This window comes from Xyrauchen texanus, chromosome 35, assembly GCF_025860055.1.
Source record: "Xyrauchen texanus isolate HMW12.3.18 chromosome 35, RBS_HiC_50CHRs, whole genome shotgun sequence".
NCBI classification, from domain to species: Eukaryota; Metazoa; Chordata; class Actinopteri; order Cypriniformes; family Catostomidae; genus Xyrauchen; species Xyrauchen texanus.
In genome coordinates this window covers 30,266,719-30,843,434 of record NC_068310.1, presented here as the reverse complement: position 1 = coordinate 30,843,434, position 576,716 = coordinate 30,266,719, and the positions used below count along the sequence as shown (strand labels likewise).

Here is a 576,716-nt window from a genome sequence, read left to right as displayed (position 1 = left end):
TGCCTAATTCCTGATCATCCAACCAACCCAAATCCAGCATGAAACAGCATGAAAATGTATTCTGGTTGAAGTTAAGTCACTCTTTTCTGCAGAGAAGGTATATCCCAGCTTCTGTATGTGGTTGTTTTTAAGCCTTTTGTGGAAAATTAAATAGAATGATGTTCTCTGGATCCATCCCATTGCCCACCAACACAGGAAACAACAAATACAGCTGCACACGCAGCCTGCCAAATAGCCCCGCACACAACTACACACTCATAGGCTACATGCTTGAACACAACCACCTACCATCCCACACACACACACACTTTGTACGGCTCCCACACAAACAGACATCAATAAATAATTACACCGACAATTAGATGGGGAGCACTCCAAGCCTGACCTGTTAAGAGATTTGCAACCTACACAAACAGTCACCATCTGAAAGGCTGGGAAGAGGGGAGGGGGTCGTTTTTCTTACCAACCAGTTAACTGGCTGACTTATTGATTTAAAATAACCATCACAGTGAGCTCATACTGTTGTCTACACTTTGTTTGGCCTCTCTCAAGGCCAAATTTGATCTGAATAACTTATGCTAAGGGTACAATGGTTCAGAACATGTAGTTTTGCATAATAACGGCAAGTACATTCCATGAATACAGGGCAATACAGCTATTAAAATTATACTTGATATGTTTCAGCCTTTGGACGATATTCGATCTGTGTCTCGATATTTAGATATTTGCTCTGAAAAACTACTCTAATGTAGACTGCTCTTTAACATAATGGTCAAATAAGAAGCAAATAATATTGTCGCAAATATAGCATTAACATTTGATTGTCCAGCCCTATTTAGTAATCCACACCTTATGAATGAATATTTACTGTCCAATTTCTTCCTTTATGTTTATATCTCTGGATACAAACTTGTATTCCAAAGCACTTTTTTTCCTGTCTGTTAAGAGCTCCCATGGACTTGTTCTATCATTAACAAGAGCAGCTCCTCGGGGAGTCTGAAGAACTAAACTGAATACTAACAGCAAGCAAATGATATTCAATGTCATGGTTTAATCACAAAGTCTTTCATTAGGGAAGTTTTCAATAAGAACTGAGATTAAAAGACAAGACAGAAAATCTTCCAGCCATCAATCTGTGGAAAAAAGTGGAACTCGACACTAGAAGGAAAACTGCTGGCAATCAAAATCACCAGCCAAGTGATCTATGGAGATAAGCGATAAATGCAATTATGCAAAAGAGCCACGGGTGAGAAGTTGGTCCTGGTGTATTTCCGTTCATTAGTTAAACAATGATTTGTCTCAGTGGCATTCACAAAATAAGCTAAAATCAGAATATGGAGAAAACATTCGCTCAACAGTGATGCATTGTGTGATGTTTACCTGAGAGAAAAATGTGCACGTCGTGATTTTACAAACATGAAATGAATGAGGGTTGGGAGGGTTGGGAGGGTTACTTTTGAAATGTATTCCACTACAGATGCTGTAAAATGTAATTTGTAACGTATTCCGTTAGATTACTCAAGGTCAGTAACGTATTCTAATACTTTGGATTACGTCTTCAGCACTGGTTGATTTTTTTCACTTGTTTTGACTATTAAAACTCTGCCAGCACAGTAAGACAAAATACACATGTTAAAAATACATTCTCTGAAAAACCTAAATATCTTATGCAGTGTTGTTTCTAAAACAGATGAATCTAACTGAGCATGTTTTAAGGATTTTTAGAGATTTTTACAGGAAAACAATAAAAACATTTGACCAAGAATACAATTTTCACCCTAATATAAAAGGTCTTACTACAAAAAAAGATGCAACGTGAATTTTCTTAATAAAAAAATATGAGCGTTTCACTTTGGATCGCATCATTTATATGCATAAATGTTTTCCATCTGAAATAACTAAATATTAAATGAAATAAATGACAATGACACGTAAAGTAATCTCTTCAGTAATCAAAATACTTTTTGAATGTAACTGTATTCTAATTACCAATGATTTAAACTGTAACTGTAGTGGAATACAGTTACTTATATTTTGTATTTTAAATACGTAATCCCATTACATGTATTCCGTTACTCCCCAACCCTGGGTGTATTGTTGTTATTATGTTGCTGTGTTGTTGTTGTGCTCCTTAATATCACCGGAGAACAATGAAAAGCTCATTAGCAATGCTTATTTGTTTGTTTAGTTTTTTTTCCATTTTGTTTTTTTATGGGCACAATTCAGATCATTGAAACCCAGCTTGCATCTGGCACAGAAGGTGACCTGTAACTTTTAAAAGTTCCTCTGTTGCTATGGTAGTCATAAATTGTGAATAGTTGGAGGAGAGTCTGGTGTACGCATTGCACATGGAAATAGACCTAGAGACACCATTTAGTAGAATTAGCTCTACATCCTGCAGATCATTAAGGTTTGAATGTATCCAAAAGACTCATGTCAACATCAATATAGGCTATTTGGCAGCAAAGTGCAATTTCTGTCAGGTATTAAAATTTAAAGATGCCTCAAAATCTCAAATGCATTGTGCATCAATATGCTGCTACAACATATTGCTGTATTAAATGAGTTAAATAAATAGTTTACCCAGAAATAAAAAGTCTGTTATCATTTGCCCATAATCATTTTTTGGGTTGGATCTTTTAAAGGAATCGGTTGATCTGAATAAACCAAATCGGATCTTGATGATTCACTAATGAACCAGACAGATCCAATTCTCAAGATCAACACACAAAAAGTATTGTATGGCTTAACAGAAAATTTGGAATGCAGAATAGTATGGACCATTTTTATGATCGTTTTATGGCACATATACATCCTTTTTGAAGCATTAACACTCCAGTCCCCATTTACTGTGATAGCATGGAAAAAGCAACCAGTGCATTCTTCAAAATATCTCCTTTTGTGCCCCAAGGAAGGAACAAACTGGGTCATATTTGGAATTGGAACTATATAAGGGTCGGCAAATGACTATCGAAATTTAATTTTTTTGGGTGAACTATTCATTTTAGCTGCCATTGCAAACATTTTTGAGAAGTGTCTAATATAAACATCTTATTTTTAAGAAAGAGGCAAGTGAAATGGATTACAATGTAAAAGAGAGCACTAAGCACAACTGACATCCATTGCATAAGATGGGCCATAGAGAGGCCTGTATGTAATTATTGTTTGGCTCTGCTGGCATGTCCTTAATGGACTGCAACACACCATCACAGATGGTAATCAAGTACCATCATGTACAGTGTCTCATTTACATATATGCATAGCTTTACCATGAGCAATGAGACAGGTGGGCAAGAAGAAAGACGTCAAAACAGTTATACTGTCTGTCTGTAAGAGACAAAGCCTGTCTGTCCGACTACACGCATCTCTACTCGTATTTCCTACTCCTGTTGACTTTCCATCTGTCTCGGCGTACCTCTCCCCCAAAGCATTCTGAATTATGAAAGTGTGCTTCGTGATTGGAAAATGACAACATTAATTGCTTGTAAGCAGAGCGCGGAGGCAGAGGGATTTTTGATCATGCACTGATTGTGATTGGGTATCAATGAATAACACAAGGTGAGTGAGGGTGAATTATTCATAAGCTGGAAGCTCCTTGCCAGTGGAGGACCCTCAGAGCGTTATCTTTTCATCCAATTCAGTCAGCCGTGCCGTCATCATTACCAAGGCAGATTGCTCCAGGCCTATTTTAATGGCAGCAGTTATTATCGTTAATGCCAATGTCAGTTATTTGTCGACAGATTCTACCACTGTGGTCACTTCTGCTATCAGGTTCTGTGTGAGGACATGAGCATAAGGTTGACACTACCCACAATGCACTTTAAGGGCAATTGTTTTGATTAAATTATGCTGAAGACTACTGAAGTCCGAGTAAGGCCTGAAACATATTCTATGCAAAGTATGTAAACAAAAGCACTTCTAGCTAGCTACGCAAGCTTGCATTTACACATTGTTGCATTCCGAAGCGTGTAAAAGACAATTCAAAACTCAATGCTAGTATGTAAGCCTGATTTTTTGTGTCCTGATAGTTTGCTTTTAGAAATCTGTGCACATTACATTGTTAGCATTGCCACAAAGTGCTCTATTGCATTGTAGAGCTGAGGAGGGCGGGGCCGGGCCGGGCTGGAACGACGCACTCCCGGTCCTCAATCAGCCTGATGGAGGGATAAAGGCGGTTCGAAAGAGAGAGAGAATTACAGGCAGCTGCCCTGTGTGTGGTTATGATCGTGTGCTTTTGGTTAAGTTGATCATTAAAATATTATTTACATTGTTAAGCTGGTTCTCGCCTCCTCCTTTCCATTTAACCCCCTTTCAGTTTATTAATGGTTAAATTACAAGACTTTAATTTCTTCCTGATTACAACTAATGTAAAATAAAATAAGTCTTCATCTCATGAGTGTGTACATTCATTTAAACAAATCTGTAAAAAAATATTAATTACTTTGTTGTAAAAATGCTTAGTGCACATTTAAGATTACTTACAAATAAAAAAAAGTAAAAGGAGAATCAAAAAGGGATTCATAAAACTCTTATGAGAGCTGGATATAAGCAGGTCTCTCCTACTGTGATATGTATTCTGATGGTGATTACAGTTCAGCATATGATGAATGGAAAAATGAGCCTTACTGCCTGGTATGAATTTTAGAGTCTTGATGTATTTGCCACAGAATGTCTGATAGGATCAAATATTGCTGTTATAAACTGAAATGAATATAACATTTTCTCGTTTGGGCCATTTAATAAAGGTTGGCGGTGAAATGTAATAATTCATAATTCACCAGTGTTATGACAAAATACTTCAAAATGAGATGTCACAGCACTGGTATTGTGAGACGATAACTGCATCACTAATACTCTATCATAATATATCATAATACAACACGAGAAGGAAAGATTGTTATCTGCCACCATCCTTTCATCTTCCATTCTCCCTAAATTACAAGTTCCATCCTTCTGTTCTTTTATTACTCTTCCAATTCTCCATCTCTTACTCGCTCCATCAGCCAAAATGCATTTTCTCTTGTACGTTGGAGTACAGTCAAATCACCCAGGAACATGCTGAACATACAATAGGAGGAGGATTTTGGCTGTTCTCTGGGAATAATCCCCTCATTCTGTGCAAGAGTGTTGTGTTCTGTAAAACTGCCGGCTTGGCTATTTCCTATGAGGGCCTGCGTGGAGACTACAGCTGAGAGTGCTGTCGATTAGCAATAAGCTATGCGTCTGCACACAAGGCATGTGAAGGTATTCGGTTATATGGTATATCACGGTAAATAACATGAACAATATTGTTATCATGGGCACTTCAAATTATCTTCGATAATCCAGAATATAATTTTGGTCGATTTTGTATTCTGATTGCACAGTAGGTTTTTTTTCCATCAACCAATCAAGATTCACAACACTGTGTGTACGCACCACAAATGACACATGCACACTCTGATGTAAACAAACCAGAGTGGAAGTGCATCGTGGCTAAAGGAGGAATGCTGCCGACCCTTTATCCGCATTCTATAAGTCAATAGAGAGTAAGTATTTTGTGTTCCATAAAAAAGCGGGATGGATTGTTGGTTGGAGATAGTTTCCATTTGTGTAAAACATGTGGGAGAAAAGTAGCAGCGAAACTGGCAATGTGGCACAATGATGATTTAAAAATGTATTTCAAGTTGGAATACCACGCAATCGTATGTTGCCATACAGTGAGAGTAAACTTGTAGTTATTAAAGTTGTAGATGGCGCCTAGCTTTATATTAGCAACTGGCTTGCTATCCGGAAAAACTAAACAAAAAAACATGCTGTTGTAGTCTAGTAGCTGGCTTAAAATTAAATAAATATATAAAATTAGTCTAGCCTTACTTTAACAACAGTCTCAACAAGACAAGGTCTGTCCTGATCTGTTATGATCTGTGGCTCAGTGGTTGAGGCTCAGGGTTACTGATCAGAAGGTCAGGGGTTCAAGCACCAGCACCACCCTTGAGCAAGGCCCTTAACCCTATCTGCTTAGCTGGGATATGTGAAAACTAATACATTTCTCTGTATATATGCACAACAGTGAAAAGAAGGAGTAAATTATATATTTGGCTATGTATCAATGGTGTTGAAGGTAGTTTTTTAAATGTTCAGGGTTCTTTGTTATCTGTTAATTTAAAGGCCATTTTGGTATAAAAAGGTAAGCTTTTTATTAATAAAGTTTTTTTATCGTTGTAATTCAGTATACCGTGATAATGATAGCATTTATTGTGACCTGAAAATTTGATACCATCACATGCCTACTGCACACTAGCTTCTCTGTGGCAGCCCACATTGTACTGACATAAGGCCAAAGGTCCCACGAGAACTTTGGTGACAACGAGACGACAAATTTGAGAGTTCAAATCAATTATAATATAAGAAAAGAAACACATGAAGCAATAGAATGGCATGATACTAATCCCATGGACTGGGCTAATGATGTGGCCAGTTAATGTGACTGGGGAATGGAGGTTTCCCTTTTTAACAGTTGCTAGCTTCTGAGGGCCTGCGTCTAAGCACGTAAACATGACATTCCCACCTGTTTTCGCACCAATGATCTAGAAATAACATGCATTCTAGTTGTTACTTGATTGATTGCTTCTACATACTGTACATCCACAACAAGGCTGTGTTTGGTGCTGTGAGGTACTTGAAGAATTATTCATTTGCATATCATGGCTAGAATTATCAACACACTTTGCATTTAAATTTTTAACAATTAAAAAAGGATAAAACATAAGGTTAAACTTACTGAATTGATACAGTTCAATTCCTTGTTTAGGAGCCAGGGCAGGGACAGTTTGCCCTCACCACGGTAGCAGGATTGGATCCTTTCCTTAATCTTTTCCTTGATTTTACGCAGTGTGAACAAGCAAAGGGCTGATTCTTTCGGTGGCTTGGCCCGGTTCTTTTGGCCTTGAGCAAAAATAGTAAACAGCACCTCCTCTTGTTCAGAGATACCCAACGATCGTGCTAGCTTGGCACCGGGTTGACTGAGATAGGCGTCTTGAACCAGCCGGTATTCCACCCCATCCTTGGTACAGCCAATGGGAAACTCCACATAGGAGTAGAACTTGGGGTCATCCACACAAAGACGGACAATCTTGGAGGTGAAGAACTGTTCACCACTGGCATCCGGTGAGGTGAGTTGGGTGTCCAGTTGGAGGGTTAGATAATAGATGAACTGTTCGCTGCTGAAGCCATAGACGTAGTAGATGTCAAAAGTAGGGAACTTTGATAGAGTGTCCGATGGAATCTTGAGCTGCGAAGAGACAAACTCATCCTGGTAGACAAAGCTGAACATATCAGCATTCTCCTCATTGGCCATCAGCTTACGACTGGAGAGAGTTGGGAAGTACTCTGATTTGCCCTCAATGGGTGTACCTACAAATAATTTACCACTATCTTCACCTTGTGTTCCGCTAATAACCACGCCTGACATAGTGCCTGCCTCAGACACACTTGAAAGGTAGTGCTCTTTGCGGTGATGTGGCTCACCCAATTTAAAGAGGTCATCCAGTCTAAGGAACTGGCATATACCCTGCGAGGTGCTTCCGCATGCAATGAGCCTGTTCTGGCCTGAATCCAGCAGCAACAACTTGTTAACGTTGCTAGTCTGTGACAGCTCGTGAGGACAGGACTGTACACCAGGTGGTGGGTAACATTTTTCATTATCCACCACAGGACCTGTAACATGGCTTCGAAGCTTGGTCAGGTTGCTGGAAAGTTTGTAGATCCAATTGACAGCACCGACATAGACTTCACCCATTTTGTTATGGACGACCAGGTGCGTAAGCCCTCCCTCTGGTGGGGTGAAGGTTCGGAAGGAAGAGAGGTCAACCTCAAGCCCCCCATGATGAGGAATGAGAGAGAGGAAGAAGAGGAGGAGGAAGGCCTCGCAAAGAGAGGCGGGAAGGGGCCTCCTGCCATAAGGCAGCATTTTTTTGTATCTTTTGAAAAGGAAGTGATAGGCCAGGTGATCTTCACCTTTCTGATTCGAGGCCCGGAAACAACCTGGACAGTGTCAGTTAGGCTGTGATGAGGAGAGGGCTTAATGACCCAATGTCCTCTTGGCAGCTTTCTCTCTTGGCACAGAGTTGTCGTTTACACCATCATCTGAATCTCCATGGCCGTTCTCCCTGCAATGGTAAGAAAAAAACCATCATGAGTGTTGATGAAAAACAGAATAGAACATTGTGTATCGATTCGACTGGGTTTTAAGCATACTGGCTGCCAAAGAGAAAAAGAACTCATAATACATAAACATAAATATCTTATAGTGGAGCCTTGGGTGGAATCCTATACAACATTTAATGAGTGTGTTAAGCTAGCAGACAGCAGTGCACTCTGCAAACTCTACTCTGATAGACCTGCTGTGCCCTTAAATATTTCACACAGTCTGTGCCAACTCAGCTGGCACAAAAATGAAAGAGTAAGAGTGAGACTGAAGTAGTAGAGGAAGTGAGGAATAAGGGAGAGATGCAATAACAGTGTAGACTAGTTTACCAATTCACCTTGAGGAATGCCATAAGCTGGAAAGTGTCAGCAATAAACTTCTAATTTCCTCACGCTTGCTCAGCGAAGCCATTCAAGCTGACCCTGAATCAAACAAGAGCACTTTCCTTGAACCGCGGGAAAGCGATCGGGTTTTAAAATACCACAGTACCGATAACATGCCCTCTTGACTCTACCGCAGGGCTGCGGAAGAGGAGACTATCTATCAAATCCTTTCTAATTGAAAGTCTAATGAGATTCATGTGATCATGGACGATGTAGAGGAGCCTTGGGTGTCCAGTGATACCCTCAGAGTGCAAAGCCACTTAAACAAGGGCAATCTCAGGCAGCTCATTGAGCCAGCAGCAGAGACTGTCTGCTGCTCTGACCTTCTCTAGTGTTTAAAACAGAAGCATCATTGTATCTCAGATGACATTTATCTCACTTCACAAGACTATTGAGCGAGGAGGCTGCCTCTGGGTTTCATTCACCGCTCAATGCTGTGAGCCACACTGTGGGCTGACTGTCATGCGTAAGACTACGAAACTACTGCATAAGAGAGCATATACGCATACCTTCTGGGAAAAATACACAAGCTGCATGCAAACAAACATATACATATACCCCATTCCAGGTGTTTCCGCCAAAAAAGGCAGTTCTGGGACTGAGAAATCAAGTAACCCTGGGAATTAAACCCACAATCTCACCGTTGCTAGCGAAATTCTCTACCAGTATTTAAATAAGTTCTGACTGGCACATCAAAGGAAGCTTCTGATGGCATAAAGACAAACAATGCCATGATGTGGCATGCTTGTATGCATGCAGATGGAAAAAGGGTAACAGAAAACAAGTTTTTAAGAATTAAGTAAAATTGATTTTGAGCTATTTTGAGTTTCTATAGTATCTATCCAAATTTCTCTCATCCTTAATATTGATCATCAAAGCTGAGCTCTTCTCAGCTAATCTGACTCACAGTAAGCACTCCAAGATGCTGAGAGCAGGACATTGTCAAAGCAATTCCTGCTGTAAAGAAACGTACAAAAATTGCCTATAAATAATCAAGCAACAAACTAAAGAACTCCACAACAAACTTCAAATTACACTTTCAACAGTGCTGCACCTGATCCATAACAGGACTATACAATCTGTCAGAGTTTTGACTTATCTGGGCCAAAGATATGCTAATGAGAAAGCAGAAGTTGTTTCAAATGCACATTAAATGGACCACTTACGCTTTGTAAAAAATAAATAAATAAATAAATAAATAAAGGAATTTAAAGAAATTGAAACTACAGCATAATACGTGAGATGTGATTTCTAATACTGCATAGAGGTCTGCAACCCGACCCGAGTCTGACCTGTCGGACTTCAGGCCGGGTTCAGGTAAGTTTTTCAAGTATGACCTCGGGTTGGTTTTGGGTTTGTAACTGAGGAAAAAAATTATTGGCTAACCTTGTTTCACATACACACTTTTACAACACGCTGTTCACAACCAATGTGTTTTTGCACTGTTTTGCACTGCACAGTTGTTCAATTGTTTTCTTTTGTGAGCATGTGCTGGATGGACGTCTTTGCCGGTTGCACAGCGTCTCGTGCATGTGTCACAAAAATTGGACATTCTGAAAAGTTCAGGCTGCAGAGAGATCTTCATGTGATTGTTACACACAATTCCAGATTGTTCTGGTGCAGGCAACATTTCTGTGCTTGATAAACGGTAAGCCAATGTTTTTTCCCCTCTGCTCTGGTGTGCTGAGAGGCCATCGTGCTGTGTTATGTTTACTGCCTGTGTATGTTTGCTCTTCCTATACTGTTACGAATGTTGTCTACAATGCTCACTTACCTCCTATTATTTTGAGAAAAATTATAAAGAGAGGATTGGGTTACGCGGTCTCTGGTACGGGTCAAGTTCGGGCCTCATTTTAAGGGCCATGCAGGCTTCTAATACTGCACATTAATACTATTATCATGGGAAAGGGCAATTAGGAGGTCCCACCCACTTGCTCCAAATATCCTTATGCGTAGGCCCACACCAAGGAGAAAGGTGATATTGACCGAATCAATTAGAGCATTGCACCTTCAGTACAGCAAAACCTGCCTGGCTTAGAAAATGGCTGGCGGGACCGAGGCGTCCACAGTGATTTATTGCTTGTGGCACATAAATTACAGCGCAGCCCATGAAAACGGCACCTCATACTTAAGCAAATTTATACACAGCGCCTCTTTAACATGGAGGTCACATTGTGGCGTAGGAGGAAGGCAGGCCTCAGTGATGGCCACAACTAAACCACCCAGCGAGCCTCTGCAGGATCTACTTTTTATTACAGGCACGCAGATCAGACACACACATTAATACATGGGGGCCTTATTCCACAAACAAACACACACACACACACACAGACCCACACATATAAAAGAATTGAAGAGCTCTTTCACTTTACTTCTCTTTCTTTATTGCTTGCTTGCTTTCTTTCTCTTACTATCTCTCTTTCTTTTTCTTTACCTTTTTTTCCTTTTTCTTTCTGCTTATTTCTTTCTGGGTTTTTTTTTTTCTCTTTTCCTTTCTTTCATTCTTTTCTCTTTCTTTCTATCCTTATTTTTTCTTTCATTGTTTCATTGTTTCTCTCCTTGTTTCTACCTTTTTCTCTCTTTCCTTCCTTTTTCTCTTCATTCTTCAATATTTTCTTCCTTCTTTCATCCTTTTTCATCTATCCCTTCTTCCTTCTCTCCTTCATTATGTTCTTTTTTATTTCCTTTCTTTCTTTCCTTCACTATTTCCAATCTCTCCTTCTTTCTTTCATTATTTCCTTATTTTTATTCCCTGGTTTCCATCTTCCTTCTTTTTACAAAAACGCCTGCCAAAATTACTACAAAGCATTCAAACATGAAAACAGATTTTGGATATTATAACAATTGTGAATAGTAAATCAAATTTATGAGATCAAATGAAGATCTTAAATTAAGGTTATAAAATCCATGGAAAAAATGGTGCACAGGACAAATATTTGAGAATTACTACTGTTATGCTAGGAAAGGGCATAAGACATCCTATTTCATTCCGCTGAAATGATGACATAACAGTGCAATTTTGTATTTCAAAATAAATTGTAATTCTATTTTTTTGTTTGTTTTGTTTTTGTGTAAAATTACTGTTTCATCCAGCTTTCAAAACACTTGAGTAGTACATTTCTTCAGGTTTATGCATCAAACATTACTATAATATTGGATAGAAAAAAGAACTCAAAACAAATGTAACTTTTTTCCAGATAATATTGTAATACATTCTTTTGGCTTCAGCCTATTAATATAATTTTGCAAACAACAAAATAATTGTAAATAACAATAATAATAGTCTTGACAATATCATGCTTACTATTTTTCTCAAACTGTATAAATTGGTCTTTACACATGAAAATACTGTATATTGATGCCTTTATATTTTAGGAAGGTGTTTATTATATTTGGGGGTCCATGGCATACATTGTTTTTGGAAAACCCATGGTTTAAAGGACTGTGGTTTCTGCAATGCCTTAGCTTAGTCCAAGTACACATTTTTAACCTAAATCACATTTGCACCATATTCAATAAGTAAAACAGAATCACCAGAGTAAAATAATGGCGGGTAGGTCCTGATTTTATCCAGTGGGATTTCATTGGATGTTAGCCGAGGTGCACCTGTTTATTTTGGGCTATTGTTGAGCATTGTTGGACGTTTAGGGGGCGATAATGGGGAGGGGGGCTGTCGTGATGTCAGTGGGTCACACACTAAGGAGTGACGCTATAAATGGAGGACAGTGTTCTCTGATTTTGGCACATACACAGTGCAACAGGCTTTCTGCACAATCACCTCCTCAGTGTGCTGTACTCCTGCAGACACTGGGCCCTCCCCACTGCACAGCCATTAGTCAAACCTAAACAATACCCACCCTCAGCACGAGAGGACATGCTGTAGAGTTTAAAGCCCTGAATGGAGATGGAGTGCCGGTTTCTATGGTCATTTAAACAGGGCAGGACTGGTCTGGCTGTGTTAGATTAACAATTAAGTTGCTTTCTATCCTTTTTGTTTGTTTGTAGTTATATTTGCTTTGCCGAAGTCATCACTATTTTGGAGATTTAACTTTAAAGATATTATGAGATAAAAATTGATGCTTTTTAGTTTCTTAATAGGCCCTAAATGTTCCCAGTCTTATTGTGCAAGATTCGGGTTGGGTTACAGTATAATAGTGAACAAGTATTAATAGTAATAGTGAACAACACTAATTATAAAAACACAATGCACAGTGCAAGTGACGATGGTGGTCTTTCATACTGCAAGATCTGTTCCAGAAATGTCTGTTTTCTTGTATGTTTTACAGCTTGAGTAGGAACTACTGCAGTGTAGGCTAATCTTATATTAGAGTAGAAGGAATCTGTGCTCATAAAGTCACAATGGGCATAAATTGTGAGCTACTGGGGAAGACAAGACACTCCAAGGGAAAAACCATCAAGCCTAATCACTGGCACTTTTCGCATGGCTGAAAATGTAGCTGCCGCAGCACTTTGGGTGGATGCAGTCACGTTAACCCCACCTCTGACGATACCACTGTGACCAGTCGTATGCAAACGCACAGGACACTAAAAGGCAGTTAGTCTTGGCAATTAACACATACCTCAGTGATGTTATATGGTACATATGGTCAGTAAGTATAACTGTAGTGAAGTCATCCAAATTAAACCATATACACAAATACATGCATGCTCTCAAACAATCACATACGCAACTACTGCACTGTATATATACTTGCACATAGTTGTAACAAGGGCTTGGCAATACATCAAATAATATATTTAATACAAAATGAACCAACATCAGGTGTATCACGACGATTTCAATGTACTTTTTAATTACTCTTGAAAGACCAGTAGGCCAGTTTTGCATTTGCTCTTTGTGTCACAGCCCTTGTATGACCCCTATATATATATATATATATATATATATATATATATATATATATATATATATTGGCTGGAATGCTTGGGTTGACACTGTTGAATGCACAAGTAGTTCGGTTCAGTTTTAATGCGCTGTTTGTAACCCTAGCAACATAACATTATAGAGCAAGCAGAGTGAGCTATAGCAATTGAAAACATTTCCTAACCATTTTCATCAGCATAGCTAATATAATGGAATTCAGCTTGTTTTGCACAGAGGGTGAGAGAAGGAAATCAGGAGCTATTAAATGCGTCTTTCGCTGTCCCGCAAGACTATGAAATAGAATTTAAACTGTAATGTGTTGTGTATGTTATGTGCTGAACTAGGGATGCACTGATACCACTTTTTCTCTTCTGTTCCGATTTCGATATCAGAAATCTCAGTATCGGCCGATCCTGATCCCGATCCGATATCAGTGTTGTTTTTTTGCATAATCGGTTTAGAATATCTTTACATCATTTTGTGGAACTAACTGGGTGTTCTCTTTAATATGTAAAGAAACTAGTATACTAGTATACCGGATAATGTAGCAGCAAAATTAACATTAATTCCAGTATAAGTTCATTTCAGTAGAAATATTTTGCAATTTCTTTTCAACTTGTATCTGGACTTTAAGATCTGGATTCAGATTTGTCTTTTCTTATCGATAGTATCTCTGAGAATACCTTTCTACTACGGTAAACATACCTGTCTTCATTATTGCCTGCAAGTATCATAAGACTGTTGTGAGTTATCTGTTCATCATGTCTATGCCCTGTCTGGATATTACTCACCTGCTGTTTGCCACTCTGCTCAACTGGATTTACTCACAATGTTTACATCACTGTTTCAATCATCTGTTCAATAAACCCTGCTACTGAGTTCATATCTCTGCCTCCGTGAGTCTCTCCGTGACACTTAAAAACCCTCTCACATTTATTTTGACATTCTGAACTCTCCAGGAAGTCCTGTTTGTAGGAAAGTTCACAGTATTATTATTCAGATTCTGGTTTTGCACCTCCAGTGCCATTCTAAATGCATTTAAGTGAACCGAACTATTGAGCATCTACATCTGAGAGGTTTTTTGTTAGTATCATACGGTAAGTGCTACTTATACTGTCATGTCGGTTTTTCCACATTTATGTGAAAATGACAATGAAGGCAAGGCAAGGCAAGTTTATTTATATAGCACATTTCATACACAATGGTAATTCAAAGTGCTTTACATAGAAGAGATTAAAATAAGAATAAAAAAATAAGAATAATTGAAACAGTTTAGAATAAAATAAAATAAAATACAGTACAAACAGTCGGACACACAGTGGCACAGTGCTCATTCAGTAAATGCACAGCTAAACAGATGTGTTTTGAGTCTCAAAGTGTTTTGAATGAATAAAAATGAAATAATGTATTTTCTCTGGAGTGCCAACCCCTCTACTGTGGGTATTATTTCTGGATTGTGCATTTAAATTCACAGTTTTGATTAAGTGTGTGGTTGCACTACTTTTTCTATGTGTCTCAATAGGCAGAGCTGTAGATCTAAAGACACTTTGATAAAATTAACCATTATTTTTATTTTTTTCAGTCAAAATTTGCACTGCAAAAAATATATGACAGCTGTCATTATCAATTCTGGCAAGTGACCATGATATAAGCAGCATAATCCACAGCTAGGTGCGCGTTAAACTATTTTAAATGCACTTAAATGGGTGGTTCTTCACCTCCACATCGTGCATTTAAAATAATTTAATGCACACCTTGACGTGGATTATCCCATATATATATATTCACCTTGAGAAATATTTTTGAAAAAATGTTTTTGTTGTTGTAATAATTAAGTGCACTCTCATGTATTCAAGGTGCAAAGAAAGTATTTTTATGAGTATTACACCACTTTACATTTTTAATGTCATTATTTAAATTTATTGTTGAAAATGTGAAATCAACATGGACTGGAAGACTGCATTTCTACGAACTTGACACGATTTCTCATTTATCATCAACTCTGACCACTTTAGTTGTCAAATGAATGACCCACATATATATTACCAAGCCCTAGTTGTACCACATACACACAAACACACACATTCAAAATCATGTACAGTACAATGACTGATGCAAATGTAAGTAAATGGAATGTGTACATCACAAAGTTTCCAGCTACACCCATAAACAACACACACAGACAAATCTCGTCCCATCTCTGGTTGTGTTAATAGATCCAAGTCCATTACCACACCTTAGTATCTGGGCTACAGCTCCCACAGAGCCAATAAAAGCATGCAAACACTGCTGACTCCAAGTTCAGTCATCAATAAAAAACCTTTATCCCTCTTGGGAAGCATTTCCGTTATTTCCTTATGCACCTCGCAGACATTCATCCATCGCTTTTTGTCCTCTTTCACTGGTTAGCTCTCATCTGTTGTGTAATAGACTTGATTATGATTAATTTGCATATGCATGCAGATCAAAGTGTTTTTTGTAAATTTCACAATTACAATTTATGATGTAATTTCTAAGCCAGCAACAATTATCCGTGGCAATGCCAAGCTAATACTCAGGCATGCCAGGATCAGACTGTAAAATGCTCTGCTCATCGAGGCAATGTGCTTTAAACTACAGGAAAAATGGGCATAAAGAATTAAAATCCCATAAGAGAAGCTCCTGAGCTTATGGCGTTTCATGTTCTGCAGGCCTCACTAGCGCACATTCCATTAGGATCGCATCATTGGGCAACGGCCATTCTCTGGCCTTTTTCCCCTCACAAAGTGTGTGTGTAATAGGGATGGGCAACAACTGACTAGTTGATTTGTGAGGATGAGTATTTTATCTAGATTTTGAACTTTTCAGAGAAGGTTTTAGCATTTAGCATAGTGGCTGTGCTTTAAACATAAAACTTGCCAACAGTCTACCGGTACTTTAACCCATTGCCAACTGACTAGTCGATTAGTGAGGTTGACTATCTGAATTTAACACAGGGAATGAAGAGATGCAAATTCTCACAGCACTGTAGCATGCTGACTGCATACTGTGCTATTAAAATGCTAACAGTCAACCAATACTGTGAGCCACTTCCATGGTCAACTAGTTTTCCAACAACTGACTAGATGAATAGTGAGGTTGACTAGATTATCTAGATTTTTTTTTTTATGTATGTTCTATGAGTTTTAGCATGCTGCAGCATGCTGTGCTTTTAACCTGCTAGCAGTGTAACAGAACTGTTAGCATGGTAAAATCCTCTCTAAAATCGGCTGCTTTAAAGCACCAGCACTACAGCCAGACAAAGCATCTGTAACCACCTTAAATATAAATTTCTAGACAATCACTGTCAACTCAAAACCCATAAAAATACAAATAAAAACACAGTTTTGCTCATCCTTAGAGTGCATGTTTGGGTACATGGATTTGTGTGCTGAGCTATGGTAAGTTTTGCTAAGTTCAATTATTACACTGAACCCACACAGACTCACAAACAAACATCATTCAAGCACTTTCATTTTAAAAGACTTATCATGTGATGAAGTCATGAAGTCAACCACGAGAAGAAACCAAGTGTGATTTGTGTGTATGCATGTGATTGCGCTTCCACCGTGTCATCTGTGTGACCTTTCTAGTCAGATACGTGTTCCTGATGAATGCTTTTGTGCTAACACAATTACACTCAGCTAATGAACAGAACAGTGAGATAAAGCCGTCTGAATGCTAGCTTCGGCCCAGCATCTCAATCTCCTTTAAAGGCTACATTTGCATCTTTAATAGAAATTAAATTCCTCATTACGCATGCAAGCTGCTGATGAAATATGCTCATGTTGGAAGAAAGAGATAGAGAGGAAAGAACACATTTAAATCAGCATTATTTACTCTTTCCCCTTAAAGCTAATAGCGGTGGTCTCATGTTAAGCTATAGGAATGAGAATCGTAAGGAAATAATTTCAATGTTAAATTCCTATATTCCATTTAAGCCTAACATACATAGTCAACTTTAAGTAAGCGATTCATAGGTTAATTCCCCAGAAAAGTGTAAACATTGTGCCGCTATCAAAACATCGCTCTATTTATTTGAGAATCCTGACTAGCCTGACATATACACATACACTCAACCAATGGTGTGAGTTTGGGGTGGGGCTACCTCTTTTTCCAACGAATTGCAGAGGAGGATTTGTTTGAGAAACCTGTTTGAAAACAATCACATTTACATTTATGCATTAGGCAGACACTTTTATACAAAGGGACTTACAGTGCACTTATTACAGGGACAATCCCCCGGAGCATCCTGGAGTTAAGTGCCTTGCTCAAGGACACAATGGTGGTGGCTGTGGGGATCGAACCAGCGACCTTCTGATTAACAGTTATGTGCTTTAGCCCACTCCACTCACAACATGTTCGAAAACATACGGAACCCCTTAGAAGACAGGGAGGCAATACATTTTCTGAAATACTTTTGTGTTTCCTCGCAAAAGTTTTACGTTCCCTCACAATACGTTTTGGGTTTCCTCACACTAAGTTTAGCAAAAAAATTTAAACTAAACCATGGTAATACAAATCATAATCATTACGCCAAAGAAATAAATTAAACTGAAGTAACCATTTTTATGACTTTTATTACCATACTTTTGGCTTTCCTGTATTATTACAGTGGCTTTACTATGAATATCACGGTTAAAATATGGTTAATGTAGTAAAACCATGGTCAATTTTGTGGTTATTATGGTTTTACTAACACAACCATAGTTCAACTATGGTTACTGTAGTAAAAACATGGTTAAAGGAATATTTTGGGTTCAATGCAAGTTCTGCACAATTGACAGCATTTGTGGCATAATGGTGATTACTGTAAAAACAAAAAAGAAGGTTACAGAGAGGTACTTACAATGTAAGTGGGGGACAATTTTTAGGGGGTTTAAAAGCAGAAATGTTGAGCTTAACTTGTGTTGAACCCAGAATATTCCTTTAATTTTCATAAGGGATGGATAAAGCAATTGTGAGGGAACACAAAATAATTGTAAGGGAATGCAAAACTATTTCAGAATATAAAGCTCCCCCTAAGGGGCTCTGTAAAGACAAGTTTGGCTAGAGACAGAAATTACACACTTCACATTTAATTGTCCCTTTAATGTTTTTTTTCTTGCTTAATTGGTCCTAACTAAATTCTGAACAAATATACTAATACTAAACAATGAAAAAACACTACTTTTTGATGACATATTTCAATATTTTTTCAAGTATTATTTATTGGGACTAAACAATGTTTTGCTTGTGTATCTTTAACAATACATTGGCATATGTCAGTCCTGTCAACCTGTCAGTAATTATCAACCAACCAGATATTAGAAACACCTACAAGTGGTTTATAGTGGTCTATGTATATTAAGCAATGATTGGAGAAAGTATTTTAACATAAAAAAATGACACTTAAATTTTAACTGAATAGAATATCTTTCAATCATTTCAAATCATTAAATTTCAGTATTATTTAAACAATAATTAATACTTTTCCAGTTCCCTGCCTTCTTACCAAACTAGCATTATAGAAGAGCACCGCAAGATTTAAGCAAGGTGAAAGGATTCCCAAAGAGCTTATTATGGATCTTCCACATGAGAGAATGTCTGTGGTTTATAATGCTTATAAATTAGGCCCAGGGAGCGAGAAACCTGATCCTAAAGTCAGCAATTAGGGCACCTTGTCCCGAGAGTGTCTGAGCCCGACAAAGGAGTTGATCAGTCAGAGTGTGACAATTATGATGAATAGCCTCAGTAAGCCAGCTGTCTGACTGCTCCTTTGGCCATTAATATTGCTCGCTGCTCTACTGCAGCAAAAAGCCGCAGAAGCCTTCGCTCACCCCTTTCAATTGAGGAATGTGTTGCCATGACAGTGACCGATTGGCTTGGCGGCAGACGGGTAGCCCGCTGATCCCAGCCAAGGGTTGAGGTTGGTGTGAGAACGTGTCAGAGCCCTGCGGGCGGAGGATCAGAGTCGGATCCACTGGAAAACTGCAAGCGCGTGTAGATGTGGTACTGATTAGCGGCGGGTGAGGGGGAGAGTTGCAGGTATTTCAGCTATGCTCCACATTTACCTCACGGGAATCCAGCTAGCATGACCTACGAGCAGATTTGAGCTATATAAGAGCCACGAAAAGCCGAGATGTCAAGTGCGTGGTTTTGAAGGTCCTCTACTTACAAGACCTTTGCTTTTAGTTTAGCATGATGCGCCATAATAGCAAACACGATTAAGGAAATGTTACACTAAAAAATTAAAATTATGTCATTATTTACTCATGTCCTCATGTTGTTCCAAACCCGTAATACATGCTTTCTTCAATGGAGATCAAAGGGAGATGTTTAGCAGAATGACTGAATGACTGCCTAACTGAATCGCAAGTGTTACATCTATTTGTGTAATTTCCAAAAATCTATGGACAGACTTCATTATGAATAATTAAATGTTTTTAATACATCTGTGGTTACTTTTGGTTGATTTCAGTTCAGTAATTTTAATATACATCTCATTTGTTGGCATTAAACTTTATTGTGTATATACTGGCTATCTGCCACCACAAAAAATCCTTTTGGGTCGACCACTAGCCAAAAACCTAACCCTAACTTAATCCTTTTCTGAGTCTGTAGTCTGATCAGCCTATGAGGCACAAAGCAGCGCACCTTGCATACACTATATCGCAGATTTGATCAGGAAGTCAGATGGAAAGAGATCAATCATTGAAGTTTCTTGCTGTTGCCATCCAAGACGGAGACTTAAACAGCTTTGACATAGCAGATTGTGGACAAACAAATACATCTCAGTTCTGGCATCACTTTTGGCATCACTTCCATCTGAGCAATTTTGTGGATATACGGGCAGATTGATCTCACAGTGAAATTGGAAACAGTAGGTTGACTTTACTTTAGCTAAAATCGGTCTGTCCTTCACAAAATGTGAAACACTGCACCCAGTGGCCAAAGCGGTAAGTGCTGTTGGGAGTATGGGCACATGTAAACTCCATTTTCCAGGTGTAATGTCAAAAGTGAGTAGTGAAGTGAGTTGTTTTCAGCTGTACAGGCCGTAATACAGTGAAGAGTAATGCACATTTTATATACTGTACCACACAACCCAAACACGAGACCTAAACCTAACCATCATCAGTGTAGTAAAAATGTAATGTTAGAGGGAAAAATGCAACCTTTGATTCGCGTTCGACACAGATTATGCAAACGCGATTACTTCCTGATTCAAACGCAAGATCTGAATGCGGTCTCCTGCTGATCCAACACCCTTTCAGTCATGCAACAGTTGGCATAATGTGTCCGATCATAGGATCCCACAACTCTCAGAAACAACATGCCTTCCTGCGTAATCATGTTGTATACAGGTTAAGGATCTCACGAGAAAAAGTAGTTCCAGTCTAGACATACAGCTCTATGTCACGTTTCCACCACTGACGCAGCAGCCATCATTTCAAGCATTTAGGATGAACCTATTCTGTTTGTAGCATTTTAAAGTTGCTTAAATGCAAAGGATAGCGCAGGATAAAAGCATCTGAAAAGCATAAAGCAAATTATAAAAACGTCACTATACATTGCACTCATAAACAACCATGGACAAACAAATGATCAGCTCCAGCTCATTCCTTTACTACAGCTAATATTGACATTCATAATGTGTGAGACAGGGCTCTTGATCAGTAAAATACTCTCAGTAATGAGATATAATGAGATGTGCAACTAGCATCACCATTTAATGAGTATAAAATGCTAATTGTTTTCAAAGAGATCTAGAACAGTCCCTCCATCTGCCATTGGTCAAGATATTGACAGTTCAACCCCCAAACTCACACCATTGGCTGCACCAATTTTGCTATGTTGGGCTGGATGGAATGTTTTGATAGCATCATAGAGCCACAGTGTTAACACTTTTCGATGAAATCAACCTAAAATAGCTTACAAATAGGGCTGCACAATTAATCGAAATTAAATCGAAACCACGATATGACCTTGTGCGATTATTAAATTGCAAAGGGCTGCGATTTTATTAAATAAATAGTCTGCTCCCTTCAATGTTTATTTGCGCTGCTCTGTCCAGTCTATATTAAGTCAGAGCAGTGTTTTCAGAGTTGTTCTGTGCTCCACAACTTCCTCTCAGAGGCGTCGAGAGCGTCAAATTGACCGGAAGTCATTCATTTTGTATGACAGCCAGCGTCTCTCGGTGGCGAGAAGCAGCGCGGCGAGTCTTGGGCGGTGTGGGCGTCAGAGGAAAGTTCAAGTGCAGCCAACATTATGGTAATGAGCTTTGACGTGGATCAGCGGCAACCTATTGGAGTATAGAAGTGCTCCGCTCTAGCGAAGTCTAGAGAACACAACCGTGTAAACTTTGGTTCCCACCAAACATTAGTTCCGAAGACAAAATTGAGGAGAAACTGATTATTGCCGTGGCGGGTTTTCCCGTAATATTTGATCTGTCCCCGTTTGCTTACAGGTATATATAAAAATTAAAAAAACGATGAGTGGACAAAGGTGTCTGAAATTGTTAGTGTGCCAGGTGAGTTGATGAAGTGGATATTATGGTTTATATAATAATATATTAAAATATTTCATGAGGATATACGCTACTTGTGATATGTCATCAAAAAGATACCGGTTGACATGTTTGGATGTTTTGCGGCCCCTTTAAATATAGTTCACAAAACCAAGCATTCTCAACGATTGTTGCCACCTATTTCAAATATGTCAGAGCGTCCACGAATTTTTGATAGGTTACTCTAACCGTGCATTCAGACTAGAGGCGGTGAGAGCGTCAAAATTCGCTCCGGCTGCCCTGCCAACAACGCTATCGAAAATTCGTGGACGATATGCAATATTCGCAATATAACTTTTTGTCCAAATCGTGCAGCCCTACTTACAAATAGTTGTTTCTCCATATTAAGATGGAGCAGTAAATATATTTTAACATCAAAGTAATTGCACACCTCTTCAATGCATCCTCTCCCCTATTCTTGAAAGCCCACATGGCTCTAACTCCTTCAGTTAGCTTACAAGTGTTTATTGGAGAGGGCTAGCATTTTTTCCAATGCAAACAGTTTTGGATATGACTCCCGTCTGCTGGCCTATATAGTAGCACTAAGATCTGGCCATTGTTCCATCCCTGTTTGCACTTCCTCCACTGCCAGTGCAGCTGGCTCATCTGGACAGGATTGGGAACTCAACAGGAAAAGGGGAAAGAATGGCACTGGAGTCTATACATTTTAAGAACTGGTTAAGTATGGACAGTAGGCAAACAGAGATTCCAAACACACGTGCACAAACACAGACTGACACATGCACACGTGAACTCAGGAAACAAACCTGTAGTCAACTAAATGAGTAAACACTGGTGCACTATCTTTAATCTCACACACAGCTATAAGTGGCAGTTAACCGCTGACCGGTCCTTATGTTAAAAAAGGATTGTTCACCTAAAAATGGAAGTTCTGTCATCATTTACCCTCCCTCATGCATTTTCACACCCACATGACTTTCTTTCCCTTGTAGAATACAAAAGTTGGGTATATGAAGAATATCATGGGCGCTCTTTTGTATATAATGAAAGTGAATGAGGACTCTGGGGACAAAATTAAAAACGATAAAGTACCAAAAAATCATTAAAATGGTCTGTACAACCTCCAGAAATTCTCATACGATAGCTTTATGTTTACTGATCATATTTCAATTCTCGAAAACTGCATCAGTCTGATTCGTAAACTAATCATTCAAACTTGGTTTTGAGACCCGAATCATAACTTATCTCATGAATGTGCCAAGGAAATCTTAGGCGGAAATCAAGATCATCAGTGAACAACGACTTAAATTTCTGTCTTTCACAAAAAGCTACTTTATGGCTTCAGAAAACCTTAAATATAATGGACAAGCACTTTTAAGATACTTTTTTTATGTAGTGATTCACAGAAGTATCGGCCAATCCCAATGAATTACCAGAAGTAATTTATCTGTGTTATCAGATATCGGCCGATAGTTTAAAAACAGCTGATGATCAGGGCCAATTATTTCCTGTTAATCAAAACGGGGTGGAACAATGCGTCAGGAGTTTATTCAAAATTCAGTTAATGTGAGATAAGAATGTGGTTTTGCTACAGTGTTTTCTTTATAACTGAGTATAACAGTTGCTCTGAAACCTGGAAAACATGTAGAGACAAAGAGAATAAGTTTTTCGTTTTTTAAATAATGGGAATCAGCACTCAGTGCATTGCTACTTTTATTGTGCTTTTTGTGTCAGTTTGAAGGTTGACAACACTGCCTCCCTTTAATTATATTGAAAAGAGTCGCCTGGATAGTCATACAAATTTCCCCTATGGGTTTGGAATGATATGAGGGTGAGTAAATAATGGCAGAATTTTAAACTTTGTGTGTTATATTCCTTTAAAACCTTTGCACACAAAAACACTTCTGTTTTAATGCCAGTGGCATATCTGTGGGTTGCCCAGCTAGGCTAAGTCTAGTCTTATGTGAGCCGAGAGTTTGTATGTGTGTGTGTGTGTGTGTGTGTGTGTGTGTGTGTGTGTGTGTGTGTGTGTGTGTGTGTGTGTGTGTGAGCGTGTATTTATCACTTTGTGGGGACCAAATGTCCCCATAAGGATAGTAAAACCGAAATGTTTGACCTTGTGGGGACATTTTGTCGGTCCCCATGAGGAAAAACAGCTTATAAATCATACTAAATGATGTTTTTTGAAAATGTAAAAATGCAGAAAGTTTTCTGTGAGGGTTAGGTTTAGGGGTAGGGTTAGGTTTAGGGGATAGAATATAAAGTTTGTACAGTATAAAAAACATTATGTCTATGGAAAGTCCCCATAAAACATGGAAACACAACATGTGTGTGTGTGTGTGTGTGTGTGTGCATGTGAGAGAGAGAGAGAGAGAGAGAGAGAGAGAGAGAGAGAGAGAGAGAGAGGGAAAGTATCATCAGCCGCTGTAAATACCAAACTCAAGAGGCTCACTCTCATAATTATACAGTGACCCAGTCAAAGACACACAATTTGCGCCATCACAAAAAAAAAAAATAAATCTGCCAAGGACAAAGAATAAAGCTAGCCATTAACCTCCTCTCCCTTACTCTTGCCCTTCAATAAACAGCACTGCATACACCCTTACAGTTATAAAACATTCACTCACACATACACATTATAAACGTGCTCTCTTTTAAGCAGAAGCAGTCATGGCAGCACATTTATAAAGAGAATAAGAAGAAATGTCTATATTGCATTGGGCAGCTCTCCAGCTCTTAACACAACTCATTCTTCTCACATTCATCTGGAGCATACTTCCAAGCCTTTATACCAAACAGCATCTGCCGAATCTCACAAAAGCCCTCATCCACTGAGAGATTTCCAGGCCTGACAGCTACGGATGCTTGGAGAGATGTGCTTATGTCTCTGTCCTTGTGAATATTACAAGTTGAGTGGCTTCACTTTAGGCCTATAGGATGGGTCATGGTAATTAAGATTCCACCTACTTTTAGTGTCAGTGACAAAATTAAACTTTTAAAATAATTAGTAGTATTAGTGGTAGCTTAGGCAAACATTACTATTAGTAGCTTGATCTCATGAAATTTGCATGACTGTGGCAACTTTTTTGTTTAATAAAATTATACATTCAATGTGTGGCGCCAATAGAGAGTTAAACTCAAGTCAAGTCAAGTCAAGTCAAGTGGTCTCCCAAACAGATGAGGTTTTTAAAGTTAAAAGCTCTGACAAGCAACAAATACTACCTCCCTACCCTAAACCCTATCATCAACCTATCCGAAAGTGTCATAAACGCAAATATGAGATGAAACATGCAATTTCTGCCACATAATTTTGAGGTGCTTGTATGACATTTTTTGGCATGGACTTGCATGCTTTTCAGGACTCCATACTATTGTCTAGCGCACAACTTAATCACACTTGATTAAGCTTGTAAATGCAGTTGGTTACGTAATGCAAACATATAAATGTATATAGTCTTACAAGTCACACACTATGGTAAAAGTGTGTAGCATTGTGTGCTATGAACAGGACGAAAAGTGTTTATGAACTGATAATCTGACATTTTACACTTGATTTGAGGGAATCAGAATAAAATTAATTGTTGTTGTAGCGTCTCAAGTGTTTATATCACCAGGAAAGTGCCACGATACTTACAAAGAACCACATAGAAATCAAGTTGCAGAAATGTGGGTATAGTCCCATGATCCTATGAGACCAGGTTGACTATTAATGACAAAATGTGTCTCAGAATAAAACCAAGGCGCAAAATTCCTTGATCTTGTGTGCTAGCAGCTAAGCCTTACCTTCAACAAGCAATATTGTGGTATACAGTATTTGACTTTAGATATAGAAATGTTAATTACATATAGTACAGGAGAACGTAATCCTACTGTGCACCATATTTAACATTCACCACACATTCGTATTTTGAATTACAATAGTCTCACTGAATATACCCTTGAGTGCTTTAAGGTGCCTAATCAGACTATTGACTAGTATTTTTTATAAGAATCTACCTAGAAAATATTTTCTCCTTTGAGAGGTCACAAGTGCCAACAAAGAAAATACCTCAAAAACAGTGAAGCGCACACAACTCTAGTCTACACACACAGAAAACACACGTTAAATGCAGGCTGTCAGGAGAGGTGTGAAGGCACACACCCCAGCACCACTGTGACTGAACACCTACTACTCATTCCATCACAATGACACTTTCAAACACATACTCAAAAAACTGCCTCTTTTGCTCTCTGACACATTCAAACACTCTTCCATAGGCACCGTAAAACATTATCGCTCCCAACAGAATCTCAAAGAAGAAGATTTACTGTGCCATTCAGCACACAAACGCATACACACACAAAATCACTCACACAATAGCCCACTAAGGCGCGAGGACACGCGTACAGTCCATCCCCACGACACCTCCTGGCTCTGCAGTCAAGCATGTCAAGCGCATACCATCTGGGAAGAGGAATTTCACCTCTGACCTCTGTCTATGACCCATCAAAGGGAAGCCTGCTCATTGGTCTGGCAGAGTAATCATTTCCAGAATGGGCCACTCGAAGACAGTGTGTGTGAGATGGAGAAAGAACGAAAGGGAGAGACATAGAGATTTTCCAGTGAGATGGAAAGCCAAAGGAATCAGATATCAGACTGCTGATGTCCAAAAAGCTGTACAGAGTCTCCCATGTTCAATATATGCCTTAAACAACCACTGAGAGAAAGAGAGAGAGAGAGAGAGAGAGAGAGAGAGAGAGAGAGAGAGAGAGAGAGACAAAAGAGGAATGGTAGAAAATTCCAGGCATTATAACCTCCTCATGATGGAGATAGTCCATGCTTGTACATTATTTCTTTGTTGTGCAGGGTTTTTCAAGCGCAGGATAGCGGCCACAGTCAAATCACGTCATTCACCAGACCACGTCGATGCTCATTTTGCTCATCAAAAAATCTATGCTTTTGAGTAAGTAGCCTAAAAAATGACTGTTTAAGTTCAACAAGGTGCCGACGGTAAAACGGGTTAAAAAAAATATAATTATTCTGTGTGCACATCATAGAATACATTTGGTTTATTTTAGGCTACATCACAGGCCTATTTTTTCTATCCTCTGGCTACTTTTTTTTTTTTTTTTTACATCGTAACTGTTATTAGTTAACGTTCTTTACCGAACAGCTGTCAAGTTAGATCAATGGCTAATGCACGTCTGCACATCGTGAAATACGTTTCAGCGCATTTTTTTCTCTCTCATAGATTTGGCTTAGTCTACCTATTAATTATTTTCAACAATGTCCTGACTGTTTTAATATGTTAAGTAACTTTTCCTGAATTCCATTTAGAACAGGCTATTAGGATTGGTCTATTGGTCCTGCACTATATATTCAATTGTTTTCAATAAAAATGCCTGTTAAATATTCACTAACGTTGATTCAGTGAATGCGTGTCATGCTCTATGTTTAATGTACAATGATGATAATGCAAGGCGAGCACGTCGCAGATAAATGCCCCATTTCAGTGGAATTTAGCTTCGGATTTTGAATAAATTAAGTATTTTAAATGAGTCACATAAACACATTGTTTTTACTGTTTTCTGAAAGTTGGTTTTAGACAAGTCGACTTCAAAATTTCTGTTTAAACGTCAGTGAAATTAGTCGTTCAGCACATCACTTTGGGCAATCTACAGTAACTTAATTGCTTTCAATTGGAACGCAACTTGAGCGGGTAGCTGAAATTACTATGCATACTTTTATTGTTTATTATGATCTTACTCACCTGCATATGGGAAAACTTTCTATTTATTTCACATTCAACCAAAGTTGAACGGTTATGGTAAAAACCATAATTGTTGATTGTTTGTCTTGATATTGAAATTGCGATTAATTTTGATTAAATCAATTTACTTTACATTAAAATAGTTATTTTGGGTGAATGGAATTCAAGCAAAACTTTTAATGTAGGCTACAATTCCAAAACAAGAACTGCTTCTGAATTACTTTGTATCTGTTTTATCAGTACATAAAGATTTAAATGGTCAACTTTACAATGACCATCTTAGAAGCGTGAAAAAAGTTAATATTTACAGTAAATTTTAAATACATTTTATAAGCAAGCAATGGACTTTTTTGTGAGTGGTCAATTGCTGCAAAGACCCACGTTGAATAGAAAATTTTATTGAAAATGTTGACAACATAAACACACCTAGGATACATATAATGCTATAATAGACACTTTTCACGAAAATTGAAATCTTGATTATTTATTTGGATAATTGTGCATTTTAACCTCAGTCCAATTTATTCTTAAATCCTTGCTGCGTTTCTAAAGTTTATTTAGGCTTTCTGTTTGTTCTGTGTTGTAGGTACCACTGCCTTCTGAAAAGGTGCAGTCCATTCTCTCATTTACTCACTCTCAGAATTCTTGAAAAGCATGTTTAGGTGCTAGAAACATGATTAATGATCCTTGTACTTTCAGGAAGCATCATTACTGAATGAAAAATTTGCTCAAGTCACTAAGAAGCCTGGCATGCGCACCAAAGCACTGTGGTGTCTAAGACCCCCAGCTAAGTTAGAGGTCAATGGGCACCCCCAGATTAGGGGACATTTCACCTCGCTTTGGGATTTCAATTTACCCTTTCACAGTCCTCCGTTTCTAGGGGTAACAGATAGGCCTAAGCCTACACCAGTGAATCCAATGCACTGGCTTCTCTCACTTGGATTAGATTAGACCTAATACTGAATTGACGACAACTCACAATGTGATTCCAAATCAAACCCAAATCAGCCAAGCAAAGATATGATCCAGCGCACCAGCAGTCAAATTTGCAAGCCAAAGGTCCCGATCTATAACACAAAAATGAACCACTAGAGGCAATTGATGAGATTATGAGGTCAGCTATGAGCAATCTAAACCCATTCTGGTTGCATTAAAGGCTGAACATTACCTAGAGAGATCAATACACTTGGTCTTTTAATGACGTATTAATTAAAAGGGTATTGAACACCAGTAACTTCACATAACAGACTTACCACTCTTTAAAAATCTTTATCTCTATATCTAGAAATTAATATTACGTTGATCAATCTATCAAGAACTATCTTTATCTGTTTATTGATTTGCTGAAACAACTTCACAGGACACTGTATCATAAACCATACTGTATCTTCAGATTGTTAATAAAACACCCAGTCATTTTCCTTTTTTTACTTGTTGAAAAATGCACCACATATTTTGCTACCGCTGACCTCTTGAAAGCCTTTTGGAGCTTCTGTAATGCCTGTGGTCCTCGGAAAAGGACTTCCCCTTGGGCCCCATCACTTTTAGTCTTACTTACATGGCCAGTCTAGAGATCCTGCATTATTTAACTGGCTTTCAGTACACAAACCACAAAGGCCTGAGGAAGTGCTTCAACTGCAGTATCCAAAGAGAGACGTCGGCCAAAAGAAATGAACCAGACAGTAAATAGTCTACTATTGAGTTCATATAGCTTATACCATAAAGAGGAATAGTGTGACAGTGGCCACAAAGCCTTACATAGCTTTTTGTAACCAGAAAAGACCATGAAGTGTGGTGGGTGGGAAAAATGTCACTATTTTGCTAGAGACAGATCAGGCTTATTGACTAGTCCATTAGTGATTAGTGAGGTTGAGTTTTAGTGGCGGTGCTTCAAGAGACGAAACTTCTCGGCAAATGTTTTTAGTGCGTTCACACTGTGCTGTACATTAGTTAAACTTTTGAAAATCTGTCTCAAGACCCCTTCTATTTTATTATACTGTGCACAGTGCAACTGTATTTGAACATGTCATGTGTGAACACCCCTCAAGAAAAGCCTATTATTTGATAGTTTCACAAAAACTAAATATTGTTTTATTTGAGAGTGAATATCAACTTAAATTGTGCTCTATTCATTACACAAAGTTATTGTAAGGCTTCAGAAGACTTGGAAAACAGTGCATGAGTTGTAATGATTACTTTTACTGTGGATTTATGGTGAGTTATTTTGTCGTTTTTCGAGCTTGACAGACCGAAGTCACAATTTTCTTGCATAATATGGTGAGCAAACCCTATAAAGACTTTTGTCTTCCACGAAAGAAAGTCATACAGATTTGCAGTGATATTGCAGGTTTGGAGTGACAATAGGGTGAGTAAAAAATTACAGAATTTTCCTTTTTGCGTGAACTAGTCCTTGAAGACCCATTAGTAAACTAGTCTTTCAAACAACCCTCCTACTAGCTGATTTTGAAAATATGTTATTAATCAAATATTTTTACACATAACTACTTCATACATGCATGACCTCATTGTCACATACAGGCACATACAGTCTAAAATGGACATATTTTTAAATGCACATCTTCAAATAAACATTCACTTCCTTAATTATATGCACATGAAAACCCACATAAACACACAAGTATATTCCCATTAAAAAATGTACGTTGCCTATAGCAAAGATTTTTAGCAGAATATGGTAAATAAACATTCGATTCAAACCAGACCTGATGCAAAGTATTTTAAAGGACGCCTTACAATGCAGCACAAAATATTTGGCTCCTAGATTCTGCTAGTCTGTGACATCCATTACAAGAGCCCCAAACATTCTATACAACAACACAAGCGAGTGAAAAGTAAAATAAACACTAAGGCACCAGTTAATAATACCCTTAACAGCTGGTTTGGCATCAGTGAAACCTACCCTATGCTTAACATAATACATTGTGAGTGGTTTGACAATGCTATCCAAGATCAGTTGTAGAAACCATAGAAAACTCGACAGAGGGTGGTGGTAAAGCTGTAGCCTGCAAGCAGATGGCAGATAGCATTGATCGGATCCAAGATCTGATAAGGCTGAGAGGGATAGATGTGCTGTTCTGGAAACAGAAATCCACACTACTGACAGCCATTGACATACGGTCCCAGATGATGTAATTTAATTCTAATAACGTGTATTACTAACTGATGTAATGCTCAATATGCACATGGTTCAATACATGGGTCTTTGGGGTTAGGGGGTCATAAAAAAAGCTCATAGTCACAGATGGTGTAATTTAATTATTTTAATGTGCATTGATAATTTTACTATGTTGTGATGATCTTAATGCAAAAAGATTCACTATGTGGGTCTTTGGTGTCTGGGGCTGATCTAAGGACCGAGTAGGCTGCAAAAGCTCATTTGAGGGCCCTTAACAATTTCATTCACATTGGTATGTGACATGACAATGAGGTCAAAGTTCGCTGCTGGTATTTTGTGTGCTGGTCAAGTAGTAGGAGAAAACTGGGAACTGGGTCAAGACACAGTAGGTTAATTCTTTACAGAGAGTGGAAACGTGTAAGTTAACAACCCCCATTTACACTCTTAAAAAAAAAATGGGTATGCGCTCTCACTATCTCTCTCTCTCTCTCACACACACACACACACACACACACACATACACACACACACACACAAATATATAAAATGTTCTTATCTATTCCTAGAATAAGGCACAAAGTAATGCCAGTCAGTGGGTGAATTATATAGTGCTGATGCGTGTTTTCTGGAATGGTCAAGCTTCAATACCCACCACAAGAAAGCTCCTAATCTCACAACTAGCCAAATATTTCGACTGTAAACCAGAAGTATATTTTTACACTATCCATGTAGGAGTTATGTGCCAACGTTTTATACTTATACTTAGAAGAGTTTCTTCAGATGTAAATGATGACAGAATTTTCATTTTTGGCTGAACTATCTCTGTAGGTATAGTAACAATAATGGTTATGCTTGTCGTACATTGTAAACACTAATGTGGCCATTACAGGAAAAATCAAGTTGTGTCACGAACCCCACTCCTCTGCCCCATCCCCGCTTCATCGCACACACACTCACTCCCTCGACCTCACTCCCTTGCTCCGCCCCCTCGAGCTTTTCACGCTCTTTTTGCTCGCTCGAGCCCTCACGTCCACTTTGCTGCTCCTCGCTCACATGCTCGTAGGTTATCTCCCTTCCTCGAGTTTCTCACGCGCTTCCAATCCTCCTGCACATTAGTTTCACCTGCACTCGTCTCATCACCTTTCATTGTTTACACCTGCACCTTCCCCTATAAATACCACAGCACATCCGTTTCACGGGTGTTGGTTATTGTATTTAGTTTCCCGTGTCTTTGCCCCCCGCTAGTCTCGTCTAGTTTTGAACTCCTCTTGTCTTCCTCTTAGCTTGCCAGCTCCCCTTGTTCCCCTGTCTTTTGCTCCCACTAGTCTCGTCATTCTTATATCATTTTTCCCCGGCTCTCGACCCTACGCTTACCTTGACCATTCTCCCTCTGGATTTTCCCCACTGTACCTTCGTCTGCTCTTTAAAAATAAAAGCAGTTTTGATTTACATTGTGACTGTCTCATCTTGTGTGTGTGTGTGTGAGCGGGTTACAAGTTGTCTTAATTGAATATTACTTTAAATGTCAAGTTTTGGACTCGTAACTCAAGTATCAATTTTCCTTGAGCTTATTTTCCTTAAAAATGCATAGACTTAAAATGTTAAGTGTTAACTTTAATGATTAAGTACAAAATTGAGGCTATGAGGAATACCTAAATGAATTATTTAGTTATGTTTCCTTGGTCAAAGACCCTTTTGGTCAAGATGGACCCCGTAAACACTATTTCAGTTCTCCTTGTTCTTGTGCAACTGAAAAATGTGTATATGCATTTTTATGGAGAATTAACTTAATTTAATGATAGACATAGAATCAGTTATAATCTTCTTTATTTAAACTGTGTTTTTGCATGACCTTATTTGAAGTCAAACAACTACATTATAGCAAATAGCAAATCTGAATTAAGTCTACTTGCATCTAGTTACCTTAAATTAAATAGTTATGTTCATTTGATATGATCACCAAGTGAAGTGAACTTAATTACACAAGCTTTGGGGACACCATTACTCAGTTCAATTGAGGGAACTAGTTTACTCAATCAATTTAGTCAGCTTATTTGGGTTTTAAGTGTAGCAAAGACCACTAATAAATACTGTAACTCCTTCTGGAGCAGTCCAGGTCCTGCATGTGTAGGACAAACTAGAAAAAAAAGAAATACAAATGTGTAATTTATTTCCTTAAAGCACCACGTGGTCTATTCTTATGATGGGGGATGGAACAGAAAGAGTCCTGGAAAAACAGGAGGTAAGAAAGCTGATCAGCAGCAATGGTCTTGCAGTCATCACCATCTGAGTAGCACTGATCCTACATTGAGGCTCCCAGATGAGACCACCAGTCTGGCAATGGAGAGACAATAGCTGCATCTCCTCTGGATGAGGGCCATAACAAACAAAACACGGCCTGACCCTTCAATCTCCAAATCCAGCTCAAGCCAAAGCACTATTTATACACACGCAATAACTCAGCAGAAGGAAATGGCAATTAATTAGTTGCAACACCAGACTTTGCACAAAGTACAAGGCACTAGAATATACATCATCAGCATATTAATAAGACAGACTACATTTGAAAACTTTCTGAAGAAAATGTGAGTGCTGTTTGTCTGTGCAAATCTCATCGCCACAATGTTAGGGTGATTTGGTTGGCTGCAAGGGCATTGTTATGTGGTTGCTAAGGTAATCTGAGAGGTTTTCAGCACATTTCTTTGTGGTTGCTGGGGTGTTTTGGATGGTAGTTTACTATCCTGATTCAAACGAGCCAACCTCCAGGTCCCTATAATATTTTGGTTCCTATATACGACACAGGTTCCTCCTTTAATGTAAATCTAATGTTTGGCTGTTTCATTGTACATTACACAGTGAAAAATTCAAAAGTTTAATTGAATAGATAAGTAATAGCACTCCTCATTAAGACATGTGACTTGAGGAATCATTCATGTCTGTGACAAACTGTGCAAAGCAACAAAATTGTTCCAATCCAACTTTAACCCTAAGTAGTGGTTGACCGATATGTTTTTTTTTTTAATGGCCGATGCTGATATCCAGAGAACAGGGCGATACAATGTTGATATATAACACAATTTCATATAGTAAATAACATGAACATAAATTGCTAAAAAAAAAATTATAAACTCTTAATTAGCACTATATTTACTCAATTTCACACACTTTGTAAAAAAAATCTTAAAATTTTTTTTTTATTATTTTAAATAGCAGTAGATAGCAGTTTCTTCTGATTTCTGTACAGTCATCAAATTTGAGTAATTTATTTGCACATGATGAAATTGTTAATATATTAGGAAGAACTAATAACAGTACACAAAGTAGTCTAGCAACCATGGATGGCAAGTCCACGTTAGCAATCGCATTTTCTCAAAAAATACAGAATCAAACCAATTGTACATAGAGTGCATAGTGAATAAGACATTTACTCATAGTGCACATGAAGCACTTTTACCTTAAATTTGCATCAGAGGCTGTTTAGCAGAGATGGACCACTTATATTAAAATGAATGGGAAAAATTAGAAGTCCCACTTTACAGGTAAAAGAGCCAATCACCTGTTGTAAACAGACATCGCTTGTCAATCAACTCAAGAATGCGCATGCGCATTAAATATAAAAGGTGGGAAAATTGCGTTTTTATATGTAATCTGAGGTAAAGAAGCACAATTTATGATACCAGAGAGCATTCCAAACATGTCCGACAGTGGACTAACTTGCTAGAAAGACATTGGCAATGACTGTTTAAACGGACTGGATTGCCTGCTTGTATTGTTACAGACTGACCGTTATGATTTGTGATTCAGAGGAACTTTTGATCCTGAAGTATTTGATTCTGGCTGATGGAATACGTGCTTCAGAGGAAGATATTAGAGGACGGTCATCGGGAAGAAAACGCAGACTTTTCGTGATCTGTTTAAACAAGATATCTGCATATTTGCAAACGGTATGTAATAGAAATTGTATTGATTTTTGCCTTTTATCATTACAAAAGTTACAGGGAACTGCTGAGGAGAGACTGTTAAAATACGTGCTTCAGAGAAAGAATTATAAGCATTCCACAGGATGCTGGATCTGCTGAAGTTGTGTGAGGTTGGTTTAGTATAAGGGTGTACAGATCGATCGGCCACCAATCGTGCCTAGAATCTTTTTTGCAGCACGCATGGAATAGGGCTGAAATGATTAGTCAACCATTTTAGTTGTCGAATAGTCATTTTATCTAATTTAACATAACATGAAATCACATTAAACTCTAATGATGAAACACGAGAACAACACTACAGTTCATGCCTGACTGAGGAGAAGAAGAATTACATCCCTTAAGCGTGCACACTTAATGCAGCTAGATTATAACGTGATGTCTCACGACTTATTGAATCATAATATATGTCACTATACATTTCTTATCGTGACGAAAATTGGCAATAGGCAGCTTTATTAAGAGAGAGTTTGTTTTTTTATGAGTTAAAGATGGATTGAAGTGAACAGAAAAGTGAGATAGGTAGTCTTCGCCCCATTATACACTGCAACAAAAAACGTTTTTGATTTATTTTTGTTTTGGCTTGTTTTCTAATATAAATATCTAAAACTCCTTCAAAAAAGTACATTTACTTTAGCAGCTATACTGCAGAATTTCTTTTTTTTTTATCTGAGAATGTAGAATATATTATTAAAAATACAAATATTTATAGAAATAATAATCCTTTAAAAAAGATGCATTCTCCTGAGAAGCAGCATATAATATATTAAGACTTGCTTTTAGAGAATAGATCTTGAATAGAAGTAAATTTGGTCTTTAATGCATTCACAGAAGTATAACTAAGTGAAAAAATACACTTATATACAAAACACTTACGGTACTGTATATTTAAGATACATTCTCTTAAAGCAAGTCTAAATATCTTATATTTTGCTTCTCAAGTAAATGTATCTTGTTTTAAGGATTTTTAAACAATTTTAAATGGATAACAAGACAAAAACACTTGATAACAATAGTATTTTTTGCAGTGAGTTTCAATGACCTTTGATTTTGACAACAGAACTATTATAACTGTTTTCAATACAAATAAATGTTAGCAATTTACCATGTAATTTTGATAATACTTTTTTAAAAGGTTTAATTTCTTTACAGAATTTATTAATCATAATGTTACATAAATGTTAAAATACAATTGTTCATTGTTAGTTCATGTTAGTTCATAGTGCATAAATGTTAACTATTACAACTTTTTATTTTAAAAATGTATTAGTATATGTTGTAACTAACATTAAATTAACATTAGTTCATGTTAAATACAGTAACGTTTTTAAATAACGTTAACAAATAGAACCTTTTTGTAAAGTGTTTCCATAATTTTACTGTGTGGGGTATAAACATATAACTGCAGCATATAACTGGCAAAAGTGTGGCAAAGGGCACTTTTAGAAAAAAACAGTATCGGTATCGGCCGATCTTAGTGTTCCAAAATTGGAGATCGGTATTGACCTCAGATTTCCTGATCAGTGCACCACTAGATTATTACGTCTGTTTAAATGAGATATGTGCATATTTGCAGATGGTATATGATATTAGTTTTATTGATATTTGCCTTTTTATCATTAGACATGACAGTTAAAAGGAGAGGGGGTAAAATCATTCTGTGGCAGCTCAACCTGCCACCGGCAACAGCAGCCCTCACTCGACTATCACTCGTCCGGCCACTGCTGCAGACAGCTCTCACTGGCTCTGTTACTGTTTTAAACATCTTCCTCGTGATCCATCACCGTTCAAGAGGTCATCGCTGCAGACTGTAGCACGATGAAGTAGTGAATTTCATCTACAGACATCCATTGCGTAGTGGATTAAATTAATCTTTTAATGGATTTTAAATGTTTGGAGCCGTTATATACTGGATTTTTTTAATGCAAACATCTGATTCAGTATGTACAGTATGTGGCGTTATGTGTAAATAAAAAGTGAGAGTGTTATAATGAGTGTATTTCCTTAAACGTTTTATTAGTAAAGTATTATTTTAGTAGTATAGTATACTAATAACTTGAGCATCAAGGATTTTAGTATTCTAATGAATATGAGTGGTGCTGAGTATTTGGAATTAATTTGTTTGGAATGGATGATGACCATTATACGTATTTTATAATTGCATTTCATAGATGTGTATAATCAGTCATCGGCGTGTAATAATCATTACTGTATGAATCAAATGAAGGCTATATTTTTCACAGTTTCTCTGTGATATACATGACAGAGTACAAGACATATTATACTAAAATATGTGAATTATGGACAATGTATAACTTGGGCCAACAAGAATATTAATAAAACCTTTAGCCAATCTTTATGTGTCCTGCAATCGTCGATTAGATGTAGAGAAAATGTATATACTGACATATCACAGGCAGCTCTCACACTCGATCCGTAAATGCCACAGGTATCTCTCATACTCAATAAGTAAACGCCACAGGCAGCTCTCACACTCGATCCGTAAACGCCACAGGTAACTCTCACACTCAATCTGTAATCGCCACAGGTAACTCTCACACTCGTTCTGTAAACACCACAGGCAGCTCTCACACTCGATCTGTAAACACCACAGGGAGCTCTCACACTCGATCCGTAAACGCCACAGGGAGCTCTCACACTCGATCCGTAAACACCACAGGCAGCTCTCACACTCGATCTGTAAACACCACAGGCAGCTCTCTCACTCGATCCGTAAACACCACTGGCAGCTCTCACACTCGATCCGTAAACACCACAGGCAGCTCTCACACTCGATCTGTAAACACCACAGGCAGCTCTCACACTCGATCCGTAAACACCACAGGCAGCTCTCACACTCGATCTGTAAACACCACAGGCAGCTCTCACACTCGATCCGTAAACACCACAGGCAGCTCTCACACTCGATCTGTAAACACCACAGGCAGCTCTCACACTCGATCTGTAAACACCACAGGCAGCTCTCACACTCGATCTGTAAACGCCACAGGGAGCTCTCACACTCGATCCGTAAACGCCACAGGGAGCTCTCACACTCGATCCGTAAACGCCACAGGCAGCTCTAACACTCGATCTGTAAATGCCACAGGCAGCTCTCACACTCGATCTGTAAACACCACAGCCAGCTCTCACACTCGATCTGTAAACACCACAGCCAGCTCTCACACTCGATCTGTAAAGGCCACAGGCTGCTCGCACACTCGATCCATAAACGCCACAGGTAACACTCACACTTGATCCGTAAACGCCACAGGCAGCTCTCACACTCGATCTGTAAAATGCCACAGGTAACACTTACACTCGATCCGTAAAATACCACAGGCAGCTCTCACACTCGATCTGTAAAATGCCACAGGTAACACTTACACTCGATCTGTAAAATGCCACAGACAGCTCTCACACTCGATTTGAAAATGCCACATTCAGCTCGCCCCCTCGATCCGTAAACCCCACAGGCAGCTCTCACACTCGATCCTTAAAGGCCACAGGCAGCTCGCACACTTGATCCGTAAACGCCACAGGCTGCTCTCACACTCGATCCGTAAAACGCCACAAGCAGCTCTCACACTCAATCCGTAAACGCCACAGGTAACTCTCACACTCAATCCATAAAATGTCACAGGCAGCTCTCACACTAGATCGGTAAATGCCACAGGCAGCTCTCACACTCTATCTGTAAACACCAAAGGCAGCACTCACACTCGATCCGTAAAACGCCACAGGCAGCTCTCACACTCGATCCATAAACGCCACAGGCAGCTCTCACACTTGATCCGTAAATGCCAAAGGCAGCTCTCACACTTGATCCGTAAACACCACAGGCAGCACTCACACTCGATCTGTAAAGGCCACAGGCAGCTATCACACTCAATCCATAAACACCACAGGCAGCTCTCACAGTCGATCTGTAAACACCACAGGCAGCTCTCACACTCGATCTGTAAACACCACAGGCAGCTCTCACACTCGATCTGTAAACACCACAGGCAGCTCTCTCACTCGATCTGTAAACACCACAGGCAGCACTCACACTCGATCCGTAAACGCCACAGGCAGCTCTTACACTCGATCTGTAAACACCATAGGCAGCTCTCACACTCGATCTGTAAACACCACAGGCAGCACTCACACTCGATCCGTAAACACCACAGGCAGCACTCACACTCGATCCGTAAACGCCACAGGCAGCTCTCACACTCGATCCGTAAATACGACAAGCAGCTCTCACACTCGATCCGTAAACACCACAGGCAGCTCTCACAATCGATCCGTAAACACCTCATGCAGCTCTCACACTCGATCTGTAAACACCACAGGCAGCTCTCACACTCGATCCGTAAACACCACAGGCAGCTCTCACACTCGATCTGTAAACACCACAGGCAACTCTCTCACTCGATCCGTAAACACCACAGGCAGCTTTCACACTCGATCTGTAAACACCACAGGCAGCTCTCTCACTCGATCCGTAAACACCACAGGCAGCACTCACACTCGATCTGTAAACACCACAGGGAGCTCTCACACTCGATCTGTAAACACCACAGGCAGCTTTCACACTCGATCTGTAAACACCACAGGCAGCTCTCTCACTCGATTTGTAAACACCACAGGCAGCACTCACACTCGATCCGTAAACACCACAGGGAGCTCTCTCACTCGATCCGTAAACACCACAGGCAGCTCTCACACTCGATCCGTAAACACCACAGGCAGCTCTCCCACTCGAGCCGTAAACACCACAGGCAGCTCCCACACTCGATCTGTAAACGCCACAGGCAGCTCTCACACTCGATCTGTAAACACCACAGGCAGCACTCACACTCGATCCGTAAAAGCCACAGGCAGCTCCCACACTCGATTCGTAAACGCCACAGGCAGCTCTCACACTCAATCCGTAAACACCACAGGCAGCTCTCACTCTCGATCTGTAAACACCACATGCAGCTCCAGTCCTCCAGATTTTAATTGACGCAAAACCTGTAGAATAGTGTAAACTTTCTGTGTTTATAACAAAATAAATAGTAATGAATATAATGTACCAATAAATCACGCACTGGAGCATTTTAAAATGAATTTTGATTGCTCTTGCAACTTATTTTTTCATTTATTTTGTCACATTCAAAAACATTTTGGATTGATATAACTAGGCTTAAAGAGGTGCAAATAACAGACAGAGCTGCCTGTGATGGTGAAAGGTTAAGTAACCGAATTCAGAATTGTGCAATGATGGCAGGTCTTGTGAGAGCCGTGCCAGGTCAGGTGAGAGCTGTTTGGCAGTGGCAGGTCAAGTGAGAGCTGAGTGAGAGTTGCCTGCGGCGGTGACAGGAGTGCTGCCATGGAAAGATTTTACCCCTGCTGGTTAAAAGTTACAAGTCCAACTGTTGAGGAGATAGAGGCAGAATGAAACAGCTGAGCACTTTAACATTATTAGCTCAAACGCATCTACCGTGACTCTGTTATGTGGACTGTTTAATAGACACTGTGTTGCACACCGGTCTATTATTGTAGTCACACGATGGCACATAACAACAAAACCACCTGTGACTGGTCGTTTATGTGTCTCACGTGCATGCAGGCGATTCTCAGGGCCCTCAAGAAAAAAATCAGCCAAGCAGAAAAATGTACCTGTCGATAATTAAAAAAGTCAGAATAATGGCCTATTTATTTGCCTTGGCTATATATTGGTCGACCACTAACCTTAAGTATGAGCAATAGATTAATAGTGAGGCTCGCAATGATACTTGCCTAAGCAAGCTCCAATAATAAAGTCAAAAAGGAAGTCTCATCTTCATTCCTATCACATTCTTTTAACAAAGAATCTAAATATACATTTCTTGAGACCATCTCAAGATAAAATACTATAAAAGCATACCCTTTCTCAGAGGAATAACCATCTGTCAGTCTGCAACACACAATTCTAACATAAACGCAAGAAGAAAAGTGATGGGAGAAACAATTTCATTATCTCTTCCTCTGATCTGATACAGACAGCTTCAAAACACTTCAGGCCTGGCTGCCTTTATTGTGTTAGCTTGCTGTCTCCACAGACTTGAAGTAAAGAAAGAGCTGATAATGAATTGGAAGAGGAAATTAAATAACTTGTGTTTTATGATAAACTCAATCAAAAAGCTATCATTGTCTCTCCTAGAACTGATAGTGAAGGAAACTAAAAAAAGACAAGAAATGAGAAACTGCACAGGCCCTCTGTTCCTCAGGCGCATGGAAAGTTTGCTGAGCTGGAAAATAAAGTATGAAGATAAATATGAAGGAGAAATGCTTGCGAGAAAGATGATCACCTGACAATATAAAGGAATTATATATAAAAATAATAATAAAAAATTATAATTTACTCACCCTCATGCCATGCTAGATGTGTACAAATGTATTTCTTCTGGATAAAACAAATTAAGATTTTAGAAGAATATTTCAGCTCTGTACATCCGTAAAATACAAGTGAATGGTGGCTATAAGCACCAAAATCACACGAAGGCAGCACAAAATAATACATACAACTCCTGTGGTTGAATCCACTTCTTCAGAAGTATTTTGATAGGTGTGGGTGAGAAACAGATCAACAATTAAGTCCTTTTATACTATAATACTCCACCTTTGGCCAGCCCCGACCAGTCGGTGGCAATATGCACAAAGAATGTGGATTGCCAAAAACAAAAGAAGAATGTGAAATTGGATATGTATAGTAAAAAATAATTTAAGCATTGATTTTTTTTTCTCACCCACATCTGAAGACATGGATTTGACCACTGGGGTCGTATGGATTATTTTTATGCTGCTTTTATGTGCGTTTTGGAGCTCCAAATTTCTGACCCCCATTCACTCAAATTGTATGGACCTACTGAGATATTCTTCAAAAAAAACTAATTTACGTTCTTCAGAAAAAAGGTAATCATGCACATCTGGGATGGCCTGATGGTGAGTAAATTATGAGAGAATTTACATTTTTTGGCGAACTATTCCTTTAATCAGTATACTGCCTATGTCAATCATGCTTTATTCGTGACGCGCTGTAACAGATATTTGGCGCCTAAAGTGTCACTCAGCGGCTGATGATGTTAAGGCACTGAGTGGGTACTGGAGCTTTAAAACAGCTAACTGCCCACTCCACACCGGGAGAGAGACTCAAGAGGACGTTGGCAATTGACAAGCTCGAAGGTGAGGATGTCAGGGATATTTAAAACATCTGTCAATCACGGCACAGGCCGGAGTGAGACGAATATAACGGCTCAAAATGAGATGAATTCTAACACGGCGCACTTTGTTTCCAATTCCAACACAGAGGCGAACCACTTGAGGTAGGTGGATGTTGAAAACCGACTGACTCTCGGACGTTACACGCAAAGTTATAAAGCGGGATTACAGTCAAAACGAACTGTACCTCAAATATTTAGAAACAATAATTAATTTGTATTTCGTTTTTTACCTTTATCTCAAATGTAACTGTATTAAAGTAAAACAATTACATTGAAAATGGGGTGTTTAGTCAAGTTAAATCGGTTTTTATTGTCGTTTCAACCATATACAGTTAGTACAGTACACAGCGAAACGAGACAACGTTCCTCCAGGACCATGGTGCTACATAAAAACAACATAGGACAAACACAGGATCACATGAGACTACACAACTATATAAAATACCTTATATACTACCTATATAAAGTGCACGTGCAAACATGTGAAAAAAGTACGGGACAGTACAAGAAAGCCTATACTTTAGTATTTTATTATGATATATCCATTTAAAATGTACTGAAGAATCTAGTTTGGGTCTATATATCAGATATTAAAGAAAGACTTTGACCCTGTGGAGAAAGGCGGAGCGGGAGTCTCGTGCTGATGGGGAGACAGGACGAGAGCGCGGGAAATCCATTCTAGAACTCTCTCAGAATCAAAAACAGCACACTTGTAACAAAGCAAGTCATTATAACTGAATCTATAACTTTAAGAATTTACCAGAAATGGAATGGCACCGCTGACGCATGCAATTTGTCCAAAATCTACGCGTGTTATACTAGCCAAACAATCCTTATGGAACATGAGGGGATTTTCTTTTAATATCACCTACACTTCAGACAAATTACATGCTCCTGAAGTAGTCAGCTCTTTTTACCCATAGGAAAATCTTTCAGTCTAGTTACGAGAGGCTGAAACGATTGAAGCAAGTTAAAACGACCACATTTCGTTGTCGGGTTAAATTAGATTATTAGCGAAGTTTTCTAAACAACAACACAATTCCTTTCGAAATAACGTTTTCTTGGCGAAATGATGCTCCTCGTGTCAGTCATAACCTACTATACGAAAAACCACGCCAGTGGCTAACCCTCTACCTATGGAGAGATGCCAAAGCAGCTCAAATCATTGATAAATCATTGTAGATTATCTTCCAGTGCATGTCTCTCAAACACATCCGGTATTGTTAGGAACAAAACACATTACGTCAAAATGTTTAACTACACAAAACAGACTTAATTGAAACCAGACGATCTAGTTAATGAACACGAACATGCACTTACACACAACATAAACATGCAAACACAAGACACATTATCGTGTCTCACCAATAAATATGTTAAAGCTGTGCTATGTCTACAGGACACACATTTTCTATCTATCTATATATAATTTGAAAGCATGGCTACAATTTGAGATTAAATGAATCCATCTGTTACATCCTTATACAATATGTAAATGCTATGCATACAATACGCGCGCTAAATTGCAAATGTCTGTTTATTAGATTATGACACTAGTGCCTCTATTAAGATATTTGTCTAATGTCAGATTTCGCAAGCTGCCTATCTCATGTATCCCAACAGATCTAACCTACATCCAATTTTCCTGAATTCCCAACTGAACCAATCTTGGCGAGGTTTTGCAGACAGCCAACCCACACAATGTTTCAATATGAGACTGGGGGAAAAATCCAATAGATAAATAAACTAAACCATTTAGAGGTGTCGGACAGACCCTGTTTAACGTGTTTAAAACCACCCAACACTATCTGCAGGAGTGCCCGTTTTCCCTAAAAGTGCGATGTTGTTCGTCCAAGAAATGCATCGTTTACATTCTGCTCGCCTTAATACAGAAGTCTTACATTTACCTACACCCCGCTATCCAAATAACCTATTTGTTACTTGTTTCAGTAAAGCAATTCAACCATAGGGAATCTAACCAAGTTAGTCTAACAGCCTCCTTCACTATTGCTGCATAATGCAGATATCAGATTGTGTTTAATGCGTCAGTTAATAGACAGCGAAGTGTCAAAACCGCATATAAAAAATGCCTATAACGCTCTCCTTGGCTGTTAAAACCGCAATGAAGTATTTAACGAATGTAGAGGACAAGAGCGCGCTAAAACGATGCGTCGACAGAAAAGAATTGTAATTGTTGCAGACATCGCGATCTGAGATAAATAGCTTTTTTCCCCATAACAAAACTGCATACAAAAGTCACGTCTGTGCGTAAAGATCCGAGGTTTCTTACTTGTGCTTTTGATGCCTTGGATTATTATCCTTGCCATGCGTAAAATCTCAAACTTGCGTGCATTTTCTCGGCAGCAGTGTGTAAAGCTCCGCTCGCACTTTCCTAGTGTGAAGTCTCAGCACGGCATGAATGAGGAGGAATGCGGTCCGTGGTCGGCGCTCTCGACGCAGCCTCGTTTTGAGAATCGTGGATGCATATATCACGCGCCTCGACTAGGCGGCGACGTTGAGCGCGCTTAATCCTGGAGGGCTATGTGAAATTTACAGTGAGTCTGTAGTCTTCTTGAATACCGGTGCACCACCTGTCGTTGTGTCTGAGCACATTTATTACAGTTACGGAGACGTCTTTTTGTCTCTTTGCCGATGGTGGACAAGCAATAAACAGATGAGAGATATAAAATATCATATACAATTATTGTTTTTATTTTGGGGGATTCTTATACATTTTCAGAGACAAATCAGAGCTGTGCATGAAATAGAGATGCCTGCTTTATAAGGTTGATCTTTTACTGTGGAGATGGAGATTTATGCTGTGAATGCACAATGTAGGAGTATATAGAGAATCTGTATCCAAACTGATAATTGACAGTTATACATATGAATCGGAACTTATCAAGCCACAAAAAAATTGTTTGATTCTTTAATGTAAGTTGATAGATAAACCACCTTTATTGTTTTTATTTTTGGAGATTGTAATATAATTTCTGAGAAAAATCAGAACTGTGCATGAACTATAATGCTTTAGTAAAGTAGAACTTTTACCAATGTAATGGTGCTTTATGCACAGAATGCAAAATATAGGAGAATAAATATAAATAATATACTATTTATTGTACAGTCAAACAGAAAACTGACCATGTTATTGTCTAAATGTAATAATTAATCAAGCCAAAACAGTATTTTATTTCTTTAATGTTTTATCAGTAGTAGAAAATTGAGAAAACAACACCCATACAAGACCTTCATATGAAAAGATCATTAAAAAAATACAATGCCTTTTAAATAACAACAAAATGGCATCAATAACGCATTGGTGTAATGTGCTGTAATACAGGACATCATTAGCTCACAATGAGGTCATGTGCTTGTTTGACCTGTCTTAGACCTTTACAAAGATTACAGACATATTCTCATGTCACAGTGTGTTTGGCCACCCCCTGAGCTTTGCAGTCCCAATAACCTACCGCAAAATGAAAACGGAGCTTATCTGATTCAGGATTCAGGATCAAACTTGCACACTTACTGGCAAATCCAGTGCTAGACTGAAGACGGAGCCTGAATGCACAAACAAGGCTGTCAGGATGGTCAAAACATAGAGAGAAATAAACTCAGGTGGAATTTTATTCTAACCTCTGTAACATTGCATTGCTTACCTGTTGTTTTGTGAGTCTGACCTTGTCCTTCAGTGTAGTGAAGGCTTTCTGGCACAAGTAACATCTTGACTGGACTTCAGCTTGAAGCTGTTTAGAGCAAATTAGAGTGTCTGCCCTTTTATGTCATTGGAAGATGCTGACTCACCAAAGAAATTAAAATAATAATTGACAAGAATTTACAATAAAATAGTAGTACACATATTGTGTTGGTGGTGACAATAAATGTGAATATTTTATATGGCAAACATATTGTTCTGAATATGATGGAGGAAGAAAAATTACAGCGTCCATGAGCATCACATTGAGGTGCTTTAGGCATCACTCATCTATTGATCTGTTAGGTGAAATAATTTTTAGGAATAAATGTGAACACCAAGTTTGTTGCTGTTGTCTGGTGGAAAGCTTATTGATCTATGGTCTGTCTGCAAGAAAGGATTTGCCTCGACAACTTTAAGAGATTTCTGTTGGACTGGAAATGTATTTTGAATGTTTGTGCTTTAGAAGTTTGATCATGTGATCATCACAGTTTTTTTTATTTTGAATGATTTTATGACTTCAATTTTTGATTAAAAAGCCAATATCCTTGGATATTACAAAATCAATGTTTTTGATGCCATCACAATGTATCAGCTTCAGAGTATAGCTGATAAAACCTAAGATGGTACAAGCATGCGAAGTCCAATAGTTACTATCTTATTGATTGCACTTACAAGAACAGCAGTTCGCTGATAACAATTAAAAAGAAAACGCTTATTAAAAAAAATGTCAATGAAAGAAACCGTCTACTTTTGATGCCAACACTTGCGCAGTAATTAAGCTGGTAAGTAAAGGTGTTTACATGCAATGCGAAATGCTGGTAATGGGCAAAAAAAGGTGCAGTATGTAAGATTCAGAAACTTTTGCTATTAATGATATCTGTGTAGAGGTCGACCGATTAATCGGCCGATTTTTTGCATTTTTTTAACATAATCGGCATCGGCCAATATCCAAGTATATCAAGCCGAATATTAGGCAGGCGCATCTGTGGGCAGCCTAGTGTTGTTGTGGAACACGTGTTCGACGCACGCTGCCCCTAGAGTCATTTTCCAGCAGAGTGAGCAGACCTCATCAAGTTCCTTGGAGAAAACGGTATGGATTATATTTGTATAACTCCTTTATATTTTACAGATAATAAGAGAAATAAGTAATAAATAGATACCAAGGCACTATAGGCTAGTGAAGGACTGGCTTTGGTAAGCTCGGACGTTACCGGTTCTGCTGTCGGTACTGGAGAAATTAAGAAAATACATTTATTATTGCTATAAAGAGAAAGTTATTTTGTCTCACCAGCCATTTCTATGTATAATAATTCTATGAAACCATTTGTCTGTGATGCAATAGCTATTCGCAGTCAGAGAGAGAGAGAGAGATCTCGCGCACTGCGAGCACAACATGAGCCCTGCTTAATGAGTGACAGAACGAAACATTCAAACGTAGCCTGGTTTAGATCTGTGATTATTAGTCTGATTTTATTTTAGATTTCGCCTTCCAAAGATTATAAAAAGAATATTTATACATAAGCCGCATTCTGTCTAGCACAACTTCCTTCCCTTCACAGCGGTGCACTGACATTTCTCCCTAAAACTCAAACTTAACGTCAGAATCAGCACGATCAGTGATTGTTGTAAAAATGCAGTCTAGCTACTGTTGCTAAATTGCGGGACGCGTTTAATAATAAAAAGAGCGCAAGAGATACCGTTCCCAAGGCGGCGGGCTCCGAAACAGACAGCAACGAGACAAGCAAAGTATAGGCTACTTGGTTTCATGTGCGCGTCTAAACGATCAACTATACACAAAAACATGTCAAAACGACCGGCTTGGAGATTCACGTAACAAAAAGAACCGTTAAGAATACCGTTAAAGGACCGGATAGTGAGTAGTAATACCATTAAAACCTTAACGATACCCATCCCTAGTTATGCCTGTGCTTCTCTTGGATGCTCTGAATATTGGATTACGTGTCTGGATTGCCCCTTAATTAAAGCTGCATCTGGATCTCTACCTTCGTATCGGAGCAGTTCGTAACACCTGCTTTGTTTATTTAATATATTTGTTATACATATTTATACAATACGTTTTTACATTATACATTTTTTATTTAAGTGTACAAGTGCAGATTGGTCAAGTGTTCAATAAATGTATTTGTTGAGAAATTTTGTCTATCTTAAGTAATTATTTGTGTTACATTTTATCTTTCAAATAAAAGGTTCAAACAAGAGGTTAAAAACAAGCACATATCGGCCAAAATAAATCGGCAGCATTAATCGGCCATCGGCCGACCTGGATTTCAAAAGATCGGCATCAGCCTGAAAAAACCAATATCAGTCGACCTCTATACCTGTGGCCTTTAAGTGAACTGCAGCCAGTAACCTGTTGCTCGTGCACACACTCCATAGGGACGCGGGCGAGTGAGCATCCAAAACAATGATGTAACGTACAAAGAGACTGAACGTGATCCACCGGCATCATGCTGACAGTTGAGGTAACAAGTTATGATTGTTTTACTACAAATTTTGAGACCGTATATTATATTTGACTATCCAGTGCTGAAACAGGGCTAAAACAAAGTGTGGATATAGGTCTGACTATGCAAGACTGTTGTTTGAAGTAATAACTTTTCTTTGCATGATACATTGACTGCATTTATACGATAGCCTATGTCGGTGTTAGCTAGCTAGCCAGCTTTATCAATAGCTGTTAGCTAAATTTGGTGGATGATGACAGTAGCTGTTTATAAAATAGACAGTGCATTATAAATATGTTGACACAATTCAGTATTGATGTGATTCCATCACAACTGTCATTTTTATATATCGATGCACTATTGTTTAATAATAGTAGAATGTATATATTTTCTGTATAACCAAGTTACGTTACACTAATGAATGGGTCTTTTTGCATTATCTTGATCATTGTCTAGCATTCATTTAATGTGTTATTGTAGTTAAGCTAAAATTACACAGATCAATCCTTATGGCACTATATTTCACATGCTTTGCAGTTATGTAAGCTTACCTGTCCAATAAGAACAATGACAATTCAGGGTCGGTTTTGATCGGCAAAACCGAACAAAGGTCCCCCCAGGAATCAAATGCCTTGCCAGTGTTCACTCTAGTTTTCGCTCAACCACAATTATGCTCCCACTTAGCCAGATGGGATTCAATAGATACATTTGTTTTATTTATCTTTTTTGGCTTACTCATAGTTTGAGTAGGAGTCAGTGTTGTGCTGGAAGCCAGACGTTTGCTGGATTCCATCTCTAAGATAACGTTACCTAGTGTTGCAGTTTGCTGTCGCTGTTGAATAGCGGAAGGGATGCACTGAGGCACGGCATTTGGGAGCGTGCATCTTTTGGATTTTTTGGCAAAAGCGACCCGCTCCCTTTGCACGTCTACAGGCTTTAATAGACAACCTAGGAAGTCCGGCAAGGGCTAATTTTTTAAGTTGCGTTACAAGCCGTTCACACATTGGCAAAAAAAAAAAAAAAAAGGCTATATCAAAATATATTACATGAAAATTGTTACATATTGCACCTTTAAACCATTTATGAACTTTCTCAATAAAGGAAAGCTGTTAAGGTTAATGACCTGACATATTGTCGGGTCATAGATTATCATAAGTTTAAACATAATCGGTTTGAGAACACGCTCTAAGCAACTGGCCACTAAGCAACTTTTAAAAGTTTCTAAAAAGCTAATTGAGGGATTTACCAACATTTGTGAGGTTATTGGCATGACACCTTCATAAAATTGTTTTGCAAGATCCTGCAAAACAATCCTGCTGCAGAATTATTTAAATGAGCTACTACTACCTTGCTGCAGTTCTGGGGTGAAATGTCCACTGTGTGGCGCTAAAAGCAAGTAACATTTTCTCCCAAACGGATGAGATTTTTAAAGTTAATGGTGTATTGCGTTTTAAATCAACAAAACCTATATTCTTACACTAAACCTAATTGAAAGCAAAAATTTTATGAAAAATAGAGGTTGACCGATTAATCGGCCGATTTTTAGCATTTTTTAACATAATCGGCATCGGCCAATATCCAAGTATATCAAGCCGATTATTAGGCAGGCGCATCTGTGGGCAGCCTAGTGTTGTTGTGGAACACGTGTTCGACGCACACTGCCCCTAGAGTCATTTTCCAGCAGAGTGAGCAGACCTCAAGGAAGGAGCTAAGTTCCTTGGAGAAAACGGTAAGGATTAAATTTGTGTAACTTCTTTATATTTAATTAAAAACCTTTGATATGTTACTGCCAACTTCGAGAAAAAAACGCGACATGACGTTCGGCTACTTTGGATATTGATAGCGTAGTTGAAGTTGCATTATCACAGCAGAAGGGTTGCTATCATGTCACAATAAGTAAGCAAGAAATTTGCAATTACAGACAGTGAATCTGAGACTTTTATTTGTTCTGTTTCTGTGTCTTATATTTGAGAGGGTTGTCACTCAATGCAGAGAAATAAGTAATAAAAAAGATACCAACGCGCTATAGGCTATTGAAGGACTGGCTTTGGTAAGCTCGGACGTTACCGGTTCTGCTGTCGGTACTGGAGAAAATACATTTATTATTGCTATAAAGAGAAAGTTATTTTATCTCGCCAGCCATTTCTATGTATAATAATATGAAACCATTTGTCTGTGATGCAATTTAGCTATTCGCAGTCAGAGAGAGAGAGAGAGAGAGAGATCTCGCGCACAGCGAGCACAACACGAGCCCTGCTTAATGAGTGACAGAACTAAACATTCAAACATAGCCTGGTTTAGATCTGTGATATTAGTCTGATTTTATTTTAGATTTCGCCTTCCAAAGAATATAAAAATAATATTTATACATAAGCCGCATTCTGTCTAGCTTAACTTCCTTCCCTTCACAGCGGTGCACTGACATTTCTCCCTAAAACTCAAACTTAACGTCAGAAACAGCACAATCGGTGAGTGTTGTAAAATGCAGTCTAGCTACTGTTGCTAAATTGCGGGATGCGTTTAATAATAAAAAGAGCACAAGAGATACCGTTCCCAAGGCGGCGCGCGCTCCGATACTGACCACAACGAGACAAACAATGTATAGGCAGGCTACTTTGGGTTTCATGTGCGCGTCTAAACCATCAACTATACACAAAAATATGTCAAAACGACCGGCTTGGAGATTCACTTAAACACAGTTTATGTCTTAAATGGACGTAGTTATGGAAATTGTTGGGAGAAAATATGGCGCATCAGGAGCCTATTAGACTCGGTCTTAAAAGGGAAGCGGTCTAATGAACATGCTGATGATTGAGCATTACTGCGAATCAAACAACAAAAGGCAAAGAGAAAATCACTTACCGCTCTTGAATGAATAACTTCTGCATTAATAAGCATTAATCTATCTATGATAAACTATGCAGTGTTATTTTACAATTGATTACTTTATTAGATTTCTTTTTAGACCACACCTGAACAGTAATGTTAGTAGACCTTACTGAAATGAAATCACTGTGCCTATATAACGTTTATCTTTGTGTATTTGTTTATATATATATATATATTAAACAAAAGATAGATATAGATATAGATATATAACAAAAAGAACCGTTAAGAATACCGTTAAAGTACTGGATCGATAAGCAGTATTGGTAAGAGTAGTAATACCATTAAAACCTTAACAATACACATCCCTAGTTATGCCTGTGCTTCTCTTGGATGCTCTGAATATTGGATTACGTGTCTGGATTGCCCCTTAATTAAAGCTGCATTTGGTTCTCAACCTTCGTGTCTCGGAGCAGTTCGTAACACCTGCTTCGTTTATTTAATATATTTGTTATACATTATTTATACAATCCGTTTTTTTATTTAAGTGTACAAGTGCAGATTGGTCAAGTGTTCAATAAATGTATTTGTTGAGAAATTTTGTCTATCTTAAGTAATTATTTGTGTTACATTTTATCTTTCAAATAAAAGGTTCAAATAAGAGGTTAAAAACAAGCACATATCGTCCAAAATAAATCGGCAGCATTAATCGGCCATCGGCCAACCCGGATTTCAAAAGATCGGCATCGGCCTGAAAAAACCAATATCGGTCAACCTCTAATGAAAAACAATTGCTGAAGCAACCACATTGACTGTGAGTGAGTGCCCTGTGTGATTTGTTCCTCAGTCTTTTACATCGAAAGTGCAACGCAATCAGTTGAATCGCACTCAAAGAGGCTTGTAAATGTAGTTATGTAATGCGATCACAATTAATCTTTTCAATTAATCAGGTTGAAAAAGAATTGTTAATTATACATTAGTGAATCAGACTGAATTTGAACTACTTTTAAAGAATCCTTATGCAGTTGTAACAAACAACTGGAAAGTTTATAGAAATTCACTGGTCAAAAAGTTTAGGAGCCCTGTTCCCTTTTCTCAGCATATAATCATACACAGATCCATACATATCCAGTATGTGGTCTGTAACAGAGCCTCCCCAGTCACCTATTCAAAACCTTTTAGAAACACATAAATTCAAATGCCTGCTGTGATGACTGTTGCTTTTGCAAACACACACTGTAAGTTGCTCCCTGCCTCCAGTTTCACATCCTGTGGTTCGTGACTGCATATTTCCTTGCAGAACATTGTTCTACCAAGAAGCAAAGACTTCCACACAATGCAAGACTGCTTGTGGGGCTTCATGGCGTATCTCTACTGGCCAGCATCGCCTTGATGCCAGCCATGCATCTCTTTCACATCCACCACGACACCCAATCATAATTAAAATCTTGTGTGGAAGCGGGAGCAAGGAAAGCTAATTAGGGACAAACACTTTCTTTTTCTCTGGTGCAAATCAAAAGGAAAAGAGAGCACTGGCTGCTTCTGCACCCCTGTGATGTCTAGCTGGGTTATGGGGGGCAAGAAGGAAAAAAAGGGTAGAAGCCAAAGCATTTTTTTCCCTCTCTATTCTTTTAACACTTTTTCATTTGATCATGTGAAGGATCACAGCCACGCATATTTGCTCACACTGCTGTTCTGTGCGAATTAGGTCTGTCTAACATGCTAAATGATCGAAGTGTGGACAGTAAGGAGTAGAGAGCAAAGGACCGTGAGTGTGGGGACACAGTCTGGCATCTGCATCCAGCAATAAGCTTCATTTTGTTTCTCCCTGGCTGTGTAATTAGGCGTTAGAGTAAACTAAGTGTATGAGTATGTTGGTTTGTATTGTCTACTAGATGTAGGTTACCTTATGTCACGTATAAATCTTTGATTAAAGTCATTATGCAAGAAAGCTCAGATGTTATATATAAATGTCTTTTTATACATATCTGAAGCTATTTTTTCTACATTTCCTGTTATTCACATAAATGTCAATAATATTGATACCAACGCTAGGAATAAGTCATGCTTTGCAATTAAGACATGCTGATGATGTTACAATAATACTTTGATATAAAGGCTCAAATTTAGATGGTCAGCAATTACAACAAATTAACTTGATTTATAATATGATAATGCAGAGATCGTATATTCAGTACTGCAGCTGCATTTTTAACCTCTCACTGTAAAAAAAAACACAACAACAACAAAAACAGTTGCGGTTGCCTGAAATTCACAGTAACAAATACAGTGACCATTTAACAGGCTTTATGGGATTTCAATTTGGTGCCTGTACATTTTACAGTTCACCACTGTATATATCATTCAATGATAAAATTCCAATATTCCAACCAACTGGGACTACAGAAATTTGCTTTGCACTTTTAAATGCACAGGTAAACACCATAGTAACAGCTGGTAGAGCAAAAGGCCACATGATGATTTAAACACATCATTGATTTACATTTGAAGAAAAAGAAAGAAAGAAATATTAGGTAAATATCTTAGCACAATAAGCGAGAAGCTCAAAAAAGAACAGACAATTTGGTTTATATCTGTATTTTTTATCTGTTTCTTTACTGATAATGGGGTGTTTGTGTGCTAATCCTGGATGTCTCAAGAAGAACATGAGAAGTTTCATCTATAACATGGCAATGCGAATACTTCACACGAGAGACCATGAACTCCACCCTCTCGTGAAGCTTACAGGAAGCGATAGGTTATAGTTAAAAGTCCTTAAATATTGATTGTTTCCACATCAAAAGGAATTGAATGCTTTAGAAAACAATAATTTAACCACTGGAGTCGTATCGATGACATTTATGCTGACTGTCTGTGATTTTTGGAGCTTCAAATGTCGAATTACCATTCACTTGCATTTTAAGGACCTACTGAATCCTTACACACCTGTGAAAGTTAGTCATACACTCCTGTGATATCACAAGGTTGAGGAAATGATGAGATCATTTTTATTTTTGGGTGACTAGGCTATCCCTTTAACTAAACATAACATGTATCCTAAAACACAAAACTGTACATAACTGAGATAAAAAAAAAAAAGAAGAAATATACATTTCTAATTAAAAATATAATCAACTGCGTGAATGCACGATTATTGTTTTCCACTATAATTTTAACAATAGTTTAGGCTACCGTAAAAGTGCATGTATTGTCTTGTAAAACATAATATAAAGTTTCACCGTTACCTATTGGTAAATCATACTTTTTCCATCTAAATTCTTCTTTTTTTTTTACAATATTTTACCATAAAATTACATAGCTTGTCTACAAAAATTACATGTTGTTGTCTTGTTAAAAATATAAGTTCCCTTTACAAAAAGCTTCACTACGATGTTGCGCTGCTAAGCGCTACGGGGAACAGCTTTAGCTGTGAGCCGAGCTGAATAATGTGTGGAACACGTCAATGAACATTGACCGGAATTTATAGCCTCGGCTGATGTAATCATTAGATGCACCTGAGGCCAGGCTATAAATGGATACATCACCAGGTGTCGTCAGAAACTCTTTTTTCAGAGCGATTCTGTTTCTGTGTGTTTCACACACCCTGTCAAAACTTTCTTTCCTCTGTTAGGAGATAGAATCAGTTAGGCAGTGTGCAGTGAACGTTGTTCTATTTTTCTCTTCTGTTTAGAAAATATTATATATATATATTTCTAAAAAAAAAAAAAAAGAGAGAATGACTGAAAGCCATAAGCGGTGCGTGTTCCCTCTTCTCGCTCTATAGCTGAAGACGGCACACATCAGTTTTTGCTGTTTGTTTGGGGGTAAGAGCACGCTGCTCTGCGTTGCAGCAGGGCGGGTGCGAGCACTGCGATTTGCTTTAACAGGCAGAGTGCGTCGTGCTCGCCTCGCTTGCTTCCGGAGTCAGCACTCATGAAAAGATCGTTCGTGGGGCTCGTGCATGGATTTGGTTGAGGAGCAAGAGGCGGGTTGACCCCTTTCTCTCACTCTCTCCCCAAACACAGCTGGTCCTTCACATGATCTCGGCGCGTTCGACGCTTCTTCGGATCATGAGATGGATCGCGACTCTCTTCCGCCTCCGAGCTTTCCGTCCGCGATAAAAAATCTACGGAGGAATTGCTCGATGTTGTTACTCGTGCGGTTGCCAGATTGGACTGGCCACGCGAAAAAGAGACCCCAAACGCTCCAAATTAGGGGATAGATTTTATCTTCCAGTCTAAGAAAGGGAATGCCTCATGGGTCCCTTCCCTTTCTTTGATAACCTCCATGAAGAGCTTTTTCGGCTCATGGAGAACCCCTAAAAAAAAAATATATATATATATATATATATATATATATATATATATATATTTTCTTCCCGTGTTCACATACCCTCGACGCCATTATATTCGACTATCGTAGGTGCTGAGGCACGGGGTATTCAGTGATGCCGCCCGGTCGAAGAGACGCTGCGGGCTATCTCTCGCCGGGCTCGGCATCATCACTTAAAGCCCTCTCTCCCTCAAAGCCTTGTAGGACAACCTCCACTTTAGTGGGAAGGGCTTATCAAGCAGCAGGTCAGGCTGGTGCTGCGCTGCACACTATGCTGTTTTTCAGGCGTACCAGGCTGACCTCCTGGATGACCTGAGTGTGGGTTCTGCGCTTGACGAGCAAGCCTCAGACCCACCTCGGTCCTGACTGAAGGGAGGCTCAAAAGCAAAGCGTGGGGAGTCGTGCTCCTCCTCCCAGGGATTGGGGACAGTCTCGCCGCCCTCGCCAGCCCCCGAAGCAAGACCTCAGGACTATAAATTCTAGTAAGAGAAAACCCTGACGGTCTTGCGCCTAGTTTGGGGGGTAGCTCCCCTCGGGACGGGCCGCGTGCTTCACTTCACCCCTCCCGGTACCCCCTCGAAGCCCCTCCATTCCCGCCACCTCTTGGTGTTTCGGGTTGCAGAGGCTTCCGTCAAAATTTTCCGTCAGTTTTCGCTGTTCCTGCATTTTATTCAGGACACGAAACACCCGACAACCCCTCAACAGGAAGTGTTAAAATATAATACCCATCTCAGAGATCCCGGCAGCGTGGAAACTTCTGCCAGATATATTCTTTTCTGTGGGTCTTATAAGGGCGTCAGGATTTAATTCTCTCGCCGCTTTTCCGTGTTTCAACGGCGTGTTCTCACTACCGTAAACCGGATTTCTTTTTTTTTAAAAAAAAAAAAAAATCAATCTCCTGGTTAAAGGGGCCATGGTATGTGTTCCCCTTCCAGAGAGAGTTAGGTTATTACACTAAATACTTCCCGTTTCCCATGGAGGGTGAGGGGTGGCGTCTGGCTTAGATCTTAAAGCTTGAACTACCCGTGGGTGTTCAAGTCCAAGATGATGCCTGTCAAGACGGTCGTGTCTCAAGCCCTACAACTCGTTTGGCTGGTCACCATCGATCTTATGACGCACTTCTATACTTAATTTAGAAGTTCTGCCACAACATGGAAAGTTCCTGAGGTTCACTTCCGGGGGCGAAGTCTTCCAGGGTCAGGTTCTTTCACTCAGGCTAGCCCTTTTTACCCGCACATTCACAATGCATGATGTAGCGCTGGCTCCTTGTGACTCCGGGGCATCTGCATTCTGAATTACATAGACGACTGGCTGATCCTAGCGCAGTTCCAGGAACTGGCAGTTCAGCACAGGGACATCGTCTTAGCTCATCTGTTTCTCTGGGGTTGAGGCTCAACGCCAAGAAAAGCGTCCTCTCTCCCACTCAGAACACTGTCTATCGGGGCATCGTATGGAGTTCAATCACAATGCGGGCACAACTGTCTCCCGCTAGGATTGAGTCCATTCAGATCACCCTGAGCAAAGTCAGGCTAGGTCAAGGTTGCACTGTTATCAGTATCAATGATTTCCAGGTCTCAGGGCGAACGCGTCCACGGTGATCCCTCTGGACCTTCTGCTCATGAGACCGTTTTTGTTGTGGCCAAAAGCCAGGGGATTTCTTCCAAGGGCCAAAACCCCTGGGCTAAATAGGGTTACGCGCCTCAGGCTTCGTTCCCTTTCTATGTGGTTCAGACCCCGGTTTTCTGCCTTGGGTCTCACTCTAGGTGCGTCTTGTTGTTGCAGACTGCTAACGACAGATGCCTCCCTGATGGGCGGGGTAGCGGCCTTAAGTGGTCGATCCAGCTTAAAGGGATAGGAGGGTCGCCAGCTCGGTTGTCAGTCACTGTCTCGGGTTGATGGCTGTATTTCTGGCCCTGAAATACCTCCTCCTGAGGCTGCCATGTCTTGGTGTGGGTGGACAATACAGCGGTAGCCTCTTACATAAATCTTCAAGGAGACCCACGTTCTTGTCAGCTGTATTTCTGACACGTCGGATTCTCCTTAGGGCCCAGGGTAAGCTCCTGTCACTCAGGTCAGTTATATCCCTGGATGCCCGTGATACTGGGAGCAGATTTACGGTCCAGACAGGAAATACCAACGGGGAGTTAAGAACTCCACCCTAAGGTAGTAGTTGCCCAGAGTTAGCCAGCAAGGGTTTTGCCTCTTACTGATAGCACCAGCTGGCCGAACAGGGCTTGGTTCTCGGAGCTAATGTCTTCCCTCGACGACTCGCCTTGGGCGATTCCGAACAGGAAGGATCTTCTATCTCAGGCACAGGGCAATATTTCATCCCTGCCCCGAATTGTGGAATCTTTCATGTTTGGCCCCTAAGGGTACCAACTGAGGGACACAGGGCTTTCTCCGGAGGTTATCGAGACCTTTTTAAATGCCAGGCTTTTTTCACTTGGAACAAGTTTGGGTGAGATCTTAGGGCAGAAGAGGACCTCTTCACCTCTATGGATAGCGCAATGTCTCCTCTACTTCTCCCTGAAATCACCCAGCCCCCTTGGGTCTGGACGTTAAGACACATACATGACCCAGAATGCGTCTGTATGTATTTCTTTCCCCGGTTTATCTGCTCCGGGAGTCTTGGCAATGTTCACCAGCAAGGGTCTTGCCTCCTATTAATGGCGCCACGCTGGCCGAACAGGATATGTTTCTCGGAACTAATTCCTCTCCTCGACGGCTCGCCTTGGGCGATTCCGAACAGGGAGGACCTTCTCATCCTTGGCCCGAATTGTGAAACCTTTCATGTCTGGCCCCTAAGGGTACCAAATGAGGTTCACAGGGTTTTCTCTTGAGATTATCGAGACCATTTCAAGTGCTAGGGCTCCCTCCACTTGGAACTGATCTGGGTAGATTTTACAGGGCAGAAGAGGACCTCTTCGCCTCTGTTGATAGCGCAATGTCTCCTCTACTTCTCCCCGAGTCGCCCAGTCCCCCCCTCCCCCTTGGGAGGGGCTGAACGTAATAACGCAAATGCGCCTGCATACGTTTCCTTCTACTAAAGTTCTTATTACAGAACCAGCTAACTGCCAGTTTGTTTCAGTTCTGGATTTTCTGTAGAAAGAACTGTCAGCGGGCACTTGCCTCGCCACTACCAGGTTGTGTGGCCACTGCGGTTTGCCACGGCTTGGTGGGCGGGGTGCCCTCAAAGAGGCATCCTCATTATTGCCCGGGCCTACGAGGCAAGCGGTCAAGCTTCGCCAGTAGGTTTCAGGGCGCACTCTACCAGAGGGCTCTCCTCCTCTAAAACCTTGGATAGAGGTCTCCCTCTGCAGCAAGTTTGTGATGCGGCAGGTTGTCCTCTCCGCACACATTCATTAGATTTTTATAGTTTGGATGTTCTGCACTCCAGGCTCTTATGCCCTTGAGTCGACATCTCAACTCATACCTGAACAAGTTTGTGATGCGCAGGCTGGTCCTCTCCGCTCACATTCATCAGTTTTTATGACAAGTTTGTGGTGCGATAGGGTTCTCTTCGCACACATTCATTGAACTTTATGGGCTAGATGCTTTGCTACTCCGGACTCTTATGTCCTTGAGTCGACATCTCAGCCCATGCCTAAACAAGTTTGTGATGCGGCAGCTTGTCCTCTCCGCACACATTCATTGGACTTTTTTAGTTTGGATGTTCTGCACTCCGGGCTCTTATGCCCTTGAGTCGACATCTCGGCTCATACCTGAACAAGTTTGTGATGCGGCAGGCTGGTCCTCTCCGCTCACATTCATCAGTTTTTATGACAAGTTTGTGGTGCGATAGGGTTCTCTTCGCACACATTCATCGAACTTTATGGGTTTGATGCTTTGCTACTCCGGGCTCTTATGTCCTTGAGTCGACATCTCAGCCCATCCCTAAACAAGTTTGTGATGCGGCAGGTTGTCCTCTCCGCACACATTCATTGGACTTTTTTAGTTTGGATGTTCTGCACTCCGGGCTCTTATGCCCTTGTGTCGACATCTCAGCTCATACCTGAACAAGTTTGTGATGCGGCAGGCTGGTCCTCTCCGCACACATTCATCAAAATTGAATGGTTTAGATGTTTATGCTACTCCGGACTCTTATGCCCTTGAGTCGACATCTCAGCCCATCCCTAAACAAGTTTGTGATGCGGCAGGTTGTCCTCTCCGCACACATTCATTGGACTTTTTTAGTTTGGATGTTCTGCACTCCGGGCTCTTATGCCCTTGAGTCGACATCTCGGCTCATACCTGAACAAGTTTGTGATGCGGCAGGCTGGTCCTCTCTGCTCACATTCATCAGTTTTTTTGACAAGTTTGTGTGGCGATAGGGTTCTCTTCGCACACATTCATCGAACTTTATGGGTTAGATGCTTTGCTACTCCGGGCTCTTATGCCCTTGAGTCGACATCTCAGCTCATGCCTGAACAAGTTTGTGATGCGGCAGGCTGGTCCTCTCCGCACACATTCATCAAAATTGAATGGTTTAGATGTTTATGCTACTCCGGACTCTTATGCCCTTGAGTCGACATCTGAAGCTCATGTCTGAGACCTCTCGCGTTTTTGTGAGTACACTGCACAACCGTAGGAGTCCGGACAGCCCCAAGTGCGGCGGCGTGGGTATTGCGTTCCCCGTAGCGTTTAGCAGCGCAACATCGTAGTGAAGCTTTTTGTAAAGGGAACGTCTCGGGTTACATGTGTAACCCTTGTTCCCTGAAAAAAGCGGAACGAGATGTTGCGCTGCTTTGCCGCACTGGGACGTCCCAGGACTGCTCTTCAAAAAGAAGTATCTGATGACACCTGGTGACGTATCCATTTATAGCCTGGCCTCAGGTGCATCTAATGATTACATCAGCCGAGGCTATAAATTCCGGTCAATGTTCATTGACGTGTTCCACACATTATTCAGCTCGGCTCACAGCTAAAGCTGTTCCCTGTAGCGCTTAGCAGTGCAACGTCACGTTCCGCTTTTTTCAGGGAACAAGGGTTACACATGTAACCCGAGACGTTTTCACAGTATATGGCAAAGTAACAAACATTTAACCAAGCATTTTTACATAAGTTTTCCTCTGACATTACAAACATTCTAAACATACAGTAACAGGGGTTCAAAGGGAGTCAAAAATCTCAGATTAGGCCAAATCCAGACTAATCTGTTAATATAATCAGTTTGAAATCTCAATTTTCAGTTTCTTAACATCATAGTTTTGCAAAGAATGTTTTATGGAGAGAGGTTTTTCATGTTCTACTGTGGATAATGTACCAAAATCAACACTTTTTGAAAATGAAAATGTATTCATGTGGAAGTGGCCTAATTAATGGCTTTTCATATTGGTACAAAAAACACAAGCAATTCATATTCTGCCCTCGTAATTGGGCAGTGCATCACGCAAATGTCACTTCCTTAGTTTTAATTGCCTTTCAAGGTATGCGTTACTTGCATCGTCTTCCAAACAAAATATTGCACCCTATACTTTACCATTCTGGCTGCCTATTATGTTATGTATAAGACATTGTTGTCTAACATCCCTAGATTCCAATTACTTTCCAATATCAGACCGATCATTAGTCCCAAACGAAGTCAAAGACTGAGGCCTGAAACAGTGAGTATAAAAAGTCTCCCTCTCTTTGTTTCTCTTTCCTCCTCCCGATCTCTTTCATCTGGTAGCCCTTGATCCTCTATTTGCGATTCATCACTGAGCTGGAGCATTCCTGGTGTCTGCAGGAGCCAGCGAGCAGGGATGGCCATTGCTTTCTCCCTCTACCAGCCATCTATTGCAGAAATGCATTGCTTCTTACTGTCACCACGGCAGCTCTTACCAACACCCGTCCCCTCGGCAACAGCCTTGTACTGGTTTCTGACGAACGGAAAATAATTATTGAGTTGCGACAGAGACATTGTTATGCTATTAATATGGAGAGAAAGGGGGAATGGATGCATGAAGAATAATAACAGTTTAAGATGCACAAATACTCACTAACACATCATCGATCAAATTCGTCATGCCATCGGCTGTCAAACATTCAGAAAGAACATTTTAAAAGTGAATTTTGCAATATTAAATCACAAAATGTGACATTAGATCAAAGTTATTGATTGACTAGGGGGGAGAAACAGACTGATATGTTTCATATTTTAGGTTAGATAGTATTACATGATACTGTATATTGTACTGAATCTTTTTCTTGCAAGCTGCAGGGACTTTCAACATCCTGGAAGTGCATACAGACCATTGACACACCTTTGCTCCTCGCCAGCTTGGTAACAAAGGACTCCTACTCAAAAGACTACTGTAAGATGAGATGAAATGAGAGAAGGTGCCCATGTTATTAATTCAGTTTAATTTGAATATTGTGGAGACTTTTTGTTGGGCTCTTGTGACTTGGGCCAATGTACAACCACTTAGCAACCACCCAGAAGCAACACACTACAAACCATTCAGACCACAACTGCACGTTACTGTTCCACGGTAGTAAATTATGAAAAAAATTAACATTTTGGGGTGAACTATTCCTTTAAAGGCTACCATACAACAGTTTTGGAGAAGCAACTTTTAAACTGTAGCTTCCTAAGCTACAAGCAACTCATAACTTAAAGTACTAAATACATTGAAGCAATGTAGAGAAGAAAATCAGTTTAAATATATAATCAGATAATATTATTGAATTCTGCTTTTAGAAGTTCTAGAGGCCTATATTTTACTTGGGAAGCTAATCAATTATAGTGACATTACATTTATACAGAATATAAACTAATATGTATTTTTAAATCAAGTCAAAATATAGAGATAATCAGCAAAGGCTCAAGTGAATAATTGAATTACTAACTAGTTCCCTATCTGTCACTCACTCAACGTTGTGTCGATGAAGTGACACTAGGGGTCACTCTTGGGAGCCCGAGACACCTCTGATCTTTGATAAAATTCCAATGGGCATTGGCGAGTGGTATTTGCATGCCACTCCCCCGAACATACGGGTATAAAGAAGCTGGTGTGCGAACCGCTCATTCAGATTTTATCTTCGGAGCCAAGCGGTTGCTATTCATTGAACAGAATTCCCACGGCTTCCCATTCACCTCTGCTTGATTCTGACGGTGCATTACAGCAGCTTCTCCCCCCTCTGCACTGGTGCACTGCAGAGATCGTCCCTGGCACTTCGGCAGAACAAACTAAAAGAGCATATTCTAAAAGAATATAAATCCTAAAAGAGTATATTCTAAAAGAGTGGCACACACGGAAATGTCTTTTTAAAAACACATCTTTTTAAAGATGCCTTTCCGTCTGTGTGCTATTCCTGGTTGTGGTCGTTATCTCTCGCCTTCTAACGGCCACAATCACTGTCTTTCGTGCCTGGGCGCTGCCCATGCGGAGACATCGTCCATGGATGCGTCATGTTCTCACTGCAAGAACATGACCATGGCAATGTTGCGGTCGTGGCTTGCCTTCGTAAGAAAGAAAAATAGGCTCACTGGGGATAACTTATAATTGCATAGTGCAGGGGGCCAGCTGTGTGCCAGCATGTCTGTACCAAGGGGCGCCTCGGTCAGGGCATACCAAAGTGGGCAGTGGTAGGATTCTCTGGTTATGCGAACAGGTCTACCTGTGCCTGCAAATCAGCTGGACCACCAGAGGGTGGAGTCTCCACTCTCCCCTGTGGGTAACCTATCGTGGCAGTTTGTCCGCTGCAGTGTTAAGGTCGCCCGGGATGTGAGTGGCTCACAGCAACTTGAGGTACTGCTGACTCCAGCGGAAGACCGCAGGCAAGTTGTGACATACAACGCCATTTTAGACATGTAAGCCATCTTGACGGTACCGTGTTGCCATACCATTGCGTACAGTGCCCCAGCCCGTTTTGGAGGAGTCCGTTGTAGCTTTTTTCTGTCTAAACGCCTTCAAAATGGGTCAGCACGTTTGTGAGGCGTCGTCATCGAGACTGAGTCCATCTCCAAGCCAGGAAAAGAGACCTAAGTGGCCTACCACCAGCCGTGGTAGACACAATCATATGGAGCTAAAAGAGTCTCAATAAAGATAAATGCACACACTACATTCACATATGCACACACATGATTCATACATGCACACACAGGATTCATACAATACAATCACTCAGGCTAGGGCTCCCTCTACGAGGCGCCTGTATGCCTTGAAGTGGCATCTGTTCGCTAACTGGCATTCTCAGCCATTTGTCCTCACTGGAGTTTAGAAAGTTCACATCAGCCAGATTTGATGTCACTCTTCTAATGAATTTTCCTCTCGCTCTGCCCCAACCCCCCATCCTGTGCACGTGCAAGAACCACCCCTGTTGCTGATTGGCTGGAGTAGTGTTGTGTGGATCAGTCCGAGCCACTTTGTTTTTGTCCCATTTACAGAGCCAGGGCTGTGTACAAATACTAGACTTTTTTCAGCCAACCCACAGAATGGACAGCTAGCAGACCATGAGGAGATATTTGCAGAATTTCACAAAAAGGATTGGATTAGAATTACTGAATGGACCTTTAAATTATTTGGACTTCCCAGCGCTACTTATGAGAGAAAGACTTTTTAGGCACATTGAATAACTCTCTCGGCTCCATTGCTGCTTTTGCCAAAAATGTAACAAATTTTGTGACGCTACAGTGCTACTTGTTTGAAAACGTAGTTACTGGAAAAGCTACATTATTAGCTGAGCTACTGTCATCCATCTTCAACCGCTTATCCGAAGTCGGGTTGCGGGGGCAGCTGCTCCAGCAGGGGGCCCCAAACTTCCCTATCCCGAGCCACATTAACCATCTCTTACTGAGATGTAATCTCTCCACCTAGTCCTGGGTCTTCCCCGAGGCCTCCTCCCAGCTGGACGTGCCTGAAACACCTCCCTAGGGAGGTGGCCAGGGGGCATCCTTACCAGATGCCCAAACCACCTCAACTGACTCCTTTCAACGCAAAGGAGCAGCGGCTCTACTCCGAGCTCCTCACGGATGACTGAGCTCCTCACCCTATCTCTAAGGGAGAAGCCCGCCACCCTTCTGAGGAAGCCCATTTCGGCCGCTTGTACTCGCGACCTAGTTCTTTCGGTCATGACCCAACCTTCATGACCATAGGTGAGGGTAGGAACAAAAATTGACCGGTATATCGAGAGCTTTGCCTTTCGGCTCAGCTCTCTTTTCGTGACAACGGTGCGATAGAGCGAGTGCAATACCGCCCCCGCTGCCCCGATTCTCCAGCCAACCTCCCGCTCCATTGTCCCCTCACTCGTGAACAAGACCCCGAGGTACTTGAACTCCTTCACTTGGGGCAAAACCTCATTCCCTGTCATATTACTGTCATATTACATACTGTCATATTACTGAAAAATAGGTTAATAGCATTGCTACTTTAAGTTAGTTGCTCCCCAACACTGCTGCGCAAATACACTCAAAATGCATAATAACTGTTTTCAAGATGTTGTGAATATTTCCATGTTTGCATGCGCAGGATTGCCATCTCTGCCTGAATTTATGACCTTTTTCCAAATCTGAAATTTCTATGCATGTGCATCTAAGCGAGAAACTGAAGAGCGAATCGAGATGCTGAATTGATTTAGAGCTTCAGTCAGGTGGAGACAGCTCCTCCCTCTCCTCAGCCCCCTACAGCTGGCAAGAGTGACGTGGATGTTCACGGCCATCTGATTTACAAGTACGCTGGCAGTTATCTAAATGCAAAGTGATGGAGTAATGGCAACCGTAGCTCTATGTTAATGGCCGGAGAGGGCCCTTTTCCTCTCTCAGCCCTCACAGGAGACCCTGCAGCAGGGCATTAGCCCAGCCAATGTAACAGAAGTGATATGCTCAGACAAAATATGGGGATTATAGGCTGTCAAGGTTGAGAGAGAGAGAGAGAGAGAGAATGGAGGAAATGGATGGGGAAGAGAAGGTGATGTGACAGACAGAGTGGGATGATGAGGGAGAAAAATAGACAGCTCATCATATATCTGTTGATAAGAGCAAGACAGGAGGGAAAGATACAATGGAGGTCATAGTCATCACCCTAGATGAATTTGTGGAGATTAAGTGGTCGAAACTGAACTTTGATTATGATTAGAAATCAAGGTTCCATTTAAAATTAAAAATACTGGAACAGAATTATGTTCATGACTTTCAGTTACGTAAACGTTTCTTAAACGAACATTCTCCAACCTGCGGCCGAATCACAGCAGTGCTGATGTAGGGCCATATCATACTCTTGCTCATTTGATATTGCTTAAATATTATATGTAGGACCTATAATATAGATATATAATAAGGATTGATTTTAAGTGGAATATATCAATGCACTGCTGGACATGTCAGCTTTACAAAACTATTTAATGCAAGTGTTATATTGCTTATATACAACAGTTCAATGAACTGTAGAAGGAGCGACACGGGGGGCGAATGGAGTGGCGTTCCTTTGTAGGAAGGAAAGCCGTGATCGCAGTGTTGCCATGGTTAAGTTCTCGCAGTGATAACAAGAACCATCCAAAAACGCCGCATCTGTGTGATCGCGGCCCAAACACACGAGGCAGCGTCTATGACCGTCAGGAGCGGAGAGATATCGACCGCATCCAGGAACTACACAGAGGCGGAAGGCCATCTTTAAAAAGACGCATCTTGAAAAGGACGTTCAACGCCTGCTGTGTATGCTCCTTTAGAGAAATTATTATCTTTTTGTGAGGAAAATAACTCTTTCAGAAGCGCTGTCGAAGCGCCCAGGGGCAAAGGCTGCACTAGTGTGCAGAGAAGGAGTTAGCCGCTGATATTGCTGTAGATCCAACAGCAAATGCTCTGCAGAGGTGAGTGGAACAGAAGTGATCTCAGCTCGCTGATCGCACAACCACTCGGCTCCGAAGAAAAAATCTGAATGGATAGACAAATCACTCTTTTTATTCCTGTATGTCCGGGGGAGGGACATGCAAATTCTTTCTGCTAATTTCTCATTGGCCTTTTCTCAAGTTCAGAGATAACCGAGGCCTCCAAGAAAGACCCCATGTGTCGCTTTATTCAACACAACGTCGAGTGAGCGACAGACGGGGAACTGCCGTTGCTGGTTTCAAACCAAATGATGCATCCAAGCATTTGTTAGTAATTAAAAAATGTCACTTCAGAAATAGTCTTATGGCTTGTGCTGTTTCTAACAAGTTATTGGATAAACAAGGATGGATGAATGTGTGTGTGTGTGTGTGTGTGTGTGTGTGTGTGTGTGTGTGTGTGTGTGTGTGTGTGTGTGTGTGTGTGTGAGCGTGTATTTATCACTTTGTGGTGACCAAATGTCCTCATAAGGATAGTAAAACCCGACATTTTTGACCTTGTGGGGACATTTTGTCGGTCCCCAAGAGGAAAACAGCTTATAAATCATACTAAATTATGTTTTTTGAAAACATAAAAATGCAGAAAGTTTTCTGTGAGGGTTAGGATTAGGGGTAGGGTTAGGTTTAGGGGTTAGAATATAAAGTTTGTACAGTATAAAAACCATTATGTCTATGGAAAGTCCCCATAAAACATGGAAACACAACGTGTGTGTGTGTGTGTGTGTGTGTGTGTGTGTGTGTGTGTGTGTGTGTGTGTGTGTGTGTGTGTGTGTGTGTGTGTGTGTGTGAGAGAAAGAGAAAGAGATGGAGTGTGTGCGATCACCTGTTGCCACACACAAGCAGGGCTTTTTGAAGATCAGCTTTCTCAGTGGAAAAGTAGCCCATCCAAGCGGGGGTATTTCTCCCTATTTCACAGTTGCCGGTGCGCAAGTCTTTCACCTAAACCGCAATGTCCTCCGCCATTTTAAACAGTGTGCCCACTCCAATGTGGAAAGGCAGCACCTTCAGTTTGTGTAAATAATCAGTCTGTTGTGCCTCTGAGCTGTGATGAGCCGTAATGCTGAAGTTGTTAGTTTAAAACCGTTTAAAGCTATTTCCTAGCTTTAGTAGTAATACAAGCAATCACAGAGTGCTGTATGTAAACACTGGCTGACACAGAATTAACTTCACCTCAACTGGCTCAGAAATTATTTTTTTTTTGCCACCAACTGCTGGCTAACATATATAATGCAAAAAAAAAATACATGTAAAAAAAGACAAATAGTATCTCTTAACACATCTGCACTGTGTTTACACTTTCGTTTAGAATGGCACAAACACAAGCCGAGTGATACACAGTGAAGTGTTGGAGTGCTGATGGTGTCAGACCATCAGTGCTCATGGAATGTCTCATCCAATCAGATTCAAGGACCAGAACTAACTGTTGTATATTTATAAATATTTGAATTATGTATTATTTATATGAATTTTCTTTATTTGGGGGCCTTTCTCAGCAAATAATGATGTATGCGTTTAACTGCAATTAATTCGATTAATTAATAGGCATGTCATGTTATTAATTTGATTAAAATCTTTAATAGATTTACCAGACAGACAGACAGACTGAGATAGATAGATAGATAGATAGACAGACAGACAGACAGACAGACAGACAGACAGACAGATAGATAGATAGATAGATAGATAGATAGAGCTATTCTGAGATGAGGGTTGGTGCTGTTTTGGTGGCACGAGGTGGACCTATACAATATTATTCAGGTGGTTTTAATGTTGTGACTGATCAGTGTATATACTGTGTGTGTGTGTGTGTATGTGTGAGCGTGTATTTATCACTTTATGGGGACCAAATGTCCCCATAAGGATAGTAAAACCTGAAATTTTTGACCTTGTGTGGACATTTTGTCGGTCCCCATGAGGAAAACAGCTTATAAATCATACTAAATTATGTTTTTTGAAAATGTAAAAATGCAGAAAGTTTTCTGTGAGGGTTAGGTTTAGGGGATAGAATATAAAGTTTGTACAGTATAAAAACCATTGTGTCTGTGGAAAGTCCCCATAAAACATGGAAACACAACATGTGTGTGTGTGTGTGTGTGTGTGTGTGTGTGTACAATGTCACCAAGCACACTGGGACACAGTTTGTGTAATGTTCCTCCTGCTGTCACCATTTACAGAACATGTGCTACTGAAGTGGAATGTGATTCCCGGGTAGTCAACACAGAACCAACGTGTAAATAAGTGGCAGAACTAATCAACTAAAAACTTTGCAACACTTGAGTTCAACATTTCTTTTGGATTTCTCTCTCTCTCTTTGTCCTTGTCACTTGTTTTTGCTAGTCATTAACTACTTCCTCTCATCTTTTATTTTATAGGGACATACTGCACACTCTTCACACCCACTTTCATTTTACTCTCTCTCTCTGACTTCCTCCCACTCAACACCTTCCATTTTCTTCTTTTTTCTTGTTGTTTTATGAGGACAGATCAGGCCAAGGTTACAGCGACAAAGGCTGTAAAGGTTTGTGCACTGTGTTCACAATGACAAAAACACAAACAGACACCCACAGAGAATCAGTAGAGATGAGAGCGGAGCTACACTCTAGCAGCATGTCATGCATTGGTAGAGGTTTGCTTGTAATGGGGGATGCATTAGGGTGAACCAGTAGTGTCTTTGTAGAGTTGGGGAGAGTTGTCCTGCCAGAGGGGAAGAGCAGTGGCCTGTGTCTGTGTCGCTTCACTTCTCTCTGCGTTAGCCTCACTCGACCCATTCAAGCTGCCTACTCCTCTCAAACCAATTACAGCTAAGAATAAAGATAGTGAAAAAAAGACTCTTCTAATATAAATGTCAATTAACTTTATATTATGTTAAAACAGAGTTTCTCAAATTGGAATTTTCAAACACCTGGGGGTCCATGATGAAACTGCAGGGAAGTTTGTAGGTACACTTATTCTAAAATAGTAAATGTATAGTAACATGAACTAACAATGAACAAACCAAGATTACAATGCGCTGTACAATTTTTGATTATTAGCCAGGTTTCCATCCAAGTTGCAAATTAAATTTAGTGCGCAAAATCATCCAATGTGTTTAAGAGTGCGCATACAATGTGTTTACAGGGAACAAAATCGTCACTTTTGTAGTAATTGCCGCTAAAAAGAAACTAATATAGAAGTTGAAGCCACTGTGGCTCTTTTTTTAAATGTGGTAGATTACTCACGGTTTAGAGGGCAGTCAAAATTCTCTGACAAACTTTATGTTATGTCTGGGAGCGAAGCGTGTCAGGCAGTTCTGGGAGGTAAGAGTACATAATCATTTTGATGACAGACTTTGGCTCTGGCTTTTCAGAATAACCAGAGCAACATTTGTAATGCCGTGCGATGACATTAAGCTAATTCAAGTATTCACATGGCTTGTTGAGGCAAATTCACATGAATACATTTTTTATGCCCATCAACACACCTATAAAAACTTTAAAGGAATGTATTCGGTAAATATGTTCCCATCATAGTTAATTGGTTCTTACCAATAAAATGTTTTATTCTTTTTTCATGTAATTCAGCTTTTAATGTTCACTGAGTACTGTATATTTACATGGACATTTATAATCAAACTAACGCAGGTTTTTGCCTTGTCGAGCTACAGTATTTATCTCTCTTTCCAAGTATACAGGACACCAAGCGCAATCAAATTGGTGAAGAAAGGATGGCAGCCGAGATAGCGATGTAGATGTTTTCCAGTTGACCTTTTGCGTCATAGTAGCGCGTCAAATAAGTCAGCTAAAGCGAGAACCACACCACAGTCACAACAACATGGAAAATTTCACAGCCACCTGATTTTCTTACATTCTTTACGTGTTGATTTTGATGCAGCTCAGATGTACGTTTTCCGTTGTGTATATGGTGATGTCCTAAGACAGAAGATGATGCAATTTGAAATTGTTTTAACCCTGAAATTCTTCTAACTATACGAGCTATGCTTTGCTTCAATTTCATCCTTATAATCTCTGTGTAAAGAGTAATAATTACATTTAGCCTGAAGAGAGATGTTGTGAATAAAGAAGCGATTAAAAAAAAATGGTTTGTCTATGTTTTCCTTGCGATCACTGGTATGTCTTGTCTGAATACTTAATTTCAATGGTTTACAGACTGCTGATCTGAAATGAAAATTTCTAGCGTTCGCTTAGCAAGATAAATCAGCCTCCAAAGGACACTTCTAAGGAAGAACAATCAGAGTGGCCATGCTATATGATCGCTTCAAACTGAATTTCAGATAAAAATGTATTAAATGTGATTTCCGAATAAATGTTGTGTTTGAGCCCCACACCTTTCAGCCCTCCAAAGCTCTCAGAGTGGATAGTAAAGTCTTCAAAATGAATAGGGCACTGGGATGATCACTTCTAAATTAAATACTACCACTGCATTGTTATTGTTGTTGCTGTAATTTATATTTGAATAATTTAATGAATGGATGAATGACATGTGGCACAGATTTGAAGATCTCAAGAGCAAATAGTCGAGTTCGGTTGAGACAAGAACATTAACACACGTAGGAGGCTTCCCGGATAGTGACTGTAGGGCAATCATATTCAATTCACATCCACAAGCGATGCCTTGCTGGGTGTTATTAATTGAGTCACAATTGCCAGAGAGAAAATGAGTCGGAAAGAGAGAACTGCTCCTATCAAATCCACATCATAGCAATTAAACCAAATCCTAACACGGTCTGCCCAAGGCTGATATGAACAGCGGTTCGACCAGGACAGCAAGACTTCAGACACCAAGCATGAATTTGAATGAATACGAGAAGAGGAGCAATTCATTTGAGCTTTGAGAAGAAGAGATTCCACTTCTGCACTTGGAAACAAGCTGTGCAATCATGAACAGTGATTTCACAATTGTGGGCTCTTGCCGCGGCATAGGTTTATGTACTAGCAGAGCTCCCAGAGAGAGAAGGAGAGGATGAGACGGAGAGAAAAGCAGAAACAATCCAGCTTAGAGCTTAGGGTTGGGAATCGTGAACTGATTCTTATTCAGAGTTCTATTTAAAAAACAATACTTGCAACAACTGATTTTCTTGATGATTTTCTGTTAATAGTTCCTGAACATCTGCATTCTTCCTTCCAGCAATAAATGTAATAAATTGGTCAAAACTGGCATGAGGGATTGAATCAGGTTTTAATCAGTCTGACAAGTCATTCACTCACTTCATCATTGAGAGCAGTTTTTCACGGAACAGTATAGGCTCTGATACACTAATGGCAAAGTTCTTCATTCTTTGCTCAGAGCTAGAAAGAAGGTCGAAACAGCAAAGCAATGGTATGCAACAGATATTTGGCACAGACAAATGGAGGAGCATTTAAATTTGAGACACAAGCTTCCCTGTCAACAGACTACATGTAAAATATTTACCAAAATGACATCAATTTGGCTCCTAAATGCCTCATTCAATGAATATAGAATAAATATAAGTCAAGTAATTTTTATGTGTATAGCGCTTTTCACAACACACATCTTTTCAAAGCAGCTTTACAGAAAATCATGCATTAACAGAAAATGAAACTGTAATATCTATAAAGTCTTTAACTATTAAGTGCAGAGGTCCAGTGTTTAAAAATTTTATTTTTTTTATTAACTTTAAGATTAATGACTAATGTCTTTTAAGTCAGTCCTGGATTAAATGTAGAAGTTTACATATATGCATTGTCCTTTGTTAGTTGGCTGATGAAGGCTTTTTTTGGCAATTAAATGACAGTCTATGTATTCCATTTTAAGAGTGCATTCCATCAATAGACAAAGGTGATGCAGTCAGAGATCAATGATGTGCATCCTAAGTCCAAGGTTCAGGCAGTGGCATATGAAGTATCAGATGACTTACAGTTGGAGTTTGCATCAGTTCATCCTCTGAAATTATAAAATGCCTGTAGGTTGACAACGTCTCTGGCGACCAAGACCTACAACACCGCTGGACAGGCCGCCTCCGCCCTGCATCCCATGGCCCTCCTGCAAGTCCACCAGGCCAAGGCATCAAAATATCTGCACCTGGGTAGTCCTGATCCTGATGTGCTGCAGGAACTGCACTCGGTGACCGACCTCGCCCTCCGGGCCACGAAGGTCACAGCACGTGCACTCGGATAGGTGATAGCCACCCTTGTGGTCCAGGAACTGAATTTGGTTGAGATGTGGGACTTTGTTTTCACTTTCTCAACGCCTCCATCTCCCAGATCGGCCTATTCGGCGACACCCTTGAGGACTTTGCCCAGCAGTTCTCGGCAGTGAAGAAACAGACGGAAGCCATTAAACACATCTTGCCCAGCCACGGCTCAAGGTCCCGTGTTCCATCTGCTCGCCGAGGGCTTACCCCGTGGCAATGAAACAAAAGGCTCCCAAGCGCTCCAGAGATGGGCAACCCAGGGAGAGAGACGTCTGCCATGGAGCTGGTATCCAGACCACTCCATCATAGGAAATTTGATTTTCAAAGGACAGTTTGGTATAAAATAGAACACTTAAGTTCTTCGCTGTAGAAGACAACATATAAAAAGGGTATAAAATGACTCCAGCCAGGTCTCCTAAGCAACCAAATTGGCCCGGTTGCTAGGGAGGGTAGAGTCACATGGGGTAACCTCCAACAAAGCTGAAGATTTTTGTAGCGTATTATAAACATTTCTATTAGGGATGCACCGAAATTTCGGCCGGCGAAAATTTTCGGCCGAAAATGGCACTTTCGGTTTTCGGCCGAAAGAGAAAAAAGGCCGAAAATATATACCTCCTCGCCCCGCCCCTCAGTGCTCTGATTTCAATCTGGATCGATCTAGCCCTTATCACAGCGCTACCAAACAAAGGCCGATCATGTCAGCGGCGTGGAAATTCTTCAAAGTTTCTGATAAGGACATCAAATTTGCGATCTGCAGTGTTTGTTCAGCAGAACTTTCAAGATATATATACACAGAGTACAGCAAGAGATTCTACAGGAAAGCGCCCAATCCACAGCAGTGCCGCACCTAGCGCTGCTACAACACAACTTGAGGCGTATCTAGCTGAACTACGCCAGAAGCGACAATCCCCTTGACTACTGGCGCATAAACAAAGACCGCTTTCCTTTGCTTGCGCGGATTGCGCACAGGTATATTTATCTGCCCAAGCACCAGCACAGAGAGTGAGAGACTGTTCAGTGCAGCATCTCATGTTCTTGATGAGCTTTCTGACAGGAGAAACTGTCAGAAAATTTAGCAACTTTTGTTCTTGAAGAGAAACCTGTCACTTTTACTTAAATAGAAAGCGGTCCAATACAATGTGTATAGCAATTATATTACACTTGTTCTTCACTTGAGGATATATCTGTCGTTTACAGTTGCCTTTGGATTTAGTTCAATTACTGCTGTTTTGCACTGTTGTTTTGCACAATCATTTTCACTTAAAGTGTACATATGTTTACATAAACAGAATAGAGCACTGATCTATATATATAATTATATATTATAGTTATATATAGATCAGTGGAATAGAGGCCCTCTGCCATTCTGTGTTCTGCCTGTTGTTTTAATTAAAATTACTGTTGCATATTAAACTTTTTGAAAGATGCTAGCTAAGTTCATTTCTTGACTCTTGTTTTGCATATAATAGTTTTCTAAAACTTTATTTGGATAATTGTTAATAAAATCTGTAAAATTAGATTTTTACAGAACTGAAAGAAGAATAATATTTAATATAGTTTTAATATATTTTTTGTCCAATTTTGGTGTTACTTTCAATAAAAGTGTGATTTATTTTATTGGTTTGTATTTTTTCAATTCAGATTCATTAAATTCATGAAATTAATGAAAAAGTATAAAATTAATACAATTATACACAACATTTTTTTTTTTTTAAATAGGTAAAAATTTTGGTTTCGGTTTTCGGCCAAGTGCATCCTGGATTTTCGGTTTCGGCCCAGAATTTTCATTTCAGTGCATCCCTAATTTCTATTTTAAACTCCTAATTTTTAGTTTTGAATTTTGTTGAGGTGGAATTAGCTGCAATTCAGATTATAGAATTACAGTTTCAGAATTCCAAATTCGTATCTCGCAATTAGATCTCAGAAATTCAGATCATAAACAGGCCAAAGGTCATGCAAAGATTGGTTGTTTACTTGCAAATCCAAGAACACTTTCAGAAAACAAACATCTTAGCAAAACAGAAACTTCAATGCGTTTCGGTATAATTTTTTGCTGAACCAAAAAAAGGCTGTTCGCCCAGTAATTATGAACTAGCTTTAATGGAATCAGTAAGGAACCAGATTTGTTAAATACCATTCTCATCCATATACAAGAGTCCATTAGAGCAGCCAAAATGTTGGCCACCATAGGTTTGGGAAAAATTTGCTGTCCACTTCCCATGTCAAGGTGCTCTCCTGCTGAGCACAGTTCATCTGAGACCAGAAAATGTCCCAACAATCCACACATGCATAATGCATCGTGACTGCACCACAATCTCACAACACCTCAAAGAAGCCTTTCTGCCATTCATGCAGGGGGACAGGTAATTCAAGTCTGCTGCGTCTATGGTAATATATTGCTGTTGATGTGGCTGTGTGTTTGTGAGACTCTGGAGATGACAAATTCCTTGAATCAATGTTAGTGTAACTAGCATCGGCTCTGATTGCCTCATCTCAGACCTTTTCACTCAAGTCTACACAAGAGTATGTTTGTGCTGGATAAACTACAATGATTTGAGATTTCTCAAGGGCTGTACGATTTCACAGATAAGCCTATTTACAAACGTACTTATGATGCAAATGCACAAGATTATTTCACTCAGTTGCCATAGTTTGTTCTGAAGGTTATAGCTCGAGCTCTTTTCATTCATTCCTTATTAAACATCTTTATTTACCAACATATTGAGCCACTGTGAAGTTTTCATTTGCTCTGTCTTTTTATTTGTCCATTCAAATACTGTTACGCCTTGTTATGCTTGAAGGGCTTGATTCCATTACAGATAGCATTTTTCAACTAAACAGTTCTAAAAAGGTTCTTCCTGGCCTTTTTTTTTTATTCATTGGAGCTTGGCAGGTTTGAGACTGGTTATGTCCTGAATCCATTTCCTTTCTTTCTCCCTCTACTTTCCTGTTATTTTGTACTATCCTGAGTAATATAGGCAAACACTTAATGTGCGTAATGTTTGTGATGTTAAAAAATCTTCAGGATGGTCAAAAAATGGCTGGATAGGACTATCTGTTTGGTTGCCAGTGGAAGATGGTGAGTGCTCAGGAAACTTGTTATTCTACAGACCTGGTTAAGAGTTTTCCAAAATCCCTAAACAGAGACCAAAATTATCAGTTGTAACTCCTCCTGGAGCTATCAAGCTACAGTTACCAAACTCTGCACAGACCTTCAGACTGCTAGTTAGTGTACTATATCTTTTAATAATTAAAAAAATAATCTTAAGACACTTTTCCAACATCAGGCCGAGTGTTTCTGAGCACAGTTGCCATTCATAATGGTTGCAGTAGCATTTCTACATGAGCATGGTTCGGCAGAGCATGATTATAAACCGTTTTTGGCCCAGAATTCTCGGTACGGATCGCTAACCATACTCAACCATTTTCTATTTGGCCAAGTATGCTAATATTTGGGGAAAGTTAATAAAAATGGTGTATGTTTACTGTAGTATATTTTCATTATTTTTATAGATTACTTGTTCATTAAAACAAAATATATCAATATATTGTCATATATTATTATCGTATAATAATTAAGTAATAATTTGTCAATAAATATCCTTTTTAACTAGTCTGGGAACTTACCTTTCTATGCGTTCGTGCCTGGTGGCATGGGCCACCGTAACTATAGGCCTACACAAGCCCTCAACAAATGATGGCAAATCACTAGCGTTTTTCTCTTTGCTTTTGCGACATGGGCGTGTCTTACCAGTGTATTAGCAGAGTAAAAACCAGGGAAAACGTTGTCCTTAAAACTGGATATGTGATCATTCTCCATAGCGCACTTGCTCCAATGTTTCATGCCATCACCAACACATAGATCTGTTACATGCATTCTCCTGATTTCTCCGCACAACAGTGGCACAGAATGGCACGGTTTTGCGACAAGAACAGTTCAGCCCGATGCAGGAAAAGTGGCTTTAGTTTTCCCATAACAGATAATGGAATGTTCAAACAAAGACTTTCTAGCAAGTAAGTCCACTGTCGGACATTTTTGGAATGCTCTTGGGAGGCTATTACCAGTCATGACAGTGCAGATGCTATCTACTTGAATGGGGGAACACCGAATTCTCAAAAAATGGTTGGTCAAGATTATGATGAAACAACATATTTAAAATCAGCAATAAAATTTGATAATATCGGAATCATAAATTGTGCTTCTTTACCCCATATAACACTAAAACACACAATTTTCCTATCTTGTATAGCTAATATGCATGCACGTTGGCAAGTTGATTGACAGGCAATGTCTGTATCTAAAAGTTAATTGTCTCTTTTACCTGTAAGGCAGGACCTCCTTTTCTACATCCACTGACCGTTGGGCACTAGAGCTTCTTGGTTGGGTGTTCCAATTTCTCCCAATCTGTTAAATAGATGTGGCACATCTCTGCTAAATAGTCTCTGGTTCAAACAAGGCTATTCAAATTTTAATATAAAAAACACACACAAGGACTTTAATCTGCTTGCTCTCTCTCGTTCTGACTGTAGTGCCTCAAATGTTTAAACTATTTCAAGCTATATGACAAAGCTTTGTCAAACTAACATCAAAGTTAGTCTTGATAAACTTTACCTATCTATTTTTGCAGCCTTATTTGGTGACACTAGTGGTAAAGAAATTACTCACTTTACCTTTAAACAGGCTCTCTTATGTAATCAGGCTGTAAGCCTTTTTTGGCTCTAATTGGAATATTTAATAATGTACTGTATTTAAGCAAAAGAATCATCAATACAGAACCACAATACATTGCCAACCTATTGTTTCAAAAGTGTGTCATAGTAATGTTAGCTGCATCTATATGAGATCTATGGAGATCTCCACATGCAGGAGCTCCTGCATATTGTGCATTAAAACAGAAAGGATAAAACTGAAGGAGGCAGAACACACCAGAGCCAATCTTAAGCTGCAGAAGCTGGATTCTTCAGAACGAGTGGTTGTTCTTTATTAAGAAGAAACATGTAGTGTTTGGGCACCCAAGTGTGAAATTCAATTCTTATCCTGAAATGGTATTTTTATTAGAGCAGCACTATCACACAGGAATCAGCTCAGCTTCGTTCTGCAGAGAAGTCACAGAGTGGTCGCAGAGCCATTGGACTGTTCCTGCCGGTACTTTAAACCCCTCTGAGTCAAATCATACTAATAAGTATGCACTTCTAATCGAAATGTTTGACTTGAGATTTACAAAGTCACCTGTGTAGGCTGACTGGACCAGGTGTAAATGTATCTCTGTGAATTCTGGTACAGCAGGATTAATGCTGTACATCATTTTTTTCCTATATATAAATATATGAAAATATAAATGCAAGTTGCTCTTCTATATATATATATATATAGAAGAGCAACTTGCAAATTCTTCAATTAATAAATAATAATAAGAAGAAAAAAAAGTATTAAGAGAAAGTCATGAGAGTGAATAAATGATAACAGAATTTTAATTTATATGCATTATACAGAATATGTATTTTACACATTCATTCAGTACGATTCATTATTTAAAAAAAGCAATTCAACCTTCAAGTACCACCTTCAGGTCCCAGTCAGCTGGGGGCAGTAAGCCCAACTCCAGCTGTACAAGCAACACACTGCTGGAGCTTACAGGAAACATTCACTTTACTGACAGCAGACAGCACAAAATGGAAGAAGCACAACTCCTAATGCAGGGATCTCGAGAGATTCTTTCTAAGTTTCAAAGTATATGAGGCAACGCAATCAAAGTGAGATGGTCCGAAAGTGTCTGACGCATGTGTACATAAATGCATCATTAGAAAAGCCATAAAAAGTCTACCTCAGACAGATTGACAAATTAATTTGCAAAAAGGAATGCTGTGGACAGTAGAGCAACTATAGGCTTTGATATGATATTCGAAATAAACAAAATTATTAAGTTCTAAAGCCACTAAATGTTGTCTGCCACAATCATTTAAAGTATTTAATTATATGACTTATTAACTATAATATATTTATAATCATTTAATTATAACTATATAATCCTAATATACTGAATTATTTTAATTTGGGGGGCCTTTCTCAGCAGATATTGATATATGGGTCAATGACGTATAAGGATTTTCAACAGGCCAATTTTAAAATACAAAAAATAAGGATATCTATTGCAATTGTTCAAACATTAAGAATGTTGTGTACAGATAAATGCATATAAAAAATTTTAATTAAGTGATTTTAGTGTTTTTTCATCTAGATGAATTGGCCGTGGCCTAGAAAAATGTCATGTGGTGCGACCGTGATTTATCTTAAAATTCATTAATTTACCTTAACATGCTTAACATTTTTAACAAGTTCTCAGTAATATAAAGTGTTTAGAAATAAATTATTTGCATTTGCTGTGAGTTTTTATAAATAATTATCTCTTATTTTTGTTCTACAATGTCACAGTCACCTTCTTAAATGTAAATAAAGCCTTATTTTTCCTGTAACTCACATAAAACTGATAAAAATGTTTAAAAAAATACAATTCCCTTAAGCATACTGTATCAGTGATTAATATTTCAGTCACATAAATTAAATATTTTATTTTGAATTTAATACAGTAATTGCTAGGTTTGGTCACACCACATGATGACTGGTCGCTCCAAATGACACAAAGACCTCATATAGTTACAAATATATTTAAAGAGATCAATAAATGATAAATTCCATACAAAAAATAGATTTAAACCAGATTTTATTACAATTTCACTGAATTTTCATGAACACAAACATTTCATAAACATTTTTTTCTTCTAAAACTCTCATCACAAACATTTATAAGCGCAGCACACATTCATTGCATTGTTTTGAACAAACATTTCATTTAACTTGACAATCATCATGTTGCTGATGGGTATTTGGAATGTCCACGTGAAAGTGAGGTACATGGTGTAAACTGCAAGCATTTATTAACGCCAGTTATTTCTGAACTTTACCCAATCTTGGCTGCTTAACTTAGAGTAGCGTGAGGTTGCTGGCTCAGGTTCTGAGATGACAGCATGAACATCTTTCTTACAGTAGAAAATGACATCTGGAGTTTGTGGCCACATGAATAAGTTCTTTTCACCCACCTGCCGCATGGAGCTAACCTGGACTTCCTCTCGGACAACCTCAAGGACCTGGCCTACATATGGAAGCTCATCATAGGTTACGATCACAAACTTGCCACTCAAGTCTTGAAGACTAGCTTGTTCCCTTGGAGGCTCAGGTGCGCTTGAGGGATCCTCAGTGTGGCACATGGTGTCCCTCAGGTCTACTTTCACTGGCTGGTAACATAGGCATGTCTTCATTTCTGCATGCTTGCAGAAGCATGACACCTCCCTATGACTAATTTGTGCAGCTTGTGAAGACAAACCCTGGTGTATCTTTAAGGTGCCCCTCACAGTCGTCAATTTGCCTGGAATCAGCTCATACTTTTGAATGCTCTCTTCGCTTATCCAATGGTGAGTAATAGTTGACCCTGATTTTTTGGCCAGCATCTCATACAAGTCCAGTGGAGTCTGCAGCTCGCCTCCTCGTTGAACGTAGAGATCTGCATCCCTCTTTACGGCACCGCCAATGCCATCCGGGGCACCCTTTCCATGGGACGTTTCTGAATAATTCCATGTAACATGCTTGTAGAGGTTTGAAATATTGAGAAGTGCAATGGCTTACACTAATAACTATCTAACATTATTCCAAGCAATTAGTTCCATTTGCAGTGTCCATTGTAAGCTCAGCTACACAGTTCAATAAATCCACTTCAGAAACGTTGTTGTAATAAAAGCTGAAAATCTCCGGTTTTTATTCCTTGGTTTCCGATTTACAAAAGAAAATGTGAGCTGAATAATACAATTACTTTGATTGCTAATAAAATAAAAGAGTCTTAATAGAAATAGCTATAAGTTAACAGTTAGCAGTTAGCAGGTAAGAAAACCGTTCGCTTCCACAGCTCTCAATATCTGAGTCACATAATAATAAACAAGGTAATGTAGTCGAATTGGCCTGTCCTTAAAGAGGCAGTACACTGTTTTTACCAAATCTACAAGCACATGAATTATAGTATGCTTTTAACCTTTTAAGTATTATTTAACATTTTTAACCATTACATGAACTTCTAAATGAAATTATTTACCTGTTTAACATTAATTCTTATTCACATTACTATGAATTATACTTTGACCTCTACATACCCGGCCCCTAATTGCTGGCTATCTTAGAAGCATTTACAACTTTAAATGTCTTTATTTTGAGTAAAACTCAATAACAGTCCTTCTCATACTGCTTCCTGAAGTAAGCAGAGTTTAGTTATTGGCCTCTCAAGTTCATTCGTCTTTGTCTTGACTCGAACCTTACGGACCACTCCATGCTCGTCCTCCATAGCGTTAACGATTCTTCCCATTAGCCATGATCCCCTGGGGGCTGATTCGTCAACAACCAAGACTACATCTCCCGGGATGAAGTTCCGTGATGGATGGTTCCATTTCTGCCTCTTCTGGAGTTGAGGCAGATACTCCTTGGTCCAACGTTTCCAGAATAGATCGCTCATATACTGGACTTGCCTCCATCTTTTACGTGCATAAGTATCATCTTTATGGAAGAGTCCTGGTGGTAAGTTGGGGTTAGTCTTGAGCAGGAGTAAGTGCTGTGGGGTAAGAGCTTCCAAGTCATTAATATCATTGGAAGGCATGGTAATAGGCCTACTGTTCAGAATGGCTTCACATTCACAGAAGAACGTCTGAAGACCTTCCTCATCCAAGCTTTGTTCTCTCAGCGTAGCACCCATGATTTCCTGATGGAGCTGAATAATTCTCTCCCACACCCCTCCATGATGGGATCCGGATGGTGGATTGAATAACCATCTAATATCATGTTGGAGCAAGCTGTTCTCGATTTGTGAAGTATTCCACTCCTTTATTGCCTTTTTGAGCTCATGATCAGCTCCAACAAAGTTGGTCCCATTATCAGATCTCATCTCCTTCACCTGACCTCTTCTTGCAATGAAGCGACGCAGAGCTTGAATAAAGGAGTCTGTTTCCAATGATGTTGCCATTTCTATGTGGACCACACGACATGCAAGGCAGGTAAATATAACCCCGTATCTTTTTACAGATGATCTTCCACGTTTAATGTGGAATGGTCCAAATAGATCCACTCCAGTTCTGGTGAAGGGTGGTTCATCTGGTATAACTCTGTTTCTTGGTAAGTTCGCCATCATTTGTGTGCCTGATGTCCCATGTAGCCTTCGACAGATAGTACACCGTGACAGCATTCTTCTGATTGACGAGGAAGAATCAATAATCCGGTACCTTTGACGTACATGAGACAAGATATGATTACGTCCACTGTGTCCCAGTCGCTCATGTGAATCCTGGAGAATCAGATCAGCTACACGATGGTTCTTAGGCAGGATAATCGGGTGCTTGGCTTCAGCTGGCATGGATGCTCGACTGAGCCTCCCTCCAACACGAAGGATTCCTTCTTCAAGTTGTGGATTCAGTCTGAAGATTCGACTACTCTTCTTGATGGAGTCCTTTCTCTGAAGAGCAGTTATCTCTTCATGGAACATTCTTTGCTGACAATGGCTGATGATGTCCGTCTCAGCTTGTCGCAGATTGTCTATGGTCAGGTAAGTCTGTTTGAGATTCTTTTTGTAGCTCAACATCTCCCTGTTCACACGTTGTTGATCACTGTACAATCCATTCATTTCCTTTCTCTTCCTTGACAGATTTACCAGGGTTCCCTTGAGTCGTGTGAGCCATGCCACAGCCTTCTTGAGGTGTATCCATGAAGAATAGTATTGAATTAGTTGTTGCATTGAATCAGTGCTTTCTTCTGCTGTTATAGCATTGACGAGTATGCCTTTCTTAACCTCAGGATCTTCAGCCGTAAGCTCTTCTAGGTGATCGTGCTTGTCTGGCCATTCCTTTTCAGGTTTACTGAGGAAGACAGGCCCTGCAATCCAAACTTCGTTCTTCATGAAGACACTCACCTTTTGTCCCCTAGAGGCATAATCAGCAGGATTCAACTGAGTGTTGACGTAGCTCCATTGCTGCACTTTTGATGCTTGCAGGATTATGGCAATCTTGTTCGCCACAAATGTCTTAAATCTGATGTGCTCATTTGCTAAGTACTTAAGTACGGCAGTACTGTCCGTCCAAAACCTGGAATCTGACAGTGGCAACTGCAGTTCTTTCTTCAGCATGACATCCACTTTCACAGCTAAGGCAGCCGCCGTCAGCTCCATCCGTGGGATAGTTGGTGGTTTGAGGGGGGCAACCCTTGCCTTTCCCAAAACAAATGAGCAGAGTATTTGATTGCTACTGTTCTTCTGGACTAAGTAAGTAACAGTACCGTAGCCTGTTTCGCACGCGTCACAAAAGTGATGCAGCTGAGCTTGCACTGTTTTCCCGAACTCAGGTGACTTAAAGCACCGATCCACTCCAAAGTCAGTGAGCTGTTGAAGTTCTTCAGTCCACACTGTGCGAAGTGTTCTGGCACAGTGTCATCCCAGCCTGATCTTAGTCTACACAGTTCTTGCAAGATGTTTCTAGCAGGCAGTATAACTGGTGACAACATTCCCAGTGGGTCGTAAACTGAACTCATCGTAGACAGGATACCTCTCCTGGTGAGAGGCTTCTGCTCTATGTGCACATGGAACTTGAACTGATCTGACCGGATACACCACTGTACTCCTAAAGGTCTCTTGATGGCGAGTGAATCCTGGTCAAGATCGAAATCTTTGACTTCTGTTGCCCGGTCCTCAAGTGGAATGCTTAACAACACATTTCGATTGTTCGTCGTCCATTTTGTCAATCTAAAACCTCCTGTTTGACAGATGGCCTTCAAGTCTTGAAATAGTCTGACTGCTTCTTGTTCAGTAGCAACTGATCTCAAACAATCGTCTATGTAGAAGTTATTTAAGACTGTATCCACTACTACTGCATCAAACATGTTTTTGTTGTCCTCAGCACACCTTCTCAACGCATAACTCGCGCAACTTGGTGAGGAGGTGGCTCCAAACAAGTGTACCTCCATTCTGTACTCTTGCAACTCTTTTGAGGTGTCGCCGTCCGGCCACCACAAAAACCTGAGGAGATCAGCATCTTCTGGTGGGACTTTGACCTGGTGGAACATCGATTCCACATCCGCCATGACTGCGATTCGCTCTTGACGGAATCTAGTCAAGACACCAACCAAACTGCTTGTCATGTCAGGCCCTTGCAGTAATTGTTCATTGAGTGTGGTTCCTTGATATGAAGCGCCACAGTCGAATACCACTCGCATTTTATGCTTCTTAGGGTGGTAGACACCGTGATGCGGAATAAACCACACCTTTCCATCACTCCTTTTTAGTTCTTCATCTGGGACCTTTACAGCGTAGCCCTTCTTTATCACCTCATTCATGAAGCTGACATAGTCCTCTTTGAACGTCTGATTTCTCTGAAGCTTCTTTTTCATGTTGAGCGCTCGTTGCTCTGTCATTGCCCTGTTATTGGGCATTTTCACATCTTTGTTCTTCAACGGCAGACCAACTGAGTAGTGGCCGTTGACCAGCTTTGCCGATTTAGAGACTCTGTCCATAAACAGTTGGTCTTCTTTAGACATTTCTAACTGCTCTCCTTGAGCATTCTCAGGAAAATCATACTTGAATTGCTGAGTCCATAAGTCTTCGAGTCGAGCCACTGAGATCCGATTCATCTGGATTTGCGGGTATCCATTCTTTGTCCAGCTTCTGATGTTCTCACGCAGCGGTCCGTTTACTGTCCATCCCAAAGCTGTGCGTAATGCATACGGTCCATCCTTGACGCTGCGGATTACCTCTTCTGGCTCCAAAGCCTTTGCCACATCAGTCCCAATCAGAAGACCGATGTCCGCGTTGATCGATGGAATTCGTACACCTTGTAGATGTGGCCACCTATCCACATCTTCTTGGGTTGGAATGTTCTCTTTACTTGCGGGGATAACCTTTTGTGCGAAAACACCTGTAAGCTCGATAAAGTCGTCACCTTCTAGGCTACTCACTTCTAGGTCTGATACGGCTTTGCATGAGACTGTTTTTTGATCTCCCATAGTAGTGAGTAGGATGTTAACATTTTTTCCTTGCAGATGAAGGTCGTTCGCCAGCTTGTTAGTGCAGAAGGAAGCGTTACTCCCTGGATCCATGAATGCATAACAAGTCAGTACCTTATTGCCTTTCTTTGCCTTTACTTTCACAGGAACAATGGCGAGAACACTACCTGTACCCCCGACCCCTGTCTGAGAGCATGCTTCGTCTGCATCCACAAATCCACTGACAACGATTTGCTCTTCCTTTGGACACTCCTCTTTTTGCTCCTCTTTTGAAGCCTCTTCCTTTGATAAATCTTTACATTTCTGCTTTATGTGTAAGAGCGTAGGGTGTGTAGCTGAACATATCTGACAGCTCTTCTTTTCTTCACAGGCATTACTCATGTGACCTCCCATAAAACAACGAAACAAAGTCCTTTGCTCTTAAGAAATTCAAGCTTTTCTTTGTGCAACTTTCTTTGGAGTTTCTTGCACTGTTCCATGGTATGATCTCCCTGACAGAAGATACAAGGTTTCTTGAAGGCTTTGTCCATACTTGTTCCCTTCTCATGAGCTTTCTTGTTTCCAGCACCAGCAGCATCTTTCTCAAGTTTCTGTTCTTTTACTTCAGTTGCTAACGTTGTGATGTTTTTCTTTCCACTTGACCTTTCAGTCTGGCTTTGTTTGTCCTGAGATTTCCCCAAACACAGGGTGTGTTGCCATTTCAGCCTGAGTGGTGACAAATGACACTACATCTTTGAACTTTATTCACCGATATTGTTTCTTCTGAATGTCTATGGCTGACACTCCTGAATTTCTCTCTCAGCCTGTATGGGAGCTTTGAGATAATCGTATGCATATTAGCTGCATTTTCCATCTCTTCTAAGTACTCCAGATCCGACATTGCATTATTGCAGTTTGTCATAAAGAGAGCGTATGCTTCAAGTGCCTTGTTGTCATCTGATTTAATGGCAGGCCAGTGTAAAGCTTTATCAAGGTATGCCATAGATATCTTATATTTATCACCAAAGCATTCCTTTAGCAGTTTCTTGGCTTCAGGGTAACCCTGATCTGGATCCATATGAAAACAGCTACGCACTAAGTCATTAGGCTGCCCATTTGTGTGCTGCTCTAGATAGTAAAGCCGATCTTTGCTATTTTCAGTCTTGCTTTCTATGCGGTGCTCAAAAGCTCTCATGAAGAGATGATATTCTAATGGGTCTCCCTTGAAAACTGGAATGTTCGGTGATGGCAATGTAGATAGCCTTTGCTGCTTTATTAAGCTTTCAGTGATATCGTTTTGCCGTTGCATGACGGTAACCAAATTATCTGAAGTGACAGGAGCTCGCATCGCATCTGCGCCTCCTTCACTAGTGTGGTTATGCAAAGTTCCACAGCTAGATACGCTTCTCTTACTGTGGCCGACATCACATTTCCTTGACGCAGATGACAATATTTCCACCTTACTGCTTTTGGTTCTACTTGACACATCTGAACTTTCATATTTTCTTAACACGGCTAATCGTGCATCGGTTGCAGCGAGCCCTGCTTGCAGGTCCAACTCTTCTTTTTCAACCTTGAGCTGTAGTTCTTGCTCCTCTAAAGTCTGTCTTTTTCTCAATGTAGCTGACTTGGCTAACAGAGCAGCTCTCTCCAATTCAACCTTTAAGCGCTCAGCACGAGCAGACGATGTTACAGAAGTAACAGAAACAGACTTAGATTTTCTAGACTTACTGGATGTGACTGACACACTATCTTCAGGATGTATCTGATCACTAACCTTGTTAGCCTCTTCTCTGCGTAGTATTGCATTCTGTATCCATGCATTCACTTCTTGCACATATTCTCTGTGCTCATTATTTCTTGGCTCAAACCAATCCGTTTGATCTGTGTTCAAATTCTCTACGCATTCAAGCTGGCAGAATATGTCCTTGACGTCAGCATTTATTTTACTGAATTCCTTTATCAGTGTTTCATACTTGACCAACAATTCCTTTGCTATAATTTCCACATTTGCATCATCGTCCATTAAAGCATACAGTTCATTCTTTTTCACAGTAAGTTGTCCTAGTATAGCTCTTCTGGAACTTATATAATCAGTCCGTTTTTTACAGATTTCACTTGCAACAGTCACGCAACAACAACGACGAACTCATTGAGGCCGTTAGTGATCCATTTAGCACCCACCAGCCTGGAGCACAGCGCGTGATCAGTCTAGTTGAGAACGTCAGTCCCTCGTTGAACTTTCATTCATTTTCCACTTTTTACAAACCTCTCCAAAGGCTAGTAGTCCACTGTCAAGCGGGTTTTCTTACTAATGTAGAGGTTTGAAATATTGAGAAGTGCAATGGCTTACACTAATAACTATCTAACATTATTCCAAGCAATTAGTTCCAGTTGCAGTGTCCATTGTAAGCTCAGCTACACAGTTCAATAAATCCACTTCAGAAACGTTGTTGTAATAAAAGCTGAAAATCTCCGGTTTTTATTCCTTGGTTTCCGATTTACAAAAGAAAATGTGAGCTGAATAATACAATTACTTTGATTGCTAATAAAATAAAAGAGTCTTAATAGAAATAGCTATAAGTTAACAGTTAGCAGTTAGCAGGTAAGAAAACCGTTCGCTTCCACAGCTCTCAATATCTGAGTCACATAATAATAAACAAGGTAATGTAGTCGGAATTGGCCTGTCCTTAAAGAGGCAGTACACTGTTTTTACCAAATCTACAAGCACATGAATTATAGAATTATAGTATGCTTTTAACCTTTTAAGTATTATTTAACATTTTTAACCATTACATGAACTTCTAAATGAAATTATTTACCTGTTTAACATTAATTGTTATTCACATTACTATGAATTATACTTTGACCTCTACAATGCTTGAACCCAGAAAGGAAAGGCACAGTACTAAGGAGGTAAAAGTTTGCTTTGTTCCTGTACTGTGTAACGGGTCCATCGCTGATTATATGTAGAACTGTAATCTGTGGGCAGGTTTCCCGAAGCTCTTTCAGTATGGGCTCCAGGTGTGCCCACACTGCCCGCTCATCATGGCGGAGGCTGTCTGACAGTGTTGCATACGATTTGGTGCCATGGACTGTGTAGAGGACAGAAGTGTGTATTGTGACCTGCTTTCGGCTGCCTCCAAAATGATAAGCTTGTATTTCTGTACTCACCTTGCAGGCATAGTTTTCCGAAAAATCAATGTGAAGAACAGCTTCAGATTCAGTTAGATTTTGTTTTAGGTCGCAAAACTGTTCTGTTTGGTGGATCCAGTTGAATTGATGTATGGCTAAAGCTTCTAACTTTTTGTTGAACAGCTCTTTTAAGTCTTGGATTGTCCCTGTGTATGTTTGTTTTAAAACATTTGCAAAGGTTTTCTCTCCATTGGTTGAAGTTACCCGCTCCCATTGTTCCCAAGACACCTCAGTACGGTCTGTCTCAGGAAATTCAACTTCGTCAAAGCAGCATTTCGGACATGCACGATCCATGCATGCTTTGTTTTTAGGGTCACACACAATCATACTCACTAACTCTGAGATGCTGGATGTTTTCAATATACCTCTCTTGGCGAGTTTGTTTACCAGTACCCGGACATTCTCATGTACCACACATGCACATGTATCTCTATCCCTGGTCTTCGGCCCTGTGATATAAAAAGGCCATGGCCATCTTCTGGCAAATTGTCTGTAAGACATGGAGAGATGCTGTTCCACCTCTGTTTGATACTGTTCATGGAGCTCAGTGAGTGGCTTTGTTAGAACTCTTCTTTGCATTTTTTGTTTATTTTTGGTGATGGTGTCTTTTTTCCCAGCTAAAAGACGACTGTTTTCATCTCTTGACAGAAAATCAATAACGGCTTGCTTTCTCTTTGCTGACAGTTTCTTGTGACCCCTTTGCTTGAATTTTTCACTTAGACCTACTCTTTGTCTTGCCATTATCCTTTTCTCACTCTTTCTGGATTTATCATTTTGTTTTCTCATCTCTGCTAGCTGTTTCCTCAGATGTAAGACATGCTTATTCAGTTTACACTTCTCTTTCTGCAGTCTTTTGATACGTTTCTCTGCTGAAGATGTATTCCTTCTCTGATCTCTCTCTGGTGTGGAGGACACAGGTGGATTAAAATCCTCATTCAGAGGTATGGGTTCTACCACAGCTTGACCTGTATTTTCTGGCTGCTCTTGTGCTACATCTACATCAACTAGAACTATCTCCATAGATGGCGGTGTAAGGTCTAACACAGCATTTGCCATCTTGTTTCTTTCCCTGTAAGCACTGGATGCAGCCCTCCATTTCTCTCTCTGTGGCAGCTCACTTGACTTCACATATGGAATCTTTCCCTGACATTTTCTTCTCTGGTAGCTGAAACAGTCATTTAATATAGCATCATGCCATTAATCTACAGTGTATAGTCTATTTTATTTTGGACTAATAATAGATGACAGGAGATGATCATGTTAACAAAAAAATGTATTTCCTCCAGGTAATGAAAAACACATAAGAGCAATATGTACTTCATGTTGCTTTATTTATAGTTTTAATTTTTAGAATTTTTTAACATACCTTTCTCTTCTCCTAGCAAGGTACTCTGCTCTTGCTGCAGGGTCAGAATTAACACGCTGCCTATGGCGAGCGCTTTTTACTTTGCTTGGCAGTGGCATCTGTTAAAATAGATTAAAACAGTTATAAACATATAAATACATAAATAAAATAATGAATGCATAATAATTGCATAATTACCAAAGTGAAATGACATTCTCTAAATTATATTTTTGTATTTTTCTCATGATATTGTACAAAGATAAAACATAAACCATTGTGTCTTAAATATTAGAAAAAATTACTCAAATGACTGCATAAATATCTATTCCAATTAATACTAAAATAAAGTACTTTACGTATATAAATCATCAATTGAATATAAAAGCAATAAAACTGCCAATCTAGGACATATATCTATCATGGAAAACACTCTGAAATGGTCGCACCACATGATATTTGGTCGCACCACATGATATTTTCAAGTTCAGTTCAATTTTACAGGCACAGAATTAGCCACCTAAATGAAATAAGCTAGCTTACCACAAAAAGTCACTATGAAATTTATAATAAAAATATTTATTTGTAGAAAAAAATTTATATTCAATGTTTTTTTGAGGTCATACCACATGATATCCAAATGTGGCAACTACATACCAGCCGTTAAAAATGAACTTTTTTTTTCAAATTTGAGAGAGAGTTACAAACCTGCTTGCTGCTTCCATGGGTCCTTGACAAACTGGTACATCATGCAACTTCAGCATAAAAGTCCCAAAATAGTCGTTTCTTGATGGTCGCGCCACATGATATTTCATAAAACAGACATCATCGGACAAAGTTTGTTTGTATATTATGATGAAAATATAAATACAAATGCTTTGCAATTTTGTACAGGACTACAAAACACTTTGAAAAATATGCCAAATAGGGCATAAAATAAATTTGAATCAATTTAAAGTAATTTGAAAGATGTTTTCAAAACCGCAGTCATGGCCGGACGGTCGCACCACATGATATTTTGACACTTTAAATAACAGAAAAATTACAAATAAATAAAGGTTTTTGAAAAGTTAAAGTGAGTACATATAATAGAGAGGTATCTTTTTATGCATTTAAAACTTTTTTAACTGAAAAAAATGCAGTTGGTCAGAAAATGTAGGCGTCACGTCATTGACCCAAATGCGATTGTGGCGGCAGGGCGTGCTCGAGCGTTCATCCGGAGAAAGAGAAAGCGGTAAGGGTGGACAAATCTGAGGGCTTTAATGTCTAACAACTGTTTCTGATTGCAGTAAGCACTGGTGAGAGTGATAAAAAAGGGATCATGGCAGAGATGAGGGAGCGAGAACTAACTGTCAGAAAGAGACTGTGTTGAGTTTGATCTAAAGAGTGTTATGCTGAAAAGCTATATTTAGATTGTTTATTTATTATTAAAAATACTTTTGAGTTGAAGTCCCAAGTTTCCTGTGTCCTCCTTTCCCTTCCATCATTGAAACGTTGCTGCGATTAATTGGATTAATTGCATTGCATGTAATTAATTCGATTAAAAATTGTAATCGATTGACAGCCCTAATATACTGTATGGTGACAAAAGTTTTGTTTTGGGGAAAACTCTATCTTTGTATTCTTTTCAAATTTTTATTTTATAGCTTTAGTCACCATTCACTTTCGCTGAATGGAAAAGAGCAACTTGCAACTTGAATAATTATGAAAAATAGATTTTACATTCAACAGAAGAAAGAAAGCCATTGGAGTTTCGAAAGACATGAGGGTGAATAAATGATAACAGAATTTAAATTTTTAGTTAGATGGCTAACTAGTAGGAAAATATGTTTGGAAAGTAAAATTGATGGAAACTTTATTTGTCAGCTCAATATCCAATAAAACATATGCTTTTATAATTTCACTATACCGCAGACTGACAATTTCATATGATTCATGGAAGCTCGGTCTGTTTCTGCTTGTTAGAAAAAAAAAGAAAATGTTCTAGACTCCTCAGACAACTCTGCCCTTTTTCCACAGGAGGAAGAAGTGGAGTAGGAACACAACAAACAGGAGATGACAGGAATCTGAAAAGCCTGTATTTATTATTTATTCTCTGTATCTACTGATGTGGGTCAAGGCCAGCCAGGGAGAAATAGAGGAAAAATGCACAGAAAAAGCTTCATAGCCCAGATGATTAGATGATCAAGTGGTCGTTATTGTTCAACAGTTTGCCCTATATAAGCAGGTGAACCAAATGTAGCTTTATCTAGTTCCCCCTGAAATAAGGGGAACAGTAAGGTGACCTAGTCTTTAAGGACACCATCTGTGTGGAGCAAGTCTGTCTTAAATACACTGAAAGTGCTGATGGCGCAGTGTGAGACGCAGAGAGACACTGATCAATAGGACAGATAGAGCCCGGACAGCTAATAAACAGTGAAGCCCAGGAGAACGATGGCATGGAGAAAAGATCATTTGATTTGGCTTTAGGAAATGTTTATTTAAATGAGAGCGAACTGTGACCAGCTATGCAAGGGGTAAGATAAGCTGAAAGGTGAAAGACAGTGTTGGGATAATTGGAGAGTGTTGGACAGTAATACGTGTTTTGTAATCAGATTACTCTTTGAAAGACACTTGTTGGCATGTGGTAATGTGCTTCTTTTTGAATGTACACCATAATAAAGTGAGCTACTTCAAAGAAGTAAAACATTGTTACTTTTCTTTTTAATTTATATTTATTTAGCACTAAATGCAATTAAAAACCTCTCCTTTCCCTTATAATGACATTAAACTTGACCTACATTGCAAGCGCTAACACTATCAATGATGAGCGTGATTCGGAACTCAACTGATTGTTAGGGTTGGGGTTTGAGGTATATGGGTAATTTAAAATCCATTTCTCATTACTGTATTACATCATTTACAACTGAAAACAACTTGATTTACAACTTGCTTTTGGCATCATTCTATGGACATTTCCCCCGGAAACTGAAGCTCACAAGTGCGTTCAAAAACCCTTCCAGATTCAACCACTGGGAGCAGTGGTTTAAATTTCGTTATGCACAGACCAATTCCTGCTAAAGAAATTTCGACCTAATGTTGCTGAACAGGTGAGATCCGGCTGCACTGGATGTCTGCATTGGATTCATGCTTTAAGACAAAAGTCAAAGACAAACAAAGGGGCACAACTAAAGTCATAAGTAGACTTTGCTATTGATGTGAATGCTAAGCTTCTGCATACAGTTGAACACTCACCTTTCAAAGTATACTTTATATATTTCACTGTCCGTGCATACATAGGTGGTTGGTGCATGCACGCTATGAGATACTGGACTATGCGTCTTCAGGAGTTTAGACCAATAAAGATATTTTTACATATCTTCAGACTCCTGTTAAACAAATGCAGGTATCTCTTGACATCCTTACACACATGTTCTTGAAGTGCACATCCACTGTTATTGTTTCCACCTTCATCTCCTGATGTTTGGTGGTGATTGCATCTTTTTGTATCGCTTCTTCATGTAAGCAAGGCTTAATTATTTATATTGCCATCTTGTGGATCTACTAATTAGTGCAAATAATTACTGCCGCATGCACATTCTGCAAGTTCATGGTTAGAAAATCGGGCCGCATCGTTTAGTACTAAAGCACTCTGCTGATGACGAAAGGTTTTTCATGCATTTTGTACCCAGATGCCTAGCGTTTGTGTCTGACCGAATTGTAATTTGGGTTTAAGGAGGACATGATCATTTCTTAATTTGTCTGCCAAAATATCCCAAAACTTGAGAGATGTGTCCAGAAGAGTATCACTAAAAGCTCTTGCTTTTGAGAGCTTGTCAAACCTTTTCAGAATGGCAAAGATGGAAAATTCCTGATGGAGAACCACCGCCACAGATCAGACAGCTCTGCTGTGCAGCATTCCTTCAACAACCTGCAATGAACTCATTTCAGATGAGGTGCAGGATTAAAAGCTGGTGATTTCCCTGCTGGAAGATTGAGAATGCCGCAACTTCGGCCTGCCTGATTATGCGACTGGATGAGCTGAGGGTTAATCTTAGCTGATTGGCTAAAGCCAGGAATTGGTGTCACAATGGGGGGATGAATATGAGCCTGGGCATAGATAGAGTCTCAATGTGTCACCAGAATATGTCAGAGTGACATGAGACCAATAATGTTGGATAAAAGGGTATGACCAATGTTATATTGAACAAGAGAAAATGGATTTCTTAATATGAGCCAGACTGTAGTGACAGGGCTTCACGCATTTACACCACTATCAAATCTTAAGTAGTGGCACTTGCTAAGGCAAGAATTACTATTACTCTTGCTCACCCCGTCACTATTAGTGCTATTGCAAATTTTTTGAAACCCCTGACCTTAAGTATTGAACTTCAAATCAAGTCATTTTTATTTGTATAGCTCTTTTCACAACACGTCATTGCAAAGCAGCTTTACAGAAAATCATGCATTAACAGAAAATGAAACTGTAATATCTAAAAAGTCTTGAGTCTTCATTGTGAAGTTTGATTAAATATGATTGTAAATTTTGTACCAAAATAAATAATTCAATAATAATTGTATTTAGAACCCCAGTGAGCAAGCTGAAGGTGACTGTGGCAAGGAACATAAAACTTCATAAGATGTTGGTTAATAGAGAAAATAAACTTGGAAGACTCACCAGACCAGACTCACTGTGGGGGGCAGTTCATCTCTGGCTAACAGCATGAATATAATGCCAATATTAGTTATTTTTATGCAGTTATGGTCATGGTTTAAAATTAGTAAACTAAGTAAGTGTTAATGGTCAGTGTTTAAACAAAGATTTTGTATGAACTGTAAGATTAATGACTAATGTCTTTGAAGTCCATACTGGATTAACTGCAGAAATTTACATTGATGCATTGTCCTTTGTTAGTGGGCTGATGAACACATTTGTTGGCAATTAATTGATAGTCTATGTATTCCATCATTACACCAAGGTGATGCAGGCAGAGAAGAGTGAGGTGCATCGCAGTTCAACCGGCTGGCGAGGTCTATCCTAAATCCAAGGTTCAGGCAGTGCCAAATGAAGTGTCCGATGTCTTACAGTAGGAGCTGGCATCAGTTCATCCTCTGAAGTCCATTGTAAAAACCTGAAGTGATTACTGGCAAGCACCAGCTGCATTTAGTCATCATCACTCAGAGACACATAGCAGTGGAGTCCGACACCAAGCAGGAATGGAGCTGGATCTGGCCGGTTCCAGCAGACCTAACTAAAGCAGCCTATTTGTGAGTTGTTGGATAAATTAGGTGTATGCCTGGAGAAATATGCCTCATATTTATTCTAGACTTAAACTGAGTGAGTGTGTCTGCATCCCGAACAGCGTTAGGGAGAATATTCCATAGTTTAGGATCCAAAAAGGAAAAGGATCTACCTTGGTGGATTCTGACATTCTAAGAACTATTAACAGGCCAGATTTTTGCGATCGTAATTAATGTAAAGGAATATAGCGTGTCAGAAGGTCACTTAAGTACTGTGGAGCTAGACCATTAAAAGCTTTGTACGTAGTAAACGAAATTATAAAAATAAAACTAAATTTAACAGGTAGCCAATGTAACGACTGTACTCTGGGGCTAATATGATCATATTTCTTGGTTATAGTCAGCACTCTGGCTGCTGCATTTTGAACCTAATGAAGTTTATTTATTGAACTTGCTGGATATATCCCCCACCACAAGTCTTGAGGTCATGAATGCATTAAATAGTTTTTCGGCATCAGCAACAGAGAACATGTGTTTTGGTGGAAGAATGCTGTTCTACAAACATTGTAAATGTTATTTTCAAAGGACAGATTGGTATTGAATAAAACACCTTAGTTCTTAGCTGTAGAAGATGATGTAACATTACACCCATCAAGAGTCAATTTATATTTTAGTGGCTTATTTTTTAGAGATTTTTCGTCCAATAACTTCAGACTCTTCCCTCGCCATTTGTGCAATGAACATGAATGATACCTAATTTTTGAAATGATCAGACCTAGGCCAGAAATCTACTTTTCCTAAATACATGTACCCAGATGAGAGCGCTTAGTCAACGCATTGCCAATGCATGGTCCGGTTGAACATGCTGTAACCCGCGCAAGAAGAGACAGTCACAATGTCGAATACAAAACAGCTTTATTAAATAACAAAGCGTGCAAAGTACAAAAAAGGGCAAATTCAGTGAAGAGGCGTCAAAGGGGAGCGTGATGTCGGAGCCGGGGAATCAGAATAGAAGGAAGGGGCAAATCCGGGAGAGAGTGGTCAACGAGAGCGGGAGGTCGAAGCCGGGAAAACAGTTAACAACTATGGCATAGAACAAGACGGGACTAGCGGGATCAACGACAGGGGAACAAGGGGAGCTGGCAAGCTAAGGGGTAAACAAGAGGAGTACAAAACTAGGCGAGACTAGAGGGGGGGCAAGGACACGGGAAACTAAATACAATAACCAACAAGCGGGAGACGAATGTGCTGTGATATTTATAGAGACGAGTGCAGGTGTAAACAATGACAGGTGATAGGGACGAGTGCAGGTGTATACAATGAACAGGAGTGCAGATGACGCGAGTTCAGGTGTACATAATGTTCTGGTGATAGAAGTGGGCATGTGAGCCCGAGGGGAGATAGTGTACGAGCATGTGAGCTCGTAGGAGTAAAACGAGCGTGCAAGCTCGAGCGAGCAAAACGAGCGTAGAAGCTCGAGGGGGTGGAACGAGGGAGCGGGAAGCGAGCGAGTACGCTCGCGGAGTGCGTGTGTGTGCTCGGTGAAGCCGAGCGTGCGCGTGAGCTGGACGAAGGGGAGCGCGTGTGCGTGCTCGAGGAAGCGGGGATGGGGCAGAGGAGCGGGGCTCGTGACACATGCTTACAGGGCATTCTTGATTTACTGTGGTTGTAACAAACCTCTGTACTCAAAGGGGTGATAAAGTTACCTTCCAAAGTCTGTGCCATTATACTGGATATGTTATTATTCATGCAAGTTGTTATAAATATATTGAATTTACCTTACATGCTCTGTAATATTGTCTTCAAACAGTTGCTCCGCCATGACAGTAGTCATGTGTAGAGAAAACTCTACACAGTTTAAACTAATGCCAGCTATAAACGCTTACTTGCGTTGTGTTATCAATTGCAGTCTGGCACATTTTAGAATGCAACAACACACGTAATCGACCTTGCATAGCCAGAAACATCTGCATTTACATTCTTGTGTAAACTATGTTTTAGCCTTAACAATGTCACCTGGCAGACCATACATTTACATAAAATTCTATAGACTTCCATTAAATTGAAGGAGGGACCTGAGTCACATCTGAGTGGGTTCTTTTCATTTGGGCCAGTAAACACCAAGCAACCACCCAGAACACCCTAGCAACCGTATAGCAACAGGCCATCAACCACTCAGAACGCACAACTGCATAGCAATACCTTGATTACCACTAACAACACTTTGGCATTGTGGCAGTGACATTTGCAAGGGCATTTTCTTCATAAAATGTAAAAGTCTAGTCTGTTTAACAGCACTTATACAAGTAATTATGTACCTAAGCTATGAACGTGCTGCTTAATAAAAAATGAAACGAACAGGTTTTGTTAGCAGCTTGACAACAGTTTGTGCTGGAAAAAATACCAGACCGCACAAATGATTCGAGGAACTCAGACTGTGGAAAAGAATGATTCCAACAAAGAGCCAGACACACTAGGCCAATGAAATCATTGCTTTCTGCTGTTATGTCCTGGCTGTCATGTCAACCTGTCATACTGATGATTTAACTCATCCACTTCCTGTGCATGTGTGTGAGTGTCTATGTGTGTGTATGCACACAACATCTCCGCAATTCCCCACAGTGGTGCCTGAAGACTTGCTGCCTGCCTGTCAAACCAAATCCAATCTCCTCATTCCAGAACGGTAGAGTTGGGGTAGAAAAAAAGCACTTAATCCATTTACTGCAGTATAACAGCATCTCATCCATCAGCTCCTATATGCCAATGGGAAGACTGCACCAATCCTAAACCAGATTGAGGGAAAAAGAGAGAGAGAAAGGGTGAGAGAGATCCATCTTGAGGAGTGTGAGAACAGCCTGTTGTTCTCAGGACACACTTGTACACACGCTTGTATGTCGATGTGATCGATGGCTGCTGTGGTCCCAGCAAATGTTATCGTTCATCATACACTAGGGACACGTTAGCACTCAGGCATTTACGTAAAGTCTCCTTCAAACAAAAATGGACATGCTTAATTACCTCAAAGAGCCAAATCAGAGAGTCGGCATATGTTCTAATTTATGTCCCGGTCCAAGTTGGTTGACATCTGCAATTTATTAAGGGTCCTTAAGTCATCATAAAATATAAACTGAGTTGGACTGGTGAGTTGTGCACATGCTTTCAAACATCATGCAGTAAGCGACACAAGTCTGACTAATGTAATTTCCCTACTCCTTTTCCCCCTTTTCTACCAATTGTTTTAGGTCTCCTCTCCCACTGTTTTACACTCCTTTCATTAAACATATAGTTTGCTCACTAATAAAAACTCTTTTATTATTTACTCACCCCTGAATAATAAACCTGTGTGATTTTCTTACTTTCATTGAATTAGAAGTCTGCTACCCGAGCCCGACGGGACCTGACAAACTGTTGGGTTTCCGGGCGGTTCGTGTCAGTTTTCCAAGCATAACTTCAGATTGGATTCAGGTTTTTAATTAATTCAAAATGTTATGCTCAAACACAGGAATTTGGGGCTGTTCACACCGAACATGCTTTTACGTGCATATGCACTGTTTTTCTATGTAAACAGGAGATGGATGGATGACTTTGACCATTGCGTGTGTTTCACTGTTTTTTTTTTTAAAAAGAGAGAGGAGAAATACGCAGAGGAACGACGCAGAGGCATATGAAGAGGAAGTCATGTTATTAAATCAATCAGGTCAGAGTAAACTGGTCAACGAAAACTTCATTTGATTGGTTACTAGAAGCAGGTAGACCTGCCTTCCCCCTCACACTTGCGAATCTCATTTCAGTGAGATATTTGTGCCAAAATTGTGAGCGCAACAAAGGGAAGACGGAACAGTGTATATCGGATTATTTCTGGTAATTATTTTATGCCACAAAAACAAGTTATTTACACGTTTGCACTAGTTCATTTTAAAAATAGTGCCAAAAGTTTAAGAGCGAAAAAAAGGAAGTCAGAAGAATACACACAAATGTACTTTGTGTTAATACGAAATTACAGATTCACAACACTCGAATTACACTTATGCAAATATGAAATATTGCTAATATTTTTTGTCTTACTTGTGCAACTTGATTTACACCTTTACAAAATGTTCTGTGTGCATGCAATTTATTTTTACGCTTGCAATTTGATTTATGCTTTCACAAATATTACTCTGTGCATGCAAATTTTTCTACCACCCCTGTAACTTCTTTTACGCTTTTAAAAATCTTACTCTGCGCATGCAAATGTTTCTATCAAGCTTGTAACTTCATTTACGCTTTTACAAATCTTACTATGTGCATGCAAATAATTTAGGCACAATTTCACCTTCATATAATTGCATTCATTATTTTAAATCGCAAACCCAAATATATATGTATTTACAGTACAGTACTGTTATGCACTATATACAGTATATATACTGAATATGTACTGCATTGCACAAAATTAACTACACTGGAAAACCAAACTCCACCTGTGATAATTCAGCTAGTAAGATGCAGCCATGCTTCTCTGCCAGAGGGGAATGCTAAAAATTAGCCCCAGAGCTTGGCATGGACATCTTGGGAGAGAGCCAGCAATTAGACCCACGGAGAGGCATCCCAGCCAGGGGAGAGATCCAGAGATGAGGCTTGGAGTTTGGCAAGTGGAAAAGTGCAACATTACTGCATTATGTCACACGGTGGCTCTAGCCAGAGGGGTGGATACTGGCACGAACTTGAACGTGCTCTCACACACATACACACCCAAACAACACAAATTCCAAACAGAAAACTGATTCCCCGGTCAGAGCAGGACGTGTGTTAGAGAGAGAAGAGGGAGGTTAAAAGAGAGGATATGAATGTGGATTTCAGGCATGAGCACCTCGGAGCTCTCCTGCCCCAAGAAAATGGTATGACAGACCTTTCAGCATGATTAAACACGATGCCATCAGTGTCAATGTACTTGGCCAAGTCTCTTCCTCCCTACTCCACCTCTCTCTCTGTCTCTCTCTCTCTCTCTCTGTCCTGCCGGCCTCTCTGAAAACATAAAAAATGAAACGACGATTTACTAAAAGTGACGTGTCTGTCATTAATGTAAATTTCCCTCATCGTTGACCGTAACTAACAAAGACCATTGCACAAGGTCAGATTAAAAAAACAGCCCTCCCAATTGGTTAAAATATTACAACAACAACAACGAAAGAGACTCAACATTCATTTTGAACCATTTTCATATTTTAGTTGATTGTTATTGTGTGACATTTGACACCACAATTGTAAACACTAGAATTTGAGACAGTTGGAAGACCCGCCAATTGGTTAAACCACTGAGCTGAGTGCTGCATATTCTCAAAGGGATAGTTCACTCTTTTTACTAAAAGATTGCTAAGACAAACATTTATTTTTATGTGCACCATGATGCACAAAGACAAAGAGCAAAATTGTGTATTAAAAAAGTAAATAGTCTATTTTTATTTCATTTTGACAATGTATTTAAAAATCATTGGGTACATGGCGGTGTCTATTTTGCCAGTTGACTATGACTCATCTGTCTCCGTCAATATAACAGCAGAGGAAACTATGCAAAACACCCCAAACATGTTGTTGAAACCAAGCAGACAGCCATCACATTAAATTTTCCTTCACCCAGCGAGTTATTCCAAGCTTTCATTTGGAAGTTGATGCATGGGTCTACTCTACAATTGACTTAGTGGATGGAGAGTTCTGTTGGTTAATAAGCTTACAAGCTGAGCTTGTCTCAGCCTGACCAGCTCATGTGCGGAAGAGTGTGAGAGCACAAGCTACTTTATAACTGTAAGCCTTTTAATGCCACTTCACCACAATGGTTCCTTTAGTGCCCAGCATAAAAGCCAGCACGCTGTGTGAATGAGTAAACAGTGGAATATATCAAGATATGGACAGCCCCTCTGTGGCATGTGTCTTTGTGCTGTTAGCAGCAGGGGGACAGCGGGATAGATCTTTGGCTTACATGAGCAGAGACAACTGCATAACAAATGGGTGATGGGATGAGAGAGAGAGAAAGAAAAGTGTGCAATGAAACTGTGTTCTTTGTTTTCTTTACAGTGCCAATGGACTTTAAGAGAGCCTAAGGGGCTGTTCAGACCAAGCATGTCGTTATGTTAAAAAAGCTAGATGCAGCGCAACAAATAGGACAGAATGTGTCTCAAATGTGTGTGTTTTTTTAGCTGGACTAAAACGTTTTTCGATTTTAAAGGAATAGTTCCCCCAAAAATAATGATCCTCTCATTTACTCACCCTCATGACATCTCAGATATTTATGAATTTATGACTTAATGATTATGCCAAAAGACTGCAATGGTAAGATGTCCAGTGAAAAGGGAGTAACATTTCGGTCTGTTCTCACCCAAAACCGATTGGATTGCTTCAGAAGACATGAATTACACCACTGGACTTTATGCCATTTTTGGAGCTTGAAAATATGGTCACCATCCACTTGCAATGTATGGACAAACATACATCATATCTCCGTTAAAATATCTTCATTTCTGTTCTGCAGAAAGAAATAAAGTACAAGTCTGAGATGATGTAAAGGTGAGTAAATGATGAGAGAATTATCATTTTTGGGTGAACTATTCCTTTAAGATACTTTCTTCTATCCCAGCTTAATATGCAGAGAGAACTATGAGTAGGCAAGTCATTCCTGTAGGTCGATTTCCTTGAGTGTAAACACTTTGAACTTTGCGCTACAACGTACACATAATGCGGCACCAGGGGCAAAACTGTTGCTTGATGCTCCATTCCATACAGTACAATGTATTGGGGAAGGTTGACGCAAGTCATGTGAAATGGTCTTAATTGTACATTAGGGAATACTAGATCTTAAGAATGTAAGACTTGGGTAAGAGACTGTAACACCAATCAGTATGAGAGGGAATAACTCACAGATGCTAGACTCCAAGTGTAGATCTGCCCTTCTGGTAACCACATAGTTCTGCCAATAGCAGCTAGACCAGTGTGTTCCAGGCAGAGACCTGGACTTGGGGGGTCACTGTAGAGACGCTGAAGTCAGCCATCCGGTCCCCTGGTCACCTGTTTAACCACCTGCCAACTCCAATACAGCTGCTGCATGACCAAACAAGAACTCGCATTATTAGCCACTTCAAAGAATGCATCACCAGGGCCTAAAGGCAATAACAACGTATGTATCACCTTTTGGTTTTAATAAACTTTTCTCCCTACTGTTCCCCTCTGTGCAGTGCCTCTGAGGAGCAATCTCAATGATGTGTGACCAGAGATGCTGTGAGACAAAATGTTTCTACAGTGAGACAGTTTTGTCTGTGATACCTCGAGATGCCAACACATTCTCATGATGAAAATGTCAAGATTCGTATGACTTCTAAATTTGGCAAATTAATTTTTTAGCATAAGGCTTCCCTCAACGGGTTTGGTAAGGGCATAAAATTAATAAGTATGTCCTTGACGCCTCGCACACAGAAATCGCACTTCCACATTACACATCCGGGCATTTGCACATTATCTAATTGTACAAATTCACGTTAACAAAATTGTACGGCATCATACGAAATAGCCAACTCATAAAATATGTATGACTTTTCATGAGATTGGGTTGGATTTGTGTTATTTTTCCAGAGGAAAGTCAAAGGATGCTCTTTCTTGCCTACCTGGTCTCATAGAATCACATTGGTGTACCTACATTTTGCTGTTGACGAACATATCATGGCCATTTCCTCTGTGAAATAAACTACAGGTGCTTCAACAATGACTTGTATTAATTTTCACACAATTCACAAGTAAAATGGTAGATTATCAGCTCACTGAACATGTACGTTTCGCCCTGTTCCTTATACGATGCTCTATTTATGACATCAAAAAACTTTTACTATAGTGCACGACCAGGGTTGGGAGGGTCACTTTTAAAATGTAATCCCTTACAAATACTAATTAATTAGTTAAAATCTTATCCGTAACTTAATCTAAATAACACAAAAAGAAAGCAATATAATCAAATTATTTTTAGTTACTTTTGGATTACCTCTAGGTCACATATGGGAAACAATTCAAGAGAAAAGCAATATGATCTCAAAGACTTTTAACTATGCCTTCTAGATGCAAACAAAACATGTTTCAATAATGTTATGAGTGATGTAGCTATTTTTAATTTATCAGTATTTTTAAACAAATCAAGTGAGTCCTTTATCTGCTAGAGAAAATATAGAAAAAAGAAAAGAGCTTATTTTCTCATCAAACAAATACAATTAGAACAGACGCAAAATCTGACAGGATATACCACATATATACCTACAAAACGTTGCAAAGTTTAATTATACAATTTATTGTAGATAGCGTGTAAACTAACTGACACTATTCACTAACTTCCAACTGGTAGATCAGAGGCTATCTTCATCATCATCATCATCATCATAATTAATGCAATGCTTCCAGTGTCTTTCCTCTACTTGCTCATGATCCACAGTCCAACCTCACCAGCTAACATTTCTGGGTGCTTCTATGTTTATGTTTAACGAGGATTTTAATGAAAAACAAACAATAAAAAAATATTTTATTCCAAAAAGAAAAAAATTATGTTTTAAAGAATAGATCAAAATAAATGTAAACCTTTTTAGTGTCTTTAATTACTTATTCCTAATTATTAAGAGTTTTGAAATGTTACAATTCCAACCAGAATTTCTCCCTCACCAAGACTTTTGGACTATTATCGACAATACATTTATTTTTATGATTAACATTTTTTATTGACTCATCTTTTAAACAAAGAAAAGCAAAACATATACAAACAGAATCAATACTTAATCCCCACTATTACACCCCTGCCCCCACCCACTAACCCCACCCAGACCCTCAACAACATCCCAGTGGTCACATGATTATAGAAACACAAACAAACAAAAAAACTAAACAAAAAAAAAAAAATAAATATATATATATATATATATATATATACAGTGAGGAAAATAAGTATTTGAACACCCTGCTATTTTGCAAGTTCTCCCACTTAGAAATCATGGAGGGGTCTGAAATTGTCATCGTAGGTGCATGTCCACTGTGAGAGACATAATCTAAAAAAAAAATCCAGAAATCACAATGTATGATTTTTTAACTATTTATTTGTATGATACAGCTGCAAATAAGTATTTGAACACCTGAGAAAAGCAATGTTAATATTTGGTACAGTAGCCTTTGTTTGCAATTACAGAGGTCAAACGTTTCCTGTAGTTTTTCACCAGGTTTGCACACACTGCAGGAGGGATTTTGGCCCACTCCTCCACACAGATCTTCTTTAGATCAGTCAGGTTTCTGGGCTGTCGCTGAGAAACACGGAGTTTGAGCTCCCTCCAAAGATTCTCTATTGGGTTTAGGTCTGGAGACTGGCTAGGCCACGCCAGAACCTTGATATGCTTCTTACAGAGCCACTCCTTGGTTATCCTGGCTGTGTGCTTCGGGTCATTGTCATGTTGGAAGACCCAGCCTCGACCCATCTTCAATGCTCTAACTGAGGGAAGGAGGTTGTTCCCCAAAATCTCGCAATACATGGCCCCGGTCATCCTCTCCTTAATACAGTGCAGTCAGCCCTGTCCCATGTGCAGAAAAACACCCCCAAAGCATGATGCTACCACCCCCATGCTTCACAGTAGGGATGGTGTTCTTGGGATGGTACTCATCATTCTTCTTCCTCCAAACACGGTTAGTGGAATTATGACCAAAAAGTTCTATTTTGGTCTCATCTGACCACATGACTTTCTCCCATGACTCCCCTGGATCATCCAAATGGTCATTGGCAAACTTAAGATGGGCCTTGACATGTGCTGGTTTAAGCAGGGGAACCTTCCATGCCATGCATGATTTCAAACCATGACGTCTTAGTGTATTACCAACAGTAACCTTGGAAACGGTGGTCCCAGCTCTTTTCAGGTCATTGACCAGCTCCTCCCGTGTAGTTCTGGGCTGATTTCTCACCTTTCTTAGGATCATTGAGACCTCACGAGGTGAGATCTTGCATGGAGCCCCAGTCCGAGGGAGATTGACAGTCATGTTTAGCTTCTTCCATTTTCTAATGATTGCTCCAACAGTGGACCTTTTTACACCAAGCTGCTTGGCAATTTCCCTGTAGCCCTTTCCAGCCTTGTGGAGGTGTACAATTTTGTCTCTAGTGTCTTTGGACAGCTCTTTGGTCTTGGCCATGTCAGTAGTTGGATTCTTACTGATTGTATGGGGTGGACAGGTGTCTTTATGCAGCTAACGACCTCAAACAGGTGCATCTAATTTAGGATAATAAATGGAGTGGAGGTGGACATTTTAAAGGCAGACTAACAGGTCTTTGAGGGTCAGAATTCTAGCTGATAGACAGGTGTTCAAATACTTATTTGCAGCTGTATCATACAAATAAATAGTTAAAAAATCATACATTGTGATTTCTGGATTTGTTTTTTAGATTATGTCTCTCACAGTGGACATGCACCTACGATGACAATTTCAGACCCCTCCATGATTTCTAAGTGGGAGAACTTGCAAAATAGCAGGGTGTTCAAATACTTATTTTCCTCACTGTATATATATATATATATATATATATATATATATATATATATATATATATATATATATATAATTTAATTTTAGCCACCCTGCCCATCTCTGAGCACCACTCCTGAAAAGGGCACTTCATCTGACTTCCATCCCCTTAAAACTGTCTGTCTGCCAATCATAATGCTGGTCAGAGTGGATCGTGAGGGGGGTTACTACACTCGGTGACCTATATGAGACTGGAGTGGAGAATGGATACTTTTGTCCATACCGAGAGCAAATGTGAGATAACGGGGTGTAATTTAACTTCTCCGGTTAGTTTGATAGAAAGGCTTTGCAATGGTGAAATAGCGGCAAGTACATCCTCTTCAATATAAAACCAGGGAAGGGTTCTCTCAGGTGGAATTGACCAATGAGACAAATGTCTGAGACCGAATGCATAATAATAAAACAAAATCTTGGGTAGGCCTAGCCCATCATTGTCAATCAGCCTTTGTAACTTATTGAAATGTTCTCTGGGTTGCTTACCATTCCAAATGAAAGACTTCACTATGCTATCAAATTGCTTGAAATAAGAGAGGGGGAAATCTACAGGGAGAGACTGTAGCAGGTGGTTAAATTTTGGAATACAATTAATTTTAATAACAGTAACCTTCCCAATCATAGATAAATGTAACAAAGCCCACCTGCCCACATCGCATGAAAACCTTTTTATTAAGGGGTCAAAATTAACTATTTGCTGGGAATAGAATGCCCAAATACTTAATGCCCTGTTTGGGCCACTGGAAGGCACCCGACTGAAAAGCCATTACTGGGCAGTATGCTGTCAGAGCCAAAGCTTTGGATTTAGACCAATTGACTCCGTATCCTGAGAACTTAGAAAATAAATTAATAATTCTGTGGATGCAAGGCAAATATCTAGTGGGGTAGGAGACAAATAATATAATATAATATAATCTGTGTAAAGCAAAAGCTTATGCGCCACACCTCCTGCCACCACCCCTGGAAAATCATCTTCCTTTCCTATTCTTATTCCAGGGCAACACAGACAAATAATGGGGAAAGAGGGCAACCTTGCTGGGTGCCCCTATCAAGAGTAAAATAATCTGAAATTAATCCATTTGTTTGTACCTGTAACGAACTGGCCATGGAGACGGTGTTAGAATCCATGTGCAGGAAGTTTATTAAAAGAGACACAAGCAAACAATCCAAAACAGCAGGCAGAGAGACGTAGTCTTAAAGCAGGCAGATAAATACAATAAACCAAATAGACAGTCCAACCAGGCAAACAAAACAAATGGATATCTAAAAAGCAGTAAATCCAGAAAAGCAGGCAATGGTCATAACATGAATCAATAAACAATGGCAAACCCCGACAAAAAAAAAAAAAACTTCCCCCAGAACCAAACAAACAAAAAACATGAGTACCTGCAACAACTTTGCCGTCAGATTGCTCAAGTCCAGTACTTCTATACAATTTTGTGAGACAGAATTACACAACAGAAAATAATCTATAAAACAAACTTCAGCCAATAGCAGAATAAGAACAAAGAACGTGTAGATTCATCCACATAACTGTCCCGAAGGTGTGCTCCTCCACAAAACAAACTCCAGCCGCTAGGTGAAACCAACACAAAAACAAACAAAATAGGTGATCAGTTTCCTCGGACAGTCAAGAGAATGTTCAGTGAGTCAGGCCCACTTGGCTGTTTCACGAGTGCAACAAATGCCCTAATCACACCAATGTTTTTAAGAAATATTCCACAAAACAAACTCCATCCAATAGGCAGAATAAGCACAAAGAACATGCAGCTTCATCCACAAACTGTCCCAAATGAGTGTTATTCCACAAAACAAACTCCAGCCGCTAAGTGGAACCAACACAGAGAGAAACAAAATAGGTGCTCAGTTTCCTCGGACAGTCAAGAGAATGTTCATTGAGTCAGGCTTACTTGGATGCATCAAGAGCGTCACACAATGACAATGACTCACTCCATTGACATTATAAAGAACATCACTTGCTGTGGGCATGTAAATATTTTGCGGCCATCCTTAGTATCTATTCTCAATTTGGCCAGGAACATCAGTGCAAAAGAGACCTTCCGTTGATATAAGCGTTTCTTGCATTCCTTAAATTTATCACGTTTCCCTCTTGTCGAATTTGCAATATCTGGGAAAAAGAAAATGCTGTGGTTCTTCTAAGAAACCCTTCCTTTAATCCTTGCCTCGCGTAACACAATATCTTTATCGGAGGATTTTAGAAATTTGGCCAGAACTGATCGGGGCCTCTCTCCCTCAGCATATCTCCGAGCTGGAACTCTGTGAGCTCGCTCGATTTCCTGTTATGTCGAGCAGACTCGGAAAGAGCTCGTCTAGGAATTTCTCCATATCTCGGCTTTCTTCGTTCTCAGGAATTCCAACAACCTCAACCTTCGTCTGCATTGCCAGCATGTTCAAAAGTTGACGCTGAATATCTTCCACCGCACCGGCCAAATTGAGTCCCGGGCTTTCGGCCTGTTGTTCAGGGGCTTCAGCTTGAGCATGTAAGTATCTTTTAATGTCTCCAGAGCCATCCAGATTTTGAATTCTTTGACATATTGTTTACATTTTTTATTTACATTTATGCATTTGGCAGACGCTTTTATCCAAAGCAACTTACAGTGCACTTATTACAGGGACAATCCCCCAGAACAACCTGGAGTTAAGTGCCTTGTTCAAGGGCACAATGGTGGTGACTGTGGGTTTAGAACCTGTGATCTTCTGATTAACAGCCCTGTGCTTTAGCCACTACACACCACCATTGTCTTCATAGAACTGTTATGAAATGTATAATAAGTATACAAATTTATTTATTTGTGAGTACAATTTGGATTTTTTTATAATAGTGAAAAACTAAAAACTGTCCCTATTGCTGTTGTCCTTACATCATGAAAGCATTTCCGAGAACAATTTTAGAGTATCAACTGAAGTTTTGATGGAAACGAGAAGTGACAGTGAAGTTTCGAAATGCTTTTTTTTTTTTTTTTAAGAAAAAGTGGGATGAGTCAAATGAATTTTTGCGGTGTCAATTGAGCTTAATTTGTATTAAACTTGAAATATACCTTTAAAGAAAGTAAATTTGTGATTTTCTCTCCTATGGGTTGATTTGTCAAGGAATGCCTAGTTTTAAACACATACATTCAGAATGTGCTTGCATAACACTGCATCTGTTGAAACCAATCTAGCTTTATCTAGCACTTAATTTAATCTCTTGCATTACCAGTAAAATGAGTGTGATGCCAATTTCTTCTTTCAGACACGCATGGCTCTCAACATTTAACACACAAATGACTGACTCAGCGCAAAAATTGTGGGGCCATTGTTCTTGAACAACAGAGCCAACCTGTCCACCAGCGACAATGTATAATGAGGCGAAACCTGAATCATGTGATCGCCCCCTCATGTTCAGTATCCCCAGAGCCTTTGATTATAGTGCACAGAGAGACAGACAGGACTAATTGCTGCATTTCCAGCCCCTTGTGCTCACAACATGCTGAGCTGTTCAATGCTACCCTGCAGTAGTGCATTTTGGGATATCATTTGGTCTTACTCTGGCCCCTCCCTAATCCCATGGCAGGAGGGTGATTTTAATAATACAACACAGCCTGGTCAAAGAGATCAAGAATCTCAGTGAAGGACCGGACAGATGCCATATCACACGTCCTGCTACAGTATATCTCAGAGATCGTCCATGGTGCCCCACCAATTTCAGCCCCACCTTGATTGTCATGGAAATGATCCAGATGCGACCCACACACTCTTGGTCATGGCCATTAGTTAGACGGGGCCCTCGGAGAAGGACCCCTGGTAATTTGAGAGCCATTAAACTTGAACCACAGCCATTGAACTTTGCTCATCCATCGTCCTGCATGGTCTCATTACAAGTCATTTGTATGTAATTAGCAGCCAAGTTTTTTGCTTTTCCAGGCTGGTTTACACTACTAACTGTTGGGTTCATGTTTGAAGTCTTGGGACAGTTTTTGTTATAGCAAAAGCTTTACAATAAAGGCTTTAACTGGGGCTCAGAATTGTCATTTGAGTGAATTGTAAGGATAATGTCACTAAAGTATTTTTTTTTTTTTTAACTTAAGGGGTTTGTTTCAACTGGGGATTCAGAGAACAGAACTTTTGGTTTAGATCATTTAGCTCTCTTTTTTTTGTTGTTGCTTGTTGGCCAGTGATGATGCTCCTGATTAGCTGAATGTGATCCTGGTGGCCTTTGCAAAACCAAGGCACTTTGCAGTGTTTATCTGGGTGTAATGTTCTTCTTTTCACTTCAGATGATTAGCCTGGCCACAGTCTCATGCTAAAAGAAACATCAATAAACATGTCCAGTGATCGACTGGTAGTATTTTCATGCATATTACACAGTCAAATGGTAATCCATGTGTGTTGTGAATGATTGATCTCCAACAGAGGCATGATACATCCACACTTGCCCAAGTGAGGCACTCAGCATGAATTTCCATGCTGGTCAAGAATGGTCTGTACTGGTTTAATGCTGGTCTAGCTGGTGGGCCAGCATAGCTAATAAAGGAATAGTTCACCTGAAAATTGTAATTCTGTTGTTTTAAACCCATATGACTTTCTTTCTTAAGCCAGGGTCTCGCTACACTTGACGCGCCATTCAGTTCCATTAAAACACATCCAAATGCGGGAGACTAGAAAGGCAAGATCGTGTGAACGAATTTTGAATTCTGCTGCAGACAAAAGTTCAAGACTGGTAAACTCTGACCTGCGAATTCGGATGATGAGAAATGTGCGACCGATAGAAGATCAAAACCTTACACACTGACCTCTTGGCTCAATTACAAAAAAAAATGATATATCAAAATGCTGATCTGGTTAGCTAGCATGGTCTGGGTACACTGGTTGAAATAGGAACAGAAATCCTGTTCTTTAAGCTAGTTAAGAAGCCTTATGTGGACAACAGCACACCAGGATCCCATGCTGGGGACAGCAATATGAGCATTAACCAGATCTCAATACCTGTCTTTCTCTCTTTCTTTTGCACTCCCCTCCCCTCCTACTATTCTCCTGTTGAGAGAGGTACTGTGCAGCAGTTGTGCTCGGTCACAGGCGAGTGGCTACATTGTCTCTGCCTCCATTACCATTCATCTCACTGCAATCCTCTCCACTCTGTCCAAAACACAGCTTAGTGCTGTCCCCTACGCCATGGTGGGGGGCACGCAAAGTGAGTCTCAGCCTCTTGAGCCTCGCCAAGCTTGCATGGATAAGTCAGAGAGGCAGATCGTGGGCCACCTGGAGCAGAGAACTACCCATACATTCAGTGATGGAGAATGGCTGGATGAGGTGGATATGGCGTGTGGGTTACATGACAGCATCACACTGTCTGTAGATGCTCCTCAGAGGACAACAGGCCTGTCAGATTGGCCATATGGGCACTTCCATCAGTTAGGCCTAGTTTTTTTGTTTTTTGGGGGAATTAAATGGTATATATATTCTGTCATGCATCTTGCACTGTGCCGAAACAATATAGCTGTAGCTCCCAAAAAATTTATAGTTCACCCATAAATGAGCATGGAACACAAAATGAGAAGCAATATGTCAGGAGATATGTTAAATGTTGGTCTCAGTCAACATTCACATTCATTGCATCCATAAAATTAATGTCAATGGTGACTATATTTCGCATCCACGGAAGAAAGAAAATTCTCCTTGTCATGTCATATAAAAACATTATATGACATGACATGAGTAAAAGATGACAGATGATTGTTTTTGGGGGGTATAAACATTGCATTTTGAAAGTCACACCTTGCTAAAATCACACAAAATTTACACCAAACAAAACTGGGGGGGTTATGGAAACCATTCCAATCCCTAAATCCTCTTCTACTGACCTCTGCTCATCTCCTGTTACCCCAAACTACTTAAACCTTCATTTGAGTTTAAACATCATGAAATGGGTTAGCACAATGCACGCCAAGTCAGCATGAAAATAGATAAACATTGTATTCAGATCAGCGGCCTGTAGCATTGGTATCCCATAAATCCAGAGCATGTTGTGCTGGGCAAACGCATAGGGAGTGATGAGCAGGATGATTTAGTACCGCCCGCTCTGCTCATTCTGTCTGTCTATGCGGCGCACACAGACGCAGAGCTCTTTTCATAAGCCTGGCCAGATGACATGATTCATGGCTCTGGTCCCAGCTGTTCCAGGAGCAGCAAAGGCCGGCCACTGCTGGGTTTGCTAGGTTATTCATGCTGTCTGACACATTAATGACAGTATGCCACTGCAGAATAAGATACTTATTGGCTGAATGTTTATTTTAAAGAAATAATTCAGCCAAAAATGAAAATTCTGTCATCTGAAAAACAGACCGAAATTGAAGTCGTCATTCACTTAAAACCCTGACATTTGCCCTAGCTCTCCTTGGCACGTTCATGAGAGAAGCAATTTCCGAATTGTCAACAAATCATTCTTTTGTGTCTGATATTTCCTGTGAATTGGTTGTTATAGTTCACAAATCTGACTGGTCCGGTTCTCTATTTCAACTCTCCGACTGACTCAATGATCCGGTTGAAATTATTTCAGTAATAGTTCACCCTAAAATGAAAATTCCCTTATCATTTACTCACCCTAATGCCATCCCAAATGTGTAGGACTTTCTTTCTTCTGCAGAACACAAAGATTTTTAGAAGAATATCTCAGCTCTGTAGGTCCATACAATGCAAGTGAATGGTGACCAAAACTTTGACGCTCCAAAAATATTAATGACATTTGCATTATTCATTTAGCAGACGCTTTAATCCAAAGCGACTTACAAATTAGGAGAACAATAGAAGCGATTCATCCTAAGGGAGACAATAGGTAGCAATGTACTGTAATACAGTAATATTACTTTTAGGTGAACTACTCCTTTAAAAGTTTACTACCTGATTGGGTAACAAAAGGAATTTGGATTTATCTTCTCAGAAAGCCCTGCATTACTAATTGCAGCTTGCATGTCGTGTGTCCAGGTTTTAAATGGCATGCACAGCTGTGGCATACATGTATTGGAACACTCTGTCATGCTGATATATTATGTCATAACACTGCACTGTACATAACCCCTGTACAGTATGTTTTCAACTACATTTTTACATTTTCTGAAGGAAAATTTAATGGTGCTTTCCCATGAAAAACTCACTGCCATGATGCTAGAATGTTCTTGGCTGTTGCCATGGTGTTGCTATGCAGTTGCTAAGGTGTTTGGGGTGGTTTCTAGGATGTTTTCAGTTGTTGCTAAGAGGCTTCTTAATTTTAATTTAATTTAATTTTAATTGATCAATTGTCACACATTATACATACATTTCTGCATATACATGGTGAAATTATTTATTTTTCACATATCCCAACTAAGCTGGGGTCAGAGCGCAGGGTCAGCCATGGTACGGCGCCCCTGGAGCAGATAGGTTCAAGGGCCTTGCTCAAGGGCCCAACAGTGGTGTCTTGGTGGTGTTGGGGCTTGAACCCCTGACCTTCTGGTCAGTAACCCAGTAACCCGCTGAGCCACCACTGCCCTATATTTCGCATATCCCAACTAAGCTGGGGTCAGAGCGCAGGGTCAGCCATGGTACGGCGCCCCTGGAGCAGGTGGGGTAAAGGGCCTTGCTCAAGGGCGCAACAGTGGCATCTTGGCAGTGTTGGCGCTTGAATCCCTGACCTTCGGATCAGAAACGCACAGCCTTGACCACCAAGCTACCACTGCCCCTTAATGGCCAAGAGTTAAGAGAGCCCATACTTCCGGAGAAGTTCCTTTTCGTTCTTCGTAATACGTTCTAAACAGTCAAGCAACGGTATCCATCTTATTCCTTAGGGTCTTACTGGGGAAACGGGTATGTTCTGTTGCATTCAATAATGTAGGCAGCGGCCATTTAGACCCCATTTTCAGCTGGTATAAGGATGTGATTCAGATGATCCAGTGACAAGTGGTCTGCACTATATACAGGTGTAAATGGGGTGCAAACCTTTTGTGATCGAATCACAAAAAAAACATACAGAGGTAGTCAAAAACACATTTGAAACACTGAAAACACTGTTTGGGATGCAGCGAAGAGCCACTCCTTATCTGTCCATCAACCGCTGCTCTGAATCAAGTGTTTAAACTGTTCATGACTCTGGTGACACATGGCATTAAAAGGAAATAACTGTCCGATCTGAACATTTTTAAAAGAGCTTACATATATACATGTACGAGATCTTTACGGACCTTATTCAGTGTGCCTTCATGTGCATTTACAGTTGATGAAATTTGAGCTGTACATCGTGCACCATTTTTCCATGCTTCTTTTTGTCGTTTGTGACATTTTTCTGGTTTATTAATTTATGATGTAGTGATGATATATGCCATCTTGAAACATTCCCCCCAAAAAACTATCATAAGTGCTCACAGGAGATGCATTTGTACAACCTACAGCGATGTGTCTCGCCTGACCACATGTGATCAGATCACCCGAGATACATCTTAATACTGTGATGATGTGCATTAATTACAATACCTGTTGTTCTTCAAGAACCCTGTAAATGGCACTGTGTTCCTGCAAATATTCCAAATGATTTGATAAACAGACATACAAGACCAACATGTAATGTGCAATCAGTCAAAAAAACAGACATGTTGAGATGTGAGTAAAAAGTGAGTCATTATATTTTGATTAATTGAACAAAACAAATACCAGCTATAAACAAGGTCTTAGTGAGTATTGTATTATGTTTTGCTCAAGTCGTTTCAGCTAGAACGAATTACGATGTCCTTACAGATCCAGAGGTGGGTAGTAACATGCTACATTTACTCCATTACATTTACTTGAGTAACTTTTTTTGGGAAAGATTACTTTTAGAGTAGGTTTAAAAGTGGGTACTTTTTACTCTCACTCAAGTAAATTTCTAAAGAAAAAAATGTACTTTTACTTTAACTAATCATTAAATTACTGAGTATAATTTTAGTTAATGTGTAATTTATTGAGAGATTATTGAATGGCACTTCTACGACAGCACACAGCTGCCTGCGCTGTCACAGACTGTCACTCAAGCTGAATCCATCACTGCTGCAGTATCAAGCTCATCAAAATGAAAAACTTTCTTCGCTCCGCACAGTTTCTCTATGCAATGTCTTCATTGAACACCAACATATTTCAAGATTAAAATCTCAGCTTCATCATAAGGCAGCACATTGTGGTAAGTTGTGGCTGTAATGCTAACACAGGCTTTTCTGTGTAATGTGATGGTCATTTTCAGGGTGATTCTGTAACTGAGATCTTATGATATCAGTTTTTAGTGTACATTTTTAAATCAGTGCAATAATATATCAGTGTGCTATGTCCCGTGTGTCATGAGCAGTATTAACGCATTTACTGGAAACTATTGCAGCAACTTTGGGCTGCTTCTTTTAACTTACTCTTACTCAAGTAATTATTTATGTTAGTACTTTTACTTCTACTTGAGTAATTTTTTTTTTAAGTAATTGTACTTTTACTAATTGCTACTCTACCCACCTCTGTACAGATCTCAGGGATAATGTGCATGTGGCAGCGGGGGCGTGGTCAAGTGTCCGCCTGGAGAGAGAAAGAGCGGTAAGGGTGCTTACACGTGAGCTAAATTATGCCTAACACCTGTTTCTGATTACAGTGAACATGGGGAGAGCGGCATAAAAGAGCGACATAGCCAGCAGATCGAGAGAGTCTGGATCAGAGAGAGTTCTGTGAAACACAAGAGATTGTTTTGTAAAGCTGAAACCGTATGTGTTAAACTGAAGCTGTCATCTAGTGTGAAAGCGCAAATAAAAGACCACTCACTTGAGTTAAAGCAACCTGTTGTCTGCTGTCATTCGTAGAGTCCTCACAGTGCAGTTCATAGCTCTACATACATCCTGAGGCCCCTTCTTTAAAGCTTCCTCCCAAACCTCTATTAAAGATGGAACAGCTATCCGTATATTGTCCTTATTAAGCTGCATCAGGTTGTTCTCACACATCTAGAAGTATGAATGTATGATCAATACCGCAATGAAAAGATTAATGAATGTACGATGCAACTACAACTGTGTTTTAGAAGTGCAGTTAAATACAGTTCTTCAAAAAATATTTTCCCCCATCCTGATTTATTTTGTTTTTGTGTATCTCATACTAAATTGTTTAAAAAATGCAAACAAACTCTAACATAAAACAAAGGCAATCTGAGTAAATACAAAATACAGTTTTTAAATGATAATGTTGTTTATTGAAGCAAAAATGTTAATCAATACCAACTGCGTCTGTGTGAAAAAGTATTTGCCCCCTTAGTTACTAAATCCCCAAATCTATGAAACTGCATTCATAATGGGGTTTAGCTGGACTAGACACACCCAGGCCTGATTACTGCCAGCCCTGTTCAATCAAATCAACACCTCAATAGAAATTTTCAACAGCATGAATTTGGCTAAAAGGTTTCACCCAGTAGAACACTATGCCAAGGTTGAAATAAATTCCAGAAATGATGAGGAAAAAGGTGATTGAAATACATCAGTCTGGGAAGGGTTAGAAAGCGATTTCAAAGGCTCTTGGACTCCAAAGAACTACAGGGAGAGTCATTATCTCCAAATGGAGAAAACTTGGCACAGTGGTGAACCTTCCCAGAAGTGTCAGACCTTCCAAAATTCCTCCAAGAGCACAGCGACTCATCCATGAAACCACAAAAAAGCCACAGACAGCATCCAAGGAACTGTTGGCCTCTCTCACATCAATAAAGGTCACTGTTTATGACCCCACTATCAGAAAGACACTTGGCAAAAATGCCATCCATGGAAGAGTGGCGAGACGAAAACCACGGCTAACCCAGAAGAACATTACGGTTCATCTTATATTTGAAGTTAGTCCACCTCTGAATGGCTAAAAAGAAGCTAAATTAAAGTTTGGGTGTGGCATAGTCAAAGTTGTGGCGATATGGAAAAAATCCATACCGTCTCTTTCACTTTTCCAAATGGACGGAAACCAATGAGGAAGTAAGAAGGAAATTAAATAAAAGAGAGAGAGAAACGGAAGCGGGGGAGCAAAGAAAATTAAAACGTGCAGGTTATCGCGGGACACACGCTACCTGAAGGCTGGGCGCTGCCATTTGTTCCTGGATTCTCTGTGTGCGCTGACCAGGTGCGATCGCAAAGTGACAGAGAAATTGAGCTCTGCACAGTTCACCTGCCTGGTGCAACAGAACTCCAGCCTGTCTCACCTGCCACAGGTATTAGCATTGTTGTCCATCATCATTTAACCCCCACACAAAGACTCTGAATGTTCAGTGGTGGGGCCGCTACATAGCCTGCTTCATGCAGTCAACACACACACACACACACACACACACACATACACACTCACTACACACGCACGCACAAACATATTGTGAATTAGGGACTCTTTCAATGAAATAAAATGAAAGTCTACTAAATTTAAGCCACAATCTCCTTGGTACTGTTTGTGTTTTCATTCGTTTTTTTGTTTTTTTTTTGTCATTTTGAGAAAAGCTGTTTGAAAAGTGAACCTGAAAACCTTCAATTTGTGAGTGTGACATTTAAGTCCATATTCTATGTGCTATTGTGGGTATTTGACACCATTAATTTTGTGTATTGGTGGTTTATGAGCTATTTACCAGAAAACTGAAAGTTTATTTTTTTATTTTTTACTTGTCTGGCACCCGAACAATTTGATTCAATTTACCTGTTACTAATTCTTCGAATTTAGTTGGGACAGCCACCGTTACAAAGTCCTGACTGGAACCCAATTGAGATGCTGTGGCAGGACCTTATATGGGGACTTCATGCTCAAACCCTCCAATGTGGCTGAACTAAAGAAGTTCTGTAGGACAAGTGGGCCAAAATACCACCACAGCATTGTGAAAGACTGACCTCCAGTTATCACAAATGTTTGGTTGTAGTAGTTGCTGATAAAAGTGGTACAACCAGCTATTATATTTAAGGGGGGCAGTTAGTTTTTCAAATGGGTGATATAGGTATTGGATAACTTTTTTGCTTAAAAAAAAATATATATATATATATATATATATATATATATATATATATATATATATATATATATATATATATATATATATATATATACATATATATGTATATGTGTGAAAACTGTATCTTGGGTTTACTCAGGTTGCCTTTGTTCAATGTTATATCTCGTCTGAAGGTCTAAAACAATTTAGTATGAAAAATACACAAAAACAGAAGAAATCAGGAAGGGGGCAAATATTTTTTCACAGCACTGTATGAGGACGCTACATGTAAAACCATAACCAATGTGTTAAACTAAAATGTGTTATCAGTGACGATGCCTCATTCTATGATTATACTTCACATGAGGTCAGTAAAAGAAGCATTTTTAATCACTTGATGATGATTTAAAGTAATATATATGCATAAGAAAATGTTTAATTTGTCTTGTTTATATTCTGAATTCATGACGCTAATGTGATAACATGCTATACACGGGCGGCATTTATATGCACTGGTTATACAGTTATTGTGATTTATAATGACACTAATACTATTGCAAAGATAAGTGTACGGTATAAAAGTGATAATGTTCAGAATAAAGACAAAAGAATATTCATGGGCATTTCTTACTTTAGATAGATGTGTTAATGGATTTCACTGCAAATGGCACATGAGTGTATTTGAGAAGTTCTAATTCCTTAAGTAGACCAATTAAACAAAACAAGACATGGTCTTGGTAAATGTCTCTAGGCATGTTCATGTTGACAGATTTTGACTCGCTAAACATCATAAACAGCTCACAATTTAGCTCACAAATTCAGCATTTGAGACAGATTATACCAACCTTGTCGAAAACACCAGTACTGCTGGTAAGACTTCCTTGGTTAACCAACCTTACCAAAAAGTGCTCCTTTTTTCAGGTAATTAGCATGGCTACTTCCAGGAAAGTTTGCCTGTAGAATAAACTTTTATCTTTATATTAAAAAAAACATTGTTCTATTTTTGGTCTAAATTAATGCAATTCCTGAGATTGCCATAACTTTAGCAGCCAAAAATATTAAAGAGACAGACAGCACAGTCTGTTACCTATAGCTGAGTCACAGTCAGACACTGTCGCCAGAAAGCTTCAAAGACACTCCGTTTGCATCATAAGAGATAAGCATTGATTGGCTGCTTGACTTCTGTTGTGCTGGAGTTTAATAAAAGCATAAAATCGGATCTGTTCCTAAGAGGTTAAAGAACACAGAGGTCATAATCAGGGTGAGTGGTCCACATTGATACTATATTAATATTCACAGCTTTATGGTACTCCTGCCAGCAGTCAAGTGTAGCCAATCATCGCTATATAAAAAAACAGCCTCCACTCTTGGCATGCCTACAACAAGCAAACAACGGAAAAAAGTGACTTCATCTCATATATTAAAACAGCAATAATGCTAAATACCTACTGGGGAATGATTGGCACCCACTCTGGCAATGTTTCATTAAAGATGTCCATTAATATAGCACAAAGTAGTGCATATAGTAATGTTAACTATTTACAAAGCTGTCATTTTTCCCATGGAACAAAATTAATGGACCACCCTTAATAACCAGCAAAATATCTCAGAATTCACAGTAAAAAAAATGGTACAGAAGGCCTCAAATATAGAAGTTGATGAATAGAAGAATACTTAATATATTTGGATAACTTGATTTGGCTTTCAGTTGCCAGCAAGATTTACCATTTTTAGATCCAGTCTGCAGAATTTTACAGATTTTCCTCCCAAATCAGTGAAAAAATGTGAAAAAGAAAAAGCAGCCTACTCTTGGAATCTGTGCACACAGAATTCCGTAAAGTTCCACTGATTTCAGCAGAATTTGAATGTCTATAATTTACAAAATTTGACATGTCCCCACCTTTGAGAATTTGTTTACTTGTTTTATCCTTATTTTAATTGCATTTTGAAAGAGTTTTTAATAAATGTCTTCCATCTACAAATAACATCCTCTATAATACCCTTCCAAAGCCAAACCGCAGTAAATACATTACACATTTTGTCAAAACTGAGTTAGGTCCAAAATCGGGTCTCTAAGGGTGTTTTCACACTAGCACTTTTGATTCCCATCCAGGTTCGTTTGATGTAAAATTCGGTTTGTTTGCTTGGTGTGAACGCTGTTTTTCCAAGCTCTGGTGTGCACCTGCGAAATACACCCAACTCTGCTTATATGACTACATACATGTCGTCCTACAAAGGGGAAGATAACCACTATTGATTACATCGTTTAAAGCCAAGGCCAACAGTATTGGCAGTGGCATACATTTTTTGTGTTTTGCAAAGTTTGCTGCATCAGTATTTGTAGATTATTTTTTCACATGTTTCTATGGTATACTGGAAAACAATTTTCTCATAGATTGTTTGGAGAAGTTGCTCTTGCAGAACGTTTTGATACCATTCTTTATTCACGGCAGTGTTTTTGGGCAGAATTGTGAGAGAGCCCACTCCCTTGGATGAAAAGCAACCCCACACATGGATGGTCTCAGGATGCTTCACTGTTGGAACGACACATGACTCATGGTAGCGTTCACCTTTTCTTCACTGGACTATACATTTTCCAGATGTCCCAAACAGTCGGAAGGGGGGGTTCATCAGAGAAAATAAATTTGCACCAGTATTCTGCTGTCCAATCATTGTACTCCATGCAGAATTTCAGTCAGTCCTTGATGTTTTTCTTGGAGAGAAGTGGCTTCTTTTTCCCTTCTTGACACCAGGCCATTGTCCAAAAGTCTTCGCCTCACTGTGCGTGCAGATGCACTCACACCAACCTGCTGCCAATATTGAGCAAGCTCTGCAGTGGTGGTGACACAATTCCGTAGCTGACTCCTCAGGAGGAGATGGTCCTGGCGCTTGCTGGACAATCTGGGATGTCCTGAAGCCTTCTTCACTGCAGTTGAACCTCTCTCCTTGAAGTTCTTGATGATCCGGTAAATGGTTCTTTCAGGTGCAATATTCTTTGCAGCAATTTCCTTGCAATTGAGGCCATTTTGATGCAAAGCGAAGATGGCTGCACGTCTTTCTTTAGAGGTAACCATTGCTAACAAGAACACAATGAGTGGAAGCACTTCTTCCCTCATTTTATAGCAGTCAGTCTGCTCTTATAATACAATCAGAATGATAGTGATTTCACCTGACTAGTACTCGTTCACACTTTCGCAGGTGCTGCAGATATGATTAGTGAAATTATGTTAGCTGGTCATTTTGTGCCAGGGCAAAAAAACAGTGCAATTTGGGTTTTTGTGATAAAGTTCATTTTTTTTGGCCAATGAAGCTTTTTGCAATTATTTAAAATGCATCTGATCACTCTGCACAATAATCTATAAACAAAGTGAATCATCACCACAACAACTGAAGCAGAAAACTTAAAATTTGTATGTCACTGCCAGTACTTTTGGCCACGGCTGTACATTTTTGCATGCTCCCGGTTGCAGTTATTGTGGTACATTGCATTTCTTAAACTTGCTTGTCTCCAAATAAATCGCCTTCAGAGAACAGCTTGCATTCTTCACATCTCTTGCGATGCATCTGAATCGAACTCTGGTTTGTAAAGTAAACCAAGTGAGAAATCTTATACCCTTAGACTAAATGTCCTGTGATGGAAGTATTTGGCAAAATTATGCTCAGATGCAGAGAAAAAAAGAGTGAGACTTTTATAATCCGCATTTGGCTTGACACTCAAAAACAGTGGAGACATTTTTACAGTTTCAATGCTGGCGAATTTACTGTGTTTTGGCTTTGTAGGGCAGAACAGAATGGTACTCAGTATATGTAATGTACTGCTTGATTTGAAACATTTTACCATGTTTAAATCTATTTCAAACAAATTCCACATTTTCCCTAGCAAACAGCACAGAAATTGTGATTTTTTTTTTTTTTGCAATTTCCATCTGGCGCTATTGATGAACATCAACATAGAAGTCACTGTGCCCTATGCACTTATGGTGACGTGTTAGCTGGACTCCTTCCATTCAACATACACCAAAAGGAAGTACCAACTAACAGAATAAAAGAATACTAAAAAAAATAGGTACGGTGTCTTTTATGCCTGAAAAGAATCATGTGGAAAAAACCCTACAGGGGCTGCCTTTACACAACCCGTTCTTTCCAATACCGTGACCTCTCTCACTATTGTCTGCGAGAACAAACAAAAGGCTTGAAGTCCCCAGCACACAATACCCATAAATCATGGAGAGAAACACTGAACTCAGAGTAGGCTGAGACCTATTCAGAGCCAAAAAAAACTATGGATACAAGACTGCCATCTATTGTTAGAGAGGAGAACCTTGGCTGAAACAAGGGATTACGTTTCAAATGCTATGATCCAATATGTGCATGAGTTGGCACTTCTAAATTTGGCCTCAATTATTTAGCGCTACTAAATCCAAATACATTTCATAGATACAAAGCAAATCACTGCCAAGGATCACGGCACACTGGTTACTTCAATATAATGAACGTAAAGGACTGTGCACACATCAAAGACTTGTATTTAACACCAGTCACTCTTAAATACAGACTTGCACATTCTAGAGTGATTAGTATCCAAAGCTTAATAAGAAGGTGTAGAGAGAACACGAATAGATGGGGAGAGAAAAATAGGGAACAGTATTGGGAAATTAGAGATTCAAACTCGCATAATCTCTCATAAGCATCACAGGGCAATATATCTGAATACATGTATGAAACTCTAGACCAAGATCCTATTTCACTTCAAAATTAATATACAATTATATTTTTCAGAAAAAAAATGGAAGCCTATTTTTGAGATCATGAGGAATATTTGCAATGACACTTTTTCATGACACTTAAAGGGATTGTTCACCCAAATTTAAATTCTCCCATCATTTTCTCACCCACCCTCATGCCATCCCAGATGTGAATGACTTTCTTTTTTCTGAGAGATTTTTAGAAGATCTCTATAATTCAATATCTGTAGGTCTATACAATGCAAGTGAATGGTGGCCAAAACTTTGAGGTTCCAAAATGGATATAAAGGTAGCATAAATGTAATCCATAAGACTCCAGCTCTTAAAACAAAATATGAAGAACGTGAAAGTGCAAGTTGAGATTTATAGTAAAAAGGTCTTATATATTGATCTGATCTCACCCATACCTCTCATATCACTTCTGAAGATATAGATTTAAACACTGGACTCCTATGGATTACTTTTATACTGCCTTTCTGTGCTTATTGGAGCTACAGAGTTCTGGATCACCTGCATCGTATGGCCCTACAGAGCTATTTTGTGGTCTTGTTTGTTGTCTGCACAAGCAAGAAAGTCATTCACATCTGGAATGGCATGAGGGTGAATAAATGATGAGACTTTTAATTTTTGGGTGAACTATCCCTTTAAGTAAATATTCCCTCAAAATTCTCATTACCGTTACAAGTGTATTGATTTTACTTTTGAGTTTTTTTTATTCCAGTTATTCCAATTGTGATTGTTATTCTCAATGATGATTCTCATTAGGTTCTCATTACTGTAATACAATAATTATGTTTTAGATATTTTTTATTAAATAAGCATTAATTAAAGGCAGTATAACAACCATGATGTGTAAATTCTTCACAATGTATTTAAGATATATTTCAGGATACTTCGCTTTATAGTAGTAAGAATTTTGTGGAAATATGTGCATATTTTTCTTTTCATTTTGGGTTGATATGTGGACTGGGCATGGTTTTGATAGGTTTGTTCACATCACAAATACAATGTTCTTTATGATGCATCAGTTTCTCATGAAATAGAGAAGGATAGCTAGAGTGAGAAAGAAAAATGGAAAATAGAGTAAGATACATGGTTGCTCATCTGTTACAAATTCCTTCAAAGATTAGACGACTCTGGCAAGTTGAACAAAGATTATCGTTTTTATGTAAATATTTACCATTTGTAAGAGAGCTCTAATTCAAGTTGTTTGGAGCATAAAACAAAACAAACCATGAATTATTTGTGACTGCATGCCTGTATGGGCAAAAAGAAGAAATGATGTAACAAACAATGCCGCTTTTTTATTTGATAGGGATGAATCCCTGTCAGCTGTGACAGTATGGAGGAATGAATCTGTCATTCACCTCAATGACAGCGTTCCCCAGACGGTGACTTTCATCCATGACGGCATCAGAGTTCGAGCTTCCTTCAGCTCAGTTGCAAACAAGTAAACATAGCGACACAAAAAAGTGTGTATACGTATATAAGGGCCATTAGGAAGGATCTGGAAAGCTAAATTAGATATAATAGGGAGAGTTCATACAAAAATTAACATTCTTTCATCGCTTATTTTCTCTCGTTGTTCCAAACCTGAATTAATTTCTTTCATCTTTGGAACACAAAGGGAGAAATGTTGATCAATGTATAACAAGTTAAGTATTTTAGAAACCAATTACTGTTATTGCATGTTATTGAATCAAATACTTTGAATATAGTGCATGAACACGGCCAATATGTTCTTCAATATTTCTCCTTTTGCGTTCCACAGATGAAAGAAAACCACACATGTTTGGAGCGACATGAAGGGTGAATAAATGATGACAGAATTTACATTTTATGGTGAATTATCCTTTTAAGAAAATTAATGTGGAATAATGGCAAGGAGTAGCAACAGAATGAAGAGAGGGAAGCAAGCAGTGTGTTGTGTGTGCGGAACAGATCCAAGATGGATCCCCTCCCACTGGTCCTACAGGAAGTAGTGTGTTAAAAATAATGAGTCTGGAAGCTGCTAGCAGGGATAATTACACAGCAAAAAGGGAGATGACAATGCAGCAAAAAGGGAGATGACAATGCAGCTCGCCGTATTAAAGCCGCGATAAGAGGACGGTCTAATCCAGAGGACTATGGAGGGATTAAGGTTGTGAGCTCCTCGTCTGGTCTCAAGATGAGAAGGTTAACCGGCCTGTCCTTTCCACAGTTTTCTCTCTTCTCTTCTTAATGCTCTCCAGCTCTGTAATTCCATTAGAGGGAGGGCAATCTCTTTATCCAGAGAGCAATGGAGAAGGGGAATGCTGTTTGGTTACTGAAGAGCCTCGGCGAGGTATACACGGACATCGGTTTCGCTGAGTAATCGGATAAAGGTGGCGATAAAAGACATTTGAATGGTTGATTGATTTTCCCCAGACCACTGAGGCATGTCAACAGTGGCTGTCCATGTGAACATTTGTATTAGATATTCAAGAAGACAAACATAGATGTCAAAGAGAAAGATGCTATTAAATATTTGCCTTTCAAATATAGTAGCCCCAAAATGTATTTGGACACTTAAGCCACACTTAAAAATGCATGAATTTAAATGCATTAGATAGCAAAATATAAAAACCAGCTGCCATTTTCACAATAATTATACTAGAAAAAAAAAAAAAAAAAAAAACTTTGACAACCAGAATGACTTAATGACTTAGTTTTGAACAATATACAGTAGGCTATGTGTTTTATTGTTTAAAACCTAAAAGTTTTCTTCTTCTTTTTTAGTTTTGCTATGTGCTTTTGCTATATTTATTTAAAATAAACTTATGTTTTGATATCTAATAATTTAATTCAATGGCATTCATACATTTTTGGGGCCACTTTATCACAGTTCTGAAGGGGCCAGCATGGGAACTTGTAAAGTTTAAGGCCAAATATGATATAATGTTTATGTTATCTAAGATCTTTCTTTTTCAGACCACCTCTGAAATCTGAGACATTTTTGAGCACATCTTGTTTCAATGATTGGAACTTGAAATACAGTACATTAGGCACTGAAATCTAGCACACATGGACGCAATCCCTTGTCCTCCCCACGGCGGAAATAACCCTTTATATGAAATCCTCAATGCAATATTATCCATTAGCTAATTTAATAAAGTCTCTTTAGAGTGCAAAGTACCCTCAATACCCTCAACAGATCACTGCATGGCCTGGCTGGTGCTGCTACAGTGACATTTTTTTATTTTAGAAAATCAAAAGCATTCATTAATCACTTTCGACCCTGTTAGTGTTTCAGTTTCAGTTTAAAAAACATGGATTTCTGAAAATAAATTAAACTTGAGTTAGTTCAGATCTGTATGATTTTCTTTCTTCTATGCAGACATTGTCTAATATGCTATTTTCCAATATAGTGGATGGTAATTTGTACTGCTAAGTTCCAAAAAAGAAAAAAGCACTTTAAAAGTGCCAACATAGTGTGATGAACTGACCATAATATAAGACATAAATCACTGAAAATCTTCTATTGCAGTAGATGCCAAGTCTCATTCATACTTCCGCATCTTTAATCTTGGGACTCCACGAATGGTCATGTGATTTACAAGAACCAATGCAATGTGAAATCACTTATGCCAAACCTAGCGCAATGGGTTTGTTTTTCTAAATAGTTCGTTAATTTCCTGTCTATTACTCACAGTTTGGTTAAGTTACTCAAATAAGTCATTAATTCATTACAAATGACTAATTATTACACTAATATTTCAATCAGATTACTGATTTTACGAATTACTTTATCAGAAATGTAATCGCATTACTAATTCGTTTAAGTTACTTTCTAAAACATTCCGGCACACACCCTTCAGCTGTCATAAAACACAATTACAATTACATATTTACATAATTCATGTTTAAATATATTCTACATACAGTATATAATATTGTTTTAATAATATGTGCAATCCAAGTAAAGTAAAACTGTAATCTGACTACAAGTAGGGCAATGTAATGTACTCACAACTAAAGATTCATTAGATTACAGTATAATTTATTACTTTCTAATTAAATTACACACAACACTGCTAACACATAGCAATCACATGGCTTCAGGACACTTGGAAAATAGAGCACAAGTCACATGGACTGCATTAATGGCACTTTTATTGAAGTTTTTTGTTCTTTTGTGAGCAGATATTCTGCTGAACTTCAATTTTTGTGTTCCACGCTGGAAAGTCATAAGGGTTTGAAACTATATGAAGGTGAGTAATTAATGACATAATTTTGATTTTAGGGTGAACTATCCCTTTAAGGGCTCTGCGTGAGATTGAGGTGCTTTATCATGGGGCGACTTCATGGTTTGGATGACAGGCTTTTAATTTGCACTGCCTGTAATCATAACTGGCTTGAGTTTATCGTAAAGTAATGACCTACACGATGGCCTTGATAGATAATGTGATTCATTCACTCTCCGCTGCTTTCCTTTACTACTGCTTAACAGTGAATACAGGAGGAGATTCAAAAGGGAGAAAGGAGAAGAGAGCATCATGAATAGATGAGAAAGACAGAATTTGATGGGGTTTTCTGTCCACTGAGAGTAGGTGTGACTGGGCATACAGTATGTGTAGCCAGAATTCAGGGAGTGGGCTTAACACACACACACACACACACACACAAACGGAAAAGGCACTTCACAGGAGAGCCTTCTGCTGTTGAAGTAACAGGTGAAGAGTGTGTAACTGAGCTGTATGGTGGCCCAAAAATACAGACAGAAAAACAAAACGAGAAAAAGAAGAGAGGATATAAAAATTACGGAATAAACACGTTTCAACTGATAAGAACCTGCTTAATCCACCATGGCAAAACATTTAAGTTTTCAAAGAAGGCTTTGTTTTTTTTGCACATCCAGGACAAATCGGTTTAGTTGTTTGTAGTTTAAACAGCAAAAAAACATGAAATAGGAAAATAGGTTGGTCTGTAGTATTTTTTTCCCCTCGTGTGCAGTGCACTGCTTGAAGTGGGCGGGTACTCACCGGTACGCTGTACCTGTACCTCTCTAATTTAGTCTACAGAGTACCGACAGTTTTTCCCAGTACGATGTAATGTCTTTATTTAATGTAAGTCAGTAATTCGAAGAGGCCGGCACAATCACTTTTATCTGACCATCCAAATTATTTTGATAAAATCGTGGTAAACATCCGAGCATTCTCTGTCGAAAACTCAGAGGTGAGTTTAACAACACTCGACACATGCAGCAGCATCAGTGGTCGTCAAGCGATTCGGGGTTAATATTAATAAAAAAGATAAAACAGACATACTGCTCTTTTTTCAGTTTTACATTTATTTATTAAAAATACAGTTCTACATTGTTCTCTTATGTGGGTTGAGCAAATCTTTAGCAAATCTAAATCTTCTTTCTCAGTTTTCATAAGCAATAAATGGTCTGCACTTATATAGCGCCTTTTTAACCTTAACGGTATTCAAAGCGCTTTACACTGTGACACATTCACCCATTCATACACACATTTGTAGATTATGTTGATGACGTACAAGATGACGTAGGAGGTCTAGTAAAAAAGCGGAAACGCGGAAATAAGGCAGATGTGAATAATATTAATAAAAGAGCAGACCTGAGTTCTACACGAGGTGTCAGTAAGTTTGTACACACATCTACAACATTAACACACCAATGGCGGCAGAGCTGCCATGCAAGGTGCTAGCCTGCCATTGGGAGCAACTTGGGGTTCAGTGTCTTGCCCAAGGAGTGGGCCAGGATTCGAACCACCAATCCTGTGATTGAGCCACAGCCGCCCCAATAACCCTACACTGTATTTTTTTTTTTTACATTCAAAGTAAGTTTGTTAGTTGAGGGGGTGAGGTCATATTTTGTTCTTCAGCCAGTTGTTTAGAAGGAATTTACAGCCAAAAATGTTAATTAAATACCTCTTTTAATGTAATTAAATAAAAATTTTATGTAAATAAATGCATATTATTAACAGTTTTGTTTTCCATGTTAAGTTGTTAGTTTAAAAAAAAGTGTTAGGTAAGATAAATATGGGGGAGTTTGGCCTCAGTTCAGTTTTCATCTGAACAATTGAAGAGCGTGCCTTAAGTATAAAACCCCAAATTTATTTATTTATTTTTAAACAAACATATGTTGCGAACAAAAACAGTCTCGGAGTATATTTTATTTCCCCCAAAAATCAAGTCTAATACCAACGAGGAGAGTACCTGCACTATTTTTGCTCATGTGGGATGCAATGTGCAGTAGTGTCTAGCCATTTATGACATATTTCATATAAGTCCTATATAGTGAACTGTTGCATCAAGGCCTTTTTAAACCAAAACAAAACTTTTTGTTGCGATGGGTATTTTTTAATAGAAACAATGACTTTCACATCGTAAGTGAGCATTTGTATGCCTACAAAGTGAGGATTTTCTTTTTATGCTAATGACAAGTATTTATCGAGCATTTTCGTCGCTTCTAGTGTGAAGGGGCTATTTTTGGCAATTTGTCTCCGTTTTTCACGCCACGTTCAGCATGAAGGGGCCTTTAGACACAGCATATGCATGATATATGTAAAATACATTATTTCAGAAATAATTCACAGTGACTACTTCTACTAAAGTCTCTTGGCATCCTACCAACACTTAAGTCATTAATATAGCAACTGATGTAGATACCCTGGATATTGACAGCAATGAACAAACAGATCTGACTTCATCACTTGCAACAGTGCAGACAGTCAGTCCTAAAGATCAGGTCTGAAAAATGAATTGGATTTGTGTGCAGCATGAACAAGCAAAAGGGTCCTATTTTCAAAAAATTTGACCGCTTGTATAAATGTGCACAGAGCAGCATGTTAGGTCACTCTTTAGGTCTAAATACAGTCCTGAGGCAGTTTTTCTTCAGTATTGTGTCTGCTGAAGTCTGGGGAATGTCAGGGATGATGGGGAACGTAGCTGAGCAAGATGTTATTGAGTGTGCACTTAGTTCCAGCACATAATATGTTTGTGGGTGTGTTTCTTTAAATGTCACAGTATGTTGTACGCATCTAATCTGTACAGTGTCATTACATGCTGCGTGTGCATATGTGCAAAGCACACAAGATTAAAGTCAACATGAAATGGCATTCGCAATCCATTTAACTTATGTAATGTGGCATACTGTATATGGGAGTGAAACGGAATATTCAATGAGAAAAATATGTAGGCCTACATATGTGTGTCCAGAAATGACTTTCGTGATTTATAAGATGTGGTTAACCCTAACACATTTCCTAACAGCAGTTGAGCATTGCTAATCATTCTGCTCCATTTAACCAGAATATTCTGCCCTCAACTAACAGTCCACAGTCCTCTGATTGTGGACATGATGTCATTAAGGAATGTGAGGGAAATGGAATCACTGAGCTGTACATGGGCCAATAGGTCTCATTTTGCAATAAGAAAAGGGTTTCAGTCTCGGATGGAATAGCAGCATTTAGTCTAATGCAAATGCAAAACATAAGTCAATGAGGCTGGAGCTGTGACCTAGTGGCTAGTTGCTCATGTGGGTGTTGTGTATTTGAATCTGGCTTGCATATCTAGAAACTGTTCCCTCTCATGAAAACACAATTGCTGAAGCTACCATGTCATTTTGGTGTTTCTATGACTCTTTCTCCTTACATGTCGACTCACGTGCTCTACAGGATTTTGTAAGGTATGGCGGAGGATCAGTGGCCTTAACAGATTCACGAACAAACAAGAACTTACTGTTAAAAACCCCCCTAATTACTGAAATAGCGCCAACCAGCCTCCACAAGCACAATAAATGTATTGACAAAGAGACAACGAACTATTGACAGAGAACCGCATGTGACATCCGCATGCTCACCACGTGCTTATCGTGTGGACAGGAAGGGGGAAACTTTGAACGTAAAAATGTGTGTGTGTGTGTGTTTTTCAGTTAAACACAGAACTGCATATTGCTAATGAAATACGTGTAATCCCTGTATGTTGTGTATTTCTGAGGTATATCAAACTCGTTAGAACTGTTTCGTTGTGTGTTTTAAACTCTGAGGCCTCATATTTAATAGCCTCAGTGTATATTCCCTTATTAAGTGTACTAAATATACCTTTCTTGGTATCAAATTAAACCTTACGATTTGTCCGAGCTGAATTCGAATATAAGATCTCTGTAGAATGATATTACGCGATGTTTTACTATCTTTTGAGTCATTCAGCCCAAAATCTCTTACTGTCATAAACATGCAAATGAGCTTTGACAAAGGAACTCTCTCATGCCCAGAGTAATGGAGGCCTTTACGACCTCCAAAAGAATGTTCAGAGAAGTGCTGACCCTCCCTTCATTCTCTTACTGAGAAAGAGAAATGAACCCTGTTAATTCCATATACATATATATATAATCCATGTGATAAATATTGACATGTATCTAATGTGCCATCTCACATTTTCCCTTAAATGTGCTTGATCTATGTTTTCTTGCAAACTAATGGGTTAATGTTTCAGACTTTGCATACTATGGTTAACCAAAATTATATGTGTGGCATATTTGGTCTCTATAACTTGGTATTTTGAAGATTGAAATGACTGTGTACATGATATGTCGATAACAACAACATATTAGTATTACAAGTAGATTTCCTATTTTCTTTCTTGCACATGCAATGGGCAATTTTACAACAAAGAGCAATAAACCAAATTCCCGCCTAGAACTCAAACCCTTCTTATTGGTCGAGCCAATGAGAGGTGGGACCTGTTCCCTGAGGGTATAAAATTGCTCCCTTCTCTTTTTAGCTCTCTCTTCTCTTCTCTCTCTTGTCGCTTATCTCTTGCTTTCTGGTTCTCTGAGCCTTGTGCTCTCTCACTCTCTCGCTGAATGATGCCAAACTAGCAGGCCCCAAGGACTCCCAAGCGTGTGCCAGGCTACGGCCTCGACTGCCCATTCACCAAGATCCTCTGACTCTCACTGGTTCTCTCTCTCATCAAGACAACATCATCAAAGATCAACTGGAGCCTCAACAAATTGCATCAGGACAGTTTAATTCAAATGGGACATGCAAGTATCAAACTTAGTCTCATTATTTGATACATTAAGTATCCTTAACCCCTTTCTAAAAAGGGCGGTCAGAACTAATATGATGGTTTGCTCAGGCTGTTGATCTGCTGAACTTCAAACAATGCTATAAATTCTTGCCTTCCTGTATTCTGCTTCAGCCCTCTTTCCCTTGGTAAACTGTATGAATGTATGTATATGTATGTTAGAGTAGTTTAAATGTTTAGTCTAGTTAATAAAGTCTTGTTCATGTCACATGTAAAGTTGTCTGTGTCTCAAGCTCATATCTAAAGTCACTAATCATAGATTTTGACTACTTGCTCTTAATACTTAGTAAGAAAGACATTTCCTTGCCCCGAAATGTACATTTCTATTAATTAATTAATTAATAACCAAAATTGAGTGTTCACTGGATGAACCGAGTATTTGGTTGTAATGTTAATGTAGCTACATCAAGTTAACCCGATTAACTGATCCAAATATTCATAATCGATATTGGTAACAAGTTATGATTGATTATTAATATTTCATAGATCTGATTCGCTTCCTAATGGTGGAAGAATATAGAGCTGATTCGCTACAATTTGTACCCTAGTACTTTGCATTGCAAGTGCAAAGTTGAGCTACTGCGCAATTTGATCACATTTGAACAAGCTTGTAAATTTGGTTAGTTAAGTAACGCAAACGATAAAAAATTGTAATGCGCTACAGTAAGTCATAAGATAGTGATGTCATAAGATAGCATTGTGTGAGAAGCAGTGCAAAATGAAAGTGTTTTTGAAAGAATAACCTGCCCTTTTAGTCCTGATTTGCATGGTAATAAAGGTTATTTTTGTTGTAGTGAATCTAGTGTTCGAAAAAATCACTTTGCAAAAATGTAGGTTAAGTTAGGTGTTTCCATGCGGCCAGGTAAGTGCAATAAAAGTGGACAATAAAAGACATTAGATCTGTTCCAAATCGTAGTGGGCTGCCAAATTGTAAAATAGTTAATCAGATACAACTATGTTAATCGATATGTTTCAGTAGTTATTACATTAGTTTCAGTAAATATAATTATGGTCGACATTTCCTACGATTCCATCTGCCATCGAGGATGATTTTTTTACTGAGCTCGTCCAAAATGCATTCTTGGATTGTCTTCTCTGTTAAGGACACATAAAATGGTGCCTTAGCCTTTTGCCAAAACAAAGTCTCTAATGAAAAATAAATTAGCTGCCTAAACCTTTTGGAATGGCCTTCGTGTCAGGTGTGCTCCAATGTTGCCTTAAAATGCTATCTGCAGTATGTAGGTAGCTCACAAGTTTTTGAAACAGAGCTAATGAGTATCTTCCAAAAGCTCTAAGTGTAAAGTGTACCTAAGAAAAGATTATTAGTGAAATAAGTCTTCAAAGATATCAAACGAGGGCTGCCTGAGGTTCAACATTTATGTGCATTCATTACTTAAGCAATCTTTTAAAGGCCTTCAGAGTGGGCTGTATCTGTGGAATAGCACATTGATGCTGGTTGTCTGGATATCTAGCCTCAAGGCTTGGAGAGAAACCCTTCGGGCAATTTTCTGTCTCTGCACAGCAAGAAGGCTCTGACAGATGTTTTCGATCATGTGGAAAGTTGCTGGGTCATTTTCCAGCCAAAGCTGCCCCTCTGAGTGTTTGAAATGAGCTTTACCAGTGCATGGATACACAGCCTTAAGCTGTTATAATGCCAGTGTAAGGGACCACTGGATTTCTAGTTTCTCTGCTCTTAGGTCAAAGCAAACATCCTCACACCTAAGGGGACGTCCACACAGGATCTGCTCTTGCATTAAAAAAAGCTAAAAGGAGTGTATCGGAAATAAACTCACTGCAAAAGAATCAGTTACTTAATCAGTATTTTTTGTCTTGTTTTCCATTAAAAATATCTGAACATCCTTGAAACAAAATATATTTATTTGAGAAGCACAATGATTAAAACTAGTTTTCAGAGAAACCTAACAAAATTTTGTGAGGTTTATGATTAAAAAATTGCAAAGTGGGTAAGAAATATAAACTTGCAGTAACAATTTAGTCAGTGACAAAAACAAAACACCTAAAAGCAATGTTCCTACATTTCTAATTGATTACTGAAGCATAGTTTCCTCTGTGTTCTGACAGTTTTATTAACTTACTGTCTGTTTTAACCTTTCAATAGTCTTTCCATCTACACAGAGAGTACAGTATCCATCAGAGATGGTAAACAATTCAAGTAACCTCTAACCATATTACTGTACTTAATTATTTTATTAGAACACAAAACTTGTAAACTTTTTTTCTTTAACTTTTATTTGCACTAAGTGTATCTTCTTTGCACTACATGCAAAGAGTGTTAGATGCAATAAGCACACCAGTGGAAATAGTGGCAGACACTATTTGCACGCCTAATTAAAAATGTTAATATACGGTATAGGGGCTTCACTGAAGAAAGTTTATTGTCAATTATTATCGTAATCATATCACGGCAGACTTTGGAGTATTGGCAAACATCGGATCACTGGCTAAGAGAACTGATACAAGATCATATCGTGATGAAACTGGCTATTTACACCCCTAGAAGTGAAATCATAGTAACCACAAACAGTGGTTCCAGTCAGGCTTCTTAAGCAACCAATTGGCCCGGTTGCTAGAGGGTGGGTAGAGTCAAGTTGGGTTAACCTCCTCCTGGTCACTATAATGTGTGGCTCTCGCTCTCGGTTGGGTACGTGGTGAGTTGTGCGTGGATGCCACAGAGAATAGCGTGAAGCCTCCAAATGGGGTACATCTCCGTGGTAATGCGCTCAACAAGCCCCATGATAAGATGCGCGGATTGATGGTCTCAGACGCGGAGGCAACTGAGATTCATCCTCCGTCACCTGGATTGAGGCGAGCCATTACGCCACCACGAGGACTTAGAGCGCATTGGGAATTGGGCATTCCAAATTGAGGAGAAAAGGGGAGAAAAAATTAAAAATAAAACTAATGTCCATGCTGCTCTTGTCAATACAACAAAAAACATAGTTACCAGTGGAAGTCAAAAGAAAATGATGAGTGGTTATATGCAGAAAATCGTGCCCTCGGTGTGAACAGTGTGAGCTGTTAATGAGAATGCACCTAATAGGAATAAATCACCGAAAAACAAAATTACGGTAGGTTTTGGTGAGAAAACAAATTGCATAATTGCATGAAAGAATGTTGTTGTTGTTGTTTGGGGGGTTGCCTTAAAAAACTTGTAATGTGATGCACAAATTAAAACAAAATTTAAAAAAAACTTGTGACACTTTTTTATGCTTTAAGTTGTTTTTACCTGCTATGTTGAAGATGGATTACAGGCCTTGAGGAGGGGAACAATGATTCTAAAATGTAAGAAATAAATATCTAGACTTGACTCTGTGTGATATTTTATCTATTTGCCCAGTTGTTCAGGATAACTTTGCAGCACTTGACTTTCCACACAAACACAAAAAGATAACAGAGGTATGGTGGCACATGGACTGCAAATCACAAAACTGGTTTGAAAATTTTAAGTAAAATAGATAGGAGCCAACACAGCACACAAAACTGTAATGCTGTTACACTGTGCAAGAAAGCACAAAAGAAACTATCAGAGATGCCCAGCAGGTCGCGTTTACTTACTGTCATCCAAGGTCTTCCATTAAGTCTTGCCCGTTCCACTCGAAATTAGCCAAGATGAGGTGGGTGTGGACTGCACAGGATGGGAGGCCCATTTTTAAACGGGACACAGTGGAGAAGAATGAGCTCTGTCAGCCCTCAGCATGCTTTAATTAAGGCCTATTGTCGACCATGTTCCCCCTGGTGAGGAGACTTGAGAACGAAACAAGCAGAAAATGGGTTCAGGCAGTTGAAGTAAGAGGAGCTGACTGTGTGTTGCTCAAACGGATCTTGACTATGTGTATGGGGTAAGTACACTTTCAGGCAAAATCAGACACCTACCTGAGATTTCATGGGTTGTTTCCGTCAGGTAGAAATATCTGTGGCATATAAAGGTTTGTCATGCGCCCTGAGTAAAAGGTGAGCACATCAAAGATGTTGAGTGTGGAGCACTTTAATGTTGGCTGCTCCTAAAAGCAAGTGCATACAATGGGAAAAGACAGTCAACATAAGAATGAGAGATAGTGCTAAATCCTCAGGGGAAGTCCTGATGTATATTGTGTCTTTTTTCTCTCAGAAGAAAATATTGATTTGTCTCAGACAAATGATTATAAATCTACCGAATCAGACATGCAACATGAAAAATAACCCACAAAGTTTTGAACTGGGATTAAGGATAAGATCTGAGGAAGTATTGATTATTTTCATGTCACAATGAAAGACAAATATGATGTTGGGGAGAACGGGGTTAGACGTCACACAAGAGTAATATCTCAGTAATTCTTTAAATGTTGTAATATGATTGAGTTTGTAAATTACAATATCTGTTGGCCAAAATAATGGTTTGATATTTTTGTGTTACCTAATACAATACTGCTGTCCCATTAATTGTTTTGTGCTTCTTAATAGTTGTGACATGTTGTCACAAAAAGGAATATTTCACACAAAAATGGTAATTCTCTCAACATTTACTCACTTTTTACTCATTTACTGTTTGTTCAAGCAATGCAAATGAATGGTGACCAAATTTTCAAGCTCCAAAAAGCATATAAAGGATGCATAAAAGTAATCCATATGACACCAGTGGTTTAATTCTTCTGAAGCAATCTAATTGTTATTGGGTGAGACCAAAATATAACTGCTTTTTCACTGTACATTTTGCAATTACCCTGGGCATGATCATGATTTCAAGCTCGATTACACTTCTGAGTATAACGGGAGCCAGATGGTACATGATAGCTGTGCTGTATGTGCAAACCTCACTCACTGTAGGTCATTAGCGCACCTGCCTCCATGCTGACGAACAGTGGTTCGAATCCTGCTCGGAGCAGGTCGAGCAGGGCTTGATGCATCCACAGAGCGCTAAATGGTGCTAGGAAGTGTAATCAAGCTTGAAATCATGATTGCTAAGGACACTGCAGATGTCAAGATTTATAGTGGAAAAAGGAGTTATATCTTGGTCTGTTCTCACCCAAAACCAATTGGATCGCTTCAGAAGAAAACCACTGGAGTTTGAAAATTTGGTAACATTCACTTACATTCTTTGGACCAACAGATATCATATCTTCATTGAATTGCCTTTGTGTTCCGCGAAAGAAAATAGTCATATGAGTTTGAGACGGCAGGGTGAATAAATTATGAGTAATAATTTTTGGGTCTACTATTCTTTAACTTGTATTTAGTCATAATTCTTTTGTACTGGGCAATGGAAACAATGGAAATGTGCGATAGATTTATAGATGTAAAGGCTGGAGTAAAACGTGTGACAACAACTAGCCCGGGTCTCCACTAGTCAAGTTGTATTTGTATAGCCCTTTTAACAACACACCTCGTTTCAAAGCAGCTTTACAGGAAATCCTGCATTAACAAAAAACATTTTTTTTTTTAAATTCATAAGATGTTGGTTAATGGAGAAAAATAGCCTTGGAAGAAACCAGGCTCACTGTGGGAGCCAGTTCCCCTCTGGCTAACCAGCATGAATATAATGCCAATATTAGTTATTTGAGTGCAGTGCAAGTCATGGTTTAAAAATTTTAAATTATGTAAGTGTTAAGGACCAGTGTTTAAAAAAAAAAGATTTTGTATGAACTGTAAGATTACATGGCTAATGTCTCTGAAGTCCATCCTGGATTAACTGCAGGAGTTTACATTGATGCATTGTCATTTGTTAGTGGGCTGATAAAGGCTTTTGTGGCAATTGAATTATAGTCTATTTATTCCATTATAAGAGTGTATTCCATCAATAGACAAAGGTGATGCAGGCAGAGATAAATGATGAGGTGCATCTCAGTTCAATCTGCAGGTCTTTTCGTTGAGGTTCGGTGGGGTTCATCCTAAATCCAAGATTCAGGCAGTGGCATATGAAGTATCTGATGTCTTACAGTTGGAGTTGGCATCATTTCATCCTCTGAAGTCAAAAGACTGGAGTAATGTCTGGCTAGCACCAGCTGTAGTTTGTCATCATCTCTCAGCGACATGTAGCAGTGGAGTCCAACACCAAGCAGGAATGGAGCTGGATCTGTCCAGCTCTGGTAACCTCGGGATTTGAGACATGGAAACAAATAGAATAATATTATCGTAGATGCCATTACATTTATTGAAGAGTTATAGATCATGATAAATGTTTCTGGTTCCGGCAGACCTAACTAAAGTAGCCTAATTGTGAGTTGAAGGATTAGGTGCATGCTTAGCTAAATTGATGAGTCAACGAGTGAGTGTGTCTGCATCCCGAATAGTGTTAGGGAGACGGTTCCATAGTTTAGAAGCCAAGTATGAAAAGGATCTACCTCCTTTTGTGGTTTTTGATATTCTAGGAACTATTAACAGGCCAGAATTTTGCGATCGTAATTAATGTGATAGAATATAGCGAGTCAGAAGGTCACTTGTACTAGAAAGTACTGTGGAGCTAGACCATTCAAAGCTTTGTACGTAGTTAACAGAATTGAAAAAGTTATACGAAATTTAACAGGTAGCCAATGTAACGATCAGAAAATATGATCATATTTCTTGGTTCTAGTCAGCAGCTGCATTTTGAACCAAATGAAGTTTATTTATTGAACTTGCTGGACATCCTCCCAGTAATGCATTACAATAATCTAGTCTTGAGGTCATGAACCAATTAATTAGATTTTCGGCATCAGCAACAGAGAGCATGTGTCCTAACTTGCATGTCCTAACTAAGAATGCTGCTCTACAAACACTAGAAATTTGATTTTCAAAGGAAAGATTGGTATCAAATATAACACCCAAGTTCTTCGCTGTAGAAGACGACATAACAGTACATGCACCGAGAGTCAAATTATATTTTAGCGGCTTATTTTTTAGGGGTTTTTGGTCCAATAATTAGTACCTCTGTTTTGTTGAAATTGAGTAGAAGGAAATTTCTGTTCACCAGTACTGAAATATTCTGTAGTGTTACACACTGTCAATCAAAGTATCACAAAGCAACGATTCTGAATTCAAGTCCTAAGTGCAGTGACTAGTGATTTTGTCGCTGAGGTAAACAGGAACAGTATATGGAAAGGCGGGAAACGCGCGGGTTATTCATTAACGCCTCTTCACACCTCATACACGCGGTTGTTTGAGAGGCACTCTCGCGCTGAATAGCACGCGCCTGTATGACAGCACGCACTCTAATTGGGTATGACACGGGATCAATGCGGACACGTCAGGATGCAAAGATGTCATTTTCTAACGTGAAGCCTTCTAGCTCGTCTCCGCGGTTACTCTGTTGCTGTGGAAACCTGTATTCCTGGCATATATAAACATATTTATTAAGATGCAGCAGAGACCACTGGAGCTATTCTCCACACAGCAGCCTCAGATTTCCTATTACAAGATACAAGACGTGCAGTCACGCTAATTGAAACCTGACTGTCAAACATCCTATTACATTTTGTGCCATAGGACATAAATGCGGGGCTGAATTTATTGCTTTTATAAAGTTCAGACTTAAGGTTGCATAGTTTACTTCTTTACAGGAAAAGTACTGTATGTAAAGGTAACAGCAATAATAGCAAAAAAATATGCATAAGAAAATGAATCCTTACCATTGGGGTTCGTCAAGATGTTCTCTTGGTTGAACTTAACCTTTTACAGTGTCGTCCATTACAGCTTCTATATTGGTCAAAAAGCCTCCTTAATAGTGGGTGCCAGTGGTGTTCCTGGACCAAGAGGAGAGTTGTCTTCCGCAATCGACTGCAAACTCACATTCTGGTCTGGGTCCATTCTGTGATGGAGCAACCACTATCCAATGAATTATCGATTGATAAAATCAAGTCCCACCCTAAATGTTTTTTTCTCATTGAATATTCCATTTCTCTTGGAAATATGTCACAATAACAGAAATAAAAATGTGCTACTAATGTTCTTATGTTGACTAAATGTGTTGATCATGGACACAATGGTGATAGTTCATGTGTTGCCTCTTCCAGGATTTGAACCTGCAACCTTTCAGTTTCCAGTACAGATATTTAACCACTAGACTATTAAAACTCATTATAAGTTATTACAGTGTATGCACACTGACACTTTGGCTCTTACCACGTGCCCAAGAATCTACAGTAAAGTTCGGAAAAGCCTCCATACCTGAGCTCTGGTGTGCCTTGAATAGTCACAGCAGTTAATAATCAATTCTGCTGCCATTAAAAGAACATGAGGAAGTTTAGCAGAGCAAATAAAGGCACTGTAGCATGGTGATGAAGGCAATAAGAGGGGCATTAGAAGCAATGCCCATTTAACAGGCCCATCTTTGGACTGCTCTGATATCATTGGAACAGGCAGGCATTTAAACTACCAACCTGTGACTTATTGGGTTGAGAACTAAAATGAGGCGCTTACAGATATCTAAAATGCTGAGTTAATTTGGAAAGAGTGCTGCAGTTGTCTGTAATTCTTTTCTGCTACTATGTACTGACAACAGCTTATGCCTTTATTGGGAAATAACAGCAACAGGTCTTGATAGATAACCACAAACCATATGTAAACAACTGCTGCTAAATGCGCTAAATGCTAAAAATGCATACAGAGACACCAGTGTTCTGTTTTTTTTTTTGCACTGCGATAAGAGCATAGGAATGCTTTCAGTCTAAACGGCCCCTCAAATCTTTACAGAAAATTTGTAGACAGTACAGGGCCACCATTGGAAAAGTTGGATTGAATGCAAGTTTTTGCCCATTATGACGTGGCATAAGCTTACATGGCTGTGTTTGAATGGTTTTCTAATGTATTTGCCAGTAAATACACAGACTACAAAGAAAAGTAACTTATTTACTTATTTGAAAAGTAATTATGGTGCAAATTCAAAAAGTAATGCAATAACTGGTTACTTTTAAAATGTAATCTGATTCCGTAACAAGCATTAGTTGTTACTTGTTATCTCCAATACTCATACAGCACATCAGTGGTTGATTAATATACTGTGTTTTTTTTAATGGTCGTTGCCAATATCAATGAGATCAGGGTGGCTGATGGCCGATATATAAAATTGTGATGTATAAAATGAAATGTTAAATTGTGAAATCACATTGGTTCTCATTGTGTCGCTTGACCAAATGTCATGTTAGAAAAACCAATGAGGGTTGATAAAATCGACAAAGCCACCATATATTTGATTTCAGCTCTTTATTATTTATTTGATTTGAGAATTAATAATGCCTTAAATTTTGCTCAGTTCATTCCAAATGGTTTTAGAGCTGGAATATTGTGCCCGAGTCGTATCGTTTGCTTTTACTGTCCTTTATCAAGCTTGACAGACTGGAGTCACTATTTACCTATTTACTATTTACCTTACACTATTAAGGTTTTTAAGTAAACCTTGTGAAGAAGAAAAACATTAAAATATCCCTACAGAAGAAAAAGTCATACTGGGTTTGGAGTGGCAGTATTTTCTTTCTTTCTTTCTTTTTTTTTTTTTTTTTTATGAACTATACCTTTAGTTGCCAATTGGGCACAATATTTCCCAAACAGAGCAAACAGGTAACATGAGGTAATCCAACATCAACTCTCCAAAAATCTACTTTTGATTAGGAGTTGAGGCTGAAGTTGCCATTCATATCACAATTGGATTGAAGAAACCAGAAACCTGGCAATTGTAATCCTCAACAGTGCCAACCTTACACCATTCAGTGTGAGATGCATCCCCCCCTTCTAAAACCACACAGTCTCAGCTGCTCTCCTGTGGGGGCATATTATGGCATCATATGCCACTAGTTCTCTCACTTTCACAGAAAGCAATAAAAAAAGGGACGGAAGTGAGCGGGGCTGTTCCTCTCTAATTACTCTCATCTTTGCACAGTGAAGGGATCTAATAAAAGTGGAAGAGTGTCATGGTATTTGAAAATAAATGTCAGCTGCGAAAGTGTGTATGAGAGTGTGAGAGACAGGCTGCATGTCCATGGTAATGTAATGTCAGGTAGGTGTGTTTATATATTTCTCTAAATCATTGTGCTGCTGCTCCAGTGCAGGGAACCCATGTGCGCCCATGCAGGTCGGGCCCTGGAGGAGGGAGAGCAGCATGGGGATGGCGCACACATGATGATAATAACAATGCTCTCAACAAACTCAGCCAGACTGTGTTTGCCCAAAGAGGCTGGCCGTTAGCACAATCCAAATGTCAGGGGCACATGGTTGAGAAGGATGGAGATTGAGCCGGCAGGAAGTGAGGAGAGGGAGAGAGAGTGGATTAACAGAGACTGTGAGGTGGCCACAGTTGATCAGTAGATAGAAATACTATAATTTAATTTCTTATAACTGAAGCCTGCAAACTTAAGGGAAGTACCATGTTTTGCCATACTCTCAAGGGATCAGCCCAAAATGACAATTATGTCAACATCTACTCACCCACAAAACCTAGGAAAGCAAGATTTTGCGAACAATGACAAAAATGAATATTCTGTCGCGGCATCTGGCGTCATTAGCTGGGTCCATATATTGTTATGTGAAATGTGGCTTCTTCAGAGGCTTCTACATCCATTTCCATTTCTGTGTTATGCCGATTATCCAACCTGGTCTCCAAACAAGTCATAATAAAAGTATGAAATGGCAAAATCGTAATAAATCATATGACTTGGCTCGTACAAAAATGTCTAGCCCCTTACCCAAACCCTAAAGGCTCGATCACATTTACTACCTTTGCACGGCGAAATTCCACCGATGAAGAAGGCATGTGCTGATGTTGAGCATGCGTGAAACCAGCAAAAAATAAATACAAAATAGTTTAATGCTGCAATTTTATATTCAGTGTAGCTGTTTACGAATCACTGCCCACACAGAGGTAACAGCTAAAATAAGCAACTTCATATTGGTGGACACAGCGTCAAAGTTCACCTAATTAAACTCCACATGAACTTCATAAGGAAAATTTCTCACCACCGAATGCCATCGCATGGAATACACAATAGCCTGGATTCTCATTAGGATGACTGTATTTTGCTCTTGAAATTTCACTGTGCAAATGTAAATGTGACCTTTAAACCTAAACCACGATTTTAATAGGAAAATCACGGTTGCACACCATGAAAGAAAAGAAAAAGGAAGCGTATTACAGGTAATCGACATACAGTACATCATAAATAAATGTGGAACGAGTAAATACATTTGTTCACAGACATTTTCCTTGATCTTTTGACATGTAAGAGAATATTGTACTATAAAAACATACTGTTAGGCTTAGAACTCAAACCTTCTTCCACACTGCAAAAAAAGAGCATTTATTGAAACCAAGCTGCCAAAATGACTCATTGTCTATTTCTTCCTCATTGTGATGTCACACTACTTTTAACCCTTTTAAATTATGGTAAGTTCCTCATACAAAGCAATCACGTGCCTTCAGAATGCTTAGTAAGGGATCATGTACATTTCAGCCAGTTGTTATCGCAAAATAAACCAAAGCAGAGGGGACTTGTATCACCCTGAAGGGGTTTATTTAGCAGTTAACAACCGGCTGACTGTACGTTATCCTGCTTATTACATGGCTAATAACCAAATAGATATACAAGGACATAAAATATTGATTTGTATTGAAAGTATGGAATTGTGTGAGAAGAAATCTGGAAAGCCACCTCGGATTTGCATCGGAGTTCTGTTGGTGTTTATTTTATGGTAAAATGGTAATTAATGGTATTCAGTGTAATTATTAAATAAATAAATGCACATGAAACATGCACGAGTTGAAATTATTTTATTAGCTTACTTGTAGAGACTGCGCAGTGATCTGAAAATTAGTAAAGATGGCCCAGATACCTGGATGAGCTGATCAGACAGCTAGATGGCGCCACTGACTAAACAGAATCAGGTTTTCTAGAGAGCCGTGTAATAAAAAATATTTAAAAAGCTATATGTACTACAGTTATTTTAATTTCATAGCCATTTATTTATTTATTGTCTTTTTTGGAGCTTGACACCCACAATCATACTTCTATTGTTTAGAAAAGAGCAGCTTCTGGACATCTTGCTAAATTAACATCCATACTTTAATTGACATAAGGGGGAATAGATAAAGACACAATTTTCATTTGTGGGTGAACTATCCCTTTTATTTGCACCTTGTATTGCCGATGTTCAGTGCATATCTAGTGTACAGAGGGAAGCCCAGCTGTGCTCTCTCTCTCTCTCTCTCTCTCTCTAATGTTAACCGTGTATGGCTGATCTGGCAGACCTCATCGGTGTATGATGGAGCACTTACTGTATTAACCTTTGCCCTCATTCCTCGCTCCTGTTATCGCCTACCATCTTGTCCTCACCACAACACATACGGCACTTCTGCTGACTGTGTGTTCGCTGTCTGAAGAGCCTGTACTAAAGGTGTGCCATGGGATCACACAAACTCAACTCACACACTTGTCTTATTACCTACTGATTATATCATACTTAAAGAATACTTAAAAAAATTGTAAATTCTGTCAACATGTGTGATGTTCTTTCTTCCATAGAACTCAAAAGGAGAGGTTAAGCTGAATGACCGTTTTTACAATCCAATAATTTTCCAAAAATGTATCGCAATGAATATTAGGTTTCACTCAGAAATGCAACAAATTGCAAAAGCAAAATGGGTTGTGAATGTCTCAGATTCAGAATCAGTTGCCCCACAACAACAAATCACTACTTGCCCTCCACACTGTATGATGACAGACCACCCACACGTACACAAATTCAGCAAAGGCAACCTGCCTCGACTCTTGCTGTATCCTTAACAAGGTAATTCCCTAGTCAATCCTGCTAGAATGGATTGAGAACCTTATTAGGCCTGACAGAAGGGTGTGTGTATGCTGACATGAAGCATGTGTGCGCATCTGAACTGAGTGTAGAGATGCAGTGTGTGTCAGGTTGATAATTGAAGGTTGTGTGTGTGTGATGCCATCTCACCACAATTGCCTGAGCTCACATGGGAGACACAACCACGTCAAAAGCAACAAATTGAGGTAGTGTGTACATGTATGACACCGAAACGGTGTCACTACTCGCAGATCAATCATGTCTTCGTCTGTCTTCTCGCTACAAGAATAGGTTGCACTCAATCAGACACAACATTTGTACTCTTTAAATGTTCAGACATGTCAAATTAATTTGATTAAAGGCATACAATCCAAAAATGAAAATTCTGTCATTATTTACTCATCCTAATTTCATTCAAAGCTCATTAGCAGTTATTTTCCTGATATAGGAGAATTTCTAAAGAATCTTTACATGGCTCTATTCCATAATGTACAACGATAATTCACAGTGGCCACATCTGTCAAACTTCAAAAACAAATCACAAGATGCATGAAAACCAATGACGTTTGATGATAACACCGACTTCTAAGCTGACATGAGTAACCTGATGATGTCATTGACTTGTAGGCTGACAAAATGTGGCATATTTGATCGAAAGCTATACAACAGAGGGCAAGATTTACAGTGAATATCTCAAATTTAGGGCGATTCCTCATATAAAGCTATCCTATAGCTTCAGAAGACTTGGAATATAGCACCCAAGTCATATGAACTGCTTTTATAGTTCTTTTATATGTTTTACGTTTTTTTTTTCTTTTCTTTTTCATGCTTTTAAGAGCTTGACCGACATGGTCATTATGAACTTTTATTGTATGGAAAAGAGTTGTGTGAATATTCTTCATAATTTCTCAATTTATGTTATAACAGATATATGTTATAACAGATAAAAGCAACATTGACAGGATGTACCATTATGGGTAATCTATTCCTTTATCCATTGATATTAGGAGTTTTTTTAATGTGTAAAAATGCTGAAATGAAAAGACTAACCGATTCAGTTTCAGACATTCTTATGGGTTCTTGGTTAAACAAAGCTAGATACAGTGCAACAAATCAAACAAAATGTAGGAGTCTCTCAAGATTTTTTAAAAGTTATTTTAACTTGACACTTGATCTTAAAATGTGGTGCTCCAGCACGAGACGCAAAAAGAATAAAAGATAAGCGGTGCAACGGTCAAAGATGTCTGTCTAGTGCATGTTTACATAGATAAACCATTAAAAAACTGTGCAGACAGAAGCAAAAATGCATTCATGAATGTCTGATATTGAGTTCAATATTAGTCATATATAAAAAGGAATAAAAATACAGAAGCATGACCAACTTTGTCCAGTTATCCGTTTATGAAGATATGGTTTTGATGAAATACAATTCATAAATAAAACCCTGACAATTAAAAGCATCAGGACTTCCCGAGTGTAATATAAAAATCAAGCCTTGCATTTCTGCGATCCCATTGTCAGTGCTATTACAGATAATGGAAAAAAGTAATAGCGGCCTGTACAATATAGCTTGTTCACTATAATGTAGTGCGACTCAGAGCCCAGGGATCAGATGGTAATTGGATGGAAAGGCTGAAGATGCAGCGGCCCGTAAAACCCACCACACAGATGAACCAGAGTGACAGGTAAGATGGCAGCCCTGCTGAAGAGCAGTACAGATCTTTATCCGTGATTCACCAACAGATTCTGTGAGGAAAGAGAGAGAGAGAGAGAGACAGTGAAAACCAAGAAACTGAAATAAGCAATGCATTAATTACTGTTGTTATTGTGCATACTGTGTGTAGAATATAAAGTTTTGGTGATATACTGTATAGGCCCCCAGGACTTTTAAGATGGGACACATTTCGAAAACAAAAGTGTGCATAATTTATGTGGAATTAGTGATATGATAGAAGCAACTTAACTGGTAAAATTCATTGGTAAACAGTACATAAACAAACATCAAGTGTACAGTGCATGTAGACTAGACACTCCCAGGACTGTACTATTCCCCAAACTAATGCAGAAGCCAAATACAGATAAGAGAAAGGATTTTTAGCGCAGGTAGAAGACAGAACTGCACAGAAGAATGTTAAGATTTGTCATATTCATAATTGAAAAAATAAAATAAAAAAATACATTTAATAACATTTTTAAATAAATGGCAACAGAAGAATGATAACTGGAGTCTATGGGAGTGCAAAGCAACATAGTAAACCAGTCCTTCACACAATCTTTACAATCCACATGCCTGTTAGACCCTTTGAATCACTCGGTTCTTCACACATGATAGCAAAACATTACCATATTTTTTGAACATGGACCATTACCTGGAAGCATCATGTAAATACAATTATATTTGAATTTGGTATTTATATTAATGTCAAAAATACCAGTACTCCAGCATTATGAATGTTTTATGTCAATAGCAGAGAGAGAGAGAGAGAGAGAGAGAGAGAGAGAGAGAGACTACCGTTTATGTAGGCTACTTTATGGTTTGCAGCATACGTTCGGCTTCAGCTAGCAATGTCACAAATCCCTACTTGTCTTTATAGCTAACCTACTGCTATGCAATACATAATACTGGGGCATACGAAACGAGAGCACAACAGGGTTTACTAATTTTACAGGAGGCTTTTAGATGACATAGTTTCCGAAATTTGTCAGTTGGGATTTGGGAAGTATATTTACGTTTAACAGCGTTTGTAAAGTAGCACGACCAAACCTTTAAAAACCCCATGGAGCATTTTCACTCTTTCTACTTCTTGCAAATGATGTTCAAGATTTTTCTTTTTGAGCTCTACAAATGATCTCCAAGTCATCTGCTGAGTTTGCTTAATGTCTACAACACTCAGTCCACACACATACACACAGCATTGCCTTTACATGCATTGTAATTGTATTGTCATGTTCTGTTGTTATCATAATTGACTATGTATAGTATTATGATAATGATAATTTGGTATTATACTCTATGGCATTTTCTCTTAAATACAGAACTTTTGTAATTAAACATTACATTTATTTCTCTCTAAAATCTCTTATCTTTTTACAAAATCAGTCTGAGGGAGAGCATGTTGAGCATGAATGTCTCCAGGAAGCATATACACAGCCAACAGTTGCTGAAGCTTTTCATCGGTAAGTCAAATAAGACAAAAATTCAGCCGAAGCAAGTTATAGTTCCTGTCTATACAGCTGAAAAAAGTGGATTCCAGCAAATGCTTAAACAGTTAACCCCAAGTATCAGCTGCCAAGTAGAAATGATTTCATGTACACCGAGATACCTCACATCTATACTGAAACCAAAGACCTCATAAATTATCATCTCAGACACAAACCATTCTACAGTTGTACAACTGATCTGTGGACAAGTAGAGCTGTAGACACTTTCATGTCTGTAACTCAAGTACATAACTGAATCTTGGGAGTTGCAGTCCTGGTGTCTAGGCTGTTGTGGACTAAATACAGATCACACAGCTGAGAGTTTGATGGAGGCCTTTGAGGAAAAAATTGAAGAATGGAAGTTGGACATTGCAAGGATAGCAGGCATCACAACAGATAATGCCTCAAACAACAAGAAAGCCTTTCAGGAGTACACGTGGATTCCTTGTTTTGGGCACAATCTCCACCTTGCTGTAAACAAAGCAATTGAAAAAAACAGGGTGTCCGCAGCACTGTCAAGGCTTCGAAAAACAATATCTTCCTTCACCAGATCACCAAAACTTTCACGCCAGCTGGCTAAAAAGCAGGAAGAGCTGTCCTTCCCAGGACATAAATTGATACATGACGAACCCAATCGTTGGAATTCGTCTTTTGACATGGAGGAATGTTTTTTTGGAGCAGCAGCAGGGTGTGTGTGCTGTGCTTGCTAAAGACCGGAAGAAATGGCATCTGATGTTAAAAGACTCTGATATCACCATTTTCAGTTAGTTTTTTGCTAGAAATTCTTCTCCCTGTCCAGTAGGGGGCGATATTCATGAAGAATGTGAATCACCAAAAACAAAAAGAAGATTGACACAAAAAAGCGAAGATTGACTGGGCAGGGAGGATAATTTATAGTAAAAAAAGACATGTATTATTCTGTTTCTCCCCCTCACCTATCATATCACTTCTGAAGACATTGATTTAACCACTGGAGTCTTATGGATTACTTTTATTCTGATTTCTGTGATTTTTGGAGCATCAACATTTTGGCACCCATTTGTATGGAACAAAAGTGCTGAAATATTATTCTAAAAATCTTAATTTGAGTTTAGCAGATGAAAGAAAGTCATACACATCTGGGATGGCATGAGGGTGAGTAAATGATGAGAGAATTAAAATTTTTGGTGAACTATTCCTTTAATATCAAAATACCATGGTAATATCATATTACCAAAGGTTAGTATTTGGTAGGTAGCCTAAATATAATTAGCTTTATTGCACTATACTAAAGTATACTGTACTGTGGCTTTGATAAGAAATCCAGAGATCAAAAACAATATTTTAGAGGGTTACAGTACACATGGTTCATCACTGCCTTGTGGGATTTCTGCCCATACATGCAAGGGGGTAATCATCACCCACTAAAGGTCAGGGCCCTTAATTCCAGTCATTCTGAGGTTCTCTATCCATTACAGTGGGTGTGTGCCAGAGAGGAGGGCAGGAGGAGATGGAGGGAGGACAGAGAAAGAGGAAGGGAGGGAGATGGATAGAGAAACAAAGAAAATCAAGCAAATGGGAGGACATTACGATGACATCTAATTCAAAGCAACTCACGTAACCATTATTTCAGAAAGCAGGCCTTGACCTCAGCATTGATATACAGGCAAAACGAAGACTGATGACGCAAGTTAATTAACTGTAAGCTGTTAGTAACACCAAGAGCCAGTTTAAAGTTGCACTACATAACTTTGAACTCTCTAGCGACATCTGTGGTTGAAATGTAAAACTGCAAGCAATTTGCGGAAGAATACATTACGTCAGTCGTGTTTAGATACAACTGATCGGACGGATGAATCTCATGATTTGACATTGCCTGTGTGTGATCATGACTGGAAGTTATACAGATCCTGAGTCATAACGTGCTATTTTCATGTTGATAAAATTATGTTATACAATTAAACATTTAAAAATGAAACATTACTTGCTTTGAAGAAGACAAACAACACTCTTATTGACATATTTTGAATGAATGAATGAATGAATGAATTGTACACTTTTCTGACACTACACTAAAGTGCTTTTACATAGAGAACAGGAGACTCTCCCGAATCACCACCAGTTACAAGTATATTTTAATAATTATTCAAGTGTTTGCATTGTATTATCAATTTAAGAGGTGAATCTCGTTATACAGCTGATTCGAGTTCAGTGTAAGACTTCATTATTTATACATTATCAATCTTGTCAACAAAATCAATGATGAAAATGTTAACTGACGAAAGGTTTTTTTGATTTAGACAATGGTAATGAAGACGAGACGAAAAAGGCGCATCAAGAAGATTATTAAATCATTTTATTAAAGAATACCGTTGATGAACATATGTTGATAAAAATTATACTTCAAGATATAAACAGAAGAAGAAACATCTTGAGAATCTGCAAATAGAAGAAGATATTAGATATGGATTCTTCTAATCCATTAATCCAATATATTGGGGATCTTTCTTGAGCGGTGTTGAACGTGCTAACATGGGCAAAATGAACTGCTTTAAAACAGGGTAAATACCTCATTCAAACACATCCAATTTATACGTGAGATTCATCAATATCCATAACATTTATGGAACAACTTACATCTGCACAACTAAACAAATGAACATGTGGACTTTAATGAAATGATATGCTAGTCAGAATATGCGTAATTTGCTTTGTGTAACATGCATTGTGAATACACCGTTTCCATAAGAAACACGCTACACGCAATGTAATATCCTTTCACGGAAATGAATAAGTCTCTAAAGCATAAAGAATTCAGAGTACAGCAGGCAAACTTCTAAAAAGTAGCTAATACTTCAGTCTATTCATTATTATCTCAGGACCTCAAGTTTTTCACAACAAGGACATTAGGCATATGTACATTTTTACTGTATGTTTGGTAAACGTTTACATTAGAAAATGTTTATAATTATTTTTATAAATATTTGAATATTTGGTTAATGTTTGGTCCGTTACAGTTTGACACTGTTTTGTCCATTTTGCACGTCATCATCAAGACTAAAATGTTATGTCATTTTTATAAAATGGACTAAAATTTATGAAAATAACATTACAAAATAATGACTATTTTTAAAGGGCATTTTCATCAAAAGACTAAAACTGTGACTAAAACAAAAAACTCAAAAATGAACAGGACAGTTGATAAAGCAGGTGAAACTGTAGGCCTAATAACACTGTAAACTAAAAACATAAAAGAGCAATAATGGGAATAAAATATACTTGATTAAACATGAAAATAATATGTACAAGAAGTACATTTCAGAACTCATACGTATTAGTATACATGCACAGTAACTTCCCCATTGCGATCGGTAAACACACGGGTAATGTTCGATTCATAAAAACATGATCCTATCAGACAAAATACTCCAAGCATTATAGCAGGTAAACAACATCGCCAAATGGATAACAGATAAACATCCATTCAGACTGCATCAATGCCATCCTGAACTGTGTGATTGACTGAACTGAACAACATCCTCAGCCGAAACATGTAACAGCCGGTACTTCTTTCCTGTGTTTACGGACATGACGTCATGACGCAAAGTGGAATGACATAAACCAGTGTTTTCGCACCAAATCCAACTCGACAGCTCAAAATACTAATTGTTTTTAAAGGCTTACCGAAATGAATTGGGGTAAGGTAAGGACATTGTTTTGAACACTGATTGTTTATGTACTTATTAATCAATAATGGCAATTTGTTCATTTTTAACCAAAAAATCTTACATAGTGCAGCTTTAACCTCAGTGGATTTACATCCATCATCCCAGAGGTACAAATCACCCTGGGTCATGAAATCTCAGCATTGATCCCAATTACTGTGCATGGGCTCAGAAGTTGTCTCAAAAAAAATATATAAAATTGGTTTTCTATGTAGGTTAAGGGGTTATTCCTTCTTTAAAGAGTAAAGTAGAAAATCTGTACAACGTTGCTTATGAATACTTTAAATTCAGTTAAGTACACTCTGGATTTTTATATACAGTAGTTTTGAAATTTATAATAAAATTTTAATTTCTATTAAATTGTATTATCCATTAAATTTGCCATCATTTTCAGTTGTTTTGGGGTGTTTTTTACGAAACCGGTCAAGTAAATGTTCTGAAACGTATTTATTCTTAAATAAAAATTTAAAAATAAATAAATCTAAAGCCTATTTTAGGGCCATTAAAATGTGTTAATTGTGCCATTATTTTCACATAAAATAGACAAAGTGGCCGCACTATGCATATATAGTTTATTTTGCAAATCAAACTATATCTGCAAAATGAACTATATATGCATAGTGCGGCCACTTTGTCTATTTTATATGTTATCTTTTAGGCCAGCACTCTTAAAATTCATTATATACACTGAGTGAAGCCTGCTCTCAACCTTACTTACTTGCCATTATTTTCATGACATTTCTGCACATTTACCCCCCAATTCTAATTACTGAAACATGAAAAAAAAAAAAAAAAGATGTGTTGTAGTAATGAGAATTGGGGGTTAAATGAACTTAATTGTCACAAAAATAAAGACAAAATGCAAAAAAAAAAAAAAAAACTATGGTCCTAAATGTAGGCTTTATTTTCTGTATGCTAAATATATATATATATTTATTTATTTATTTATTCTTTTTTTTTTTTTTTTTTTGATTTGGGGTCAAATATGATCAGGACAATTCCTTGACAGGTTTAGTGAGAATCATGTGTTCACTGTTTTGATTTTAATATTTTTAATTTTTATTTACTGTTGGAGCTATGAAAATTAATTTTTGTTTAATTTCAGTTTGTCCAATTATGTTTTTATTTTTAATTGCATTTAGTTTTCTTTAGTGCATTTACTTTGTGTTCACTTTAGTTTTCGTTTACCATAATATCACTGAGTACACTGAATCATACAACTAACCAAACATTGGCTATCAAAAGAGCCATAAAGAAGCCTCCTACAGCTTCTGCACAGGGTCACTGTCAGCTCAGCAGGCTTGAATATGTTTCAGTCCCTTATTGATTGGAATGCCGTTCCCCATGGTGAAAGCAGCCTAAGCCAGTGTTTGAGCAGAGAATCAAATTTTGATAACCCTCCTGAGGACCTTCAGGATCAAAACATGGAGCTAACTGGTGGTTGAACTAAGAGGATGGGATATAGAGATAATTACAATGGGCCAAACACTGAGACTTGAGGTACGCCGACTGCACCGACAGTGCCCGTGTGGTGAATTGACTTGTGGTCGATGGCAGTAGGGTGAGGTGTGGGTGTTATAAGAATGTTCAGAGCTGAGACACATATAACAAATAAGAAAGCTGAGAGATCAATATCACAGCCGTGAGGGATTCCTCACAATGCAGACTGCATGAAGGACAAATACTGTCCAGAATAAATGGCTCAGGTGGTAGAGCGGGTTGTCCACTAATCGCAGGGTTGATGGTTCGATTCCCAGCCCACTACGACTCCACGAAGTGTCCTTGGGCAAGACACTGAACCCCAAGTTGCTCCCAATGGTAGGCTAGCACCTTGCATGGTAGCTCTGCCGTCATTGGTGTGTGAATGTGTGTGTGAATTTGTGAATGAGAGCAGTGTAAAGCGCTTTGAATACCACTAAGGTTAAAAAGGTGCTATACAAGTGTGGACCATTTACCATTTACATAGTGTCTCTAAAGAAGTGAATGAGACATTTGATGCCACATTAGAAGTGTGATGTATAGTGGCATCAAAGGGACACAAAATTAGAAAAGTCTAAAATATAAAAAATAAAAAGCTACTAAATGGGTAGTTGGCTCATAATGTCAATGTGCCATTTTTTGTAAATTCAAAATTCATTTGAATTATTAACTGTTCAGCAATTCTTGCTGATTTTATCTACTCAAGGTACTGTACAGTTTAGTCTCGCTTTCCAACCACACAATACCACACATTTTTGTCCTTTTTCTTAACTTGAGAGAGGCTGACATTATTAAGTAACAGCAAAGAGTGAACATTAACCTGCGAAGCACGCACATTTTAGAATGTCAATAGTACTAGTAGTACTGGATTGTACTGGACGGCACACATCTAAACACAACTGAACAAACCAGACTGTCAAACATTCTGTTGCTGTGGGGCCGTTCAGTTTGAAAGCATACTTGAACTAAATAAAAGCTAGATGCAGCACAATGAATACAACAAAACGCAGGTGTCGAGACACACTTTTAAAAGTTGATGTTCTTTGTAACCTGACACGGCATCTAAAAACCACTGCGATCCAGCACAAGATGCTGAAAAACATTGAGATGCGGCTCAGCGGTCAAAGATGTCTATCTAGTGCTTGTATACAAAGAAAAACTATTTACAAATGCAAACAGAGGGAGAAACGCATTTTGTGTGAATGGCCCCTTAAAGACCTAGATAAACAACAACAGTCTGGATGTCCATCAAATGAGGTGATGAAACCTGCAAAAACAGTTGGGCTGGTGTTAGTGTCTCGTTTTGCTCTCTGCGGGCTTGTCGACACTCCCCTCACTGTTAAGGGCAGGAAGAGACAGCTGCTGTCGCGAACATAGCAAACAAGAGAGAAGCAGATGAAGAAGAATAATCAACCAAGACAAACAAACAAGGTCAAGAGGGAGCTCTTGTCTGAACTCTGCATCAAGCAGAGCACATGAAAAATAGCCAGCAGCGACAGGGAGTAAGTTCAAATCTAAGAGCAAGTTCTGCTGATTTTCCTTCGCCAACTCCTGATTTGCTGTCTGATCTGTCTGCTCCTTTCATTTTCGAGTCAAATAAATCACATAGACACGGCCCATCAAATATGGAAGAGGAAGTACTCAACAACACATCTGGCATGAAGTATGCCCTGAATAAGGTATTTAATGAGCCTGATAAGAGTTGATTATGTGTTTGATCTTGTAGATTGGGTTGTACCCCAATTCTGAAAAAATTGGGACAGTATGAAAAATGCTAATAAAAACAAATATGAGTGATTTGTAAATTATATTCACCCTTTGCTATATTGCAAGCACTACAACTAAACATTATATAATGTTTTTCCTTGTGAATTTCATTTATTTTTTTTTTTTTTTAATTTAATATATAGTCATTTCAAATCAGATGATTACAACACACTCCAAAAAAGTTGGGACAGTCGAGCGGACGTCCCTGGAAAAGACAGTGCTGGATGGCAGTATATGTTGCCTCAAAATTTGTACATATCTGTTGGCGTTCATGTTGTTCTCACAGATGTGCGAGTTACCCATACTATGGGCACTGACACACCCCTGGCCCATACAGACACTGTAGTTTTAAGCTTCTGTCAACAAATTGACAAGTCTTGGACGATCCTTGCTCTTGAAGGACTAGGCTGTTTTTGGAGGCTCCTTATACAGTATACAGTATTATGACAATTGCCTCACCTGTTTAACTTCTGTTTTACATCACCTTGTTATTTCAACTACTCAAATTGTTATTAATCTTAAATTGCCCCCGTCTCAACTTTTTAGGAGCGTGTTGCAATCATCTGATTTGAAATTACAGTACATTTAAGAAAAAATTAATAAATTCACAAGGTTAAGCATCATATAATGTGTAGTTTTTTTTGCTTTCAATATAGTAAATGGTGAATATAATTTACAAATCAGTCCTTTTTGTTTTAATAGCATTTTCCATACTGTCCCAACTTTTTCGGAACTGGGGTTGTACAACTTTTTTGACTTCACCTTACATTTAGCAGAAAGTTTCTTTGAGGTATGCAAATTTCTTTCTCAAAAGAAAGCCAACCTGGCCAACATACCATAACGGTTGCACATACAACCAAAGATGATGCTAAAAACGAATTGCTCTCTTGAGAGCTTCAGACCATGTGGAAGTGGGAAACACACACACACACAGATACTTTTAGATCGTTCAAACCCAAGTGTAACGTCACTTACTTTCTTTCCCAAAGGTCAGACGGGTTTCGCGACCCCAAGTGCCCTGGCCACTACATCATGTCCATTGTGACAGGACATTGCGAGGAGAGATGAATATATGCATGACTTCTGCCCTCTTTATCTTTGGACATAAAGCTAAAAATGCCCTTTGCTCTAATGACATCATCATCACCATCATTCAAAACAGTCCCATTTGAATATTGTACACTACCTAGTGAGAACAGAGAATCATATTTTTAGCCTACAGCACTTCAATAAACAAGCTTTATGGCAGAATAGCACAAGTATATAAAAATGTAGAGCTTTTACATATTTCAGATCTGTCGTTATTGAATAATAAAGATCTATATTTGGGTGAATTTCACAGAACCTGTTAAGAACATGCCTGGTTGATATTTTACCCCAAAATCAAAAAGACTGGCCCACTAAGATCATATATAAATCTCTCAAATTCCATATATTATCACAAGATATTGCATTAGATCTTTTTAACAACTTCTTTTTAGTGATTATTTTTGAAAATATTCTTGAAAAAATATATTTTTATTGATAGGATTACTTGAACTGAACTTATACCAAGCCAGTGGAGGGCACTCCCTGTGAAACAAAAATGACAATAAATTAATAAACTCTTGCTTGATCTGAACAATTAAAATTAATGCTTTTTAATGCTGTTTCGTTCTCACCATTTGTACATTTGCTTTCACAACAATTATATTCAAAGTTGGTAAAACCATAAAAAAGATGAGCCATGTGTTATATATCTTTAGAAAGGTCCCAATTAGTAGAATGCAATGAGGGAATTAGTTTCACTCAGAGGCCAAACTGCAGTGAGTATTAGTGTTTGAAATTCACACTGACACACATAAATAGAATAAACAGGATGGGCTTTTTGTCATGTTTTTCCTTATTACTTTCTGAAACATACATTTAACATAGACAATGACATAATGTAACTTACAGCAGACTATCCAGATTCAAACAATCCAAACATCATAATATAATGAGTACATCTTAAAGAGTGTACGTGGAAAGACGATGCACAAAAGGCACTCAACAGTGTGTGTGTGTGTGTGTGTGCAAACACATCCACATATGTGCTCATCTAAAAGGACTGGGACGTTCCTGAACAATTAATATTTCTGTATTTTTTTGTCTAATTAATTTATGAATTTCCAATGGCTGGACATTATTGATTGGGAACACAAGTGTAACAAAGATAAATAAAAAAAATTATCGGTAACACTTTGCAATCGTGCCATTATTAGTGACATTAGTTAACATGAAATAACAATAAACATCACTTTTACAGTATATATTCATGTTTGTTAATGTTATTTATGACATGTAAATGTAAATGTCATAGAAAAAAATTTATCTAAATTTGTATTTGTTAACATTAGTTAATGCAATATGAACTAACAATAACTAACAATGAACAATTGTAATTTTATTAGCTAACAATAAAAAAGCTTAATAAATGCTGTAATAAATAGGGCTGCCCCCTAATAGTCGACCAAATGTTAATCGATGAGAAGAGTCTTGGTCGACCAAAAAAAAAAAAAACTCCACAGGAAACCGACAAATGGCGGGATTACTGCTGGTTGGACACTAGGTGGTACAATGGGGTAATTTACAGTGACAACTAGTCGACTAATGACTTATACGAACGACTACTAATGACAAGGAATATCTTTGGTCGGGGGCAGCCCTAGTAATAAATATATTGTTAATTAATAAGTTAATGATACCTAAAGCATTAACTAATGGAGGAGTGTCCACTACAGTGGTGGGCGAAGAGAAAAGAAACACATGCCAGGCTGGCACCCATTGCACGCAAGTATCTGTCAACCCCTGCAACCACAGTGCCTTGTGAGAGGTTGTTCTTGCTCTCAGGTCACATCATTCAAAAGAAGAGAGCTTCATTGTCCCCTGATAATGTATACAGACTGGTCTGTCTCAGTAACTGGCTGAATGTAAAGAAGGTCTAAGCCGAATTGTTTCTAGTTAATATTCTGAACTCTCAGCAATATTATTATATATTGAGTACAATTGTTTGTGTTCTTTCCCTGTTATTGTTTTCATATTTGCAAGTCCTATTGTGGATCTTTTTGCAATTCACTGGAATAATGAAAACATTTTAGTTTTTTTATTGGCCTTGATAGTTTTGAAATTCAAATGGCACTTTAACATAAAGGCCTGTGTTTTGTTATTTCTGTAAGAAATATGCCTTTCAAGCCAACAGTCAATTTTGAGGGCTTGATGGTTTATTGGAAATATGTTGTTCTCAGGAGAGAATCTGTGTTCCAATTAATAATAAAAAAGAAAATAAACAATAGTGTTTGAATGTAAATATAGTTTCTTTGTGTTGATTTTTACATTAATTACCATTTAACGTTTTTGAAATATCCATTATTACATGCTTCAGTCTTAAGAAAAAAAAAATTAATTGCGATTAATTGCAAAAAAAAAGTGTGACTAATTAGTAAAAAAAATGTAATCGATTGACAGCCCTAATATTAATATATACTATTCTATATAGTAATTTTCCACCTGCAGGTTTAGATGGACATTTACCGTCAGGCAAGCATCCATCTAAACATGCAGGCAGAAAATTACTTGCACAAATGAAGACAATTATAAATGTAAAATTATAATGATGATAAAAATCACTGAAATATAAATTATGGTTCGAGGTGAACGTGTTTTTGTATTATTTTATGTTTTAATCACAGATGTATAGGCTCCAGAGTTGTGGTCACAACGAACTACTCTGTGGAAATAAAGTGAACTGAACTCAAAGCAGCTCCTGAGCTGAGATGTCTGAGGTTATTTGCAGCATTCATAGACGATACAGTTCTTGCAAAAACCAAAAAATATATAAAATTTCAGAGGACGGAAACAAAAAGAGTAAGACCCTTTTACATGCGTGTGTTCCCTGAAACTGCACGCCCCTGAACAAACAGAGTGTCACACATGCACATAGACAGCTTTTCTGTCATTTGTCTTAATATAATAAAGTGTGTTTACACACACACACCTTATGTTTTTTTTATTATGAAATTAACAATAAACTTAAAAATGCAAGCAGGCCAAATTCCTCAAAACATGTGAATATACACAAAAAGGAATGACGACATTTAATAAGTTGTCATGGCAACAGTAATTAAGATATCAAGAATCCCTTCAGAATTTTAAATCTGCAAAGTCTTGACATTATTAAAAAAAATTTAATCAATTCAGGTAAAAATAAGATGGATATTTCAAAGTCTGTTAAAAGTGACACACTTCCGTCTGCCAGTTGGTGGTGCTATGACCGTGACCCACAATAGCCACATCAATGTGATCAGCCTGCAAGGACAAACATTTGGCTCAACTTTGATGTAAATCACACCATGCACGTAGAAGATACGAGACATTTCCTTATTCCAATTTCTTTACGTTATTTCAGCACGTCGCCATGGCAACACCATTTGATATATCAAAAATCCTTTCGCAATTTAGCATCGCCAATGTCTTGGCATGATGTCACCCACATTGGTACCTGTAACATGAAATCCCTGGGAGGAGTATTTTAAATTCCAGAGCATGCATTTTTCAAACAATCCAAAATGGCCAACTTCCTGTTGGGCAGAGCTTATGACTGTCAGTGTGAAAGTTGTCCAGCTTGATGAGATCTATATGTGTACAAAGATCATTGACTGTAGCTCAAAAGGGATGTGCTACAGAGCCCTCCGAACATGCCCATCTTCTAGGTGGTGCTAGAGAGCAGTAAATTGGTATTAAGAACCGTGAAATTACACTGGTATCGGTACTGACTACTGAAATGTTGGTATCGTAACAACACAACATAGATCTATATTAACATTTTGAGCACAGCTTGAAAAGTAAAAGAAAACTGTAATGTAATGTCTTTGAGGCACCAAACCTATATTGGTGGTTATATAAAAAACTTCTGACGAACAGAAAATATTTTGTAATTTTACATAAAAGTGAAGACTGTCAACAAGTGAAATTACATTGTAGTAACAGCAGTTGAAAAAAAATCTCCCCCATCTGCATTTAGTCTGGGCTGAATAGGAGATCAATCTTTTCAGATGCTTGACAGGCAATCTGGTACTTACAAAAACAAGTCCTCACCAACCAGCTTCAATGAGAAGCAATTTCTGTTTCCGTACCAATAGCCTGGAACATGATAAGCTTATTCTGAAAACATAAAACAAACAAAAAAAAACATTTGTTGTAGGTAAAGGAACCCACAATTTGGTCGTTCGACTTATGATGCCTGATGATAACCATGAAAAAAATGTGCATCTTTGAAGCTAGTCCATGGAGGTACTTCAAACCTGCTTTTGTGGATGGCATGATGGGCAGCAGAAACGGTATTTGCCGCTCTTCCTAACAGCTTCAATAGAATAAAACGGAGGAAATAGCTTTTGGAGACGAAACAGACAAAGTGAACCACCTTGTTCTGGTGCCAAATGGCAAACTGCACATGGATGCTTTCAAGGTAACAAAGTAAGAATGCCATTTCTACTGGACTTTTATCACATCTGTAGGGCAGGGTGTTGCAAAAAGGGGTCGAATCTATCCTGGTTAGTCAATGAAATCCACAATGGTGGAAAAAAGTCTTTAGAATAAGCCTTGAAGCTGATTTTTAACAGAACAATGTCTGTCTGGGTGGACTCCATGGTTATCAGGGTTATCAGAAGGAAGGCACAGTGGAGCAACTGCGGCGCCGCTATGGAAAGGTCATGTCAACCATTGTGTTTCAGGCTCTGGGCCTTGGGTTCCCTGCTGACTTCTGCTTCAAGGGCTTTGTAAAGATGTTCGTAGGCCATGTGGCACGTCTCAGCCAAAATGAAGCCTTCAGAATGGGTTTGATATGCTGTTAGCGCAAAGTGTGCACAAAAGTGATGGAATGATTGAAACGCAAGGAGAAGTACAGATTGAAAGATTATTGGAAAATTACGGCTACAAAGGGCAGTGAGCCAAGCATGTAGTAGTTTTGTGTTACATGCATTGTGTATTGGTCACATTTGGTTCCAATATCCTTCTAATGCAATGGCAGCAATTTACGCAAACAAAGCTCTAAAAACACTTGGATAAAATTCAAGTGAAGGGTTCAATTGAAAGTCAACAAGAAATACCATTCGCAACCAGTAATGTCTATAATGTGACAAAAATTTGGAATGAAACAGGATATTCAACAGTAAAACAAATTAGGGCCGGACTTTCTTATTTTATCTATCATGAATTGATTGGAAAGTGGAAAATAAGTGAGTAAATAACAATAGAAATTCTTATTTTTGGGTGAACTATACCTTCAAAGAAAGTTAAAATGGTTCATTATGATTTTACGTTGACTTGAAACCACTATCTCTAAAAGGGTGAGTCACAGCAAACTTCCAAGACTCAGATTACATGAGGAAGAATTGGGAAAACAGACAGGAAAACAAACCTTTATGCTTTCGTACATGCTTTATCATCAGGGGTAAGAAAACAAAATGTTTTAGTAATCCCTTTAGCCAAAGGACAAGCAGCCAGATAAGCACAACGGCATTAGCGTTTCTTCAGACTGGCCTCACATGTTCAGCTAATCAACAACACAGCCACTTAAGGATATCTTGGTAAGTTTCCCATGAGACGAAAGATTACAGTGAATTTTAAATGTACTCTTTCCAACAGCTTTGATAAAGGTGTAGTGAACAAGCTCTGTAAACCTCATGTATATATGGCACGTCTCCCGGGCTGAATATATTAACACATGTAACTGTGCCCATACAGAACTGTACCCTTTTGATATAAGGTTTCAGAGATGGAATGCATTCAGAAACGGCAAGAAGATCTTTTTGACAAATATTTCAATACAGTGTAAATCACAGTATTCTAGTTCAACCCACCACTACCCATTTCAAGGATGTGAAATAAAAATGTAATAAAGAAAATGCCTCTCCATCCATTTCTGTCAAGGTCTTTGTCTGCAAAAATGTGAGACCGTGTGAAGCTTTTTGAACCATTACTGCAAACAAGATAATCCTCACCATCTATTATATTGTGTTATAAATGTGCTGATGAAACAATACGTTCTTTCTGAACTCAAAGCACTTTAGCACGGCACTTTCAAAAAACTTTTCAAATCTGTGCTGGCAACAAACTAGCCATTTTACTTGATGTTGTTCGCAGATGCAAGCGCTATTATTTCAGGACACAAAAGAAAGAAAGAGAGGGAGGAGTGCGGTCTCCAAAAAAGAAAGATAATGGCGGTGGCTTTGATTGTTTTTTTCTAACACAGGCGGACTGAGGATCAATTCACTTTTTGAAAAGAGGGGAGAGGTTGTTTACAACGGAGGGACCTTCAGCAATATGAAAATGAAATCAATAATCTCACTGTGTGGAATGCATGAATGCAGGCAAGAGCTGTTTGGTCTGACAACAGAAAGAACGAGAGAGGGGCGATAAGGCAGAGATTGGGAAACATTTGTAGGTAGAAGCGTGATATGATGGCATATGATGAGCCGTGGGCTGGGTATTCAAGGAAAGGAGGCTGTTTTGAGCACTTATTGGGAGACTTTAATATTCTTTAAAGGGAATATCAAAGGTTCTTGTAGTTCATTTAGAAATTTAGTAAAGCCCTAAAAAATTTTATTGGTGTTTTGAGGCTACACTGAAAAAAGAAACGCATTTTTTATTTGAATCTTAAAGCTGAGGTATGTCCATTTTTCTGTGTTAAAATACTTTCCCCTATCCCAGCTTAATATGCAGAGACAACTCTAAGTAAGCCATTCATAGGTTAATTTTCTCAAAAATTGTAAGCACTGTGTCTCTATAGTGCTATGAAAATCCTCTGTTTGTTTTGAGCAGCCTGTCTATATAAACACATTTACATTGACACGAACAATGGCATGAGTTGGGGGCAGAACTATCTCTTTCTCTGACCAACGGCAGATGGGGCGCATTCATAAAGCAGTTTTGAAAGCAAAGTTTATTTTTGGTGCTGCAGAAATTAAATACTTCAGCTTTATATCCTTAAAGCATGATGCATTCTTTGAGAAGCAAGACATTAAAACTTGTTTTCAGAGTATATTTCTTGAATTAAGTTTGTCTTAATTTTATCTTACCCCATTGAAAGAGTAGTTCTATCTTCAAGAAAATGGACTCGTCTTGCATAAGACAGATTTTACTCCAATCAAATGCTCTCTAGAACGAGAATATCCTTCCCCCAAAATAAACTTTATCCAACTAGCAAGTAGACTACTAACTATTTAAAAAAAAGGTACAAGCCTATACATTTTTCCCACCCAAATCTGTTGTTTAAATTGAAAATGCAACAAAATACAGGTAAGGTAAATGCACTCGTATTTAAGTCCTTTCCAAAAGCACATCCAAAGGAATAAGGATAACCAAAAAAAAATAAAAAATCAACATGGCACATGGTTGTTCCATAATGTGCACAAAAGGAAGCCAAAACTCCCAGTCATAGCTTGAGAGGGTCACATCCGAGTTAATAGGCCTTTGGCTTGAGGGATTTGTACAAGGCTGAGAGGAGTTCTTCACACCAACGGTCGTGCTTCAATAAGCCGCAATAGTGCTGTGGCTGGTGATTAAAAGGTTCCTTTGCATGGATTCTCACGTTCTGTAACAAGGGTTTTGGAGGAAGATGGCCCAAAGGGACACTGCTTCAGTGTGGACTTGATAACACTGTCACAGTGCACCTCTTTGAATAGACCTTGAATTCAACATGAGATCAAAATTGTGCATATTTGTTTTCTTAATAAAATCTCCCTCTTATTGTGCACGATTCTTCAGTGCATGTTATTCAAAAGAAATACAAAAATATTTGTTGGACCTGGGTAGCTCAGTAGTGAAGACACTGGATACCACCCCTGGAGTTCACTTGTTCGAATCCCAGGACGTTCTGAGTGACTCCAGCCAGGTCTCCTAAGCAACCAAATTGGCCCAGTTTCTGGGGAGGGTAGAGTCACATGGGGTAACCTCCTTGTGGTCGCTATAATGTGGTTCGTTCTTGGTGGGGTGCGTGGTGAGTTGTGTGGGGATGCTGCGGAGAATAGCGTGAAGCCTCCACACACGCTATGTCTCCGTGGCAACGCGCTCAACAAGCCATGTGATAAGATGCGCGGGTTGATGGTCTCAGACGGGGAGGCAGCTGGGATTCATCCTCCGCCACCCGGATTGATGCGAATCACTACGCGACCATGAGGACTTAAAAAGCGCATTGGGGATTGGGCATTCCAAATTGGGAGAAAAAGTAAAAAAAAGGTATTAATGGAAAGGAGGCGGCGAGATCCGGCTTGACAATATAAATTATATTTAATTAAGAACCAAAAGACACAAATACAAACACATATGATGGACAGCTACCCGTAAATGCTCTCGCTCTCTGTCGCACCACCGTCTGAAGTCGGCCTTTATCCCTCTCGGAGGCTTAATTAGCCTGATAAGGGACCGGGTGTGTAGAATCACGACCCGGCCCCACCCTCTGCCCTGTTACGGTCTTCTTCAGCTTTCTTTTCTGCTGATGCAACCAAGGACATGCGAGTGGGAACGATATAACATCAACAAATAACATCATGATAGGGCAGAAATATTTTGGACCAAAATATTGTTATTGAGAATTTTATGTTTTAAATGGAGCATTCCACGGCATACCGGCGACTATACATTATCACTAGATAAACTGTAGATGCACATCTCATCCAGTTATTAAATAATTGCTGCGATAATTCACTTAATCTGATTGCTTCTCTCGCCATGTTTGCCAGCAGCAGAAAATGTGCTAATTGTAAAGTTTGATAAAGATAGCAACAGTAATAAAGGGTAGGGCTTAGCAGTGGGTAACAACACATGAAAATGCATATAAAATTATTTAGGGGGGAAAAAAAATTACATGCATTTTCACGGTCTCCGACATTCGCATATGACTGTCGTCAGGCATATGCACACATAGACAACAAAGGAGGTTTGAGCACCTGCTGTTTTTCTTCCTCGAGAGAAAGTGCCCTTTTTTCCAGGGTGTTTTTTATATATATATATATATATATATATATATATATATAAAAAATTATGCCCTCCCTCCCTCCCCATCTGTCGTTTGTCGGATGCAGTGAAAAGGCGGCTTTAGAGTCCAAACAGTATACACTATAGTACTTCATAAGGCACAATCAAAATACGAGTCAGGCTTTTCATGCGTTTAGCCATGTTTAAATCAATCAACAAAACAAATGTGTACTAATTAGTATTTTATCAGTGACAACATTCAGAATGTAAATTACAATCTGCAATTATAAGATTAGGCCTGTACATTATATCAGCGAAGCTTCACACTGAATTACTCTGTGTAGTTATAACTAGGACGAAGCTTCTCGCCTACATCTGTGGTGTTTATCAGAATTTATCTGAGGTCAGTGACACTGGACAGTTCAATGACACTCTACAGACAGTGATGCACCTCCACTGTTCTGACAAAACATTATTCTCATCTAAGGAGATGTTGTTTAGACTGGCTTCCCTGAATTTGGCCTAATCTCTCTCCCTCGCTTCATTAGATCTCAACTTTTCATTTATTTCATTCTAGTTTTGGCTTCACCTCATCAGAAGAACTAAAGCAATGTCTTAACCAGGTGGACAGGATGCATAATTTTCCAGATATGACAAGTAATTTGTCTGTGCAAAATGAAAGCGAAAATACCACGTGCAATCAGAATATTATGCTTAAAGAAATAGTTCTGTAACCGTTTACTCACCCTCATGTTGTGACAACGTCGTATGACTTTTTTAGCTTTAGAATTGGAATATAATGAACAAGTAACTTGAACCATTTTTTGTGACCGTTTCAAAGTGCCTTTAATATATTTTAGAGCTCAACAGCCCATGGAAAAGAAAAGAGTGGACCATGATATTCTTTGTCTTTTGTGTCCATACGAGAAAAAAAGTATTACGTGTTTGGGACAACAAAAGGGTGAGTAAATAATGACTACATTTTCATTTTTGGATGAACTATACCTTTAACAAACACTTACATGGTGCAGATCTTGGACCAAATGAGATTTCACTGAGTGGTGCTAGCCAGACTGTAAACACATAAAGTGTTTGTGCAGTTTAAGCGATCCCACACAAAGAAACATCTCATTTAATTTTAATGTCTAATGCAGGCTAATTTATTCCAGCATGACCCATTTATTTCAATGGCCTGTCAAAGCCCTCTTAGGTGGCGCAGTATTGATGATTTGTTTGGGGGCCCTGGAGTCAATGCCACTCATTGCATTTGTGTCTTGCTCTACATCCAAATAAATAACAAGCTGTCATGCAATATTCCAGCAGCACTTGATCTGAAAACTAAAACTAATATACACAGAGTTCAGAGTCAGCACAGTGGGGGTCGTGGGAAGGATTTAGAGCACCTGGCAGACTGTTCCTTTGAGCCGATCTAATAAAAAGAGCTTCCAACTCGATTCACTGGAGAAATTCAGCCCTGGACAGAAACACACTCTGATCTGACGGAAATGTGCTGTGATGGACAGTCCAGACAGGATGGGATTGACGTCTAGGTGTGTGTGTGTGTGGGTTTCTGGCCTAGCTTTGCCTTTGGGGACAAATGTGCTTAAAAATGTTCTATGAAATTCTATACATTTGACAGTCTGCTTTTGAGGATATTTTCAAAGAGAAAAGAGATTCATAAATAAAATACATTAAAGTAAAAGCTACAAAAGGCATTGATTTTACCACAGTTAAGGGGTGTTGTTAGGCACAGCTCAAAGCAGTATTGAGTACCTTATTGCTTTTATAAAATGGCATCAGCAGCAATATAAAAGCAAATAAGCTGTCAATATCTTTTTACATTTTCTGAAGAAAACGAGTAGTAATTGTCAACGAAAATCTCACTGGCCTCATGCTAGGGTGTTATAGGTGGTTTCCAGGGTGTTGCTATGCCGTTACCAAAGGAGTTGTTATGTAGTAGTGGTAGATAAGTGGCCGAAGTCAAAAGAGCCCACCCCAATATCGCTGATATTCTGGGATAAATTACATGGCAAATTTAATAATTTGGGTTAGTGGTGTGTTTAAATCCTTGACTCTAAGTATAAGCAATAGTAAAAGTGATGGTTGCCTAATGCAGAGTTTACTATACACGATTTTAAGCCCGATTTTCGTTCGCTGACAGTTTAGTGGAGATCGCTGTCAAAAGCCTAAAATCGTAGGCAAAACGGAGCTCGCATCTGTGAGCGACGATCACAATGTATAAACTATCAAAGACACGATTTGAGAGAAGCGCCGATGCATCACCAATGTCAGCGAATTAAATATCTGGACCTGTCTGCGATTCCAAATCGTGCAATGTGAAATGTGTTTTGACTTAATACAACTGCAGCGTTGACCTACAGCCAATGAGAGAGCAAGAAATGGGGCACGGGAAGTTTATGTGGGAGGAGTCCTGATGTACCTGCAACAGAACATCAACTAGCATGGCTGCGGTATCGAGAAAGTCTCATTGGACCGAAGAAATGGAGAAAATTGGCAGGAGCACCAGTGCTTATTTGATATTTCATCTGAACTGTAGCACAACCGGGTGGAGAACGAGAAGAGTTGGGAGAGAAATTGTCAATTCTCTTGGACAGTCAGGTGAGCAAATAGGTAAATTTTTCAGCAGGATGTACATTTTTTTATATTGTAACCAAATTAAATATATGATTAAAAACATACATCATATTCTGAAATGTATAACATATGATCATGCATTTGTTTTCATATCTCGTATCACTTCTTGCGTGTACTCTGTCGTGAAACATAATTTGGAGTCCAGACAGAGTTGTGAGGGATTCGTCAATAGTGAAATGTTTTGTAACGTGTTCGCCCCTGTCGCCGATTCGCCGTGTAATTTGAAAATGCTACGACTTCCATGACAAGACAGACAGTTGTGTAATATGAACTGTACCACGATCCGACGTCTTTGAAAGTCATGTAGTGTGTAGGAGGCATTAGCAAGCACCACTAATAATGACATTAAACTTTTTTATTTTTTTAAAGTAACAGTTCATTAGTAGTCTATCAATAGGCCGTTAATAGTTGGCACATTATTATAGAATTTAACTGATGTGTGTTCATAGGTGTACGTATTAAATGTGACATCAAATCAGATTTACATAAAACAGTTAGGTTAGGTTGGCAAATGATAATTAGCTGTATTTTAAAACAACAGAGGTGCTTTTATAAAGTTTCCACCCTGCAGAAATCCAATTTGTATGTTTTTTGTCTATATATTTTGTCTAAATATCTAAAAAGCCTTAAAACAAAAAAAAAGTTACTTTGTTCTTTAAGAAGTACATTTGTCTAAGATGTCTTTCAGAGAAATCATCTTGAAAACAAGTGTATTTTTTTCTCTTCTTTATCCTTTAAAAGGTATAGTTGACCCAAAAATGAAAATTCTCTCATCATTTACTCACATTTATGCCATCCCAGATGTGCATGACTTTCTTTCTTCTGCTGAACACAAACAAAGCTGAACTCATCACATTGCTTCTGAAGACATTGATTTAACCACTGGAGTCATATGGATTACTTGTATAGCTGACGTTATTTATGAACCTTCAAAGTTCTGGCAACCATTCACTTGCATATTATGCAATAGATAATAATAGATATTACTCTAAAACTCTTCTATGGCATGAGGGTGAGTAAATGATGAGAGAATTTTCATTTTTGGGTGACCCATCCATTTAACAAGTTTGAAACTAACTTTTAGCACTATTTACTAGAACTGTGCACCTTACACTCACACTGCCCAGTAATATGCATCTTCACTGCCTTCTCCTACATGTGTTCTTATTACATTATTTACCGAAATGTAGTGTTCACTGGAAATGTCCACACTTCTTTGTGTGGACATTCGCTCTGAAAGCTCTGTTACAAGATCATGCACTGGCCTGAACTGTCACATACACATCAACACACAAGCACGGGGCATTAGCCCTTAAGCCTGCTGTGATGCTGATCTCAGGGCTGGGGCATTGGGGCCAGATTTAGTGCTGGGAGAACAAGGCATTAAAAGTTTTGGACAGCCCCTCAAAAAGTTCAGCCTTGACACAACAGCCCCTGCCGTCTCACAACATCAGTTCAGAACCAGACACAGAGTGCTAACTAGCCTACTCCCTTCTCTCGTTCTCGCTTCTTTTTCCCACCCTCTTTGTGTCTCTTTATGTCCTCTACATCTCTTCACCCCCCCAAAATAGCCCATAAACACTCACTAAACAGTTATGTCACGTTTGCATGTGGTATTTCAGCATAAAATCGTTATGATGCAAATAATGGTTAAAGTAAGGCACTTAGAGTGGAAATGAACGGGGTCTGTCCATAAACACACACAGATTTTAATCAAACTAAAATCATGCTAACACTTATTGTTTACTTCTTGTGGCTATACTTTGAAACAGTTTGTATTTTAATGTTTACAGGTTCTATTGACTTCCATCGTAATTGCCTTACTTTTACCGTGATTTTTACTTCTTTTGTTTTTTAAATAAATGAGTGACAGGTCGAAATATATTTGGTAATAAACATTACACCCCAAATGCCGTCAATTGGGCTTTACCTGTATGAAACCCTTTCCTCTGAGAATGCATGGCACAGCACTATACCATATCCAAGAGAAAAATTGCGCAAAATTGGCGCAACTGTTTAGTAAATTCGCCCCTCTCTAACTTCTCTTTCTTTTTCTATTTTTCCTCTTCTCTCTCTCAATGTCCTCTGTGCAAAATGCAAGGAAGCTCAAGACATCAATCACCATCAGAGTCGGAGCATCTGGCCCTGGCCGTAAATGAGTGAAAAATCCCGTTGCAGGGTGGAGGAATCAGCCAATCTCAAGAGTCATTATTCCAGACAATGCCCAGAGAAGCGTGGGCGCCCCCTTAGACAGCAAGCGCAGGGTTTGCTCTTGGCACAAATGGATTGCCCCGCACTCTCTCTCTCTCTCTCTCTTCTTCTGTCTTCCTTCATTCCAAGACATGCAGTCTTCCCAAAGAGAATTGTGTCAAGCACAAGAAAGAGTTTCTCTAATAAGGGCTTCTATAGCCTCTCAATGCTGTCGGGGAACTGCTATGATGGGAAGACCTTCTGTTTGATCTGTGTTTACAACAAACAGGCACCTCAAGCACATGCCCTTGATTTTGGTCAATCTGCAGATGCTACAAATCCCCATCTCAGTTCATTTAGCTGAAATGTAAATAAATGTGCTTCCTTAAGAAAACATAAGTAGTTAATCCATCGTCTTAAACGTATGTTTAACGGGTGCTTAATGATTCTAGCAGCTCAATTATAACAAGGTTGGCTGTGTTATATTTCACACTCGCAGCAAGAAAGGCCTGTTTTACTGTACTGAAAGGAAGCACAGGTGTTTTGTGAAGAAATCAACATTTAAAAGTGAATCACCTTAGCAAGCATTGCTCTTTTTAAGAAGTTACTCATCTACAAAGGTATAGTTCACTCAAAGAATAAACTTCTCTCATCATTTACTCATGTCGTTCCAGATCCATTTTGTATTCTTTCTCGTGTGAAACTCAAAAGGAGATGTTTTGCAGAATGTCCATGTTGGTCTTTTCCATGCAACAAAAGTGGATGGTGATTTACACTCTCAAGCTCCCAAAAAGACAAAAAGCAACATAAAAGTACCATTAAAATAGTCCATGCTACTCATGCACCATATTCCACATCTTCCGAAGTCATACGATAGCTTTGTGTGAGGAACAGACCGAAACATACTCTGTTGTTCTTCTCTGAAAATCTTCCCCTCCGCCAGAGCTCGAACATCTAATTTGCACTCATGTGAATTCAAACATGCGCCTAAAGATGCATTGCACTAAGTTTGTCCATCAACTGTGTCAAACATAATTGGTTCTTGTGCCCGAACAAAATACAATGCGAATGTTTTAAACTGAACACAAACACAAATTGCATTTCCGAGTGCTGGTGGAGGGGAAATAACATATTCAAATCAGCAATTATCTTAAATTTCTGTGTGTTCCTAACATAAAGATACAGTGTGGTTTCAAAAGAGTTTGACTTTGAAATGAATGCATGAAATTCTGAACTTATTTGTGGTATGTTGATGATGCTATTTGCCTTTTTTGAGCTTGACAGTGTAAATCACCATTCCCTTTCACTGTATGGTAAAGAGCAGGTTGGACAAACTGTAAAATATCCCCTTTTGTGTTTACCAGCTCCTGCTTTTATGGCAACAGACATTTCTGCTTATGGGAAAAGATGAGATGGACAAAGACGCAGCATGCATATGTGTGTACACACACATAAACACACAAAACTGCTTGATCAAACTGCATTTAGAACCCCTTTTATGAACATACTCGAGGCAAAATGGCAAAAAAGTCAAAATAAGGCTCAAGGCAAAGAAATAAACTCTTAAAGGTATATTTCAACCAAAAATGTCAATTCTGCGATCATTCACTTACCCTCATGTTGTTCCAAACCTGCTTGAGTTGCTTTATTTCCGTGGAACACAAAAGGAGTTAATTATAGTGGAATGTCCAAGCTGCTCTTTTCCATACAATGAAAGTGAATGGTGACCTCAGCTGTCTAGCAAGATATTCAGTGAATAATGACTTCTTTTCACTCTGTTCCTCACAAATCTATCATATGGCTACAGAGGACTTTAAATATACAGTATAGTTATATTGAGTCTTACGAGCAATTTATATGATGCTTCAAAGTTTTTTCCATTAAGGAGCTTGATGGTCCCTGTCCCCATCCACTTTAACTGTATGCAACAGACTAGCGTGAACGTTCTTTAAAAATTATTTCGTGTTCCACTGAAGAAAGTCGTACATGTTTGGAACAACGCGAAGGTGAGTAAATTATGGCAGAATTAAAATTTTGGGGTGAATTATTCCTTTACAGTAAGTAAGCAAAACAACAAAAACATTTCAAACTCACATTGAGAGTTTGTTCTAAGTAATAGCTATTAAACTCAACTGAGTTCAAATCAACTGCTGACAGTAGATTTCAACTGTTATACAGAAGTATGAAAAGAAGAGAGCCGATGCAGAGAGAGCGACAACCAAGATGAAAAGAAAACTATGGTGGGGGAGGATGCAAGAGCCCACTGGCAGCCACATGACATGGCAGGTCCACATCCTGGGACTGAGAGCCGTTGCCATAGCAGTAATCACACACTCCCTGAGTGCAGTGTGAGCTATAGAGCCAGCATCCCTCCACACGCATGCACACACATACTCCCTGTGACTGGGGGTGTGATGGAGTGGAGCCATTATTCTACAGATGCTTGGCTACAACTGAACATTAAAAGTAAACACTAAGAGAATTAATACCTTGAAAAGGACACCTTTACTGACAGAATGCTGCAGAGATGGTATGGGAAAAACAAATGAAACACTTCAGTGATCGTACTGTCTGTGGAAAGAATGAAACATTCTCACCTAGCCACTGGATTGTATGATCAGTTCAAGTTTATTTAAAGGAGCTGTTTTTGCAGCATTTTATTTTTCCCTGAATTCCACTTAAAATGTTAGTCAAGGTTTCTTGCATCTGAAACAGTTGTAATTTACATTTAAATGGCAATTAGGCTGGCTTACAGTCATGTCTAGCTGGCACAGATCAGATGTGTTTCTTAAAGGAGTAGTTTACCCAAAAACATATAATCTCCTTTATGTTGTTTCAAACCTATATGACATGGAAAACAAAAGGAGATGTTAGGCAGCATGTTAGTCTCAGTCACCATTCACTTTCATTGCATTTCATTTTCCAATAATGATCATGTTGCCCAACAGTGCCTTTTGCGTCATCCCGGTTTAGAACAACATGAGGATGAGTAGATGATGGCATATTTTTCATTTTGCTGGAACTTATTTCACCAAGTGAAATAACTATTTTGACCCATATGGAAAAAAACAGGTGTGACCTTTCACCTTCTGACTTTTTGGATGTTATGCAGCTTTAAATAGTATTTTTGAACATGTATGAATAACATTTTACATACAAATATTTCAAATTGTCTCAAATTTAGCCCCTATAGCCCAATACTGTTCTCTAGCTTCCCAACCTGTTTCACAGGGTACTGCATCTTTCCCACAATTTGCATTTTTTATCTAAAACAGAGTTTGTGCAAATGTTCACAAACACACACACACAGAGTTTTTTTTTTTTTTACACTCTTTTTCTCCCAATCTGGAATGCCCTATTCCCAATGTGCTTTTTAAGTCCTCGTGGTCGCATAGTGATTCACCTCAATCAGTGTGGCAGAGGACGAATCCCAGCTGCCTCCGCGTCTGAGACCGCCAACCCGCGCATCTTATCAAGTGGCTTGTTGAGCGCGTTGCCACGGAGACATAGCGCGTGTGGAGGCTTCACGCCATCCACCGCGGCATCCACACTCAACTCACCACGCACCCCACTGAAAACGAACCACATTATAGTGATCAAGAGGAGGTTACCCCATGTGTCTCTACCCTCCCTAGCATCTGGGCCAATTTGTTTGCTTAGGAGACCTGGCTTGAGTCACTCAGCACGCCCTGGGATTCGAGCTAGTGAACTCCAGGGGTGGTAGACAGCGTCTTTACCACTGAGCTACCCAGGCTCAAAGAGAGAGTATTTTTAACAGTTTTCAACAGGTAATATGTAGTAAATATATTTATATACTTTTTTATGAAAGGGTAAAATGGGGCTAAAGGCCCCCCCAATGTGAAAAGACCATTGGATGTTTTCTCTGAAAACATTAGATGGCAGAAATAACGGTTAAAGCACCTTCACAAACCCCTGTAACACTGCAATAAATTATTTGAAATTAGAGGGAAGGAACGGATTTGTTGCAACGGATGTGCAAATTTTGACTGCTAGAAAAGGAACTAGAGATTCATTTGTGAAACAGACATGTACTAAAAATGTTAATCTATAATATATACTGTTGATTTGCTCAGAAATTTTGTAATATAGTTGAGATCATATCAAATGTCCAAAGTTATTGAAATAAACATAAATTGAGACATTATTGCCAAAGTTTGCAAAGTTTTTTTAATTCGACCACAACAAAACAGAATTTTGTTAAGGGGGTCTTTAGTGGCATGTACAGTAATGAAGAATTTAAGCATTTTGAATGGTTTTCAAAATGGGTCAAAAATGACCCACAAGACAATAGGTTAATGGTTTTTCACACATGATGCGTTCTTGTGTTCAAAAACAGCTGGATAAAGCAACTAAATCGAACACGACACAGGATCTCAAGATGCGTTTTTTTAAAAGTTACATTTTTATCAAGTTCACACAGCATCTTAAAAATGCAATGCTCGTGGGGCAAAATGCTGAAAAGCAGCGAGATGCAACAAGAATTCAAATTTTTTTAAATACACTCACTGGTCGACCTAACTAACCAACTAGTTTGTTGTTCCATCTAGACTCATTCCTAATGCAAGGCAAACACACACATTAGCAAGAGTGCTGTTATTTTAAATACTTTATTTTTCCTTACCTTCTTGGCTGCATTGATGCACTGCATGTACTCTTTGGCCAGATCTGAGCACTGAAGCGTCTGTTCGCGGTTCTGTCTGTAGCAGTTCAGGATCTGAGCTTGCAGGTTCATACACACCGGTTCCATGTTGCGCAACCTGTAGAGGTTATAAAAGGTATGAGCTCATTAAGAATGAAGAAAAATGTATTTATCTAACTTGTATAAAAGCACAGGGCCATTCGTAAAGGCCTAACAAGAATCTGTATACATTGACAGTGAATATTTTTTATGAAGTGCAACTAAAAACCAGACTCGGCGGTCGCATGACTCACTCATTTCCTTTATCCCCCTCCCCTCCTCTTTCATCGCTCCCTCAATTTCGATCTTCCTGCGGATGCTTTAGTGGAATGAATGAATGTGGGGAGACAGGTTAAACTGAATTACCGTCAGAGTGGATATTCATTAATAACACCAGTGTCAAGAGTGGCAGTGACTAGAACAACTATGATAAATAACCCAGCGAGCAGGATGGGAGTGGGTGGGGTGGGGGGAACAGACCTGGCAAACCCTGCAGTACATCTGTACAGTAGATCCTGAAGGCAAAAAGAGTACGGCAAATAACCTGCCATTCATCCCCACTTCAGATAAATGCCTTGACTCAAGCTAATGACGCGCATCCAAACGGCCATTGTTGAAAAGACTGTTAAAATGACGGTTATTGACTCTGAGGAAGGACCTTTGTTAAAAAGCATAATCTAAATAAAAAGAAACTGGATCTAAAATAACTAGGGTGTTATATGGGTATTTATCCAATCAAGCTAACCACATCAAGATGACAAAAGATTAGCTAGCTAAGGGATTTGCGCAAGTATCTTTGCTAGGAAGTGAACTGAGAAAATGCAAAACTGTTCGGAAGGCAATACTAGCCTAAAGCTTAGGCCATGTCCACACAGTAATGTCCACACTAATACATTTTCACTTGAAAACGCTTTGATTGTGCTACATTTACACCTCTTACACACATTTTTCCTCCACCAAAAACATTTAGAAAATGTTCTCCATAAATGTTCTCCTATAAGGTTTTCAAATGAAAATGGGTGTGTGGATGTGGCTTTACCACGGTCTGAAATTAAGGGGGTCTCTATGCAAAAATGGCACCAAAAATAACAAACATACACCCCTGAAATTTCAAATGTGGGGGCAAACAATGCCTATAAAAGAATTCTTCTATTTTCTATTTTTAACACCTGATATAGTTCATTAATATTTATATCAGTAATATTTATTCACTAGTTATTTCACATTATGGCATAAATAAGAGTTAATGTTGATTTAAATCTTCAGGTGAGAGGAAACAAATTATTAATTAACTGATTAAATGAATATTTTTGACATAAACCAATGAGACGGTATATGTTTTAAATGTTTAAAAATATATAGCATCAAAATGCCAATGAAAATAAAATCATGGAGCAAATATTGGCCCTTAATGCAAAACTTAATTTCTGACAATGGGTCTTTTTGAATACTGTGCAGGTTATTTTTTTTAAAAATAGTACATGAAACCTTACAAAACCTTGGCATTTATTCTATGCTAAATGTTTCAAACAGTATAATGTTGCAATGCTGTCACATGACCTCATCTCATTGCATGTTTAATTCAGCAAGTAGCATCCAGTTATTATCTTGGCAATAATAACAGCTATTTTGCATTTCAAGCCAAATTTGTGTTCGCAGCTGTACTTCTGGTTTATCCATTATGCATTGTGATATACAGTCATCTATGCAATACAGTATTCCTGCAGCAATTACAGGTCAACCTATAGTGGATTTTGTCAATACTGAAAACTAAGGTGGTGGGAAAGGCAGATAACGGATTAATCAGCCGATAGTTTTTAACATTGATTTACAGAATTTTTTAAAAATGTTTTGTTCTTTCCTTACTATGATGGCACAGACAAAGTATCCTAAATTAATCAAATCTCAGAAACAGTTTATTGTTCAACCAAAATCCCCAAAATAACCAGAAACCAGGACTCTTATTTTGAAATGACGAACTGATGGAAAAATCGCGAACTATCGATGGTTCCAAAAAGCACCAATCAGCACAGATTAATCAGTAAAACCGATAGCAGCAATAACAAGAGTAATGGTTCTATGCTATTGCAAACATGGCCTGAAGCTAATTAAATGAAACAAAACAAAAAAACATTTTGTTTATGCCGTGATTTATTCAATCAAGCTAATCACTCTGGCCATCAAGATGATGAAGCTTGGCTAGCTAGGTGCTATATCACTGGACTGATCAAGCAAAGCGTATCTGTACAACCCCATTCTCCTCCAGTGGTACCGCAGTGCAATGGCTCCTTTCAATTAAACGGCATGTCAGCTGAGCTTCTCAAAGGCAATTTAAAGGCTCGGTCTGGCTTAGGTTTCATTTGCAAGTAGTGATGGCTGATTCAATTAAAACCCATCAATGATTGCCATCATACTGACGCAGGGTAGAGATACGGCATCCGTCGATGCCCTTTCAAAAGGGGTTGTAAGTCTTATCGTTGTTTGGAGAAAGCAGACGTGGCCGAAAGGCGAGGGGTAAAGGAACTACACTTAAATCAATGGCACATCTATGCATGTTAGAAGGGTGCCATGTATCAGATCCTGTATTTTTTTTTTATCAGCAGCCGAAACCGTTTTTTGCTTTAATTACCCTCTGAAGGCAAGAATGACAACAGTAGTCACATTCTTTGCTACAGCAGATAAGAAACTCTCCTTTAATTTAAAATAAACTGCCTTCATCAGGAATGAGAGAGGCTTCTGATAGAGAAGAGTGTTTATTTAAGCAGTCTGAAGCAGAAAATTGGCTTGATCAAACCCGAGCTGAACTGAATTGAACCAAATTGAAGGTGAGGTCTTTAATAAAAATATTAGCTGAGCTGCTTACAGCCGCTTTGAAGAGCAAAAGCCATGCCTGTTTAAGGGACGCTCATTTGCTCATTTCACATCTGTAAATAAATAACACAGCGTTTAAAGATTAAATGTTAATTAGCAGAAATTCTTCTATTATTTGTAATCTCCTTAAAGGAAGCAGAGTGCTACAGAACAAAACGCAACTTCAGAAACCTTTCCGAGGCGGAAAAATATGGAAATGAAAAAGTAACTACAAAAGATTAAATTAGCTTAAAACACACTCAGTGTGTAGGAGCATGTGCTCGTAACTTCGAAAGACAAGCTCGTTATTCTGATGCTAAGGAGCCGTACACTGGCTGTAAATTGGTAGATACCAAAGACCGCACTGAGGTTTAGCTTTTGCTTGCTTGTTAATTATTTCCAATCAGCTCTTGTTGATAAGAGAAAAACAAGACTTTGGAATTACCACGCAATGAAAATCTCTCCGAGCTGCGACTCTAACTCGGATTACCGTCTGAAACACTTGAGAAAGGAAGATAAACAAATAGCAGCAAGAGGGGAAACACAAAAACACAAAATCAAACTTGATATAAACCGTAAGCCACAAGGCTTTATCAGCTGAGTTCTGCTCGACATGTTTTTAGAATCAAGGGTCTAAAATTAACTAGATTAGAGGCGCCGTTGCCTTGACCTCGCTCAAGCTCAGCTGGCAGATGAGAAACCTGTCTTATCTCGTAGACTCGCCTTCCAGGGGCTCACCGCCACTCTGACAGCTTTTCAATTGACTGAGCACAGGCTTCCTCCCCTCTCCACCTCTACAGCTCCCCTTGCTCCCTCCCTACATCTTCCTATCCAATCTCACCTATAGGGGCCGATGTTTTCACAGAGATGGGCCCCACTTAAACCTGACAGGGAGAGAGGAGGATAGGAGGAAGAAAAAGAGAAAGAGGAGAAGAGAGAAGTGCTCAGAGGGATCTGACAAAGCTGATAATTACACCCGAAGACTGTGTCTGGGCTTGGTAGATCAGCAGGTCAGAGTTCCAAGCCTGTCTCGAGGGTAACTGTGTCTGAAGTGCTGAAGAGATACTTCTCTCCCCCCAAGTCAATCACTACGGAGGGCGCAATACTCATGTACGCTTCTGTAACCTTCGGCCCGCTGCACACGGACAGGTGTAGAGAGGAGATGTTACTCTGGTGTGACAAGGTGAGGGGTTGTTGGGTACAGGGGCTGTCGAACATGTCCACAAGACATTAGGTCACACGGTAGCACTGTAACAAACTAGAGACCTCATATTATACTTTCGTACAATAATCCAACTTTTAGTAACTTTTTAATCCCTTCCATTCCTTTGGGGATGAATCTCATGAAACCTGTCAAGAACATGTCCAGGTCATATTTCACCCCAAAAGAAATGAAAGGTAATATAAATTATTTAGGTAAAAGAAAGACTATTTTACGATCATTACTAAGTTTTTGCATGGGGGGGGCTTTATTGTCATGAAAACATGACATGTTCTGAGAATGTTTTTCTTAGGCAATATATACTGTAGTATAATTTAGTTTGGAGTGAAATGTGACTGGACCTGTAAGGTAAATTCTTAACCGAGGTTTTATCGATCAAGGGCACAACTAGGACAGTGTATAGATGATTCCTTGTGGGAATCGAACCAGAAACCCTTCGGTTACAAGCTCAGATCTTTAAACACTAGACAACACCACCCTGTCCCTACCACTATATATACATATATAAAAGTTAAGAAAATTTTAACAAGTTCATTGCAAATGTCCAAGTGTAAAATGATCAATGAACTAGCTAAAAATAACTGTGATGGTGATGAGTCACAATGGTCAATTGAAGTTCTTCAGTCTTCTGAATAAATGAAGCAAAGAGAGCAATGCTATAAGAGAAAGCCACAAGATATTTGTCAAAATTCCAAACCAGAAAAATCTTGGATCTGTGAAAAATGAATCATAGAAAAAACTTTATTTCTCATGAAAAACACACAGTTTGTTATTTTATTTGGGTTGCCCAAGACTTATGAACATGTGCTGTGCTGTGGCTGTGCTAAAGCAAAGACTCGTGACTCACAGTCTAGTCTGCCAAGTCTTCTACCCATTCTGCCAGCAAACAGCTCCCTTAATGAGGGTCTTTCCTCTGAGAGGCCACAAACCAAAAAACAACAAATGTCTGGCTAAGGCAATATAATTGGCAGCCATAGAGGGGAAAAGTTTGCTGGAAAAGGAGAACTACCATGCTGCTGACCAGTTACATTTCTTCCTCTTCTTGTTTGCTTATTTTTCTCTGTTTCTCTCACTTCAGATGCTTTCAAAGAATGATTTTGCATTGCCACAAGTAGCAAAATCCAGACAAATCTAATTTTTATTTGCAATTTTGAAATCTAGACAGGCCCCATTTCAAGCAGCCATCATTCCAACACCTTATCCTTGAGTAATCATGCTAAATTGCTAATTTGGAACTAGAAAATCACTTGCCATTATATCAAATACAGTTGAAAGCTATTTGGTTCATTAAATGAAGCTTAACATTGTATTTGTTTTTGTGTTGTTACAGTATTTAATAGACTGGCATGTCTCAAGGTCAATATTAGGTCAAAAATGGCAAAAAAGAAACAGCTTTCTCTAGACACTCGTCAGTCAATCATTGTTTTGAGGAATGAAGTTTATTCAATGCTTGAAATTGCCAAAAAAAACGGAAGATTTTATACAAAGGTGTTCACTACAGCCTTCAAAGACAAAGGACAACTGGTTCTAACACGGACAAAAAGAGATGTGGAAGGCCAGATGTACAACTAAACAAGAGGATAAGTACATCAGAGACTCTAGTTTGAGAAATAGATGCCTCACATGTCCTCAGCTGACAGCTTCATTGAATTCTACCCGCTCAACCCCAGTTTCAAGTACAACAGTAAAGAGAAGACTCAGGGGTGCAGACCTTATGGGAAGAATTGCAAAGAAAAAGCCACTTTCAAAACAGAAAAACAAAAAGAAAAAGGTTAGAGTGGGCAAAGAAAAACAGACATTGGACAACAGATAATTGGAAAAGAGTGTTATGGATCTTAAGCCCGTTGAGCATTTGTGGGACTTTTGTAGAATGTAAGGTGCATGAGAAGTGTCCGACAAGACAGCCACATCTATGGCAAGTGCTACAGGAAGTGTGGGGTGAAATGTCACCTAATTTTCATTGCGTGGTAAGTCACATCATGAATATCTGGACAAACTGACAGCTAGAATGCCAAGGATCTGCAAAGCTGTCATTGCTGCATGTGTAAGATTTTTTGATGAGAACACTTTTAAGAAGTTTAATTAAAAATTCAAATTGTAATAGTAATTTTTCACATTATTAATATATGTTGTGATCAGTTAAATGCCATGTATATGTATATATACATACACACAGACACAGTTAGTTCATGTCCTCGAAACTGATTGGACAAGAGATGTTCCATGAGCACTGATGGTCTCACACCATCAGCACTCCGACGCTTCACTGTGCGTATCACACCGCTTGTGTTCGTGCCATTCTAAACTAAAGTGTAAGAGCAGTGCATATGTGTTTTTTTTAGTTTTTATTTTACATTACATATGTTAGCCAGCAGGTGGTTGCAAAAGATCATTTTTGTGTGTAATATGAGCCAGTTAGGTGACGTGAAATGAATCCGCTTCAGCCAGTGTCTCATAAAACAGCTCTTCGTGATCGTTTGTATAACTACTAAAGCTAGGAAATAGCTTTAAACAAACAACTTAAGCATTACGGCTCATCACAGCTGAGAGACATGACATACTGATTAATTACACAATGGTGCTGTTTAAAATGGCAGAGAATATTGCGGTTTCTATAGTGATCGACTCTTGTGCACAGACTACCGCGAAATAGAGGAATACCCCCACTTGGATTATTATTTTCAGAAAGCTTACAGCATCTCTGCTTGGGAGTGGCAACAGGTGATCAAACATGCTCAGTCTCTCTCTCACACTCACACACTCACACACACACACACACACACACACACACTCTTGTTTATCCAATAACTTGTTCGAAACAGCACAAGCAGTGATACTATTTCTGAAGTGACATGTTTGAGTAACTAACAGAGGCTTCATTTGATTTGAAACAGCAACGGCAGATTCTGATCCATCTCATAAGTAAGTATTTCCATGCACAAATGCGTTTTTCATGACCGTACTTTTCCTAATTTTTTACAAATTTACTTTATATAAGCAATATCACACTCACAATCGTGCTATATGACCCTAAATCAGCCCTGCTGTGATTACCTATGGCACTCGTGCCTGCGGCCGAATCACAGCACTGCTGATGTAGGGCCATATCGCACTCTTGCTCGTATTATATTGCTTAAATATATATACACTACCGGTGAAAAGTTTAGAATAATAGTAAAGTCATCAAAACTATGGAATAACAAACGGAACTATGGGAATTATGTTGTGACTAAACAAAATCCAAAACAACTCAAAATTGTGTTATATTTTAGCACAGGTGTCGGGAACCTTTTTTCACTAAGGAGCCAATTTTTAAATTTTTGGTTGATGCATTTTTTTAAAAGAGCCATACAAACTAATAATTTACTATTTTACTACGTTTTTCAATAAAATACAATGTTTATATTGCCCATAGACTACTCAAAAACAAACAAATATGCAAATATTAATAGGTAACTTGTTGAAATATGGAATTGAGTACACGTGTTTGTGCGGGTCTCCATAAAATTACTTCATTTTACTTCATGAAAAATTGTACTTCCCTTTTGGGCTGGGCGATATGTAAAAAACATTTGAATGATAATCACATTTAAAATATCAATACCCGATAATATGGTCAATCCCCAAGGTCAGTGAATATTTTTGCTTTATTGATTTTGCTTTAAAAATTTAATTAATTATTGAAACACAAAAACTTGAACAAAAAGACATTTCTAAATTCAAATTGCACTTTGAATGAAACGAAAAAGCAATACAAATACGAAGTGATAAAAAATCTTGTATATAACCACCTCCCCAAATCCAAACTTTTACCATCTCCAAAGGCTCCATTTGCCATCATGCATTAGTATGCAGCAACAGGTAAAAATGACTAGCATACAACTTAAGAACTAAAGACAATTATAAATGTAAAGATAATTATATTTATCATCATAATAAAGCAACATTTTAGTCTTGTATTACCTTGTGATTTAATCACTTTCGTCTTTGTTTATTTAATACAAAGATACCTGTATGAACCTGCAGAGTTGCGTTCACAATGTGTAAGTGCGAACTAAACTCACAGTGCCTCACGAGATGATTGGAGATCATTTGCAGCATTCTCATAGACTGCATTATTCTTGCTAACAGTTTTCATTTGAATGAAACAGAAAAAGGAGTGATAACACTTTACATGCGATTGTTTCACGAAACAGGGTCCCGTTGCATGCCTCTGTGTGAACAGTGAATCAGACATGAACATTGACGGCTTTTATTTTGTCTGTTCTGGAAAATATAAAAAAGTGTGTTTCTTCAAACACGTCAGCATTTCTTGTAATGTGTCACTCCGAGACACCTTTTGTAGGTAGATGAGCAAAATTACTTGTGCATGAAATGCATTTGGAGAGGAGCTCGCGAACTGGATTGAGTTGCATTTTGTGGGTGCTATATAACACCCTGGTTGCACATAAAAAATAACGAACGTTCATAAAATCGCTCTTAGAAAATGCTCTAAACAGATAAGATCAATAGTTATTGGGAAACGAGTCCCAGAACTCTATGAAGAGAGTATGAAACTCTTTCATTGCACTCAGAGCTCACTGCGCGCTCACATCAAATCAGACGCGCATCGGTGGCTTTTCTTTCGTCTGGTCTTCAAAATATAATCACGTTTCATGTCTAATTTCTTGTAATATATCTCTCCGACAAGTATTTCAGTCGCCTTCCACAGTGGCTGGTACATCAGCAAAATACTCGGCATGAAAAATCTGCATTTGGCGAGTGTTAATTTCAAACCTTGTTCAACAAGTAGGCTGTAAAATTTGGGAGAAAGGAAACCAAAACTGTGTCATTGACTTCAAGACTTGCAATCGCACCCACACTTTCTGTTGGAAAAGTATCTCTAGAAAGTTTTAAAGGATCATGTGTTGGTGAATGGTGAGAGACCCGGCGAGCCACTTGATTATAACAAAGAGCCACTTGTGGCTCGCGAGCCATAGGTTCCCGACCCCTGTTTTAGCATCCTCAAAGTAGTCACCCTTTGCCTAGATTTTGCAGACATTTACTCAACCAACTTCTTGAGGTATCACACTGGGATGCTTTTTAAACAGTATTGAAGTATTTCCCATCTCTGTTGGGCACTTATTTGTTCCTTTTCTTAACTATTCGGTCCAAGTCATCAATTTAAAAAAAATATATATTACATTTTAGTTTTTAAATTTTTTACATTTTAGTGACTGACAGGTCCAGCAGAGTTTCTTAACAGCCTTCTTAAAGATCACAGTTTCTAAGCAGGCTTTTTGTTTGTTTGGTTTTTTTTATCAGATGCACTGCAGTTCTCGCCTGGAGAGGAAGTAGGATGGCTGTGGGGCCGTGGCAGTCTCAAAGCGCCACGTGTTGTAGAGGCGGGCGACAGAGGGACCCTAAGCCGTTTGTGGACTGTGGTGCAGGAGAAGATTAAATATGCTCCAGGAGTGGGGGCCTGGATGCTGCCGTACCCACAGAGATTAAAACCAGGATTAAAACATCAGCTCTATGGAGGTAAAAGTGCAAAACTGCTTACTAAAGCTCCCTGATGCTGTGCAACGGAAATACCATTGCCAACAAGTGGATTGGATAAATAGAACTAACTACCAAAGCCAGTGAAGAAACTACAAAAATAATGTCTTCCAACAGGTTTCCAGAACACTTCCCCATCTACCATAGTCAAGCTTACGGATATCTTCCAGCTCCTTTTGTCCATACAATAAAAGTGAATGGTGACTGAGGCTGTTATTCAGCCTAACATCTCCTTTCGTGTATAACAGAAGAGAAAACGTCATATGGGTTTGGAACAATATGAGGGCGAGGAAATGCTGACAGAATTTTCATTTTTAGGTTAACTATCCTTTTAAAGAGATTGCTCTATTTCTGGAGCAGGTTGTTTTATGAAAGAACAAGGTCATACACAAACAACAAAGACTCACAAAACTAAAACTATGAAACAGGCTACAGATGTTCTTTTGTCCTCTGATTGGCAGATGAACCATCCCCAGGGAGAGTTCATTACCCAGGTGTCAACATCATTTGTATAACCTCAAAAAATCTCCTCACTGGCATCTAAATGATCCTGCACCTATGACTGGCACTCACCAACAGCTGGTACAAAAACTGCAAGACTCAAGAGAGACGACAAGCAAATGCTAACACTTACACGTAAACATGCACACTCGATCTGATGATCTGTTGTCTCGCTACACAATACCTCACACACTGGGCTGGCTTTGTGAGATTTGTGTTTAAAATCCCTCTTCAAATCTAGCACAAAGCATGCAGGGATAGAATTAGTCACAAGCCATCTGCAGGTTTTATGGTCAAAAGTGTTATTTTTGTATTATCGACATAAAGGCAACATCAAAGTGTTGTCTAATGAATTTGGGATTTTAAACATGTTTTCAATGATTGCTATTTTTCTTCATAGATGCACACAAAGCGCAGAGTGAACATCATGAAATCAACATTTACCATTTACTTTTTTAATACCCATTCCTGGTTGTTACCCATTATTATATTATATGTATGTATATTTTGTGTGTGTGTGTATATATATATATATATATATATATATTAGAATGTACAGGTACTACAGTTAAGTCCTTAAGCCATTTTGCCAAAACTTTGGAGGTATGCTTGGGGTCATTGTCCATTTGGAAGACCCATTTGAGACACAAGCTTTAACTTCCTGGCTGATGTCTTGAGATGTTGCTTCAATATATCCACATCATTTTCCTTCCTCATGATGCCATTTATTTGTGAATGGCATCAGTCCTTCCTGCAGCAAAGCACCCCCACAACATGATGCTGCCACCCCCATGCTTCATGGTTGGGATGTTGTTCTTCGGCTTGCAAGACTCTTTTTCCTCCAAACATAACGATGGTCATTATGGCCAAACAGTTCAATTGTTTTTCATCAGGCCAGAGGACATTTCTCCAAAAAGTAAAATATTTGTCCCCATGTGCACTTGCAAATACTTTTTATGGCGGTTTTGGAGCTGTGCCGTCTTTTCTGAGCAGCCTTTCAGATTATGTCGATATAAGACTTGTTTTACTGTGGCTATACTATAGGTTTCCTCCAGCATCTTCACAAGGTCCTTTGCTGTTGTTCTGTGATTGATTTGCACTTTTCGCTCCAAACTCCAGGTCAGATTAGTATCAAAGCTGGTTTGATTGGTTCAAGGCTATTTATTGAAAAAGCTTGTGAAATGCCTAAGGAGAAAGTTAATGGCAAAATATGCTTCTAGAACCCAGGCCACTACAAAAGTGGTCTGTAATTGTTGTCTCTACAGAGATAGAGACAGTGCCAAGTAATACATAGAGACGGAGTGCTGAAGTGGAAAAAGGAAGAAAATGGAAGGAAGGAGAGAGGCACTGTAGAAAAAAAAAATAGAAAGATCCTCAGTGTCAAAGAATGGGGAGCAGCTCAGGTCTGCAGAAAGGTTGTGGCAAGCTATAAACAATCTGCATTAATTACAGGAGCCGGAGATTTCATTCTAACCCAGAGAGAATGTGCCTGTGTCTCCTGCATAGGAGAAAAGGAATTAGCTTTAACTGCAATTCAATATCGGCAATTCCACAACTGGCTTTAAGAGAGGCAGGTGAAAGGGAGATAGCGACCACCCGGCTGAACTGCAGAGACATGGTGTTTCATAGAAAAACAGGTCAAGAAGTTGATAAAGAAAAATAATCGATGCAGGGCGGTTGCTCTGCTGTTGTATTTAAGTTAATGAGAATCTGGGTGTCCTTTCTGGCATGCTCTGCTTCTCCTAGCTGCACTTGCTTTCATTTTACTGTTTGCCGAGTAGGGACAGCGACAACCTATCTCCATAGAAACCAGGCTGTGTTTCTTTGAAAGCAAAAGAGCAAGGCAACTGCAGAGCCACACATTTGACCTTATCGTCAATTATAGACTATTTCAGGGAGTAAACTAGAGGAGCAGGGAAGGCTTACCTTGACACTAACTATGATCATTAATTTGATGAAACATCTACTAGGCACTAAAAACGAAGAAAGGAGAGATTATTATGAGGTCGTTATTAGCCAAAACAAAAATAACCGCTTTTATTTTCAGGCTTGTTTGATTTGTATTGTCGGCATCAGCTTTTTAAAACTGGCACCTCAACCTTTGAGGTCTTGCCATCAAATTGCACAAACACATTTTTACGCCTGCTCGACTAAAAGTATTCTCTTTCAAGTCATCGTGTTTGGATCACCAACATTTTCTTGCTAGGCAATTAAAAACATTCTATATTTTAGGGAAACATTTCATTGTTCTTTAAGGTTAAAGGGGTCATAACTTGATCGTTTTACATAAAAGCAGTCATTGTACTATAAAAACACTAAGTTTCTGAACTCAAAACTTCCTCCTCACTGCAAAAAGTGCATTTGTTAAAACCAGGCTTCCGAAGCGACTCGTCTTCTACTTTGTGATGTCACACTGTGGTAGATATTTCCATCTGACCGCCTCCACAACGACACGTCAACGCCTATTTTACCTTAGTACTTCCTTAGTCCCGCCTAGTAGTGATGAGCAGTGAGATGGCAAGGGGAGAACAGGACAGTCAGGAGCAGAGAGCCAATCAAAACAGTGTGTGTTTACTGTCAAGTCTTAAAGGAGAAGCAGCACCAAAACAGACCTTTTCTGACAGAAGGTTATAAAGAGGGTGGAAAATTATGTTTTACAAATATATTATGTTATATATTATATTATATATTAATATGTTTTTTGTGCACATTTAAAAAAATAATATTATAAATGAACCTCAAGGAACATATTGAAATATTAAAAAAGGCGTGTCATAACCCCTTTCAATTCTGCGCTGAACACAAAGGATGTTTTTAGCAACCACTTTAATCCTTATAAATGTTTGTTTTAATCTTGAACATTTCTCACTTCTTTTCAATATGAAGGAAATATTAATTTTGAATGTCAGTGATTTAGTTTTTTTTGTATAATTTGTACTTGCTAAAGGCTATGCAGAGTATCACACAATTGTGGGCGAAATAATGCTTGAGAAATGAATAGGGTTTGCCAACCATTTCTGGTTGTACAGTGACCTCTTCTTACTTTATGCTGGCTTCACTCCTGGCTGCAGCAGTGTGGAATTGTTCAGCAGACAACTTGAAGCGCTCTTCATTCTGAAACAAACAATAAAACAATTAATAACTTCTGGTTATCAACGAAGTTTCTCTTATCCCAAAATCTACTGTTTACCAATGACCTTTGACCTCCTTGATCATAAATTACATGCAGTGAACAAAAAGATATCAGTTAAGAAAGGAGATTGAAGCTTTGTAATTCCACTCTCTCATGGAAGATGAATATGATTAAGTGTGGTTTTTGAAGTCCATAAAGACAACTACTCTTAAAATATTAATGGTTTTAATGAGGTGTGAAGAACATAACACAGGGGAAATGTTGGGATGGCTGATTCAAAAATGTGATGCAATCAACCAAGAGGATACAAAGACATTTAATGTGGAGTTAGAACAATGACTAAATATTTAAAATTCCATAATCTGAATTGTATAGCTATTTATTAAAAATAAAAATTAAATTGCGATTTAAAAAATATTTACATAAAAAAAAATACACCAGAAAAATCTTCAGTTTTGTTGAATGTCACATGCCTAGAATTCAAATTAACACATTTTAGATACAAATAATTTGGTCACTGTTGTAGCTCCATAATTTACCATAATTTAAAGGAAACATAAAAACAAATTTGACTCAGTTTACTGTCTTGATACAGTTTCCTGGTTATATGATTTATTAGATCACATATTTCAAAAGAAATAAAAAAATTTCTTTTATATGTGATAACTTGAAGGTTTAACAGTTTCACCAGCTGTGTTTCAGGAAGGTAGTAGTCGTCTTTCTACAGTGCAACAGTCTGGTTCAAGAAGTAAAGTAAGGGTTATTGTTTTTCCATAGGAGAACTGATTAATAGTGATAAATTATAAGCCTTTAAACACAGACCAACCGTGAGCTCTGAGGTTGTTAATCGATGGTATATGCTTTGTTGAAGCCATCCATCCATCCATAATACTTAAAAATATTTAAAATATTTAAGTATTTAAAAGCAGAATTAATGGCGAAGAGCATTTCCCATGATCCAGCAGAAAAAGATCCACCAATCAGAAAATTGCAAACGCACCAAACAAGCCGCCCACTTCAACGATGTACTGCGAATGACACAACCGAGCGGTCTACCTTAAACTCTCAAGCTACTTATATATTTTGGTCTATTTAAAAAAAAAAAAATGTACAACCCACATTAAGTTCAGTTCAGTTTTAGCCCATAAAAGCTAAGGGTAAAAAGTTTTTAACATCTTGACTTTATTTTAATCATAAAAGACAACTTATTCATCTTTTTTATTTAATTTTGTTTCACAAATAAAACAAGTTTTGTAATGCCATCAAAAATTCTATAAAAGATAAATTTTCTATGGTCATGTCAAAATATTTCATCATTGCAGGCAATATTATCAAAGCATTGGATCTCCTACTGGGGACATTTTAAAGCTATAGAAGCCAAGTGTTAAATAGCATGTGGGCGGTACCTACTGTATAACATATGTAAAATCCAGAGAAAAAAACCCTGTTCAGAGGGTGATGCAGCCTGTCAGGATTACCGACACACTGACCTGAATATATTTCCAGAATCTCTTTATCCTTTCAGTAAGCAATCCTGACAGATCTTCAATTCAGGGTCATTTTCATGCCAGTGGGAAACATTTAATGCTGTAAAACAAAACTAATCCTCAATAACAAGAGATCTCCAAGAGTTTAGGACCCTGACTTGGAGACTGAAAAGCAGAAATGTACAGATTTCATGCAATAGTTGGGATTTACACTGAGCCTTTGGACACTCTCAAAGCCTGTATGTAATTTTTACAACATAATGATATCTGACCAGCTGCTATTCAGCAGTGGACACTGGAATGATGGATTTTTACTTGAAATGAACAAGTGACTCTAAATGAAAACATAGAAAAAAGATAAGGGGTTACCGAACCGAAAACCCCCTCTTGCCTCCTTGAATGCATTAGTGCTGAGCTGCCCTTCCTGTAGGAAGGGATTTGTTAGTTATAATCAAGCAGCTGGCACCTGGTTTGCTATTCTCCTCTTTGCCTGGCACTGTCCGTCAGTGACACCCTCGCCTTTTCAGTCACAGCTTCTGTGTTTCTAATCCAATCTGCGTTTTAATCTGTATCGGGCAGTTATGCTTCGCGGCAGGGAGCATTTGCTGCAAGGCTTCCTCTCAAGGATGAGCACTTCCTGTGACTGACAGGAATCAGCACTACAGGATCAATGCAGGCTGTGCCAGGCAAAAACCTAAGAGTTTTAGGGGTAGTTCCCCCAAAAAATGTAAATCCTGGCATCATTTAGTCACCCACAAACCCTGCAAAAATGATGTCAGGAAGAATAAAAACCTCAGTTACCATTCACTTAACTTGTATGGGGGAAAATATGATGCATTGAAAGTTAATGATGACTGAAGCGAACATTCTGCTAGTATTCGGTTTGGACAACATGAGGACGAATAAATTATCTGAACTTTCCCTTTAAGCATCCGATGTCTGTTTTGACTGCAACCCCATTAGAGTATTATAACGAAAGTATGAACTACTCTTTGCTGTAAGACTATAACAACCGCCTCATGTTGTGGAGACCCTTTAGACCCGGGATGCGTCTCGGGTAATCCGATCACATGTGGTCAGTAGAGACACATAGTTGTTTACAACTGGTAGTTTAAATATGTCTCCTGTGACCACTCAGATTTGGAGGGAAGGGTCTCTGTTACATGACGATATACATCAATCAATATGTCAGTGTGTTACTGCATGATATTTTAGCACAACAAAAGTCAGAAAAGACAAAGAGAGCATGAAAAAATGGTGCGCCATTTCTCCCAGATGCAGCTGAAATTTAATCTTAGCACAAAAGCAACATTTCTAGCAGAATTGTTAATTATTTTAGTGGATTACCTGTATTAACCTGAGCTGCAGTTGTTTGTGCTTCTCATGAGTGTCCCTGCATATTGATATCAGATACACTGAAGAAGATCTGTGAAGTTCTCATGCTTGTGTATATATCCGCTTTTTTAATTTTATGATCGGATGGTTATTTCCCTTTAAAGCCGCTAGTAGCCGGCAAAATGTAAACTCTTGTTTCAGCGCAGCAGTCGATTGACAGGTGAGGAGTTGCGCTTCACTGCAGTCCAGGACATATTCAGGATGGATTAGCGTTAACACCTCAAATGAGATGTGGTCATATATGTTTTTGACCACATTCGTATGTGGTTTTAGTGATTCGATCACAAAACATTTTAGACCCTATTTAGACCTGTATTTAGCACTGACCACATATTATTGGATTACCCAAAATGCTTACTAGCAGGTGTAAAAAGGGTCTTAGTTTTAAAAGCAGTGCGGCACAATTACTGTGTCATCGTGCCATTTTCCAAGCTTAATAAACATTAAATGGCTAAATAACCCAATCATTAGTATACAAAGTTCTTCTGAGGGTTCCACTGCTTTATATTACTGTTTTTACTACCTTAGATGGCTAATAGCATACTTGCCAAAAGGTCTGTTTTACTCTCACTGTTGGAGACCAATTCTGAAATAACTTTTTGGTTGACTTGGTAAATGTTTCGGTCAAGGTTTTGTATAAAAGTCGCAAGGTTGCTCATGACAAATTAAAATGTAAAGCTATAAACACTGATGATGATATAGTTAACACATATTATTCTGTACTGAATAACTGTGAAGCCGATTTTCAGACTTACTGTAGGTGATGAAATAACAGAGTCAAGCAAGAAACAAATATGAATATTTGATAAGGCTGAATAAACAGACACAACATGATCAAGCATGTGCTCTTCAACACATCAGCGTTTACTTTCTGCAACACAGCAAAAAAGCCTAAAACTAAAATCCTCTTCTCCGGCATTTTGATTGTAATGTCACTCCACCTCCCTGCCATTACAAAGCCAATGAGCTATTACACCCCTGGGGCCCCTGACAAGCACGTACATCCAACACGCTGGATGGGAAAAAGTTTTAATTCTGCTTAAGAAAAAAAATCACTGAACTTTTAAATGCGATACATTTTTGCCCTGAAGCTTGAAAGCAAATTCATTTTAGATTTGCCAATGTTGGCATAGGCACACCAAGGCCAGAGAGAGTAGCAGAGATTTGCCTCTCCAAAGATTCCAGGTGAAGTCTGCACAGCTGGTTAGGGAATGTTTTTCAGAGTGAGAGCCCCCGTCGACAGCATGTCAGTATGTCTGGCAGGATTTTGGGAGGATTATTATCTCGTACCCACGCTCAAGTGCTTCAAAGTGCTTTGCAACTGGTGACAAGGGAGAATGTGAGGCGGGAGGGATAAAACGGCGGGGCAATAAAAAAATATTGTCTAGAGAGTGCGAGGCAGCTAAGAAAGGGACGTAGACATGAGTGGAGAAGCTTTAGCGTGATTAGCGAGTGCTAGTGCAAAACGGTGGCAGAATGCTGCTGTTTACTGAATTTGCTTTCACTGGCGCTAACTCACCATCTTCAGGAGAATTCATGTATGTCAAGCGATTATGCGTACCACCTTCAAAATGAGGGGGAAAAAAATGCCACATTTGCTTTGATAACTTGCTGCATGGAGAACATTCTTGCAGTAGTGCGCCTGAGATCCAGAGAGCTCCACACCTACCATTGATGGGAACTGGGAGAAGCGAGACCTAGATGTTGCATCTCTCGTAGGTCTGTCATGTATATAACCCCCCACCTCAACAACCCAACCCAACCCCCTGTTGGCGTAACAGTAGTCTGAGCAGACATGCCAACTGCCCGTATTATCCCTCTCCCTTGGTCTGACTCAGTCACACGGCAACCAAAGCCTGACTGTAAACACTCTTTGCGCCTTTTATTGCCAGCTTCTGATCCCTTTGGCAAACGGCGCTTTCTTGTAATGAGGTAAATATAAATACCGAGGCATCTGACACACTGGGTTGATCCCATTTGCTATTAGACAGAAGTGAGCTCGTCTGTAACAGTGTGTGTGAGATATCAAGAGTGCAAGCGCTTGTATGGGTAAGGGGTTCCCAATGTAGAATGTTTATTTATGATGATAGCACAGTAATTAGTACTGGGTCACCATTAATCCTCACAGCCTGTGCCCGACTTGAGCCAAACGACAGAGATTGACACAATGCAGACCACCCCCTTGCGCCCTGACAAATACTTGTGGCATAAATTTAGTTAACCATTTCCATTCCATCTGTCAGGATGGAAACAGAGGAACCCATGAAAATGCTGTGTTGAAATACTTCCTTTTGAAATGGTTTGGCCAATAGCCTTTTACGCATATCATGGCTATGACTTGAGCTAATCACATCATGGAAGTAAAATGGGTTGCGAATCCCGTTTTATGATTACTTGAAGCCAACTGTTTGGGGGGGGGGTTGCTGGGGAAGGCTGCAAGCCAGATTTGAACTTATATCACCCGAATCAACACCACAGCTCAATAGTTGGTGCAATGTCACATCATGTGCACCAACTGCTCCATATTCATTGAAATATATATGGACATCCTCTAAGTTAACGTGCAGTTAACAGGCGGACAGGAACTGCATTATAAACCTGTCTGAAATACAGCGGAGTGTACATCTGCTGCATGCGAACAACGTTAACTGTACACCGTGGAACAAATCCCCTCTTTTGAGAGACTCAAGCATTAAATTATCAGCTCGGCAACGCCACCATGGATGCCATCCCACAGTGTTAATATTTCCCTTTGCGATCCTTTGTTTTCCCATCACAATGAAGCATCTACCCAAAACATTCATCTCCATCTCCTTCCTCTGAATCACTGGGCCTGAAGTGAATAAACAAAGAGGCAATTCTTCAAGCCAGTGAGTGAGCAACCCTCTTAGTACAGCTTAAATGAACAAAGATAGAGGAGCTGAACAAAGTGAGGGAATCAAATAAAGAGGAATTATCTCTCTAAAGCTGTCAAGGTGGTTGGGTTATTCTCTTCTTCCGAATAAGACGTTTGATAGCGAGAATAAGAATATTGCATCTAATGAGAGTAGTCTGTAGTCGCTAGAGATAAAAGCGACACCATACATTTAAAAAAAAAAAAAAAAAAAAAAGAGGAGGAATTCAACGTAAATACGCAGCTAGTTTCAAATATCTATACTAATACGTTTTCATCTGAAAACGTGTTCCTTAAATTACTAATGTTTTCCAAAGTATGCGGTATTAGAGAGAAAGAATGAATGGCGAAATTCTGAGAAAGAACGCAGAAAATGCCGTTTCAGTGTGAATTTTCATTGGCATTTTCAAGCAAAAATGTATTAGTGTGGATGTGGACTTTTGTTAGAGGTTCTTCAGATTGCTTTGCATTGTGACAACTAAAGTAACAACTATTATATCCAATGGTAATTAGTTGGATGTTAATACACAACTAGGTTACAATGGCTCTTTGTCATTGGTTCTTAAAATATTGCTATGCATTACGACTGCAACTAACCAAAAAAAAAATTATAATCAATTAATCTGCCAATTAATTCTTCAATTAAATAAAAAAATCTAAACATGTTATTCTACTACTTCCACAGCACCCAGAGCGAACTAAACAATATTGACATTTGTCGTCAACTATCATTATACATTTTTATCGATTAGTTGTTGTGAACCTACTTTTAATTCTAGTAAATAAGGTAATCCAATCACTGTATTCAAACACATTTATTTAGCATTTCTACACAACTACGTAATAATGTTTCTTTGTATTCTGGGAAGGTTGCTCAACCACTATATTCAATGGAAAATCGTTAGATGTTACTACACAACTAGGTTGTGATGTTACTTTGTCCATTGTCCTTCAAATATTGGTTTCCTCTTCAGCAACAAATAACTAACATTTTGATTATCAATTAAGCTTCTGATTATTTAAACTAGGTTGCAATGTTTTTTTGTCAGTGGTATTTCAAATATTGCTTTGCATTTCTGGAAAAAAGGTAGCTCAACCACTTTATATTAGTTGGATGATTCCAACTAATATAGGTTAAATGTTTCTTTGTCAGTGGTTCTCCAAATACTGGTTTGCATTACAGCTGTAACATAGAACTATTTAAATAATCGATTTATCTGTAGATTATTTCTTTGAATAATCGAGAGACAAAAAATCCAACATTTTGAAGAAAAATCTAATGCCACAAAAACTACATGTTCCACAGTGCCCAGAGCCATCTAAACGATAATGACATTTGGTCATTTCAGTGTTTTTTTTAAATAGCGTAACCTAGTTGCAAAGTAACGTTGAATTCCTTAATCACCGTAAATTCATTTAACATTCCGACAACTAGATTGTAATGTTTCTTTCCCATTGGTTCTTCATTTATTGCTCTGCATTCTGAGTAATAAGGTTACTCAACCACGCAAAAAAAGCCTTTTTTATGGACGCCCACTTTCATACAGCACGACCACTGTTATTCACTGGACCGCTTTCCTGCGGCGTGTTGTTGGAGAGGGTGAAGAAACAAATCTCACTTTTTGCCTGCTGCATGCAGTTGATAAGACCTCAGAGAGAAAGCATAGGGGGAAAAAATGGGAGAGGGAGGGCAAAAGAGAGAAACCGAACTAGAGAGAGGGAGTAAGGGAAATCACAAATCTTGGAGAGCGACTCTGACTTTATTTGCCAATAGCTGAATGGTTTTGAGGCTTTGGCTAAAGCCCTTTCTGCACCATTGCCCCTCACCATGCAGAGCAAGCCCTTTCCATTTAATGTGACTTTATTCAGATTTTTTTCACCAATGGGGTCAATCAAGGTGGGAACTCAGCAGATAAATGCAGTTGTGGTGTCGCTGCCCATCCAATGGAGCCAAAGCAGTTCAGAATCCCACTTCGGTGGAGTAAAGACCATTGTGATCTTTGTCCTGTCATTTATAGATGATAGATGGATGAAGGTAAGGCTGTGGAAAATGTCCCTGCTTAGACATTATCTCACACTGAAAGAGACTGAATGCAAAGACGTGGTACAAGACAATAGCCTGAGCTTTCATCCTTAAATTTTACTCCGTAGCAAGTGTTGTACAAACAGATGCATCTCTTCATCAACAACTAAAGCTCTGCATTAAGCAGAAAAAGAACAACTGCATGAAATGAGTTCTTAGCCACCCAATGATCTTTAGTCTTATGTCTGCTTGCGCATGCATTTCCTTAAGGCTTCACGTCATAAGTTTTATTTCTCGGAAATGTCAGGCCCGGCTGTGAAACTAATACGAGATGAGAGAACTTAAAAGCCAGAGATTTCAAAGCTGATTCAAAATTGAAGAGAAGTAAAGGTAAGAAAAAAGTCACAATACCATGGTATTGGAGAATCTATGCACTAAAATCACGAACTTTGACATCTGTGTTGCTATTCAACCAGTTAACAGTCAAAACTTTAAGACACTTTAAGACAAAAAACACTTGTAAAAGTGGTTAGAACCACCAGGATAAACTGATAACCTTCCTGTTTGACAGAAAGACACCAACCTTCTTTTCTAGCTGTGTGATCTGCTCCCTATAGAAGGCATCCAGCGCCTTTAGTTCAGCCTCCTCCTTCTCCAGCTGTTTCCCCTGTTCAGAAATGTAAAACAGTTTGTCATTTAAATGAACTTTTAATGTTTATCTTGCCCCATTTGTTAAAGAATTTCTTCATACAGATCAACAATAAGGATGGCCCAATGGTCCAGAGCCAGTGTGACAGGGTTTAGGGCCAGTTAAAGGAAATGTAACTTGCTCAGACCAGTGCTGTAGTCACTACATCTTACTTTCGTTGATCATATACATGTATACATGTGTTTTCGTGACTTACAAACCTAAATATTTGAGTTTTTCTTAGCGTTGCTGTTGCAAATTCAGGAGATTTATATATAGTTAGTTTACATTTAAAAAGGTTTTACGGGAATGATTTTTGATAGTCTTGGAAGCATCAATTAATATGGGTCAAAAATTATAAAGTAATCACTGTATGTAACCAGCAAAAGTGTGTTTAAGTATTTATGATTGTCTCACATTTACTGTATATGCATTATACTGTACATTATAGCTGTATAGTTTTCAATTGAAAAACCTAATACAGTTTTTATTTATTTCAAGAAAATGTAACAAACTATAAAAAACATATTTCTTTTGGACACAAAATTATAGTGCTGAACATAAACAATGTCATTTTTTGAAGTGGGGCCAGTGAAAATATTTACAGGGCAAGTAAATATCTGAACTACTGGTCCGTCAGGACCAGCATAAAGACAAATTAATATTGTTGAGACCTGCTTCTACATAAGCAATAAATGTGTGGCAAACAGAAACCACCACACTACCCAGACACAAGCCCCATTGCACTGCTTAATGATTTTAATAAAAAAAAAAACATAAGGCTTATAAGCTTAGGACATTTCAAAGTCCAACTGTTGTCTTTGGAATTTCGGTATCTTTTGGCATTTCTGGGGGATTTGTCAAGGTTTTCAAGCTTTTTCGGCTGTGTAATAACAAATTATTTCAACAGCATATGTCCTGATTGGTCCAAAACTGATGACCGTACTCAAGAGTAGAAGGACGGAGGATGCTGGGCTAGCAATTAGCATCGCAGTTTCACTCAGACAGCATGGCCCAAAGCTCTTAAAACCATTCTGACAACCCTGCCAGAAATTTTAGGAATGGACAGCTGGTGAAAGATTTTCAGGCCTTGAAATAAAGCACTGAAGAGGATTTAAAAGATGGATGGATTCCAAAAATAAACTGAGAAGTTGAGAAAGATGCAAGTCTTGAGATGAGGACAAACACAAGTTTGAAGGTGATCTCGTTCATTCTTATGACACTCAAATAGGTACCATTACCTCACGATTAAATTCAAATTCAGTGAGCCATGATCCGATTCCAAAATGATTCACAATGCATCTCAATTCTTCAGCAATGGCATAAGGATTCATATCTTTTGTGAGTTTTTCCATGATTAAAGTATCTACATAAAAGGCATACTAAAATATTTGCTATGATTGATCAATAGAAATAGAAAATAACCAAGTATAATAATAGAAAGCTAGAATATAATATTGGTTGGTTGTTTTCTTCAAGATGTTTAAAATAAAGCTTATGCAGCCTATTTGTCCTTGACTGTTAAAGGCATAGGAATAAAATGATGCATAATTTCCTCATCCTCACGTTGTTCCAAACCTGCAAGACTTTTATTTATTCTGTGGAACACAAAAACATTTTGACAGAATGTTCAGGCTCACTTACCATTTAATTTCATTTTATGTGAAAAAAACAAACAAACAAACAAAAAGGCAACAAATGGTAAATGGTGAGACTAACATTACCTTATACAATGATGACTCTTAAGACTTTATAGATATTATAGTTTCATTTTCTGTTAATGCATGATTTTCTGTAAGCTGCTTTGAAAAGATGTGTGTTGTGAAAAGCGCTATACAAATAAAAATGACTTTGCTTGACATTTTTTGTCTAACAGAATTAATAAAAGTCATGCAGGTTTAGAACAACATGAGGATGAGTAAAACATGACAGAATTTTCATTTTTGGGTGAAATATCCCTGTAAGTATTTTAATGTCTATTTAGACTGTCTAGAAAATACACTGTCTATATCACATCTGTAAAGTTTGTCCTATGCTGTGTGTATGCTTTTCGCTAACCAGCGAATAGTTTATAGTTTATTTTATAATCCAGATAATGAATTTTTGTGCATTGATCCAGAATTGGATGCAGTAGCAAAGTCGATTTTACCCCTCCAGATGCCACCGATTCTGCATGCAAGGGGTTTTAACTGTCAAAATGTATAGAAATGCAATATTTGTGAACAGGCACAAATCTCACTCTGCATGCAACATTGAGAAACGTACATGCATTCAAATATGCAAACTACTAAAGGGATAGATAATCCAAAAATTATTGTTGTTCCAAACAAATATGACTTTCTTCTCCGGAGCATGTTAATCTGGGTCACCATTCACTTTTATTACATCTTGTTTCCATACAATGAAAGTCAATGGTGACTGAGGCTGTCATTTTGTGCCCTGTGTTCCATGGAAGAAATTAAGTAATATTGGTTTGGAAATACAGTATATAAGGGGGAGAGAAAATAAACAGAATTGTTTTATTTATTTATTTATTTTAGGGGGAACTATCCCTTTAAAACTCATTCAATCAAAACTGCAGAGATAACAAGTATTTTCGGAACAATAATCAACAGGCAGGCGTAACGCTCACACGCACGCACACACATGCATGCACTCTCCCTGTAATTAGCTTCCCTCATTCGACAACTGTAGGAGACACGGATACATCAAACCCAGCGGGATACGGCATTCATACAATCACACCCACACACACACACCTGCACCGCATACTCACTGTGTGGAGGCGCCCTGTGGTGCTGACCAGGAGAGGGGCGCATGTACTGTTAGATCCAGACAACAGTACACAACAAAGCACATCCCTAAATTATGGGTGTACATAATCACCCCCTTCCCTCTGCCTCCTGTCTAGAGCACGCAGCAAATCACCTCCATCAGCACGTGCATCATATGCAATTTTCTAGCTGGGTAGCTCCGAAACCACCACGACGGCGGACACGGTTAGAATGCTCACAATAAGGGCTCAATGCATGAAAACCAAAACACCATGTTGTAATAAAGAGGGAATGAGATGCACAGAGAGATACAAAGAATAAGTGAACAAGATAATGTATAACAATGACTGTGGAAATATGCTGTGCTTACCCAGGCATCCAGTTCAGAGGCAGGCTTAAGAAATAGACAGACAATGAAAGAGAACAGGTAAACAATCACTTGACTTTTAGCTACTGAACAAAAAAATTGAGACTGAGATAATGTGTAGCAGTGTGGGGCCAGAAATGGTTGTCACTGCAAAAAAATCCTATAAGTGAATGCATCTTAAATATACAGTGTAAAGCGATTAAAGGAAAGGAGGAGGCGAGAACCAGCTTGACAATATAAATAATAGTTTAGTGAAGAAATAAAAACACTCATAGGACGGACAGCTGCCCGTTAACGTTCTCTCTCTGTCACACCACTGTCCGCAGTCGGCCTTTATCCCCATAGGATGGACAGCTGCCCGTAAACATTCTGTCACACCACTGTCCGCAGTCGGCCTTTATCCCCATAGGACGGACAGCTGCCCATAAACGTTCTATCTCTGTCACACCACTGTCCGCAGTCGGCCTTTATCCCTCTCGGAGGCTTGATTAGCCTGATAAGGGACCGGGTGTGTAAAATCACGACCCGGTCCCGCCCTCCGCCTTGACACATACAGTAAGTGTATTTTGTATACAAGTGTATTTTTACAATTATGTAGTGCAGTAAAGTGCCACAGAATGTGACAAAGACAAAATATACGCATATTCCAGATCAATTCTCTAAAAGCAAGTCTAAATATCATATATGCATCTTTTTTTTAATATAATAAATAATATATTCAACATTCTCAGATAACAATTTTTTCTTCTGCAGTACAGTTGCTAAAGAAAATGCAAGTTATTAAAAGATTGGAAAATAAGCCAAAACAATAATAAATCAAAAACATATTTTGTTGCAGTGTATAATGGGGTGAAGACTTCCTCTCTCACCTTTCTGTTCACTTCAATCCATCATTAACTCACAAAAAAGCCTCTCTCTTATTAATAAAGCTGTGTATTGCTAATTTTCTTCACGATGAGAAATGCACAGTGACATATATTATGATTCAATAAGTCACGAGCCATCACGTTACAATCTAGCTGCATTAAGCGTGTACTTGATTTTAAACACATTAAATATAACTGCATTTAAGATGTACTGTTGGGGTGTTTCCTTTAAAGGCGCTCGTTTCGCTTCAGCTGCAGCTCCACAATGAGAGTGCTTCTGTATTTACTTACTTGGTATTTTTGCATTATAATTCCCTCATACTTTGCGATCTACATCACCTGAAGCCGTTTGGAAAGTTTAGAGTGCATCTGGATTGTGAGCCGTGTAATTCTTCCTCTCCTCAGTAAGGTGCAAACTGCAGTGCTGCTTTCACACGTCATCATTAGAGTTTAATGTGATCTCATGTTACGTTAAATGAGATCAAACGAATATTCGACATGCACATGCAGTGGACCCATACAGAATTGACCTCATGTTATCCCGATTTACATTCATTTAAATTAATATGTTTAAAGCTGAGGTATGTCATTTCTCCGCCACCAGCAGAACTCCTCCTGTCCAGAAAACACTGTCTACATTTGGTCTTACAAGCTGATTGTCCCATCCCAAAGTCAATTGGTTGAGCCAATGTTGCAATGTGGGGTTTGACAGGACGCTAATGTTTTGATTAAAGTGTAATCAACCTTGAATGGCTTCCTTAAAATTGACTTTGCTAATTGAGCTGGGATGCTTGATAGACTTTTAACATCCCAAAAAAATTACATAAACTGCATCGGATTTTTAGGGAACATGAAATGGCATACATGATGCATGTATCATTCTTAATAGACCATTTCAAGGACTTTGTCTATTTAAGGGTGTGACATATTTATCTCTTGAACATTTCCTGCTAGTTGTCAAACTCAATCGAAACAACAGTGGGAGCTGCTTCATTCATAGTGACTTTAACACAATTGCCATTACTAACTTTAACACGATTGTTATAAAATGTAATTATTAAAATGTGGACCATGTTGTTTATATAAAGCGTTTAGATTGCTGAATGAGCAACCACAAATGGATGTTTGAACCGAGACGTCTGGATATGTGCAGCACTAACAACTGTAGCACACATCTTATTTCTGGTAGGTAAACAACATTTATGCCAACTAATTGCAAGCTTTAGAGGTACAGCTCTAAAATTGACTAGATCGCTCCCATTATATTGAATGAAGCTGCACAAGTCATTTACTATTACATTTAGTAATTTAGCAGATGCTTTTGTCCAAAATGACTAAAGAAATTAGGAAAATAAAAAGCTATTTGTCACACAATGTCAACAATATCTACAGTATCGAACTGCTTAGTTCTCAAAGTAGATCTCGAAGTAGCTGGAGTACCAGAAAGAGACAAGAAAAGTATTAAAAAAGAAACCCTTCCCTTGTCTGCAGGTCACACAGACAGGTTTATTGAACAGCTTAATTGATAATAGTATGAGTGATCCAATGTTCCTGATCTTTCGCTGAGGAAATAATTGTAAATATCTAAACTATGATACAATTTCATCGCCTCTCTCACGTAGACATGCTCAGTTTGAACAACACGTCTGGATAAGTCACTTCAGGTAAATGTTTGATGTTCTTTGAGAAAATATGCTAACTCATAGAGCCATATTTAAAGGATCCGTAATGATACCGGAAATGCTTCAAGGTCAGTGGTGTTCCAATTCCTTTAATATTCTTTACATCCTTGAAATGGTCTATAGGTCAGCAACATTAATCGTATTTTAACCGCAATCACGGTTTCTGTCTCTCACAGAATTAATTAAGCCTAACCGCCTATGATATTAGTAAGCTAGTATGCAGCAATTATCAGCCATGTAAAGTTGCAACTTGCATTTTTACTATAGGCTATGTCTACTGATGACAGACCAAATCACAAGCTCTTTCAAAGTCCATTTTTACCTCAACTGACCTATCACGGCTCTCTTCAGAAGTTTGCTACATTCACACCACAGCCCAACTGTAGCACATTTCAGGAACTGGTCTGAACAACCAACGCTCCTAAATTGACCCGCACACGTATAACCTTGAGCATGCGTCTAGCAAACTCTGGCATGTTTATCATTTTAATATGAATAGTGAATTTAATTGCCTTTAAAATTGTAATTAGCTGTTTTTTTAAGTGGATAGGACACTTAATGCCTATATATCTAATAATATGTCAGCAAGTGATGGAGAAAGACCATCTTAATGTATGCATCATGTATTTTTAAATAAAGTAATTAATGTTGGAATTTAATTATCATCAAAGCTCAAGCGCATAACAGCATGTTAAATGGTGATATACAGTATATTATTTCTATAATTTACTATAGATATTTCAAATTTCCATCTACTTGCTTGCATTCGTGTTTTGATACAGTTTGAGAATTATAGAAACTATTTTACACGTGAGCAGAGCATTTACAAAACATAAATCTCACTCTTTATCATTTCATGCGCATAAATGTTGCCCAAATGAAACTGTTGAGCCTATAATTCAATTTTTTGGCTTTAAAAAAATTAAATAACTAAACACAAACTAGTAGAACATATGTCTTGTTATTAAGAGTTTTAAATCATTACTACATCTATATATGCCGTAAATCAAGTGCGCAAAAATGTTGAGTTTGATTGATGTAAAAATCACATTAAATCCAACCTGGTTGTTCGCATGAAAGCACGTTGGAAAAAATCTGATACAAATCCGATTTATTTCCACATATGAAAGTGGCCCAGATCGGATTTTGGAAAATCTCTGATTCGTGTCACATGTGAGCAAAAATAAATAAATAGCCACAGAGAAGTTCTGTGCTCGATTCACATGAAATTCATTCTATCTTGTGCTATGATTGTGTGTTATATAGGTCTGTGCTCTTAGTTCGTTTCATGCACGTGCGCAGTCGTCTGCATTATACAAGCACTCCAGATTTACTTTTGTTGCACCTTTGCCTAATTACAAAAGCGTTTGGCCTTTACAAGTGTCTAAACAAATCAGAAGTAACCCCATGGCACCAGGGTTTTGTGTTCCAAGGAGGAGATGACAACACACTGCGTTGTTTGTAGTTGTTTAATGTGAGAGTTGCTGTTTAATGTAATTTTATGTTGTTGTTGCTGTTGTTTTTCTTTTAGAATTCATAAGCGGGGGTCTAAACTGCGCAGCCCTGTAATATGAAGAAAAAAAATATTCTCAAATTATAGAATAATGGTGATTAATAATCGTGATTAAAAGTTTGAGCAAAGTAATTGTGATTATCACTTTCACAATTATCATGCAACTCTATTTTGTAGTTTTGGACATTTTGGACCCCATTGACTTGCATTGGATGGACAAAAACATATAATATATATCCAGCAAAAAAAAAAAAAAACAACTTTGCTTGTGTTCCACATAAGAAAGTAATTCAAGTCTGAGTTTTCTTTAATTTTCTTCACGATGAGAAATGCACAGTGACATATATTATGATTCAATAAGTCACGAGCCATCACGTTACAATCTAGCTGCATTAAGCGTGTACTTGATTTTAAACACATTAAATATAACTGCATTTAAGATGTACTGTTGGGGTGTTTCCTTTAAAGGCGCTCGTTTCGCTTCAGCGGAGGGGCAGCTGCAGCTCCACAATGAGAGTGCTTCTGTATTTACTTACTTGGTATTTTTGCATTATAATTCCCTCATACTTTGCGATCTACATCACCTGAAGCCGTTTGGAAAGTTTAGAGTGCATCTGGATTGTGAGCCGTGTAATTCTTCCTCTCCTCAGTAAGGTGCAAACTGCAGTGCTGCTTTCACACGTCATCATTAGAGTTTAATGTGATCTCATGTTACGTTAAATGAGATCAAACGAATATTCGACATGCACATGCAGTGGACCCATACAGAATTGACCTCATGTTATCCCGATTTACATTCATTTAAATTAATATGTTTAAAGCTGAGGTATGTCATTTCTCCGCCACCAGCAGAACTCCTCCTGTCCAGAAAACACTGTCTACATTTGGTCTTACAAGCTGATTGTCCCATCCCAAAGTCAATTGGTTGAGCCAATGTTGCAATGTGGGGTTTGACAGGACGCAATGTTTTGATTAAAGTGTAATCAACCTTGAATGGCTTCCTTAAAATTGACTTTGCTAATTGAGCTGGGATGCTTGATAGACTTTTAACATCCCAAAAAAATTACATAAACTGCATCAGATTTTTAGGGAACATGAAATGGCATACATGATGCATGTATCATTCTTAATAGACCATTTCAAGGACTTTGTCTATTTAAGGGTGTGACATATTTATCTCTTGAACATTTCCTGCTAGTTGTCAAACTCAATCGAAACAACAGTGGGAGCTGCTTCATTCATAGTGACTTTAACACAATTGCCATTACTAACTTTAACACGATTGTTATAAAATGTAATTATTAAAATGTGGACCATGTTGTTTATATAAAGCGTTTAGATTGCTGAATGAGCAACCACAAATGGATGTTTGAACTGAGACGTCTGGATATGTGCAGCACTAACAACTGTAGCACACATCTTATTTCTGGTAGGTAAACAACATTTATGCCAACTAATTGCAAGCTTTAGAGGTACAGCTCTAAAATTGACTAGATCAGCTCCCATTATATTGAATGAAGCTGCACAAGTCATTTACTATTACATTTAGTAATTTAGCAGATGCTTTTGTCCAAAATGACTAAAAAAATTAGGAAAATAAAAAGCTATTTGTCACACAATGTCAACAATATCTACAGTATCGAACTGCTTAGTTCTCAAAGTAGATCTCAAGTAGCTGGAGTACCAGAAAGAGACAAGAAAAGTATTAAAAAAGAAACCCTTCCCTTGTCTGCAGGTCACACAGACAGGTTTATTGAACAGCTTAATTGATAATAGTATGAGTAATCCAATGTTCCTGATCTTTCGCTGAGGAAATAATTGTAAATATCTAAACTATGATACAATTTCATCGCCTCTCTCACGTAGACATGCTCAGTTTGAACAACACGTCTGGATAAGTCACTTCAGGTAAATGTTTGATGTTCTTTGAGAAAATATGCTAACTCATAGAGCCATATTTAAAGGATCCGGTAATGATACCGGAAATGCTTCAAGGTCAGTGGTGTTCCAATTCCTTTAATATTCTTTACATCCTTGAAATGGTCTATAGGTCAGCAACATTAATCGTATTTTAACCGCAATCACGGTTTCTGTCTCTCACAGAATTAATTAAGCCTAACCGTCTATGATATTAGTAAGCTAGTATGCAGCAATTATCAGCCATGTAAAGTTGCAACTTGCATTTTTACTATAGGCTATGTCTACTGATGACAGACCAAATCACAAGCTCTTTCAAAGTCCATTTTTACCTCAACTGACCTATCACGGCTCTCTTCAGAAGTTTGCTACATTCACACCACAGCCCAACTGTAGCACATTTCAGGAACTGGTCTAAACAACCAACGCTCCTAAATTGACCCGCACACGTATAACCCTGAGCATGCGTCTAGCAAACTCTGGCATGTTTATCATTTTAATATGAATAGTGAATTTAATTGCCTTTAAAATTGTAATTAGCTGTTTTTTTAAGTGGATAGGACACTTAATGCCTATACAGGTCCTTCTCAAAAAATTAGCATATTGTGATAAAGGTCATTATTTTCCATAATGTAATGATAAAAATTAAACTTTCATATCTTTTAGATTCATTGCACACCAACTGAAATATTTCAGGTCTTTTATTGTTTTAATACTGATGATTTTGGCATACAGCTCATGAAAACCCAAAATTCCTATCTCAAAAAATTAGCATATTTCAGTTGGTGTGCAATGAATCTAAAATATATGAAAGTTTAATTTTTATCATTACATTATGGAAAATAATGACCTTTATCACAATATGCTAATTTTTTGAGAAGGACCTGTATATCTAATAATATGTCAGCAAGTGATGGAGAAAGACCATCTTAATGTATGCATCATGTATTTTTAAATAAAGTAATTAATGTTGGAATTTAATTATCATCAAAGCTCAAGCGCATAACAGCATGTTAAATGGTGATATACAGTATATTATTTCTATAATTTACTATAGATATTTCAAATTTCCATCTACTTGCTTGCATTCGTGTTTTGATACAGTTTGAGAATTATAGAAACTATTTTACACGTGAGCAGAGCATTTACAAAACATAAATCTCTCTCTTTATCTTTTCATGCGCATAAATGTTGCCCAAATGAAACTGTTGAGCCTATAATTCAATTTTTTGGCTTTAAAAAAATTAAACAACTAAACACAAACTAGTAGAACACATGTCTTGTTATTAAGAGTTTTAAATCATTACTACATCTATATATGCCGTAAATCAAGTGCGCAAAAATGTTGAGTTTGATTGATGTAAAAATCACATTAAATCCAACCTGGTTGTTCGCATGAAAGCACGTTGGAAAAAATCTGTTACAAATCCGATTTATTTCCACATATGAAAGTGGCCCAGATCGGATTTTGGAAAATCTCTGATTCGTGTCACATGTGAGCAAAAATAAATAAATAGCCACAGAGAAGTTCTGTGCTCGATTCACATGAAATTCATTCTATCTTGTGCTATGATTGTGTGTTATATAGGTCTGTGCTCTTAGTTCGTTTCATGCACGTGCGCTGTCGTCTGCATTATACAAGCACTCCAGATTTACTTTTGTTGCACCTTTGCCTAATTACAAAAGCGTTTGGCCTTTACAAGTGTCTAAACAATTTAGAAGTAAACCCATGGCACCAGGGTTTTGTGTTCCAAGGAGTAGATGACAACACACTGCGTTGTTTGTAGTTGTTTAATGTGAGAGTTGCTGTTTAATGTAATTTTATGTTGTTGTTGCTGTTGTTTTTCTTTTAGAATCCATAAGCGGGGGTCTAAACTGTGCAGCCCTGTAATATGAAGAAAAAAAATATTCTCAAATTATAGAATAATGGTGATTAATAATCGTGATTAAAAGTTTGAGCAAAGTAATTGTGATTATCACTTTCACAATTATCATGCAACTCTATTTTGTAGTTTTGGACATTTTGGACCCCATTGACTTGCATTGGATGGACAAAAACATATAATATATCCAGCAAAAAAACAAAAAAACTTTGCTTGTGTTCCACATAAGAAAGTAATTCAAGTCTGAGATGGCATAATGGTGAGTAAATGGAGTGGTGGTGGTGTAGTGGGCAAAAGCACATAACTGTTAATCAGAAGGTCGCTGGTTCGATCCCCACGGCCACCACCATTGTGTCCTTGAGCAAGGCAATTAACTCCATGTTGCTCCGGGGGAATTGTCCCTGTAATAAGTGCACTGTAAGTCGCTTTGGATAAAAGCGTCTGCCAAATGCAGAAATGGAAATGGAAATGATGAACATTTTTGGGTTAACTATTCCTTTAAACAATATATTTTATAGAAATGTAAAAACTACTTTGTGAAAATGAGGACAGATACTAACAGCACAAAGCACACACCATATAGTCTACATTTTATGTCCACATTCTGCGCTTGACCAGTTAAATATCAAATGAGAAACAGAAACTGAAAAAGAAGAAGATTAAATCTGCAGGGGCTCTTAAAATTCTGCTGTAAATTGGGTGCTAATGAATGTACTATGTAGTAAGGAATCGCTCCTCATTATGGGACCCGCAGCGGGGCGTTTCACATGTATTTAATGAAGAGAAAGGAGAGGGTAATCTGCTCTGCTTGCTGAAGCCAAGAAGACATTCCATTGCCAACCAATGGAAGACAAGGAAAATGTTCGGGAAAACCTGTTTGGATAAACGGTCATTATTTTTCCAGTTCCGTTCAATGACGCTAGTGCCACAGACATTACACACTTCCCCTTTAAAGCACTGTTTTATAAGCATGTATAAAGGACAACCTTTTAGTCCTTTAGAGGTGCTTTTTATAAAATGACATTGACAAAACTAAAAAGGATTGTTACCATGATACCAGCAGAACTGCAAACAACCTAAAATAGCTTCTCGAGGAACTTAAACCGTCTCGTTGACAACTCTTCGTTGAAGAACCAAGAGTCTGTTCCCTGTTGGTCTGATGACGGTACTCATCGCAAACTCTCAGATCTTTTTGATTGCCGCACACATGCTCGCGTCTGCTCAATCGTGTCTCCTAACTACACACAGCCTTGTCATTTCTTTATTTATCCTCTTTAAATTCTCGATGGTGACAAAGCCAATCTGATGGGCGTGCTGCACTTGTGTAATGCTCTGTTTGGGATCTGGAGCAAACTGATAATACTCAGGCAAGCATGAATTACACTGATAAGTCTAGAAACGAGCCCTGCTCCGAGTTGGGTTTGCCAAAAACAATAGTGTATGTGTGTGCTTGGTTATCTGTGACAGGTCATTCACATGCAAAGAAATAAAAAGACTGGAAGAATGAAGAACTGAAGATGACTAAAAACACAAATAGGGCAAATATAGGGCTTCTCATCGTGGAGTTCTTGATTACACCTAAAGTTTCAGCATATGGTTTGTTCGTTGTTGGGCTGAAACAAGAGCCATGTACCTGTTAAAAGTAAAATCGGATTTAGATGTTAAAATCTTTCACTCACAAATCATATTAGAACCCATAACTAAAACTGCTCATTTCAACTCATTACAACCGCTGGTAATGATAATCCACAATTAAATGCTCTTCCCATGTGAAAAGTGCAGATAACAGTACCACCAGACGGCTATTGATTAACCTGTGTCACACGGAAAATTGATTCAAGTTCATTGCGGATGTAACCCGATCCTCCCGATGGGTGAACATCCGTAAAGCCACCGGTCCAGATGGCATTCCGGGCCGCGTCATCAGAGCGTGCGCGAACCAACTGGCTGTTGTTTTCACAGACATTTTCAACCTGTCCCTCTCCCTGTCTGTAGTCTCCACATGCTTCAAAACGTCCACCATTGTGCCTGTACAAAAGCAATCAAAAATCACTTGTTTAAATGACTGGTGTCCTGTTGCTCTGACCCCCATCATCAGCAAATGCTTTGAGAGGCTAATCAGAGATCACATTTGCCCTGTGCTGCCCACCTCTCTGGACCCATTGCAGTTTGCCTACCGCAACAACCGCGCCACTGATGATGCCATTGCATCTACAATACACACTGCTCTCTCCCATCTGGAAAAAAGGAACACATATGTGAGAATGCTGTTTGTAGACTACAGCTCAGCATTCAACACCATAGTGCCCTCCAAGCTTGATACGAAACTCCGGGCTCTGGGCTTAAACAGCTCGCTATGCAGCTGGATCCTGGATTTCCTGTCAGGCAGACGTCAGGTGGTTAGAATGGGCAGCAACATCTCATCACTGACCCTCAACACTGGAGCCCCGCAGGGCTGTGTTCTCAGCCCACTCCTGTATTCCCTATACATACATTACTGTGTGGCAACACATAGCTCCAATGCCATCATTAAGTTTGCTGACGATACGACGGTGGTATATCTGATCACTGACAATGATGAAACAGCCTACAGAGAGAAGGTGCACACTCTGACACGCTGGTGTCAAGAGCACAACCTCTCCCTCAACGTCAGTAAGACCAAGGAGCTTGTGGTGGACTTCAGGAGAAAAGACAGAGAACACAGCCCCATCACCATTAATGGAGCACTGGTGGAGAGAGTCAGCAGCTTCAAGTTCCTCGGTGTCCACATCACTGAGGAACTCACATGGTCCGTCCACACTGAGGCCGTTGTGAAGAAGGCTCACTAGCGCCTCTTCGTCCTGAGACAGCCGAGGAAGTTTGGAATGAACCACCACACCCTCACACGGTTCTACACCAGCACTGTAGAGAGCATCCTGACTAGCTGCATCACCGCCTGGTCCGGCAATAGCACCACCCACAACCGCAAAGACCTGCAAAGGGTGTTGCGAACTGCCAGAAACATCATCGAAGGTGTGCTTCCCTCCCTCTATAACAGGCGGTGTGTGAAAAAAGCTCGGAGGATCATCAGAGACTCCAGCCACCCGAGTCATATCTCTCTCTGCTACCATCAGGCAGGCGGTATCGCAACATCAGGACCCGCACTAGCCGACTACATGACAGTTTCTTCCCCCAAGCGATCAGACTTCTGAACACTTGATCTCTCATGATCAATATACACCAGCACTGCACTGTCATAATTATATTCTCCACAATAGAACTACAGCATATATATTTTTTTTATATATACTTTTTATTTTTTATTTGTATTGTATGTGCACTCTATATTGTATGTATTGTTTACTGTACATTTTATATTAGTATTGTGTTGTGTAATTATGTGTACATTTGATATGTAAATTGTGTTGTGTAAATATGTTCTTTAATGTAAATTGGTATATGTCTCGTCACTGTCATGACTGCTATGTTGCTCAGAACTGCACACAAGACTTTCACCTACTGTTGCACTTGTGTATATGGTCGTGCGACAATAAAAGTGATTTGATTTAATTTAACTTTGAGTTTGAGGCTATGTGACAGAAACACACTATACAGTACGTAACAGTTCTGCATTCACAAATTCATCAATATGGATCTGTTGCATCCTGCAGTGTGTGTTCATACTCCGTCGTCCCCTCTAGTTTGAATGTGCTGCGTTGCCATCTGATATCCACGCAGAGCTTCCCTCTTGCTTTCCTCGTCTATTTACTCATCTTCGTTTATTTAACACATAGCTCCCGGCTATGCAATAAATTAGCACTTAATATTCAAACTCACTACTCCGAGCACGCGCTGCACTGGTTGTCTGGGGAGGAAGGAAGGGCCACTAGCTTTGCTCATGCTGCTGCCATGAATAATTTCTTTGCGTTCTTATCTGAGCCCGATCCAACCACTGTGCCTGCGAGAGCCGAAAGGCCTGAGTGGCGATGTCATTTTCGAGCCGGGTCTTGAACGTGATATTGATGACATGAGGGGAGAGAGATTAGAGCAGCTAGACAAATCTAGAGAACCTATTTGACAGAGGGTAGGGGTTTGTTCAGGAGAGACACAAGAATCAGCCCTCCCGGAATGGTCAAATGCTCACAAGGTCTAAAAATGTTATATGCCCATCTTCCTTTATTAAATGGCGTGTGAAGCTTACAGCCAGTGCTCATAATCCTGACCGCTTTCAGGGTCAACAGTCCCTAAATGATACCTTTCCCCATCATCTAGAGCAATCACTGTTGCGGTCAGCTCTTAAAATGCTCAAGGCTTCCTGCAAAAAAAAGAGCTGTGGCCTTGGGGTTATCGAATGTGGTCCAGACATATCCAAGGCAAACCAGCCTTCCATTTCATCACTTGAATTTCTGGTCTCCTTTCTAATTTTGCATTCATTAAAAGTGACAAAAATAGTAAAAAAAAAAAAACACAAATTCAGCCTCCTTCTAAAACAACTGAAGACAATGCTTAAGACAAAAATAAATCACTATTAAGAGTTGTGGATTTTGGTCTATCAGCATTTGCTTTGAGGCCATGTACTAGTGCATTGCAGGGGGTTTTCAAACTGGTGTTCAGGGACACCCAGGAGACCGCAAGGAGGTGCAAGGGGTCCGCAGAAAAAAAAGGGGAAAAAAAGTGTAAAGTTATTACGACATTATTACTGTCATTCTGCTTTCTAAAGACTGGTCAGAAATCCTGAAATTAAAGGAATAGTTCAACCGATGGAGTCCAACACTTTCAAGCTCTAAAAAAGACAACTATTACCTTTATGCTGCCTTTATGTCCTTTTTTGGGAGTTGAAGCCAAGTGTTGGAGTTATATAAATGGTAAATGGTCTGCACTACACCAATTTACCATTTTATATGGATGAAAGCACAGCATAACTCCATCAAAATATCTTTGGTTGTGTACAGCAGAAGATCAAGTCATACAAGTTTGAGACAGCAAAGGTGAGTAATTGATGAAGAGCAGTTATTTTAGGGTGAACGATTCTTTTAATCATGATAATTTATTCTATTGATGGCCATCGTTTTTAACAGTAAGAAACATTTTTTAGATAGGGATCCTTATTATGAAAAATATATTTCTTATGGCCAAGTGTTCATTTCTCCTTCCTTGTAGTGAACAACATACTATCAAGAATAGACAATTTTATTTATATAAATTCTGCACCTGCATTCCAGTCTACATCTTGATGTAATCCTTCCTCATGATCACACAGCGCGTTTTCATAAGCTGAATGGGAGGCTAAACAAAAAGTTAAAATGTAACAGGACTGCAGTATACCCATCAGACTCGTGCAAGCCATTCGCACATCACGAGCCGGCAGCGATTCACTTTCTGTTAATCGCGTGGGTAAACACACCCACTTTGCTTTAGTCAGTCTACGTGTTTCATTTGTTTCTTTTTGCTTTCAGAACAACACATCATATAATATGGAAAACACCACTATTAATCCTTTAGATTTCCAACCTAGCATACAGGTACACTAGGCATATGCCCGAAGCTTCAAAATGAATAATGGATTCATCCGAATAATATAAAAAAATATTAGTTTGACAGATTATCCAAAAAGCAGAAGGATAAAGCGACATTTTAAATAAATATATCCAAAATTACAGCAAATTTATGAATCTGTTCAGATAATATTTCTAAAACGTAAACCTTTTCAATGAAAATGTGCACATTGTGATTTCAGATCGGATGGCCGCAGTCTCGACTAATTGTGCGTGTCTGGAGTTTGTCAAGTGTAACATTAACTATGGTATGACATCATATACTCTTTCCACTTCTTGAAATGTCTTTGTAAATGTAATGTATCACCTGATTCACATGTAATGATTCCCATGTATTATTTATTGCTTAAACCTGAGCGCGATGGTAAATTCCTGACCTGAAGTGATGATTTCATGTCGGAGCTCGTCTATCCGACTCTTAAAGTTGACCACATTTAAAATTATTTTAAATTATCTAGTTAAGACTTTATTCCGAAAAAAAAGTCAAACGCTCCATAAAGTATTCATCTATTCTGAATATTCCTCCTTACGTAAAATGAAGAAACTGAAACATGCTTTTCATCATCATCTTTAAATTGTGCTAAATTTGAAAATGAGGTGTTCTTGAACTCTGGTATGGCTCTATATAAATGTAACTATTATTATTATAATTATTTTACTAAATAATGGTGTCCTATCGTAAAACATCCTGATAGACTTATGGGACTTTCACCTGTTTGTAGGCTAAATTGATTTTATTTTAATGTTTGAATTTGTATATACTATTCACTGCAAATACGTGTGCTTGACACCTTTGCCTTCAGAATAATGATGTTATACATGCACAGACAAACGAAAATTCATTTTCATGTAGATATTAATATCTGAAATACCAGGAGAAACCACAACATATTCCACATTTAATGTAGCCTACAAATTCAGCTTCATCTGTTGAGAAAAATATATATAAACTAATATTTAAAAAGTAATTGTTTATTATTATTATCATCATCATCATCATTAGGCTCTTATAATGAAAAGGCATATACAATTAATATTTTATTATTAGAAACTATAAATGTAAGAGTAATAAAGCATTTCATTTAGTTTTGACACACATCCCGATAGCCAGTGTGAGAGATTCGGGCCAGTTGCTAAACCTGTCACGAGCCCAATCAGGCTATTGCTGCATTTATCACATTAGTGCAAGCAAACAAGTGAGAGAGCACAAAAATTACACTGAGCAAACAAAGTATTGTAACCGAAGAGCGAGCGTGATTCTATTTAACTTGCAAAGATGCGCGCGTGCATACTATACTGGACGCGACAAGGCACTGTTGAGTGAGCGCATAAGAGCACAGAGCGTGCTCTCCTAGCACTGTCCTCACTCTTTTCCAATTATCTTAGCACATTTTTACTTTTAACATGTTGGTGAAAAGTATTAATCCACACACTGGAACACAACAAATCAACAGTTTATTTCTACACTGTAAACACTAAAGTTGTCATTACTGTAAAAATCAAGTTAGCTTCATTAAGTATTAACTTGAAATGTCAACTTTTGGACTCATAACTCAAATATTTAAGTTCATTGAACTTATTTTTCTTAAAAATTCATAGACTTAAGATTTGAAGTGTTAATAACTCAAACTATTGAGTACAAGACTGAGGCTACAGGGAATACCCACAATCCCTTGCTGATTAAATTATATTTCCTTAGTCAGAGGGAACAGATTGGGGAATTTAAACAATTGTTATTAAGAATTCATAGAGGTTTTAGCTCTTTTGTTGTATTATCTATGCTTTATTGCAAATAGATGTTTGGTGTTATGTCACAATTAGGGTGATCTGTGTCTCTTTGGTCACGTTGGACTCTTATCACACTATCTCAGTTCTCTTTGTGTATGTGCAGCTGAAGTGCATATATGCATTTCTGTAAATACTTATTTAATAACTGACTTAGAATCAGTTATCATCTTTATTAGAGCTGTGCTGTTGTTAGATCTATAATTGAATCAATTCAATTAAATGTACAACAGTAGAAACAACAATATTTCAATTCAAATCTACTTGCATGTATTTAACTCAACTTAAATATTTAAGTTCACTCTACTTGAAAACCCAAGTTAATTGAACTTAAATACTCAAGTTTTGGAAGACCCCATTACTCAGTAGAAATGAGGGAACGAGTTTACTCAATCGGTGAAAGACTGAATATCCATGTCTCTCCGGGCATGTCTCATCATCATCTCTCTCAGAGCAGCGTAGACTGTTTAATGTGCACGAGCTCTCGTAAATGAACAGAGTGCTAGTTTTATTCACACTGTAAAAAAAACACAAAACAAATTCTCTCTCATTAATTCGCCTTTAGAGATGAAGCACCGAATGAAACGTTATAACCTTAGTTAAAGGCCAGTTATACACGTGCCTGGAAATCACAAGCTGCTCATTATCCAAAGTGTAAACATACATTTAATTAGGTAATGTTTCAAAATGTAAACATTAATTTGACATGATACTGGTGTTTGATATGAAAAGAAGCAAAATCACTATGGCTATTAGGCTATTATTATCAGAGCTGTTCAGCTAAATATTGAAGATAAATATTTAGAACAGTCTACTTCATTTCATCCTCATAAAATACCTCTCAGGAATTCATATGTTTATTACATTCAGCCAATAACCAAATCTTTAACTTAGTGACTAAATCTATGATCATGTGTGTGAAAACACTACACATGGCCAGGGCTGGACTGGGAAGAGAAATCTGCCAGGGATTTTACATAGCAACTGGCCCAAAAGTTGTTTCAGCATTTCGGTGGCCTTTTCAGCATATTGCGGAGCTGTTTTGTAGTCCGTTCTGCACAGTGGTGGACAGTAACGAAGTAAATGTAATTCGTTACTGTACTTAAGTAGCTTTTTTGCGTATCTGTACTTTACTGAAGTATTTAAATTTGGGGAGACTTTTACTTTAACTCCACTACATTTCAAAGTCAAATATCTTACTTTTTACTCTACTACATTTTCAAAATCAGTCATTCCTTTTTATTTATGAGTGGATAAAAACGTAACTGGTCAAACGAGCCACCAATCACAGTACAGCGCGCGCTTTGTTTTGAACTTGCCTTGGCGGCATCTACTAAGCGCGAACCAGGGGTGCGTTTCCCAAAAGCATCGTTAGCCAACTATGGTAGCAAGTTCCGTCGTTATCATCATAGTTCAACGAGTCGGTGTTTCCCGAAACCATCGTTCCAACGATGCAAACGCAAACAGCATCGCAGAGTTGTGTGGTTGGAACGACAGCTCTCGACCTGTGGTTAGAAGCAGAGTTTCTTGTTATTATAACATGTGGGCTTAATAAATTATTATCTTGAGCCAAATAAGCAAGATGACATTCAGTACAATCAGTATCTTTTATTTAGAAGACATACAAATGTCCTTTATGTCTTTTAGTTTGTCAATAGATTTAAAGCACCGTTTTTGAAGAGTGCGCATGTGTGAACGTGCTCTAGTGTGTAAGAACGAGCCTATGATTGAATCTGGAAATAAAGCAAATAACTGAGAAAAATATGAGATGGTCCTCAGATGACATGTCTGTAATTTATAGCAAAACATCTAGCATTAATTCGATCGCAAAAAGATTTATTAAAAGTAGTTTTTACTCCACCACATGTGTGACATCATTAACCAACGTGGTTGAACAACCAATTTGCGACAATACGGTTTCGGGAAACAGTCGTGACTAGCAAGTTGATTTCTTCAACAGTGCATCGTACTACGGTAGTGGAGCAGCAAGTTACGTCGTTGTACGGGAAACGCACCCCAGACCCGTTAAATATGAGAGTTGCGACGGTTGCGACAGTGATCTCGCCGCCGCGCGGTCACGTGATTCGTGTAGCTCTCAATAGTTCCAAACAAATTGTGTTGCTAATGATTTTAAGCGGGGCAGAGAGCAGCAGCTATTATTGCAGCAATTATCGGTAAATATTGACGCATAATGTACATTGCTTATTATGTTGACACTAAAATGACTTGCATATAATAGCATTTTTTTCTGGGGAGTAGCAGAAACACTGCATTAATACGTTTTTGTGTTTAATTTTGGAAGGAAATTGGCTGCTCCCATAACATAGAATATATATATAAATTATATATATATATTTATATATATTCTATGTGTGTGTGTGTGTATGTATGTATATATATATGTGTGTGTGTGTGTGTGTGTGTGTGTGTGTGTGTGTGTGTGTGTGTGTGTGTGTGTATGCAGTAGGTAGTGTGTGTATATATATATATATATTTAATGGTGTTGTGCAGGTTTATGTGAATGTATCATAACATTAGGATGTTAATAATTATGACCATAGACACTCGAGAAAAATATATACAGTAAATACTGTAAATGTATTATACCTTATGGGAACAGTCCCCTTCCCTCCAAAATTAAACACACAAAAAATGTATTCAATTCAAATATATATATATACATCTGACTAATTAATGTAATTTTATTAATAGATTGGTGTGCCAAGAGTGACATTAGTCTTCATGTAGACTGAGTTAAGCAAGAGTCTTGTGACAAATTATAATAGGACATTATGGCCATAAAAAAATCATAGTATTTGGATACTTAAGTACATTTGAAGGCAAATACTTTTGTACTTTTACTCAAGTGAATGTTTAAAGGCAGCACTTCTACTTTTACTTGAGTAATATTTTACCTTGAGTATCTTTACTTTAACTCAAGTACATGGTATGTGTACTTCGTCCACCACTGGTTCTGCATAACGCGGGGCTCATTTAGCTTATCGTAGCACATTCGGCCCGTTTCGCTAAGGCCAACCCACCGGCCCGATCGGTTCTCCCGATGGACAGTCCGCCCCTGAACGGCCCCAAAGTGTGTCGGCCCACCGGGAAAATGCCCGGTATGCCAGATTACCAATCCAGCCCTGCACATGGCCAAAAGTTGCATGACATGCAGGATCATGATTATATAATAATCATCGGGTTTTGCACCAATATTTCACTGAAATGGTTCTGCTGATAACATAATTTATAATGGGAAAACAAAAAACTATTACATTTGAAAAAATTCCAAAAAAAAAAGTGGTCTCAATCTTTGGAAACATTTGACAGCCATTGACCAGTAAAAAAAGAAATGGCACTCAATGTCAAAAATGTTGCCGACCCCTGGTCTAGAGTTTCTCCTCATCACTGTTTGTTTTAGCATGCTAAATCTGGGTTGTTGTCATTACTCTAATAATGGGTAAAAGATAATATGCCGTCAACATAATGCAAAATTTTAGCCAATTATTTAATTTAGCAAACAACGTGTTGTCTTTATAATAACATGCCTCACACAGTATAAATACAAACAGATCTATGTGCAAATATCCAGCTGTCTTTATATGTTTTTGTCTTTCTCTTCCGGAAAAGAGGGACCAAAAATCTTGATTCATCTTGCTCTCTAGAATGAGAATGTCCTTCCCTTTAATAAGCACCAGCAACCATCAAGCACGCAGCAAAATCATGATTCATGGCAGTGTGGTAAATAAAGCATATTGGTTATTCGACGAAAAATGGGACAAGACCTTTGAAATGTCACAAAACATCTTATCTCAATAAGAAATATATCAACACAACAAAGAAAAATGCTTGCATTAAAAAAACAGCACACACACACACACATTGAGCCTTGGTGGTCACATGGGAAACACAGGTTTAAATCCCACATGCAATGTGTTCCAATCCCATTTCGGCTTTCAGTCCTCAAATAATTTTGTGTCTTCTCTCTAGTTTTGCTGGAAATAAAAGTAATAACTAGCAAATTCTACACAATTTCATCGTAATCAATGCCTTTTTGAAGCCAACATGAAAAAGACAAGAAAAACATTCTGACACAAAGATGCTTAGCTGTGATGCACTGAAAAAAAAAACCCTCTGACAGAGTAATAAGTAAACACTTACAAACACAGAGACAACACAAGACATAATCCTGCACCTAATTCCCTCTTATCCCAATCTCCTGCTCAAACAGTGATGCTAGAACGGAAAGAGGGGAGCAATGAGTACGGATAACATCTATGCACTCCACCTGCCCGCCGTGGGCCCTGCTGGCAATTACCTGAGCTCTGGCCTGGCGTTAGCTCACAGAGCACAGGAGTCTTAATGGCTTTGCATGCAGGAAGATGTCAGGCCTGAGATTACAATTACTGATACCTGCTACCACACCAGCTCTCTTTCTCTCTCTCTCTCTCTCCTACAGCAGATTTCTCACACTGAGCTCCTCTGATAAACTACATGGCAAGAAGAGATGAAGAGGAAGTAAATAAATGTACAAATGGTTAAGAAGGTGGAGGTCTGGGGGCCTGGGTATCTCAGCGAGTAAAGACGCTGACTACCACCCCAGGAGTCTTGCGTTCGAATCCAGGGCATGCTGAGTGAATACAGCCAGGTCTCCTAAGCAACCAAATTGGCCCAGTTGCTAGGGAGGGTTGAGTCACATGGGGTAACCTCCTCGTGGTCGCTATAATGTGGTTCTCGCTCTCAGTGGGGAGCGTGGAGAGTTGTGCGCGGATGCTGCAGAGAATAGCGTGAATCCTCCACACGCGCTATGTCTCTGCGGTAACGCAATCAAGCCACATGATAAGATGCGCGGATTGACAGTCTCAGATGCGGAGGCAACTGAGATTCGTCCTCCGGCACCCGGATTGAGACGAGTCACAATGCCACCACGAGGACTTAAAAAGCACATTGGGAATAGGGCATTCCAAAATGGGGAGAAAAGGAGAGAAAATAAAAAAAATAGGAAGGTGGAGGTCTATGCTTATTGTGATCATGTTTAGGAAGAGAAATGTTGATGCTCGGAATAAAGCTCAAGAATTTAAAACCCCATTCATTTTCTTTATAAGCGAATTGATTTTTAAGGGTCACTTATAAACCTTTAAAGACATACCTACTGTGAGTTCAGAGTTTGTTAAAGGGTTAGTTTACCAAAAAAAATTTATTCTCTCATGATTTACTTACCTTTAAGCCATCATCAATGTGTATGACTTTCCTTCTTCAGCAGAACTGAAGATTTTAATAAGCAGACTTCAGCTCTGTTGGTCCTTATAAAGTAAGTAAATGGGTGCCATCAGGCTGCTGGCTGTTTGGAATTTTGGTGCCAGAAAAAGGCAGATTTAAGCAGCATAAATGTGATCCACACAACTCCTGTTGATCAATTAATGTCTTCTGAAGCAGATAAATAGGTTAGTGTAAGAAACAAAATTATAATTAAAGCTTTTTTTAACTTTAAATCATTGCTTCCAGTGCTTAGATGCGGTTTGAAATGAACTAACTCTTGCATTCCTCTGTTGTGTACAAATCATGGTCTTCCGACTCCTCGTGTGAACACAACATTGCGCTTATGTCATTGATGCATCAACTGTTGGCAGGAAGTGATTTTTTTAAGCTAATTAAGTTTGAATTATTGATTTATGATTACACAAACTTATTGATTTGCTTCAGAACACATTACTTGATCAACAGGAGTCGTGAGGATGCCTTTTGGACCATCAAACAGCCAGCAGACTGATGGCACCCATTTACATTCATTGTAAGGACCAACTGAGCTGAAATCTGCTTATAAAATCTTCACTTCAGTTCTGCTGAAGCAAGAGAGTCATACACATCTGGGATGGCTTAAAAGTAAGTAAATCATGAGAGGATATTAATTTTTGGGTGAACTAACCCTTTAATCAGAGGTTTATGTGTCTGTTGAAGCCATCAGTCCACATTATTTAAGAATCATGTTTAATAGCAGGACTTTCTGGGAAAAAAACTACATTGTTCATGCATGGGCGGAGTTAAGGGGAGGCTAGGGGTGGTCGTGGCCACCATGGACTGAAGCATGGTCACCCTACTCGCAATTGCCGTTTTGGTAATTTTTTTGTCTTTTTCTATTTATTTGTTTGGCATACTAACAATAAAATAAAATAAAAACATTATTTGAATGCCTCACCTTTTCAATAACATACAATTAATGTGAAAAAATAAAAGTAAAGCAAATATACAGTATAAACAAAAATAATAAAATAAAAAGATTTGCACCAAAATTCTAGTACTATTTTTTCCAAATTACATAATTTGCAATGCTTCATGGGATTTTAGTTTATTGCGAGACAAAAGCCCCCCACCCCCCAAATTAAAACTCTCAGAATGATAAAAGCACGCATTTACACCAGCAGACCGAAAGAATAAACGCTTGACAGCTGGAAGCCTGTCTTGCCATTCCATTTAGATATTTCCTCACTTTGAGAGAAAGAACTTAAACAAAAAGAACAAAAAACATTGACTATTACAAATCAGGCTGAATTAAAATACTGTAACAATAAACCCCACTGACATATTTCACAATACGAATTAGCGCTGAAAATTTATGGAGACTTGATGGGGCGTTATCTTGAGAATTGCTTGAAAGGCAATGGCATTGTCTTAAAGAGCTATTCTGCCATCTAGTGTCTAACAAGAGGATTTACACTGTTATTTTACATACATTTTGTTGTCTTCAAAAAAAGGAAGCCAAAATGCACAAGAATCATGTGAATACAACAAGAAAGTATTTGTAAAAAGCTGAACTACAGAACAGTCAGACTTCTATATCATTGTGAATTTTGTTGATGACTAAAATAGACTAAATCTGAATAAGTCCCTAAACGACAGTGCTGATTATAATGAACTATGCTCACCGGAAGCTCTACACCGCCATCACTCCATTCACATGCAGATGTTAAGCTCTATTTAATGATGTAACAACATTGGCACGCACACTCAAAAATCAGATATGAAAAAAATCATTCATCTGACATAAAATCAGATACGAGAGGCTGGAGGAAGACCAGAGCCCGTATCGTGGAGAGATAAGCCAGGCACAGGAGCACTCAGATTATTTTAGCATATCTCATGCATAAGTAACATCTGAGCTCAAGGAGCGGGCGGGCAGCTCGGCGGCAAATGTGTAGCACTGTTAATGAGACAAGCTTTTTAATGGAACTGTGGAAAGAGAGTGCCAAATGCAAATGCAACTTATCACCTCTCCTCGCCAGCAGGCCAGAGAACGGCATAAATGCATTTAAAGCCAAAAAAAATTACCCACAACCCCCATCTCTATCCCTTTGTCTCTGTTATTTTTTATTCATCTTGTGAAGGCTTGTACTGTACAGTGGGATCTCATGGAGGGCATCTGCACAGGCATTGACAGATGGAGAAATGCAGGAAGGCAGGAGATGAACAGAGTGTGAATGGTGCATTTCACAGGATGACTGTTACAGTAGCCAAAGTGAGAGAGCAAGGGGCGGGGGTGACACAATATTGCATTTTAATATATTCTTACAGTGCTCTTTCTGTAAGACAGTGTCTTAAGCAATTATCATACCAGATAGTAATGAATGGAAAACTGCAACAAAAGCATTAGAGTGGAAGTCTATGGAGTGCAAGTGTGCTGCACACTTTTTTAGTCGTCTTGGTTCCATTCTTTTCCCATTCATTTTTTTCCATAGGGATTTCCGGAAATTCTTCATAAGCCGAGTTATAAGCCACAAACCAACCAGTTCTAAGGTGAATCACAACGTTGCAAACTTTTTAAGCAAAAAAGTATTTGAAAACTTGGACAAAAAGACATGGGTGGAAGACTGTGTACGGTACTTAAAGGAATAGTTCACCGAAAAATCTAATTGTTCTCAACATTTACTCACCCGCATGCAATCCCAGATGTGTAGGTCTCTCTTTCTTCTGCTGAACACAAAGATTTTTTGAAGAATATTTCAGTTGTGTAGGTCCTCACAATGCAAGCGAATGGTTGCCAGAACTTTGAAGCTCCAAAAAGCACAAAATGACAGCATAAATGTAATCCATACGACTCCTGTGGTTAAACCCACATCTTAAGTGAAATGATGGGAGTGGATGAGAAAACGATCAATATTTAAGTCCTTTTTTTACAATAAATTCTCCCCCCTGCCCAGTAAGTGCCGTTATACAGAAAGAATGCAAATCGCCAAAAAATAAATAAAAGAAGCAGAATGTGAAAGAGACAGATAGTAAAACAGGACCTACTGATAAGTATATTCATCTTAATATTGCTCCGTTTCTCACCTTCAAAAATCATATCGCTTCTGAAGACATGAATTAAACCCCTGCAGTATTTATGTGCTTTTGGAGCTTTAAAGGTTTGGTACCCATTTACTTGCATTGTATGGATCTACTGAGCTGAAATATTCTTCTAAAAATCTTTGTTTGTGTTCAGTAGGGCTGGGCGATATGGCCAAAATTGTTATCATGATAATCTTTTTCATATTTCATATTATTTCAAAGTTGACGGAAGAAAAGAAGAAAAAATAAATTCTAAACAGTCAAAATAGTCTCTACAAAACTGCACAGGGGGTCCAGAGATGGCCAAAGCAGTGGGGTCTGAGGGATCTTTTACCAAAATATTAAAACATGTTATAGTTTATCAATTGAAAATGAATGTTAAAAGATCCTCTGTTTGTTCTGAAGCATAGTGACAGCAGTCCAGTTTTTGTTGGAATATTTTGACATTAAAATTACATTTTTTTTATATTTCTTTAGATTCAGATACCCAAGTATGGGGCATAGAAGCACTTGTGACTGTGGAATGATGCTGAATTTGGGTTCAGGGGTGTTCCGAGAGAAAATTTAGAAAACATAAAAAAAATAAAAAAAAAACATTTGTATATTTTCATTAAAGTGAGAGACTAGTCTACCAACTAGTAATTTTAGTCTTTCCTTATCCATTCCAGACATCTAATTAATTTTCACAAAATTAGAACAGAAATCGATTTGTTTATTATTAAAGGCTTGTAACATGCTGATTAATAAAGATACATTAAGAAGGGGAAAATGTTATGGTCTAAAAGGTGCTTTGAAACCACGTTAACTCATGTGGCGCTTCATGTATACACACATGCAGGGAAAAGAGGCAACGCGTGCGGAGCGGGACAGGGCAGAAATGATGCATGTTTGGTGCTAGAGAACAATATTCAAGATTACAGCACAGAAAGATTAGAGCTGTTGTCCACATCACTGTTGTTCTTTCGCACTCTTCACTAGAGACGATGAGAGGGCACAACCGTTGTCATAAAGTCTTGCGATGCGGATGGAATCAATCCGGTGTCCGATGTGACCTAATCTTTAGCAAGGCTGCTAGCATTAGCAAGTTCATCCAGTCTGACCCTACGTTACTACTGGCACATTGTGAGCGAAGCGGAGTGTGTTTTAAATTCATTCCTATGAAAGCCGAGCGTCATGCTCGCAAGGTGGATCGTAGGATTGGCAGTGGTGCAGAGCAAGCTCTCTCCTTGCGCTGTGAGCGCCTTTGAGCAGATTTCGTCCGCCCCAGTGGAAACGCAGCCTGAGAAAGCCGAACTGCTTGTGTTTTAGCGACACGCACTAAATATCGAAAATTCCTCAAAAGCTTATCATGGATTTATATCGATATTGTTTTATCGCCCAGCCCTAGTGTTCAGCAGATTAAAGAAAATCATACACATCTGGGATGGCATGATGGTGAGTAAATTAAAGAATTTTCATTATTGGGTGAATTATTCCTTTAAACTACAATCCCATGAAGCATTGTAAAAAATTTTTATTGAATTAAAAATTATGGAAAAATATAAAACTATTAAAATGAGGTATCCAAGCCACATCAACTACTTACTGGGGTACCTTAGGGATCAGTGCTTGGGCCACTTCTCTTCTATATATACACAACATCACTGGGACCCATCATTCAGGCACATGGTTTTTCATACCACCGTTACGCCGATGACACACAACTCTACTTGTCTTTCCAGGCTAACGACACCACCGTGACTGCTCGAATCTCTGCCTGCCTGGCACACATCTCGGCCTGGATGAAGGAAAACCACAAGCAACTCAATCCAGCCAAAACCGAACTCCTGGTCTTTCCAGCCAACCCTGCTGTTGAACACAATATCACCATGCAACTGGGTTCGACTACAATAACACCTTCAAAAATGATCAGAAATCTAGGGGTAACCATTGATAACAAACTAAATTTTCATGTAGTTGTACAAGATCATGTAGATGTACACTCTACAACATCAGGAAGAGAAGACCCTTCTTATCTGAACATGCCACACAACTTCTTGTTCAGTCACTTGTCATAACTAGACTGGACTACTGCAATGCTCTCATTGCAGGCCTCCATGCATGTGCAATTAAACCTCTGCAAATGATCCAGAATGCAGCAGCACGTCTGGTCTTTAATGAACCAAAGAGAGCACGTTACACCACTCCTTGTCTCTCTCCACTGGCTAGTGGATGATGCACAATAAAATTAAAGGCTCTGATGCTGGCATACAGAACAGTCACTGGGTCTGCTCCAACATACGTAAAATCATTTCTGCAGAGCTACACACTCACTAGAAGCCTGCGTTCGGCTAAGGAACGTCGCCTTGTTGTACCAACACAAAGAGGCACCAAAACACTTTCTTGGACTTTCAGCTTCATCATACCACGTTGGTGGAATGACTTCCCCAACTCCATCCGTGAAGCGGATGTTTATGTTTATGAATACTATTCTGATGCTAGTGAAACTTTGTAATATGGCACTTTTGTACCACTGTCTCCTTAAGATGATTTGCTTATGTTTTCCTCTTTTGTAAGTCGCTTTGGATAAAAGCTCCTGCCAAATGAATAAATGTAAATGTAAAAGTTAATTTAAAGTTAAATATACTGGAATCAATTAATGAAAATTGCAAAATGTTCACATGTATGTGTCTTTTGCTGTGCGTCATAAGAGTGGGTGGTCACTGCAGAGCTATTTTTCTGCAATTTATTTGGCCAGATTCTCTGATTGGCGGATTTACCCCCACAGGATCATGGGTTGTGTAGTTTTCCACCATGAATTCCACTATTAAATACGATTATTTTTCAAAATGAAGAACCAACGCAGTCTGATGTCTTCAGCAGAAGTTTATACAGTATCATTGATTAACAACAGAAGGTCTGTCTTTAATGGCTAATATTACCATTGATAATCCCTTCCCTCAATGCCCTAATGAAAAAAGTAAATGGGATTTTTATATGCGCACCAAAAGAAAATAAATATTAGTTAGGCTGAACAAAAACGTAACTCTCATGGGGACAAAATTGAATTCCCTGTTTAAATGGGTCCATAGGAATCTACTGTTTGGATTGAAAGCCTTGTTCACACCGAATCTTATCTCAAAGCGTGAACAGGCTTTATCTTATCAAAATGCAAAACTATTCATAGCAAGAGGGAACAAAAATGGAATTGGGTTAAAAAAAAAAACTTGCTCTGTCATTAGACAATTTCTCATTGGTAGTGTGGATAGGTGCAAAAAAAAAAAAAAAAAAAAAAAATCCATTTAAGGTTATTTACATTTACATTTACATTTATGCATTTGGCAAGACCCTTTTATCCAAAGCGACTTACAGTGCACTTATTACAGGGACAATACCACCGGAGCAACCTGGAGTTAAGTGCCTTGCTCAAGGACACAATGGTGGTGGCTGTGGGGTTCGAACCAGCGAACTATTTTGCGTTACGTATTTGATAGCGGAGTCTCATCTTTGATTATTCTTAACCTACATTCTTTACAAGAGTACAACATTTTAACTTTACATACACTCAAATTTGTAAAGGGATAATCAAAGTTGAGACTCCACAAGCAAATACTTAACGCAAATAACTTTAAAATAAAAATGTATCCAGCAAAGCACCCCCACAACATGATGCTGCCACCCCCATGCTTCATGGTTAGGATGGTGTTCTTCAGCTTGCAAGCCTCACTCTTTTTCTCCAAACATAACGATGGTCATTATGGACAAACAGTAAAAATTATTTCATCAGACCAAAGGAAATTTCTCCAAAAAGTAAGGTCCCCATGTGCACTTGCAAACTGTAGTCTGGATTTTTATGGTGGTTTTAGAGCAGTGGCTTCTTCCTTGTTGAGCAGCCTTTCAGGTTATGTTGCTATAGAACTCGTTTTACTGTGGATATATTGTATATACATGCATCTACCGGTTTCCTCCAGCATCTTCATAAGGCTGTTGTTCTGGGATTGATTTGCACTTTTCACACAAAACTATGTTCATCAATAGGAGACCGATTGAGTCTTCCTGAGTGGTATGATGTGTGGTCCCATGGTGTTTATAATGGAGAACTATTGTTTGTACAGATGAATGTGGTACCTTCATGCCTTTAGAAATTGCTTCAAAGGATGAACTAGACTTGTGGAAGTCCAAAAATTTTTCAGAGGTCTTGGCTGATTTCTTTTAATTTTACCATGATGTCAACAAAGAGGTATTGTGTTTGAAAGTAGGCCTTAAAATACATCCACATGTACACCAATTCTGTACACCTCCTGTGAGAAGTTAATTGGCAAATTTTCTAAAGGGTTGACATAATTTCTGGAATTTTCCATGCTGCTTAAAGGCACAGTTTACCTAGTGTACTTAAACTTCTGACCCTCAGGAATTGTGATAAAGTCAATTAAATGTGAAGCAATCTGTCTGTTAACAACTGTTGGAAAAATGACTTGTGTCATGCACAAAGTAGATAAGTTTGCTTATATGAAATCTGTGGAGTGGTTAAAAATGTGTTTTAATGACTTCAACCTGAGTGACTGTAAACTTCTGACTTCAACTGTAATATTTCCTATTCACTTTTTATTTGTATTCTATTTTGTATTATTATCTCTGTCTTGTTGTTGTATTGTTTGTGCACTGGAAGCTTCTGTCACCAAGTGCATAATTGGCAATAAAGCTGATTCTGATTCTAGACAGGCTCAAAAAAGCAAGAATGGCATGCAAGCCCACCCACAACACACCTGGAATAGTCTTGGCAAATGCAAGGTGATTTATCTTGTACTTACAAATAAAACTGAGCAAACAGGATCTATGTGCATGCCAAAAAAACATTCAGACACAGTTCATCTCCACTTCTGAACAATAAACCAAGTAAGATGTGTATTTGCAAAATCTGGGTCGTGAAGCAAAACCAGACGAGAATCGCATGGTATGATAGATAACACATCAGTACAGAAATCCACACAAACCGACCAACCTAAGGGCTTAGGTGACATCTAGGCATGTTCACACATCTGCTAATAAGATACTAAGTTTGGACAAGAGAAATATTCAGGGATTGATAATTACCATAATTACCTTTACAACCTTCCTCCACACACACACATTGCACACTCTTCAAATCTTCAGCCCAAGGGATGCTTTTCTATTAAGTGTCCAGTACATGTCAGAGGTCATATAAGACAACATGTCCCTTATGGTCCTCAGGCATGGACTATCAAGTACAACATCACACTCACAAAATTGTCCAATTCCCTGTCTAAGAAAAGACGACATGTGCAAGGTTTAACTCTTATCAGGGTCCCAAGAACGAATGGACTCAATCCCTTAAGGATCAATCCCCTGAGTTATCGGAGTTAGCGTAGACTTTGTCAGTTCGAACCAGTCTGGCCATTCTCGGTTGACCTCTCTCATCAACGAGGCATTTCCATCTACAGAACTGTCGCTCACTGGATGTTTTTTGTTTTCGACGCCATTCTAAGTAAATTCTAGAGACTGTTGTATGTGAATATCCCAGGAGATCAGCAGTTATAGAAATACTCAAACCAGCCCGTCTGGCACAAACAATCATGTCATGGTCAAAATCACTGAGATCAAATTTTTCCGCATTCTGATGGTTGATATGAACATTAACTGAAGCTCCTGACCCATATCTGAATGATTTTATGCACTGCACTGCTGCCACACGATTGGCTGATTAAATAATTGCATGGAAGGTTGTTGGTGCCAAACAGACTGGTTTGAGTATTTCTCTAACTGCTGATCTCCTGGGATTTTCACACACAACAGTCTCTAGAATTTACTCCAAATGGTGCCAAAAACAAAAAACATCCAGTGAGGGACAGTTCTGTTGATGAGAGAGGTTATCAGAGAATGGCCAGAATGGTTCGAACTGACAAAGTCTACATTAACTCAGATAACCGCTCTGTACAACTGTGGTGAAAAGAATATAATCTCAGCTACGCTATTAAGAGATGCGTATTGGCACCATTTTGCAGGAGGGGAACCGGTTCTCAGTTCCAAATCCTATTCCTGGATATGTATTCAACAACCTGCTACATGTCCAACAGAGAATAAACCTGTTGAACCTAGAGTGCTGTGAAAAAGTATTTCCTGTTTTTATGTGTATCTCATACTAAATTGTTTCAAAAATGCAAAAACAAAATCGAACATAAAACAAAGGCAATCTGCGTGAATACAAAATACAGTTTTTAAAAAATTTACCAACTGCGTCTGTGTGAAAAAGTATTTGTCCCCCTAGTTACTAAATCCCCAACTCTATGAAACTGCATTCATAATGGGTTTAGCTGGACTAGCCACACCCAGGCCTGATTACTGCCAGCCCTGTTCAATCAAATCAACACCTCAATAGAAATTTTCAGCTGCATGAATTTGACTAAAAGGTTTCACCCAGTAGAACACTATGCCAAGGTCTAAAGAAATTCCAGAAATGATGAGGAAAAAGGTGATTGAAATACATCAGTCTGGGAAGGGTTAGAAAGCTATTTCAAAGGCTCTAGGACTCCAAAGAACTACAGGGAGGGTCATTATCTCCAAATGGAGAAAACTTGGCACAGTAGTGAACCTTCCCAGAAGTGGCCAATCTTCCAAAATTCCTCCAAGAGCACAGCTATGACTCATCCAGGAAATCACAAAAAAGCCACGGACAACATCCAAGGAACTGTCGGTCTCTCTCGCATAAATAAAGGTCACTGTTTATGACTCCACTTTCAAAAAGACACTTGGCAAAAATGCCATCCATGGAAGAGTGGTGAGGCGAAAACCAATACTAGCCCAGAGGAACATTAAGGCTCATCTGAATTTTGCCAAAACAATCTTTGAGGATTCTCATACTCCCTTTTGAGAGAATGTTCTGTGGACCGATGAGTCAAAAGTTGAACAGTTTGGAAGACAGGGGTCCCGTTACATTTGGCGTAAACCAAACACCGATTTCTACAAAAAGAACATCACACCTATGGTCAATCATGGTGGTGGTAGTGTAATGGTGTGGGGATGCTTTGCTGCTTCAGGGCGACTTGCGATAATTGAGGAAAATGTGAATTCTGCTACCAGCAAGACAATGATCCAAAGCATAGGAGTAAGTCCACCTCTGAATGGTTCAAAAGAAGCAAAAACGTTTGGGAGTGACCTAGCCAAAGTCCTGATTTGAACCCAATTTAGATGCTGTGGCAGGACCTTAAATGGGCACTTAATGCTAAAAACCCCACCAATGTGGCTGAACTAAAGAAGATCTGTAAAGAAGAGTGTGTCAAAATTCCACCACAGCATTGCGAAAGACTGACCTCCAATTATCGGAAGCATTTGGTTGCAGTTGTTGCTGCTGCTAAAGGTGGCACAACCAGGTATTAAGTTTAAGGGGGCAGTTCGTTTTTCACATAGGTGTTGGATACATTTTTTGCTTCAATAAAAAAATATGTATATTTGAAAACTGTATTTTGTGTTTACTCAGATTGTCGAAGGGGGCAAATTCTTGTAAGGGATAGTCAGTCAGTCATTATAATTACTGCAAAATAAACCCTAATCAGGGTGATCAGGTCCCCAAACTCCCTGAATAGCACCGCAGACAGTAATACCATTGTACTGGCAAATATTTGCATGGTACTCCAATTTACTTTAAAGGAAACCATGATTTATGTCCAAAACACATATTACCATTGGTTATTGTTATTACAATGTAAAAACATGATAGTACCATGGTGCTTTAATGTTTGTAAATTCATCATAAAAAGCTTCACAACTGAACAACGTGTGATTACTTGTTGAGTGACGTCACAATAATTTGTCTGATATCTACCTCTACATCACCAAGCAATGACAGACAAAACAAAATGCTGCTCAACACAGGGTGCAGTTGAGTCAGAATGCATTTGAATGTGTCGTTATACTTGTGTACTCAAGTGCTGTGCTGAAGTATCTCACCAGCTGTTTGGCTTTCTCAAACTCCTGCCGCGTCTGCACTCTCTCTCTCTGCACTGCTCGTGTGATGTCCTGCCGTGCTGCCTCTCTCTCTTTCTGTGCAATGCGAGACAGCTCCTCTTGTATAATGGCCTGCTGCTGCTCATACCTGTGCAAACACACACACATACTCTATTATTTACCTGCCATGTGCCAAGCCATAATTCAACAACTGCAGTTCTGAATCTGACCACTAAGTGGTAGTGTTTTGTCCTTGTTCTAATGTTTGCTTTGACTACATGACTCATCCTTGAATGGCATCCAGGAGCAACAGTATTTTGAGCTTGTGTCATTATGCACATCTGATTAATATATTCTCAGATAATAAGCATCAAAATGAAGTGTTTGGAAATCTACTTTACACCCATGCAACATGGGTTTATTTAGCATAAAGAGTCATGTTAGGTGAGCCATATGGGTCTTGTTTGTTTTTGGAATAACACGAATGCCATCTTACTGATTTGGTCAGTTTAATTGAGCCAGCTCGATGGGACACAGAGTTCTGTCCAGAGTGTTGCAAGATGTTGAGATATAAACAGTTTTTCAGTCCAAACTCCTGACACAAAATGTAACGGTGGCTGATTGGAAACATTTGGTTGCTCTTTCTTGTAATGTACAAGGCAATAGTACCTCTTCCTTAGCTCCTCTTTAGTGTCAGGAAAAGTGGTCCTGGTCTGAGTTTTTGGAGGTGAAGTTTCAGATGTGCTGGAAGGTTGAGTCTGCTGTCCTGCAAGATCATTGAAAAATGTAAATGATTATAACAAACCTGCATTAAATCATAAATATCCCACTGTATTTCTTGAACATGGACACCTTTCATTTTAGGCCACATATATTACACTTCAGCACTTTCTATAATAAACATACAGTATAAAGTATACTCTACTACCCTAATAACTGACATGAGATAATTTGATGCAAATTTTATGTTATACCTTGGTTTTCTTTATTATTGAATGGCTGACTTGGTTCAGGGGTTTGACCAGCATTTCTCATGCGCTGTAGAACATCTTCAGATAGCTGAGGACAAAAAAAAGAGGTGAGGTTTACACAGAAGTCCTTAAGGCTATACTTTAATGCTGCCTTCACATGACTTTGAATTATCCAACTTCCCACTGACAAAGTCATAATTACCAGCATGTCACATGTCAAATGCTTTGTTGTCGGATGGATAAAGCAATATGTAGAATACACAAAATGTATTGGTTCTCAACCAAGACTCACTCTTCAAACCCCCCAAACTACAACTTAAAGGGATAGTTCACTGAGGAACCCCGTCTCTGAGGATTGTACTTCACCATGGCTCATGACAGGAGTTGGACAGGAGAAGAGAAGAGGCACACAATTAATAAGCTAAGTTTGGGTAGCGGGGAAATGAGGCCAGTGTTGGGTAAGCTACTCTAAATAAGTCATTAATTCCTAACTACTAATTACATCTTCTACAGTGTAATTAGATTACTGTACTAATTACTCTGTCTGAAAAGTAGTTGCATTACGTTTTACTACTTATTTTCTAAAACGCATATCAACCTCGACCAGATGAACAGTTTCATGTATATCCTTGTACTGTTCTTTTAATTCTTTCAAATAAATCATTTAAAATCAAATAAATTATTCTTGAACTGGCCAAAGAATTGAAGGGGGCCACGTTAAATTAGAAAACATATATTTTCACATTAGACGTTAAATTTTGATTTTAAATTCACTATTGTCTTATATTGAATTGTTCTATATTCTGCACAGTATTTAATGCAATCACAACAGAAGTAACTAATTAAATTACTAAAAAATGAAGAGTAATCCCTTATTAAAAAAAAGTAATTTAATTACAGTAATACATTACTTAGTAATGCATTACACCCAGCACTGAATGAGGCACACCTGATTTGTGTTCAGCCTCATCAGCTGCTGCCAAATAAACACAGAGCCCGCCTCTTCTTGGGGAGCTGGCATCTATTCTCCCTGTGTGCCCACTGGCATTCTCGCAGACCCAGGTGCAGAGCGTGGTGGGTTCGGCCGAGTTAGCTGAGTAGCTGGACCAACACCTCAGACCACAAGTTAGATGCGACGTCAGAGAGGTCAGCGTGAATTGCGGCCGACAGGCTAGAGACCGGGACGCCTTCCCCTCTCAACTTCCGCAGGCATGGGGAGACAGGCTGCCAAGGATGCCGCCACCCCATGTGCCTTCGATCAAGGAGGGGAGTTTCATGGAGTCTTTCTTTTGCTCACCCTGCCACATTCAACCAAAAAAATTCACTGATCATTTACTCACCCTCATGCCATCCCAGATATGTATGACTTTCTTTCTTTAGCAGAACACATACAAAAATTTGAAGAATATCTCAGCTCTGTATGTCCGTAAAAGCAATATAATAGGTGTGGGTGAGAAAAGGATAAAGATTTAAGTCCTTTTTTACACTAAATCTTTACTTTAACTTTCACTTTCAGATATACCTCATGTGACTTTCAGATGTAAAAGTGAAAGTGGAGATGTAGAGTTTAAAAAAAGGACATACATTTTTATCTGTTTCTCACCCACATCTATTGCTTCTGAAGATCTGGATTCTTATAGATTTCTTTTATGTTTCCTTTAGGTGATTTTTGGAGCTACAAATGTCTGATCACCATCACTTGCATTGTACGGAAAAAGAAATTTACAAATCTTCATTTGTGATCTGCTGAAGAAAGAAAGTCATACACATCTGGGGATGGCATGAGGGTGAGTAAATTAATTTCATTTTTGGGTGAACCATCCCTTTAACAGAAATTATTCTGTTAAATTATTCTGGGGGGATTTGTGGGGTGCACGGTGCGAAGGCGCGGTGAGACAGTGCGAGCTCGTGGCCAAGTAAGGGCAGCTGATGGAGTTTCTGGTCCCCCCCCCCAGGGTATGATGGTGCCCTGCTAGAGAGTTGGTGCCCTACGCAGACTGCATAATATTCACGTTGTCCCAATGCAAATGGATTAAGTAAAGCTGACAGGACACTTTTGTTTTATTAATTTCAGTTCCCTTGGTTACATGAATTTATTGAGTAATTTGAAATGTTTTTTCAGTGCAGATAAGGTTAGTAAGTGGTTATGCCACTAAAAGCATGTTAACAAATATAATCTTCACGTCTTGTGGTTATACATTTCAAACAGTGAGTATTTTAATATTTATTAACTTGCCCCGTTCACCTCTACTGTAAACGCCTTACTGCAACATTGATTTTCGCCACTTCTTTATTTTCTAAAGGGATGAGTCTAAATAATTTTTGTGGCAACCAACGTTATGCCACAAACGCTGTCGATTAAGTTCAACTTGTATAGAAACTGCAATATTTCTTTAAATGTTATTATGATGTCAAGGGTCCAGTCAGGCAGCTTACCCAAGATTAACATACAGAGGGTTTACACACCCAGGGCCATAGCTAGTGGGGTGAAAGGTGGCAATGATTCCAGGGGGGGCCCACAACAAATTCAATACTGTATTATTTTAATAGGAAAGGGGCCCAGAGCATTATATAGTCAGGGGGCCCAGAATTTTCTGCTACCGCCCTGTACACACCTGTCCAGTCTCAATTAAACTTCTGCGCACCTGAGTGGCCACTGGACTTGTTGCATCATCATTATGATGATAACATTAAAGTTAAGTACAAAACAATTTTTTTAAAATTTAATAAAAAGTTTAAAATACAGTAAAGAGTTTCTCACACCCCGAGGAGTTCACTGTCATAAACTACAACGCACCAGTCAATCATGTGGGGACTGCAGGAGCAAAAACTCAAGAGTTTGAATGAACATGCAAAAACTGTGAGCTTAAATACTAAATAATAATTATAATAATAATAATAATAATAATAATAATAATAAACGAGAGCATAATTAATGACAGCAAATGCAATTTTCGCCACTTTGCCCGTTTGTCCAGCCTCACCTCGCCTAGTTCATTTAAGGGCAGTTGGTAAACTTGGATGCGATATATAAGCGACAAAATCCTCCATTTAAAAATGTAATCGTACATTACCAGTATAATCTTTCCCACATAATGTATGTGTGTAGTAAATGCAGAATCAATACCACAGAAACAGCATTACCTTCACTCCACGCAGAATCCTCACCCTATCGTCCTCATCTAGGCCGAAAGAGACTCTCCTGCTCGTGCTCTCTCCGGAACCCATAGCTTTTTATTACCACTCTTTTAATGAATCTTAAATGAGAGAAAAACAGTTTTGGAATGATCACAAACTATCCCCTACATTCGGCGGTATGTTTGACAGATTTACATCTTACCGTGTCGAAGTGACAGTCTGTAAAGGAACAGTATCCTGTAATATGACTGGAGGTTGGCACTGCTATGAGCCAATAGAATTTAAGTATATAAAAGCGAGTGGCTCGAAGGCTTCTGGGAATTGTAGTCCTAAAGGCGTCGATTGAAATACATATTTTGAAGGTGCACTCAGTAACGTTTTTTTTTTTGTGTGTGTGTGTCTTCTTGGACTTGGACATCTTGGCCATTGTAGAAATTAATTATTCGCATTCAGCCATGGTAAACTTAATCCAAGTGAGTGAAAGTGTTCAATAATAAGATGCTTAATGAGATTAAGGGAGTAGTATACAGATGGTCATGTGATTCTAAAATGGCAGCCCCCATGAGGGGGCCACTGTTCCATGTAGAATGAAACAGCTTTTACAAGGTTAATGATATGACTTGATTCCTCATCTCATTTGAGTGGTCAGGATTTTATACAGTAGTTTAAAAATTACAATTCATTTCTTTAGGAGTAAAACTTTTTTAATGGGGAAAAAATTACTGAGTGCACCTTTAAATAATAGCAATTGTTGTATTTATTTATTTGCTTCAGTGTAAAATAAATTAATAGTAATTTTGAAACATATGTACAAAATCATGACCACTGACATGCAATAAGGACCCCAGTCAAATCAGTAACCTTATAAAACTTTTATTCTACATGAAGATGGTACACATGACCAGCTGAATACTACTCGCTTAATCTCAGTTATCGTCTTGGTATTGGACACTTTCACTCAATGATTAAATTAATCATGGCTGACTGTGAATAGTACATTTCTACAATGACACTGCTAATAGAAGAATATTGTGTTTGAATGATGCTGCGTCCACACCACTAGGTGTCCCTGTAAGTCCAAGATTACCAGTTCCAAAAATTACTGATTGGACCTTTAAATGGGTCATGACAAGAGGAATACAAATTTCCTTGATCTTTTGAAATGTAAGAATTTTACTTTAAAACCATACTGTTAGTTTCAGAACTCAAAATTTCCTCCTCACAGCAAAGCTGCCTAATGACTCATTCTCGAATTCTTTCACATTGTGATGTCACACTGTGGTAGAAATTTGCATCTGACCACATACACACCTGTTTTACCTTATTACTTCAGTAGGTAACAAAAGAGAGCAGGTCAGTCAAGAACAGAGAGCCAATCATAACAGTGGCTGTTTACTGTCAAGTCTTAAAGGAGAAACAGCCAGTGGCAGATTAAGGCATGGGCTACATGAGCTGCCGCCCAGGGCAGCATCTTTCTGGTGGCAGCACGAGGCAACCACACAGACAAGTGGCTGACCTGAACTCCACCAGCCGTCTCATATACAATCAGCACCCACCTTGCTTACCTATCCATGTAACTAAATACATTTTATAAAATCTAAATAAAAAATGCATAACAAGTTCCACGTAACCAATAGTAACTGTCAAGTAAATATTAAATATCCATACTAATGCCTACAGTCACATCAAAGAATGCTGACTTTACAGTTACATGCACAATTAATTTGAACCCAACAGTATTTATACTAATTTAAAAGTATATTCCTACTCATGTAAAATCATAATAATGTAAAACCACAATCTTTAAAAAAATAAATTCCCAGCACCCATTCATTAGCTTAGAACATTATTATACAGAATTATTGCGCATCTTTTGCCATTTGCTTTACATTATTTGAATGCACTGACACGTTACTACAGTACAATAAAATAATGTGAAGCAAAGCCTTTTTCAATGACCAGACAATGCATTTCACTTTCCATTTTTATTCATTACCATAGGACATCATTCTGACACCTCAAACCAGGCATGTTAAGCAAGTACAGTACATAATCACATTTCCTGTTTTAAAGACAAATCACAAGAAATGTTTTGTCTATGAAGATAGAGACAGAGATGAATGACAGATGCATTTATAACAGCTCATCCTTTATCACTTTGAGGGTTTGTGGCAATGTGAATGGTAAGTGCTCAGTAATCAACAATTAATAACTTTAACATTTACAATCCCATTTTACATATTTACAGCACAGATTTCATTTCTAAAACAGAATATTGAAAGAAAGAGGTCTTCTCATTATGCAAAATCAATTTCCATTCAAAATAAAATGAAATACCCTCCTCTAATGTGGCACTGATGCAGTATATCGAAGTACTGTATATAATAAAGCATGTTTATTACAGTGTAAAACTTCTCACAGGAAGGAGGACAGGAAACAGGTCTTCAGCACAAGGTAAGCTTTTAATTCTCTTTGGTTTTACAGTATTTCTAACACACCCACAATATAATGCCAAACATTGAGTTTGCTTGTCGTCTCTCTCTGACTGGAGGCTCTGTGTCTGCTTTTATGCCGCTCTCCTCGTGCTCACTGGAATTAGAGACAGGTGTTAGGCATAATTTAGCTCAGGTGTAAGCGCCCTTACCGCTTTCCTCTCCCGGACGGGCGCTTGACCACGCCCCCGCTGCCACATACAGTTTTGAATTTAAATGTATCTTAGTACACCAATGACTTAGAAATGCTTTCAAAGGCTCTGTAATTTCCATTTATTGGCTAAATGTCTGTCAAACCACCATGCATTTTGAATTGAAGATTTAAATTTTCCCTCTGCAAGAAAATAATTTATGAATCTAGACAGAAAACAATGACAGTGAATGGGCGGGTGGAAATATTAAGAACCATTATGATTGGTTTTGACTGTATAGGGGTGTGGCTAAGAGTCATTGACGGACATGTTATCCACTTCATTCTCTATATCAGCATAGCTGCCATTCTGTCTCTTCTTCTTGCCTCCTTCCTGCTGTTTCTTTTGCTTCTTGGTTGCCTCCTGGTCAATGGGGGCAGGTTTTACAAACTTGATCATTTCTGTTAAACCTGAGTAAATAAACCATAATACTGTTAGTGGCTTCTTACTTTTTTCTGGTAATATTTAGTCATTAAATTTGTTCCCACACATTATATATACAGCTGTGCATACCTGGAGGCATGAATGCTCTGAGGGGTTCTGGAACTATGATGCCTTCCTCTGTCTGGAAGTTTTCCAAGATCGCACAGATAACACGAGTGGTTGCGCACATGGTGGCATTTAGCATGTGCACGAACTCAGCCTTTAGGAGAAAAGACACAATGGTTAAAATTCACAGCTTGAAACAGTGAATACAGATTATCCAGCACACTCGAAGAACAGTGCGCACCTTATCCATCATCTTCTTTGTCTGGCCGTAGCGAATACGCAGGCGGCGAGCCTGGTAGTCAGTGCAGTTTGAACAGGACACAAGCTCTCTAAAGGCCTGGGAGCCTGGGAACCAAGCCTCCAAATCCAGCTTTTTACTGGCAGCATAGTTCAAAGCACCTGTGAAATAAAGGGGAACAATACAATTGAACCCGGTGTTCATACCGCATTATTGTGACAAGCTGAAAACGTAGTGTTTTGGAAGAGAAGGTCAAAGACACTGTTAGTTTGGCCCATTTAAAATGGGGGATTTCAAAATTTTGACACCCAAATATGATGATATTTTAAAGACAACATGATGTTTACAAACTTTTATCCTCTGAAATTTTCCAAGGTCCTGAAATTACATGTTTGAAACCCCCTTGAGCATTCTTACAACATACAGAATAAACTCTTCTGAAGAAAATAAATTACATTTCTTGGAATAAACTGTTCGTAAGAAGGTATAAACATTGATGGTTTAGGGGGGAAAAAAACAACAACTTTAACTCTTTCCATTATTAGTAGTAAGAAGAATTTTATTCTTAAAGGTGCACTTTAAGCATGTCGTCTTGGACTTACACTGACACCCAATGGCATGGATGCAGCCTCATTCAAACACAATAGTTTTCAGTTACCCAATGTAGGAATTCACTATTCACAGTCAGCCATGATTAATTTAGTCCAAGACTGAACATGTCCAACAACAGAACTGTTAATGAGACCAAGCTAGTAGTATTTGGCTGGTCATGTGATTCTAAAATGGCAGCCTCCATGACTGCGCCCCTGCCCCATTTACAATAAAACAGCTTTAATAAGGTGATAGATATGACTATAGTCCTCATCTCATGTGGGTAATCATGATTTTATAAATATGTTTCAAAAATCATATTCATTTCTAAACGAGTACAACTTTTTTAATGCTGAAAAAATTACTGAGTGTACATTTAAGAATGTTTTGTGAATCTGCTAACCATTTCATAACTTACGGTGTTAATAATTTATGGTGGTTATTTAAGGAAATACTTCATGCAAACACCTAGAAGTCATTGCATTTTCAGTATACGCAGCAGAAATGCAGTCGGTGTGAAAGCATATTGCAATGGTCCTGCAGCTTTGTGTACACACTGCTTTGCCGTACGGCGTGAAACAGCATTACACTGGAGCTGTCAACGGACATGTGACAAACCTGACACAATGTTGACGATGCGGTAGGGAATTCCTAACGACTGATAAAACTCTTCAGCAGTTCCGATCATTTCATCAAACATCTCCCACGATTTGTTGTCATGAGGCGAGGCGTACACAAACTGCTCAATCTGTTAATGAAGGAAAACGATTGACAATCAGAGAGAGAGGTTGTGATTTCATAGGCAAACAATGCTATAGATAAACAAGATTCAGCTTGTTTGCTTGTAATTCATGCCAGGAAACTTTTGATGCACATATGGTTGGCTAAACTGAATTGTATTTGGACACATAATACATCTTAATTTCATTGTGTTTGCATTTTTTGCAATTACTTTAAACCAACTGCTGTGATTGTGATTTTTATTGGATGTGTGAAGTCAGTTCCCCTCAAGTTTACACAGGTGTGTAAGTAGAGTAACCACAGATGCCGTTCACATTCCAATAACAATAGACAACCAGAAAATGTCCAAATACTTTTTATGAAATGTTCTGCTTTGAAGAGTGTGGCTGTGCTACAGCAACTGTATTTTCAAGATTGAACTGCACTGACCTTCTCAAACTGATGGACCCTGAAGATCCCACGTGTGTCTCTGCCATGAGAGCCCACTTCCTGTCTGAAGCAGGTGGAGAGGCCGGCGTAGCGTATGGGGAGGTCCTCTGGTTTCAGCCACTCATCTCTCAGGAAGGCAGCGATTGGCTGCTCTGATGTGGCGATTAAATACTTCTCGTCCACTGTATTGTCGTCTGACGTCTCGCTTCCTTTCCCAATTACCTGTATGATCACATGACAGGAAATTGTGCCATATTTTATTATTTAGGGATAGGGGTTTGTTCAGATTCCTAATCTGAAGTATAAGCAACAGTAATAGTTGCTTTGGCAAGCTCCTCTCATAAGTTATTAGCTGACGCTTTAATCAAAAGTGGCCTAGCGTACTTACTACATTTGTTAAAAGGGCAGTGTTTCTGGAGTAACCCGAGGCAAAGTAACTGTTAGAAATAAAAGTCTTCTAAACGATAGCAGTGCCTTTTTCTCCATCGTTTATTGAGTCGTGAATCAACACAAAGCATTGAACCAACGTTGGGGAGCAAAATAAAAAATAGAAAAGCTCGCCCTTCTAAAGTCTTGCATTCAAGGATATAGTGCGAAACTATGAGGGAGGTTTACAGTATTATCCAATGAGAACACGCATTACATCATACAGATATCACAGATAACGAACGATTCCATATGACAAAGGCTCCTTCGAATCTGTCATACACATTCATACAATATACACAAACATACAGAAAGAAAGAAATGAGGCAAGGAGGGGGCTCTGTACAACTCCAAGTTAATATGAAACAGATGTTTGAGAATGCACAGACACAGCATTTCTCTCTTGGACATAACTGAGATATAGACCTATTTCTAACAGTAACTTAATACACTTTTGAGTACCTGCCAAGATATGTTAACCGCTAAGCCACACCTAACCAAAATCACATGCGTTTTGGGTAAAAAAAGAAAACAAACATTAAAACTGTCAAATTAACAGATGTTGGACAAACCTTGTAGAGCTCCTCGTCAAACTGGCTCAGCTGAGCAACCTCCTGCATAACTTCTTTCCTCATGAAAAAGGGTGTGTAGAGGAGATTGTAGTTCTTGCTGTACAGGATCCGCAGTGCGTAGTTTATTAAGGCCTGCTCCAGGAAAACTAGAGGCCCCTGAAAGAACATTTCAAGCATTTTGGGATTTTGTGCTTGTTTGCTGCTTTTGATTTTATTAAGATCCTCCAGGACTGCGGCAGACGTGAGACATTATCAAGTTGTTCTAAAAACGAACATTAGATTCTTCTAATAAACCCAGACAGTTTTGTCATTGTTAAAGGTCCCCTGACATGAAATTTTCACTTTCTGAGGTTTTTTTAACATTAATATTAGTTCCCCTAGCCTGTATTTGGTCCCCTCGTGTCTAGAAATTTCAGTCGGTGTAAACCGAGTTTTGGCTATCTTTCTCTGCCTGTGAGAAAATGAGATCTCAGACGGGCTGATCTTGAATCTCCCCTGTATGACGTCATACGGAGGAAAGGTTACCTCCCCCTTCTCTGCTTTGCCCGCCCAGAGAATTCGAGCTAGGAAGTACGAACGCGCGCGATTTTAGTTTATCCTCGAGAGATATCATGGCGTGTGACCGATCGAAGCACAAAAGTTGCTCAATAATTGAATGCACAAATGATCACAGAAGTCTTTTTTTACTTCCTTCATCCAATCCCCAGAAGGATCAATGGATAAATTTCATTTACTCTGGGAATGCACCAACACAACACACCAAATTTTTGTATGACTGCGCCAAACATTTCACAGACGACTGTTTTCACAACATGGGTCAGTTCAGAGCTGGGCATGCTGAACGTCTGAAACTGAAGTCTGGATCAGTACCAACTCTCTTTGGCTCACCTACAAACCTCGGACAAGTAAGTCAACTAATTATATATAATTGTGTTGCTTTACTATTTATGGTTACCTAGCTTGTTACACGTAGAATGTGGTTGTAACATTAGCTATGCAGCTAACAGCCGAGTTACTGTCGCTAATGTAAAGGTAGATAGCATCAGGTATATGTGTGAATACACACACTGTAACGCAAGTGTTGTACACTTCTTTGTTATTTGGATATCCGTTCTCCTGTTGGTGATATGTTTACGAAATTACAGACGTTTCAGATCTCTGCGTACTAGAACATCTAACGTTAGGCACAAAAAAAACAGTTTTTCCCCATGCTAGCCGCACACACTTGGCTAATGAAGCTCATTCTGATTCTGATTCAAACTGAAACGCTTGAACGACTGCGTGTCTAAGTGCCATTGCAATATATCCAATGTAAACATGCATGGTACCGTTGCCGCAAGCTGGTCAAGACCACACCCACACTACACCTTGCCCCGCCTTTCTCCTCCTCATTAGCATTTAAAACTACAGACACTGAAACGGCACGTCTGAAGGAAAGCTCATTATGGGTTGGCTTGTAGTGGCTATAATTCTGTACCAAGGCTGAATTTTGTAAAAGAGATTTCAGATACAGTACTAGGGACCACTAAGGCCTATATCAAAGCCTACAAAAAGAAGCATGTCAGGGGACCTTTAAAGCTTTCTCCATTTCATGGATAAAGGTCTTTTTTTCTGTTTAGAAAAAATGTCCATGCATCTACTTAAAAAAACAAAGAGGCCCTGATTAAAAGATTCATCTTGGGATTTTAAGAATCAATACTGGATCATTCAAACGAATAAATCGGAAAACCAATATTTTTACCCAATATGCTCTTGTTGAAAGCTTCTCTAAGAGGATAGAGTTGGACGAAGATTAGCCAAGCCCTTAACATGTGTTTTTGCATGGTTAGTATGCACATCACCTAACAATAGTCTGTTTAATGTCTGTTTACAACAGATACAGTCTGTCTGGGTTTATATGTACACTACCGTTCAAAAGTTTAGGGTCACATACTCATTCTTTATTTTATGTTTTTCACATTTTAGAATAATAGTAGTCAGCAAAACTATGGAATAATAGAAATGGAAATATGGGAATTATTTTGTGACCAAAAAAATCAAAAATAAATAAAAACCATGTTATATTTTAGCATCTTCAAATTAGTCACCCTTTGCCTAGAATTTGTAGACATATACTGTTGACATTTTCTCAACCAACTTCATGAGGTATCACCCTGGGATGCTTTTTAAACAGTATTGAAGGCTGCTTTTCATAATAATTTGATCCAAGTCATCCATTTCAAAAACTTTTTTTTTTAATACAATTTTAGTTTTGTAAATAAATAAATGTATATTTTTTGGCACAATAATATTTTGTCTACAAAATTAATTTCAAACTTTTAAGCATACGTCGGTTGAACGGTAGTGTAGGTGGCAGACTTGTTTTCATGGCAACAAACCTTAAGAAAGTATCCTCTGCTACCAGCCACAACGGCTCCTTTTTCTCCTTCGTATCCATCCACCATGACAACCAGGTCCACGTGGGAGTACTTCTTCTGCACAGAGCAGTCGCCCCATGTGCGCTCCACCTTATTATCTACATCCTAATAAAGAGGAAAACAGCTGTATATTACTGCAAGAGGATCCAGTAAATGTTTAACATTTCTTTTATTCATCTTAAGTTCCTTATTGACAATATGTGAGCAAATGGTTTATAACCAGGCTGACACTTCTTGCCCCCTTAATCTAAGAGCTTCATTATTTGCAATCTTGGGTGTCCAGAAACACTCGGTACGTTTCAACGTATTCCGTCCATTCAAAAGTTCACATTCTCGGAACCTGGGTAGCTCACCAAGTATTGACGCTGACTACCACCCTTGGAGTCTCGAGTTCGAAAACAGGGCGTGCTGAGTGACTCCAGCCAGGTTTCCGAAGCAACCGAATTGGCCCGGTTGCTAGGCAGGGTAGAGTCACATGGGGTTCCCTACTCGTGGTTGCTATAATGTGGTTCTCGCTCTCGGTGGGGCGCGTGGCAAGTTGTGCGTAGATGCCACGGAGAATAGCCTCAAGCCTCCACACGCGGTATGTCTCCGCTCAACAAGCCACATAATAAGATGCAAGAAGGACTTAAATATTGATCTGTTTGTGGATTAATTTTATGCTGCTTTTTTGAGCGTCACAGTTTTTGACCCTGTTGCCTTGCATTGTATGGACCTACAGAGCTGAGATATTCTTCTAAAAACATTTGTGTTCAGCAGAGGAAAAAAGTCCTACACATCTGGGAACTCTAAAGGAAAAAAAAAAGAGCACAGATGTAAATCAAGACTGCCAATGAATAATGACTTAAATTTCAGTCTGTTCTCATGTGGCTTTAGAAGACTTGGAGTTTAATTCAATAGTCTTTTTGACTATTCTTGTGATGTCTTTATTGTGCTTTACTTGTCCTTATTGGAGTTTGACATTGACAACCCCAGGTTACAATCCACTTTCATTATATGGGATAGAACAGTGTGAACATTTTTCAAAAAATATCCTTTTGTGTTCCACAGTAGAAAGTCAGTCATATGGGTTTGGAACGTCATTAGGGAAAGTAAATGATAAAATATATTTTTAAAACATTGCCCCCATGCCCACTTGTTAAAACTCACCTCATCATTGCTAATGGGCACAGAGGGGTGCAGGAGGTTGCCGATCTCTCTCAAGTACTCAAAGCGCTCACCCTCAAGCTTAAGCCGATCACTGTCTGTCTTCTGTACTGCCTCATCCACCAGTAACCGCACCCTCTTGATCTGAGTCACCGTGAGGGACTGCCAGGGACAGGATGCAGAATTTGCGGTCAAAATGAACTCATTACACATTGTGAATTATTACTTGATGTGTTTGATTTTGCAGTTTGGCCGGGAATTCAGAAAGATTTGAGATGGTTACGATTTCCAAAACACAACAAAGAACACCCTGTGACTTTTCTAGGAAACCTGACAAGTTTGAAAACCACTAGTAAAGTACACAAAGAAGTCTACCAATAAACTGAGCATATCCGTGGAGTAAATTATTTAATATTGCGTTACTCACTGATAACGTTTCTGTAGTGAGGTCTTCCAAGTTCTGTGCCTCTTCTGGAAGAGTCTCATCATCACCAACAGGCTCTTTCTTCTGCAAAAAAAAAACAGAGACACATGATAAGATCAAAAGCATGTTGCATATTCCTTTATTACGGATTATATAAATACAACATTGCCTACTGGCAATGCTCCACGTACCTTCATTTTTTCGCCAATGGCCTTGCTGCACAGATTCTTGGCCTTGTTTAGGTTATCTGCGGTAAAGCGACCTGGAGGCAAAAAAAGAATACAAACATTAAAACATGACATTGTTTTACTGGCAAGAGTAATTATACTTTCTATAACTATACTTTTAAAGGAGTATTTCACCCAGAAATGAAAATTCTCTCATTCTTTTCTCACCCTTATGCAATCCCAGATGTATATGACTTTATCTGCAGAACTGATTTTTAGAAGAATATTTTAGCTCTTTTGGTCCATTCAATGCAAGTGAATGGGTGCCAAAATTTTGAAGCTCCAAAATTCATATAATTCTGCATAAAAGTAATCCATAGGACTACAGTAGGGTTTCACGATATACCACGGTTTGAATATTGACGGTTATCATACCATGTACATTTGTTTATCTACAGTATTGAGAAAAAAATGCAACCAGACGGAGAATCTCACATATGCCTGCGCATCTCCTTTCACCCTTTTCTGCCTGTCAGACTCATCAACTTGTGTCACACACAACACACAAATGCAGCGGAGAAAATGTCAGAGAGAAGTGAGGCATGGGGGTCTGACATAAGTGTGTGTGTGAGCTAAAGCAGTGTTTCTCAACTGGTCTATTCGGACTGGGTCACAGACAGCAGAGAAAGAACAATGCCATGGTTCTCCCATATTTCGGCGGCCGCCCAAGTGATCAAATCAAATCAAATCAAATCACTTTATAGACTATTTAGGACTGCTGAGGCAGATTTAATGATAATCTCGCAAACAGCTAAAGCAGACATGGGCAATTTACCATAAAATAAAAAACAATTTCATTGGATATTTCAGTTAACTTGCATTGGGAAGTCATGCGTCTCCACAAGTGTTTACATGCCCAGGGTTGCCAGATAAGAGACGAAACACCCCCAGTTTGAGATTTATACTTACGCAAATTGGAAATATTCCGCCTAATGTTATACTTATTTTGCAACATAAAAGGAAATGCAACCCAGGATACATTAAATACAGGTTATGTTTAATCTATGGCAGGTTGAAACTTGATTTCCAATGTAAAATCTGTCCTGGAGCAAAACCAGTTGAGAAGCTCTGAGATAAAGATACAGACAGGAGCAGTCTGACTGTGCTGTCGTGCACATCCAGTATATATTAATTATTAATAATCATAGGACATTACTTCAAAAGCTCACACAGCTGATGTTATTTATCATTTAGTAGTTAATTTAACATATAAACTAGCATGCTTTAGTTATATAACATGCTATAGTTACATTATATCTTTTATCATGTATATAATTTGATTTATTATTATAATTCTGTGATCTTTCTTATTTTTTCTATTTATTTTATTTTCAAAAGGGAGACTTTTTTACACATTCTTCAATAAAATAAATGGTTTCAAGTTTCAATTATAATAAAGAGTTTCCTCAAAAATAAATAAATAAAATAACCCTTCTGTTTTCACTGATAATAGTAATTGTGTAATACCGTATACCATGAAATTTTTTGAGGCGGTTATCATACCGTGAAAATCTCATAACGTTGCAACCCTACTACACATCCTGGCTGGTCTTCACATGTACCTAAACTACAGTGGTTAAATCAATGTCTTAAGAAGTGATATGATAGGTGTGGATGAGAAACAGATCAAGATGCAAGTCCTGTTATAATATAAATTCTCCTCCCTGCTCAGCACTCTGCTTTAACTTTTGCATTCTTGTGTTTTTGGTGATTCACATTCTTCATGCATTTCGCCCCCTACTGGGCAGGGAGAAGAATTTCTAGCAAAAAAACAGGGGGTGATCCTGAGGGATCCCAAATACAGTCAAATTATTTGTTTTTTTTCTGCATCTTCTGCACATATAAGTTCTTCCCAACAGTGGCATTATATGAGGTCCAGATTTTGACAAAGGAACTAATATGCAACTATTACAAAAGGTGCAAACAATTATTGATGCACAAGAAGGCAACATAAGAACAAAGGACTGCAAACGTTGAACAGTAAGATTTGTGTAAATAAGAATACATTTTGTGTTATGAAGCTCTTTAAGAGCAGTACTAAATAAAAAATAGAGTTGTTGCTCCTTATTTTGTGGAAGGGTGAATTAAGACATCTAAATTCACCCTTCTGATGAATTAAGCACTTTTCATCAAAACAAGGCGATCTTCCAGGTATTCCATTACTAAAATTTCTAAACAATAAATGTAAGCATTTTAAGGACCTTGTGAAAGAAAGTCATATGGTTTGGAACAACATGAGGCTGAGTAAATTTTTTTTTTTTTTATTATTTTTTTTTAAGAACTATCCCTTTAATTATTAGACTTTTAATTGATTAAAAGGGATGAAAACTACCAAACTCTAATTTCCTAATACTTCACATTAGCTGCATTGTCAAGAACAGGTTTACTGCACCGAGTCAGCAGCTCCACCTCTGTGTGTTTTACTACAGCACAATGATTGCATCAGATCCAGTCAAGTGATGATGCGACACTTGTTTAATCAATTCACCTCTTTGTTATCTCTCATCCAGGAATAACACCAGATGTAAACAAATAAAAGGCTCAATAGCCAATTATATTCGTTATAAAATGTATAGAATATTTAACACTGATGACAGCTGGGTTAACTTGAGGCAATGCTTCATGCTACTTCAGAGCCGGCTATTATGTTTTTCAGCCTAATCTACAACATTTTATATCAATGTCATTATTGCACATTTAAAATGCATTGTACATAACACATATTTGTAAACATCTGAGATCATTCACATGCTGGCATGTGTTTAAGAAGCTTTAGCACTCACATTTCCTCCATTCTGTGTCCGACTGGACCAGTTTATCCACCAGAGACACATCTTTAAACCGTTTCCTCTGGGTTTCCCTGACGATTTCAGGATCGCCGCATTTATCGGTGCGAAACAGATCTAAATCGAGCACCATTGTTGCTGAAAACCCAGTGTGCGGTGCGGATGAATGAAGGCAGGCACTGGGATATGGAAATGGAAAGTGTGGTGGACGTACAAGGAGGGAGGCGCTTGAGAGCTGCTGAATGTGAATATTCATAACGCTGCTGCATGTGAATTAAAAAAAACATTTAACTTTTGCTCATAAACATTACATAATTAGCGTTTTTTAATACAAAAAATACATATTTGATAATATTTGATAATATATATATATATATATATATATATATATATATATATATATATATATATATATATATATATATATATATATAAGAAACTAACACGGAAAAAGAAAAAACAATTTAAACAAACGGAAGTTTGCTTACTATGACGAAGGTGTTGCTCATTATTATTAATTACGACACATATGGTTAATTCATATTCATGAGACTATCCTTCACCGTAGTGGGATTCGGAAATTATCATGCTGCAGTTGGGTCATTTTCATTACTGCTTCAAAATGAAATATAACAAATAAACCTTTATCTGTGACATTATTGAATTATTCCAAATTAGGATAATTTCCTTCTTGTCAGCCATATTAAAGTTGACAATTTATCAGCAACAGTCTGGATTGTTTTACATAATTCATGTGTGGTGTATATTAACTATATATTAAGCCTAATTTATTGTTAATTTTATATTTTATAATACTTGTCATGTTTTAAATAAAGTATTGTGTACGGTGGCCCAGTAGTGCACAACACAACGAAATTCAAAAAGCAAACATAAGTTCACAACACAACGGAAACAAGCCACAACACAACGGAAACAAGCCGCAACACAACGGAAACAAGCCACAACACAACGGAAACAAGCCGCAACACAACGGAAACAAGCCACAACACAACGAAATAGCCACAACACAACGGAATAGCCACAACACAACGGAAATGATCCCGACCACTAGGTGGCAGCGTCGGCACTAAAAAGCCGATATTTCCTCAGGAGATTTTATTTTAAAATTATTATATAAGCCTAAAGGCGCACACATTCATTTTGACTGTCTGATCAGCCTCACGTTCTGTTCCTGTCAATCATACACAAGGTGTCAACCAATTATACGGCACGAGGGAGGAGCCGAGCCATCACACACTCACACACACACACACACACACACACACACACAGCGTCAAATAGTAGTGGGAAGTTCGGATCATTTTACTGACTCGGATCTTTGAGTCTCGTTCAGCAAAATGAACGAATCTTTTTTCGAGTCATTTCGTTCATTTCAGCAGAATATAATTAAATGTCATGTTAAATAGCCCAAAACATCAAGTAGTCTACTTACGAAAATGTTGATTCAATTTGAAATAAATAAATAAAAATAAACTATAGGGTAATGCAGCCAAAGCCAATTTATAAGAAACCGAAATGTTAATTTATTAATTGGGTCTTAAGTTTAAGCTATTGCAGTTAGTTCACCTCACCTCCTTTTTCTCCGCCTCTTGTGTCATCGGGTTCGAACTTCAAAACGTTAAAAATACTTAGTTGTCGATGTCGACTCGTCAGTGTCTGTGTGTGGGCCGTGTGGTGTGACACAGCAGCCAATGCACTCACTGACTGCATGCACATGCAGCATACCGGTCCGGATCCGGAAAGATAAATGATTAGTTCAAGTCTCGACTCTCGAGTCTTCGGGTTTGGGTTCGGCCGGGTCCGAGTCTTTCGTTCTTCCCGTCAGTCCCATAGAGACTATGCTGTCAGTACCGGAAAGAGAAATGATTAGTTCGTCTCTTCGGTTCGAGTCGTTCGTTCTTCAAGTCAGACTCACAAACCCATAGCACTATGCAGAGACAGAAATGATTAGTTCATCTTTCGAGTCTGAGTCCTTCGTTCTTTTGTCACGTGACAGCCCTATTAAATACTTAACCTAGTTCATAATTCACATCATTCTTACAAACATGTTGTAGTTAGTTTTTTATTTGATTTTTACTTTTACAGTTACATGTTACGTTTCTGGTCTCAAATTGTATCTTTTTTCATATGTATTTGTGAATTTCTGTCATGAAGATTCTTTTCTATAACATTGAATGTAGTAATGTAGAATGTAGTATTCATGCATTTTTCCATTCACTATGTTTTTTAGTCCATAAAAAATCACCTAAAAAGTCTACGAGTTGTTTTGTGAAAAGTCACAGTATATAACTTAAATATGCAGTTATTTAATAAACCTATGAAACCTACACCTTTGTAACATAGCTTATTACAACACTGTACACACTATATTGACTGGATGTTTATTGTTTGTTTATTTTTTGCCAACAATGCTTTAAAAAAAATTGGATAACTATCCAAAAAGGAATTAAATAAAAATAAATAAAAAATAAATAAGAATGAAAAGGACACTATAAAGCCACAGAGCATAACCATATAACTTAAATCACAATATGCAAAATGCATAGTGCTATGGGTTTGTGAGTCTGACTTGAAGAACGAACGACTCGAAACCGAAGAGACGAACTAATCATTTCTCTTTCCGGTACTGACAGCATAGTCTCTATGGGACTGACAGGAAGAACGAAAGACTCGCACCCGGCCGAAACCGAACCAGACGAACTAATCATTTCTCTTTCCGGTACTGACAGCAGCATAGTCTCTATGGGACTGACAGGAAGAACGAAAGACTCGGACCCGGCCGAACCCGAAGACTCGCGAAAGATGAACTAATCATTTATGACTTCATGTACCTTATGCGATGTTGCGCGCATGCGCGGTCAACACAAAATGAACGAATCACTCTCTGAGACAACTCGGTAGTCCCGAGTCATATTAAAGATTCGTTCAAAATGAACGAATCGTTCATGAACGACACATCACTAGCGTCAAACTCGGAGGAGAGGAGAGGAAAAACACATGTGAAAACAAAGCAAAAGCAGGAAAATGAGTCGGAAGCACAGCAGCATTTGGAACCACTTTAATGATGTGGACAATGTTAAAGCACAGTGTAGAATTTGCCAAAAAAAAAAATATCGCATAAAGCCGGTTCTACGCACAACCTACACCGGCATATGCGAACTGTGCACCCAACTGTGAAAGCTAGCGGAGCTTCGAGAAACAGCTTTTTCTTTAATATGGGTTCTATTATGTTCAGATTGTATTTGTTTTGAATGTTGTTTCTATACATTAAAAAGTTCTAATGCAAATGCTTAATAGTATTATTTTTTCATAACAAATCAATGCATTTTTAAAGAAATTGTGAGACATTGCGAGTATGATTTCATTTAATAATTGAATTAGAATTGTTTTCACACCTATAATAGAGAAACATTTTTTTTTTTAAAGAGCCGTTTGTGAGCCAAAAGAGCCGGCTCTTTTCAGTGAGCTGAGTCAAACGAGCCGACTCACGAAAAAGAGCCGGATTGCCCATCACTTTTTTTTTTTTTTTTTTCCTTCTTTATTGAACAATACCAATTTACAAAAACAAATAGGGAACAATCAAATGCCAAATACAAATATACACTTTTTTATTTTTTTTTTTATTTTTTTTTTAAATCTCCATTCTAAATGTCCATATGTGTATATATTACATACAATAACAACAAACAAAACAACATTTATTAACTATTATCTAAGGGGTGCAAGGAAACATTTAAAAAAAAAAAACATATTTAAATCTTACCAAACTTAAAAGGAAAGAGACTCATACATGGATTTATACAATTCTTCAAGGGTTTGATTCTCTTTGGATAAATGTTTTAAAGATTCTAAATAATTTTTGCATTCATTTTTAAAGTAATTTAAAGAGGGCTTACTGTTATTCCACTTACTTTTGTGTATATGGTATTTACCCATTGTAATAATAATGTTCAAAGTATAAGACAACTTTTTTGAAAACCCATCTGCATAAACCAAAATCTGAAACAAATTTAGTGATGGAATATCAGTGTTGATATCAATGTTTAACCAACTGAAAAGATCCTGCCAGAATTCCAATATTACTGGACAAGAATAAAATAAATGATCAATGGTTTCGGGCTCTACTAAGCAAAAAACACAAGGATCTACTTCGAAACGGAATCTTTTACGCAAAACCTCAGCAGCGGGATACACTTTATTAATAATCCTAAACTGAATATCCTTCATTTTAGGTAGTATTGGCCATTTAAGGTACTTACAGAATTTGTTTTTAAAAGTTTCATTTTCAAATTGTTTAAATTTTGAAGGTTTATCGTAATCTGAAAACAACTTACATTTTAATACATTCCCTATTACTTTATTACTACATTTTTTGTCTCCAATATATACTTCACCAATCTTTAACTCGGGCAGTTTAACAGTTACCTTTGAGTATGTAAGAGTGCTTTGGATTTGTTGTTTTAAAGCAAGAGGAATGGCTTTACACAGTGTATTAAATTCTCTAATGGAACATTTTATCTCAAATTTCTCCATGAATGCATTATGTTGAATAATTAGACCTGTTTCATCTAAAAGATCAACAACATGTATAACATTTTTCCCATACCACTCCTTTTTGAATACTGACTTTCTATTTATTGTAATGGTTCTATTATTCCACAATGTGGAACAATGTGGTGAAACATTTTGAGTGAATATCAATTTCCAATAGTACAGAATCTGCTTGTGGAATTTTGAAAGCTTAATTCACAATTTGGAAACCTCAAAATCACATTTCAGCAAAAAATCTAGTCCTCCAACTTGCTCGAATATAGACTTTGGAATATGATACCACATTGAATTGGGTTGAGCTAAATACATTTTAATCCAATTCAGTTTAAGTACTCCAACCATCGATTCAAATTCAGAGGCTTTTAGACCTCCCTTTTTATAATCTTTAATCATCTGAGATTTTTTAATATAATGAGTTTTGTTTTTCCATATAAAATTAAACAAAATAGAATTTACCTTTTTTATCAGTTGAGGAGAAACATACAGAGAGTAGCATGGGTAAATCAGTTTAGATATACCTTCTGCTTTGGTCAAGAGTATTCTGCCCATGATAGACAGATCTCTCATAAGCCAATGATTAAGGGATTTTTTCATACTATCAATTCTCTCTTCTGTATTTACTAATTCTCTCATATGAATTTCTTTAACCATTTTTAAACCTAAGTATTTCACTTCAGATTGAACAGGTATGGATTCCATATTTTCTTCATTACATGAAAAAAGAGGAAAAAGTTCAAATTTTTTTTAAATTTAGGCATAAACCTGATGCTCCAGAAAAAACTGAAATAATATTCAGAGCTTTTTTAACTATAGATTTGTCTTTTAAAAATATTACTGTATCATCAGCAAATTGACTAATTCGATATTCATAATCAGAAATGGTAATTCCTTTTAATTGAGGATGGTTGACAACTAAATAAGCTAACATTTGAGTACATAATATAAATAATTTTGGAGAGATTGGACAGCCCTGTCTAATACCACGCAAGATGTCAATTCTAGGAGTCATGCCTGGATTAAGGGATATATAACTATAAATGTTGTTATAGAAAATTTTAATTACCTTGCAAAACCCTTCCCCAAAACCAAACATTCTAAGCGTTGTAAATAAAAATTCAAGCTCCACAGTATCGAATGCTTTAAAGAAATCTAAAAACAAAATGAGGCTTTCTGAATGTATCAGTGATTGATAGTCAATCATATCCAAGATTAGTCTAATATGGTTTTGAATATATCTTCCCTTGATGAATGCTGATTGATATTCCTCTACAAGTTTCCCAAGTACCAATTTAAGACGATTAGCATAAACCAGGGCAAGTAATTTATAATCTGTACATAACAGCGTTATTGGTCTCCAATTATCTAATAATAACAACTGTTTTTTAGGTTTAGGTAACAAGGTTATTAAACCTGTTTTAATAGTAGGTGATAAACTTCCTTTCTGAATACATTCTAAAAGTGCATTATATAATAGGTTACGAATATCTTTCCAAAAATGTTTTAAAAATTCAGTAGATAGACCATCAATACCTGGTGATTTACCATTACTCATCTGTTTTAAAGCTAAATCCATTTCCTCCAAGGTCAACTCATCATCAACTAAAACCTTGTCTTCCTCTTTCAGTTTAGTTATTTTATTTCTTATATTCCCAAATAAAGAATCACAATTTGCTTTATTATAATTGGATTTATAAAGGTTAGAATAGAAAAGAAAAATTTCATTTTGAATCGTTGTTTGATCATCTGTTATAATTTCATTAATCTTAAGTTTGCAAATCTTTTTCTTTGTTTGTCTTTGCTTTTCAAGGCCAAAAAAATATGAAGAACTTTTTTCTCCCTCCTCAATCCATTGCGCTCTTGATCGAATATAAGCTCCATTTGCTTTTTCTGAATATAACTCATCTAATTGAGATTGCAGCGTCTGTAATTTTGCTGAATTATCTGGTGCTTTCTGTATATTAACTACCAGAGAGTTAATTTCTCCAATCAATTCCCTTTGTTTCTGTTTTCTCCTCACTGATAAAAATGTACCTGTATCAATTGCTATTTGTTTAACACTAAATTTGAACCATTCCCATTTATTTAAGTTAGACATATCTAATTTATCAATCTCTTCAATAAGAGCCAACACTTTTTGGTAAAATCTATCATTCTTTAACAAGTCATTATTAAACTTCCAAATATTAGTAGAAATGTTAAGTTTCTTACTAACTTCTATAGACAGAGTGACCATACAGTGATCTGTAAGTGGGGCTGCTGTAATTTTACACTCAGAGACACTTTTACATAGTTCACAAGAAATAAGCCAATAATCTAATCTTGAACATTGCCCATTTCCTGAGGGGTTAAACCACGTATATTGAAAGATGCTTGGGTTTGATACCCTCCAGTAATCAACCACATTTACAGTTTTACAGAAATTCAGTATTGTATCAGAATGTGAAGCTCTCTGAGGTCTCCTATCTAGCCATGAATCAGGGGCAATATTAAAGTCACCACCTATTATCACATTTTCTGCATTATACTTTTTTTCCATTCATTAACCGATTTTCCAAGTTTCTCAATCATTTCTCTATTAGCCCCTTTACTGTTATACCCATAAATACAAAGTAATATGTAACATTTATCATGTATTTCTACTGCTACCATTAGCCAATGGCCTTCTGTATCCCCTTCGTGAAAAATAACAGAGCCTTCAAATCTGTTAAATAATACCATCACTCCAGCTGAATGAGAAGATCCATGTGCAAACCAGGCTAAATCGCCCCATTGAACTTTCCAAAATCTTTCATCAATTAAAACCGAGTGAGTCTCTTGTAAGAAAACACAATTCACTTTTTGTTCCTTGCAAAATAAAAAAATAGCTTTCCTCTTAACACTGTTTTTTAACCCCCTAGCATTTAAAGTTAGAAAAGAAATGGGCATAAATTAAGTTAACGTTACTATCTCAACCCTTAGCACACACTTAACTTTAAACGCAGGAGTGAACATGTTGTCCTTATTATAATACCATAACATCTAGAACAAACAGTTTTAATTTAGTTAACCTCTTTTCTTACAAATTTTTTTTTTTTTTAGATAAATTCCATCTGTCCTTATGTACGGAAGAGGATTAGGGCCAAGCAATAATAAAAAAAAATAAAGCCATCTCGAGATTAAAGTCATTATAATGCGAGATTAAACTCGTTAAATTTCGAGAAAAAAGTCGAAATACAATCTTGAGAATAAACTCATTAAATATCGAGAATAAAGTCGTTGTGTTTCGAGAAAAAACTCGTTAAGTTTAATCTCGCATTATAATGACTTTATTCTCGATATTTAATGAGTTTATTCTCAAGATTGTATTTCGACTTTTTTTCTCGAAATTTAACGAGTTTAATCTCGCATTATAATGACTTTAATCTCGAGATGGCTTCATTTTTTTATTATTGCTTGGCCCTAATCCTCTTCCGTACTTATGTGATTGCAACAATCTTGAATATTTTTACGTGAGGCTACGTATTACCTTGAGAGCACACAATTACGGGTCAACTCTTAACCCATCAATCAGTGCATAGCCTTCTTTTAAAAACGCTCTCTTCCCTTTTTTTCTTGCTTCTTGGACTTTTGACCACAACTTAGCACGAGCTTCGCGATCTTCCTTTGAGAAGTCTTCTTTGAAATGAATGTTCATCTCTTTACACACTCTTGCCTCTCTTGATTTTTTCCACACTTCATCACGCACAGTTCGCATCGCAAACTGAATGATCACTGGCCTGGGTAACTTGTTGGTAGCAGGGTCGTTTCTTCTTCCTAACCGATGCACTGTATCCACCGACTGCCGGAGCTTCTCCACTGACCACGGAATCACCCTGGTAAGGATTCCAATCACCGTTTCTCTTGTTTCTTCCTTTTTCTTTTCTGGAAGACCGATCAGTCTGAGATCCCATCTTCTCTTGTATCTAGCATGCTCTAAACACTGCTGCCTCAGTGAGACGTTCTCATTTCGTAAGTCTGCTACTTCTTTTTTCAGTTCGACGATATCTTCTTTATTCTCTTTCACTGCATTTGCATTTTCCTGCATTGTTTTCTCCATTTTTTTCAGTCGTTGATCTTGCTCATAGAATCTCTTAATTAGAGTTTGAATTGCATCGAAGATCACTTCATTTGATATTCCTTCGGTTTGTTTAATTTTGTCCTTTTCCTTTGCTCTTATTTTCTTAGGATTCGGGCTGGGCAAAGGTGCATGGTCATAATCCACGGTATCTGTTTGATTGGTGTTTACCATCGTAAATGTTATTTTATTTTTCCTCTTTTTTATTTTTGTTTATTTTTACCAGAGGTAACAGTTTTAAGACGTTTTCAATCTAATTTTCCTCAGAGCCTGCAAAAGCGTGTCCGCTCACTCCGCCATCTTGGAAATCCCCCCGGATTGCCCATCACTAATCCAGACCGCCAGCGATAACGCATGGGAGATTGAGAGCAATTTACCGTTTCCGGAGACCACCTGTCCCCCTAGTGGTCGGGAGCATTTCCGTTGTGTTGTGGCTATTCCGTTGTGTTGTGGCTATTTCGTTGTGTTGTGGCTTGTTTCCGTTGTGTTGCGGCTTTTTTGCGTTGTGTTGCGGCTTGTTTCCGTTGTGTTGCGGCTTTTTTGCGTTGTGTTGCGGCTTGTTTCCGTTGTGTTGCGGCTTTTTTGCGTTGTGTTGCGGCTTGTTTCCGTTGTGTTGCGGCTTTTTTGCGTTGTGTTGCGGCTTGTTTCCGTTGTGTTGCGGCTTTTTTGCGTTGTGTTGCGGCTTGTTTCCGTTGTGTTGCGGCTTGTTTCCGTTGTGTTGTGAACTTATGTTTGCTTTCTGAATTTCGTTGTGTTGTGCACTACTGGGCCACCGTAAAAATTGTGACTGCAAATCTGCCGGTTATGTTTTTATATTGCCAACAATTGGTTATGGTTTGACGGTTGAGAAGGTTTAGAAAAGGCACACACACATTTAGAGGCAGTGGTCATTTCAAACTTGTCACGCTACAAAACATGAAATTAATCATGAATCATTTTAACTTACGGTCAACCCTCAAACATTTGAACAGTAATTTTTCATATTAATCGTTCTGGATAATGACATTATTTACTTACCTTTCCTTGTGGTTTTTGAAATGTCTGATGAAATTCGTGGTTGTGGTGGCTGTATCGGATATTTTTGCATTGCATATTTTTCTTTTTCTTTTTCACACGATCCAGTTCGAAATCTTTATATCCAAAAGGAGATTATTTTGGGAACTCCACAATCATCTGTCATTTTGGCGCGTTGTGAGCGCAACGCTTACTGCGCAGCTGCAGATCAGTGGTGCAGGCGGGGTTACATTTTTCATAAGATGAGGTTACAATTTTTTTTAACGCATTACGGTTTATAATAAGTTATTGAAAATAGTAATAATAAAAAAATAAATAAAGTAATTGTCGAGTCATGCAGTTCAAGTCAAGTCTGGAGTCGCTGGTTCTCAAGTCAAAGTCAAGTCTCATAAAGTGTTCAGCATCTCCAAGGGATCGATCAGCGTTTCCATGGGAACGCTGATCACACGTGCCTGGTGTTCCACATGTGTGAGAGAGAAACAAACAACAGTTAGAGCCTGCACACATGCTGGAACCCTGACATTATTAGCGTTTGAATTTAAGATGGGTTTACTTTATTGTGGAACGATGTAGTGTTTGGATCCTCTGAATATAGCTGAACTCAAGAATAAACTATTTAATGCAATACATTTGATTTGGTCGTTTTCTATGTTTCACATTTATAAATCTTAGTTTTTAACTGCAGACCTTTGTGAAAATATATTTATCATTTGCCAATTCAGAAACATCCCTCCAGCTGTATCAGATTGTCTAGTACTAAAACATCATATCTCAGATGGACACAATATACCCCCAAGCTGGCAAAAATATAGTTTATTTGCAAAACACCAGGCAATCATGCATTTTATTGTACACACTATGTGCAAAAACATCTTATTTTTTTTCTTTAGCTTGTATTCTGGAAACAAAGACATTTACACTGATGAAAACAGAATAAGGTGGGTTTCATTTCTTTTCTTTGCTGAATAAGTGTTGTATTAATAATGGAAGTCCATGCAAATACAAAGAACAATGAAAAAAATAATTTCCCTTCATGTTATACAAATATATATATATATATAACCATAATATATAATTTCAATAAACTGGTATTACAAACAAGAAAGGGCAACACATCAGGTCACCCTTAGGCAAATTACACTATAAAAAGTTTTAAAAGTTATAAGTGCCCCATATGATAAAATTTTCATTATTACTGTGTTTGGCAATTGTAGTACAGTAGCTACATTTAATTATAACTGACTCCAATAGTGCCAAACTAATGGATGTGCATCCAAATACTGTGAATATTTACTTGATTACATTTACAATTCATATGCATGAGCAAACTACGTTACGTAATTTTTACGTAATAATTAATACACTCACAATTGGACTTATAAATGATTTTCCAGCATTCCGCTCACACATCATCTTCCAACATAATAAAGCTTCTCTTACATTTGTTTTTCCCCACAATGGTCTAAACGTGACTAAAGTCTTACGCTGAAGAACATGTGTGTGGTGCAAAACATGCCTCCACAATGCATAGGTGTTGTGTGTGGTTGCCACCCCATTGCTATACACTTTCTAAGGTGTTCTAGGTAGCTGCTTGGGCGTTTCTATTGTGTTCTGGGTAGCCCAAGTCAAAAGAGTACACCCCTGCATCACGATGGCATTCTGGTCCATTTATATGGTTCAGGTCCCTCCTTCAATGTAAGTCTATGGAAATTTTCATCTGTCTTATCTTTTGGCAGGCTTACATCATAAGTCCAGCAAACATAGAAGCAGCTGGGGGATAAACCCCCAAAAAGGAGAGTATTTATCTTTGTCAATTAAAACCAGTGTGTCTGAGGGATTGTCCTCAAATAACATGTTCCATCTAGGTTGTATATGGGGTGTGAGTGCACACATTGAAGTAGTATTGTTGCAGTGTCTTACTGGGGCCTTTATGAAAAGATTGGAATTCCTACATGTTCCTCTTCAGTCTGCTCATCAGAGATAAGTGCTGTGGCTTCTTGGATGGCCAGCTGTAGTGCTGCTCCAGCTGGGAGTTTAGAGTAACCGCTTTCTGAAATGTTCTCCACCTGCAGGTTAACTCCAGGCTTCTGCAAAGCCACTCCATGAAGATGGGAGAAGAGCAAAGGTAAGTCTTTGGTCAGTGTGTATCTTGAAGCAAGGCCTAGTACAGCTGGGATATCAGACTCCTCCGAGTACTCAAAAACAGCGGTCATGTATTTGGAGAGGTCCTGACCCAGGGATTTGGCATGGCACATCTCCTCTCCAATTATGGCAATGGTGGCTAAAGCGGTGTTCTCCACGGGTTCTTCGTCCTCGCAATGGTTTTTCTGGTTCTGAAGGAGACCTCTGGAGCAAATGACCAGCACAAAGTCACACTCCTTCATTCTCCTGCAATGCCAAGCAAGTACACCCTCCTCCATAATGCTAAGGGCCTCCCATAAGTCCAGATGCACCTAAACAGCAATATACAGACATTAAGTGAGAAATTTGTCGAAATAAATTTACAAATTGATAATAATTTATATATATATATATAGGTTGGAAGTAATTGTAAATGGTCTGCACTTATATAGCGCCTTTTTAACCTTAACGGTATTCAAAGCGCTTTACACCGTGACACATTCACCCATTCACATTTGTACACCAATGCGCTAGCCTTCCATTGGGAGCAACTTGAGGTTCAGTGTCTTGCCGGGAATCGTACCACCAACCCTGCGATTAGTTGCCGACATCAGGGCAACATAGAAGTACTACAGACAGCGCTGGTGGTTAAAACCATATCTTTTGAAGTGATATGATAAGTGTGGGTGAGAAAAAAATAAGTGTGGATGAGAAAAAGATCAATAGTCAAGTCTTTTTTTACTATAGATTCTCCTCCCTGCTCAGACACTCTTCTTTTTTGGTCATTTACATTCTTCATGTGACAAAAATGACTTGAATATTGATTTGTTTCTCACCCAACCCTATAATATCATGCCTGAACACATGGATTTAAACACTATAATCATCTGTATAACTTTTATGCTCCCTTTATGGGGATTTTGGAGCTTCAAAATTTTGGCATCCATTCACTTGCATTGTGAGGACCTACAGAGCGGAGTTATTCTTCTAAAAATCTTCGTTTGTGTTTTGCAGAAGAAAGTAAGTCATACATATCTGGGATGGCATGAGGGTGAGTAAATCGAGATAATTCTCATTTTTGGGGCAACTATCCCTCCAATGCTACACTGCCTGAGTAAACTGTACAAACAAAGAGTAAAATTTACTTGAAAGAGTATTGCAAAGTACATTTTACTTGAGAATTTCTAATTAAAGCCACTCACATTGTGTGTAGCCTTTACTTGAAAATTATGGTCTGTTATATTTACTAGCAATTTCAGCATGGAAATAGTTATTATTATTATTTTGTTTTAAAGTAAAACCCACTCCAAATGTTTTTCAGTGCTTAAATCAAATGAAAATTGATTTGACATAATATTTAATATTTAAATATTTTAAGACAAAAAATATCAACCATTGAGCTTTCAGAGACAACATACTTTATGTAAATCCATGCACATTTATAGTCTTCTACCGATAATCTAAAAGTCCCCAAATATGGCAGAATTATTAGATGAATTACAGTACTGTGCAAAAGTCTTAGGAACATCAGATGTTCCACAAAAGCATTTGTCTTAAAATGGTTATTTATATCTTCAGCTTTAGTGTGTCAATTGGAAATATAAATGTTCCCAAACATTTATTTTACAAATAGAAAAGGTTAGAATAGAAGAACAGGGAGCCCTGCAACAGATGTCATGGGCCTCATAAAGCCCACCACTGAACATCGTGTCAGTCTGAGATTACATAAAGAGACTGAAGCAGTTGAGACATCCTAAATAGAAGAACTTAGCAAATTCTTCAAGAAGCTTGGAACATCTAATCACCACATGCCAACAACTAAGATAAACTGTGTCCAGGTGTACCTAGGGAAATTGGTGCTGTTTTAAAGGCAAAGGTGGTTACACCAAATATTTTCTGGACTTTGTATGACATTAAGTGATAAATGAAAACTATTTATTTTGTTGTTTTTGAAGACATCCTCACTATGCAACATTTTTCACAAGTGCCTAAAACATTTGCACAGCGCTATATACTAGTAGAGATAATGATGGCCAAACAAAGGCTACTAAAATAGCCTCTGCAAAGGCTATCTGTAGTACCCAATATTATCAATATCTGTTCCTTTTATTACTCTATTAAAGATGGATAGTTAAAAGTAAAGCCCTATTAAATTAAAAACTGAATACTTACCTGTGTAGCCATGTGCTTTTGCAAAAAAGCAGCCAATTGCAACACGACTCTGACATGGTCAGGACCATCATTATTAGAGTAACAAATCAGAAGACGAGGGGGGCGGGTGTTCTTGTCCAGCAAAACACATTGTCCTTCATCCAGCTTTTTGTCATAGTACCGTTCAATTATATCTGACAAATAGAAAATACCAACATAATTACCCTTTAGAAAAGAACAAAATGTGCAACAATGTAATGTAATATAATACAAATAAGTATTAATATCATTTGTAAATGAAAAACGGTTGCGTTTTAGAAGAATTAGTAATGTTCACCTGGTCTTAATTGGGTCTTTGCGGTTTTCTTCATTCTTTTCTTATAAACAACAGTGAAGGTGAGCACTGCAGTAGCAACAAGCAGAATTCCCACCAACAAGAGCATTATGAGTGAAGGGCTCTCTGTGAAATGTGAAGTCATTGGCTCTGATTTGGAGAAGCGGAAAAATTCCAAATCATTAATGACACTTATGAAAAACATTCTTGGAAGCAATTAAGTCTTTGATAACATAACCGCTTCACTGGGTGTTGTCATTTTGAAAGCTAGGTGGTATGTTGCTCCACCACATGCAGTTGCACGCTGAGGGTAAAGTTGACCACATAATGCATCACATTTCTTTCTTTATTTATTATCTGTCATTCATTTTACAGGTAATATGTTGAACAAATTTACTCTGGATTTAGGTGTTACCTTCAGAGTTATGTTTAACTACAAAGAATGTTTTCCTAACTGCATCCACGACATCAGCAGCAATCTGGAGGGTGAAAAAAGAATAGATAACAGATCACGGCTTCATACTGATCATATAATCAACAAGGTAATAAATTGTACTGCATTATATCTGAAAAAATATATAAAAATAGCCGAGATTAGTGATTTTAGAAATTGCAAGATGGTAAATGAATATGGCAATGATTCATTACCATGAAAGTTTGACAAATACCATGGTAATGAATCTGTGGCAGGGCGGAGGGCAGGGCCAGGTCGTGATGAAACACACCCAGCCCCTAATCAGGCTAATTAGCCCTTGAGAGGGATAAAGGCCGACCGGAGACGACAGTGCGACAGAGAGAGCAATTTACGGGCAGCTGCCTGACACCTGTATGTGTTTGTGTGTGACTTTAATTAAATATTATTTATATCGTTAAGCCGGTTCTCGCCTCCTCCTTTCCCTTTAATCCCTTTACAGAATCATTGCCATATTAATTTACCATTTTAGCATATACATGGTACTTTAAAGGAATGTTCCAGGTTCACAAGTTAAAGGGTTAGTTCAATCAAAAATTTTAATGATTTGCATTTAATTTTGGGGAATTTTCTTTACCAAATAAATTTTAGACTTCTCCCTTGTTTCTTTTCAAAAATAAGCAAAAAGCTAAAATTGTGGTCACAGCAGGCCTAAGACACTGTGTAAAGGATTCAATGGGAAGGAGGAGGCGAGAACCGGCTTTTCAATATAAATAATATTTTAATGAGAAACTTAAAACAGAAGACAAAAACACACATGACGGACATGTCCGTACTATCTCTCTCTCCCGCACAATCCTCTGCAGTCGACCTTTATCCCTCACAGAGGCTTAATTAGCCTAATACGGGACCGGGTGTGTAGCATCACAAAAAAACTTTTTTTTTTTTAATTTTAGTTATACTTTTAAAACAGGGTGAATTTTTTATGTTTATGAACTGGACCCTTTCACATTCCATTGTTAGTGCCTTAATAGTGTAAATTTGTTCTGATCAACATTATGTAACAAATGCAGTCCTCCGAGCTGAACTTGGAACATTTATTTCTTTAAATTACTTACAAATAAGTATTTTATTAAATAAATTATTGTACTTTTTGGTATTTTAGTGATAGGTCAAGCTCAAAAGATGTCAAATCAACATTACTGCATTTTTACATTCAACATTACTAATATTTAGCTACTTTTATTGATAGGGACAGTTTAGAGGAATAACAAATTGTATGCAAATGTGGGAGAATGTGACTGGGAAATGATGTGAGCCAAATTCACTTAAATTGCCCATATGAGCTCCTCAGTATGGGCTCACTCCTCCTGGAGTGGTGGTGGCATAGTGGGCTAAAGCACTAAACTGTTAAGCAGACGGTTGTCGGTTTGATCCCCACAGCCACCACCGTTGTATCCTTGAGCAAGGCACTTAACTCCAGGTTGCTCCGGGGGGATTGTCCCTGTAATAAGGGCTCTGTAAGTCGCTTTGGATAAAAGCGTCTGCCAAATGCATAAATGTCCTCAGCTGAATTTACTAAATTATGTGTGTTAACCATTAGTCCTAGGCTCCAACCAACATATGTGCATTAATCTCAACTTGCACAACTAGCTTCATCTAAAAGCCTGTTTTCTGTTCTGGCACACTGTTTTCTGTTATTGTCTGAACGGTTGTGATTGAGAAATAAATGACAAAATAGACTCTCACCTCACAGGTGTAGTTTGTACCTGCCTGGAGATTCTGCAAACGGTATGTGTGATGAGTCTTGTTTACACTGAAATCCTAAGAGCACAGCAATAACAAACATTATTGTACTTTAACATAGCTAAGACAATAAAATAAAAAAGTTACACATTTTAGAAATATTTATATTTATCTAATTATATGAATACATTATAATATATAATTAATAAATTATATTTAAATGTACATTACATTTTAGACTTAAATTATACTGTATATTGTAATATACAATATACTATAATGCATACAATGTATAATGATGAATTGTATATGTATTATCAAAATATGCATTATACAGATTTTATACATTATCATTTTACATCAAAATTATGTTTCACGAAACCTACTGGTTTAATATTTGTGTAATTTCGTAGCCCGCCTCCAAAGCATGATGAAAAATAGTGCCGAATTTCAAAGTTCTCAGGTGCTAGGTTAAAGGTCACAAGAACGTCCTGGTTCTCCTGGTGTACCTCAATGTATCTGGGATACCAGTCTATAATGATTGTCAGAACATAAACCAACACATCTGAGCACTATATATAACGACAAATGAAAACCTTAAACAAGAGAATAAAACCAAGCACAGAGAAGAGCCATAACTTTCATTTAGCTCACCTTTCTTACACTCATCAAGACCATTTTTTTCAGAACATGCTGTAAAGACAGAGTTTACAATATGTTTACGCAATTTTGAGAAAATGCTGAAGCTGTTCAAAGTCAACAGATATATGTGTAACAATTCCAGAATGTACTCTGTATTGTCAACATTGTTGATGGCAATACTGAATTAATTACAAGGTTTACTTTGAACCAGAATTGAAAAAGTGTTTGTGGCAGTGTGAATACTCACTGCGAGTGAAAAAATGTTTCTTCTCATAAAACTGGTCCCACCGCTCAGGAACAGGCAATGCCAGGATAGTCACGACATATTCAGTATCCAATGACAGATGTGTGAAGAGGTCTGAGTGAAAAACCTATGAAAACCATCAGAGAAATACATTATGGGATCTCATACAGTAACTTCAGACTTAAAGGGATAGTTCACCCAAAAATGGAAATTCTCTCATCATTTACTCACCCTCATGCAATCCGGGATGTTTATGACTTTAGTTTTTCTGCTGAACACAAAAAAAAGATTATTAGAAACATATTTCAGCTCTGTTGGTCCATTCAATGGTGGCCAGAACTTTGAACCTCATAAAGTCAACATAAAAATAATCCATAAGACTCCAGTGGTTAAATGAATGTCTTCAGAAGCAATATGATAGGTGTGGGTGAGAAATAGATCAAGATTTAAGTGCTGTTTTAATATAAATTCTCCTCTCTGCCTAGTTGGTGCCGATATGCGAATCACCAAAAACAAAATATGCAGAATGTGAACGTGAATGTGGGGATTTATAGTAAAAATTTAATTATACAGTATATTTATCTGTTTCTCACCCACACCTATAATATCACTTTAGAAGACATGGATTAAACCACCAGAGTCTTATGGATTACTTTTATGCTACCTTTGGTGCTTTTTGGAGATTTAAAGTTCTGTTCACCATTCACTTTTATTAAATGGACCTACAGAGCTGAGATATTCTTCTAAAATATTGTCTTGTGTTCTGTAGAATAAAGAAAGTCATCCACATCTGGGTTGGGATGCAGGTGAGTAAATGATGAGAGAATTTTAATTTGTAAGTGAACTGAGGAAGTAGGCTAAATGTTAATGAATGCATACAGTTGAAAGTAACTTGGTCCATGTGAAATGAAAAACGGATCAAAGAATATGAATATTAAACAGATGTCATAAGGGGTTGTCCACACAGAACACAATCTTGCGTCAAAAACAATATAGAACTAAACAGACTTTAGTCTCGAGATGATACGCTCATGGCACGAGATGCAAAACAATGGTCAAAGACCTCCATCTTGTACATGTTTCCACAAAAATGTTCGGTGTGAACGGCCCCTAAGCCCTATTTTTTCTTATAATATATTGCATACATACTATCATATTACATGGACATATAATAGCTAATGTAGTAAATATTATTATTGCTGCAGATGCTACCCAGTTTGTTGTTTTTACGTACCATTTGAGCATGTGCAGGGGTGAGAGAATGATTATTCCGAAGGAGAAAGAGTTGACATATGACCTGAGAGCCACCGAGTGCCTGTAGGGTTACTTGAAATCCATGTAAGAATGCAATACCTGTAATGTAGATCAATCAATCAATCAATTACTTATTTTTCTTTTCTTAAAAATGTTATCTAAGTTACAGTGAGGCACTTACAATGGAAGTGAATGGTTGACAATTGTTGGAGGGTTTAAAAGGCATAAATATGAATCTTATAATTTTATAAAAGCACTTGTATTCATTCTTTTGTTAAAAATTGTGTATTTTGTGAGCTGTTAAGTAATAATAATTTTTACTAGCAAATGTCAACACTTTCTCCTTCATGATAATCTTTCTCACACCCCTGCACATGCCCAAAAAGTATATAAAAACAACAAACTGGGTGGCATCTGCAGCGATATTTCTTTGTGGTTAAAAGGTAAAAGTTATCAAATTGCATAGAACTTTACACAAAAAGGCTTGTAAGCAATTTTATTACACTACAATATGTTAACATGCAAGTTGTTTTATATGTTATGGATGTACTTTTGATACATCTATTGTAAGTGCCTCATTTTTGCTGCTTTTTTTTTTTTTTAAGAAAATGATGGAGGTCAAAATGATTTTTGTGGTGATCAACATGCCACAAATGCTGTCGATTGGCCTTAACTTGCATTAAACCTGGCAATAAAAACTTGTATTAAAACAGTAACATTCCTTTAAATTGCTTACAGGTACAATGGTGAAATATGATTGATGAATCAACCCTTACATTTGTTTAAACATATAACTTGTCGGTTTCTAGCCCTGAAGAAGGAAGGATTCATAAAACATTCTTATGAATAAAACTATTTTTAATAATTAAGAATATTATGTAGTCCCAAAAATATATTTTTTTCTTTATCCGTCAACATTTATAGCAAGATGCCTTCTTAAAAACTACTTTTAACTTATTGTAGAAAGTTCTTAAGATTGTTTGTGAATTGCAGATTACACCAGCCCTGGTCAGTAGCTGTGTTTGTATTTTGTACATTACCGTACTGGCTTGGGTTCCATGACACAGTAATGGCGTCATTTGTGGGATCTTCACTTTCTTCAAACTCAATTTTAATATTGCGTGGGGCATTTACATAATGCTGGCAGACCTCTGGGGTTTCCTGGCCTAGAAAAGAGTGACAAGGCCAAGGTACACAACCTGGCCAAGGAGAGGAGTTACTTCACAGTATGTGTAAAGAACTATGGGTTTTTCTAGTCAGGTGAAGCTCCTGCCATCATGCTATGTTTGAGAAAAGTAAACGGTTATATAAAAGCCATGACAACTAGAGTAAATCAACAGCTGCACAGTTTCTGCCCCCCAGGCCATTATTGTTAATATAGACAACTCTCTACAACGTTTTGTACTTCAAAATACTTTCTAGATACTCTCTTCCAAAATACTTGATTTGGGGTTGCCATACAAGCCCAAAGAAGTAGTGTTTTGTTTGTGTAGGAATTTGTGTTTTTTTGAACAAACCTTTAAAGTCAGTTGAATTAAATGGAAGAGAATTTTCAGTGTTGACTGCCTTTTTTTTTTTATATCGTGGCGCCGTTTTGTGGTCCGTTTTGCTTATCGCGGCCGTCCCACAGGCCAGCTCGGTTATCCCGATGGCCAGTACACCCCTTATCGGCTCCAAAGTGCGTCGGCCCACTGGGAAAATACCCGGTATGCCAAATAACCAGTCCAGCCCTGACTCCCATCTACCAGTGACGCTTTATTCGACTTCCCGCGTCTACTACCTGCGCAGATATCAACAGCGCAACTGGGTTGTAGGTTGCCAGGTTGAGGTCACAAATGGGTTGAAATTTGTATGATGTGTCGATTGTGTGAGTAGGATGCGTTTCATACAATATCTGGCAACTGGACAACCTTGGAATAATATATTGACTTGATTATTCATATAATGAGGTTTGGGCCATACAAATTACTGGAGTTTCCCTGGAGAAATAACAAAATGGAAAATGGGTGTGAAATACGGGAGACTCCCGGGATAAACGGGAGTGTTGCCAGGTATGCGACCAAGTGTATTTTAACGAACCAGTTGAATCAACGGTTCAATGAGTCACTAACATTTTTTGAGTAAGTTTCCTTACAGTCATTTTACATTTATTACATGTCATTAGTAGTTTTGGCAAATACAATTCATAAAGTTTTAAGTCAAAATTAGAACGATCACATTGAGGCGCCCTTCATTAGGCCTACATTAAAATACTATCACCATATATTTCTAGAACATTCAAACTACTGAAGTGTGCAGTGTTTTTTTGTTGTTGTTGTTCTTTTGTTTTACGTTTAAGACGCATGAAGACAAACAATAGGTCTACATTTCCATTAGTAAAATAGTACAAACATCCACAGTAAGGTAAAACTGTTGAAAACAAAGAACTTGCTGAAGAATAAATGCCTGGAATGGCCCAAAAACAACAGAATTGTTGCTTGACAGTAGATATATAAACTTAATGAGCTTGCATTGGAAAGGAGTTGAAAATTGACTTTTAATTGACTTACACAACAATGTACAGAAAAAAGTTTGGCGCATGCAAAGCCAAACATGAAAGTGATTCCTGGAACTGCTGCGAATGATTAGTTGAATAGCTTGTTTTTGTTTTGTGAAATGATCAGGCACTCTTAGTACAACGAAAGGTGTCAAAAGAAGAGTAATAATCCTACAACATGTAACCTGAAATGAGGGTATGCCTGCATCATAGCACAAACACAACATGTGGTATCACAAGCAATATATATATATATATATATATATATATATATATATATATATATATATATATATATATATAAACTAATGAACAATTATGGTATACACTCACCTAAAGGATTATTAGGAACACCATACCAGAGATGGGACCAAGTCACACATGTGCAAGTCTCGAGTAAGTCTCAAGTAAGTCCCAAGTATTTTTTTCTTGGGCAAGTCAAGTCAAGTCACAGGCTATGTCAAGTCAAGTCCAAGTCAAGTCACAGGCTATGTCAAGTCAAGTCCAAGTCAAGTCACCTTATTATTGTAATTTTACCTCCAGAATCTGATCATAATAAAGTGAAAATACAAGATATAAGTAACTGTCAGTAAATTACAATACTCATGTTCAGTAAAATACATCATGGAATCAAACAAAATTGTAACTTCATAAAATTATTTATTTTTCACTTCTGCCAACAGTGTTTGAAATGTTTTAAATTTTCAACACTGAGTCCATAAAACAAATAACAGCTTAACATCCAACAGACTCCTCTCTGAACACCTCCCTCTCTCTCTCTCAAACACAGTTACATACATTAAACTTTGTTACATTTCTCCTCTCTCTCACACACACACACTCTCTCTCTCACACACTCTCTCTCCCACACCCACACTCACACACACTCTCTCTCACACACACACACACTCTCTCTCCCACACCCACACACTCTCTCTCTCCCACACCCACACTCTCTCTCCCACACCCACACTCACACACACTCTCTCTCCCACAACCACACTCACTCACTCTCGCGCTCTCACACTCCCACACCCACACTCACTCACACAGATATCCATAAGCCTATTTTTGCAATGTCTGTGAGTGGGAAACGTTGAGGTACCAGCGCGCGTGAACGTCATGGCAACGTACAAAACAAAGTACCTCGCGCGGAAACACTTAACGTAAATGCGCGTAACTAACGTAAATCAAGCAGGCTAGTATGCAGCATAAGCCACGAAGTGTTGGAGAAATAAAAAATTAATGGACAGATTTTTTTTTCTCCAGAAAACTTCTTGCACAAACTAAATTCAAGCACTTTCAAGGACCTGTATCTATGTATGTTTATTTTCAAGAACTTTCCAGGCCTTGAATTTTATTTTTCAGATTCACAAACTTTCAAGGATTTCAAGGACCCGTGGGAACCCTGCTATTATTACATTAGCTAACTACCAACTAACCAGATAAAATTAACAAATTGACAAGCACTTACTGGGCAGAATGGCTCTTCAAATGGCGGACGAAATTGGAGGTTGTCGTCTGGCTGTCCGCGATCTTAACGTTGCATGTCTTGCAAAGCGCTGTTCGTCTTTTGCCATCTTGATAATAATTTTTGAAGCCGAAAGCGATGACCCTCGGTAACGTTACCCCTCCGGCTGACATGTTGATGTGTTATCTAATCTAAGTGGGCGTGGTGTGCGTAAGGTACGAGAGGGCATGGCTGATGATAGCCTATAGTGTCGTGATCCAGTCATGACAAAAATATTCTCAGCCTGCGCTCCAGCTGGATCAACTTTATTTTTTAAAATAATTTATATATTTTATATTCAAACTGAAAACATTTAACTTCCAAGTCCGAGTCAAGTCTCAAGTATTTTATTTTTTGTCAAGTCACAAGTCATAAAAATAGCGACTCGACTCCAAGTCACAAGTCCCCATGTCTGCACCATACTAATACTGTGTTTGACCCCCTTTCAACTTCAGAACTGCCTTAATTCTACGTGGCATTGATTCAACAAGGTGCTGAAAGCATTCTTTAGAAATGTTGGCCCATATTGATAGGATAGCATCTTGCAGTTGATGGAGATTTGTGGGATGCACATCCAGGGCACGAAGCTCCCGTTCCACCACATCCCAAAGATGCTCTATTGGGTTGAGATCTGGTGACTGTGGGGGCCATTTTAGTTCAGTGAACTCATTGTCATGTTCAAGAAACCAATTTGAAATGATTCCAGCTTTGTGACATGGTGCATTATCCTGCTGGAAGTAGCCATCAGAGGATGGGTACATGGTGGCCATAAAGGGATGGACATGGTCAGAAACAATGCTCAGGTAGGCCGTGGCATTTAAACGATGCCCAATTGGCACTAAGGGGCCTAAAGTGTGCCAAGAAAACATCCCCCACACCATTACACCACCACCACCAGCCTGCACAGTGGTAACAAGGCATGATGGATCCATGTTCTCATTCTGTTTACGCCAAATTCTGACTCTACCATCTGAATGTCTCAACAGAAATCGAGACTCATCAGACCAGGCAACATTTTTTCAGTCTTCAACTGTCCAATTTTGGTGAGCTCTTGCAAATTGTAGCCTCTTTTTCCTATTTCTAGTGGAGATGAGTGGTACCCGGTGGGGTCTTCTGCTGTTGTAGCCCATCCGCCTCAAGGTTGTGCGTGTTGTGGCTTCACAAATGCTTTGCTGCATACCTCGGTTGTAACGAGTGGTTATTTCAGGCAAAGTTGCTCTTCTATCAGCTTGAATCAGTCGGCCCATTCTCCTCTGACCTCTAGCATCAACAAGGCATTTTCAGCCCACAGGACTGCCGCATACTGGATGTTTTTCCCTTTTCACACCATTCTTTGTAAACCCTAGAAATGGTTGTGTGTGAAAATCCCAGTAACTGAGCAGATTGTGAACTACTCAGACCGGCCCGTCTGGCACCAACAACCATGCCACGCTCAAAATTGCTTAAATCACCTTTCTTTCCCATTCTGACATTCAGTTTGGAATTCAGGAGATTGTCTTGACCAGGACCACACCCCTAAATGCATTGAAGCAACTGCCATGTGATTGGTTGATTAGATAATTGCATTAATGAGAAATTGAACAGGTGTTCCTAATAATCCTTTAGGTGAGTGTATGTCAACCCTAATTTGTGTGTATACAAATTACGGAAAATAAACATTTATTTTTAAAAACAAATTTTGCTAAAAAAGTTGCCCCAAATAAGAAGCACAATACCTCATTCTTTTACACCCCTGCAATATGTCAATAAATGTTAAAGAGTGATGTTTACCATTCCTGCTCTGTAATGCACTGTCTTGAAGCATAAAGCTCCATCTGATCAACTCCTTGAACCTTTGCAAACACCCTTGAATCCTGACAGAGCTGGATTACTTACTTCCATAAGGACTGTTAGAGGGAATGCTGAGAGAGAACTGCACATCATCTGCTGTGATTCTGCAGTATTCACATTCTGGGACTCCCTGAAAATAAACAGGTGCGTCATTCTATACAACAGGACTTCTCCATTTTAAAAATGTGATGTGAACCTTTTCAAGTCCACACAGATGGCCGTATGGACAGACAGATAGACAAATAGATAGACCCTCAAATAAACTCCATGAAATTTGTCTGAATTAACCGGCTAGATGTTACAGGCTTAAAATTCTGAGAGAAGCAAAGGAGCTAAAGCAAGCGTAGACACATACTGTAAGTTTACAGCTCTGAACAAAGTATATTAGAGCAAAAAAAAGTGAAAGTGAGTGTGAATGGTGAAAGTAAAAACAAATTGCTCAATGAATTGGCAAAGGTTTGTTTAGTAAACCAAACAGATTCACAAGTGTGTCCCCTTCATTCTACCTTTACAGGTTGTCAAAACAAGACCCCTATGGTTTCACCTGGTTATGTTATGGTTAATGCTGTGGCAATACTGAAAACCACCCAAATGAAAGTGGAGTGAGGGGGATAGGAATTTAGCCCATAAGGTTTTGCTCAGCATATGTCATTTTACTTAATATTCAGTACTGTGCAAAAGTCTTAGACACATCTGATGTTTCACAAAAGCATTTGTCTTTAAATGGTTATTTATATCTTCAGCTTTAGTGTGTCAATTGGAATATGTTCCCAAACATTTATTTAGCAAATAGAAAAGTTTAGAATAGAAGAACAGGGAGCCCTGCAACAGATGTCATGGCCCCCACAAAGCTACACTGAACATCGTGTCTGTCTGAGATTATATAAAGAGACAGAAGCAATTGAGACAGCCTAAATAGAAGAACCGTGGCAAATTCTTCAAGAAGCTTGGAACATCCAATCTGCCAACTAAGATAAACTGTGTCCAGGAGTACCTAGGATAATTGGTGCTGTTTTTAAGACAAAGGTGGTCACACCAAATATTGATTTAGCCTTTTTTATGTTTACTGGACTGTGTATGACACTACTGTTCAAATTTGTTTTCACATGTTAGAATAATAGTGAAGTTATCACAACTATGGAATAATAGAAATTGAGAATGAAATCGTGGGGAGCGGTAGTGTAGTGGTTAGCGCACTGCGCTATGAACCTGGCGACCTGAGTTCGATTCCCGCTCATAGCCAACACCAGCGACTCAGCCTAAAATGAGTACCTGGTGCGGTGTAAACATTGCCACTGGGGAGACTAAAGGCGGTCGGGCGTGGTGCTGGTCACCCACCCCCTCGTGTACCGTTCTGGCCTTCATAGGTGCTTGCTAACAGCACTTGCCCCTACAGTCTGTTAAGGCTAAATGGGGGATTTTTGTTTTTATATTTATATATATAGCAGATTTTTATGGAAGGCAGAGGAGTAAATCCAGACAGAAGATCAGCAAAAGACAGGTTTTCATTTATTCCACAAATCAAGTCTAGCCTTCATGGTCTCAGATCTTCAGAATAAAACATTTACTGCTACAGATTGCCACAAAAGTACAGATTTCATTTCCAACCACCAAAACTCCATTAAATACACAATACCAGTCAAAACTTTTAACACACTTGACTTAGTTTATGTTTCTCATGATCTAAAAAACCTGGTCTAAACTCTCAAGGCTTATGCATAAGGATTCAGGGGTCCTTTGAAACAGCTAAAATATAAAGTACTTTTGAATTGTTTAACACTTACTGTTACTGCATAATTTATTCACCTCAATTTGTAGCGTTGGTGCCTTTACTATTATTATAAAATATGAAAAATAGCAATAACAAAAAAATTTGTGTTTCCAAATTTTTGTCTGATATTGTAAATAGAGCTCAAAAGTAAAAAGGGGGGTGGGGGAGGATTTCAACTTTTTAAATGTCTTTTTGTTATATGTAATTTACATTAAAACCGACTTGGAAACTTTTTCCCAGGCCTTTATAGTTTATTTGTTTTATATACTTCCCAAAAGCCTTTTATGTACTGATTTTACTGTTTTAGTCTTGTCCCAGACCCAAATTTACAATGTTACATTATGAAAATTCATTATAAAAATACAAATGACATATAATACTCCACACAGAGATAAATAAACATTTTAATATTTGTGAAATTAATTTTTCAAAAATTGCGACTTAACAATCTAGCATTAATTTTGCCAAATAATTCAGAGCGTGAAAATATTATTTGTGTATTCAGGATCCATAAAATGTTAACTATGAAAGTAGTCTTAGCAAGACAAAAGAGATGGCTATTTTATTTCCAAAAAATTTAAAACATGTCATTTCCATCTCGGATTTCTATTGAACACAGTACAGAAGTTGAGATTTGCTGGAAATGACACTATAGTGAAAATGTTCATGAATTTCAGGATTACATTTGATGCATGTACATACACTGTTGCACAGTTAACACATTTTTAAATACAGAGAGCATGTGAAGTGTTTTAATGAGACTTCTTAAAGAAGTCCACTTTGCTAAAATTGCCTTAAGTTGAACAAACACTCATATAGTATTCCTTTGTACTTTAAAGTATTGACTACAACATTGAATCTAAAAGGAAAGCTTTGTAATATTGCTCTCAATGGAACCAATGATTCCTCAATGCTCAATCTGATTTCAGCTGGCACAGTCAGCTGGAAGTCAAAGTATGTAGTCTTACCCGCTGAATGCATTCAAGCGTGCAGCTCCGAGGTCTGTACGACATTCGTTCAACATGGGCACCAAAACACAAGCAGCCCAAGAGGAGCAGCTCCAGGATCAGTGTAGGTGGCCACATTATGTTCTCTTCTCCTGATTTGAAAACATGCTTCAGTCCCCTAAAATCAACATCCTGAGCAGATGTGTTCACTCAGGTCTTTTCCAAGAACTCAAAACCAGTTGAGTAAAAGCAGAAGGGGTGGAGAAGAGAGGAGGTAGGCAAAAGGTTTGGAATGAAGGGTTGAGTGAAAACAAACAGAGCTGAGGGAGTGGAGCCCAGGGGGAAATTGTAGAGCAGCAGAGACTGTCACAATCAATCAGCTTTGCAGCCAGGTATGCTAAACCTGATTTACACTTTTAAAGCCAAGAATCAGGACTTTTGGCTTAAATCCTGACCATGCAACAGAATAATGACTACAATCACTCACACCATAGAGTATTCCTATAGGAATGAATAGCGAATGGCCAAAAATAACATTCAGCATCTATGAAAACAAGGTTTGTGGATACTACATGTCTCCAAGAGGGATTTCATGAAATCCATTATGAGAGACTAACAGAATGTGGTTTTATGTCCTAAGACTCTTGCTTCATTAGCGTTTACAGGAAACCACAAATCTTGCAAAAAACATAAATAACATTGATTTTCAGAAGCAGTTGCATAAAAAGAAAAAGTTTGGATAATCAGTGCAAAAATCTAGAAATGAAATGTGCAATTAAATGTTTCAAGTGGAAACTATGAAAAATGTATGAGGAATTTATTTTTGAACAAGCTTTAATGCAATGACAGGCATGATGAATAAAATACTGAGAAAGATCCTATTTACAATCATGAACATGAATAGAATCCATACAGGTTGCACATTGCTTTACCAAAAAAAACATGAGGTTAAGCTTGTTTCATCTACTTGCTACAACAAGTGCAAGATCAGACTATGAGCCAATGACAAAAAGTACACAAATCTTCATCTGCCTCAATTTAGGTTGTAGCGTCGCCTATTTACAATGAAAGCATGCAACAAAGATCCAGACACTAGACATTTCTACGCAAGATAGCAGACTCTGTATGCTGTCTGGTGTAATTAAAATCAAAATATAAAACAACAAGATGTTTCTGCGTATCCTGTGACTGTAGAGTGCCAGCTCACCGAATCTGAAACGAAATACAATACATTGATGAAAACATGAAAATGATGCCTAAACATGCTATGAAACCAACCAAAAGACATATTTGTAACTTCAGTAGATCCAAAACAGTGTCTTGATTTAATTTGTATGTTGCATCTACATCTTGTTATAATCTTTTGAAAACCTTCTTAGCCAGTCTTGGAGAACGTAAGTTTTTGGTTTTGCATTACTGACTGTATTTGTGATTTTACACATCAAGGTTCAAGGGTTGCTTTGATTTGGTTCTGCCACTGTGCATGTAGTTTAGTCTGAGATTTTGATTTACATTTTTACCTAAAATGCATATAACACCACTTACAGAGTGTAGAGATATTAAATATAAAAATATAAGGTCTTTAAAGGGATAGGTTTCCCACAAATGAAAATTCTCTCATCATTTAATCAACATCATGTCACTCGAAACACAAATTATGTTTCAAAATGAATTCTCGCAAAACACAGGCTGGTGATTTCGTGTGTGAAAGAAAAGTGGTGACACCGCCTGCTCTGCTTCTTGTGCAATGACAACACTTAAACTCACACAAAGCTATCATATGGCTTCAGAAGACTTGGGATAAATTACAAAAGGTGAATGGACTAGTTGTAAAGTTCTGTTTTGTCTTTTTTGGACCTTGACAGTCAGTTCTCGGTCTACTTTTGTTGTCTGGAAAAGAACAGCATGGACATTCATGCCTAACATTATGTTCCATGGAAGAAGTCAAATGAGTCACATGAGAGTGAGCAGATGATGACAGAGTAGTCACTTTTTGGATAACCGACTCCTTTAAGGATCATAAACTAACTGGGGACCTGTCTGCAGATACTCACAGTGTATTTGTCCCATTTCTTTTCGGGGTCGTAAGGCTCCCAGCGGCTGGCAGGGAAGATGTGTTTATTTTTCTCATACCAGCTCCTCAGCACCACTTTTCCTGCATGAGACTTAAACACAAATCAACAAGACATTCAGTTTTGTGTTAAGACTTCATTCTATTTTTACATACCTTTACATATGTAGATGAGATATTCTTTAGCATCCTTGTTCATTTTATTTCATTCTCAAGAATTATATCCAATACCCATCTATCCCTAAATAAGCCCATAAAGTGGGCTTTTCTCGGCCAGAATAAGCTGCAATGTGGTACAGACTTTCTGCCCATAGTTATGTGACTATAACTGGCGTACCTTTAACATCTCCTTACCTCGTCTTTTTCAACTGTGGCATCGTTCACCAGCCGAATATCTTCGTGCACATCAAAATTGAAGAGCGGCCCTGAAGAGAGATGAAGATATACACTAAATATAATCACCGTTTTGTTATCTTAATAATATCAGAGCAGAGTCTTGTGTCTGCAATATATCTGGGACATACAGCAAATCTGTTAAACTAAATGTTGTGCAATTCAGTGCCAAAATAGGAAGGAGGAGCTTACCACTTTTGCCTCTTGCCTTTGTCACGATGAAATCATAAAAACTGTGGTGCTGGAGGAGAAGCCGATAATTAGTGTTTTTAGTCATTGAGAAATTGCGCTTGACAGGGCAAATGTACTATAAACCATGATTTAAGAGTGGTATACAGCCTGCTGTCATAATTAGGGTAATTCCACAACATTTATGATCCATTCAAAATTGCATCTTTTACCAGTTCCGATCACATATCTGCGTGATAAATGAACATCGTGTCATTCTGTACTGGATTTGGGCTTGTAAAAACTAAATGGGTAAAGTTTGATGTTGGGACTTGACAAAGCCTTTTCTGAAAGACAAAGTGCTAGCTAGACAGTCAGTCCATAAATAGAGAGAGCACAAGCAACTTAAAAGCAGATCTTTTGTGGGTTTGTTTCAATTAGAATTTTTTGACAGAATTTGAACTAACAATCATTCAATTTCAGAGACTATTTATTTATAAATAAATATATTTATAAAAATTGTTTTTAACGGATTGGAAGGTTGGTCCAAATTGGAACGCCCAACCAAGGAGCTCTAGCACCCAACGGATGTAGACAGGAAGTCCCACATTACAGGTAAAAGAGCCAATCACCTTTTAGATACAGACATCGCCTGTCAATCAACTCGAGAACACACATGCGCATTTACTGTACACAAAGTGGCTTTTTATCGTAATATGAGGTATTTTTTGGGCTGTGTGAGACATCACTCCACCCCATCTCACAAAAAATAAATAAAAATCAGTGCTGGTTTTTTGTGCTCGGTTTGTGCCGTTACAACAAACGCTGTAACTATTTCCCTTTCTTATATATAGCATTAATGTTTTTGGGAGTGGTGACGTCATTCTCCACCCCATGTTGTCTAAATCGCTCCAAACAGGTTCCTGACTCATTGCTTTAAAATATTTGAAATTCCAAACCGGTGTCATTCGTTTGTGATCAATTTGTGCCGTTAAAATTAACAATCTATTTCCATTCCTTAGAAATAACAAATAAGATTCTGGGCTGTGACGACACTTTCCACCCCATGTCGTCCAAATCACTCCCAAGCCAGTGTCATTCGTTTGTGCCATTAAAATGAACAGTTTATCTGTTTCCCCTTCCATAGAAATAACAGATTTAATTCGGGGCAGTGACATCTCTCTCCACCCCATGTCGTCTGAATCGCTCCAAACAGGTTCCTGACTCATTGCTTTAAAATATTTGAAATATAATTTTAAAAACACACATCACCGGTCACTGCCTCACCATTTATGCAGCTTTCTCTGAGAACTGAAAGCAGAGATGACCCAAATCAGAAGATCAAAAGCTTTATCCATCTCAATTTCTTATGAAACTGTTTATCCATATTCTATCATCATCGTTGCATAATGCAATAACCATTTTGAACATACTGACTGTATTATATCAAGTAACACTAACTAATTGAGCAAATGGGTATTATAACACAGTCGCCTCAACAATATATTCACTGAGGTAAAGTTGAACAAACTCCTAAAACATTATGGTAATAAACGAGATGTAATACTTGGTTCAGCGATGAACCAGAGCACAAACAACATTATATTAAGTACCAATATACACAAGGTGAATTCAAACCAGTGCTACACACACACAAATACAGGGCATATGTGATCTGGATTTGAAGCTTGAAGTTACTGCCAATGATCAAACTGCCAATATTAAAAAAAACAATGACAGCAACAGTTCTGTTATTTCTATGGAATGGAAATAGATAAAGTGTTTATTTTAAACGACACCAATTGATCACAAACGAATGACACCGGTTTGGAGCAATTTAGACAACATGGCGTGGAGAATGACGTCACCGCTCCCAAAAACATTAAAGCTATCTAAAAGAAGGGAAATAGTTGCAGCTTTTGTTTTAACGGCACAAATCGAGCACAAACGACCAGCACTGGTTTGGAGCGATTGGAGCGAGATGGGGTGGAGTGTGATGTCACACAGCCCAAAAAAAGAATGCTTAATACCTCAAAACACCAAACTAGCATAAACATACATTTTTCACGGCACAAATCAGCACAAATTAAGACAGAAGTCTTATAGGTTTGGAACAACATGAGGGTGAGTAAATGATAACAGAATTTTCTTTTTGGGGGGTTAACTAAAAGCAGGAATTAAAGAGTTAAAAGCATGTCAAATATTTAAGAGGACATTACGTAATAACATTTTCATGAGTGAACAGCTCTGATATTTGTATCTTTTTCTGCCTGTAGATGAATAATTATTTGTGGAAACTTACATGTGGGATGATTAAATCCTCCTTAATATACATTAAATGCTCCACTCCTGCTGACCTAAAGGAGACACAAACAGGGCTTTGACATTATCTAAGAGTACAAAAGAGAATCATAAAAATATCTGTAACATAAGTTTCCTTTGTGAACCATGACGAGCTGCGACCTGATAATAAGTGGTCGACCGGTATGGGGTTTTTAAATGGCCGCTGCCAATATCCAGAGAGCAGGGTGGCCGATAGGCTGATACAATGCCGATATATCACACAATTTAATACAGTACAAGTTAAAAATACAATTGCTAAAAACAAATGAACTCTTATTTAGCACTAGATTTACTTTTACACTAAACATTAACTTTGTAAAAAAAGAATCTTTAAAAAACAAGATTGTATTTTAAAATGGTAGATAGCAGTTTCTGTTTAGTCATCAAATTTGAGTAATTTATTTGCACATGAAGAACCGATCATGTATTAGGAAGGATATAACAGTACACACAGTAGTCCAGCAACCATGGACAGCATGTCAACATTACCAATCGCATTTTATCCAAAAATACAGAATCAAACCAATTGTACATACAGTGCAATCGTGCGTAACATGATGGCATGTAAAAAAAACAAAAACAAACTGTGATTGGTCATTTACATGTCTCAGGTGCTTAACATGCAAGCAGGTGATTCTCAGAGCCCTCACGGCCCAAAGAAAAGAATCAGCCAAACGGGAAAACGTATCAGCCAATACCGATAATTACAAAATTCAGAATATCGTCCGATTTATCGGCCTTGGCAATATATCGGTCGACCACTACTGAGAGTTCATTTTAACACTGACTGCACATATGAAATGTAACAAACCCTGACTTGCTTCCATGCATTTAAAACGAAAGAAGTCAATCTGAATTAGACTCGCCACTTATTCAATATTTACTCTCAGCAAAACAAATGTTGCACATTTTGTTTTTATTTACTGAATGGAGAAATAAACATTTTAAATGACCCCCACTGCATATAAATTACGAATTTAAACACTGAAATGATACTCAACAAAGTTGAGTTAATTGCATTAATTTGGAGCTGTCATTTAACAAATGAAGTGTCAATACTTTGGATGGTTTTTATTTACAAAGTGATAATATTTTGGTGAAAACAGCTAAATGAAGTAGCATTTAAACAGTATAGAATGTACAATTGAAAACACTTCCTTTTTCGTACAAAAATAGATTAAGTAAGGGAACTGTAATACTTTCTGTACTATTTGCATCTGCCCAAAATGTTTTACAGCTACTGAGGGGATCTGATCAAAAAGTTCCATATTTCGCATATTATTTGAACTGAATGGGAGTGATTGGCAGGGTTGCAACAATGTTTTTTCTGATTAAAATTATAATGCGCACACAAAAATGTAATATATCAGACATTTGATTACTTTTCATATTAATGTCATATGACAGGTATACAACACATTTATTATAAATTATACAATTCAAATTATATCAATGATATGTTATATTGGCTCAATTTGCTAACATTAATGCATTAAATATCATGAACTTACAATAAACTATTTGTGTTCACAGCATTTAGTAAACTTGATTAATGTTAGTTTATAAAAATACAATCATTCATTGTTCGTTCATAATGCATTAACTAATGTTAATGTTTTTTATTTACAAAGTGAATGCTTTGGTGAAAACAACAAAATTCAGATATTATTGTAGGCCGTGTATAGCCTAACGATTAAACATCCTGGATGTTTAATCATCAGGCTATACACGGCCTACATTAATAATATCTGATTTAAAGTCCTTGAAAAATATCTATTTGTTACCAAAAAGGGCTGTAAATAATTCTGCATTTACCAACTGTAGCATGACTAACACTAATAAAGTGTGTTAATAGTGGATGCCAATGAATGTATTTACCTCAACTCACTGAAGTCTTTCCTCAAAACCTCCAGGGCTCTTTGGAGAAACTGTTGAATTGTGTTTCCTTTCTTCATCTACATGAACACCACACACAAACACACACGCACGCACGCACACACACACACACACACACACACACACACACACACACCCCTGAGTGGATTTTCCAATGCATTGCCTGCATCAGAACACGTTTGAATAATTTGCACTCACTTCAGACGTAAAAACAAAGTAACAAATTACGTGTGGCATGCAGTTTTCCTAACTTAGAAAATTGGTGCCCTGTACCTTGACAGTTTTTCGATGCCCTGAGCCATCCCAGTAGCTGAAAGTGATTTCGATCTCTTCACCTGAAGAAAAAAAAACAAAAAAAGACCAGAAGAACAGGTTTTGTACCATCAAAGCTGAAAAGGTTAAAAATAAACATAAGCTGGTTAAGAGTATTTGGCACCATACAAGACCACACAGGTCAACATTATTTTAAGATTAAGTTAAAATGTGATGGCACTCTTGGTTCAACAATATCACACACAAAATAATTTCCACAGCAACACCTTCAAATCTTCATATCTTACTTTTGATTTTCTCCTGTTTTCTCTCCCATTCCTGCCTAAGCTCCTCTCTCAAACGATTCTCTTCTTCCTGAAACACACATTTTACAAACAGATAAAAAAATATTAGTGGTCGACCGATATGGGGTTTTTAATGGCCGATGCAGATAACCAGAGGGCAGGGTGGCCGATATATCACAATTGAATATAGTAAATAACAAAATCATAAGATTGCTAAAAAACAAAAAACTCTTATTTAGCACTATATTTACTCAATTTCACACAAAACTAAAAAATAATTTTTATTTTAAATGGTAGATTTTAAATCAGACAAATTTAAATTTATTTGCACATGAAGAAATTGTTAATATGGAAAAAGGAAATAGCAGTACAAATCAATTGTACATACAGTGCATAGTGAATAAGACATTTACTTATAGCACACATGAAGCGCTTTTACCTTGGACTGCATCGAAAACGAAGGCAGCTGATTTGCTACCTTACTGCTACTTAATGGCTTTACTGGCAGCTGTTTTGAATGAATGGAACTCTTAAGCAAACTGGTTGCTGAAGTTAAAATAACAGAAAGAGAGGAACTTTTGATCCTGAAGTTTTTATTCCGACTAATATAATACACACTTCAGAGGAAGATATTAGATGATCACTCGACGGGAAGAAAACGCTGGATTTTCATGAGGTTCGTGAATGACATTTGTTTAAATGAGACCTCTGCATATTTGCAGACGGTATATAATACAAGTTTTATTCGTATTTGCCATTTATCATTAGAAAAGTTACAGAGAACTGTTGAGGAGAGACTGTTAGAATACGTGCTTTAGAGGTAAATAAATGTGTTATACCGGATGCTGGATCTGCTCAAGTTTTGTGAGTTTTTTTTATTACATCTGTTTAAACAAGATATGCACATATTTGCAGACGGTGTATTATATAATTTTTTTTTATATTTGCCTTTTAATCATTAGACAAGACAAGAAGTTACAGGGAGCAGTTGAGGATAGAGAGGGAGAATGAAACCAGAGTTGCTGCAGAAATCAAATTTAAGATTTTAAGACCTTTTTCAAGACTTGAACAAATAAAATTAATACTGTATCCCCATATCAAAACAATCCCAAACAATCTCAAAATAAATCAAGTAATCACAGACTCTGCAGGGGCACACATTCAACATGGTCTTAACAATGCTTATCAGTAAAGGTTAGGATATATGCAAGTTTAAAATCCTAAAATAAATGTTTCACGCAAATATCACATTAAAATTGGTTTACGTGCCATTACATAAATGGATACAAATTAGAGGCCAACTGATATTGGATTGTGCTGATTCAATAATGTGTTAAAAGAAAACCAGTTAATCTGCCAATAGTTTTTTTTTTTTTTTATTGGTAGCCTATATTAAACTTTTAAAAGGGGCATTCAGTAGTTTTCTAGCTAGCATTAGCATTGCTCTTCTTCATATACTTTAAGTACCGATAGAGGCTTGGCTCTGATATTCTGACCATTTTAATGACACTGGTCTATTGTAGTAACACAATGGAACGCAACAACAAAATTAACTGTGACTAGCCTCAGTCCCTTCACATGCAAGCAGGCGCTCACAAGAGAAAAAAATAAATATATATATATATATATATATATATATATCGGCCAAACAGGGGGAATAAATAAATAAATAAATAAATAAATCGTAGATATATCGGTCGACCACAATTTTTTTTTTTTTTTTTACTTTGATTGCAACAGAACAGAATTTAGACTCATCCATTAGTATGTAAAAACAAAAGATATTCAGCATGATTTAACATCGTACATCCATAGTAGAAGTGCAAATAAAGTCTAAATAACAAATTAATTTGGACCTGTCTGATCTAAGGATCTTAGTAACATGCTTCATTGAGATTTTATTTAAAGCAGCCAAGGAAAAAAAACTATAAAATACAGCTGCAAGCGGCAAATCGGGGGCCAAGCACATACAGAAAAATTATAACAATAATTTGATTTGACAGGAAAGATCCTGTGGAACCATAACTCAAACCATAACTGCCTTCAGAGGGATGACAGTATTTTCACTGTTCACTTACAAATTCATTCATGTTTTATTGTAGGTAAATTCAATATTTAAACCACCTCAGCTGCAAGTTTAAGTTAATCCATAACTGAGATTTAAATCAGAGTTTAAAGTAATGGAGCAACAGGATTAAAATGAATTCAGATTTACAGTGAAATTTAAATCAGGATCAAAACGATGATTTAAATGTAACCCTGATTATTTTTAAACAAAGTTTAAAGTTTGGTGCAACAGAATTATCAGATAAACCTTGATTTAATCTAAATGTAAGATTAATCCTGGTTGGTGCAACCCAACCTTAATCTACCTTTAATTTGATTTAAAATTATGTGGCTCCATCTGGTGGACAAACAGTACTGCCTTTTATGCCTATGAAAGATTAAAAAGTGCAAAATTTAAACATTTTCATGTAATATTTGCCTTTTTTTTTTTTTGCCAATGTGTGAACGGCTTGTAATTTCAACTTAAAAAATGTTTGCCAAGTTTGCCTATTAAAGCCTGTAGACTGATTTTCATGCAAAGGGAGTGGGTTGCTTTTGCCAGGAAAATCCAAAGGATGTGACGTTTTTGTGCACTCCCGAGATCCTTGCCTCAGTAATGGCTTCTCTTCCGCTATTCAACAGTGACAACAAACTGCAACACTAGGTAAAGTTATCTTAGAGATGGAATCCAGCAAACGTGCGTCTCCCAGCACAACACCGACTCCTACACAAACTCTTAGTAAGCCAAAAAAAATGTACATATCTACTGGACCCCATCTGGCTAAGTGGAATGTGATATTTGTCAAGCGAAAACTAGAGTGAACATCGGCAGGGCATTTAATTCTTGGAGGAACCTTCGTTTGGTGTTAGGATCAAAACAGACCATGAATTGGCGTTCTTCTTATTGAACAGGTAAGCTTAACTGCAAAGCATGTGAAATATAGTGCAATGAGGATTGATCGGTGTAATTTTAGCCAACTTGATCTTGCATGCTAACGCTGATGAATTGCAAGCTACCTTGCTTCGTAACTTTCAAATTCTTTCAACGATCTTCTCTTTATACTAAAAGTCAGGTATGATGATTTACCTTAACGGACAATGTTAATCTGTAATTATTCTGCAAGGTAAACTACAATAACACATGAAACGAATGCTAGACAATGTTCAAAATAATGCAAAAAGACCCATTCATTAGTGTAACGTAACTTTGTTGTACAGATAATATATACAATCTATTATTAAACAATAGTGCATCGATATATCAAAATGACAGTGATGAAATCACATCAATACAGAATTGTCTCAACATATTTATAATGTACAGTCTATTTTATAAACAGTTACTGTCATCCATCGCTAGATTTAATTCTGTCACATGGAGTTGATGTTGATAATATAGAAATTCTGCAGCGGAGCGTCTCAGATCATTACCTCGTCTCTTGTATGCTGCGATCAGCTAATGTTACTCAATGTACACCACGCTATTGTTCATGTAGAACTATTCTTTCAACCACTAAAGAGAGCTTCACTAATAATCTTCCAGATCTAACTCATACACTCAATAAACCCCAAAGCCCAGAAGAACTTGATGAAATAACAGAAAATATAAATACAGACATCTCTAGCACTCTTGATAGTGTAGCCCCCCCTTCGATTAAAGAAAATTAAAGAAATAAGCCCTGCACCATGGTACAATGATCACACCCATGCTCTCAAGAGAGCAGCTCGGAAAATGGAGCGCAAGTGGAGGAATACAAAATTAGAAGTGTTTCGTGGTTCATGGAAGGATAGTGTCTGTAGCTACAGACAGGCACTAAAAGCTGCCAGGTCAGCATATTTCAGCAAACTCATAGAAAATAACCACAACAATCCTAGGTGTTTATTCAGTAACTGTGGCTAAATTGGTTAAGAATAAAGCCTCGACAGAACCAGATATTACGTGGCAGCACAAGAATAATGACTTTATGAATTTCTTTACAGATACAATTTAAATAATCAGAAATAAAATTGGAATTATGCAATCATCTGCCATAGCACCTCATGGTGTCTCAGAATTTTTCTCATGTGCAAATTCAATCCTTCTCTGTCATAGGTAATGAAGAGCTAACAAAACTTATCGAAACATCAATAGCCACATCATGTATGTTAGATCCTATACCAAATAACCTGTTTGTTAGATCCTATACCAAATAACCTGTAATTTCAGAACATCTTCTTAATATTATTAACTCGCTATCCTTAGGACATGTACCAAGAAACTTTAATATGGCAGTTATCAAACTGCTTATTAAGAAGCCACAACTTGATCCTGGAGAACTGGCTAATTATAGACCGATTTCAAATCTCCCGTTTATGTTGAAAATACAAGAAAAGGAAGTATCCTCCCAAATATGTTCATTTCTACAAAGAAATAGTATATATGAACAATATCATTCTGGATTTAGGCCTCATCACAGTACAGAGACTGCACCTATCAGTTACAAATGACTTGCTCTCATCATCTGATCTTGGCTGCATTTAACTTCTAGTGCTTTTAGATCTTAGTGCTGCCTTCGACACAATAGATCACGACATTCTCTTGAAAAGGCTAGAGAATTAGCCATGCATTAGCATGGTTTAGGTCCTATTTAGCAGACTGCTACCACTTTATTGTCTATGTAAATGAGGAATTGTCAAACCAAACAAAAGTAAAGAATGGAGTGCCACATGGGATCAGTTTTAGGGCCTCTGCTTTTCTACTTGTATATGCTTCCCCTGGAAGAAATTATCAGGAATCGTGGAATAAGTTTCCACTGTTAAGCCGATGATACCAACTTTATATTTCTTCAAAACCTGATGAAATTTCCCAATTCTCCAAATTAGCAGAATGTATCAATGAAATAAACGATTGGCTGGACAGAAATTTCCTTCTACAAAAACCTCTAAAAATAAGCCGCTAAAATATAATTTGACTTGATGGATGTACTGTTACGTCATCTTCAACAGAGAAGAAATTAGGTGTTCTATTCTATACCAATCTGTCCTTTGAAATTTTCTAGTGTTTGTGGAACAGCATTCTTCCACTTGAGAAATATTGCTAAATAAAACATTATTAATGCGTTCATGACCTCAAGACTAGATTATTGTAATGCATTAGTGGGAGGATGTCCAGCAAGTTCAATAAATAAACTTGCTGCCAGAGTGCTGACTATAACCAAGAAATATGATCATATTAGCCCAATTTTATCTTCATTACATTGGCTACCCGTTAAATTTCATATTAATTTAAAAATGATGTTAACTACATACAAAGCTTGAGTGATCTAGCTCCACAGTACTTAAGTGATCTTCTGACACGCTATAATCCGTCACATTCATTAAAATCACAAAATTCTGGCTAGTTAATAATTCCAAGAATATCAAAATCCACAAAAGGAGGTAGATCCTTTTCATACTTGGCTCCTAAACTATGGAACAGTCTCCCTAACACTGTTTGTGATACAGACACTCACTCAGTTTTAGTCTAGACTAAAGAATCATCAATTTAGCTAAGCATGCACCTAATCCTTCAACTCACAATTAGGCTACTTTAGTTAGGTCTGCCAGAACTAGAAACATCCATGATCTATAACTCTGCAATAAATTTAATGGCATCTACGACAATATTATTCTAGTTGTTTCCATATCTCAACCTCAGGATTTATATCCCAAGATTACCAGAGCTGGACAGATCCAGCTCCACTCCTGCTTGGTGTTGGACTCCACTGCTACATGTCGCTGAGAGATGATGACAAACTACAGCCGGTGCTAGCCAGACATCACTTCAGTCTTTTGACTTCAGAGGATGAAATTATGCCAAATCCAACTGTAAGATATCAGATACTTCATATGCCACTGCCTGAATCTTGGATTTAGGATGAACCCCACCGAACCTCAACGAAAAGACCTGCAGATTGAACTGCGATGCACCTCATCATTGATCTCTGCCTGCATCACCTTTGTCCAATGATGGACTACACTCTTAAAATGGAATACATAGACTATAATTTTATTGCCAGCAAAAGCCTTCATGTGCCAACTAACGAAAGGACAATGCAGTTAAGTAAACTTCTGCAGTTAATCCAGGATGGTCTTCAAAAACTTTAGACATTAATCTTAAAAGTTCATAAAATAAATATTTTATTTTTAAAACACTGGACCTTAACACTTAATTTACAAATGTAAAACCATGACTTGCACTGCACACAAATAACTAATATTCTTATTATATTCATTCTGGTTAGCCAGAGGGGAACTGGCTCTCACAGTCTGGTTTCTCCCAAGGTTAGATGTTTCTCCATTAACCAACATCTAATGAAGTTTTGTGTTTCTTGCCACAGTCGCCTTCAGCTTGCTCACAGGGGTTTTAAATACAATTAGTATTTAATTTCTATACACATTTTACAATCATATTTAATCAAACTACACAATGATCACTGTAACACATTTTAAATTTTTTTGTTAATGCATTATTTCCTGTAACGCTGCTTTGAAACAATGCATGTTGTGAAAAGCACTTTACAAATAAAAATGAGGACTTCTCCGCAACCACTGCATATTTTTATTTGAGCTATATGTTATGCTAATCAACGGTCCTGTAAAATTGCTTACAGCACCCTAACAAAGAGGTGTTTGGGATTAATTGGGAATATTTAAGAAAACCACACTAGACTTTTCGGCTTCCACTGCAACGGCAATTCTGTTATCTGATTTCATTTCTTTCTCCTCTATTATCTGTAGTCGCTTTCGCATTATTGGCTATACATGTGTTACTACAGAATAAAGAGCAAGATGTGTACCTCTCTGTCCCTGTCTGGCAGGAAACTTGTATCAACATCTGGGTTCTTCCCCAGTTTCTTCTTCTTCTTTAAAGGTAGGCCTGGTAAACATAGTACATATTTTACTATTACAGTAACTGAAAATTGTCATCATTTAGTCACATAAAAGGAGTTATCTAGAAGAATCTCCTTGTGTCTTCCATAAAGGAAAGAAGGTCTTATGAGTTTGGAACAATATGAGGGTGAGTAAATGATGACAGAACTTTCATTTTAAGTAAACTATCCCTTTAAAGAAAAGTCCCATACATATCTCCTCTTCAATTTCCTCTTCCTCCTCATCTTCCTCATCATCCTCCTCCTCCTCCTCGTCTTCCTCCTCGTCGTCGTCATCTTCCTCGTCATCCTCTCCTTCATCTGGATTGAAAGATAAACTTGCAATCTTTCTTTTTTGCTCTTCCTTTCTTTTCTTCTCCTTCTGTTTCTCCAGTTTCCTAAAAAAAACAGACCAAAAGTAAAGGTTTAACATCAAACACTGATTTTAAACAGAACAGAGAAAAACAAATCTATCCATAGGCCAGGATGCAGGAAGGATTCAATGCTGTAATTAGGGCTGCCCCCTAATAGTCAACCAAACATTAGTCGATAAGAAGAGTCTTGGGTGACCAAAATTTGACTGCGAAGTCACGCAGTCAGTGACATGATCGTTTACATGGCTGGTGCATGCGATAATTAATCATTAGTTTCAATTATACGTTCAAACTGACAAAAAACATTATTACCGCTGATTGGATGCTATGGGGTAATTTTCATTAAGCAGGGTTAGGGTTAAGCCTACACAATAAAGCAAGACACCTTGATTTCAAACTTTGATTTTTTTTTTTTTTAACTAAAAATTCTAATGAAACTGGAAAACAATTAAGTGCAAATAAAATTTGTTTGTTCAACTTTTCGAAAATGGCTTTACAACGGTTGTGAAGGGAAACATCTCTCTGGCAAAGAACATACTTCATCTTTGCAATCTCTACCGGTTAGGTATTTCATCGTCTCTCAAGGTCCAATTACATCGGTAACCCCCGGGTTACGGGATCGGTGAATATTCTTGCTTTATTGATTTTGCACTGAAAACAAAATGTATTTATTTAAAAAACTTAAATTATATAATTTTCTAAATTCAAATTGCACTCCAAATGAAACTTTTTTTAATCACGTTATTTTAATTTAGTTTGGAGTGCAATTTGAATTTAGATAAGTATTTATATATATATATATATATATATATATATATATATATATATATATATATATATATATATATATATATATATATTTTAAAAACTATTGTAAAGATGATAATAAATGAAATATTACCATGGTGAACGTGTTTTTGTATTATTTTTAGGGCTGTCAATCGATTACAATTTTTTTATCTAATTAATTACATGGTGTCCCGATTAATTGCATATACAAATATTTAGTGAGAAAGCCCCTCATATAATAATAATAATTCAATATATAAAGAATATAAATATTTATATCAATATATAATTATACATAGTTATCTTTAAATATTTAAAAATTATATATATATATATATATATATATATATATATATATATATATATATAAAATAAAAAATATTCAGATAATTTAAATGCATTATATTCTTGTGGCAGAAGAGTTAATCATTGATAAGACAATAATAATACAAAAAGCGGTTTTAGAATACAATGTATTGTTTACTACCATATTATTGATCATAAGTCAATCTTTGGCACACAGTTCACAGCAATCCATTTCACAAGTGAATTTGTCAATCAGTTAGAGATTTATTATGAGGGCTTGTTTAAGAGGCCGTCAATTTACACCTGCTTCAGACATGCTTGTGTAGCGTCTCGGGTGCATTGCATCATAAACATAAAATGTTAAGTTCTCTGTTTCAAGTTAAATATAGTTTAATACTCAATCTTTAAATACATCTTGAGATCCTTTAGTTCGCATATGCGCTCCAAGTGTTTTGAATGCAAGAATGTAACGTATGTTTGCATTGTTCTTCCTACTGAAGTGTTTTCTTCAATGTATAAACTGTGCGTTGCTCATACAACTGAAATTTCACTTACTGCCCTCTGGAGTAAACAGGTGGTACTACAAGCTTGCATTTCTCAGGAATCTTCCTTATTAGTGCGATTGCGTAATTTTTTTTAACGCGTTATTTTTTGTCAAATGAATCCCACTGAATTAACGCGTTAAATCGACAGCCCTAATTATTTAATATATTTTGTATTATTTTACAGACTGCAGAGTTGTGGTCACAATGAACTGCTCTGTGTAAATAAAGCGAACTGAACTCAAAACACCTCCTGAACTGAGATGTCTGAGGTCTTTTGCAGCACTTATAGAAGATACTTTTCATGCAAACAATTAAAAAAAAAAAATCAGAAGCCAGAAACCTTTTAAGAACCTTTTACATGCACGTGTTACCCGAGACTGCACAACTTTGAACAAACAGCGTGTCATACAAGTGCATAGATGGCTTTTCTGTCATCTGATCTTAATATAATAAAGTGCGTTTCTTCAAGCGCATATCTGTGTGTCAACGGGCAAATTATTTGTAATATTAATTTTATGATAACAATAGCCTAATAATAATTTAATACATTAATGGGAAAACTGGCCAAATATCGTCTTGATATCATCAAAAGCATCAGCTATTAGCAATCACTCTGACCATCGTCGATCCCGGAGATCATCGTCTGTCGGCACAACACTAATGTGCATTTCTCTATAGATTAACAATATGTTCAGACAGTCTCCTTGCATTTTTTCCGACACATTCAGAATCTTACCGCTTTTGTCGGTGTTGCTGCAGCTCGCTTCGTGCGTGCGCTTGTAAAATTTATATTTTAAAGGCTCATTATTATGGTTTAGCGTTTCTCTGTAATGTAGAACAGGTGTTAGCAATGTTACTTATAACATTCTTTATCAGCCCTGAAACTCAAACCATTTTCTGATGCTCCCCAAAATGCTTAAATATAAGTAATGAATATCATAAACCTGCGGCAACTAGTCGACTAATGGCTTAAACTAATGACTACTAGTGACTAGGAAATTCTTTGGTCAGGGGCAGTCCTAGCTGTAATACACAACAACCAAGACTGGAGTCACATAAAAGAGGACTCGGAAAAAGCATTAAACCTCAGTCTGATTCACACTGAGAAAATAAATCAACTGAAGCAAGCGATGAAATGAAAAGGCTCAAGTGTGTGAAATGGCTTACATCTGTAACTCTTTTGATTGCTCTTTCTTGGCAAGCTGTTTCTCACGTTCTTTAACCAGAGCTTCTTGCTTTGCCTTCATGTCATTCAGAGTCACCAGACCTGCATAGATCAACATCAGAAACTTATTTAACATTCAAAATATGTATAACAGGATAAATATGTAACCCCCAAGGGGTTATGTCCTATGCCACTTTGCTTAAACAAAAGGCAAAAAAGAAAATCCAATGAACCTTTCTGGTAAAATATAAGCTGCTCTAAAAAAATTCAAAATATATATGTGATTTTTAGCACATTAATAAGTCATATAATTTCTAATGTCCACTTACCCACAGTGCTGGATTTGAGCTCTTGCTCTACAGCATCATAGTGAGCAGAGAACTTCTTATCAATGTTGGACTTCACCATGTTATCCTGGAATATGGAAGGTGAAGTTCAGTTAAGGGAGATGTTTTGCATTAAGCATGATCTGTCCAGTGTGTTTCAGGCAGCATATTAAGATTTATTTAATTATCTTGGGTAACACTTTATAAATTTTTTTTTACTAACAAACATTACATAATGTTCAACAGATTAGTAGTTGAAGTAGTAGGCCTAACATACTGTACAATAATTGATTGTAATAACAGTTAAGTTTACTCTGACTAATGATCTTTTAAACAATGCAAATGTTTGTTAATCTCTCACAAACAAGTACCATGGATTGACTATAGTAGGTCAAACTATCTGTGGAGGGCCATTTGACAAATAACATGGAAGATTTTTTTTTTTAACATCAAGAATATAGGTTAAAAATCTAAAAATATATTCTTATGTATAAGGTAAAGTTTAAATTTTAGGTACTGTAACTAGTCACAATTTCATGTTTTCACCATTTTAATCACGCAGTGATTTTTTTGCAGTTTACTTTAATAGACCTGAGATGTGACAAATTAATAAAAAAAAATATATATATATATATATATATATATATATATATATATATATATATATATATATATATATATAAAATAATACAAGAATTGGAAAATGTTGTTTAAAATATTTTACATTTAAAAGGATAGTTCACCCAAAATGTATAATTCACTAATTTTCTCACCCTCATGCCATCCTAGATGTGCATGACTTTCTTCTGCTGAACACAAAGATTTTTATAAGAAAATCTCATCTCTGTAGGTCCATACAATGCAAGTGAACGGAAGCCAGAACTTTGAATCTCGAAAAAGCACAAAAAGAGAGCATAAAAGATATCCATAGGACTCCAGTGATTTAATCTGTCTTTAGAAGCGACATGAAACGTGTGGGTGAGAAACAGATCAATATTTAAGTCCGTTTTTACTATACATCTCTACTTTCACTTCCACATTCTTCATGCAAATCGCCACATACCGATCAGGCTGGTTAAAAGTGGAGATTTACAGTAAAAAAAAAAAATTACTCACACCTATCAAATCGCTTCTAAAAACAAGGATTTAATCACTGGAGTCATTTGGATAACTTTTATGCTGCCTTTATGTACTTTTTGGAGCTTCAAAGTTCTGGCCACCATTCACTTTAATTGTATGGACCTACAGAGATGAGATATTCTTCTAAAAATCTTTGTGTTCTGCTGACGAAAGAAAGTCATACACATCTGGGATGGCACTAGAATGAGTAAATAGACCTCAACTACAGCAACGCCATCTTTTAGTTTTGACGGGAATGATAATGAGGCTGTGAGGGACAGACTTACAGTCACTACAATGGGTTAAAAAAACCTCCAGAAACTTTAGCGTGGAAACTGATCAAGAAGAGTTTTACAGCTTTTTACCTTGCGTGCCAATGAAGAGATGTTCATTCCCGTTAAAAAAAAAAACAAAGACAGCGCTACCATGAATAAGGTCTATGATGAGAATATTTTTAATTTTTTTTTGTAAACTATCTCTTAAGATGCATGTTACACTGCAGTCAAGCAGTTTAGGTGAAACTGTGATTATGAAAAATAGTTAGGGGGGCTGCTTTTTATTACACAATTTTTTGTTGTGACAAATATGGTTTCTAAATGTGGTTAGGCTACTGTTTCTTAAAAATACCTAGGATGGGGAGGGCTGGGGTAGCTAAGCGAGTACTGACGCTGACTACCACCCCTGGAGTCACGAGTTTGAATGCAGGGTGTGCTGAGTGACTCCAGCCAGGCCTCCTAAGCAACCAAATTGGCCCGGTTGCTAGGGAAGACAGAGTCACATGGGATAACCTCCTCGTGGTTGTGCAATAATGTGCGATTCTCACTCTCAATGGGGTGCGTGGTAATTTGTACATGGATCATGGAGAGTAGCATGAGCCTCCACATACTGCATGAGTCTCTGCGGTGTCATGCACAATGAGCCACGTGATAAAATGCGCGGACTGACGGTCTCAGAAGCGGAGGCAACTGAGACTTTCCTCCACCACCCGGATTAAGGGGAGTAATCGCGTCATCACGAGGACCTACTAAGTAGTGGTAATTGGGCATTCCAAATTGGAAGAAAAGGGGGTCAAATAATAAATAAATAAAAACTAGGCTAATACATGCATCATTTGATTTAAAGAAAGCATACAGGGCCAAAAAATTAAAGTCATCATAAATAAAGTCATACTACAACACAGTTATAAATACTGTTAATATGTAAGTATTATGGCGATATTCGTAATAAAATGTATTATGAATTGTTAACAGATGTTGACATCTTGACTCTGTGCTGTCTTAAAACGGGGATACAATGACGGTAGACGACATTCCCAATATTATTCTGTAATGCTCTAAATTTCACATAATTTGTATTTCACAACACTACATTGAGAAGTAGTCAGGACACGTGGATGGGCCATTGTCAGTGTGTTTAAAGTAGCATTTGTTTTGAGATGTGTAATGTCTGTGTCTCTTGCCTCTGCGATCTTCTGTTTGAGCTGCTCGAGCTGTTCTCGCTCTCTTTCTCTCTTCTTCATGAGCTGCATCGCTCTGCCCGCTTCACTGGCCGCTCCTTTGTACTGCGCCATTGCAGCTCTTTTTACAGATGTTCGAGAAAAGAAACAAAAACACTTAGAATGCGAGATATCACCCGAATTTAGTCAGTAAACAACTGAGAAACTTCTCGAGAGAAGCAGGCGGTTGTGGGTAATTTAACTGTGACGTCAATCCTGCTTCCGGTTGTTGCCCGCACTTATCTGCACATCAGAGTAGCGCAACAACTGCATTTCTAAAGTAAAAGCCTCTGCAGTCATTTGTCTCAAAACAGGGTCCTTGAAGATACAGCGTGAACTTATTACAGGGACAATCCCCCCGGAGCAACCTGGATTTAAGTGCCTTGCTCAAGGACACAATGGTGGTTGCTGTTGGGATGTGCTTTAGCCCACTACACTAGTGAATAATGAGAGAATTCACATTTTTGGGTGAACTATCCTTTCATGCACACATTATGTTGTAAACAGAAAATGTTGAGGCTGTGGGTGTAGACCTAAATTAAATGATGCAATTGAAACTTTTTAAGCTTAGTTAATTGTGGCGACTGTAATTGTAATGTCGATTTTATTATTATTATTATTATTATTATTATTATTTATTGAAACTTTTTAAGATTAGGTAATTGTGGCAACTGTAATTGTAATGTCGATTTTATTATTATTATTAATTGAAACTTTTCAAGATTAGTTAATTGTGGCAACTGTAATTGTAAAATGATTTTTTTATTTATTAAATTAGTTGTGCAGCTGTACCTGCTGCAACATCAATTTGTAGGTGAAGCTGTAGGGCAAATCAGCTCTTGGGATCCTCATCCTACCCTTCCTATTGGTTGTAATAATGGCAGTTAGGGTGTTTTGTGCTACAACATAAATTACATGCAGTCATACCTAAAACATGAAGGTATTTTAAAGTCGCATTGAAGGAACTATTTTTTTAAAAACATGTTGGCTTCAAAATTCACTTTTGAGGTGTGACTAATTTATGTTGGAGAATTAACGGCCATGTATTATCAAGGCCACAGACCTTATTTTATTTATAAATCCAAAACTTCCATTATACAAAACATAGAAAAATCCTCAGGGAACACATGGAGAATTCTCTTCCAGAGTTTTGTACTACAAACTGAACAGCTCTATTGTTAAATCTGGATCTCAGTATCATATAGTGTAGCATCTATTGGGAAGACTTCGAATGTGCAGAAGATGCTGGATAATCAAAGAGCATGTTGTACCTGCAGGATTTTTCTTAAGAACAGTGGGCAGTTAGAGGTGATGCCAAGTATGGAGAAAGTGAAATCATATAGTTGGCACTTTAATGTATCCCTTTTGCAAAATCCTGAATTCCAACATATGTTAAAGGATAAAATCAATGTTTATATGGAGAACAACTGGTCCTCAGTATCCTCTGTGGGTGTGGCTTGGGAGGCACTTAAGGCAGTTCTTAGAGGTAGTATAATACATTATGCCTCATTCACCAAAAAATCAAAAGCACAAGAACTCGAGAAATTGGAAGGGAATAGTAAAAGTGCCGAGGCAGAACTGAAGCAGCGAATGTCATCTGATGTCCTCAGAGAATTCACCCGATTGAAATAAAGATATAATACTATTTTGTCGCGGAAAGTGGAGTGTTGGCTATTTAGGGCAAGACAGTCATACTTTGAGTCGGGGGACAAAGCAGGGAAGTTTTTGGCTATATATAAAGAAGAAAGAGGCTTTTTCTACCATTCCCTCAGTGAAATCTGCTTGTGGTGACATTTTTACCTCAGCCATATATGAATAATATATTCATATATGAATAATGCTTTTAAAGAATTCTATCTTGATCTCTATAGTTCCACATCTTCGTCTACCGATGAGGATATTGGAAAGTTTGTGGAACCATTAGAACTCCCTAAGGTGACAACTGAGCAAAAAAATTCTCTTGATTATAAGATAACCTTGGAGGAGCTTGGCGAGGTAATTAAGGCCTTGCCTACAGGCAAGCCTCTGGGGCCAGATGGCTTTACCGATGAGTTTTTTGGATCTTATGGTACAGAATTGGCTCCACTTTTGTTAGAAGTTTATACAGAATCATTAAAGAATGAAAAGATTCCACCAACCATGACACAAACCTGGATCAGTCTGATTCTTAAAAAGGACAAAGATCCAAGCGAGTGTAAGAGTTACCATCCAATTTCCCTGATCAACTAGATGGTAAAATATTGTCAAACATTGTCAAACAACCGATTAAGTAAAGTTATGAAATATCTTATACATATAGATCAGGTGGGGTTTATTCAGGGCCATTGCTCTTCTGATAACATTATGCGTTTCATCAACATCATGTGGTCAGTGGCGAATGATCAGACTCCGGTCGCTGCCATCTCACTTGACGCCGAAAAGGTGTTTGATATGGTATAGTGGGATTATGTTTTTAAGATTTTGGAAATGTACGGGTTCATGAATACTTTTATTGTTTGTATTAAGTTACTTTATAGACACCTGATAGTGGCAGTACAAAACAAATTATTAATTTCAAATTATTTTACTCTGGAAATCAACATTAAAAACCTCTGCTGGAGAAAACACATTTATGGACTTTTGATAGCAAGTCTTATAGTCTTTCAGGTTCCTGGGCACTACCATCTCACAGGATCTGAAGTGGGACACCCACATTGTGAAAAAGGCCCAGCAGAGGTTGTACTTCCTTCAATAGTTGAGTCATTGAGTCTGTCCTCTGCACTTCAATAACTGTCTGGTTTGGTACAGCTATGAAATCGCATATTCAGAAGACTACAAAGGACAGGTCGGACTGCTGAGCAGATTATTGGTTGCCCCCTGCCCTCCTTTCAAGAATTATACTCATCCAGAGTGAGGAAAAAGGCTGCAAAAATCACTCTGGACCCCACTCACCCAGCCCACTAACTTTTTTAACTGTTGCCTTCTGGCAGGTGCTACAAAGCACTGAGCACCAGAACTGTCAGGCACAGGAACAGTTTTTTTCACTCGGCTATCCATCTCATGAACGGTTAAAACGGTTAAAACGGTTAACGGTGTTTAACGGGTAAAACAAAAATTACCCATTGAGCAATAATTAATGTGCAACACACAGCTTAGTCTATTTATATTTATCCCTCATACCATATCTCTTCTGCCATACTTTCCCTTGCATCTTGCATTTGTACATACGTGTGTGTGTGTGTGTGTGTGTGTGTGTGTGTGTGTGTGTGTGTGTGTGTGTGTGTGTGTGTGTATATATATATATATATATATATATATATATATATATATATATATATATACAATAAGAATATTTATATATATATATATATATATATATATATATATATATATATATATATATATATATATATATATAAATATTCTTATTGTGTATTTCTATATATACTTTATTTATTATCGCTATCTTGTTGATGTGTTGTTTGTGCACTGGAAGCTTCTGTCACCAAGACAAATTCCTTGTATGTGTAAGCATACTTGGCAATAAAGCTGATTCAGATTGTGATTCTAGTTACTGAAATATACTATAGCCTATGTGACAGCTTTCTCATAAAACAATTAGCCTTGGTCTCTCCTATAGTTTTCAGTGCAAAGATGTTAAGGCAAAATTTAATTTACTATACGTTGTGAATAAATACAATGAGTAAGTAAATGTGTTTTCTGTTTCACATAATCACATATGCTGATGTAGCCTATAACAATTTAATTCTACAAATAAATATAAAGATATTACAAAAAAAAGACATCACTTCAGTAACATAATCTCTTTCTCTAGCACTGTGTATGCTTAGTACTCCGCTTTGGAAGATAACGTCCACATCTGTGGTATTAAATACGGTGGATAAAAATGTTATCACGACCTTGCAATGCTTCCCGAGAACAGGAGTTGACTTTTAATTTGAAAATCTGTGTTGAGATCGAGTTACTCTGAAATCGATTATCAGCCCTAGTTTGAGTGAGGGGACATTTGGATGAAAATGAAGACGGTGGTGGCTTGTATCGGGTTTTTGCTTTTATTTATGTGGCTTTCTCCAAGCCAAGCCCTTTATTTCCACATCAGAGAGACAGAAAAGAAATGCTTCATTGAAGAAATACCCGATGAAACCATGGTGATCGGTATGTTCATTGTGAAATCGGTTCTCTGTGTTCGGTTAGCTTTGTCGGCTAGCTGATTCAACGAGCTTGCCTTTTCATTAGAATATTTAAATGTATGTCCCATTTAACGCCTTGTATTAAAAATACATTTTATGAAATCATATTTGCAGAATAAATATCCTTATAAAGGAGGGCTGACGTCAATATAAGTATGATAAAGAATGTGGCAGGAGCAACATCCTATTTGAGCACCTGAGAGACAGGTGCACTAGTTCTACCCTGACAACACTCGCTGACCTGCAGCCTGTATTTATTGTTTGTTTTAGTATTCAGAAATAAAAATGATGCATGCAACTGTCACTCAATATTAATCTATATATGGTATGTACTGTGCAAATAACTGTTATTCTAACAACAATAATCAGATCCTCTAATTTTGTTTTATTTATTTTTGTCTTAAGTTTACATTTCTGTTATTTTACAAGGATGCATATGTAACACTCTTATCATTTTCCTGTTGTAAATGCTGGTACCCTGAACATACCTTGTTGGGTCTCAATTGTTTAAGTCCCCTGTATTCTTTTAGGAAAATACAGAACGCAGCTGTGGGACAAACAGACTGGCTCTTTTCTCCCATCCACCCCTGGTTTAGGCATGCATGTGGAAATCAAGGATCCTGATTCCAAGGTAGGCTCCTTTTTATCTTATTTTTTGACACTACCTGATCTGTGACTTTTTATTAAAGACATTCAGGATTTTACAGATTTCTCATCATGTATCCCATAGAAATATGTTTATATTTCTGTGGAGAAGTTTGATTTAAACTTCACTGCACTGCACATTTTGAAATGATTGCATGTTTTCTCGCTGTTTATTTTAGATCATTCTGTCTCGTCAGTACGGCTCAGATGGCCGATTTACCTTCACATCCCATATGCCAGGCGAGCACCAAATTTGCCTTCACTCCAACTCCAGCAAGATGGCGCTGTTTGCTGGTGGAAAACTGGTATTTTTATAAATTTTTGCCCATACTGATGGTTGATGTGAACATTAACTGAAGCTCCTGGCCCTTATCTGAATGATGGTATGCACTGCACTGCTGCCACACGATTGGCTGATTAGATAATCATATGGATGCTTGTTGGTGCCAGACGGGCGGGTTTGAGTATTTCTGTAACTGCTGATCTCCTGGGATTTTCACACACAACAGTCTCTAAAATGTACTCAATGGTGCCAAAAACAAAAAAGCATCCAGTGAGCGGCAGTTCTGAGAATGGAACTACCTTGTTGATGAGAGAGGTCATCAGAGAATGGCCAGATTGGTTTGAACTGACAAAGTCTATGGTAACTCGGATAATCACTCTGTACAATTGTAGTAATCTATACATATAGTATAAAGTATAGTAACCATTATTAATACCAGTGCAGGGTGTCCAAGTATATATGACACAATGTGTAATTACAGCATTATGGACATGACACTTGCAGTCAAAATGTAAAATGTAAGTTTTTATAGAAAGTGCTTCTTGCCAATATATCAAACCATTTGAAAGAATAATCATAAACCCTGTAGATAGCTTCCAAATTTCAATCTAGCCAAGTATATTATTATTTTATTTTTTCAATTTAGATCGGGAAATTAACTTGAGTTACGGACATGACAAACACTAACATGGAAAAGGAAAAAACATCCAAAACGCTTTAAAACCTGCAGACTTTGACCTCGGATATCAGTATGGTTGAGGCTGCATGGTTGATTGAAATAAGATTGATATTGTAATATGGTTTAGCGTGTTTTAATCTGCATTAACTGCTTCTATCAGAGTGAATCAGCAGCGATCTCTAGTGGAGCGGCACACGCTGAGCAGCGGCATTACCAGAAGATAAATGTTTATTATATTTCAGTTCAAATTATAAACTTTGTCAAAAAGATTGATAGCTTGAAACACGGCACAGATCAAAGCAATAGTCACCGATCTATCTGAATCACTGTGATAAATGAACAAGCTTTGAATGTTTGATTCTCCCACTGATGTTGCATATGATTTTCTATGAACCAGCCATAACTGTCAAGTCTGTAAGGGATTATTGTGGGCATTTAAAGAAAAGAAGGGAGACCATCTGTTCACCATACTTAATATGCGTAGAACACAGAGGCCAGTTATGGTCCGATTAAAGGTGCATCCATGCTGGATGAAGTCAAGCTATGATTGCATTACCTAGGTGTTGTTTTACTAAAGAGTTTACATGGCATTTAAAATAGACAAATTATTGTTTTAATGACTGAAATCAACATTTAAAGGGATAGCGATTTGATTTACTAAAGCAAGGGTCATTTTGATGAGCACAAATAATTTTTTCTAGAACTTAAAGGAATAGTTCACCCAAAATTAAAAATTCTCTCATCAGTTATTCACCTCATGACATCCCCGATGTGTATGACTTACTTTCTTTAGTAGAACACAAACTAAGATTTTTAGAAGAATTTATCAGCTCTGTAGGTCCAAACAATGCAAATGAATGGTGGGCAGAAATGTGAAGCTCCAAAAATCACAGATAATCGTAGTAAAAATAAATATTTTCAACTCCAGTGGTCTTCTAAAGTGATACAATTGCTTTGGGTGTGAAACAGGTCAATATTTAAGTCCTTTTCACTATAATCTTTTTCTATAGTAAAAATGTAAATGTTGATCTGTTTCTCACCCACACCTATCATATTGATTCTGATGACATGGATTTAACCACTGGAGTCATATGGATTACTTTTATGCTGCATTTATAGACTTTTTGGAGCTTCAAAGTTCTGGCCAGCAGTCACTTGCATTGTATAGACCTACAGAGCTGAGATATTCTTCTAAAAATCTTAATTTGTGTTCTGCTGAATAAAGAAAGTCACACATCTGGGATAGCATGAGAATGTGTAAATGATAAGAATTAAAAGTTTTGGGTGGAGTAACCCTTTAAAGTATATGTAAGCGTACTGAATGAGAGGGGCAAAAGAAGTTGCAAAACAGATTTTACAAAAATTTACAACTGTACAAACTGGTTATGTGCGAGTTGGATCTTAAACATCATGTATACGTTTAGTTGTTTTACCTGTTTTTATATTTCACCCTGAAAAGAGCACGTTAAAAAGAAACAAGCAAACAAATCCTTTATCATGTTATAGAGGGTGCACCTGGACATTCAGGTTGGTGAGCACACCAACAACTACCCAGAGATCGCCGCCAAAGACAAGCTGACTGAGCTCCAGCTGAGAGCTAGACAGCTTCTGGACCAGGTGGAACAAATCCAGAAAGAGCAGAACTATCAGAGGGTGAGTGTGAATTAGACAGAAATAGCCTTTCCATTATATTCAGATTAGTGATCGAGCAGTTTGCTCATATATTTAGTTACATCCTTGTTTGTGGTCCATTTTCCAGGAAGAAAAATATTGTAAATGTTAAAACCATATTTCTGCTGCAAGTAAACTATTATATTGTTGGCTTTAATAGTTATAGACATAGACTAAAAGCCACAAAACTTCAATACTGGTTTCATGAAAGTCTTTATACGTGCACTTGGTACGTTTTTTGTTTACATTGTCTTTGACTTACACTGACACTTAGTGGTGTGGATGCTGCATAATTTAAACTTAACAGTTTGTCATAGAAATTCACTTTTCACATTCACAAAGTGGTTAGTGAGATTAAGCGAGTAGTATTCGTTCGGTCATGTGATTCTAACATGGCAGGCCCCATGAGGGGACCCTCTCCATGTATAATAAAACAGGTTTTATAAGGTTACTGATATGACTGGAGTCTTCATCTCATGTGAGTGGTCATGATTTTATACATAGGTTTCAAAATTACAATTAATTTCTTTAGAAGTAAAACTTTTTAAATGAGGAAAAAATTACTGTGTGCGCCTTTAAGCCATTTTATCTTCAATTGGTGTAGACCAACATGATTAACATTATTTTGGGCTCCAGTCCCATATGTATTTAGTAGCATTTTAAAATAAACATTGATCTCTTGCACTTGTTATTGGCCAAATGGGTTGTTCTGCTCTAACAGATAGTTGTCTTTATACAGTACCGCGAGGAGCGTTTCCGAATGACCAGCGAGAGCACGAACCAGCGTGTCCTCTGGTGGTCTATCGCTCAGACCATCATCCTCATCATCACTGGTATCTGGCAGATGAAACATCTCAAGAGCTTCTTTGAAGCCAAAAAGCTGGTTTGAAGAACAGACAGACTTACAAGAGACACTTGCTCTAATTATTTTCATTGATGTTCTCAAGCATGGAAATAGTCAATGTTTCATTGCAACGTTTTCTTTTTTATTCAGTTTGGTCCAACTTTAGCTTAAGCAGGTATTTTAAGAGGGTTCATAACACAAAGGACTTTCAAATGCAAGAAGTTTGCCTCAGTCACCATTCATTTTCATTGTTTGTAAAAATGATGCAGATGAAACGACGTGAGGGTGAGTGAATGATGACAGAACTGTAATTTTTGGGTGAACGTTTCGTTCACACCCTTTGTTACGTGACTATATTTTGCTGTATACAAAGTATTAACTCTTGAAAATCTGATGCCCATTTATCATGAATTAATCAGAATCATAATTGCTCAGCCTCTAGAATGTTGCATCAAGTCTTCATATTTAGAAAAAGTGTGATTTTGAGAATTAACAGAATGTTATGCCTTTTAAAGTGATGATCGTTATGGATTCATGGGAATTACTGTTTGTCTTTAAAATTTTATTACTGATAAATGTGAAAAATCAAGCCAGCTAATCATTTCAAAATTTCTGCCCTTTTTAAATATGTACTGTATATATTGAGGTATATTGAAGTTTTCAAAAATCTGTGGCTTTTTCACACCCTCTGCTATTCTGTCTTTAATACATTTATATACTTTGAAATAGGCTTGATATTCTATATAGTCTTAAACCCTAATCTTAATCGGTTCTATCTGGATTAGTATGTAGCTGCTTTTACCAAGTATTTTTGGAATTGTTTTAACTTGACTGGGTTTACAAAAACATTTTTTTTTTTATTCTTCTAAAAGTTCAGTTTCTTGTGTTGTTATTTATTCACTGGATGGACTGACCTTTAAATATAATTTCAATATTTTCAATAAGCAGAAAATTGTGTTGAAAAATAAACAGAAGTTTTCAGGGTTTTTCTTCAATCCTGAGACTATCTGTTGTTTATAGTCTTTAGAAATGTTTGTACAGACTACTTTTAATCAGACAGCATTCTTTTAATGACACCATCCTTGTGACGTTATTAGCTGAAGGTTATTTATATGATAATGCAGCTCTGTGTTCTCAACAGTGTCATTTTATCTTTGTAATAAACAGTATTTATAAGTGCACAAAATGCATGCAAATACTTCAACTGTAGACACGGTACACAGTTCTATTGATATTATATTACTGATCACTGTTTTTGTTTCTGTATCTATGTTGTATTTGGGTTCTGAAAAGTTTGTAGAATGTGCATTTGAATTAAATTCCTTTTATTTAATTCCCAAAAATTATCTTTCCTTATTTCACCATAATTGAAGCTGTTGAATTATGGAGTGAAACAAAACAATAGACCACTGAACCTATATGCAGTGCATTCAGAAAGTAATTTTTTTCACATTTTATTATGTTGCAGCCTTATGCTAAAATGCTTTAAATTATTTTGTTTTTCTCATCAATCTACACTCCATACCCCATAATGACAAAGCAAAAAAAAACATATTTTTGATAACTTTGCAAATTTATTAAAAGAAAAATGAAATATCACATTGACATAAATATTCAGAAGCTTTGTCTTATTTCTATACGTTCATCGTTTTATCCTTTGCCATTTAACGTGTGCTTCGTTCAAACCCTCGCTGCACAAGAACAACCATAAAAACAACAATCAATTGCGGTAAGTCGTGGCATATGCTCATGTTACTGCTTCCTGCATTGCATGCCTCATGTTTACTATAACTTCTTACGTCAACTGTGAGGGATTTGCATGTGATAAATGTAAGGTATTAGTTAGGCTGACAGAGAAGTTTAATGAGTTAAGAGACATTCATCCGAATGCTAGTGGAGTTCAGTGACAAAGAGAATCCAGTTGGAACGGTTTAGGATGCAGGTAGAACAGCGATCAACAAACATACTCTGGTTTTGGATGTAGAGCCCTTGCAGCAGGGCATTTGGGTGACATATCGACAGCATACTCTCTCAGCAAAGCGATACCACTCTCAGATTCCTGTTAGGGTTTCGAATAAATGTTCCCCCCTCAGTGATACACCCACAGACAATCATGTTGAAAGAGCCCTTGTTATAGGAGATTCCATTGTAAGGAACGTGGAAATAGAGACTCCAGCCACTATCGTTAAATGCATTTCAGAGGCTTGGCAGTCAAATTTACAAGTGCTAGATAATGCTAAATGTAGATTTTCTAAAAATGTTATTCATGTGGGCACTAATGATGTCCAGCTTCACCAGTCGTTGATCAATAGAGATAATTTTAAAGAGGTGTGTGAATTTGCAAAAGTAATATCAGACAATGTAATATGCTCTGGCCCCCTCCCTTCTCGTCGTGGTGATGAGGTGTATAGTAGATTAGTGTCACTGACTGGAACTCACTGCAGAACTATTGTCTGAGTGGTGTCCAGAGAATTGCATAGGATACATAGACAATTGGAAGTGTTTTTGGGGTAGACCTGACCTGCTAAAGAGAGACGGACTCCATCCCTCCAGTGAAGGTGCCGCTCTCCTCTCTAGTATTTTGGCTTATAGTCTTAATAATGATGGTATTTGACGAACTGGGGCCAAGGTCAAGAAGCAGACAAACTGGCTTATCCAAATGTCTGCTAGCTGCCTTGAGACGTCACACAGGTCACATAAACTACAACACATAGAGACTGTGTCTGTTCCCCGAACGTCCAACACAACCCCCTCACTAAATAATTTAGATAAAAATTTGATTAAGGTAAAATTTGAAAATAACAAAAAATTTAAGGTAAACATCATATAAAAGGTAGGGCTACTAAACAATAGATCTCAACCAAAGCAGTAAATGTAAATTAAATGATTACAGATCATAGTTTGGATGCACTCTGGTTGACTGAAACCTGGCTTAAACCGGATTAATATATTTGTTTAAATTAGTCTACTCCCCCAGGTTATTGTTATAAACATGAGCCTTGTCTGAAGGGCCGAGGAGGTGTTGCTGCAATTTACAGTTTTGTTGTTTTTGGTGTTACTCAGAAGACAGGATATACGTTTAAGTCTTTTGAACTAATAATGCTTAATGTGACACCGTTAGACACAAATAAAAAAAATCTCCGTCATATATTGCCCTTGCTACAGTATATAGATCACCCGGGCCATATTCTGATTTCCTTGGTGAATTTGCTAATTTTATATCAGATCTAGTAGTTACTGTTGACAGATCTTTAATTGTTGGTGAATTCAACGTTCACATAATGAAAATGAAACATTGGGATTAGCATTTATTGATATTCTCAACTCTCTTGGAGTCAGACAAAATGTGACAGGACCAACTCATCGCCATAATCATCCGCTAGATTTAATTCTGTGATGTGGATTTGATTTTGAAACTATATCAATTCTGCTACAGAGCGATGACATCTCGGATCATTACCTCGTCTCTTGTATGCTGCAATCAGCTAATGTCACTCAATCTACACCACGCTATCGTTCAGGTAGAACTAAAGATAGCTTCACTAATAATCTTGCAAATTTATCTCATATATTCACTAAGCCAAAAATTCTAGGAAAACGATGTAATAACAGAAAATATAAATACAGTCTTCTCTAGTACTCTTGATATTGTCGCCCCACTTCGATTATAGAAAATTAAAGAAAAAAGTCCTGCATCATGGCACAATGATCACATCAATACTCTCATGAGTGCAGCTCAACCAATGGAGTGCAAGTGGAAGATTCCCAATTAGAAGTATTTCGCAGTGCATGGAAGGATAGTGTCTGTAGCTACAGAGAGGCACTAAAAGCTGGCAGGTCAGCATATTTTAGCAAACTCATAAAAAATAACCACAACAATCCTAGGTGTTTATTCAGTACTGTGGCTAAACTGGTTAGGAATAAAGCCTCGACTGAACAAGATATTCTGTTGCAGCACAATAGTAATGTCTTCTTGAATTGATATCATCAGAAATAAAATTGGAATCATGTAATTGTCTGCTCAGTACCTCAGAAAACACTGACGATATCCAACTTTATATTTCTTTGAAACCCGACAAAATTTCACAATTCTCCAAATTAGCAGTGTATCAATGAAATCAAAGTTCGGATGGCCAGAAAGTTCCTTCTACTCAATTCCGACAAAATAGAGGCACTAATTATTGGACCAAAAACCTCTTGACTCTCGATGGATGTAAGGTTGCATCATCTTCTACAGCGAATAACTTAGGTGTTATGTTTGATATCGATCTGTCCTTCGAAAATCAAATGTCCAATGTTTGTAGAACAGCATTCTTCCACCTCAGAAATATTGCTAAGTTATGACCCATGCTCTCTGTTGCTGATGCCCAAAAACTCATTCATGACCTCAAGACTAGATTATTGTAATGCATTACTGGGAGGATGTCCAGCAAGTTCAATAAATAAACTTCAATTGGTTCAAAATGCAGCTGCCAGAATGCTGACTAGAACCAAGAAATATGATCACATTAGCCCCATTTTATTTTCATTACATTGGCTACCTGTTACATTTTTTTTATTTTGTTAACTACATACAAAGCTTTGAAAGATCTGCAGTACTTAAGTGACCTTCTACCACACTATATTCCATCACGTTCATTCATTACGATCACAAAATTCTAGCCTGTTAATAATTCCTATAATATCAAAATCCACAAAAGGAGGTAGATCCTTTTCAGCTCCTAAACTATGGAACAGTCTCCCTAACACTGTTCGGGACTCAGACACACTCACTCAGTTTTATTCTAGACTAAAGACTCATCTATTTAGCCTGGCATACACCTAATTTATCAATTAGGCTGCTTTAGTTTAGTCTGCCGGAACCAGAAACAGTGATCATGATCTATATCTCTGCAAAAAATGTTATGGCATCTACGCTAATATTATTATATTTGTTTCCCTGTCTCAACCTCGGAGCTGGCCAAATTCAGCTCTGTTCCTGCTTGATGTCAGACTCCACTGCTACGTGTCTCTAAGTGATGATGACTAAATGCAGCCAGTGCCATTCAGACATCACTTCAGTCTATTATGATGGACTCCAACCATAAGACATGGGATATTTCATAAGCCACTGCCTGGACCTTGGACTTGGGTATAGACCTCACTGAAATGACCTGCCGGTTGAACTGCGATGCACCTCACTGATCTCTGCCTGCATCACCTTATTCTAATGATGGACTACACTCCTGAAATGGAATACATAGACTATCAAATAATTGCTAACAAAATCCTTCATCAGCCAACTAACAAAGGACAATGTATCTTGTGAACTTCTGCAGTTAAGGTTCATTTCTGCACATAAATAACTAATATTGGCATTATATTCATGATGTTAGTCAGAGGGCAACTGGCCCCCACAGGGAATCTGGTTTCTCCCAAAGTTATTTTTCTCCCTAACCAACATCTTATGGAGTTTTGTGTTCCTTGCCACAGTTGCCTGGGGTTCTAAATAAAATTATTATTTAATTATTTATTTACACATAATTTATAATCATATATAAACTACACAATGATGATTCTAAGACTTTATAGATATTACAGTTTCATTTTCTGTTAATGCATGATTTTCTGTAAAGCTGCTTTGAAATGACACGTGTTATGAAAAGCGCTATACAAATAAAAATGACTTGACCCTTTGCTATGACACTTTAAATTTAGCTCAGGTGCATCCCATTTCTCTTTCTTTATAAGGTCTTACAGCTGTAAATGCATATCAGATAAAAAAAACAAGCCTTGAGGTCAAAGGAACTGTCTGCAGAGCTCAGAGATAGGATTGTGTCATGGCACAGATCGGAGGAAGGCCACAAATAAAAATAAGGGGAGAAGGGCTCGATGGTCAATCTGGTTGAGCTCCAGAGATCATGTGTGGAGATGGGAGAAACTTGCAGAAGGACAATCATCAATGCAACACTCCACCGATCAGGGCTTATGGCAGAGTGGCAAGATGGAAGCCTCTCCTCAGAGCAAGACACAAAAAAGCACCTAAAGGACTCTCAGAATGAGAAATAAGATTCTCTGGTCTGATGAAACAAATATTGAACTGTTTGGCCTCAATTCCATGTATCATGTCTGGAGGAAACCAGGCACCGCTAATCACCTGTGCAATACCATCCCAACGGTGAAGAGTGGTGGTAGCATCATGCTGTGGGAGTGTTTTTCAGCAGCAGGTACTGGTCAGGGTTGAAGGAAAGCTGAACGCAGCAAAATACAGAGATCTATTTAATGAAAACCTAGTCAATTCAAACATCTCTGGAGACCTGAAAATGACTGTCCACCGAAGGTCCCCATCCAACCTGACAGAGCTTGAGAGGATCTGCAGAGATGAAGGCAGAAAATACCCAAATCTAAGTGTGCAAAGCTTGTCACTTCTTACCCAAAATGACTTGAGGTTGTAACTGCCAATAGTGCTTCAAACAAGTATCTGAGTTAAGGGTCTGAATGCTTATATCAATGTGATATTCAAGATTTTTCTTTTAATGAATTTGCAAAGTTATCAAAAATCTGGTTTTGCTTTGTCATTATGGGTACGGAATGCAGATTGATGTGATTTTGTTTTATTATTTAAAGCATTTTAACATAAGGCTGCAACATAAAACATTAAGGGGTCAGAATACTTTCTGAATGCACTGTATGCCACACAGCCATTAAATGTTTTCTTATTTTATTGCTCAACTCACCTAATCAATTAAATATTTACGTACAACTATTTTTTGACAAGATACAACCAAGTTATTATTTGACACTGTACATAATGGGGAAAAAGAATGGGGAAAAAAGTGTTCATTTTGGATGTTTTAAACGATTTATCACAAATAATACATTGATCAAATATAATCAGTTAGTGTGAAACAGCACTGTAATAATGATACAATTAAAGATAGAATAATTATGCAATTACTCCTGAACAAGCATCTCACAATCCCTCTCCTTGCATAGTAGAAGGCCTCAGACCCTCAGTTTTCCTAGACTCAGAAAAAATGTCTGTCTATGTAGTTTTATCACTTATTTGGGTCATTGTAGATATTCTGTGCCATATTAAAACCAATGTGGTTGTTGATCAGTACTCTGTTTCAATACCAGTATTAAGGGTGACATGGATAATACTATATGAATTACAGGATAACATCACACATAGTTCAGTGCAGATATGTCTCATCTTTCACAGCAAAAAGTGGATACTTAAACAATACTATACATATACTATTTATATCATTTACAATTATAATGCCACTGAAACTTTCTGAGTCACCATACACAAACAAAACAATTCACAGACACTAAAATATGCCTATACACTACTAGGAACACAAGTAAAACATTTGTTAATTTAATTAGATGTAAAACAACATTTAAAACTAGCTATTATTTCAAACATTTAACCTGTTTAACTCAAATTACATTTATTGAACACAAACCAAACTACAACTGCCACAAACTGAGCTTGAACTGACCCTGTATCTGTTTAAAAACAAAATGTGAAAGCATGGTTGAGGTTTTACCAGATATCTTCAGGTTGTGGAGGACACTTTTGGAGATCTTTCCATAATAAAAACACCTTTAGGAAGTACATATAGTAATTCAGTTATTAAATTTGACTTTCCAAAAATCTTTCTCATTTTTTACAGGTCAGCAGCAATAATATTAAGACATATCAAAGGCTCTCGACTGGTGAATGGTGAGCCCAGTCATTGGAAGAACTGCCTAAAAGGTCCACAATAAAAGCCCACTTGTAGTTCAGTAACCTTCTTCCATTATTCATTGCTCTGTTACAGTGAGTCGGTCCATTCTTCTTGCTGCTTCCTCACATACGACCTTTTGCTTTTTCTCTGGACTGGGACTCGGAGTGTTTGGGTATTCTCGTGTCCCGAAAATAGTGCTACCGACACGTACGTTGGTGGAGCCTACCTCAATCTAATAGGAGAAAAATGTTAAACACAATATACATTTAGCGTTTTGAATTATGAAATCAAAGTTATACATTTTTTTTATGAATATATCAAAAGTCAATTTAAAATACAAATTTTTGGTTTTCAACATCTTTAATTTACCAGAACAAAATGACCGGTGTTCACATATTAACAATGACACAGAGTTCAATTTCTAAATTTGACAATGTCAGTCTGCCATTAAAGCAAAAAAGAGGTTTACCTACCGCATGTTCAAAGTCAGTGGACATGCCCATACTAAGCTCAACCTGGTCAGCTGGGACCTTCAGACTCTCACAAACTTCATCACGACGTTTCAGCAGCATCTACACACAATGCACATGTTCATATATCTACTGCTGATTGCTCAAGGCAGAGTATGTGTGATGCAAATTGCATCATCAGTACGGCACTTAGATTTTCTCGACTCACAAACGTGGCCCTCAGTTGTGCATGTCATCTGTGCATGCCCTGTCCATCGACTGTACTAAAAGAGTGTCACAAACAGTAGTATGAATGAGTCCCTATTTGTTCACGGTCAGAAAAATATACTCAGAAAGGCAATGTGATTGCCTCCAGGCCCAAGTATACTTTGTTTTTGTGGGTCCCGGATCGGCTCGTGCCTGGCCGATCGCGTTGCCTTTCTGACTATACTTTTCTCACCATGAATGAATAAGAATGAGTTTGACGCATACGCACAACAACTGCTTTGTGACACTCTTTTAGTGCGGTCAATGGCCAGCACTGTTCTAGGTGGCGAGCGGTCAAGCTATTACAAAATTTGCTTCACACATACTGTGCATGGAGATGCAGTATCTTTTGGCCTTTAAGACATAAACTCAGCAAAAAAAGAAACATCCCCTTTTCAGGACACTGTATATGAAAGATAATTTTGTAAAATACAAATAACTTTACAGATCTTTATTGTAAAGGGTTTAAACAATGTTTTCCATACTTGTTCAATTAACCATAAACAATTAATGAACATGCACTTGTGAAACAGTCGTTAAGACACTAACAGCTTACAGATGGTAGGCAATTAAGGTCACTGTTAAAAAAAAACTTAGGACACTAAAAATACTTTCTACTGACTTTGAAAAACACCAAAAAAAGATGCCCAGGGTCCCTGCTCCTCTGCGTGAACGTGCCTTAGCATTGCTGCATGGAGGCATAAGGACTAAATTGCAATGTCTGTACTGTGAGACGCCTAACACAGCGCTACAGGGAGACAAGAAGGATAGCTGATCACAGTGGCAGACCACGTGCAACAACACCTGCACAGGATCGATACATCCGAATATCACACCTGCGGGACAGGTACAGGATGGCGGCAACAACAACTGCCTTAGTTAAACCAGGAATGCACAATCCCTCCATCAGTGCTCAGACTGTCCACCATAGGCAGAGAGTGGTTTTAAGGCAGGTCCTTACCAGACTTCACAGACAACAACGTTGCCTGTGGGCACAAACCCACCTTCACTGGACCAGACAGGACTGGCAAAAAGTATATCGTCGAAGAAATGAGCGTTACACCGAGGCCTGTACTCTGGAGCGGGATCGCTTTGGAGGTGGAGGTTCAATCATGGTTTGGTGCTGTGTGTCTCAGCATCATCGGACTGAACATGTTGTCATTGCAGGCAATCTTAATGCTGTGCATTACAGGGAAGACATCCTTCCTCATGTGGTCCCACACCCACCCTTCCTGCCACCAGCCATACCGCTCGTTCTGTGCATGAATTCCTGCAAGACAGGAATGTCAGTGTGCTAGTGGAGTGGCTAGTGAAGAGCCCGGATCTCAATCCCATTGAGCACGTCTGGGAACTGTTGGATCGGAGGGTGAGGGCTCTCAGACATTTCCCCCAGAAATGTCTGGGAACTTGCAAGTGCCTTGGTGGAAGAGTTGGGTAACACCTCACAGCAAGAACTGGAAAATCTGGTGCAGTACTTAACAGTGTGATTTTAATTAAATGTTTAGTTTTTGTTGTTCTTGACTGCAAGAACCAAAAGGGTATTAAAAGAGACATTATTCAATGACAAATGGATTGGGTAGGTATAGTCTTTGGACACACATTAAATGGAACGATTCAAACCAAGCCTTGACTCTCAACATGTATTGAAAGGATCTCGTCGGTGCTGAACTTCTTCCAAAATACATCTTAATCACTGGTGAGTGAAATCTGAAAATGTATCAGCCAGTGGCTAATCACAGACATTTTAGTCACATCACGTGAAATTTGGTTGCATATACCTGTGATTTACTCGCATTATAGACCGTTGCACCATAGAGTAAAAGATCGATTTTGGGATTGCGATGGATTGGGAATTTCTTTTTTTATATTTTTACCCAGCACTAGTGATAATGTTAACATGTGAGGCTGGGGGTGATCCAGTTCATCTGACGCACCTGGAAGTCGGGGTTGGGGCCTTCACTGAGGTCATAACCGTACCGACCAATCGTCATTAGTCCAGCGAAGTCAAGAGCAGGACACTGAGATATGATGTGTTTCACTGTGTTTACAGTCTCATCAGGTGGCAAGCCATGTTTACCTGATGAAAGATGTATAAGTCAGGCAATCTTACTGAAGTTTCATGAAAACAGTCATTTGATACACTGAGAAAATAACTCACATGTTTTGTAACACATTGACATACTGCGAGATTGAAACAATCTTTTTGTCCAAAAGCGAAAACCAAACAACATCTGTGCCTTTGATATGGACTCTTTTTGGGAAAACATTGTGCAACAAGCCTGTGATGCTCCCAACAGTGATTTTCCGAGAACGTTTAAAGCATCTCAAGTGGGCTCATAACGTGAGCTTATGTAATAATGTAATTATCGTACATAATAATGAATTTTGCATTCATGCAATTTGATCGGCTGAAAATAGCAATACAAGAACTCGTATTTAATAAAACTGTAAAATACTGTTAAGTTTTTATGAACAGTGGAATCTGTGGAATATTCAGTTTGCTTCACAATGGCAAAAGTATTCGTTTACGCTAATGTTAAGCATAGGACACTCACTTCCCTCTCCGCTGGTGTTGATCTGAACCATAATCTTTAACCGGTGCGTGTTGAGGGGTCTCAACTTTTGCCAGGAGCTGTTTACTTTTTCAGCCAGTTTCACAGAGTCAATTGTCTCCACCATAAACAGATTTGGAACACCTGTGATGGAATAAAATAAATGTGTCAAAGCGAACCCAAATTAATTCTCCATTGCAAAATAATTCTAAACATGTCCGACACTACTGGAACTGACTGAAAGTACTTAAATATAGGTTCTGAATATAAATACTAATACACTTGTATATTATTACAACCCCAATTCCGAAAAAGATGGGACAGTAACAAAAATACTAATAAAAACAAAAGGAGTGATTTATAAATTATATTAAGGCTTTACTATATTGAAAGCACTACAACTACACGTTATATGATGTTTTACCTTGAGTATATATATCATTGTGTCTTTAATATACAGTAATTTAAAATCAGATGACTGCAACACGCTCCAAAAAAGTTGGGACAGTCGAGTGTTTACCACTGTGAAACATTACCCTTTCTTCTAATAGCACCTGGACTCTCTACTTATTTGGCCAGTATTTGGTATGTTGTCCTGCTGAAAATTCCAGTAGTTCCCTGGAAAAGACTGTATATGCTGCGCCAAAATTTGTACATATCTGTCTGCATTAATGGTGCCCTCACAGATGTGTGAGTTACCCATACTATGGGCACTGACACACCTGACCCATACAGACACTGGCTTTTGGGGCTGATGCTGATAACAGCTTGGATGTTCCTTTTTCTCTTTGGCCTGGAGAAAACGACGGCTGTGTTTTTCAAAAACTATTTTGAATGTGGAATCATCGGACCAAAAAGCACAGTGACGTGCTTCATGTGCATTCTTAAGTGGTTTTCGTCTTGCCCTTTACGCACTGAGATTTGACCAGATTCCTAGAATATTTTAACTATATTGTGCACTGTAGAGGGCGAAATGGCCAAAATCCTTCCAGTTTGTCTTTGGGGAACATTGTTCTCAAAGTGCTGGATCATTTGCTGAAGAATCTCTTGGCAAATTGACAAGTCTCGAATGATCCTTGCTATTGAAGGACTAGGCTGTTTTTGGAGGCTCCTTATATACTATGACAAGATTGGCTCACCTGTTTAACATCGCCTTGACATTTTCTCTCGTAAAATTGTTATTAATCTTAAATTGCCCCCATCTCAACTTTTTTGGGAGCGTGATGCAATCATCTGAATTGAAATTACTGTACATTAAAAAAACAATTAAATTCACGAGGTGAAACATTATATAATATGTAGTTGTAGTGCTTTCAATATAGCAGAGGGTGAATATAATTTACAAAGCACTCCTTTTTCCATTTTTTCAAACTGTCCCAACTTTTTTGGAATTGGGGTTGTAATACTAAAGTCAAGCTTCACTGAATGAAGTAAATTTAGAAGTAAATCAAGGTTGACACTTGTTATTTTTCTTTGCTCACCCAGGAGTTTGTTGACATTATTCTTTTGCAAGTGACCAATGAAATGCCATTTTACATCAGGACATGATGACACAATCTGAAAAGAAAAAGGATGAAAGGCAGTTTTATATCAATCAAGACATGAGCAAGAACAAAATACAATTTCTTTGAAATACCTGGGGATGGGAGGCTTTATCCACAAGTTCATTCACCTGTAAACAATTGGATATGCAACATCAATTCAATTTATCATTCAATTAATCATAAAGTAGGTTATAACAACAAATTGTGTTCAAATGTGAATACTTAGTTATTTACTCACATAATTCTCCCCAAAGTTTTGTTGTCCATGTTTGTAAGCCTCCAGCACCATCTCTGGAGGTTTTGTTTTACTGACCGCCACCAGCCGAGGGGTTATACATGGCAACGTCTGGAATAGATTAGTGAGGGACAAGACTGGTTTATAATACAGTAGTACACTTTATTTACTGCTGTTTTGCAACCCCAGAAAACAGTTTAATACTATGAAGCAGCAATATACTATATTAAAATTACATCATATACAGAAAATAACACAATAAAATAAATAAATCTGATATGTGCAATACAGAAGAAAATTATTCTGGACATGATTCACAATTGTCAATTTATTGTATCACATATTGTATTTACACAGAATACTGTAAATACACTTCACTGATAAGTTGAAGACATACTTGTATGCCACACAGTAGAAAACGCAGGGCAATAGATGTATGATACATGTCATGAAATTATTATTTGCTGAGTGACTCTATCTTTATTTCACGCGACATACATTGGTTCAGACACTGCGCTACTTCTAGTGTAAAAGTAACATACTGTACAACTTAATATAGACAACCAAAAGCTAATTCCCCTTCGATATAATTATGAAACTGTTATTTGACCAAAAAGTTTACTAATTATTAGCTATGTACTCTGCTGTCATCCATCACGAGCTTGCTGTTATGAGCATGCACATGTGTAAAGGTTGAAATGATTATTATATAACCCTACTGTGAAAAACACCGCGTGCTTGGAGATGATAGTTTATTTAAGGGCATTTTACAAACATGCTTCTTTTCAATGACGTGCTCAAAAAAATACCGACGAAAAACTTACCTTCGGGCGACGGGTAACCGCATGATTTACCCGGTCAACCACCGCCTGCAATTTCTTCCCAACCTCCTCCGACATCACTACTCTCTCCACATAGCATCAGCGCGTGCTCTTAACCAGGGGTTCAGGAATTGGCTGGTTAGCAGGTCCCGTTAGCACCTGTTGGTAGATGCTGGAACTACATCACCCGATGTCAAAAAGCATGTTTCTCCATAGACTGCCTTTCAAAATTACCCGTGTTTTCTGACTAAATAAAAAAAAATCCAAGAACCGTTTGAATTTAAATAATTTTATTACATTATAGCACATCGTCATCCGGTGACGGGTTGTTTGTGAATGGCTTTTAAAAGCGTGAAATTGATTTATATTTTCCCCCTGATCAGTCACGTGACAAAGATGACCGCCTCCCTTTCGTTTCGTTAGCCTCCGCTAGCTGTGCACAGTCAAGTTTGAAATATGTAATATCTGACTTTGACTTTAAACTTATAAAATATGGGGTCTTTTTTCTCAGTGGTGATGTTGAAGTTTTGGTTAATAATATTTTGGTTTTGGCAAATTACTTTATATATAAATCTAGATTTTTAAAGAAACCTCCCATCCTCATGCATTTCTAGAAGGAATTGGCGATCTTCCTCAAAACTAAATCCTTAAAAGGTATGCATAATAAAAAAAGCCCTTTTAAAGACATACTTTGATGATTAACCGCCTTGTACAAAATTATTTTGGTCTTAGTGTTTTTTTTATTTTTATTATTGTTTATTAATTATCTCTCTGTTAACGCTTTGTTATTTACCTCTGTTTATAATGTTTTTTTTTTGTTTTTTTTTGTGTGTGTGTGCTGCTATTTAGTTTTGACGGAATGTATTAAAAGTTTTACGTTAACTGTGGCTTCGTTGTATTTTCACTCAAGCAATAATAATAATAAAAGCTGAGCACAGTCATAGAGATCAATGGGGATACTAACGTTTAACTCTCTCCAGGTATTTTATAGCTCCATATCTTAAACCAATATCAGGGACGACCCAGTCGTGTGATCTCGTCGACATATCCTGTCAGCTTTCTGACTAAATAAAAGACCTACACAGTAAACACACATTTTATAGGACATAACCTGCAATTATTACCGATCTTTATTTTTTTATTTCTTCATCTCTATGGACCTTACTAACGATCTGTAAATAAATAAATAAAATATAAATAATAATAATAATAATAAAAAAAAAAAAAAAACACTGCACTCACAATAGACCATTTGAGAAGGTACTTAAAACAAAAATAAATAAATAAACTATAAACAAAAAATGAATAACATTTTTACTGGCCAATGAAAATATATTGTAGAGTACAACAAGGCTTAAGGCCCCCTGCTGTAAAAGGCACATTTGATTTGATTTTCTACCAAAACTCTATTAGCAAAAAAACTACCACTACACTTTCCGTAACACCTGATTTGACCATGAGTGCAATGTCTAAAGGTTGGTTTTGAGGTAATTTGATCTAATCTTTAATAATATTTCAAAGGTTGCAAATGTATTTAGCTGACAATCCCCAAAATGATCACATTTATTTTGAAACAAAAATACTTATTAATCATTTTCAGATTAGTTCAAAGTGATTACATCAAAAGTTTTTCAATAAAGGTCCAATAAGTGAATCAATTTCAATTTGGGACAAATACATTTACATTTATTCATTTGGCAGACGCTTTATCCAAAGCAACTTACAAAAGAGGAATACATTATAAGCTGAATCATCTTAAGGAGACAGTGGTAAGAAAAGTGCTGTATTACAAAGATTCACTAGCATCACAATTGTAGTATCCAAGACAGGTTAGAGAGCAAAAAGAATATTTATATTATATGCATATATTTTTATTATTATCATTAAAAGTGGACATGTTATGTGCTCATAGCCATTTTGAAGACATACAGTGGAGTGAATCTGCTTCACAGATGGAGTTTGGAAAGTCAGTCTACCAACGTGGTACAGTGAAACCGAAAGTCTGGGAAATTGTTTTGGTGCCTCTTTGTGTTGGTACAACAAGGCTTCACTCATTAGCAACCGCAGGCTTCTGGTGGGAACGTAGCTCTGCAGAAATTATTTTAGGTATGCTGGAGCAGACTGTTCTGTATGCCAGCATCAGAGCCTTGAATTTGATAAGTGCATCAACCGGCAGCCAGTCAAAAGAGACAAGGAGTGGTGTAACATGTCCTCTCTTTGGTTCATTAAAGACCAGACGTGCTGCTGCATTCTGGATCATATGCAGGGGCCTAATTGGGCATGCAGGGAGGCCAGCAATGAGAGCATTACATTAGTCCATTCTAGTTATGACAAGTGACTGAACAAGAAGTCGTGTGGCATGTACAGAGAGGAAGGGTCTTATTTTCCTGATATTGTAGTGTAAATCTACATGATACTTTTGTCTTTGAGATGTGGTTTGTGTGGCAGAATGATCCACCCCTCTGGCTCGTCATCATCGCCCTGCCTCTTAGGGCTGCCCTTCAGCCATGCTCATGATGGGAGTTGGGCAGGAGAGCGAGATGGTGCATAATTAATAAGCCTCGTTCTGACAGCAGTGAATGAAGCACACCTGTGAATAATGCTTCATCATCGCTGTCTTTAAAACACAGAGCACACCTCTTCTCGGGGAGCTGGCTTCAAATCTCCATGTGTGCACACACTGGCATCTTTGCATGCCCAGGACCAGAGCTGGGAGGGTTCGGATGAGTGGACGTGCCACCAGACCCGCTCCTTGGACCCCCGGAAGGATTAAGTGAGTTGCCGGTCCAGAACTGCACAGGGACTCCCTGCTGCAGCAAAAGGGTAAGTGGCATTTAATAAGCATTTACCCTGTGGCTGGCTGAGGCTGTCATATTAATTAGAGGAGAGGGAGAGCTGGCCCGTTGAGGTATCCTCAACATCCACTCCGACCGTAGGGCCTGGTTGAGGAAGTACCCTCCGGCTCTGAATTCCATGGTTGGATATGAGTGTGGGATCCACCCCGCCACTTAGTGCCGCCCATAGGCTCACGAAGGGAGTTGGGCTGGAGAGCGAGAAGAGGTGCATAATTAATAAGCCTCGTTCTGACAGCGGTGGTTGAAGCACACCTGATGTGAAGAGCTGAGAGGGGTTGGATGAGTTGATGTGCCGCCGGACCCGCACCTCGGACAGATTGAGTCACCAGGGGAGAACTGCACACGTCATGGCCGATGGGCTAGAGGCCATGACACTTTATTTTCCCCTTTTATGGACATTTTACATGTATTATTATTTCCAATAAATGCCTCTACGAGGCTTGACGCCACACCCACTGTGTCTGTCTCTTGCTCACCCCACCACATCTGTGAAATTGAGTTGGTTATTGATGGTTACACCTAGATTTCTGACCATTTTGGAAGGCTTTACTGTAGTTGAACCTAGCTGAACGATGAGGGTTGGCTGGAAAGGCGAGGAGACACATCTTTTCCATGAGCACTTAACACGTCCACTTTTAATGATGATAAAAATATATGTATGTATTATAAATATTCTTTTTGCTCTTTAACCTGTCTTAGATTCTACAATTGTGATGCTAGCGAATCTTTGTAATACAGTACTTTTCTTACCACTGTCTCCTTAAGATGATTAGCTTATAATGTATTCCTCTTTTGTAAGTCGCTTTGGATAAAAGCGTCTGCCAAATGAATAAATGTATTTGTCCCAAATTGAAATTTATTCACTTATTGGACCATTATTGAAAAACTTTTGATGTAATAACCTTGAACGAATCTGAAAATGATTAATAAGTATTTTGTTTCAAAATAAATGATAATTTTAGGGATTGTCACCACTGGGTTAAGTTGCAAGTGGTGTTCCTTCATCTAGGCCAAGATGTCTGCCAAACAGGCTGAGATTCGAGCAGTCACAGTGGTGTCGTTGGGATGGAAAGACAAGTACAGCTGTGTGTCATCAGCGAAGCAGTGGTAAAAGAACCCATGTACCTAAATGATGGGTCCCAGTCAGGGCTGGATTGGTAATCTGGCATACCGGGCATTTTCCCATTGGGCCATCACACTTTGGGGCCAATTAAGGGGCAGACTGGACATTGAGAGAACTGGGCGGGCTGGCAGCGAACTGGGCCGCGATAAGCTGAAATGAGCCACCGCGTTTTGCAGAACGGGCCACAAAACGGCGCCGCTACATGCCTAAGTGGCAGTGATATGCAGAAAGAGAACCCCCCCAACAACTTTTGGGCCAGATTCAACGTAAAAAAAAACAGGCCAATTTCTTTTCCCAGTGATGTTGTGTATATAAAGAGATGTGGCCCAAGCACTGAGCCCTGAGGTACCCCAGTAAGTAGCTGATGTGACTTGAACACCTCACCTCTCAGATTTGTTATGAATTTTTTTTTTCAAAGTGGGCTCACATTGACTGATCCAATCACAATTGAAATTAATTTGTTTATTGAATACATCTGTTATTAAGTGTCATTTAACTTAACAGGAATTGTTGCACCCTTTTCTGAAGTGTTTATTTTGAATAAGCATTATCTTAATTGGGAACACTTAATAATAAGGTTCCATTCATTAACATTATGTATCATAAACATAAAATTAGCAATTATTTTTACAGGATTTATTAATATTTGTTAACGTTAGTTAATAAGATACAATTGTTCATTATTAGTTCACAGTGCATTATCTAATGTTAACAAATACAACTTTTGAATAAAAAAATGAACCAAGATTAATAAAAGTTGTATAAAGTTCATTGTTAGTTCATGCTAACTAATATTAACAAATAGAACATTATTGTAGTGTTTGTTACTCAAAAAAAGCGTCTTGCTGTCTCAAAAGTATTTGACTACAGTACATGTTAAAACTGTGCATACATTTTGCACTATAACTATAGCCCCAATACATACACTGTAATCCCAGTGGGGGTCTTTATCCCACACGTGGGGTTAAAGGCCTGCTTTCTAACCTTTTTATTTTTTTTTTATAAAAATGTTATCAAAACAACCTTCCTTTATCTCTTTTCACATGTATTATATTGCTCCATCAGTATTCATTGAAAATGAACCTTTAGCCCCATTGTCCCCTGCGCTGCATGCATGTTTTGTTTCTCTTGTCTTCTGTATTGGATTTAATTGGTTCATACTACACCTTTTTTTCTTTTAAATGTAATTTGTTCACTGCCTTATTTCCCCAGGTAATCAAAAGTGTACAGTCTTATTCTATCATCTAATGGTTTACAGTAAAATATAACCATTAATGTTCAATTAGACAAATATTTATTTGTTTACATGAAAGGGAAATCTCATTTTTCAAATTCAGTTTATATATATTATAGTTTAAACAAAAGAAATTCAATATGCAGCTGAATTTTTTAATTGACCAGAAATTGAAAGATTAATGGTTTTAACAGATTCAAATAGCAGAGTCACTAAAAACTTGTTCATGTTAATATAAATCCAACTATTTAGCCCAAGACAGAGCATTTGAATAAAATGAATGGGAGACATTGAAATGCCCAGCCTTACAAGAAGAGCCAATCACTTTTCAGATACAGACATCACAAGTCTACTCGAGGAAGTCCATGCGCATTAGGTGGATAAATCAGAAGAAAAATATTTTTTGGGTAAATGGTATTTATGATATCATTGTTTTCAGATTGCAGTGCTGATTTAAAATGTTTCTTGATTGTAATCTTGACCAACCGTTTTGTAGATTTCAATCTTTCACTAGTAGATAGGAGCTGGACATTTATGCAGCTTATCCATAGAAAATAGCTGCCTGGGAGTGTTCTCAAGATGGCCGCCAAGTGGACTGACTTGCTTTAAAAGGGACTTTGTATAAATTAATATTCAACCATGATTACACCATAAATCCACTAAAATAGGAGTAAGATGTCAACCAAAAGGAAGACTTCGAGGAAATCTTATTTATTTTCCAAAATGCTTTATGAATTGTGTACACAATTTTCTACAGACATAGGAAAATATACATATAAAAAAACAGAACTGTTTCCAACACAATCAAGGATTCCTGTATTAAAAGACAGCTTTTGTTGCAAAAAGATAATACATGAGAAACCCATTTTTGCTCATTGGGACAAAAAGCAAAATACAAAACAGCAAGAAATTGGGAATCTCCCTCACACTCGTTCAAGAGCCTCCAACATAATTATACTGTTTCCTCTGATAACCTGCAGAGAAATAACAAAACAATATTGTAAAGATATGTGTATTTGCTTGTCATACACTTTTATCTGTGCAATGTTTTTATGGGTATCACATCAACCTGTTAATATTGATGAGGTAATGTTTAAACATTTCCACAGGAAAAAATATTTTCCCTTAATTTATGAACAGTATATTTCCGAGTCATTTTACAAAGCGAAGATGTAATCTGACAGATTAATAAGCAAGTAGTTTAGACACGATCAGTTCCATTGTTAATTAACGTCATACTGACGTTTGGAAAAGCAACAGTGTGCAGACTTTTGGCTCATTTAATATTTTAATATTTGTTTTGCACTTCAACATTAACATCCAGGGAAACACTTACTATAAGTGATGCATGCGGACATACAATTAAATGCTCCCCTTCTAATCACAAATGATCACAGGAGATACATCCAAGACAATACAAGAATAACCAAAATACTTATTCACGTTTCTCCATTCTTCTACAGAACTCTTGAAACTTACCATTGCAATAAATACAAATACAGTTAGCTGCTTGTTGCGTTCCTCATCTGTAAGTTGTTTAAACTCAAAAGCATACACTAAACTTTTATTGTAATATAAATGATGATACTTGAGTACTGACCACCATCCCAACAGTGTTCATTTGTCCTCCTGGAGCCATTTCAACACAGTCATCCACTACCATATTCATGAATGGGTCAAATCCACGCAAGACGCCTTGAACATGACGACCACCGTTCAGCCTTACTAAAAATGGAACAAAAAAAACAACAAAATCAAGCCTTTTCAAGCTGTTAAAATTTGGAATGCACAAAGACGCCAAGAACAGAGTTACAGTTATTCTGAACACAAATGTTTTTTTTTTTTTAATCTCTAAATAACACCGATACAGTATTCTGACTTTGTTCAGTTTATGTCCTAGATAAAGAATATCTTTTGAGCTAAAAATATTGATCAAATCATTTGCTTTTGCTTGCTGTAGTGCGGCTTAATTCTTAAGATTAACTAGTGCAATGTATTATACTCACGTGAAAGCTTCTTATCCATGAATCTAAAGGCAAGAAAAACAGCGGTTATATTATTAATGATTTAATACTACAATCTGATCATTTGAAATAGCAATGTAACAATAAAAGCCAACCACGTGTGATGTCATTAAATTAACAAAAAACGGCTGCTGTTATGAGGTAACTGTAGGAAACCCGGTCACTAGAGCATTATGCTCTTCAAATAAATCACGTTTAAAAGTGGCTTTTCACTGCAATTAATAAAAGGTTCGATATACTTACTTTTTCAGCTCGGGTGGATGTGCTTTGCTCATGTTTATTTCGTTAGATCAAATAGTTTTGTTCAACAAGATGAAACGTTTGAAACACGTTTCAAACGATGTAACAGCAGTGCGTGAAGTACAGGAAGTGACGTCACAACAGACCGCCGACTACAGAGGTGGACGACAATGATGCTGCATATGCGCACTTCTTCTTCTTCTTCTTCTTCTTCTTCTTCTTCTTCTTCTTCGTCTTCTTGTTAATGGCCGTTCACTCTTTAGGAGTATTACCGCCACCTACTGTATAGCTTACATGTGTGATGCATCTGTATTTTTTATTTTTTATTATTTTTATAATTATTCACCTTTATTAACCACCAGGTTGGGCAGAAGCACCACAATCCTCATACATTATATCCTGTGCTCTAGTCCTGTATTCTTTAAAACGGTTAAAGCAGCTCTATATGTCTGAGAATCTCTCAAACCTTTTCCCAAGAGGTCCGTGACATTTACTGGTCTATCCTTTATGTTATTAAAAAGACTACTGGGTTGAACATCATATTTATTACATTAAAAAAATACATGCTGTACAGTTTCTAAAACATCACATTCATCACACATAACATTTTCATGCTTCCCCATTATTACAAGTGTTGAATTTAATCCTGTCTGTCCCAGTCTTAATCTAGAAATCATTCCTCCTTTCTATACCTTATTTTCCTACTAATTTTGCAATATTATAATACCATCTCCCTGTGCTGCTATTTTCCCATCTTTGTTGCAATAAATTTACTAGTTTCTTTTTAATCACTGATTTTACCTCACTTCTCCCCAGGGGTACTTTAATATCCACCAAGTTTTTCTTAAATGCTTTTTTTTTGCTAACTTATCAGCTATTTCATTCCCTGCTATCCCAATGTGTGCCGGTATCCAATAAAAGTATACCGTTATACCCTCTGCTTTCAATCTGTACAATAATATAGATTTCCATCAGTAGATCTTCTCTTGTCAGTTCTTGTAGACATTATACTTTTAAGAGCTGATGACGAATCTGAACAAATTACAGTCCTAATTGGTTTAGTCTGTTCAATCCATTGTAGCCCTACTATTATAGCGATTAACTCTGTGGAATATACAGACAATTTATCAGTTATTCTAAGACTTATTTTTGTTTTAAAACTCAGATTATATACTCCTATACCAACTTTTTGATTAAATGGGCATATACACACTGTTTTATGTGTACGTTTGTCATTAGGGAGGTTTTAATGCAGAACAGTCGGTGCTAATGTGAATATGAGACATTTGAATGCACTGCAAGTCACTTTTCTGCCAAATGCATAAATGTGAATTTGAAAATGTTATATTAAATAATCCTCTGTTACATCTCCTAGGGGAAGAACACAACAAAGTAAAGGGAGTTGTGCTCCCCCTACAACCGTCAGGCCAAAAACCCAAGACATCAAGATCATAGATCCAATATTTGTTTTTATTGGAAGTAGATAATGTATTAAAGATATTGCAAAGTAGCACCTCTGGCAACCTTTGTGAATTTACAGTTCTGTAGGCGGACAATTATGGACAGTGATTCCGGTAAGAGAATCATGCACGGAGGAGGTATATCTTCATCAAACTTCTCTTTAATAATACTTGTCAGGCAGTAAGTGACATCCAGTTACAATCTCAAGATGGCAGGGAGAATTATAAAACGTCATCACGTTGTGTTGTGGTATTTGTTGCATGACCGCACAACATTAAACGATATATGGGAGAGCGCATCTGGAACTAGCTCTCGTATCAGTCTACTGGAAGTAGCAACTATGATATTAGTCCGTCAGAAACCGCTGCCTGTTTTCCGTTCCGGGACGGACTTTCTGACAAAAGATGTAAATATATGCAGAAGATAGGCCTATTTGGGCTTCAGGGTGACCCCTGGCCTAAAATAAACAAAACAACCTAGAAAGAAAAGGAGAAAATAACTAACCTGAAAGAAGGAATACAAATACAATTAAACTATCAAAACAGGATGAACAGTCAGATAAAACGGGTAGGTCACCCCTACAAAACTAGCTGCTTACAACACAGAGTCAACACTATTGCTGAAGAGCACAAATGCAAAGAACATCACAGTTCTTGAAACTCAAGGTGTTGGTCTGGCAGCTGGTGAGGAGTGTGGAGGAGTGCGACTGGCCCAAAGTCGCAACAACTTCATGCTCCCCATCAGCTGCCAGAACTGTAATAGTTTTTTGCATTTGTGATTTTCAGCAATAGTGTTGACACTGTGATTTAAGCAGCTAGTTTTGTAGGGGTGACCTACCCTTTTTATAAAATTAAATATTTGTTGCTAGTTCTGCTTTGAGTCACCTGAATGATTTGATGTATATTCCTTGAAGATCAGTCATTTCTGAACATGAGAAAATGCTTCTGGTTTTCTAGAGCATTTAAACAAAGTCCGCCTAGTGATTGATTTACTAAATCAAGGGTCATAAGATGTGCACAAATCATTTTTAATTTATCTAACCTGCAATCAAATTAAGAAGATACTAAATCTTATTTGTAATATATTTGGTCTGATAGCATAAAATAAAATCACATATCATATCATTAGGCTAATACCTCTAGAACTTAAAGGGATAGTTCACCCAAAAATGAAAATTCTCTCATTATTCACTTACCCTGATGCCATCCCAGATGTTTAGGACTTTCTCTCTTCAGCGAACACAAACGAAGATGTTTAGAAAAATATTTCAGCTCTGTATATATACCAGGCTGCTGGCAATTTAACGGTCCAAAAGGCAGCATAAAAGTAATCCACACGACTCATTGACAATCAATTAATGTCTTCTGAAGCAAATTGATAGGTTGGGCCAGTGGTGGCTCAGCGGTTAAGGCTCTGGGTTCAAGCCCCTGCAATGTCAAGATACCACTGCTGGGCCCTTGAGCAAGGCCCTTGACCCTATCTGCTCCAGGGGCGCTGTTTCATGGCTGACCCAGCTTAGTTGAACTGCATTTCATTGGCTCTGTACCTGTACTCTGCACAATGACAATAAATTTGAATCTTAATAAGAAACAAATTGATAATTTAAACTTTAAACTGTTGCTTCCACCCAGCGCTGTATCGCCAGTAGCCTAATGGAACCAGTTTACTTATTTTATAAGGACCTACAGGGTTTCAACATTTTTCAAAAAATCTTAATTCGTGTTCTGCTGAATAAAGAAAGTCATACACATCTGGGATGGTAGCAGAGTAGATGACTAATGAGATTATTTTCATTTTGGTGTGAATTATTCCTTTAATATATTGTACTTTTGACAGATTTTCAAAGTATACTTCGGTTGTCTGCGTTGCTAATCAGAATTCGCACAGTGTCGGCGCATGTTCCTGCCGTTTATTGTACTAAAAGAATATCACAAGGCAGTGGTACTGCACATGCAAACGCATTTGCATTCTATATTCTTTGAAGAGCAACACGGTTGACCGTTTGCGTTTCGAAACGCGGAAAAAAGAAGTATACCCAGGCCTTTAGTCACCATTCGCTTTCATTGTATGAAAAAACCTATGCAATTCAAATAAATGATGACTGAGACACATAGTGCCAAACATCTTAAGTGTTTCAAGGAAGAATGTCATACAGGTTTAGAACAACACAAAAGTTATTAAATTATTTTACAGAATTTTTATTTTTGGGTGAAATATCCCCTTCGGAATAACACAACTGAAATATTTCATCTGCCAAATCTTGCAGATCTACAGATATTATATCCCCCAACTTGACAGCAACAAGCACATTAAATTTTTCTGGTATCATGTTTCAGGAAGCCATTGGCCAAAAATAAGTAATACAAAATAAAAATCAGTTTCGCTGTTTGCCATTTGCTTTTGTAAAAACATTAATCCAAATTATGTGTTCAGCTGAAGTGGTTTTCCCTCTTAAGAACCTGCATCAAAATAAAAGCACAGTCATACAAAGCAAAATATGCCTGAGAAATCTGATGTTCCTGATGTAGCACCTGTATGGTCTGATTTTCATGCCCTAACAAGGTGGACAATCTCTTACTCATCTTCATGGTATTTTTTGTCACGTAGCAGATGTTTCTGGCAGTGCTCTAGAAAAGTGTCCAGAGCCAAAAAAGCCTCCGCACATGGGACACAGTGATAAACATTCTTTTCTTCTGGAATCTGAGAGAGAGGTATCCCACATGTACACACACTACAGCGCTTGCATGTGTCGACTGCTGGATGAATGCTTTCATGGGATTTTAGAGTAGCTTGGGTTCTAAAAACCTCTTCACATGATGCACAAGGGTACCTGCTATCTTCATCATTACCAGTAACCTTATCAGTTTCCTCCTCCTTGCTATCCTTCAAAACTGGCTGACTTTTTGTCCTTGGTCTGCCTCTTCCTCGACATTTACCTTCTTTGGGGGATTTGGACTCCTTGGAAGGTTTGAAACCTTTAGCTGCATTTGAGATGCCATGTTTGCCAGGTCTGGAAGCTTTAGTCGATTTGGCGCTGAGGGCAAGGTGGGCCTGATGGTGATTGCTATATTGCTGGAAATGCTCCAAGAGCGTCAAATGGTGCAGGAAGACTTTTCCGCAATGGAGGCATAGAAACGTCTCACTTTTATGCCTTCCTCTGGTGGCTTTCACAACGTTCCTCTGCGATTTCCTCACCATGGTCTCCCGCCGGTGTTCCTTTTTCCTGTGCAGGTACAGTAGTGACGTTTGGGGGAAGTCCTTGTCACAGGAACGGCATGGAAACGTTGTATCTGAGGGGAGATCTTTCTTCTTCAACTTTTTCGGTGAATGGAAATTGCGCAGGTGGTTGGAAAGACCTGCAGGAGATTTGAATGTTCTGGGACACAAAGTGCATGCGGAAAGAGACGAGCTGGTGCAGGCTGGTGATGGAGGCGAGGAGGCGTGGGAAGGTGTTGGTGCTGCATCTGGAGGAGAAATAGTGAGGGCTTTTGGGATGAGGGGGCTGGGCTGACACCCTCTGGCCTGCTGGTGGTACAGGAACTCCTGTTTGTGGCTGAATGTCAGGCCACATGGCATGCATGCATAGGGACTGTTATCATAATTAAAGTCTTGCTCTTCATTGCCATGTGGACCCGATGGCTCTGTCCCGCAGGTCTGGCATGGTGAACTCCACTGAGGTTTCCCTCTGCACTCCTGGCACATGGAGGAAGCACTAGGGCATTTGTGTAACTGCAAACTAGAGAGTAAAGTAAACCTTTGGTCACAGTGTTGACAGCGATGGAGCTTTTGGAGTGCATGATCTCTTTTTTGGTGACTGACAAGGCCGCTCAGGTCGGAGAATGTCTGGCTGCAGTCTTTGCAGATGAAGGAAGATCTCTTGAAGGGTTTTGCTCTGTGCTTAAAGCCAGTGATCAATTGAGCAAGTTTTGATAAGGTTTCCAGTGCGCGTCTAGGCCTAACAGAGGTCCGTTCACCTCTGCAAGCCACTGAATCCATATTCTCACTAGGACACAAAAAAAAAAGATTGTACATTTATGCAATTAATTCCATATCATTTGTATAATTATGCAATCTCCATTGTATTATAGTTGGGCATTGTAATAAAATTAAAATGTTAATGTTGACCAAATTTCTGAAGCTCCAAAAAGCACATAAAGACAGCATAAAAGTAATTCATACAACAACAGAGGTTTAATCTGTTTAATCCAATAGCGGTCCAATGAGACTGCAATGTCAAGCTTTATAGTGAAAAGGAAGTTACATTTTGGACTGTTTTCACCCAAAACTGGTAGGATCGCTTCATAAGACATTGATTAAACCACTGAAGTCGTATGGATTACATTCATACTGCCTTTATGTGCTTCTTGGAACTTGAAAGTTTTGTCACCATTCACTTGCATTGTATGGACCTAAAGAGCGGAGATGCTCTTCTTAAAAAAACGTTGTGTTCTGCGGAAGAAAGAAAGTGTTTGCTTCTGGGTTGGCATGAGGGTGATTAGATGATGTGAGAATTTTCATTTTGGGTTGAACTATTCCTTTAAAACAGTATTTTGCTAACTCATTATCAATGATTATGCATGCAGGTTTAAACACATTCACCAACAGACTACAAAGAATAGTTGTACTTTTAAAAAATTGTCACACTGCTGGATCATTTTAAATGAAGGAACTGTTTTTTTTTTATTTTAAATAAGTTGAAAAACAAAAGAAATGGTGACCTCACTTTCCCTTCTACATTCCTCAAACATTCTTAAACTAAAACCTTAATGCTGATTAAGCTGACTTTATATTGACATATTGTGCATCATCTAACCAGTTACTAAATTACATTTCCAGTTATGTTCTCTCGTTACGTTTTAAAAGCTTCACCTGGTGATATTTGTGATTTGAGGTTACTGAAAATTAAAGGCTGTAAATTGTAATGCAAAAACGAGTAATTGCATGGTCAGCATCTCATTCATAGTTAATTACTCATTTGAAATTCAGCTCTTTATAACAATCACACACCTAAAATAGATTAACTCAATACTGAAACTGGTAGTTAGCTAGCTGCCTTGCAATGCTACTGGCATGACAACTCACCTATTGGAGGACTTTGCATTGGACAAAATGGGGTTCTCGCTCATTGATGTGGCCATTTAAAACAAACGTTTACAGAACAAAGACCGCACGAAACGTTCAGGCTAGACTCATCTTGAGTTTTACTTTAAGTTTCACTCCCATGCGTTGATACTGAACTTACTTAAGGCAATATGAAGAACTACAAAACCCATCATCCTATTTTTATGCGTTTCCCATGAGCTACACCCAAAGGTCATTTGCTTGTCTTTCAACTGAAATTGACATTTTATGAAACTAGGAAACAACTAAACAGTAAAATTAAAATTGCATGCACATTTAAGACACTGGGTTATTTTTTTATTTTTTTATTTATTTTTAGAGCATTTATGAACGTAACATCACACTGTTACGTTCATAAATGCGCGGGTATAAATCGGTAACTTATGTAAACCACACGCAAATCTAAACGCGTTTGTATTATAATTAATAATTTGTGATTATTGTGAGCAGCGTGGGAGCGAAAGACTTTTATTTTGAAGTTTAAAGCAGTGACACGTTTCTTTGCTGGGGGCTCAACAAAGGGACTTCGCTCAATAGCACTCCCAACTGATGTGGAGTGATATAACAACACTGTTATTTATAATATTAATGTCTGTGCATTCCTGTCAAGGGTATTTATTTACATCATAACACATCATCATTTTGAATATAATTAAGACAGAATGCGCAATTTTACTATTTAAATTGTAATATTTGAAATTTCTGTGACCGTTCGTCCTCCTCCGGTCCAGTTGGCGGCAGCTGCACCTGTCCCAACTGTACCCGAACAGAACAGTGTGTCCTAAACACCGGTAGCAGCTTATCACAGCCTCACCGGTTTAACCTCGAACGGGTTGGACGAAATCGCTGGAGAAAGGACCATTGTTGCACTAGTAGATCATCTAGAAGTACTGATAAGCACAACGGCGATTTGGTCGTTGAAGACCAGTCGACTCATTCGAATCGCGATGACAGTCGGCGCATGTTCATTATTGTGATACACCGAGTCATTTATCGGTTTGGTCGAGTGACATAAATTATATTCGGATTATTCGGCTCTATTATTTGATGGCAGTGTCAGGGGGAGCCCGACGGATGCCGATGGGTGTGCGGACATTCAGTGAGTTTCTGGAAATAGCGACGGGTGGTTCGTGTCGATCCAGCAGCCCGTATAAAAACAAAGAGAGAATACAACAGTGGCCCATCAGGTAAAGAGCACATTTACATCAGAATCACTGATAAACCACTGAATTATGGATACGTCTTTTAAATGGGCTTTTTATTGAGTGATTTACATTTTCATTGAGTGAAAGCCGCTGTTACAATTACTATTGTAAATACATATATTAATTTGGGATGTCCATCAAATTATGTAAACAACTTTCAGATTGTACTGTCATTTAATTTGGAGTTTCCACCGTTTTATTGTAATAACCATTAATTTAGTATTAGTTACTATTACCATGGTATATTTACTGCATTAAATGTATGTGGAATGTCCAATTAAATAGTGTAAAAAGCTTTCAGATTAGTTGTTGTTTTAATTATTTTTATAGTGGTCAAATTTCCACTGTTTTATTGCAATATCAATTGCTTAGTAACTGTGTTATTTTGACATAAACTACCATATTTTCTGTCAAAATACCACAGTTACTGCAGTTGTTACTGTAAAAATCATTAATATATGCGGAATGTACATCAATCAAATAATGTAAAAAGAAATCTGATACTTTTTGACATTTTATGGTGTTACTGTCAAGTTTCTATTGTATTGCAGTATCAGCTAATTTAGTAATAGCAACTAGGGATGCACCGATACCGGTATTAGAATCAGGTCCGATACCACACTGATGTACTCTTACTTGTAAAAATGCTCTGATACCATCTGACATACGAATGTCATTACGTAAACATTCAGCGCACAGATTAAAATCACGTGCGATTATTTAACAGCAAAAGCTGCGATTTAATGAGATAAATAGAAGAGATCCTTGGCTCATACACGGAAAACAATATAATGAGCATCGCATAATCTGTTTGTAGCAGACGACAGCAGGTAGACCGCTAATTCACTTTTTAGCACCAGTCATATACAGACTACATATTTATTTAATTAAATATCAGCCTTTTGTGGTTGAATAATCACTGTGATGCATGTAGCGACCGGCTTTTCTGGATTGGAATCTGCCATTATAACATGGTATGACGGACCCGAGTGTGGTATCGGACCCGATTATGAAGCCGGTATCGGTATCGGTGCATCCCTAGTTGCTATTACTAAATTAGTTGATACTGCAATACAATACAATAGAAACTTGACAGTAAAACAATAAAATGTCAAAAAGTATCAGAGCTCCTTGGTCTAACAACACAGAAACACTTCAAAATAAAAGATCTGCCAAAACAAAAAGTCATTTTAAATGAAAAAAGTTTGACAGAAATAGATCACTATTGTATAGTTATGTAATATTCGCTGTTATACTACTACTACTGCTACTAATAATAAATCAGTAGTAACTGTAATATATTTAAGCAATATCTCACATCTGTGATGCTCCATTATGCAGCACTTTATTTGACAAAAATAACTCCAATGTTGTATTTAGGATTGTGCTGTGAGGTTCTGTATAAATCACTTAATTTGATAAAACATAATACAATTTCATGTTGAGAATTAATTTGAATACTTTCAGTTGATTAAAGTTCTTATTTATGTATTTATGTAAACACAATTTTATTGATAAAATTGAAGTAAACTACTAAAATTTAGTTCAGAAAAAAACAACAACCAGGTATCGGGGTCGGTGGTGCAAGTTAAAAAAAAAGTATCTATACTTGTTCTCGTTCTCAAACAAAATGGTATCGGGACATCCCTAATAGCATCTATGGTATTTTGATTACCATATTTTCTGTCAAAACACCATAGCTTCTGCAGTTGTTCAAGTAAACATTATTAGTTTATGTATAATGTCCAATTAAATAATGTTAATAGCTTTCAGATTATTTTTGTTGCTTTATTTATTTTTTGTTTGTTTGTTTTTTAGTGGTGAAATTTCAGCACTTAGGTTGAAGTCAATAAAACTAATTGTTTTAATCTCTCCACAGATTTAATTTGAGCAAACTTTGACATCTACTTTGTGCATGGCATGAGTAATTTTTCCAACAATTGTTTACAGACAGATTGTTTCACATTTAATTAACTATATCACAGTTCCTGTGGGTCAGAAGTTTGCATACACTAAATTAACTGTGCCTTTAAGCAGATTGGAATATTCCAGAAAATGATGTCAAGCCTTTAGGCAATTAGCTTCTGATAGGCTAATTTGAGTCAATTGGAGGTGTACCTGTGGATGTATTTTAAGGCCTACCTTTAAACTCAGTGCCTCTTTGCTTGATGTCATGGAAAAATCAAAAGAAATCAGCCAAGAAACCAAACACAGAAATGTTTTTTGTGGACCTCCTCAAGTCTGGTTCATCCTTGGGAGCAATTTCCAAATGCCTGAAGGTACCACGCTTCATCTGTACAAACAATAGTACGCAAGAATAAACACCATGGGACCACACCGCCATCATACCGCTCAGGAAGAAGATGCATTCTGTCTCCTAGATATGAATGTAGTTTGGTGTGAAAAGTGCAAATCAATCCCAGAACAACAGCAAAGGACCTTGTGAAGATGCTGGAGGAAACAGGCAGACGAGTATCTATATCCACAGTAATATGAGTCCTATATCGACATAACCTGAAAGACTACTCAGCGAGGAAGAAGCCACTGCTCCAAAACCACCATAAAAAAAGCCAGACTACAGTTTTTAAGTGCATATGGGGACAAAGATCTTAATTTAACTGTTTGGCCGTATTGACCATCATTATGTTTGGAGGAAAAAGGGTGAAGAGTGAAATCCAGGACCATGTTTAGCATAGTTCTGTGATAAGAAATATCTTAAATATCTTTCACAAAACAAAACAATATCCTACTTGATAGTATTATGTCATTGTATCATCAACTTTCCAAAACTCAACAAAACTGCACAGAACTACCTTGAGTTAAATGTTAGGAGATGCAGTGTTCTTACAGAGACAGTCACCATGTTTTAAGAGACACTTACATTTTTTCAAAACTTATTCAAAGTGACTCACAAATGAGAAAAATTATATTGATATCAATTATGTGCATTGTGCAAGTGTAGGACATAGGATGATTTTAATTTGAGATTTCTGTGTTTTGCAGTATTAATATTTAATTTTAAAATAATGATTTTTTTAGTTTGATGTATGCAACGTTTACTTTTGGCCCATTGCCCTCAATCAAGTTTGATTTATGGCCCTTCATAGGAAAAGGTTTGGGCACCTCTGGTCTGGAGGGATGGGAAAAACATTTCCAGCTTGATTTATTGCGAGAAGCTTGTGGAAAGCTAACCAAAACATTTGACCCAAGTTAAACAATTTAAAGGCAATGCTACCAAATACAAACCAAGTGTATGTAAACTTCTGACCCACTGGGAATGTGATGAAAGAAATAAAACTGAAATAATTAATTCTCTCACTATTATTCTGACATTTCACATTCTTAAAATAAAGTAGTGATCCTAACTGACCTAAGACGGTGAATGTTTTCTACGATTAAATGTCAAGAAATTGTGAAAAACTGAGTTTAAATGTATTTGGCTAAGGTGTATGTAAACCTCTGACTTCAATTGTACTATACTACAGTTATAGCAGTTACTAATGTAAAATCATAAATGTATTTATTATACTAATATAAGCATTTTATTTGTTTTTATAGCAGTCAAATGTCCATTGTTTTATTGCAATAATTATTTTAGTAATAGTAACTATGGTATTTTGACAAACTATTTTCTGTCAAAATACAATAATTACTGCAGTTGTTACATAAAAAATCCTATATTTAAGTGGAATGTCCAATTAAATAATGTAAAAAGCATTCAGATTATTTTTGTAATTTTATTGTTGTTTTTTATAGTTGTCAAATTTCCACTGTTTTATTGTAATATTACTTTAGTAATAGTAACTTTGTTATTTTGATGAAACTACCACCATAGTTGATTAAGTTATTAACGAAAACACTGTAAAATCAATAGCCTATCAAATAATACATGAATAATCAAAATAACAATGAATCAGAAAGCTGGTTTGAGCTGTTGTAATTTATTAAGATTTTACAATAATAACAGTAACTGTAGTAACTATGGTATTTTGGCGGCAACTGGAAGCCATTGTGTCACTCTTAAAGTGCTTAAAGGAATATTTAATTTTGTTTAATTCAAGTTAAACTTAATAAACAGTATTTGTGGCTCAATGTTGATTACCACAACAATTTATTTCGACTAGTCTCTCCTTTTCGTTAAAAGAAGCAAAACTCTGGATTACATTGAGGCACTTACAATGGAAGTGAATCCGTAACAGTTAAAATTAAAAATTTATTTTTTAATTAATGTTAAAATACTGTTTTAAAATTATAGCCACAAGTCGTAAACAGTATACATGGTAAAATGATTTTATTTTGATAAAATCGCTTGCTAACCTTTTCTGTGTAAAGTTAACCAATCTTAAATTGGTGGCCTTGGCAATGTAATGCTGTAAACCCTAAAATAGTTGTAAAAAAAATTATTTAAATAACTCTACAGCTAAAATAATACAATAATTATTGTTAAAACTTAAGTGCATTCATAAAATTATAAGCTTAACATTTCTGTATTCAAACCCTCCAAAAATATGCCCCTTTCACTTCCATTGTAAGTACCTCACTCTAACTTCAATTTGTGCTTTTTTTTTTCTTCTTTCTTTCTTTTTTAAGAAAAGGAAGGATGGGTCGAAATCATTTTTTGTGGTAATCAACATTATGCCACTAATGCTGTTGATTGAGCTTAACTTGTATTGAATGTGGAATATTCCTTTAAATTGACATCAGCAATACCAAATAAATGTAAATCACATAAATCACGAGGCCAGCATGGCTTATGTGTAGATGTCTAGTTTCTTCTACCGTGTTCAATGAAGTACTTACACTAACAAAACACCTTTGAGAATAATGCAAATTCCATGGCACATTATTGTCTTAATCATACCTTGGTAACACCATAGTACTTTTTTTGTAATGGTGTAGACTATTCATTTCTATTGGAGATTTACTTTTGTAAAATCAATGATTTTCTGAACATCTCTGCTAAAAGTATTTTGTATTTGAAAGGAGTGTACTTTTATGTCATTTGTCCTCTGTCAGACACTTGTCCTCCTGTGGGATCTTGATGACTCGCTCTCCTCGCGTTCTTTGTCTCTCTGAAGTAGATTTGACTCCCTCTCATCACACAAGATCTTTCATCAGCTTTACCAATAAGAGAAAAGAGTATTCAGAGAGGAGAATACTAGGGTAAGTTCAGTTCAGTTGTGCCCTTCCCTGCCTAATTGTAGGGCAGTTTAAGATTACAAATGCCCCCAGGATCTGATTCCAAACAATAACCTCCTCTTCTTTCTTCATGGGAGATGAAATAATACCCGTGATAATACAGCAACAAGCATGTTACATGTATCTTTTATCTGTTCACCTATTATTATTCAACCACCTTATGTTCGGATCAGTCACAACAATTAAATAGTAAGAAAACATAATGCGAAATACTTTACAGGCAAAAATAGCGGCCTTGTGTAGTGATTTTACTAAATAAATGCCTTACATATACAGATCAATGTCAATATGAACTATATATGAACTGGATATATGGCTCAAGAGATTTAGCTCAGGATGTACACCGGCAGCCTAAAGTTTGGAATAATGTACAGAATTTGCTGTTTTGGAAGGAAATTGGTACTTTAATTCACCAAAGTAGCATTCAACTGATCACAAAGTACAGTCAGGACATTACTGATGTAAAAAATAGCACTATCACTATATTAATAAAGTAATTTTTGATCAAATCTAGACAGACCCCATTTCCAGCAGCCATCCCTCCAACACTTTATCCTTGAGTAATCATGCTAAATTACTAATTTGGTACTAGAAAATCAATTGCCATTATAACAAACACAGTTGAAAGCTATTTGATTCATTAAAAGAAGCTTATCATTGTCTTTGTGTTTGTTTTTGAGTTGCCACAGTATGCAATAGACTGGCATGACATAAGGTCAATATTAGGTCAAAAATGCCAACATTGAAAAATGTTCTCTAGAAACTCATCAGTCAATCATTGTTTTGAGGAATGAAGTTTATTCAATGCTTGAAATTGCCAAAAAACTGAAAATTTCATACAAAGGTGTTCACTACAGTCCTCAAAGACAAAGGACAACTGGCTCTAACAAGGACAGAAAGAGATGTGGAAGACCAGATGTACAATTAAATAAGAGGATAAGTACATCAGAGTCTCTAGTTTGAGAAATAGACGCCTCGCATGTCCTCAGCTGACAGCTTCATTGAATTCTACCCGCTCAACACCAGTTTCATGTACAACAGTAAAGAGAAGACTCAGGAAGCCTTATGGGAAGAATTGCAAAGACAAAGCCACTTTTGAAAAATAAAAACAAAAAGAAAAAGGTTAGAGTGGGCAAAGAAACACAGACATTGGACAACAGATAATTGGAAAAGAGTGTTATGGATCTTTTCCCAATTTAGTTTTTGTGGGATCAGCTAGACCAGGGGTCCCCAAACTTTTTTCTATGAGGGCCACATCATTTTTCCTTTCTATAATGGAGGGCCGTAGTCTAACAGAAAATGGCATGGGCCGGAGTGATTTATTGTGGAGATTTTATTATGATTTTAAATGGATTTACAGTATTATGCCTCCTAATGCTAGATTAATTTATTATTTATGCACCATCAAGTGATATATAGCCTATTAAAAGAGCATTATTACTATCGTAATGACATTTTTTCATATTCATTGCTATTGAAATCAAATTATTTACTTACTCATGCGTATTAGGCTAATCAGTGTGAACTATGGGCTTGTTTCTGCCTGGTGAGAAGTCCAATGTCAGGTTCCATTCCAGTCACAGCCAGTCTCAAAGACTGATGCAAATGTTCATCAGTGAGTCTTGATCTCATCGGATTTTTCATCAGTTTCATGCGTGAAATGGTTTGCTCACAGATATACGTGCTGCCAAAAAGTGTGTAAATCTTCATTGCATTCCTTCTGATGTTTGGGTAGGTCTCGTTAGGGAGGGCAGTATATTATTCAATGAGACTGTTGGGCTTAAACGCGTCTTTCAGAACATCACAGTTCTGTAACTCAGCCAACTCAAACTGATAAGAAGGCAGGGCTTCGTCAATGTCAGCAGCAAAAGGGTTCTGAAAAAGGCGGATTTCTTTAGCGTGGACATACAGCTCACGGAATCGCACATCAAACTCCGCCTTCAGCATTTCCAGCGCTTCCACTGACTTTTCAGCTGGGAATGGGACCACTGGTTTCTCAGCTGAGAGGCTTTGGGTAACAGGGAGATGGGTGAAGTCTTGCTTTTGCACTTGTCCCACAAGCAGTGCTAGTTTCACCTCAAATGCTTTGTGGGAATACATGTCACATATTAGTTTCCCCTTGCCTTGGAGCTGCACGTTGAGGCCATTCAACATTTCTGTCACATCTGTTAAAAAGCGAGGTCCCATTTCCATTTTGTGTCGATCAGTTCTGGGACAGTTTTGCCCTTTGTCAGAAGAAAAACATTGATTTCGGGTAGCAGCTCGTAAAACGCCTCAAAACTCTGCCCGGCTTAACCATCGGACTTCTGTGTGGTAAAGCAATTTTCTTGCTGGATCGCGTGCACCCGCTCGATCACGATGAAACGTTAATCCGGGTGAATCTAACAAATAATTTGGCTACTTTAATAATTATAACTAAGGGAAATTTTATTTTGAAAGCCAATATGTATTATCAAATACAAATATGATATGATTAAAACATATTTAAAATTAAATTGTAAAAATATTTCTCTGCATGGCATTGTTCAGAGGGCCGGTCCAAATGTGGGGGCGGGCCGTATTCGGCCCGCGGGCCGTAGTTTGGGGACCCCTGAGCTAGACTGTAAGGTGTGTGAGAAGTGTCCGACAAGACAGCCACATCTATGGCAAGTGCTACAGGAAGTGTTGGGTGAAATGTCACCTGAGTATCTGGACAAACTGACAGCTAGAATGCCAAGGATCTGCAAAGCTGTCATTGCTGCAAATGGAGGATTTTTTGATGAGAATTCTTTGAAGTAGTTTAAGAAGTTCTGAACATTTTTATTAAATTTTAATAGTAATTTGTAACGTTATTAATGTCCTGACTATACATTGTGATCAGTTGAATGCCACTTTGTGAATAAAAGTACCAATTTCTTTCCATAAGAGCAAAATCTGTACATTATTCCAAACATTTGGCCGCCAGTGTACCATCTATTTTATGCGCATTATATTATCTACCTCGTTGCAACCCTGAATGACAACTCTTATCTGTATATATCCCATGTGTGTATTTATAGTTAATTTGAGAGAATGTTTGTATATACTGTCTGTTTGTACTCAACTTCAACTTTCAACTTAAGGGATCATTCACACCAATGAACGATTGTGTTTTAGTGTCCATGCGCTAAACACACACACATTCGGTGTGAATGGCCCCTAACGCTGCACATATGCGATGCAGCTTAATTCTGAAATTTCAAAGATTTACCTGTCCTCTGGTTTAAGGTACTCAATGCAAGAAATGTATGATGTAGTTGCCAATGTGGATGACTACAAACACTTTGTACCATGGTGCAAAAAGTCACAAACCATCATGAAGAGGGCCGGTCACGCCAAAGCGCATTTGGAAGTGGGCTTCTCTCCTGTTGTTGAACGATACACTTCTATGATAAGCCATGTCCGTCCCCATCTCGTCAAAGTAAGTTTTCCTTTGTCCTTTACTACCTGAATGTCTTCAATATACCTCTAACATAAGTTTGCACCATTTGTGCCCTGACACTTCTGTTCTTGACGGATAAATCTAAATGAATTGTACCCTTGTTTTTGCTGTTCCACATCAGGCGGTGTGTTCGGATGGTAAACTCTTCAATCACTTAGAAACAATATGGCGATTTAGTCCTGGAATTCCTGGTTACCCTCGCACATGCACAGTAGACTTCTCTGTAAGTACAGTGTACAAAATTTTGTTTCCAATTGACCCTGCTTTTGGTTACTGTTGCCAATGTTATTCCAAGGCGTTCCATTTTTAAACTTAAACTATCCTTGCACAAAAGACTTCACAAGCCCATGTCAACACTAATAATGATTAGTGTGGATGTGGCCTTAGACATTGCCAAGAGCAAAAGCTTGTCAAACAATACACAAGTGGGCAACAGTTACTAAGGTAGGATTGGTCAGCAACGTTTTAGGCTTAGCAAAGGGTTATTTCCTGTAATTTAAGTAAATTTGTCATGTATGTAATATCTTTTTTTTTTTTCATCTATCACTTTCTCTTATCTTCCATCCTGGATGCCTTTGGCTGCTTCCAAAGGTCTCGTTCGAATTCCGTTCATTGATACATTCACAGTTAGCGACTGTGTTTTTCGACGAAGTGGTGAAACAGATGGTGGCCGCGTTTGAGCGAAGAGCATGCAAACTGTACGGGCCCGAGACGAGAATACCCCGAGAGCTCATGTTTCACGAGGTCCACCAAACGTGAGGTTCACCATCAAGCTGCTTTAATAGGTGCATCTGTGTGTGGATGTGTGCATGTTCACTTGGACTCATCTGAATCTGGAACTCCATAACTATCTCGCAGCCAACTCTTAAGACGGTTATTCTATAAGATCTCTGGTTTTCATTACATTGGAATGGGACAATACATCCCATGTTCCTCCAGACAATATTTACAAAACATCTGAAGTGTTACATCTTAAAATGTGAGACTAAAGATAGATTTGTCCAAAGCCTTCTCTATGTAACCACCATTTTTTTGACTGTGAATGACTATTTATCATATTATTGTAGCTCTGACTTGTCAGATTTGAAAGTTGAGAGACGGGTGTAATATTTAGAGGATATTGCAAAAATGTGTTTATATGCACCATTTCATTATAGTTACATCCTATTACTCCTCCTGTCCTGCTGTGGGTTTGTTGGGGCCAAATTTGGTGAAATTATTGCTGAAACTTTAAAAACGATCTTGACATAAATAGGGAATAGAAGGAATTCAAAATGCTTGTAGGTTTTCATCAATATGCTCACAATGACCTACGTGACTCACACTGCACTGATTAATAATATTCAAGTGAAACTCTTGTGACTGTACACATAACTGTAAATAGTATGAACATGGATTGCCTCCTCTATACAGTTGGGCGAATCTCAAAGAAATATCATATTTCACAAAATCAAAAAACAAAGCCTATATTTAGAACTGTTAAGATTTATTTTGTATCGTGACAGTGTTTTCATGACTATTTAGCTCATTCGTACTTTAGAGTTGTAAGAAAGATACTTTACAATTTAAATATATGTTTGTTTTTCACATGAATTATTTCGGATTTCAGTAGACTATTGACAGTTGGTGGAGGGGGGTTTGATTGCGTTTAGTTGTCGTGAAAATCACGAAAATTACTAGGTCTTTAAAATAGGCTTCATTGTCTTTATGCTAAATAGTATTTCTGTTTGGAGTGAAATATTACGTTTACGTGAGATCAACCCAGTTCGAGTGGCATCCAACATTAAAAACCCTGCACCCAACCTGCATATTTATTATTTTTATTTAGAACTAGTTAATTGTAATGAAGGTATATTTAACATGCTTTTGCTTTCTTTGGATGCGTTCATGCAAACTCAGGGCTGTAGAGAGATTTGAACAAATTTAAGAATCCCTATAGTGATACAGTGTTCCCAGTTTGTGCCTGTTCATGTAGGAAGTGCAAAGAACGTGCCATTTGTGTTTAAGTGACATTTATCTGTTCAAACTCAAGCATTCATGTATTCTGATTTCTCAAAATCTTCAGAGATTGCTGTAAGTTGGCAGCATACTGGACACAAGCGTAGTGAACTTTTTTTTTTTTGGCTTGAAGGTTATGTTTTTATTTTTAGCTGTTTTTCAATGCCTTGTGTAAGTTTTCATGGCATTTATAAACTACTTAAAGTAACATTCAGTTGAAATGTAATTTGTCGCGTGCAAGTGTTGAGATTTGACCGATAAATTATTTGTGCTGTCAAACAAATGTTTGTCTTACGAAGTCTTCCATGAAAACAATCAGTAGATTTATTGAGTGTACCACAAAAAGAGACTTCGTTTTGCATTTTAAATTGTAGGTTGAACAACTTTGACTAAGAACCAAAGAGATGACCGCTACTGCTTAAAAGTTAGAAGAGCAGTTTTAGGAATTAATCCTTTTCAAAATGAATGCTATCTGACAAGTAGTCCATTCATGCTCTTGTACTTTGTCAGCAGGCCTGTCATCAGTGTTAAATTACATTGCACAAGCATTTCTTTTAATTTGAGAATCTATAGACCTTTTCAAACAAATCCTTTGTGACCGTTTTACTTGAACTGCTGGGAACAACTGGTATGATTTGATGTGAACGTGGCATTGATTTATTCCCTCAATCCTCCTCAATTATCTGGATCAGTTTCATTCAAAAGCTTATTCTAGCATTGCCCGACTTTTGTTCAACACAAGAACTGTTTGTTAATGTCCAAATCGAGGACATATTTGAACACTTGGGGAGACAGACGTCTTGCAGTTTCAACGAGCAATGAAAATGAGCTTGTGGTATGTGCGTCATGTGACATGTCATGTATTTATAACCATATGAAACTAGGCTACAGTTTCTTCAATATGGTGCCCTGACCTGAGGGTCTTCGTTTAGATATTTACAGAAAAGCATTCATCGGTCTATAAACATTATCCAGTTTAAAAACAGTGACCAGATTTGGATCAAATTGAGATGGCTAATCCATACATATTCTTCACCATGACAATATCAAATTACATGCACACAACTTTTTAAATTAAGGTCTAAATTTTGGTTTAGCCTTCCAAAAAAAGAGGTTTGTACATGCTGATTAGCTGTGGTGATTTTGCTGTTGTTTGACTGCTTATATCAAGTATTGTCTAGAATTGTGTTTATTTGGATATGCAAAGATATAAACGATAATGGAATTTCATTTAAGTGGATATTTTCTGAATACATGACAAATAATAATAAATAAAAGCAAATGCCAGTGGACTTATTCTGATTTCTAGAAACAAGAATGTAGTTTTAAAAGAAAAGTTTTGGGGTCAATACAAGATAAGCTCAATCAGCAGCATTTGTGGCATAATCTTGATTATAACAGAAATAATGTGAACTCGTTCCTCTTATATAAAACAAAAAGACAAAAACCACAGTTACGGTAACACGCTTACAGTAAAAGTGAATGGGTCCAGTTCATAAACATTAAAATACATGGTTTCAAAAGTATAGCCACAAGAAGTAAACTTTATAAATGTGATAAATCACATGATTGGATTACACTAAAATTATGTTAGCACATATGTTTACATCATACATTTATATACATCATTAATAATTTTTATATACATCATTAATAATTTTTAAAGTAATTTTCACTGTAAGTGCCTTACTGTAATCACGTCACAAATGTTTTGTTGTAATCAACATAATCCCACAAAGGGGTTAACTGGGCTTAACTTGTATTGGACCCATAATGCATTAACATGATGCAGATGTAGTTGTTGGAATAGGACCAAATTCTGATTAATATCGGACTATTCTAAAGCATGTAAAACGTCACAGAGTGAAACATGAAGAAAAAGGCTCAAAGTTTTGTTAAAAACATTTATTGGCTTTCCTTTTTTGTCAAGTTTTCCCATTTTTTTGTTTGCCTAAGCTTCTCTTCCCAAATCAATCCAGATACATTTATACACCATTTTATTGTTCCCCTCCCATTTCCCCTGGTGGATCAGACTTCCAACCAATCATCTCCATAATTCACATTCCTCAATTTAAATTAACCCGACATGACAAGAATCACGCATGAACACCATGAAGGAATGGAAAAACTGGATAAATGTTCTCACTATAAATGGAACAGGATTACAAGGATGTGGTGATTTAAGGAGAAGTGCTGTTGTTAGTTAATGGAGTGCTTATGAACCGACAAAAGATGCGGGATTATCTCCCTTCCCCACAAGTCAGTGTTTAACTCGAGAGCAACCATAAAATGAAACAGGACCTGTGCGTGCCAAACCGGAGCAGATCATACAATTTATTGTGATATATATATTTCTTGTAAATAAAGAGTTTGATGAATGAGTTATAGACATTATGTTATAGTGAGTGGTTCATTGACTAATTGGGCTGGTAAGACATCAGTGTTTTGATATGATTGCTTTAAGTGGTTCATACATTCAAGCTATATTAACAGAAATAAATAAAACCTGAAATCATGTATACCTACACAAAATGACTGGTTTCCTCTTTTATATGTTTACACAAGACATGTTCTTCTAAACACAGGGAAAAAAGGACAGAAAATCATAACAGCTAGAAAAACACAGAAAATTCAACAGGACCTCGAAAATATAGAGTTCTAGCTGCTTGAAATGTTCTGTTTTGACTGTCTCAACATTATGTCCACTGAAGTAATAAGGGGAAAAGGACATTCGTATAATTGAAAGAATTGGTTATTTCAAATAAAGATGTGTGGCCAAAACAAGTGCATTCAAACAACATGCAGGAAAAAGATGAAGATGATTGGCTGAAGTTAGAGAGCAATACAGAGTTGACTTAAAGGGGCAGTACCCTTTTAAACAAATATACAACTTTCCCAAGTTGAACTGAACTCACAGAATCAATTCTATTGAGAGAGGACCTTTTACGCCACTGTGGAGTGCTCGTGCAAGGAGAAACACGTTTATGTTAGCTAGAGGGACGCCTAGTCAAATTGCACAGAATTATCTGACCGGCTCAGGGCTTCGTCAATTCATTTCCGTGTACAAAACAGAGGCTCCAGTGAACATCTGACTCCAGGAAAGTAAAATGAAATACTTAAACTGAAGTAGTTGGTATGACAGCTAAGGATAAAGTACTCTTGTTTATTTGCATACTAAGTGAAGCACTTAAGTCTTCTGCACTAGTATACACTAGTGTCTTTATCAGTTTAAATAGAAAAGGGTGATTTCTTGCTGCATACTTGGACAATAACAGAGATTCCTTCGTCAAACCACCCGCTAAACCTGTAGCTGCATCATTCAAGCTTGTTCACTGCACACGGAACAATGAATTGTACGGTCTGAAGAAGAAAAAAAAAAGAAAACAGTGAGAAATACATTTATGTGGGAAAACTGGGGAGGAGGATTGATAAGCGACCACAAGCAGTGACTGGGTAATGTGACGAAACGAGAGTTACAAATATTCTCGAGTGTAAGAATCGTGATGTGTGAAGTATTATGAATGCAAATGGGACGTATCATCTTGACATTATTAATAACAAAGGCCCTTTTTTAGAGGAAATTTAAAAGTGTACTGTCTCTTGGAATCCCTTAGCCCAGGGGCTTGTTTCTAATATAGTTTAAATCTCCTCCCCTTCCTGTTCTCACTCCGCTGGCATGGTCTCTCCCTCTCTAGCCCGATTTGGTCCCAACCAGGGTCATGAGTCCGTCCGTGCTCATGGACTTGGGACGTTCAAGAGGGAAGCCGAGCGCTCTGCTCCACACCAGCTGGGCCAGAACACCCAGGGCCCGGGACACGCCGAACAACACGGTGTAATAGTTCATCTCAGTCATGCCATAGTACTACAAATCAAAGGAGTGAAGATATGAGTCATGTTTGACATACAAGAAAACAGATAAAAAATGGTCAAGCAGAAAACATAAGATTAAAGACAACATGAAACAGCATTCACAATAAATTTAACGATGATGCAATGCATTTCAGAATATATACATATCCAACAAGATTTAATTGGATTGTGTAATAAAAGGTTATGATATTACTGGTTATTATTTTTCCCAACCCACATCAGCAAAATAACAAATGTCGTTTCAGAGATGACGTAATTTAGAATTTGATAAAACGAATGATAATTTGATGCAAATTAAGACCAGAAACTAGAGGTAGAAGATATATCAGTTTTACCAATTAATCTGTGCTGATAGTTCCAAAATACATAAACTATCGACATCAATTCATTGGTAGAACTGTTATATCGATCTACCTATAGTTTCTAGCAATTTGATATTTGCCGATTTATTTTAATAATTCTTCATCAGTACACCTCATCTGGTGAAATATATCTACAAAACTCTTCATCTGTTGATTATATAGGCTATAAAAAGCTTAATTTGGCAAAAACTTAATGCAATGTAATGGGGCCAAGTGTCTGTCATTTCAAAATAAGAGTCCCCAGTGAATTTAGGCCTCGTTTATAGTTAAAAGGTAAACTTTGATTATATCATCTACAAATGAGAGGAAAACACCATGATATTTTAGAAATATATTGTATGGTATATCGGATCCCATTTAGTTTTTTGATTATTCACAGCTCATTGTAGCCATTACCGATTTTTAAAAACAATTAACATTGTATATGAGCTCGTTTTAATCAGGTGCTACTTACATCTGCTGCAAGTAGCACAATTCGCAATTTTCATGAAGTAATCAGCAGAAACATGACAAAAATTGCTATTATAACTATTATACAGATGTGTTTTTGTTGAGTTTTCACTTAATACCTCATGACGCGCATACAGAATTTGGCAAACAGTAAATAATCCTGATTAAAACGAGCCGTTAAGTCAAACAATAAAATTGTATCACCCACAATGTTTTGTGAATTAGTGGATATAAAACAAGCACAAAAACATTCTGTAAAAACATTGGCGTAAATTCCACTATCAGAGAGATTGTTTTGAATTTTCGGCCGCCGATATATTTCATGTACCTCTATTATCAGTTTTCTATATCAGCACTCAATACATCTCTTATTGTTTGGTTTCTGGTCTCTTACCTGCAACAGGACTCCACTGTGAGCATCTACATTGGGCCATGGGTTTTTGGCCTTGCCCTGCTCCAGGAGCACATTGGGTACGATCTTGTACAGTTGAGCCACCAGCTTGAACATGGGGTCATTAGGAAGGTGCTTAAGGGCAAACTCGCGTTGACAGGTGTAGCGGGGATCTGTCTTCCTCAGCACAGCATGGCCATAGCCAGGCACCACCTGAGTGATAATGTAAGGGAGAGAAGAGTCAGGTAAATGGCTTTTGGAGTCAGTCCACTCAAGTTGCTGTTTCTTTAAGCTAGAGTGCAATGACACTCACTCTGCCTGATTTAAGTGTGTTCCAGATGTAATCTCTCATTTTCTCATCCGACACCTCTCCACCGAGCTCCTTCTGCAGGGCTGTCAGCCACACCAGCACCTCCTACAGGACAGAGGAGGAAATACATTAATGAAATGCATTCTTTTAAAAGGTGCAAAATGTAAACATTTCCATGTAATATTTCGGTCTTTTTTTTGCCAATGTGTGAACGGCTTGTAACGCAACTTAAATTAGCCCTTCCCGGACCTCCTAGGTTGCCTATTAATGCCTCTAGACTGATTTTCATGCGAAGGGAGCGGGTCGCTTTTGCCGGGAAAATCCAAAGGATGTGATCTTTATGCGCACTCTCGAGAGCCGTAATAGTTTCTCTTCTACTATTCAACAGAGACAACAAACTGCAACACTAGGTAACGTTATCTTAGAGATGGAATCCAGCAAAGGTGCGGCTCCCAGCACAACACCGACTCCTACACAAACTCAGAGCAAGCCAAAAAAAAATGTTTATCTACTGAATCCCGTTTGGCCGAGCATGAACGTGATCAAGCGAAAACTAGAGTGCACATCGGCAGGGCATTTGATTCCTGGAAGGACCTTGGTTCGGTTTTGGGGATCAAAACAGACCTGTCCAATAAGAAGAACGGCAATTCATGGTAAGCTTACATAACTGCAAAGCATGTGAATTGCTATAAGGATTGATCTGTGTAATTTTAGATAACTTTATCTTCCCTGCACAGTAACTGTCATAATCAATGTTAATCTGCAATTATTCAGTAAGGTAAACTACAATACTACATGAAATGAATGCTAGACAATGTTCAAGATAATGCAAAAAGACCCATTCATTAGTGTAACGCAACATGAACATTTATACAATCTATTATTATTAAACAATAGTGCATCAATATATCAAAATGACAGTTGTGATGGAATCATATCAATACTGAATTGTGTCAACATATTTATAATGCACTGTCTATTTTATAAACAGCTACTGTCATCATCCACCAAATTTAGCTAACAGCTATTGACAAAGCTGGCTAGCTAGCACACCTACATAGGCTATCATATAAATGCAGTCAATGTATCATGCAAAGAAAAGTTATTACTTCAAACAACAGTCTTGCATAGTCAGACCTATATCCATACTTTGTTTTAGCCCTGTTCCAGCACTGGAGAGTCCAATATAATATGCAGTGTCAAAGCTTGTAGTAAAACAATCATAACAGTGTAATTTTAATTATGCTACCTCATCTGTCAGCATGATATCGGTGAAGCACGTTGCCTCTTTGTACATTCCGAGTGTGTGAACAAGAGAGAGCAGGAACAACTGGCTGCAGTTCACATAATGGCCACAAGTGTCATTAATAACAAGGGTTTCTGAATCTCACATACTGAACCTTTAAAATGACAGATAATTGCACACATGTCCTATGCAATAACATCAGTACAGCTACAGGTGGGTCTACACCAGTGAATTGCATTTCAGAGGCTCAAACCTGATTGGCCAGTCCGTGCAGGGGTCCGGCCAGGCCGTTCATAGCAGCACTGAAGGAGAGGTAGGGGTCGGACAGAGCACTGCCTACCAAATGACTTGTGTGTGCGCTGACGTTTCCACCCTCATGGTCACTGGAAGGGGACAGAAACACACACCAAGGTTATATATATACATACATACATACATACATACACTTTCAAAAATCAAATAACACCATGACTATGCCAGTAGAGGGCAGAATGGATTAAAGGTGAAGTGGTTATTTTCTGTGCCATTAGTAGCACCAAATGGAATTAATAATGAACCATTTACAGTGGTAACAACAGTGGAGGAATAGTTTATGATGAGTCACCGAGATCATTACCTGTGGATGGTGAGGTAGAGCCTCATGAGTTCTGTGAACTGTGACTCGCTGTAGCCCAGCATGTTGGTGAAGTTGTGTGACCAGTCCAGGTTGGAGTCGATGGCGCCAATGCTGCTGCCCTCACGGTACAGGTTACGGTAAATCTTGGCCGCCACACAGGGGAGTTTGGCAATCAAGTCCATGGAGTCCTCATACACAAACTACAAAGAATGATAGCATTAATTCTGGCAAATGAACAATTAAAGAAAGAACTAAAGCAGCTTTAGATAGCAGCTAAATATTGTTTTCGGCAAGAACGGTCAACTATCCACAAGTCATTTAGTCTTAATAACTCTTAGAATTATATTTTGCAATATTTAAAGGTGAAGTGTGTAATTTGTTCAAGGTTTAAATACTATCTAATATCCTAGCTTAATCTCCTGATCACAATCAATAATCTCAATCACTTTGCTAAGTGTATTTTTAATTTCCCTTTTTAATTTGAAACTAGTAGCCTCTAATAAACATGACAAAAATAACTATAGAAAGTCTAGAGGGACATTCTATAGGGACTTTATCAGATCGTTTACGTTTCTAAGAGTGTTGGCTATTCACGGTTTTTGAGACGTTACAGAAATTGCAGCTGATTTTCTGTAAAGCTGCTTTGGACCAAAGTATATTGGGGGAAGCCCAACTATAAAACTTTACAAATTAGGGCTGCAACAACTAATCGATTATTATCGATAATGGAAATCATCGATCATTCGATTAACTAATTTAATTATCGATTATTTGGATATATGGCACGAGCACGGAGATGCTCAGTCAGTGACGTCACCTTACAGCCCGGTGGAAAAGGGTATGATGAAACTCATTTGGAAAAAAATAAAACAGACCAGCTGAAGTGGGAAAAATATGACCCAAGTTGTCCAGCGCACGAGAGCACTTTAAAAAAAGACTTCAATGAAGATCATAATAAGCATATAGTTTAATGTGGAGTGGCTGCTGCATCAGGTGATATGTCAAACTTAATGAGGTTACTTGCCAGGTGTAGTTTTGTTGGTGTTTCTCCCAAAGACAAACTCTACTGTGATCAGCGCTGTGAAAACCCATTTGAAAGGAGTCTGTTTTTTAAATTCCGTTTGGTGATACAGGCGGAGAAAGCGCAGAAGCAACACTTCACCTTTAAAGTTTCTTATATATAGAAATAATTCCAATAAATGCATGTATATAGACTGTGTGGCCATGTCCACAATGGCCGACTCACCTCCCAGTACTTGGCCTTGTTCACTCCCTCAGAGTAGGCCCGAGCAAAACTGCTCTCACTGTTTAGAGCCGTGATGGCGGCACTGAACTGAGACATGGGGTGTAGATTGGTGGGGAAATTATCCAGCATGGTGACCACGTGGGAGGGAAGAGCCGCGCGCTTGGCCCACTCTTTTGACAACCAACTCACCTGAGGACAAGCACAAAAATTAAGACATAATACTTCAGCTTGGATATTGAGAGGTTGATTCAATTTGCACAATCTGATACACAATCTTCATTATGATTTATGCCATGTCTAAATTCTTTGTTAATTCAATTATAATTTTTTTATATAGATGTCATCAATGCGTCGCCCCATGTCCATTTAGGTAAGGCCACAAACAATGTCAGAGCAGTCTGGTCCAACTGATATAGAAGACTACATCTATATGACAAGTACTATAAATCAGCATGCATGCTTAGATAAAACATACCATTTATTTTAATTTTGTAATTTGGTCAATTTTAGTATAGAGAGGACAGTGAAAAAAACAGAGGCAAAAGAATGGGATCAGAAATGTTACGAGCTGGATTCGAACTCGTGTTTCCAAAATGAGCACCAAAGATCAATGTGTCAGAGTATAACTGCTAAGCCAATCTGCACTTTTGCACAGTGAATTTCTTTGAGGGGTAGGACTGCAGTGGACAGGACTGAATTCCTCCTCACCTGCTCGTCAGTAGGAACCTGTCCTGTGATCAGAAGCCAGAACAGACCCTCAGGCAGCGGCTCTTCTCCACCAGGTGCCTTGGGCAACAGCTGCTGACACTCTGGAATGCTGTAACCACGGAAACGGATGCCCTAAGGATGCAGTCAATAAACACGGGCATTACAGTGTGTGTATTTGAAATGGTAAACATTCCGAATTTTAGACTTAATCTCTAGGATTTAGCGGTTAGTAGGATTACTATTGGTGTAATGTGTATTTATATGATGTACTGTGGTGCAAGTTTGTATACACATAATTAACTGTGTGTGTGTGTGATGTGTACGCACCTCATCGGGGTCGAGCACAGATGTCTCGTACACCAAACCCTTCATGCCTCTCATTCCTCCATAAACCTGTTAAACACAAAAAAACAGCACTCAAACATTACTGAGATTCCTGCCCTCCACCTCAGTTCTCTGGCCTAATGTGTCATATATATATATGATGAGTAATGACACACACAACTGGCATATTAGGGCATTTTCACACTTGGCTCATTAGGAGCATCCGTTTCAGACCTGGTGCATTTTCTCCCTTAGTTCGGTTAATTTAGGCATAAAAGAACACTGCAATCGCAATTGGATATGCACCAAAACAATTGGTCCGAGACCCCGATTCAAAATGTAACCCTGGAGCAGTTTGTTTGTGGTGAGAATGCAATCCGACCCAATGGACCAAACAATATCACTATAAAAACCACGAGCTTACCTGATGGATCTGCGGAGAAAAAAATCTATAGGTCAGCAAGTCATTGTAATTCATAATCATAACGTGGATATAACTTGGCGACTATATAATTGTACATTTAAAAGAGGAATTATTTAATGATTCCTGAGGTAATTTTAGTATGAGCGCTTCTATTTTCTGGATAGCATCAGAACAGACGTTAGCAACTTTTTGACATAAAAATCATCTTGACGTGGCTTCATTATTTCTCCTGTTTGTAAATGTGAATGTGTGTGCATGTGAGAGATAGAGCTCTGTGACCGTGAAAACAGGACATTTTCAATGCAGAAATAATGCAAAATCAAATAATGACAGATAAGGCCGTCATGATTATTACATTTGGCTGACGACTAATTGTCTGTTTAAGGGCTGTGTTGATTAACTGTCTCATTAAGGGCTTTTACGATTAATAGTCATAAAAATTGTAATTTTATTTGTCAAGCTTTTTTTCCTGCATGTTTGATTCATACACCTTAAGTAATTTTTACATATTTATCTACAAATATATAAAACAAATAATAAAATAGAGAAACTAAATTGTCCTTTTAAGGCTTTAAAAACGTATGAATAACACGGAAATAAGTATCAAAATACTTCTAAATAATTACAATATTTCTATCTTTTTGGTCAACTGTAGTTTTGGTCAATTATAAATTTACACTTGTCTTTTGAACTCATATTTTTATATTATATATATATATATATATATATATAAATTTTTGTATTATATTATGCAACAGTAAAATATTTCTTTCCTAATTTCAACAATTTCACACATTATTTTAATGCTCCGATTAATCCCATGATACCTTATTAGTCATGAAGCAAATCTGAGATTTTGTTTAATCATTTTATCACTCCACAGAAATCACCTCTGTCACTGCCATTAACATTGCATGTATGAACCAGGAGCATTTGTCATTACACAATCGTTTAAAATGAAAACAGAGTGCCCTGCATTCACTATCAAAGTTTATACTTCATTTATATTTTCGCTGGAGTTTGGCACGAGCCTCTACTGACAGTGCGCGCATCAGAGCGCTTCACGTGCTCTTCAGAACAGGAGCAGGTTGACCTCTGCGGTCCGGCTCAGTTATGCTTTAATGAGGAGTACAGCCGAAATATACAAAGGTGATGTCATTTATACAGTATATAACTGGTAGTTTAAAATTTCCTTATTTGGGAACCAGCATCCTTCTGATTACCAGTTATGTGCTTTAGCCCACTACGCCACCACCACTCCGATGAATCCGTATCCAATACCTTCTACTATTAACAGATTCTCAAGAGGTTTCTGACTTCTGTTTATAGCTTGCACTGTTAATATCTTGCATTATTTTTATCAAGTCTTATTTTCATCAACAGTATGCTTTAATAAAATAGTTTCATTATCGTCAAAACCCTTAGTCTACGGACGTTTTCGACAGTGATTTCGTTGACGAGATTAGCACTGCTCTCACCATGTCCACAGTGATCTGACCGATTGAGGTCTTGCCATGCTGCTGTCTGAAGTTCTTGATTCTGCTCTGTTCTTTGGGGATGAGGTCTGACAGGACATCTTTCAAATTCTGTAAAAAGGCCAAAGACACAAAAGGTCAGGGCTCTGAACATCATCAGTGGAACTTGAATAAACAGATATATACTTTAATTGTGCTTTTCAAGTTTAGAAAAGCCAAGGCTATGATCTATTCTCTAGTGTAATTAAAGTCTAAAGTCTCTGATTGGCTGTGATCAATGGTCCAGGAGACTGAAAAGATCCAGATACGTACCGTGGAAGCACTGGCATGTCTGGCGGCCACAACGACGGATGCATTCTGGAAGAGAAATAAAACAATGACTTTGATGAAAGATGCTGTGCAGAGGACATAAATCTTTTCTATATTTATTATTAAAATATCTAGGGCTGGCAAACAGACAAAAGCAATGTTTCGCTTCAGAGGACTTGCTGACAGCTGCAAGGCAGGTGACTTTAGCTGCTCTTGCACAATACAAAATGTGTCAGTTGCCAAGATAACGCTTTCTTTGGATTCAAATTACATGGCATTTGGAACCGACACTAGGCAGGAGGACCACTTCTGTTAATCAGCAAACACCAATAATCTCAAAACAGTCACAAATTTCATTTGATTAATCTGTACTACATAAAACCACTTACTCCAAATCTTTGGAGTTTACGGTTACATATGCAAGCTTGCTTGCATATGTAAATGTTTGGTTGGGGCAGATTTTGATTTGTGCCTTTATTCCCGCCTCTGTTGGAGCCATAGATTGCGATTTTCCTCCATTTTTTGATGCCCTTTGCGCACTTGATTTGCCACAATGATCGACAAACAGCAAGGTCTTCTCAGCAAGGTTGATGTTACACCACTTCAGTGTGGTCTTCAGCTGATCTTTAAACCTCTTTAGTCCTCTTTTTGGGAGATGAACATCAGGCATACGTATAGCATGTCCAAGCCATCTAAGCTAGTGCCGATATATTCAATTCTGCATTGTAAGACACACAGATCATACAGCTAATTCCATTACAAAATGCCTTGAAGAAGAGTTACAAGTTTATTCCAGATAGCCAGAAAATTTCCTCCGTCAAGATACATCCCTCATCTATCTATATAGCTCTCTGGATTAAGAGCCATCTGATTGACACACCGCAGGAGAGGAGATAAACTGCCACTGCATAATGATTCAAGAGCATGGAAGTAAAGCTGGGGCAGATTGGCAATGGTAACTCCCTGCAGGGGTGTTTAAGGTTGTAGAGTATCTTAAACGGATAGTTCACCCTAAAATGAAAATTCTGTCATTATTTACTCACCAACTCATGTTGTTCCAAACCTGTATGACTGCCTATCTTGAGTGATGATGTTAAGCAGTAGATTAGACCACACATTTTCATTGCATTTTTTTTTCCCCATACAATCAAATTGAATGGTGACTAAGGCAGTGAGTAAATGATGACAGAACGTTCCCTTTAATCGACTTCACACATGCCTTCTTTCTGATCCAAAACAACCTGTTGAATTGAATACAAAGCTCTTTAAATCGCAATCATGCCAATCGCACAAGATATATAGGTTGTTTTTGTGAATGAGACAGAAGTTGCACTACACACCCTGGCTGGTCTTCACATGAGGAAATGTCTGAGATTGAACTGAACTATGTAGGGCATGACCTCAAAAGTTTGCACCATCTTGAACCAGAGCCAACACGTCCTGCAACGTGGGCCTCCTGACTGGACTGTAGGTCAATGCTCTGAAAAGAGACACCAGCACACTCCCCATAGCTGAACGTGAAAAGGGCCAGAAATAAAGACCAGCCAGACAAACCTTTAACAATATACAGTAGGTATTCACGCAGCCAAAGGACAGACAATAAAGAAAAAAATTTAAAATTATAAAATCCAATCAGGCTTAAAGTTAATTTACAGAGTTCAACTTTATTGTTGCTGATGAGTAAATGCTAGTCGCTGCCCTTCCTCCATGTCCGTGACTGTGTAATCTTTGATAAAGTTGAGGCTACAGACAGCTGTGAGCTTGAAACTAGCATGAGCATAGACGAGAATGATTACATAACAGGCCTCGGTATTAGCTACATACCTTCAGACCGGTCAACTGTGTCACACTTCACGCATCCTAGAGGCCGTTTGTACTGTACTGCAAATCTTTACTATAAAACGATCTGTAAAAAGTTGAAATGATGTGTTGCAGTGTCTAAAAAGTACCACTATAATCAAGTACATCTTTGCACAAATCATTTAAGCACTTCCCATGATGGCACACGTACATTACCCCAAAAGTCTATTTAATGTTTGTCTTTTTTAGATTGCTTACTCATGTGCAAAACGTCCAAGACGTTTCCTGCAGTAATGATGCATGTTTTTCAGACAATGTCAATTTGAAAGTAAATTCAACCTTTAAAACCGGTCACGAAACACCTGTGTTCTGCTTTATTCATTGCACTGCAACTGTTTCAGCCCAAGAATGTAAATCATCAGTGCTTAGCACACATCCAAAAGTCAAATTCTCATTTTAACATTCCAATGTGCATTTTATCATAAATTCAATGAATTTGAAATGTTATTTTGACAACCTTAGTACCTACTGTTTTCAGTAGAGGGCAGTAAGCAAAACTTCAGCTGTATAGGCAACGCGCAGCTAAACAGACAACAAAACCACACACAGACTGGCTTGACACTAGCAACAGCATAGGATGTGAAAATTTCTTCATGTAATTAATCTGTTTTAATGACTGACAGCCCTTACCACAATGCTAAGTTATGGTTGGTTACCAGTTCTTTGCCAAGTAGGGCTCCAACATAAGGATTATTTTGATAATTGATTAATCTAATGATTATTAGAACGACTATTCAGCAATTATTGCAACGATTAATCATTACCTCAACCAATTATTAAGCTTGTGCCCTGACTTAAAAGGTTTTATTAAAAAGGCTAACGAACAATGAAGACAAAATCATCTTTTAAAAATACCTCTACATGACATTTACAGAATTAAAAGTAAAAACATACTTTAAGTTTAAATCATTTAAGAAATTCACAGCAACAAATCCTATTGTTATCCATTTAATATTGTCTAAAAATCCTTAAAACAAGATACAATTACTTGAAAAGCAACATTTAAGATATTTATACTTGCTTTAAGAGAATGTGTCTTAAATAAAAGTGTATTTTGTATGTGTATTTTTTCACTTGTTCATACTTCTGCGAGTGCCGTAAATGTACTTTTATTCAAGATCTATTCTCGAAGGCTACGTTCAGACTGCAGGCAAATCAGATTTTTTCTCAAATCAGATCTTTTCAGGCAGACTGTCCGCACTATTAATTGAAAGTGACCAAATCAGATTTGCGCATTCAGACATAACCAACCTATCTGCATGGGTTGCTTTGGTAACGACGTAGGCGTACCCACGTGACAATGCTTTCAAAACAGATGCGGGAAAAATTGAGGTGCATCATCTCACTCTACAAATAAGCACCCTGTCCAGTCATGGAGGAGACTGGTAAATATTGTGAGGTTTTGTGCTGCAGTCACCGTTTTTTGACATCATCGTTGTGTGTCGCATTAAGAGTGATGCAAAAGACCATTTGAAATCCGAATTGAGCTGCCAGAGAGTCCGGACTGAGACGCATCCATCAATCGCATTTCAAACCACCTCCCGATGTGGTTTGAATCAGATTTCATGTGGTTTTTTGATGTCCAGACTATCAAAAACTCATCTGGATACGCTGCTTCTCGGGTGATTGCATCTTTTTAAAGGATAGATATTTAGATATTTTATAATATTTGTATTTTTAATATTACATTCACCATTCTCAGACAACAATTTGTTCTTCTGCAGTATAGCTCCGAAAGTAAATGTACATTGTTTTAAAGGAGTTTTAGATATTTATATTGGAAAACAAGCCAAAACAAAAACATATTTTGTTGCAGTGTATAATGGGACGAAGACTTCCACTGTCACCTTTCTGTTCACTTCAATCCATCTTTTAACTCACAAAAAAAACTCTCTCTTATTAATAAAGCTGCGTATTGCCAAGTTTCTTCATAATAATAAATTCACAGTGACACATTTTATGATACAATAAGTCATGAGCCATCATGTTACAATCTAGCTGCATTAAGTGCATACTCGAGGGATGAGCGTCCCCGTGACAGAGTGTGCATCAGCCGGGTGCAGTTTCATTCTTTCAACTCATAGATGAGGCACTGACCGCACAGAGAAATGCCAGTTTCGGAGTTTGTAGTTATTTATATGACTTGTTTCCATATTATTTGAACTTTATTAAAGCTATAACACATTAAATATAACTGCATTAAAGATGTAACTCTAGGGGGTTTCAATCAAAGAGCTCTGGCTCCGCTTATTCCACAATGAGAGCGCTTCTGAATTAACTTATTTTGTATTTTTGTATTATAATTCCCTCATACTTGGCGATCTACATCATCTGAAACTGTTTGGAAAGTTTAGAGTTCCTCTGGACTGTGAACTGCGTAATTCTTCCTCTCCTCAGTCAAGCGCAAACTGCAGTGCTGCTCTAGCGTGTCATTAGAGTTTAATGTGATCTCATTTTACGTTAAATGACATCAAACGACTATTCGACACAATTTTTGTTGCCAATTTTTTTTTTATTGTCAATAATGTAGACTAATCATTTCAGCCCTATTGTCAAGTAGTTGCTAGGGTACTGCCATGTGGTTGCTATTATGATATAAATTATATCTAGCAGGCCCAAATCAAAAGAGCCACCCCAAGCCTGATATTATTGTAATCACTAAAGTACAGTGTTACCATCTTCCCAGCAAAAATTAAAAGTCTAATTACTTAGAAAAGTAATAGCCCATCTCTCTTCAACAAGTTACACGATTTGAGCCATCATCAATGTGTGCAACAAACTTTACAGGGCGAGTAATGTGGCAAATTGTAATTATTTTGTTCAAATCCCTAATGCCAAGTATGAGCAATTTCACCACTAATATTATTATAAAAATCTCAAGAACTATTCCAAATGTGCCCAGTCATGAAACAGCACAGTAACAAGCCCTTTAATTTGCAGCTACAATGTATTCTATATAACCATGACCTTGACAACAGCAAAGAAATGCACCTGTCATTCAGCCTGCATCTAATGGCCACTGGTCCCAGTACACAGGCAAGCGTGCAATCTTACACCTCTCTATAACATTTGAATTATTTCTGTAACCTATTCATTATAACAATATGCAAAGCAGAAACAAGAGTTGTGTGTTTTAGCAGGGGTCAATAGAAATGGCCTATAGATGGATACCTGGGCCAACTCTAGCCATGGCATGTGAGAAAAAGGATTCTTTGTGTTGTGATATGCATTGAGAAAAATGCATATCAGAATGATGAATAATGCTCTGATGACTTCTTAAGCTTCTCTGTGCTTTGTTTAAAGAGAATGTTATCTTGTGTTTCAATTCTTTGTAAAGGAGATGGCTGCATTGAATACTTTGTCAAAATTACTATATTGTTGACCTTGCATAAATCCATTCAACCAGATTGCACAGAAATGTGCCATCACATCATCAGCTTTAGAATAAAATAGAGTGGAATACAATATAAAGAATTTGTAACCTATAAAAATGTTGCTGTGTTGCCATCCATATTTAGTTCCAAGCAAATCTCCCTTTCCTCCTCTACAATGCCGATTAAATCTAAAAATAAATACCAACTTAGTGCATAGTGAAGATATTTCACTTATAGCACAAGAAGACACATAAAGACATTTACTTATAGCACACATGAAGTGCTTTTACCTTGGGTTGCATCCGAAAACGTAGTCAGCTGACTTGCTACCTTACTGCCTAATCAGTTAATGGCTTAACTGGCAGGTGTTTTGAATGAATGGAACTCAAGGAAACTGGTCTCCAAACAGTTTGAAAAGCACCTTATTTTCATTGCATCTCCATATACAGCCTCTGGAGGAAACATTTTCCTGATTTTGGACACAGCCTTGAAGTTGCACTCACACGCTTGTGCGGAGCCAGCGCGAGCAGCAATCTCTCGAGAGTTTAAACGGCCTGGAACGGAGTGACCATCATGATTTGTGAATCAGAGGATATTACATGATTGCTCAATGGGAAAATGCTGGATTTTCGTGAGTGACATCTTTTTAAATGAGATATCTGCAAACAATATATAATATAATTTTTTATTAATATTTGCCTTTAATTATTAAAAAAAAAAAAAGTTACAGGGAGCTGTTGAGGAGAGACTGTTGGAAAATGAGCATCCCCCAGGATGCTGGATCTGCTCAAGTTTTGGGAGGTTTGTTTATTACATCTGTTTAAACGAGATATGTACATATTTACAGACGGAATATGATACAAGTTTTACGGATATTTGCTTTTTTCTCATTAACCAAGACAGTTAGAAGTTAAAGGGAACCGTTGAGGAGAGAGGAGAATGAAACAGGCACGCACTTTAACATTATGAATTCAAATGCGGTCTATTTCTCTCTATGGTGTACAAGGGTCATGCATCGGTGTGAATAGAGCATTAACCCAGGATGACATATGCACAGTAACATACATTACTATAAAGTCATTCAGACAGAGTGGCAACAGCTTTATCTCTGTAGCAACAAATCTGATGACGGTGTAGTCTTATGATTTGGAATAATGGGTAAAGTGCAGTTTAATGTAGGTCAAGGGTGCCCTTAGGTCATTCTTAATAAATCTGTAGTCTTTTCCCATACCCAAGATTTGGTCAATCATCTTCCAGGAAACAACTGATCATAAGCAAGCTGTCAATAGCCCAATTATGGAGTATTTATCATGTATGCTGTTCAAATTAGTTGCAAGATGTCTGAATTTGGGGACTTTTACACAGCAAACTCATGAGGCTGAACATTGTATAAATTAATTATAATCCTGAAGGTTTAATTCAGTTACATAGAACAAAAGATAAACTTATCTTTCAAACAACGGCTGACCTTTTGCAGAAGAGGTGGAGAACACTTATGTTAAACTGGTTATCCAGCCTTTTGTTAACAACTACAGACTGGGAAATGTTTAGAGCCCTGTGAATGGAAGGTAACTACACAGCTGGATTTTAGCTAATAACCTAATCTTAAAACAGTATTATTAAATAACTAAGAACAACCCAGCTAGCCAAATATAACTTTGAAGTATCTTTACCACCGAACAGCTCAATAACATACCTTCCTCAAGTTAAAACTAAAGCTCACTGCCTGTGTAAAAATCTTTGTATGCTGCCTACGTATACCAAAGCCCTTGGAACTTTCGACAGTATTTTCCCGCAACATATGCGTGTTCGGTAGTTCCATTCGAATGTTCGTGTAATGTCCATTAATGCTGTCCAGCTAGTCAACTCACTAGAATTTGAGATACAGCCGTTGACTTAGAGCATCCAGTTACAAGGGCAAGACGCATGAAAACAACGTTTCACATACCCAAATGTCCCAAAACTGCAATTAAAGTCTAACGGGTTTACTTTTATTTAAAGTGTCCGATTCGCTGCCAGTCACTTAAATTGGCATTTGTTAAGCTAAGATAACCGGTTAGCAGCTTGTGTCTCCTTTACGCCAGTTAAAATGAAACTTTCCTACCTTTGAACTGAGGAACCTTGGGGCTAGTCTTGCGATAGAGAGGAAGGACATGATTCCTGTACGTGTGTATAAATATTAGAAGTGGTTCTTTATCGACCCCTGCTTGAAGGTGCCCCTCTCGTTGCCGAGCTCGCAGTGAAGGTTGAAAAAGGGACTCGGGCCCGATGTAGGCGCGGCTTGGATCACGCGGGGCCTGGTGAGGACGGCACAGTGTCTCGCAATTTGATTGGTTGAAAATATGCATGGTGTTGTTTAATTGGTACGGCTGCACATCGCGTTTTGAGACCATTGGCGTAAAGACAGCAAGCGCATACATTATTTGGACGTAGACTGTTTGGCTGTAGGAGTTCTTTAAACTGCCTGTATGAAAACTGTAGGGCTGTTTATTGTCATATAATGTCAGCTGGTTTCTCGCCAAGTAAGAGTTCGTCTGTATAGACCAAGTACACCGCTTTTAAAAGGTCATGAATCACAAAAATAATTTTGTTTTACATGTTACCATATATGTATGTGTTACACATGATGGAGGATACAGTAAATGTACATCATTTTTTTATTTTTTGCGCTATTTATGTCTTCCGGGTTTAAAATGAACATCGAGTGACACGCGATGTGACGTTGCCCTGTACTATAGTGCTTCGTCGCGTCATCAGTGTCTCATAAATATTAATGAGATTGCGTGGCCTTATCTTATGAACACGGGTTGTCCCATGATTATTCATTAAACCACGTAACCATCGCTTTAAACTCTCAAGAGACTCGTTTTCAGTTTGACAGAGTTGATGGTACCGACGCGAGTCAGCCTGAGTGTTGACAGAGGGACAGGGTAGTCTTTCGATCATTGCCAAAACATTTTAAATGTTAATGCAGCACACATTTATTACCACGAGTGTTTTGAGAGACGCGGTGAGATGGAGTGTCTCTGACGGACTCATTTGAGACATGGTTTACATTGACTGTCCCAGTCCCAGACACACAATCCCTGTGTGTCCGTCCCTCCTTCCATCCTTTTAAGCACTTATATTTGTGAATCGACGTCTTGGAATAAGTCTCAAAAGTTATTTAAGTGTAAAAAAACATGAACATTTTTAATACAGAGTTCATATGGCATTAAGTAAATACTACTCCAATGGCTGTATCTTTTGAAAATGTTTTGAGAACTCAACTGTGCTGAAACAGGCGGTGTTGTGATCTTTAAGGGAATAAACGGGCTGCGTTCAACATATTTAGTTAGACTTTAACTTTGCCAGCTATACAAATCTAACAATGTGACATACTTCATCCTGAAATTTAGTAAGAGGGCATCTGAGATGACAGATTGCTCCCCTGCCCCAACCCACCCAGTAGGGGGGGGGGGGGGGGTGTCCCCTGTCGAGGCCTAGATGAGTTTCATTTTTCAAAATGGTTGTGAGGTGGACTTGAGCTGAAAGAGGGCCGTTTCATGACCCTTTAAATGTGAACTCAGTCATTTTTTATGTATGGCTTAAACTTACACCTAGTGGCCTGGATGCTGCATCATTCAAATACAATAGTTTTCAGTTACTGATGCCATTGTAGAAATTCACTATGCACAATAAACTAGGATTAATTTAATCCATGAATTAAATTGTCCAGACATGGCAGTTGCTGAGATTTAGCAAGTAGTATCCAGCTGGTAATGTGATGCTAACATGGCTGCCCCGATGAGGTGCCCCTTCAAGTAGAATAAAATACCTTTTATAATTTTACTGATATGACTGAATTCTTCATCTCATGAGTGGTAATAATTGTATACATATGTTTCAAAATTATTATTAATTTCTTTAGAATGAAAAATGAAATTAAAATTCTCTCATCATTTACTCACTCTCATGCCATCCCATGTGACTTTTTTCTCTGCAGAACGCAAAGATTTTTAGAAGAATATCTCAAATTTGTAGGTCCATGCAATGCAAGTGAATGGTGACCAAAACTTTGAAGCTCCAAAAAGCACATAAAGGCAGCATAAATGTAATCCATATGACTCCAGTGGTTTAATCCATGTCTTCTGAAGCAATCCAATTATGGGTGTGAACTGACCAAATTGTAACTAATATTTCAACACGAATGTTTCCATTGCAGTCTCTTCGCATGATAATGATTTCAAGCTCAATTACACTTCCTAATGCTTGACACATGTGCAGAGCACTAAATGGAATTAGGAAGTTTAACTGAGCTCAAAATAATGATTTCCTATGGAGCTGAGATATTCTTTAAAAAATATTTGTGTGTGTTCTTCAAAAGAAAGAAAGATATTAATACACACCTGGGATGGCATGAGGATGAGTTAATGATGATAGAATTTTTTTATTTTTGAGTGAGCTATTCAAGATCTTAATTTCATTCTCTCATTTTATGATTGTAAGGGCACCCTGACATTTTCACAAATAACTAAATTTAATGTCCTTACAATGAATACAACTCAAAAGTTGAAATCACGGTGCTTGTCATTGTTTAAATTGTTTTATGTGGAAAAACATAACAATCTGCAGATCGCTGGCCCGTCCGGCCACCCCTGTAAAAAACACCTGGCTCCGCCCCTGTTGTACACAAAGATTTCATAATTTATTGTAAAAGGGCCGTTAAAAACAAATATATAGATACATAGGTTTAGGGACATTCATTTCAAACAGACTTCATGCAGCCTATAACACTGGAATTGGACTTTCTTGGACCTACAACAAAACATTTTGGGATATGTAACTTGCATCACAATGTTGCGCAGAACATACAAGATTTCTACAAACACATATCAGCAGTACGTGATGGTCACAAAATAAAGTTAAATATAAAACAAGTAGTTGATTAGTAAATGAGACCTGTAATTCCAGGTGAAAAGATTGTGATATCTTGATTGTGTTTTGTCAAAATAAGAAGCTGTTGAACTACTCTTTTTATTGCCGTGTTGTCTAATCTGTTTTGCCATTAACATCATCATTGTCATAATCAATTTATGATGTTCTTAAAATGTCACTGTTAAGAGCTAGTAGATATCTGGGTGCTCAAACCTTTATATACTGTAGATTTGATTAGCAATAAACCATGTTAGTACAATGTATTTTGGCTACCATGGTAATTTATGTGCATGTTACATCCATGGTATTCATTAAGGTACCTTGGAATACAATGTAAATGTCATGGATGGGGTTCATAGTATATATTCAAAGTATCTGATACCATCACGGTACCATGGTATAATACTTTTTTGTTTGTGTCATGAATCAAATACAATTTATTGATCTTAAATAAAAGGATATTTACCAAATGTGCAAACTGCCACATACAAAATGTGATGTAACTTAGCATTGGAAGGTGAGTATCTGGCACATTTTATGTATAAAAGTCTGCATATGCATGACAATGGCAACAGGAGTTGTGTTTGTCTGCCAGTGAAAATACAGTTACACTCAGTGTGAAACTGCATTCAGCATGGCTAGACATATAAAAAGAGATATATGATGTATGTTAGAGACAGTAGGATGCATCTGTAAACAGAAGCATGCGGTGTGTGTGTGATACACAGACTGTCCGTGTCATTTATTTTGTACCCTTGGTGGTAAAGACAGCCTGTACAGTTATACACACTGTGTACTGACATCTAGTGTGCATTAAATAAACACACTGTATGCAATTTCTACATCTTTATCGGAGATTTCTATTGCATTTGGCACAGAGATAAAGACTATACAGCACCATGCAGCCAGTTTGTCATGCATATCAAGAGTCAGGATCAAATACTGTTGCAGTTTACATTCAATCAATATTTCCACATTATATGCTAATGATAGACCAATATCAGACAGGATGGTATTTGCACATTTTCTCCCCAATGTGCAAGTAAATAATTAAATAAACTAGCAGCCTTGTTGCAAAATCAATTAATGTTTTCAAATTTTAATGAATTTGAAATAAACATTGTGTAAAACCGGTTTAATTTCAGCAATTGTGTTAACATCTCCTGTGCTGTAATTTAATTGTATTATGTTCGTTTCAGCATTATTTCATTCACCCTGTTCTCTACGGTGGCCCAGAGGTGCACAACACAACTTTCAAAGTAAACAATAAGTTCACAGCACAAAGAAATTCAACCATAACACAAATTAATTATGTATTACATGCGTCACAGAAATCCAAACTTGATGAAGGTGATGAACCCGAAGGCAGGTATCTGGCACAAAACAAAACAGTGAAAAAACAGTAGTAAATAAGCAGATCTGTGCGGATGTGAAGAACAGAAACTAGAGGATGGTTTGTGTTGATAATCCTTGGGGTGACAAACACACAACAGGAAGTAGACTTAGGAGTGGAGGCTTGGAGAGATAATTGGAGTTGCGGTGGAGAGGAATCGAGGAGAGCTCACAGGAATAACGTTTGACGCGCCAGGTAAGCCACAGACAAGTGAGTCTGTATTCTGAGTTGAGCCCAGACAACGAGTGAAGGGAGAATGGGGTTTAATAGAGGAGTTGATTGACACGGTGATGAGAGGCAGGTGCAGGTGATCAGTATCCAGGAGAGAGGGAGGGTTGTGTGTATGTGGCAGGAGGGTCAGGTGGATCCATGACAACAAGCTTATATATAAGGACAGGACACTAAAAGACATTCCCAATGTGAGTTAAGTAGATTTATGTTTTAATCATGTTATGATTTTAATTTAACTATTTACATTTTGGCATTTATGACATTTGTGCATGTGAAGTTGAGTATTTTTTGTAATTAACATTTTATATTGATTCCTACAAAACATATATACAATAAATATGCAAAATAAAAATAAATAAAACATATATGCAAAAAATATATATGGAATCAACATCTAAACCCCACAACCACCCCTCCCAATCCCCATCCCCAACCCCAACCCCAACAAACATCCCTGTGGTAACATATGAGTATATACACATGATTACACACACACACACACACACACACACACACACACACACACACACACACACACACACAAAAGATAAAATAATAATAATTACAAGTCCAGCAACATCAGGTATCCACCCCGTTTCTCCGTAAACAAATAACATTTTCCTAGTCTTCCAAAAGACCCTTCTTCAAAGGCCGCCACCCTCCCCATCTCCAAGCACCACTCCTGAAACGAGGGCACTCCAGCCGACCTCCAACCCCTTAAAAAAATCTGTCTGGCGATCATGACACTAGTTAGGACTCAACTCTTGATGTGTCTATTCTCAACGTCGATGACCGCCATGTCACCCAAAATACAGAGTCTGGGGCAAAATGAAAGCAGAGTGCCCGATACATCACACACAAGACACTGAACCTTCAACCAAAACTCCTGGATCTCATCACACCCCCAGAAGACATGGGTTATGTCTCCATCCTCTGATTGGCATCGCCAGCAGTCTTTAAGACCAAGCCTATACAATCTAGAGGGGGGTCCAATAAAATCGATGTAAAATCTTGAATTGAATAAGGTGCACCCTTGCATCTCTAGATGCAGACTTGATGTTTTTTAGAATCCAGCCCACACGCCCTCTTCCAATAACAAGTTTAAATCTTTCTACCATAATCTCTTGAGAGAAGTTGAAGCTCAATCCCCCAGACAATGAATTAGCAGGGAATAATACACTGATGCCTCACAATCTTTTCCAAAAGCAATAATCACCACTCCCAGAGTATCTGCCACTTTAGTGGGGTGCATGCTACTCCCAAAAATAGTACAGAGCAGATGGTGCAGCTGTAAACATCTAAAAAAACTGAGATCTGGGAATCCCAAATGTTGAACCAAATTTTCAAAGGATCTCAACACCGAGTGTATTAACCTCCCTCACAATCCACTCTGGCCAGCAGAAAGGATATTATTAATACATAATTTGTAGTTAAGTCATAAGCTCGAGGCAACATTTAAATAAATTTCCAAATTAAACAGAGTGTAAATGTGAGAAAACGGGGTGTAATTTAACTTCACCGGTTAGTTTGATAGAAAGGCTTTGCAATAGCGAAATAGGGGCAAGAACTTTCTGTTCAATACAAAACCAGGGAAGGGTTCTCTCAGGTGGAAGCAACCAATGAGCCAAATGTCTGAGACCGAATGCATAATAATAAAACATAATCTTGGGTAGGCCTAGCCTACCTTTATCAATCGGCCTATGCAGCTTACTGAAATGTAATTTGGGACGTTTCCCATTCCAAATGAAGGACTTTGCTATGCTATCAAATGGCTTGAAATAAGAGAGGGGTACATCTATATGGATTAACTGTAGCAGGTAGTTGAATTTTGGAATATGATTCATTTTAATACCATTAACCTCCCCAATAAATAAATGTAGTGAAGCCCACCTGCCCACATCGCTCGAAAACCTTAATTAAAGGGTCAATATTAAGTCTAACTAAATCACACAAATTTGGTGGGAATAAAATATCCAAATACTTAATGCCCTGTTTAAGCCACTGAAATGCGCCCGGCTGAAAAGCATTACGCTGTCAGTTGGATCTCACTTGGATCTTTGTCCTTTTTAAGAATCAGACTGATCCCTGCTTGTGTCACAATTGGCGGAAGCTTTCCATTCTTTATTGATATCCGTATAAACTTCTAACAAAAGTGGAGCCAGTTCTGTAGCATAAGATCTAAAAAATTCAGCGGCAAAACCATCTGACCACAGAGCCTTATATGTAGGCAAGGCCTTAATTACCTCACTGAGTTCCTCCAAGTGTATCTCAGAATCAAGAGATTTGTTTTGCTCAGTCGTCAGTTTAGGGAGTTCTAATGTCTATAATGTCTTTATTATGTCTTCATCAGAAGACGAAGATGTGGAAATATAGAGATCAAGATAGAATTATTTAAAAGCATTATTAATATATCCATAGCCGAGGTAAATATTTCACCACCAGCAGATTTCACTGAGGGAATGGTAGAAAAAGACTCTCTCTGCTTTATATATTTAGCCAAAAGCTTCCCTGCTTTGTCCCCCGACTCAAAATAACTCCACCTTCCGCAACATTATATATGCATTTCAATAGGGTCAATTCTCTGAGGCCATCAGACGACATTCGGCGCTTCAGCTCTGCCTCTGTATATTTCCAACTCCACGAGTTCACGTGCTTTGAATTTTTTGATGACATGTGTGTGTTTGTTGTCTTTTAAGTTTATAATTAAACTATTATTTATATCGTCAAGCCGTTTCTTGCCTCCTCCTTTCCATTGACTTCTTTACAATTTTTTTTTGGATGCATTAAAGTGGCAACTATATGATTTATTTTTCTCCATATGAGGCAGCACCTCAAAATTCACCAGGTCGTGATCTGAGACTAAGATGTTTCCAATTGAGCAATCAACAAATGATGAAATGAGGGGAAAAAAAAATCTATTCTAGAATACATTTTATGGACTGATGAAAACAAGTCCCTACCAGATGGGTTTAAAAGTCTCCAAATATCTGTAAGACCAAGATTTTTACACATCCTGTGAAGCATCAATGTTGCTCTAGGGGGCTTACACACTTTTGCTTCACTATGATCAAGGACTGTCCATCAAAAGATTCAAATCTCCTCTAAATTTTATATCATGAGGGGTACCAGTGGCATGCAACATCTGTTAGGTGCGAAAATATTAGCCAAAATCAACCTTTGCCCCTGAATTTCTGCTAAAACAATTTTGGCTCTTCCTAATTTATCTTTAATCTGTTTGAGATATTTAAATTGTAGATGTTTATTTATCAGTGTAATGACTCCCCTGCTCTTACTTGAGCCAGCACTAAAGAAAACGATTACGACCCCATATCTTCCCAAACCTGTCAGCTTCCTGCATGGAAAGATGCATTTCTTGAAGAAACGCTGTCATATTTCCTTCATTTAAGAAAATAAATAACCTTCCTTCTTTTTATTGGGTGCACCAACCCTTTCACATTCCACATGAAAATCCACTCATATTAACAATTGACATTTTGACTTATGAAAAAAAATAAATAGATTGTGACAAAAATAAAATTATAAAGACCACATTTCAACATTATTGCAACTTCCCCTCAAAACAAACAGAAAAAAGAAAAAGCGCCAACCGGCATCCATCCCTCTAAACTCAAACAGTACGCCAACGAAAGTCCCGTGACAACTTTGACATCGGATTGCCCAAGTCCGGTGCTTCTGTACACATTTTGTGAGACAGAATAACATAACAAAAGAAAACTCCAGCCAATAGGCAGAACAAACACAAAGAATGCGTAGATTCCTGAACATAATTGCCCCAAAGGTGCGATCCTTCACGAAACAATCTCCAGCCTCCAGCGGAATCGGCACACACACACACACAAAAAAAGCCGTTCCGTTTCCTCGGACAGTCAAACGAATGTTCATTGAGCTGGTTGTTCATGAATGAAGATGTATGCACAAAATATGAAATTTGGCCAGAATTGATTGGGACCTGTCTCCCTCCACAGATCTCCGAACTGGGACACTGTGAGCTCACTCGATTTCCAGCTTATGGCCTGTTATGTTGAGCAGACTCGGAAAGAGCTCGTTTAGCAATTTTACCATATGCTCAGGAATTCATTTTATTTTTACATTGTTTCACCGATTATGATTCTCAAGGTCTTCCAACTTTTCCGAAACGAGTTACAAATCTACTTTGGTCGCTGGCGGATTAGCAGCTAATTCCCTCTCTGATGACTCCAGATAATCGATCCATTTCTCGTCGTCCCCGATTCTTGTAACCAACTCAGAGAATTTTATCTCTGTAATTATCGCAGTAATTACATCGACGTATTACAGCAAGATCCTCTAAGTCTGCCATGACCTTCGCCAGCATTACAGACATGCTGGACAGTTGACGTTGAATTTGTCCTGCCGCACCGTCCCTTGTCTGTGGCCATGTCTTGAGCATGTAAGTGTCTTTTAATGTCTCCAAAGCTCAAGGATTTTGAATTCTTTGACATGTTGACTTCTGTGACAGGGCGGAGGGTCCCTTATCAGGCTAATTAAGTCTCCGAGAGGGATAAAGGCCGACTGCAGAACCGGCTTGGCAATATAAATAATATTTTAATGATACTTCTAATACTTTTAATTTTGTTTAATGAACGTAAACAAAAGACACAAACACCCACATAGGACAGACAGCTAACCGTAAACGATCTCTCTCTCATCGCACCACCTTCCGCAGTCAGCCTTTATCCCTCTCGGAGGCTTATTTAGCCTGATAAGGGACTAAGTGTGTATAATCACAACCCGGCCCCGCCCTGTCACAACTTCATAGAACAGTTATGTAGCAGGGTGTATCGAATCTCACCGGTTTAAGACACAGACGCAGAGCTCCCCATTAACACGTCCGGCCCCCGCATGGTGCCACGTGACTCCCGTGAGGTTGAGTGTTGTAATTACTGTAACTCTGTATGGAATGGTGTTGTCTCCAGGCAACATAACAAAATTTGGCTTGTTGTGTCAAAAAACAAAACAAAAAACACCCGATGCATGATTACTTTCTTATTTTTTGTGTTATAGCTTAATTTATTTTTGTTATAGCTTAATTTCTTTGTGTTGTGGCATAATTTTGTTGTGTTGTGGCTTAATTTATTTGTGTTGTGGCTTAATTTCTTTGTGTTGTGGCATAATTTTGTTGTGTTGTGGATTAGTTTCTTTGTTTTGTGGCTTAATTTCATTGAGTTGTGGCTTAATTTATTTGTGTTGTGACTTAATTTATTTGTGTCGAGGCTTGATTTCTTTGTTTTGATTTCTGTTGTTTGCTTTATAAATGTTGTTGTGTTGTGCACATCTGGACCACTATGTGTTTCAGCATTTGCCATTGAAATATACATATCGGTCGACTACCAGTATAGGCTATAATTCCCAATCTTACAAAATGCATGCTGCATTTTACATTTAGTAAGGCATGTCCTTATTTTTCCCACAAGGTGGCACTATAACATCATGGCTGATCAACATACCTCTGCAGCATCTTTTACCATAATCTGACAAAAGACTGATTGATTTCAAATGTGCTTTGCTTGTAAACTGTATGAACCACAGTGCTTGTTTTTGCATCTTCATCATGTCCTCCAATAAATCCAAGATTGGACAGACACGCACAAGACATGATTGTAGTCTTAAATAGAAACAATCCAAAATCTACTTTGCAAATAAATAGCTGGTGAATTTGGTCCTCTTAGTCCCAATTTTGCTCCTTTTTCCTCTGGTGAAATAACACAGATTGAATTTCAACACCAGTATTTATAAATAGATGGGCTCTATTGAGGAACGAAAGCGGACACAGTAGAATAAATCACTCTTCCTCCTCCTCCTCTTCCTCCTCTGCTATGAGGAAGGGGTCATGTTTGAGACAGTTGTGGAGGTAGTTTAGGAGGATACGGTGCAAGTGTTGGATGCTCTGCTCTTCTCTCAAGGTGTGGCCTTCGTCTGGGTAAAGCTGAAAGGTGTAGTTGGCCTCCACCTTCACCAGACGACTCAACAGTTCGGCGCTATGTTGGAAATGAACTCGGGCTAGATGCACACACAGAAAAACAAACAAAACGTCACAAGGGATTGAAATACAATGTACATTTCAGGGATTTTTCAACTATTAAAAACTGACCATCTGCAGTCCCATGCAAAAGGAGGAAGTTGGCGTCTTTTAGTTTCTGGATATCATCTAACAAAGATGCAGTCTGCAAAGAATAAAGAAATATGAGTAACTATGTTACTTCAGTGAATCCAGAGGTGAGTTTGGGTAGATTTCATATTGGTTACTAAAAGATATAAATGGAAAAGTTCTACCATGTAGGAATGTTCCTCTTTAGCAGGGAGACCTAGATATCTCTCAGAGAAGGCAGCATCTGAAAAAGACGGTTGATCTCACTTATGCATACAAACTAAAAAGAATAAGAACTGTGTGGTGTACAGGAGATTGTATCCATTATTATTAGTATTACTGTTATTAATTCAGCACTCACTGTAGAGCTTGAAGTCTGTGATAGGAGCCATGATAGCAGCACACTTGAACATCTGATCAGTTGTTGTCAACATCTTCAAACTTAGATAACCACCAAATCCCTGTAAAAACAAATTAAGTATGATGTCAGAGTCCTGCAACTGAAGGCCTGATTCAAAGTACTGTATATTTCCAAAATGAGAATATGATGCAACTGCTACTTACTAAGAGCCTATAAAGGGTCTCATTTGGTAAAAAGTCAGTGTGTTACAGTGATTTGCTGTTTACCATCATTAACCATAAAATCACCATGAAACACCCTTAAAGGGATACAGTCGTTCACCCAAAATGTTTTATTCTTTCATATTTTACTCCCTCATGCCACCCCAGATGTGTATGAATAATTTTTTTTTCTTCTGCTGAACACAAACAAAGATTTTTAAGAGAATATTTCAGGTCTGTAGGTCCATACAATGCAAGTGAATGGTGGCCAGAACTTTGAAGCTTAAAAAAAATCACATAAAACCAGTATAAAAGTAATCCCTAAGACTCCATTGGTTAAATCCATAAATGCTGAAGTGATGAAAAGATAGGTGTGGGGGAGAAACAGATCAATATTGAAGTCAGTTTTTACTATAATTCTCCAACTTTGACCAGCCCCGACCATTAGGTGGCGATATGCACAAAGAATGTAATTTGCCAAAAAAACCAAAAGAAGAATGAGGTAGTGAAAGTGGAGATTTATAAAAAAAAGATATACATATTGATCTGTTTCTCCCCTACACCTATCATATTGGTTCATAAGCTATAGATTTAATCACTGGAGTCATATGGATTACATTTATCCTGACTTTTTGTGATTTTTGGAAATTCAAAAGGTCTAATTATCATTCAGTTGCATTGTATGGACATAAAGTATTCTGCAGATGAAAGTCATAAACATCTGGGATGGCATGATGGAATGTAAATAAGAAAATTTTCATTCTTGGGTGAACTATATATTTAATCCTTGTAAAATCTGTATCAGATAGCCTTGATTACATTTATTCTGAATAATAATCATAATAAGCAATCGTTCCACCAAACTATCAATCACACAATTTAAAAAATCAATTAGTCATGGTAACGTGGTAAAATCACTGAAATATATGGTCTCTCATAGCTTATTGTTTGTATAAAACAGAACCAACAGCAATACGATAAAAGACACCAAAGTTCAATAAACAACCAAATTTATTATTTATAATAAAAATCAATACAATCATTTTTTTTTTTCGGTTGCCAAGATATGTAGCAGATTACATTAATTCAGTTGGGGTGCAGTTACATGCATATTTCAGCTATTTTACAATGCCTTTAAATGTGGCTCATCCAATCAGATACTAGAGGCAGAACTCACTCATTTATAAAAGATGTTTTACCTTTCCATAAACAGCAATTCTTCTCCCATCAATGTATGGCAACTGCATTAGCCATCTGCAATTAAATAGGCAAAGGTCTCTCTTTAATATAGATGGCATTTATGAGTCATGATAAATGGTTTTGTGCATGAATAATTTTCTTCGAGGAATCATTAATCAGATATTGCCCCTTTAATGTTCAAAGTAATTTTTTTATGTCGCAAATTATTCTTAATAAATGTGAGATACACTCACTCTACAACTTCAAGCTGGTCTTTAATGCGGAGGGAAGCCAGCTTGCGAGGGTCCAGGGTGCTACTTTTTTGTCCCAGTGGGACCCTGCTTCTGCTGTCTATCCAGGCCAGTGCCACTCCGTGCAGGCTAGACAAAACCTCCGGCCAGCCCAGGGCAAACTCCTCAGTGGCTGACAGCCTGCCAGGAATATCATCTCTACAGGTGCAAAGGGGAGAAAAGATAGGTGGGTGGATAAAATGTTGGATGGATGGAAGGAAGGAAGGAAGGAAGGAAGGAAGGAAAGAAAAAAGGGAGAGTGGGTGGATGGATGGACGAAAGGAAGGAAAAAAGGGAGGAAGAAAGGATAGTGGGTGAATGGATGGAAGGAAAGAAGGGAGGGAGGAAGGAAGGGAGAGTGGGTGGATGGATGGATGGAAGAAAGGAAGGAAAGAAGGGAGGAAGGAATGGGAGTGGATGGATCAAAGAAAGGAAGGAAGGGAGAGTGTGTGGATGGACAAAAGGAAGGAAAGAAGGGATGAATGAAGGAAAGGAGCGTGGGTGGATGGATGGATGGATTGAAGAAAGGAAGGAAAGAAGGAAGGAAGAATGGGTGGATAAAAGTAAAGAAAGGAGGGCAGATGTATGAATGGAAGAAAGGAGGAATGAAAGAAGGAAGGAAGGAGGGAGGGAAGGATGGGAAGTAGGGTGGATGAATGTAAGGAAGGATGGATGAGAGAAGAGAGAAGGAGAAGGGTGGAAGAGAGGGGAGAAGTGTGGGTGGGTGGGTGGATAAAAGGAAGGAAGGATGGGAGAGTGGGTGGATGGATGGAAGAAAGGTAGGAAGGAAAGAAGGGAGGAAGGGAGGAGAGTGGGTGGATGGATGGATGGATGGATGGATGGATGGATGGATGAAAGTAAGGAAAGAAGGGAAGGAAGGATGGAAGGAAAGAAGGAAGTGTGGATGTATGAATGGAAGGAAGGAAAGGAGGAAGGAGGGAAGGTTGGAAAACAGGGTGGATGAATGGAAGGAAGAATGGATGAGAGAACATATAAACAGAAGGGTGGAATAGAGGAAAGAAGGGTGGATGGATGGAAGGAAGAAAGGGAGGAAGGAAGGGTGGATAAAAGGAAGGAAATAAGGAAAAATGGATGTATGATGGATGGATGGATGAAAGTAAGGAAAGATGGGAGAAAGGAAGGGAGAGTGGGTGGATGGAAGGAAAGAAGTGTGGATGTATGTATGGAAGGAAGGAAAGGAGGAAGGAGGGAAGGTTTGAAAACAGGGTGGATGAATGGAAGGAAGAAAGGGAGGAAGGAAGGGTGGATAAAAGGAAGGAAATAAGGAAAAATGGATGTATGATGGATGGATGAGAGAAGACAGAAAGATGCACTGGCTGTGTCTCGTTTGGAAAGGTTCATCCTCCAGAGGTCGCATTTGTCGGCCGCATACGTCAATGAGGCATTCTTTTTCTTATTTTATTTCTAATGTCAATGTCTTTTATGTATATGCACTTACATTTATACAATTGTTATCCTTTTATGCATTCCCAATAAAAAAATAATAATAAATGAAACGAGAACCTCAATGACGTATGGGGCCGACAACTGCGACCTCCGGAGGACGCATCCTTCCAAACGAGACACGGCCATTGAGTCAGTGATGAGACATTAGAACACTGATCTTCATTCTATAAACCATTTCACATTTGCATCTCACTTCTTTCATCTCACACAACCATTTACATATTGCTTATTAATAGAGCATTATTCATAAATCATGTAGCCTAACCAGTTGCAGCAAGGGAGAGGAGAGTCTTAGCAAGATTTACAATTCTTGAAGGATATACCAGTGCTTGCAAACAAGAAAATAAATAGTGTTCAAGGTAATCTTTTGTCTTTAGTTCCTTGTAAATGTGCTGCATCAGAGCCACTTTTCTGTTGTAATAACACTCAGCACATGTCTTTTTCTGGCTTTTTTATTGTCACTGTGCAGTGCAAGGCTTTAAATGGTTAACCTAAACCCCAGAATGCTGGAGGAATATCAATGGAGTGCTGCCATGCAAGCACTAATAAAATGATACAGGCACTGGTGATGTGTGGAGAGACACTTACATGATAATAAGGAGAGGGTGCAGGTTTCCCTCGTACCCAGGAGGCAAGGACATCTTCACATTTAGGTCTGTAATTATTCGCAAAGGCAGAGTTAACAGAAATGGTCGTTTTTACTGTACCATACTATAAGGAAGCCTGGGTGCCGGCTCATCAATATTCTAACCACTACCAAATAAGCTCTCATGAGACTGCACACACAAACATAAACAGTCTGGGGGTTCCCATGTACAGTTTATACACAGATGCACTTGTGTAAACTTCTTCTTGAACCCTAACACAAAAACATACATACTCATGCTGCGATGGCTCCTTTGGGAGGCTCTAAATGGTACAGTTTTGTAGCTGTGAGGATCCAATAAGCAAAACTGAAACAATTATCTGAGTCTAAAATGTAGTTGACTTTTAAAAAGACAGATATCAATTCATGCTTTAGGAGGAATGCAATTAGTTATTTAAGGAATCTCTTTACCATTGTTGTCAGAGGAAAGGGTCTGGAAAATTGTCTCAGGAAGCCACTTGGTTTCAAGAGACATCACAAGGAGGCTGTTGTCCTCCACCACTGTATATCCTGTGAGTGCACACACAAATGGAATTAATTTTTGACGTAAAATCAAAATGACCATATCACACATTTTAGTATTTAAATGTTAAGCTTATGAAGTAAAGGATGCATCTCGACAATAACATTCAGGACTAAATTCTAACATTTTCTGAATAATAATAATAATTTCAATGTCTGCCATGCAAAAATCCATTCCCTAAACCCTTCACCTTTATTCGGATCACCCAAATAATTTTTGTTTTGTTAATAAAAATGGCTTCCCTCATTGGAGTGGAACAAGGCGTGGGAATTTTTCATAAAATTGCCATCTGAACATATTTGTTTTTTTTTAAAACTTCATTCAATAAGTCTAAGTGGTTGTAAAATGAATAGGTGAGACTATAACAAAGAGTTTTTTTTTTATTTTGTCAAATAGAATAAATAAATCTGCCAAAATGCAAAAAAAAAAAAAAGCATTGAGATTATATTACATCCACAATGCAGAACACACATGCACACACGCACGCACGCATGCACGTGTGCACAGGATTGTTTGACTATATCAGAGAGGACATCTCATAGCCTTCCACTGATTTTATATCAAGAATTTCATGGTAAATAGTGTACGACTAAAACGTATAAATTGGCCTTTGGAAAAGCAGTAGCATACCTCTCCTTAATAAGTCACACGATTTGAGGCATGTCAATGACCCAAACAGTGCAGAATTAATTATTGAAGCTTAATACCAAGTTAAGGATTTCTTAAAATACCTTAGCCTAATTGAACAATAGTAATAGTGATGCTTGCCTTATCAAGCAATAACAATGATAGTTATTTTAGAACTCTTAGCAAGTGGTGCTTTAATTTCTTTCTGACCCATAACAGTTCTTAAAAGAGAAAGATATCACATCCGACTCACTAGAAGGATCATTTGTGCTGTGAATGGTCACCTTTGGGACACCTGGACCTGCAAAAAAATTAGAGATCTGTAGGCATTGAGAAAACTGTGCACCTGTATCTGTGCATGAATGTGCATGTGTGTGAGCCCCTACCCAGGCAGTAGAGGGTGAAGTATGTCTGATTGGGGCTGAAGTCTGCTGTGTAGAAGGTGCATCGCTCAAACAGATTGCATGTCAAACATTGGCGATGAAACACTCCTCCGAGCTCCACGCTAGTCAACAAACACACATTTCATTATATGACATCACTGTTGCATTTAATAATAATGCTGTAATTCAAACTTTGAATCCACTTATTCCTCTGACAATCAAAGGAACTGTTACCCCAATAATGAAAATGCTGTCATTATTTATTCATTCTTTTGTCATTCCAAACCCATATGACTTTCTTCTTCTTACAGGTTTAGAATGACATTAAGGTAAGTAAATGATGATAATTGATGAAAATGCCCCTTTAATTTCAATTGTGTGATGATATACAATAGCTGAGCTACTATTCCATTATCTTCTTGGTTTAAGCCAAAGGCAAGATCTTTGCCCTCTCTCCTTATTGCTTGGAGCGTCGCAATAAACAATCTATGAGAACTTGTGGCCCAGGGAGAGCTTGGGAGAGGCTTAAAGCATTAATCAAAGGTTAAGGAACATTCTTTAAATCCTTGTGAGGCACACCAGCTCCCCCTCTGCCCATCTCTCTTTCAACCCCCCCACCCTCTATCTCTCTCTATGCTACCATTTCTGTTAAATGAATTAGCTGGGCTTCTTGCCTGCAGCTCACCAGAGGCGAAAAAACTTAATCGGCTTTACACGAACGCCCCCTAAACACATCTTACTATCAGTCAAAAATGTATAATAAAAATGAGAGTTTCTATAACTCCTATAACTGTAAAAGCATGGCGCTAGCAATGCCATTGTCATGGGTTCACACCTACACTGCAAACAAAAATGGAAACCTACAGTATAGCTCAAGGAGCTATATCTACCTGATCTAACAATTAAAATTAAAAACAAATAAAAAGGGGAGTCACGTGACGCCATGCGACGATCGGATGTGTGAACGGCGAGCTCTGTGCACTTTGCTAGTTTTAACACTATTAATGACATTAACTGGTGAGATTTGACTCTGTTCCATAACTGTTCTAGGAGGACAATAAGTCAAAGTTAATCTGAGTGGATTGTCTCTCTCACATGGAATGTGAATGGGTTGGGGCACCCCATAAAAGAAGGAAGGTTTTTTCTCTTCTTAAGCGTAAGAAATATGATATAGTGTTTCTTCAAGAAATGCATCTTTCCCTGCAGGAAGCTGCAAAATTTGGGAAGATATGGGGTGGACATGTTTTCTTAAATGCTGGCTCAAGTAAGAGTAGGGGAGTCATTACACTGATAAGTAAGCATCTACAATTCAATTGTCTCAACAGATTAAAGATAATTAGGAAGATTCATTATTGTTTTACCAGAAATTCAGGGGCAAAGTCTTATTTTGGCTAATATTTACCATTTGCATACTTTTAAACTGGTTCAATAAATGGCAATGCCGGTGCAAATACAGAATATAAAAATGAACCAGCAATAATAAAACACGGACATCCAAATCCCACAAACATTACAGAGAATATGAAAGATCTCCCAACAAAGTGTGCAAATGTTGTTATGATTGATTTAGATGTAAACGTGCACCCCAGCACAAGAGGAACAGACGGAGATGATAAAATACTCAATTACAGCTCAAAGGAAGTATTGGTATGAGAAACAACCCACCTGTATAAGTGCCTGCTCTGTCGTGACTCCTCTGTGCTCAGAAAATAACTACGGTGGAAAGACACATTAAGGAAATCTTTAAGGTGGCTGAATAGGTTCTTGAGTTACTGTTTCTACTCAGTCATTTATCCTCAGATAACAGTCTACCTCCTTAGTACTATCGCTGTACAGCTGAATACTAAGGACATTTGAAGCTGTTAAATATGCAAAGCAGTGAAGGGCAGCCACATGCAATCATTACTCTTAGTTCCAATTTGATTAAATGCAAGCCAATGATTTATGTAGCTAAACATTGGAAGCTATTTAGCTTATGATGATAATCTAAGAGAGACCGTTTGTTTTGGGCTCTCATGTTTAGAACACAAAAAATAAAAGTAAATGACAATGTAATTACATCTAATTCGACAATTATTTACTGTATTCATTTTAATTAAGTGCAATCTTTGGTGATTCAGTTGGCTAAATGTGATCACTTGGCTTCAATAATTTGATAATCATTCTTGTTAGGTAGTTCTGCAAACTATAAGATTCTTTACAACTCAGTCTTGAGGTTTTTGAGTCTAAATGGTTTGCTCATAAAATTAAATCACTGCATACATTTTATCATTGTCCTCGTCAAGGGCGCACAATGAGGTTACATCCCAGTTCCCTGATGTTAGAAACCGAGGAGTAACAGAGGGATTCGAAGCCTGAAGATAAAGGAGAGAGAGAAAGAGAGAGATTTAAAGAAGCTTATATCAGTTCCAAAGAGTCATGGGATCTATTCACAGGGAAAAGCATCAGCCAAATGCATAAATGTTAATTCATACTGTAAATGATTTCCTAACAAAACATGAGAGAAATCTGGAAATTAAAAGCAATGGTTGCAAATAAGTGCAGCTGAAAAAAAAACAAGTTTATTTATTCAAAACCAAATCTAACATTTCGTAATAGGGAAACTTAATATATATAGCCTCCACTGGGGGTTTAAAATCTTTTATCACCTCTACTGGGGGTTTAAAATCCTCCCCACATCCTCTTAAACAAGAGACCAGGTTCACACATACTTTAGGTAAGCTACTTTGGATTTCTAATCACAAAGTTCATGAATGCATCTAATTTCACTGCACATAATGTGAGTTTGAAATCATTCCTCCCACAGACCTGAGCAGGAAAACTGGCGATGTGGAGGAACTCCCCACGGGCCCCTTGCTTGGCAGGCAGGATGAGGTAAAACAGGGAGCCATCTGCCATGAACAACGGCTCCTCCTGTAGGACAAGTCACCATCAATACACTTTCCCACAACAGATCAATGACACGACACCATTTTGATGCAATTCACTTCAGACCAAGCTGCATGCAGTGTTCAGGAGACAAACAGAGCGTGAGAATTGATTGAATGCCTCCCTGCAGAGAAAGAGAGAGAGAGAGAGGCTGAACTTACCTGCCGCTGATTGCTGTGCCAAAAGTTCATCGTCGCTTGGTGCCTCTGAAGATTTAAGACATTTTAAAAAGGATTAGATGTGTCATATATACTAAGTAAAATATCTTTTGTTCTCTCCTGCCTGCCAGGGAGAGGTGTACATCATAACAAACTCACTACCTAACGCAAAGTTGCAATCGATCCATCATTCTCTCTGGCATTACATTAAGGATGCACCTATTTCATTTTTTATCTGAGGTTTAGTTGTGCTGTCACAATGCTGTCTGGAGCGTCCACCGTTCCACTTTCATTCCATTAGGCAACTCTAATTGAACAGCATTTAATCAATAAGGTATGAACGGTTGTGCTATATTATGAAAATATTCATGGTTAAAGGGCATTGGTAGGCACGACACAGAGAGGAGTGCATGCAACTCCTTCAGTTGAGATTATATTCACAACTCTACAAATTATGAAAGACACACATTTTGAAGTTCACTGTACTATGAAAACATGCTGTAAGTTTCTGCCATCAGAAAATGAAATGGTCATGAAAAACGCATCATAATTTGAAATCAATAATTTTCAGTTGGAGATGCCATTGGAGAAATTCACTATTCACAATCAGCCATGAGATTCAGCTGGTCATGTGATTCTAAAATGGCAGCCCCCATGAGGGGACACCTGCCCCTTGTAGAATAAAACAGCTTTTATAAGGGTACTGATATGACTAGAGTCCTAATATCATGTGAGTGATCATGAATTTATATATTAGTTTCAAAATTACAATTGATTTCTTTAGGAGTAAAACTTTTTTAATGGGGAAAAATTACTGAGTGAACCTTTAACTTTCACTTTCAGATGTACAGTATAAGTGAAACTAAACAGGCACCACATGTGACTTTCAGATGTAAAAGTGAAAGAAAGAGGAAAATTAGAGTAAAAATAAATATGGATTTCACCACAGGAGTCTTATGGATTACTTCCTTTGTGTTGTTTGGAGCTACAAAGGTCTAAAATCATTCACTTGTATTGTGAGGACCAACAGAGCTGAGACATTCTTTTAAAAATCGTTGTTTGTGTTCTGCTGAAGAAAGAAATTCATGCACATCTGGGATGGCATGAAGATGAGTAAATGATGAGAGAATTTTCATTTTTGGGTGAACTATCCCTTTAAGAGCAACCTTTGACAGGACATGTCAAAGACATTCTTTTAAAAATCGTTGTTTGTGTTCTGCTGAAGAAAGAAATTCATGCACATCTGGGATGGCATGAAGATGAGTAAATGATGAGAGAATTTTCATTTTTGGGTGAACTATCCCTTTAAGAGCAACCTTTGACAGGACATGTAACATGTAGTCCCTGACATGTAAACTAAGGTTAACAGTAGGCCTCTATATGTCCTGCAAAGAGAAATATACACAGAAGATAGGTGAAGTGCTCTGCATCATAGCGGTTACTGTATTGTGTATTTTAAGACTGCATCTAGGTCCGCAACTATACAGCATTGGGAACTGTCAACACACAAACTATGTAAATAAAACAAGTTTAGCACATAAGCGTCAGTCAGCTGTAGACACTCTTGTGCTCATGCATTCAATCACAGCCACATACACAAATAGTGACCTTTAGAAGTTGAGGCTGGCTACACATTGAAAACTCAGGCTTAAAACTTAGGCTGAGTAAGACTCCAGAAGGAAACTGGGCTGAGCTGGCAGAGGAGAAGCCAGGGATTCTGAGTTTTCTGAGCAGAATATAGAATGAGCCAAATCGATTGACACTGTACAGATAAAGACATCCAGAGGGCTGCAGTGGATGAGCAGGTAACCCCTCACCTCTGAGCAGGCACCCGTTGTGGCTTCACACACGCACAGCACAGACTGATTCTGGACCCGGTTCAACCAACGCACAGCTAGACGTGTACTGCTGATCCAACTCACCATTGAGATATAACTATCTCTGCAGAAAGAGAGAGAGACTGCATTCAAAAGTTAATCACCCCCCTGATGGATTATTTCTTATTCAACTCTGTTGCAAATAAAAGTTTAATTTGGATATAATCCACTCCTATAGATGTAATTTTCTATGATGTTCGAATAAAATAAGTATTTAAATGTCTTCAGAATAATGGTCAAAGCTAGATTACGATTAGTGTTTGCCTGTGCACGTTTAATCTTATTATGCTTAAATAAAGCTTGATGTTTTGTACGATTCAAAACTTTGAAGCTCCAAAAAGCACATAAACACATGATATAAGTAAACCATATTTATATGCCTTGTCCAGTGGTTTAATCCATGTCTTCTAAAGTGATCCAAGCGGTCTCGGGTGAGAACAGATCAAAATGTATCTCATTTGTCACCACAAATCTTGACATCTGCAGTCTCCTTTGCGATCATGATTTCAAGCTTGACACTTCCTAGTGCCATCTAGCACTCTGCACTTGCAACAAGCACTAGGAAGTGTAATCAAGCTTAAAATCATGATTGTGCCTAGAGAATGCAATAACAAGGCAAAAGGAGTTACATTTTGGTCAGTTCTCACCCAAAACCAATTGAATCCCTTTAGAAGACATGGATTAAACCACTGGAGTCAAATGGATTACTTTTATGCAACCTTTATGTTCTTTTTCGAGCTTCAACGTTTTGGTCAGCATTCACTTGTACAGACCTACAGAACTGGGATTTATTTTTTTAATCGTTCTTGTGTTTTGCAGAAGAAAGAAAGTCATACACATTTGGGATGGAATGAGGGTGAGTAAATGATGAGAGAATTTTAATTTTTGGTTGAACTATCCCTTGAAGGAGCTATTTCTACCTGATCTAACCCTTAAAAATAAGTTTTGATGTGTAGCCTAATATAGTCAGGTTCATTCAAACATGTTAAATAAAATTGTTGGCTTTGAACCACTTATTAAATATGTAACCACAAAAAGTACATTTTAGTTGTTGTTTTTTTTTTCATGCTATAGTTGATTTTTGGCAGGTGGAACTGGAAAGCTTGTTTCCAACAAGGGCAAAAAGTTTCAGCCTGCCTCAGATTAATGTTAAGGCTGAAGATTTGTTTTCCAGCAGGACAAAGACCCAAAGCACACAGCAAAAACAATGAAGAATGGCTTAAATATCAACATTTCGTATTCTGGAGGGGCCAAGCCTGAGCCCAGATTTGAAGCCAATTGGAATTCTGCTGTAAGACCTGAAATTTGCTGTCCACCGGCATTCTCCATCTAATCTGGCAGAGTTGCCGCATATTTATAAAGGTGGATATCTTCCACAGACACACCTAAGAAGCCTCAAGACTGCATTTGCTGCTAAAGGAATTTGTAATAACACTTGGGGGAAACACATTAACATTCTAAATACCCTAAGAGTGAATACTTTAGTACTTCATAACAGTTTATTCTTCACAGCCTAACATTAAACCACTCTTAAGACGTTCATGACATCCATATTTAAAAAAAGATACTAACAGTTTACACCTTTATACAGGTGAAACTCGAAAAATTAGAATATTGTGCAAAAGTTCATTAATTTCAGTAATTCAACTTAAAAGGTGAAACTAATATATTATATAGACTCATTACAAGCAAAGTAAGATATTTCAAGCCTTTATTTGATATAATTTTGATGATTATGGCTTACAGCTTATGAAAACCCCAAATTCAGAATCTCAGAAAATTAGAATATTACATGAAATCAATAAAAAAAAAGGATTTTAAATACAGAAATGTCGGCCCTCTGAAAAGTATAATCATGCATATGTACTCAGTACTTGGTTTGGGCCCCTTTTGCATTAATTACTGCCTCAATGCGGCGTGGCATGGATGCTATCAGCCTGTGGCACTGCTGAGGTGTTATGGAAGACCAAGATGCTTCAATAGTGGCCTTCAGCTCTTCTGCATTGTTTGGTCTCATGTCTCTCATCTTTCTCTTAGCAATGCCCCATAGATTCTCTATGGGGTTCAGGTCAGGCGAGTTTGCTGGCCAATCAAGCACAGTAATACCATGGTCATTGAACCAGGTTTTGGTACTTTTGGCAGTGTGGGCAGGTGCCAAGTCCTGCTGGAAAATGAAGTCAGCATCTCCATAAAGCTTGTCTGCTGAAGGAAGCATGAAGTGCTCTAAAATGTCCCGGTAGACGGCTGCGTTGACTCTGGACTTAATAAAGCACAGTGGACCAACACCAGCCGATGACATGGCTCCCCAAACCAACACAGACTGTGGAAACTTCACACTGGACTTCAAGCATCTTGGATTGTGTGCCTCTCCATTCTTCCTCCAGACTCTGGGACCTTGGTTTCCAAATGAGATGCAAAATTTGCTCTCATCAGAAAGAGGACTTTGGACCACTGAGCAACAGACCAGTTCTTTTTTTCTTTAGCCCAGGTAAGACGTTTGACATTTGAAGCCCATGTCCAGGACCCGTCTGTGTGTGGTGGCTCTTGATGAAGTAACTCCAGCCTCAGTCCACTCCTTTTGAAGCTCCCCCACACATTTGAATGGCCTTTTCCTGACAATCCTCTCCAGGCTACGGTCATCCCTGCTGCTTGTGCACCTTTTTCTTCCACACTTTTCCCTTCCACTTAACTTTCTATTAATGTGCTTTGATACAGCACTTTGAGAACATCCAACTTCTTTTGCAATTACCTTTTGAGGCTTTCCCTCCTTGTCGAGGGTGTCAATGATGGTTTTCTGCACAACTGTCAGGTCAGCAGTCTTCCCCATGATTGTGAATTCAACTGAACTAGACTGAGAGACCATTTAAAGGCTCAGGAACCCTTTGCAGGTGTTTAGCTGATTAGAGTGTGACACTTTGAGCCTACAATACTGAACCTTTTCACAATATTCTAATTTTCTGAGATTCTGAATTTGGGGTTTTCATAAGCTGTAAGCCATAATCATCAAAATTATATCAAATAAAGGCTTGAAATATCTTACTTTGCTTGTAATGAGTCTATATAATATATTAGTTTCACCTTTTAAGTTGAATTACTGAAATTAATGAACTTTTGCACAATATTCTAATTTTTCGAGTTTCACCTGTATACACATCCTATGTATTGCATATGTTGACGTGCGTGATTGCAGACATACAGTAATGAAAGATAAACATCACCTGCTTTTCAGGGAGTCGGGTGGAATCATCTCTAATGTGTGTGCTGGACCGTACAAATTCACCACAAACAGACTGGCTGATGGGATTCTGAAACCCGCCTGTACAAAGCAAATATTTCAAAATCAACAAATCTCTATGTAGTCATTTATTTTTTTGTGCTATTTTTTTACTGATCAAAAATCTGTAACTCTTTTTTTTATTTTTTTTTTTATTAAGCAGCATCTTTGTCATTTAAAGGGATTGTTCACACAAAACATAAACTACTGTCATTATTTTCTCACCCTCATGACTTTACAAACCCACATGACTAAAAAGAAGAGAGAAAGGGAGAGATGTTTTTGAAGAATCTTGATGCAAATGTTTTTCAGTTCATAGCGACCGTAGCTGTTATGCTCCAAAAATCTAAAGAAAACACTAAAAAGACCCATAAAAGTAGTCCATATGATTCATGTACTACATTACAAGTCATCTAAAGTCATAAGATAGGTTTGTGTGAAATAAAAACATTTAAAGTAATTATTGACTGATAATCTTCCTCTTCAGTAAGCTATTTACTCAAGAACCGAATGGGAATTATATGGCTTTAGAAGACTATATCAAATGGAGTACTCTTATGGTACTTTTATTGTGCCGTTTTTGTTTAGTGGTCACTAATTTTGTTTTCTACGTTTGTCCAAAGTAATACAGGTTTGGAACAACATGAGGGTGAGCAAATACAGAATTTTCAGGGTGAACTATTCCTTTGAATATGTATGGTTTCAATACATTTCCTGGTTATTTTGACTGTAAAAAACAATTAAGTCTAGTGCATCTCCACTGTTTTTACCTTGGGGTATGGGTAGAGGACATAAGAAGGATAAATCCCACCCAGGAACTGAGGTAACTCCATAATAGGCGTGGCTGAGTTGTTAATGGACAAATATGCCAGACGGGCACCGTCCTTGGCCCACCACAAGGCAGGATATTTTAGAAGTACCTCCTCTACAATTTCACAAATTTGATAAGGCAAGGGACAGAAATTAAATTTTGATGAGGCTTATTAATCTATACAGAGTGCACTGTGAACCTGCAGCGATTACCATAAATCGAATTTACCCATCTTATTATGTATTTATGAGGCCAAACAAGATTATAATCATGTCATAACTACTGCCATGTCTTCAAGGGAATGTTGAAAGTGTCTCAAAGCAACACAGAAAATTAAGGTCATCACAGTGTCATTACAGTGATGGACTGCAGTCAAATTATTGAAGGAGACAACACAACTAAGATAACTGACCCTCATAGGTCCAATCAGACAGCCCATTAACCACCAATCTGATTCTGCCTGTGGTCGTCAGACGCATCGCTTTACTGGACACATCAGACTTGTAGTAGATGTCATTCTCAATGGCATAGACCTGGAGACACAAAAATAGCATAAATATGGATAGATGAAGCTAAAATCCAAGATACTTAGAGGGATATTCGAAAAATGATGAGGGCTGGCTGCATATTAACAGATTAGTTCACCCAAAAATGAACATTCTTTCTCTCATTTGTTTCTTATGTGAAACCCAAAATTAGATATTTTTCAGAATCTCTTGGTTACTCTATTCCACATAATGAAAGTAAATGGGGACTGGGGAAGCTAAGCTCCACAAATGACACAAACTGATCATCATAGTCATGAAAACAGGTGCAATACATTCCAATACAAGTAAAAATTAGATTTGAGAGCTACGGCATATGGGAAAATGTAAAGGTAATAACCACTTAAATTTAGGTCTGTTCCTCACGAAAAGCTATTGCATGGCTTCAGAAGGCTTGGAATATAGCACACATCTTAAAGTGTTAGTTCTCTCATCATTTACTCAACCTCATGCCATCCCAGATGTGTATGACTTTCTTTCTTCTGCAAAACACACTTAACGATTTTAAAAGAATATTTCAGATCTGTGTGTCCTCACAATGCAACTGAATGGTGACCTGAACTATAAAGGCCCAAATGGCAGCATAAAAGTAATCCATCCGACTCCAGTGGGTAAATCCATATCTTCAAAAGTGATATAATAGGTGTGGATGACAAACAAATCTATATTTCATTCCTTTTTTAACTGTCATTATCTACACTTTCACTTTTACTTCCACATTCTGGTGTTGATGTGACTTTCACTCTCACACTCAGGCTACCCACTGGTTGGGGATGGTCAAAGGTGGAGATTGATAGTAAAAAAGGACTTAAATATTGATCTGTTTCTCACACACACCTATCATATTGCTTCAGGATATATGGATTTAACCACTGATTACGTTAGTGCTGCCTTTAGGTTGTTTTTGGACCTTCTCAGTTCTGGGCACCATTCCCTTGCATTGTATGGACAAAGAGAGCTGAGATATTTTTCAAAATATCTTTGTGTTATGCAGCAGAAAGAAAGTCATACACATATGGAATGGCACGAGGGTGAGTAACTGATGATAGCATTTAAATTTTTGCGTGAACTATCCCTTTAAGAGCTACCTTTAAGGTGCTTTTTTATGTTTTTGGACTTTGGCAGAAAGCAAGAAAAGAAGAAAGCAAAAAAATATGGGAATAGAACAGCATCAAAGTAGGTAAATGATGACAGAATATTTATTTTTGTTAATTAATATAAAAACTCAGTTTTAGTTCAAGACATCTGCACTAAAACATAAGATTAGTCAAACAAATTTGGCAAAATAAAATAAAACATTTAGAGGACACATCAACATTTAAAAAAAAATAGGTTTTTTAAATGCCATATTTCCGTTGAAGAAAAATGCCATTCTAGTGTGGATGAGAGTCGTAAATGGGGACTTAATGTTTCAAACGAAAACGTATTAGTGTGGACGTGACAGCACCTACACCAATCACTGCATCTGTGTACAGTAATTAATAGTTAATATGAAGCAAGCGGGCGATGTTTACTAGCTATAAATGAGTTACAGACAAAGATGGATGAAGGGTGCATACTAACCAGCTGGTTTCCTTGAGGCCCCCACACTGCATACTGAAGTACAGACGTATCCTCCTCTGATGGTGTGAGGTCCATTATCTCCCTAAAATATGCACACACACATTTTGAGCTATTCCTGCACAGAGATCTGAAGCACTAAGTGGTACAGATACTTCAGGTTCTCTAGGCTATTTTAGAGTGCTTCATTTGTGAGAACAGCACAATGCAGATGCAGAGATCATCCAAAATGAAAGTAAAATATACAAAGAGACAAGGCCAGGGGGGTCTGGTCATGCAATGGAACCTCAGTTAAACTAGAGATGAACTAGATGACTGGGGAATTCTGCAAAACAAGCAAATGGGCTTCAAGACAAAATATTGGCAAACATAAATCCCTGTTGGGGATTTCAGGATATTTTGGGTTAGTGAAAACTAGTAATTTCACTCACTGGAGACCTGTCAACTTTAGGATAAATAGTACCTTTCTATACAACTAAACAATCGATGCCTGATGGAAAACTTTGGATGAACAAACGGAGAAGGACCTCTGGACTGTTGTTTGGTTGTGCACATGCCCAGAACAGGCCATGCAGAGAGGGACCTCGGTCTCTACCTACCCGCTGGCCACAGTGTAGATTGCAAAGGATGCAGTGAAGGACAGTGAGAATACCTGGAAAGGGGCAGAGGACATGGTAGATCCCTAAATTGCACAGACTCGTGGGCTATGTTTCCGATAGCATGCTACTCACTCCACTCTTAGTATTTCTGCAGTGTACATTATGAATATTGTGCACAGCATGCATATTTTATGATGACCAACCACCTTTGCCAAAATGTGCAGGATAAGACAGAACATACTGCATGGATTACTGTATGCCACAATGCAATGCGCTCATTTTGACCTTTCATTCCAGTGTGACAAATGAACCAAAAGTAATATCAGCCATGATTTTTACATTTTACTTAAATGTTTAGATTTTGAAATTGTCATGTTTTTCTCCAGTTATGACATCAAAACATGCACACAATTAATGCACATTAAATAAGCCCAAGAATGGCGATGATTACATTCAAAGTGATACTGCAGAAATTGTTGACATAATGACAAATTGCCTATTCTATTGCTCATTTTTAAAAGCATCTGCTAAATGACTAAATATAAATGTAAAGTGAAATAGAGATAATGGGCAAAAATCTTGGTGTGCTGATCAAGTTTTCCTATTAATGTTTATGATCTTTACTCGATAAAAGAACACTGTTTACACCAATCACCAAAAAATTAAAGCATTTCCATGACCTTACGCATTGTATTGTTATTAATCATAATCATTCTAAGATTGGATTGGATTAAAAATAGCCACTTGATTTTCAAGATAATCACTGAATTAAACATGCAACATCAACACAATGTTGCACACTAACCTTTATCATTAAATACTGCATACTAGTTCACATAAAATAAAATGAAATAGTAGCCTGCATCAGAACACATTGCATAGTATGCAGTATGCAGTACACTAGCATTCCATTCCAAACATGGCCAGACACATGCTCAAATTCACGTGCAATTCAACACTAAAGCTGTGTCCCAAATGACACACTATGCAATCAGCCATGTAGTGTGTGAATTTTCAAAGTGCAGTATTGTCCCAAATGGAACATTAACCTTTTTAACAACATGGAAGCATTCACCGTTTATCGGTTGACTGAAGTGACATTTCAAACGCATTCGATGTGTTGCCGCTAGCTTTAGTACATTAGCCAACCTCAGTTCACCACTTGCATCTCAAATAAAGTCCATATTTTCACTAGTGGACTTTTGTTCCGCAGTCAATTTCGCAGTCACATGTAGAAAGGGATATCGGCCTGTAAACTGGCCAACTCTTATATGAGGATAATATATCATGGATGGGATCACAGGACAGAATCAAAGTGGCTCATGTTCGTCTCTATCAGCATGACCATTAGAGTCAATATCCTTCCCAAAGAAGAGGTTTCTCCAGTTTGAAATCCACTCTACTGGATTACATGTCAAAGAGTACTTAAATCAATATAAATGTCCTTAAGGTCTCTAAAGACTACTGTGCATTTTGTCTGTATAGCAGGACAGTATAATACAGTACATTTGGTAATATGTAGATACAATATCCCCTTGGGATTAATCAATTAGGCCTGTAAAGATTTGTGTAAAATTAGACCCATCAATTAGAACTTTCTCTGCATCAGTACAGAGTGCAGTGTGTTTAACGTACAAAGTCAGCTATAAGTAAATTTTCAGATGTTAATTTTCAGATGTTAAAAGTGTGGCTCTATCAAAAAATTGCTTTGTTTGTTTGAGCATTCCAACCAGCCTGACAAAGCAATATTGGCTCAACCAATTGCATGAGTTTGGGGCGGGACAATCTGTTAGGTTGACCAATAGACTGTTCAGGAAACCTTTCATTATTTTTGCAATTCTGTTTGGTGATGCTAGTGGCAAAATAATTACACACTTCACCATTAAAGTAGTATAGTTATTTAACGGACGAATGTTTAGATGTTGTACCTCTGCAAAATCCTTTAAAAAAAAAAAAGACACGTTTCTGCTTAATATTTCAATGTTACAAAGAGAGACACAAGTATGTGTCTGTGTGTGCGTGAGAGAGGGACAGAGAACTGTAATATCACTGAGTCAAGGTTTTAGAAGAACATTTTCTCAGAGTAGGTTGTAAGGTGTGCGTATGTGTGCAAAGAGATGAATTCCATTGTGGATTCTGGCTGTATGAGTCATAAATCCAGTCTGCCTCTGTCTTGTAAGGATTCACAAAATTAATAACTATACAGCAAACAGAGGAAACAGAATATTGCTTACATGGAATTCTGCATTAGAGTAACAATGCTATAGTAATTGCACTGATTTGCTCTATACTCAATACTGAGTACTGGTGCCCACTCCATCCTCAGAGACAAAAGTGCACAGCAGTGGCGAGATTTGCCTTAATTTGCCTTCACGGCTTCTTTTTATTATGTCTATTCTCTCTGTAGTGTTGATTTTGACTCTGAAATCTCACAAATCATATTCAACTAAACACGTTTTCCACTGTGCTTTTGATTGCCAGTGCTTTGCCCAGATTTTGAACATTGAACACTTTTCGGTTTAAACTGTAATTTTTTAAAAATAATTTTAACAGAAAAAGAGTTCAAATCCAGTAGTAAAAACTGTAAATTGGTTAACTGTAATTTACCTTAACTTATACAGTAAATATGATATTATATTTAAAGACAATACATGTAAATGATTTTTTTTTTTAAATGTTGGTGTTTAGAAGTGAAAATTTTGAAATCACCATATATTTGACTGAAAAACGTTATTTAATATTTAAAGGTGCAGTATGTACCTTTAAATAAAGTATTTCTTTTTTGCCAATGTGTGAACGGCTTGTAACACAACTTAAAAAATGAGCCCTTCCCGGACTTCCTTGGTTGCCTATTAAAGCCTGTAGACTGATTTTCATGCGAAGGGAAAATCCAAAGGATGTGACGTTTATGTGTGCTCCCGAGAGCCTTGCATTAGTAATAGCTTCTCTTCTGCTATTCAACAGCGAACTGCAAAACTAGGTAACATTAGAGACGGAATCCAGCAAATGTCCGGCTCCCAGCACAACACTGACTTCTACTCAAACTCTGAGTAAGCCAAAAATGTATCTATTGAATCCCATCTGGCTAAGTGGGAGCATGATTGTGGTTGAGCAAAAACTAGACAGAACATCGGCAAGGCATTTGATTCCTGGAGGGACTTACGTTCCTACGATTTTGGGGAATCCATATTTGCTTAATAAAATTAAGCAAATATGCTGGTTTCTTGATCATAGTACAACATATGACATGCAAAACATACAATAGTGCAACATAACAGTGCAGTGCCACAGTAAACTGTCTGGTATAGTTCGGTAGTATGTAGCTGTATGTGTGTATCCGTATGCTATGTTAGCTAATAAGTAGTTTTAGTTAGTCTCAAAGTTTGTAGAAAAACAATCATAACTGTGTAATTTTAATTAGCTACCTCATCGGTCAGCATGATGCCAGTGAATCACATCCAGTCTCTTTGTACGTTACGTCATTGTTTTGGATGCTCACTTGCTCCATGCGTCCTTATGGAGTGTGTTTACGAGCACGAGCAATAGCTGGCTGCAGTCCAATTAACGGCCACAGAGGTCATTAATAACAAGGGTTTCTGAATCTTACATACTGCACAACAAGGCAGTAGAGCACAAAAGTGGCTTCCACTTTTTCAGGTTCCTGAAGTATTTTTCCCATAAATTGTTTCCATAGGGTTTTTACAAATTTCATCATAAAAGAGTTCTAAGGCATGAACCAAATCTACCAGCACCGAGCCGAATCACAACATTACAAACTTTGATTTGTTTTTTGTTTTTTAAAGTGTTTAGAAATCAGACAAAAATTTATTTTGGCTTCAACGGAAGTATAAAACTTCGATTAACATACTCGAAACTTACTAGGTCTGCCTTTAAAGGGTTATACTGTATAAGTTAATGTAAAAGGCAATTTGTAATGGAGAAAATGAATGGGAATTGTACTTCCAGACCTGGACTATTGCACTATATGTCCATTTTTAATCAACTTTTAATTTTAAATGGACATGCGGTGTGACAAATTAATTTTATAAGTTCAAATATTTCATGTGGTCTCTTAAAGAAATAGTTCACCCAAAAATGAAACTTATCATTTACTAACCATGACTTTCTTTCTTCTGCAGAACACAAATTAAGGTTTCTTTAGAAGAATAATACCAATTAATGGGTACCAAAGTTTTGAAGCTCCAAAAAGCACATAAAGGCAGCATAAAAGTAATCCATGAGACTCCAGTGGTTAAATCTTCTGATGACTTATGAAGCGATATAATAAGTGTATTGTGTATTTTACCGTTCCTGGCTGTATTTGTGATGGACATGATATTCTTTTCATGATATTCCATCCTAGACACCTGTAATATCGTAACATTCATGGGACAGTTCTGGCAACCACAACTCACAGTTTACTTATTGTAAATTTAACTACACTTTTTAGTGTAATGTTGACTTTGCCATTTCGCTCTTCCCCATATCTTTATATACATTTCACTCTCTTAATATAGATTTAGTTTTCTTTCTCTGTGCTTTCACTCTTTTCCATTTTCACTCACATTTTCACTTCTCTATTTTACTCCTTTCCTATTATTTCTATCTACTTCTTTCACTTTTACTCTCTTCCAGTGTCTTTTCCAATCTCTCTCCACACACACACACACACACACACACACACACACACACACACACACACACACACACACCCCATTCATCTTATTCCTATGATTGATTTTGAATGGACAGGGTGATCTAAGGGCGACTGCACATCACATTGTTTTTATCCTATGCTTCTACAGTCCCCATAATATCTCTCTCTCTCTCTCTCTCTCTCTCTCTCTCTCTCTCTCTCTGTGTGTGTGTGTGTGTGTGTGTGTGTGATATTTCTCTGTAGTGCTGCTGTGCTCTGTTTGGCTGCTTGAGCTGCAAACTGCCTCAGTCAGCACATAGTCTTTAGAGATAGAGGAAAAAAGGGAGAGCGACAGATAAAGGAAAGAAGGCAGAGATTGTGACAGAGGTGGAGATCTAACAGAGAAATCCAGTGTTTCCCTGCAGATGTGACCACACATTTAACCTGTGTGAGTTCTCGTAAATGCATGTCTATGAATATGAATGTCACAAAACAGGTCAAGAACATGTCTGGGTTATATTTCACCGCAAAATGTATTATTTTTATACAATAATAATATACAATAATGAAGCCTATTTGCAGAAACAATATGATTTTTTGACATTTTGTACATTCAGTGCATTACATTTTTGACAAAATGTAATGCATTGAATATAATGAGATATTATTTAAATTACCCATCTATAATCTGTCTGATTATAGATGGGTAATAACATTTTCTGCACTGTCTTTGCATATTGCACATTTTTGGCCTTTGTATCTTGCACAGATACAAAGGCCAAAATATATTGGACAGTGTTTTTGTACTGTACAGTATTGTATTGTGTATGTTGTTCTGTAGTGCTTTGTACTTTATTGTATAGCACATACGGTATTGTATTTTGTATCATCTTTCAAATATTATTGCATATTTGCTCATGTGCACTTTATCCCATGTAAGTTACATTATCCCATGTATTTTATCCACTGACCTTGCTGTGTGGCAATTCAAGCTTCTATTCTATTCTATTCTTTCATGGTCGTGGTGGTATTGCCTTTAATTATGCTGATTTAAACAAGCATTTCTAGTATCACACAAATGAGCATTTAATCACATTTGAGAATAATTAGAATAACTAAAAACACATTATGGTATAAGAATTTAGAGTGAAACATGAGCTTAATTGTCATGAAAATACTGTCACAATGTCAAGAATCTAATGGTCCTAAAATAGGCTTACCGGTAATTTTCTTTATGCAAAACGACATTTCTTGTATTTTCTTCTTTTGATTTTCAGGTGATATGCAACCTGAACATGTTGTAATTAGAAATTAGATATGAAATAAATGCACATTACAGAATATATACAAATACACAAAATATCACAATCCCAAGTGGAGAATAAAAATAAGAGAGAGTGCAATAGAGAGAGACATCGGAATGTATGGATATGTTTGGATTCTACAAATCTGTCTGGATTTTTGTTTTTTCCCTCTTCTCTATTATTCATATCTATCCTCTAATTTAGCATACTCCGAGAAGAGACAACACTGTACTGCAGAGATGTTTATTTTCTGAAGTGGAAGGTCGGCAAGGGAATTAGAACTACAGAATGCTGTGGTAACGCAGACAAATAGCCAACAAATTAATACATTTTCAGCCCTTTAATGCTTCTGCTAAAACTTCCTGTAATCACAAAGTCTGGCCCCAGTGTGAATCTCAGAGCCGAAACAGCTCCTCTCCTCCCCTCTCCCACATCCCCTCTTCCCCCCACCCCTCCCCTCTTCCCCCCACCCCTCACCTCCCCTCTTCCCCCCCACCCCTCTCCTCCCCTCCCCTAATCCTTTCACATTTGCAGGAAAGGAGCAGCTTTCAGTGTTGAACATGCTGCTGAAATTACAGACGATGTAAGTGGTATCTCTCCTGTTGGTCTTAAAGCTATTAAATTTTGTCAGGTCATAAATTACTTGCTGAAAAAACTTTATGTAAGGTACTGGACAAGAAATATAACAAATGTATCATCAGTACACAGTTGAACTCTGTGTGTAAGTTACTTTTCGTGGTATGATTAGGGTTTTGGTAAGGATATAGTGATTAGAACACATTTTTTACATTCACTTAATAATCAATCTGCTTTCCGTGAAAAACACTGCCATGATGATAGGGCACGTTGCAAAGCATTGCTATATGGTTGCTAGGTGGTTTCTTATTGACCCAAGTCTATAGAGCCCATCCCCAAGTGTCTTTTAACTTCTGGTCTCTGGATAATAGATATTTTATGTTTGCAAGGCGATGGTATTCTGTAGAAATATTCAGTGATAGTAATTGAGCAATAGTAATAGTGATGCTTCTCACTGAACTACCACAAATGTATTATGAATAAATGTAAAGAAATATATGCCATGATATAAAATCAAGCATTTGTATGTGTTTGCGTGTTTTTAATCGAATATGAAAACCCCAAACAATAAAAGAAATTAATTTTCAACATCTTTGTATTCTTCCCAACAGGTAATGAAGGCACCACGTGGGCATGAGAGCTTTTTTGCGCGTTTCTGTTCATATTACTCACAGGACGTATATCGTAGGCCATCAGGATGAACTTCTTATCAGCAGAAACCTGGAACCTCATGGAGTTCAGATCCTAAAACAAGAACCAAAACCAAGTATAACCATACACAAGCTTTGATCTTAAAGGAATATTCTGGATTCAAATCTGGTTAAGCGCTATGTAAAGCATCTGAGATATGCTGTCGATTTGCAGAGACAATCATTTTAACTCGTCCCTCAGTTTGCAAACAAAACAAGACAAAAGCAAAGCAAAGCAAAGCAAAACAACAAAATAAAACAAAACACAAAATGAGACACAAAACAAAGCAAAAAAAAAATCTATTTAAATAATCCTCTTATTGGTAGGAATACAGTTGCAGGCAGATCAACTTCTGTTAATGTGTAATAAACATGATTCATGTTGGTGGAATTATCTTCATGTAAACAGTCCCTTTACTGGTACTGTTGTACTTATCATGCCAAAGTGACTGTATTTAATGGCTTTACATGGTCATGACAGGAAAACTGAATGTAACTTTGCACAAACAAGGATTTTTTCATCCTAGTCCAATAATAAATTGTCTAAATTGTTAAAACACATTTATTGAAACCTTGACCCAATTTCTCACAACTTTAAACACAAAACCAAATCTTCAAACTACATTCACAAAACCCCTGACTCTTCTGGCAAAATCAAACAATCGCCTCCAAACCATTTCATCTGTGCTCAAAATCAAACATTGCTTTCAGATCATATACACAGCAGGTCAATATATAAACACTACAGAGCATTCATTAGACACTATATCAGAAAATGGAGAACACAGCATCGAGGGCATGTATTTACAGAAAGAAAATGTTTAATGTATATAGTAAGCGCATTTTGCAATTACTGTCAAGAAAGTATAGTTATCACAACTTGAATATATTGTATACTGTAAGTTCTGCACGTAATACAGTATTGAATGTCTGTATATTCAGCACTTGCATACTGAAAAATACAGTAGTCCAACTGTAAAACCTCAGAGAACAAAGAACACTCTAAATGAAAAACACATTACAGTACACTTAATCAAATATAAGTCAATGAGAGATTTATTCTGCCTCAGCATCATGTTTTCACATCATTAGAAACAAGTGTGAACAATTATAAATGTGGTTGTGTGAAAACAATGACAACTGTTATAGTTGTGTTAACTTTTGCTGTCTGTGTTTAATGTTTTATCACAGTGCAGAATGTGTTTTATTGAGTGACAATGTGTTTAGAGCTTTTCAAAAAGAGTGACTGATCCGACAAATGGGTTTAGGCCACTAAGCATTTGGTTCAGAGAATGGGGTTTAGTGTTTTAGCAATTCAGAAAAACTGTAAAATGTATGATATATAAAGTCTTGTGGCTATACTTTCAAAACAGTGTATTTTTTAAATTGTATTACAGTGCAATGCTTTTCCCCAGAGACTTTCATTTGCATGCACATCATTATATTATAAACAGAGAGACGAGTCAAAATTATTTTCTGTTGCAAAATAGAGCTTAAATGGAGCTTAACATGTAATAAACCCAGAGTGTTCCTTTAAAAACTATTTGCAAATCTCTGAATCCATTGTTTGCACACAATGAATAAACCTTGTTGTTGGGACAGGTAGGCAGTGTGAGTGTAATAATGATGACAGTGTGTAGAGTGGCTTTGAAGGAGAATTCTCTGCCATCTTGACAACATAGTATTGAGCGTCTAAGGCAATGACCCATATATGTTTCTCAGAATCACCCAGCTACATTGTTCAAAGGGCGGCCATGCTGAAACAGTCTCTTTGAAGACATATGCTGTGGGATCAACTGGGGAGAAGTGTAGAAGAAAGAGAATACTAGAAAAAGCTTTAACTGTAAGAGCCTCAGAATACTCTTTGCTCTTTCTTCGCTCACTTTTTACCATTCTGACTCTTTCTACAAGACATTTAGCAATCTCTCCATACACTCCCCCGCCTCATCCCTCCCTCTCCACCATGCTTGTTCTCTATGAATTGACCCATTTGTCAGGTTCCTTAAGAATGGAGCTAATGGAGTTGTATGTCTTGTCTTGGACATATGCCTCAGGGGGGTTATAATTCTCCAGAGAGCTGCACTACGCTAGTGGTCAAAGGTTTAAGATGAGGACACGAGTGAATACGGACTCTATTCAGTATGTTAAGTGGCTCTGTGGATGGGGTAGATGTATTGCTGTCTCTTATGTGAATGCATGCATGCGTACATCACAATGCACTCACCATGGTGCTGTTGTCCAGCAGTGTGGTGGTTAGATTGGTGCTAAGATCATGGATTAGAACGTGACCCTCCCGAGTGCATAATGATACCTCATTCTCTGAAAGAAACAGAGATTAACATCCAAAGCTTAAGCTTCAAACCAAGCCAAGTCCATTTCAACTTTAATAAAGTGCATTTTCCAGTGCCACCTCTACTGAATCATTTAAGTGTCACACAAACACAACATTAAATCAATATCAAAGCCATTTACTTTCTCAGTAAATCAAGTCAATAAACTAATGTCAGTTCCAACCTCCATTAACTAAAATGCAGTGTATACAATGCAGAGGTTTCACCATTTAACCATGTCGCACATGGGTCGTAAACTTTGAAATCCTCACTCTCCAGGTTCTCCAAAGTGATACGAGACAGCAGCAGGAGATGAGATTCGTCTGAAAAATAAGACTGTCAGTTAAGGACAAACACAACCTAGAGGACAAACCCTGTCTGTATCAAGAATATCAAAGAGTCCTCTTTCAACTCAATCAAGATATACTGTTTATACAAGGATTAGATTAGTTTAAAGACTAAATCTGTAAACGTGAAGTGTAATTTTTTCTGTGTTAAAACACTTTCTCATTTCTACCTATCCTTTGAATAAGCTAATCGTAGGTATTACTTCGAAAATTGTAAACAGTTGGCTTGGCTCCCTAGCAACTGGGCCAATTTGGTTGCTTAGGAGACCTGACTGGATTCACTCTGCACACCCTGTGTTTTGCAATATTAACGTAAACAATTAATCGATTAATTGATTGTTAATTTCCATGACGATCGGTTATAAAAATGTAATAAAACTTTTAAGTTGTGGTATATTTAATACATTAACAAACTTTATATTTTTTAATCTTTGTGGTTAAGTGTAAGTTTACGAGTATGGTTAGGTGTAGGGTTCCTGCGGGACTCCAAATAAACAACAAACACAGTGTGTGAATGTGACATCCAACTGTAGGAAGATAACCAGCATTTCACTAGCAATGCTGCATTCCATTAATCTTGGAAAGTCGTGTTTTCCAACTTCCTACTAGGAAAAGTGCAATGGAATGGCACTTGAAGTTGGAATTGCAACTTGCAAACTTACTCTTCTGGGAAAACAGACCAAATATATTGATGACTCATCTTGTACAACACAACTTTTTGTTCAATCAAACACTCTCTCGAATGAGAATATCCCTCCTACTAATAACTTCTGCAACCAACTAGCATTTTGCAAATCATGTTAATGATGATTTCATGTGATGTAAATAAAGTCAATTGGCTATTAAAAAAAAGAAGATGTGCCTTTCAATGTGTATAGCTCAAACTCTGTTTCAATTTACATCAACACAGGAAAGACAATGAAAATTCATGGGGTCTTTAGATGCAGCAGGCTGTCTTCCTGGCTTCATTGCTTTGTTTCTGCATTTCCTTTGGTATTTGTTTTTGTGAATGGATGTTTCATTTGAGCTCTCTGTCTCTCACACAAGCCCTCTATAATCTGTTGTTTTTCCCTTTTCCTTCTTCTATTTTCCCTCTCTCTCTCTCTTGCCATCATCCTATCTTCCTTTTCATCACCCATCTCATGTAAGTTATTTTCTTTCAGTGTTTTGCTCTCCTTCTTACCAGGGGTGAGCAGAATAACGGAGAGGGTGACCAGGGACATGACCCCCAGTATAACCACCAAGGCGATTCCAATTCCCTTCCAATTCCGAGGTGGTCCTCCCGTGCTGCCCAAATCCTGCTCAAAAAGACAAGAGAAAAGTACCTGTATTAATGCACACAAAGGAATTTAGTTTCCACTCCTTGACATACACATACTCTCCCACTGATGAGGGGGAATGTATTAGTGCTGCCTCATTTCCAGCGCCTCAGAGCAGGGATTTCATGTGAAATGCGTGTGTCAGTGCGGCGAGCCTCCGGGGGAGAATGAAAGGGCTTCACGCTGACAGGACTCTGTGTAATTTTGACTGATCCTTCATAAAACCAGCTAGAAAAATTTAGAAAAATGAGAAGCTAATTGCATCCCATATTTAGTCTTAATTTCCCCTGAATGGTGCCTCATTTCACCTGTAGCAGCTCTAATGGGGCTTATGTGCAATAAAGTGTGTGATTCTCCTGTGTTGGGGCACAGTTCCAGTTCCAGAAACACATTCTGCACAAATACAACCTCAATTCCGAAAAGCTTGGGACAATATGACAAAATGCTAATAAAATAAAAGAGGAGTGATTTGTAAATTATATTCACCCTTTGCTATATTGAAAGCACTACAACTACACATTATATGATGCTTAACCTTGTAAATTTCATTGTTTTTTAAAATGTACTGTCATTTCAAATCAGATGATTGTAACACACTCCAAAAGAGTTGAGACATGGGCAATTTAAGACTAATAACAATTTGAAGAGTTGAAATAACAAGGCGATGTGAAACAGGAGATGTTAAACAGGTGAGGCAATCTTGTCATAGTATATAAGGAGCATCCAAAAACAGCCTAGTCCTTCAAGAGCAAGGATCATTTGAGACTTGTCAATTTGCCAACATATACTTCAGCACTTTTAGAACAATGTTCCCCAAAGACAAATTGGAAGGATTTGGGGGATTTCACCCTCTACAGTGCACAATATAGTTAAAAGATTCAAGGAATCTGGTCAAATCTCTGTGTGTAAAGGGCAAAACGAAAACCATTTCTGAATGCACGTGATCTCTGATCCCTCAGACGTCACTGTCTTACAGTTTTTTTAGATGTTGACATGGAGATTCATAATACTGTAACAAAATGTCACTTTACGTATTGTACTGTAAGTTTACTGTAAAAAAAACAAAAAAATCATTGTCTCTTCACCTAGCTGGATCTGGCCAGAGAATTTCATCAACATTGCAGGCAATGTTGTCATTAGCAAGACACCTTGGAAAGAAAAGTCTTGAATGACGAATCCATCCTTGCATTGCTGCTACCTCCATCTGGTCACAGGCCTCCTCCATGGCTTGGATGAGGGGTACCTCAGCCTGGAGATGGAGATCATATACCTTCCACCGCCATGCCGAGAAAAACTCTTCTATAGGGTTGAGGAATGGAGAGTATGGTGGAAGATATAGGATGGTGAAATGTGGATGTTGCTGAAACCAGTTCTGAACCAGAGCAGAGCAGTGGAAAGACACATTGTCCCAGACAACAATGTATTGCACATGATCGATTTGATTTGCTGCTGTTATGTTGTGCAATTGGTCCAAGAATGTAAGTATGAGTGCAACAAGTGTGAGGTTGACAATGTACTTATAGTTGTGCAAATATGGGCTGATGTTTTGCTTCTTGAGTGTAAGGTTTTGCTATTAGTGTCCTACTTTTAATTTTAGTATGTAAGCAATCCAAAAAAACTGTAAAAAACGACATTCATCTGTAATGGATATCATGAACATGGGCTTAGGATAACTTTAGTAAACCTTTGTTAGTCAGCACCATTCGCTGCTGTATCCACAGATGCAAGTTAAGACTTCACTATGCAAAGCAGAAGCCCTACATCAATACTGTCCAGAAATGCTGCCGACTTCTCTGGGCTCGGCCTCATCTTAGTTGAGAAGCAGAACAGGGAACTGTGTTTTGTGTTCCGAAGAGTCCACATTTAAAAATGTTTTTGAAAAACAAAGCCAGTCAAAGAGGAAAAGGGCAATCCAAATCTGTTATTAGCGTCAGGTCCAAAAGCCAGTGTCTGTATGGGCCAGGGGTGTGTCAGTACCCATGGCTTGGGTAACTCGCACATCTGTGAAGGCACCATGAATGCCGGCAGATATGTACAAATATTGAAGCAACATATACTGTCATCCAGCACTGTCTTTTCCAGGGACGTCCCTGCATTTACCAGCAGGACATCTTCAAACCACATACTGCCAGAATTTCAAGTCTATCTATGAAATTCACAAGGAAAACACTATATAATTTGTAGTTGTAGTGCTTTCAATATAGCAAATGTTTAAGATAATTTACAAATCACTCCTTGTGATACAAGTTTTATACGAAACTGAACCAAAAAGACCAACACACACAGGTTTGGACAGTTGCCTGTAACTCTCTCTCTCTCTTGCACTGCCATCTCCGGTCACCCTTATCCCTCTCAGGCTTCATCAGCCTAATTAAGGGCTGGGTGTGTGGAATCATGACCCAGCCCCGCCCCCTCTCTGCCACAAGTGTGTTTTAGCCCTATAATGTTCTTCTTAAAGCAGTCATGTTGAAGGCTGGAAGAAAAAGCTGTAACACTGCAGTTGACAGGCAGGTAGGGATGGTTATAAGACCATCAATCATAATCAAGAACAATAAATGGCCACTTCAAGGCTAGTTGCAATTACAACTGATGGCAGAGGGGGGGACCGAAGTGCATGTGTTTACTCATTGGTTGTCCATCAAACTTAGCCTTCATTATCTCTTTGTCAATTGTTTTTGCTCTTAGAGGGGGAAACTTAGCTCAAGCTGCCCCTTCTTACCCTTCCTTACGGTTAGAAGGGGACGAAGAATCTGTGTTAGTAAAGAGGGGGTACAAAACTCATAATTTAACAAGCTGGCATCCTGGCAGGTTCTCTGACCTCAGCTCAACTGACCTCAATTTTTTCAGAACAGATTTCATAAAGATCACCCCAAGAGCAGACTGGCAGCCAAGACCAAATATCACCTACACACATGACCTTGCACCTTTTGTGTACGCCTTTGCAGGTGGTCAACATGAATTTACATGAATTGGTTAACATTAACCAATAGAACATGCAGTTCAGGTGATGTCAGCCGAAAAGGAAAGGCATTTCATGGGCAGAACAAGTTGTTTTCATTAAAGATTATAAAGACACACATTTTTATGTTAAAACCCTGGCAACATCTCACAGCATCCAAGCATTGTAGCGGCACATTTTTAGAAATGCAAAAAATCTTTAATAATAAAGTACTGACAACTGGAAAATATGTTCAACCCAATTTCATGATAAGTCATAAAAATAGTACAAGAAGTTTAAATCGTAAAAAATCGTACAAATCGGACTGTACAAAAATGTTTAACCTTAAACCCTTTATCCAACCCCTATACCTAACCATGATTTTAATAGCCATATATCTTTTGTGTACCACAGAAGAAAGAAATCTTTGGGTGTGGAACAAAATGAGTGAAGCGTATTAGAGGTTCTTGACACACATTAGTCATTTGTATTGCATAAATATTGAATGAGTTACCATATTTGTTAACAGATGTTTCCTTTATTATTTTTATATTTTCTTCCCTTTTCTCCCAATTTGAATGCCCAATTCCCACTATTTGTTGGTCCGCATGGTGGCGTGGTTACTCGCCTCAATCCAGGTGGTGGAAGACAAGTCTCAGTTGCCTCCACTTCTGAGACCGTCAATCTGCGCATCTTATCACGTGGCTCGTTGTACATGATACCGTTGAGACTCACAGCATGGGAGGCTCATGCTACTCTCTGTGATCCATGCACAAATTACCACCCACCCCATCGAGAACCCCTAATCGTGACCAAGAGGAGGTTACCCCATGTGACTTTACCCTCCCTAGCAACCGGGCCAATTTGGTTGCTTAGGAGACTTGGCTGGAGTCACTCAGCTTACTCGCGATTCGAACTCGTGAGCCCAGGGGTGGTAGTCAGCGTCAATCATCGCTGAGCTACCCAGGCCCATTGACGTTTCCTTTCTTAAAATAAAGTGTTGGGTAGGAAGCTTGCTAACATTTTTTACTTTTATTATATCGATTTGAAATTCTGTTTGTGATTGGTTGATCTCTATAGGAATAAAAGTCTTACCTTGTCATACGTTGGAGGGTGGCTTTATGCTCCAATTTAACCCCTGGTTGATAGGAAATAACTGAGTACAGAACAACCACTTCTTTTTATCAGACAAACATACATAGTTATAGCCGAACGCTCAAAAGCCAAATATTGGCTGATTATGGGTCTATCACTACATTGGAATTTTAGAATGTGATTTAATCTTCCCCTGTGTGTATAACAAACAAGTGCGATATACCCTCATCTCTGATGTTGCCTTCTCCTTCAAAACATAGTGCTCTTAATGTAGTTTCTTTTCAGGGCCTGTGGGACCTATGGAAGCTAAGCTGATGAGGCTTATTCAGAGAGAGGACTGGGCTCTCAGCCCATAATGAGAGAGACGCCTTCAAAACGAAAACAGTGTCTGTCTTGTAATCAACAGCTTGAACAAATTACATGAATTGTGTTGTTGCGGCTGCCACTGTATCCTCTATAATAGGCTACCCCTTGGAAAGAGAGGGTCCCAGAGGATAATCTTTATTGCTCATGGCCCATGTGACTTCTCAATTACGTCATCTAAGTTTCAACTTTTTCCCAGATGGTTCTCCAGTTTTTTTTTTTTGAGTAATTGAAATAGAAACAAAGAGACAATTGTTAACATACAGAAAGAGTATAGAGCTATAAAATGAATAGCTAAATAATTTTGTTTGCATATATTTAGATTTGAAGATAAATATTAGGGCTGGGAACTGCCACAGACCTCCTGATTTTGATATTTACATGCTGATTCAATAACTACTGCGATTCTGTATGTATTGTGATTTGATGTTTTGATATATTTAGCTGTGATAACTCCTTTTTCTCAGAATGAAATGTCTATTGAAGAACAGTTGTGTCTGAAATGACATTTGTTTCACCCTGTTATACATAATTTGCAGGTAGGGATGTGCAAAACTACCAATTTAAAACTACTAATCGACCAGTCAGTGCATTGTCTGAGCTATTGGTTGACTAGTCAGTGTTAAGGACTGTATAATTAGGCTGCATTATATGTCCACATTACCTAATCAGATGTGTTTCATAAGGACACATGGCTGCTAAGCACAGCCATTTAACAAGATAACTAACAGTTCTCTTACGAGAGGTTCTCTCGTATTGCGTAAGCTAGCTTACGCTACGGGAAAGATTCATCTTTTCTGAGATATTGAAGCCAAAAATTATCCTTAATTTTTGTATCCATTGTCAACGCAGTGCGGCAGCTGCAGACCTTGAGCGAGCTAGCTAGCGAGCTCATAGGTTGCTCTGCGGCAACTGCTGCAGCCTATAGACGAGCTTGGGCGAACTCGCATCCAATGAGAGGCGTCCGCGCACTCACTGCATCAAAGCCCGCCAAAATGGGCGTGACTAGAGTGCATATAAGCGTAGTTTGTAGGCTGGAACCCTGATTTTCATCTCTTCAGCGAAGCTCTCCGCATCGCTGACCTGGAATCCGCGTCGCCGTTCGAGGGGCATCTAGCAAGCGTGGACAGCGCTAGAAGAAGCCGGCCGTCTCAGCCACCTTCAGCCATCCTGCAAGCTACGCCATCCGACGACGTATCCTTTTATTCAGCAAGCTAGTTCTCACGAACTATTCACAAAAGAGTACGAGCGTCTTTTTCAAGATGCCTCGCTCCACTTGCGCCTCATGTCGCCCTTCTCAGCACAGGAGACCGCCACATCATCTGCGCTCTCTGCCTGGGACTGGGGCACGCAGAGCTCGCCCTCACTGAGGGCGGATGCGATTCTGCGAGGAGCTACCGATGTCGACCCTGCGGGCTCGACTTCGAAGCAGTCAAAGCAGAAACCGCCGCGCCGCCTTACCCTCAGCCAGCGCAGGAAGAAGCACCGCTCACAAAGGCTGCGGAAACTGTGGTTGAAGCGACTGCCTCGCCGAGCCTCTCCCTCGAGCATCGCTTTCACCCTCCCGCCCGCCGGGCAGCGCAGTTGCCGCCGGCGGCCGCACTGCTGCCATCTCGGATGACGAAGCGGAGGATAAGGGCCGCTGTTCCATCATGGCTTCGGACAGCGAGGAGTGGACAGGCTCCCAAGCCTCCTCCTCAGCCCAGGAATCCAGCAGGACCCGCGCCCGAGTCGAAGGGGAGTTAACACGCCTCCTCACACAGGCCGTCGACCGCCTCGGGCTCGAGTGGTCACCGCCCCTGAGCAGGCACCCAACAGACTTCGGCGGCTGCTTTCTTCAAAGCCATCGCCGCTCTACACCCGAGGCCCGGGCGCTCCCTTCCTGCCGGAATTACATACGGAGCTTGCAAAGTCGTGGAACGCTCCTTTTTCAGCCAGGACCCGTTCACACGTCTCCACCTCTCTCGCGTCGGTGGGCCGGCGCCACTGAGAGAGGCTACTCCTCCATCCCCGGTCGAGGACTCGGTAGCAGCACACCTTTGTCCGCCCTCCGCGGGATGGCGTTCCAAGCCTGTGCTCCCGTCTAAGGCCTGCAGAGCGACTTCCGCCTATGTTGGCCGCGCCTATTCCGCCGCCGGCCAAGCCGCATCTGCTCTGCACTCAATGGCCGTTTTACAGATCCTACAAGCAGACCTTCTTCGGGAGTGGGATGAGAAAGGCAGGCACCCAGAGGCTGTTACTGATCTACGAAGCGTGACAGACCTCGCCCTTCGTGCTACCAAAGCTGCAGCCCAAGCTCTAGGGAAGCGCATGGCCTCGCTGACTGTGACCGAGAGACACTTATGGCTAACACTAGCCGACATGGGAGAAGCAGAGCGCTCCACGTTCCTCAACGCACCGCTCTCTCCAACCGGTCTTTTCGGCTCCGCGGTGAGTGGCATTGTTGACCGCTTCTCAGAAGTCCAGAAAGCCACCCAAGCAATGAACCTCTTCCTGCCGCGTCGCGCTAGCTCCTCTGCAGGCCGCTCACGTGATCAGCCTCCTGCACGAGCCTCTTCACAGCGCCCAGTTCAACAATCTCAGACTTCTCAGCGTCGACAGGGCGGCCGCCCTCGATCGCGCTCAGACAGCCGCCGCAGACCGCCGCCCCAGCGGGCCTCGATCTAAGGTAACGCTGAAACCCGAGCAGCCGAAGTCTTCCTAACTGTGTTGAACAAGCGACGGCTCAGTCCGCCGCGGCTGGACCACCGTCAAAGCTTTGCCCCTGTCAGTCCCCTTCTCTCAGGCTACTACAGTGGTGAATTTAGCAGCCAACAAGCCGGTGACACTGCCCGCTTGCCTGCACTCAAACGCCGTTTTCACGGCGACCCAAATAAATCTTGTAAAGAGCAAACATGTCTTATGTGTAGAAAAAGTGCCCACAACCCAGTGTTCGCCCCTACACACAAGCATAACACATACCGTGCCCCTATCAGAGCACGCTCTCATAAAGCGGTTACTGAACCGCTCGAGCGTCAGAGTCAATGAAGGCGCCCACAAATGCGTCTGTGGCGCCCATTCTCTGCCCGCTCTGTCACACGACCAGCCCTATGTGTAGAAAATGTGCCCACAATCCAGTGTTCACTTCTGCACACAAGCACTGCATGTCTCATGTCCCCACCAGAGCACGCTCACATAAAGCGGTTACGAACCGCTCGAGCGCTAGAGTCAATAAATGCGCCCACAAATGCGTGCGCGCGCCCATTCTCTGCCCGCTCTGTCTGGTCTCAGTCAGACCATTTCCTTCCTGGGAATAGAACTAGACTCCGTGGCAATGACGGCTCGCTTATCTACACAGCGCGCACGCCGTGTTCAGCGACTAGCCGCATCTTTTCAGATGAACAGCCTCACGCCTCTGAAGAAATTCCAGAGAGTGCTAGGTTACATGGCCTCAGCCGCAGCAGTACTTCAGCTGGGTTTACTGCATATGCGCCCGCTTCAGCATTGGCTAAACACCCGCACGTCTCGCCGGGCTTGGGCCACAGGCCGCCAGCCCATCAAGGTGACTCAGACCTGCATATCAGCTCTGCAGCCCTGGACAGTGGCCGAATGGTATCAGCGGGGAGTGACAATGGGAGCTGTATCTCGCCGAAAAGTCATCTCGACAGACGCGTCCAACACGGGTTGGGAGCGGTCTCGCGAGGGCTCTCCGGTTTTCGGCCTATGGTCAGTTCAGGAAAAGCTCCTTCACATAAATTGTCTGGAAATGATAGCGGTCGAGTACGCGCTCGTGCGCTTTCTCCCGGTCATTCAGGGTCACCACGTCATGGTCCGTTCGGACAACAGATCTGTGGTATCCTACCTAAACCGTCAGGACGGTGTCAGATCCAGGAACCTCTTCCATCTGACAAAACGCATACTGAGTTGGTCCCAGTGCCACCTGCGCTCGCTGAGGGCGACGCACGTGCCAGGCCACCTGAACGACTCCGGACAGACTGTCCAGAGACAATATTCCCCCAAGGGAATGGTCCCTGCACGCTCAAACAGTCCAGACGTTATGGCACATATTCGGCAGAGCAGAGATAGACCTCTTTGCGTCCAAAGAGAACTCTCACTGCCCAATATTTTTCTCGAGCGAGGACGCGCTGGCCCAGGACTGGCCCAGGCGCCCGCTTTACGCCTTCCCTCCCGTCTCGCTATTGCCACAGGTAATGCAGAGGATCAGGAAGCAGCGTCACTCGGTGCTCCTCATAGCCCGCGTTGGGAGAATCAGACATGGTTCCGGAGCTTACGCAGCTGTCACTGACAGCGCCGTGGCCCATCCCAGTGAGAGCAGATCTCCTCTCTCAAGCTCACGGCACAATCTGGCATCCCCACCCAGAGCTGGGGCTGCATGCGTGGGTGATCAGCGACTACCCGTCGCTCTGCCAGAAGGAGTAATAAACACCATCATACACGCTAGAGCCCCTTCCACGAGAAGACTCTATGCGTCAAAATGGTCTGTGTTCTCAAAATGGTGCACCGACAGAGACCTGGACCCGCGGACATGTGGGGTGTCGTCGCTGCTCGTATTTCTACAAAAGCTGCTGGATAAGGGCAGATCCCCATCCACGCTCAAAGTGAATGTGGCGGCCGTTGCGGCGTTCAGCTGAACCCTGCACGGCCAGTCATGGGGTAAAAGCGAGCTGGTCATCCGGCTTCCTCAGGGGAGCTAGAAGGATGAACCCCCGCGCCCCATCGGTTCCTATCTGGGATCTTTCTATAGTTCTCGAAACTATGAAAGCCCCCTTTCGAACCACTTCAATCCGTGGATTTGAAATACCTTTCACTCAAAACCGTTTTTCTGACTGCCCTGTCATCAGTCAAACGTGTGGGAGACCTTCACGCGCTGTCTGTCAGCGCTGCGTGTCTTGAGTTTGGACCAAGTGACTCCAAGGTCATTTTAAAGCCTAGACACGGCTATGTTCCCAAGGTGATCGGTACTCCTTTCAGAGCACAGGTCATTTCCCTATCGGCGCTGCCAGCACCGGATAGCTGAACGCGACGCCAATCTCCTTTGCCCGGTCAGAGCACTGAGATTGTATACTGCACGCTCCGCTGCTTTCAGACGCTCGAGCAGCTTTCGTTTCGTTCGAGGGCGCACCAAAGGTCTCGCCGCCTCGAAACAGACACTATCTAGATGGATAGTGGACGCTATTGCTGCTGCGTACGGCGTCAAAAGACCTGCCATGCCCGTTGGGCATTAGGGCTCACTCCACTAGAGGCATGGCATCCTCGTGGGCATGGTCCAGCGGAATTTCCATTCACGACATATGTGTGGCAGCGGGATGGACTTCCCCTCCACCTTTGTCAGATTTTACAATATGGAAGTGCCCGCTCTGCAGGCAAAACTACTAGCGGTTTAATACGCTACAGCTCCCCTGGTGAGCTGCACTGATGGGACACATTCCACACAGACCGGCACCGCCGCTCTGTCGCTTCCGTCCTACTATGTGCTTATGTATTACACAATCAATGACCCGCATTCTTGCCGGCCAAATATTATTTCCCCACTCATAAGGGCTCCCCGGGTCCCCCTTAATTCCCTGGGGCTCATACAGTGGATGCTTGGCACGCACGACGTTGACAATGGGTTCCGTGAGCGTAAGCTAGCTTACGCAATACGAGAGAACCTCTCGTGAAGAGAACGTATCGGTTACCTAACGTAACCTCGGTTCTCTCTAGATGAGGGAACGAGTATTGCGTAGCCGGCCGTGCTCGTGCCACGGCGACTTTTCGCTTCAGTCAATGAAAACCAGGGTTCCAGCCTACGAACTACGCTTATATGCACTCTAGTCACGCCCATTTTGGCGGGCTTTGATGCAGTGAGCGCGGACGCCTCTCATTGGATGCGAGTTCGCCCAAGCTCGTCTATAGGCTGCAGCAGTTGCCGCAGAGCAACCTATGAGCTCGCTAGCTAGCTCGCTCAAGGTCTGCAGCTGCCGCACTGCATTGACAATGGATACAAAAATTAAGGATAATTTTTTGGCTTCAATATCTCAGAAAAGATGAATCTTTCCCGTAGCGTAAGCTAGCTTACGCAATACTCGTTCCCTCATCTAGAGAGAACCGAGGTTACGTTAGGTAACCGATACGATATTCAACAGTTAAATAGGCTAAATAACTATAACCTCCTATCCCACAAAACTACTAAAGTAAGAAAAGTACAGTATAACATGAAAAGCTCCAATTCAGAGCAGCACAAAACTGCTTATGCACATCCCAGATATTAAATTATGCACTTCAATGTGTTTTTGAGCATCCTGGACAAAGATGACGGGCTTCAAGTAACCGGAGAGCTTGAAGTCACATGCCGATCGACTTCGCATTCAGAAGTGCACAACTGTTAGATTATAAATATTGCATGAGCACGACATGTAGTTCACAGCATACGACAGTTTGATAAGCCTTTTTTCAGCTAAACTATTTATTAAAGCAGTGTTAGACAGAATTTGCAGAATGATTCCTGACAAATACTCTCCACAGCACAAATAACAAACAAACCTGTTAACAAGTGGCGCTTAGATGGCTGCAACAGCGGCGCATTAAATGACTGAACGTAAAGTTTTCAAGAGAAGAAACTCCTCAGAGAGAAAACCTGTTTGTGTTGAACTTTGCACAAATATAGCTTTGTGTATTTATATATTTACATTTACATTTATGCATTTGGCAGACGCTTTTATCCAAAGTGACTTACAGTGCAATTATTACAGGGACAATCCCCCCGGAACAACCTGGAGTTAAGTGCCTTGCTCGAGGGCACAATGGTGGTAGCCGTGGGGTTCAAACCTGTGACCTTCTGATTAACAGCCCTGTGCTTTAGCCACTACGCCACCACCACTCCATGTGAATTATTGAATAAGCATTAAGCAAAACGTGTATTTTTATTAAAAAAAAAAAATTTCATCAGATGAAAGTGAATGGTGACTGAGGCTAATGTTCTGCCTAACATCTCCTATTGTGTTCCACGGACAACAAGAAAGTCATACTGGTTTGGAACAATATGTGGGTGAGTAAATGATGACAGAAATAAATATTTTGGCTGAACTATTCCCTTAAGGAAACAACTAAAGCATAAGATTAAACAGTATTATAGATCTTTGGAAACTGAATAGAGGCCAACTCCATTGTGATTCTTATCTTTCCACTGCAGGAGTAGAGATAGATTTATTAGACACTATCGGCAGCAGTTTTAATTGTGTGAAGCAGCTAGTAAGATCTATTAATAATGAGGCTTTGGCAAGAATCCATGCTGGCAACCTTTGAAGCTTTTTAAGTTATCTTGTTGTTTCACAACTATATAAAGCATCCAAGAACTCTGAGACTCTAATTTGAGTTTCTGAAGCATTTTATTTAGGACACATGTCCAGAATTGCTCAATTTCTTTTGTATACATTTGAAAATATCAACATAGCCTCATAGTCTATCTCATGATAATTTGTACAAGATGGCAAAATTGTAAGATATTGTACAACTTGGGTTGTACAAAAAGAACAATGACTTATTGCCATAGAGTCCAACCTGTTTTAGCTATCCTCCTATCCAACAACAACAATACATTTTAGTTAGCCTCCTGTCCAGCATTTTATTGTAAATTTGGTTACTCATTCCATATTAATTTATGCAATACAATAACCGATGTATGTGTAACACTCTGTAACTTGTAACACACTTCCATCCTTGGTACACAAAAGTAATTTTCCGACTAAAATAATGGTTAGGTTTAGGTTTGGGTTTAGCTACCGTAATAACGTCCAATAAGTCCATTGGTTCTAATAATTTTCTCTATGGCAGTAAAAGTTTTTACGATTTTGTCCTCTTGTACTATTATTACGACTTGTCACAAGACCTGGTTGTTTAAATCCCAGGTTTTCAACGTGGTCTCAGACTTTTGAAGCCCACTGTTTTTTTGCCCATCAGCCTCCTTGCTCTCTAGGCATCAGCTTTATTTAATGTTGTCTCAAGATGGCGCCGAGTATGGCTGCTGCGTTGCGAGCTCCGTTACAACACTGCGGTTTATTGTTTGTTTTGTTTACAGTTCTTTGTTTTTTTGTCTTGGATGTTGTCTGCCTTAGTGTTTACGACAGACAAACACTTTTGGACATTGGTTCTACAATTACACATCGAAAACCGGACTTCAAATTCCTTAATGCCGACCCGCTGTTTACAAACACGCCGGCGGAGCCCTTTGTCTGGGCTGCTCGGCCGCGGAAACGCAGAAGGAAAAGAGGAATACGAGCCGGCGTTCTCATCAGAGTAAGACGTCGTGCAAATCGACCCCCGCTACCCAGTATACTACTGGCAAATGTTCAGTCTCTGGACAACAAGCTCTGCGAGCTGAGAGCACAGATCTCTTTCCAAGGAGAGATTGCTGTATTATCTGTCTTACAGAAACCTGGCTGGCTGCGGAGATTCCAGACTCGGCCATCAAAATCACGGGCTTCTCTGTGCACCGAGCGGACAGAGCGAAAGACCTCTCCGGTAAAAGCAGAGGTGGTGGTGTATGTTTTATGATCAACAAATCATGGTGTGATCAGAGGAACGTACATTTAATCAAGTCTTTCTGTCGACCATTCTGGCTGCCGAGGGAATTCACAGCGTTCATCATCACAGCTGTGTACATCCCCCCACAAGCCGACACAGACCGGGCACTCAGGGAACTGTATGGGAGTATAAGTGAGCAGGAAACCACGCACAATGAGGCTGCGTTCATTGTTGCCGGGGACTTTAACAAAGCCAACTTCAAAACAATCGCTCCAAAATACCACCAACACATAAAGTTCAACACACGAGGGGACCGGGTTTTAGATCAGTGTTACTCTCCTTTCCGGGAAGGCTACAAATCCCTCCCCCGCCCCCCCATTTGGCAAATCGGACCATTCTTCCGTTCTACTTCTACCTGCTTACAGGCAGAAACTAAAACGGGAAGCACCCACCCTCAGAACGATCCAGTGCTGGTCGGACCAATCAGACTCTGCGCTACAAGACTGTTTTGATCTCGCGGACTGGGAGATGTTCCGGTCCGCCTCTGATGACGACATCGAGGTTTACGCTGACAGCATAACGTGTTTCATCAGGAAGTGCGTAGAGGACGTTGTTCCGACCAAAACTATACAGATATACCCCAACCAGAAACCATGGGTTAACGGCGATGTTCGCGCGGCACTCACTGCGCGGACCTCAGCTTTTAATTCTTCTAACACGGAGGAGCGTAAACAAGCCAGTTATGCCCTCCGTAACACTATCAGTACAGCCAAACGCCAGTACAGGCACAAGCTTGAAGGTCAGTTCAACACCACTGACTCTAGAAGTATGTGGCAGGGAATTAACACAATCACGGACTACAAACGGAATAAAGTTTCCGCCATGAACACCGCTGCATCTCTCCCGGACGAACTTAATACATTTTACGCTCGTTTTGAGGACAATAACACCGCCCTCGCGAGAGAGTATTCGCGGCTGACGCTACAGAGGTTGGTTCACTCTCCGTCTCTGTTGTGGATGTAACTTCGATCCTTCCGACGGGTGAACATCCGTAAAGCCGCGGGTCCAGACGGCATTCGGGCCGCGTCATCAGAAGCGTCGCGCGAATCAACTGGCTGGTGTTTTTACGGACATTTTCAATCTGTCCCTCTCCTGTCTGTAGTCCCCACATGCTTCAAAACATCAACCATTGTGCCTGTTCCGAAGCAAGCTATAATCACTTGCTTAAATGACTGGCGTCCTGTTGCTCTGACCCCCATCATCAGCAAATGCTTCGAGAGGTTAATCAGAGATTACATCTGCTCTGTTCTGCCCCCCTCTTTGGACCCATTGCAGTTTGCCTACCGCAACAACCGCTCCACCGATGATGCCATTGCATCTACAATACACACTGCTCTCTCCCATCTGGAAAAAAGGAACACATATGTGAGAATGCTGTTTGTAGACTACAGCTCAGCATTCAACACCATAGTGCCCTCCAAGCTTGATGAGAAACTCTGGGCTCTGGGCTTAAACAGCTCGCTGTGCAGCTGGATCCTGGATTTCCTGTCAGGCAGACGTCAGGTGGTTAGAATGGGCAGCAACATCTCATCACTGACCCTCAACACTGGAGCCCCGCAGGGCTGTGTTCTCAGCCCACTCCTGTATTCCCTGTACACACATGTCTGTGTGGCAACACATAGCTCCAATACCATCATTAAGTTTGCTGACGATACGACGGTGATAGGTCTGATCACTGACAATGATGAAAGAGCCTACAGAGAGGAGGTGCACACTCTGACACGCTGGTGTCAGGAGCACAACCTCTCCCTCAACGTCAGTAAAACCAAGGAGCTTGTTGTGGACTTCAGGAAGAAAGACGGAGAACACAGCCCCATCACCATCAATGGAGCACTGGTGGAGAGAGTCAGCAGCTTCAAGTTCCTCGGTGTCCACATTACTGAGGAACTCACATGGTCCGTCCACACTGAGGCCGTTGTGAAGAAGGCTCACCAGCGCCTCTTCTTCCTGAGACAGCTGAGGAAGTTTGGAATGAACCACCACATCCTCACACGGTTCTACACCAGCACTGTAGAGAGCATCCTGACTGGCTGCATCACTGCCTGGTACGGCAATAGCACCGCGCACAACTGTAAAGCCCTGCAAAGGGTGGTGCGAACTGCCAGGAACATCATCGGAGGTGAGCTTCCCTCCCTCCAGGACATATATACCAGGCGGTGTGTGAAAAAAGCTCGGAGGATCATCAGAGACTCCAGCCACCCGAGTCATGGTCTGTTCTCACTGCTACCATCAGGCAGGCGGTATCGCAGCATCAGGACCCGCACCAGCCGACTACATGATAGCTTTTTCCCCCAAGCAATCAGGCTGTTGAACACTTGATCTATCAGGATCAATAATTAGCACTGCACTTTATTAATCTATAATCTCACACTGGACTGTCAACATATTCTCCTCAATATACTACTTCATATACATATATATATATATATATATATATATATATATATATATATATATATATTTCATATACTCCTTACTTATTGTATTGTATATTGTGTATTCTATATTGTGTGTATTGTATATAATTATCGTGTTGTGTAAGTATGTGTACATTTGATATGTAAATTGTGTTGTGTAAGTATGTTGTTTATTGTAATTGGTATATGTCTCGTCACTGTCATGACTGCTATGTTGCTCGGAACTGCACACAAGAATTTCACCTACTGTTGCACTTGTGTACATGGTAGTGTGACAATAAAGTGATTTGATTTGATTTGATTTGATTTGAAAAACCCATTTTGGTTGACCACCACTTGAGACCTAGAGATTAAGTGATTCTGAGAGATGTTGTGAAAAGAGAGCTGACAAATAGAGCCATGCTGAAAAGCTGACAGAACCTGGCCTTCAAAAACCTTGGCACAGGTATTGAAGTGACACATTTCGGGCCTAGCAGAGACTCAAGCAGACAGATTTCTCATTGTATTCTGCTCAAGCGCTTGGTTCAGAGAGCACTGCTTCTACAAAGCTGTCAGTCACATATATGGCGCCGCTCCTGCAATGCAGAAAGCAGGGCTTTGTGTGGGCGACAATCTCATCAAAGATGCTCCTGTGCTATAGGAAGGAGAGAAACGGGTGATTTGGCTGTCAGTAATGTATATCACATTAGGAAACTCTTTGCATGCCAAGCCTCAGGACTACCAGAGGAAATAAATACCAAGGGGGTTCCAGTGGGAAATAATTAATATGATGACAGGGGAGCTAATGTGAGCGATGAATGTGTCTCATGTGAATATTCTTTGGTAGAATACAAGAGATTCTTTTATAAGTGGTGCTGGCTACAGCAAGCATTCCTATAGAGTGCAAAAGTTGGTTTCTGTAAGTAAAAATACCATTCATTTTTAACTAGAGACATTGCTTTTTAAACGATAACTTATCATTCAACACACCTACCAGGAGCTCCACGTCTGTTAAGTGAGGATTTATGTTTCTGTAGAAGCAACAAGTCAGTGTTAGATTTTCAATTTCATTAAAAATAAAACATATTAAGGCCAATTCCTGGTGAAAAAAAACTACAATATGGAGAATCCCAAAGAGAGATCCACCAATCAGAGACCTCGTAAGAAACAGGAACTGTGCCAAAGGAGCTCAGCAACAACCACCTATATCCATGAAGATTTGCAAACCTAATTCGGTCTTCCTACAATCTCAAGCTACTTAAATATTTGTACATCTCTGAATATTTTGTAATAAACTTAAAATATCCTCTTTTATACTATTAACTTTTTTATATACTTGTATAGTTGTATATTGTACCATCATTCATTTGATTGCATCATTTGCAATGGAATTGGGAAAATTCCAAACACCCTTGGCAACCACCCACAACACCCTTGCACAGTGGTTCTAAACCTTTTTAAATTTGAGGCCCCCCTTTGCCCAAGACAATATTTGGAGCCCCAGGAAGAGATCTCAAGCCTGTAGGATTAAGGCATGTTTTACTGATGGCTGCCATTACAAATGGAAAACATTCAACGATGCAACAGCGCCATTTTTCATGTCGCTCTGCGGTTATTCTGGCATTTTAAGCAGCTAAAAGGTGAGCAAGGGAGCTTCTTAACCTTACAGTGTATGGCTATAATGAAAAAAAATAGAATAAATCACTTTGAGCTAAATCACAGAGCTAATGAGAAGCATCTGAGCTTTGCATAATTCTGGAACATATGGTGGAGCTCTGAAGTGAACCTGACCGTCAAAGCCCTGATTGCAAACAAATGACCTGCAATGATCCAGTAAACATCAACAATGACTGGTAAATGGCTGCACATCAAATGAATATTGATGAATTCATTACCAATCCACCATAACCACAGCATGTCTAATTGTGATGATTGATGTGGACTGGTTCGATAGAGCCATAGCTGATTTGCATACAATTTGCCCCTAAATAGCTATTGATAAATGTGGACCATTAAATTGTTAAATTTCATTAAACGCACCTGAAATTGTTAGACAGATGACATCAATGTGATCACACTAAATGACATTGCATAACAATTGAACATAAATGGTTTGTTTTGGCCAAGCAAAGCTGTTTCGATAAGTTGTTTCAAAGTGCATCCACTGATTTATTTCTAATTTAAAATTTTGTTTTAATTAATTTTTCTTTTGGAAGAATTTCTAAATAAAAAACTCATTTAGACCACACTGATAACTGCCAGAAAATAATTGCTTTTTTTGTTTTGTCTTTCATTCCACACACACTGAATTTGAAGTTATAGCTAAATTATGATTATAAAAGAACCAAAATTTCCAAAATAATTTATAATTCCCGAACACACCCCCCATCTGCCATTGGTCAAACAAATAGACCCGCACAAATCTCACTCCACTGGTTCAGTTAAAGGAATATTTAACACAACTTAAGCTCAATCGACACTTTTCTTTGTGGCATAATATTTACCACAAAAATAAAGTTTCCCCTCTAAAAGAAAAAAGACAAAAAGAAAAGAAACAAAAGCAAAAATCAAGGTTACAGTGAGTGACTTACAATGGAAGTGAATAGGCAAGGGTTTAATGGCAAAAATGTGAAACATATAAATTTTATTAAAGTACTTACATTAAAGGGATAGTTCACCCAACAATGAAAATTCTCTCATTATTTGCTCACCCTCGTGATATCCCAGGTGTGTATGAATTTCTTTCTTCACCAGAACACATTTGAAGAAAAATTGAAAAATATCTTAGCTCAGTAGGTCCTTAAAATGCAACTGAATGGAGATTTATCTTTTTCATGCTGGCTGAAATGAAGAAAATGAGGTCAGCCAATGAAACTTACCCCAATTCTCCATCTGGTTTTTCCACAGGTCCAGCTCTTTCTATGGAAACACTGGAAGAGCTTATGCATCAGTTCGTGAACATCTCCCTCCGCTAGCAACAATTCACGGAGCAACTTTCAGTACGTCAAGAACGGGCAAAACAGGCACTCATGCAGCTGCGATTGGAAGCCGCTGCTCACGTACTGATCCCCGAACCCCGTGCCCTTGCTAGTCAGCTACTCACCAAGTTAAGGTGATACATTCGAGGTGATAGCTTAAAGGAAGGGTGGGAAAGGAGTGAGTGGGCGAAAACGCTAGTTCCCTTCCTAACGGGAGACAATAAAGGTAGCGGAACCTGTGGTGATGGAAGTTCCTCCGGTCCCTGCCCCGCATGCAACATCGGCCTTTAGAAATGCGGAACCCCCAGACTCTCACCGCCCTGGTGGAGACTGTGGAACTGGTGGAGGCGACACAAGCCCTTGACAGCGGAGAGTGAGCTGGCACCTTTTTCCGGAAAACGCACCAGGAAAGGCGACCACTGGAGGGCACCCCGCGGCCAGTAAGCAGACCAACGACATGTCTGCTCGGGAGGAACCCATGCCCACGGACCCAAACCCCCCCGGAGGCCCAAGCCTGGCTGGCAGGTTGCATTGTTCACCAAGCAGTGCCCCGGGAAGCCCCGCAAAGGAAGGTGAAGGTCGAGTGCCACTGTGTGAAAGCCGTCCTGGATTCCGGGAGCACCGTAAAAGCCTGGACAAGCCCCAGGTAGTTTCCCCCTGACCACACAGAAAAGCCTCAATCCCTATCACCTGTTGGGACACGCTACGTTCCAACACAGTCAGTTACCATCAAGGCCGAATCAGGAAGCTGGCCTGTGGAGGTCAGGATTGTCAAAGATCTGCCGGTGCCCTTAATCTTAGGATGCAGCTCTTGGCACAAGCTGTCCAACCTGCCAGCCGCCGGGGGCAACGCCGCAGGTCATACAATGCCCACACACCCCCCTGCCCATCATCGAGGTGCCCTTCGAACGCATAGGGTGGACCTGGTGGGACCACTGCTGAGGTCTGCCCGGGGACATGAGCACATCCTGGTCATAGTGGATTATGTGACTCGGTACCCCGAAGCAGTGTGAGTGAGAATGTGGCAAGTATCCTGTGCGTTTCAGCGTCACCCTGGAATTGGAGCTCATTTGCCAATCAACCGTGGAATGCAGGTGCTGATCGGCATCACCTGCGAACAATCAGCTGGAGGGGATTTAAATGCCAGAGGAAGAGGAAGATGGTGAGCATCAACTCCAATGCATGAGACTAATCCTCTTCTCTCTCTCTCTCTCAATTCCAGACTCCAGCAACGAGTGAGTGCCGATCACCGCACGCATTCCACGGAAGCTTCAAAAACCACCGGATTCACAGACACATACACCCCGGCACGCTCAATCCTCCTCTGCACCAAAGACACCACGCACCATTAAGTTCTTCTTGTCACAATAAAACACCCCCTTTGTAGGGCTGTGCACTTAGTAATTGTCTGTGCCTCGTTCATCCTTCCACAGTCGGTATCATGGCAACGCGAATACGTCACACGAGAGACCGCTTGAAATCCACTCTCTTGTGAAGCTTACCCTCACATTGGATTATAGTTAAAAAGTACATTAATATTTATATTTTTCGCACCAAAAGTGATCGTATCACTTTAGAAGGCTTACATGTAACCGCTGGAGTCATATCGATGACGTTTATGCAGACTGTCTGTGATTTTTGGAGCTTCAAAAGAGAAATCTCATTTCACTTGCATTTTGAGGACCTACTGATCTTTTTCGCTGAAAAATATATTTTTCTATTTTTCTTCAAATGTGTTCTGGTGAAGAAAGAAAGTCATGCACACCTAGAGGGTGAGTAAATAATGAGAGAATTTAAAATTTTTGGATTAACTATCCCTTTAATTATTCTGTTAAAACTTGTGTATTGTTTAAGCAGTTGAGTTCTTTAAATCATTGTTTTTCACATAGTTTTAGGGTCGTTATTACGGTAACAAAGTTGTAAAATTTTACTTCACACAGAAAAGGTTAGTATGCAAATTGATCACGCATAAATTATGTTAAAATGCATATTGTTTGCATCTTCAGGCTACACTTTTGAAAAAGTACTTTAACCTTTTCCCATTGGCCCCATTTAATTCCATCGTAAGTACACCTCACTTTATCTTAGATTTTTGCTCTTTTTTTTTTTTTTATTAAATGAGGTACAAGACAAAATAAAGTTTGTGGAAATCAACATTATAACACAAATGCTGTTGACTGAGCTTAACTTGTATTGAACCTGGAATATTCCTTTAATGCTGCTTTGTCGGGCTGGTTGAGATGCTCAAACAGATCAATGTTTTGATAGCACCACAGAGCTAGTGTTTACACTTTTTGCTGGAATCAATGAAGCGGGCATAGAAGGTACTTTAACTTAAAGGGGTCATATAATGGTACATGCACTTTTTCAAGTTGATTGTACTGAAATGTGTGTTGGCTGTGCCTGTACACAACCATCCTATTATGATAAAAATCCATCCAGTGTTTTTGTTTTAATCTCCTTATATATTTTCCCCTGCCTCAAATCGACCCGCCCTCGCTCGTGAGCGAGCTGTCAATCATAGTCCGTCATTGTTGATACACTGAAGCAGAATGGCGCCTAAGCGATTGTGGTGTTCTGTTCTTCTGTGTAATAACGAACACAGCAGTCATTTTGATATTCCTAAATCTGAACCGCTGAAGACGCAGTGGCTGAGTTTTGTTTACTATGGGAATATTCCCCACGAGCAACGTCAATGCGTTCATGTTTGCGCGAATAATTTTTCACCAGACTGCTTTATAAACGAGGGTCAGTATAAAGCTGGTTTTGCTAAGAAGCTGCTGCTGAAAAAAGATTCGGTACCAACTATTTATATTCCCTCTGCACCTCCAGAAGAAGTAAGTGTAACGTTTTATTAACCTTTATATTAATCTTTGTAAATCGCTTGCACGCTTCACAATGAATGTGGCTAATGTTTACACTCAGGGTACATTACGGCGTGTTTTCCATAACGTTACGACGTTCTCAATATAATTCATAATCCCACGTTTATAATGAACAATGCGTTATGGTTATTGTGTTATTAAAAACTGTGTACGGAGGGGCGGGGTGACCAAAGCTCATTATCATTTAAAGTCATATGCACTGAAACGGCGTGCTGAAAACAGAGCTGATTTTGAGCAGTTAAAATTAGTGTTTTCTTAAAATACTAATGAGAATTTTTAATAAAAGTATATTACAAAGTTTTCATTTAGACCCTAAAGATTCATATTAACTTGTACAAAAATGGCATTATATGACCCCTTTAAAAAATAAATGAAACACTTCACCTATAATGGCACTGGAATCAAGATTAAACTGAATGAAATATATATTCTATCATACTGAAAATTAAACAACTAAACAGGCCAATACCAATTTTATCAGACAGTGACCAGCCCTTGATTAGAGTTCAACACACTGGGAGCCAAACATATGGTAATATCCATATGCTCAACTTCCGTAACATATTCTGACCCCAAAAACTTGTCCAGGACATCAAGATACATGCTGCAACCCTTGAGTGCAATTTTGTGACACCATCAAATGTAGTGCTACAAAATGTCTCCATATTGTATACAGTTTCTCCATATTATGTTATTCAAATGAACATTTATATATTTAATCATATATTATATATTTCAACAGTTGTTTAAAGTACCTGTTATGGTTTGTTATGGAGTTGTTATTGAGTGCTTCGATAGCTATTTTTAAATCTTCACTTAAATCATATTTTTATTCATTGTGATTTGTATATATATGCTGTTATAATGTTTTTATTCTTTATATTTTTCCTCTAAATTATTGTGTTGAATTTTCTCTATTGTACAGCACATTGGAACAACTCATGTTGTTTAAAAATGTATTTGTATAAATAAATGTCGACTGGTTGATTGATTGATATACAGTCAGTAATATTTGCAATGGCACTCTTTTAGATTGCTCCAACAGGAGGTGTCACTGCTTGGATTGGAAAAATGTCACGGTATAAGGTGGTGGAGAGCAGGCACCTTCAAACCTTTCATTACCCATGTGCAGTGTGTGCTCCCTCAGCAGTCAGGAAGTCTTACTGCCTTCCTTCACTTTTCAAACAGCCCACAGGTCCTCACATTCACAAAGGACCTCGTGGATGGAGCCCCCGCAATCCTGTCGAACTCTTTCGAGCTGAAGACAGGAAATCAACACTGAGATTGTGTACAGCATTCCGCCCCAATGAGTGAATCATACTTGGCAAATATGAGTAAACGACGATGACGGATTCATGAAATAATGCAAAATTAAACTCTCTGCATCACTTTATAACAGTATGTGACGAGGATCATCTAACTCTTTCAAGGAGGAAGCGGGAGACGTGTAACAATCCAACGTGCGTCTTAATTTCTGTCACAAGCTTAAAGAATGTTTTTCAGCTTCAACACAATGACCACACACATGTACACACTGCTGCATGCAACTCTCTCTCTCCTCCGGCGGTCTGGATCACACTTTAAATAACTCTACACTCTCACTGCAAACACAAAACAGCTGTTAGAAGTGATTTCCCACAGGTGCCAACCCTTACCGCACCAACTCTCGCTCTCCACAGACATTGCTCAGCCTGTCACCACACAGTATCTGTTAATGTAATTATTAAAGGGATAGTCCACCTAAAAACTTTATTCTTTCTTACGCACCCTCATGCCATTCCAGATGTGTGTGTGACTTTCTTTCATCTGTTGAAGACAAATGAAGATTTTTAGAAGAATATTTCAGCTCTGTAGGTCCATACAAAGCAAGTGAATGGGTGAAAATTATGAAGCTCCAAAATCCACATAAGGGCAACATAAAAGTACTCCAGATGACTATGGTGGTTAAATCCATATGAAGCAACATGATTGGTGTGGGTGGGAAACAGTTCAATATTCAAGTTATTTTCCCTTCACTTTCACTTTGTCCTTCTGTTTTTGTGATTCACATTCTTCGTGCCTATCACCCCCTACTGGGCAGGGAGGAGAATTTATGATAGAAATTCTCACCCAAACTTATCATATTGTGTCTGAATACATGGATTTAACCACTGGAGTCATATGGATTACTTTTCTGTTCCCTTTATGTGGATTTTGGAGCTTAAAAATTTTGGCACCCATTCACTTGCATTGTATGGACCTACAGAGCTGAAATATTCTTCTAAAAATCTTAATTTGTGTTCTGCAGAAGAAAGAAAGTCATAAACACCTTAGATGCCAGTAGGGTGAGTAAATCATGAGAATTTTCATTTTTGGTTGAACTAACCCTTTAACAATAGCGATAGCAAAAACAATGTGTAAATACAAGATCCACAGAAAAAAAAAAAAAAACATTAAAAGGCAATTAGATTTAGGGTTGGCGTTTGTGTTAGGGTGTATGGTTAATAATCAACCTAGCCTCATAATGAACATTAATAAAATGACATTTTTGCAAACTGAATTTTACATGCCAAATTCTACGTTTGACCCATTTCCTGGTAAAACACTAGAGGTGCTACAACAACTGTGTATTTTATTTACTTTCACACAAATCACGAGTACAACTGCTGATTATGACATAAAAACACTTTTTTCACACTTTTACTCACACACTGCTGATTTGAAAACAAGTTTACTATAATGCATAATTTGAAATACAATACATTTTAATACTTGTATTACAGATTCACCTACATTTACACACATATTCCAATGTGATTAGGACTTGCGGTAGCTCACCTGAGAAGAGCGTTGGACTCTGAACTCTGGAGAACGCGGTTTGTGACCAGTCAAACACGCAAGCTGACACATGAGACGAGAGAGTCATAGAAGCAACATGTGCATTGCTTCAGAAAATGTGCATCTCATATTTCATTTTAATTTTTGGACACTATTGGTTAGGTTTAGGCATTGGTTAAGAGTAAGGATGTCTGTTTTGTGTCAACCTCTCATTTGATTTTAGATCACAAATCGGTAGGTTTAGGTTAAAGTTCTAGGTTAGGCAGTTACGTTTTACTCATTGAAACCTCCAGCTAATATTCACCTTAAAAACCTCTTCTGATTATGACACCATTTCACTCGCTTTTAGCACCCCCACAGAAAATGTCACTGTGAAACCTCAGCAAAACGTGTAATGAAGCACGTCATTTTGTTTTGCGAAAATTTACCCACGCTCATGTAATGTTGACCAGGCTGTTAATAAAATATAATTTACAACTAAAAACAACACATATATGGCCACAGTCTGGGTTCAGTAGTTTGAATTTCTGTAAGAACAGACCGATTTCAATTGAAGAACTTTCAAATTCACAGATAGATCAGTCTGGATTGGCCTGCTTGTTAAGGGATTTTCAGTTTTAGTTTTTTTTGGCCAATGGCAGTTCCATTTGGGATCACTAGTGGCACAGAAATTACACACTTCATGAGTAAATTGTTGTTCATTAGTATTACTCAGTACACTGTAATTTCACAGACATGAATACTAATGCAAAGTGTGCCCGAACTCTCTAAATAATTTACAGAACTTCAAGCGAGCGCTGTACTGCGCAGCATGTCCCTTAATTTTGTCTTCACTGTGGTAATGAGAGGAAGCTAATTCCAACAAATCATTTTGATAGATGTCACAGCTCACAAATTGTCTGACTAATCACTGCAATTCAAACACAAACCATTGAATACAAATATAAATAGGCTTGAGACATTCTCGAATGTAATCGCATGAAAGGTTAATGAAACCTTTGTAGGTGGATTTCAAGAGTACAATGGCTTGCAATTCAAAGCACTCTTTGACTGCTTTCTAAGGGTTAACTCTGAATGCGTGTAAGTTGCTTTTGGACAATAGGGTCTGCCAAATTAATACATTTAAATGTAAAGAAGATGGACCACCCAAACTAATATTAAAGCAGAACTTCACTGACTAATCTCCAGACAACACAGTTTGTTCGATCCAGAACCTCCTGAATGTGGAAACAACAAATGTTTTCAGTGAAAAATCTCCCCAAAAACACAGCAGAATGAAAGGCTGGAAAGGTTACAGGGCAGTTCCAGGCAATGCCACAATGTAGCCTTACATAATTAATGAGCTTCCTGTACATTCTCTATCTCGTTAACATTTCTTGTGGGTGAAAAAGCATTTGGTTTCTCAGGCAACCTTCTACCTGTCAATAATCATAGGTAACAAATCAAATCAAATCAAATCACTTTATTGTCACACTACCATGTACACAAGTGCAACAGTAGGTGAAAGTCTTGTGTGCAGTTCCGAGCAACATAGCAGTCATGACAGTGACGAGACATATACCAATTACAGTAAACAACATACTTACACAAAACAATTTACAAATCAAATGTACACATACTTACACAACACAATTTACAAATCAAATGTACACATACTTACACAACACAATAATTATATACAATGTACAGTAAACAATACACACAATATACAATATACAATACAATAAGTAGGAGTATAAGAAATATATATATATATATATATATATATATATATATATATATATATATATATATATATATATATATATATATATATGAAGTAGTATATTGAGGAGATATGTTGACAGTCCAGTGTGAGATTATAGATGAATAAAGTGCAGTGCTAATTATTGATCGTGATAGATCAAGTGTTCAACAGTCTGACTGCTTGGGGAAAGAAGCTGTCAAGTAGTCGGCTGGTGCGGGTACTGATTCTGCGATACCGCCGCAAGCAAAAGATACAGTTCTAAATATCACTTTTTCATATGTCTCAACATGGATTATGGGATTTTGGATGAACAGCACCTGGATGGACAAATGCACTTTATTACAGAAACCTTTTTTTGTATATAATTTGATGGACTAGATTTTACATCTAAAGAAAATGGTGGAGTGGTGCTTGCACATGAAAATTTTGCCACCACAGTGATACATTCAAACCAAATAATCCAACAATGAAAAAAGAAAAAAGAAGTTTACATGAAATGTACGATACTTGCGCACATTGGATAAGCCGGTAAGAATGGTGGTGGTGTTTACATGCAATATGATATTGAGGTTATGGGCAAAAATCTAGCTTATGTGTGTGGATTGTTTTTGCTCAACCCATTTATGACCTTATCGTTTAGGGTGTTTTACAAACCAACACCACATGTTGCACAAGTTACATGCCGAAGTTGAATATTTAGTGTTAGGGATTTAAACAAACCCCCAATGCTATCTGAACAATGCAAGCACCACATTATTGTACTAAATGCTGTAAACCATTATAGACAGAGTTTGTCAAATATGCTGAAAAATCATTGTAACTGTTGTTCAAATTCTTCAAAATAGCATTATTAACATCAGTAATATTTATTGTTCTGTATATCCAGATGTGTTTTGATAAAGCACAATCAGATGTACTGTATATACTGTATTGGACGATCTTGACTCTGAAACTGCTTGTGTATGCTATAGCTAACATATGCATGTGCATGCTTTTACATACTGTATGCATGCATGTAGCTTTTGGCTGTGGCTTTGATCAATATGTTTTTGACTAAATGGGCAACAATGAGAAGAATATAATCCGAGATGTTAGAAAAAAAAACATGCATTTTCAACAGAATTTCTCTGTTGTTCTATGTTACTTACTGCAAATTTAACTCTAAAGAAAAATGTACAGGCTTCCTTCACATACAGCCAACAGGCTCAATCTAACACACTAGATCTGACAGATCTTTAGAGCTTTTCCTGCTGAGGTCAGCAAGTGTATCTGACAAGAGGTGAGAGTCAATTCACGCCTTCCCATCATGTCGATAAAACACCTCTGAGGATTCCTTCACGTGCTCATTATTTCCTGTCATTAAGCATTTAGATTGGAAATTGCCAGTTTTAAGTAAAAACACTAAGGGAATCAAAAACAGAGTGTGAAAAATTCTAGCCTTTAAATAAATTATAGCCTACCCCTGTGTGTCAGCACACACTTTTAGAGTTCAATAATATCTGCACACTCTGAGCATTGAAATTCATGCAGTAGTTATTTGAGAAACAAATTACAGGAATGGAGAAGAATATTACTTCTGTAGTGTGAGCAGGGAATACAATACCAAACAAAGTAATTACACTGGGTGTTCCCTATCTATGGGAAACAGAGCTGTGTGCACAATCCCACCCACTTTATAGGCATGGGTAACCTGATGTATTACGGTGAAGACATTGATTACCAAAAGAAATTGCATTGCATGTTTTCATCCTGTTATCTTTCTTTTTCATTTATCACAAGCTTGGCATTGAGTATTGACAGCTATGTTGTGTGCAGTTTAGACCTCTGCACCTAACCTACACTGTTTTTATTATTTTTTATACCCTTTTTACTCTCAAACACAAATGCACAAACAACTATTACATTTTGTCTTGGTTACACTTCTGAGGTGTCAGCAGTTCTTGGGTAAATAGAGCCGTTCATCAAAATCTGTGAAAGCAGGTAGTTCTTAGTTCAATCGAAAGTGAAAATTCTATCAGTATTTACTCACTCTCGTGACATCCCAGGTGTGTATGACTTTTTTCTTCACCAGAACACATTTAAAGAAAAATATCTCAGCTTAGTAGGTCCTTAAAATTGTAGGTCCCTATATTGACAATTTGCCTATCCCTGACTTTTTTTCTCCGGACCACCTTGTCACCCATTATAACTCTGGACTTTGCAATATTCTCAACTCCCTTGCCCCTCTCAAAACTCGATCTGTGTCTTTTTCCCGTTCTGCCCCATGGTTCTCATCAGAGCTTCATCTCATGAAAGCCAAAGGTCGCAACTTGAACGCCTACATAAAAAAACTGGTCTTTCCATTCATAAAGAAATGCACAAAACTCATCTTCTTCACTACTCAAACTCAATAGCTGTAACTAAGTCAATCTACTACTCTGATCTCATCTGCTCCAACGAAGGAAACTCCAGGTCTCTCTTCTCAATCATGCATAAAATGTTTAACCCCCCTGATTCCTTACCTTCTCACATGTATTCAAGTGAGACTTGTAATTCATTAATTATCTAATTAATAATAAAAAAATCAACTCTATTCACCAGCAATTACATTCGACCCCCTTGCCTCCCCCTCCCCCTTTGCCCCTACCCAATAGCCACTCATTTTGCTGCTTTCTACGGCCCTCCTCCTCCGAAATCTCTGATCTTATCCGTAAATCAAAGTCCTCAACCTGTTCTCTTGACCCCCTCCCCACAGCTCTGGTCAAAACCTGCCTCAGTTCCCTCCTTCCCTTCATAACTTCCATTATTCATTCATCTCTTTCATCTGGTATTGTCCCCTCACTTTTCAAAATTGCATCTGTCTCCCTGATTCTAAAAAACCTGGCTTAGATCCCACTAACTATAAAAATCTTCGTCCCATCTCAAATCTTCCCTTTATCTCTAAAATACTTGAAAAAATAGTGTCTGCGCAACTCCACGCCTTTCTTACCCTCAACAGTCTTTACGAACCTTTCCAGTCTGGTTTTCGCCCGTCCCATAGTACTGAAACTGTCCTAATAAAAATCACCAATGATTTACTCATAGCTGCTGATTCCGGACTCATCTCCATCCTCATCCTCCTTGATCTTAGTGCGGCCTTTGATACCATTTCTCACTCTATTCTCCTGAATAGACTATCCTCTCTTGGCATCTCACACACCCCTCTTGATTGGTTCCGCTCATATCTCTCTGACCGCACTCAGTTTATTCAACTCAAATCTTTCACATCTCACCCTTCCCCTGTCACTACTGGTGTCCCTCAAGGTTCAGTTCTTGGCCCCCTCCTTTTCATCACCTACCTACTGCCCCTTGGCAATATTTTCCGCAAATTCAATATTCATTTTCATTGTTACGCTGATGACACCCAGCTCTATTTATCCAGCAAACCCACTTCCTCGCTCCCCCCCCGTCCCTTACCAACTGCTTATTTGAAATTAAAGACTGGTTTACCTCAAACTTCCTTAAACTTAACAGTGATAAATCTGAACTCCTCCTCGTAGCCAACAAATCCACCATTTCCAAAATCAATAGTTTCACACTACCCATTGATAATTCCTTGGTCTACCCCTCCCCTCAGGTCAAGAGTCTGGGTGTAATCCTCGATTCCTCCCTATCCTTTCAGTCACATATAAATAATGTTAGCCGGTCTGCATACTTCCACCTACGCAACATTAACCGCCTCTGACCCTCCCTTACCACTCACACTACCTCCATACTTATCCACAGCCTCATCACCTCCCGCCTTGATTACTGCAACTCCCTTCTTTTTGGTCTCCCTCAGAAATCTCTTCATAAACTCCAACTTCTCCAGAACTCAGCAGCTCGTGTCATCACCAGAACCCCCTCTTTTCATCATATAACCCCTGTCCTTCAGCAGCTCCATTGGCTCCCGGTTCAATTCAGAATACAATTTAAAATCCTTCTGCATACTTTCAAAGCTATCCATAACCTTGCTCCTTCATATCTATCTGCCCTCCTTCCCATCGCCACCTCCTCCCGCTCCCTCAGATCCTCCTCCTCTATTCACCTCACTGTACCCTCTGCTCGACTTCTCACTATGGGGAGCAGAGCCTTCAGCTGCTCTGCTCCCCAGCTTTGGAACTCACTCCCACCTGACCTCCGCAGTATCGACTCTCTCCCCCTGTTCAAAACCAGACTCAAAACCCACCTGTTCCAGCTTGCTTATTTGTAAATGCACTGTTCTTGTCCTTTTTTATAATTGTTTGTTTATACTTTTCTGTTCCCTGTACCTGTTTTATTATCTGTAAAGCGACCTTGAGTGCTTAGAAAGGCGCTGTTAAATAAAATGTATTATTATTATTATTATTATTAAAATGCAAGTGAATGGAGATTTCTCTTTTGAAGCTCCAAAAATCACAACAGTCAGCATAAACGTCAACCATACGACTCTGGCGGTAAAATTAATGTCTTCTAAAGCGACACGATCGCTTTTAGTGTGAAAGAAATATAAATATTAAAGTAATTTTTAACTACAATCCAACATAAGCTTCATGAGAGGGTGGAGTCTAAGCGGTCTCTCGTGTGACATATTCGCGTTGCCATCACACCGAAGTAATCTCACATTCTCCACTCGGTTGGGACATCAAGGATAAGCACACAAACACACCATTGTGAGTAAAGAAACAGATAAATACACATCTAAACCAAAACCAACCAAGCTACCATAGAGCATTCCTCCTTCTCACTTGTAAACAGCGCTGCTCTTCCAGCTGTGACACACTTGCGTCAGTTCTGATTTATGATTTAGAGTTAAAAAAGTACTTAAATATTTATCTTTTTCACACCAAAAGCGATTGTGTCCATTTAGAAGACATACATTTAACAGCTGGTGTCATTTGGATGACATTTATGCTGACTGTCTGTGATTTTTGGAGCTTCAAAAGAGAAATCTACATTCACTTGCATTTTAAGGACCTACTGAGCTAAGATATTCTTCAAATGTGTTCTGGTGAAAAAAAGTCACACACCTGGGATATCACTAGGGCTGGGTATCGAGTTCGATACATATTAGGCACTGACCGAATTGCCTCTAAAAAATCGAGTATCCAAAAATGTCTTGTTGTTTGGTCCCAAATTTGGATACCTAATGGGTTAATCTCGTGAGCGTCAGTGATAAGCATGTAGCATGATAGATGTGCCCAAATCTAAAAGTGCCGGTGATTGGCTATGTTTAGGCATCAAGGAAAAAACACTAGCCGGTTACGCTCAGAGATGTGGCTCACACGTGAGGCTGTAGTGTGTATGCGTCCCAACACACATAGATGGAAAAGATGTGGAAAAGATCAAAAGTGTGGCTACATTTCACCAGGCTCGATGCCAACAGCACGTGATGCAATATTTGCAACAAGATAATTGCTGCCAAGACCGGCAACACGACAAATCTGATGAAGCACTTGACAGTGCACGGAATAAACTTAAAGAGCAGAAAGTTGCTCAGTCTTTGACTGTAAGAAGACCGAGCCTGTGCAGTCATCCTCTCAGCGTCCTCCTGCAACAGAGCCTCCTTCAAAACTACTGATGAATGCAGCGGCACTATGACTGGTAGGTTAATGTTAACGTTTAGCAAACAAACTAACGAACAAAATTGCCTAACTTGTAGTGGTACATGCTTGTGAACGTGTTAAATTAACGTTTCTGTGCGTAGTGACATAGTCCTATAAACTGGGACCTATGTAACGTTAGATATTTTTTGGATGTATGACTATAGTTAGCTAGCTAAATCGATGCTAAAAATGCTTTAAGGTTGACAGTAACTGATCAAGTTGAACTCATTACATTAAACTAGTTATCTTGATAAACCGTACTTATCCTTAGGGTTGGCTGAATTAACAGTTTAGCTCTCTTGTTTTGTTTTTTCCTCTTCACATTAATGTTATTGCCTCTGACTCTGTCGACACTGGCATGAGGATACCAGAAGGCTCAGGAGATGAGTCTTTGAGTCATGAGGAGATGAGTCTTTGAGTCTGTAAAAAAAAAAAAAGTCAACAAACTGAAAAAATAAAACCAAAGTTTTTTTGACGTAATGTTTGTAATCTTGTTAAAACGGATTTCATAAAATTTGTTTAGGAATTAGCATCGAAGTCAAGATATTGATATCAGTATCGATATCAAAAAATGTTTAATGATACCCAGCCTTGGATATCACGAGGGTGAGTAAATAATGAGAGAATTTTCATTTTTGGATGAACTATCCCTTTATTGGCCAGTACACGGTATGCAAATCAGACCGAGACTACAAAGAAAGGAGGGTGATTTGATTATGTTTCAGTTATAGATGCGTCATATAAGTCATCTGCCAGCATATAAAATTCCCCACATAAACGTGTTGGCTGGGGAGGGTCTCCTCTAGAGGAGACCCGTTCATGCACAATCCCAACACTTTAATATTTTATTAGAAAAAGCTCTCGCAACATCAAACGTTATAGAAATATGAATGCAATGCAAAAGAGTTTATTACACCACACACACACACACACACACACACACACACACACACACACACACACCCTACCCCACCACAAATGTCACATCCTAGTACAGCCCCTGATAATATGCCAATATTGCGTGATAGTGCAAGGGAATGAGATTAGCCACGATGATACAGATGAGTTATCAGCATTTGAAAATAATTGAAGCTCTTTCAAGAACATTGCAAAGATAATGAACTCAGATTCGTTCAGATTTTTTTTTTGGGGGGGGGGGGGGGTGGTGTTCAACAGCTTCACAGCGAATTTGCGCCAGCACGAGCGCTCAACAGCGTTACTGAACAACATAAAAATCACACAATTGTTTAAATCTCCACAAATAAGTTGGAAACGACGGTCGGATTTGGAGATATTTCCCTCGCTCGATCAGTCACCGTTAGAAAGCACTGCAGTACACTGATTTAAACTGGTGTAACGGAGCAAAACAGATATGAGGTGATTCAGTCTTCTGAATGTATGAATGAAAAACCATGCGGAATTAATGTCAGCAACACCTGTGCTGAAAACGCGCGTATTGTATGGCACTTTGACGGTCAAATGAGTTGAAACATACGTATGTATATAGTTTAAAAACATGAAATGAAAGAGAAAAGTGGTCGCGTGCACGTCCTAATATTCTGTTTCAACACATGCACGCGCTGCGGCTGTAGTTCATACAGATGTGTAAAAAAGCACCAACGAAAGCTGTTTTTCGCTTTTCCGTCAGTCTGTATTTCATCTTTGCTTATGCAAAGCAAAAAACACGCAGAGAGAGAAAAACAAGCTGTTTAATATCGCTTACCAGCTCCGTTGTCATGTTCTGTTGTGTGGTGGCAATCATGTTTGCAGCGTCCAGAAATTACTTCCCAAATTCAGCACGGATAGCTCCTGCAGTTGACTGTTCCTTCACTTGAAAGCGTTGTTTTAGTTGGTGCTTCAACTCTACACACCCCACTGGCAGATCATTTTAGGATGGTGTAAAGTTGGCCATCTCTCGCGCTCGCTCTCTCTCTCTCTCTCTCTCTCTCTCTCTCTCTCTCTCTCTCTCTCTCTCTCTCTCTCTCAGTTCCAGTGTAAAAGCCTCTTGACCGACTGGAAAATTCATTAAGACAACACGCGCAGCCTCTTCTTGCTTTGCATCCTTATCTAATTTAAATGTGTCTGAGCCGTCAGTCAGAATTTACACGCTTGATTAATAGCGGGCTGAAGAGATAGATAGATAGATAGATAGATAGATAGATAGATAGATAGATAGATAGATAGATAGATAGATAGATAGATAGATAGATAGATAGATAGATAGAAATGAGTAACAAGACACATTTTGATGTGAGGGAGAATGAGCATTATTAATGATAAATGTATGCTTCTAATGAAATATGAATTTATTAATTTATGTAATTAATTGATGTCTGGCCTACTTAAATGTCTTAAATGGGGACACCAAACAGAGCCACTGAGGATGTAAAGCAATTCTAATATTAAAGGAATAGTTCTTCCAAAAATAAATTAAACATTCTCATAATTTACTCAAATTCTCTCAAATCCCAGATGTGTATGACTTTCTTTCTTCTGCAGAACACAAACAAAGGGTTTTAGAAGAAAATCTCAGCTATGTAGGTCCATACAATTCAAGTGCATGGTGAAGAAAACTTTGAAGCTCCAAAAAGCACATAAAGGCAGCATAAAAGTAATCCATATGACTTCAGTGGTTTAATCCAATCTATTATGGGTGAGAACAGACAAAAATGTAACTTCTTTTTCACTGCACACAACGATTTCAAGTTCGATTACATATAGTACTTTACACATGCGCAGAGCACTTGGCGCTAGGAAGTATAATCGAGCTTGAAATCATGATTGTGCCCAGAGACTGCAATGGCAAGATGAAAAAGAAGTTATATTTTGGTCTGCTTCTTGGAGAAGCTTTTTGGAGCTTCACATTTATGGTCACATTCACTTGCATTGTATGCACCTGCAGAGCTGAACTATTCTTCTGAAAATCTTCACATCTGCAGATGGCATGAGGGTGAGTAAATTATGAGAGAATGTTCAATTTGTGTAAACTATTCCTTTAAGTTCTTCTTTAAAAAATTTTTTTAGAATTGTTACAAATATAGTTGTATCCACTGCTGCTTTGATTAAAATGAAAGAGATAACTTATCTTCATCGATGGTTGTTTGTTTGACTGATCAAGGAGCTGCAAAACTGATGTGACTGTAAAAATAATACCAACACTAAAGTTTTTTTTTTTTTTTTTTTTTTTTAAGTCAGGTCTTACTACTTTCTTGGCTAGTTTTGTAGTTGTGGAGTATGAAAATTACAGTAGGTTACTAGATAAATGAGCTGCCTTCCACAGATCCCTTCTAGCAGTGTATCATACACTCCGCCTACACGTGCTGCGTCAGCGCGCTGACGTCACCGTGCATGGGCGATGATGATTGGCTGGCGGGTAAATTTGAAAAGAAAATCTTCCTGATGCTGACGTTGGCAAAATAATATCCGGGTAGACCTTGTTGGATAAACCGGTGTGGTGTTGGTCTCTTTTCAAGATATTCAATCGTATCACACATACGCCTGGACGTCTACACACAACCGTAAGGCAGAATACACGGCGATTTGCTTTCATGAAATACAGTGTTTCAATGTACGTGTTGAATGGCGAGTTGTTTATCTGGTTGCCATGCAGAGGACACCGAAGGGAATGTAACGACCGCTGAAACGGATCACTAATACGATATTTTCTCGATAATTTATATCATCGTTGTTCACCATTAAGCATACTGTAGTAAATGTTGCTGGTGTTGTCTGACAATGTAGTCCTCCAAAGTCACAACAAAAATGGTTTTAGCGCTTATATTTTTAAGTAATTAATTTTGTATAGTTTTGGGGCGAAATGAACGCATTAAAGAGTGGTTGGAAAATATGATGTTTTGTTATAATATTGCATTCATAACGTCACGTCATATTTTAGCATATATTAATATTATAATATTGGCCACGCCTCCAGATATTTTGCGTGACACAAAAGCCCTGGATGTCCTATCTAGGACTTACAAATACAACATTGACATGTATGGGCTCAGAGGTACTAACAAACGCTATTCTAGTGGTCAACCAACATTGTTTTGTTTTTGGTTTGTTTCGTCCAAAGGCTGATACTGATATTTAGAGAGCAGGGTAGCTGATGCGGTGGTGGTGGTGTAGTGGTCTAAGCACATAACTGTTAATCAGAAGGTCGCTGGTTTGATCCCCACGGCCACCACCATTGTGTCCTTGAGCAATGCACTTAACTCCAGGTTGCTCCAGGGGGATTGTCCCTGTTATAAGGGCTCTGTAAGTCGCTTTGGATAAAAGCGTCTGCCAAATGCATAAATGTAAATGTAAATGATGCAATCCTGAGATGAACACTAGTAGTTCACCCAAAAATGAAAACACTCTCATAAATGTATCACCCTAATGCTAACCCAGACTTCCTTTATTCTGCAGAACACTCAGCTCTGTATGTCGAAATAATACTATGCAATTGAATGGTGGCCAGAACTTTGAAGCACCAAAAGCATATAAAGGAAGCATGAAAGTTTTTTTTTTACTATAAATCTCCACCTTTAACCAGCCCTGACCAGTAGGTGATGATATGCACGAAGAAAGCGAATCATTAAAAAACAAAAGAATGTGAAGGTGGAAATTTATAGTAAAAATTACTTAAAAATAGATTCTCACCCACACTTATTATATTGATTCTCAAGACATTGATTACATCACTGGAGTTGTATGGATTGATTTTATGCTTCCTTTAGGCCTATATGCTTTTTGGAGCTTCAAAGTTCTGGTCACCATTCACTTTGTATAAACCTACAGAGCTGAGATGTTCTTAAAATATATTTGTTTGGGTTCTGCAGAAAAAGTGAGGGTGAGTAAATAATGAGAGCTGTTTCTTTATTCAGCCTGTTGGACGCAGTTATCTGCCAATAATCTCAAAATGGCCAAGAACTGGTCGCTAATGGTTACAACAATTGCCAAAATTAATTGCTAGCTGAAGTTTGTCCTGCTACTTATTTGAAGTTGTACTGTTGGTTTCTGTTGTTCTGTAATCCAGGAGATGGAGACTGCTGTGCTAAAACTTTACAGCGTTTTTGAAAATCTGCGGGCACAGGTTGATGTCCTCAATGAGAGCATTGAGCCACGTAAGTACCTACCTTCTGTGGTCTCAACATTCGGATGCTATTTCTATTTAAATACCTGCTTTAGGAGTGTTATTTGAATTATACTGAATTTAATCCCCTTTCTACTGAAAATCCACTGACATGGTTTTGTCACTTTGTCAGAGTTTATTCAGATGGCCCTGAACTTTGAGCACTCTCGTCGCAAATGGCTGAGACTCGAGCAGGAGCTGAATGCATGTAAGGAGGTGCTCACCAAGGCCGAGACTGAGAGTGGGGCACTGGAAGTCAAACTCAAACATGCCCGCAACCAAGTGGATGTAGAAATCCGACGGAGACAGAAAGCAGAGGCTGACTCTGCAAAGCTGGTTAGTAGCCCCTGTTTGACAAGGAACCTAGGTTTGTTCACCAAAAAAAAATATATATTCTGTTGTCATTTACTCACTTTCATGTTGTTCCAAGCCTGTTTGACATTCTTTATTCCATTTAATACAAAAGGAGAATGTTAGGCTCTGACAGTCTCAGTCACACTTTCATTATATGGAAAAAGATGCAATGAATGTGAATGGAGACTGAGTCTAACATTCTAGCATTAATTGGATATAACCTGACATTATATTGTCCCACTCTGCAGGATCGTCAGATTCAGCTAATCCGGGAGCTGCTGGTGTCTGAAGGTTCCAGTAATGGCATCAAATTAAATGAGGAGCAACGCTCGGCCCTGGCATTTCTGAATACCCATTCCCAGAATCCCTCAAACCTCAACATTAGCCGGCGGTAAGAGAATGTCTCCACAATAGCGTTTTTTTAGGCTTTCTGTATCAGAACAGTCTTAAAGGGTTCATGACATGAGGAATTATATTTTCCTTGGTCTTTTGACATGTAAGAGGTCATTGTACTATAAAACCACACTAGACCTCAAAACTTCCTTCTCACTACAAAAAGAGCATTGAAAACAAGCTGCCAAAATGATGCGTCCTCTACTTCCTTCACGCTGTGATGTCACTGTAGAAGACATTTGAAAAACACATCAAAGTCTATTTTACCGTATTACTTCCGTAGCCCCGCCCAGTAGTGGTGAGCAGTGAGATGGTAAGAAGGGAACGGGTCAATCAAGAGCAGAGAGCCAATCATAACAATGGGCGTTAACTTTCAAGTCTTAAAGGAGATGCAGCCCCAAAACCAAGCGTTTCTGACAGAGGGTCAGAATGAGGGTAAAAAAAAAAAAGTCATGTTTTGCAAGTGGGAATTTTTTCTTTTTGTGCACAAAATAAAACTTTACTAATGTTGTCAGTGAGTGAACATTAGGAACATATTTAAATAAATAAAAAGATATGTCATGACCCTTTTAAAAGCATCTATTTCATTGGACTGTACAATGTCTACTGACATCTATTTCATTGGACTGCACATTCATATGTTAAAAGATAAATAGTTCGTTTTTGTGACTGAATGGTGTTGCTTACTGCTGTAGGCCCCAACATGTCTCAAATAATTTTTTTCAAAATCTGTCTCTTCTAGACTGACCACCATTGATGAATCGGGCTCTATCTTGTCAGACATCAGTTATGATAAAACTGATGATTCCTTGGTAAGCCTCCTTCCTTGTTCAAAAAAACCTGTCTAACATGCTATGGAGAAGGTGAGCATGAAATGACCTTCGCAACCCATTTTACTTTCTTAATATGTTGTATTTCTGAGTGAAACTATTTTTATCCATTGGGAATTTGAAACTTCTCTAAGCTCCACCCCCCTTGGTTACCGTTGCTCGCTCTGTCGAGCTTTGTAGAACTTCCCATGGGAATGAATGGGAGATTGCCATGAACGGTGCGATTTTGGGCGAAATCCTCTCACAAACAGTTGATAATATTGTTGTGTTCTTGCAAGTTAAACCATAGCCAATGAAGACATAGTCGTAGTAAGTTAAACCATTTACTATCGCGTGACACAAATAACAGTTTTAACAAACTTGTTCGTAAAATTGATAAGTAATTATCAACTTAATTTAAAATTAGGCAAATGTTTAAAGAAGCCATTTGAGAAAGTTAAACAAATTCCTTTAGGGCAACACAAATATAATTACCTGGGCTGGAATGAAGAGTGACATTATAAAGCATATTTATCTGAAGTTTTTTGTAAAACAAATAGTTAAATTGCACAGTAATTTGATTGAAAACTGTGGAGAATGTGAATCAGAATTGAGGCAAAAGATTCACAGTCACTTGAAACGAGAAAAGTGTCATTAGATATCGATTTCACAACTGATAACATTTGGCAAGTGAAACTAATTGTTTGAAAAAACGCTTGTCAGAGAAATGGTGGACCGAAACAGTTAAGATGGGATTGGTAAGAATCGCTTTTAAGGTGGGGCTTGCCAAAGGGTCAATTGATTGGATAGGAGAAAGTTGTCTCTGTGAGTCTCTAACCTTGGATTATGGACTAATGATTGAAAAATAAGAGGGCATGACAACGAAAGTTATTTTAGAGTTGGGACATCTGATTACATTTTGATGAAAGATACAAAGACAACCCTTATTTTTCATTTGGAGTAATGTTTACAGATGAATCGTTTGCAATAAAACAGGACTATGTTTTAAGAAAGTACATGGAGTCATTTTTAATTTTGTGTTGACTGAGAAAATCAACTCATTGTTTAAATTTCATTGTTACAAAGCCTCATTCTTTATTGATTTGTTTTGTGGTTGTTTTGAAGGACTGGGACTCCTCTGCAATCAGGACCGTTCGTCTCAAGAAACGGCAAAAGAGAGTATGTTTGCCAACAAACAGTGTTTAAAATCATGCCGAATTGTCATAAATATATATGATATGATATGATCATTTAATCTACCCAAATATAGCGCTCCTCCCGAAACCACACAGAAGGACCTCCGGCTGCAGCCAAGAGATCCCGTTCCACTGGCCGCACTTCTGAGAAAGTAAGAGCAGTTTACATAAGCAGATAACTGATTGCTTAATATTGGGGAATGAGTCTTTTCAGTTTAAAAGCTCCCTGCAGGTTTTTGATGTAGGCATTAAGAGCAAAATGTTTCAGTTTCTCAGTGAATGGTCAATATATCTCAAATTATTCCACTGTGCTCTCTGGAACATTAAGTGTGGATATTGGTAGGTTGTATCTTTCATTATTATGAAAACAAACCAGCAAACCCCCATTTGATTTATTTAATGTTGATATTTTAGTTCATTCTAGGGCTGGGTGATTCATCTTACATATTGCTTCTCAATATTTTTCTTCAGTATTTTGAAGATACTCCGTGTGTATATTTCTTAATATTTATGTATTTACCCTGAAATGGCATAAAAGTGATTTAAAAATGTTTACAGCAAGACGTTTATAAAGTAAATATCTAGTTATTCTCAATCAAAGCCTGTTTTACAGAGTTTTTCACTAAATTAATGCAAAATATAGTAATTTTCATTAATATGCATGAACATGATATGGAGTACATGGTCATAAACAGTTACATTTACATCTATTTTGTTTTCTTAAATTTTTTGCAAATCAATCGGTTCATTGAAACAACATCTCCGTCTTAAAGGGATATTCCGGGTTCAATACAAGTTAAGCTCATTTGACAGCATTTGTGGCATAATATTGATTACCACAAAATATATTTTTTGAAAAATACTAAAAAAGTAGCAAGAATCTGGGCTGCAGTGAAGCGCTTGCAATGGAAGTGAATGGGGCCAATTTTTTGGAGGGTTTAAATGCAGAAGAACTTGCATTAAAACGTATGTATAATTTGCGCTGTAAAGTTGTTTAAATCGTAATTTGTTGCAGTCATTTTAGGGTTCATTGACATTACATTGTCATGGCAACAAAGTGTAAAATTGGATACAACTTTACACAGAAAAGCTTAATGATTGTATCACAAAAAATCATTTTAAAACACATTGTTTACGACTTGTGGCTATACTTTTGAAACAGTCTTTTAACATCCAAAATGGCCCCCATTCACTTCTATTGTAAGTGCCTCAATGTAACCCAGATTTGTGCTTTTTTTTTTAAAGAAAAGGAGGGAGGAATCAGAATGTGTTAATCTATATTATGCAACAAATGCTGTTGGTTGAGCTTAAATTGTATTGAACCCGGATATTTCTTTAAAATAACTGCAAGATAACGGTGTTTACATGACATTTAAAGTTGTTTTATTCTCCATTTTAAAGTCAAAATGTAATGTTGCATATGCACTTGGATAAGTCAGTAAGGACGCCACTAATGCAACACGATATCGGCAAAAATCTACATGCAATTCTACACCAATCTGATTTTGTTTAAACCGTTTATGACCTTGTCCTGATTAAAGGAATATTTGACCCAAAAATGAAAATTCTCTCTCTTTGTTACTTTACTTTAGATACCATGATATCCCAGGTGTGCATGACTTTTCTTTCTTCACCAAAACACATTTGAAGAAAAATCTTAGCTCAGTAGGTCCTTAAAATGCAAATGAATGGAGATTTCTCTTGTGAAGCTCCAGAGCTCAAGTCAGCATAAACGTCATCCATACGACACCAGCTGTTAAATTAAAGTCTTCTGAAGTGACACGATTGCTTTTGGTGCAAAAAAGATCAATAGTTAAGTACTTTTTTTAACTCTAAAGCATGCTTCTGGTCAGGAGCGTTACGCACTGGCATTTGCAATACGCAAGAACTGACGCACATGCGGCACAGCCAGAAGAGCAACACTGTTTACGTGAGGAGGAACATTGTACAGTAGCATGGTTGGTTTTGGTGTGGCTGTGTATTTATCTGTTTCTTTACTCACAATGGTGCGTTTGTGTGCTCATCATGGATGTCTCAAGCGAGTGGAGAATATGAGACCGCGTGATCTCCACCCTCTTGTGAAGCTTACCAGAAGCGATGATTTAAGAGTTAAAAAGTACCGGTACTCAAGTATTGATATTTTTTTCACACTAAAAGCGATCGTATTGTTTTAGAAGACATTAACATAACCACTGGTGTCGTATGGATGACTTTTTTGTTGACTGTCTGTGATCTTTGGAGCTTCAAAAGAGAACTCTCCATTCACTTGCATTTTAAGGACCTACTGAGCCAAGATATTTTTCTTTAAAAGTGTTCTGGTGAAGAAAGTAAGTCATACATACATCATGAGGGGTATTAAATAATAAGATAATTTGCATTTGTATTTATTATTTGAAATGCCACCCAGCTATATTTTACACCTCCCTGTTTTTCTCAAATGAATGGTTAGAAATAATTTTGATTAATTTAGTTGAGACATTATTGTCAGGGTATTGAATCTCTGGTGGCCAAGACCACAGTGACCGTGCCGACAGATGGGAGACCCATTGAGGCTGTTGCCACAGTTGAAGCTGTTCCCTACTGGACCAGGAGCATACGAAAGACCGGTACGCTAAGTCCAGTGCTGTAAACGAATTATTCTCTTCTGTGAACGCATTTTAAGGTAATGCAACTTCTCCAGCTCTGAGTCATTGATTATATGATTTTGTTATTGACTGAAGAGTTATGTGCAGGCTACTGTGTGCATTGCAGCTAGCCATGATATAATATTGCAGTAACACTGCCTGGCCAAAAAAAAAGTTGCAAACTCAAATATTTAATTGGATAATAATTCATTATGGCGTGCATTCGTTGTGGCATTGTTTCGACAACCTTATGCAACGTCACAACATTTATTTCTGTCCAGGGTTGCATAAATGAAAAAAATTCATTGTTGGAATAACCTGGTCATTCAGTACATTCAGAATGACTTTATTGTCACATAAAGTTGCTGAGCCTAGACCTGACCAATTGAAGCAACCCCAGATCACAACACTGCATCCAGAGGCTTGTACAGTGGGCACTATTCATGACTGGTACATCGCTTCATGTGCTTCCCTTCTTACCCTATGGCGCCCATTGCTTTGGAATAGGGTAAATCTGGACTCAATATGACCTTTTTCCATCGCTCCACAGTCCAATCTTTATGCTCCCTAGCTAATTTAAGTATTTTTTTCTGATTAGCCTGACTGACAATTGGATTTCTTGTGGCCCCACAGCTATTTAGTCCCAATCCTCTAAGTTCTCATTTCATTGTGTGTGTGTGGAAATGCTCTTACTTTCACTAGTAATAATAGCCGTGAGTTATACTATCGATTTTTTACGATGTTACTTCAAGCGTTTTAGTGATCTCCGATCATGATCATTCAAGATTGTTTTCTGACCATATTTCTTCTGTGAAGCTGATGGTTCACCACTATCCTTACAGGTTTTAATAATGCGTTCTCAACTCAATTCTAGTGACTTCAGCAGTCTCCTTAATTGTTTTCTTTGCTTGATGCGTTACATATTTTCCATGTCTTCTGACATGGTTGTTTAAGAATGAGAAGCTACACACTTCATCAGTTAGGGTTAAAAATATTGTTGACAGCTGAAACATATTAACCGACTGTAATAATGATCCAATCATAAGCTCTTAATATCTGCTTATTTAAATCCAAATGGTGATAATTATTTAAATTTTTTTGGCCAGGCTGTGAAAAAAGGTGCTTTGTTCAGTCGAAGAGGATCAAAGATTAATTTGAACCATTTAAAAGAATGGTTTGCAGAATGTTTAAAAATGAATCCCTTGTTGAGTTTCCAAACCAGCACTCAATATTTTAGAGGGGACTGCTTTGCATACTTGGGTTGTTTCTCAAGCCATTGCATTTGTAATTGCCCTCTGCAGAGGTAAGCAATGTTTCTCTCTCTACTTTGTTCTTTAGCTGGTCTGGAGTGGGACACTGCTGACACTGACTCTGTTCAGTCTATGGATGTGTTCAAGCAGTCCAGTCACCCTGATGGAGGATACAAGGCAGAGCCTAGCACTCCCCAGGGCAATGGAGGCGTCCGTCTGCATGAGTTTGTATCCAAAACGGTATGATGTGCGGCAATGATACTCTTCTGGTTTGCATTGCTCTTCTAGCGATTTCAACAACCTCATCTTTTAGCCCAAAAGATAACGTCATCCAGGCCATCCTCATTGTTGAGCCCCTGATATTGTTGTTTAATCTGAGAATAAATCAGATCCAATTTGCCTCAGTATAACTTTTTTTTTTCTTTTTCTTTTCTTTTAGGTTATCAAGCCAGAGTCTTGTGTGCCATGTGGTAAGAGGATCAAGTTTGGGAAGATTTCGCTGAAGTGTAGGGACTGCCGTGTGGTGTCCCACCCTGAGTGCCGTGAACGCTGCCCTCTGCCTTGCATTCCATCTATGGCTGGAACTCCAGTCAAAATCGGAGAGGTGACGTCTTTATGAAGTTTTATCATGGTTGCATCTTTAGCAAAAGTTTGTCACAGTTCTGGGTCTGTATTATGACTATAGTGAATTATGTTGCTGATTATTGCATGCTAAGCTAAAAGGCCAATGTTGGACTCTTGGATTTAATTAAATGTGTTAAATTGGTTGTCTGGTTCTGGTGTGTTATTCATAGGGCACGCTGGCAAATTATGTGTCTACCACCTCTCCCATGATCCCTTCACTGGTGGTGCACTGTGTTAATGAGATTGAGCAGAGAGGCCTACATGAGGTGAGTGGCTAATTTTCAGCATATTCCCAAAATGTGGGACTTTTATTTATATATATATTAAACAATCCTGAAATACACTTACTTATTTTGGGACTCTTATTTTAAAAATGACAGAGACTTGGCTCTGTTACTGTGCTCTAAATGCAAGTATTTACTAAATAAATAACCTATATTTTCTCCAGATTAAGAATTTTGTATGTGCTGACAGGGCACGTTTTCATAATCACATTTTTCTTTACATGCATACAGTTTGCTACAATTTAGAACACTTGATTTATCAAACCAATTATGCGTCCAAAATCTGCATTAAAATGAGGTTAAAAATGTGAATAAGAATGGTTAATGTTGAAAAACTTGCTGCAAATTCCTATGAGCTGTCAGTGATTGTTTTTTATTTCAACTCTAGCGGCCGCTGTTACTCTAGAACCAAGTCATTCTAATTGAAGTATTACAAAAACTATCAGCATAAATTTACTTAGATGACCTATGGTTCCAAAAAGTTTCTATCGGCACCAATAATCGGTAAAACCGATATATCTGTCCACCTCTACTCTAAAGCCCAAAGTATACTTTGATATTGACGCAAACGCTCCGAGTCTTCGAACGCGAGCTTGTCAAAGTACTCCATTTGACAATCTGCGCATACACAGGTGGTTGCCGCATTTGCACTATGACTGTACGAGACTCTGGACTATTTCTCTTCAGGAGTTTAGACTTTATAAAGGTGTTTTTATAGTCTCTCAGACACAAGTTATATATTATAGGTGTCTCCTGACCTCCATTGTCCTGCTGTTGTTTTTATCTTCACCTCCTGTTTAGTGGCTATTACAGCTTATTCTAGCACCGCTTCGTGATAACAATGGCTCAAATGTGAGTGTTGTCACCTTGTGGACACTAATTAGTGCAAAGAATTCCAGCCGTGTGCCCATTCTGTCCATTTAAAGACACATGGTTAGAAAAATGGAGCTGTGCATGTACAGTGCTCGCACACTCTGCTGATGACGTGTCCAGTACGCAAATGCTCAGCATTTGACCAAAATATACTTTGGACTTTAATCTAAAGGAGTTTGTTTCTTCCATGTAATGCAAAAGGGAAAATGAGAAAAATCTTCACAGCTTTTTGGCATATAATGAAAATGAATGTTGTTTTGGGCCTGTCAAGTTCCAACAAAATACCATAAATCCTCCGTAAAAGTAGGTCTTAAGTCCCCTTTTTAAGACCTCCTGTGTTCTGTATTACCTGTGCATCCAAATCACAGACTGGGTTATATCGAGTGTCTGGCTCTGATCGAGTTATAAAGGAACTGAAAGAGAAGTTCCTGCATGGAAAGACTGTACCGCTAGTCAGCAAGGTGGATGACATACATGCCATCACTGGTCTCCTCAAGGACTTCTTAAGGAACCTCAAAGAGCCCCTGCTAACCTTCCGTCTCAACTGTGCATTCATGGATGCTGCAGGTTTGTGCTGCTCTATGTAAGTGCCGTTTTGAAGATGCCACATTTTTCCAAGTACAGTAAACAATAACTAGTCACTCTGTTTTCATAGAGCTGTCCGATGATGACAACAGCATCGCACTGACTTATCAGAACATCAGTGATCTACCACAGCCGAACAGAGACACTCTTGCTTTCCTCATCATCCACTTGCAGAGGTAAACAGCAGGCATTGGGTTTCAGCAGAACCCAATTTTGCTATTCTTGTTTGCTTTGCTGCCTGTGCCACTGGCCAAATCTAGTTCACTGGGAAAGCTCAAGGGGGCAAATTAGCAATTGGCCTGATATTTAAAAATCTGCACTTCTCTTGGAAAGCCATTTAAGCAATGAGACTTGAGAACACTGAACTTGAAATTTACTGAGCTTAACTGGTATATTCTTCAGAGTGGCCCAGAGCACAGACACAAAGATGGACATCTACAATCTGGCTCGAGTTTTTGGACCCACAATCGTGGGGCATGCTGTGCCAGACCCAGATCCAATGACCATCCTTCATGATACCAAACGACAGCCAAAAGTAAGTGTCCTTGGCTAAAGGCTTATTTTCCATTGGGTTGAGTTTGCAAAACCTTTTAAATTTCTATATGTACATTTTAATTTTACTACAACTATTTAGCTGAATGTCTTTTTGATCTTTGATGTGATTTACATAATACACTTTTCTGCTCTGATGATAGTATAATAACTTGCTCTGCCTCTGAAATGACTTAACAGCTGATCCCACCTATCCCTCTTATTTTTCAACCCCTCCTCTCCAGCCATCATATAGAAGACAGGCATAGCTAGCTGCGCTGGTCCATTCTATTATGAAATGCCCACTTTTCTTGATCCAGTCATTTTCTGGTGGATAAAAAGAAAGTCCCAGCCCCTTTTCATGTTGTGTTTTGAGTTTTTTGGTTAATTCTTAGTAGTTAATTGTAGAGGTAAACGATGTTTTGATTTTACCAGTTTTATCGGAAGTTGCTTTTTTAGACTATCAGTTGTCTGCAAAAATCTATTCCAGTTGCTGTAGTCATAATATGAGTCCCTTGTGTGTTTTGAGCTTGTTTATAGTCAAGATATGGTTATGCACCATATATTAATTTTCTTCTGGTTATTATTGGGATTTTGGTAAAACAATAAACTGCATCATGTACTGTTTTCATTTTGGACTTTTGTTGCCTCTGTCTGTGCCTGTCATATTAACAATATAAATTGATTTACTAAGCTATCAGCCATTTGAATCGGTTATCTGCCTTTTCTAACAACTTGGTTAAACTATCGGCAAAATCTATTATCATGGACCTCTAGTTTACGGTAAGGCAAGGCGAGTTTATTTATATAGCACATTTCATACACAATTGCTGTTCAAAGTACTTTACATATACATTTTAAAGAAAATACAAGATGCATAATTTGTTTTATAAAAACCCATTTGAAAAAATTTCAAATGATTAAAATGAATAAGAAAAAAAATATTACATTTTTAACACCATCTATAACTGTTGTTAACTTTCCTTGATTGAATTGAGGATAACTAAAAATTCTTAAGACACTTTAATTGTTGTTAATCTTCACTGGCACAGTAGAGGATAACCAAGATGTTAACAACATTCATAACTGTTGTTAACCTTCCCTGATTAAACAGAAGATAACCAAAATTGTAAACACATTGAAATATTGTTATATAAAATAAAATTTAAAGGATGTAATAATAATAATAATGAAAGAAAGACAAAAGCAAAATGACTCAGTGAAATCAATATGTGCAGCACAATGCTCAGTCTGAGCATTTTTATTCACAGCTAAACAGATGTGTATTCAGTCTGGATTTAAATGTGGCTAATTTTAGAGCACATCTAACCTCTTCATGAAGCTGGTTCCAGCTGCGGGTGGGAATCAGCTGAACTCTGTCTCACCTTATTTTGAGTGAACCTAACTGACTTTCTGAGAGGTCTGTTAGGTTTATATTCAAAAAGGATATCTGAAATATATTTAGGCTATTGAGCAATTTATAAACAAGTAATTGTACTTTAATATCAAATCTAAATGCAACTGGGAGCCAGTGTGAAGACCCGAGGGCTGGAGTAATATGCTCAGATTTTTTGGTAGGGCGAGTATCCCGGCAGTGGCATTCTGAATGAGCTGCAGGTGTCTAATGGTATTTTTGGGAAGGCCGGTTAAGAGTCCATTGCAGTAGTCTACCCTGCTGGTGATGAATGCATGAACAAGTTTTTCTAAGTCTTGGCTGGATACAAAACATCTAATTCTTGCTATATGTTTTAGGTGATAGTAGGCTGATTTAGTTATTGCTTTAATGTGAGTACTGAAACTAAGGTCTAACTCAAATGACACCAAGATTTCTTACTTGGTTTTTTGTCTTTTGTCCCATGGAGTCAAGGTATGTGTTCACCTTTGGAATTTTGCATTTGTTGCCAAATAAAATGACCTCTCTCTTGTCATTTGTTTAACTGAAGGAGGTTTTGGCACATCCAGCTGTTCATTTCATCAATGCACTGGCACAGAGATTCTATGGGGCTGTAATTATTTGGCGATAGTGCTAGATAGATATGGGTATTGTCTGCATAGCTATGGTATGCAATTAGGATCTTTCTCATTATTTTGCCTATTGGGAGCATGCACAGGTTAAACAGGAGTGGTGCAAGAATTGAGCCTTGTGGGACTCCACACGTCATGGGTGTCCACTCAGGTTCATAGTTACCTATGTTCACATAGTATCCCCTACCTTCTAGATAGGATCTGAACCATCTGAGAACTGTCCCAGAGAGCACTACCCAGTTTTCCAATCTGTCTATGAAAATCTCGTGGTCAACTGTGTCAAAAGCAGTACTGAGATCTAATAATACCAACACTGATATTTTGCCTGAATCAGTATTTAGCCGAATATCATTAAGGATCTTTATGAGCACTGTCTCTGTACTATTATGCGGACAGAAACCAGACTGTAAATTGTCCAAGTAGCCATTCAAGATTAAGAATTTGTTCCGCTGATTGAAAACAACATTTTCAATGATTTTGCCTATGAAAGTAAGATTTGAAATTGGTCTATAGTTGTTCAATATTGAGTTATCTAGATTGCTCTTTTTAAGAAAGGGCTTGACAGTTTTCAGGGACTACGGAAATGTGCCTGAAAGGAGTGACTCATTTACTATTTCTAACTGATCTTTTTCCAGACAGTTAAATGCATTTTTGAAAAATGTTGTGGGGAGTGTGTTAAGACAGCAGATTAAAGTTTTAACATGCTATTTCTACTAGGGTTTTGCCATCAATTTCCTCAAAACCAGACATGGTGACTAATATCTGAGTGCTGACTAATATCACATGGTGACTAACTGACCTCAGTGCAACATGAGGACGAGCTGATTCTAATATCATTTATCTTCATCTTTCACAGGGCATTTCACAGGCAAACTGTGTTTGTGGGTTTGTTAGTCTCTCTACAGTAGCAAAAAGAGTGTGGGTGTTGTTTATACTGCTGTTAATAATGTTTGAGAAGAAGGTCTGCCTAGCTGTGCCTAATTTCAAATTGAAAGCAGGAAGTCTTTATTGATATTACAATAGACTTCAAGTTGTGTTTTCAGTCACATTCGTAGTGTTTATTTCATAATGCTGGTTTGTTGTCAGGTGGTTGAGCGTCTATTGGGTCTGCCTGTGGAGTACTGGAACCAGTTCATGATCCGCGACAATGACCAGGCTCACAATGATCACATGATTATTGAAAACTCCAATGTCCATGCCACTCCTGATCAGAAAAGTAGGAATTTCACATCCAAATGTTAAAGTCTTCAACTTATTATAACCTTACCTTAATTGACCCTAATTGATTTCAGTGACAAAGTATGTTGTTTTTTCTGTGCCATAGTAAGTATGTTTGGGCCCGTCACGACCCCAGACCAGCAGATGAGCAAGACGCCATCATCAAGCTCTCTTTCCCAACGCATGAAAAACGCAACTCTCAACGCAATCACTCCAAAGTATGTAGAGACCTCCGATGCATACTGTAGCCCCATTTAGTTTACATTTTATAGTATAATTATCCAGTGCTGTGTCTAGAAGGTAACCGTCCAGCTGCCAAAGTCTTGCAAGAGTCATATTTGCTGTAACTAAGGTTAGGTTTAGGGGTAGTTGCAGGGTTATTATAGCTTTCGATTTTTAATGATATTTAAGGTTTTATTTTTATTTTGCCATTCAATTTGTTGGACTTAATGTTTGTAAATTATACATATGATTTAAAAGTGTTTAAGAAAATAAAAAATATATATATATTTAAAACCATACTTTCAAAAATTTGTCAATATTTTCTATGATTATTTCTTAATTTTTGCTTTTGACTATGGTAGGAGATATCCTAAGCTTTCTATAAAGATATGTCAGGTTGTGGGACATTCGGATCATAATTAAAAGTGCCAAGAAAATAATGATTTCCAAAAGTGTCCCACTTTGCCCAATGTCCATGTTCACCCTACTGTGTATTAAAAACTCATTTATTTTATTCTGTAAATAAGGGTTCTGAAAAAATATTTTAGTTTCAATTTTTCCGATCTTTCAGTAAACGAAAATAGTTTTTCTTTTTTCGTTAACAACAATAACACTGGGAAGGTGTAGGGTTTCTGTGGGTCCACAAATAAACCGTGTGAACGCTGCATCCGTCTCTTGCAAGACTTCAGGCAGTTGGACGGTTACCCTCTAGACACAACCCTGTTTGAAAAGTGGTGAGCTGACCTTTTTCAACCTCCATCCCTGTTTTTAGGTTTGCTAGCAGGAGTCGAGCTGCCGTTGCCATCCCTCGCCAGGGAAACTTCTTTGCTTCGCCTCTTCTGAAGTAGCCCTGAAGCGGTTTACCCTCTCATGGCTTAAGAGTTTTTTTTTTGTTGGGAAACCACTGCAATATATAACACTATCCTTATTGCTTATTTTATATTTGATTTGTCCACCAATAATGGCTTCCATCCATATTAACGCTCATTTTATCTGTTCAGTATTTTCTAGTAACATTTTGTATTTGTCACTTTTTAAGCATTTTAATGTACTGTTACCCTCCTCAATCGAAGGGGTGGACTAATACAAGCTCTTCCATTAGTCCATAAATCCTCATAAAATAGCTACTGGAACCATGCCAGTTTGGGAGTTCTTTATCAAGAAACCTAAACCTGATCGTAGAAAAAACGATGATTATACTATGTTCAATATTTGTATATAGTGTAATCTGGAACTGTAATCTAGTGTAATGTTTTTATACTTTGCTTTATGCTTTACATGAAACCACAAGAGGAATCTCAACATCGTTGAGGGTTCAAGGCTATAATGACCCTTCAGATCGAGCTATTTAATGTGTGCACTCTGTATTTAAACTCATTTCATTGTTAATGTAATATTGAATCAGGAGTGTTAGATTGTGGAAATTAAACCATTCATTTGTGGTGTTTCCTGTACACTGGCACTTTGAACCCTCTGAGAAGTGATTCAGGATGGAATGAAAAAAATCAAGGGGTTATTACTATGCAAATTGTATGCAAAAACACAAACTGAGTTTTGTGAGTCTTGAGTTTTGTCTTTTAGCTTCATGATTATGTTTTTGATCGAAAATGTACATGTCCATATTTCAAAGACACTTCGTTCATAGATCCTTGGAACCAATCAGCAATGTATGTTTTCAGATTTGGCTTCCATTACATTGATTTGTCTATATGCTGTTTCGGCTCCATTTTAATGTATTCAAAGCTCCCGTATTTAAAGTAGAATCAAAGCATGGTGTCCTCAAAGTGATTTTATCATAGGACTTCATATACTTTGTCCAGTTTGTTAAATGTATACTGATAATTTCCTTTCAGTAGTGCAACTCCAGAAGAGAACAGTGAAAATTCTGGACCAGTACTTGTATGCGGATCTGTCAAGTCTTTTTATTGTTTAAAAAGCGCCACCTTTAATCGAGAGGAACATTGAGTGGGGTTGATTTATCCATTCCAATTGCAATTCCAATAGCTTTTCATCTTGAGTGGTGTGACACTTTGTAAGACTTGTGCTGTTTGTAAAATATAGTCATCTACTGCAAGTGATTTGTGTCAGTCATTTTTATAATGTATCGCATTTGAGGTTTAGAGGTAGGTTGAAGCAATACGACATGTGCAGTCTGACAAATGTTCACCTTTAGAGTACAATACAAAATTACAGTCACAAAGTGTGTCCAATGTTAGAAAATTGGGTAGCAGAAATGATAGGAAAGGGGAAGTTGTGATCGATTTCAAGTCCTTGAGAATTATAACTGCAATTGTAACTTCAACATACAAAAGGTCTTGTACAGACATTGTTTGGTGTAACCTCAATTTTATTTTTCCCAAAAGGAATTAGGAATATTTTCTCCACCCACACTTGCCTATGCATACAGTTTAGTTTTTAATGACATCTTGAATGAAATGCTGTAAACAAAATATTTGATCTGTACAGTGCTTTATTCTCCTTTGAACTTGGAAGGGTCAAAGTGGAGTGTTTTTCATGTAATCCTGGAAAGCGAAGACCGAGCCCCACTTCTTCAGAGCTTGTTTCTCTAGTGTGGGGATCCCACTAACATACTTCAGTAGGAACCAGACAAAGAGAGAGATCACACTGACGTACTGAGATACACGCATAATGGAAGAAGCAGACAGGAATTGTCTTGTCCACTGTAGGATCTCCCCCAGGAAGTTTGGTTTTATGCCCACAGTCCATGGCGAATAAATTGGCCCTGTAAATGCACACAGTATGTGATTATTGCCTTTGCTCAATAACATTTATTAGAGGAATAGTTTGCCCAAATAATGAAAGTTCTCTCATCTAGTCATCTTTATGCCATCCTAGATGTAAATGCCTTTTTTTCTGCAGGAAACAAAAATATTTTTTCAAGAATATCTCAGCTCTGTAGAGTACAATGCAAGTTAATGGTGGCCACAACGTTGAAGCTAAAAAAAAGTAATCAATTTGACTTCAGTGGTTTAATATCTATCTTCAAAAGTGATCCATTCAGTTTTAGGTGAGAGCAGACCAAAATCTTTCACTAAATCTGAACATCAACCGTCTTCTTGAGATCATGATTTCAAGCTAGATCACACAGCATTACATCTAGTGCAATGTGCATGCATTAAGTACTAGGAAGTGTAATCAAGCATGAAATCATGATCATGCCTTGAGACTGCAATGACAAGGTGTACGTTGATAAGGACTTAAATTTTGATGTTTATCACTCTGATCTATTATATCGCTTCTGAAAATGTGGATTTAACCACAGGATTCTTATGTTTTCTTTATGATTATTGGAGCTACAAAGGTCAGATCACCATTCACTTGCATTGTAAGGACCAAAAGAGAACAATCTTTGTGTTCTGCTGAAGAAAGAAAGTTATGTTCATCTGTGATGATGACATGAGGGAGAATAAACGATGAGAGAATTTTTATTCTGGGTGAACTATACCTTTAAGTCCAATCAACAGTATTTGTAGCATAATGTTGATTGCAAAAAAAAAAAGAAAAGCTTTTGTTCCTACTTTTAAGTCACAAGATGCAAACATTACACGTTAACATGATTTTAGTGTGATAAAATTGTTTACACTGTGTAAAGATATATTACACTATTATATTCCAATATTACAAAATTGTTGTCATGACAACATGGTGCTGATAAACCCTGTAACCTGGTAAACTCTATGAAAAATACTGTTTATTGAACTTAATTTGAATGCAGAACATTCTTTTAAAATATACAGCTTTTGTTACAAATTGTTATATGACCTGGATAAGCCACTGACTACTGCACTGAAAGGTTTCAAGCATTATTATAAAATAAAATTAACCTGTCTCAATAAAACATGACCAACATGATTGTATGCATTTTTAATGCATTACTAGGCAATAAACGTAATGCACTGAATACTAAAAGCTCTGTGAAGTATATTCATTTTTACAAAACAGAAATGTCTTATTTTTCCATGGGGGAAATCATTTTTTTACAACGTACTTAATAACTTAGTTATTACTCACAGCATTATCTGGATCACTCTTAAAATTCCACTTCTGCTGGTCAGCGATGGCCTGTGTAGCAAAGCCAAGCCTCCAAATTCCCCATCCAATATATTAGTCATGTGGGCCCAAGTGCTAATCTGTTCTTTCATTATTTAAAATTAGGGTGGGCAGGGGGGCCTGGGTAGCTCAGCATAAAGACAGACTACCACACCTGGAGTCACCTGGAGTCGCAAGTTCGAACCCAGGGCGTGTGCTGAGTGACTACAGTCAGGCTTCTTAAGCAACCAATTGGCCCGGTTGCTAGGGTGGGTAGAGTCATGTAGGGTTAACCTCCTCATGGTCACTGTAATGTGTGGTTCTCACTCTCGGTGGGGTGCGTGGTGAGTTGTGCGTGGATGCCTCGGAAAATAGAGCGAAGCCTCCACACATGCTAGGTCTCCAACGTAATGCGCTCAACACGCCACGTGATAAGATGCATAGATTGAGGCGAGTCACTACATCACGATGAGGACCTAGAGCGCATTGGGAATTCCAAATTGGGAAGAAAAGGTGAGAAAATCCGCCCAAAAAAACATTTAGGGTGGGCAAGAGGATAACACATATCCACAAAGCTAGACAGAAAGAGAAACCAACTTTGTTGTAATATGAAACACTAAGAAAAATATAACACTAAAAAAAAGTTTTCATAACCAAAACAATATCAAACTTATTTTATTTTGCTGCTTGTGTGTCTTGTTTATATATTTTTACTGGAAAATACTGTAAGACAAAAATACAGATTAAGAAGATAATTTGTGTAGCCACTTCCATGTGACCTACTGAAACTCTCTGCAGTCGACAATTAACAGCAAAACAGAAACGATGGAAATAATCAACAGCCGTGCAGCTGAAATACCTTGCATGGTCCAATACACAATGAATGCCCCCTGGCTGTCTCTGACATTGTTAAAACTCTGGTCTTGTCCTTCCTTCAGGACTTTAAGAAAGAGAAATTTCCCGAGTCTGCAGGACAAGGCCCCATCTATCACTTATTGACTTATTAACCAGAAGTTATTGGCATACGTTAAAACAAGGCGAAGCTGCACTGACTGCACGTTCATCAACTTTGTCTAGAGTAACAAGAATCTATCTATCTATCTATCTATCTATCTATCTATCTATCTATCTATCTATCTATCTATCTATCTATCTATCTATCTATCTATCTATTTAGCTAGCTATCTATATATCTAACCTCTGTCCAGTTTGTACATTTTGTCAAAGGTGTCCATTTCCACCCCGTACACGACTCAGATGTGCCAGCAACATAAAGGTACCAGATACTACATAACAGAGAAATTAATATTTAGTTAAACTGATAAAGATATCATATGTCCTGCAAGATATGGGCAGAACAGCCATTCACCTGTTTCCGTCCATTTGAAAAGTGAGGCGTGTTCTCTGAATATTTTACCAATGAACTTAGACACAATTGGTACCAAAGTTCAAGGATTCTCAAGTGCACACTCCTCAAGGAAAGGCAAGAGCACTCGGGAGTTTGAAAGACTGAAATGATTGGATAATATTTGGGCTCCACTGAAAAGAAATGCACATTTTGACAGGTGAGTAGTGTTTTTATAGGTAAACATTAGGATTTCTTGGAAAAAACTGGACTACGAGCACTTTCAGTAGCCTATGTCACGCAGTAATCTAACTGTTAATATGTGCAGTATAGTAGTAGTAGTATGCTGTTGATATAACCTCCTAAATAAAAGTTGTCTTTATATTTAAAGATTTGTTTGATACTATTTTGTAAACATCCCTATATAACTTAAAGTTATTACTAAAGGTTATAAATGTGTACTTAATTTAAAAGACGTTTTGTCATTGGTTTACCAGGTATATGCATACGTTTTAATTCACAAAATGTATTTTTGCTCAGGAAGTTTATGAAAGATTGCATTCTAGTACGTACGTTTTTTTCATCCGCCTCCTGTTGCAGGATTGACACGAACTTGTCCACAATTCGGCCAATGAGACGAAGTCTACAACATAGAGCCATTGATCTGATTGGTCAAGAATGTAGAGCCATTGATCTGATTGGTTGAGAGGTGGGACTTATCGAAAAACGGCTGGGCGATAGTACACACTGCAGTAAGCAGCTTTAGCTTCGTGTGGGCGGAGACGTAGTTATAACACATTCAGAATAGTTTAGATACACATTCAGAATAGTTTAGATAACCGATGTCTCATAATGTCCTTAAATTGAAACGAGTACAAGTTGTAATTAAGCCACTAAAACATGATTTAAGGCAAAATACGATAGATTTTGTGTGCTAACGAATATAGATGCATGACAACGCTGACGACAGCAACAAAGTTATCAATATAGTTGTCACAGCTAATTTAACTTGTGACTACGCATTTCGGATAGATCATTTACCTGCCAAATCGTAAAACATTTCCGTTTTGAGCGCTGACGCTAATGCCCATCTGACCCACTGAATGCCCATGTCGGTGGCTGCACACTTGGCCAACATGATCAAAATCTAGCATGTCCTCAAGCATCAATGTTACAATGGTGAGTTCAATCATTCGACCCTAGAGAAGAAGAAAAAACAGCGGAACAATGTTCAAAACACTCACACTGGTGGGAAGGAGTGGCCCATGCTTGTGCTGTATGTGCTGTGCTTACACATACAAAGAATTGTCTTGGTGACAGAAGCTTCCAGTGCACAAACAATACAACAAGACAGAGATAATAATAATAATAAAATAAATAATTTATAGAATTAAGATAAAAAGTGAAAAAAAAATAAATAATTATATGTAGAAATACACAATAAGACACTATATATATAATATATATAATATACAAATACAAATACAGATTTGTATTTGTATATTTTATTTATATATATATATATACATATATAAAATGTAAAATATACAAATACAAATCTGTTATATACAGATGCAATGGCAGAACAAAGAGGTAGGATATGTTGGATGAATATAAGTAGACTAAGCTGTGTGTTGCACATAATTATTGCTCAATGGGGCAGTTTTATCTGTTCATGAGATGGATAGCCTGAGGGGAAAAACTGTTCCTGTGCCTAACGGTTCTGGTGCTCAGTGCTTTGTAGCACCTGCCAGAAGGCAACAGTTCAAAAAGTTAGTGGGCTGGGTGAGTGGGGTCCAGACTGAGTGATTTTACCAGCTGAAGGGAGGGCAGGGGGCAACTAATAATCCTCTCAGCAGTCTGAACTTTCCTTTGTAGTCTTCTGATGTCTGATTTTGTAGCTGCACAAAACCAGACAGTTAATGAAGTGCAAAGGACAGACTCAATGACTGCTGAGCAGAACTGTATCAGCAGCGACTGTGGCAGGTTGAATTGATTCTGATTCTGCTTCTGATAATAGTCCTTATTCACAGCAGTGCCATCCTTGATTTGTAATGGGAATGACAATGAGGCTGTGAGGGATAGATAAACTTACAGTCTCTACAAAAACTTTTACAGCCCATTGAAAAGTGTTTTTGGTTCGTTCCGCTGACAAAACATTGATAAAATATCTGTCCAAGAACACTCAGTATACATTTAAACAGTTTTATACCATTCGTGCCATTGAAGAGATTGTAAGTCTATCCCTCACAGCCTTGTTGTCATTCCCATTAAAAATCAATGATGGCGCTAGCATAAATAAGGTCTAGAATGTTATGTTATAATAGAATAGAATCATTCATATTTCACTGATCTGATCAAAAATAGAAAAGATAGAATGTTTAAATTTCACTGGTCTGATTCAGAATAGAACAGAATAGTCACACAGATTTTTATTCCATCAATGTTATGCAGAATAGAATATATAGTTACAAGCATTGTAGTTCCACTAAGGTAAATAGAATAGTATCACTCTCTGATCTGATCCAGAATATAAGTCACACACATTGTAAATCTATAATGGTTCTGCAGAATAGACTAGAATAAGAGAATAGCCACACACATCCTAATTCCACTAATGGTATCCAAAATAGAATATAATAAAATAGAATAGTGACAAGAATTCTAATTCCACTAATGTGATACAGAATAAAATAGAATAGAATCATTGGAATTCCACAGATCTAGTCCAGAGTAGAATAGTCACAGGCATTCTACATCAGATCCACTAATGTGATCCTGAATTGAATTGAATCGAATAGAATCATTCCATTTTAATTGATCTGATCCAGAAAAGTATAGAGTAGTCACACACTTTCTAACTGCACTAATGTTAAATATAATAGAATATAATAGAATCATAAAATGTTCCCTGATCTCATCCAGAGATCAGGGACCATAAGTCACAGATACTAATCCCACTCATCCTATGAAGAGTAGAATAGAATAGAATGGAATAGAAAAGACACAGAGTTTAACTTCCACAGTCACTAGGAATTAGGCTTTTATTTTGTCATATCTGAGAAATGTCTTGGTGAGGCTAAAATAAATCTTACCAAAATAATTCCAATATGTTCAACGTTTTCCACATGGTCTTCATTTATGCTTGGACAAGTCAGTCCCTGATTAGTGAGCTCTGCACAGCACATAACCATTTACCATGAAATATGACTTGGGGGGGCCGCAGTGCTCAAGCCATGACCTGGAAAGATAAGAAGTTTATTGCTTATGACTGTAGAAGGTGTGTTAGGGCTAAAAATAAAAAAAAAGGCATAGTTAAAGATACCAAGTGAACAATAATTTGCTCTAGATATGTTCTTTTATTCTTCAGCATCGGCCAAATAACTTAAGGGTCTATCGAAATAGAGGAGTACACAAGTGAAGAGGATGGCAGAGAGCAAGACAAGCATCAACTCAAAGAGAGAGGCCAATGTGTTCACTAAACGGGTCCAGAAACAATTCAACAGGGCGCAGGAGAAGGTGTGTAGCCTGGAAGCATAAAACACCAATGTCAAGAGCAGGTCCAATTTCATTTCCTATACTGTCAGTCTTAAAGTGATAGATCACCCAAAAATGAAAATCCATCAGTTATCATTTACTCGACCTTATGTTGTTTCCGACCCGTATGAATTACTTTCTTTCTTCCATGGAATGCAAATGGAGATGTTATGCAGAATGTTAGCCTCACCCACTTACATTGCATCTTTTTTATACAATAAAAGATAATGGTGACTGATGCTACCATTCTGCCTGACATCTCCGTTTGTGTTCCACTAAAGAAAGATGGGTCATATGGGTTTGTGATAAGGGTGAACTATCCCTTTAAATGCAGAATCTTTATTGTCATTTTGATCCAATAATCAATCACCTTAACAGTCTCATGACCACGAGATGGTAGGAGCAGATGACAGCATTGTTGATTAATCTATTTCATCACGTGGGGGTGAAGCTCCATCGACATGAGCCAATGTAAACATGCAGCCTCCCTCTAGTTAACAATCTTTTTTCATTACTGCAAGTAACTATTTATTTTGCTGCTTGCTGAGTGTATAAAAAAAAAGTCGTCTAAGAAACCCCTTCAGATCTTGACAATTGATTAAACAACCAATTTGTCCCTCAATATTGGCAATTGGCAGACGCTTTTATCCAAAGTGACTTACAGTGTATTCTAAATATGTATTTAGGTACTGGCTATTTACACTAAGTGTAAAGGAGGTAGATGGCTAATGTATATATCAAAAATGTTTTTAATAATAATAGATGCTATATGCTCTAAGTGTAAATAGATGCCATTCACATAAAGTGTAAATAAAAGTAATATTCTATTTGTTTCCTGGGAATCAAACCCATGACCTTTGCATGGCTAACACTATGTATTGTCAGTTGAGCTATTGGAACCTACTAGCAAGTGGACCTGATGGATTTTATTTACTATCTATAACCTTGTAAGGAAGCTCCTTCTTTGCCAGTGAGCACTTATCGAATGTTTTAAGAGTCAGGTGTAAAATCCATCAAATGTTAATTCTGCAGTGCTGTCAGTGTACACTGAGAATATCCTCGTCATGGCTGACAGGTATTTAGGGTTGCTGTAATATCTTATGTGTTTCTCAGGTGTTGCAGAAGCTTGGTAAGTCAGATGAGACCAAAGATGAGCTCTTTGAGCAGTGTGTGATAAACCTCCAAGACCAGCAGGTAAGCTAAATCTACCATGGTAAACAAAGTCACATTTAAAGATAAAAACAAATGAATTACCTTCATCTTACATTATCATACATTGTCATGATTCCTTACCTTTGCAGCACGATGCATACAAAATATACAAGGACCTGAAAGCGTACCTGAATGCTGTCAGCGGTTTGTTTTTTACATTCATATCCACACTAAATAATGTGAAATCGGCATTCTTATAAAGGATTACTTGCATATTGTATTGAACTCATGTAAGCACACCTAAAATTGACATGTGAGAAGGGTTAAAATTATCAATGCTTGAGGTCTTGATCCTGAAGTTTAATGCTCAATTATAAACTTACTGTTATGTTTAACAGTAATGAGGGATGCCTCAAGTCAACTGTTTCAGTCACTCTATGATGCTTATGACCCTGAGTGGGACGGCGCAATGGATCTTGGGGCAGTTGTGGAGGTAAGACGATACTACTGTACAGTGCCTCTTAAAGGTATTGGGACACTTAAAGGAATAATCCGGGTTCATTACAAGTTAAGCTCAATCGACAACATTTGTGGCATAATATTGATTACCACAAAAAAGTTTTTGGATTCATCCCTCCTTTCCTTAAAAAAAAAAAAACTGGGTTACAGTGAGGCACTTACAATGGAAGTGAATGGGGCCCATTTTTGAATGTTAAAATACTCACTATTTCAGAAAAATAGCCACAAGACAAACAATATGCATTTTTAGTGTGATAAAATCGCTTACCTTTTCTCTGTAAAATTATAGCCAGTTTTACAACTTTGTTGCCATGACGACATAGCCAACAAACCCTAAAACCTTAAAATAAGTGTAAAAATATCCATATAAACAACATTACAGCTCAAATAATACATACATTTTAATAGTAGAATTAATGTAAGTGCTTTTGTAAAATTTTAAGCTTCGCATTTAAAGGCAGTTTAAACCCTCCAAAATTGGCCCCATTCACTTCTGTTGTAAGTGCCTTTGCTTTTTTTAAAGAAAAGGAGGGATGGGTCAAAATGTATTTGTGTGGTAATCAACATTATGCCACTAATGCTGTCAATTGATCTTAACTTGTATTGAATATATTGGAATATTCCTTTAAGCTACAATTAAAAATCTTTGAATGTCATTAGTCTGCATTAAATTACAAAATATCAAAGTCCTATCTGTAAACAAATGATGCTAGGCCTTTTCTCCAAAATAACTTTTTTGTATGTTCTTTTAACCAACTGGACCCTCGGTCATTTGTAGTGGATGTATGTTCACATTCATACATTTTAGTATTGAAGTCTGTAAGTTAGTAAGTGTCTGTAACAAGGATTGAAATGGGAAAGGACTGGAGGAGGCGGAAATAATATTTGAACCGTCAAAATAATATTTGAATTACAACTTAAACAAAAAGACACAGAACACAAACGCACATACTGCAGCTGCATGTGGCTCTCTCTCTCCCAAACAGCCGCATTCCGCTGCACTTCCCTCTTCTCGGCTAATTAGCCCGATTGGGGGCCAGGCATGCGTAGTCACAGGCCAGCCCCGTCCTCCTCCTTGTCACAGTGTCCAAATATTGTGAGCCACACAATAATGACTTCGCTCTTTCATTATTTATTTTTTAATACAAATGTGGTCCACCATGTTTGAAAGGGTGAAGATCTTCTATGGAATGACTATGAGGCCAAGCTGCGAGATCAGGCGTTACTCACCATGGGTTCTTACATGAGCCAGTTTCCAGATGTCAGGGTAATGACAGCTGCCTCAAACACAGATACAAACCATAAACGGTACCCAAAATTTTCCAAAAATGTTTTAATATACAATTTATCTATACTCAACTTTCTCCATGCTTTAGGAAAGAGTGACCAAGCGAGGCCGGAAACTCGTAGACTATGATTCCTCTCGCCACCACCTGACAGGACTGAAGAATGCAAAAAAGAGGGATGACATCAAAATAGGCAAGGTATTATATGACATATTTCACTTCTTTAAAATTGTTCTTCCTAAGACTCTAAACCAGTTTGTTTATAGCCTTAGTCAAGAGTTCTGATTTTCCATTCATGTTGACATGTTTCTAAACTATTATTATTCTTCTTTTATGAAGAATAATGAGGCACTTGGACATTTGTTTGTTGTTTTAAATATAGGATTTGGCATGAAATCTCTAATTCTGAATGATTTAGACATGTAGAGCTGATTTTTTATTCATATACAGTATATGCATATACAATGTTCATATAGGACTTTCCTTTGTACTGTTGCTGTTTTTATAGGCAGAGGATGAGATGAAAGCAGCCAAGACGATCTTTGATCACATAAACAAGGAGCTGAAGGAGGAATTGCCTATTCTATTTGACAGGTGAGTGCTTTCATTGTTTGCAAGCATACTTAAATCCTAACAATAATTTTACAGTCATTTTAAAGCTTTTTTTAGACTCCTATTCTTGAAGGCCAATTGGTTAGTTATTCTTGGAGGAAATGTAATGGGCTTGTGCATTAATGTATCTACTCTAAATGATTTTCGCGGTTTATAGTAGTGCATGGCAAGTTAAAGGGATAGTTATGAATGTTTTTTCATCATTTACTCACCCTCATGCCATCCCAGATGTGTATGAATTTCTTTCTTCTGCAGAACACAAACACATATTTTGAGAAGAATATTTCAGCTCTGAAGGTCCATACAATGCAAGTGAAGGGTGACCAGAACTTTGAAGCTCAAGAAAGCACATAAAAGCAGCATAAATGTCATCTGTACAACTCTATTGGTTAAATCCATGTCTTCAGAAGCGATATGATAGGTGTGGGTGAGAAACAGACCAACATGTATGTACTTTTTTACTATAAATCTCCACCTTTGACCAGCCCCGACCAGTAGGTGGCGAAATGCACAAAGAATGCATATTGCCAAAAAAACAAAAGAAGAAGAATGTGGAAGTGAAAGTGGAGATATAAAGTAAAAAGGGACTTAAATATTAATCTGTTTCTAACCCATTATATCACTTCTGAAGACAAAGATTTAACCACTGGAGTCATATAAATTACTTTTATGCTGCCTTTATGTGCTTTTTGGATTTCAGAGTTCTGGCCACCATTCATGAATTGTATGGACCAACAGAGCTGAAATATTCTTTTAAAAATCTTCATAAGTGTTCTTCAGATGAATGAAATCCTGGGATGGCAAGAGAGCAAGCAAATAAATTTGTATTTTTTGGTGAACTATCCCTTTAAGCTTAGTTAAATTTCCAAAGTCTAATATTAGCATTAATCTCTAAAGGGGTTAAGTTTTCTCATGAAGAATATTTTTATAAAAATGTACAGAATAGATGAAGTTATTAAGTGAAGACATGCAAAGATAAAGTTATAAATAGAAATTAATGTTAGTAATTAGTTTTTCATTATAATGCCACTGCGTGTGTTATTATTACATCGTAAAATACTTTTTTTTTTACTCTCACATGTTTTAGTCGGATTGGATGCTATGTCACAGTCTTCCAAGCCATTTCCAACCTAAGAGACATCTTCTACAAGGAAATGACCAAGGTAAAGTTGAAAATACAGCTGTGCCAATTAAATGTTTGGCTCTGTGAAAAAAAATTGTTGTACCTAGCTGAAAAGTTTCTTAACCCCCAACAGAACAATCAGGATCTACAGACTGTGATGAAAGAGTTGAGTGTCCAGCATCCAGACAAGAGCTTTGTGGTGAAGAACTTCAACCGGTAAATAATTTTAAAGTCTTTTTTGCCTGTTTATAAGGACAATATGTTCATTTCGTAACACAATTAAAAAAAGGAATTTCATGGTATGTTTTTAATTATTATTTAATCATAAAAACAACTGGTTAAATATCATTACTATAAAGCTTCAACAGACTTGCATGAATTCTATTGCAAATAGACACAAATTACTCTCCTTGTTTTCCTTTTAAGTTCAGGTTCCTTGATGAGAAGATCATTTAGAGAAGCTTTGTCTCCGAAATCTCTTAAAGGCTTTTATGATTTCCACGTCAGTAACAGCCCCAGGGGCTCTCTCAGGTAAAGTCAACAGAATGTTCTTCCTTTGCTTTATGGAAGTAAAACTTGAAAACTCATGTCATCTGCTGGTGAATTTGCATTATCTATATTACAAATATGTATTGTGAGGAATATTATGATGGGTTTGATTTTTGCCTTAAAAAATATCAGTGAGCTTTGTGAAATAATTACTTAGTATAGTTTCACAGCTATGAAGCGCAACAGTGCACGTCCACTTTCCAGCCGTCTTGGTTCCGGAAGTCTTTTTCCCGTTCATTGAGTGCTAAGCCATGAACCAAACTAACCAGCTCCGAGGTGAATCACACCATTACAAACTTTGATTTGAAGCAAAAAAAGTATTTGAAAATTTTACAAACTTAAAGGTACAAGACTGTACACTTAGCATCTTTAATGTGCGAATGAACTACAATCCCATAAAGCATTGCGATTTGCGAATTACGTAATTTAATTAAAAACGATGGAAAAATATAAAACCTTTGATTTAAAGTTGTTCATTATAAGTACTGAAACATTGTATTAGAATTTTAGTGCAAAAAAATCAGATAAATGCAAATATATAAGTAGTGTGAGGTCGCTCCAGAGCTCTGTTCGTGCACTTTGTTTGCCACGATTCTCTGATTGGTGGATCTTTCTCTGAACGATCATGGGAAGTGTTGTTCTTCATCAGGAATTCTGCTATTGAACATGATTTTTAAAAACTGAAGTTGAAATAACATGGGCCGATGGCTTCAACAGAAGCATATACCGTCAATTAACAACCTTTCTTTCAAGGTTTATAAATTATCGTAAAAAATCGATTCGCCTATTCTGAGAAAATGAATGGGATTTTTACGTCCGGAACCAGACTGTTGCACTCTATAAATGTTTTAATTGCAACATTACGATCAACCCACAACACAGAAGCACTCATAACTTTTTATGAGCATTCAGCTTCAAATGGACTTCTGTATTTAACATCTATTTAACATGCTAAAACATAACACGCATATTTGCTACTACAGGAGAGGCTACTCATCCAGTTTTAGGTCTGACAGATCAGTGTATGAGTCTTACAGCCCTAAACAGACCAGACCCACCAGCCCCCAACTCCTTTATGATAACGTCCCAGGTGCAAGAGATGCAGAAAGCAGCTCCACTAGCATAGCATATCCCTCAGATGAGGGCACCCTTTCTCGTGAGCCACAGGTGGATGACACCAGCTTCTCTGAAGATAAACCAGTTGAAGAGGAGAAGAAAGCCGAGAAGAGAGAGTCTTTACCAGCCCCAGATCAAGATGGACAGGAAGATAGCCGTGCATCAAAGCACGACTTATCTTCTGAGGCTGAAAGTAATGAGAATGAACTGCAACCAGACACTAATTCCACTGAATGCACCAATATCAAAGCCACCACGGCCCCCGATGGCTCTCCGGAGCTAGAGAAGGTGAAGGAGATTGGAATAGCTTCTAACAGTCAATTAGATGTGGAACAAACAGGAGCTTCTAGCGACGGGAGTTCTGTGCAGGTAATGGTTCTTTCAATTGCATAAAAAAATGAATAAAACACACAATAACCCCATCATTCATTACTCGTGCCATTGTAATTACTCCACATCACTGGCTATGTTTGGCATAGACAGACATAGCCAGTTTAAAGCTCCAAGATCACATCTGATTGTCCACAACTCATGTTGTCTGGAGTTCTTTGTATACTGAATGTTCTTGGACAGATATTTTATCAATGTTTTTTCAGCGGAACGATCCAAAAACAATTTAAACTGCAGTACAGCCCATTGAAGAGGCTGTAAGTCTATCCCTCACAGCCTCATTGTCATTCCCATTCAAAATCAAAGATGGCGCTGCTGTGAATAAGGTCTATTCTTACTATTTCTGCTATGTATACTATACTGAATGTGCAGAACATTTTCTGAACTGTATCCCACAAATACAATACCCTCACCTTGTCCAAGTTGGTGAATGAATCAGTAACCGGATGTAATTACAGCCACAAAAGAGTTCGGAATTTCATACTACCATACTATTCTTACAATTTCTTCCATATATCTGTAATGGTACAAGTATTTTTGGTAGTATGTTTCTTTTTGGAAAACAGTCTTTGACTCATTATCTGATCAGACTGACAAAGGTTTTATGTATTATACTTATGTCCAAGATCACATCAGAGCACCACTCACATTGAATATGATGAGGCCATGTGACAACAATGTAGCATACTACAGTTTGAAACATTTGCAGAATTACAGTATGTACTGTGCAGAGTTCAGCTTGTATTCCATTCCGAACATAGCCAATATATTTATTCCTTAAAGAAATGTAAAACTGTAACTTCACTTAAATGGTTGCCATTCTTTTTTGATTTGTTTGACCAACTTCTAGGCCATTAACAAAGGCGACCATTCGTCAGGAGAAGGGAAGCAGGAAGTGAAAACAGAGGCCACCCCTAAATAGAAGAAAGGTCAGCATAATTTGAGAGCAGCTCATACTCATGTTTTAATCACGTGTTTCATTTAATCCATTATGAACAGATGTTGCAAAATGTTCTTTAATTTAAAAATAATATCTGTTTACAGGAAAGATGCAGGATCTTTTGGCAGTACACTGGAACCTGCAATCTGCGGAACAACTTGATAACTTTCAAAATGCTGTATCAATGTACTTGTCATTTTGTCTGTTTATCTGTAGAGGTTTATGATGCAACAATGTGCAGTACAGTTTTTTTATTTTTAGTATTTAACTTGTTCTGTCTTAGTCACATGATTTTCACCCGTGGAGGGGTTCCTTATTTTAAGTATGTGATGTTTTTAATCTAATGGTCTTTACCTGAGAGCAATTTATGTTTAATGTATCTAATAATTGACAAGATTGTAATTTATGCAGCAAACAAATGGAAACATTTCGAATGGACATCATTGTAATGACCCCTCATTAAATAACATTTACTAAAAGCTAACTTTTACTGAATTCCATCCATTCTTCACTCTTGGGTTATTAAACTAATGTTCCGAATCCTCGTGTTTTTTAAATAGGCTACAGGTTGGTCCAGCGTGCTGACAGGGTGGTGTACTTGTTATTGGTTAACGTTAGTCATTTCGTGGAATGCGACCATTGTTTGATCCGTCACGAGTGCGCGCAAGAGGAAACGTTCGTGAACACGCGCACGCTCCCGACCAGCATGCAGTTGTTTCATGTTGTCTCGCTTCTCTAGTTTGAACGCTCTCTCTCTGTCTTTCATGATTTCTGGTACGATACGAAGTTTAACTCCGTTTTACAAGTTTATCGTTTAACACAAGACAGGTCGCCGTTATCGCTCTTTTCAGCCGAAAGTGGTTTATCAACGACTAAAACACTCAAGCAGGTAAGTTTTTGTTGTTGTTTCTGTCTGGCTGAAAGTAGATCTGACGTTATCAAATGTGTGAACAGTTGGTAAAACGATGTTTTTTTGTGTGTGTGTGTTTTTTGTTTTGTTATTTAAAGTGATCGTTAGCACATTTATAAATGAATTTAGATTTCCGACTATTATCGATCAAATAGGACGAATTCAAGTGGGATCACCGGTGTTTAATTTAGTAGCGAGCGACGCAACAAGTAAATACAGGTTTAAAAAAAAAAAAAAAAAAAGAGGACAGGACAGGACAGAAGTGACATACAGGGTAGTGGTGGAGAGAAGGGAGGAATGAAATCGGAACCGGTGTTATGGATCATATTAGCTGGGGATGTGCGCGTGCATGTGAATAATTTTACTTGCCTTTTCAGCAGATTCGTTCAATGTGAATTTTCAATTAATACAGAAAATACGTTTTGCACATTATAAAAAAAATTTGGTATCGTTATTAAACTGAGATGTTTCATTGATGTCAGTTCTAATTAATTTAACACAGTTCAAGAGCGATTTTAATGGTTTCACAGGGTAACATCTGGTTTCCCATGTTGACGTGGGACATTGGTTTGAATGGGAACTAACGATTACACTTGGCAAGAGCAGTAAATCTCAAGGTTAAACTCTTTAATTAGCAAAACTAAAGCATCATAGGCTGATGTGTGTCAATATGCTTTCAATTGCTCCTCCCCCCTTTATAATGAATAATGGCTTAGTTATCCATGATAGATTGAGTATCTTTCTCCTACCATTGGAAATGAACAAAGTGATCCACTAATTAGAGCTGGGATGCTGTTCGGTGGTAAGTCACACTGATACATCACTCATCACCAGGGCTGTAGCAAGGTCATCTGGGCCCCTTTCCTATTTAAAATACAGTTTAGAATTTTTTGTGGAGCCCACTGTACCTTTGGGCCCCAAGAATCATTACCAACTTTCACCCCACTAGCTATGGCCCTGCTCATCACTCAGAGACCCGGGTACACATCCTGGTTCATTAAGTGTAGTTGTCTCTTTGCTGTAGGTTATAATGTACTTTTAATAGGTCTATTGAGAACTATTTTGAAAAACGCAGACACAATTTATTATTTACATTTATGCATTTGGAAGACTCTTTTATCCAAAGCATAAAATTTTATTACAGGGACAATCCCCCCGGAGCAACCTGGAGTTAAGTGCCTTGCTCAAGGACACAATGGTGGTGGCTGTGGGGATCGAACCAGCGACCTTCTGATTAACAGTTGTGTGCTTTAGCCCACTATGCCATCACCATTTCATATTATAAAATTTTAAACAAATCTATCAAAATTTCAACCAAATCTGACAGCCAGTAATCACGGGATAACCTAATGAATTTTCTAAAAATGGTTGAATTACTGCGAAGAAAATTATGAACTACGCTGTCTATAGTTAACAAGCTTTTTTTTTTTTTTTTTAAATGGTTGAATAATTTATTTATAATTTACTCCAGTCTCCACACATAAACAAACTTACACTTCTGAAAGATCATCTTTTGGCAATTTAATTAAATTGACAGATGTTTACTGGGCAACAGCGGCAAGGGAATAGTTCCAACAGGCGGTAAACAGATTAAAATTAAGTTATTGTTCTTTTAAAGTACTGATTATCTCTCAAAAGGAATGGAAGCAAATGTAAATTTGTCCAGAAGTGAGGAAGAACATGTCTCCCCTCTTAAAATTATTTCTAATATTCCCTGGTTGTTGAAATCTTTGATACACATTTGAAACCCCCCACCCACATTTGAGGGACCTTTTAAACCCTCAAAAAATTGGCCCCATTGACTTCCATTGTAAGTGCCTCACTGTAACCCTGATTTGTGCTTTTTTTTTCCCCCTTTGTTTTAAGAAAAGGGACAAGTAAAAAAAAATGTTTGTGGTAATCAATATTATGTCACAAATGCTATTGATTGAGCTTAATTTGTATTAAACCTGGCATATTACTTTAAAAGATGTTTTGCATTCTTTTGCACACTATTTTCATGACAATTTAGGACCTGCTCTCATTACTGTAATGCAAAATAAAGAAATAAATACAAAATTATAATGATTGTAATGCAGTATTAATCTATTAACTTTAATTAATGCAGTAATTAGTGATGGGAATCTAATCAGAATCACCAATGATATATATATATATATATATATATGTGTTAATATTTTTGTAATTTTTTTTTATGATAAGTGACCTGGACATGTTTTCATGAGATTCACTGTTTGTTTAATTCTCCATAGAGGTATCCGTCTCTACACCATTATGATTTTCACCATGGCTAACAACACTGCACCCACTGGTAAGTTGTGTACTTCACTTTTTAATATAAACTGATAACTTATCTTGGCATGGAATGTTTCCATAAAGATGTTGGGTGTGTCACCTACATCAGACAGTGAAGATGAACATTATAATAGGCTAGTGTAATGTAATCTGGTTTGTTGCCAAATGCCAACGCAATTTATATATCATATAATAGCTGTAATGTAACCTGCTCTCATTTGGTACAGAAATGCCTTATTGGATGCATTTTTCTTTGTAGAAGTTTTAAATGAAATTCATGTATGAAATTCAGCTAATGCCCAAGATTTTGCCATGCTGCAGTTCTCCTAATCTGATTACTCTGATAAGTTTCCCCAGCCGGAAATGGTTGTAATTCTTCGTGTCTGTTGTAGTGCATGCAATCTTGACATACAGGTTCTGTGTGTCTCCATCAGTGTTTTATCTTTCCTCTGCAGCAACAGACGTTGCACCAACAACAGCAGCTCCACAGCAAACAGACTCAACTGTCATAGGAGGTAACCTACTTTCAGTAAAGAATTGGTAGTGAATTAGGATATATTAGAACTTCGTGCTGGTAATGATATTAGACTAAGCCACTGGATCCTCTTAATTACCATCACTTCTTAAATGCATTTCAGTATTTTTTATACATAGTACTTGCCTGCAGGTGTCATGATGAGGCTACATAGTCTGAGCCAGATGCGACAAACCATTAGGTTTCGGGCGGGTTTGGGTCATGGGCCATTTTTCACGTATTGTGTCCAATTTGCACCCAGGTTTAAAAAAAAAATATATATATTTATTTATATTCCTATGAATATTTTGTGTTTTCATTTGAACCTAAATAATGCACTATGTTTGTTTGTTTCTTATACCAAAGCAGGATTAACAAATGTACTTGACTTATATTAACTTTTATTTTATTTTATTTTTTAAGCTCAGTTGACAGCATTTGTGGCATAATGTTGATAACCACAAAAATGTTTTTGACATGTCCATCATTTTTTCTTCTTAAATAAATGAAAGTCTCTTACAATGGAAGTGAATTGGGCCAGACCATAAACATTAAAAAACACACTTGTTTCAAAAGTATAGCCACAAGATGTACACATTATACATTGCTAACATGATTTTAGTGTGATAAAATCGCTACTAAACTTGTCAGTGTGTAATTGTCAATACAACTTTGTTGCTATGACGACACAACACCGTAAACCCTGAAATGAAACCCTGTAAGCAATTTTTATCACACTAAAATTGTGTTGAAGAGAGATTTTATCACACTAAAATCATTTTAACATGTATAATTTGTACATCTTGAGGCTATACTTTTGAAACGGTGTGTTTTTTTTTTACGTTTATGGACTGGCCCCATTCACTTCCATTGTAACCGTCATTATTGCTTGTTTGTTAAATAAACGAGTATAGCCGAGTAGAAAATAGTATCTGTAGTAATTCACTTTATGCCACTAATGCTGTTGATTGAGCTCAACTTGTAGAAAACTTTCATTTAAAATGGCATTTAATAAAAAAAAAAACTGCGTTATTGACGGCACTTTTTTCCTTCTAGTGGTCATTGCACTTGTGCTGGTGACACTTGCCATCTGTGGGTTCTTGTTGTACCGATACCTGTGCCACAACAAGGGAGTTTACCGAACTGCAGGTGAGCCTGCTCCAGGAGTGGACCCAGATCAGGTCTACAATGACACCGTCACTGAAAACAAGAAGGAATACTTCATTTGAACTGCTTAACATGGAAGGATTCCATCAAAGATCAGCCAAATCATTCATGGACTGCTGCAGACATCTTAATAGTCTATGTAGAGAGACTTATATGCATGGCATATGGGACAGTGCATCAGCACAGCCACTAGTCTGCGCTGTATGGAAGACATTTTTAGTTAAAGGGATACAGTTTGAGTTTTATATGGTGCTGTTACATTATGATAGGATGAGCCAGAAGCCAAAGGAGTTGTTTACTCATGACATCATTAAGCGTAAAATGGTTGTGGTTCCTCCTTTAATTCTGGTTTGATAAAATTACTGACAGTTACTGTGACAATCATCATGATGGTACTCTTGTCAAATTGTTATGCCTACAGGTATATGTAGTCTATAGTCCATTAAAATAAGCGATATATTTGCTGCTTTAGCATAAATGCCAGGAATGTTAAAGGCAAATGTGAGATTGTATACTATCAAAGGCAGCATAATGTTTAAATGAGTTTTCAAGACATTATTTATTATTACCTTGAAGGATTTCAGCTAAGTGGCACTGAACCAAATAAAAGCCAAACATTGCAGGCACTCTACCAATTTGGCTTTATATTAGATTCTTATTCGATATTTGGAGTCATATGGCTTGAACTAATTTGAGACTCTTAAAGGTGTTATCCTCTTTTGCCTTGGACCAGCCAGTCTTTATATTGTTTTGGGTTTGTAATCGATAGCAGCATTTTCTTTTTTGTGAATCGTTGGAGAGCACTGTTACAGTGCCGTGCAAAACATTTGAATACATTTTACAGTGCTTTTAAAATTGTAATTGGAAATTGACACTTTTTAAAATACAATTTAGAAAAGTTTTGTTACAAACGAATGCAATAATGTGCCAAATGTCAATATTCGTCATCATTGTAAATCAGATACGCTTGGATCAAATATGGATATACTGGACATGTTTTTTTACACAGGGTTACGGATCTTGGCTGTTACCAAAATGAATGATTCCTGTGCTGTTTTTTGTTGTTGTTTTTTGGTCTGCATTTCAAACCGGCAACTGTGGTTATTGGTTATTATCTATTTTAATGGAATATTCCAGGTTCAATACAAGTTATGCTCAATGGCCAGCATTTGTAGATTACCACAAAAATCTATTTAGACTTGTAACTCCTTTAAAAAAAAAGAAAAGGCAAAAATCAACAGAAGTGAATGGGGCCAGTTTTTGGAGGGTTTAAACAGAAATGTGAAGCTTCTAATTAATTTTATAAAATGACTTAATTAAGAAAGGTATTAATTAGTCTGTTAAAACGCATGTATTATTTGAGCTGTAAAGTTGTTTAAATCATAATTTTTGTTATTAGGGTTTGCTGACTACATTGTCATGGCAACTAAGTTGTACAATTGTCTTTTACACAGAAAAGGTTAGTAAGGGATTTTTTCAAGTCAAGTTTACACGCATTTCCTTTCTCTCTTGAATATTTTAACCTTCAGAAATTGGCCCCCCATTCACTTCCATTATAAGTGCCTCATTGTAACCTTGATTTTTGAGTAGGAACAAGTCTTTTATATAAAAAAAAAAAAAAAAGGACACATTGAGGTTGCAGTGAGTCATTTACAATGGAAGTTAATGGGGCACATTTTTGGAGGGTTTAAAGGCAGAAAAGTGAAGCTTATAATTTAATCAAAGCACTTACATTAATTCGTGTGTGTTATTTGAGCAGTGAAGTTTAAATCGTAATTTTTACTGTCATTATAGGGTTTATGGGATTACATCATCATGGCAACGAAGTTGTAAAATTGGTTATTTTATCACCGTATAATCATGTAAACACACATATCGTTCACATCTTGTGGACAGTAAGTATCTTTACCTTTACAGATTGGCCCCAATCATGTTCATTGTAGGTGATTCACTGTAACCCAGATTTGTGCTTTTTTTATTTCTTTTGGTTGAGTCGGAAATCAACATTATGCCACAGATACTGTTGATTGCGCTTAACTTGTATTGAACCCAGAATATTCCTTTAAATACAACTGACTAGATATGCACAGTTTGCTAGTTCTGACAAATCCAGTCCAAAATTATTTGTATGTTTACAAGAAATATATTAGGATTTCTGTACTCCTTTGAGGATTTCTGATTTGCTGTATGCTTTGAAGCTTTCAAAGCTCTAGTCTTTAAAATTCTACAGCGTCTGATTGGAACACAGATATGATCAGTCTCAAAATAAAACAGGTTCAGTTGTTGCTTCAGATTAAAATGCAGTTATGAATGGAGACTAATTTCACATATTGGTCAAATACTAGCAATAATGTGGCGATAAACCTCAACACATTTCCTAGTGAATTATCATTCAATCTAGAGTTAGCCATATGTAAAAAACCCACTATAAATTAGAATGAAAAGTTCAGATTTAAGCAGTGGATTGAAAAACAAATTACAGCACAGATTGTCAAAATTCAAAATGGCTTTTATTCTAAATTTTGTTTTTATATTTAAGGTTTAGTGTATATATATAAAAAGTTAAGTGCACCACATTTTTCATTGGAGATCATTTTATCACGTAGCAAACTAGGAAGGATCTTGGATCCTTGATGCTGTAGTATGCATCCACTATAACCCATCAAGCTTTTTTTATTATATATAGAAAAATAAAAAAAGTGTTTCCTGAACTGAAGTGCCTATTATGTTATTGAGGCTCAAGATAAGCAGTGTATCCACTACATTGCATACACAAACCGCAGCGTGGCGCGAGCCATGATAAAATGCTGCAATGAGATTGATATTGAGTTCTGAAAGCTTTGCCCTTTTATGGGTATGCCCTATGTTTATTTTTTATATGACAAAAAAAGCAATCACATCAATACAAAACATCACAGAAATAGGATTTGTGTAAGGAATCCTAAACTAAATTCATAAATGCATAATTACTAGTAAAGCATTTCATATTTAATAAAAATAAAAAACCTACAAACAGTCAGAAAATTATAAAAATGGTGGTAAGGCAATACCAGCAAACTTAGTATATTTTTACATCACAATTGCTTTGACCGATGAAATGAGAGTTTTGTTCCCCCTTATTTGATGACAGACAAGCTACCCTAAATGGTGTCTTTTTATAAAGCAGGGCAAAACCTTTAGAACTGTGATGTCGGATACCCAGTAATGCCTGAAACATGTAAAGCCTTAAAATGAGCCCCATTTGCCAGACCAGCATAAAATGATCTTGTTTAGTTACCGGTAAATCAAAAGATTTGATTAAAAAATAATAATGTGATACCAGTGACAAGGTTTGTATTGAGAGGAGAAAAAAAAAAAAAAAAGAGAGTAAGCATTTATAAGCAGCAAAGTCACATCTAGAATAAGTACAGGTAACTGCTACAGAAGTCATGCATTTTAGTGTCCAAAAGGAAACTACTCCTAAACCTCAAGTCACCAGCAGAATGGAGTTTTAGCAATTAAGCAAATTACAGGAATGATCAAAAGGTGGTGAAAACAACTGCTGGTGTTTAATAGTTAAAGGGATAGTTTAACCAAAAATACAAATTCTGTCATCTTTCTCTCACCATCATGTTGTTTCAAACGCTTTATGACTTTCTTTCTTCCATGGAACACAAAAGATGATGTTAGGCAGAACGTAAACCTCGGTCACCATTCACTTTCATCTCATTTCAAATAATCTTTTGTGGAGATCCACATAAGGTGGTCATATGGATTTGGAACAACATCAGGGTGAGTAAATGATTCATTTTAGAATGAACTATCCCTCTTAAGAATTTAAACTGAATTTTAAAACATTTCAAAATATCATATTGTAATGGGTGAGACAGACAGCTATTTTATCCCTTGCAAAACAGTAAGGAGTGAAAAACAAAGTTTATATCAATCGCAGTTTTTCCTTTTAATGCTAACTATATGAATATGCCACTATGTGACGTCGCACTGCTTTGAAAAATCATCAATGCAGTCATAGTATAACTGATAAGTTTGTATATTTAAAAGCAAAAGTGTGTGTGTGTGTGTATATATATATATAACATTTCAGAGTTGGTGACGGTGCACATAAATTATTCGTTGTAGTACTTCTAAAAAAATTGAACAATGATAACTTCATTTATTAATAACAAAACTTGAATAAAAGTGCATGCAGATACATCAAGATGCAACTAGGCAACATTTATATATTATCAGTTTAAAACACACCCCCCTACAAAATGCACTCATAAGAGCGATGTGCTTTGCCAGGTGTATAACACCCACAAAGCAATCACGCTCACCTAAATGTGATATGTTTATTAATTTCTGTATGAACCTGTGTGCAGACTTACTATGAGAGAAGACCTTTAAACAAAAAAAAAGCTGTTAGTGCATTCTAGTCCAGATCTTTGGTACAAGCAGCTCCCAACAACAAGTATTAGCAAACAAAATGCTTTATGTGCCAAAGTATAAAATACTGAAATGAATTGAATTAATTTGTAATTAAGCCCTGACCTCTGTAAACAACTTAACATCTGTGGAAAAAGCTCAAGTTTGTGTAAGAAGCACATATACCTGGAGATGAGGAAGCTGTTTGACACATTTTGAGAAATCGAATTGAAACAGCCATATGTACAGCTCTGGGTATCCGACATGAAGGGGGAATATTGGCAATAAAAATAAATAAAATTAAACCAAATTGTCTGAACCACATGGGTTTAGTTAGTCTTATTTGCTCTCTCTCTTTTACTGCATTTAGGTTCATTCATGTGTACATTTCTTTACTTTAAAATAACGGTGCGCAGTATAATTTTGGCACCTCATAATATTTCTATAAGCTTGCCCAAAGGTACAATACTCCGCCACTGGTTTAGTTTGTAAACATCTTTCTCCTTGATTTGCAGTGCTTATTTCCTTATTTGACATATCTGACAAGATTGCAATCCACTTAATTTTCTACCTTGTTTCTTTCAAACAATTAAGACATAACAATCTGGGTGTAGACATTCAGCTTATCATACCTTAATAAATGACATGTATAAAAGGTATTGTCAAGTGTACTATTCAAAGAGAAAGTGCATAGCTACTTTAAACACAGAAGATCCAACTGGCTCAAGACGACAACCAAAAGTTGCAACTAAAAAAATGTATAGTACGTAAAAGAGAATGAATGCAAATTTCAGTGGCCAAACAAAGTCGAAAAGACGCACATTAATGCGAATGAAGCAAAAAATGAGCTGTTTTACCCCCAAGAGTTCTTCTCTCTAAATTAGCCAATAAATAATATTATGTCGATGTATGACGTATATGATCACTAGAAGTTCAACCTTACAACATTGTGACACAATAATTGTGTTCTACATCAACAGCGGAGTACTGCACCTTAAGTCAGGGGCTCTAAAATATTACATTCCATTAGGTTTAAATCAGTATTGTGGCTTAACCAAGCTGCCCCATGAGAGGCAGAGGAGGGAAAAGGTAAAGGAGAGGGAACTAGGGGGGAAGGAGGAGGGCTTCGGTCCAGGCCCAGGGTGATGCTCACTGTTACCAGATAGTGTAACCGCTGGAGCTACCCATGAAAAAGTTGCCCTTGCGTTGTGTCATCATCACATTCGCACCTTGCATGGCTGCCATCTGAGCTGCATTAGGGAGTTGTCCAGGTGGTGGAGGCTTCAATATAAATGTACATAAAATATATAATTAGAACAAGCCACATTTATCGGCCAAATGTAGTATTTGACACCACTGCTATTGTAACAGGAAATTCTGATGTCTTTATCCTTCACGATATAAGATGCTGTGTATAATTTACTTTGTAAATAGTATACCATTTCAGCTTAATATAAAGAAAACTACAAGTAAGCCATTCTTATGCTGATAACCCAAAAAAGTGTAAACAGTCTGTGCTAGTGATGTCAAAAGTACTGGAAAGTCGGTACAAAAACAAAAAATGTCACGATACCAGTTTTTTTTGCAGTACCGGTTGTATCGAGCACCGACTCAATTAGATAACTGCTGTCACACTGGGCCATGTACCGAGCTGTTTATCTGCACAACTAAAGCTTCCATCAAAACATGTCAAAATAAAAGCTAGACACCTAAAATTTGAGAAATTGTGACAGAAATATATTAGAACTGTATAGTATAATGCAATATTCACTGTACTACTACTACTAATAATAATAATGATAAAAAATTATATGATTAATAATAAATAATAATAAAAATTAAGCAATATCTCAAGCATACGCAGTGACTACTTTATGAGGTACACCTCTACACCTACATATTTATGAAATTACCTTATCAGCCAATCGTGTGGCAACAGAGCAATGCATAAACTCATGCAGATATGGAACAGGAGCTTCAGTTAATGTTCACATCAACCATTAAAATGGGGAAAAAATTTGATTTCAGTGATTTCGACCAAGGAGTGATTTTTGGTGCCAGATGGGCTGGTTGAGTATTTCTGTAACTGCTGATCTCCTGGGATTTTCATGCACAACAAGTCTCTAGTGCATAGAGAATAGTGCTAAAAACAAAAAACATCCAGTGAGCGGCAGTTCTGCAGATGGAAACACCTTGTTGATGTGAATGGTCAACAGAGAATCTCAGAATGCACAACACGTTAAACCTTGAGGCGGACCGGATACAACAGCAGAAGACCACGTCAGGTTACACTTCTGTCAACCAAGAACAGAAATCCGAGGCTGCAGTGGGACTACCATCTGTGTATCAACAGAATTACTCAAACCAGCCTGTCTGGCGCTAAAAATCATGCCACTGTCGAAATCACCAAGATAAAATTTTTCTCCATTCTGATGGTTGATGTGAACATAAAAAAATATATATATATATATATATAAAATCCCCTTTTCTCCCCAATTTGGCATGCCCAATTCCCACTGCTTACTAGGTCCTAGTGGTGGCGCAGTTACTCACCTCAACCCGGGTGGTGGAGGACAAGTCTCAGTTGTCTCCACTTCTGAGACCGTCAATCAGCACATCTTATCACTTGCTCGTTGTGCATGACACCACGGAGACTCACAGCACATGGAGACTCATGCTACTCTCTGCGATCCACGCTCAACTTATCACATGTCCCATTGAGAGAGAGAGAGAGAGAGACCACTAATCGTGACCACAAAGAGGTTACCCCATGTGACTCTACCCTCCCTGGCAACCGGGCCAATTTGGATGTTTAGGAGACCTGGCTGGAGTCACTCAGCACACCCTGAATTCGAATACGTGACTCCAGTGGTGGTAGTCAGTATCAGTACTCGCTGAGCTACCCAGGCCCTGGTTGATGTGAACATTAACTGAAGCTCCTGACCTGTATATGCATGATTTTATTTTTTTATTTAATAATATAATAAAACAGATTTAACAAAACACTTAAGCAATGCATACTTCATTGAGAAAGACTTGAAAGGACACATGCATTTGTTTGAATTCATAATTTACATTCATCAGCAAATTTTTGCTGTGGGATTGATATTGGTATTGGGAACTGAAATTTTACTGGTATCGTGACAAGACTTGTCAGTTTATTTCAATGCACTTTAAAAGTTAGATTTCATGTGGACTATAACAATAATTCATCATGGAGACACTTTAGTCTCACTGAAATTCTATGAAGAACAGCCTTCATCCTGCATGCAAGTTTAGTGAAACGCAGTTGACTTCGGTTGACCACATGTATTATCGGCACTTCCTCAGGTGGCATCCTTCTTTCAAATATTCTATTATGCACTGTGTCATGTATCAATGGACTGACTTGGGCTTGACTATGCATAAACCTACTGTAGCTCAATTATAATTGCGCATGTAAAAGTACTGACTGTGGCTTTGTGTCACTTTAAAAAAAATTGCTCTGTTTGAGCGGCCGTTAAAGAAAAAATGGTGCAATCAATGCCAGAAATTTGGGGTGGGTCTATCTATTTTTAAATCAACGGAAGACAAAGGGAGTGTTCAAGAAAACATATTTGAAAACGGTGATTATTTTTGCAATTCCATTCGGTGACGCTAGTGTCACGGAAATGACAAACTTTAGCTTTAAAGTGTCTATTGGAGTTGCAGAATATAAATTCAGATTACTTCACGTCTAATCAAATACAACAGATTTAACAAGAATACTCACAGGAATGGAAGGAGTGGTGCCAGGCCCGAAGCGAGCTCCAGCATCATATCCACCTTCCACCATGACGGTGGAGCCAGGGGGGTACATGGGACCTATGGGGTAGTATGCCATTGGGACATTGGGGGCCATTGCTCCCATTGGTACAGTCTGGGGCATGTGCATGTACATCTGAGTGCCAGGGTATGCTGAAGTCATTTGGGGAATCTGTCCATGGGCTGGAGGCGGGGCCATATACCTGGGCTGATACACCTGTCAGAGAAGAACATTTTGTATGTGAATTTGATCATATCTGTAAGGGAAAACAGATATTCCAGACTGTAAAATGCAGATCAACACAAACAGCACATTCTATATTAATGTTGTTTGACAACCCACTGTTGGACTAATTAAATAAATTTCTTGCAGAAGAATTGCTTATTCCAATTATTACTAGTGATGTCACTCCCGAGTGCAGGTGGAGGGCGTATCAACAGGTTAAAGGAATGTTCTGGGTTCAATACAAGTTAAGATCAATCAACAGTATTTGTGGCATAATAGGGATTACCACAAACATTAATTTTGGCCCATCCATCATTTCTTTAAAAAAAAAAAAAAAAAAAAAAACACAAATATCCAGGTTTTAGAGAGGCACGTAAAATGAAAGTGAATGTGGCCAATTTTTTAAGGGTTTATCATTTTAAAAAGGCACATACATAAACTCTTATGCTCAAGCTTGGGTATTATTTGAGTTGTAAAGTTGTTCAACAAGTCATTTTGGAGGGATTACAGGGTAAAGGGCGTTACATCGCCACGGCAAAGTTGTACAATTGAATATAACTTTACACAGAAAAGGTTAGTAAGTGATCTTCTTACACTAAAACCATGTTAACACACAAATTGTTTACATCTTTTGGCTATACTTTTATAACAATGAGTCTTTTAATATCTACGGATTAGCCACATTCACTTCCATTGTAAGTGCCTCAATTTAACACAGATTTCTGCTTTATCTTTTATATACATTTTATTTTAAGTCAAAATTATTTTTGGTGTTAATCAGCATAACGTCACAAATGCTGCAGAGCTTACATGTACCGAACCTAGAATATTCCTTTAATACAGGTAGCTTTTTTTTTTAACATTAGTGTCCTCGATCACATTACTGTTGCCTCCTTTGTTTAAAAACTGCATTTTTGTGGGGGTTTTAGATTAGGGGTTTAATGAAAATGCATGTAACATGTTGTACTGTACAGTCTCTTGTGGCTTATTGCTTCATTTCACTGTTAAAGAGACATTCCACCATTTGTTAACATCATACACATTTTTGTTATTGTAGTAAGAGATCTATTTCCTCTGGGTGTCTCGGAAGGATTTCACAAATGTTGACCAATTTGCTGCTAAAAATGCATTTGTCTTTTTGAGTACGGCCACTTGCATTACAAAAAAAGATTTATCAAGCAAAATTTCAAAAAATGCAGCAAGTTCTGTGGAAAGGAATCTTTAGTATGTAGTCTTTGTGACGTTTGGGTCAGGGAGTACATGCGTTCCTCTCTAGAGACGTCTCAACACCTTGAAAGTGTAAAGCTCTCTTAAAACAATTCCTGTTTTACTGCCTTTTCTTGTGAATATGATTTTTTGTAAAAACAAGAAGTAATGCCTTTTAGAACACATTGTACATGTTCACATGTCCAGAGAGAGAGAGAACAGTAATCATTTCTGGTAACCTCAGAGTATTGCGGAGGAGAATCTTGATAAGGAGACACCTGAGCAGGGACTTGCATAGCAGGCGGGTAAACGGCTGCTGTGCTCTGCTGAGGGAAAGCTTGCTGTGGATATGAACCTGAATGGACACAAAGAAAAAACAGGTTGCATTAATCTCGCAAACATTAACACAATCTTAAAGGAATATTTGGCAAAAAATGAAAAGTCCATCATCATTTACTCACTCATACCATCCCAGATATGTATGAACTTCTTTCTTCTGCATAACACAAACAAAGATTTTTAGAATATCTCAGCATTGTAGGTCCATCTAATGCAAGTTAATGGTGGCCAGAACTTTAAAGCTCCAAAAAACATATAAAAGGTAGCATAAAAGTAATGCATATGACTACAGTGGTTTGATCAATATCTTCTGAAGTGATCCAATTGGATTTGGGTGAGAAAAGACCAAAATATGACTCCTTTTCACTATAAATCTTAACAGCAGCCATCTTTGCAATTGTGATTTCAAGCTTGATTACACTTCCTATAGCACCATCTAGTACTCTGCGTATGCATCAAGCACTAAGGTGTGTAATCAAGCTTGAAATCATGATCATGCCTAGAGACTGTAATGGCAAGATTTACAGTGAAAAGTAGTTATATTTTGGTTTGTTTTTAGCCAAAACCAACTGGATCGCTTCAGAAGACATGGATTTATTTTATGATGCCTTTATATGGATTTTGGCTTCAAAGTTTTAATCACCATTCACTTGCATTGTATGGACCTGCAGTGCTGAGATATTCTTCTAAAAATCTATATTTGTGTTCTGCAGAAGAAAGAAAGTCACACACTTCTGGGATGGTACGAGGGTGCGTAAATGATGAGAGAATTTTCATTTTAGGCTCAGCTATCCCTTTAAGTTAATTTACAGAGAAGTAACAAGTAATGCTAGATTGGTGAACTGAAGAAATCCAAAAATGAATGCCAATTGAAATTAGTGTTTCAAATTCCCTTACAAATCATCCAAATTCATTCACATTAGACTGCTTAAGTGCACACTGTGATACACAGGTCTTCTAATAATAATGAATAAGCTATTGAGTAAAATCAGACCCAACAGCAAGAGCCATCAATAAACTGAACGAAACAGAAAGCAAGCTAAAGGAAGGCGTGGTAAAAAATACATGAATACTTGATAAAAATAACAAACAATAATACCCATAAATAAGTAGCAGTTCAAAAGTATTCACAGAGAAATGAAAAGGCATATAATCCATTTAAATGCATAATACATGTATACAAGCAGAAAAACAACAACAACAGCGACACAAAGACAAGTCTTGATTGACAACTAAATGAAATGAAGCGAGGACAAACGGTTCTTGGGCTATTACCGTACACTGTATTGATCAAATAAATTATGAATTAGCTCATTAAATAAATTAGAATAGTAAACAGATGTTGTGAGCGCTTTTAATGTGTCTCGCTCTGTTAATGAGGTCACCTTAACAATCACGTCATCGCGCTGTAGCAGCCAAGCTAGTTACCCTTCACCTGTATTCATTACCAAACACGACCAAGACTGGTAAAATCAGACATCCGCGCATTCAAAAAATAAATCATTCCATTAGGAAGAACTCGATGACAGATGCTTTGGCACTTATTCATGGTTCAGTATGTAAATACGTTTGTTATGCAAGTCAGTTATGCAGGCTAACTCCATGGTAGTTGCAAGGAAGCGGCTAAGCAAAATAGCAGAACAGCGGAGGAGATCGCATATTTACCTTTGTTGTTCATTGTTCTTTACTATGGAGGAAATATACTAGGAGACGAGAATTGCAACCGATCGAATTCTGCCTTTTTAGGCTAATAAATGTAATGTTTACACACAGTTCCTTGTCCTTTTTCCTCGTTACTTCCTTGTTTTCGTCGAGCTATGCTTTGAGTATATTTGAGGTGGGCGGAGCTACATGACTGTCGCGTCATTTTTTGGACGCCACGCCCTGTTAAAGAAAAACTCATGACTCACATTAACCCGAAAACGAAAGTTTGACCCACACGTTATACAACAACAATGAAATATAATGATAGGTTATATGTAGTAATGGTAAATACTACAATAATAATAATTGATAATGTATTATTATTTACTACTACAGCAATAACAATATTGTAATTATTACAATTAATTAAGAAATATTATAATAAATAATAGTTTTACATATTTATATACTATAATATATACTCTCAATGATTAATAATACATTTACTTATCCATCCCTCCCACATATGACACTTGACACCTCTGTAATATGTAATATGAGGTGAGGCAGGCATGCAGGGAAGTTGAAGTTCTCAAATACTGTAAGGGTCCAAAACTGCACGTGTTCTCTTGCAGTGCTCTTGTATGATGGTTTCAAACACCTAGTTCAAAACTGTCTTAAATTAGAATATTATTTTGTAATTAAATACTTTAACTTATTTCGATGTAGTCATAACTTTAATAGCTGTTGGTTAAACAGGTGAACACAATCATCCATGCTGGCATGCACTCAGGCAAGGGTCAGCTATAATATAATGGCGGTAGTTTTTAACTGAAAGGCTGAATTGTGTTTCAAGAGTATGAATGTCAGATCAGGGCAATTGTCACATTTTTATTGTGGCAGTTTGTAATGTGTTTTATATGTTCTAATTTTATACTTTTGTTAAACATATATTTAATATTCTTTATATATATTTGCTGTTTCATGACATGTTTCATGCTTTATAATTGTTTTACTGTTTAAAATGTGTTGTAATTGGCTATTTTATGGCAGGTTCCCACTGTGACATCTTACGTGTGACAACAACATGCCCCATCATAGGGGCATATTGCATCTTTTTTCAGACAATAATGATGAAAATGTCAAAAGCCATTTATTTATTTATTTTTTTTTGCCACGTTAAGGTATACCTACACAAAAATTGACATCCAAAAATAAACCTAACCTGAGAAATATTCACTTTATTAAATGTTGTGAGTGACACTTTGCCCTGGTCTCCCCAAAAAGGAATTATTTTATTTCCTTAAAAGGTTTGCCTTTTTGTGGGACCATTTTGCACACTTGATGAACCCTAAGCAGTATTGAATTAATAGGCCCCATGGGAAGTGTGCCAGGCTGAGCAGAGGTTTAATTAAAACCTTTTAATTTAATTGCAATATTCAACCCAATATTTTACAAATCAGTCTTGTCCCTGTCCATGTGTGATTAAAGGAATAGTTCACACACAAATAAAAATGATCTCGTCATTTACTCACCCTCATGCAATCCCAGATGTGTATGACCTTCTTCTGCAGAACACAAACAACCCTTTAAATCAACTCTGTAGGTCCTGCATCATAAAAAGTAATCCATATGACTCCAGTGGTTAAATCCATATCTTCAGAAGCAATATGTTAAATGAAACAGATCAATATTAAGTTTTTTATTACTATAATATTCTTTATATTCTCCTCCCTTCCAGTAGGTGGCGATATGCACGAAGAATGCAGAATGGCAAAAACAAAAGAAGAACTCTTAGAAGAGAAGGTTTCTTAGGAAGGATTCTTGAAAGTGGAGAATTATAGTAAAAAAGGACTTACATATTATCTGTTTCTCACCCACACTTATCATTTCGCATCTGAAGGCCTGAGGTGCGTCTCACACGCACACTTCTGCATTATTTTGCATCATTTCAAGTAGAACGAGTAGTATGTTTACACTGAAAATGCAACAAAAAGAAGTGTACTACGAGTACCTGCATGATGCACTTTTTCAACTATCAAAACAGAGTGTGGAACGTTGGACACTTTGTGCACTCTGCACACGTGGCTTGCCATACATGACAGAAGGGGTGGAGTTACCGGCAATGATGGTGATCTGGCAAAACAATTGTAAATAATGGAGAATATGACAACTAGTGAAAACATCTGTTTAGACAGCACCTTACAAAAGTGAGCTAAATGCCTTACCATCATACCATGCTGTGTGAATATATATATATATTATTGAGATATATTAGTGTTGAACTGAGGGTGAGTAGTGCACTACAGCTAGCGACAACATAATGCTTGGGTTTGAAACGTCACTTCCGTCAGCTGTTAAACGGCAAACTCTTCCATGTAGTAAAAAAAATTAAGTGTTCCACTTTCAATACAATTCATAAACTACAGGGCTGAGTGCATATTACATTTTGTAAGTGCATAGTGTGTCATTTGTGACACAGCTCTGGATTTAACCACTGGAGTTGTTAACTTACTTTTATGCTGCCTTTATATGCTTTTTGAGCTTCAAAGTTTTGGACCCTGTTGATTTGCATTGTATGGACCTACAGAGCTGAGATATCTATACTACCGTTCAAAAGTTTGGGTCACTTACTCATTCTTTATTTTTTCACATTTTAGAATAATAGTAAAGTGATCACAACTATGGAATAATAGAAATGGAACTATGGGAATTATGTTATGACGAAATAATTCAAAACTATGTTATATTTTAGCATCTTCAAAGTGGTCTCTTTGCCTAGATTTTGCAGACATGTACTCTTGGCATTCTCTCAACCAACTTCTTGAGGTATCACCCTGGGATGTTTTTTAAACAGTATTGAAGGAGTTCCCATCTATGTTGGGCACTTAGTGGCTTCTTTTCTTAATTATTTGATCCAATTCTTCCATTTCAAAAAACTTTTTTTTTTAGATAAAATGTTAGTTTTGTAATTATATAAATGAATATGGTGGCACAACTATATTTTTGTCTACAAAACTAATTTAAAAAAATTGAAGCATACGCCTTCAGATCAAAAGGTTTTTAAGATCATGAGAAACATTTCAGGCAAGTGACCCCAAACTTTTGAAAGAATTTTCATTTTTGGGTGAACTATTCCTTTAAATTAATGCCATCTTTATGCGAAAATCACAGTTTGCTGGTTGCTATGACTTTGATGCCTTCCAAAAGTTAAAATGTTTGATTGTATTTGCTTTCATTCTATTTTGTCATATGTTCATTTAAAATAGAACTGTTCACTCATAGCAGGGGCTAAATTGGATGTGAACCTAATTACATATTAGTCTGTATTCAGCAATCCCAGTTCCCCTTTGAGCTCCATGGCAATATGCTGCTAATGCATGCAAATGGAGGTGTTTGCCAGCTGACTTGGCAATAGAGGAAAGACAGAGAGTGTGAGCAAAGACATTACATCTCTTTCATAAGCCGGCTCATCACAAAAAGAGGGAATACAGCTTGTAAATAAAATACATGCATTTAATTATCCTTGAGGAAGATACAGAGGTAACAGCAACTACTTGAAACGCATATAGTGGTCAGAAAAGGAAATGTTTATTCTTTATCCTTAAGAAATGTTTGATTGTGTTGTAGTTGTATTCCAATGCATAGTAAGTCCCTTTAGAATAAAGCATCTGTAAATGAGAGTACATGAGTATGATGAAGTAACTCAAAGAATTAAGTCTTTGAGCACTATAAAGTTTTCACCAAAAAATATCACCAACAAAAATATTTTTTGTGCATAACCTCACACTAAATTAAAGTAACATCAGTCGAAAAGTGAGTAACTTTACGTTACCCAGGTTACGGTCCCTTTAAGACAGCCATCGCTCCCGTTCTATTGAGCCAGCGCCATTTTTTCAATGCTAGACTCCGGCCTGCATAAATTATGTTCATGACGTAGTGCAAAAGAGCAAATTTGTGCAAATATCTGCCACTTTTCTGCAGATTCGGGGTTACTTGGGCTATTAAGGTGCACTTACTTCACCGGCGCGACAGTTAACGAAAAGACGTCATTAAATATTTAGTAAAAAAGGAGCCGCGCGCTTTCCCGAGCCTCCTTATCAATGCAAATAGCTCTTTTGTGTGTAGCCGTAGCGCGCGCCTGGAAGCTGTGAGGTGAATTTTTAATTATGCATGTTTAAAAGAAATTGTGGCAAAGCTCGGCGGAGGAGAAATAAAGAAAATATCCCTCCTCACAGTAGGTAAGTTGCTAATATAATAGCAGTTTGAATATATTTTTGCACAACGCAATACGAGCTGGGGGAATCGAAATGAGTTTTTGGTTAATATGCAATGGTCGTAATTAGCATAATTTATATATTTATGATAAAGAGAAAGGAAATACATCAAATGCCGACCCGACTCATGGCATATTGGAATGTGAGGAGTGAGGTCAGTAGATGTGTTCTGTGTCCCGTGAGGAGAGTTTTATAATCACGTTGAGGATTTGGGGGTGTTGTTGGACAGCTGAAGTACCAGCGGAAGTTTACATCAGATCAGGGCTTTTTATGAGTCGTGCCTCTAGAGCTGTTTGGCCACAATTACATTTCGTGACTAGACGAGATGAGAGAACTTACACTCGTGTTCCTTGACTGTCAAAACCGACACACTTCGTATTTAAAACAGTCGGGGCCCTCACAGGCCTGCTTGACGTGAAAATGTCGTGCCCCTGAATGCGCGAGACTGGCATAATAAGGATAATTACATGCGCACATTTCATTTCACTTGCACAGTAATGAAAGTGGAAAATGTTGGGTTGATTTAGCGTGGTAATTATGTACCAAATTTAGAAAAACTGGGGTTACGTTCATGAGGGAATCATGAAAAACCTGTGTCCAAGTTGACAGCCGTGAGAGCGGTAAAAAAAAAGTATGTAATGCACGTGACGTCATATACTTGTTTATGTCAGCATCTTTATAATTATGACATAATGAATAATTTAGTCGCTGCCATACAAAAATGTATGAAAAAAATACAAACCATAGTTCCCACCAAACACCAAAGTTACTACAGGTATTGTTACTACTGCAAAGTCATAATAAAGTTAAAAGGTTTTGGAAACTTTGTTATTTGGTTTCATTTATGCTTTTTGATGACAATCATGGCTAATACCACAGTTACCACAAGTTACCACGGTTTTATTGTAGTAACAACAACTGCAGTCTCTATGCAATTTGAGCAGAATGTTACCATGACATTTTTGCAACAGTGTGTTTCAAAGCGACATCATACTTAAACAATTCAAAATATGGATAAATGTCTTACTCATATTGGAATATTCTAGTAGTTTAGAGACATTTAGCTTTAATGTATTGTGGAATCAAGAATTGGACTGTTGAACTTTTTATTGACAATGTTAAATTATTGTTTTCTTTTTTAATTAAATGCAGAATTAAATGCGTTTTGGAAAAAATGAAAATATTGAAAATAATATCAGCATTCTATCAGGGCTTGGTCTGGGCCTGAAGGAGTCTTTCGTCTTGGTCTGGGTCTGTGATGGTCTGGTGTTGACTTTACACAATTGATTTGGTAAACTCATTCCCTCAATTGAATTGTGTAATGGCGTCTACAACATTTGTGTAATTAAGTTCTCGTAACTTAGTGATTATACAGTGCATCTGGAAAGTATTCACAACGCTTCACACTTTCCACGTTTTGTTATGTTACTGCCTTATTCCAAAATAGATTAAATTAATTATTTTCCTCAAAATTCTACAAACAATACCCCCATAATGACAACGTGAAAGAAGTTTGTTTGAAATCTTTGCAAATGTATAAAAAAAAAGTCACATGTACAAAAGTATTCACAGCCTTTGCCATGACACTCAAAATGGAGCTCAGGTGCCTCCTGTTTCCACTGATCATCCTTGAGATGTTTCTACAACTTGATTGGAAATTAAATTCAGTTGATTGGACATGATTTGGAAAGGCACACACCTGTCTATATAAGGTCCCACAGTTAACAGTGCATGTCAGAGCACAAACCAACCCATGAAGTCCAAGGAAATGTCTGTAGACCTCCGAGACAGGATTGTATCGAGGCACAGATCTGGGGAAGGGTACAGAAAAATTTCTGCAGCATTGAAGGTCCCAATGAGCACAGTGGCCTCCATCATCTGTAAATGGAAGAAGTTTGGAACCACCAGGACTCTTCCTAGAGCTGACCACTTGGCCAAACTGAGCGATCGGGGGAGAAGGGCCTTAGTCGGGGAGGTGACCAAGAACCTGATGGTCATTCTGACAGAGCTCCAATGTTTCTCTGTGGAGAGAGGAGAACCTTCCAGAAGAACAACCATCTCTGCAGCACTCCACCAGTTAGGCCTGTATGGTAGACTGCCAGACGGAAGTTATTCCTCAGTAAAAGGCACATAACAGCCTGCCTGAAGTTTGCCAAAAGGCACCTGATGGACTCTCAGACCATGAGAAACGAAATTCTTTGGATTGAACTCTTTGGCCTGAATGGCAAGCATCATGTCTGGAGAAAACAAGGCACCGCTCATCACCTGGTTAATACCACCCCTACAGTGAAGCATGGTGGTGGCAGCATCATGCTGTAGGGATGTTTTTCAGCGGCAGGAATTGGGAGACTAGTCAGGATCGAGGGAAAGATGAATGCAGCAATGTACAGAGACATCCTTGATGAAAACCTGCTCCAGAGGGCTCTGGACCTCAGACTGGTGCAAAGTTTCATCTTCCTACAGGACAACGACCCTAAGCACACAGCCAAGATAACAAAGGAGTGGCTACGGGACAACTCTGTTAATGTCCTTGAGTGGCCCAGCCAGAGCCCAGACTTGAACCCAATTGAACATCTCTGGAGAGATCAGAAAATGGCTGTGCACCGACGCTCCCCATCCAACCTGATGGCTCTTGAGAGGTCCTGCAAAGAAGAATGGGAGAAACTGCCCAAAAATAGGTGTGCCAAGCATTTAACATTATACATAAAAAGACTTGAGGCTGTAATTGGTGCAAAAGGTGCTTCAACAAAGTATTGAGCAAAGGCTGTGAATACTTAATACGTGCTTTTTTCTTTTGATAAATTTGCAAAGATTTCAAACAAACTTCTTTCACATTGTCATTATGGGGTGTTGTTTGTAGAATTTTGAGGAAAACAATGAATTTAATCCATTTTGGAACAAGGCTGTAACAATAATATGTGGAAAAAGTGAAGCGCTGTGAATACTTTCTGGATGCACTGTATAGGATAAACTTAACTATTTACGTTAAGGTAACTAGACTTAACTTGGTTAAGATGAAGTAGACATAACTCAGATTTGCTATTTTAATGTTGTTGTTTCTACTTAAAAGGATAGTTCACCCAAAAATGAAAATTCTGTCATAATTTACTCACTCATGCCATCCCAGATGTGTGTGACTAAGATTTTTAGTAGAATATTTCAACTCTGTCCTCGCAATGTAATCCATAACTCCAGTGGTTAAATCCATGTCTTCTGAAGTGATATGATAATTGTGGGTGAAACACAGATCAATAGTTATGTCCTTTTTACAATCATTCTCCAGTTTCATGTCCACATTCTTTTTTGTTTTTGGTGATTCACATTCTTTGTGCATGTCACTCACAACCTATTGGGCAGGGAGGAGTATTTATCATAAACAAATACTTAAATAATTATCTGTTTCTCACCCATACCTATCATATCGCTTCTGAAGATTTGGAATTAACCACTGGAGATTTATGGATTACTTTTATGTTGTCTTTGTGCTTTTTGGACCTAAAAATTTGGGTACCAATTAACTTGTTGCATTTTATGGACCTACAGATCTGAGATAATACTTAAAAAATATTTGTTTGTGTTTAGCAGAAGAAAGTAAGTCTGGGATGGCATGAGGGTAAGTAAATTACTATCCTCTTTAATCATTTTAATTGCATGGACTCAAATTTAGGTCATACAATAACACGGCTTAAAGATTATTTCTGATTCTAGGTCAATCAATAAGTAGAATAAAAAAATAAAAACGTAATTCTCCACAGAAATGCACAGACACCTGTATTTAAATTGTACATGCACAGTGAGAACTTAGAGTTAACAGGGTCCAACTTGACCAAAGGGGACACAGATCACCGTTATGGTGACAAAACAACTATTTGCAACAAAACAACATAAATAATACTATAAAAGCACTAAAACCCTCTGTGAATTCTTAACAACAGCTATTTACATGCCCCTATAAATTCCCTTTAACCAAGGAAACATAATTAAATAATTCAAGTGCAAAGCATTGTTTATTCCCCATAGCCTCAGTTTTGTACTCCATCGTTTAAATTATTAACAGTTAAAAACTAAGTCTAGGGGGGGCTGGGTAGCTCAGTGAGTGAAGATGCTGACTACCACCTCTGGAGTTTCATGTTTGAATCCAGGGTGTGCTGAGTGACACCAACCAGGTCTCCTAAGCAAGTAAATTGGCCCGGTTGCTAGGGTGGGTAGAGTCACGTTGAGGTAACCTCCTTGTGGTCACTGTAATGTGGTTCGCTCTCAGTGGGGCGCATGGTGAGTTGTGCGTGGATGCCGCGGAGAATAGCATGAAGCATCCACACGCTATGTCTCCGTAGTAACGCGCTAAACATGCCACGTGATAAGATGCGCGGATTGACATCTCGGACGTGGAGACAACTGAGACGACAGAGTCACTACACCACCATGAGGACTTTGACCGCATTGGGAATTGGGCATTCTCAATTGGGGCAGAAAAGGGGAGGAAAAAACCCTGAAGTCTATAGATTTAAAAAAGTACAATGAACATAGATTTTTGAGTTAATGTCAAGTAATGTTTAATAAGGACAACTTGGTCTTTCTAATAATGTAAACATTTTCGGGTTTACAGTGTATAACTCAATAGTTAAGCTTTGAAACTGGCAGCTTTGATACTCTAGGTCTGTCAAGCATCCTTGGTGACCAGGTTTTTTTTTTGTCTCAGGTGAAACAACATAGCTGGCAACATCCACTTAATCCACTATGCAGATTCGGTGATCTCCTTACAGCTTAGACTTCATCATGGACACTGAGGATCTCCCTGTAAACAATGCTCCTCTCACTGTCAATGAACAGGTATTCTTTCATTAAAACAAACAAATCCATAATCTCATGCTTTTCTAACAATAAACTGGTGTACATTAACATTTCATTACATGTCCAGCCATTACTCCTCACGCCTCCCTGTGTGTGTGTTCACTCAACATTCACTTGTGAGCATAAGCAATTCTCTTCCGGTGGTGAGGAGTTTGCAGAAAGCATTGCTTATGCTAGTTTTTGGGCTGATGCTGTTGTTAGTTTCAGTTTGCTATACTTGTTTGTCAGGGCTCAACAGTAAGGATTTTTTTTAAATAATTTTTTATTTACATTTTAGCAACATAAATTTATGTGTACACATTTGTTTTAAGCTGTAATGTATAATTTTGTTTGCTGAAGAATCAGCCTGTTCTTACTGATGCTTTCTAGACACAGGAAAGACAAAAGATCACAAATCATAATTGCGATTTAAAAAACAAAACAAAAAAAACATTGTCAGCCAGCAAGATAACATTAACATGGTGACATATTTACATAAATCAGCACCATTTGCAACAGCAATGTTAATTGTGTCACAGAAAACCAAATGTTTTAGTTTGCAAGACAGAAAATGTGTACTTGTACATTGTACAGTGAATGTAAGATGCAGTGACAATGCAGCACTAGCCACAACTGACCCCAAACTCTCTCGCACTGGCTCTATAGGGGAAGTCCTTATTGTTGAGCCCTGTGTGTCTTTGTTTAGTTGGTTCTTTATGTCCTAATGAGTACTTGGCATCTCTGTTCTCTTCAGCCATTCACTGTCTGACCGCAGAAGTGTTTTCTCAGCTTTTAGGTTCCTGCACTTTGAAATTCCCAGAACAAGACGAGCAGGTACGCACTTCCCAACTCTCTACTACCCTCTGCGCACTCATTAGAACCCCTCCCTGCCTGGGCTCTTCCTTTGTTCCTGTGATGATTCTCTGATCTCAACTGAAATGCAGTCTCAAAAAAAATCTTGATAGTAAAGCCTAATCAGACTTCAGGCTGAGCAAACACTTTGAAATTGTATTATGCTATAGATATGTTATAATATATGAATGTCACAGGTTGACAGCAGAATGACATGAAGAGTCAACATAGGCTTTATGGGTACATGTTAACATTCAATAACTTCTGCTACTTTCATTTAACCTAATATCTATCTATCTATATATATATATATATATATATACACACACACATATCCTCTGAGCACAACTTCTGTTTGCATTTTGTATTCCCCTTTTTGATATGTAACTAGTAGCCTCTAATAAACATGAATTCTTTGAATAGCAAATAGTTTTCCTAAAAATTTATTTGTGTACATCGGGACTTTAGTTTTGAAATTTTAAATAATACGTCAGATTTTTGTTTAAATCAAATTGGTTTTTTTATGTTTCCAGGAGTGTTGTTTTTTCATGTATTTGTGATGTTACAAACATTACAGCTGATTTTCTGTAAAGCTGCTCTAGTCTTTTGACACAAACAGGTTTCAATGTAAACACTTAAGAGGTTTCTTACCAGTTGTAGGTTTTTTTGGCTTTTCTCCCAAAGATAAACTCTGCTGAGATTGGCACCATGTTGTTTTGTCACATGACTCTTTGCATCAAAAGTTTAACCATTTACTCACAGCCAAGAGTGTCCTAAACTGAGATCAATCGGTTTAAATTAAATGATGCATACCGTATAGTGAAAAAAAATAAAAAATAAATATATATATATATATATATATATATATATATATATGCATACTGTATAGCCAAAAGGCAAATAATAATATGAATTATAATGTAATTATGTAATAGAAATTGAACATATTGTATGTATATTATTTATATATATTAGTTTTACATGCACTGAACAAATCAAATCATTGAATCTGTGTCAAAATCATTGTCTCGATTCATTGAAACGGACATTTTTGAACTGAATAACAGAAATGAATGCCATTTTTTGCTTAAGAAATTTAAATCAGAGATGTAATTACATTTCCTCTCTCAAATCCCGAGACAAGTAGATATGGCGATAGCTAGTCTAATGACATGCTCTTTAGGAAGCTTATTAGCAAAATAGCATTGAAATCATTGTGATGCATGCAGTGCTGCTTAATTTAATTTCACCAGCAAAATCATTGTATATGCATGAAGAATATTCAATACATCACCAATCCCTAATGACAACAGTCTGGCACTAGAGCCAACACTGTTTTGCCATGTGAACTTTATTATTACTTAAATATGACATCTGTGAGATCAGAACCACACATACTGGTGTAAACTTGTAAACCGACCATGGCCCATTTCCATCTTGTCAACACTGCCAGCTCAAGCTCTGCCAGCACAAACACTGCCAGCTCGAGAAAAGAGACTATTTATAACCCGCCATACTGTTATACACATTCCTCTAGGTCATTGTCATGTCAGGTCAGGAGACCATCCGGGTGTTGGAGGTAGAGGTGGATACAGCCCTGTCCTCCTCAGGGGTAGATGGGAAGGTGGAGTCAGGGGGTGAAGAAGGGGGAGGACAGACCCTGGAGGCAGCGGAGGAGGCATTGGATAGTCCAGTTACCACAAATGAAACCACAGCAGGTAAGAGACTCGTGTGAAATGGATGAAATGACTGATATTAATAGCAGCGTTAGTTTGGTGTCATAGCAACCTAGCATTCAAACCACCATCATCAATGAGGTTTTTATAAATAGTCATAATTGTAATAAATGCATGGTTAAGAGACACAATCATTAATTATATTTCTATGCATAAAATTGCATTTATTTATTTGGCAGCAAAATAATGGTGGAGAATGTTTTTCTCTTTTCTGGCAGTGTCTGTGGAGGTGTCATCACCTGGTGTCCAGACTGTGGTCTCCAAAGCCCCCATCAGTGTGACACAAGCCCAGCCCCAGACCAGCGTACCCATCACTGTTCAGGCATGCCCACAGGTGAACCACATTGTCCTTTTTTAAATCATATGTCTATCAGGAACAGTTAATCTATTAGGTATGGAGCAGGGTAGGTAATTGTTAGGTAAACTGTGAAGATCAAAACTATTTGTATATGGTTTCTGTCAATTAAGCTCAAATTCTCTAACAATTCTGTCATTTTTTTTTTTTAAGTATTGACCATCAAATGGAAATGAGGTCATAGCGTACTCTTCCACACTGTCTCGTCTGCCCGTCTTTTTGAAACACTCGGTTAAGGTCTCAGCGTCTCCTTTAAACTTCAATGTAAATGCCCACTGTTACGATTGGCTAAGCTTGTGCAGTCCCCTATATGAAACCCAATCGGAAGAGAATGAACCTGCTCCACAACAATAAAAAGCTAAATTTCAGGGTTATCTCATAATACAAACCCAACACATTACATTTGAATGTATCAGACTGTTCACTGAAGCGCAGCAGCACCATAGACTATAAATATCTAATAGTCATGGTGACATATGAAACATTCATGAATGGAATTGGTTGGTTATGGTTTTGTAGTCAGGTCCAATATGGTTTTTACTTTCCCCATCTTTCAATAACAGTTCCTTTTACAAAGCTTGAATCATATTGTGACTGGTTTACAAGCAATGCACACTGATGTGAGCTGAAGACACGTATAATAAATGCTGAAATGAGCCGAACACACTGAAAGTGAAACATGACATGCATACTTGATCCAATGCACGGTGAAACATGACGCACACACATATCATCCTCCAGTGATATGATCAGGAACTTTGTTAAATTTCCGCCACTATTTTCTGATGTTAGGATGCTTCAAAAGCGGCCAAAACAGAGATGCAGACATGCATTTTTTTAAAAGTTGAGCTTGTACTGGTTATAAAACTATGTGCACATCACCAAAAACACTTAAAAATGGTCAAAGATGTCCATCTAGTGCATGTTTATATAGACCAACAATAGCGTGAGTTATAACTAGGCCAGTCTTGTTCTCTCCTTTTCACCTTTTGACCAACCTCCAGTGAGCGGGCCAGGATGCGATGATGTAAAAGTAGGCGTTGATGTCTTGCTGTAGAGGCAGCTTAGCCAAATAGGCACACACCTTAGCCAAATACATTTAAACTCAGTTTTTCCCAATTCCTGACATTTAATTGTAGAAATCATTCCCTGTCTTAGGTCAGTTAGGATCACTACTTTATTTTAAGAACGTGAAACGTCAGAATAATATTAGAGAGAATTTTATTTCAGCTTTTATTTCTTTCATCACATTCCCAGAAATGTATACCTAAAATGTATCGAACTCGATACCCAGCCCTAGTGCTCATGGTTGTGATGTTATAACCATAGCCATGAAGATTTCTTAAACCCGTTGCAGCTAAGTTCCCATAAATGCTTTGTAAATTAAAGCACGTCTGCATAGTACATCAAACTATTTAATTACAAAAATAAAATCCTCTTTTGCATGAAATATTGCCTCTCAATATTTAACAATAACAGTAGTTCATATGGATAGTATGCATTGAAATGTATATACTATTATCCTGGCAGGTCCTGACTCAGGATTGTTTGGCTTCTCTGATGACTGGCATGCTTGCTCAGCAAGGTTCTCTGGGTCAGCCCATGCTCATCCCTCTGAGCATGGCCGGATCTGTTGGGGGTCAGGGTGGTCTGGCTGTGCTCACCTTACCTACTGCTACTTTCGCCACCTTACCTAGTCTCGCTGCTGCCAGCCCAGCTGGAGGACTGCTGAAGCTGCCATTTGCTGGACTGCAAGGTATGCTGCAAACACACATCTGTCTTTTTATGTAATGTTTTTATACTCTTTCTCCCCAAAGCATCTTAGAAAAAAGTGCATAACTTATATTTTGTAGCAGTTCTTTCTGATGGTGGCATAAGATACAATTTAAAATGCATTGGGTCTGGTGCAGCATATTGTGTATATGATGTGGTGATTTTTTTTCCAAGCCACTCAGCATTTTAGAATAATGAAAAATAAAAAAGCACAAGGTGTTTTACTGAGCAGACAAACTCGATTTGCACTATTTTCCTGTTTTGGTATATAAACAGATCATTGCAAAGATGCAGCTGAGAATATGACAAGAACTGTACAAAGAAATTGTCAATTTGTGGATCATTCATTTCCCATTGTGTGTGTGTCTGTGTAAGAAATATACAAGAAATATACCAAATTAGGGCTGGGTATTGATACAGATTTTCATATCAGTTTATTTCAGTTATAATGTCCCTTTGCTTACATGCAAATGATCTCCCAGCTAATGCTGTCAATAATACAGAGGACCTTTTAACTAGGTTCATTAGGAAAATATAATTTTGGTGCATCATTAAATATATTCAATCAATAAATAAGATATTATATTTCATATTTTATTTTTGTTACATATCGTCACCTTCCTAAAATAATTGCCTAAGTCATTTTTTGACAAAAATGATTTTTTTGCATAAGTCATCTCCTCATGATGCTGGCTACCTTTGGTAAAATCGCCCACATCCTCAGTTGAACAGATCATGCAATTCTACCCCTATAGTATAATGGCCTATGTCAAGTGTGTGACTTAGGCCGTTTTATTTTGCCTAAGTCAAAAGGCAATGAGACAATTTTACAAGTTTTTTAAGATGGCAGGTGCATCAAGAAGATGGAAAAGCTACTCAACCTCTGAAGTTATTTCCATGATTCAGGGCTCACCGCCTACTGGTAAGTGATGAGGTTTACTATAGACTATAAATGCATAAAAATATTGTGTTTTTGTCTTTTTATTTAGTCTTTTTAGTCAGCATTTTAGTCAAGAAAAATAGCTAAGTCAAGCTAGCATTAGGCTTTCTGTTAACTCTTTTCTGTATTTTTAAACAATATTTCATCTAGTTTTTGTCTAATTTTTTCCACATTACATGATCTAATTATGAAAGATTTGAATAGGCTTTATTGTAATCAAACATCTAGAAACGATTATCAATAAATATCATATATTCAATTATTGGTTCATTGTTTTGTGTTTTCTGAGAAAAGTGAAAAAATGACTTAGGCAATTATTTTAGGAAGGTGACGATATTTATTGTTAAATTGCATAATTTGTACTAGTTACAAGTATTTACATTGATTTGTTGAACACGTGATAAACTGATAACGTCTCTAACAAAAAAACGCCATTTCGGTAAACGGCACCTTTAAATGAACACATTAACTAGAGAGGACTTGAATGGCTTTACCTCATTTGTGCGATGCATGATTAGAATTTAATGTTTTTTGTAGTTGTTTATGATCAACAACTTAGTGTAAAGAACAGAAAGGGTATTAAAAGAGACTGTATTCAATTACAATTGGGTTGTGTGGATCTCGTCCTTGGACACACATTACATGGAACAACTTTTACTCTCAACACGCTGTGAAAAGATCTCGCTGCTGCACAATTCACGACTAAACTACACGATTACCGGTGAGTGAAATGTAAACATTTACCAGCCATTTGGCAAATATATTCACTTCAGTCATATAGGCTGAAATTTTGTTGCAAATGCGAGTGATTTCCTCTCATTGTAGTGGAGGGTTGCGCATTGAGTGAAAGATCGATCTTGGGATTTAAGAGTCAAGTCATTTTTATTTGTATAGCGCCTTTCACAACACCTAGTTTCAAAGCAGCTTTACAGAAGAGTCTATATCGAGATCGTTCAAATGAGGATCATGATGCATTGGAAAAACTGTATTTTTACCCACCCCTATACAAATTGCTAAATAATCAATCAAGCCTACAGTAGTTAAAATCTGCTTTAAAAAAAACACCATACCATTAATCAGTTCTATCTGACAGCTTAAAGAAAACTGGCTACAACTCATCCACAACCACATGTGTTCCATATTGATTTGACTGATCCTGTTTGTAGTGTTTGATTTGTCTTAATATTCTCTTTTGTGTTTCCCCTTCCAGCTGCTACCATGTTGAACTCTGTCCAGACACAGCTGCAGTCACCTGCACAGGCGGTTCTGCAGCCCCAAGTTTCTGCACTACAGTCCATACAGGCAGCTGTGCAGCCAACACAGATGACACCAACCACCACTGTGTCTGCTCTGCAGAAAGCATCAGAGCCCAGCGCTTCTGTTGCAACACTTCAGACTGCAGGCCTGTCCATCAACCCTGCTATTGTGAGTAGTTAAATGCTTCTATAGTGGAAACGTTTGATTGAGTTGTGTCAGAAATGTTGAAAAAGAGGGGGTTTAAGGTGTTTGAATGAATGAATAGATAATTTAGGCTATTTTGATAGGTCAAATGGATATTAAAGATTCAGGATTCTAGGAATTCATAAAAACAAGTGTGTAGGAACACCTCTTTTAATTCTATTTTATAAAACTAAATTTACATTTCTTGAAAGTAGTACCAGAACATGTTAGGCAGAAAACAAATTGTGTTCAGATTTTAGTTTTAGTTGTAAACCCATAAATTGCTAATGTAATTGAACCTTATGTATATATTTTTTTTAAATAAATAAACCATGTAACCAGTGTCATTTTAATTCATTTAGCAAATAATGGAAAATAAATCATAGCTGGGTGTTAGATTTTGGAACCCATTTTGATTTTATCAGTGTGAAATCACACTGAACGCGTCTGGCAGACGACATTGCATGTTCTAAAATAAATAAACAAATATGTGGTATGCACATCATGGCCGCGACTCTGCGTCTGTCGCCGGTACCCACCTACGACTCCGGAGGCTCCTCAAAGTCCTACAGCACCATGGCACCAAATCATTTTCAAAGCACAGATTTCTTACTCTAGCTATCACTGGCTGATATACATTGCTGTGAAAAAGTATTTGCCCCATACTGGTTTCTTGTGTTTTTGTGTATATCTCATACTAAATTGTTTCAAAAATTAAAACAAAATCTAACATAAACGAAGGCAATCTGAGTAAACATAAAATACAGTTTTTAAATGATAGTGTTGTTTATTTATCTAATACCAACTGAGCCTGTGAAAATGTATTTGCCCTTAGTTACTAAATTCCCATATCTATGAAACTGCATTCATAATGGCCTGAATTTCCAAAAAATTATGTGGAAAAAGGCGATTGAAATGCATCAGTCTGTGAAGGGTTACAAAGCAATTTCAAAGGCTCTGGGATTCCAAAGAACCACAGGAAGAGTCATTATCTCCAAACCTTGGCACAGTAGTGAACCTTCCCAGAAGTGGCCGACCTTCCAAAATTCCTCTTAAGAGCACAGCGACAACTCATCCAAGAAGTCACAAAAAAGCAAAGGACAACATCCAAGGAACTGCAGGCCTGTCTCGCATCTATAAAGGTCACTGTTTATGACTCCTCTATCAAAAAGACACTGGCCAAATATGCCTTCCATGAAAGAGTGACGAGGCGAAAACCACGGCTAACACAGAAGAACGTTTGAGGCTTTTCTGAATTGTGCCAAAACACACCTTGATGATCCTTAAATCATTTGGGAGAATGTTCTGTGGACTGATGAGCCAAAAGTGGAACTGTTTGGAAGACAGGGGTCCAGTTACATCTGGCGTAAATCAAACAAAGAATTCTACAATAAGAACATCACACCTACGGTCAAGCATGGTGGTGGTAGTGTAATGGTGTGGGGATGCTTTGCTGCTTCAAGGTGACTTGCAATAATTTGGGGAAACATGAATTCAGTTTTCTACCAGAAAATCCTAAAGGAGAACGTCCGGTCATCAGTCCGTGAGTTAAAGCTCAAGCTCAACTGGATTATGCAGCAAGACAATGATCCAAGGCATAGAAGTAAGTCCACCTCTGAATGGCTCAATAGAAGCTAAATTCAAGTTTGGGCATTGTCCCTGTAATAAGTGCACTAAGTCGCTTTGGATAAAAGCATCTGAAAAAATGCATCTCAGTAACCATCTTGTTATTGGACAGTTTCACTCTTGGATTAAAGTAATCCTGGCAGATTGTGAATAGTGAATTTCTACAATTTCTATTATAATTCTATTGATTTTGAATGATGCAACATCCACACCACTAGGTGTCACTGTAAGTCCAAAATGAGCAAAAAGTTACCTTTAAATTAGTGCAACTTTAAATTAAATACTCAAGACACTTGAGGGAGCGGTAGTGTAGCGGTTAGCGCGCTACGAACCTGGCGACCCAAGTTCGATTCCCGCTCATGGTCAACACCAGTGACGATTATCTGAACTGGTCCCGGGCCTCCCCTAGGTCGACTCAGCCTAAAAATGAGTACCTGGTGTGTAAAACATCGCCACTGGGGAGACAAAGGCGGTCGGGCGTGGTGCTGGCCACCCACCCCCTCGTGTACCGTTCCGGCCTTCATAGGTGCTCGCTAACAGCACTTGCCCCTACAGTCTGTTAAGGCTAAATGGGGGATCTTTGTCTTTGTCTTTTTGTGTGTGTGTGTAAATATATTACATTTTTTTTCAGATCAGCGCTGCCTCTCTGGGTGCACAACCACAGTTTATTAGCTCTCTTACCACAACTCCCATCTTTACCAGTGCCATGTCTAATGTGGCAGGACTGACAAGTCAGCTCATTACCAACTCACAGGGCCAGGTCAGTATCTAAGGACTACGTTGAACAGATGCTTTCATAAAGTGATTTCCATATTAGGAATGCTTTAACAATCTGTATTTAACATTTCACTGTTTAATGTTAACTTTTCAACTTGGTGTCCAAGTCCTTTTTATAGTTAAATTCATATATGTGTTTGTATTTATTGTTTTACTCTTAGTAATTCTTTATTAAACATAATTTTATAATATTGTCTCCAGGTGATTGGAACACTTCCTCTGCTGGTGAACCCTGCGTCATTGGCTGGTGCTGCAGCTGCCTCTGCGTTGCCCACTCAAGGCCTGCAGGTGCAGACCGTGTCCCCACAGCTGCTCGTGAACTCCCAGGGTCAGATCATTGCTACTATAGGGAACGGCCCGACTGCTGCTGCCCAGTCCACCACATCTGTCCTGCCTAAAGTCACTGTGCCCCTGACACTCACCAAGACCACTACACAGGTACTGTAGTGATGTCCACAATGGCTTTTAATTAGAAAGTGAGCATATGATAAACACTTCATTGTACAGCAGTGTTTCCAACAGAATTCTGGTCTAACAGAATTTATGTTCAATCATTTCTACTAGTCAGTCCTATTATTGAACCTAGTACAGTCTGTGCACGATTTGTCTATATTTTATTGTCATTATGATTTGTGACATTGTCACATTTGTTTGATCACTGTGATTGGTTCTCTAGGGTTCTGTTGGGAAAGTGGTTCAGTCTAAAGTGATCATTGCTCCGCAGCCCACAGCGGGGAAAGCAGTCACATCCCTCTGCTCTGCTAGTGCCATCGCCTGTGGAGACATGCCAACCGTGGGCCAGCTTGTCAGCAGTATGTTTGTATTTTAATGATGTACTTCTCAGGGCTCCAGACTTGAAAAAATGGCTTTGGAGCCACTGGCTCCGAAACTGGAACATTAAGGTGCCAAATCATAGATTTGCTAAATAGATTGCTGTTCTATAACTGGTAGCTGATCTTGGGCTTTCTGTTATTGTTTATGAATAGGCTGGGAGAAAGAAGTTTTCAGTCAATATTTTGTTTTAATTAGAGCCACAGTCAGGTGTGCATGAAGAAGAGGCCATTAATCTGGAGGAGATCCGTGAGTTTGCCAAGAATTTCAAGATTCGACGGCTCTCTCTGGGCCTGACACAAACACAAGTGGGCCAAGCTCTCACTGCTACAGAGGGGCCCGCATACAGTCAGTCAGCCATCTGCAGGTTATTTGCGTTTAAATCTTCTCTCTCTTTCCTTGTGTTAACACTCCAATATCTTATCATTTTGACACTTTTTACTTCTTTTTTTTTTAAGATTTGAGAAGCTTGACATCACCCCCAAAAGTGCCCAGAAGCTGAAACCCGTGTTGGAACGCTGGCTGGCAGAGGCTGAACTCTGGAACCAGAAAGGTCAGCAGAACTTGATGGAGTTTGTCGGCGGAGAACCCTCCAAGAAGCGCAAACGGAGAACCAGCTTCACGCCGCAGGCCATCGAAGTCCTCAACACTTACTTTGAGAAAAACTCCCTCCCGACCGGACAAGAAATCACAGAGATTGCCAAGGAGCTGAATTATGACCGAGAGGTTGTTCGCGTCTGGTTTTGTAACCGTCGACAGACTTTGAAAAACACCAGCAAGATCAATGTGTTTCAGGCCCATTAGGATGACAGAGTGTTTGATAATGCAAGAAACTTTTTGAAAGCTGGTGTTTAATAAATGGTTGGAATATCGCTGCTAGTCACAACATGAATGAAATGAGTGATTTGCAGTTAAGATAAAGCCAGCTGCACTTGAATAAAGTGAGGTCCTAGCATAGTATCAGACATACTCTTTTCTGTAATACTGCATGCAGTGACTTTTTTGGCGTGTCACCACAATTTTTGATGCAGCTTTTGAACTATTTAAAATGTTGAAGAAGCTATGAGTCCTAATCGCTGTGTTTATAGAAAAAAAGCACTTCGTCAATACACTAAAATGTTAAATGTGCAAAATATCCCGCCTCATATATTTACTTGTTTTGCAGTAACTAAACTGACATTATTATTCATGGATGTCATCTGATTTTCTCTGTTGCAACTACAGCTATAGGTCTGGACTGAATACATAAAAATATATGTAGGATGTAATTCAATGATTTGACCGAACTTCCCATTTATAGTGTTCATGTTGTTTAGCTGTACATTTGCTGATACTGGTATTTATTTTTTTTATCTCTGACCATCAAAAACCATACATCAGAGAGTGCATGTTCTTGTCTATGCCAACAGTGGTTCCCTTGTCTTTGTGCATATCGACAGAAGGTGTAGTTTGGTCAAGTGTATACTGGACAATCATCAGACTCAGAAAGCATGCCCTGCTTTTATGTGGCGAAATCCACTGTATTCAGTTTTGCCTGTCATCAACATTCGTTTAGTCAGAGATGTGTATGGTTGCATGGTTGCAGCGGAGGTATGTCTGTCTATTGATTTATATAGAAAATGTATACTGTTGAGATGACAATGACTGGCCTTTATTGTTACTGTTATAGAGTTTTTGCCATAGGTCTAGGAAAAAAGCAAACTTTTATGTCAGGAAATGCTTTTAAAAAGAGAATGAAATCTATAAATATATGGGGCACTTGTCCATTACGAAGAGTCATAAAACATGTTAAATATTATAGGACATTATCAGAAATGCAATTTGCCATTATTGAATTTGGATCGTAAACTCCTTTATAAGAAGTTGTCCTTTGAGACATTGACAATACAACAATATTTACAGTTCATATGAGTATTGTCCAAATTTGTAACATGAAACAGTTCAGCGTGTTGTAACGTGTTTCACATGTTTATGTTCTAAGCATAAACCGATATTGTTCTTATGGACCTTCAGCATTTATCTAATAGATTCTTATCTTAATTGGTACAATGCTATAAATTGACATTTTAATGTTGTGAACAAGGAATGGTATAAGTAACTAGTGTTTTAACTAATGCTATGAGCATAACGTTTTTTTCAACATTTTAATTGATGATGAATTTTAAAACAACGCTTATCAATTGCAATTACAGATCCATTAACGATATTTATTTTCTATCAATTGTAATGTTTAGTATTAACTTGTTATTTCAATAAATTAACACTAAACAGACATGATGTTATATATGACTTCTCTGGAATCTCTATTACTCACCATAAAGTTAAGTAGGAAACTTTTGGAAACAGTAGTTTTTTTAACATGTACTGAGACCATTTGTGATTGTATCACAATCTGAACAAAAACAGACTAGATAGAAATTTCACAAGTTGATTTTCATAACACAGATGAAAATAAATGGAAAAAATGTACATCCAAGTATATCAGGTTCATATTACTTTTCATTTTGACTGTCCTATAAATATAGAATGGTAAAGGTAATATGCTTGAAGAACTTGCTGCAACCCGTAGAAAATTTCACCTTGGTAACGCTAACTATAGTGCGACATTTTAGTAGAAATCCATAACTGTTTCTATTCATTAAGTTATAAATGGGTGATTCCACGATTGTGGTGCATTTATGGTTTTAACCTCTTGAAAATCAAACTTAACTTTCCGTTATTTATCAACAATTAATCTTAGAAAACGTGCTTTTGGCCATTTCAGAAAGTGTTTTTCTCAGGCCATAAGATTTTTTTACAAGTGCTTTTTTTGTGTGTGCAATGACTGCATGTTCTCAACCCTTCTACTAAAATTTGTAAAATTCTTTGAATATTATATTTTTTAATTTATTCCAAAATAATTAGTAATTTGTATTTCACTTTAATAACTTAAGTCAGTTTTTCCTTTAAACGGTGCCCACAATTTCAATTCTGTCAATTTCTATGGCATTTTATTTACTAAAGGAGTCAAAATGGAACAAATGTGATTAAAAACAGGAGTGATTTATTTTTCATTTTGTGATGCAACAATGAAGTAACAGGATTGAACTAAGACTTGGTCTCTATTCACTCAATTTACTAGAGATAACATGAGTAATCACACAAAATATGGCTTTATTGTCTACTAATGCCATGTGGACATTGAGGACATTCTACAGATTCACATAAAATGTGTTTATTTGTAATTAATTACTTTAATATATAATGTATGTAACAGTGTTGAAATTTGACCATTACCTCCTCTGTAAATATCACTGAAAATGCAGAAAATAAGAATAGAAGAATTTAGCTTCTTCACATGGCGTTCAAAAATTAAGACAATGCCACATTTTGTTGAACATGTGATTTTAATAAGGGTGAACGTTTAGTTAACTGGGCTGAGTCAATATGGGACACAAAAAAATGTAATTTTTTCCCCACTAATAATGAATTACTCCTGAGCAAATGTGGTTTAAGCACAATACAAACTTTGAATCTTCAAAATGCAAAAAATTACAATAAAATAAATAAAAAATATATCTTTTGAAGTACTTTAATGTTTATTTTTCCAATTAGAGTTTAGTCCCAGAGCAGAGGGACACGAGACATTTTTTTAAATTACATGTATTTTGCCATGAAGGTCGTTTACCTGAATTGTAAAATGGGGTTTAAATTGACCTAAGATGCATATTTGCAAAGGTAAAGTCAGTTGGACGCAAATGGCACCGCAATTTTGAAATCACCCAAATAAAAGCACTTACTAGTCTTATTACAATAAATTCTTTCTCTCTTCTGTTCTGCAATTTGACCACTCGATCTGTGTACTATTCTGGATTAATACGGACATTTCTTATTGTGGCACTGGTATCATTAATGAATGATTTCTTGGTACAAAGAAAATCTAGGGGGGCAATGCCACTCCAGCCCCCCCATTAGACCAGGCCATGCCGGAAGGCAAGTTCACCTAAAAAATAAAATTCTCTCATCATTTACTCACCCTAATGCCACCCCCAGCCTGACCTTTTTTAATATAAATCTCTACCTTTCACGAGCCCCAACCAGCAGGTGGCGATATGTAAAAATTATACAAATTGCCAAAAAAATAAGAAAGAAGACGAATGTGGAAGTGAAAGTGTAGATTTATGGTAAAAAAAAAAATAGGACTTAAATATTGATCTGTTTTTCACCCACACCTATCATATTTCTTCTGAAGACATTAATTTATCCTCTGGAGTCACATGGGTACCTTTTAAGGTGCCTTTATATGTTTTTGGAGCTTCAAAGTTCTGGCACCCATTCATTTGTATGAACCTAAAGAGCTGATATATTCTTCCAAACATCTTCATTTGTGTTCTGCAGAAGAAAGAAAGTCACACATTTGGGATGGCATGAGGGTAAGTAAACGATATGCAAATTTTCATTTTTGGGTGAGCTATAGGCCCACTTTAAACCAATTTAGACCATATTAGGCTGGTTTCATATAAAATGAATATGGGGTCTCCTTTAACCGGTGTAAAAAGCTCATCAAGGTCATGTTTCTGGATTTATTTTAATAACGCTGGTGGTGGGCAATAAAAGTTACACATTTGCATTGCAGCAATGACCGAAGCAAGATAACCATAATATTTTGGCGGTCATAAGGTAATACCGCGCCAGGGAGATAGAGGCCGCTAATGGACTGCTCACTACTCAAGTCATTTATGGAGGAAGACTACTGCGGATATTACGGCAATTTCCACAGAGTAGAAGAGATAAACAAACATGTAATATTATACATAAAGTGTTTACTCACCCACTCTTCAACACATCTTCATTTTAGTAATATTTCTCAGAATTGTCGCTGCGTTGTTACTTTTCACCCGCGACCGGATACAGAATTTAAACGTTTTCTTTTTAACAAAACGAAGTTGTCTTGTCAAAAGAAGAACGACGCTTGGAAAAATGTCGTGAAACGATGAGCTTTACCACACTCATTATCTGCTGGCTGTCAGAGGTATATACTCTCATTATGACATTTATGATAAAATAAGCCCATTATTTCTAATCACCTGTTAAAGTTATAGATATACTTTAACATAGTTACGCTTTTTTCCATCTAATTTCTATAATGTCATCATGTGTGGTTGTCACATGTGGATTTGCCCAAACATGGGGATTATTCTGAAATATTCAGCCTTGAGCATCATATTTTATTTGAAAATTGTATTACTCTTGGAAAACTGCATAAACCCATTAATATACCATGAAAATAATTTAATTCAATAATGTACTTGTAATACCATGTCAAAAACGTACTAATCCATAATGTGTGAACCTTTATTTTTTTAACCCCCTTTATATTTTTAGACAGGTATTTGTGATCATCCCTAAACCCAAAGGGAGACTATCAGGGCTGTAAATTAGTTTTTCCTAAGTTCATTTGAATTAAGGTGGAAAGTCATGGCTTGGGCTTTGAAACTACCTCTGGCCGATGAGGTGATCGAGTCTGGTCTGGTCCAGGACTTTGATGCCAGTCTGTCAGGAATCGGGCAAGAGCTTGGAGCTGGTGCTTACAGCATGAGGTCAGTTTGGGTGCTGACTTATGATCGTTTCTATTATTTCTAATGTTTAGTGATGACTATTTAGTTTTGAGTATCTGAGACTGTGGGGCTTGATAAAAGTCAATTATTGACCTATGTTTTTTTTATGTTTTTTTTTCCAGTATGTGTGTTTGTTTGTTTAATTAAGAAATGTTAAATTTTTTATGTCTGTTTTGCTTGGTTGGTCTGTTTATTTGGTCTCCTACTGAAGTCCACATGTCATTCTGGGCAGATTTAAATGCCATGATGAGTATTTTGGCACAGTCTAAACTTCCAGAGAGGCACATGCTGTGTCTTGTATTCTGTTACATGACTAACTTGTGCACTAAGCAAAAGGATACTTTTAGTAAAGTACAGGCCTTTGTGTGCCTGTATTATCAAATGTCTTGGCTTAGATGGTGTTTTTATAATGTACCACTATACTGTAGTCATAGTGAGTGACGTGTTCAAGTTTTGGATGACATGACCTTAAACTGCTTATCCTATATTTCTTTTTTTTTTTGGCCCTTTTGCATTATCTGCTAAATGTATCGAAATTATTGGTGTCATTTAGTTTGTTAAAATGAAGTGAATTCTTATGTTGAGAGGCAGATAGATTCACATTGCATAAGAGCTTTAGTTGGTGTCCAGGTAACTGTTGCAAAGCACATGTTCCAGTGTGGCTTTGCCATCTGTGCGATGTTGTGCTCTTAGATGTTTGAGTAGTGTTTGAAATGCACTCTGTTCACTTGAAGGCGTATCTGTAATGTACCTGGTGTGTCTACTTAGTCGTTCCATAATGCCTCACCCAAACTCATGTGTATCCTTGAAGAACATTATGGTCTCTATTTTCGTGAGTGTACAAAGCACAGCACTATGCACAACAACCGTGCATGAGAACGCTAATTCTAAGCACAATTTTCATGCAAGCACAAGTGGGCATGGGTGGGAGTGTTTGCGCGATCTGTGGGTGAATGCGTGCAAACTGTGTACATCCAAACCTGACAAGAATCACATTTTCTATACTTGTGTGTCACTGTCATAGAAGTATTTCAATACTTCAAATTTATTGCATGCAGTCCATTTCTTCTTATGAATATGCTGTATTTGTTTATTGTATCACTGTTGTTTGACAGGGAATTGACTATATAATACAACGCAGATGGTGAAATAACAGGAGAAGAACCTCAGAATTTAACTGCACTTGATAAAGCCCATTAGCGCTTGAAATTTCACCTAACCAACTGCCTGCATGAAAATAGCAAAACTTCATAGCCATGTCCATTGACTTTGCACCTACGACTACCGTCCCGTCGCACTTACACCCATCATCATGAAGTGCTTCGAGAGGCTCGTCATGAGGCAGATTAAGACCCAGCTGCCCCCCTCACTAGACCCACTGCAGTTTGCGTATCGTTCAAACCGTTCAACGGATGATGCCATCACCACAACCCTCCATCTGGCCCTCACCCACCTAGACAATAAGGACTCATACGTTCGAATGCTGTTCATAGATTTCAGCTCAGCATTCAACACAATCATTCCCCAGCACCTGATTGGAAAGCTGAACCTGCTGGGCCTGGACACCTCCCTCTGCAACTGGATCCTGGACTTCCTGACTGGGAGACCTCAGTCAGTCCGGATCGGGAACAGCATCTCCACCACCACCACATTGAGCACTGGGGCCCCCCAGGGCTGTGTGCTCAGTCCACTGCTGTTCACTCTGCTGACTCACGACTGTGCAGCAATGCACAGCTCGAATCACATCATCAAGTTCGCCGATGACACGACCGTGGTGGGTCTCATCAGCAAGAACAACGAGTCAGCATACAGAGAGGAGGTGCAGCGGCTGACGAACTGGTGTAGAGCCAACAACCTGTCCCTGAATGTCGACAAAACAAAAGAGATGGTTGTTGACTTTAGGAGAGCACAAGGTGAACACACTCCGCTGAACATCGACGGCTCCTCTGTGGAGATCGTCAAAAGCACCAAATTCCTTGGTGTTCACTTGGCGGAGAACCTCACCTGGTCCCTCAACACCAGCTCTATCACCAAGAAAGCCCAGCAGCGTCTCTACTTTCTTCGAAGGCTGAGGAAAGCACATCTCCCAACCCCCATCCTCACTACATTCTATAGAGGGACTATTGAGAGCATCCTGAGCAGCTGCATCACTGCCTGGTTTGGGACTTGCACCGTTTCGGACCGCAAAGCCCTGCAGAGGATAGTGAGGACAGCTGAGAAGATCATTGGGGTCTCTCTTCCCTCCATCAAAGACATTTACAAAAAACACTGTATCCACAAAGCAACCAGCATTGTGGACGACCCCACACACCCCTCACACAAACTCTTTACCCTCCTCCCGTCTGGCAAGAGGTACCGAAGCATTCGGGCCCTCACGGCCAGACTGTGTAACAGCTTCTTCCCCCAAGCCATCAGACTCCTCAATACTCAGAGACTGGTTTGACACACACGTGTCCTGAGTTGCACTTTAATTACTGTCACTTTATAACTGTCCGCTACCTCAATAACTGCTATGTGCATAGAACACTATCTCATAGTATGTTATGTTTACATTTTTAGAAACTGTCATCTTTTTGCACTACTGAGTACTGGTCGGCGCTGCACTGTCTATTGTCCTGTTCATTGTCAGTAATTTGTTGTACTGTCCTATACTTTTTGCACATGTTTGCACGTGCACTTTATATAGGTATATATAGGTAGTTTATATAGGTATTTTATTTTGTTGTGTAGTCTCATGTGGTCCTATGTTGGTCCTTTGTTGTTTTTATGTAGCACCATGGTCCTGGAGGAACGTTGTCTCGTTTTGCTGTGTACTGTACTAACTGTATATGGTTGAAACGACAATAAAAACCACTTGACTTGACTTAAAGCATATCGCTTAAGTGCTAGCGCTCTTAAAATAGGGCCCTATATCCCATGTACGGAATTGTAAAGCAAGACCTAACCTAAAGCATTGCTGTCAAGTCAATAAATTATGTTTCTCTTTTTCTCTCTTGTTGTTTTTCAGTGATGTGCTAGCTCTTCCCATCTTCAAGCAGGAGGAATCAAACTTACCTCCTGAAAGTGAAAATAAGATCCTTCCCTTCCAGTATGTACTGTGTGCAGCCACCTCTCCTGCTGTCAAACTACATGATGAGACACTCACCTACCTCAATCAAGGTCTGTTCAACATACTGGTTAAAAAACATTGAAAATAACTTCTACTTCTAATGTATTTGGAAAAGCTGTGGCAAAGCTATTGTGTAAAGCTATTTTATACACAAGAGTATTTTCTCACTGTTAAAATTTTGTTCAGATTTTCTTTTAAGTCAGTATGAAAATGGACCTGTGCCAAAGTGCATAATATAAAATTGACCCTATTTACTTAATAGACATTTCTGGTCTTTTGTGTACAATTTATTGGGACAGGTTATTCAAAAGAAAATGTACTTGTCTTTGTAATCTTTCAACAAAAAGGAATTACTTCTGAAATTACTTTTTTTGGGCTGATTTCACTAACCACTCTTCAACCCCTCCCCTTCAACCACCTTTCACGATCAAGTCCCGCCCTGGATTTTCTTTTCCATTTGTAGAATTACCTGTTTCACTTGGAAATATGTCACATTCTGTAAGTAAAATGGGTTGCGGATGCCATTTCATGTTAACATTAAGCTGTACATATGTCTCAATGCCATTATAGTCATAGTTGAGTCCACTTAAAGCTTTTGTTGGATTCTACTTAAATTATTTATTTGGTTTCATTGATTTTCATTGATTTCTGCCAAATTATGTAACCGCTTCCGACCCCTCTGTTTGGATGTGCTGCTTCAATATACTGTTCCATTCCTTGCTCACAGGGAAGTGTAATATGTAAGGTATTATGTACAGTCAGCCAGTTGTTATTGCAAAAGAAACCCAACAGGACATTGATGCAAATCAGAGGGTCTTGTATCACCCTGAGAGGGTTTATTTTGTGATAACAACCGGCTAACTGTACATTATCCCACTTATTACATGGCTACTAAGCAAATAAATAAATATTTGAACATAAAATATTGATTTGCATTGAAACTATGTAATTATGTGAGAAGAAATAAATAGCTGAACAGCTGAAATCCACCTCTGGTTTAGATCAGAGTTGTATAGAAGTTTATATTTTGTAATTAATGATAGTCTGTCTGCTCATTATCCAGCTCATTAAAAGACTACTTGCCAAATGCAATGCACGTGAAACATAAATTTTAGTTGAAATTAGTTTATTATCTTACATGTATAGATTGCACAGTGATTGGAGAATTAGTAAAGATGACTCTACCAAGAAATATCAGACCACTAGATGGCGCCTTTGACCAATCAGAATCAAGTATTCCGGAGAGCCGTGTAATAAGCACATTAAAAACATTGAGATGTAAAATCACATGTAATTGGTTGAAAAACGTCATATTATGCCCTTCAGGACAGTCTTATGAGATTCGAATGCTGGACAATCGGAAAATGGGAGAGCTTCCTGAGATCAATGACAAAATGGTTAAGGTGAGGATTTGTTGTCTGTTCTTCCACGTCACTAAGGATCATCCCTCATCATTCATGCTTCCCCCACACAGGAATATTCTCAAATCAGTGCTGGATCACTTTAGATGTTGAAAGTTCTTTAACTTTTCTGAAGTATGTGACTGTTTTTGTGTTAAAATACTTTTTCTAATCCCAGTTTAAAGGGATAGTTCACCCAAAAATTAAAATTCTCTTATCATTTACTCACCCTCATGCCATTCCAGATGTGTGACTTTCTTTCTTCAGCAGAACACAAAGATTTTTAGAAACATATCTCAGCTCTGTAGGTCCTTACAATGAAAGTGAATGGTAATCAGACTTTTGTAGCTCAAAATATCACATAAAAGAAACCAAAAAGTAATCCATATGACTCCAGTGGTTAAATCCATATCTTCTGAAGTGATATAATAGGTGTGGGTGCGAAACAGTTCAAAATGTATGTCCTTTTATACGTAAATCTCCATTTTAACTTTCACTTTCAGATGTGAAAGTGAAACTAAACAGGCACCACATGTGACTTTCAGATGTGAAAGGGAAAGTTATTTTTTGTTTTAAATATTGTTGTTTCTCACCCACACCTATTATATCACTTCTGAAGATATAGATTTTACCACTGGAGTCATATGGATTAATTTTGTATGTTTCCTTAGTGATTTTTAGAGCTACAAATGTCTGATCACAATTTACTTGCATTTTAAGGAGGTACAAGTCAAGCCAACCTTTATTTATAGAGCACACCAAAGTGATTTACAGATCAAACAAACACAATAAAGAGTGATATAAAAACAGATTGGTTGAAAGTTAAATATAAAACATAATAAATTAAATAAAAACATTTAAATACAACATCATGTATTTATCCATTTCAAACTATTCAATGATCTATTCAAAAGCTACAGAATAGAAATATATGTTTTAAAGAAGATTTAAAAATGGATAATGATGAAGCTGACCTCACATGGAAAGAGAGACTATTCCATAGATTAGGACCTATCAGAGCTGAAAGATTCTTCAAAAAATATTTGTTTTTGTTCTGCTGAGGAAAGAAAATCATACACATCTGGGATGGCATGAGGGTGAGTAAATGATGAGAGAATTTTCATTTTTGGGTGAACTATTCCTTTAAAATGCAGAGACAACAAAAAGTAAGCCATTTGTTTGTTAATTGTCTTGAAAACTGTAAACACTGTCTCTGTGGCATTATAAGTATTCCTGTTTGTTTTTAACAACCCGTTTAGCAAGACACAACAGCATTGACCTAACGAATGGTGTGAGTTTGGGGCAGGCTATTTATTTTTTTTGAGGAAAGGCAGACGGGGCATATCCAGGTGGCTGTTTGAAAACAATATTTCGTTTTGCTGTTCCGTTTGGTGCTGCAAAAATTACACACTAAAGCTTTAATTCGTGTTTCTGGAAACTGTCTGTCATTGTATTATATCTGAAGAGGGTCTGATGAATCGTATGTGTTTCGTTTGACTATGTGTGTTTCATATCAACTGCTGTTTTTCGTGTGGTCACTGTTTGCAGAGCATCATCCGTGTTGTGTTTCACGACCGTCGTCTTCAGTACACTGAACACCAACAGCTGGAGGGCTGGCGCTGGAATAGACCAGGAGACAGAATCCTTGATTTAGGTAAATACTGTTATCCACCACTGAGAAAAAGTGGAAAATAACATTAGAAAAGTTTTCCATTGGTATAATAATACTGTCCTTGGCTGTTAATACTGACCATAAAAGAATGTTGACGTTGCACGTCTTTTATATATCAATACAGTCTGACTTGCAACGATATTAAATGACAGACAGAAATCCTATAGTGTGCTTCTGACTTTGTGTGAAAGCAGGAATATAAGCTCAGCAAAGAAATCGAAAAAGAAACATCCCTTTTTCAGCACACTGTATTTTAAAGATAATTTTGTAAAAATCCAAATAACTTTACAGATCTTTATTGTAAAGGGTTTAAACAATGTTTTCCATACTTGTTCAATGATCCATAAACAATTAATGAACATGCACCTGTGGAACGGTCGTTAAGACACTAACAGCTTACAGACGGTGGGCAATTAAGGTCACAGTTATAAAAACTTAGGACACTAAAGAGACCTTTCTACTGACTCTGAAAAACACCAAAAGAAAGATGTCCAGGGTCCCTGCTAATCTGAGTGAACGTGCCTTAGGCATGCTGCATGGAGGCATGAGGACTGCAGATGTGGCCAAGGCAATACATTATAATGTCCGTACTGTGAGATGACTGTGAAGACAGTGCTACAGGGAGACAGGATGGACAGCTGATAATCCTCTCAGTGGCAGACCATGTGTAACAACACTTGCACAGGATAGGTACATCCAAATATCACACCTGCGGGACAGGTACAGGATGGCAACAACAACTGCCTGAGTTACACCAGGTATGCACAATCCCTCCATCAGTGCTCAGACTGTCCGCAATAGGCTGAGAGTGACTGGACTGAGGGCTTGTAGGCCTGTTTTAAGGCAGGTCCTTGCCAGACATCACCAGCAACAATGTCGCCTGTGGGCACAAACCCACCTTCGCTGGACCAGACAGGACTGGCAAAAAGTGCTCTTCACTGACGTGACGCGGTTTTGTCTCACCAGCAGTGATGGTCGGACTCACGTTTATCGTCGAAGGAATGACCGTTACACCGACTGTACTCTGGGTCCGTCATGGTCTGTGGCGGTGTGACACAGCATCATCGGACTGAGCTTGTTGTCATTGCAGGCAATCTCAATGCTATGTGTTAAAGGGAAGACATCCTCCTCCCTCATGTGGTACTCTTCCTGCAGGCTCATCCTAACATGACCCTCAAGCATGACAATGCCACCAGCCATACTGCCCCTTCTGTACGTGATTTCCTGCAAGACTAGCGAAGAGTCTTAATGCCATTGAGCATGTCTAGGAACTGTTGGATTGTTGGGTGAGGACTAGGACCATTCCCTCCAGAAATGTCAGAGAACTTGCAAGTGCCTTGGTGGAAGAGTGGGGTAAAATCTCACTGCAAGAACTGGCAAATCTGGTGCAGTCCATGAGGAGGAGATGCACTGCAGTTCTTAATGCAGCTGGTGGCCACACCAGATACTGACTGTTACTTTTGATTTTGACCCCCCTTTGTTCAGGGACACATTATTCCATTTCTGTTAATCACATGTCTGTGAAACTTGTTCAGTTTATGTCTTAGTTGTTGAATCTTTTTATGTTCATACAACTATGTACACATGTTAAGTTTGCTGAAAATAAATGCAGTTGAAAGTTAGAGAACGTTTATTTTTTTGCTGAGTTTATTTGAGATTAATAACATGCTTGCACTGACATCCTTCTCAGATATCCCGATGTCAGTGGGGGTAATTGATCCCAGAGCAAACCCTACACAGCTCAACACAGTGGAGTTCCTCTGGGACCCCTCAAAGAGGACCTCTGTGTTTATTCAGGTATCATACACTGCACTTCCCAACCTCAAAAATGACTTTCCCAGGCACAGCTCTTTGTCTTATCCTAAATCACTGTCAGTGGAGCCTTGAAGTGATTTCTTTACTTAGAAATCCCAAAATATAGTTTAATCTGTGTCTTTAATCCGTGTTTCATTTATTTAGTCACTGATACTGTGCAAAATTTTATTTAAATAAATGGTAAATTGTCTGCACTTATATAGCGCCTTTTTAACCTTAACGGTATTCAAAGCACTTTACACTGTGACTCATTCACCCATTCACACACATTCATGCACCAATGGTGGCAGAGCTGCCATGCAAGGTGCTAGCCTGCCATTGGGAGCAACTTGCCCAAGTCTTGTCTTGCCCAAGGACACTTCGGCATGTGGAGTCGTGTGGGCCGGGATTCGAACCACCAACCCTGCAATTAGTGGCTGACCCACTCTACCAACTGAGCCACAGCCGCCCGCAATAATGAAAAATAGTTTTAATTAATTGATTTATATCGTACAAAGTCCTGTAAACAGAAAAAGAGCTAAATCAGTATTTGGTGTGAACACTTTTGCCTTCAAAACAGCACCAATTCCCCTACTTACACCTGGACACAGTTTTTCTTGGTTGTTGGCAGATAGGATGTTCCAAGCTTCTTGGATAATTTGCCATAGTTCTTCTATTTCGGCTGTCTCTTCATGTTATTGCAGACTGACCCGATGTACAGTGGGGTGCTCTGTGGGGATCATGTCATCTGTTACAGGGCTCCCTGTTCTTTTATTCTATTCAATTTGAAAAGGGAATATTTGGGAGTACAAAATGTATATTTCTTAACTATCTTAAGACAAATGCTTTTGTGAAACATCTTATGTGCCTAAGACATTTGCACAGTACTGTACAACTAAATCCACTTGCGAGTTTTGGCACTGGCAAGCGCCACTCAATTTCCTTCAGAAAATGTTAAATCTAGTAAGAAGCACATTAAAAAAATTGCATAAGGTGTCCTTAAAAGATACACTTGATTCATAGGGCAATACATATTTACTGATCCAAAGTCCTGTCCTAAACCTAACCTTAACATTAACCTCTAAAAAAAACTCATATATGGGAAATGGTGCAGTGAGTTTGCCAAATATCAATCACCATTGTGTCATTATTTCCTTGCTTGTTTTAAAGGTTCACTGTATCAGCACAGAGTTCACTATGCGCAAGCATGGAGGAGAGAAGGGAGTGCCATTCCGTGTTCAGATTGACACTTTCAAGGAGAACGAGGCCGGAGAATACACTGAACACCTGCACTCCGCCAGCTGCCAAATCAAAGTTTTTAAGGTCAGTTGAGACCACAGCTGATAAACGGTTACAATGTGACAGTTATACTCCATTTCAGTTCAAGTCGTGCTTCACCAGTTCAGCTTTATTTTTGTGTACTCTTACTAGCGATACAGGATTTTTCAAGAAAATATGATCCTAATACTCATGATGATGTGTTTAGCCTAAGGGTGCAGACAGAAAACAGAAGACAGACAGAGAAAAAATGGAGAAACGAGCGCCACAAGAAAAGGAGAAATACCAGCCTTCATATGAAACCACCATTCTCACCGAGGTTTGTGACCGGCCCTTGGATGCCATGGGTGTGAAATGAAGGTCTAAATTAAATGAATAAATTGAACTGAATAAATTAACTTGAAATAAAGTATAATCTCTGCACAGACTGTGAAGACAATTGTTTTGAGTGACCAAATACTTGAAAGTGTTTTCAAAAGTTTTTGTATGCGTCTATCTGAAATTTTCCATAACTTGATTTTGGTGTATGGTGATATTTGTAACATGTTGTAATTATTCAGTGCTCTCCATGGCCTGAGGTTACATACGTCAACAACTCCCCTTCACCGGGTTTCAACAGCACCCCCAACAGCTTTCCTGTGATCGAAGGGTAGGCAAAGTCTCCTGACAAATATTCAACAATTCATTTAGACAGTATTTACAAACATAGAAATTGCATTGAGCTAATAAACAGGATTCCCATGATCATGGAAAGCCTGAAATGTCACGGAATTTTTAAATTGAGGCTTTCAGCCTGAAAAAGTAATGGAAATGAATAAAATCTTAAGGGAATGGAAATTTTGGTAGTGAATATAAAATTATGTAGTTATGCGTAGTTCTGCTATAAATTGCACTTTTTCAGTGCATTCTCTGTAATCAAGTTGTTTTAAAATCCTTTTGTAACTACATATGACTAGAAAAGTCATTAAAGTTCATTGGTCAAAAACTTTGGGAACCGTGAATAATCTCTGGCTTCAGTATTCTGTGATTTTTGTTCCATAATGTACAAGCACTTAAGGTCCTATGGCTTTTTGTCCCGCAACTTCTAGAAATGATTCGCCCAATCACCAGCCTGAGCCGGTTGCACTGTTAGCAGATGTAAGTGTTCTCCCCGCCCCTATTATTGGTCCATTGAAATCACTATGCTGTCAATAGGATAAAGTAACTTTCATGAAAGTGTTGTAGTCCCATCAATCTGTCCTTATTTAAACTTGTACATTTCACCCGTACATGTTTTTGTGGGGCTCATTCGCATTCTTTAATCATTCTCATTCTGCACTTTCTCTTTTGAATAATAAATGTTATGAATGTTGCAAGACAATTCTGTTTATTAGTGTGGGATTTAATACTTCATAAAACTTTCCAGTAAGGCTGTTGAAATGTATCTGTAATGTGATGTTCAGTAGAATGATTATCTGGCTTCAGATTTGTGTGTGTGAGAGAATGTTAGCTACTGTATTCTCCATGCTTTCTTTACATCCATGTACATGTTAGTAGTGAATGTTAATGAGTAACTACAATACTGCAGTAGTACATCAAAGACCCTTTGTTTCCACTCATATCATTGCAGCTGCTAATGTCCTGAAAATGCTTTTTTTTTTATTTAGCTTGTGCATGCTCATTGGCACACATCAGAGAACATATTGAATCTTCATTTGTTAGACCTACATTTGTTTTCGAATTTAACTTTATTTTGTTAGAAATGGGAATAGTTTACTCAAAAAAGAAAATTCTTTGATCATTTACTCAAGTTCATGCAGTGAAACACCTCCTTACGTGTTCCACAGAAGAAAGTAAAGCATATGTGTTTGGAACAAGTGAATGAGTGAATGATAACAGAATTTTCATTTTTGTTTGAACTATTCCTTTAATTTCTGATGGTTTGTTGCTTTTTAACAACTCCATGATGTGCTCATTAGGACTGGGTAAAAATATCGATTTTCCGATGCATCGAGATCTTCGTTTGAATGATATTGATCTTTTACTCTGCGGCAACCCTCTATAATGCAAGTAAATCACTCGCATGTGCGACCAAATTTCATGCTATGTGACTAAAATTGTCTGTGATTAGCCACTCTCTTGGAAACTTTCAGATTTCACTTTGATTGAATAGTATAGTGGAGATGAAGTTATTAGCACAGAAATCCTTCCACTGTGTGTTGAGAGTTTTGTTTAGCTCGTTCAGTGTGTCCAAAGATGAGATCCATGCAATCCATGTAATTGAATAATGTCTCCTTTAAGTGTTTCCCACAGCATTTTGTTAGACTATGGTGGGTGGACCTCTTACCCTCCCCCATTAGAAAATGTTTTGTACATTTTAAGTTAAATGCATCAATCTGGTGCAATTTGAGAGCAAAATTAAGAGGCTAGATCTATGAAGATCTTTGTGCTCTTGGAAACAATTTTGTGCTCTATTAGTAATTTAATCATAAATACATTGGTTTTATAGATATGAATGGTGATGACATGGCAAAAAATTCACATGGTATGGTATGCATGGTAAACGAGACCGAGTTTAATGCAGTTCACAAATGGTCAAAACACAAAATCGCAGAGCATACATTTGAGACAGGGCTTGACATTAAGCATTGTCATGTGCTTGTTCTCCAGACAAGTCAATTGGTCAGTTACTTGTCTGGAGGGGCATTTAAGTTACATGCTCAAGTAACATGTCAAAGTTTATGTTGTAAGTTTTTCACAAATTATGACCAATGCCCAACCTAATAGTGTACCTATGCAAACAACTCAATTCTCAGCGATAGAAATGGAAACTGCTCTGGGTATGGGAGGAGGCTATTGTCTTACGATAATTATTTTATGTTACGTATGGTAGTCAAATAAAGAAAAGTCTCAATCGCCATCATTAACAGCAGGGGTGCTCATACTTCTACGGAATGAGATCTACTTTTTCATTGTGATATTGCAGCAAGATCTACCATGTACAATTAAGTCTATAAATTATCGCCATACCAAAACTTCAGTAGTCTGTATGGAAATTTGACAATTCTCAATACCAGCTTCAAAACCACAACAAATAATAACAATAAATAAATGTTAAATATGGAAGAATGGTTTCAAGTTCTTAAGTAATTATTCAAGACTGTAAACACTCAGTAATAAAATAACAACGAAAAACAGCAACGAATAGAAATTAAGAAAATTCAGTGCTTTTTTAACCGCTTTAAACGTTTTAAACAGCAGTTAGGCTATCGAGTATTCAAGTGTGCATGTTTAGCACTCACACATACACCGCCTGTCAATCAAGCAGGGCGCAGCTGTTACTAGATCACTTGTGAATTATAAAATTATGTGCTCTTGATTACTTTCAACAGCAGAATAAAAATATTAACTTTCTAATAAGTGACACAGTCCTAGGCTATCACAAATATATATGGTTATTATAATTTTTTTGTTATTGACGTTTTAATCAATCTACTTGTCTGGTCGGGCAAGTAAAATTCTCTTCCACTTGCCCCTTCAAAAATCCACTTTTCCCGGATAAGCGTTAATGTCGAGCCCTATGAGCAATCAAAACAATTAAGCAAAAGAGTTGGATTTGCTCCTCAAGGGCCGGCTGCACCAGCTATACGTTAGTTCCAACTTTGCCTAGTTGTGGCATATATGGACGTTAAGTCACAATTAACGCGCTACTAAATAATTGAGCGTTGCACCATTAAACTTAGGAAAGACGTAACTACTTATGAACTGAATATTTGCGGAATAATGGTTGGAATAAAAAAGCTGACTAATACTTTATGACATAAATGAGCTCATGTTTTGCGTGACAGTCATCAATCATTTCGACATACAGTATGATGTTGACATTTACGAGAGAGAGAGAGAGAAAAAACCTTACTTTTAAGCTTCTCTTCAGCATGAAACCGATCTAATGGTGCAGTATTCAGGGTGAGTCGCCCAGTGTCAAGTTTCAACACCTTCAAAATATATAAGATATTAAAATTAATAAATGTCTATTTTTCAGCCTGTTGTATTAGTATTTATTTATCATGCCTTATTTATTTTAGGTACAGTTCCTATATATGGTTATGTACACTGGGCAAATATACTATTTGTCGAATCTACTTTTATTTAATATCGTATTTTAATGGGGATATCATTTATTACAGCTGACCGTTACGTGAGCAAACAAGGTTTGAACATCAACCGTAACAAGATCAAATTGAAGTTCAAAGATTTTAACATTTCTTTGTCCAAATTTGAAGGCGGTTTATTGGATCAATACAAGTAAACGTCATATTATGAACTACGCATTACTTTACGGAGAGCTTACGACCTATTAGTAAAGTCTTGCATTAAGAAAAGGTGGTGCAACTAAATTAAGCACTGACTTAGTTACAAACTAACTAGTGGTTACTAAGCCTAGCTGGTACAACCCTACCCAGATGCTGAAAATAGTTAAGTTGTCAGGTCCGCTGGTAATAACTTCAACAGTTTGTGTTTGTGTGTGTGTGTGTGTGTGTGAGCATGTGTGCATACAGCAGGGGGCAGGCTGAGGCCTACTAACTGGGAATGATAGATGCTTTGCCGAAGCAAGGGCACAAAACACAACGTTAGAGATCTTTTATGTTATTATGAGAAGTGTCAAAACATTTTTGGTTCATTATGAAACGGGCTGCCACAGTCTAGGTAATTTATGGCCTTTATTGTTCTTAACAGTCATTTTTTGATAATAAATAAATAGAGCAAAAAAAAAAAAAGAAACATTTAAATGTAATCACACACGAATGTGCTAAAGAAATCATTCACATTCACTCTTGTTAAATGCGCTCAGTGAATGATGCCTGTAGTCTTAAAGAGACAGTACCTATTTAGCATGTGTTCTACATATTGTAAATAGTACAAATTGTGCATGTAAACAAACATGTAACAAAAAATAGATGCAACATAGTTTATGCAATGTCAAGACATTTATTGATGGAATACTCTGAATATAAAAGCTGAAATGTGACCAACATGAGGAAAATAATAACTAAAAAAATATAATTTGTTACATTTATATTTTCGAATTGTACCTAGAAGGGTCACCTAGAAGGTAAGAAGGTCCTTTTATAATTAAAAGTATTAGATGAGAGAGAATTGCTTTCTTATGTAAGCAAAATGTACATTGTAACAGAAATATACCCACATTAATCAATATGGAATCTGAATCGAATCGAAAGAATCTGTATCAATACCCAGCCCTAGTGCTCATGCTTCTTTGAAATGTGTTGAAATGTATAGATTTTTTTTTAAATACCCCAAACATGAAATAATCGCTGTAAAGTTTATCGGCTGATGTTATACCAATCCGTTCATAACATATACACCCCCCCACCCCCTTAGTCACCACATGCTTCCTCATGACAAGATGTTAATAACACTCAAGGAAACCTTTAAAGATTTTAAAACTGAGAGACGTTCTGCCTTACAGTTGTCGTGCCATCTACTTAGAAGAGAGAGTGAAAGCAATCAGGTACATGAATTTATTTGCTAATATGAATGTGTTGAAATGTTTAATTGCTAAAAGGTAAAACTTGGTTGGTGTGAAAAGGTTTTTCAAGTTGTAATTAGTCAAAATTTTAAGATGGGTTCAGCTCAGGGCAGACAGTTTGAGGTGGTGTGTCTGACTTCAAAGGGGGACAACTGTTCAATGGAACTAGAGAAGAATTATGATCAGTTTATGGTCGGTGTGCTAAGGCCTATTTTGTCCTTTCTTTTTGCCCCTGAACAAACAGAATCTGTTGCCCACGGCAACGCCACAGGAAGCACTGCAGTGGCTCCATAGAAACCGTTTTTCGCCATTCTGCCGTCTCTTCACAAACTTCTCTGGTAAAGGGATGCTTGGGCTTGCATAAGTGTGCATCACATTCCATACAGCTGTCATATCCAAGCTTTGGTCACCCGGCAACCATACAATGCCACATCAGTCTTACATCAATGCCATTCTAATATTACATGCTCTCCAATCTAAAGACAGTCTCTATCAAATTATCTTATTGTGTTCAGTACATGTAGAAGAAACTAATAAGTCCATATTACATTTTGTATAGATTGATTTACCATATGTTGATTGTCTTGTGGATTCTCTCAGGGGCCGACCTGCTCAAACTAACCCGGGAGGATGTCATTCAGATCTGTGGCCCTGCTGATGGTATTCGGCTATTTAATGCACTGAAAGGACGGTAGGGTTCTATTCTGTTTAATTAGATATCGACCGATAGTGGATTTTGCCAATACAATTACTAAGGTGGTCAAAAAGGCTTGTATTTTTTTAAAAGTGACTAATAGAATCTAAGAATTTTTTTAGTCTTTTAATACTACGATAAGGTTTATTTAATATTATTATTATTCAAAAGACATAAAATTGGAGACATGATGTATGTGCTGATGGAGCACGTTTCCATGTACTCCATTTTTCTTTGCATGTTCTTGCATCAATTTAGAACACTTGATTATCTAATCAAAATAACATATGCATTGAAGTGAAGATACAAATATAATGAAAAGGATTTAGATACAGCTAATCCCCATGAAATTTCCGTGATTGATTTTATTTGACCTCTGCCGCTGTTATACAGTACGAACTGTTCAAAACTCCAGCACTGGCCACAGTGTATCATGGAGGGATAAACAAAAAGTTACGGAGGGATATAAAAACCTATCTGCAATTATTGGCATAGATTTTTGTAGATATCAGATAGTTTCAAAAAGCAACTTTCGGGTCCTGGGTTGCTCAGCGAATAAAGACGCTGACTACTACCTGGAGTCTTGAGTTCAAATCCAGGGTGTGCTGAGTGACTCCAGCCAGGTCTCCTAAATAACCAAATTGGCCTGGTTGCTAGGGAGGGTTGAGTCACATGGGGTAACCTCCTCATGGTCACTATAATGTGGTTCTCGCTCTCGGTGGGGTGCGTGGTGAGTTGTGCGTGGATGCCATGGAGAATAGCTTGAAGCCTCCACACGCATGAAGCCTCCACGCGCGCATTTTCTCTGTGATAACACGCTCAATAAGCCACATGATAAAATGCTCTGATTGACTGTCTCTGACACGGAGGCGACTCATCCCTCGCCATAGAGTCACTATGCCACCTCGATGCCCTAGAGCGCATTGGGAATTCCAAATTAAGGAGAGAGAAAAAAAAGCTGCTGCACCGATTAATCGTAAAACTGATATATCGGTCTACTTCTAGTTTAAATATACCGGTACTATACATTTACTGGATAGAGTTATTGTCCACTTCATGTACATGTCAGTGATAGACTAAGATAAAACGGTTAGGCCGATTAATATATTGAGATAATCAGCATTGGCCTGTACAACAGATGTGATCATTCTGCCTGGTGTCAGTTCCAACATCAAATGACAGCTTTGTCAAATGATAGATAGAATTGCTAGATTAAAAAAAAATTTTCCCCCAGATATTTTTTTAAATATAATTTCAATTAAAAATAGCATAAAATGAGTAGAGCAGCACAAATGTTTTTCCAACTAACATATTGGCCGATAAAGACAATTATCAGAGATTGGCCAATTGTTTAAAAACAGCTGATTATCAGGGCTGATTATTTTCTGTCAAAAGGGTGTGGAACAACGTGTTAGACTACAACTTGTGCTGTGTGTGAAAGATAATATCTCTTAGATAATGTGTGGAGTTTCACAAGGTGAAACTACATTTAAATCTTGTTATCACAACTAATCTGATGAATACGCTAATGTTCGGCACAGCAAGGAATATGGCAAGTTTTTTACAGCTAAAAAAATGGACCTTCATAATTCAGTTAATGTGTCAAGAATATTTAAAAAAATTAAGAAATCATATCAATTTAATGTGAGCCTAAGTGGCTATTCAGAATACAGGTTTATTTATAATGAGACTAGTTAATCTGCAAAATGGAAAACATGTAAATTCCGAAGAAAGAGAATAAAGTTATTAGTTAAATTTCCTTTGAAGTATAATCATCAATGATTTGAAACAACAAGGTAGCACCCTGGCCTGCTTTATAGATAAATTATTGGCATTGGTCATTAAAAGCCTATATAGGCCAACCTCTAATATATGTTCTAGTTTTTATTTGTTTGCATGTGTTTAAATATAGATAGATTGATGAATGGATGCACAGTACTTTATACATCACTCCATTTAGTTTCCATGTTTGTTTGTTTGTTTGTTTGTTTTTTAACCATTACTTTTACCATTGTTTCGTGAAAATAATTGTTTATATGCACGTTTCTGTACAGGGTTGTCCATCCAAGGCTTACCATTTATGTGTGCCAGGAGTCCCAGCAGGCTCGTGAACAGCAGCAGAAACATGAGAATGGAGACGGAACCAGCAACACCTTCTTCGGTATGTGTTTGAACCTAAACATTATACATTGATAAAAGTGACAAATGTTACTCAGAAATACGTCACATTACGGAAGGTATAGGTTGTTTAACTTCCGTAATGTGACTTATTTCTATGTGAAACGGAAAATTATTAGCGTGAAGTAATGTTGGACAGGAGTTGATTGGATCATCAAACAATGAAAACTGTTAGGCTGTGATATTCTTGGTTAATTTTAGTTTTCCCCACTTGCACAGGCTTGGTTAGGTCAGCAGGAAAGCTGTGTCATTTCAGAGTCATTCCAGTATCATTTGTCTAGAAGGTAGATGCGGTCAATTTTAATTCATGTTGCCTTCAATTTGACTGGACAAATTCCCTGAAAGTATTCATGAAACTTTAGCTTTTATCATCTGCCTATGTTGGAGAGTTTTGTGTCATTATTTGTCATTCTATGCATTCTTATCTTTCTCTTTTCCATTTGCTCTCTCTCTAGTGTATCATGCCATCTATCTGGAGGAGTTAACAGCTGTGGAACTGACGGAAAAGTTAGCTCAGCTCTTCAGCATCTCTCCTCGCCAGATCAGTCAGATCTTCAAGCAAGGACCCACTGGTATCCATGTGCTAGTCAGTGATGAGGTTAGCTTTTCTACTGCCTTTCTTTTTCTGTTTTCTATATATTTAGGCAGGTCAATTAATACTATTTGTTTTGACCTTACTGAGCAAGCAGCAAACATTCCCAACACTAAATCAAAGATTGGTCTACTGTTAAATTTGCTTACATTTAATTTTGAAATGTATCCCTTGTTGGCTGATTGCTGTAACAGTCCCTCACAGCCTTGGCATCAATTTAAATATGGCGTCTCCCCTGACTAAAGTCCATAGACATTATTTAGAATGGTTTTCTTTAAAGACATATATCATACATTTAATTCTATATGACTTTGTCTTTATGTTCCCATTCAAACAGATGATTCAGAACTTTCAAGATGAGATGTGTTTTGTCCTGGACACAATGAAAGGTATGTGCGAGCCAGTCGTCTTGAAACATTGAGAAGCTTTAACCCAGATATCTTTGTTCCTAGTAACCTTTGCTGTTTAACATGCACTCTTTTCATCGAATTTGCAGCTGAAACAAATGATGGCTATCACATCATTTTGAAGTGAAAACAAAAGATGTGTGGGAGTGAGCAGGCCCCAGTGTTTTTCTTAAGATTCAACCCACAGCCCCTACCCTCCAAACTTCCTGGGCCATGCCGGCGATGGATTTGCTCGGAATAGTAATGGAGACAATCATGGGAAAGAAAAGAGGCATCTGAACCCAGTTTGAAACCTTTACTGTATTGTTGTCCATGGAGTGTGCTGCCTCCCCAAAACTGCCCCCTTTACGGTTTACAATTGTATTAAATCACAGATTTTAAAGGCAGTATAAATGATTATGTCTCATGTTGACAATGTGCTAAGGCCTTACCGCCTGAAAAACAGAGATTTGGCTGGTATTAAAGACAGTATTATTTAGTGTTGTCTACTGCCTGGATGTCATCCCCCTGAGTTTGTGTCACATGTAAAGTGCTGTGTCCACATGTCTCAATGAACACACCCCATATAGATCAACAACACTGGAAGATCATGAACTTTTCTATAAATGATGACCATTGTCTTCAAACAGCAAAGGAAAGTTCATTTCGTGCACATGATATGCAGTGCTGTTTTCATGTTCTTTCATCTCTTTTATAAAGGCCTGGTTTAACATGTGATCTCAAACCTCATTAAGTCAAAAGTCAATGCGTTGTTGTTAGTGAGCAAATGAATGAATTCGACACTTGATATTTTTGTTTTGTTAATTGGCTGTTTTCACAGCTAGCAGCTTGACTAAAGCATTGCTGCATGAGTCTTTAATTTTTTCCTGAGTTAGATGTTGATTTTCTTAAGGATTATTTAATTGGAAATACCAGCTCAAATTGACTGACTCATCATGACTGTTGAGACATGATGTGAGCTTCTGTAGCCTTTATTCCTGATGATTCTCCAGGTGCTGCCACAAACGCACATTATTTTACAAACAGGAGATGACGCTGGTAGCCGTGGGCATTATCTATGTGTGTTTTAGTTTTTTTTGTTGTTAAACATTGTGCTTAATATTCGCCCCCACTTTTTTATTGTTGCATATACTAGAATCATTTTTTTTTTTACAAATGTCAGACTTACCAAAAACATTATTTTATGGTATACAAGAGATAAATCATGTTTTACTTTTTTGTTTCCTGTTGGAAATGACCACTGATGTAGTAATCATCCAGATGTGGTAAAGGGGAAATAACATGGCACTGCTTGAGAAAAGGTAGCTGTGGTTATTGCTAGATGCAAACCAGACCAAGATGGTGAAGATGTTAGGTATCATCTGTTGTGACCCTTTACCTTGGCATTGCAATAATTAAAATTACTTACCATGGAAGAAGCTGATTTGTTTTGTATGCTAGACTACCTTTTTTATCTTCTAATGCAAATCACTATAATAGAGTGGCCCTATTGCTAAAACCTTATTAATAGTAATGTATGTGCATTAGAAGAAAATAATGAATTCTTTCATCATTTACTCACCCTCATGCCATCCCAGGTGTGTATGACTGACTTTCTTCTGATGAACACAAATATAGGTATTTGGAAGTCCATAAAAAGATATTTGGAAGTCCATACAATGCAAGTGAATGGTGACCACAAATTTGATGGTCCAAAATGCACACAAAGGGAGTATAAAAGTAACCAAAAAGACTCCAGTGGTTAAATCTATGTGTTCAGAAGTGATGTGATAGGTGTGGGTGAGACACAGATCATATTTAAAAAATTTTTTACTGTAAATAAAACAATTTCACTACTACAATCTTCTTTTGTTTTTGGTGATTTGCATTTTTGGTGCATATTACTACTTGCAGGGCAGAGAGAAGAATTTATTTAAAATAAAAAATTACTTAAAAGGTTATGTTTCTCACCCACACCTATCACATCGCTTCAGAATATATGGATTTAACCTCTGGAGTTTTATGGATTACTTTAATGCTGCCTTCATGCGCTTTTTGGAGCTTCAAAGTTCTGCACACAATTCACTTGCATTATATGGACTAACAGAGCTGAGATATTCTTCTAAAAATCTTTGTGTTCTGCAGAAGAAAGTCATACACATCTGGGATGGCATGAGGGTAAGTAACAATTTTCATTTTTGGGTGAACTATTCCTTTAAAAACATAGATGGCACGAAAACATGTCAGGGTAACAGTTTACCACAAAGTCAAAAGAAAATGATCATTCTCATGGTGATTCTCATCAGTTTTTTTCTTACTGTAAAGCAGTTGAATACTTTTTTGTAATTCAAATCCGTTTAAATACAGTAGAACAAATAATACAATGATTTGTAAATACTTTATATAATTTGAAATGTAATTTTCAGTTAGTTAATGTAGCCTAAAGTAAAATTATATCTCATTGGTTTCTTTCACATTATAGTAATTGTGCTTGTATGACAATTCAAGCAGAGTTATAAGTGTCATGAAAATATTCTCACCATGCAATAATATAAAAATAATAATTTGGGGGCGAAATGTGGCCCGCCAAGAAGGCTACTTGTCAAGTTCTCTCAGAGACTTTTGGCTCTTTTTATTATATATTTTTTCAGTGTCAACTATTACTGCTTAACTACAGTTTGTGAATGACCCCGTTTAGTTTCCATAGAAACCGAGCTGCCAAAAAAAACGAAGCGAGCAACCGTCTGCAAACAACTAGTCCCACCTAGCCTAGCATAACTCATACATTACACCTCCTTTTATGAAACAGCGTTGCCAATTATTGGAGTACAAGCCCTGTCCCCAAAATAATACCTCAGAGAAACAATATCCGTTTTTCTGGAAACGCTTGTTCCATTGCTAACAAAAGACTTCGGAAGACTGAATTTCCCATAATGCTCTACCAAGGCAAGTAGTGAGACGTCACATTAAGTATATAGGGGTCCCGTGCAGCATTCCTTACTCTATTGTTACATTGTAACAAACCGGGGCAGAAGAGAGGCCCACAGGGTCCTCGGGCCGACAAATACTATACATTTTAATTTTTTCTTCCTTCAGGGTAGAACTACAACGTTGCTTTTTGTCAAAACAGCGCAGAACACAACCACCTATCCGAAGGGAAATATACCCCGCGGCTCGACCCTGTTTGGTCTTTTTGAATGCAGGCATTTTAAAGGATCATCTGTTTTATCTCCACTTATCGGATGCATCCACCCCGGGATTTTTTTATTTTTTATGAATGAGGTCCTTGTCTGCTTCGTCTGCCCCGTTTTGTCTTTACCGAGCTTGACTGCAACGTTAAATACTCGCAAAGGATTCTTCATACACAAACCCCCATTAATAGTCCTTGTCAAGACTAATACCCATTGTATACGATGATTAAATGTGATGCCACATCGGATATCACCACATCTTCGTGAATAAACTGCTATTTCCTCAATTATATGACCATTTCCATGGGCTGAAGTCGCTTTTGGCTGTCATCTTGTAACCTTGTGTGGAAGTCAGAAGCTAAAATAGAGTCTGAATCTCCAAACACAAGAATATAATTCAGATACTGGAAGGAACGAACGATTCAAAAGTTCTTCATTTCAACACAAGGTAAGGCTATGAAAAGGTTTGTGCTTCATTATAGCTATAGGCTCTCCATTTAGCTGTATGGTTTAATCAGTAGATCGGTTACAACACAGTCAGCATGCCATTTTCTGCTATGCCATGAGATTCTCTGTGTGTCTATTCCAGTAAAGAATATGGAAATCATGGGACAGATCATATGTGATGTGCCATCTCCAACATGCTGGTCACATTTTGCATTACAGCACATTTTCACTCATAACTACAGTGTAGTAGTAACGCATTACATGTAGTTATCGTTAAATTACACATGTATTGTTAATTTCTTTCTTAATTAACTGTAGTAGCATTCAATGTGCGTGTAACATGGGCACTGGAATGTAAGGTGTGACGTCACATTGTAGTAATCCATCCAGTTCCTGCATTGCCAGACCCTTTTGCTCGCTTTGCATTGGAAGTGCTCAACGGATGCACTCAATGAATGAGAGAAATGGCAAAGTCACCAATGCAAGGTTTGTCTGTAAAAGAGAAAAGAGGCTTGATGTATATGTGCCGTATTCCTAGAATGGTCTCTTTCAGTGCAGACCAGCCAAACAGGCTGATGTGTTATTTCCACCCCAAATAGGCCACAGGATTTAGGCTATGTCTGCATTCATAATCTGGTTATTGTAAATGTTAAACTTGCCTTTCCTACAGTTTTTGAGGCCATGCACCAGTGCTACTGCAAATGGCTTTGCTTTTCTGTCATTTTTCTTTATGAAGGAGCATCCCTGGACCGGTTGCATTAAAATGATTGCGGTACACCACATCATACGGACAGTCTGGATGTGCAAATGTTAGTAAATGTAATGGTAGCCATTTGTCAGTTGTGTGATTTGCATTCAATTACATTTGCAGCATGGAGCAGCATATTAGAGTAATTCATATTGCTCCTATTATTACATGGTCCCTGCAACTACATGTACAGTGGAGTGATTTTAAAAGGGGTTTTCCCACATGCCACTGAACATGACTCACAATGCAATATGACTAACTACTTCCTTACCATCGACAACAGAGTTTGAACTATTTGGCACAGTGCTTGTGCTCATCTGAGTCATGTCTTGCATTCCAGTATGGAGATTTCAGAACATGGTGCTGAATCTGAGATAAGATTTGGGGATTTTGTTTTATTGCCCTTTTAGGAGTGAATATCAATGCTTTATGATGAAGATGATTAGATTAATTTGCTCAGGTTTTATATACCTGTAAACATATGAAAGACCATACGGTTTTGTTTAGTATCAGATGAGTTGAGATGTTGACCAGGTGAGGTAAGAAGACACCTACATTGAAACGAAGATGTCCTGAAAGACTCAATGAAGTCAAAATTAGAGGACAGTTTGTGGCTTTTGTTGCTGTTTTTTTGTTTGGTTTGTTTTTTTACATTGTGACATTATTTGCATGGTAGTAAGTCACCTTTTAGCCACAATTCTCTGCAAAACATGTTCATTTTGGTATTCTCATTAGTGCAATGTGAAATTATTTTTAAATTGTGAACTATTTATATATCATAGTAGTTCTCCATTGAAACTAGCTTAATTTATTTTTCTATTTTAATATAGAAAATCCTTTTACAACAGCATCTTTTTTTATTGTAATACAGTATAAACTTGATTGTGTTACGGTAATCAGAATTCCAAAACAATTAGGGAATAGTAGGCTAAAAGTAAAACGTTCGGACTGGTTACGGTAATGAGACTTCGGGGACAGTTTGCTTAAAGGAATATTCCGGGTTCAGTGCTGGGCAGATTACTTTTGAATTGTAATCCTGTACTAATTACAAATTACATGACAAAAAAATGCAATCAGTAACGTAATCTTGTAGATTACATTTTTGGGGGAATCTAATCTAATTAATTTTGGATTACTTTCAACCTAATTCCATTTTATTTTCTGTCACATGCATTTGAGTAGGATAATTATTTGAACAAAAAAAGAACAAAGAGGAAGAAATTGTATTCCATTCTTTATTACTAAAAAAGAGCTCCTTATGACATTTTTTAAATGTGCATAAAACATTACATGAATTAAATAAACATTAAATCACAGCAATGGCATGGCCAATGTTTTTAATTCGAAACACTGAGACATCAAGTTCATTTTAAGTGCATAAAACAACAGCTACATTAAGAACATTACTGACCATAAAATCAACAGCAACGATGTTGCTAGGTCAAAGCTTTCATCTAAAAACAGTGAAACAATTTGAGCCCTTACTGCTTACTGGTAGTCCATCACCTATTCCAAAATTGAGGTGCAAGATATATTTTGAACAGCAAGAATATTCTAAAAGAGCAGAATATTTTAAAACATGTGTTCCACCGAATCACACAATGAACAATTGTGCCAAGTTTTATGTCATGTTTCATGCAGCGGACTCCACTGCATCAGAAGGAACAGTAGAGCGATGCGCTTTGTTATGTATTGCTGCACATTTTGCAGTTGATCTATTGTGTACCCTGCAGGCAGGACCCTTAGAGATAGCACACACTAGATCCTTTGAAGCAATTCAGTTCAATGTGTGAGCTGCACACCACTTGTATAATTTTGTTCTTAAAATGAAGTTATTCCTATAGATCCAGTGGTTAAATGCTGAGGTAGACTGCTCCATCTTCACCTGCTAGTAGCGATTGGCAGTTCTTAGTGCAATACACAACCCTCCACCTTTTTTAATCAAATAATAATAATAATAATAATAATATATTATAATAGTAATCTATAGTAATATATCTCATTCTCGCACCTTTAACTTTTAAACCCTCACACTTTTATTTTGACATGAACTGAACTCCAGGAAGTCCTGTATGTGTCTGTTTGTAGGCAAGTGCGTAGTTTAATTGACTTCTTATTCAAATTCTGGTAAAAAAAAAAAAAAAAAAAAGCTCCTCCAGTGCCATGCTAAATGCATATTAAAGTGAACCGAACTTTTGAGCATCTACATCAGAGATGTTGTTCGTAAGTAGCACTCAAATGTTGCGCAACGCGTGAAGGCTAAACATAGCCGCGAGTGTGCATGTGTGTAAACAGAGCAGCTCCATTCACTGACGTACAGGATATATTTACTTATTAAACACAGCCTTTTGTGATTCACAGAGCTATTGCATGTCTTCAAGTGGCTTTGATTAAATGCACAAGTCGTATGTCATTTTTTGAGCATGAAATTAATGAACATGACCAACACACAGTATCGGATTTGGATCAAGCTCGTCGGACCAATACCTGATCCGTCTAAAAGCTTCAGTTTCAGAGCCAATACCGATCCAGGTATTGGATCGGTGCATCTCTACTTCCTTTTCTTTAAAAAAAATAAAAATAGGGTTTCCAGTGTGGCACTTAAAATTTAAGGAAGTGGGGTCAATCCATAAACATTAAAATACTAATTATTTTAAAAGTATAGTCACAAGATGTAAACAATATGTATGTTAACATGATTTTGGTGTAATAAAACTGCCTAATAACCTTTTCTGTGTAAAATTATAGCCAATTTTACCACGACTGAAAGCATGTAACGTTAGCAGTGTGGGAGACCCGGGTTCAGATACAATGTTGAAACGCTATTCTGAGGATGCATTTTTCCCTCTAACATTACATTTTTACTCCACTTATGGTTAGGTTTTGAGTTGAGAGGTATAAATCATGCATTCCTCTTCACTTTATTACAGCCTATACAGCTTAAAACAACTTGCTTCACAATTCACTTTTAGTGCCACTGTGTGGACATTACTCCCTGTAAATGGAGCACACAGTGCCCATAATCCTAACAACACTTACCGCTTTGGCCACTGGGTGCAGTGTTTCCAATTTCAGGAAGCACAGACTGATTTTAGTTAAAGAAAAGTCAACCTACTGTTTCCGATTTAACTGTGAGATCAATCTGAGGAAAAGCATTTCCCTTCCCTCATGCCATATGCCTGAAACTAGCAATAGCAAATAGCAAATCATGGTTCATGGCTGTGATGTAAACAAAAGACTGTTGGCTATAAATGGTCAAAGACTTGGATATGTCCCGTCCTAACTTCTTATTTTAGCCATTAAACGTATGGTGTCTTCAAGTTCATTACAACTGCAAATCTTTTCTATGCAGGTTTGATGCCATTGAAAATTCCACTGGAAAGTATTCTGTTGTCACTGAATGAATATAGTTATGCTGTACCCCTTGGATTGTATGTAAGATGTTGATAACATATGCTCTTAAGACCTTGTGCTAATAATTTGGCTCCAAGTCCAGGTAGAAATCTTGGCAAGCATTACTGGCTTCACATTAAATGGGAGAAGACTTACTGCATTATATTTTAGCAGCATAGATGTTGGCAGAGTACCGTATCATTTCTGAACCCGTATTTTGTTATGCTGCATCACAGTAACATTATTATAAAGAAACGTTTGAAGGGAGGACCAAATTCACAGTGAGCAAAAAATGGACTGCCTTCTGTTTTTTGTTTTGTTTTTTTTAGCATTTCTTGTTTCTATGGATCCGGTTCATTCAAGAGCAGCGCACTTTGCCAGACATTGTGATGTGTAAAAGCAGCGTGTATACTCAATCACTGTTGTTTTCAGTGCCGCTGTTTGTTGCAGCTGCTTTTAATCACAGCCTTGGAGGTTTCAAGGTTGTAATGTATCCATTGCCAGCAATAAGTGATATGACAGATCCAGAAGTTGCAGTTTTATGTGGACTTCACTAGATTATTGAAAGATTTATTATAAAAAATAATAAAGTCATTCATGCACCCAAGCTGAGACAGTCTAATGCTATTTCCTTTGTATTATAATCAGAATTAAAAAATCAATCCAGTTTTTTGGGATTTTATAAATCACTAGGATTAAATTCATTATGCTTGGAGTTTAATTGTCAGCCATGATAAGTCTCTTATTCTCTCATCTACTTTTTCTTGACATGGAAAAAGCTGACCCTCCGTCAAAGCCACCGCTAATCTGTTCTCATTTAACCCATTAAAAAGCATCTGACTGTTTAAAAATAGTGCTTAATCGTAAGGAAAATCAGGCATGGAGCCCCTCAAAGCAGTTGTGAGTATTACACAGCTCCCTTGGACTAAGGAGGTAGTTTGATCAAATGGCCCAACTCGGCTTTGTATGACCTCTCTGGTTTTGTTGAACCGCATTGTTATTGTTTTGCAAAGGCCTGTTTTTCGATAGGTTTCTCAGGTTTTTTTTTTAAATTAATTTAATTTTCTCCCCTTTTTCTCCTCAATTTAGAATTCCCAGTGCACTCCAAGTTCTTATGGTGTCATAGTGTCTCGCTTCAATCCGGGTAGCGGTGGACGAATCTCAGTCGCCTCCACGTCTAAGACTGTCAATCCATGCATTTTATCACGTGGCTTGATGAGCACGTTACCGCGGAGACATAGCGCACGTGGAGGCTTCACGCCATTCTCCGCGGCATCCACGCACAACTCACCACGATCCCCACAGAGAGCGAGAACCACATTATAGCGACCACAAGGAGGTTACCCCTTGTGACTCTACCCTTCCTAGCAACAGGGCCAATTTGGTTGCTTAGGAGACCTGGCTGGAGTCACTCAGCACGCCCTGGATTCGAACTCACAACTCCAGGGGTGGTAGGGTTTTAATGGCGGTAAAAGAAACCCGAAAAGAATTAGATGCAGTTTTTCTGTGACTATTGCTTCAAAGTATGCTTTGCCAGTTGCCATGGTGATGTTGGCAGCCTCCGTGAATTTTAAGCCAGACTGTCATACTGGATGTAAAAATATCAAAGATTAGGTATAAAACTGACCCATAGAAATAAACGGGGGACATTATAGTCCACCCTGATCTCAAGAAATTTCGTGACTGTGGCAAAATGTTAGCAAAATTTTACGTGGTTCCTTATGCATATCATTGCTATTCTAAGGTGTAAAATGCTCTGTGTGGTGCTAAAAGTGAGTTACAAACAGATGAGGTTTTTAAAGTTTCTGCTTTATGGAGTTTTAAATCAACAAAACCTACCACCCTACCGTAAACCTTAAACCTAATCCTAACCAATAGTGTCATCTAAAGTAAATGTGAAATAAAAAACACAATTGCTGAACCAACCACAGCATTTTGTGGTGCTTCGATGACATTTTTGGCTCACTTGTCTCTTTTAAAGGAGTGTTCTGTGTTCAATACAAGTTAAAGGAATAGTTCACCCAAAAATGAAAATTCTCCCATCATTTACTCACCCATATGTCATCCCAGATGTGTATGATTTTCGTTCATCTGCTGAACACAAATGCAGATTTGTAGAAGAATTTCTCAGCTCTTTTGGTCCATTCAATGCAAGTGAATGGGTGCCAAAATTTTGAAGCTCCAAAAATCATATAAATCAGCATAAAAGTAATCCAGTGTTTAAATCAATGTCTTCAGAAGTGATATGATAGGTGTGGGTGAGAACATTCTTCTTTTTGTGTTTTTGGTGATTCACATTCTTCATGCATATCGCCCTCTACTGGGCAGGGAGAAGAATTTCAAGCAAAGAAATAATTAAAATGAAAATATGTATTAAAACACTGGAGTCATATGGATTACTTTTATGATGCCTTTATGTGCTTTTTGGAGCATTTTGGCACCCATTCACTTGCATTGTATGGACTTACAGAGCTGAAATATTCTTCTGAAAATAATCATTTGTGTTCTGCAGAAGAAAGTCACACATCTTTGATGGCAAGTCAATTATGAGAGAATTTTCATTTTGGGTGAACTATTCTTTTATTTCTGTTAAAACTCATCTATTATTTGAGCTGTAAAGTTGTTTAATTTGTAATTTTTACAGATATTTTATGGTTTTAGGGGTTGTTGACATTACATTGTGATGGAAACGAAGCTGTAAAATTGGCTGTATATTTGCACAGAAAAGGTTAGTAAGTGAATTTGATCATATTAAAATAATTACTACTCACTTTATGTAAGTGCCTCACTTGAACCCAGATTTTCTCTCTTTTTTTTAAAGAAAAGGAGGGACAAGTCGAAATATTTTTCTTTTATTAATCAGTATTATGCAACAAATGCTTTTATTCAAAGTGACTTACAAAAGAGGAAAACATAAGCGAATCATCTTAAGGAGACAGTGGTACGAAAAGTGACATATTACAAAGTTTCACTAGCATCAGAATAGTATTCAAAACAGATTAAAGTGCAACAGAAGACAGAAAGTGACTCAGCTTCACGGATGGAGTTTGGAAGGTCATTCCACAAACGTGGTATGATGAAGCCGAAAGTCTGGGAAAGTGTTTTGGTGCCTCTAGCTCTGCAGAAATGATTTAAGGTATGCTGGAGCAGACTCAGTGACTGTTCTGTATGCCAGCATCAGAGCCTTGAACTTGATAAACGCATCAACTGGCAGCCATTGAAGAGAGACAAGGAGTGGTATAACAGGCGCTCTCTTTGGTTGATTAAAGAGCAGACGTGCTGCTGCATTCTGGATCATTTGCAGGGGTCTAATTGCACATGCGTGGAGGCCTGCAATGAGAGCGTTACAGTAGTCCAGTCTAGTTATGACAAGTGACTGAACAAGAAGTTGTGTGGCATGTTCAGATAGGAAGGGTCTTATAGTCCTGATATTGTAGAGTGTAAATCTACATGATCTTGCGGTCTTTGAGATGTGGTCTGTGAAATTTAGTTTGTTATCGATGGTTACCCCTAGATTTCTGACAGTTTTGGAAGGCGTTACTGTAGTTGCACTCAGCTGCATGGTGATGTTGTGTTCAACATCTGGGTTGGCTGGAAAGACAAGGAGTTCGGTCTTGGCTGGGTTAAGTTGCAGGTGGTGTTCCTTCATCCAGGCCGGGATGTCTGCCAGGCAGGTAGTGATTTGAGCAGTCACTGTGGTGTCGTTGGGCTGGAAAGACAAATAGACTTGTCATCAGCGTAGCAGTGGTAAGAGAAACCATGTGCCTGAATGATGGGTCCCAGTGATGTTGTGTATATAGAGAAGAGAAGTGGCCCAAGCATGAACGGGTGTAAGATCTGATGTTTGACTGTCGAAGGCTGCTGAAAGGTCCAGCAGGATCAGGACGGATGATCTGGATTCAGCTTTCGCCTGTCTCAGCGACTCAGTGACAGACAGCATGGCAGTCTCGGTGGAGTGTCCACTTTTGAAGCCTGACTGATTGTCATCCAGCAGCTTGCTCTGTGAGAGATAGGCAGAGATTTGATTGAAAACTGCCCTTTCAAGTGTTTTTGCCATGAATGGGATGAGAGAGACTGGTCTGTTGTGTTCTATTTGTGTGGGGTTATGTGTGGGTTTCTTCGGGGTTACTCGAGCCTGCTTAAATGTAGTGGGAAAAGTGCCTGTAAGTAGAGATGTGTTAATTATGTGTGTGAGTGCAGGTAGGATGGACGGAGAGATGGCCTGGAGAAGGTGAAATGGAATGGGGTCAAGGGTACAGGTGGTGGGACCTCACCACCTGTACCCTGTCAGTCAGCGGGGAGAACATAGAGACAGAGTTGCAGAGTTGTAACATTATTAGTAAAAAATGTGGCGAAGACATCTGCTGTCAGCAATGTGTCAGGCGGTGGAGAAGGAGGACAGAGAAGTGTGTTGAATGTTCTAAACAAGCTGCAAGTGTCTTTGGTGCTGTTGATCTTGTTGTGGTAGTAGGAAGTTTTTGCAGACAAAAAGTTGCAAGCAGAGACCGATACTTACCTAGATCTGCTGCATCTTTAGATTTCGGCCATTTCTCCTCTCAGCTGCGCTGAGGTCAGTACGATGTACATGAAGGACGTCAGAGAGCCAAGGGCTGGGTGGTGTAGTACGTGCAAGCCTAGAGGAGAGAGGACAAACGTTATGTAGACAGGTTGTTAAGGTGGAGCTTAGTGTGTTTGTGGCAGTGTTTAAAGCAAGGGTGGAAAATAAATTTTATGTGGGAAGATAGGTATAGACAGCAGTGGAAAGGAGAGAGGGTGAAAGAGAACGGGGGTTACTGCAAAAGGAAACCAAAGGTGGAGTCTGTTTTAATGTAGATGGGAGAGTCATGTTGAATTGGTGTATGTTGAAATCACCAAGAACCACAAGTGGCTTGCCATCCTCTGGGAAGGAGGACAGAAGGACATTCAACTCCTCGAGAAAGTTTGTCAGCTGGTCTGGAGGGCGATGGATTACAACAAAATTAATTTTTGTGGGTTGCATTCTAGTAATAGCATGGAATTCAAAAGTAGTATTGTTACATAGAGAAGAGTGTGGTGAAAAAGTCCAGTTGTTATGAATGAGCAAACCTGTTCCCCCACCCCTACCGTTGTGTCGAGGGTTGTGAGAGAAAGAGAAGTTGCAATGTCATAAGATGCATGTGAGAGGAACAGGTGAAAAGTAAGTGTGATGAACTAATAATGTGCAGTTTTAATTGTGAAAATGTGCAGTTTTACTCTCTGTGTGAAAGAGAATAAAAGTTTCTGTTGTTGCGTCCTAAGCTTTTATTTCACCAGGAAACTGCCATGATATGTAAAACAAGCCATGTTAAAATTATTTTATGTATATTAGTATAGTTTGCAGAAATTAGAAGTTAGTTCTGCAAGTTGTTTATGAAGTTGGAAAAGGTCTAGCATTGTTTGTTTGCTTGCAGATGCCACTTGCTTTGATATTTTGTTATCTAATGTAATATTTAAGTGTGGCATAAGGGTCCAGATACGTTTGAGAGTAACTACTGTATAAATGTACATACTGTAAGGGTTAATGCCCGACAAGGTGTCCATTGTCATGTTTTAATGGACGACGGCGAGGTGTGAACCGGCGAGGTGTGAACCATGGTATAAGCGGGTTAATGCCCGCTGCGCGTCGGCCGGTTCACACCTCGCCGTCGTCCATTAAAACCTGACAATGGACACCTCGCCGGGCATTAACCCGCTTATACCATGGTCACTTGCCAAATAAAACATTTTTAAAACATTAGTTTATATTTTAATTAGGCTAAATCTAGTTTTTACAAATAATAACTTGCCTGACGGTTTATTTAGCAACCGGAGATATTTATAGTCCGCTCAGCTTGTAGAACCCTTCAGGACTCAGAAATACGTGGATGGTGAAAGCTGGTATCTTTACCGCTTTTTCTGTAACGCTTAATTATTGCTTTAAACACAGCATTACAGGTCATGAATCTGGTGTCATTTATAATATTGAATTCCCTTATATGGCGGTTGATACCGGCTCTCAGGCTCCTTAGGCTTGAAACGCTGTACTCTCCTCCTGCCTTGGTTGTCTGGACAGCTGCGTAAAACTCCCGCAGGGTCTCATTCAGAGCAGCAGCGGTGTAATTTTCAAAGCTGGAGTCCATTTCTTTTCGAACAATAAAGTCTCTGAGTGTATTTACTGCCCATTTCGTATTTTATTTTCATGTTGATCTCATCTTTTTCGTCTTCTATTTGATTCAATTCTCTCGGTGTTATCTCTTTGTGTCGTTTCTCCATTTTATTTACATTTTTTCTTTCTGCAGCAGCATCCCAGTCGTCAAAGTTGTGATATTCTCCATAAATGTTAAAAGAAATAACGAAGTCGCTCATTGTAGTATTAGTAGGCTATGTAATATCTAACTAACGTTAGATGTTTGTTTTGATAGAGCAAATTGTTAACGGATACTTTGACTACCTGTTGCTATGGTTACTCACAGCTGTTGTAGGCAGCGCATTTATTTATTAATTTCGAATGGTAAACAGGCAGTTTCACCAGAACTACTTTACTAGGTGTCCTCTATCACTTTTTAACGGACACCCTGCAGCCAGTCAGAATCGAGTATTCACCCAGACCATGGTATAAGTATATTTACAATATAACAGATGCGCACCGTATGGTTGATGCATGCTGTGTTTACCTCTTACACACTTTCTTATCTCTTTTTTATATGACTGTTTTTATATGATGTTTGAATTTTGCGACACTACTCTGTCAATCTGCTGGACAAAGCTTGTACCTATCTGTAATGCCTCCAGACGCCGTGTCTCCATGGAGACAGTGTCATCTCGTGCCCTGAAGCGCAGATTCAAAGAGGTGGACAGCGGCTCGCCGTGTTCCACACCCAAAGATTCGGACGATGACATCTCCAGCAGTGACAGCGCTGATAGCTGCGACAGTCTCAACGCTCCCTCCAGCTCTCTCATGCGTAAGAACATGCCAAAAGTTGCAAAAGTTATAGACTCAGTCGATTATTATCTCAATACTTGGCTGTAAGTGTTTTAGCAGCTCTAACTGTTGCCTCTTGTGCCTTTAGGTTAGATTCTGTCAGTAAGTTGCTGTGAATAAAGTTTTGATCTTAGCCCCGGAAGCTAATTCCTAACATAACATTTTCACTGCTGCACCAGCCACAACTTATAAATCGAATCAGTACAGAGACTATGCTTGCTGTTTCAAAGATTTTCTTAATTTTTCTGAAATGTGTCTACCAAAACAGCTATAACCTAATTAAGTTACAGCTGTTCAGGGGAAGGTAAAAGAAGGAAATACTCAATTGACTAAAAAGTGTGTATTCAGTAATACACTACAATAACACAGCATAAGAAATTATTCACATTTATAATTTGAACTGTCATTAAAGGGCTGTGGATTAAGTTCTAAAACTATAGATTATTCATAACAATTGTTTACAGTGTCTCTCCATCTTGTGTTTATAGCCCCCTCCATTCTCAGAAGACACAAATCCTCTTTAGGTCGTAAGCAGGTACGATTTGATGCAGTGACGGTCTACTACTTCTCTAGAAAGCAGGGCTTCACCAGTGTGCCCAGTCAGGGTGGCAGCTCCCTGGGCATGGCGCGCCATCACTGTGCAATAAGACATTACACCCTGGGCGAGTTTGCACAAGAACAAGAAAGCAGCCATAAACATGTGCTGCGTCAGCACCTACGACAAGAAAAGCTTAACGCTCGCAAGTTAATGGTTAGTTGTGTTTTATCGCTACAATACATTGCTCATTGTATCGTAAGTGTTAAAATTGTCTTTTGAGATTGCAGTCTTTTTCACTGGTCTCTTTCTAGCTTACACGAAATGGTACTATAGAGTGCCCTGAATCTGAGTTGCTCACCCTGGATGACATATCTGATGAAGATCTGGACATGGAGAGCATGGAGGTGGACGACTGCTTCTTCCTTCAGCCTCTTCCCACCAAGAGGCGCAGGGCACTACTAAGGGCCTCAGGCATTGCCCGCATAGATGCCAGAGAAAAGGCTGAGCTGCGTGCCATACGTCTGTCCCGTGAGGAGTGTGGTTGTGACTGCCGCTTCTACTGTGACCCTCGGAACTGTGGCTGCAGCCAGGCTGGAATTAAGTGCCAGGTATGTCACTTGATGGTCACTTGACAAGCCAGAAAGAACAAGACTTCCCCAAAGTCTGGTGCATTGTAGCTTCTTCCTGCCAAGAACCATGAACTTGGATAGGATGCGGCCGCTTGATGATGTTTTTGTACATTGTGCTAGTTACAGCCTACTATGTTACTACTCTTCATTCCACTACCTCAACAGCTATCTTTACCCCCTCTTAAGTGTTCTTGTATTGCATGCCTTGGCCCTTGTTGTAACATTATTATAGTCTTCCCTTGTACACCTGTCTAAGTGCTTAATGACATTAAGCTGGATAAATCTAAAATTGATGGTACGACACTAACAGATTGGCATGCAACAAATTGGTAGCTTATACAAATAAAACCAAAGTTAAGAAATTTGAAAATTTTGATTAACCATCCGAAAGTAATAAATACAGACCAGTCTTAGGCTAGCTTATTAGAAGTAGCAACGCTACTAACTTAACAAAAATCTTCAGTGGCTTGACAGTAATTCAGCTATTTTCACAATAGTGTAGCTTCGAAGTAGCTTCTCTAACACTGGTACAGACTATTTGAATTCCTTGCATTGAAATATATCTAATTTGCAGCTCTTGCTATTTTAGTTTACATTAAGCATCACATACAGTAGTCTGTGGGCTGTCCACTGGCAGGCCATCTTTTACTTTAGACAAATCACACTTTCTCATTCTCTTGCACCCCCTCTCCAAAGGTGGATCGGATGTCCTTCCCATGTGGCTGTACCCGTGACGGTTGTGGTAACACCGCCGGCCGCATCGAGTTCAACCCTCTGCGTGTGCGTACACACTATCTCCACACTATCATGAAACTTGACCATGAGAAAATAAGCTTGCTGGGTGTTAGTTCTGGAGAAGACTGCGGAGATGAGACAGAGCTGGTGTCCTCGCCATATCTGTCTCTTTCTTCCTTGGACTCAGATGTGGTAGTGGAGACCCTCAGCATTCGCGAGGAGCAGTGTGACAGCTTTGAGCGTGAGAACGAAATTGCTGTGCTCCACCTCCAGAGTGCAGAGGAACGGGAGAGGAGGCGGGAACAGGAAGAGCAGCAGCTAGAGGAGGCGCAGACCACTGACCCAACCCTTTGTCTCCTGCAAGGGTCCTTGACTAGCCAGGCTGGGATGGAGGCCATGGAGGGTGTACTTCTAGAAGGGCCTTTTCCTGAAGGTGCAACCCTGCTGTGTATTACAGAGAACCATGCTGATGAACAGACCCAGCAGAGGTTGCTCAAAGACCCGGCTTCACTCCTCTACTATCAGGTAGGCCCTGTGGAGACAGCAGCTTTTGAGACACTTCCTGTTCAAGGTGAGGATGTGGTCAGCGGGGTTGGAAAGCTAGAGACGGAGACTGAGAATGATCGTCAAAAACAAGGAACCTGCAGGCAGGATTCGACTGAAAGCGTGTCTGCTGAAGTTCCTCCATCTCCAGAAATTAACCCACATGGGGAAGAAGAACATCTTTGTCCAGAGCAGGCCTTGAATGGTGAGGAATGCCTCGAGACCTGCCTGGCACTGGATAAAAAGACAGTACAGCTTCCTCCAGAAGTGTAGAGCCTATCACCTCTGCAGATGTTTTGCACAAGTTAGTCAATACATTCAAAGAGAGCCTACTCCACACAGTGCGATATGTTAGACAGAGTAACGTTAATTACAGTAAATCTTAAATAAACAATTTACCTACATGAGTTTGTATCAGATTTAATCAGCGATAACCGTGCTGTGTTTGAGGTAGTTTGTCAAAGGTAAAATAAGTTATTAAAAAGAAAACAATAGAAAAATGTATTTAAAACAATGACAAAAGAAACTCAAGAAAAGGGGAGATCCTGATTTGATTTCAAGTGTTGCTGTTTTCCAATATAGTATCAGTTTATAATTTGTTACTTGCGGAAAATGTGGCCTTTATGTCAAGGAACAAGCATTTTCAGGATTAGCCAGTGGCTTCTTATGGCCTTTCAAGTTTTGTAGTTTCCGGTAAAGCACCCTAACAATTAATTGGCTCTGTCCCAAACGAAGGCTGTGTGTAAGCCCACACAGAATCTGTGTGGTCAGAATTCTGCAGAATTTGAATGCATGTCAAATTCTTGCCTTCATTTATAGTTTTTTTTGTGCTAATTTGATTATTCTGTCCGTAGGGTTGACAACTTTTCACTACGTGAATACAGGACACTAGAATATTAAGCACTTCAATAAGAGACAAAATGTTTTCAATACAGGTCTTTTTCCTGTCCGGCCTGAGTCTTGCTGCTAAAAATGGGACAATAGGCACCCAGAATGGGGCATTTTTGTTTGGGCCAAAATACAAGACAATACAATACAATTCAAACAAGCTGTCTGCTACCAATCGGAGTGTTTAACACTTTAATCTCAGTTGAACACAATTCACCATACAATGTAAATGTATATACATCCATTCCACAGAATTCTGTAGATTTACCCCTAAAATCAGCACAGTAAATGCAAATAAGTCTGCAGATTTAATCTGGGCCTGGATATATACTAAGTAATATCCATACAGCTAATGCTAACCCAGTGCTAGTGCTAAGAAAAGGGAGGTTGCTAGTGTTTAGGAGAGGGTCGCTGAGTTCGGAATGGCATACTACCCATACTACACTTACTACTTTTGCCATATAAGTCTATGGCAGAAATAGTATGGTAGTATGCAATTCTGAACTCAATCGGTGTTAATGTGTAGCATCCCTTCTTGTGAATAGACCTAACAATCCTGGAAATACTTGGTTTTCATGTACTGTACAAGTGTTTTGCTGAGAGCTAGCATGAAGAAGAGTGAAAAATCTGCTTGTTCTCTGTATGCACGTTGAAAACTTGATACGTTTGAAATTGTTGAGGCAGATCGGGAGAATGAATGAATGTGCAAGCCAATTGCACAGCATTGACCTGGTGCCATTTGAAGCTGTAGCCTACCGTCCAGGTTCGCAGATGTTTATTTATTTACCACCGCTTTGAATTGTGAGGGCGAGGACAATGTGTGATCAAGAATTGTCATCTACAATCTTTTACAATTTTTTTATTTTTTTTTTATTTTATTATCATTTTTTTTATTAGTATTAGTTTTTTGGGGGGTTGAATTACATTTTTCACATATTTTGCACATCAAGCATTTAAAGATTATGTAAGAGATCATAGCTTTGTAATTTTACTTTGGGTTGAATGTGAAAAAAATAAGTTGCATGGGTGAATTTCAAGAAACCTGTCAAGAACATGTCCAGGTCATATTTCACCCCAAAATTTAAAAGAAAGAAATTGCACAAAGAAAATGAGTGGATATTGACTATTTTAGTCTTTGAAAAACACATGATAAAGATCATTTGGGGGAAAATGTGCTTAATTGGAATTAAAATAATCCTAAAATAATTGCTTATTTTTTATGCATAATATTTTTCTGTCATTTTGGGTTGAAATGTGTACTGGCCATAAATAAGGCCATGTTTGAGAGATTCATCTGTATATGTTCACAACTTTTAAAACTGGTACATAAAATTCTAAGGTGATCTTTATACATATACATGAATATGTATGACAAGGCAAGTCAGACTAGGGGGAGACTACACATATCATAACATTGATTTGCACATGGATCCTCTTTGACTGCTTTGTCACACTGGGCCTAGACTTACAGGTCTTGGTATTTACTTAACATTACAAGGCTGATTATAAGTTCCTGTTGACAGTGCACATTGTTTTAAACATTCAAACCCTTCTTTAAACTCATAGAAAACAATCTTCCTCTTCTCTTTACCCCCACTGTTCTTACCTTTTGTATTTTATCCTTAACCCCTTCCCCATTTCTCTTGTTTTAGAATATTAATTACTGTATGTTGTTGCCGTTTGTTACCTAGATGCTTGTTTTGGTTTACTTTTTAAGTGTTAGTTAAACGCGTAAAGTAATAATTTGACTGGTTACCTGAAAGAAAAAAAATTATGTCTTCAAATAGTATAACAAATTCTGTGATGTTGCTAAATTATTTAAACTTAAGAAACACTAAGAAAATGTTATGAAAATGCAAACTAAGTGTGTGTGTGTGTGTGTGTGCGTGCGTGTGTATGTGTGCCTGTGCATGTGCCAGAAAGATTTGTGAGACAAACCAATATTTGCCAGTGCAGTGTTGGATCATCATATTTCAAAAGGTGCTCTTCTTTCATTTCTTTTTTGGTATTCATATAAACACTATATGGAGAGAGAGAGAGATTCAGATGATCATCATAAAAAGTTTAAATGAGCCCTCATTGACAAATGTAAATTTTCATCTGAATTTACTGATACAGTTCCATTTTAACTGTTGCAAATCTAATTATTCCAAGTATCTATCTGCTTCAGGTTTGCTTGACCTATAGGGTAATGTGTCAGGTGATGTTTATTCATTAAATTAGTTCAAATGGAGCACTTGAGGCTAATCATGAATTCTTTAGCATGGTTGTTTTCCCTTTCAGACTTTAAGATCCAAGTAAATTCATACTAAATCTGCAATAATTAAGAATTTTTGCAAATGACCAATCAAGCTAGAAGGATTATATATATATATATATATATATATATATATATATATATATATATATATATATATATATATATATATATATGGCTACAGTGTAAAAGCTGTTTGTTTTTGTTTTTTTACTCAGATTTAGTCTCAATTCTGTGTTTGTTTTGTTTTTTACTCAGAATTTGCCTCGTTAGTTTATCTATTTGACTGAGTTTACTGAATGATATTAATGTACTGACTCCATGTGTGAGCTTTCTGTTAGTTCTTTGTATCGAATACTTGGAGAGAAAAAAACATGCCACCACACATTCCTGCACTCAAATGAGTTTTGACTCTAGCGGTGTCTGGACTAGAAACTGACAGTCTAAGAGCCTGCTATGAACCAAAACATGGTAAACAGACTTGTTTTTTGGCCTTATTTCATTGCCTTGATTCCATTAATCCTGTTGTCTAAAACCTGATGGCTTTGAAAAGGAAGTTCGAACATCACATGTGCTTAAATGTACCTGTAGCTCAGGCACTGAGTATTGATTATTTTGTCTGATGTGATTTTAATTTTTATATGCCAGCTCCTTTTGAAATCCAATCCACATTATGATTGTATGTGCTAATGTTTGTGTGTATGTGAGAGGGTGTACAGTATGTGTGTTAGAGTTGCTTTATTAATATGGCTGAATGGAGTTATATGCTGTAAGAGTGACTGATGCTAACTGTTGCCTACAGAGGAGACAAAACAAAGTTTTATATGAAAATGTGAGTGAAATAAAATCTAAAATGAAAAAAACTAAAAATGTCTTCATCTATGACTGAGCTTGTTGAGTTGCCCGAAATCTGAATTATACACCATCATCATGCATAAAGGAAATCAGTTAAGTTACATTACAGAAATGTTCTGAGATCCAAGTTAAATTTAACCATGATCCTTGAGATGCTGACAATAACCACAGAAAATAATATTCTTACATACCCCTCTATGTAAAAACAAGTAAAAAGAGTATTTGAGGTAATGCGCTAACAATGGAAAACAATGGGGCAATAAATTCCATCAGATTAAACAAATACACAGTTTAGAATGTTTTGCATCAATACTTACACTTTAAAGGAATAGTTAAAAATTAAAATTCTCTCATTATTGACTTACCCTCATGCCGTCCCAGACGTGTATGACTTTCTTTCTTCTGCAGCATACAAACAAAGATTTTTAGAAAAATGTTTCAGCTCTTTCAGCCCATACTAGTGAATGGTGACCAGAACTCAGAAGGTCAAAATGGACAAAAAGTATGGAATTGAAAGTAATACATACAACTCCAGTGGTTAAATTCATTTATTCAAAGCGATATGCATGGTTGAGGAACAGACCAATATCCTTATAGGACTTAAATATCGACTTAAATACCCTCACCTCAGATCTTATTCACAGTAGTGCCATCTTTGATTTTATTGGGAATGACAACAAGGCTGTGAGGGATAGACTTACCATCTCTTCAATGGCATGAACGGTATAAAGCTGTATAAAGCACCTAAATTACATCTGATTTTCCACAACTCATGTTGTCTGGAGTTCTTTGTATACTGAATGTTCTTGGACATATATTTTATCAATGTTTTGTCAGCGGAATGATCCAAAAACATTTTAAACTTCAGTACAGCCCATTGAAGAGACTAAGTCTATCCCTCACGGCCTCATTGTCATTCCCATTAAAAATAAAACAATGTCGCTGAAGAATGACAATCAGTCTTCAATGTAATATAAAAGCTAATGTAAAAGACATTCGTCCAGCAAGTGTGTAAACAATGAGAAAACAGAACAGACGTTCACAAAAATACATTCGTTGTGAACGGCCCCTTACTGCTCTGTTTGCGCATGTATGTGAGTGAGAGCGCGTGCACAAAACAAGATCGGTAAGTCTGTTTATTTTGTCATTAAATACAAACCTGAACGGATTCTTGGGTTCCGTCGGGCCCGGGTCGGGTTGCAGGCCTCTAAATCGGCCTAATAAACCGGGGGCATGCTCCCCCCATTATATTTTGTTTGTGTGTGCAAAAAGCAACACCAAAGTGTTCAATTCTGGTGACTTTGAGATAAGCATTAATTGTTTTCTCGAGTATGAGTAGCATTCATGTAGCTATTGGCTAAAGCATATCTTCCAGTAACCGTTCAGACCATAGACTGTAAAAAAAGATGGACGATGCCCCTTCGCTCTTTTCCATTGGTGAGAACTGAAGCCGCCAGTGTCCCGATATGGTGCTGACATCTTGGGACTTCAGTCTGCGCAGTTGCGATTTCGGGACCAGACCTGCGCAGTAGTGAGCAGGAAGTAAAGCCGCGAAATCAAGGCCCCGCCCTCACCCTCGCTGAATTAATCGTAAGCACACGCTCCTGCACTTTTGACTTATGACGGTGTGAAATAATTAATTATAGAAATTTAGATATTAAATTTAAAGCTCCTCAGTCCTCCGAAGATCCCGAAAAAAAAGTCTGTTGGTGCTTCAGTGACAACTTCCCTCAGAGGACCTGTCAATCACAGCTGTCAATCATGATGTCACAGCACCGTTTTTATAGCATCAAATAACTAAAAACAAACTTATTTTGAAAACAAACACTTGAAATTACATCAACGTGATAGAAACTACAGTAAATGACAGAAACTATCTTTGGAAAAAAGATATGTGAAGTGTAATTTAATTGTTTAGTTGGTCTCACGTCCCGTTGAATAACATGGGGAGGTGGGGTTTATGACCTATACCAGGACCAGTCACCGGAGGGCGATCAAGACGTTTTGGCTTCACTTTTGAGGGCTTGTGCCGCACACTTATTTCAGACAGACACGGTGTCGCGCTAAAAAACTAAACGCACCACAACGAATAGGTGACTTGAGACGCGTTTTTATCAGTTGACGTTCTTTTTAACTTGACACAGCGTCTAAAAATGCAGCGCTCCCCTGAGAGATGCTAAAAAAACCACAGTGAAACGTGACGCAGTTGTCAAAAAACATCTAGCGAATGTTAAGTTAAACGATTGAAAACCCGCGCGAGCGGACGCAAAAATACGTTCAGTTTGCACAGCCCCTTGTTCACATGACACAGCACTAGCTGAAGTTCCTCAAAGTTACTCCTCAAAAAGACAGACTTTTGTTTCAGTTGATTGTAGGTACATTTACACTGTATCCAGCGCTGTTTGTTCTCTGTATTCGTAAATATCCCGACACTGTTTTACTGTGTGAGAAATCGCTCAAAATGATTCAGTGAGAGAGCGGACCGAACGAACTGTAATGAATCACGAATCGATTCAGACCGTTTTACGTGCCCGTTTGGCCAATTCACTGAAAAGAACCGACTCAAAAGAATTATTAATTCGCAAATTGGGCATTGCTAGTTCTTTTAATCATCCAACAGAAATACGGGACACGTTTCATATTGGTGAAATATTCGCCACTAGGGAGGGGTATATAGTTTCAGCAGATGGGTTACACAAAAACTACCCCAAAACACTGAGAAAATAACGCAATAAAATGACCCAACAGGCTCAACCCTGTTTTTCATAATTCAGCATTTGGGTTGAAAATAGGAGTTACAGTGAGGTAGGCCTACCAACAACGGTTTTTTTGTGTGGGTTTAAAGGCAGAAATGTGAAGCTTATAATAACCCAAACCATAAAAATCTCATGTATTTTTTGAGCTGTAAGTTGTTCCTTCGGTCTTTTTAGACTTTACGTCAGGAGGGACGAGTCGAAATGATTATTTTTGGTAATCGAAATTCTGCCACAAATGCTGTCTAAAAAAAAAACCCACCTACAGAAATTACCTATAGCTCAAATAACGCATATTTTTGTACATAAAAGATATGTATAGATACAATGTACATATAATTAAAAATAATATAAGCGCTTTTATAAAATTAAATAATAAAAAAATTCTCAAAAATGTCAATTGTAAGTTAATTACTGTGTTGTACTTAAAAGATGAGGGACCATTCGAAATGACTGCCTGTGGTAACTTCACATGCCACAGATGCTGACGATAGATTTTGACATGTTTTGCACCCGGGACATTCCTTCGAAGTGGACTAGTTATTTGTTTTGATCATTGCTCTCAACTTACGAATTCCCATATCCACCAGGGGGCAAAACTGTCTCATGAATGGAGTTAATCGAAGCATAACCCTGGCAGATGTTTAGAATTGGGCTATCATACAGTGAAAACCTGCCATTCTCCCCTCTTCCTCAGACATAAAGGCTAAACTGCACGAGGGATAAAAAAAAAAAAAAAAGTCTTGTTTACTGTTTGTTCTCGTTTGTTGCCATTGAACCAAAAATAATTAGGCATACAGTGACACCAAAATGCAAATGAGACCACAAGTGAAAATGGTTCTATTTTGAATTTTTATTTATTTACACAAAATAACAATTGAGTTAATTTAAAAATGAAACATGATGATAGATCTATCTATCTGTCTGTCTGTCCATCCGTCCTTCCAATTCATTAAGCAAATTAATTGCAATGAAGCACATATATTTACTGAGAAAGGCCCCCAACTTTATATGTATATAATAATTTTACTACTAATAATATAACTCATAATATTTTATTTCCATAACATTGAACATAACCCTATGTACTAATGTGTCATATATATACACTCACCTAAAGGATTATTAGGAACACCTGTTCAATTTCTCATTAATGCAATTATCTAATCAACCAATCACATGACAGTTGCTTCAATGCATTTAGGGGTGTGGTCCTGGTCAAGACAATCTCCTGAACTCCAAACTGAATGTCAGAATGGGAAAGAAAGGTGATTTAAGCAATTTTGAGCGTGGCATGGTTGTTGGTGCCAGACGGGCCGGTCTGAGTATTTCACAATCTGCTCAGTTACTGGGATTTTCACGCACAACCATTTCTAGGGTTTACAAAGAATGGTGTGAAAAGGGAAAAACATCCAGTATGTGGCAGTCCTGTGGGCGAAAATGCCTTGTTGATGCTAGAGGTCAGAGGAGAATGGGCCGACTGATTCAAGCTGATAGAAGAGCAACTTTGACTGAAATAACCACTCGTTACAACCGAGGTATGCAGCAAAGCATTTGTGAAGCCACAACACGCACAACCTTGAGGCGGATGGGCTACAACAGCAGAAGACCACTCATCTCCACTACAAATAGGAAAAAGAGGCTACAATTTGCAAGAGCTCAGCAAAATTGGACAGTTGAAGACTGGAAAAATGTTGCCTGGTCTGATGAGTCTCGATTTCTGTTGAGACATTCAGATGGTAGAGTCAGAATTTGGCGTAAACAGAATGAGAACATGGATCCATCATGCCTTGTTACCACTGTGCAGGCTGCTGGTGGTGGTGTAATGGTGTGGGGGATGTTTTCTTGGCACACTTTAGGCCCCTTAGTGCCAATTGGGCATCGTTTAAATGCCACGGCCTACTTGAGCATTGTTTCTGACCATGTCCATCCCTTTATGGCCACCATGTACCCATCCTCTGATGGCTACTTCCAGCAGGATAATGCACCACGTCACAAAGCTCAAATCATTTCAAATTGGTTTCTTGAACATGACAATGAGTTCACTGAACTAAAATGGCCCCCACAGTCACCAGATCTCAACCCAATAGAGCATCTTTGGGATGTGGTGGAACGGGAGCTTCGTGCCCTGGATGTGCATCCCACAAATCTCCATCAACTGCAAGATGCTATCCTATCAATATGGGCCAAAATTTCTAAAGAATGCTTTCAGCACCTTGTTGAATCAATGCCACGTAGAATTAAGGCAGTTCTGAAGGCGAAAGGGGGTCAAACACAGTATTATTATGGTGTTCCTAATAATCCTTTAGGTGAGTGTATATATATATATATATATATATATATATATATATATATATATATATATATACACTATATTGAAACTTTAGGTGGTATCATCCCAAGACATATCAACCTATAGCATTTCATTTCATGCTCAATTTGTCAATAGGCTTTGCATTTGATAATTACAATTATGAAGCCTACCAAGCCATCCCAACAGCTCGTGTTTGCAGTCATCTTCCAGATACCTACTAAAAACCAAACACAAATCTGATCCTTTTCCAACTTCGTTTTCTCACTTTCAGTCATTTATCACTTTAATGTTCGCAAAAGACTGTGTTTGGTTAGAGAAGCTGAGAAATGGGACCCTGTGTAAGCATCCCTGACAAACAATGAAACCATACAGGGCTTTTAATAAATCCATGAACGTCTCTAATGCTCAGAAGTCCAAAGGTAAGTTACTGACGTCCTGTTGAAGAATTACATTTGGGGGAAAACAGTCATGTCTCATGAATCAGATCAACTTGGTACACTTTGTGGACTTTGAGATTTTATTTTAGCGTAGGGTGAAGGGGGCCATCTTAAAAGTGTAGGCCTACTTAGTTATTTTTTGTTTATGTTGCGCTGTTAGAAATGACACTGAAACCTTTCTTGTGGCTCAACCAAAGCAAGTAATTCAGTTAGCAATGCCTTTGTTTAAATGCGCTATTCACAGTCAGCCATGATTCATTTATTCAGCAAGTAATCGCTTACAATATAATGGGGTTTAATAAGATAAAGTGAGTAGTTTTTGACTGGTCATGTGATCTCAACATGGCAGCCCACATACTGGACTACTGATATAACTGGAGAATTCATCTCTTGTGAGTGTGCATCAGTACATCATTAAAAATATATTACTATGTACCAAAATACTATGCTACACTATGTAACTTTTTTTTTTTTAAATAACAAAATGTTATCAATGAGAGAGTGCAACAAAAATTCATCTTCCAAACCATGTATTTACTTTACCCAAATGCACTTTGATAAACCTATAATAATGATATGCTATAATAAATATTTTAGAGCTGTCGGGACTAGAGCCCGAAGCCGTTTGTTTTGAGAATAATGGCTGGCTGATGAAGTTATTGGCTGGCTAGCCGGCTCAGCCAAAACCTAAATGGCTGCTGCAGCCGCCAAACTTTTCATAGCTGTAAATGGCTGAAGCTGCCACTTCATGTCTACAGATGTCTATGTTATACTGATTTACTAGATCTCAATATTTCCAAGCAATGCATGGCTTACACTATATTTCTACAAAATGCAATACAATGTAATAAAGAAAACACCAGATTTTACTTTCACAACGTATGTACATATTTGCTATAGTGCTAGGCGCATTCAATAGCCACTGTAACGTTAGTGAATAATGTCCCTGATGCTGTGTAAGAATGCACACTTGTCAAACTTCATGGAGTAACGTTATGCATATATTTATGACATGTACAGCAATTCGCTGTTCAACTTTATAGTTAAGGCGAGACACTACGGGTGAATAGGGTAAAATTTTTAACTAGCAGATATCACCATGAAACTTTCCCAGTTGATTAGTTGCATTAAGATGAGAAAAAAATGTATTACAAGTTTTCTTTAATTTAATGTTTAAATATGCAAATTAGGCAATATCTAATTAAATATGTGCTAATTTTCATATATTTTAAAAAACGAAATCTGAGTATTGGATAAAGCCAGGTTAAAAATATTTTTTTCATTGTGTTCACATATTAGATGGGAAAGAAATTACAGAGGGATTTATGGATATCTACTTTTGTTATCCTGTAAATCAGAATATAATGATTTTCGCCATGTTTTAGGAATAATATATTTACAAATCCCTCTGTAAATGTCTTCATAATATAACTAGGTACTACTGAAGTGGAGATTTCGGACTTGGAGTATGAGAGAGAGGTTATTTTGAGAAAACGGGCTTTAAAGATTTATCATCAGCCAATGAGATCGCGCATTCAGTCTTTTTACTTTCATGATTGGTTGCTGATAAAAAGGAAATGACCATATTTGGATCCAACAGGATTGTACAGAAGAGAGAGAGTTTCCTAACGGTGCATGTGATGAGAGGGTGAGTGACGGCAGAGATCGCGGAGAAGTAGGCTATGTTGATTAAGAACGCAAACTTTTGTTGAATTTATGAGAAATCTACAGACGCAAACAGACGAAGTGTAGTAAATGTGTATTTCGGACTTTTTTTCACCACAAGTCTGAAAGAAGACATGTTATTGAAGACAAATATCCAAAAATCTCAAAATTGACCAGTAAAAAAAAAAAAACGACGTTTTTGCCTGCCGTGTCTCGCCTTAATATAAAAACACACTGTTATCAGTATTATTTTGGATAAAGTTTTGCACATTTCACTTCAATGTACACTGAAGCATGCGTCGTGAATTAGCAATGTGGAAACGGTGGTTTGTTACTGCAGTAATATCACGTTCAGTGCTATAAATCTCTCCGTTCCAGAATATTTGGTTCATAACATCAATATTTGATTCAGGTGTTTGTGCAACCGTGCCCTGAAGATTTAACAAAAGTCTGGGTAGGCCTAAGTTAAAAAAAAAAAGTAAGTAGGAATTAGGAAAGTATGTGAGAAGTGAGATCAAAATGACCTTGCTTGCTTCTTTCCGCCATTTCACCTCAGTGCGAGAAAAAAATGCGTCGCTTCTTCTGTACGGAAAACGAGCAATTGGTCGTCAATTCGTCAATTTTAATTGGTCGTCAATTCGCTGTGAGTCTGTGTATCGTAGCAACGAGCACAAGACTGTGCTGTTATGAATCCAGTGGGAAAATAGATCTCGTGTATTGTTTATATATTTCGTGTGTGTATGTCACTATGTGATAGAATTATTATTTGATGCAAATAATTCTAGCCGGCTCAGCCAAACTTTATCAGATGGCGACTCAATTTGGCTTACGAAATTATTGGCTGGCGGCGGCTGAAATTCTAAATGGCGCAAATGGCGGCGCCTGGCGGCGGCTTCGGGGTCTAGTCGGGACGGATTTCACAGGAAATTACATACACACGTCATTCGCCCGTGCGTGTCGACGTCATATCCGTACACAGAGAAAATAAGCTCGGCTACAATAGCGTGCATGTGGGAGTAGCATGAAGCTGACTGTTTGTTGTTACAATGAACAAGACAAATTGACCATGGATCATTCAAAATGGCAAAACTCCGGGGAATCACTTTGTAAAAACAAAGAAACCCTGCACAGAGCAGAGTCTACAAGCAAAAAGGGAAAGCGACAGAGTACGTAATAAAACCCGAATCAAAATCAGAGACGCACACACACATACAATAATTATACTGTAATCGGTGCCACACTTTTAACTCGCTAGCATGCATGTGTAGTTTTCTAGGGTTCCTAGGCTTGCCCAGGACATATGAGTCTTGAAATTATGTTGACCACTGGTTGATAACAATGACAATCTATAAAATAGCTACTACCGTGGTCTATTTGACCAGAATATCCTGCAGTGATAAAAACTTTACACAATGTTTGACATTAATAGACCAGCAATCATTATGTCATATGTTAACAAACATTGCCTAACTTTTGTTCATTATACATCATTTATTTGAAAACATAAATGTTTCCAATGAGTCAAATTAACAGCATAAGATATGGCCCTTACCTGCTCAAAATTTTTTAAATGAAGCAAAAATTACTGTGTGCACCTTTCATTTTAGCAAAGGAAGGAGGATGGTCACCTTAAATGTCCAAACAATTGTATTTTGTCTGTTTTGAATACCATTAATAAAAATGCTACCATCTTTTCAACATCAGTTAATGCCCTGCTCGGAGAACAATTAAATTTTTGCTGTATCCCCAGAATGGGAGGAAACAGCTTGGTGGGTACAGTGACCAAATGCTTCTTTGTCTCAAGGCTCTTCTGCATTCCCTTCCTGTATATCAGCCATCAAAGTGCAGTGGAAAACATTGTCACACAAACTACTAGCCAATATACTGTGTTGTTGTATAAAAGTTAGGCTGCATGTGTTAATTAAGGATACATTCAAGCACTGCTATTGTTTTTTTTTTTTTTTTTTTTACGAACAGTTTTGTTGTATTTAAGCAAAACTTCTGCATTTATGGAAAGGGTTGATGTAACAATTTAATTCTGAGAGAATACAATGGGTACAATATAAAAGATGCTCATTTAGTGAGTTAGCATGTCTGTGCGAAACCTAAAGGAGTGTTCACATGAATGCATTTTTTGTAAACATGCATTCAACGGTTGTCTTTGACTGTTGCACCGTGACTCACTGTTTAGTGTCATGCGTAGGTGCGCAATGTTTATTAGACACTGTGTCAAGTAAAATAGAATTTAGAAACACGTCTTGAAACATCTGCATCTTGTTTTATTCGTTGTGCTGTATAACAACATGTTTGGTTCAAACGGCCACTAAAGGCTGAAACATACTAGCTACGAAAGATCAATTTTGTGCGTAGTTCCGTTCCAAAATGCGTCAGACCGCGATTCATTACACAGCGCAAGTATGCGTTGCATTCTTACCGTTGCCACAAGGGGCGCTTTAGACATTAATGTCAACTGTTCGCTTCTATTGCGAGTTTTCTCTTTCTATTCAACAATTGTCATGGCGGAGGAACAGTTTGAAGAGAATATTGTTGAGCAATATACATTGCTAAGCGATCTGTTTTATGATTTTTGCCTGGCAGATGATAAAACGGGTGCAAAAAAATCTCATAGATTTACACTTAAAGGAATAGTTGACACAAAAATGAAAATGATCTCATAATTTACATATGCCATCCCAGATGTGCATGACTTTCTTTCTTCTGCAGAACAGAAACAAAGATTTCAAAAGGGTCCAAAACTTTGAAGCTCAAAAGAGCATAAAATTAATCCATACTCTAGTGGTTAAATCTATGTATATCTTTAGAAGCGACATGATAGGTGTGGGTGAGAAATAGATCAATATTTACATAATTTTTTTTACTGTAAATTCTCCTCCCTGCTCCGTAGGTGGCGATATGGACAAAGAATGCAATTCATCAAAAACAAAAACAAAAAGGAACTCTTGGAGAGAAGAGCGCGTAGGAGGGCTGTTTGAGAAAGGATATTTATAATAAAAAATGTTCTGAAGACATGGATTAAACCACTGGAGTTCATCCTGGATTGGATAGATTACTTTTATGCTGCCTGGAGCTTAAAAGTTTTGGACCCTGTTGACTTGCAATGCATGAACCTACCTACAAATCTTCATTTGAGTTCTGCAGAAGGTTTGCCACCTAGCAACCACTCAGAAACTGCATAGCAATGTCCTGGCTACCACCCACAACATGCTTGCATGGTGGCGAGTTTTGCACAGGCAAACACCACTCATGATTTTTTTCGATATGTAGAAATGTATGAAGTTTATGCATGAAGTTTAGCTGCACTACATGCACCTTCTTACTGTATGTCACACCCTGTAACTACATCCTGAGTGATGTGATCCTTTTTTAACAATATATATAAATTCCTGAAAATGATCCAATAAACAATAATCAAGATTCCTTACAGTACATTCCATCAAAACAGTACATGCCTTTTTGACATAACACTACGATTTTTCATTTAACATTTTCTTGTGAAGCTATGAAAGTTTCCTTCTCAAGTAACGGAAACAACTTCATGTTCTCATCCCATTTAAGTAGCATTCAAGGAACAACAGCAAAAAGGAAAAAACACAAAGGCTGCCATGACAGCTGAAAAAACAGCAGTGAGTGGAGACATTTCTGTTTTATGTAATGTGCACTAAACTGTGCTTGTGACTCATTTGTTAACAGTTTAGCAATATTTGCTTTGTTGTTTGTTGTGTTGTTAGCAACATTTGAACTGCAATTGCACATTTTGGCCAGTAAAAGGAACAATTCAACCAATGAGAATTCTGTCATCATTATTAACCCAGACTTATGTCGTTCCAAACCTGTATGAATTTCTTCTGTGGAACTTTTCCATTTAATAATAAGAATTATTTTTACATTCAGTAACAATGAATGGTGTCCAGAGCTTTGTCAATAAGATTTGTCAATAATGACTTAAATTTCAGTCTGTTTCTCACCTAAAGCAATCATATGACTTAAGACTGCAGGATTATAGCACACACGTCCTGTGGACCACTCCATTCCTTACGATTACATGAAAAAAAAACTATCGATATGTTCTGATGTGCTCAGTATACAGGTACTGTAAATGTCAATATGTTCTTTAGTATTTCACCTTTTCCAAACAAAAAGATTTAGACATATAGATTTGGAATGACATGAGGGTCAGTAAATGTTGAATTCTTTTCGTCTTTGAGGGAAATATCTCTTTAAAATTTGCTGTTAGACTGGTAGACCTTTCAGTTCCTCCGTTTCTTAATATAGTCTTTGAGTCAGAGTGTGCTAAAGTCACACCTAGTTTCAACAGAATTCTGAGTTTATATCTGTACAATGTTCTACTAGCAACCCATGACAGCTGTGAAAGGAAGTTGTGGTAAATTACATTTCCCCTTCTAAAGCATGTTTACCTCTGTGGGAGCAAAGGAGGACTAACAGCAAATATTAACATGCTGCACTTCTGCATTTTACAGACAGAGAGAGAACTATAAATCAAAATATGAGCACACCCTGATGATGAAACCTTATTATGTAAATCATTGATGACCTGGATGTCTGAAACCTGAAACTCTCTGACTTCGGTCATACTATTGACAAATAAATATATGCCAAATAACAACCCCCAACTGATTGTTACAGGATTCATTTTAATGTCTTTTTGGCTCTATGAGGCGTGGCACAGCTAAAACCATATGAAATCAATTGTCATATATTCAGGCACAGTGTCATCTTGCAGGAAAAAGAAAGGAACTTAACAGAACATGACAACATTGCCAAGCTGTTCCAAGAAGACACAGAAAACAGCTGTAAAATGAAAATATGCCTATAAGACATTTTCATCATTATCATTTTACATAAATTATACATAAGTTATAATTTTTAATTTATTTATTTTTTTCTTTGAAAGAGTGAATCTCACAAAACATGCCAAGATTATGTCCAGGTCATATTTCACCAATACATCAAAAGAAAGAAATTCAACATTAGATTTTGCTTGCAAAAAATGAAGCCATTAAGCATTAAGTGAGCATTAAAGTTTTTTGTTTTTGCATTGTGACATTATTTTCATGGCAGTTAAGCATATTTACCCACCAACTTCAAATTCACCAAATTCTAATTATTTTAATGCAACGAATCTCATTCTTATTACTGTATTGTAAAAAACAGGCCTAATAAAGATTTAAAATTGAAATTGTAAAGCATTATGCATGATGGTGGTATTTGTAGCACTGCATCTAATTTATGCTGGTTGTTCTATCTATCTATCTGTCTGTCTGTCTCTCTCTCTCTCTTCCCTCTTTCTATCAATCGATGTAAACTAGTCTTACTTTTATGGGATGGATGTGCCTGCTAGATTCCAAATGTGCAAATTCTTGTGTAAATTCTTGCTGGGAATGGGCCTTCTCTTTTAACCATTTCTCACTGGTATGGAAAAATGTTGCCTTACATATCTGTTTTCATCTTTATTCCCTGCCATCTTTCTCTTTGTAGTTTTTCACCAGTCTCCGTACCTCCAATTGTTCCAACAACACTGATGTGTAAACACTCGTGGCGCTGAAGTGCCTTTTGAAAACAATATGACTGAAATCTTTTCCAAATAGTTTTCAAATTAACTAACAAATGACATCTTCACTTCCAAAGGAAAACAAAGCTGTTAACACCAAAAAATTACACGTTTCAGGAAAAGCTAACATGCCTACTCACATTTTCTATGAAAAACTATGAAATAATGTATACACAATCCCTTTTATAAAGTGGCTCCCATGAGACATATCATAGAAAAGCTTGCTCTATTCTGTAGCCCCCTTAACACAGGAGGGACACGCTGACATCATTCAGATGAAGGATGAGAGGTATGTATTTAGCTGCATCGTGGATGTGGTGTCTCAGGCCTTTTATAGTCTGTACGAGGGAGACCTGAGGACAAACAGCCTAACTGGCCAGAGGCAGTCAAACACTCCCAAGCTGTAAAAAAAAAATCTAAAACACTGTTTTAGAGTCACCATAAATCAGAAATGGACACTATATAAGTTATTAATTGAAGTTCTGGGCCTTATTGTGCATAGTTCATGCAACCTGATCTCAAAGAATCATGTTAATATACTTACATTTTTGCAAAATGATTTTCATGTGCCTTGTTGTATGTATTGCTGCAACAACAATTACTTATATTTCCTTTCACACATATCACAAGTAAAATGGCAGATTATCAATTCATAAAAATCCCTGTTTACAGCAGCATTGATGCAGGTACTCACCTAAAATAATAATGAGAAGATCATACTGTAAGTAAAGTTTGTCAAGACAAACTTTGATGTTGGCTTGACAAAGCCTTGTCTGAAAGTTTAAACTGGTTTTAAAAGTAGATATTTGATGGTTTTACAGACATTACAGTAAGACAAAATGCCAGCTAGCAAGCTAGATAGATAGTCAAATAAAACTGTCAGAAAGAGCAAGAGAGCAACTATAAACAGCTTAAAGGCCTGTTGTGGGTTTATTAACATTTGAATTTTTGAGAGTTGAAATTTGAATTCACAAACATTCCATTGGCTCGTTTGAACATTCCATCAATGTTATATAGGATTTTTCTATGGGAGTTTTCCCATAGTGTGAAAATTGTAACACCCTGTCTACAACGGACGTGAACAGTGAGTTGCATCAAAAGCAATAGAACCCTATTATAATCAATCATGCTGTCTACACTGGAAGCGTCCGTTGCAGCATGCCAATTGAGTCAACAATAAACAGGTGTCACGTTAGCTGGCGCTATTACACAAATTACACCTCCTAACCAGACGTGACACAATAAGACTCCAGTGACAAGTTATCTGCCTGTCCGCACCAGGCACAATGTGACAGTGATATTCATACACTAAAATGAGGATCATTGACAATAAAATTTAGAAATCAGACAAATCACAGACAGAAAAGTGTGTTTATTGAACAAATTTTCTCACTGAAGCTCTGTAACGCTTTCTACAGCAAGCCCCAAGGGGATAAAAACACAATCACACACAAATTCAGGGCAAAGTTACTTTATTAATCGCATCAACGCATTATGTTCACTCGGTACTCCTGTTATTATTTCACCAATTTCCACGCAACCGGGAAGCGGAAAGTTAGATGGAATGAGCCAGGCTGTCTCCCCACTACCTTTCTGAACCGGTGTGTGTGTGTGTGTGTGTGTGTGTGTGTGTGTGTGTGTGTGTGTGTGTGTGTGTGTGTGTGTGTGTGTGTGTGACAGAGCTCCGCCTAAAGAGAATGAGATCTTAAGCACAACATTCGGTAGGTGTCTGACACCCTCGTCCAAAATCAAGTTGATCTGAACCGGATAATGAGATGCTGCTTTAATATACTGCAATAAGTATAATTTTAGACCTATTTGTTGACTGCACTGCTTGGCACAATGACGCAGAAATAGAAACCATTCCAACAATAGAAAGCCCTGTCGTGTTTTTTGGCTGGTTAAAACAAAACTCTGATTAACATGGAAAAGGTACGTTTTATTGCGTGTCACGTCTGGTTAGGACATGGTATAAAACAGTTTAGAACATTCGTGTCAACGCGTCCAGTGTATATGGAACGCGAACGGGGCCAATAGTCTATTTACGAAACGCGTGAAATTTGACCGCGTCAACGCGCTGTTTGTTCGCATTAACGCGACAAAGAGCACAGTAGCCAATGAAATTGCTGTATTTGAGACTATATTTGCATATGGTACGTATGTCTCTGATTGGTATGTACGTATACAAACATCAGAAGTCATGTTTATTAATGAATGATGTCGTAATGGTACACGTATGCAAACATCAGACGTTATAATTGTTCATGAGGGATAATGCATTGGTACGTAGTGTGTGATGTCAGCCTTATGTCATGATTTGTCATGCCCTTTGTCCTACGTTCTTTCTCAGTATGAAACGCGATCAGGCACAAAGTAAGCAGCTGAAACCATAACCATGGCTCTTAGAAATTTTTTAGCAAACCGCCAAATAACTTTTTCAGACTGCGTGGAGCTGGCTTCTTCTAATAACCATAGGCCTACTAATGAAGATTTGAATCTTGTAATATTACGGTATGTCCAAAAGGCATTACATTTATAAGAAAGATGGCTGACTTAATGCAACTTGAAATCATTACATGGTATGGAGAATTGTCCTGTCTTTCAATACCAGCGGATGTTGCGGACTTTAGATAGGACAGGTGCGCAGTCATGTGCAGTCATGTTAGAACAGAAATGGCCATCTCTGTTCCCACAAAGTTGGGAGCATGAAATTGTCCAAAATGTCTTGAAAATAATACAAAATAATTTAATAATATAATTATAATAATAGTAAAAATAATTCTTTCTTTCTCAAAACTGAGTTTGGATTTCTAAGTGATCAATTTATGTACAAGTGTTTTCCCACATGCTCATTGCCTAGGTCATAAGAAAATTAATGTGGCATTTAAATGGCAGTGTTTCCCAAATTAAACACAAGAGCTGTTAGTTTTGAATGATGTGAAACTCTACTGATAGAGTTTTGCAAAAAGTTTGTTTTTCAAATGCAAACTCAGTGCAAAGCAATAATGTCCTTGTATTTTTGCAGACTTGGTCTAAAGATTGGGTATATGAGTGAATGGTTTCACCGAGTGATCCTCAAATTCCACTTTTAGCATCTTAGCAATTTGAAAAAACTGTAAAACAAACTGTGACAGATGTCGCCTATATGGAATGAACCAAGAAAATCTTAAAATTGCATGGAATTGAGAAGCATGAACTGGAAGGAACAAAAACAGACTGCAATAAAAAAAAAACAAGAGACAATTATTTTAATGCAAGCAAAAAAATAAAAAATGTGCACACATCAGCTTTGGAATAAAAGAAAAGAAATCTGGAAATCTGTTTGTTAGTAATCTGTACTGAATTACAACATGAATTACATGAATTAAACATTAATTAAACTCCTGTCTTAATATAAACCCTGTCTGGGAAACCGCCCCTCAATGTTTAACTAAGTTATTCTTGCCACTATAACTTATGGATCCCTAAAGACAAGTTTATGGGTAAATAACATATTAATAATAAAAGTATAATGAATATCAAAACACATGTTAAATATAATGTAGTAATTTTATTGTAGCACTCATCAGCCTGCAGCAGCCAAGATGATGTTCTGCAATACAGACAACAGCAGAAACTCTACAACCAATTAAACACCAAATTACAAAACATTATTAGGCTATGTGAAAGTGAATAAATGTGTGTGTGTGTGTGTGTGTGTGTGTGTGTGTATTTAGTTATAAATGTGTGCTGTATAAGTTAGCCTATAATACTTTTGGAAATTATAACTTAAAACAAAAACAAATAATAACCCATAAAGATACATTATAATAATTGTATTATATGGATAATTAGCAATTACTTAATATACATTTTAACATTACTTTACTCTAGCACAGCAGTCAGTAAAACAATGCCACAATAAACTGAATGATTAATATGTAGGAAGGCTACATCTTAAGGTAAGTCTGTTTTTCTAAAATATTACACTTCAATACGTACAGAATGTGCGCGTTAAGAAACACGTTCAAATTGGTCGTCTCAACATGGTAAAACTGTGCGTCTTTACACGCACTAAAGTAACGCGACGAAAACTGACGCCTTAACACGACCAGAATGAGCGTGTCTACACGTTCAAAAGAAACACGTAAAAAATTGCCGCGTTAACGCGAACAAACAGCGCGTGTTGACGCGGTCAAATTTCACGCGTTTCGTAAATAGACTATTGGCCCCGTTCGCGTTCCATAAGTGTAGACAGCCTCAAGCTGTTACAGTGTGACGCGTTGTGTCGCGTCAATGGACGCAGTGTTGCCAACTATTTTCAATGGAAAGTAGCTAAATGTCGCCAGATGACGTCATGCGTCATTAGCATATTAATGACGTCATCGCGTCGAATTTGCATTCTGCCTAATTTGTCGGTACTGTAGCCTACTTCAGTTTATAATAACGGTTATCTCCCCTAAACCGTGCTCATACTGTTTTTATATAAGTATATAGCCGAATGTCCAGTAAAACGGTTCTGAATTACATATTTTCTGTTAGACAATGGAATGGAACTGAACTTAGCTAACGTTACATGTTTATGAGTTTGAAGAAGGTTTATTGTTGTGTTTGGATAAGTAAAATGTATAGAGTCTGTAAATATACGATCTGAAGTCGGAGAGTTCAGAAACCGAACCGGAATGAACTGATTAGTAGTGAATATAAGCGCATGCCAAGAAAAAACGGTCAAATTAAATGTTTTGAATTAAAACAAAGGAGAAGGCAGCTGCTATGTGATCACTGATTGGTTCCTGCTAACACAGCGTGCACATGCGCAGCTCATTCATGTCTATGTCCGCTGGCGTGCAGTCAAAGGAATGTGCTGCTCCTCTCAGCCGCTCACTGAACAGAGCAGACGCAGCGGGGAAGTAAGACCTCACGCTTGCAGTACTGGCGATATTTGGAATTTGGAAAGTTGCTAGGGTTTGTCCAAAAAGTCGCTAGATTTGTCGCTAGTCGCTTTTTTGAAAAAATGTCGCTAAAGGGGTCTGAAAAGTCGCTAAAAATAGCGACAAAGTCGCTAAGTTGGCAACAATGAATGGACGTGCCCAGTGTAGACAGGTTTTCAGGCCGAACAGTAGAAAAGACATCTGTGGATGTTGTTTGAAAGCTCTAGGAGGAGTATTAGAAATGTTGGGTCTCGGTTTAGGGATTTGAAAAACCCTAATCCAAATTTGCAGAATAAAAGTATATTGGATTTGACAATTCATCATAATTATGCTCAAAATGTCATATTTTCCAATTGCAGATAAATTTTTTTAAGATATTTAAGAAACCCTGAGAAACACTCCCCTTGAAGAAATCCAATCATATGTGGTCACATGAGATGCATTACTGTAGTTGCATGTTAATACCAGGTGTAAACTGCAAACTGTCTTGGATGACCACTTGTAATCGTCCACCTGTGGCAGATGTTAATACTGGGTGTAAACAGAGTTAAATATCAACAGTACAAGTTGAGTGATAGAGAATGAGGCCCATTCACACAAGTATACAGAAATCATTGAAAACATAGAGGAGGATCCTGCTGAGAAAAGGGATATATAGAGGGGTGACTCGGGGTGAATGGACGGTTTCCTGTGTGCCTTTGAGAGAGAAATCAAGCCCTCAGGGTCAAGAGAAACAAATAGCTCAAATAAGAAAAGGAAAGCTCTTAGTTTTTGGAGTAATTTTGGAGTAAAAGGAAATAGCTGCCACAAGTCTGGGAAACAAAGGATGCACACTTCCTCTCTTCATATCATATTCCTTCTGAATATCATATTCCAGCGATCAAAATAAGATGTGATTAATCTTTATGAATTGTGGGGGCCTGGGAAGCTCAGCGAGTAAAGATGCTGACTACCACCCCTGGAGTTGTGAGTTCGAATCCAGGGCGTGCTTTGTGACTCCAGCCAGGTCACCTAAGCAACCAAATTGGCCCGGTTGCTAGGAAGGGTAGAGTCACATGGGGTAACCTCCTCCTTGTGGTCACTATAATGTGGTTCGCTCTCAATGGGGCACGTGGTGAGTTGTGCGTGGATGCCACGGAGAATAGCGTGAAGCCTCCACACATGCTATGTCTCCACTGTAAGGTGCTCAACAAGCCACGTGATAAGATGTGCGGATTGACGGTCTCAGACATGGAGGTAACTGAGATTCATTCTCCGCCACCTGGATTGAGGTGAGCCACTACGCCACAAGCGCATTGGGAATTGGACATTCCAAATTGGTGGAAAAAAAAGTTCTTTATGAATCAGTGAATTTTCCCATTGTTATTTAAACACTTATGAGGAATGAAGGAACAGGAGATCCATTTTTTCACACACTGGAATGCAATGGTTGCATGGGTAACTGCTCACAAATGTGAAATGTACTTTGTCATAAAAATATGACAATGAAAGTGAATGGTGACTGAGGCTACATTCAGCCTAGCATCTCCTTTTGTGTTCCACAGAGAAAATGTGGCGGTCAGTAAATGATGACAGATTATTCATTTTTGGGTGAACTTTTAGATGTCCTATAGCCTCTAGTTTACTTCTTGTTTTGGCTGGTCTTCCTTTAATTATACCTCTTTGATACTCAATACTGTCACTCCTAACCCATTGTTCCATTGAATACACACTTGGCTCTTACACTCAAAGAGTTGCCCATAAATGTAACATCTTTTGTTTCCTGTTGATTCCTGTTTTAGAATTAATGCATTGGGAAGTCTGTGATTAAAAATGTAAATGGAGAGGGGACCTGGGTAGCTCAGCGAGTATTGACAATGACTACCACCCCTGGAGTCGTGAGCTCGATTCCAGGGTGTGCTAAGTGACTCAAGCCAGGTATCCTAAGCAACCAAATTGGCCCGGTTGCTAGGGAGGGTAGAGTCACATGGGGTAAACTCCTCGTGGTCGCTATAATGTGTGGTTCTCGCTCTCGGTGGGGCACGTGGTGAGTTGTGCGTGGATGCCACTTAGAATAGCGTGAAGCCTCCACACATGCTATGTCTCCACTGTAAGGTGCTCAACAAGCCACGTGATAAAATGTGCGGATTGACGGTCCCAGATGCGCAGGCAACTGAGATTCATCCACCGCCACACGGATTGAAGTCACTATGCGAATTAGGCATTCCAAATTGGGGAGAAAAGGGGAGAAAATAACTATAACAATAAATATATATATATATATATATATATATATATATATATATATATATATATATATAAATGTATCTTCGTTTAAAGATAATTAGATATTTCTACTGGAAAACAAGGCAAAAAACCTGGTCAAGAAAATAATTTTTATGGAATGAAACCGTTTTACAGAGCCATACATTCATGATCATTTTAATTATCATCATTATTATTAGAAAAAGAAATTCATGGATGAAGTAATTTTTTACACATTATCCCCCATGTTTATGAGTCTTTAAGCGAATTCAGTGTAAGAGGAAGTATTGTGTTAAATACATTCAGATATGAACAGATTTACTCCTTAAGTCTGTCCAACATCCAGATGACAAAAAGGAAAAAGGACGAAAGAGAGACACTACCAGGATAGCCCCTGTTTCCGTTCTTTAATGTGTCGATTTGTCCAGCACCTCATTACACCCCATCGGGAGACATTAACCAGGTTACCAGTGGGAAAACAAGCCCAGTGTGGTCTCAACAGGTGACTGAGGTTACTGAGGGAAGGCGGGGTGTCATAATATACCCCTTGGCCTCACTGGAAGGGATCCCCAGCCTGTAATTAATTATATTTTGCCTTGAGCTCATAATGTTATTTATAGTGTCTCCCAGGGTACCGGATTTTGTAGCAGGGGATGACATTATGCTCTTTGAGAATAAAAGACATCTTGGCTCTATGGCCTAGAGAATGCCATGAAACATGCTTTTACCACAAGTATGATGAATGTTTGGAGTCTTGGGAATTGAAATGAACTCTATTCCAAGTAGAGGGCTATGGACTATATGTTTAATTCACACCAGTGTCCTTGGTTAACATTTATAGCCAATGAGGCCATCAATCCATCTACTGTAATTAAGTTCAATAACATCATTGAGCCCTTTCCACTTCAAAATCTCTTTTGTGCATTTGTCATCACGTTGTCTTTGTGAAGCAAAATGGCATAAGATATTAAGACTTGTTTTCAGAGGAATCTGACAAAATTTGGAAGAGTTGCTTAAAACCGTTTGCCAATGGGGTAAGAAAAATAAGACTAATTCAAAAGTTATTTTTCTTACCCCATTGGGAAATAGATCTGTAAATAAGAGATTAACTCTTGTCATTTTGCTTCTCAAGTAAAAGTATCTTCTTCTGAGGATGTTTAGGACATTTAACAGGAAGAAAAAACAAATATACTGATTAAGAAAACAGCGAAAGGGCTTCCACATGAATAGCATCAGGGCGTCAACGAATTTTGCATGTCTATTCAAGTATGTGAACTTGTACGCTTCTAGCTACGCAAGCTTGAGTTTGTGCACTGTTATGTTTCAAAACGTGTAAGACCACAATGTTTATCATATGTGAAATAGGTGTCAAAATGACTGACTCACTGTGTTTAATATTCTTGCAGAGGATCTTCAGAAATGGTTGATGTGAATGTTTGGTAAATGGAAACAATTTTATCTTGAAAGCAGAAATGAGTTTAAAACATCATCAGAGCTGTGTGAGCCCTGAGCCAGCGGGTGAATTCGTTTGTTCACCGTAGCAAAGAGGGCTCTAGGTCTACAACTTGCTTTTTGGATGATCAAGGAAAAGTACATTGAACGTACAGTGTTTAGTGCTGCTCTATACATCAGCTGATGTTATGTAAGAGATAATGAATGAACAGTGAGGCCTGTTTTTCAGTTCAAGAGGACGACGCACTCCGCAGTTGAGGAGTAAACCAAGGCAATGAGCGAGATGGTGGCACCAAAGTAAGGGTGCACAGACAGAGGTGGAGAATGATGAGGGGTCGACTGCTTTTAGAATGTGATAAGATACCACAGTTTTCTTGTATGACTTACAGGGAGGAAAATTAAATGAAAATCCTATATGTTTGTGATCCGAGATGCCAATTTGTGTACCAGTTGTAGAAACATTATAAAGACCTGATGTACAAACTATGTCAAATATATGACCATGGGTAGAAAAATTCACATGCTGTGTTAAATTTTACCATTCAAGAACATTCATGAGTTCAGTTGTATTTGAACAGCCAGTCTCACATGGATATTGAAATCACCAAGCAGTATAACATGGGGAGACATAGCACAGGCAAGAGTGAGAATTTCACTAAGCTCAGAAAAAAGTGAGGCTGATATTTTGGAGGTCAGTAAATCAAAAAAACTATGAGAGAAGTTTCACCAACAATCTTGAGAGCCAAATATTCAAAATATGTGACATTATGAAATTCAGTCTAAACCGCTGTCATGCCATCTCAACAAACAACAGCTAGTCTGCCCCCTTTTCAGTGAGGTCGGGGTTTAGTCAAATATTTGTATCCATGGGGCGTAAGCAAAGTTAGTCCTAGAAAGTCATTAATTGTATGCTAGTTTTCAGTTAGCAGTAGCATGTCCAGTTTTATCAGTGATGAGCTAATTTAGAATTGACGCTGTGTTCGTTAGATAGCGACAGTTCAATAATTCCAAATCCTGATGAACAAATCCAAAGTGTTTTGATGTGGAGTAGTGATCTATGTCTCAGAGTCTAAACGCAGATGGCAGTTTAAGACTCTAAGTCGTGATGTCAGTAGTTGGATTTCCATAGCATGAATGCCAAGGACGGGAGTGAGGAAGATGAAAAATGCTTTAATTAATGAAATCCAAGACATGTTCATATGTGAGATATAGAGTAAAAACAGTCATGAGAGGCCAGCTACAGCAGCCACAATCAATGATATTGCTTTAGCCAGAACCTTGCCTACAGTTGATCAAGAGGAAGGCAACCCAACTGGTCAAAGAACTGTTGATGGAGGAGATAAAGAGAGTAGAGACTCACTCAATAACCATGCCGAGAGAGGTGAATGATAGACAAAGAGAGGGCTTGTGACAAACCCGTGAAATAGAGTGTGAGCTGTGCAGTCTCCAACGGCAGGTAAATGCTGTTTTTCTCTGGTGAGCAGAAAGAAAGTATGGCATAGAATCCAATTCCAAACATATTATAGATCCAGAAGTCAACAGGATTTAACTTTATGCACAGACTAATAAATTAAAAGAAAAACAAACGGAAACAAACACGCAAAAAAAATTGTCCGAATGTAATGTGACAGCCAAATACGCACAGCATTCTCACACTGTAAGCGGAATCAAAATCCTGAAGATCAAAGCGATAAAGCGATACGATCACTTTTGGTGTGAAAAGTACTTTAATATTGATGTTTTTCACACAAAAAGTGATCATGGTGCTTTAGAAGACATTAATTTAACAGCTGGATTTGTAAAGATTACGTTTATGCTCATCCATTTGCATTTTAAGGACCTACTGAGCTGAGATATTTATTTGCTTTTCTTCAAAGGTGTTTTGTTGAAGAATGAAAGTCATATACACCTGGGATATCATGAGTGTGAGTAAATGATGAGAGAATTTTTTATTTTTGGGTGAACTAGTCCTTCAAATTAGCCTTGTAATTGTATAAGAATCCTGTGGAAATAAAACTCTGATGTCCTTGGTTAGCATATACAAACCAATGAGTCAGTCTATCCGTAAACTGAAATTCCTTAAATCCTCCAGCATTAGAATTTGGTAATTACAGAAAAATCCATTCCATTTTACAATTGTGGATAACCTCCCAACACTGCACATAAATCAGCAGACATAGATATCCCCATATCAGCAAATGTTCTGGATGACCGAGACCTCATCACGACTGGTTCCTTATTCTATCATGTACTGTTATTTGTCTTGTAATGCTGTCCTTGTGAAGTCATAAACCATTGCATGGCACAGAGTGGGGGATTACAACAGGCACGGCTGGAATTTAGGGTCAACGCACCATCGCTCTCCGCGACTGTGATTTACTGCCATCTTGGAAGGAGATAATCTTGGAAGATTTAGGATATCATGCCACCAGCCGCCCAAACTCATTTCTCTCCTTTGTATTACATCGGCCGTCACTTGTGCATGCCTGCACTGAAGCTTAATTAATCCTTTTGATTTGAGACAAGCCTACATGAATAATTAACATTAGCCATTAGCCAAGCCCCTTTCGTTCACAAATCTAAAGGTGCCCTTTTGACCTCAAAACAATAATAATACTTGATTGCTACCGCATTTATTTATAGACAGATATTTATAATGGGAGCGGTCAAATCGCTTTCAGTGATATAATTTAAATGAGTCTTTTATAGAATATTGACATAAACTGAAGGAGCTGTCAGGATCAGCCAAATCCAGTTTGGTTTTGTTGAAACTAATACGCCATTAGACTAATCACTTTTAGAAAAATACCATTAGGCTACCACAGTACCGCAGCTCCCTATATGCATACTACGCAGTCTGTGGAGGGCACCATCTCCCTAGGGGGGCACCATCATACCCATGGGAGGCACCAGAAACTCCACCAGCTGCCCTTACTCGCATGTTTTATGTTATTCAAGGACCCTGTAACATTCGCAGAACAGTCGATCACCCACGCTCGCACTTTCTCATCGTGCCTTCGCACCATGCACCACGTTACCAGGGTAATGCTATGGTACTGAATAATTGATCAGGCTCATATTTCACGATACTGTCATTGGACACCAAGGTACTTTAAAAAATACCATGGCTTTACTATGACACATGTCATAAACATGGGGTTATTACAGACCTTTTCTGAAAATAAATAAATAAACTAGTATATTACCATGGTGCTTTTTGTGAGAAATATTACAGAATAGGTAACTGTTTGTGATAAAGGAAAAAGTTAAAATGTATGTACAGTATATACTGCATATACACAAGTAAAATACTCAAATACTCAATTCTCAAAAAGCAAAGAAATGAGTTAAGAATTTATAATGACTACTCATTAAAAAAAAAAAAAAAATGTTTTTTAACCTTCCACCCCTGTCCCTGCTAAGGTCTGTGCACGTCACTGATCAGACATACTGTTACAAACCTTCAGATAGATTGACAGACAAACATTTAAAGTATATTAAAGGCCTTGTGTAGGTTTACAGTTTGAACATTTCTTTTGAATATGGGATCGCCTGCTATGGGTAGAATGTAAGTCCAATCAGTTATAAATGACATGGCACACTAAGTCAGAACATTCTGAAGGTCTGTGCCAAGTTTTGTTGATGTAACTTGAGAGCTAGAGGAGGAGTTACAACTGATAATTTTGATCCTGGTTTAGGGATAAGAGAAAATCCCTAAACCAAATTTGCTGGCTTTAAGCAAAAACTATAACAATATTATTGTTTTTAATATTTACTGTTTCTTGCGTTATTTGCATCAGTGATGTTGTGTTTTTTGCTCCTTTGAGTTATGTGTCATGTGAGTATTTCCACTTAGTCACATGCTTTTTTACTGATCATCTTTTCCATACAATGACTGTGAAGGTTAACTGAGACTACCAATCCATAACATTCTGCCTAACCAATAATTTGAGTTAAAATTGCATGAGTGTGAGTAAATAATGACAGAAGTTAGATTTTGGGTCGAACTATCCCTTTAAGTTCATTCAAAGATTTAATTTTGTGAGTGTGGTATGATTGTTGAACATTGACCCTGTGCCTTTCCATGAGATGTGTCTCTCTCTCTCCACTTCCTCTCAACAGGGGATTTCATGGTGCAAGTCTGCCCAGGGTCATCATTTATCTAGCTCTCCCAAACCATGCCTGACAAAACAAATTCCTGAGGACTTCAGAGGAAAAGCTCAAATTGCTGCAGATTTACGCTACTCCTCAGCTGGCAGGCTTCCAGTAGAACTGATAAAACAATTTCAATTGCAACCCAATTTCGCCTACACATGATCCAGCACAGAGGGAGGGACAGGAACAGCTTTTAGCCTCCATAAATTTTCAGGCAGTAATCTGAACTGGAATGAGATGCTAGAGTTTGTTTATGATTAGTTAGTGACCTTCCACAGGTACAATGATTGTCCAAGTCATCCAAGGACTATGTTCTACTCATCCAAAATAAAGGAAACCCAACTCCAGAGGAGAGGGGTGGATTCTTGGCATGCATTATCAAAGACAAAGTCCATTGAGATTTCGTGGTTATAGCCGAGAAACTTGGCATGTGTGGTGTTAAATTGAGAAATAAAAAAAGATAAGGCAACCTTCAAGTTAACTAGATTTGTACTATTTCTGAACAAAAGATGTTCCTAGACTAGCTCTTTCTGAGTCTGCTCAACATTACAGGCCATAAGCTGGAAATCGAGGGAGCTCATAAGGTCCTGGTTAGGAGATCCACTGAGGGAGACAGGCCCGATCAATTCTGGCCAAATTTCTGAGATCATCCGATAAATATCTCATATTAAGTGAGGCGAGGAGTAAAGGAAGGCTTTCTTGGAAGAAGCACAGCATTTTCTTGTTCCCAAACATTGCGAATTTGACAAGAGAGAAACGTGATTGATTCAAGGAATGCAAGAAACTCTTACATCAATGGAAGATGAAGATGGCGGCACCATTTTGCTTCTTTTTGTGCTGGCTCCGCCTAGCGGCTGAAGTTTGTTTTGTTTAGTAACACTCCTTCAAGAAACTCTTGGAGGATCACTTTTGCACTGAACTTCAGAATAGATACTAAGGATGGCTGCAAAATATTTACATGCCCACAGCAAGCATTGTCTTTCATAGAGACAATGGAGTGAGTAAGGCATTTAGTGTTTCTCACATTGTCCCCAAGTGAACTTGACTCGCTGAACATACACTTGACTGTCTGAGGAAGCTGGGCACCATTTTGTTTCTTTTTGTGCTGCTCCACCTAGCAGCTGGAGTTTGTTTTGTGTAGTAACACTCCTTCAAGAAACTCTTGCATCGACGGAGGATCGCTTTTGCACTGATGTTTCTGGACAAATTGAGAATAGATACTAAGGATGGCTGCAAAATATTTTCATGCCCACAGCAAGCATTGTCTTTCATAAAATCAATGGACTGAAGCGGTCATGGTGTGATACTCACGTTGCTCCCAAGTGAGCTTGACTCACTGAACATTCACTTGACCATCTGAGCAAACTGGGTGCCTTTCTTGTTTCTTTTTGTACTGGAGTTTGTTTTGTGGAATAACACTCCTTTGGGACAGTTGAGGATGAATCTGCTCTTTCTTTGTGCTTATACATCCTAATGGCTAGAGTTTGTTTTGTGGAGTGTTTTTTGCAGGACATCAGAAGGATTAGGTCATCTATTGAAATTATGAACAGCCCGCTCTTTTTTTTATTTTAATTTTTTCTTCTTTGTGTGCTGGTTCTGCTAGTGGCTGGAGTTTGTTTTGTGGAAGAACACACCTTTGATACAGTTTTGTAAATTAATCTACACATTCTTTGTGTTTATTCTGCCTATTTGGCTGGAGTTTGTTTTATAGGTTATGTAATTCTGTCTCACAAAATTTGTACAGAATTACCAGACTTGAGGAATCCGATGGGAATATTGTCACGGGAGCGCTCGTAGGCTTACATGGACTTTTTGAGTTTAGGGAATTAACCCTGCACTGTCTTGTGCAGGGTTAATGTGCATGTTTTTCTTTTTTTTGTTTGTTTGGTTCGGCGGGAAGTTTGGGGTTTGTTTGTTTGTTGGAATGTGGTCTTTATAATTTTATATTTGACACACAAGCAATTTTTTCTAATATGTCAAAATGTCAAATCTGGAGTGGATTGTCTCCACGTGGAATATGAATGGGTTGGAGCACTGCACAAAAAGAATGAAGGCTAGTTCTTTTCTTAAATGTAAGAAATATGATATTGTGTTTCTTAAAGAAATGCATATTTCCCCTCAGGAAGCTGAACATTTTGGGAATATATGGGGTGGATACATTTTCTTTAGTGTTGGCTCAAGAAAGAGCAGGGGAGTCATTACATTGATACGTAAACATCTACAATTCAAATGTCTCAAACTGATTAAAGATAAATTAGGAAGAGTCATTGTTTTAATGACAATGGTTTATTTTGGCTAATATTTATGTATTTTGTATTATGTATTTATATATATTTATGATGATCAGTGCTTTTTTTATAGATCTTGAAGAGATGTTGCAAGCCATTGACACCCCTCATGATATAATATTGGAAGGAGACTTTAATCTTTTGATGGATTCAGTCCTTGACCATAGTGAATCAAAAGTGTGTAAGCCCCCTAGAGCAAATTGACGCTTCACAAGATGTGTAAAAATCATGGTCTTACAGATATGGAACCCTTATTTTGTGACTGCGTTGGTGAACACTCCAGCCTCCGTAGGACTTTTCATATTCATCAGTCCATATGATTTATTCTAGAATATATATATATTTTTAGTCCCTCATTTCATCTGTTGTGGATTGCTCAATTGGAAACCTCTTAATCTCAGATCACACTCTGGTGAGTTTAGAGATGTTGCCACATACGGAGAAAAAGAAATCATATAGTTGGCGCTTTAATGTATCCCTTTTGCAAAATCTTGATTTCCAACAAATGTTAAAGGCAGAAATCAGTGTTTATATGGAGACCAACTGGTCCTCAGTATCCTCTATAAGTGCTATAAGGATAAGTGCTTGGGAAGCACTTAAGGTGGTTCATACAGGATCATACAGTATGCTTCATTCATCAAAAAATCCAAAGCACAAGAACTCATGGAGCTGGAAGGGAAAATTAAAAGTGCCAAGGCAGGGCTGAAACAACGAATGTCTGACCCAAATTTCTGAGAAAATGTACCCAATTGAAATACAGATATAATACTATTTTGTCACGGAAGGTGGAGTTTTGGCTATTCAGGGCAAGACAATCATACTTTGAGTTGGGGGACAAGGCAGGAAAACTTTTGGCTAGATATATAATGCAGAGTGTCTTTTCTACCATTCCCTCAGTGAAATCTGCTGGTGGTGAAATATTTACTTCAGCCATTGATATTAATAATGCTTTTAAAGAATTCTATCTTGATATTTATAGTTCCACATCTTCATTTACCGATGACGATATTAGAAATTTGTGGAACCATTAGAATTCCTTAAGCTTACGACTGAGCAAAAAAAATCTCTTGATTCTAAGATAAACTTGGAGAAGCTTGAAGAGGTAATTAGGGCCTTGCCTACAGGCAGGGCTCTGGGACCAGATGGTTTTGCCTCTGAATTTTTCAGATCT

At 38.2% G+C, this 576,716-nt stretch overlaps 18 protein-coding genes and 1 long non-coding RNA gene across 28 annotated transcripts in view; 8 read left to right on the top strand and 11 right to left on the bottom strand.

The window, feature by feature from the left end:
• Window positions 1-44,497, bottom strand: part of LOC127629282 (plexin-A1-like) — a 267,994-nt gene extending 223,497 nt beyond the window's left edge. The window contains exons 1-2 of the mRNA XM_052106444.1: window positions 44,366-44,497; window positions 6,764-8,150 (exon numbers count right to left, since the gene is read on the bottom strand). Of these exons, the coding sequence (XP_051962404.1) occupies window positions 6,764-7,951 (1,188 nt within the window). The 5' untranslated portion in view covers window positions 7,952-8,150; window positions 44,366-44,497. The remainder of the gene's footprint in view (window positions 1-6,763; window positions 8,151-44,365) is intronic.
• A 97,744-nt stretch (window positions 44,498-142,241) lies between these two features.
• LOC127628850 (MICOS complex subunit mic25a-like) lies at window positions 142,242-233,651 on the bottom strand. 2 transcript variants are annotated; one of them, XM_052105788.1, is made up of 10 exons: window positions 233,588-233,651; window positions 233,392-233,504; window positions 230,251-230,335; window positions 229,946-230,042; window positions 229,280-229,424; window positions 197,837-197,860; window positions 194,588-194,671; window positions 186,117-186,187; window positions 172,906-173,041; window positions 142,242-145,020 (listed from the first exon to the last, which is right to left on the bottom strand). In XM_052105788.1, exons 2-10 carry the CDS (start codon window positions 233,473-233,475, stop codon window positions 144,997-144,999), a joined length of 750 nt encoding a protein of 249 aa, XP_051961748.1. In that variant the 5' UTR covers window positions 233,476-233,504; window positions 233,588-233,651; the 3' UTR covers window positions 142,242-144,996. The 2 variants fall into 2 exon arrangements, with proteins under 2 accessions (XP_051961748.1, XP_051961749.1); XM_052105789.1 differs by lacking the exon at window positions 197,837-197,860.
• A 1,713-nt stretch (window positions 233,652-235,364) lies between these two features.
• Window positions 235,365-254,759, bottom strand: LOC127628855 (serine--tRNA ligase, cytoplasmic-like). 4 transcript variants are annotated; one of them, XM_052105799.1, is made up of 12 exons: window positions 248,147-249,523; window positions 243,733-243,803; window positions 243,545-243,625; window positions 243,121-243,279; window positions 241,933-242,076; window positions 239,555-239,710; window positions 238,557-238,778; window positions 238,005-238,134; window positions 236,799-236,956; window positions 236,582-236,711; window positions 236,395-236,478; window positions 235,365-235,974 (listed from the first exon to the last, which is right to left on the bottom strand). In XM_052105799.1, the coding sequence occupies exons 1-12, from the start codon at window positions 248,289-248,291 to the stop codon at window positions 235,952-235,954; spliced, it is 1,503 nt and encodes a 500-aa protein (XP_051961759.1). In that variant the 5' UTR covers window positions 248,292-249,523; the 3' UTR covers window positions 235,365-235,951. The 4 variants fall into 4 exon arrangements, with proteins under 4 accessions (XP_051961759.1, XP_051961760.1, XP_051961757.1 ...); XM_052105800.1 differs by lacking the exon at window positions 248,147-249,523 and adding an exon at window positions 254,632-254,759 and having other exon boundaries at window positions 235,365-236,478; XM_052105797.1 differs by having other exon boundaries at window positions 235,365-236,478.
• Window positions 254,760-257,036: 2,277 nt separating this feature from the next.
• LOC127628890 (interleukin-17 receptor D-like) lies at window positions 257,037-274,444 on the bottom strand. Its single transcript, XM_052105844.1, has 12 exons — window positions 273,753-274,444; window positions 271,059-271,143; window positions 266,178-266,336; window positions 265,118-265,236; window positions 263,887-264,010; window positions 263,652-263,690; window positions 263,384-263,529; window positions 263,001-263,075; window positions 261,255-261,318; window positions 260,843-260,989; window positions 260,527-260,699; window positions 257,037-258,686 (listed from the first exon to the last, which is right to left on the bottom strand). The coding sequence occupies exons 1-12, from the start codon at window positions 273,867-273,869 to the stop codon at window positions 258,162-258,164; spliced, it is 1,773 nt and encodes a 590-aa protein (XP_051961804.1). The 5' UTR covers window positions 273,870-274,444; the 3' UTR covers window positions 257,037-258,161.
• A 105-nt stretch (window positions 274,445-274,549) lies between these two features.
• fam50a (family with sequence similarity 50 member A) lies at window positions 274,550-294,420 on the bottom strand. The gene is made up of 13 exons (XM_052105845.1): window positions 294,178-294,420; window positions 291,603-291,687; window positions 291,276-291,375; window positions 288,308-288,492; window positions 288,023-288,102; window positions 281,163-281,229; window positions 280,876-280,937; window positions 280,585-280,661; window positions 278,666-278,720; window positions 276,388-276,436; window positions 276,157-276,227; window positions 275,786-275,896; window positions 274,550-274,943 (listed from the first exon to the last, which is right to left on the bottom strand). The coding sequence occupies exons 1-13, from the start codon at window positions 294,286-294,288 to the stop codon at window positions 274,935-274,937; spliced, it is 1,062 nt and encodes a 353-aa protein (XP_051961805.1). The 5' UTR covers window positions 294,289-294,420; the 3' UTR covers window positions 274,550-274,934.
• A 3,779-nt stretch (window positions 294,421-298,199) lies between these two features.
• LOC127628956 (transmembrane emp24 domain-containing protein 4-like) lies at window positions 298,200-303,858 on the top strand. Its single transcript, XM_052105950.1, has 5 exons — window positions 298,200-298,368; window positions 298,934-299,034; window positions 299,228-299,353; window positions 301,517-301,663; window positions 302,421-303,858. Exons 1-5 carry the CDS (start codon window positions 298,224-298,226, stop codon window positions 302,568-302,570), a joined length of 669 nt encoding a protein of 222 aa, XP_051961910.1. The 5' UTR covers window positions 298,200-298,223; the 3' UTR covers window positions 302,571-303,858.
• Window positions 303,859-309,174: 5,316 nt separating this feature from the next.
• plpbp (pyridoxal phosphate binding protein) lies at window positions 309,175-316,198 on the bottom strand. Its single transcript, XM_052105977.1, has 8 exons — window positions 316,115-316,198; window positions 315,294-315,401; window positions 315,148-315,183; window positions 314,993-315,068; window positions 313,515-313,655; window positions 312,894-313,036; window positions 310,717-310,815; window positions 309,175-310,475 (listed from the first exon to the last, which is right to left on the bottom strand). The coding sequence occupies exons 1-8, from the start codon at window positions 316,187-316,189 to the stop codon at window positions 310,320-310,322; spliced, it is 834 nt and encodes a 277-aa protein (XP_051961937.1). The 5' UTR covers window positions 316,190-316,198; the 3' UTR covers window positions 309,175-310,319.
• Window positions 316,199-321,465: 5,267 nt separating this feature from the next.
• On the bottom strand, window positions 321,466-323,743 carry LOC127628807 (small nuclear ribonucleoprotein G). The gene is made up of 4 exons (XM_052105714.1): window positions 323,591-323,743; window positions 323,330-323,352; window positions 322,924-323,048; window positions 321,466-322,297 (listed from the first exon to the last, which is right to left on the bottom strand). Exons 1-4 carry the CDS (start codon window positions 323,620-323,622, stop codon window positions 322,247-322,249), a joined length of 231 nt encoding a protein of 76 aa, XP_051961674.1. The 5' UTR covers window positions 323,623-323,743; the 3' UTR covers window positions 321,466-322,246.
• Window positions 323,744-325,890: 2,147 nt separating this feature from the next.
• On the bottom strand, window positions 325,891-330,294 carry LOC127628806 (zinc finger protein 135-like). Its single transcript, XM_052105713.1, has 2 exons — window positions 330,131-330,294; window positions 325,891-329,051 (listed from the first exon to the last, which is right to left on the bottom strand). The coding sequence occupies exons 1-2, from the start codon at window positions 330,184-330,186 to the stop codon at window positions 327,623-327,625; spliced, it is 1,485 nt and encodes a 494-aa protein (XP_051961673.1). The 5' UTR covers window positions 330,187-330,294; the 3' UTR covers window positions 325,891-327,622.
• Window positions 330,295-330,936: 642 nt separating this feature from the next.
• Window positions 330,937-343,770, top strand: LOC127628730 (coenzyme Q-binding protein COQ10 homolog A, mitochondrial-like). The gene is made up of 5 exons (XM_052105568.1): window positions 330,937-331,356; window positions 336,391-336,537; window positions 339,820-340,012; window positions 340,155-340,256; window positions 340,625-343,770. Exons 1-5 carry the CDS (start codon window positions 331,217-331,219, stop codon window positions 340,790-340,792), a joined length of 750 nt encoding a protein of 249 aa, XP_051961528.1. The 5' UTR covers window positions 330,937-331,216; the 3' UTR covers window positions 340,793-343,770.
• Window positions 343,771-343,921: 151 nt separating this feature from the next.
• Window positions 343,922-361,259, bottom strand: LOC127628729 (citrate synthase, mitochondrial-like). Its single transcript, XM_052105567.1, has 11 exons — window positions 361,101-361,259; window positions 353,766-353,810; window positions 353,457-353,564; window positions 351,558-351,623; window positions 351,231-351,362; window positions 350,523-350,711; window positions 349,277-349,476; window positions 348,914-349,043; window positions 347,418-347,519; window positions 347,108-347,317; window positions 343,922-345,893 (listed from the first exon to the last, which is right to left on the bottom strand). The coding sequence occupies exons 1-11, from the start codon at window positions 361,149-361,151 to the stop codon at window positions 345,723-345,725; spliced, it is 1,404 nt and encodes a 467-aa protein (XP_051961527.1). The 5' UTR covers window positions 361,152-361,259; the 3' UTR covers window positions 343,922-345,722.
• A 9,973-nt stretch (window positions 361,260-371,232) lies between these two features.
• Window positions 371,233-433,476, bottom strand: LOC127629246 (inactive dipeptidyl peptidase 10-like). Its single transcript, XM_052106391.1, has 25 exons — window positions 433,380-433,476; window positions 400,158-400,272; window positions 398,855-398,950; window positions 398,522-398,616; window positions 396,281-396,352; window positions 389,093-389,145; window positions 388,497-388,578; window positions 386,801-386,921; window positions 386,348-386,502; window positions 385,522-385,619; window positions 382,244-382,367; window positions 380,430-380,474; window positions 380,149-380,253; window positions 379,603-379,694; window positions 379,006-379,053; window positions 377,344-377,462; window positions 377,211-377,258; window positions 376,219-376,317; window positions 375,750-375,816; window positions 373,659-373,853; window positions 373,425-373,479; window positions 372,026-372,125; window positions 371,850-371,908; window positions 371,668-371,740; window positions 371,233-371,576 (listed from the first exon to the last, which is right to left on the bottom strand). The coding sequence occupies exons 1-25, from the start codon at window positions 433,416-433,418 to the stop codon at window positions 371,359-371,361; spliced, it is 2,373 nt and encodes a 790-aa protein (XP_051962351.1). The 5' UTR covers window positions 433,419-433,476; the 3' UTR covers window positions 371,233-371,358.
• Window positions 433,477-435,061: 1,585 nt separating this feature from the next.
• LOC127628977 (rac GTPase-activating protein 1-like) lies at window positions 435,062-451,822 on the top strand. The gene is made up of 17 exons (XM_052105978.1): window positions 435,062-435,174; window positions 436,677-436,764; window positions 436,906-437,108; window positions 437,375-437,517; window positions 438,262-438,331; window positions 439,454-439,507; window positions 439,599-439,676; window positions 442,013-442,130; window positions 443,487-443,638; window positions 443,838-444,002; window positions 444,193-444,288; window positions 445,548-445,746; window positions 445,835-445,940; window positions 446,167-446,299; window positions 449,407-449,536; window positions 449,645-449,756; window positions 450,533-451,822. The coding sequence occupies exons 2-17, from the start codon at window positions 436,680-436,682 to the stop codon at window positions 450,606-450,608; spliced, it is 1,920 nt and encodes a 639-aa protein (XP_051961938.1). The 5' UTR covers window positions 435,062-435,174; window positions 436,677-436,679; the 3' UTR covers window positions 450,609-451,822.
• Window positions 451,823-455,172: 3,350 nt separating this feature from the next.
• LOC127628409 (bridging integrator 2-like) lies at window positions 455,173-466,855 on the top strand. Its single transcript, XM_052105132.1, has 14 exons — window positions 455,173-455,375; window positions 458,526-458,674; window positions 459,806-459,886; window positions 459,994-460,048; window positions 460,243-460,337; window positions 461,535-461,630; window positions 461,740-461,847; window positions 462,158-462,243; window positions 463,349-463,424; window positions 463,518-463,600; window positions 463,811-463,915; window positions 464,917-465,418; window positions 466,290-466,368; window positions 466,484-466,855. Exons 2-13 carry the CDS (start codon window positions 458,582-458,584, stop codon window positions 466,359-466,361), a joined length of 1,452 nt encoding a protein of 483 aa, XP_051961092.1. The 5' UTR covers window positions 455,173-455,375; window positions 458,526-458,581; the 3' UTR covers window positions 466,362-466,368; window positions 466,484-466,855.
• A 228-nt stretch (window positions 466,856-467,083) lies between these two features.
• On the top strand, window positions 467,084-473,635 carry LOC127628759 (uncharacterized). The gene is made up of 4 exons (XR_007968702.1): window positions 467,084-467,268; window positions 469,542-469,600; window positions 470,040-470,099; window positions 471,155-473,635. It is a non-coding gene; the product is annotated as an uncharacterized LOC127628759 (long non-coding RNA).
• A 976-nt stretch (window positions 473,636-474,611) lies between these two features.
• LOC127628758 (DAZ-associated protein 2-like) lies at window positions 474,612-483,044 on the bottom strand. The gene is made up of 4 exons (XM_052105620.1): window positions 482,889-483,044; window positions 481,124-481,239; window positions 479,421-479,669; window positions 474,612-476,950 (listed from the first exon to the last, which is right to left on the bottom strand). Exons 1-4 carry the CDS (start codon window positions 482,899-482,901, stop codon window positions 476,825-476,827), a joined length of 504 nt encoding a protein of 167 aa, XP_051961580.1. The 5' UTR covers window positions 482,902-483,044; the 3' UTR covers window positions 474,612-476,824.
• Window positions 483,045-486,782: 3,738 nt separating this feature from the next.
• Window positions 486,783-504,613, top strand: LOC127628833 (POU domain, class 6, transcription factor 1). 3 transcript variants are annotated; one of them, XM_052105754.1, is made up of 12 exons: window positions 486,783-487,108; window positions 491,844-491,974; window positions 492,764-492,808; window positions 494,364-494,544; window positions 494,781-494,896; window positions 496,448-496,673; window positions 498,841-499,055; window positions 501,328-501,456; window positions 501,675-501,911; window positions 502,150-502,285; window positions 502,503-502,671; window positions 502,763-504,613. In XM_052105754.1, the coding sequence occupies exons 2-12, from the start codon at window positions 491,921-491,923 to the stop codon at window positions 503,106-503,108; spliced, it is 1,854 nt and encodes a 617-aa protein (XP_051961714.1). In that variant the 5' UTR covers window positions 486,783-487,108; window positions 491,844-491,920; the 3' UTR covers window positions 503,109-504,613. The 3 variants fall into 3 exon arrangements, with proteins under 3 accessions (XP_051961714.1, XP_051961715.1, XP_051961716.1); XM_052105755.1 differs by lacking the exon at window positions 492,764-492,808; XM_052105756.1 differs by lacking the exon at window positions 486,783-487,108 and having other exon boundaries at window positions 491,854-491,974; window positions 492,729-492,808; window positions 502,763-504,612.
• Window positions 504,614-507,033: 2,420 nt separating this feature from the next.
• Window positions 507,034-527,996, top strand: LOC127628793 (transcription factor CP2). 3 transcript variants are annotated; one of them, XM_052105684.1, is made up of 17 exons: window positions 507,034-507,315; window positions 507,752-507,883; window positions 510,909-511,060; window positions 512,337-512,413; window positions 513,959-514,064; window positions 515,773-515,879; window positions 517,047-517,199; window positions 517,363-517,473; window positions 517,715-517,803; window positions 518,243-518,291; window positions 522,625-522,666; window positions 522,929-523,022; window positions 523,285-523,375; window positions 525,433-525,539; window positions 526,012-526,154; window positions 526,486-526,537; window positions 526,645-527,996. In XM_052105684.1, the coding sequence occupies exons 2-17, from the start codon at window positions 507,762-507,764 to the stop codon at window positions 526,680-526,682; spliced, it is 1,533 nt and encodes a 510-aa protein (XP_051961644.1). In that variant the 5' UTR covers window positions 507,034-507,315; window positions 507,752-507,761; the 3' UTR covers window positions 526,683-527,996. The 3 variants fall into 3 exon arrangements, with proteins under 3 accessions (XP_051961644.1, XP_051961643.1, XP_051961645.1); XM_052105683.1 differs by having other exon boundaries at window positions 507,669-507,883; XM_052105685.1 differs by lacking the exon at window positions 522,625-522,666 and having other exon boundaries at window positions 507,669-507,883.
• Window positions 527,997-529,579: 1,583 nt separating this feature from the next.
• On the top strand, window positions 529,580-546,977 carry LOC127628965 (cysteine/serine-rich nuclear protein 2-like). 2 transcript variants are annotated; one of them, XM_052105965.1, is made up of 5 exons: window positions 529,580-530,173; window positions 541,103-541,272; window positions 541,781-542,043; window positions 542,142-542,438; window positions 543,156-546,977. In XM_052105965.1, the coding sequence occupies exons 2-5, from the start codon at window positions 541,116-541,118 to the stop codon at window positions 544,008-544,010; spliced, it is 1,572 nt and encodes a 523-aa protein (XP_051961925.1). In that variant the 5' UTR covers window positions 529,580-530,173; window positions 541,103-541,115; the 3' UTR covers window positions 544,011-546,977. The 2 variants fall into 2 exon arrangements, with proteins under 2 accessions (XP_051961925.1, XP_051961924.1); XM_052105964.1 differs by lacking the exon at window positions 529,580-530,173 and having other exon boundaries at window positions 541,014-541,272.
• The last annotated feature ends 29,739 nt before the right edge of the window (window positions 546,978-576,716 follow it).

Coding starts and splice junctions, on each gene's coding strand:
- LOC127628729 (XM_052105567.1), bottom strand. CDS start 361,151: ATGTCCTTCCTCTCTATCGCAAGACTAGCCCCAAGGTTCCTCAGTTCA. Junction 353,811..361,100: donor CAAGGTTCCTCAGTTCAAAG/GTAGGAAAGTTT, acceptor TTTCTCTTCCAG/AATGCATCCGTCGTTGTGGC. Junction 351,624..353,456: donor GTCAGATCACTGTGGACATG/GTGAGAGCAGTG, acceptor TGTGTTTAACAG/GTTTATGGAGGAATGAGAGG.
- LOC127628758 (XM_052105620.1), bottom strand. Junction 479,670..481,123: donor CTCCTCCGCAATACTCTGAG/GTTACCAGAAAT, acceptor CTTCTCTGACAG/GTGTATCAGCCCAGGTATAT. Junction 476,951..479,420: donor GCACCACTCCTTCCATTCCT/GTGAGTATTCTT, acceptor TTTATATTGAAG/CCTCCACCACCTGGACAACT.
- LOC127628807 (XM_052105714.1), bottom strand. CDS start 323,622: ATGAGCAAAGCACATCCACCCGAGCTGAAAAA. Junction 323,353..323,590: donor CATCCACCCGAGCTGAAAAA/GTAAGTATATCG, acceptor TCTTGCCTTTAG/ATTCATGGATAAGAAGCTTT. Junction 322,298..322,923: donor TGAACACTGTTGGGATGGTG/GTCAGTACTCAA, acceptor ATTTCTCTGCAG/GTTATCAGAGGAAACAGTAT.
- LOC127628977 (XM_052105978.1), top strand. CDS start 436,680: ATGGAGACTGCTGTGCTAAAACTTTACAGCGTTTTTGAAAATCTGCGG. Junction 438,332..439,453: donor ATAAAACTGATGATTCCTTG/GTAAGCCTCCTT, acceptor GTTGTTTTGAAG/GACTGGGACTCCTCTGCAAT. Junction 439,677..442,012: donor CTGGCCGCACTTCTGAGAAA/GTAAGAGCAGTT, acceptor CATTATTGTCAG/GGTATTGAATCTCTGGTGGC.
- LOC127628806 (XM_052105713.1), bottom strand. CDS start 330,186: ATGGCCACATCAATGAGCGAGAACCCCATTTTGTCCAATGCAAAGTCC. Junction 329,052..330,130: donor AATGCAAAGTCCTCCAATAG/GTGAGTTGTCAT, acceptor TTTGTGTCCTAG/TGAGAATATGGATTCAGTGG.
- LOC127628956 (XM_052105950.1), top strand. CDS start 298,224: ATGAAAATGAAGACGGTGGTGGCTTGTATCGGGTTTTTGCTTTTATTT. Junction 299,354..301,516: donor TGTTTGCTGGTGGAAAACTG/GTATTTTTATAA, acceptor ATCATGTTATAG/AGGGTGCACCTGGACATTCA. Junction 301,664..302,420: donor AAGAGCAGAACTATCAGAGG/GTGAGTGTGAAT, acceptor GTCTTTATACAG/TACCGCGAGGAGCGTTTCCG.
- fam50a (XM_052105845.1), bottom strand. CDS start 294,288: ATGGCGCAGTACAAAGGAGCGGCCAGTGAAGCGGGCAGAGCGATGCAG. Junction 280,662..280,875: donor GGCATCGAAAAACTGTCAAG/GTACAGGGCACC, acceptor GTGTTCATGTAG/ATGAAGAAAGGAAACACAAT. Junction 278,721..280,584: donor AAAGACTTCAGTGAGTTGAG/GTAAATACATTC, acceptor TGTCTCCTTTAG/GTCAGCAGGAGTGGAGCATT.
- LOC127628850 (XM_052105788.1), bottom strand. CDS start 233,475: ATGGGTTCCGGAGAGAGCACGAGCAGGAGAGTCTCTTTCGGCCTAGAT. Junction 194,672..197,836: donor CCTCTGAACTGGATGCCTGG/GTAAGCACAGCA, acceptor ATTTCTGAACAG/GGGAAACAGCTGGAGAAGGA. Junction 145,021..172,905: donor GCATCAATGCAGCCAAGAAG/GTAAGGAAAAAT, acceptor CTTTCCTCACAG/AATCTGTTGGTGAATCACGG.
- LOC127628793 (XM_052105684.1), top strand. CDS start 507,762: ATGGCTTGGGCTTTGAAACTACCTCTGGCCGATGAGGTGATCGAGTCT. Junction 514,065..515,772: donor AGACAGAATCCTTGATTTAG/GTAAATACTGTT, acceptor CATCCTTCTCAG/ATATCCCGATGTCAGTGGGG. Junction 515,880..517,046: donor GGACCTCTGTGTTTATTCAG/GTATCATACACT, acceptor CTTGTTTTAAAG/GTTCACTGTATCAGCACAGA.
- LOC127628855 (XM_052105797.1), bottom strand. CDS start 248,291: ATGTGCATGCAGTCAGTGAGTGCATTGGCTGCTGTGTCACACCACACG. Junction 238,779..239,554: donor TTGACGAGGAGCTCTACAAG/GTTTGTCCAACA, acceptor GTGATCATACAG/GTAATTGGGAAAGGAAGCGA. Junction 238,135..238,556: donor GGGTCCATCAGTTTGAGAAG/GTCAGTGCAGTT, acceptor CTTCATTAACAG/ATTGAGCAGTTTGTGTACGC.
- LOC127628890 (XM_052105844.1), bottom strand. CDS start 273,869: ATGTGGCCACCTACACTGATCCTGGAGCTGCTCCTCTTGGGCTGCTTG. Junction 263,691..263,886: donor GAAACATTTTTTCACTCGCA/GTGAGTATTCAC, acceptor CTGTCTTTACAG/CATGTTCTGAAAAAAATGGT. Junction 261,319..263,000: donor GTACAAACTACACCTGTGAG/GTGAGAGTCTAT, acceptor TTCACCCTCCAG/ATTGCTGCTGATGTCGTGGA.
- LOC127628965 (XM_052105964.1), top strand. CDS start 541,029: ATGATGTTTGAATTTTGCGACACTACTCTGTCAATCTGCTGGACAAAG. Junction 541,273..541,780: donor TCCCTCCAGCTCTCTCATGC/GTAAGAACATGC, acceptor TTGTGTTTATAG/CCCCCTCCATTCTCAGAAGA. Junction 542,439..543,155: donor AGGCTGGAATTAAGTGCCAG/GTATGTCACTTG, acceptor CCCTCTCCAAAG/GTGGATCGGATGTCCTTCCC.
- LOC127628409 (XM_052105132.1), top strand. CDS start 458,582: ATGGCAGAGAGCAAGACAAGCATCAACTCAAAGAGAGAGGCCAATGTG. Junction 463,425..463,517: donor TCTACAAGGAAATGACCAAG/GTAAAGTTGAAA, acceptor AACCCCCAACAG/AACAATCAGGATCTACAGAC. Junction 463,601..463,810: donor GTGGTGAAGAACTTCAACCG/GTAAATAATTTT, acceptor TTTCCTTTTAAG/TTCAGGTTCCTTGATGAGAA.
- LOC127629246 (XM_052106391.1), bottom strand. CDS start 433,418: ATGATTGCCACCACACAACAGAACATGACAACGGAGCTG. Junction 396,353..398,521: donor TGCTGGACAACAGCACCATG/GTGAGTGCATTG, acceptor TTCTTGTTTTAG/GATCTGAACTCCATGAGGTT. Junction 380,475..382,243: donor CAACGGGTGCCTGCTCAGAG/GTGAGGGGTTAC, acceptor TTAAATCTTCAG/AGGCACCAAGCGACGATGAA.
- LOC127628730 (XM_052105568.1), top strand. CDS start 331,217: ATGGCAGTGTCAGGGGGAGCCCGACGGATGCCGATGGGTGTGCGGACA. Junction 331,357..336,390: donor ATACAACAGTGGCCCATCAG/GTAAAGAGCACA, acceptor GTCCTCTGTCAG/ACACTTGTCCTCCTGTGGGA. Junction 340,013..340,154: donor TCCGTCCCCATCTCGTCAAA/GTAAGTTTTCCT, acceptor GTTCCACATCAG/GCGGTGTGTTCGGATGGTAA.
- LOC127628833 (XM_052105754.1), top strand. CDS start 491,921: ATGGACACTGAGGATCTCCCTGTAAACAATGCTCCTCTCACTGTCAAT. Junction 492,809..494,363: donor TCCCAGAACAAGACGAGCAG/GTACGCACTTCC, acceptor ACATTCCTCTAG/GTCATTGTCATGTCAGGTCA. Junction 501,912..502,149: donor TCACCAAGACCACTACACAG/GTACTGTAGTGA, acceptor TTGGTTCTCTAG/GGTTCTGTTGGGAAAGTGGT.
- plpbp (XM_052105977.1), bottom strand. CDS start 316,189: ATGTCGGAGGAGGTTGGGAAGAAATTGCAGGCGGTGGTTGACCGGGTA. Junction 315,402..316,114: donor CGGTTACCCGTCGCCCGAAG/GTAAGTTTTTCG, acceptor AATCTATTCCAG/ACGTTGCCATGTATAACCCC. Junction 313,656..314,992: donor TAATGTCAACAAACTCCTGG/GTGAGCAAAGAA, acceptor ATTCCATCACAG/GTGTTCCAAATCTGTTTATG.